The 576,716-nt window shown below is 44.7% G+C and overlaps 1 protein-coding gene across 1 annotated transcript; it reads right to left on the bottom strand.

The window, feature by feature from the left end:
* Positions 1–116,982: 116,982 nt before the first annotated feature.
* Positions 116,983–564,430, bottom strand: CCDC40 (coiled-coil domain 40 molecular ruler complex subunit). Its single transcript, XM_069199714.1, has 21 exons — positions 564,341–564,430; positions 547,428–547,494; positions 527,996–528,118; positions 511,620–511,733; positions 507,697–507,865; positions 505,648–505,847; positions 482,251–482,334; positions 479,990–480,209; positions 456,118–456,275; positions 433,570–433,692; positions 415,870–415,991; positions 412,555–412,798; positions 365,567–365,749; positions 315,996–316,241; positions 297,885–298,098; positions 283,029–283,198; positions 221,968–222,059; positions 197,260–197,380; positions 147,156–147,344; positions 131,860–132,018; positions 116,983–117,437 (listed from the first exon to the last, which is right to left on the bottom strand). The coding sequence occupies exons 1-21, from the start codon at positions 564,349–564,351 to the stop codon at positions 117,177–117,179; spliced, it is 3,270 nt and encodes a 1,089-aa protein (XP_069055815.1). The 5' UTR covers positions 564,352–564,430; the 3' UTR covers positions 116,983–117,176.
* Positions 564,431–576,716: the final 12,286 nt, after the last annotated feature.

Genomic DNA, 576,716 nt, shown 5'->3' with positions numbered 1-576,716 from the left:
TTTCCAGGTCCTGCGTACATCTTGTACCAAGCTGCTAGACTGGATCCAGAATTTATTTTTAGGGCAAAATATGTGCACAATGTACTGCGTTTCTACCAGACGTTATGTGGTGACTATATATATTGTGTACCAGCACCAGTGACGTCAGTTCCTTCTACATTTTCTGAACGCCCCCAGTGCGGATACTGATGAAGAACATGGAGCCAACAGAAATCATAAGGAAAGACAAAACAGACATCCTCAAGAGGGAAGGTTGTACAGAATCTGCCGAAACTCTAATGTCCATCAAAAGGAAAGTAACCAAAAGGTAAGTAATTTTTTTCTCCTAATAGACACTCACACCTGCAGTCTGCTCTAACAATAGCATCAGTACGCAGGAGGAGGGTTGAGGGGACATATCAAATACAACAAGAAAGAATGCAATAGCGCTCTAACAAATAGACACAAAAAACTAATTCTTAGCAAACCAATGAATTGAAGATCAAATTGCTGCCTTGGTGATTGTCTGAATGGATATGTCTTTCAAGAGAGGGCAACCCTCCCACTAGTACATTGAGTATGGGACTATTTGGAAGGCTCACCTTCTAGAAAAGGATAAACTAAAATTAAGTCACATTCAGCTATGTCAAATGGTGTGAGGAAGACCTTTATTGAACAGAGCTACAACAGGATTTTTTGAGCAAACAGCCTTCCACCAGGATAAATAGGCATACCTGGAGAACCGGGATGTTTTTTTGTATGGTATTGACATTTAAGCCCTTTTGAGCCAGGACCAGAATGAGTAAGGGCACTATAAGGACAGTATCCTTCCATAGAGGATGAAAGAATGTATTACAACACAATGTTGAAAAACTGACCACTTAATAAAGTACACTTCTCTAGTTAAATGACGCTTAATAGCTAACAGATATCCCAAACATTGGCCTGTAAATTGCAATTAGAAAAAGTCAACCTTTCAGCGTTCTAGCTTTAAAGCTTAGTGTTGACAGATTGGAATGAAACTGCCCGTGATTCCAAGAGGGAAGATCTTCCAGGTGGAAAAACTTCCAGTGTTCAACTGGGCTGGAGAAGATCTGGGTACAAGATTAATCTGGCCTAATCTGGGATGATCACAGTTACCTTGGCCTTGTTCAGTTTGATTTTTTTGGGCCACCCCTGGATTACAAGAACTGGAAGAAAGGTTTGTTGTTGTAACAAGCCAGTCTGTTTGATGATAACCCCAATATGCAAAAAACTGATCCAGGATTTCCAAATTCAGTTCTTACTTGTAGTTGGCAACGGATACCTATATAAAAAGTATGTTTTCTGACTCTCCCTCCTGGCCAGGTCAGCTTATGATAGACCAATTCCCTGTCTGCAACTAGTAGTCACAAAAGTGTAACGTAAAGGTACAGGGTAAAGGAGCCTACTCCTCCTTGCATGTCAAAATACTGCATGACACAGATATTGTACTTACACATGTTTCTCCTGGACAGTGCTTAATTAGAACCAATGGTTGTTGGTGGGGCCCTCTGGCACTCATTTCCGGGGTTAAGCACTGTTTTTCCTCTTCAGACATTTCCCAAACGCAAGAGAAGGAAAAACACAAAAAGTAGAAAGCAGAAGGAAGAGAAAGATTGAAAACCCACCATAAAGGAAGAAAGCAGGAACCTACAAGAGTGAGATAGAGGCAGACCTTTTCTGGCAATTGATTATAGAGGTCTTGGGGTGGACTCAAGGCTGCACAGCCTTGGTAATCAGCGTGCTGACACTTATGTGCACTGATTGTGGGCTTCTGAGGAGTGCTTTGGGAACCAGTACTCATTATTATACAAATAAAGCCCTAATCATGGATGTAAGGAAGCAATACTCTTAAAACCAGTCTTATTGCTCTCAGGACCAACAGAGTGATAAAGAGGTTATAAGTCAATTTTGCATAGCTCAGAAAAGGTCCACATTCTTTTAGGGAGGCACCCATCACTAAGGCTACTTGTGACCAAATCTGAAAAGGTTCCCCTCAGAAAAGGTTGGAATGACGTGTCCACCACTTAAGTGACTCCAAACTTATGAATTCTAGGTAGATAAGATCCTGTAGATGGCCTTAGCCATCTAAGCAGCTACTGAAGGCCCCTCATCAGGAGACAGGCTTGAGGTATTAAAAAAATGAAAGAGACATGAGGGGAAATAAATATTAGGCAACCTTGACATTTGGCAGGGACGCTCGTGTCATGTAATGCACATTTGGCTTCCTCGAACTGAGCAGGTGCAAGTTTAACTAAACCTGGCGTCTAGTCGGATTACTTGAAAAAACAGGTCTTCAGTTTCTTGCAGAATGCAAGAAGTAAGGAGGAGGCTCTTATGTGTAGCGGCAGGTAGTTCCTCCCACTAGAAGCCATGTAGGAGAAGGCTCGATCACCACACCTGTTTTTCCATATGCGTCTGATGTGTGCTAGTACGAGTCCAGAACAGTGGAAGTGTCTGAAAGTTTTGTGAAAGCAGATGTGATTGCTGAGGCATTCTGGACTAGTGTTATATAGTGCTGTGAAAGTGGCGGTGAAATGTTTGAAGTGTGCTCATTTGTGAAACGTGATTTAGTGGAGCTCCTTTAGGTGTGGTATGATGTGAGTGCCGGGGGGAGGTTGAGAGTGATTCTAGCCATTACATTCGGAAAGGTCTGCAGCTTTTGGATCATTTTCCTCTTCCTCAGCATCTTCAGGGTGTGGAAGGATGAAGCAGTGACAACGTTGACGTGAGCAGTCAGTTAATATGAGTTTGCTGTCAATGACGATTCTATGATTCTTGGAGTGGGTGGTCGGTGTTGGTTCTAGCTCTGTTGGGCACCATGGTGCAGAGCCACAGTGAAGTGCTCTTCCCAAATATCACAATTTCGGTCTTGTCAGTGTTCAGCTTCAGACAGTTGGTCTTCATCATGTGGGTGATTTCAGTCACACAGGCATTGAACTTGATCCGGAACTGGGCATCTTTGTTGGTGAGGGAGAGAATGAGCTGTGTGTTGTTGATGTAGGAGAGGACATTGATGTCGGGAGAGCGGATGATGATGGCTAGAGGGATCATGTATGTATTGAAGAAGGTCAAGCTCAGGGAGGATCCTTGCTGAATTCCCTAGATTTGGTCACTGGTGTCTGAGGAATACGATACTAGGCTGGCTGACTGGGTCCTTCCAGTTAGGAAGGAGCAGATCCATCAGAGTACATGTCCTTGGATTCCAACATCGTCCTGATGTTGGATGAGGATGGGATGGGAGACCACGTCAAATGCTGCAGAGAGGTCCAGGAGGATAAGGGCCTCCGTTCTCCTCCTTCCAGAGTCATGCCGTGCTGTGGTTGGGTCAGAAACCATACTGAATGATGTTAAGGAGTTAGTGGTCATTGAGGCATTCAGTGAGGCATCTGTTGATGATTTTCTCAAAGACCTTGGGTGGGAATGGTAGCAGGGAGACCGGTGTGTAGTTGGGGAGTGTTTAAGGGTCTGCATAGGGTTTCTTCAGTACTAGGAGGAGTGTTGCCTACTTCCAAGCATCTAGGAAGGTCTTGGAAGAGGTAGAAGTGTTCTGAATGGGTGTGAGCATGCACTGATGGGTTGCAGTTCTCTGGAGAAGGCATGGTGGGGCAGGGGTCCAGTGAGGCCCCTGAGTGAATGGATTTCAAGGTGGCAGCTATTTTTTATCGGTAGTGATGGGCCATGTAGCTAGTATTGCTTCTTTGCATAAGGTTGGAAGATTTTTGCAAGGTCTGTGGGGTCTGGTAGTGAGTTGAAGTAGCTGAAATTTGTGGCGATTTTGATGTTGAAGAAGTGAGGGAGATTGTTACAGAACCCCTGTCAGGCATTAATAGAGCTGGAGGCAACCTCCTGTGAGGTGAAATCCTTCACAACAACAAAGATTTGTTTGCTTCTGTTGGTGCTGGCATTGATGCGGTCTGCCAGAGTGCTGTGTTTGGTGGTCTGGATCATTTGGTGGTAGTGTCTCGGGTGGATGTGAATGTGCTTCTCTCTGCATTGTCCTAGCTCATTTTACATTTGTTTGCACTGGTGTTTAAATCAATCTGAGTTCCTCAATGTAACAATTGACTTGGGGTCTAGCTCTTGTTGTATAGGTGTGTTTGAGAGGGGCTTCAGAGTCAGTGCAGAAGCTGATCCAATTGTTGAAATTCTTTTTGCCTTTCGGGAGGTTGCTGCTATGTTCGGGTTGGTGGGTGTTGTGAATGGTGTTTCAGTTCTTCTCAGTGATGCTGTTCCAGTTTTGGTGGGCTGGTCAGGTGGTAGTGCATGCGCATTTGACTAGAACAGGGATACTGAACTTGACAAGGATGTGGTCTCTCCAGTAGACTGGCATTGGCTCGTTGACACTGATGTTGTTGTTGTTGTTGAAGGTGGTGAAAAATATGGTCCAGGGAGTGTCTGGTGATATGGATTGGCCCCTTTACCTATTTGCTGCTGCCTAAGCTTCCATGGTCTTTTATGACCGCTTTTGAGTTAGGATCAGTGCGGTCTTCTATGTGGAAGTTCAGGTCTCTATGTAGGATGCAATTGCTAACGTCGAGGGCGAGTGGTGGGACGAGGTCCGTGATGGTGTCAGTGAAGTTTGTGCGTGCTCCGATGGGTTAGGGTGAAGTTGTCAGTGATGTGGTGCTTGAATGACAGGTGTTACATGTTGGAGCCCATGGAGGTGGTGCAGCTGATGGCATTCTTGTGGAAGATAGTGATTCTTCCTTGTGGTGGTCTTGTAGTCAGGAAGGATGGCTGTGGCAATGTCAAGTGCTGATGTGGGTTCTGCCAGTTATGCATGAGGAAAAGTAGGTCTGGGGCATTGCCCTGAAGTAGATCCCAGATCTTTGAGGCATGTTTGGTGAGTGAACAAGTGTTGAGGAGCATGCATGCGAGTGTGGAGTGTTATGTGGGACTTTGTAGGATTGTTTAAGTGAAAGAGTAGGATGTTCGGTGCTGTTGGTGCAGGTGTGGTGAGTGTTGGGTGTACGTAAGTGCATAAAAACTTGAAGGAAGTGCCGAGGAACACTCCCTTGGCCCCAGCACATATCCTTTCACAAGTTAAGCAGCAGCACCACCTACGCCTGAATGCTGAGGAATGAACAGCCTAGATCTAGTTAGGAACCAGCAAAGGGATTTATCTAAGGAATATGCAGTGTCCATTAAAAATACTTACTTTGAATTCTATATTTGTGCACGTTTGAAACCCAGAGTACTCCACAAAAACAAAAAAGGAAAAAAGCTAAAAACCATCTATATCAAATTTTACAAAATCTGCTAAGTACCTAGAACCTGCTTGGACTAAATATACATTTTAAAATGGTAACCAACGACCCAGCCATTAGAGAAAGCAAGTTTATTGTTCTATCTATTTATCTGTAATACAGACATATGTAGAGTGTCAAAGTAGAGTGGCATGGATGTCATATAGTGGGGTGGTATACAGTTGAGTGGCGTAGAGTGGAATGGCAAAGAGTGGAGTAATGGGGCATAGAGTGGGTTGTAGTGGAGTAGAGTGACTTGAAGTCGAGTGGTGTGGCTTAGGATGGGGTAGAGTACAGTGGCATAGAGTGGGGTGGAGTGGAGGAGAATGGCATGGCACAGAGTAGAATGGCGTGGAGTTGAGTGGTGGCGTGGAGTAGAGTGGTGGCATAGAGTAGAGTGGCATAGAATGTCAGAGTGGGATGGCGTGGAGTAGAGTGGTGTGGCGTGGAGTAGAGTGGTGTGGCATAGAGAGGAGTGGCGTGGCATAGAGTGGAGTGTCAGATTAGAATGACATAGAGTAGAGTGGTGTAGAGTGACAGAGTGAGGTGGAGTGGTGTAGTGTGGTGTAAAGTAGAGTGGGTGATGTGGGGTGGCATAAAGAGGAGTGAAGTGGCAATGAGCTCCATGGCGTAGAGTGGCATGGAGTAGAGTGGCATAGAGTGGTGTTGAGTGGCGTAAAGTAGAGTAGCATGGCATGGGGTGGAATGGGGAGGGTGAAGTAGAATGGTATAGAGTGGAGTGGAGCAACGGTGGTGTGGCATAGAGCAGAATGACGTAAAGAACAGTGGGTAGAGTAGTGTAGTAAAGTTGTGGGTGTAAGTAAATAACAGTTCAATAGAGATTGCAGATAGGGTAAACACAACATAAATAAGAAGACTTATGCATGTGTTAAAAGTAGGATAACACATTGTACGACCAGGAACAATTCTGAAATGCTTACAAAATAAAGAAAATTAGGGCTTTGCAAAAAGGCAAGGAAGGACACGTACTTGGTCCATGGTTTACCCAGGGGCTAATGCAAGAAAGGAAGAGAAGCTAAGCAATTGAAAAATTGATCGTGATATAGACAACAAAAACAAATAATGGTATGCTGTGTGCAAGTTGTAAGTCCACTGAATTGTAAACAATATGCCTTGCAGCACAGCGCATGCGCTGTGTAGGCGAGACCTATGAATGGGAAACAAAAGACCCACCCACAGGCAAAATATAGCAAGATCCCAGACATACACCACTTGTTCATGTCTGGCAGTTTCCAGTATGTTTCAAAGTGCATCAGGATGCCACCTATATAATGAACCATTACCGCTTCATGGTGTCCTCCTTGTCCCAGTCCTAACAATTGAGGGGGTTTCGCCTCACCACAGACTTAGCAAGTTAGTTCCCTTTCTATGTTTGATTTTTTTTTAAATTTATGTTCCCCCCACGCCTCCTGTTTTTATTCCTGTCACGCCTGTAGACGCTGGCCTCTGAGTGCATCGGGTGAGTGTCCCACAGTTCTTTTCTTTTGTGTTCCGATGTCCGCTTTCATTTCTGTAATGCCTTCCACCCTGCTAGCTGGTGGGAGCACGTTGTGCAATGGCAGTTGATTGCACTCCCTACCCATGTGCTGAGCTGGGACAGGGAGCATTTTTGTTTGTTTCTGCTTGCTGGACCTTTCAGGAGCCCGTAGGTCATTTCCTGAGCCCTAGCCGAGTGTTTTCCCTAATGTGGTGCACGGGTGTTGGCTACACGTTATTTATTGACTCCGGTTTTCGCGTTGCAAGATTTTGGTGTGCGTTGCTGCTTTCTGTTGTGCTTCTGCATTATGGATCCTGCCAATGCTGACAATAGTGCTCCAGCTCAAAGGGATGCGGAGGATCTCCTACATATTTCAAGGGGTGATTTGCAGGTCCTTATTAAAAGTGCAGTGGACAATGCTCTTTAAGAGAAGGTGATTCCTTCTAAATGTCCACACCTTGATGAGTATGCTGATGAGCCTGATGATTCCAATGGGAAATATATTTAGGGTGAACAGCTCAAAGAAGTTTTGGCCCATGTCAGAGACCTTTTTGGGTTTGCACCCCAAATGTGGTGGAAGAGGACTCTCTGGATCAGTATTATTCTGTGACTTATGATGTCCTGCCCCTTCATGAAGTCATCCAGTCTTTGCTGCAGACGGAATGGAAGGACATTGATAAATCTACTGTTCCACATTTTCTTGCCAAGCGTTACTTGTTGGAGGGGTTTGATGAGCAGTTCCCACAGACACCTAAGGTGAATACTATTCTGGCCTCAATGTCTTTGTCATTGTCTTTGGCTGCAGAGGATGCTGTCCTCTGATCCAGTGGTTAGGCATGTTAAATCCACCTTGAAAAGGGCATATGCTGCCTCTAATTATGGCATTCGGGTGGCCATGTATGCTGCCTATGCTACCCAGGCACTTTTTAAGGACTTACAAGCTCTCTTTCACTGTTTTCAAAACCAGGATGATGTCACCACTCTTCTCTCTAATATGGAAATGCTGTCCCAGTTTTTGTCAGACTCTGTTTTTGATTGACTTTGGGCTTCCGCAATGTCAGTAGGTGCATCCATTTCTGGTCGACGGTCCCTGTGGTTAAAGTCATGGAAGTTGGAGGCTTTCCTGTAGTCTATGATTCAAAAGCTTCCTTTTTTGGGATCAAAACTATTTGACCCCGCTTAAACTGACATGGTGGAGAGGAGAAGATCTTGCAGCCTTTCAAAAAGGAGAAGAAGCAGTTTGGGTTTGAGCGGCCTGCTTTTAGTTGGCTGAAAGGCATCCCTTTTGTGGACAGGCGTTTGGTTGGGGGTGGAGCCTTTTATATTAAATCCCTGCCTTCCTCCTCCCCTGCAGTAGACGTTCAGCAACAACAGTAGTGACTATATGATGGTGGGATGGTCGTCTTTGTTTCTCACTCAGTGGAAGAGGGAAGTGTTGGATGCAAGGGTTCTTTCAATAGTCGAACATGATTATCAGATTCCATTCAAAGGTCCCATTACTCTTCCTCACTTCAGACCTACACCATCTCCAAGGGATCCAGTCAAGCTTTAGTGGCTCCAGTCAGGGGTCTGGTCTCGCCTTCTTAAATGGGTGATTGTTTCAGTTCTGGTCAGCCAGGAGGGTTTGGTGTTTTACTTCACTTTGTTTTTGGTCCTCAAGCCAGAAGGATTCTTCTGTCCCATTCTCAACCTAAAGGCCCTAAACAAATTTGTTCTGTTGGAACATTTCCGAATGATCTCTCTACAAGCACTCATTTCCCTTCTCATGAGGGGGGATTTCCTGGTGACTTTGGATCTTGAGGACACATATTTTCACATTCCTGTTCATGTAGAGAGTCTGAGATACCTGGGATTTGTGGTAGAGGATCTTCATTACCAGTTTCAAGTTTTGCCCTTTGGTCTGGACAAATCTCCCTGTGCCTTTATCAAGGTATTGGCTTGCTTGTTGTTTTTTTGCATTTTCAGGGGGTATGTTCTGGATCCTTGTCTTGATAACTGGTTGATGTCTGCTTCTTCTTTTTCCAAAGCAAATCAGGATGTGGTTCTGGTCCTCCTGCAGGACTTCGGTCTTCTGGTGAATGTATCCAAGTTGTATCTCACTCCTTGTCAAGTACAGACTTTCATCGATGCTCATCCGGGCAATCGAGTGGGTGCTGCTTTTTCTCTTGGAGGAAGAGACTGTTCTTCCTTCAGTCAAGGGTTTGGCTTTGTTGACACGTTCAGAAAGTTCTGCACAATATTGGTTGCGAGTGCAGCATTTCTTAGAGGCCTCCACAGCAATATTCTTGTGGGCATGTTTTCACTTAAAGCCTGGGGTGAATCACATCCTACCTAATTAGGATCTGCCTCGCAGTGCTACGATGTGTCAATTCCCATGACAGCTCAAGTTGTGCAGTGCCTGGCTTGATGGCTAGTTTTGGACAACCTAGTGAAAGGGATCCAGTTACAATTGCTGTCTGCAGTCTCAAATCTCGAACTGGAGGGAATTGATGGCTGTCCCGAATCCTTCGGTGGGGTTCCAGGACTGTCTATGGGGCACCAGTGTGGTGGTCTGCACAGACAATCAAGTGGCAAGGCCGTACTTAAACAGGAAGGGGGTACGAAGTGTGAGTCCCTCAATCAGGTTAAGTCCATGATATTTCATTGGGCAGAGGAATTTGTTGTGGCCTGACTTTAATTTGCATTCAAGGGGAGTTGAATTTTTGGGCTGACAGCCTCAGCAGGAACATCCCTTTAACAGTTCAGTACCATCTGTCTCTTCCTCCTCTTCTGTCTTGCCTGTCATAGGTTCGGGAGTCCTTGGCTTGACTCGTTTGCCTCCCCAGACAATGCTCAGTGCCTGTTTTTTTGCACTGAGAGTCTGTCTCCTCAGGTGTGGGTGGTGGATGCCTTGTCAGTCCCTTGGCCTCGGGGCTGCTGTACACCTTCCCTCTGATTCACCTCCTGAGTCGGGTTCTCCAGAAGGTCTGTCTGGAGAAGGTTAGAGTGATCCTCATTGCTCCCTTTTGGCCCAGAGGCCCTTGGTTTCTTCTCTTTTTGTCTCTGTCTCAGGGTTATTGACCCCCTCCTCTTCAATTTCCATGTCTGTCTCTTCAGATGCTCCTTTGGTTGAATCTGACGGCTTGGTTCTTGAGCGTTTGGGGTTGGAGTCTCAGTGTTGTGCCTCTCAGGTGTCCTTAGACATTCAATCGTCCCATAGGCAGACTACCCTGGAGTCCTATAAGAAGCACTGAGCTTCTTTCTCCAAGTGGTGTTTGACCTGGTCTGAGGTTTCTACGGCTATTGACTAGATCCAAATTCTTGACTTTTTGCATGATGGTTTTCTCTGCAATTAAGGCATTCCGTTCTTTTTCTGCTGATTTCTCTGTTCTTTCTCCTTTGGTTTTCAAGTTGCTTCAGAGTTTTTGACTGCAGCATCCCTGTATTTGAAGGAGGTTCCCTCTTGGGACTTGCCTCTTGTTCTCAATGGGTTGCAGGAGACTCCTTTTGAACCATTGGAGGAGGCATAATTGGTGTGGCTTTCAGCAGAGGTGTTTTTCTTGGTGGCCATTACTTCTGCAAGAAGCCTTGGTGAGATTGGGGCTGTCATGGCAGTTTTTCCTTATCTAAAGTTCTTTCTTGATCGTGTGGTGCTTTGCCTGGACCCTAAATGTGTTCCTAAGGTGGATTCTTCCTTTCATATGGCTCAGGAGGTCGTTTTGCCATTTTCTTTGGATTCCTCTTCTAACTTTCCTTCCACTCTTGATGTCAGGAGGGCTCTTCTGCTTTATTTGGAGTGCATAAAGCCCTTATAGGTGTCTACCTCTTTGATCATTGCTTATGGCTCTTTCACAAAGGGTAGGAAGGACTCCTACTCGATGAGTCCATCAGACCATTGCCTGTGCCGATGAAGTGGCTGGGGAGGTTCTTCCTTCTGATGTCCAAGGCAGGTCCATTAGGAAAGTTTCTACCTCTTGGGTGGAGGCTGGTGGGGGTCTCCCTCTTTGAGATATGCGGGGCAGCAACTTGGTCGTCCCTTCATACTTTTCTTCATCATTATCGTCTCTGCTGGTGCTGATTTGGAGGGCAATTTTGGGTCCTAGGTTTTGTCAACTGCTACAAAATGATGTTGTTTTGGTTTGACACATAAACCCTGTTCCGCACTGCATCTTGTGTGCTTGTCTCCTTCAGAGCTTGTTATGTCCTCAGTTGTTAGGACTGGGATGAGGTGGGCGCCATGAGGTTGTAATGAGATTCTTACTTACAGGTAATCTTCATTACCCTGAATAGGGGTCCTACTCGCCCCAGTCCACTTTCCAGTATGTTTCAAAGTGCATCAAGATGCCACCTATATAACAAACAATGACCCCCAACCGCCTATCGCCGGCGGACCCACTGAAGGGCTGCAGCATTGGCTACCAGGTACTATTGGAAGGGACAACAGATTGGTCGTTACTGAGACAGATAGCCTCTGCGGCGACCACAGTTTTTTAAACTATGTCATTTGATACACGCTAATCTAAAACATGTTTCTCATGTAATTAGAGTGTATCTGACTATCACGTTTGTGTGTTGACCTTCAGCCACATATTAGAGAAAAAATAGGAAAAATAAAAACAGGCGCTCAGGCTCCAGACTCCCTCCCATCAGGAAGGGGACTCCGGATCATTAGCAGCTCATTGCAGTGTCTAGGCCAGTGTGAAAGTATTAAGCAACAAAAAGGGTGTTGCGAAGTGAAGTGAAATGACCAACTGATAGTGTTTGTTCTGTCACATTAACAAGTTGATCTCTTTCTAAAGTTAGCGATTCCAAGTGCTTTTCTTCATATTTAGAAAACCACATAACAATTATTTGCTAAAGTGTACAGAGAATGTGTGTATTGAAGTATGACGAATGACGCAAGGGGAGAGACATGATGATGGAGGTGGGATTAAAACAGTCCCTTGGCGAAACTGAAACTTTATTACAGACCCCGACGCGGCGCCCCCCTGCAAAGTTTGGGTCAAATTGTGCCTCACAGAACCCAAAAAGTATACCAAGGCGGAAACAGAGACTAAAAGTGCCAAGGTTAAACTGAAGTAGAAGGGGCTATAGCAAGGCGCAGGTACAATCAGCAAGGGACCAGAGACCACCAAAGCTCTTACAGGGAACTAGACGCTACAGAAAGCATAAATACCTAGAGCAAGGATAGGACTCTAGAGACATAAACTGCGACATGAAGCTAGACTGTGAACATATTATTACCGAGGGAAAGGGCTAACCCCCAGATAAACTGTGGCAAGCTGAAACAAAGGGTCTAGAAACGGCAAACTGTAATAAGATGTGGCAACAGAGGAGAGAAACATGAATTGGAGGCAGAAGGTATACACTTAAGTAGAGGAGACAGATACTGCAGGATAAAGACGAAGCAACAGGACGGGAAAGTAGTTGTGGTGCGGAGTTTCTGGAGACAAAACATTAATGGTACAAGGAAACCACCGACAGAGAAGAAGGGAGCCTGGGTGGAGACAGAGATGAAAAGGCTGTAATTCAAGGCAGGGTGAACTTGAAAACACTTGGCAAGACACTGGTTAATGTGTCACTGATTTTTCAGGATCTCCCGCCACTCTATTCTGGGAATTGCAGTCTTTGAACATGTGATTTGAGTCACCCAGGCTTCTAAAACCTAAGGAACAGAATGGGAAGGTCAGGTTAGGTGGAGATGGCAACGCTTCCAAGGGGCAGAGGTGCTGATCTGTAGATAGCCTGTGCCAAGTGCTTGCTTTATAGAGATTTGGTTGGAAGAACTAAAGATTTGTTTTTTTCTCAGTTTCAAAAACAACTCCTCTCCAAGACTGCGCCTATCTCTCAGCTCCACTGAAACTCGCATAGCTGACTAGTTGTGGTAAATGTTTTGTTTCCTTTTGTGTGCACTCCACTGGTGAAATGTTTAGGCATTTACTTATCACTCTTCCCTTTGGATCAGTGTACATTTATAAATATGTCACGCCCTTATATCCACGCAGCGTGGCCACGTTGTACAAACAAGTAAATTGGGCTGTGTGACGGGTGTTTTTGAGAACGCCAAATGTGTCAATTTTCCAGTTCCGACCAATAGGTGGCAGTGTTCCCACACTTTATTAGTAAAACGGCTTAACAGTATCGAAGGTATAACAGGAGAGTAGCGTGCATACTCATTTATTTATTTTTAAACAGCAGCAGCTTACACTGTTTCGCTCTACATAGCCTTAACTTGTTTTACAAACAGATATGCCTTGATTAGAAGACATGAAGCTTCAAATATTGTTCGCTGCAGCAAGATCTGCCAGGAACAGGCGTGAGCGCAGTAGACGTAGGACTTTCTTTAAGGGGACGAACTATATACTAGCAATAAGAGGTAAACGCGAATCAAACCACAAAGTGAACCTGTTATTGCACCCCAGGAGATTAGTGGAAGCCATATTTCAAACCAGATTACTAAACTGCTAATTAGTGCTGGGGAGAGTGAAACCTCTGTCTGACACCCAACCCTCTGTATTTCGCCTTCCTCTACATAGCTGCCAAGTTTTCAGTTATTTTATGTGTGTAGTGCGTTTCTGGGTGACATGTCAAGCCTTATTTGTGACACTTTGAGTGACACTTTATTGTGAGTGAAATAAAACGTGCATCCATGTGAAGAGATTATTTTTTAGAAATTATGCCCTTTTCTCATATGTGATGGTCCTTAATTTATCAATTGACCCAAGGCCACATGTTAATCAGATACGTCTTTATTTAGCACGAATAAGTTAGATGGTTTACTCAAAAGCACAGAATGTTGGTCCGAGGCGGGGATTCAAGGACTCTTCTACGATTCTAAAGAAGACAGTTCTGGTCCCTATGCCACATCTTGCCCCGCCTCCTCATTCTTCTCCCCGAACAGTTCAGACTGACCCACCTTTTAGCATATATTTAGAAGCTTTGTTTTGCGGTTGGACATCTACATCTGTTTGATACCATAGTTTGAGCAGGGGGTGCTTTTGTAAATGAATTAGGTGGGTGTGTGGTTTGGGGTTTAGGTCTTCAAGTCTCTGTAGTTCACATTACTGGGATATGAGTTTCTGTGATAGTGGGATATTTCTGGCAATATCTCAAGAGTTCTATACCTCCAGTTGTACACCATTGCTGCCTTGTGGTGGCATTTGATAAACAGTACTCGGAGCTTAGCTTTTATGCATCCCAGCAAAGTGGGAAACTGCAACTAGACGGTTTTATAGCACAACAGGACATGATTCTTTTGCTTGACAATCTCAGGCGCTATTGTAATGCGGGAAAATTTCTGAAAATGCATTATTTTAAAGCAAGATGCATGGCACTTAGCCGGGCTACCTTTAGTTGCATCCTATGGTGTTTTACTACCCCACAAATATATGAGTTAAATTATACTCAAGTGTACCTGAAAACCTCTGGAATGGCACATGATGAAACGTGCATGTTTCATCACTGTAAACAAAAGATATAATTGTGCAAGATCTCGTGCCAAAAACTCATAATCTAAAAAAGTCACATATTTTATCTGCAATGTATCACACCCAAGTGGGCTTTTCGGAGCCGATACATCACCATATCTAAAGCCCGAGTGAGGCTTTTTCCCATGATCCCGCCAATCCTTAGTTTATCCCTTTGCTATTTGTAGCACAGAACATTTTGTAGAATACACACTCAATGAAATTACCTACTCGAACATAACTGAGTGGCAAAACCCAAAGTGATCAAATATATTAAAACAATCAAAATTGTTTTACTATAAACAACTAATTTCTTGCTACTCCACAGTGGCTGAATTGAAAACATGGAAGGCAGGATTAAAGATGTGTACATAGATCCTGTTCCATATGCAATCCAATGGTGATCTTAGTATCCATTTTAAGAATGTCTCTCAACTCCATTCACCTGAGAATTTTCTCCCTGTCGCCCCCTCTATTGTTTCTGGTACATCATTAATTACAAAATATTTTAGTGCCTTGCCATCATTTTTGTGCCTTTCTTCAAAGTGGCGGGCAACAGGATAATCTTTATCCTTATGTTTAACTGCTCTGATATGCTGAAAGACTCTCTGGTGCACAGGTAGGGTTGCACACTTGATGCACATTAGATTACAAGAGCATTTCAGAATATATATTGATATTCAGTTTTACAACGAAATAGCCCTTTTCTTTTCTTTTGAATATACTGCAAGGGAGCCCATTATTCTGTTGTATTTTAACAATATGTCAAACTTTGCATTTACAGCACTTTCTACAGCCCCGTTTTCCTCTAACCTTGTACCTTTTTTAACATTTTCTGAGCTGCTCCTTATTAAGTGTACCCTCATAGATCTTGTTCTCCTGGTTATTCCTGTTTTTTGGGGGACAAATGTTCCTATCACTGGGCCATTTTTAACCAGATGCCAGTATTTTGTATAATTCTGCAAATGGCTCTTTCCTGTTTACTCTAGGTTGTAGTTAGCCTAAATTAGAGGGTTTTGTTTTGCTTCTTCCCTCTTCTATTTCACAACAACTGTTCTCCTGTACCTTGTTTGTTTTGCTTTCCCTTTGGGATCCTCAATACAACCTCAGGGATCCCCCCTCTACATCTCTTGGATAATTCAATTAAAGCTTTATCTGACTCCTGCTGCTCACAACAGTTCCTTCTTACTTGGAAACTCGTAAGGGGATGCTTCTTGCTAAATTATGTGCAAATTATGTGCATAAAAACTGGTTGCATGAAGTACTGAGTTATCAGCTCCTGATTTCCTAAATAGTTTTTTTCAAGCTTATTATTCTTCACATATACAGTTAGGTACAGAAAATGTACTTCCTCTTTACTGATCGTACAGTTGAATTGAAAATTTATAGAGTTAGTAAGGAGTTTATCTACTAGCATTTTTGCACTCTCAATTGAACCCTCGCAGATTACAAAAAAGTTTGTGGATAAATCGGCACCATAATACTAAACATTCTGACCATTCCATCTAGCATAAATTATGGAGCACCCTTTCCTTCCACCAGCCCATATGCAACTTATTATAGCTGGGGGCGAAGGAGGTGCCCCTAGTTGTACCTCTAATTTGTCAATATGACTCGTTATTGAACAGAAAGCAATTATTTTCTAAACACTTTCAAATAATGCAAACCAACATTTGCATGTGTTTCCACAAGTTTAACAGTCTTGAGCTCTCAGTCCATCTTCATGTTTTGTGCTTCTGTATAACGTTACAACATTAATAGTCATTAAAGTGTAGTCAGCATCCCATGTCAAAGGTTTCTTGAGAAAATCAAAGATATCCTGTACTTAAGATGAAAGATTCCTCAAAAGTAAAACGAAATTCACTGTTTTAATACATAGGAGCACTTTGGGTTTTTGCGCTCAGTTACTTTAGAGTAGATCATTTCATTAACTGTAAACAGTGAGATATACTGGTAACCCTAGAGTGAATTCTACAAAACGTTCATGTGCTCTGTGCTACAAATAACAAAAGGATATACTAGGGAGATGTAAAGGGATGGAGTGATTGTGGAAAATAGGCCTTGACATATGGTGATGGATCAGATTAGAAAAACCCACTTGGCATGATATATTGCAGATGGAATATGTGACATTATTTAAGCAAAATGCATTTAATGTTCAAGCGTTTATTTAACTGCCCATGAATGATAGAGTTTGCCATATTTTGGTAATAGTTTATCTGTGCAGTTTTTAGGTTCTGAGTTTTTAGCACTTACACAAGTATATTGTTTTTGTTTACTAAAATGTAACATGAATGCACTTTATATTCCAAATTTAAGATAGCGGTCCTCATTTTGAGCAAGACTGAGGGGCAGAAGAAACGCGTCAACGGTAGCACTCTGAATAATAGAATCACAAACAACACTGTTGTGCTTGCAATCCTTTCTGGATGATTAGAGCAAAAAGGTGTGTACACACACACTTACACACACACAGACACACATACACATATATATAAAACTACATAAATACCCTTGACTAAAGTCTGCAGATAAGGTGTGTATTGTTTCACCTCTAGGAAAAGGAGTTCTTTGTTTTAGGATGAAGCTCTCACCCACTTAGGAGTGGCCGCTGCATCGCCTGGCTCCTGTTCACACTGGCATAGGACAGAAAGCAAGCATCAGCTAGAACCCTCCTTGAACAGGATCTCTTTGGAGGATGAAACTAGGGGGTCCCTAATATAGTGGTAAAGGTGAGGTATGACAAATAATGCAGAGGGGCGTGAAGTGACAAGGGAATTGAGATTAAAACTGCCTCTTCGTGAAGTGAAACTTTATTAACGACTCCAATGGGCAGAGCTAAAAAGACAGAGGGTTTTAAATTCACCTGGAGAAGGTGGTCAATGTGTTTCTGCCTCATACAATACCCCCTGAGAGGCGCAGCAGAATTCATAAGGACAATTTTCTCTCTGATAGTGTGTGCATCAAGTAAATAAGACAGAAAAGTGCAGATAGAAAACCAAGTATGCGTATTCCAGTGAGGTTCCATGGGTATTATCTGATTGAAAATGAAAAATATGTGGGCGTAGCCATCTTCAGAGTTAGCGTAAAAGGCAAAGTTGTTCTCCCTTAATTGTTGTGGTATACTACAGAATGTGGAGAGTCATTTGCAGGTGGCCAATGGTGCAGTTTATAGCACACTGGATCACTAACATTGGTGTGAGAGAAATATCCTTCAGGAGTATTAGAGGGTCGCTCCTCAAGAGTTTTAGAAGAATGGATGGAAAATGCTGTATTGTCATACATATTTGGCCAATCGACCAAGTAGGATTTGAACTTTCAGTTTCTAACTTTAGGGTCCATCAACTTACTTATATTCGGTAGGGCTCTTTCCTTTCGATACCTTAGCTAATCGTAGAGTTTTTACTCTTAAGAATATCTCCAGATGCCACACAGGGTCTGAAGAAGTTTCTGAAAAATGTTCATGTTTGCAGATAGATGGTGACATGTAGCTCTGTGGCAAATATTTACTGTCCTAGAATTGATAGATAAATGCACCACTCCCTCACACTTGTGTCAGGTTCTTATCTTTCTCCTTCCATGCCCCCATATGAAGATCAGTACAAACAATTGTAAGCAGGAGTATGCCAAAATCTAACTTGAAACCTTATTATGATGTTCCGGGGTCCACCCCACAAACGGTAAAAATCATAGATAGATTCTTTAGCAACCAAATCATACACATATTTTATCACAAGGTGCATTAATTAACTCTATACAAATTAAGAAAATGTTCAGTTAGATGTGATTATTCTCAAACTGATCAAAATGGACCATTCAAAGGAAACCCCAAAAAATGCTAACAACCTGGGATGCTTTCTCTGCCAGATCTACTTCAGCCTTGCCTGCAGTGGTTACTTCATGGGTGATGGGCATGGAATCATCTATAAGGCCAAGAGCAGGGAAATACTCTTGGAATAATCACATCTTGGACCACTTGTCCCAAGAAGAGAAGCACTTAAACTGCACAGATGTGGTAGCAATGAATTGGGCTGACTATGTTAGCAGTGTGTTAACGTGACAATTATAACAAGCATTTGTAATGCAATAGGTCTTGCATTTGTAAGAGTTTGAGCTATTGGTATTGTATTGGTTAAATTGACTTTTTTGCATATAAATTGGTCTCCTTTGTGTTCAATATTATCCTTTCCTGCTATATAATTTCAGTGGCTTTGCATATAATTTAGGCATTTTTTTCTATCTTCAGCAAAATATGATAATGTTGCTATTTTGCATTCTAATTTAAACTTTTAAATTCCACTTTAACCACTCTATTATTAGAGTTGATGGCTGGCTAATATATATATATTTTTTAAAAGGACAGAATACAGCTATGGAGGAGTGAGGAGAGAAACAAACTAGAAGGTTCCCTAAAATATTAAGAGTGTTTTAAAGTTATATTGTTACAAGGATGTTATGTTATCTTGAATTATGGTTATAATTGTAATAAGGGTAGATTTTTAAAATATAAACAATTATTATGTAAGCTGTTGAAAAACCTTTAGTGGAAATAAAAGGAGATAGAGAAATAGAGGAAGATACAGAAAGAGAGAGATAAAGAGAGAAAGAATGAGAGAGAAAGAGTAATAGAAAGAAGGGCCATAGAGACAGCATGTACAGCAAATATAGTATAACAGTAGTAGAAGCTTTCTTTATAATACAGAAAGCGAGAATGAGAAAGATAAACAGAGGAGAGAGATAAAACAAAGGGAAAGAGAAAGATAGAAAAGAAGCAGAAAAAGAGATAGAAAAAAGAGATGAGAAAAAGAAAAAGTTAAAGATAGAGGAAGAGAAAAAAAGAAATAGTGAGCGGGAGGCAGATATAGAGACAGATAGAAAAAGAGAAAGAAGAAATACAGAGAGTGAGAGGGGTTGAAACAGAAACTTAAAGAGAGAGAGAGAGACAGAGAAAGAAAGAAAGATAGAAGAAAAGAAAGGAGAGAAAGGAAGAAAGAAAAAAGAAAAAAGAAAGAAGAAAGAAAGAAAGAAAAAGAAAGAGAGAAAGCAAGAAAGAAAGAAAGAAAGAAAGAAAGAGAAAGAGTGCTAGAAAAAGAAAGATGAGGGAGAGAGGAGGGAGAGAATATAAGCAAGAGAGGAAGAGAAGACGATAGAGCATAGAGAGAGAGAAAGAGTTAGAAGAGAGAGAGAGATAGTGAGAGAGGAGGAGGAAGAGAGAAAGAGAGACAGAAAACCAGAGAAAAATAGAGAAATATAGAGATAGAAAGAAAAATAGAAAGAGAGAACAAGAAAGAATGAGGAGAGAAAGAACAAAAAAGAGTGAAAGAGAAAGACAGCGAGAGAACGAGATTGAGATAGTGATATAGATGAAAAGGTAAAGAGAGGGAGAAAGAAAGAATGAAACAGGGAAATAAAGAAAGAGAAAAAGAGTGAAATAGAGAGAGGAATAGAGAGAAGGACTAGAGAGAGAGTGAGAGAGAAAGTAGAGTAAAAGAGACAGAACGGAGTAATACAGTGAGAGAAGAGGGAGAGAGATACAGAACTAGAGAGAAGGAGTTAGAGAAAGAGACATTAAAAAGGTGTAAAAGGTAGATAAACAGAAAGGGTTTGAAAGATTAATAAAGAGAAGGAGCTAGGGGAAGAAACAAAAATATGGAGAAAATAGAACAAGAGGAGGAAGAGAGAGAGAGGAAAGAGATATGGGGAAAGAGGAATAGAAGAAGAAAGGAGAGAGATAAAGGAGGGCGAGAAATACAGGGGAAGGAGAAAGATAGAAAGAGAGAAAGAGATAGAGGAGGAGAGTGAGAAAAAGAGAGAGAAATAGAGAAAGAGGTAGAAAGATAATGAGAGAAGGAATGAGAGCGAAAGAGTGATGGAAAGGAGGGAGCTAGAGAGTGAGTGAAAGAAATAGAGAGAGACAAAGATAAAGAGAGGGAGAGAGAGCTAGAGAAAGAGATAGAGATTAATAAAGAGAGAGAGCGAGAGAGAAAGAAAGAGAGCATTAGCGAGAGAGAGGGCTATAGCAATAGAACGGCTGAAAGAGAGAAAGTAGGAGAGAAAGAATTATATGAGTTTGAGACATATAAAGAGAAAGCAGAGGGAGAGATTATAATAGTGAGAGATAGAAAAAGAAAAAGTAAAAAAGCGAAATTTAAAAAGATTTAGGGGCATATTTATACTTGTACTGCGCAAATTTGTATCTTTTGTTTATGAAAATTCGGTGCAAAACTAACTCCATATTTATACTTTGGCGCTAGACCCGTCTAGCACCAAATTTATGGAGTTAAAGTCATTTTTTGGACATGGAAACCTACTTTGCATCAATGAGATGCAAAGTAGGCGTTCCTGTGCAAAAAAATGACTCTATGGCCTTAGCGTCATATTTATCCCCCTGTGCTAAAATCACACACAGGAGGGAGGAGGGGTCAAAAAATGGTGCAAAGCTTGCTTTGCACCATTTTTTAACATCTGGGTCAGGGCAGGCGTTAGGGGACCTGTGGGCCTATTTCTATGTGGAACATCATGGAATAAGCCGACAGGTGCCCTCCCCAGGCCCCAGGGACATCAATACCCACACCAGAAGGACAGCGGAGGATGGGGGAACCCCATCCCAAGTAAGTACAGGTAAGTATTTTTTTTTAAAGTGCCATTGAGGGCCCTGAAATGGGGCCCCGTCCATGGCACTGGGTGCAATGCCATGCCCAGGGGACCCTGGTCCCCTGTGCTGGTCATAGGGGTGGTGTGCATGACTCCTGTCTTTTCTAACACAGGAGTCATGTGGTATGGATGGTTTTGCTTCAGAAAATGACTCTAGGTAGGTTAGAGTAATTTTTTTTTTGTACTCTAACCTGCCTAACGTCATTTTTTTTAGCAAAACCCCCTTCTTCCATATCGCCAGCCCCACCGACTAACTTCTTTTTTTTTTAATGCTAGCCTACCCTTTGCACCGGCTCGCACCATTCCATAAATATGGTGCCCGGCTGGTGCACAGGAATTGTGCAAGTCGGTGCTAAACCTTTTGGTGCAAAACTGCGTTAGTGCAGTTTTGCACCAAAAAGTATAAATCAGGGCCCTAGAATGTGAGAAAGAAAGTGAAAGAATGAGATAGAGATGAAGAGAGAGATGGGAGTAAGAGAGAGAGTAGGAAGAGATAGTGATTAAGAGAGAGGAAGGAGAGAGTTAGAGAGAAGAGATAAAGCCTGAATGAGCAATAGAAAGAGATCGATAGAAAGCTAGAGATGGAGAAAGAACAATATAAAGGATGAAAGAGTAAGAAAAAGAGAGATAGAGTAAGGAAATGAAAGAGAGATAAAGAGAGAGAGAGGATGGAGATTTGGAGGAAGTTGAGAAAAAAAAATAGAGAAAGAAATTGAGGAAGAGACAAAGAGTAAAGAAAATAGGAATATTATTTTATTTTATGGAGACAATAACTTTATAAATGACTAATAAACAGTGGCTCTGAGAACGTGTTCACAATTTACATCCTAGAGCAAACGTCATTGATAAAGCCTCTTCAATGTAAAAAAAAAGTGTCGGGTTACCAGCATCAATTAAACACGTTCATTTTATAACATTGTGATGGCCACCTCAATCCATGGATTTGTATCCCTGCTGCATAAAACTGTTGTGACGCATGAATAGTATTAGAAGTTAAACTCCTGTCCAATAGCAAGTCACCATAAAATGTATTAGCGCCTTGTAGTGGTGAAAATGCTCCTCCCCCCCCCCCACAAATTAGTAACTTAAATTGCAACAAAGTAAAAATACAAAATATACTTGTAGCGCACAATATTACATATAGCACACCAAACGCACTAAGCTGTTTCAAATCGCTACTGTAGGTGATACCTGTTTCACTTATGTTTTTGTGTCATGTTGCTGTTTTTCCAAGACACTGTTTATTAGTTATTGTACATTTCTGAAATCATGCATTTCAAAATAATAACACTACAAATACTCTTGGATTAACGACATTACAAAAAACATACACAAAAATATATTTAACGCACGAAACACAGTAAGCTTCGCATAAGAAGCAACAAACAGGGAACAGGAATAGAGGGAGGTGTTAGGTGTTGGGAGTGAAGGGCAAGACACAAAGTGGAATGTAAGTTAACAACAAAACAAGTTTGCACTTTATAAAACTTCAGTGAGGCATGTCCTGAATGGGGAGACAAAATAAATATTATGACTACCTGGTAGTCATACAGAGCGCTCCAACGCCGCTGCTCAAGTTTGCCTGTATTGAACATATAAGCACCAGGTCCTCCATAAGCATCACTGCGAATGAGGGAGACAAAATAAAGAAAGAAAGTAGTTCGCTCGCAGTCAAACATATTAGCAATCCTGTAATTATCCATGTGGCAGGGTCGGTCCCAAAGGCGGTAACCAAACCACCCCAAGGCGGGACAAACATAAAACATTTACCAACAACATCCAGGGATTTTGAAAAGGCAAGCCCACGAACTAATCAAAGTGAGAGGCGTGATGTGGGAGTTGTTAAACCCCACAGATACATGACAACACATTGGAAAGCAGTGCTTGAGCACTGCTACACTCGACCTAAAAATGCTGAATGCTAGTGATGTATGAATATTCTTAGTTTCCATGCCTCTAAGATGTATGCTGAAACAGTCATCACAAGATCTTTGTCTTCACAGCGCATACACAAGGCTGCGGCCTCCTTACATTTCCTGACTCCATGCATTTTAAAAAGTGGCCGTAGATGCAGTTTATGGAGATGGATCGTAAAGTGGCATAGTAGAAGGAAGGGAACTGTTTCCTGACCACTAGAAGAGCAGGGACAGCAATCAGAGCTCCTCGATGAAACAACATGCCATTTCTTAATCACTGAGGACACCGGAAGCGTACCCATATGGAATTTAAAGTAGAGCGATCTTCTTTCCTCTGGATAAATATTATCAATAAAAGTAGCCGGCTTAAGCTCTTGCTTAAATGAAAGATAACACTTTAGCAACGGACCAGGCAGATTATAAATCATGAGATTCTGGTAATCCCAATATGACTTTGTGACCACAGCAAGACTGGCTTTCTTCATTTGTTCCGGGTGGGATCAAAGTTCTTCTAGGCCAACGGCAGCCAGGGTATTTGAAACATGGTAGAAACAAGGGAGCTTATGATAATTTTGTAGCGTCATGAGGTCGGTCATTGCAGCTCTATATGAATTTAGTTCCTCTTTAGACCAAATACGAAGCTAGTATCTTCTAGGAGCCAATGCTGTATAATCTTCGATTTTCCCTATTTGCAAGTCTCTTCTTAAAGAATCCACTGGTGTGCCACAGCCCAGACAGAGCAAGGTTTGTAAAAAGTTATTTTAAATAATTTGAATCACTGTTTTTTCTTTAAATCCCCAGGTCTCTGCGCCGTACATTGCAGAAGCCCTTGCTTTCATTTTATAGGCCAGCAGTGCAGATCTCACAGAATGGTTCCCCTTGGATTTTGCAAATGTTAGCACAGCACCGGCTTGCTGGGCCAAGGAGATATTACTTTTGTAGGCCTGTGGGTTCCAAGCCAATTTGCCACCCACTCGACATCTCAAATAGTCATAGGTCATTACTTTGTTCAGAGGCCTATTACTAGCCTTAAAAGTTGCATGCAGCTTCTGTTTTTGATTGAGAATCATGAATTTTGTTTTGCCTGTATTCATCCCTAAGTTTCTGGAGGCACAAGAGAACATAAGGCCCTTTAGTAGATGATGCATTGATATCTCTGTTCTTGTCAATACACTGTGTAGTCTGCAAAAAGCAATATTGGTATACTTTCATTAGCTAATTTCGGTATGTTGAGGTTTAGATTCTTCAGATTTTGAACCACGTCATTTATATAGCAGTTGAAAAAGATACACAGCCTTGTTTAACGCCTCGTTGGATTGGGATTTCAGATGTGTTATCTTTTCTCGTGCTATATCTCACCCTTGTGGTATTTCCTGTATGTAGTAAGATTAGTAACCTCAAGATCTTTGCTGGGATACCCATTTCCGTCAGGGTTTGCCATAATATTACCCAGTCCACACTGTCGAATGCTGTTTGAAGATGGACGAACATCAGAAACAGCGGGGAATTCTTTAAGGAGACATATTTGGAACAGATCAGATTCAACTTGAATGATTGATCTATTGTGCTCTGGCCCCTCGTAAATCCAGCCTGAAATGGTGATAATAGATCTTCCTCTTATATCCACTGGTCTCGACGAGATTGTAACAATTTCACAAAGATTTTTCCGATACTGTCAAGTAGTGAGACTGGCCTGTAGTTACATACCATATCCTGTGATCTTTTTTGTGTATTGGAACAATTATTTATTTTCTCCATGAAGGCGGAATTTCTTCAAAGGACTAGACACTATTGTATAGATGAGTTAAAACTGGTAGCCACAAGGCTAAGTGATTGCAATAGACATCTGCTGGAAATCTGTCTGGGCCTGCTGCCTTGTGTTGTTTTTGCAAGAGAATGGCATGCGCAATTTCCTTCTCACTAAATTTGTGCACTAGCACCGTAGCATGGAGCGTATCATGAACTACATATGTGGGTTTAAACTGAAGTGTATTAGCAGGAGCTGCCTGATCAACTGTTTCATATTCAGTCATCTTAGGCCACACAGTCATTGACGTACAGTTCTTTACTAGCGGGATTACCTCAAATTGTAATTTCTCCCTTTCAGCACCAGGTTTTGACCATCCAGATCATTTGTGCTTTCTGGTATGATCTTAACTTTTCCTTGATACATGATGGTGAAGTGGTCGATCAAAGTTGTGGACTAACATTCAGTTCCAAGTTTTTTGGTGGGCCTTCGCAGTCCTACCTGGTTATTTCCCAAAATTGTTTTGAGTTTCCCACATGGATTGCATCTGAGAGGTTTCCCCAAAGCTTGTGTGGGTAAATCTTCTTCTAATACTTTAATAGTTTCTTATATTGCTGCCTACAGTCTGTGAATTGTTGCTCATTGGTGCTACTTAAATGCCAGTTCTTTAAGGCTTGTGATAGCACTTTTTTTAGTTTTAAACATTCTTCGCCAAACCAACCTTGATTGACAGGAGGAATGTTTTTGAAGCACTTATTTCTTTCAATTGCCAGTGTGATCTAAGCTCTTAGTGAGTGACGCCATCCAGTTTTGCCTAGAAGTGCACTCAACGGCCATTGCAATTGTTTTTCCTATTTGGCCTCAAGATGATTGTTGGGCAGTTTCCTTTGTAAATAGGAGCAGATGGCCAGGGACCTATATCAGGATGAGCCGTCTCCATTAGAAGTGGATCATGATGACTTTCGATCCTATCTATGACTTTCATGTCTATAATGTGATACCAAGCTTCAATAGTTATCGCCATGTAATCAATTATATTTTGCATATTTCCGACTCGGAAGTTGAATTTTAATTGTTTGTCTGATTTAGTTCTTCCATTTAGAGTGCAAATTCCGCCACATATTATTAAAAACTATTGCGAGGCTGGAATTCATGCCCCATCATGGATCCAATTGATAGTTTCAGTTTCTATCCAGCTCTTCTATTTAGGATATGCTCTTTAAGCAACCGGATTCCTGGCTTAACTTGGACCCAACTGCTAGGTGGAAAGTACACATTCACAATTTCAAATGCCCACGCCTCAAGTCTCTCCATAATTGTGTGAATGTCTTTACTTAATACAGTGTGGTTCACTACAGAATTTTTGAGTAAAGATGTTCTAACCCAAATAGTAAATCCCACTACTTGCCTGCCTTCATGTTGTTTGGTTGCCGGTAGATGAAATGTAGATTGCCCTTCAAGCTCAATGGCCCTGGCAGATGATGTGTCCTAAAAGCAGCTTACAGCAGCTTATCTTGTTGTTTGATAAAATCTATCCAGTCCTTATCCTCCGTTTTGGGCTTTAAGCCCACAATGTTCAAGCTTAAGATTTTAAATTGCGATCTTGTTTCATCTTTAATTTTCATAGAGTTCAGTTTTTGCTACAAACGGTTCTGCCGTTGTTCTGTCAATGACTGGTGCGCTTGCGGCTGGAATGCTGAGCAGGAGTTGTTCCTTGGATTGTTACTAGGTAGGCAGAACCTAATGTTACTCAGATTTCACCGTCTGGGGAGCTGTTGGTTGGAACTAATTGCTCCCTGTAATACTGAACCCATGTTATTAGTGGAATCGTGCATGCTTTGCGGATTTTGTAGTTGTGCTTTTTCAGGAAATATAAAAGGATACAATTTTTTTTACAGGTATCAATAGTTATACCCCAGGTATTCATCAAGCTTGACTGATTTAAAATCTCGTTGGCTATCCTTGGAGAGGCCCGGACTGTTTCGGAAGATTCTCCACTGATCGGCCCTTTCCTTTGTATAAATCTTACTGAGAGCAGGTCATTAGTTTTTTCGTTATGCAAGCCAGGCAATATATCTTGGCTCCCTCTTGACGAGTACTCAGGGGTAAATACAATCGTTGATTCCTGTTCTTTATTTATATCAGGGTGCGACTCAGTGAATTTACAACATTCTTGTCCCTGGCTGCTTTGAACCCAGGGTTCCTCTTGCAGTTTACCTCTTGTATCAAGTGTGGGCCGTTCGAGTATAGACCAGGCACTATCATTCGGCTGATGGAAGTGCCTTACCTGATTGCAGAGGACATCTAACCGGACCTGATCATTGAAGTTTTTAGCAGAGAGAGCAGGGGCAACACATGGGGATAGAAGATTGTCCTCATTTTCTCCAGGGATGGCAGTTTTTATACTTTGCTCTATACTTTCTGATTTAGTACACTTAAATGTCCAAGCTTTTATCTTGGATTTTGCTTGTGGTGTACATTCAATGATGGAATAGGATTTTTGTTGCTTGATGTCGTTGCAAATTTCCCCTACACTCGGGTGACGTACTTGAGAAAATGTTCTATTTTAGTGTCAAACTCACCTTCGGGGTGTTATCTCTAGTATCGTATAGCATCGTTTTTAATGTCTCTGAGCTTTGTTTGGCCTTTCCCTTTGACGATTCTCCACTTGCCCAGTTTATCGTCTGGTTTGTTGTCAAATTTGTTTCCATCCCATTCCTATTAGTAATTTCTGAGTTGGGTACTAAACTTCCATTGTATCCCGTGGGTACACAATTTATATGGGAGTTTTTTTCAGTTGATATTCCTGGGCTGTCTGCCAAGATAATTTGACCTGCATTCTGCTGACACGCCACCTGATCCTTTCGAAATTGCAATAAATGTTGATGTTGCCCTACTGCCCTTGCCTGCCAAGCCTGGTTGTTTATCTTTTTTGCTGAACCCTTTTTGATCCCTTTAGCTTTTACCCCTTGATTTTAATTCTCCCTTTTGATCTACACTTTTTCCTCTGTGCCTTCTTTCTATCAGCGCATGATACTTCAGTCGGTGATGCAAGACTCTTCTATTGTATCACTGGAGCAACCACAAATTTCTGGGCCATCTACATGTTCCCGTGAAGGTGGAACTGGGCTGGTCATTAGATCTCTCTGTACTTTTTCTTTTATCCCTGGGCCAGGATTGGGCAGATTGGGCAGATTTTTAAGATTGCGTTTACAGTCCTCGGTTATATCATTGATGACTTTCGGGACTTCCAATAATTTCTCCAACAAGGGAGCACATGACTGCCTGTCTTCAAGATCAGCAATGGACTGTAATCTTAAATTATCCCTTACAGCAATCTCCACCATGGCCATTCTTTGATCTACAGTCACTATCGAGGTTGTGAATTGCCTGGTCAGCTCCAATTGGTTGTTGAGTTTAAGAGGCTGGGCCATGAGCTTGTTTGCAATTAAGTCCAATGTCGCACACATAATCTTGATGATACTAAGTATAGGTTGATCTGAGTGGATGTCTTTTTCATTCTTTTCTTGATATTGCCTATTCAGGTCATTGTTTGTGTGACCTTCTGAACAGAGGTCCTCCTCATCCCTAGTCTCTTTTAGAATGTTACCATCCAAGATGTTAAATCATCCGATGTTATACTATCCAGTTGGAGAGCCCCAAGTTAAAGGATCCAAAGTCCTGTCTGCTCAGTGCAGTATTGTCTTTTTCTTCAAATACTGCAGGAGAGGACTGTGACTTTGGAGGCTTTGAAGACTGCATAGTTGGTGACTGGTCTAGATTGGATCCCATTGCGTTTGTTGTTTGGGCAACTGCTGTGTCGAACTGTATGCTTTCTGGTTCCTTTTATTTGGTTCTGTTATTTGGAAAATATTCTCGGGTTCTTGTGATCTTATTTGAGCCCCATGATGGCTCTTGTCATAATCCTGGTTCTTATTTTGTTCTTCTGGTTTTAGGCCTTCTGAAGCTACTACTTCTAGTGAAACTACTTTTCGTCTTTGTAGAATATACTCCTTGAATAAAATATTATGCATTAGTTGAGATGATAGGAATGGTGGCAGTAAAGGTATTTCAAACTGCTGGGCCCCTTGTTGCTCTGTTTCAACCCCCCTCTAACTTTTCCTCACCATTATCCACCTGCTGCTGCTTGGGGGCAATGCCATCACAGCTGTTAGTAGAGGTGCAGGGAGTGACGTGTGGCATCTCTAACAGATCTGTACTAGAAATAAGATAGTTATAATAATTGGTTATGGTGTTTATGCGACCAACCTGATTACCAATTGAGGGCGGATGGGCCTTTAGTCGCTGACTGTGCGATAGTTGAGTTTACTGGTCTCTTCACTTTCATCCAACTCCAAAGGAGTCTTTCTTACCTGCTGTTGCCTGTAGTTTACATGTATGAAGTTATCCAGGATTGTGTTTCTGTCCTTGGCATTTCTCCTGGAGGTAGTTGCACATCCATTGCCATCTATTGCACAGCCATAACTATCATTTTCATTCTGGCAAAAGTCACCAGAATAACCAGTAGCCACAATGTCAGCAGTGCCTGTGGTAACAGCATTAGGGAGCAGAGTGGGACTTAGGCTTAGGCTGGACACCCCAACGTCCACAGCCACAGCCACATCCTCATCCACAATCTCATCACCCAAGCCTCTGGAGATGAACCCCCTTGCAACTGCCTCTGTTTGTTTCACAGGCTGTACTGGGGGTAAAGGCATGATTCCAGGTCCCTGATCCCTTTCCTTTTTGGTGCATAAATTATTTCTTTTGTATGCTAAGGCTTCCTGGTCACGCCTCAATTTTCCCCTTTTTCCAAACATATTAAGAGATTATGGCTTTTTTTTCAGGGGGGGGGGGGGTCCGAACCTAGATTGTTAGTTTAAAAAAAATCTTTGAATCAACAGAGCGCTTATCCGCTTGTCCACCACACCTCTATCTCTCACGCTCTTACTTTACTTTGCTTTCCTTATTTCCTTGTTGAATCCTGCAGTGGTTCTTATAACTCCTGGGCTATTTCGCTCTTGGTCCTTCAGTCCTTAAATCTTGAGTCTGATAGTCACACAGCCTCAAAAAGAGGCTCGAAAATAGACTGAGAAGGCAGGGAAGAAAGTGAAGGAAGTAGCAGGATGGGGGACAAGCAGGGATCGGCGGGCAGGACTGCAGAGCTAAGCAAGCTGCACCAGCCTACTGCCAGCCACATGCGCTGAGCCCCGCAGACCTGTGGCTCTAAGCCTGCCTTGGTCTACCTTTTAAACCCAGCCACATCCTGTTTCTCCTGAGTTTGCCCAGTATTTATTAGGGTTGTTAAGGTTGTTAGGGCTGTTATGTTGTTAAGTTGTTGGATTGTTATATATCAATTTTTATCAGGATAGCCAGTTACCAATGCTCTAAGGAGAGTGAAGACTGCCTGCCAGTGAGACAAACAATCAATACACCTCGCCTCAGAGCTTTGCTTCACTCCGTTCCAGCATCAAAGGCTCTCACTTTGCCTTTCGCTTTGCTTCCACTATGCCTCCTCGGTGTGCCCCAGGTACAAATGTCAGCCGGTGGAACAAATGGGCACTACTTCTCCTTGTGCTCATGCCTTTTAATTACGGTCGCTGAGCCACTGAACCATCAAGCCAATCGGACATAGTGGATACCTCTCCTAAGGCACGCCCCCCTCTGCTGTGCCAAGTGCCGCCAAGCCCTCTGAAGCAGCGCAATACAGAAAGCAGGGCACAAAGACGGGGGGGGGGTTATTCCCTAGTGAACTAGCAAGCAGGGGTGTGGCAGGCACTCGGGCTGAGCCAGGCGCAATTCTAACAGCAATCCAAACAGCACCGCGGCTCCCACAACCGCTCAGCTGAGAGTTCACCCAACATTTCGCGTCACAGCGTCAGCATCTTGCGGATCAGTCTGTGTGTACTTGACTCCAGCGTAGTACGGATACCCTGAAGCTCCCAGCATTGAACAACTGAAGGTGTCACTGCTTGCCAATGCCATTGTAGTGACCTTGGCCCTGGCTGGCAGGGCTAAAAGAGGTTCTTCTTGGCCAGCACATGGTAGTTTTTAATGCAGAGGACTATCCACCTTGAAAAAAGTAATTTTCTGCACCATCCTCCCTTTCTTTGTGCCAGAAAATCCTACAAAGAGCTGGTCAGACACATGATGGTCCCTTGTGCTGTCAATATAAAAGCTCAATGCCCTTTTGAAATCTCACCCTCCTTCGAAGATGGCGAGCAAAAATGTTGGCAGTGTGATGGACTTGCTAAGTGAATTGTCTCGAAAGAAGATGGAGTACGGCAGTTGCATTGAGAGTGCAGATAGTTTATCTGTGGTGCACAGAGAAGATGGCAATTAGGAAGACTGTTTTGAGTGTCAATAGTCACAATGAGCAGTGACTCAAAATGTGTGCGCATAAGAGATATTGTGAGTGTCATTGTGGCATGATGAATGTCTTAAGGGGAAACATGTGAGTCACACCTTTGGTAAAATGGTCCACAAAAGGTGATTTAAATAGAGATGTTTCACAAGGTAAACACAGAAGAGCCAAAAGGGATGACAAATAACCATTAACTTTGCCCACTAAACGGCCTTCCTGGGCCAGTAAGACAAACAACACATCTGAAAGTTTGGTCTGCAAAGGGTCAGCATCATGAGCATCCTATCATAAAAACAAACTTCTCCCTTTCCTCAGTGTAGATGGACTTTGCCAAAGAGTATAAGACTACATGGATATTGAATACTGCATCCGGCAGATCATACAAATGTAGGTTGTGGAGACTTGGGTGCAAGACCTTCCCCTATTGCTGAAACAGAAGGTCCTCCCGAAGTGGTAGCTGGATTGAAGGGCAAATGCTCATGCTGTGCATTGGCTCTGAAAGTAGAGGTGCAGAGTGCTGCAGCACCCCCAAAATACATAAGCTGGAGTTCCTAAGGTCAATGAGCAATAAATATGCCTATGTTTTTATCTTTTCACATTTGTTGTGCATTCGAAGTCATAGGTCATATGTAAGGCTATGTCTTCTGACAAATCGTTGTTTTTTCTTTTAAAATGGAGACTGGAGTTTACTTTTTTGCTCTGACTGCAAAGTGAGAGGATTATGTAAAGTGAAAATATGTGACAATCTTGCTGGTGTGAAAAGAAAGGCTGTAGGGTGTCATGTGTTTACCAACACGCTACAAAATGTAAATACCTATAAATGAACTACAATTATTTCACAATATATGACTAATTAAGAAAACATAAATTAAGCACTTTTTTTGTAATTCTGAAGTGTGATGGTAACAAAGATTTTAAAAGGATCAAAACAAATCAAGACACTTTAATTGATGATGCTCAAATGAAAAACATTCAATGAAACCTGATTTCCACACATTATTTGTGCAAGATACAGTTGTATCAGTAAAACTGTATGCCTGTGCAAAAATAGTGGTCACTTCAATTAAGAATGTGCTGTCTGCAAATGAGATTGTGCTACCATTCTATGCGTTAATAATATATTTGTGACAGTGTGCTCCACAACGCACCAGCAGCTACATTCTACACCCTTACCCAGTGCTTAGTTTGAGTCAGTGGTTGGTGGTTGTGGCCACTGGCACTCTTTGTTGTGGACTGGCACTTATTTTTCTGTAACAGGCACTGACTGAGACCCAGAGAGGGATAAACAAATGAAGCAGAAAGATGGAGCAAGAGAAATACGGAGAAAACGTTGTAAAGTGAAAAGGCAGGAACCTGCAGGGGTGAGCTAAAGGAGGAAGGATTGTCTGGCAGAGGATTACAGAGACATGAGGCGAATTCAAGAACACGCAGTCATGGTATTCAGCTCACCAACATTTACCTGCACTGGCCATGGGCTGTGGAGCACTTCCCTCACCACTGTCTTCCCGAAGGGGCGTCGTTCATTTGCTATACTTATCCTTTGTGTGACATTTCTATTTTTTACAATCGCTATGGGTTCTGCAATGTAACACTGAGGGCAGCACCCCCATTCTAAAAATTGCGCCAGCACCGCAATGCTCTCGATACCATATTGTTATGACATAGCCTTAAAATGATTAAATCTGGTCTATGACAGAGAATGAACAAAGGCGACCTGTGTCCCATTGCAGTCAGGATGCATCTCTTAGAGACTTACTGGAGGACACTGTGAGCTCTTGCCACCAGTGAACAGATCTAACAGGGCACATCCAACTGGTCAAAGATGCCCCTTGTCACTCTGTGGTGGAAATGCTACTATTGATCAGCCAGCTGATGTCTGCGCACTCGTCTACTCTGGCATTCAGAAAATCAGCCAGATAGTTGGCTACCTGAAAGATGTTCTGCTGGTCCACCGACTTCTGTGATGCAACTTTCACTCTCTTTGGTATTTTTGGGAATTGACATACTTGATAGAGCAAAACCAATGCACAAACTTGTACCATACCCAAACGTACTACTAATAGTAGAATTCTAAATAGTAATACGCTTCATGAACATATTTCTTAACTAGGCATGAAGATTAACAGCAACAACTTCAGGTTTGGTATTTTTAGTATGTTTTTGCAGATGGTACAGCCAGGATATATTAGAGTAAAATTATTGTGTGAGGCAAATAAATTATTAAATAAATCTTCTTGATGTGAATGCTCACTGGTAGCATAACAAGGCACTTTATGAAAGAATGGTAACTGCATGAAACTAGCTTTGAGCATTAGTGATCGGAAGAAGCAGAAACATTAAAACAGGTTTTGGATAATAACAGTATAAAGACAATATTGATTTGCCCATTTAGTAATGTTTGTTGTGTTGCAGCGGGGAGGAAATTAACTCAGTTTGATATATAGGGATTGCAAAACTAATCATAAACTTGTCTGATTGTTAGATGTGGAATATTATTCCTCTTGAGCAGAAAGCAGGTACTCTATAAATACTGCATTAAGTTATTAGTTAGCTGGTATATTCTGAACTGGTGTAAACCGCTTTTTAAGCATAGTTTAGATTTACGAATTGGTAAGTATTTAATGCATCCAATAATTATCTGACCTGCTAAATACCCTTGTTATACTTGTTGAAATTTAGGGGGGTTAAAGCATATAGGCCCTCATTCCGACCGCCAGGGCCGGGGAACACGGAAGCACCACCAACAGGCTGGTGGTGCTTCCAGGGCTATTCTGACCGCGGCGGTAAAGCCGCGGTCAGAAAAGGGGATCCGGCGGTTTCCCGCCGGATTTCCCCTGGCCCAGGGAATCCTCCATGGGGATTCCGACCCCCTTCCCGCCAGCCTGTTCCTGGCGGTTTTTACCGCCAGGAACAGGCTGGCGGGAACGGGTGTCGTGGGGCCCCTGGGGGCCCCTGCACTGCCCATGCCACTGGCATGGGCAGTGCAGGGGCCCCCTAACAGGGCCCCACCATGATTTTCACTGTCTGCTATGCAGACAGTGAAAATCGCGACGGGTGCTACTGCACCCGTCGCACCCCTGCAACTCCGCCGGCTCCATTCGGAGCCGGCTTCCTCGTTGCAGGGTCTTTCCCGCTGGGCCGGCGGGCGCCCTTTTGGCAGTCGCCCGCCGGCCCAGCGGGAAAGCCAGAATGGCCGCTGCGGTCTTTTGACCGCGGTGCGGTCATTCGGCGGTGACCGCATGGCGGACAGCGATCGCCGCCCGCCGCGGTCAGAATGACCGCCATAGTATTTACCATGTCATGCGGATTGTGGTCCGTTAAGCACCAAACTCTGCATGTTGTTCCTCACCTATTCATATTAAGGCCCGTATTTATACTTTTTTAGCACCGCATTCGCGTCATGTTTTAACGCAAAAGCGGCGCAAACTCACAAAATACAATTGTATTTTGTGAGTTTGCGCCGCTTATGTGTCAAAAAGCAGCGCAAATGCGGCGCTAAAAAAGTATAAATACGGGCCTAAGTGTTATTTATTCAAAATACCTTGCGGTACCATTAGTTATCAGATGCAATAAAAGACACCTAAACTGGAACTCAGGGCCTTGGTATTGCTCATTTCATGCACTGCCCATTCTTAAAACTTAGTGCTGTGCCTCCCACCATCTTACGACACTGTTAAAAACCTAAAATCTCTAATCCTGATCATCTCTGTCTGACCAGATGCCCTAACCCTCTCTGTAGTCCTCCTATTTTAGAAGTTGGCACACAGCTAACTGTATCTGTTAAGGGTGTGCTTATGATAGGTCTGGCGTAAGACAATAAGCAGCAGCTGGGCAGTCTCCTACCTTCTTGGATTCTTGAATGGTATAGTTTCTAGCCTGTCATTCCCTGATTCTTGACACTGTCACCCAGAATTCCTGCCAACAATCTCCATCCCTTTCATCCTCCCTCTGCCACTGTACTATTTTACATAACTGGAATAGTAATTTATACTCCTGATGAGGGCACAAAGTGCTAAGATTTTCTCAGTTCCTGGACCCCCTGTTAGGTACCCTGTAATCAGCACAAGCAGCACAAGAAGCTTTCAGTGTGCAAAGAAAGGAACTATATTCCATTGTTAACATTGAAAAAGTCAATGTGAATGTGCACAATGATAGCTTCGTATATGAAAACGAAATCGCCACACTATTGTCGAATTCTTCAGTGATGAACTCTCCATCATTCCCAACTAAGAAATACGTGGTCAGGCAGGTTCTGAGATCTAGGCTTGAGGGTACTGATTGACAGGTCACAGGTGAGGTGGCACGTAGCCGGCAGACAAACACGCAAACAGGAAACTCAGGTCAATCCCACAGATAGGCACAGTGAGTCCACAATGGTCCAAGGAGTTTGGCCCCAATAAAAGCACAGATGGCCAGAGGGGGGAGCTTTCCCAAAACATCATAATGTCAGATGCCACATAAAGTTAGTCACACCTAGCCAATCAGAAGACAGCAAACACAGTACACGCAGAAATTACACGCCCCCTCACGCCAGACATCTGAACACATTACCCACTGGCCCTCACTGTGTCCACGCAAGGTCGAGGCCCTTCTGCATTTGTTATCAGAGACCTTATTTATGACTCCAAGACAAGGATCCACATTCTTTACCTAAAAAGGAATGCTGAAATTGTTTTATGATGCCCAGAAAAAAATGTATAAAACACCGCTTAGATTGATTGTACTTTGAGGCAGTCCTAAGACTCTGTTTCTGTAACTGTTCTCTCGGCCATAGTGTTTAATTAGACCAAATGTTCCTGTTTTGCCAAATGCCTCTTGTCTTTTGTTTTTTCAAGGTAAATTCATATTCAAGTAAAATTTTGGTGAGCCAGCCAGGACCTGATTGGTACCTCAAACTCGACTGCAGCCGAAGGAAGGGGGCCCTGCCTGGACGGAATCACATTTGCTCAACAAGGAAAGTGAGCAGACGCTGCAATTGACTGGACATTATGCTGAATTTGAGGAGGTCCATCCTGAAGCCACCGTCAGAGGGTACAAGGCTATGTCAGAGCCTTAGTCCCAGCATTTGGCATATCGCAAACTAGGAAGAAGCACAAAAACCTAACCTGAGCGCCCAGCCACTGACAGAAATCTGTCATTTTACTTATTTTACGTGTCTGAACTGAGTAGTCACAAGGTGGCCTTGGAGGTGTTCCCGGGGAGGTCACTTTCTTCAATAGTCAGCACGCTATGAAAGGTGAATGTTGATTGTCAATTCGACCGCTTGGCGTAACACAGATGGTCCGCATGGGCCCTGGGTGTGATATAGGACCGGCGCCTCAATCTTATTTTTCAGTCCAAAAGTGTTTTCTCAGTGCTACTGGTTTCTTAATACTGTTAGTATCTGAAAGAAGTGAGAGGTGTTATTCACTTGGACAGCTGGGCGTAACACAGATGGTATTCTTGTCCTCTGGGTGTGATACAGGGTTGAGGCCTCACCGCTTTGACCGCTGGGCATAATACAGATGGTACGCATGGGTTCTGGGTGTGAGTCAAGGTGTGATTCGGACATTAGGGAAAAAGATTTGGATCTGAGAGATTAGGTGTAGCTTGTGTTTGGCTAAGAAGGGCCTATGGTTGTTGAGTTTTTCCTTTTTCTCCACATAAATTGTTATTATCTATGTCCTGGAGCTGATATTGGCAGACTATCAGGCTCCTTTAGTACTGTGTATCGCGCAGAGCTTCCCCTGATAAAGGATAGCATGCGCTAGGAGAGGACCAAAATTATTTTGACAAAGTGTTAAACTATATTTTGTTTTACTATTTATTATATTGGATGTACTTATATGTTCAATATTTGGACCGAATAAAGATTTGATGATGATGATGATGATGATGATGATGATGATGGCAAAGCTGTCATTTGTTTTCTGTCAGTTATTACTTTATAACTTTATTATAGTTGAAAATAGATGTATCTTTGATGTTGGGTGCTGGTAAATTAATGCAACTGTATTTTGTCTTGAGTATTGTCAATGACTCGATGTGCTATATGAAGGTGTTGCTATTTCTCACAATCACTATTTAATACCAAAGTAAAGGTTGCTATTTTGATGCCAAATTTCATGACATTTGAATTAACAATTGCACTTTCTTCTCGGTTGTGACCCTTCATATGCATTGTTATTTGTGTCTGTGAAATGTTCATGTTGATGCATATGTAAATAACGCTTATAGCTCATAGTAAAATAGTTACAACTAGCAATCACTGTCCATATAGTTCCTCATTGCCAGAGTAGAACTTAATATTTCCTAAAATCTGAAAAGCTAGATGTGTATCTGTCCCCTAAAAACTGTCCAACTTATCATGGAGTCACTGCTAAAACATTTGCAAACCAGGTTCCCCATACAGACTAAAAAACATAAGTTTTGCCACAAATAACATGCACACACTAAGGCACACACGTTTCCCCGGCCAAAGAAAGGAACCTTTGACACTAACATAATCGCATGAGGACACATATATGGGCCAAATATGTAGGGCAAAAGAAGCACAGGAGGGAAGCACTATTAGAACTATAGGCCATCTTCAAAGAGGCCCAGACCAGTAATCCTATCCCACAGGCAGCAAGCAAGGCCTCCACACCTCCCCCGCCATGTACAGGAATAGAGGTGCTCTCCCCGATGCCTGCTATCCCTGCAGTAGGTTGTACCAATCCGCCAGTCGAGGGAGCTGGAGGGTCGCCTACTAAACAACAAATTGTTAGGTCCAGGCATGTTGGTCTGACAGGCCAGCAGGCCCAGGCAATCCCAGCACCAGTCCAGGCCAGTGCTGGAGCTCCACAAAGTTTATCCCTCCCCATGTGTCGCATTCAGCCCATGGAACCACAATGAACTAGAGAACATGCACTCCCACTGGTTCAGGTGAACCCACTTGAGTGACAGGGAGAATCATAGTGGACAGTGACACAACAAGCGGGAGTGAGGAAAGTGGTCCCACTCCTCCAGGATACGATGATGAGGGGGGAACCACGGGGCGTAACAGGTAGCCGAAGAAATAACAGAAAGCAAGTTTGAGGGCAAGTTCCGACAAAAAAGAACAGCGCATAACTCAGAACAAAGGAGGCACCCTAGGTGGGATTTAGAGGAAAGTTGTGAACTAATGAGAGAAAGAGAGAGAGAGAGAGAAAGAGAACTCACACCCTGTAAACACAACAAGAAAGTAGAGCGGCGGGCCCTCCACCTGAGGAAAGAGGGGGTAGGTACAGAGCACCAATTGGGGAAGAGTCCAAGGCAGAAGTAGAGGATAGGCATTTGGTTGGGATCTGAGCCTTACCAGATTGTCAACGTTGGAGAGAGGCTGATCAGGAAAAAGAGACAAAGGTAGCCTGGTGCAAACTCAACTAGACGCAGGAGAACCAAGATAGCACTTTTACATGCGAACGAGGGGAGCAGCGACGAAGATGTCTGCTGCTCCTCCCAAACACACAGGACAAAGTGACCCCAGATGAGATAGTGGCCCAAGGGGAAGGGGAGATCTCTATGCGACCGTTTTGTCACCTGCAAAACCCCAAAGGGTTTCAACCTAGCTATAATGGCAGAAACCAGGGAGGTTGGCAGCAGCCAGACCTTAGAGAATTTTACTGTTGCCAGAGAATGGGCCACATGGACAACAGATGCCAGCTAAAGGCATCTCATGAACAGGGGTTGATGTGCCTGGGCCAGTCCCCGCAAAATCTCCATCCACAAAACCAAGCCCAGGGAAACCTGAGTGCACCTTACACTCAGCCACTGGGAAGTCAGTCCACCGCCACACCACTGCAACAGAGGTCAGGTAGCTGGACAAATATGTGGCAACAGCAACCACAGACTGGGAACCAAGCCCAACAAGGACTGGGGCCAAAACTACGGCAAGGAGGGATAACTATTCGGGGAAGTAATGCCTTCACACAAATGCAAAACCCAAATATGCAGTAACTAAAACCCCCAATGCGAAGCATCCATTTCATGCACACCTCAAAATTCATTGTACCAAAACTCAAAAGAAGGATCAACTAGACAAAATTAGGGATTCAAGCCTTTATTGCATTCGGGAAGCTCAGGGCTGCTGTACGTGTATTGTTGATCTGGTATCTTCCCTAGAGTCTGCCAATCAGGGTGCCTGCAGGAGCCTAGGCCCCACTCTGCTGCTGATCCCCCAGGGTGGGGTTGGCTGGCCACACCCATGGAAGGGCTGTCGGATGAGGGGAGGGCAGGGCGGTTTCCAACCAGTGCATAAAATCAGACAACCAGGTCCCCATAACCCTCTAAGTTAATTGGGACGGGTTCCGATCACCAGGTTGGAAAGTCCCCATTCTCGGGCAACCAGCCCAGGACTAAAATTCCTTCATCAGCACCCCTAGAAAGCTAGCAGCCTTCAGCCAAATGGAGCCCCCCTTTTAGTTCTAAAACAAAGTTGTCATCAAGTGTCTGAAGCCAGGCTTCCCGTACGCTTGGGATAGTGAAGCCCCCATAACTGCCACAGCAAACGCACAAACTCCAACAGATGGCAATACTTGAGACAACAGATCATGTGAAGATCTAGAGAAGCACCCAAAGACCAATATAAGGAAGCCCAAAACTAGTCCAAAAGAATTCTCCAAAAAAAAGGTGCAGTCAAGACACCTGGCGCCACTAGGGAGGTCACGTTGCACGTTACATGCCGGGACTAGAGGGGCATGCACGTGGCCTCAGGGCACGTTGCAATCACCATACAATGTTCAGTTGCAACACACCTCTTCTTTGTACATCGCCCTGTGGATATGTAGGTCAAAAGACACTGCCCACATGCACACACTAGAAGAGATAGGATACTGGAGGGCTGGCAACACCCACAGAGCATTAGTTAATAACTGAGATCACTCACATGCTCCCGAGATCACCTTGTAAAAAATGCTTTGCCGTTGTAACACCTAGTTAGTCACGGAGAGGGAGGAGGCCCAACAACCGATACAAATACTGCATTCCATGGGCGATAGCCCACTTTGTCAAGCTAGATACCCCGATAAGGGCCACCTTCCGGTGTCTCACTAAAATTTTGCAAATGCAGTGTGGAAAAAACAGACCCGCAGAGAAAAGCACAGAAAGCCCTAAGAAATTATTGTTGACAACACATACAAGGATACAGTGTTTTCTAGACTAACAAACCGTACCTAGCTCTTATCCAACAGGTCTGCATTTGAGCTGCCAAGTGCACCACCTTTACAGCGGATCACCACCTTTTCAGCGACCACATCCATAAACCTGACAGGATCTAAGGGCCATATGTACGAACACATTTTCCCATTGACACAGAATGGGAAAAACACTTTGCTACATCTGGCCCTAAGTGTGCTAATCAAGAACTGCGAACTTCACCGTGAACATTTTGTCTCAAACTGTCAAACCTAAGAAATACCCCATCACCAGAGGACTACAGACATTTCCCCTGGGTTCACTTCAAGACCTGCAATGCTCAATAAGTTAAGTTTTGTTGCACATTGGTTTACCCTCTGTTTACTATGGGTGCTGCCGGTCCATTTATTGCCAAAGTATGCCTAATCAAATGGAGTTCACCCAGAAATTGTCTCAGCGCTTGAGCAGAGACCTCTCCCAATATCACTTATAACTATACCGAACCAAACACTTGCATTCCACACACGCTACACAGCGCCCTCTTACACAACACATGGTATCAGTACATGACTGATGTGGGTTCCAAGATATCAGCCAGGTCATGTTACGTCTGTTTGCTGATTCTGCATGCAGTAGGTGCAGAGAGGTTTTACTTGTCCCAATAGGTAGCCCCTGAAAAAGAAAAATGCCTTCTCCACCTATACCTGTTTAGGGTTAGGGCCAAAATACAAACCATAGAGTAGTAGGGAATCTGACCCGATATGAGACTAATCCCACATCACTGTACCTTTTCACCGAGCCTAACGGTATTCAAACTAAGCTAGATAGGATACGCAGGAGGGGCTCCATAGGGAAAGATGCTAATTGGCTCAAGAGTTCCAGAGAAGAGATACCAAGAGGTAGCAAAACCACCAAGCCAATGCACAAACATGTCCGCTTTCCCTTCCATCTGTGGTCCCAGGATGGCCCTTAGAGAATCTGGGGCTGTCTTCTTTAATAACAAATAGACTTCACACATGAAGTTCCAGTGTAGGACCATCCACCTTGCTGACACGAAGGGAAATAGGTCTCGTAGGGGAGGGTTGATTAACAGCATAGATACACCATGTCGGGTAGTGTGGGATACTGAGGTGGATAGATATATGTAATTAGAAGGGAATAGTCAACCCCTAATTGTTTGGAAACTTACACTGTATTCCTTGTGTTTCAAGAGAAGGTCCATACCCCTCTTTACCTTGCAGACAAAACAAACGTCTTCTGGTTACAGATAACCAGGTGGTAAATGCTCAAGATGATGAACAGCACTGAGCTCGGCCTTAGTTCGATCAAGGAAGAACTGAGAGCCATCCACCTCATGGTGATGCAAAATTGATATGTGTTGAACTTAATGACTGCAATAGAGGGAGGGGTTTGTGCCAAGGTTGGTTCATCCTACTGCATGTTTATCACAGGCAATGACATGGACAACCGGACTCTTGCCATGAGCAGGAGTGGTTCGTGAACTGGTTCTCCTGGCTCCCCCAGTGGCTGACTGGCGGGTGCATGTCATTGTTGCCCGTTTTCCATGTTACTATTGTTTTTGTGTGGTTTCCTGCAAGTGGGGGCTTCCTGCTGTAAAAACGCAGCCCTCAAATTGGGTAGAATGCAAGTAACTAGGGAAGTCAAAACTGAAGAACAACAAGCCCCCAATAATATGACTGTCATGAAGAATGGGTTAGATAGAATGCTTAAAAATTCAACTAGAGGGAGAACTGTTAACATTTAAAACGTTGATTTCAATGTGCACAATGATACATTCATATATAAAAACGAAATTGCCTCACTATTGTCAAGTTCACCTGTCATGAACTCTCAATCGACCCCGAATCAGATATACATGGTCAGGCAGGCTCTGAGACCTAGGCCTGAGGCTACAGTTTGACAGGTCACAGGTGGGGTGGAACGTAGTCGACAGACAAACGCGTGAACAGGAAACTCATATCAATCCCACAGATAGGTGCAGCAAGACCACAATGGTCCAAGGAGACTGGCCAAAATAAAAGCACACATGGCCGGAGGGGTGCGCATGTTCCCAAAACACCATAAGGTCAGATGCTACATAAAGTTAGGAACACTGAGCCAGTGAGAACACAGCAATCATGTGCACCGCATGCCGGACATCTGGGCATGTTGCCCTCTGGCCCTCATTGTGTCCATGCAAGGTCAAGCCCCACATGCATTTGTTATCAGCTACCTTTTCTATGAGTCCAAGAAAACTGTCCACATTCTTTACCTAAAAAGGTATGCTGAAATTGTTTTATGATGCCAGAAAAATGTATAAAACACCGCTCAGATTGATTGTACTTTGAGACAGTCCTCAGACCCCATTTCTGTAACTGTTCCCCTGGCTGTAGTTTTTAATCAAACCAACTGTTCCTTTTTTGCCAAATGCCTCTTGTATTTTGGTTTTTCATGGTAAATTCATGTTCAAGCAACACCATCACATAACAAAAGACTAAGGGCCTGATTGAGATTTTGGTGGATGAGTTACTCCGTCACAACGGTGACGATATACTGTCTGCTGTAATATAAATTCCAATATATCCAATGGGATTCATATTTCAATGTACAGGTTATCCATCGCTGTGACGGAGTAACTCACCGCCAATATCTCAATCAGGCCCCTAGTTTCCATGCAGTCCGCAGTGAACCAGGAAGTCTGGGAACAAACTACAGCAAAATCCACAGAACCAACAGCAAGCAGCCACACAGAGCCACTCTGCCATAATGAACTGTCAGCAATATCCCCATCACAGTTCCAGAAGCACTAGAGACAACCCCTACTAGGACACATTGAAATCAAGAAGAACGAAGTACGCTGCCATACCAAGAATGGCACAAGGTCTTGAAAGTGTAAATAGCACTGCAACAATTTTTCCAGGAAACCTCAATTAGTTGCAGTCCTCTGAAAACAAATCAAAGAGTTTGTTAGATACCTTGCAGTATAAATGAATTGCCAGGACATGGTGTGTTTTATAACAATTGTGTCGTACACATTATTTATAAATATATTTCACATATGCCATGATTACAAAAATGTATATTCACTGCATATTTGTATTCCTAATGCCTCGCCATGAAAAGTTAGTGTGAATGTGAATCTCACTTATGAGGGATAGAAATATACAGACAGCACTTGTGTGGTGTTCTCAGTCAGTCTATAAAGTGAAGAAGTTGATGGTATTATGACAGTTCCATTATCAGAGCAGAACTGTCCACTGTTTAGGGCTACTAATTACAGCACTGTTGTTAGCCTTCAGCCCTATCACGGGTCCAGAAGAGGTATTAGCAAAGATTTTTTGTGGCCCTTTGGTGCTCTCTTGAATTCCTTGTGTATTCATTCTCCTCGCTGTGTGTCCATACCTTGCTTTTCGACCCTTGGGTCCACTTACCTTTGTATTCATCAGGACATGGTTATAGGTTCTTCTCTGTGGAGTATACCATTCAAAACAGTAGTTGATCTTGAAGCTGATTAAAAGTAGTCACTGAGCGTTATGTTGTTAAATCATGAAACATTGGGATTCCAAACTTATATGTGCTGTATAGGTTTCTTGGCAATGCCAGGTAGTTAGTATTTTGTGTACGGACTGTTCATCATTTGGTCCCAAAACTGATACTTAGCACAGGTGTGGTGGCAGTATTTCATGTGTTAATGCTAAAGTCTACAGCAGCGCATTATCCCGCGAGACACCTGTTTAGCCCCCTTTAGCATTACCACATAAGACACCAAAATGTGACCAGCGACCAAGACCCAAATGAAACAAATGAACAATCTACAAAGTGCCTTGGCCGTAATTTACAGCCCATACAAATAATGGCAAACCATGAAAAACCCATGAAAGTCAGTTACTTGAGTGGGCAGATCCAAAACCCACTCTCTCTGTAATACTTCTTACATGGACTTTTTAAATGTATTGGTAACATGAGATCTCCCTACCACCTAAAGCGAGACCAAACATGTGAATGTCCTCTCAAGCACCGTAGAATGTGCTGGCCCTACAGGGCAGCAGTGCCAGCCCAGCTAACCCAAGCCGGCAGTAACCCTTGACAAAAATCTGCAAAGCCATCTTAAAATGTTGTTTTCATATATTATACTTATTATTCTTTTAGAGAACAAATACAGGAGAAGGTAAAGTCCAGCAGAAGGTTTACTGTGGCAAAGGGCATTTCCCTCTAAGTTTTTGACTCAACCTGTGTCAAATCCTAACTATAGATAGATACAGAGAGAGACAGACTGAATGACAAACAGGCAGAGTCAATCTAAGCAAATTGAGCATCCTTACCTGAGTGTCCAGGTGATAGGAGAAGTCTGTGTTGGGAACGTCATTGACTAGGACCTTCTTGGGTGGTTTGAGAAGACCGTACACCATCACATCCTGAAGCTTCAGGGTATCCAACTGGCTATTTGCATGGACCAGCACATTCAGCAGCACATTCTGAAAAAAAAAACAATCATAGTGGAGCACTTAACACCAACATCTGTTAGAGCATAGAAGAGCATTGTGGCGAGCAAGTCATGGTGTTCGTTTATGTAGGACTTGCCTAATAATGCTCTGCGGATACGACATCCCTATAAGTGGTGCTTTATGATTTTGAATCTGTTTTGTATCCCTGAAAGTTAAGGAGGGAACTCCTCACCTTGATTCAGAGGAGTAATACTACAATGCTGCCCCCTTGATTGTCATCCCAGAGGTGAGACTTGCCTACTATTGGCGAATAGGATGCCCCTTGGTGAGGTGCTCTATAATACTGAAACTCAACCTTTTGTACTCCCGTAGAAAATTAGAGGAGGAACTCCTCACCTCAAAGCAGAGTGTGCTGTACCCTTCACTGTCATTCCATGAATGAATTGACCAGCTGCAGACATCTTGCCCACTCTTCACCCACCTCTCGTCCAACCTTCCCATCATCTCCCCATCACAAGACTTACATTTGCTGCAAGGAAAACAATGTGGCTGTAATCTCCCTTCTCGAAAGTCATCAGGCTGTCACCGTCATCCCAGAAGAGCTCTCCTTGGGCAATGCCATTGGTAGACAATGCCACACAGAGCTGGAACCCGTTTTTGCGCGACTCCACCGTTGTCAATCCAGGCACCTATGAAACAGGGTGAGAGTGACTGTGAGCAGTTAAAAAGCCATCATCAGAGAGGAAAGAACTCACTCAAATGGAAAATGCTCAGAGGAGATAGAGAGCACCATCCTCAGGGACCTAGAAGGGAGCCATATTGAAAGTCTGCAGGACAAAAATGTAGGAAATAATGCAAACCTCTACAGTAAATTGAGATTTTTCTGCACTTGGCAGTATAGCAGTGTACATCCTGGAGTGTATTAAACTACTTAGTCCAAGAACCCACCAGACCAAAGACAAGTAGCCCCTGAATCTGTATTTTACAAATAGGAACCAAATCAGTGAAGCAGTGGCATAAATAACAAGCTATATGACTCTGCCGCTTCACACTAAACACCTTTCTCAAGAACTTCCTGGCTTAGATGCATCTGTTATTTTTCAGTTAGTTCCCAAGAGTTAAAAGAAAGTTTTCATGACCATCATTTGGGATCTAGAAGCCGAGAATAAAAAAAAATGAATATTCCAGATCATGAGAGCAGAAACATTAAAATAAAACGGCTTGGCTCACCCTTATTTTGTTTCTCTGCACACAACATAGTAAAATATTAATTATTCAGAGAGTTTTGTACTGTATTGTATTGTATTGTAAATACATTTATATAGCGTTTACTACCCCTGACAAGGCACTCAAGCTCTCTATCCAATGTATAACATTAGTGGTTAATTTAGTTGTTTTGTTAAAGGAGATTATGGACCTGATTTAGAGTTCAGTGAATGGATAACTTGCATGAAAACGTGACGTCCACCTTATTAAAAGTGCATTATATCCAATCGCACTTGTAATAGGGCCGGCAGGATATCTGTCATGTTTGTGACAGAGTAATCCATCTGCAAAACTCTAAATTAGTTGTAAATTACAAACAAGTTGCTGCCCTTTTCAAAGCTTGGAGGTCTTTTCAATGGAGAGGGGGCGACAGAACGAAGCAGAAAGCAATCGGGCACTCTTTGAACGTTTAATGGGCCTGCGCCGTTGCTTATACACTGTATTCTGTTAGGTCCCCAAGGCTTCAGAAGTTACCCAGTGCATGTGGTTGCACTCTGGACAGTGAAAGTAACACATGGCATAAGGCAGAATGCAATGCATACAATGCATGCTTTGGGGAACCGTGTGACAGTTATGTTTACACTAGGCAGGCAATAGGAGCTCTCCTGTTATTGAGGCCATCATTCCATGGGGTATGGGACCCCGAGACTGTGAAAGTGCATGTGCTGAGGTACAGCAGGCATGAAAAGGCAGCTGTTACACACTGTTTGTAGTTGGCTCCACAGGCACTGATTGTAACAGTGTGTAGCTGTGAATGCAGTAGCGCCCTTAGGGCTGTGGCACGGATTGTGTTGGGAGAGGAGCACTGTGGACTTTGGCACCTTGCTTAGCAGGTTCGCAAAGTCATTGCCCACCCTGGGAGATGGTCCACCAAGAGCAGGATATGGTTGCAAATAGCCCATTGCCATATATGCTGGGGAAAAAGTCCCTCTCTACATGTATTATGTGGCCACCCTGTTGTCAGGTTTTAGGAGGCCTGTTTTGTCTAAAATGAGTTGGTAGAAAGCTGTGAGGTCTAAACGGACTACAGGCAGTTTGCATACCATGCCTTATACTGTGGGATCCAGGTATTTGATTGAGGTGAACTCCTCACCCCAAAAGTGAGGCATCATTGGTAATGGTCACCTGCAGAAGTGGGTTGAGGGAAGGCCTGACAAACAACAGGTTGTTGTTGTCCACCACAGGAGGGTGCACTGAACTCCGGCCTTTACCAACACTAGATCGTCCCATTGACCTCCGCTTGTGACCACTGCCTCATAATTCACTCCAGGCATCACAAACAAAGTGATGGATGGAATGCTTGCATTAATCTCAGCCACCGGCAATAGCTTGAGCCACACTCAATCCATGGTTGCATATGGCTGGGTCCAAACTGGGGTGGCATGGTGTGCAAAATAACAACAAACTGGGGTGCATCCCAGTAATTACCAGTGGCTAAGAGTGATTCAAGCATTGCATCCATCACTTTTTTGTATACTTCAATGCAACGCCCTAAGTGGGATGGGTATGCCCAGACGTGGGTCCTGTTCATACAGTACCACTGGAACCAAACTACCTGACTGATGAGCCCTAAAAAGGGCAAAATTGGTCTTTGGTTACTTGGGTTCTGATTTAGGAGGGCCTGGCAGTTTAGGCTGGACTTTTTCTATTAGAGCAGTTTGTAAACTGATTTGCATTTGGCTGGGTGCGGTCCAAACTGAGGTTGCATGGTGTGCAAAATAATGATGGACTGGAATGCAGTAATTACCAGAGATTGATTCAAGCAATCTCTCCTTGAAATGTTTGTAACTTAAGTGACATGCCCTAAGCGGGACGGGAATTCCCAGACATGAGTCCCATGCCCATTGTGCCACTGGAACAGAGCTATACTGATGAGCCCTGATAAGGGTAAAACAGGTCTTGGACTGCTTGTGTTGCAGTTCAGGGAGGTCTTGACCTAGAAGATCGGACTGGACGGTTCCTAATGGACCAAGGTCAAAAGTGATTTGCATATGGCTGAGTCCAAACTGAGTTGCCATGGCATGCAAAATAACAATGCGGACCCAAGTAATTACTAGTGGCTGAGATTGATTCAAGCATTCCATCTATCACTTTTTGTACATTTCACAAGTCATCCCTGCAGTGGGAGCATGTGCAGTCTGGCATGTAGCACTATGATGATATATGACATCACCATTCATAACAATCACCGCTGTTTTAGTGTGCTAGGCATTGTTCTTTACTGGTGTTCTTGATCAGCTAGGAATCTAGGTATGGAAAGACAAGAATGGTGTTTCTGAGAACATGCATTGCCACCACTGCCATACACTTTGTGATCACCCTGGCAACCGTAGTGACTCTGAAGGGCAGAACTTTCAACAGGTGGCCTGTCGACAAATCACTAAGTTCTGGTGGGGTACTGGATATACAGGTATGTGGAAGAAGGCATCTTTTAAATTGAGCATGTGCCAGAACAGCAGGATAACATCCAGGATGGTGGGTATATAGAAATGCTCCACCAGGATGTAGTGATTTAATGACCAGAGGTTCGACAGTAGGCACCAGTTCTTCTTGGGGATTAAGAGGTAGAAAAAGTACACTTCTTCACTTTGCTGGTGTGTGGGCCAAACATTACCACTACCTATTCACTATTCCACCTCACTAGACGCGGCCCGTCCTTTAGGGCGGAGGGGCCAAGCCCCCCACCTTTTGCCCCTCATTAAGAGTGTCTGTCAGGCCGAACAAAGGTCAGCCTGACAGACACTCTTCATGTTCAGGTCAAGCAGCCAGGAGCAGACATGCGCGATTTGCGCAGACTTCTGGCTGCCTGAGCTGAACTTTGCTGGGCTGAGGAGGTCACAGCTCCTATGGGCGTGACCTCCTCGGCTCAGCAAAGGTGCCTCAAGGCCCTCCCCTGGGTAACGAGGAAAGCATCACCCATTGACTTTGACCTGAGCGCTTCAGGTTTAAGCCCTGAAGCGCCCGGGCGAGTGTCAATCAATGACACTTTGTCCCAGAGGGGGGTGGGGTCAGCAGTCTCACTGACCTCATCCCAATCTGTGACGAGGCTGGGACTGCTGCCTTCCCTCATTGGCTGACCTTAGGGAAGGCAGCAGTCCCAACCCTCCTGGGACCTCCGAGGCTGAAGGTAAGTGTGTGTGCGTGTGTGTGTGATCTTTTAAAATGAATGTTTGGTGCATGCATGCATGTTTGAATGTTATGAGTGTTGTTAATGGATGTGCTTGCATGTGTGTGAATGAATGCATGTGTGTGTGATCTTTCAAAAGGAATGTTTGGTGCGTGCATGCATGTTTGAATGTTATTAGTGTTGTCAATGGATGTGCGTGCGTGTGAAAGAATGAGTGTGTGTGATCTTTTAAAATGAATGTTTGGTGTGTGCGTGCATGTTTGAATGTTATGAGTGTTGTTAATGGATGTGCGAGCGTTCGTGTGTGTGAAAGAATGAGTGTGTGTGTGATCTTTTAAAATGAATGTTTGATGCGTGTGTGCATGTTTGAATGTTATGAATGTTGTTCATGGATGTGCATGCATGCGTGTGTGTCAAAGAATGAGTATGTGTGATCTTTTAAAATGAATATTTGGTGCGTGCGTGCATGTTTGAATGTTATGAGTGTTGTTAATGGATGTGCGTATGTGTGAAAGTATGAGTGTGTGTGATCTTTTCAAATGAATGTTTGGTGCGTGCGTGCATGTGTGAATGTTATGAGTGTTGTTAATGGATGTGTGTGTGTGTCAAAGAATGAGTGTGTGTGATCTTTTAAAATGAATGTTTGGTGCGTGCATATTTGAATGTTATGAATGGTGTTAATGGATGTGCGTGTGTGCGTGTGTGTGTGCTTCCCGCCCGCCCCCCTCCCTCCTGAAGCTGCCGGCCACCACTGCACCTCACACTTCTTTCTTCCTACAGTTCCTCTTTATTACACTCTTCCAGTTATATTTGTATTCCTAATTTCTACTCATCCAGGTTAACTTGTATCCCTGCTTTCTACATTTGGCATTGATTTCCTTCTCTTCTTCTATTCTTCCTTTCGCTCTTTCTCTACTTTGCTCAGAGTCTAAGTCTGATGATGAAAAATAAGAACCTGTGTCAAAAAAGTGACTGCTGGTGGCCGCCCCGGTAATCACCAGCACAAATTAAGCACTATTTGTGTACAGTGCTGTAAGTTCCATTATAAAATAGGTTAGACACATGAAATAACCACCTTTAAAATTCACAAACTGAGGTGCAAGTTTAAGTGTCATGCCATTCCGATATACAGGTGGTTAGATTATTTAATATGCATAAACATTGTTTATGTTTAATTGATTTTATAGCTGTTCACAAACGTATACAAATTATATTAAGCATATTTAAAATAGAGTTTTAAAATATTCAATTATTAACAATGATCATACACGTTTATGCATGCAAATTCACAAGCTAATAACAAAAATGATAGAACTGACATCTCTCCAACAAAACTTGCAATTAAGTTGCAAGCAAAATGAACCACTTTAGGCAACAGTGCAATAATACTTCTTTTATGTTGACATGTAAATCGTCTTTACGGTGGACCGTCCTCCACAGGTACATGCATTGTTGAGAAAAACACAAATTCCGTGCTGTTTATGGCTTAAGTCCTCAATTTCCGATTTTATCTCATATCAATGGTTGTAACTTAGCTATTGATTTTGCCAATGGTGTTTAGGCTCATAGTCTAAATCTCCTTCATTTTGGGTCATCGAGATATTATTGATATGATTAATCATGTGAAGCAATGGTTTATCTTTTCAAGTATAACCAGAGGTTTGCCAGTATGGCATAGAGAATTATTCTAATGGTAAATATAGTCAGTCCCAGTCCTGTGGCTGATCCTGCATGGTGCCCAAGCACAAAATGCTCTGCTGAACACCATTTGGAACTAACATCCTGAGGGTTTACAAAATAGTTGGTCTGGCTGCACCTTACCAAGGCTAGTACTGTCCCATATTGCCCTTGACTCAGATAATGGGGAACCTCGAGTTCCACTGTATCTGTCTGCCCATCAGGATGGTGGAGGACTTAACACCCACTACCCTAATGGACGGACGTCTGTCATATTTAGAGATAACAGCCATCCCAGCAGTCATCTCTGTGCATCACAAAGTTGTAAAAAGTTTGGTAGACAGATGCCATTGGTTCTGACGGCCATTCATCACAGTTTTAACATTTTCTGTTTAAAAAAAAAAAAAAAAAAAACTTGTTATTGAAAAAGAAAAAACGAACAGCACCCACCGTGGGAGCTTGGAAGTCATTTTCTTTTTCTGTCCCTCACTGACGCTCTTCCTGGCGGTGATGGACAGGAAAAAAATCTGGCTGTCCACTCTAAATAGAGTGGCGTGTGTCTGACAGCTTTACTTTGATGGCACCTACTCCATCTGGAGGTAGCTGTCCAGCGTGGGCTCAGTCGACAGAAAGCTGATAGTCCTTTGGGCGCGTCCTACCTTGTATTTTGTTTGATAATTTATTTTATAAGGGGACACGTAAGGGTAACCTGCCATCTACCCCCATGAGTTGAATGAACCTTCGGACTCAGATAGGTGTGTGTTTGGCTCTGAACAAAACAAAGTCAACAATAAACAAAACCAAACAATACAATCATTAATCGACATTAGAGTCAATAATTTAAACACACAATGACGTATTTGTTCATGAATCACCACACCAGTTTAGTAAAGTTCAAACATGTATTGCCCTTGAGATTAACAATGCTAAGATCACGTAAACCAAGCGCAAAACGAAATTATAAAGATGCATGAATAACACAGGTTGACCAAACCTTCCAAAGAAACTCAGCTTTGACAGAATATGAATTATTAGGCACTCAAGAATCACGATACAGAATAACAACAATATCAGATGCACAGTTGAGATTGAATACATTGAGTTAACACAAATGTACTATTCGCAATCAGTTATTTTGTGCAACCAAATTCAGAATGTGACATTCTAACTATTACCCTAATTAGATTACGCATGTTGGACTTCATGCAAAAAGAAAAAGAAGACAGAAATGAATTTGGAAAACATCTATCTATGGCGCTAGTAAAAATAGCGGATAGGTTTCTAGAAGAGAAAAACATAAAAAAACCTGCAAGAAAGACAAATGCAAACTATGTTATACCTTTCTTTAACTGAGTCTTCTTCAGTGGAGCATCTTCATGGTCAGCTTCAGTGGGCAGTGGCACTTGGGGAACAGTTCAGTAATATTTGTCCTTAATGCATCTGAACTGTCAGTGGCACATAGCATATCTGAACACAGCAAAGGACAAACCAAAATCTCCCAAGTCTCAGCTAACATCACAATATTAAAGTCCTGAGAAAAGTAACTAGATACTCTACCATTAGTTTAGACTATAGGTGGGTTTGGACAGAACCAATTAAAAGCTAAGGCATGTTTTTTCATGTTGCGATGCTTGTGTTCTTTTTTCCCCTCATTGGTTCAGCTTTTTTCACTGCCATCACCAGTTTCCGTTTGCAGAAATAAAATGTTTCAAACTACATAAAACTACTGAAAACCATTGTTTTCTGTGGAACACTATCTAGCAGGAACTAAACAAAATGTTATGAAAGTTACAACACAAATATTTCTCTCGGACATTAGATCATCACACAGGATGTTTCAGAAAGAACAGAAAACTTTCCACTGCCATTAGCATTTTCTAAGCAGCACATTATTTAATTCTGAATTAGCTTAACATAGGCCTTTTCAAAAACGCAGTAAAATGTGCAGTGTACAACATTTCATAAAACCCAAACTATTATTTTCTGAACATGTAATTATTATTTTTCATAACTCTCAGTTATTAAACCATCAAATACATTTAATTAGACAGTGATTTATTTTCATTTTTGAAATATCTATGTCAATTATCAGTGTAGGCCTAATTTTCATTTCAGCCTTGCACTTTTAAATGCATGTTTTTCTTTCAGTTAATCACGCAATTTAATTAGTAATTTTCACACTCTAACAGTCCATCTGTCTCTAAATGAAGGAGGCTGACTGTTTGGTGGACAGGGACCTCTGTTGCATTTGCAACAAAGTGCCCTGTCCACTAAACTATAGATCAACGCCTTATTTATTAAAAGTGGGTTGAGTTTGTTTGCACAACTCAGATTTCACATTCCAGCAGGTGACTTTTCAAACTACCTAAAGGCTGCTATCCAAAAGTTTTCCTAGGTGTTCTTAGGTATTCCAAATTGTAACCAAATTGATTTTTTTTTCTATTTAAGAATAATTTATCTTCAAAATTATTTATATGTTTATATGTTGATACTTAATGAAAACCCAAATACCACCTAATTGCTGTTCTCTAATCAACAGAATCCTTAATTCAAGTCTTCTCGAGATTCCCTACTGTAGCATTCCACTGTGTATAATTCAAAAGATTATTCCGGCTGCACCTGAACACTTATGGTGACGGATTCCAACATCATCTGCCTAGAATAAAGCATGCATATGGTCTCTTGCTATCTTAAATAGAACATATTTGGTCCCCTTTAACTACGTCAACAGATCGCTGATAAACATAGTATTATACAGTCCTAGTACGAAACAAATCTTTATCAACCTCATATTTGCCCAACTGTTACCATATAGATTGAGGTTGTTGCTCAACTGTTATAATATGGATTACTGATAATGTTGATACATTGTGGTGGATACCCACTGGCACATCTTAGCCCAAAGCGCCTCTCAAGTGTTTTGAAAGCAGCTGGGAAGTTGATGAATACACAACATGGTTGTGGCACACCAGAAACCATTGCTTGACAGCCATTGATGTCAAAGTCACTGCATTGTTCACTTTTATATTTCATGGCTAGTGAGAATAACGAACATTTAACTTAGCTTCCCTAACCCTCTCTCGGGTGGGCACTCATCTCACTGCTGATTCCTCGCCTTTTCTAGGCAGCCAATTGTGATTGGATTTTTAATAGCAATGACTTCTGTACACCAGCAGATGGCACCATAAGGCTTTGTGACAACTCATGTTGTTCTGGAAGTGGCAGAGTTGAGCCATATATAGGTGCAGCCAGGGGCAGCTTCTCTGTTAAGGTGTATAGGAGTGTTGCCCCCGCCAGTGGAGGCAAACAAAAAATGAAATGATGAAAACATGTTTATTATCATTTCATTTTTGTGTTAGGAGCAGAGTCTAGGGGGATGGACCATAAAAAAAATTGGTGGAGGATGAGGAGGAGTGGTGGGCACTGCAGTCAGAACGCATGCCGGTTTGGCTGGACGGCCGTCTTAGGATGGCCAAACCGACATGCGCATTGACATCTCTCTAACCCAGTTGTCTGTTTCAGTAGCGTCCCCCCCAATCTAAGACCCAGCAAAGCCCACTAATGGCTGATCATCTACAGGGTAATCCCTTGTGCACTTTCTATAAAAACTGAGGGCTCTCCTGGGATCAAACCGTGAAGCCTCTCCTCCTCTTTTCAGGGATGTGGCAAAGTGTCAGACTGACCGCTGCGAAAGACAATACAACCTTTTGGTAGAAAGGAAGTCTTGCTTCTCATCACAAATTTGTCAAAAAAGAGTGTGTTTGCACTGACAGCACCTGAAACTCACTGATACAGCACACAGAAGTGATTGTGATAGTAAAACTCTCTTGACATTGGGTAACTGTAGAAAGCAATTGTAAATCGGATCCAACTGCGTGCCCATCAGAAACATGAGGATCTAGTTAAGGTACCACTGAGGCATAACGAAGGGCCTTGGTGGAACCACGTGCATTAAACCTTCCATAAACCTAATGAGCACAGGCAAACTGAATAAAGAACGCTTGTTAGGCAAACATGAAGGCAAAAGGGCTGGCAAAAAACCTTTAAATGTGCCCACCACAAAGCCTTGCTTGGTCAAATATAAGACAAATAACAGAACATCTGCTAATTTGGCCTGCGTGCAATCAAGCTAATGGTCCCTTGTCAAGGCCAAAAACTTCTTCCAAATAAAAATAAAAAAAAAGTTTTAGTCGAGAGGTTCCTACCACAAGAATCACAACTGTGATTTCAATGGTAAGCTGAAAAAGCTCAATCTCCACATATGGAAATGTAAATTGTGGACATTTGGGTGTAGGACCCTGCCCTGTTGCTGAGACAGGAGTTCCTCCCGAGGAGTTGGATTTGTACTTGAGGGCAGATGTTCAGGCTCAACAGGTCAGGGAATCATGCTCCTGTGGCTCGAACCAGGGCTAGCAAAATTATTTGGGCCTGGTCCATCCTGACTCCTGACCTTTATGGGAACTTGTGGCAGGAGAGGCAGAGGTGGAAAGGCATACAGCAGTCCTGTCTTCCAAAACAGGTGCACTGCATACCCTAAGGATCATCTCCGCAGGAATTCCAGCACACAGTAAACTCAAAATTGCAAGTTTACGGTGGTGGTAAAAAAATGTAGCTCGGGGACACCTTACTAGTCGAAGATTTCCTCAACCTCTCCGGGATAAAGGCCCCATTTGTGGTGTGCCGGCTGATGCCTGCTGATCGGCATTGAGGGCTCCTTCAGATGATTATCAACCAGGAGATCCCCTGATTGTCCAGCTGCATTCAAAGCTGCACAGCCTCCTAGAACATGATCTAAGACCCCCTTGCCACCATGCTTGGCGCCTGGCAATTGTATTCTCCATTATGATGTGCAGCAGCCTCCCCTGATGGGTGGGAGAAAAGCCTTCAGGGTTTGACAGATTGATAGCCCCTGATTTCCATCTCTACCAGGTGACCACCCCAAACCAGAGACAAAGCATCTGTATCTCTTGTGAGCTCTGGTTGGGTTGTGGAGAATCGTACGCTGCATGACTAACTGGTGTCCAACTATCCCCACAGAAGGTACTGGGCTGTTTCGTTTGAGGTCCTGCACCCACTGGAAAGGGGGTTTGCATTGCAAGTCACGCATGTACCAGCTAGTACAAAGGTCCAGGAAGGTGCAAAAGGCCAGGAGTGCATACTGCCCGAGAAACATCCATGTCAGAACCGAGGATCGAGCTAGAAACATTGGGATCATATCATGAATCTCCCTACGCATTGAGGAGCTAGAAAGGCTTTGAACATCAGTGTGTCCAGGATGGCCCCTTTGAAACGTTTGAAATGTGACTTTGGTTCTCTGCCACCCACGAGTTTAACTCTGGATCTCAGATGGATTTTGCAGCTTCACTGAATTTTAAAGAGGAGGGATTTCCTATTAATCGATACCAAAGGAGAATAGTTTTTTTTTTTTTGTGACAAGCAAAATAATAAGCATTATTAAGTGATTTAAGCAATACCTTTGTCGCCCCCCCCCTCCAATGCCACAAACAAAACATGTTTTTACTTTAACACCACACAGACTTCCGTCTCCAAGTATGTTTGTGCATAGAACTATGCTGGCAGTAATCTTCAATACCTAAATATATTATGTGTGGCAGCAACAGGGTAGCAAAGACACTTCAAGACAAAACATTAACATGTGGACCACCTATATCCATGCAGCACTTTTGGGTTATTACACAGAATGAGTCAGTGTAATGTCCCAGCGACATTTCTGGATTGCACAAATTAATCTAGCACCAAAGTAGAAGCAATTTCGGACCAACATTTACACCAGTGAACATTAATTAATGTTTCTGCACTAGCCAAATGTCACGTGCTTCACTTTTACACTTGTCATGTGGCGCAAATCCTAGCACAATATTCCACTGGTATCAGTGTCATCGACGTAAGGCATAAATGCCAGTGCAAAAGTGCACCAGCACGGGTGAAATCCATTAAATACTGTCTAACGCACAAAAGGAAGAATAGCAAAAAACTAGACTGAAGATTCATCCAGTGCTTATGTAAACTCACCTGCATTGGTAAGATATAGCCACCACGGACATGCACGTTGATGATGTCTAGGGGGGCAGGCAGTGTGACCCACTGTCCTTTGCTATTGATGGCGGTGCCCTAAAACAAACACAAAGCGAGAAGGTTAACAATTGCCAAAATGTTGGGAGTGAGATCTAGGGGATTTGGAGGATGGAGAGTGGCCGGAAGCCAGGGCCTCCCCTAGGGAGGTGGCCATACACCCCACATTTCAACTGATGCAACTGAAAATACAGCGTTGCAGCTACTGTGCCTGTATTACCCTGGTTAAAATGGGGAAACTGGATCAAGCTGCCTAGTGCTTCAACATTACTGGGGGGGGGGAGACTGGCCTGCCTCAATGAAGTGATGGGAAGTGATCTGGCACAGCTGGCCAAATAGTGCCTTCTCAGCATGTGGGCTGAAACAAACCTCAAGCGTATGGACCGACTCTGGTTCACCTTGGGACTGATGGTGGCCAAGGGGGATATATATTGCATGTGGAGATCCGAATTGAGCCCAAGTTTAGGGGACTGGAAAAAGGACCTGGACTGGTGCATTACAGCTGAGAGGGTGGTGTATGCAGTAAGGGGGGGCCGGGGGGGGCAAATAAATGGACTAAAATATGGGGTAAAAGAAATGTGTATTGAGGAAACATCTGTGAATCTCTTGACAGTACTGCTGATGATGTCTTGTAATAGAGCAGATGTCAATTCAACTACCAAACTGGGGAATGCTGCTGCAATGCTCCAATGACACAACGTCACTGCCCCTTAGGTTCTTTGTCAAGGGCTGTTGCTGTTTTTCTTTACTGATCTGTAATGTCTAATGCCACTGCAGTTTACTTTGTTTAACTGTTCAATAAAAAGAATCTTTAAAAAACAATAGCAAAAACGAATAAAACACAAAAGATGGCTGAAGTGGCACACAAAGCTTATAGAACCACAGATACTCAGGAAATTAATGAGACTAGCATGGCATACCTTGCTAGAAGAAGACCCTGGTGGAGATAAGGAGGATAGGTAAAGCCATTCACTACTGATATTGCAGGGTTACAACACAGTCTGTTTGAGCCTTCTAGATACTAGAACTGTATCCCTCCAAGATCCTGTTGCTTTCCTCCATTGCTGAGCCAAACTGCGTAAGGGAGCTAAACTGATGCATGATTAAATGAATGTCAGTATTGATACATCCTGACATGGGATGGTCTCTTTGGAAAAGAAGGTAATTGCTAATGCTTGAATTTTTGCCGCTCACTCTGATGATGGGAAAGCTTTTGCAAGCTGTGTGTCTAGGATAGCTCCTAGAAATCGAAACTTTGTTGTAGGAAAAAAGGTCAATTTCTTTACATTTAGTATCAGACCCAACTGATGGAAAAGGCTGATAGAGGAAGCTGCGGAGGAGAGGGCTTTTTCCTCCAACGAAGCCTTGACAAGTCAGTGCTCCAAGTATGCATACACCTGATATATTGCTTGCTTACAAAGGCCACCACGGGGAGTATGCTATTTGTAAATATCCGGGGAGCTGATGTTATTCCAAAAGGAAGTGCGTTGAACTGGTAGTCCTGCTGTGCCATGGAGAATCAGAGGTATTACCTGTGACTCAGGTGTATTCGGGCATAGAATTAAGGGCCTGAATTAGAGTTCAGCAGACGGGTTACTCCGTCAGAAACGTAACAAATATACAGTTTACCATGTATCCTATGGCACTTGTAATAAGGCAGATGGGATATCAAACAAGTTTGTGACAGAGTAAGCATCCTGAAGATCAAGGAGGTAAACAACTATCCTTCATGAAGCACTAGAAGGACCTCGTGCAGGGTGATAATCTTAAAGGATTAGTTCTGCAGAAACATATTCAGTTTTCTAAGGAGTAGGATTGGGCTATCTTTTTTTCCTGACCAGGAAAATCCAGCAATTGAAGCTCTGATTCATTTGGGATTTTGGCACCTTCTTGAGCATTCCTTTTAGAAGGAGAATAATTTCTTCTAAGGGTACTTGCGAGTGTGGATAGTGCTTCTTCTTGAGTGGATGAATGGAATACTTTCCTAGAAATTTCAGAATGTGCCCAGACTCCACTTTTTGAAGTATGATCCATAGTAGTCTGTGTCCTTGGAATAAAAATGGAAATTCTTCTCCCTAAAAGCTGTATTAGAGTCAGCAGCTGTGGCAGCATTGATAAGTAAGACTCACTTTGATTGATTGGGAGTGTAATAGTGCTTAATTTGAGTGATGGCTTCCAGTGTTCAGCACGGGCAATTAATTGTCAACACCAGCACTCAGTTATCAACACCGGCACTTATGACAGTCTGCCACATGATGGTGCTGTTTGTCTATGAATACAACAACAGTTGTTTATTACTTCAATATACAAAATGACTAATACCTGCTGCCCAACAAATATTTATAGCTTTGGAGACCTGATGTAGTACGAATTGTCACACTTGTAGATTATGATGGTTAGTAGTTGTGTTGGTTTTTTCATTGGCGGCGCTGGCAGGGGCAATGTATGGTGCATGGCCTCCTGATGAGTGCCCTGGAACTTATTTTTTGTTTTACAAAATAAGCACTGGAGTGTAATTGACCACTGTCCCTTTTCCCCTGACAATTTGAGATAGACTATTTTTACTTGTATTTACTGAGTTTCCCAACTTCACAGCACATCAACATAAGGTCACAATATATGTTGTGGTTAGAAACATATATATGGCGTAGCAGGTACCCACATAGGATAGAAAACAAAATTCATCAGATACCTCACATACGTCGCCACTTACTGAGGTTCATAGATGTCAAACAAAGTGCATTATGAATACCAGGGAGAGATGTACAATCAATTATGCTAATACAATAATGGAGTGTCTATTCAAGATCAAACACAGGATAGCTATACATTTACAGAGGACGGTGTATTAACAGACATAGTGATGCTAATAATTATATGTTCAGGCACACTATGCAACCTGGGAATTATCCGTTGGCGCCTCTAGAGCAGGTCCTATGGTCTGATGCTGTAGAGAGCTGATCTGCATAAAGCTCCAGCTGTGCATTGCAGTAGATAGGGCACTGTAAGCATTTCTTGTGACCTGCGCTTTAAACAGAAATATAGAAGTGCTGGTACTCAATGTCCAGAGACCCTGTTTGCTCCTGGGAAGTGCAGGTACTTTCCTTCTCAAATTAAAGAAGTGCAGGCACTCAGTACCAGACAGTACTTGCCCATTTAAAGCACTGCTTCTGGCATAGGACGTTACCCCAGTCCCACTGGCATCCTACATTGATGCTTGGCTAAAAGGAGTGCCATCCTCCTTACAAAATTGGGACATACTTTCACTCAACCCAGCAACACCACTCCAGCGTCTAATGGGACTTCCAGTTCAATCATTTTAGAAAGAGAGTTTGGAAAATGTCTCCAGTAGCCTGGATTCCACTGCAGCCCCACACCAAATGCAGAAAAACAGCTTCTGATACCCCACATCAGATACAATTAGACTCCTTCCTAAAACTATTTTCCATGTACCTTTGGGGTATAATACAGACTGCCAGGAACTTAAAATTGATAAGGCAAAGCCTGCTGCCTGGAGCGAACATACCAGTTTGTGTGCGTCGAAATTTCTAATCATTGTTTTTTATTTCTTTACCCAATTTTTAGGACAACTTCATTCTAGCTGAGGGATATGTGACAGTGGCCTCTTCGGGCATTGACCTATAGATCAATAACGTCAAGTGCCTAGTTCATTTGGCATCTTATCCAGTGTGCCAAACACATACTGGTCTCCAGATGGAAATCAATAAGTCTGGCCTTACGGTCACAATCGGAGCATATAATAAGCAAAGGTATCTAATGGGGTAGGGGTATCTCTCTCCGTGATGGTGTGTGTCATTGAAGTCACTGTCATAAAGGTCACCCATCTTCACAATTGCCAGGCCACGGAGGGGCCATCGCTTTCCTATCATAAGTAACTCAACCTCAGGTGATGCGTCTGTGGGTGCTTGAGGGGAGGAGATAACATCCAGCCTCGTGCGAAGCCTCAAAGTTTCCCAAGCCCAGACAGTGCAGACAACCATGTCAATGGCCACCGACGTCTGTGTGGGTCATGTACCCAGCTGTAACCTGTAACGGCGCCGCTGCTGCATTACCTGATTCCACCGCAAGGTGCAGCAAATAAGGATTTAGGAGAAATTTTTCACTGCCTCACAGGTAATACACCTCAAAATTAGGAGCTACAACTTCTCCTCTCACCCCAAAAAAGGAATTGTAAACATCTCTCACGTAAGGCTCGGCATGCCAACTTGATCATAACTGACCTACGTGATGGTCACAAAATAGTACAGTAACTTTGAGAGTTCAATCATCATTTTAATCAGTGCAAAGCGCTCAGCTAACGACAGTGGAATTGCAATACATTGTTTCACTTGCTATTTCAGTTTAGTGAAACCAAACCACAGTTCTCTCAAGTGATTAATTCTGCATCTTGAGAGACCCAGTTGACTGTATAATAATGGAACTCTTGCGCCATGCAAGATGGAAATCAGTTACAAAGTGCTTTGTGCTGTCATTGAGTGGAAAGATTTTTGACTTACTTCACTTAACATTGAAATAAAGACACATTTTATAAATTCCTGCATAACTGGGTAAGACTAGCCATGATCTCTGAGCTTGTCGGCTAGAGGTTTGAGCATGACTGCAAAAAAGGATTGCCGAGAGGGGACAACCTTGCCTTGTGCCATGGGCTATCGGCATTGGAGAGGACAGAACCCCATTTATTCTAAGACATGCTGTTTGACCCAAACAGCAGTGGTGGCAGGTGAGATTTTAAAGTGGTGGGTGTAAAAGCTAGGTATGACTTTTATGTAGCGAGCGAAGTGAGCAAGCTTAATGGACAAACATGGGCCAGGGTGGGGGGTTCCTCCTTCTGAGAAAAAAATTGAAAAAGATTGGCAAATGGTGCATTTTGTAGCAAATTAATTTAGTGCAAATGCAAGGTTTATAAAGCAGTGGGAACTTACAGTCTTGAAATTATAAACACATAAAAAAATGTCCCATACCTTACTGCATTATTATATTCAAAACTTACTGTAATGTGCAAATTGCACAGCGCAACAACTTCAGGCTCTAAAAGTGTGTGCTGGCCCAGTGTCTTGAACTGCGTGTGTCATCAACTTTGGAAGAGAATGCTCTAACCAGGCTTCAGGAAGCACCCACTCCTGCTGGCTGCAATCAGTCATATCATGACTGATTGCAGCCAGAAGCAGTAAGTGCTTCCACAAATATGTGCAGACAGGTCTTTAAGTGTGATGAAAAAAGTTGGGGCTCTCTAAAAGGGAACAAGTAAAATACATTTCTATGATTCCCATCGTGTACCACCCTACCTGTATTTTGGCTTCTCTCTGAGATGTTATTGCATTCAGATATATAACACAACAACTGACATACACCTAAGACCGCACTGATGGAGGAGCGGCGTTTGAGAAGTGGTTGACAGCGAGGGGATACCATTATACCGATATCAGTTGTTAATCCGTGATGCACCCTTTTGAGGAATTCCATCATGGGAATCACTTTGGGGCACAACGGACACCCCTTGAAGGGACTATTATCTTTGTACAGAGGTGCTGCAGATGACGGACTCGCATTTGGGCACCCTGGTAGTTTCCTTCATTTCCATTGCACAGTTACCCCTGAGGAAGATACAGTAGGTCCCGAAATGCATTGGGTTTCAAATAACTTATATTTTGAACACAATCTTGTCATCATCTACAGTTAACTTTTCTGAAACAGCATCTTCATACAGTATGCATTGGTGGGAGCAATGTATATTTCTTTTGAACTTGTGTTTCGAAAACTTCGGACTTGAAAATATAACCAAAATGTTACAAGAGATTGTCGGAATCATTGTATATTTTCATAATACGCTTGTGAATTGTATGTTTGTCACTGTGCGCACTGTTTCTAGGCAACCACCGTTGTCCAGGTATTTGTCAATACACCTAAGACCTGCCAGTACTATTAGCTTTGTCAAGGGTTGTTAGCTGTTTAAGATAAATGAGAACAAAAATTATTTGTTGTAAATAATTGACATTGGAAATGTTTCATGCTGAAATTGTGAGATTGTGAATTAAATATAAATGAGGCCCGTAGAAAGAATATTGGCCTTCAATTATGTGTGCTTTAAGTTAGATATGTCTGTCTTTTTTCTCTGCACATCACGTCCATCTGCACATCTTCAACCTCATTTCTTTCCGCTTCAGCACCTTCTTTTCACTTTTCCTTGAATAATCTCCATTGCATTACACTCACTTCACCACCCCCAAACATACACTGCACTCACCCACATTTGAACACTTTATTTTCCTTTACTTGTGCCTTGTAAATATTTTGACACCTGTGTACCCCCTTCACACACATTTACACAAAATGTCAATTGCAACTGGAATACATGACCATTGTTCTGTGTGCTCTGCAGAGATGCCAACCCACGGACAGGCACTTTGCTTTGTCTTCAGCATCAGCGCCAGAGCTCCTAATGAAAGTCCTTCATAAACACCGCCCGACTCAAAGCATGCACTATACAAGGGTAGTAAAACACAACATGATGAAATAGCTAGCACTCTTGCGGAATGCAAGATTAAGTAAACATTAAATAAAAGAGGAACTTAATCGCTGATATGCATTACCTTAACGTTTTTAACATTTATTGTTCATAAATCAATCCATATTTTTGGCATTAATATTAAGGGCTTGAAGACTGGGCCACTTTTTAACGTCATACAGCACGTAATTGCCTTTACCATAAGCACACATTTTTCCCTTTGCACTTGCCTTGGATATTTGGATCAGCTTTACAAGGGTACAAAGACCCAGCTTGTCTTTGGGATCAATTTAATGGAGAAGAAATACAGCAGCTCACAGGCTAAAGGGCCAGTGACCTGCAGCCGGGGTCTAGGGTGTCAGAGTGGGGGAGGTGAGCGTGACCAGGGTTCTCAGCACAATATACATAACACAAGATTAGCATTATAACACTTACCATAATCGAGGACAAGGTGCCAAATCACACATGCTTGCATCCGGTCCTACCGTATGATGTAAGGGAAAAGGGTGGGATCTATGCCTGTGAATGCCTGTGAATGACAGGCGTCTGACCTCACGCAAGGATGCAGACTCTGACACCCAAAACCATGACGCTTACAGCAACGCCAGCCTGAAGTGGCTTCTGTCTTCAGCTTCAGAGCCAGGCGGGGCAGGAATCCTGGGCCAGCCAGCCAGACAAATGCATTCATTTGTTTCGGGATACAATCCTATTTATAAATGAAATTATCTATTTAATATGTTGTGTATGACTTTCAGAGGGGGGCAGCCCGAGAGCCCTAATAAAGAAACTGCCCCTGCTCAATAGAGCAATTTAATCCAGCCAAACAACCCATTAGGCCATCCCAATCTTCTGGGTAGTGGGTACGGTGAATAGATATTCCCACTTCGGGAATCAAATGCCCTAGTGACATCTAGAAACACCATCGCCCCCTGGGTACAGTAGAGCAAGCAACATTTGCAAATTATGTAAGGATAACCTGCCCGGCATGAATCCCGCCAGATCCTAGAGGACCATGCCTGGAAAGAGTGGAATTTGGCAAATATAAAGGTTTTGCCAGTATCTTTGTGTAACCAATATCACTTATTTTAGTGCTTGGGGTAAGGCCTGCTTTGCCTTTGCTTCTTCATACAAGGATAGAAGATGCAGAGCCAGCATTTATGCGCATTCTAAAACCCAGGTGGCAGTGCATCTGATGCTGGAGCCTTGCAGATGGCATGCTTCCAATCATAGCCTTGATTTTCTCTAGTGTGAACGGCTGATCGAGGAACTGATGATATGTGTAACAGTAAACCCAATTGTAATCTCGTGTCCCACAATCTGAGTTGGTTTGGGGACCTTCAATCTTAGCAGGCAGACGTAAGGCCAGACAATATTTTGGCCAAAAGCAGCACACCCACCACCCAGGAACAGCCATCCCGCGTTATGAGCTAATAACCCCTTCACATTCCAGAACGGTGACGTTACACATTTATGCTTCATTCTATAAGATCCAAAGCATGCAGAACATGTCAACCTACAAAACAACAGGGGCAATATACATCCCACTGTCTTTAGGAAACTGGCCCACAAACTGTTGTGTACCCTTCTACTGCTGTGTAACATACAAAATGTACCCACCCACTCCACCCCTCCCTCTCACTTTGGATACCCAAATCCATCAGGACATGTAACCGTGGTACACCAGGCTTTTCCGTCATTCACGAGCCCTCAGCAGTGCAAACATATCCATATCCCAAACTCCACTCACGGACAGAATACCATATGGATCTCAAACTTGAGTGGACCATACATGCTATCCTTCACTCCCTTCATGGGGATAAATGTTTATTGTATTAGTCATGGTGCTCTGAAACTTCCAGTGGCATTTTTTTCAGGAAGTCCATGACTTGTTGTGTGCTCTGGAAGAGGAGCTATTTGCCATTGTGTGCAATTCTCAGAAAAGCAGGAGGCACCACAGGGTACTGGATACCTTCTTGCTGCAACTTCTTTATGACTGGCAGGAATTTTCTATTTGACCGTCATAAGAGCATATTGGAATTATTTTTGCTCAGGTCATACTTCTCACTGGCTAGGTGCAGACACACCTCTCTGTCCCTAAAGAAAATCCTGGGAATTATTGTATGGACAGGTCCCCCTGGGGTTGAGAATGGGTCTAAGGGCCGAAACATATGAGAATGTTCAACCTTCAGCAGCTCGGAGAAGGATTCAACCCCAAAACAGAGACCCCAGCATCTTCTTAAAATAGTCCTCCATCTTCCCTGTGTTCATTGACTCAGAAACTCCTAGGGTTTGTAGATTATTGCATCTGGATCTCACTTTCAGATATTCATTCTTGGCACCAATGGAATACAAGGCTTTTCCCATATTGAACAGCTTTGGTGTTTTTGGCAGAACCTTCTTCCTGGGAGATGCAATGTTCCACCATTGTCAATCTTCTTCCATGTTCTTTCATTTCCAAGGTGACGGCTGCTATTGTACAATTTAGTCTGTCCATCTTTGTGTTGATTGACGTCAAGCTCTGATGCATGGCTCTCATCAGGGACCTAAAATCTTTCTCCTCTTCAATGCCTGAACTACCGGCTACAGTTGCAGCACATTTTCCTTGTCTGAATACAGCCTATGTGCCCAGCAAGGCTCGGCCCTGAGAGGGACAGTTGTAGTTTATACTCTCCTGGCTGCACTGCAAACCAGCACGAGGGGCCCACTCAGTGTCTAATCTGCCCATTTCACGTGTACCGCACAAGTTCACACTACAGTCCTTTTGCACACCAGGCAAGCACAAATATGGATTATTAGTATCAATTGCAGCAAACTGTTTTGGCACTTTCGGGGTTACCAATGCCTCAGTATCAACACAAGTGTGCCAGGCCTACCCAGGACCTGACAATAGTCTGCATCTCACGGGGAGTTGGCAGGTGGTGGGGTTACCACATTGCTGTTAAGGGACCCCGACTGGCCCTGAGCACGCTACAGTGCAGCATGTAAGGTAGCTGCAGACTCTGGCGTAACTGGCTTCAAAGGGTCCCAGGCCTGCAAAGTCAGTCCTCAATGCCGATCGTGTTCCCGTCTGCTTCTCCTTAGGTGACCCATTCTAGTGGTGTATGTATGCCACACAGCATGGCTGCACCGCCACCTGGCCAGTCCCCAGCAGGTCCAACAATGTGGAGCACCCCTCCAGCCAGAGCCTGCGCAGGGCATAGTCCAAGCCACCAAATGCTGTGCGCAGGGGGTTGCTCAATATTTATGCAGTACCCGCCAGGCATAGATTGAAGTGATGGGCCCAGAGTGTATGCCAGCATCTGGCCATATCAAACCCGCAACAGCCCAAAACGTCAAGCCCACCCAAACCACCCCAGGGCCCACTGCAATGATATAGCTGCACCTCACCTCTGGCAGAGAGTTTCCAGCCTGCAGAGGCTGCCCACTGCGTGCTTGGCCACCATCAGCAACTAGACCAGGCGGCAATCGCAATCTCACCCACGCAGGGGTTCCATCGGTGCTCTAAATTAATGATAAGTTGCCAATTTAAACCACAATTTCTGCCTTATTGTGTGCAGCAGGAGTAGCGCCATACCATTTGTGCTTTGTTCTCCATTGTACAGAGCTTTGAATAGAGGATGCTTTTGGACTAAGCCTTCCAGCTGCCGCTGCCACCCTACAGGGGAGCCATTTTGCTGGCTGGCATGCTGGCACCTACTAATTTGTGATAGCCTTGGTAGTAGCTTTTTTCCAAAGGCTAGCCGTGCTTGTTTCAGCTTGTCTCAAGGATTGTATTTTAGTCCTTGACCCCTATACCTCCTGTAGCTTCCTCTGCAGAATTTATGGTGTCTGAAGCCTCGAAAAGGCGTGCAAGAGGAACTCCTATAATGGAAGACAACTGGTGTGCTGTGTTAGTATCTGTTTTTTTTTTCTTAATGTCCACTGCTTTACCCATGTGCTGGCCAAGCAGGGTATGTCCTTCAAACGGCAGGTTGAAGAGTTGAGGATCTTGACCTGCAGCTCGGGACTGAATTAAGTGGACATGAGTCAACCTTATTCTTCAGTACCACTGCTCCTGCAAGAGGATGGGAAACCAGCATTCAAGACGTCTGTGAGAGGTGAAATGTTGTCCCCCATCTGGCAGCAGTAGTAGCCTAGGGTAGCCAAAGCACTGCTTTGATGGTTGTCGCTGCCATGGAACTGACTCTGTGGTCTATGTTATCAATACGTCTTCCTTATCTAACCGTAGGAGTGGAAGCCAGAGTTATAGGATTTTTGACTGCATCTGACCAGCTCTCACAATAAAAGAATCTAGCCTATGATGGGCCGTTAAATATGCTGGTGCAAGATTGAGTGCTCTGTATTTCTTTTTTTTTAGGTAGCATGCTTGTACATATCTTGGTGTGATCTAGAATGTAAATTAATTTAGTGGTTGTTCTGGGCTGTTATTTAAAATCGTACAAGCAGCAATACTGCTCCAATGAGAACGCTGGAAGGTCAAATGTATTCTCTGATCATAATCCAAGATAAACACTGGTTATAGTGTAGACATGTCCAAAGGTGAATGCTTGTTGTGTGCCCAAAGTAGATAAAAAAGGTAGGGGCATATTTATACTATTTGGTGCAAAAGTGCACTAACGCAGTTTTGCATCAAAACGTTTTGCACCGGCTTGCACCACTCTTGAGCGCCAGCCGGGCACCATGTTTATGGAATGGTGCAAGCTGGCTCAAAGGGTAGGCTAGCGTACAAAAAGATGACGCTAGCCAGGTGGGGGTGGCGGTATGGGAGAAGGGGATTTTGCACAAAAAAATGACTTAAAGCAGGTTAGAGTAAAAAAAAATGACTCTAACCAGCCTAGCATCATTTTCTGTCACAAAACCATCCATACCACATGACTCCTGTCTTAGAAGAGACAGGAGTCATGCCCACCAACCTAATGGCCAGCACAGGGGACCAGGGTCCCCTGGGCATGGCCATTGCACCCAGTGCCATGTAAGGGGGCCCATTTCAGAGCCCCAGTGATACTTAAAAAATATATATACTTACCTGTACTTACCTATACTTACCTGGGATGGGGTCCACCACCTTCCGCTGTCCCTCTGGTGTGGGTGGGGGTGTCCCTGGGGCCTGGGGAAGGCATCTGTGAGTCTATTCCATGGTGATTCACAATGGAAATAGGCCCACAGGTCCCATTAACCCTGCCCTGACCCAGGCGTTACATAATGGTGCAAAGCAAGTTTTACACCATTATTTGATCCCTCCTCCCCTTGTGCGTGATTTTAGCATGGGTGATAAATATAGCACTAAGGCCAAAGAGTCATTTTTTGCACGGGAACCCATACCTTGTATCTCATTGAGGCAAGGTAGGTTTCCACGTCCAAAAAATGACTTTAATTCCATAACTTTGGCACTAGATGGGTCTAGCGCCAAAGTAGAAATATGGGGTTAGTTTTGCACCGAATTTGCGTAAAAAAGGTGCAAATTCGGTGCAAAACAATTATAAATATGCCCCATAGTTCCTTTGCTGATAGGACTGTTGACAGTACAGTTGCTGATGAAGATCTTGTCATCATCAGTAGACTCTTCTGGGGCAACAAAGGACGTGGCCCAAGAGATGGTTGATGATGGGGAGGTCGTGTTTGATGGTTACCATTTTAGTGTCAACAATTTAGGTGGAACTTCTGACATCTGGATTTTGATGCAATTTTTAGCATAGGTTGTTTCACGCCTTTATTCAAAGCCTTCTCTGACGAAGGCTTTATCTTGTCCCTGTAGGAGGTGAATGCTGATACTTCTGATGTGAATTGCAGCTGAGGAAGTGCCACATGCTTTCTCTTTTTGCTCCAATTTAGTGGAAGTGCCAGGGGAGTATTTTTAACGAAACCATCCCCCGATGAGGGGGGCTCTCTTTGGAAGAATTTTCTTCTTCACTAGAAGATAGAATGCTAACCACCTTTCGTTTGTCTTTTTATGTTTTGGAGGAAAATGTCTTACAGATATTGTGGCATGAAGTTTTGTGAGAAGGATAAAGACAATAAATGCACTGATTGTGCTGAGAATCTGTATAAATAGTCTTCTGGCTCCAGTCTGAGCTAGGCTTTAAGAGAGACCAGAAGGTGAAAAAGTCTGGAAAAACACTAAAACAACTCGAAGGGCCTTATTTACAAAGCCATTGCACCGCTGGAATGTCACTTTTACTGATGTCTGGCAGCGCACACTGCAGGGCCATATTTACAAGGCCATGTAAAGCCACCCTGAATTACTTTTCATGGCCTTGTAAACATGGATTGAGGCAATGCAGTGCAAGTCACTACGTTGCCTCACCCTGCGACAGGGAGGGGTGCCATTGGTGTAACAGTGGGTGTTCCCACATAACAACCATGGCATTTGACACATTCCCAGAGTTTCAAGGTTTCGTAAACCTGCAAATGCGTCAAAAGCCTACACCTCCCCAGGGGAGGCATAAGGGAGGTGCAACGAGGAGAAATATCATTATTTCTCCTCATTTGTTTCCCCTTTCCATCTGTGCTGCATCCTGCAGCACACTTAGAAAGAGGAAAACAACTCTTGTGATTGTTTTTGTGCTGGAAGCTGTCCCTTCCTAAACAAAAACAATCATCCCCACAACGCAGACACCCTTGAACCATGGTGCAAGGGTGCCTGAATTGGCGCATGGCAGCCCATTGTACGCCAGCGCAGGGGAAAAGGACAGGAATGCGCCAAATTTTATAGATGTGGTGCATTCCTGCCCTTTTGTTTTGATGCAGGGCAGCGCAGCAAGAAGGCTTGAGGCGCTGCCCTGCATCACAATTTTGTAAATATGGCCCTAAGTTTGGGGAAGCTGGTGTTAGGGCTGGCTAACGTTCAAGGACAATTGTGTACAACCCATAAAGCTCAAGATAAGTAAGATCAAAGGGTTCTTCCTCACACATGATGTGCAGTACACATCTGAGCTATGGTGGCCTCAGGTGGTGGAGGGGGCAGAGAACGCTGTTCAATCACCTCACTGGCTGACGTCTGGATTGTTTCAAATGACGTAAATGTGTAACTGAACAAACAGTGTTATTAGGCCAAAGGTCATTTTATTGCTTTTTTACTGCTATTCAAATTTACTGGGGATTTCCACCCTGAAAACAGGGAATGTTTCAAGTGTATCTATGAAAGATCCAATGCTGGCGAATTTCAATTAACACTGACACTATAGGCCAGTGTTATTCTTTGGAGGATGCTATATGTTGGATCCAAAATATTCTCCAATGTTCGGGTCTCTCTGCTAAGCTGAAAGAAAATATAGCCTTCGAATGGCAGCATGCAGGCAGGGTTACTGTTACTGAGGATATAATGTGATGTCGTTTCATGCGGTTTCTAGGAAATTATTAGATTAAAGAAGCACTCCCAAAAATGATCCAACTTTTGTTTTTTAAACATAGCTATCCCAAAACCTGTAACTCGAACAAGATTTTCACAGGCAGGAATTCTCGGATGCTCCCACCAATGTCCAGTTGGCTGTCTACTAATGACGACGAGGGTTCCAAGTCCAGTTTCCTGAGTACAGGCACCAGTAAAAAGCTATACAGGACTTTCTGGTATTTTACTGGGAAAAAAATGAGCCTGTTGCTACTATATGTCCAAATGGATTGTCCAAAAACATTCAAGCATCTCCATCTTAATATCTAGTAGCTCTGTAGATATGTTTCAGTGGCTGTTCCCCCACAGGAACCACAGGAGGCCAAAGCAGACCAGGGTGATGCCGGTAGTCACCGGCTTTTGATGTGATGAAAAATAACAGGAACTGCAAAATGATTCCGGAAGTAGCACAATTTCCCCCAGTCTGTGTGGTCAGACGCCCTGTAGAAGGTATGAGGACCAACTGCTTCCTGGTCACTCTAGGATGAAGAAAAGGTAAGTAGCAGCACCAATGGGTATAGGATGAGTTAGCAAGATGATTCCTTCGTGATTCCTGCAGAGGATAGTGTTGCGCTTCAACCCAGATGTCTGTCTTACTTCTCCTGACAGCAGGGTTGGGGTAACATCCTTAATCCTGGACAGCCTATGTTACTCAAACTGTTTGATGACGGTCTTTCCTGTCAGCTTGGTTTGTGCGTCTTCCTTAGCTTAAGTCACTTCTCCTGGCTCACATTCCAGCCCCTCTTGCAAGCAGCTAATGCACCCTCCTTTCTTCTGATCAGATACCAAGGGGAATCCACGGGTTTTTCCTAGACATAGGCCTAGTCTAAAACAGAATTGCTACCATGCAGAGTTTCGACTCCAGGTCCAAAGTATTCCTTCCTTACAAAGATATGTAAGCCTCCTTTTGTGTCCAGTTGAGAAAGAGGAACCAAGTATGGACTATCGGGCCAGAAGACAGCCCCTTCATGGGCACAGGTTAAAATTCGGGGTCCCTTACTAGAATCATGCTGCCATAATTAGTCACTACAAAGTCTGGGTTGAAAGGGTTGTAGGCACTCTCATTCAAAATGGATAACAAGTTGAGTGTTCCCCTGACAAACAACAGAAAGAAAAAAAAGAGAGAACATGTTTGTGAACGTGTGTGTGCAAGCTGAAAAACTTCATTAGATTTGGTAATGCTCTTTCTAGTTGATACTTTATCTAACAGCAGATTCCTTACCTTTAGAATATCTCCCAGTGCCATACAGGATCCGTAGGTTTTTACAAGACTGCTGGTACACACCGTTTTGTGTCACTCTATAGCTTAACGTTGGCCTCATTCTGCCCCAAAGTGACAGAGTAGAACTGCATGTAAGCACCACCCCTGTAAAGTCAACATCAGTTTCTTTCTTGACTCTTTCAGATGCTGAGCATGAACCATTGGTGGTTCCAGCATGTAGCTCTCTAATTTGGTACCTTTTTAGATGATAAAAACGAGACCACACCACAGAACGGGGATGTGGGACAGCGGTGAAAAATCTGCTGTTACAGTATCAACCGGAAAGAGTGTTACCATGGTAAGTAACCTTTCCTTCTGATGGATACTTCTAACCACAGATTCCTCACCTTTAGAATACCTAGCTGAGAGGTAGCTGAGAGGTAAATCCCAAAGGTTGAAGGTATTTGGAGTGGCTTTATAGCAAAAAGTCCTCCAGGACTGGATGGGCAAATTGGTGCTCCCCATCGGAACTGCTATCAAGGCAGTAGTGCTTGTGAGCATATGCACTGATGTCCACTTAGCAGTAAGCCTGACAAGTGAAGAACAGACATGCTGTGTGACAATGCAGTGGTAGCAGCCTTGACACTGGCGGAATAAGCTCTCTGTCTTTGCAGAGGCTGCTTCTTAGCCAATGTTTTGGAGACCTTAATGCAGAGGAATATTTACCTTGACAAAATCCTTGTCTGCACTGCCTTACCTTTCTCTGACTCTGAGAGGACCACATAAAGCTTAATGTCCACCCAGTGGTATTTGGTGCAATCAGTGAGGTGCCTTTGGGCCAATCATCTTCTCCTCTTTAGAGGGATGAGGGGGACCAAAGTACATTGGGAGGGTTATGCCCAGATTATTCAACTCAGACTCCCTCCCTCTCCAGGCTTAACTGATTCTACATTTTGCATGTGGAGTTTGGGAAACCATCCACGTCTTTGTAAACTCTTTCAATCTGAGGAGCTGTTGTTCCCAGACATCATTAGAGACCACCTCATCCTCCCAAGGAGGATCTTGAGGTGGAAATCACAGACCACACTTGGGCTAGAGTTTGAAGGAGGGCAGTATAGTCTTCCATCTGCATTCAGCATAGATAAAGTGCCTATGGTATCTTCTCCTGGCTAGGCTGAGGGCAATCTTTGGAGGGTCTGATTTATGCTGGAAGGGATGTGGAGAGAGAGGTACATTCGTCCATTTCTTGTGGATCTGCACACATATTAAAACTTTCTGATATGAAGTACTATTTCATTTTATATGGGAAGTTCTACCACTCCAACCACTGGTCATCTTGGTGGGAGACTCAGTTAGAACAATGTAATCCAGTTGACCATACCCCTATGGAAACTAATATTTCATTTATTGCTAGTGTCTAGTCTGTCATTAACATGTGGTAGTGAAAAAAATTGATACTTTTTTCCATGGACAAGCTGTCCACCACCATACATGACAGAGTCTATAAATTTGATAGAATATGGCTTCCTTTTATTACACAGATGAAAAGGTTTCAAGTGCTGGGGGCATTCAACGGTTTTATTGGACACTCTGACTTTCTCAAATTCGTGACCTCTCTTTGCTGCTTCAGACCTACAATGATCCACACTGATTGTGCTGCTTGGAGAGAGAATCTTTCCATGGACCTTCCTGCAATATGAGCAGCCCTATACTGCATTGACTCTTCAAATGTCATATTCATGTGCATAATGGTAATTCTGTTTTTTCTCTCTCGGTGTACTGCCCGATTTACTGTCCGTCAAATTAAGATGTATGTAATTGACTATGTGATAGTCCTCTTCCATGTTTAAGAATTAAAAGCAGTGTCTAAAATTTTAATAAGGAAGAATGACACATCTGAATGTAGTAACTTGGCAGCCTTAAAATAAAACACTATTAACATTTAAGACATTAAAGTGATGTAGTGATGGGTATCTTTAAATGTAGAGTTCTGTACTTGGAACACGAAATGATGGTTGGAATGTTGGGGGTTTAGAAGGGTAGTGACAGTTGGAATCGGTGAAAGGCAGAGAGCAGAAGTTTCACGGTGTGCGGGGCTATAATATTGATGGAAATAAAAGTTTGAAGATCACGTTGCCTACAGAAGAAATTACAAGAATTGGCGACAAGTGAAAACCTTAAGCCCCCACACCACAGTGCACTACTCACCTGTCCTGCACATTCACAAGAGCTTACTTCTTCCAAGTGGATCCAAGTGGATCAGCTCAAGGCAACTTGACACATTTCGGAGGGCTGCATTTAACACTTTGGAGGCCGACAAGGCACAAGTAGGTGCAATATTCACGAGTATTTCCACTTCAGCACATCTTTAACTGCTGTTAGAACCGCGTGGGTCGTCTCGTACCGGCTTGCCGTAACACGCAAGGTCGGCCTCGAGCTGGTGAACGAGCTGATCACTGACTTGTTGACGTTTCGTTCAACAAGGCGTGCTCTTCATTACTCTCGGAGTTTCTTTCAACAAGGCGTGCTCGTCGTAATGCCCGGAGAATTAGAGGAAAAACCCTTCAACTATTTTGGTCTAAAGTCAATAGAAGAAACGCGTTAGTTATAACGCTTACATCTATGCCACCGTTGAAGCTGTAAGCGAGTAGAAGTCAAACAGCAACATTGGATGCTGATAATGTGGCAAGTAATAGTTGTTTAACTATGTTTAATAGTCTCTTTCAATCTGGTTTGCACATTACAAGCATAAATAAGCAGTTTTAATACTGCAAACAAACAAAAAATAATAATAATAATATTAATTTAAGAGACAATGTCTAAGTTAAATTTACATGCCCCTCAGCCTTTTCTCTTAGCAAAAGGTGAACCTGTCATGAGGTGGCAAGAATGGAAAGAGTACGTTTGCAACTATATAGATACATTTGAAGAGGAAGAAGTTTCTGCAGAGAAGAAAATATTGTTACATTGTATTGGGCCAGGAGGTCCTAAATTGTACAATGAAATGGAAAAGAAAGTAAGAGGTGAAGGAGAAGGAGCAGACGTTTTCACACAAGCGTTAGAGGATTTGGATGCTCACTTTTCACTGACAGTTTGTGTAGCAGTGGACCGGTTCAATGTTTTTCAGAGGAAACAGAGTAAATCGGAATCTGTTGAGGCATATGTATCGGCCCTTAAGAATTTAGCGAAGACTTGCAGTTTTGGTGGGTTACAGGAAGAACTAATCTGAGACCAGATGGTGATGCATACGAGCACTCCCAATATTCAGGACAAGTTGCGGGTAAAGGGTGAAGCCCTGTTGAAGGAGGTCACAGCATTGGTGAAAAAAGCGGAACTTACAGGTAGATGCGTGAAAGCTATGGAAGAGGATTCGAAAGATGTTAAGCAGATTTTAATCACCAAAGGAGAGAAATCAATTGGCAGAAACGACACAAAAACCATTCTTACCAACCAGAAGGAGCAACGAGATCTTTATGTATGGAAAAAATGTTATAGGTGTGGGAGTACTGACCATTTTGTGGATAGTAAGAAATGTCCAGCAAAAAATCTAAACGGGTCGCATTGGAAATTTTGCGAGAGTGTGCAAAAGTTATAAAAAAGTAAATGTTAAGTGTATTGAAGAAGAAAATGTATCTGACTCGGATTGCCAGGATGATTCTTGCAATGATAAAGGAGTTTTTTGCATTGGATATGACTTGTTAAATACTGAGCAAGGAATGAAAAGAAAACCTCTGGGTGAGATATGCATGGGGGGTGTAGTGGTCTAAGTAACTGTTGATTCAGGCTCACCATTCATCATAATTGAAAAGGATATTTGGACGGAAAAATTCAAAGAATTACATGGTGATCTGTTAGAAAAAAATGATGTGAAAGCGAAAAGGTATACCGGAGAAAGGAATAATTTAGTGGGGTATAGAAACATGGAATTTGAATTCAAAGGAAGAAGGGCAATGTGCAAGTTATATGCATCTGAAAAAGGTCCTTCAGTATTGGGTTGGGAATATCAAGGAAAATTAGGTATAATTTTGAATCCAAATAGTTGAGACTCTGTGCTATCTATGGAAGGTGATAACGTGTGCGATGAAGTTGTAAATAAGTATCCCGCGGTATTTTTTTGGGAAGATTGGTTGTCTGAATGATTTTAGTCATAAAATAGTATTGAAGAAGATGCTAAGCCGTGTGTCCATAAAGTTGGAAACGTGCCTTTCTCAGTCAAGGAGGAAGTCTTTTGTGAATTTAAACTTTTAACAACCAAAGGCATAATTGAGCAGGTACGGTCAGCAGAATGGATTTCTCCATTAGTGGTCATCAAATGAACGAATGGAAAGATTAGGTTGTGTGTTGATTTGCAAAGTTTGAATGAGAATATAGTTGTGGATCAATATCCTCTACCAAAGATTATTGAAATGTTTGCAAACACAAGGGGAATGAGTTGGTTCTCCACACTTGATTTGAAATCAGCTTACCATCAGATTAAGCTATATCAGGATAGCAAGAAGTTAACGACATTCATTACACCGTTTGGATGTTTTCAATTTTTAAGGGTGCCATTCGGGTTAGCTTCTGCGGCTGCAATGTTTCAAAGAATAATGAGTGAACTGTTATCGGATATCAGTGGAGTTATGTTTTTCCAAGATGATGTATTGATAATGGGAAAAACAAAGGAGGAACATGATGAGAGGTTACGCATGGTTTTAGATGTGTTTGAAAAGAAAGGGTTGACTGTAGAATTTGGAAAATGTAAAATAGCTATGATAGGTGAAAAATATCTAGGACATGAGATTAGCGAGGAAGGTATAAAACCAAAGGAAGAGCTGGGGAAGACAGTCATGAAGGCACAAAATAAGGACGAAGTAAGAGCTTTTTTGGGTTTAGTGGAGTTTATTTCAAAATTCCTAAATAATTTTTCAGAAAAAACGTATGCTATCAGACAATTGTTGAAAAAGATTTGAATGGTCGGAGGACTGTCAAGAAGAATTAAAAAAGTTGAAAGTAGAGATCAGTAATGCTCCATTCTTGAAGGGATTTGATCCACTGGGTAAAATATTCATCACCACGGATGCCAGTACAAAAGGTTTAGGAGCTGTTTCATCTCAAAAGAATGATGAGGGTGAGGAACAGGTAGTGGGTTTTGCATCAAGAACGTTAACTAAGGCTGAGATAAAATACTCAGTAATTGCAAAAGAGATGCTTGCTTGTACCTGGGGTCTGGTCCATTTCTGAAAGTATATTTGGGGACTCAGAGTGTTTGTGAGGACAGATTATAAGCTGTTGACAAAAGTCCTTCCTAGCAGGGGGTTACAAAATGCCTAACCCAGATTAGCTAGAATGGAAGTGAAATGGTTGGATTTTGACTATGAAGTGTAGTATATACCAGGTGTAAAGAATAGAGTGGCTGATTTTTTAAGTCGCATGCTGTTATCTTCCGATCTAAGGAAGGAAGGTGATGAAGAATTAGAGGAGTAAGAGCAGGTTGCATTGTTATTTGATGAGGGACAGGATGGAGTCAATGAATTTGAGTGGAAGAGGGCCATGGGAGTTAAAAAAGAATTACAAAAAATATTGACATATGTGCGTTCTGGGTGGTCGAACAAGAAACATCTTAGTCAGGTTATTGGGAAGTTCGCAATGAACTCAGTGAGGAACAAAACATATTGTTGAGGTGTGGTAAGTTTGTGCCACTAAAGGCTTTACGTACAAAGATTTTGGGAGTATGCCATGAAGGACATTTAGGAACTGCCAGGACCAAGGCGACGGTAAAGAATATGTACTGGTGGCCTGGTTTGGATATTGATGTGGAAAGACTTGCAAGAGAATGTGTCAATTGTGAGAATGCTGATAAAACACGGAAAACGTTTAAACCACCATTATTTCCTTACCTTGTACAAATATGCCATGGGAAAAAGTTAGTGTCGATATAATGGGACCGATTGAAAATGAACTGTGCGAAAGAAAATATATTATGGTGGTAATGGATCATTTTTCTAAATTGCCTGAAGTGAAGATCACAGGTAAAGTTCAAAGTGATGATGTGGTATGGTTTCTGGATAAAATATTTATGAAGGAAGGTTTACCAAAGCGTGTGATTTCTGATAATGGTCCTCAATTTATTGCAGATTCTTTTGAAAAATGTCTACAAAGGAATGGCATTACTCACAAATTAACATCAGTCTATCATCCTGAAGGCAATGGTTTAGTGGAACAATTTAATCAAGTGATTAAAGGGCCAATTCAATTGGCGGTTAGTAGTGGAATAATTGGGAAAAAGAAGTGAACAAGATGATTTGGGCATACAGAATAATACCCAGCAGTACAGGAAAAAGTCCTTTTGTCATAATGAGAGGTAGAGAACCCATTAGCAAGGAGTGTGCATGGATTCAGGAAGGTAGAGTCGTGGATGGTCTCCGGAAAATGTAAAAAGAAAATTATCAGAGACTAAAGAAACATATAAAATGGTTTATGAACAGAATGTGAAAATGGTGCCAGCGGATGTAGGAGCATGGGTCAAAGTAAAAAAAAAATGGTAAAGTATGTAAAGGAGAAAGTAGGTTTAGCAAACCTTTGAAAGTTTGTGAATTGTTTTGCAACTCGGCGCGGTTGAGTGATAGGAAAGTGTGGCATTTGAGCCGATTGTATAAAGGTAAGAATGTGGGTGATGTGGAGAGGAAGAGAAATTATGATTGGATGGAGGATGCAGGTGATGAAAAGGTCACTGGAAGAGAAGTGGAGATTAGTGAAGGGAGGGTGGAGAGAGATCAAATTGAAATGAATACTGGAAGTAGGAAAGGAAGGTATGGTAGGTGTATTAGAACACCAATAAAGTTGAGAGATTTTGTACATTAAAAAAAATAATATAAGGAATGAGGTTTAATTCGAGTGAATACTAATTCGAGTGAATACACTTATGTGCAAATTGCGTTACCATTATTATAGGTATAGCGTATATAAAAAACTGTTTAATTAGAGTGAATATGCATTTGTTACAAATTGCTTTACCGTTATTATAGAAACTATGTATATAATTTTTAAAAAAACGTAAATTCAAGAGGGAAGATGCGTAATGATGGGTATCTTTAAATGTATAGTTCTGTACTTGGAACACACAATGATGGTCGGAATGTTGGGGTTTATAAGGGTAGTGACAGTTGGAATTGGTGAAAGGCAGAGAGCGGAGGTTTCACAGTGTGCGGGTGTATTATATTGATGGAAATAAAAGCTTGAAGATCAAGTTGATTACTGAAGTCATTACTAGCGAGAGCGTGGGCGTGAAAAAGGAAGTCTCACCTTCCATGGGTTGACAAATTCGTAACAGGAGTGGAAATTAAATATTGCTTAGCTATAAAAAGTGATCTGGTGTTGCTCAGGGGTGGGCGGCAAAGTCCGCTCCGCTGGGGGAGTTTGCAGAGTTTTGCCACTCCGAGCTTCATTTAGAGTGTGGAGCTCGGCGCAGAAACCTCACCCACCCCCAGTTGAGCAGAGTTTACCGGTGCGCTCGCAGTCACTGGTCGCCACTCACCCCTAGCCACTGGGACGGCACAGTGTCTCCTTGGTTGCGTACAGCACATTACCTTAAGCCAGAGGTCTTCAAAGTGTGGGGCGCGCCCCCCGGGGGGGCGCAGTAACTTCCCAAGGGGGGCGCATACTCCACCTCACCTGTTTCAGCTCCCATTATTGCTTTCAACGTAGAAAGCACGTTTCCTTCTAGGTTTCTTCACTTGCTTTAATAACTTGCTCGCTGATTGGTGTAAAAGTGCACAGCAGCCAATCAGCTTGCGGCACCATCAGTAATTACGTCAGCACTGACGTTCCACCAATGAAATGGACAGCCAGCAGCACAGATGCAGGAAGTGCCGGGAATTTTGGTGCATAAAGCTCGCAAATTGGCTGCTAGAACAGTGCTTCTTCAGTGCTGTGCTTCGCTTCCTGTTTGAACTCACATCTCTGCCTGGTTGCTGCCTTTACCCACGAGGATACTTTGATTTATCTTCAGCGTCGCCCCTTCTGGTTTTCACTGTCTGGCTGTGAGGGAGTTTCCATCGGCTGCATTCTGCACAGGCAGGTAAGCGTGAACAGCTTTTTAAAAGGCTTTGTCCTTTTTTCTCCCTGCTATTGGAATGTTTTGTGTTTGGGGAAAAAAGAGGATGTTACATTTTGGGCCAAGGCAGCTGATTTTCATTTTTGTGCCCCCAGCTTTTGCTTTTTTGTTATATTTATTGCTCTGCCTCACATATGCTCTTTTCTAAATAGCAAATCGAAGCAGGGCTTAGGCTGGCAATATGTGTGCCAGTAAAACCTACAGATCCTTTGGGCCTGGAGACTGGTTTATGTTTGTTTGTAAATGCAATATAATAGCTGCCAGGTTTTATTTTGCTTATGTGGGACATGTCAGTGTTTTGGTGAACTTGTGTGCAGCTTTCCCATATTTCATGTAATGATTGAGAAACGGCCTTACAGCACCTGCTGCAAGCCTTAATTATGTTTGCAATGTCACTAGCTTAATTCCCTTTTCTATCAGGGCTTGTGTGGCATCATAAACAAAATACAACAACAACGCACACTCAACGTAAGGTCATTGTTTATTTTATAATTAAGGCTCCCAGTTTTCTGTTTTTACTGATTTTTAAAGATAAATGCAGACAGAAATAAGCACTGTCTGTGCTTATTTTTAAAAGTGGAAAAATATTGCACATTGAGCTCCTTGTGAGCAACTCTCCATGCTGTCTTTCATGAATTTCAGGCCAACAGCTAAGCAGATAGAGAGCATGGGGAATTAAAAACCGAATAAGATTCCCTCAAATATACTGTGAGTGTGTGCATTTAAATATACATGTTTTGTGATATGTCTTTTAAATTAGCAATAATGCGAAAGGTATAAACTAATGTTCATCAGTTAAATAAATGTGGAAATATACCATTTTGCAACCTCTGGGGTTATCACTAAAATGTAGTGAAAAGTTTTCACTGTGCCTGTCATTGGGTCATAAAGTTGTTCAGAATACATGTCCATACTACTGTTGGCCTCTGCAGAGTGCACATTTCAGTAGTCACATTTGCCCATTTTAATTGTGATTCCATGCAAAAGTGTGTGAAGGAAATAGACAGCTGTTGAAATATTGACAAAGTAAAGCAAATTCTGTGCTTAAAGGAGTGTGTGTGGAGGACAATGAAGTAAAGGAGCTGCTAGGAAGTATATGAAGGATCAAACTTGAAATAATGGAAGGCTATTATGGCCCTGCCAGAATTCAAAGTCTTAACTTTATTTTGTACAAATCATATCTTATCGGCACTCAGGACTTCATATTAATTACATATCAATGCATAATTGTATTGGTCTTTCGGACCAGGCAGCAGGAAATTTGTAGGCATGTCATTCACTCCCTTACCCGTCACTATCATTGTGGTCTCGGTGGGAGCTTTAATGGTGCCTCACCCGGGAACATGCAAGTAACTTTTCTAAAACTTTCTCTCATCGTTGCAAGGGAAAAAGCCACTTGATCGCTAGACAGAGGACTGCTATTCGAACAGCAGGATCATCAGGAGTGAAATCCAATCTGCCCAAGGAAGGCATTGCAATAAGAAGGTAGAGATTTTTTTTGAGTGCTGAAGGGGCAGTGCTAAAGTACTACCTCACTAAACTTTGAAAAAGTAACTTGCGGAGCCTCATTGGCGGTATGTGCGTAAACATACTGCAGCAGTTTTGGGAGCACTCACCGAAAGCTTTAATCACCTGGAATTAATGTTTATCCATGCACCATGGAACTATTCTTTTATCCATATTTTCTTTTACATGGAAGAAGATATTTTTATAGAGACTTTTTTTTCATGTTTTTTTCCTATATTTTAAAAACCCACTCTACTTCATGCAGCTGTAAAATTGCAGTCATGTGCTGTTCATTAACATGCAGATTTGGCATTTTGTGTCTTAGGTAAAGCACACATCAGACATGGATCGTTTTCTGCTGTCAAAAGACAGTAGGGCTCCCAAGCGTAAGGCCGAAACAGAAACAGATGGAGAGAGAAAAACTGTGAAATTAAGGAAGTATGATGCCTCCTATTTGGACTTTGGTTTCACCTGCATTGTTGTTAGTGGAGAAACTAGGCCACAGTGTGTGGTTTGTGGTATGACCTTAGCTAATGACAGCTTGAAACCAACAAAACTAAGGCGTCATTTGGAAACACAGCATGGGTCTATAGTAGCAAAGAGTAGAGTTTTTTGCCAGGAAGTTGCAAGACATGACTCAACAGAAGGAAACCATGAAAAATGTGGCCTCCACCACAGCAAACGCATTGAAAGCATCTTACCAAATGGCATACCATATTGCCAAAAACAAAAAGCCATTTACAGATGGAGAAAGAGTCACTCTCCCAGCAATGCTTGACGTGGCTACAACAATGCCTGGTGAAAAAGCAGCAGAGAAGTTCAAAATAATACCCATCTCAGACAGAACAGTTTGCCGCCGCATCAAGCACATGTCAGAAGATATCCACGGACAGCTCATAGCTCGGTTGAAATCGAGTTGGTTTGCTTTGCAGTTGGATGAAGCAACTGACTTGTCAAAGGCAGCACATTTAATTGCTTATGTCCGATACTGTTATAAAACAGTAATACTGGAAGACTTTTTATTCTGCAAGCCAATCAAGGGACGAGCAACAGCATCTGACCTATTTGACATTATCAATGACTTCCTGGGTCTTCATGGCTTAAAATGGAAAAACTGTGTCGGAATCTGCACAGATGGGGCTCCTTCCATGTGAGGTGCTAGGGCTGGCCTAAAAGCTAAAGTGTTGACAGCGGCTCCACATATTCTGTGGACCCACTGCATGATACACCGGGAAGCCCTTGCTGTCCGAAACATGGATGGTGAACTTCAGGATGTTTTTAATTCTGCTGTTAAAATGGTTAATTTCATAAAGACCCACCCAACAAGAGCTCGCCTATTTGCAATTTTATGTGCAGAAATGGGAGCTGAACATGATGGCTTGCTGCTTCACACAGAAGTCCGATGGCTATCCCGTGGAAAAGTTCTGAATCGCATTTTTGAATTAAGGAATGACCTACGGCAATTTCTTCTGGATTTGGACCCCTGCAAAGCAGAACAATTATGTAGTCCCCAGTGGCTTGTGCTTTTAGCATACCTTGCTGACATCTTTGAGGAATTAAATTCCCTGAATCAATCTTTGCAAGGAGCTGAAATCACTTCTTTTACCATGAATAAAAAAATATCTGCTTTCAAGAAGAAGCTGGAATTATGGAGGAGACTAATTGAAGTTGGCCAGTTTGAGCCATTTCCATGTTTAGCCGATGCTCTTGAGGAAACAGAATATAACCTTCAAAATGTTGCAGAGTTAATAAAAAATCACCTGACATCACTCAGCGACAGTTTTCACAAATATTTTCCTGAGGAAAACAATCATTTTAATGACTGGGTCTTTCAACCATTTCTGGCAGATGGGGGTATCCATCTCCCAATCCGCATGCAGGAAGAACTAATTGATCTCCAGAGTGATCGCACACTGCAGATGCAATTTAGCAAACTCTCCTTGGGGGAGTTTTGGCTGAAAATGCATGCAGAACATTCAGCTTTGAGGGAAAGTGCTATCAAAACTCTCTTGCCTTTCAGCACATCATATTTATGCGAGATTGGGTTCTCAGCACTTGCGGTATTGAAGACTAAGTATCGCTCAAGAATGGAAGTGGAGCACAACCTCAGGCTGGCAGTAGCAAAAATTCATCCACAAATTTACCGTCTGTGTGGTGAAAAACAGGCACACCCGTCACATTAGTTTTGAAAGTATTATGTCAAATTCTGTGTCTTAGTGAACAATAAAGCTGCATTGTAAATTGTTCTGTGCAAACATTTTCTTGGAGGCTTCTCATTTGAGCTGTGTAATAAACATCTGTCACCTAGCCACTGGTGCTCCCAAACCTTCAGTTTACTAGACACTCTGAATTTGTATAATAATGTTTCCCATATATGACTGGACTCCGCGGGTGGGGGTTGCCGTCGATGATGCGGAGTACCAGCTTCCTGAAATTTGCGTCAGGTGGTGGGGGGGCTCGATGCCGAAAAATGTTTAGAAGGGGGGGCTCAGTATAAAAAAGTTTGAAGACCTCTGCTGTAGAGGATAGAGACCGTAAAGAGCCACCGGGTGAGGATGTTGAAATACCCAATGAAGATGACAGTGGTGAAGAAGGAATTGACCTGCGTCAGGATGTAATTGACCACTTCTTCATTTGAGTTTAAATGTACCTTTACATATTGTAACCTCCAATATTAGAACAACTTGTGACATAGGGAACATATCCGCCTGCAATGGTAATTGGTAGAAATGGTCAGTTCAGGAAAGTCTAAGGCAATGATGTTTGTGGTTCAGAGTTTTCCTATATTGACTGCTGTGGCTATTGACATAGATTAACTTTACTTGTGCTAAGTGTATGTGTCCTCTTAACATCACTTGAGTCAGTTTTGTTATTGTGAAAACATTAGTTTTCCTTTGTTATTCTGTTTCAGTGTCCTTCACCATGTCATCTTCATTTGAACAATTCAAAGTTTTGACATGTGCAGTGATATTTTGCCGATGGAAAGTAGAAAGTGAACATGTGTTGATCTTTGGACAAACACCAACTTGGGATGGACAGCTCTTGTACAGAGACAACTTGCACTGTGATTGAATGGAAGTTATTTAGATTGTATGAGACCTGTTTTCTGTGGGATGTTGCCATCAAAGCAGTATGTGCTAGTTATCCTGCACAAGCCACGTGCGTATATCAAATAACAGCATATTGTTCACCCTTCACATTGGCTAAATCTTCAATTTGTGTTCAGTTTAGGTAGATGTTGATGTGTCTTCTCACAGTTGATAGAACTTTTTTAACACACAATTGAATGGTGGTTATGCCACTGCACCAGATACTGCCACAGTGTCCTGCAATGGTCATGTGGCGACAACTGCTGTTACTGCCATGATGTAGGCTATTGGTGTTATTGATGTAGGATTCCTATTGTGAGGGTAGGATGTGTGGCTCCAGCTGAAGTCATGCATAAATGATAGTTTGCCTAGTTAATTTGATGCCATATAATATTCCCTTTCTTCCATGGTGTCAACGTTGAGGAGTGTCCACCTCTCAATGACACAGACTACTGGAGTTATGCACGGTTTGTGAAACTGAGCTCTAATTTTGTCTAAGCCTTGTTACCTACATATGTATGACACAAGTACCTTTGGATTTTGTTTTGTTTTGTTTGAATGAAATGGATAGCACATTACCTCTTTGTCATATATCATTTTCCTTTGCAACTAATTGTTCAACAGATATGACAAAATGATGATGGAAGAGAGACATGCAAAAAGAATTGTCACAATAAATGCAACAACAGTCTTGGAGTTTGTGCCCTTATCATTTATTTCCATGACACAAAGGAACAAAAAAGTGTTTCAAACAATAAAACAATGAAGCAAAATTAAAAATGTCTTTCATGGTGGAAAAAGTATAGTAATGGAAGCAAAATTGCTGGAAGTCCAAGTACAAACTACAACTGCCTTCAAAAAAGGTAAATGTCTCCTTGAAATAGTCCACAGAGTGAATGGGAGACACACACTGGAGGAAATTAGGATCGGTGTCTTTTGAAGGTGGTGGTGGAGGTCTTCCCATCCTCTCCTGGTGGTTTGGATGACCTTCCCCTCTGGAAAGTAGGGGGCACAGGTGCAGGGACTAGGGTGGGAAGACAAGTCTCCTCATGTAGCAGGGCCCCCCTGTCTGTGACTGGCATTGGTGTCCTTGGTCCAGATGTAGATGGGCCACAGACAGGGGCAGATGGTAATGGAAAAGCCCTGCACATGTGGTGATAGATATCAAAATGCACCACGGTCAGGGGGCTCATTTTGTCATTATATTTGCAGATTTCCAACCTGAGCTCTCTATGAACCTCCTTGATCTCCCAGAGCCCAGTTATAACCTGGCCCATCATGTCTTGGGACTCTTGTACTGCTCCCAAGACTTGATCAATGGTGGTCTGACTGACAATGACACCAGTGGCCTCACTTTGCTTGCCCACAGATTCCCTCCCACGATGCCTACCCCCACTACTCTGTGCCCTGGAGACAGTGTGCCCAATCCCACCGGGTTCTGGCACAACTGGAGGCAGTGTTGATGTTGTGTCAACAGCAGCCAGGACTGGGGGGCACAAGATTGGTGTGAAGTTCCTCTGTATAAAGGAAGTGGAGGTATCCATAAGCTGAGATGTGTTTGCAGCTAAGGCGGGAGGTGTAGGTGTGGGCCTGCCCAGACAGATCAGATGACTCAGGCTGCTCCCTATCATCTGGACTTGCAGGAGTGGAGTCTCCTCAAGGCTTGATCCCAGTCTGGAGTGGAGGTGTCTTGAGCAGCAGACTTTGGTTCATTGGTCTGGGGTGTTGGACCTGAGAAGAATGCAGACAATATGATATTAAAATCTGCTTTCTACCTCATGTGTGCCTTTAGCTACAAATGGGGCAACCTAAAAAAGTAAAATAAGGCTGATAGAACGATTAGGCCTTTGTGTGATTTTCATGGTTTTACACATGCATGCTGATTTACACAGATGCACCTCCAATGATGATGTTGTAGAGATGACCTGAGATGCAAATGTCATTTCTGAATTGTACATTACATGTACCAGACATTCATCCAACACAGTGGTGAGTAGATTAAATAAATCAATCAATCAAGGAATTTGTAAAGCGCACTACTCACCCGTGAGGGTCTCAAGGCGCTGAGGAGGGAGGGAGGCAGGGGATGCTGCTACTGCTCAAACAGCCAGGTCTTGAAAAGTCTCCTGAAGGTAAGGAGGTTCTTGGTCTGACGCAGGTGGGTGGGAAGAGTGTTCCACGTCTTGGCGGCGAGGTGCGAGAACGATCTGCCGCCGGTTGTAGTTCTGCGGATGCGTGGGACGGTTGCGAGGGCGAGGTTGGCGGAGCGGAGCTGTCAGGTCGGGGTGTAGAAGGAAAGCCGCCTGTTGAGGTATTCTGGTCCTGTGTTGTGCAGTGCTTTGTGAGCGTGGGTGAGGAGTTTGAAGGTGAGCCAGTGTAGGTCTCTCAGGTGGGTTTTGATGTGGCAGTGGTGGGGATGTCCAGGATGAGGTGTGCGGAGGTGTTCTGGATGCGTTGCAGTCTTTTCTGGAGTTCGGCCATGGTTCCTGCGTAGAGGGCATTGCTGTAGTCCAGTTTGCCGCTTACAAGGGCTTGGGTGAATTTTCTTCTGGTTTCCGTGGGGATCCATTTGTAGATCTTTCGGAGCATGCGGAGGGTGTGAAATCAGGAAGAGGAGATGGATTTGACTTGCTGGGTCATGAATAGTGAATCCTAGGTTGCGTGCGTGGTCTGTGGGAGTCGGAGCGGATCCGAGAGTGGCAGGCCACTAGGAGTCATCCCATGTGGAGGGGGTGGAGCCAAAGATGAGGACCTCAGTCTTGTTGGAATTGAGTTTGAGGCAACTGTTCTTCATCCATTCGGTGATGGCCTTCATTCCTTTGTGTCAGGAATAAGGCCATGGTCCAAGTCCCGCCCGAAACTCCGCTTTATACGCACCGTTTGTCATCCCCTCTTGTTCCAAAGGTGGCCATCAGCGTCATCTGCCCTGTGGCAAAGCTCATAGAGCTGCAGGTTCAGGACATTGGTGGACAAGATGCACTTATCAGTGCTATTCCATGAAGAGACTACAATTCCCATGTGTTTAGAGGCAGCAGTCATCTTGGGGCAGATTTCGGTGCAGTCAGACCTCCTGGGGGGTTCTCTGAAGAAGAGCAGAGTTCCTGCATGGCAGAGTGACATCCAATCGAAGTATCCTTGTTTCCCTGGTGAATTAAAAAATTAGTAGGTCATACTCGTAGCGGTAAGGCCTTGATGAATCCAATTGTGGAGGAAGTCATTACTTCCAGAAGTAAAGCGCCCCTTAGCACAACGAGCAATGCTTTATCAGTTTCCAGAGTACCGCAGCCTTGGCGCAACGATCAAAGGCTTTTCAGAGCACAGATGTAAAGCGCTCTTTGCATGACAATTCATTGCTTCAGTTCACAGATGTAAAGCGCTCTAGGCACGGCAATTCAATCGCTTCAGTCCACAGGTGTAAAGCGCTCTAGGCACGGCAATTCAAGTGCTTCAGCCCACAGGTGTAAAGCGCTTTTGGCACGGCAATTCAGGTGCTTCAGTCCACAGGTATAAAGCGCTCTAGGCACAGCAATTCAAGTGCTTCAGTTAACAGGTGTAAAGCGCTCTTGGCATGGCAATTCAATCGCTTCAGTCCAGAGATGTAAAGCGCTCTTTGCACGGCAATTCAAGAGCTTCAGTACACAGGTGTAAAGCACTTTAAGCATGGAAATTCTTGCGCTTCAGTCCACAGATGTAAAGCGCTCTTGGCACGGCAATTCAAGCGCTTTAGTCCACAGGTGTAAAGCGCTCTTGGTATGGCAATTCAAGCGCTTTTGTCCACAGATGAAAAGCGCTCTTGGCACGGCAATCAAAGTGATTCTATGTGTTTGTTTCTTTACATTACCCAGTGATGTCCTTTAGCTTAGGTTTCACATCCTCCGTGGAGTTTCTATCCTCACGTGGGTTGCCTTGGTTCTCTTTTTACCTCCATCTCCTTGTGTTGCAGGAAGGTGTATCGGTCAATTTTGCTTTGCTGCACCAACTTCCCCACTCTGTCTCACCCCATCTTTCTTTTTTTTGGGTCAGTGGGGACCACAGACCTTTTATTTCTCTGAAGTCTGAGCTCCCTTTTCCTTTGTGCCGTCCCAGAGCACGTTTCATGTTGCTCCCGGGTCTCTGTGCAGTAGGAACAGAGTACTCATTGTCGCCTACCAGGAAAGTGGGGATCCCACACCATAATCGCGCCTCACCCTCTTCCCTATTCTCTCCTGTGGCTTGTCAACACTCTCTTTGAAGGGGGATTGTGGTCTTGTTGGTATTTTTTCAATCCGTCTCACTGAGTTTACTATGACAGAACCTGTTCTGTGTTGGTGGCAAATACCACCAGTGGGGAGATTGATTAAATTTGTCAGATAAAATGGAAATGCAATTATTTTTTTCCTGGGCCTCACAGTTGAGAACCAAAGACTTCAGCCATGCACGACTGTTCATTAAGAGTCCTGTGATTATGATTCTGACAGAAATGTTAATGTGTTTCTGGGTCTTTGGTGATTTTTGGCGCTTTTCAGCTACTACTTTGTCTAGTTTAAGCATGAAATTAAACTCCTTCTGGGTATAGTCTGGCAGCTAGGAAGCATAGCTGTAGAACTCATGACATTGGAGTAGCCAACAGATTTTTATGATGGCATTTGCATTAGTCTGCTGCAGTGAAAGATTTCTAGACTGGTACATCATTTTTCTGTAGGACTCCAGTCTGTGTCAGAAATTATATCCTGCCTTCAAGGGAGTAGCCATCATCACAACAGACTAAAAGAGGGTCTTAAAAACAAAGGGTGGGCTGTTTTGGGAGCCAGATATCTCTTATGCAATGACTTTGAGATGTGCAGCTTTGAGAATAGTATGCTTCAAACCTCCTTAGCACCTAGGGATCAATGGTCAGAGCATGGTCTGGTGGGAGATGAAGCTGACATTACGCACAGATGCCTCTGTCATCCAGCAGTAATACTGGGGTCTCAGTAGATAGTATTCCAGGGGTTTGGCAACACTAAAAAATACCATTTGGGTGGGTACAGGTATTCATGGTTGTTGGTGCCACCTTCAGCATCAGTGTACCAAGTGGGCGCTCTTTAGTTGATCCACAGGGCCTTCACCATCAATGTTGGAACATATGGAAGTACAGCCAGTGCTTGACCATGGATCCAGCCTTTGTCAGCGTATGAACCAATAGATCGGCGGTGCCAGACTTGTCAATTAAGAAGTCTGCCTTTCCTGAGATGAGGGCAGCCACACAACTGAGCGACTGTTTTTATTGAGAGATGTGTGGAAACGCTGGCTCGCAGAATAGGTAGTGGGATCCACACACATTGCACCACACTGAACTTCCCTGGGTGTCTAGTTTTCAGAATTGTCTAGGTTTAGAAGGTGTACCAAAATGGTTTGATTTTGACGTTGAAAATTTGATGTCTCCGCATTGCATTTGGAGGCCTCTTCAGTCATGGGTGCTTAGACACACTACACAAGTGGTTACTTTTGTATTGAGAAAAGTGTGGGATCACAGAACAGTAGCACATGTGTTATTATTAAATGATTTCTTTCCATTTGTGGCTCCCAAATGTAAGCACATACAAGAAATAACACATTTAGAAAAATATCCTCTCTCTTAAATTATAGTATCGGTAACACCAGATTCAGAGCTGTACAAATCACTGCTATTCTTCAACTGAGTATCTTGTGCAAATAAAAAAAAAACGGATTTGTTCCCTACTCTGTTGTTAGCTCTGTATAAAGCATGTTTTTGAATAATCAACAAACACTATGTAGCCCTTCATGTAGGTAATAGTGAATGAAGGCAACTTGCTTTCTGATAAAGACTTCTAACTGCAGACTTGTCACCATGAGAATAGATAACAAAACAGTACCTCCCTGTAGGAAGCTGGCTCTGTATATACTATCTCAAAGTGAGGGATAGTTGGCACAGAGTCCAGGGGTTCCCCTTAGAGGTTGACAGTGGCAATAACAGAAAATACTAATCGTCTATTTGTGGTAGTGTGGTCGAGCAGTTAGGCTTATCAGAGGTTAGTATTAAGCATTTGTTGTACACGCACAGGCAATAAATGGGAACACACACTCAAAGACTTAACTCCAGGCCAATAGGTTTTTATATAGAAAAATATTAATTTCTTAATTTATTTTTAGAACCACAAGATTCAGATATCAAGTAAGTACATAAATTGTAAGGTACTTGGCATAGGTAAATGTAGAACTTGGAATCAAAACAGTAATGTACACAGTTTAGCATAAAATGGCAATAACCTATTTTAAAAGTGGACACTGCAAAATTCAACAGTTCATGGGGGAGGTAAGTAAAGTTTAGTTTGTCAGGTAAGTAAAGCACTTACAAGTTTAGTTTTCGGGGCATAGGCACCCCACCGTTGGGGGTTCAAGTTAACCCCAAACAACCAGCACCAGCAACACAAGGCCGGTCATGTGCAGAGGTCAAAGAGGGGCCCAAATAACATAGGCACCTGTGGAGACTAGGGGTGCTCCGGTTCCAGTCTGCTAGCAGGTAAGTACCTGCGTCCTCAGGGAGCAGACCAGGGGGGGTTTGTAGAGCACTGGGGTGGGTCCCAAACAGGCACACAAAATATACCCTCAGTGGCACAGGGGCAGCTGGGTGCAGTGTGCAAATAAGGCGTCTGGTTTTGTATTGGTTTCAATGGAGGGACCTGGGGGTCACTCTGGCGATGCAAGTAGAGCCCAGGGGGCAAAGATGAGGGCCGCCTGCTGGTCACTCCTGCACCGGTAGTTGCTCTCAGGCCTGGGGGCTGTGGGTGCAGTGCTTCTTCCAGGCATCGGGTTCTTTGTTACCGGGCAGTCGTGGTCAGGGGGATCCTCTGGATTCTCCTTGCAGGCATCGTCATGGGGGTGCAGGGAGGTCGTCTCAGGGTGGACAAGTCGTGGGAGTCGCATGGGGGTCCTCTCTGTGGTGTTGGTTTCTCTGGACACAAGCCAGGGGTGTCGGGTGCAGAGTGTTGGGGACTTACGCTTCAGGAGTGAGGTGGGAGTCCCTTTAAAGATGGTTTCTTCTTCGTTGTTTTGGACAAAGCCACTGTCCACTGGAGTTTCTTGGTCCTGTGGGTTGCAGGGCACTCCTCTGAGTTGGCAGAGGTCACTGGGCCTGCTGGATGCGCCGCTGTTGCAGGTTCTTTGAATCCAGAGACAGGCCAGTTGGGCTGGGGCCAAAGCAGTTGTCTCCTCCTTCTCTGTGGGGTTTTCAGGTCAGCAGTCCTTCTTCTTGTTAGGGCGTCAGGAATCTGATGTCCTGGGTTCAGGGTTGCCCCTAAATACTAGATTTAGGAGGGTGTTTAGGGCTGGAGGGCAGTAGCCAATGGCTACTGAATCTGAGGGTGGCTACACCCCCCTGTGCCTCTTACCTCTGCAGAGGGGGGCACATCCCTAATTCTACTGGGATAAATCCTCCAAAACAAGATGGAGGATTTTCCAAAGAGGGGGTCACTTCAGCTCTGGTCACCTTAGGGGTGGACCTAGCTGAGTGGGTGATGACACCTTGTTTTTCTCATCATCTCCCCGGACTTGCCTCCAAAAGTGGGGGCTCTGTCCGGGGGGGCAGGCATCTCCACTAGCTGGAGTGCCCTGGGGCATTGTAACATGAAGCCTGATGTCGCGCCGCACAGCGCGCCCTCAGGACGTGGCGCGCCCCGAGCCTTCTGTGCACCTCAAGAGGCCCCAGATTTTGCTTGGGGCCTCGCTCTGCTTTTCCTTGCGTTCCTGGTGCCCCCTGACCCCTCCTTACCTGTTCTTTTTTTCTTCCTTTCTTCTTTTCTTCTTGGGGCATTTTTGTTGTACTTTCTTTATGTTTTTTCCCCCTTCCCATGTTAACTTTCTCTTCCCAGCATTCCTTGTTCCTTATTCTCTATGGTTCCTACTCTATTCTGTTCTATGTACTTTTCCCTATCTAAGATGGTGTCCTTTTACTTCCTGTTGGTCATTTCCTGTTTCTTGGTATTTAAGGGTTCTGTTATCTTCCTTTCTTTGCGCTGCAACACTTTCTGCTCTGATTGGGTCTTCGCTCCTGATTCTTTGCCTTCGGTTCTGAATCTCGTCAAGATTAGCATTTACCTCCATTTTGTTTCTTTTTGATTCCTGTTTTTTTGTTCTTGTTTCAGGAATCTACTGTTTGGAGGTTTTTTCCCCTTTTCAGGTTTTTTTCCCTCTGGCGCTATTTCTGAAGGGCACGGTCTGTTCTTGGCGTTACCATTGCCTACAGCACCGTGGCTACTAGAAAGAGTCGCCCCTTTCTGGGCCAAAGCCGAACACTCAAGACCCACGCCACTCGATCTGCGGATTCCAGGCGTAAGCAGCACGTGAGTCGTGACACCTGATCCTTTGAGGCTCACTGCTAGGTGTTACAGTTCCTGCGGGGGGCAGGCTTTGTTTCGGGCCTCAGAGAGCACAAAAGCTTTCAGCCCAGGGGGTCAGAAACTTGTCTCTCAGTGGGAGGCTGGCACAGACCAGTCAGTCCTGCACTGAAGGATTGGGTAAAATACAAAGGGCATCTTCTAAGATGGCCTCTGTGTGCATTTTGTAATAAATCCAGCACTGGCATCAGTGTGGGTTTATTATTCTGAGAAGTTTGATACCAAACTTCCTAGTATTCAGTGTAGCCATTATAGAGCTGTGGAGTTCATTTGACAAACTCCCAGACCATATAGTTAATATGGCCACACTGTACTTACAATGTCTTAGAACGGACTTAGACACTGTAGGAGCATATTGCTCATGCAGCTATGCCCTCACCTGTGATATAGTGCACCCTGCCTTGGGGCTTTAAGGCCTGCTAGAGGGGTGACTTACCTATGCCACAGGCAGTATTGTGTGTGCATGGTATCCTGAGGGGGATGCCTTGTCGACTTTGCCTTTTTCTCCCCACCAACACACACAATCTGCAATGGCAGTGTGCATGTGAGGGGTCCCTTTGGGTGGCACTACACATGCTGCAGCCCTTAGGTACCAGGGCCCTTGGTACCACTAGTACCTTTTACAAGGGACTTATCTGTGTGCGAGGGGTGTACTAATTGTGGAAACAATGGTACATTTTAGTGAAAGAACACTGGTGCTGGGCTTGGTTAGCAGGGTCCCAGCACACTTCACAGTCAGGTCAGCATCAATATCAGGCAAAAAGTGTGTGGGGAGGGTGGGGGGAAACTGCACAAAGGAACCATTTTCCTACACTCCCCAGGTGGGGAGACTGTGGAATGGCTTGAACAGAAATGGGCAAATTGCCCATTCCTTAGGGACCTGGCTGTCCAGGCAATAGTGGTTTGTGAACATATGTAATGATGCACATGTCGCAGCTTTAAAGATGTCCAAGACTGGCACACCACGTGCCTTCACTCTGGTTAAGTGTGCTTGCAAGTCTTCCGGTGGCTGCTTTTTGGTTAGCCAATCTTTATGCAGAGTACAAACCATCTGGGGATGGTCCTCCTCTGCACTACTTTTTCTTTCTTGACCTCACTGAAACCGACAAAAAGTTGGTAATCTTCTCTGTACTCTAGTTCAATCCATGTGAAAGCTAACCACTATCCTAGGGTCGAGGCGATAAAGCCATTCTTCCTCCCTAGAGGGGTAAGGAATGCAAATATAGCTGATAAGTTGATGGATTGTCCCATGTGGAAAGGCATGACTACCTTGGGCTGGAATGCCACTTTTGTCTGGAGGAGCAATTTAGCAAGGAAGAAGGATGTGTATGATGGGACATTAGACAGTGCTTGAAGTTCACTTACTTGGCTGATGTTATAGCAATTGGGAATGTTGGTTTGATGGTAGGTGAGCAGAGAGGACAGCTGTGCATTGATTCAAAGGGAGTGCACATCAGGTAAGTGAGACCAAATTAAGGTCCTGCTGCAGCATCACAAATGGTGTTGGTGGGAATATGTTGATCAGCACCTTCACAAAAGGCATCACAATGAGTGACTTCAAGATGAATGGCTGATCAGGTACACATAAGACGGCTGAAAGGTAACTTTTAACTGTTGCCACAGCAGTCCTTGCTGGGCTAAAGAAAGACAACATTGGAGTACATCGAATAACTGTGCATTCACAGGCTGTATGTGTCAAGAGAAACACCAGACAACAAACATCTCTCAGTGGCCCGAGTCATTTGTCAAATGGTAATGATTTGATTTGATACATGACTGTCTGGGTGCCAAGATGACACCAACTGCTGAGAGAGAAAGTGTGACAGCTGTCAACTGCTGCCACTGGATCCTAATGCATGGAGGTGTAGGTTGGCCCTGATATGCTGCTGCGACAGAAGGTCCTGCCAAAGGGGCAGCCAAATCAATGGACATGTGCTCATTGCCAGATGTTCCAGGTACCACACCCTCCTCAACAAGACCGGAGCCACCAGGAAGGCTTGAGCCCAAGCTTTCCTGATCTTTTTTTATAAATCTGGTCAGAAGGGGAAGGACAGAAAGGTGTACAGAAATCCAGATCCCCAAGGCTGATGGAAGGCATCTCAGAGGGAGGAACTGCCTTGGGAACTCGAAATGTGCAAAACATTTGACACTGCACGCTCTCTGCGGTGGCAAAATAGATTGAGCAGGGTTCTCCCATTGTAGGAAGAAGCCCTGTGAAACCTCGGAGTGTAATGCCATTCGTGATCCGCTAGGCATTATCGCCTGAATTCATCCACCCTGGCGTAAAAGGTCCTGCCAGGTGTTGGGCAATCAGCCCTGAAAATGCAGCCACTTTGAGAGGTGCAGGCATCTGGCACAGAACCCACACCTCCACTCTGCCCTGTTTGTTGCTATGCCACTTGGAGAGTAGTGTTGTTTGTGAGAACCTGCACCCAATTCCCCTTGATGGGCGAGAGAAACACTATCAGTACCAAGAGAATCACTTGCAACTCCAACAAGTTGATGTGGAGGTGAGCCTCCACCAGAGACAAGAGTCCTCTGTTCTTCACCTCTCCCAGATAACCTCCCCAATCCAGCAACAATGGATCTGCAAGATCGTTGGCTGTGGGTAGGGTAGGGAAAGAGATCTGCCACCAGTCAAATCATGGTTGGGCAGCCATCACTGCAGATCTTTTGCAGTCTCCTTTTACATTTGGACGGGCTCGGATAGGTACCCTTGGTGCTGGCCCAATGAGACTTCAGATCCCACTGCAGAGCCCACATGCCATCTCGTTTGCAGCTCTTCTGTGGAGATTGGGAATACCAGTCTACCCATACCTGACAGGCTACTTAAGGCGGGCTTGCCTCAAACAGTTGTAAACCACATCCAGATGATGGCCTACCTGTTGACAGGGTTGGGTTTTTTCCATAAAATTGTTGGAGTCATGCCTGACTCCGTCACAATCCTTTATATGATCCTTTTCTGATTCTTCTCTCTGTCTCAACATGTTCAGGATATGATCCTGATGTTTCAACCGTTGATTTTGGTCTAAGTGAGAGTGACTCTGAGGTTTCTGGGCCTCTTGGCCTCCTGCATCCTACTTGACAACCACACTACAACCATTCCCTTGTGAACATCTGAGGTGCACTACTAAGGCCAAAAATGGCGCACAGTGAACTGAAAGTGCTTTTTTCCTTCCCGAAGAACAAGTTACTTACCCTTGGTAACACCTTATCTGTTAGAGACTCTATCTCGCCACAGATAACTTACCTTAGATTTATCGCCAAGTGCCAGACTGGATCTGGAAATGTTTTGTGAGCAGTGTCCCTGTGCGCCAGTAGGTTTCATTGTCAGGCTCTGTGTGGCATTGCCCGCGCTGGAAGTGACATGTGCAGTGCCAAAATACGTGCTAAACCAGCGCACTGACATCAGTTTCTTTTCATAATGTTCCACGCCTGGAGCACGGATCCTTGAAGAACACTTAGCACTGGTGTGTGGAACTAGTGCCCTGAAAAGAGAATAGCCCTGTACCTGTCAATCCATTTACAGATCAGGGAGGATGGGTGGGTCAGTAATGAATCTGCAGCTATAGGGTCTGTACCAAAAAAGGCATTACTGAAGGTAAGCAACTTGTTCATCTGATAGAGACTTCTAGCCGCAGATTCATTCCCTTACAATAGATACTCTCTGGAGAGAGGTATGCATCCCTTACTTAGACTATGAAGTCATTCGGAACCGAATGGGCAAAGTGCCCGTCCCAACGGACCTTACTATTCAGGAAGTATTGCTTGGTGAACATATGCAGTGAGGCCCAAGTTGCTGCCTGGCAGATGTCCAGGTCCAAAACTCTGCATGACAACACAGTGGTCACCGTGTTGGCTCTGGTGGAATGAGCAATCCAACCCTCTGGGAGTTGCCTTTTGGGCAATGCAGGGAAGATTTTAACATAGAGCACAATCCGTCAGGAGCTGCTTTGTTTCTTGATGCCCTTCCCTTTTTTGGCTCTGATATATCCCATGAAGAGTGGATCATCCATGAGGGAACTGTTTTGTGCAGTCAAGGTAGAATAACAACACTTTTTTTGGGCATAGACAGAGAACTCTCTCCCCTTCCTTAGAGGAATGAGGCAGAGCATAAAAGGTAGGCAAAGTGATGGACTAGCCTACATGGAATGGGGTGACTACCTTCTACAAGAAGGATGCTCTAGTCAGAAGGAGCAGTTTGACTGGGAAGAAAGAGACATGCAGGGATGACAGAGCCTGCAGTTCACTGACCCTCCAGGCAGATATAATCACCACCAGAAAGGCAATCTTGATGGTGGGAAGCCTAAGAAGGCAGGTACGAAGAAGCTCAAAGGGAGCACAAATTAGAAAATCAAGAACCAAGTTAAGGTTCCATTGAGGTATAATGAAGGGAGTGGGAAGGAATAAGTGCTGCAAACCCTTAAGCCACCTATTTGCAATAGGAAACTTGAAGAGGAAAAGCTGATCTGGCAGATACAAGAAAGCATAGACAGGGGATAAATAAACCCTTTAATGTGCCCAATGCACAGCCTTGCTGGACCAGTGTAAGGATAAACAAAAGAACTTGGGAAAGGGGTGCATATAAAGGGTCAACCTGTTTGGAGGTACGTCATGCCACAAACTTTCTCCAACAGCCAGTTTATACCACCTTGGTGGAAGGACGCCTAGCTGCCAAGATAACATTACAGACTTCAGGCGGAAGGTCGAAAGATGTCTACTTTCATTGCTCCACTGTCACACATGAAGGCGGAGAATTGACAGGTTCAGGTGGAAAACCCTCCCCTGGTGCTGTGACAAATGATCCCCCTGAAGAGGCAGACTGATCAGAGCACCAACAGCCACACTCAACAGCTCAGGACACCCAATGTTTCGCGCCTAGTCTGGAACCACAAGAATGACCAGGGTCCAGTTGTTCCTATCCTTCTTGATAACTCTGGGCAGGAGTGGTACGGGTGGAAAGGCGTACACGAGGCCTGAGCTCCACTCGAGACAAAAAGTGTCTAGAAAGCAAGAGCTGCCCTGGAAACTCCAGAGCGCAGAACTGCTGACACTGCAAGTTTTCAGCAGCGGCAAACATATCTAATCAAGTCCCTCCCCACTGCTGAAAGAGATCTTGCAACACCTCCAGATGGAGATGCCATGTGTGATCTGCTAGGCATCTTCGAAGGGGTCTGCTGCTTACCCAATCCCGGTTTATTAGCCACCACTGCAGAGCCTGCATATGCCAATGGGTATGTGTCGCATGAAGGATGCAGGAGGTGATGAGGCCAAGCAGCCTCAGTCAGCCTCACTGAAATCAAGGACAGAGGCTGAAACATCAGTATCCTTGCCTGAATATCCTGGACTCACCATTTGGGAGGATAAGCCTGAAAATGCACTGTGTGCAGAAGAGCACCGAAGTAAGGGAGCATCTGAGAATGGGTCAAATGCACGTTTATAGTGAGCCCCAGCAAGTTTAGGCAGTCCACCATAGTCTGGAGGTGGGAGACGACCACCTTGGGCAAGCCAGCATTCAACAGCTAGTCGTTCACATAGAGGAAGACTTGCACCCCTGATCTCCGTAGATGAGATGCAGCCACTGCCATCAACTTGTTGAAAACCCGAGGGCCACTGGTAAGGCCAAATAGAAGCACAGCAAACTGAAAGTGCTTGTGGCCTACCATGAACCACAGGTAATGCCTGTGGGAAGTAAGGACAGAGATAAAAAAGTATGCATTCTGCAAGTCCAATGCTACCATCCAGCCTCACCGGTCCAGGGAAGAGAGGACTCAGTAGGAGGAGAAAGCAAACCAGTATCTGAAGTGGTGTCCAGTCTACTGGCATCTGCCAAATCCTCACTCCAGGTGTCCCCTATAAGATCTAGGGGCTAGTATTCTTCAGGATCTAGTGGCCTTTTTGTTTCATTCCCAAGCCCTAGCCCGTAAGAATAGGGCATATGGTCTGGCCTGGAGGGAATGGCTCTGGTCAGCAATAAAGTCGGCGTCAGACAATGACGATCTAGCTCTGTGTAGGAGTTAGGGTTAAGAATGTGGTCAGCATCACCATGGGTGCTGGTGGTGCCAGGAACTTTGGCAGTGGGGCCAGAACTGGGCAAGGTTGAGGTGGCTTGACCAGAGCAGGTCTAGCTCAATCCATGGATCCAAAAGGTCTGACTGGGAACCTGTCATTGGAAGACCAGTAGAGGCCCCTCCCAAACCCGTGGGGCCCAAAGGTGTTCCAGCCGAGATGACCGCTTATATATGTGGTGCATATAGTTGGGTGGAGGTTGCTCCTGGAAATTTGGGAAAGCCCAGACGCAGACTTAACTGCGGAACCAGGCCTCAAATGTTAACGCACCCTTGTCTCATTGGATGTCTTTGACAAATGGGGCTGAACTCAAAGAGCTCTTCGACTTCTTATTCTTTTTATGCTTGTGGGACTTACCTGGATGACTGAGTGTGACTAAAACATTCCAGGATCCAGTCTGACACCTGGGGATAACTGGCGACCAAAGTCTCTATCTGATGCCACAGGTGATGTCTGTGGGACTGCAGAAGAGATATGAAAATATGAATCCTGCATGTTCAGCATTACTGTTCAGTCTTCTGTAACAAGGCAGACAGAACTTAGGGAAGGGTGAGCATTTTGAACTTGTGCTTTCAGAGGAAGAGGTTTAGAGGGTGACAGTCTAGGATGGGGCACCAGAAAGTAACAGGAATAACAACCAGTCCCGATTTCTGATACCATTGCTCTTTGTATTGCTTTCTTGACCAAGAGAGCTTGAACTTCTCTGTGGAGTATGGACAAGTGGTCTTCCAGAAGGATTCAAAGGGTAGTGCAAATCTGTTTTGCACAATCTGAGCATCCATCGATTGAACTTGATGGTCCTCCAGCAAGGACAAATTAAGGTTGTTTTGGAGAAGCTGCAGGGCTTAAGGTCTGGACAGCATGTTGCCCATTAGGGCCTACATGCTGTTGGCCGGATCCCTAGCCTCGTCCCCAACAAGGCTGGGAGGCCTGTTGTTGCTATGGTCCATACTGGTGTTGCCTCTGCTGGTAGCCTCTACCAGAGCCCGAAGAGGGGCACTGTTGTTATGGAAACTTGTGAATTGGCTGAGCATGAACTAGAGAGAGGGCATTGGCCTTGTTCTCTTTAAACGGCTCCAAGGTAGAGTCAGCCTTCATTCTGAACAGCCTAGAGCCGTTGAAGGGCATACCCATCAAGGACTGATGGACATCTGAGGAGAAGCTGGTAAAGAAAATCCAGAACAGCTCTGCGGCCTAGAGGTGCTTGCTTCATCACAAAACTACATATGGTGGGAATTTCGGGACAGAGAGCCATGTGTGGTCTTTTAATGTAACTTTTTGGACATACCTGAGCAGCTTAACTTTGACGAAGACCATTCGTGACTACGACCTCAGAAACAGGAGCAAGAATAAGTCTGCACCTGTGACTTCAACAAGGGCAGTTTCATGAGCTTGGCAACTGCTAACCTGGCCTCATCCCCTTGATGGCCTTCTTACTCATTTTCTTACAAGGGTCACATGACTTAACACACACAGCAGAGCCAGTTGTCATGGGTGTAGGTGACTGACATATGGTGGTTACAGGACTGACACAGTTACATTCTGTTTTTCGGGGCGAGACATACTGCACACTGTGAAAAATATTTGAGGGAAAATCTGTCAGAAATTACAGTGTTGAGAAGCTCTGGATTTGCGTAGGACGGCTCGGAAAGGAACTGACATCATCGTGTAGGGGTGGCTCAGATATAGAGATCCCAATGTCATGTCTGGGGCAAGATGGAGTTAACGTGGAACCTTCCCTTACGCCGCCTGTCAAAGCGTGAGGGAATTGCTACAAAAGTTTCAGGATACAGTCTAAGGTGAGGAATCTACGATTGGAACTCTCTCTCAGAAGTTTAGGCAAATTTTTTTTACTAACAGTGGTGACTGACAAACAACTACTCTCTCTTTTGTTTCTCATTTATCAGTGTTCTGAGTAAGGGCCTGATTTAGAACTCGGCTGTCAGGTTACCCTGCCACAACGGTGATGGATATCCTGTCCGCTGAAATTCAAATCCCACAGGACATAATGGGATTTCGATTCCGATGGACAATATATCTATCACCGCTGTGATGGAGTTACCCTTCCACTGAGTTCTAAATCAGGCACTAAGTGTTTTTAACCTTGTCTCTAGTCTCCAACCAAATGCACATTTCACTGTGATGTGCTTTCATTCATGAAATGTCCAAAAATCATGGAATATATCCTGCAGTAGCTGCAAGAAAAGCGGCACTTGGTCCAATGAGTGCCTGCTTTGTCAGCTGTAAGGATATGTCTGACCGTCTCCCTCTACCCAGGCTTGTCAAAGGCATTAGCTGTCCTCGGTACAAAACTATTTGTTGGGGACACCCATTGTGGTCCTCTCACGATAAATCGTTGGTGAAAATTATAAGAAAATTGTCTATTTTATAGAAAATTGAGCCAACAACACAACAACACATAAAAACTTCACAGAGGCTTTTGAGGTTTCTCCCCCAAAGGGGTTGGGGAAAATGAATGGGTAAAAGATTGCATTTTAAAGCACCTGGGATGTTAACATGGGTAAATTTTGATAGGACTGCAAAGGCACTTTCCAGAGAATTTTGAGGGTTCTTTACCATTATTGATGGGGAAAAGACAAGGTGGTTGTAGCCAGTTAGACATTAGTGGTAGGCCTGTATTTAAGCTGAACCTCCTGAAGTACTTTGCAATGACGTGGAATGTAGGTCGAAGTCTGGGGTAATACTTCCCAGTTCCATCTGCAAACAAGCTGGCTGTACTTTTTTAGCCAGGAACAGAGTGAGTGACGGTTATGACAGAGTCTGATTTTCTAATACATCTAGGTAAATCAGATTATTTACTTTGTGTGTAGTATCTCTGGGCGGCTGATAAGACTGGTGTATAGTCAGTCACTGCCAGTTTTCCAAACTTGTGATTCGCTCTGCAGGAGTCATAATCATCACCAGTCACCAAAGGGTTAGCTGCAAAATGTTCTGTCTCATGCACGATACCATCGACAAGACTTGGCATTTCAGCCAATAGCATTTTGCTTTCTTGGCCTGTAGTTATGTAGTTTACGTGATCGGTATGGGCCTACAGGCCACAACTGACTGACAATGTCATGCACAGTAAGGTATCACATGACAATTATGACTTGGGAAATATTCATACGCCGGCTTGTACTTCAACAACATAGATGTCATGTGGTTCCAAAGTCATCTGTGACACTTTCAGCCAGACACTGCTTTTTAGCTAACAAGATTTTGCAAGGGGGGGTTTATATAAAAAGACACACTCCTGCATGGAACGTGCTGTTGGATAAAAAGACAGCACTGAATAGAGTTGTCAATCTTGATGTCTATTGAAATCGATTTAACAAATACATTCATAAAGCAATATATGTTGCATGCTATGATTAATGTGCAGCAAGCCAAAACTTGTATGCACTTGTAGCTGAAAAAGAGGCAGATCATTTTACTCCCTTTAATATTGCGCAGAAAGAAAACTAAACATATACAAATCTGCAGTAAAATAATGAATGGGTAGGCACACACCCAAAGTGTTGGTTGCCGACCTGTAGTGCAGGGTTTACAGCAATGTCCAAAAGGTGGTGGTGAATAATTTAATTGCATTAATTGCCTTACTGGGCGCAGGTTGTTTTGAGGGTGCTGGTAAGATTATACCAACCCACGTCCAACGTCACTTTCAAATTCTAACCAGCTTCTAAGGTGTGCAGGCTCTTACATATTTAAAGGATGCAGCATGTTTGTCATCGTTGGTTTCTGCCAGCATGGCTGTCTTCCCAAACACAGGATTGAATGTTTTTAGGTCTGGCCTAGAGACAGAGTTAGATGTTGCCAACTCCTTGCAAACAGTAAAAGCAAGACACAAACAAATTACATTACATAAATAAATTATAATACATGAATGGTCTTTGGATCAGGTTTATAGCTATTGCTTTGTTTCTCACTTCTGGTCAGTTTCCTTCAGCCATTGACTTTGTTGGCAGTGTCTGAAATAGTCCACAGGATAGCATTTCTGTGTTTGGCTTGTCGGGAAGTGTAAGTGATGGCATTTCACTTCAGAACCAGTGGTGCTGGATCAATTTTCAGAATGGGGATGAAGCCATTAATGTTGTATCACTGAAGTCATAGGGAATGCGAAAAATCTGAACACACAGAGCAATAATGGCAAATGAGCCACACCCATTGAGCAGCAGAGTGGTAAGTTTATGGTGTATATTGGGAGTGCATTTTGAAGCAAACTACTGCATACATCTTAATAAAGTATGGTGGGCTAGCGAACTCTCATTTACAGTCAGCACGATGTCCATTGAAATGGCCACAAATCCGCAATGACATGCAATTTTACTGATAAAACTATATAGCACACAAATGATAATGTGTGGAAACTGGGTTTCAGCAAATATTTATCATTTGCACACCACCAAGGAAAGTACATTCCTTTGTTTTTATCTGTTAAAATGTTTGATTCCATCACACTTCAGAATTACAAGGAAATGTGCTTCATTTGTGCTTCCCTAACTGCTGGTATATTTTGAAGTATCTGTACAGTTAATTTATAGATATTTAAATGTTGTTGCATGTAATATAAAATCACCCTACAAGCTTTTATTTCACACTAACTGTACCCCAGCAAACAATAGTGACAAATAGTTCATTTTACAAAATCCTCTAGCTTTGCAGTCAGAAACAACAATCTCCATGTTAAAAGAATAAGCAGCTCTTTGTCTGAAGACAGTGCCTAACATCTGACCTCTGTCTTTGAATGCACAGCAAATGTGGCAAGATAAAAACAAAATTCAAAGGCATTTTTGTTGCTCTGTCACCTTCTGAACTCCAGCATGGTTATTTTGGTGATGCTGCAGCACCCTCCACAGAGTGTGCATTAAAAAGGAAAGGGCATTCCCCAAGCGGAAAAGGACTCAGTATCAACGCACGTGCACAACCTTCAGCACCCCAAACACAGTGGGCCTCCAGTGAGCTGTGAGACTCCATGAAGTGTGGTGTGCAGGATGGGACAATGTTGTAGAGCCAGTGAGTTGACATAAGAGCACGCACAAAGAGTAAAAACACAGCGCCATACACACAGTGCCTGGGTCACTCACACCCACTGTGGGCCATCTGGCTTGTATGCTTATCATGAACTGTCTTTCTGTGAATTAGAGAAAGCAAGGAACATTGCATACAAGACATGATCCTTTCTACACTCAACACCTATCCACTATATGTAGACTCTAAAGAAAACACAAAAAGATGATGGACAACCTTTTCAAACACTCATCCCCAGTCACAAATCTGGGTTTAATCCATTGCGCCTTCTCTCACCATGCTGCCCCAGTTAGGACCTAGCCATATGCATATCAGTCTTGACCCTGCTCCCCATGGGCACAGTTCAGCCTGAACTGCCAGGCCAGGTTCTACCTTGATTGGAAACAAGCATCTTGGGACCGATTTTGGGGTATCACCCATTGAATCCAGCAGCTCAGAGAGCAAGGGACCCACAACTGGGCATACCCTGATCACTAAGGGTGACTTTAGCAACACAAAAAGATGATGGACGGAGTGCTGAAACTTTTCAAATACTCACCCCCCCCAGTCACAGATCTGGGTTTATTCCATCGTTCTAGACTGATTTGCATATGGCTGGGTCCAAACTGGGGTGACGTGGCGAGCAAAATAACAATGGATTAAACCCAGATCAGTACTGGGGGTAAGTGTTTGAAAAGATTTAACATTCAGTCCATCATTTTATTTTGTGATGTGACTCTAAAGAAAATACAAACATTCACAAGGCCAAAACGACTGACCTTGTTATTTGTTCTTCCATTTTTTTATACCTTTTATTGAGTTTTTGTCAGACACAAGGTACAAAATCATTAATCAGTAAAGCAGTGGTTTCTCTTCATGTTGTGTCTAACAGTATAAACAGTAACAGTTCCCCACCCAACCCCCCTGCTCTTGACCACTTTCAGTTAGAACTGTATGTCAAAGGATGAAAAAGAAAGGATTAAGCTCCAGGGCACAGCCCTTACTTTTCTGTTTTTTTATTGCAAGCATAGGCCACAAAATGAAATAGAAAACAATATGAAGCTATCAAAACGTGGCAGGTCTTCCTCTTCAGGAATCCACCACTGGTATCTTTCAGTCTAGTCTGAGTGTTGCATTATCTTCTTTTTAGTCCTTCTGGGTCTACTGGGGAAAATTCAGTAACTTACTCCTTTCTTCCTGGTCGCTGGGGAGGCACTGTGGTACTTACCTTTGGGGTTTCCTAGATCCCCCAGCTCCCCTTTACACATTCCACTTACCTAGGTGGGAGTCCCGCATTTGCAATCCATTTTTTAGTATATGGTTTGGGCTCCTGCTCGGGTCACTGTTGTCTATTGCTATTGCGCTGTTTTCTACTGCTTTTTATGCCTATTTCTGATTACTAGTGTACGTATCTAGTGTGTTACTTACCTCCTATTGGAGGGTTGCCCCTCCAGTTTTTTGGGGTAATTGTGTCACAAAAATAAATAACTTTATTTTTGTAACACTGAGTGTTTTCTTTCATGTGTGTAAGTGCTGTGTGACTACAGTGGTACTACATGAGCTTTGCATGTCTCCCAGATAGACCTTGGCTGCTCATCCACAGCTATCTCTAGAGAGCCTAGCTTCTAGACAGTGCCTACACTTCGCTAATAGGGGATACCTGGACCTGGAATAAGGTGAAAGTACTTTGGGTACCCACCACACACCACACCAGCTTCCTACACTGCCTTGAAAACTCCAGTGCGCAAAACAGCTGACATTGCACGTTTTCTGCAGAGGCGAACTGATCTAACCAAGGCTCTCCCCACTGCTGAAAGAGAACTTGCGCCACTTCCGGATGGAGACGTCATTCGTGATTGAGCATGCAGCGATGGCTGAGTTTGCCTGCTCTGACGTTTAGAGAGCCCGCCAGATGTTGAACCACCAGTGAAATGCCCTGGCGTTCCAGCCATGTCCAGAGGCAAAGAGCCTCTTGACAAAGGGTCTACAACCCCACTCCACCCTGCTTATTGCAGTACCACATGGGGATGGTGTTGTCGGGTAACACCTGCACCACTTTCCCTTTGAGAGAGGGAAGGAATGCTTTCAATGCAAGTCCGATCACCGGGAGCTCCAAAAGATTGATGCGGAGCTCTGATCTCCGCTTCTCCCATGTGGCTGCTCTATCCCAGGAGTGACGCATCCGTCAATACTGTGAAACCTGGTTGTGGAACGGAGACAGATCTGCTGTTGACCCAATCTGGACTCGACAACCACCACTGCAGGTCTTTTGCAGTTCCCTCCAAGAACTGAACCATGTCGAAGAGATTCCCCTGATGCTGCACCCACTGGAACTTTAGGTCCCACTGCAGAGCCCTCGTTTGCCATCTGGCATGTTGGATCAGCAGGATGCAGGAGGCCATGAGGCCCAGCAGCCTCAGAGTCATTCTCACTGAAATCTAGGATAGAGACGAAAACATCGGTGTCATAGTCTGAATATCCTGGACTCGCTTTTTGGGAGGATAAACCTGAAACTGCACTGTGTCCAGAATACCTCTGATGACAGGGAGCATTTGAGAGGGAGTTAGGTGTCACTTCAGGTCCTTTATAGTGAACCCCAGCGAGTGCAGGAGGTTCGCTGGAGTCTGGAGGTGGGAGACGACTTTCTGGGGTGTGTCCGCCTTCAACAGCCAGTCGTCGAGGTAAGGGAAGACTGGAACCCGTAACCTGCGCAGATGAGCTGCAACCACTACCATCACTTTTGTGAACACCTGAGGAGAGCTAGTAAGGCCAAAGAGGAACTGTGAACTGAAAGTGCACTTGCCATACCACGAATCGCAAGTAAGGTCTGTGGGCCGGCAGGACGTGGATGTGAAAATAGGCGTCCTGCACGTCCAATGCTAACATCTAGTCTCCATGGTCCAGGGCATAAAGGACCAGAGCTAGTGTTAGCATCTTGAACTTCTCCTTCTTAAGGAAGAGATTGAGGGACCGAAGATCTAGGATAGGGTGAAGGCCCTTGTCCTTTTTGGGCACCAGAAAGTATCGGGAATAACAAACACAACCTACTTCTGGTGCAGGGACTAAGGCTCCCTTGGCCAGGAGAGCCTTGACCAGCTCGCGGAGAAGTGCCATATGATCCTCTGATAGATGATGGTGGCATGGCTGGGGAAGTCTCAAAGGGGAGGGAGTTGTCCCTACGGACAAGTTGCAACACCCACCTGTCCGTGGTAATGGGTACCCAGTGGGGCAGGTGATGGCGAATCTTGCCGCCAACTGGTCCCGGATGTTCTGACGGACTAGGAAGGCTTGGAGGTAGAGGAGGGGCTGGGGTGGGGGTGGGGGTGGACTGGGCGGCCCACTGACTCCCTTATCCACGAGCTTGTGCGATCCCGCATCCGCAGCCACGCAGGGGCTGTACAGCATGCGCAGGTCGGTAGCCAGGTGGAAAGGAACGTGGTTGGGTGTCCCTTCCATAGTCACGAAAGGGGCGAAAGGTGGACTGTTGGGAGCAAGGAGCAGCTGCGATGGCAAGGGACCAAGTTGTAGCACAGGAATCCTCCAAAGAGACGGGTGCCATCAATGGGCATGTCCATCAAAGATTGCTGAACATCCTCAGAAAAGTCAGACGTCTTCAACCAGGCGTGGCACCTCAAGGCCACCATTGATGCAACCGATCTGCCCAGTGAGTCGGTCGTATCCAGTCTACAACTAATCATGAACTTCGCTGCATCTCTCCCATCGGTAACAGCTTGGGAGAGAACGGTCCGGGTCTCCTTCGGACCTCAAGGCAGCACTTGCGCAACCGTATCCCAAGAGTATGGGAATAGCGGCCCAAAAGGCATGCAGTGTTCATGAACCACAGCGCTAGACTGGCGGAAGAAAACGTCTTCTTCCCCAAGTTGTCCAGTCTTTTTGATTCCCAGTGCGGGTGTGTTAGGGAATGCACCAGAGGATGATGAGGCCTGGATGACAAGACTCTCAGACGTAGGGTGTTAGGTCAGGACTTTTGGGTTGGTTGGCGCAGGCTGTTGGTGACAGGCAACCCCAACCTATTCACAGAAGCCCCTGTGCTGGTTCTGGACCTGGTACCCAGAAGGAAGTCCGTAAAGGCTTCATTGAAGGGAAGGAGAGGTTCCTAGTTGGAGGACCCAGGCTGAAGCACCTCAGTGAGGAGGTTAGTCCTGACCTCCACAGAAGGAATCCCGAGGTCCAAAACCTCTGCAGCGTTCTCACAACCACTGAGTATGATGCTCCCTCTTCCATAGCCACGGAAGAGGGAGAAAGCATGCCTGTGTCAGGGGAGGTGTCCAACCCCCTGGATTCACACAAATCCTGAACGCAGTCCATGTCAGGGTCAAGCTGGTATTTTAAAGGGTCCAGTGACCCCTCTACACTATCGACATATCCATACCCATAGCAATAAGTGTCAGGATCAGCCCTGAGCCCAGGAGAGCCCATGGAAAACAGAATCGGCATCGAGTGACGCCGTTCTGGATCCGGGTCGTCGGGAATTAGTATAGGGTCAATGTCGATTGTTGGCCGAACTGACATCGGGAACGTCAAAGTCCGACCCGACACCGGGGAGGGTCGCATTGGCACAACCGGCGTCGGGCGGATCCGGAGGTGCCCTCCGGAGTCAGGGCCAAAGCTGACGACTTGGAACTCAAGAAGGCCTTCACCAACTACCCTGGGCCCGAAGGCACCGAGGGTCGGTCGGTCTGCCCAAATATGAGGCACATGGGGTCATAAAATTCCTTAAGCTGGGCAGGGTTGGCACCAGCTCCCGGAAAGTTCAGGAAGCACGGGGCAGACCCAGATGGAGGCTCGGAGTGTCGACGCTCTTCCCGTGTCATGTCGTCTGTGCGACAGGACGAAGCCAAAGAATGTTTGGCCTTCTTCAACTTCTACTTCTTGTGACCTGAAAGTCCAGATAACTTGGACGACAAAGAGTGGTGATGACTCTGCGACTGGTCTCCTGACCTTCCTCTTGAACAAGACTGGGAACGACGGAGTCGAGTGCCGGGCCGCCATGAGCTTTAGGGACCGCTCCCTCAAAGCCTTTGGGTTCATGGCCAGATACTCAGAGCACATCTACGGGTCATGGTTGCGCTCCAGACACCAGAGGCACACGAGGTGTGGATTTGTCACCAGCATCATTCTGTGACAGGAGTCGCAGGGCTTGAATCCAGTCTTACAGGACATCCCTTGATGCACCCAAAACTCCTCAAAGACAAATCGACAAAAGTGTTGCAGTTAGTCAAAAATGACTGGGTTAGCTCTTTTCCAAATCTGCACGTAGGCTGGCGCGGAAAGAAAAGAACTAACGTCAGCTCGCCGGGGTGGTGACTATATACAACATCATCACGGCGACCACGACGCCAATGATGCCAGCGGAGTCGACCGATGCCGCCTAACGGCACACAGGGGTACTGCTTGAAGAAAAATCTCAGCTCCAGTCTGACTTCTGGGGGAAATTCTAAGGTAAGGAATCTGCAATTAGAAGTCGCTATCAGATTGCAACTTTTTAAAGGTCACAGATAATAAATCATCCACTAACTGGGCACCTGAAGCTCAGACAATAGATGCAACAAAAATCACACTTTGAAACAGAATTGCCATTGAAGAGCAAAGAAGGAATGGTTTCTTACCTGTAATCCTAGTTCTCTCTCAAGGGACTCTCCAGTGAAATCATAGATGGTGAATAGATCCGCCCATGTGAGGGGAAACCAGAGCAGTTTTTTCAAAGTCACATCTACTTCACCTTACTTTGGAAAGGCTAGGAAACACATGTGACAGACATGTTAAACCTTGCAACCTTAAAAATAGACCATATTGCAAATCTTTATTGAATTACTTTAATATTTAGAATGGAAAAAGTGCCATACCCTTAGAAGTCACTTAAGCAAATCACAAGTGACCTTTTGAAAATGTCCTTCATAAATGCTTTTTACATCTTTTTAAAGTAAGATAAGGAGCAAACCATAGCAATGTAGCCAGTAAGGGCTGCGGCACTGATAATGCAAATAGGACACTGCATTTAAGGGCCTCTTAACTGCCAGTGTCCCATCATTGCCTGTAGGAGGCAGTTTACCCAGTACTTTTTTTTGGCTCCTTCTGACAGGACCCCAGAGCATGCACTCTGCCTTTTTTAATGTTTTTTCCTCAACACTTTCCATCTTACGCTTTTCAAAGCTGATTCACTTAATGTCCTTTAGGGCGTAGAGTACTTTTAGATCATTTCCTGACAGGAAATGAATCTAATCTGTAGCAAAATGCCATCCCTTTTTGCCAACTGCACAGATTGTGGCAGAACAATGGCAAAAACAGACCTGAACAGAATCTGTATCCTATATTTGCCAGACTATCATGCCACTGCAAGACCCTCTCCAGGCACTCTTTGAGGGAGAGAGAGAGAAATTTGCCTAAATAGCCAAGTACAGCACTGCATACGGCAAGATTCCCTGACTAGTGAGACTAGTGAATGTACTCTCTAATAGTGCCCTTAAGTCACGCTCTGGGGTCTCCAGCAGAGGGAGGTACAAAAAGAGAAAATCTGGAGAAACACATTGCTCCCGTTTGACATTGAGGGCATCGACAAGAGGTCTGCACCTACTTGCTTGCCATATACGGCTCATGGCGAAGAAGATTTTCTTCCTCCAGATCAAGGTCTTCATGGTCCCCTTATAGTACCTCATCTTTGGCTCCGTATACAGCTACTCTTACAGATTCAACCACACCGAGAATACTACTCTTACAGGTTTCCCCCCACCGAGAATATCTCCTGTAGATTACATTAATACCTTCCAGGGGGTTTTCATCAGAGGAGCCAATAAGCTATTGACTTACCAACTAGAAAACCTCCACATTGGTAATCTTTGAGATGCTCCACCAAAGGTCCGCTTCTAGACCTCTACTACCACTGGTACCCGACTCTTGCAACCTACTATGGATTTGTTTGAGACACCAGCTTCTGTAAAGGCTGCCCCACCCTGCCTTCACAAAAATACAAGCCTCCGGATCAAGATCCTTCTTTACTATCTTTGTGGCCCATATGTTGCATGCTACTGCTCCTTCACTCACTGTTCCTTCTGAAAAATACAGAAAAAAGTTGGACTCTGTAGGAAGAAAGGTATGTGGAACTTCTGCGGTCACAATGAAAGCAGCCCGCGCTTCTGCACTTTTGGGGTGGTAGGACAGATTTCTTTGGGATTCTGTCCAACAATTCATAGAGGATCTTTCGAGCCACAGACATCAAAATTTCCTGTAGATCATCCATGAAGGCATGATGGTGTATAATCAAATCATCAGTGCTGCAGATGATACTTCTACTCTTGTAACACATGGATATTGTAATGGGCTACCTCTCAGTCGCTCATTGTGGCTCAGACTTGCAGAGTTAAAGCCAAAAGCAAGACACCATACCCTAAATCTCTCTTTTCTCCCTTTAATTGGATCTCATGCTGATGTTGAGATGTCTTGCATGAAGATGGAACTGAACACCCTTATGGCTGTTGGGGTGGAGAAAAGAAAGGATTATTGAAGATCATTTTGACCTTATGCCTAAAGGTCAAACCTCTTATTGGTTTCAGAAGCAACAGCCACACAGACCCCAACCAGACCCCAAACAACACAGACGTCAGTGGAGCGGCAGAGAAGGTAAGCAACAATTTGCCCAAACGGGCAAACCAACTGGAAAATAATTAGTCAGATCTTCCCGCTCATCCATTATCGAGTCCTGTAGTCGGAAGAGTAGAATCTTTCCCGCAAGACTGACAAATGGGCTCTGGATATTGTTCCCTTAACCAGCCACAAAAGTTGCACCTCTCACCTAAGGGATAATGTATTCCCATTATTTTCTGGTGAAAAAGAATGAAGAGGAAACAAATACAGACCCAATGTTGACCTCAAAAAAGTGAATAAATAAGTTTGCAAAGAAAAATTCAGATGTTGGCTCTTGAGCAGATCTACCATCAACTCCTACAAGGGGACTGGCTATGCCTCATAGATCTGCAAGATACCAATTTAAACATCCTAATAGTCAAAAACCATCGCAGGTTCCTGAGGTCATGGTAGGAAAAGATGATTATCAATACAAGGTCCTTCCCGTCAGCCTCAAGTCTGCACCGTGAACTTTCTCTAAATCTATGGCGGTTGTAGCACCCCACCTCAAAAAAATGAGAATCTTTGCCTATTCATATGTGGACTATTGGCTCATCCTCCTAGTAGCAAGCAAGTCAACATTTTCATCTAACCATCATGACTCTCAATCGACTACATTTACAAGTGAATCACAACAAATCTATCTCAACATCTGTTCAATCTCTGCATTACCTGGGTGCAGTTCTATATACAGTACACACAAAAGAGTTTCCTTCGGATAAGAGACAATTATCTACCCTCCAGAAATGTTGCAATCTGAAGAACATATCCCATTCAACAGTGAGACAAGTCTTCTCTCTTCTGGGTTCAAAGTGGTCATGCATCTTTCTGGTTCTGCATGCACATCATGTGGCCTCTCCAACAACATCCGGAATATCAATGGAATCAGCTCTCTGGAAATTGGGAGACAGAGCCACTCAGAGAATCTCTTCAAAGAGATTAATTTCCACCAAGACGTACCAGCCTAAGCCATAGTGACGGAGGCCTCCTTAACAGGTTGGGGTGTTCATATGGACCATCTACAGATTCAAGGTTTGTGGTCTTTGAATGAACAGTCGTACCACATAAACCTTCTGGAACTGAGAGCAGTGCATCTAGCCCTGTAGGCTTTCATCCTGTCGTTCAGAACAGACTGTCTCCTTGTTCAAACGGACAATACCACAACCATGCACTATCTGCACTATCTGCTAAGAGCATACTTAGATCTGTTAAAATTCAGAAAAACACTGAAGACCTTTTTGTTTCCTGAGTGGAAGTGACTTTCCCCGCCAGTTTTTCTTTCCTCCTTGTTCTACTTCCGTCAGGTTTTGTAGATGCTCTAGTGCCAGGATGCCTGTCACGGTCACAGCATGCTCTATAAATACTATAACTAAATAAATAAATAATAATCTCAACAAACAGGGGAGTGACATCCAGACCTTTGTCCCTTAAAGCAAAAACAATATGGAAGTGGCTCATTTCCAGGGATCTCAAGATTACAGCTGTCCATCTGGGAACCCAAAATGCTCAGGCAGACATTCTCAGCAGAGCTATTCAAGAAAATCATGAATAGGTTCTAAACAACGCTGTACTTCACAAGATCTTCTGTGATTGGGGTTTTCCTCAAATCGATCTTTTTGCAGATGGATAAAAGAAGAAATGCCCAAACCTTGCCTGGAGGTTCTACCAACCAGGCATACTGGAGAATACCCTATGTATCAACTGCTCAGGCAAATTCTTTTATGCCTTTCCTCCAACTCCCCTACTGCCAATAGTGATCACCAGGCTCTCACACTTGAAAGCCAGAATGATTCTCATTGCTCCAGATTGGCCAACAGTGGTAGTACACAAACCTCCTTCACCTCTCAGAGTGTCCACACAGCAAACTGCTGTGCAGAGTGGATCTTCTTCAGAAATTAAGAGGCCAGATTCATCATCCCAACATTTACTCTCTGAAATTGGTTGCATGGCTCCTACACTCATACAATATGGTCACCTAAATCTCCCTGAAGAATACATGGCTGTGCTGAGAGAAGCTAAGAGACCATTAATTAGGACTTTTTATTTTTTCAAATGAAAGAGTTTCTGCATCTGGTAAAACAATGAAATTTATAGGCGATATTATTCATGAGATGTGGTGCACTGCAGATTACACGGACAGCAAGCAAATAGCCTGTTAGTACTGTCTGGGTAGCTGTACAATGCTCTAAAAATAATGAAAATAAAAACTGAAGGAAAGAAATGGGGGGGAGGGGTGATGGAAAACTGAAGGACGAGGCCATCAGTCCTGTCACTGAAACACAGTCATTCTCATGTGACTGTGCATGTGATCAGAAAAATGCCATCACCCATAGTGTTGTAGAGCCAATGTCTGAAATTGCTGACCCATTGCCCCATGTTGATTGTCAACATCAATGCAAGCGGAGCGCTTCAGTCACTGGCTATATTATCCTGTGAGTGACAGTATTTTTTGGATCATATTTCTTTTTTTACTCTTTCCTGTAATTCTTATTTTACACACACACACACACACACATATATATATATATATATCTATAGGTATATAGATATATATATATATCTCACTGAAAAAAAAAAAAAAGGTTAAATTAACAATATAGTTAGGTGGCAATCAAGATACAGGTAACTGAAGTTTCTATAACTTGAGCTCTGAAGTATCTATAACTCGCACCCCTGTCATGCTCAGTGTTGTCTTAAATAATATAATTTTAGATGTCATCAGTGAAGTTATTAATGCTGTCACTGAATGAGGCATGAGTGGTGTAATATGTGACGGTATAAGCAGTGCAACTATGTTGCAACCTACATTGTCACCTACAGATAATGTCAATTTAACCTTTCTTTTTCAGTGAATTTCTAAAGTTGTTTTTGAATATCTAACTATAACTGTCACTTTAACCCTTACTTTTTCAGTGAATTTCTTGTTTTTTTATGTAAGTCACTGTCAATATATAAAAGTGAGGCCTATTGGTTTTGTCAGGGATCATTGTAATGTCTGTCAATAAATAGTTCAATAAAGCATTTATCTGCAAAACAACATTAAAGATATGTCAGTCTTTCTTTTACACTTCTCAAGTCACACAATACAGCCATAAGACCACCCACAAGGGGTCCCTGCAGTCCCAATCTGAAAAGCAAAAGCTCCAGCTGCTTAAGAAAATATAAACTTTTCCTGTGGTCATGTTATATAGACCCAGGGACCATAGGATTCTTTTTTTTAATTATTTCTAGGAAGCTGCTGTACTCCTTGCAACCCCCCACAACTCTTAAAAAATATGATGTTGGTGCCCCTGCCCTGACTGGGCCTACCCCATGCACTACAATATATGTAAAGTAGCCCACTAAGGTCATCATGGGGCACTCCTTCCCAGGAGCAGTGAATAATAAATAGGAGGCTCCAGCAGCTCATTTATTATTTTTTCCTCATTTCATTTTTGATGGGTATTTTTTGTGGGTGTCCCGGTCTCACTCGGGACACACAACTTTTGTTTTCGATAGGGGCTGCAGGCAGATCCCCAAGGTCCCCACGGTCCACCGGCTCCCTGCAAGCAGCCTCATTCAGTGGGACTGTGCAGGAGCTGACCACATTTAGTTTTTTTCTTTTGTTTAAACACTGGAATCCCATACACGATACCACACAACATTTTTTATGCTGGGGTCCAAGGCCCCTACAGCCCCTGCCGGCTCCCCAACCATCACCCATCCAGGGTGGGAGTGGTAACCAGCTCTTTTACTTTTCTGCTACTCGGAAGGAGTAGTTTTTATTTCTGCTCCTTGCTGGGTAGGAGCAAAGCTATGTTCCCTACCCAGGAAAGTGCAGGGAGAGAATTCATACTTATATTCCCTTCCTGCACTACCCCGTCAGTGAACACAGCAGTGTCCTGGAGGTGAGGTCTCAGGGACACCGTCTCCTTTCGGGCCCTACTGGATGAGGTCTCCAGGGACATTCAATCCCCCTCCCCTAAAAACACTAGCCCCAAGGGATGGGGACCCAGGGTCTACCTGAGGCTCTGGAAGGGGGTGTTCATACCTCCTCTTAAAAAACATTACTTCAGCCCTGGAGGATTGGTCCCTCTGCTCTTCCAGAGGCTCAGGAGTCAGCTGCATGCCCCCTCCCCATTATAATGATTGCATCCCTGGGGGATGGGGTGTCCAGGCCTTAAATCACGGAGGGAAGGCTGCATGACCCCCCTAATCCCCAAAAGAATTAGCTGCGCCGACCCTCCCAAGCCATTGCCCACCCCGGCAAGCCACTAGCCAGGCCATGTGGCCAAACAAACACTAAAACTCTTGCTTACTGTAGTCTTCTGTACAATTTCATGTAACAAATCACCTTTCTACAGCCTGCAACACAGAGGGAAAACAATCCACCATTCGAGGGTTATTGGCTTTAGCAAATACTTTTCACAAATACTTCATTTGTCATAATGTTTCAGATGAAAAGAAAATGAAATGGACCTATAGCTTTGGACATAATATTTACCAGTGAATCAAACAGGCCTAAAGCTAATCACCATAACCAACTCAGGCCTTTTGCATTGGGCATAAGCTTTCCAACACGGCAACCATTAGGCATAGAGACACAAGTTTAGAAATGTAAACAACATTCAAGCTGGCAAAGAAAATACTGGGTCTTCTAAGAGGGCCTAACAGGGATTAGCACTGTGCAAATCTGCTAGCTCCACGATTTGTCAGAGGAGTAAACCAACATTAATACCCTTGCTTACTATGGTAAACTATGGGATTCCACATAACAAAATACCTCTCTATAGATGTTAATAGCGTAATAACAATTTAGACTCAAATATCTATAGACATTAATATATAATTTTTCTCAATAAATAAATTAGGCCTAGTGGATTTACTGTAACTTTTCATAATAAACAGATCTAGCTTATGGCCTTGGTAATTGGGTTGCCACAATGACCAACAAAGCCCTGCTGTATTAAGCATAAGCTTTCACACATGCCAACCAGAAAAAGGAAACACCATGATTAATAAATTATGTAGGAGAAGGTGTTTAAGAGCAATGTGGCATTTGTGTGCATTTAAGGGACAAGCTTTATACATCACAATGGCAAGTGTGAGACCAAAAGATCAAACAAAACACCTGCACTTTATAAGGAGCCTGGTTCAGCTGCAGGATTAAGAAATTATCACAACTGTTTGAATGATAAACACTACTTCTGTGAAAGCACACAGGTTTTGACTTCTTTACTTCTCTAAATTTGGCGGGTGGAGGTCTCCTGGGACAGTGAAGATAAAGACCTCCACCAATACACTTTATCTACCAAACTCTAAATCAGGCCCTAAGATTTTTTGCTTTTAGCGAGGTTGGCAGCTGGAAGTAGATCTGCCTCATAACTGCAACTGTTCTATTCTGGCAGATGCTGGAGCAGAGGGATAACAATTAACAGAGTGAACATTTATGTCTCAGTGACTCAGTTTCCATATGCCCACAGCCAGATAATGTCTTTGCACAGTAAGTTTATTGATACAATAGGCAATCATTTTCCTGTGCATTTTATTACAGATTTCTATTATTTGTAACCAGAACTGTGTTTAAAATTAAAGATGACAAGACTTTTGCATCGAAAGTTTCCTGGGCCTCTTCTCCATGGAGCATCTCTCAGCATCTCCCAGCCCACGTTGTCTGCACATTGCCTACTGAGTTCTCTCAGTGTCCTGTGGGGTCCCAAGCCTGGCTTCCAGAGCCAGGCTCACCTTCCGCAGGGCTCCCTGGAACTGTGGATACTCCTGCTGGATTTGGTGCACAATGGTGCTGATATTATGCATCCGGCTCTCCTGCTTCTGCTGCTCGCAGTCCAGGCCTTGCTCGCTGCGGCACAGAGGCGTGTATTTACCTTCCTTCACCGCCTGCAGGTGCTTCTGGCGGGTCTGGTGCGCGATTATCTCCAAGAGGTTCTGATGGGAGATGGACAAAGGGAAGCAGTTACCGGGCAACTCATCAAAAACAGCAAAAAAACAGAGACCCAAGCTGGAGCATCTTTTAACATGATCTATTCTAATTTTGTCAGGAAAAAGACCTAAATGTTGCATTAAGTCACATAACCAAGTTACAGTTTAAATAGGGCAGGTATCTAATTGAGGTGCGAAAGAGGAAAATAATAGGCAGAGCAACCATGAACCTAATTCTTTATTTACATACACATACACACAAACATCTTTTTAGGCAAACAGAATGGCTGCGCTTTTTTGGGCAAATTCTAAAGTTCTGGTCAAAGGGGAGGCTAGAGAAAAGCGATTACACATTCAATCTCACACAAAGGCAGATGTACAATACAGTACACCTGTAGTTTTAGCACTAATACATTAGATATGCCTTCGAACACTCTCTTCCGTGATCACCTCAATGCTGTGGGTCACGAACGAGCGGGTCACCTGACACCCACTTGTGTACCCAGATCACTACTGTGCACGGTGCAGTATGGCATATGGCCTGCTCATAATGTGAGCTGCGGAGGAGCACGTCACCTTGCACCCACTCCTGTTCCACTGTGAACGGAGAGTAGGAAAGGGCGCTTCCTGCTCAGTTTATGCTTCAGCCCCCATACCTTGGGATAAGGTGTGAGCGGCTAGGAGGCAAAGGACGGGACTTACCTCGCCGAAAGTCAGGGAAGGACGCACATTGCCCCCATCCGCGGCCAAAGTGAGGGGGGTGAAAGTAGGAGTTTCCCCCATAATTTGTCAGTGAAGGGTGAGGAATGAGGTTACTGTTTCCCCGCACTTCACCATTTGCCAAAACAAGTGGGTTGGGGGGCACATTAAGCGGCTCAAAGCTGCCCTGATATAACGCTACATTGTTCTTCCACACTTGGGCAAAGCAAGAGGGTATAGGAAGCATTCTTTTCAGCCCTTATGCAAGTTGAGTAAAGTAGCAGATAACTACCCCTGCCCTTGGGCCTCGCTGGGGACGCCATGCCAAAGGACTGGAAGGCGATGGCCTTTCAGGTTTTTTTTTCTCACTGGCCTGTCACAGGAGCCTGGGAAGAAATATTTGTCAGTGGTGGGATTACACCCCCTACCCACTTATGAGTAATGCAGATTTGGGTGCCATGTTCTTTGCAGCTTTTTCATTAGGGGCGAGTGCAAATCGCTGTGCCCCTCTTCTAATCACTCTTTAGCAGGATTTTAATCACCCCCCTGTCATGTCAGTCACTTACATTGGTTTGTGGGCCTGCCTTTTAAAATCCGCTTGTTTTCATTCGTTAAAGGCATGCACACGTCTTGCCTTTTTCGGTGTTAAGCCCTCCTCGAGCACCGGTAAACTACTGGAAACATACAAGGCTGAATGTTTTCCGTAAGGTTTCTGGACTACTTTTTCTCTTTATTTCGCTCCGCGATCGCACTGTTTTTTTACACAGGGCGATCGCACTTGTTTTTTTCTTTTCATTTAATGTGTCAAGAAAACTCAGGTTAGGAGTTTACAATGCTAATAGCTCTAACTCGACGTAATGTGAGATCCGTTGCATTGCAAAGGCTTGTTTTTCTTTTGTGTTCAATTGTTTACTGTTAATATGTGCAAACTACGGGAGGGAAACAATTCTGAGTGTTCAGTGCACGTGTAGAAAGGAGTGTGCACGCACACTTGTGTTCTGTACTTTGCACACACACGGTCCAATTTTTTTCTCCAATATATTCATTTCCAGTCATGCAGACTGGATACTCATGTTTTGCATTATGTCTCAAAACCGCTTTACAGATTTTCACCAATTCCAGAAAAGGCACTCAATGAATGGAAGGCCACTGTGTCCATTCAAAGGCGTTGGATTTACAGACGCAGCAACAATTCTTGTGGGAAATTTTACTGTAAAAGTGGAGGGACGCATCCCCTCCCTCTATTAAACCTTTTCAGTCTTTTGACCGACCTGCGGGAAATATGGCATGCTATTAGCTATTCCCCTAAAATGTATTTTCCCCTAGCACTGGCAGTGATTGGTCGAAGGCAGAACTAAGTTAGTACGTATCCAAAAACAGATTTCCTATGGACTAAGGTGTCAATCTTATCTGAGAGACGCCATTGCACCTGTGAAATATATATTACAATGTAGTTATATCACAGTTGTCAGTGTGGAGCCACTTTCTATTTCTTAATAACTTTATAGCGTTTTGACAAATCTGCAGGAAAACCTGTTCAATAGGAAAATCTGATTTGGGTTTATCACACCAAATCGAGAAATTTTGTCCAAGAGGGTTTGAGGGGGCAGGGGAGTGGGCGCAAGAGGTGTTCCCCATTTCAACTCCAATAGGATTCTATGCTTTCCACTTAGTCGCGGCTCGCAGAGCTAATAAGGGGTGAAGCGGGTGCAGCACGTGGGGAGGGGGGGTACATTTAATTATTTTTTCAAATTAAAAAACTTACCTTCTCCACCGCAGCGCCGCTCCACTTGCTCCCGCCGCAGGTGCAGGCACAGGCTCCCAGCCTGCCCTGAGGCCAATCCTGATGGTGCTCAGAGCAGCATCAGGATTGGCTGGGAGCGCCCAGCCAGGGCGCTCCCAGGCAGACTGGGAGACTGTGTAAGCTCTAGCCAGCCTAGCAACACAGTTCTCTCCAGCCCAGCCAAACACACATGCGCTCTGAGGGGAAGTGTTGTCCACTCTCCCTCAATGCTAGTCCCTTCCATGGCCCGCCCCTTTCAGTTTATTATCCTTTCATTCTGAAAGGTTTGCAGCTTCTGCTGCTGGTGGGAGGGGGTGACGTTCCTCCGCCCTAACGGAGGAGCCGCCCCTGCCTCCACTAGAGAAAATATGGGTGAACTGACTTACCGAAACTTGGTATGAAAGTAGATCCAAGTAAGTTACTCAAGGAAGCGCTTTTGCTTGATTTGGTGTAAGTTTGTTTATTAATATTTCAGAAAATCGAGTAACAAAAATGTGTAAATGTGTTGTGTGGGCTTTGAAAGGTTTAAATGTTAGTGATATCTGGGCACGAGCCTGTACATGGTCTTCAAATTTGGGTTTGAGGACAGTTTGCAAACCCAAATTTAAACGGTTCTCACATTTGAATGGGCAAGAGAGATTTCAGGTCCTCGAACTGTAAGCTGGGTTTGTGTATCTGAGTGCTCTGCTTGGCAGAGAACAAGAGAAAATTCCCAGCATTCTGAAAGAAATGATGAAAGGCCACATAAGTGTGCAGAATGAGCACAGTATATCTCTACCAATAAGAACACCTAAATGAACAAGTTACCTACCTTTGGTAAAGCACTTTCTGGCAGAGATGAAAAGCGTAGCCTTGGAAACTCCAACACGTAATACCGCTGACATTGCACGTTCTCTGCGGAGGTGAACAGATCTAACTAAGGCTCTCCAGACTGCTGAAATAGTCCTTGTGCCACCTCTGGATGGAGATATCATTTGTGATCCGCTAGGCACCGAAGGCTGAGTTTGCCCGCCCTGGTGTTCAGAGAACCTGCCAGATACTGAACCACCAGAGTTATGCCCTGTTGTTACAGCCATGTCCAGAGACGCAAAGCCTCCTGAAAAAAGAGTCCACGACCCTACACCGCCCTGCATGTTGCAGTAACACATTGCAGTGGTGTTGCCCGTGAGCACCTACACTATCTTCCCTTTCACAATAGGAACAAATGCTTTCAATACCAGTTGGATCGCTCGGAGCGCCAGAAAGTTGATATGGAGTCAGGATTCCGCCAGAGACCTCTGATCTCCACCTCTCCCAGATGGCCCCCCTATCCCAAAAGTGACGCATCTGTCACTATTGTGAGATCTGGCTGGGGAAGGGAGAGGAGTGTGCCTCTGACACAATGGCAGTTCACTAACCACCACTGCAGGTATTTTGCAGTTCCCTCCGAGATCTGAACCGTGTCAGTAAGATTTCCTTGATGCTGCCCACTGGAAATTTAGGTCCCACTGCAGAGCCATCATATGCCATTTGGCATGCTTGACTAACAGGATGCAGGAGCCTCAGAGTCTGTCTCACCGAAATCCAGGATAGAGGCAAAAACATCAGTATCATAACCTGAAAATCCTGGATTAGTTGCTCAAGGGGATAAGCCCTAAAGTGCACTGTGTCCAGAACGGCTCCAATGAAAAGGAATGCAGGAGGTTCTCTGTCGTCTGAAGGTGGTTGATGAGAGCCTGAGGTGTAGGAGCCTTCAAAAGCCAGTGGTCAAGGTAGGGGAAGACTGCAATCCCTAACCTGCGCAGATGAGCTGCTACCACTGCCATCACCTTGGTGAACACCCGAGGGGCACTGGTGAGACTGAAGGGGAGCACGGTAAACTTAAAGTGCTCGTGGCCCACCTTGAACCGCAATTAGCACCTATGGGCGGGCAGGATGGGTGTGTGAAAATACGCATCCTTCAAGTCCAATGCTACCATCCAGTCTCCTTGGTCTAGGGCAGACAAGACCTGAGCAAGAGTAAGCATCTTGAATTTCTTCTTTTTTTAGGAAGAGATTGACGTCCCTTAATCCAAGATAGGGCGAAGACCCTTGTTCTTTTTTTAAATCAGAAGTAGCAGGAATAACAACCATTGCCTACTTCTGACATCGGGACCCTTTCTATGGCTCCCTTGTCCAAGAGAACCGTAACTTCCTCGCAGAGTCGTTCTTTTAATGGAGGCAAAGAGGGAGGGAAAGACTAGATGGGGAGGGAACAGCCCTTCTGTATAATCTGCAAGACCCATTTGACCCTCTGGGTCTGAAGGTACCACAACCTCGTCCTCGCAATAGAGTCGGAGATGATGGAGGACAGTGGCTGACCTGTGGGTGGCGTGGTACCACACCCCTTCCGAAGCCTCATAAGAGGCAAAAGGCAGACTGCTGGTGAGCAGGCGCTGAGAGGACCAAGGATCTGGCCGTAACTCGAAAGTCCTTGAACCGCTCAAGTGCTGAGTCTGCCTTTTTTCCAAAAAGGCGTGAGCCATCAAAGGGCATGTCCGTCAGGTTTGCCTGGACATCCCCCGAAAAGCCAGACGTACGAAGCCAGGAATGGCATCGAAGGGTCACTGTCGATGAAATTGCCCTGCCCAATGAGTTGGTCGAGTCCAAACCACACCGAATCGTAAACTTGGCTGCATCGCTCCCATATTTGACAGTTTGAGTGAGTGTCCCTTGTATGCCCTCCGGGACCTGGGGCAGCACCTGTGCCACCGTATCACATAAAGTATGGGAAAAACGGACCAGTAGGCATGAGGTGTTTACGGAACTCAATGCTAGGCTACAGGAAGAAAACATCTTCTTTTCCAAGTTGGTCCAGCCTCTTGGATTCCCTATCCAGGGGAGCAGAAGCAAAGGCGCCATGGGAAGTGGAGGCTTGGACCACCAAGCTCTCCGGGGTGTGGTGTTCGGTGAGGAAAATAGGGTCAGTAGGAGTTGGTCGATGGCCCTGGCCGATTGTCCTATTTACAGGAGCCCCTGTGCTGGTTTTGGACCACATTCCCAGCAAGGAAACAGTAAGGGCTTCATTGAAGGGTAACATCGGCTCCGATGTGGATACCCCCTGCTGAAGCACCTCTGTCAGAATGTTAGTCCTGACCAGCACCGTAGGCAACTCTAGGTCCAATACCTCAGCTGCTCTACGCATCACCATGGCATATGAAGCTCCCTCCTCCATTGCCACAGAGGGAGGTGAGAGCATGCCAGTAACTGGAGAAGTATTGAGTACATTGGCTTCCCCTCGATCCTCATAACAGTCCTACTCCAATCTATATTCTAAAGGGTCCTCAGCTGCGCCTGGCTGTTCGAAATAAGCCTCGGGCATTGATCTGGGCCCTGTCGGCACTGTGATGTCGGAATCGGGGTCAGACGACGTCGTGCCGGCTGCAGATCATCCGGAATGAGGATGGTGCTTACACCACTGGTGGGCGCCGGCAGTGGGGGGAGCGTCGACGTGGGGACCGAAGCTGGAGGAGGCAGACTGTGTGGAACCGGCATCGATCCAGATCTATATCGGATCCCGGGGTCCCCAATGGTGCTGAGGTCGAAGCCTTCAGCGTTGAAATCGATGGGGTCCCTGCCGACCCCTTGGGGCCCAGAGGTTCAACAGCGGGGGCAGTCTGCTCAAATACGAGGTGCATGGCTTCGTAAAATCCTTTAAATTGAGTGGGGGTCCCTTCGGTTCCCGGATGGGGGGAGAAGTGAAGTTGGCCCTGGGATCAGCTCCAAGAAACTGTGCACGGAATGTCAACGTTCCCGAGACACCTCGTCGGTCGACGGGCATGGCGAAGTCGAAGTCCGCTTGGACTTCTTCTTTTTCTTGTGCCTCTCTCCCGAGTGCCCAGAGGACCTTGAATGAGAAGAACAGGACTTAGGGCTCCTGGAGGGGTCTTGCGACCTCCTCCTCAAGCGGGACTGTGACCTCCTTGGAGTCACGCCTTCTGACGTCAAGTGGAGTCGTGGTCTCTGTCAGGGACACCAGAGACATACCTGGGGGGGATCCGTCTCCGACATGGCACGATGGCATGCACCACACAGCTTGAACCCCTTCCTTCTCGAGGACATACTCGTACAGCCAAAACAAATCTGCTACAAAAGGGTCGAAAAAACCTGCTAAAAAAGGCAGAGGGTAGCTTGATCCCAGACCTACGCTTAACCAGCCCGGAAGGCAAAGAACTGACGTACGCATGCCGGAGTGGTGCTTTTATAGACGACCGTGATGTCACAGACAGCTCTAACGATGCCACGGGGAGCCGAACAAAGCCACCCGATGGTGCGCACAGGGTATTGCTCAGCAAAAAATTCCGGATTTGAAGCGGACACCAGCAAATTCAAAGGTAAGTAATCTGCAGCTAGAAGTCTCTATCAGATTGTCCTGGATTATCTTTACTGGCAGAATGGCACACAACCGAATTACTCTGGTGAAAGGAAACATCTGAGAAGGAGTCAGGGATGATTTTTCATGTTGATAGTGAACCACAGAGATGACAGGAGGTTCACCATAGTCTGAAGATGGTTGGTGACTGCCTGGGGAGAGCCCGTCTTCAACAGCCAGTTCTCCGGGTAGGGGTAGACTAGCCCCCCGGCCCTCCAAAGATGTGCTGCCACCACCATCACCTTCATGAACACTCAAGGGACACTGGTGAGATTAAAGGGGGCACAGCAAATTGGAAATGCTCCTGTCCCACCACGAATCACAGGTAACAGCTGAGGACTGGCAACACAGGTATGTGTAAATAGGCAAACTGCGGTCCAAGACTACCATCCAGTCTCTGGGGTCTAGAGTGGGCAAGACCTGGGCCAGTGTGAGCATTAAGAGTTTTTTGTAACAGAGGAAAGCATTGAAAAGACACAGGTCTAAAGTATTCTTTGTTTTTCGGCACCAGAAAGTAGCAGTCATATCATATCCTACTTCTGGCATAGGCACCCTCTCGATAGCCCCTTTGGCCAAAAGGGCTTGCACTTCCTGTTGTAGAACAGAAAAATTGTCCTCCATTAGTCTTGAGGAGATGGTAGAAGGTGCAGCAGCTCAGAAGAGGTAAGGGAGGGCATAGTCCTTCTGAACAAGTTGCCAGACCCAATCTATCTTATGTCATGATGTTATGGCCTGCCAACCCAGCAAGAACCGTCTGATCCTGCCTCCAACTGGGTATGCTAAAGGGGTTTGCAGGAGGGTAGGTAGTGGACTGGGCAGCACATTAAACTTGGCTGCGGGGAGGGTGGGCATGACAGCCACAACCATAACACTGTTGGGCACCACAATGGGGATGGATTGGCTTTTGGTATGGGGTACCTTTGTCAAAGCCACAAAAGGAGTGGTAAGGCTGATGAGGCTAGTGAGGTGGGGTAGATAAGCCCAAGAAGCATGCCACAGCCCTGCTCTCCTTGATAGGCACAAGAGCTTTGCTTTACCCCCTCCACCCCAAACAGGTAAGTCTCACCAAACGGTATGTCCATAAGGGATGACTGGACATTGCCTGGAAAACCAGTGGACCGCAGCCAGGTGTAGCGGCAAATGGCAACACTGGTGCTGTTGGCTCTGCCTATAGAATCAACGATGTCCAACCCACAACAAATCTTTGAACTAGCCAACGTCTTGACCATCTTGGATGGTCTGGGCAAGAAGAGATAAGAGATCTGTCAGGACTTGAGCCACAGAGTTCCAAAAGACGAGGGAACATTTATATTAATCTATTTCATAGTGTTAATGGTAAGTGATATCTAATGTGACCTGTAATGTAATTTATGATCTTTCAAACTGCATCTGTAACATTTGGAGTGCAAATTGTGGTTTGCATGGCTATTGTGCAAGTTATTGCTTCACTGGTTCCATTAAAATACACAGGCTCTTTAAAAATTTTAAAAAAAGATTCCTGCTTCGGAATGCAAACACAGGGATGGCAATCTGATGTTCGTTACAAGTCACCATCCCTGTGTTTGTAGCCAATCACAAGGGGTTGAGAAATAGCCAAGAGCCTAATTAATTTGGCAGGTATTTCACTGCACTCACCTCCGCAACTGGACATTTTGTGATTCAACCTATTAGAACATGGGTCGCATTTCAAAACCAGTTCCAAAAAGTTGGTAAGAAATTTGCAACCTCTTTTTGTAAGCAGTCTTTTAGTACATCTGGTCCCAGATTTCCTGCATAGATTTTGCATGTGTTTACTGCTATTATGAGTCTCCTTCTTTTAAAAACATTTCCATTTTAGCTAATGTAGTCAGCTTTGTTAGGCACTTTCATCTTAGATTTTATCAGTACTAAGTTCATGGTTTGGCAAGTGCACCACGTAGAAATATAAACTAGGAATTCAGGCAGATTGTGAGCATTGTCAAGTCCCCATGGGTAAGGGGGACGAAATAAAGAGCAGACACTGGGGTGAGGAACCACCACCTTCATTCTTCTTGCCTTCTCCTTTACACTGCTCTCCCTTTTTTCCTCCATGTCACTGCCTTTACCTCTGCACCATCATGCCCAAACCGCAACCCACTTTCTAGCAGGGTTAGTGGAGTCACCCATCCAGGTCCTAGTACCCGACATTACATCTCCCCCGAATAAAAATGTCTACTAGGTCTTAGACATGAGCCTTGGATCTCTTCAACCAGTCTGCAAGGCTGACGCATCTGCTGTCCAGATCTCTTGGTGACCACTGGTGTTGTTCCTTCGCTGCTCCCCTTAGGTGGCTCCTTCTCAATGCCGGGGATCAGTTGGGGCTCAAATGTCTGACCTTTAACAGTGCTCTACTGCAATGAGGGTTGTATTATCTGTTTAAAGTGCGACATCTCGAGTGACAGAATTCCCCGGCCATCTTGCATCTTGGAAAGGGGCAATAGCAAATGAGGTGTCAGATTTTTGTCTTTGTTTCTTCCTATTACCTAGTCTCCGCAGCCAATTGTGGTTTATCTTGTCTTTCTTCTGGTGTCAGCATACACTTTCCTCTTCTCTTTCTTGGTGTAATCTGATGTCTTAATTTTTGGGATACCCACTTATCATGCTGTAGTCCATTAGGACATTTTTGTTCGGACCTCTCAACCAAACAGCATGGTGGCAGGACTCTGTCCAATCTGCAAGTGAGGAGTTGTGGGTACGCTTGTGAGATCTGACACAGAGCCTGGTCAATTTCCATTCTACAGACGCTCTCTGTACTGTTCTTTTAAAGGTGCCTATGACTGTCAATTACACCATTGACCTTAGGTCAGAGCAGGACAATGCGTTGATGGTCAATGTCTAGGAGCGTCAGGAATTCTTTGAACTCTCTGCTGTTGAAAGGAGGGCCATTATCAGACTTTAGGATCTTTGGAATTCCCCACATTGCAAATGTATCATCCAAGATTTTTAGTACTTTTTCATGAGACACTTTTAACCAGTGGGAATCGCGAGTGTTCATGAGTACCATCAGGAACGTGCCATCTGTGAAAGGTCTTTAAAAAAAATCTATGGCTACCCTCTCCCACACATTCTGGGAAGATCTGACATTGTTATGGGGTGTTGCATTGTCTTTGCTGAGAGACAACAGCACATATGACAAGCTTTCAGTTCTTCTTCCATCATCTCATCCATTCTCAAAAACCATACCCCCTCATCGAAAGCTTGTTTGGTGGCTACTATGCTATGATGTCCCTCATGAGCTAACTCAATGGATTTTTGTCTTAGACTTTTAGGAAGAACAATCCTGGTTCCTCTCAGTACAGTCCCTTCCTGGGTCATCTCTACGTCATCATGAATGTTGAAAAACGTTTGTAGTTCAGCTATCTTTGCTTCTTTTATTATTTTTTAGTTTCCACTTTTGTGTGAAAATCAGCCATTTGACCATGTCCGTGCCTTCTGAGTGGCTGCAGCAACCTGATCCACAGATAGAGCAATGGGAGTGCTCGAGTTATATAATGAAATTGAGGTATTCCTCAGCTACCAAGAATTTTGACGTTGTCAGCTGTAGTGGAACTCATGAGAAGTAGTCAGCCAGGTTGTACTCCTTTCCCGGCTGCAAATAATGTCATAGTCATATTACTGTAACCACAATCCCCATTTTTCAATTCTGGGAGGCACCTTAGCTTTGAGGTTGCCAAATAAGGTCAGCAGAACCTGACAGTCTGTGACAACTATGAACAGCTTGCCATAGAGAAACAAACGAAAATGTTCACATGCCCACACAACTGCCAAACTTTCTTTTTCTTTTTCTGGCTGTGAGTTTGCACATTCAGCGTCAGACAAACTCCTGTACGCATATCAAACTATGTGCCTCTGAGAATTTGGATGACCACTCTGCTGTTCAAGAATGGCTCTTAGCCCTAACAGGCTCACATTCACTGTGACTTCCCCTTGGAGTTTAGGGTTGAAGTACACCATGAATGTTGCTTTCTCAATGGCTGTGTTAATGTCTTGAAACTTTCTTCACAGGCCAATGACCACTGGAGTTCTACATTTTGTTTTGTTAAGTAATGCAGTTGTGTACTTAGTGTGGTGTAGTCACATATGTACTGTGCACAGTAACTGGCCATGCCTAGAAAGGATCGTAAGGTGCTCACATCTTGGGGAGGACTGGTTGCCAGGGTCCAAAATTATTCCATTCCTTGAGAAGATGTGGCTAAAGAACTTGGGTCTGGATTTGAGTGTCAGTGTGGCATCTGTGAGCAGTTGACACACTCTTAGGAGCACCTTGTCATGCTCCCGTCTGGTACTCCCAAATATTAATATGTCATCCCTGTAATTGAGGGCGTTGGATACTGGCTGGGTGATTTGCATGATGAAATCTTGAAAATTTCAGCTGCTGAGGAGATGCCAGAACTCAACTGCTAATGTCTGACTAGACCTATGACTGTTGACAAAGTGGTGACATATCAGCAGTTCTCTTCCAGTTCCAACTGGTGATGCCCTTTGCTTAAGTCAAGCTTTGAGAATACTTTTGGGTCATTTATTTGTGTTATTATGTCAGCTATGTGCAGTCCTGGGAGTCTTTCTCATTCAAAAGCCTTGCTTGGAGTGCACTTCTCCTTTGGTGTACTTTTTTTGGTACTACTACTAGTAGCGAAACTCATGGGGTGGGCCTGTGTAGTGTTCAATTATGTCAAGTTCCAGTAGATTCATTATTTCCTTTTCAACAGATCTCTGCAAATGGATGGCAACCCGATGGTGCCTCTGGGCTACGGGTGAACATCCTTGTTGGTGTGCAGCTGCACCTTAATACGTCAGTTTTCCTAGTCCATAAAACAGGTAAGAGAATTTTGGGGCAATTTCAAGATCTGACTGTATGTGGTAGCTGACTGATATCAGTCCCATTTCTGTGGCAGCTGAAAAACTGAGGGGGCATGCACTTGATGCACTTACTTGCAGTACATGGATTGTAGTTTGAACCAACCATGTCTTATGTCCCACTATCTGTGTGAATGAACCAGGACTCCACATTAGTTTTGAGACCGCCCATGTGAACACTCTTATGCTCAACAGTATAAGCTTTGGAGGGGGCTGAAGTTCATGAAGTGTGTCCAATAGCATGATGTGAACGGACGCTCCACTGCTATTAAATGGCACTTGGTGATCATTTATCTGCAATTGAACCACAGAACACTTGCTCTCAGCTTTCACGTGTCTCATTTGCATTGCTTCTTCACCCCCAACTGTGAAGGAGTCCATCCTCAGCTGTTCTGCGGTGTTGAGACACATAATATATGGTGTAAATTGTTGTCTCTCCACCACATGGACCTCAACTTTTGTTTCTCTCTCACGGTACTGGAGCATTGACTGAACCTTTCCTCAGCAGCTCAGCCATGTGCTTTTTGCTGCTGTATAAACCTTCTTTCTGGACACCTGTACCTTTGATTTAGGGAATAGGCGGATCAGTTTTTGGGACCCCACCACATTCACTGATGCCTCACTGTCCACTCTGAAGTCTACCAACTGATCACCAAGTTCCACATAGACTGGGACCATGAGTGATTTAGGTACTTCTTAGGCCATCATCAGTAAAAACACATCATCCTCACTCTCACTCAAAGGGCAAATGATGATTCCTGCATGAGGACTTGGGAGTATCTCGGACTGTGGGCTGAGCCAACATTCCATACATGATGCTTTTTCTTTTCATTTGTGCTGCTGAGCGACCTTCTCCAGTCATCATTTTGTTCCCTCTTTGTTCGTGCTCCACCTTCCTTGCATGCGCTCAATGCACAACTAAAGTGGTTTTCGTTTCCACTTCTCCTGCATGCCTGCCCCAGTGCAGAACACTTTCTGTCATGTAGGAACGAGACACTGCATCTTTAGCAAAGTTGTGTCACTTTGTTTCTGCATGGTAATTCATTATCCACGTAGACATTGTCTATTCCAAGGCCTCTAACTTACAATGAGCAAAGTTCCATACGGAGGTACTGTCTGGTGACAATAATTCCAGCCCCTGTGCATCTCGGCATTGAATTACCATTTCTTCACAATCAGAGGACATAGTGGTGGTGCTTTTTTAGCTGAAAGAGAAGGTGTCGAAAGTCCTGAACCAGCAAACGCTGCCAACGCTTTTCACAAAACCAAGGCGGAGCAACCAAATAGCTGAAAGGAGAAAGGCCTTTTATCCTTTTAAGTCATGAAGGAAATTCCTAGGGGTCTGTGTACGGGGTGCGAATTTGTAAAGAAATGTAATGAGAAACGGGGACAGCAGCGGCTGCCACCTGCAGCACCCATTTGAAGTTTAGCACCAGCTGCAGTTTACCAGGGCCTGACTGGCCATGGCTGGTTGTAAGCGTTTTACCCGGGGCCGGTTTTGTTACTGGGGGCGGTTTGCAGCAGTGCTGCAATATCGCCCCCGAGAAATAAATGGAAGTTGCAAGCAGGCGAAAGGCTTTAAACAACGATGACAAAATGGAACGTATTAGAACCTTTTAAGAAAAAAATTATAGGGCATACTGTTCAAGAAAAAACAACTCTGGTTTTTCATGTATCCATCGGTGTAAAGAAGGAGTTTGCCTCGATTTCCGCATTCATAGGATCATTTTTTTCTCAATCATCAGAGCTCTCACGAGTTGGTCAAACCTGGAGCAGTGCTTTAAATGGGCCGGTAGTGTCCGGTACGGGGTACCGGCACTTTTTTATTTTGAGAGAGAGGGTACTTGCACTTTTCAACAAAAACGTAATACTTTTAATTAGAGAGTACCAGCACTTCTAAAAAATATGCAGCTACTCTGATAAGGAGTACCTGCACATCTATTTTGCCATTTCAAGGACTGATCTGGAGATTTTATCCAACAAAGTAAAATCGGTATTAAAGAATAAACAAGTCTCTAAACGTATATGGGTGGTGTTACAGTAACAAAAGAAAAGCAGCAGTGCTTCGCACTCCCTCCCAGTGGCGTAACAAAGGCCCCTTTGCGGGGGAGGGGGTCGGCGAGCTCCAGGGGTTCCCCCTCAGCACAGTACACTGTGCACGGGCGACAGGACTCCGACTAGGTCCAGGGGGCCCTACAGGTACTTTGCAAGGTCCCCTTACGTTTCATCACGCCAATGCTCACTCCCCCACCCCCGGCCGGGGGCTGGTCTGACAAACTTGCCAGGGCTGCTTTGAGTTCCCAGTTCGACCCTTCAGTTTACTGTAAATGGGGGTGGGGGCATGCCACAGGTGGGAATGCGCATGCACATATTGATTACTATCACTTGAGCGCGAAGAGCTGCTGCCCAGTATTGAGGAGGGGAGTAAATGATACCGAGAGGTGGAGACGGGAATGCTGGCAGTAATGTTGGTCACAGGAAACAAAGGAATGGGCCATGCTACAGAGGGGGAGAACTAAGAAGCGCTCCCTTATTACACAGTGCTACACAGAAGCGCTACAGAAACATTATCACTGGAAAGCAGCCTCTCACAGTAGTCCAGATGGCGGTACCCAGGTGCGCATGCGCATACGTAGGGCTGAGCCTCCCGCCCCTCCCACAGCAGGGTCTTGGCGGTGTACCTGTCGCTTCTTCTCCTGCAGCCTCTCGCACTCTGTGTCCATGGCATCGCTGTTGGACTGAAGGCTAGCACTGCGGAGCTGCTTCTCCTGGATGGCGTCGCAGAGGGATTTCTGGGAGTCCTGCAGCTCACGGATGGTCCCGTCACACTCCTCGGCATTCTAAGAGCAGCAAAGGAAGACACAGTGTGAACCTTTCATGGCTTGAGAAGCGAATGACCAACATGTATCTCAGACCTTCATTTTATCCCACGCGATATTGTATTGGGGAAGAAAGAGTGTGAGAAGATGTTGAGGCCACAGACCTCACACCCAGTGGCATCTTAAGAATGTTGGGGGTCCAGGATAAGAAAAAATTGGGGAGAGGGGCTTCTATTTGGAACAAAGTTAAATTTTATTACCCATTTTTAGTTAATCCTAACCCTATATTGCCTAACAACATTGGTTTATACAGTTAAGGTCAAGATGGAGAAATACACATAAGTGAGTTATAAGAAAGTTCACTTTCCCAGGTGGCACCTTTGCCCATGCCTTAAAATGTCTCTACTCACAGCTTATAGGGTGCTGCTTGATAATTAGTGAAGCGGATGTGAGCGGGATTACCATATATACTTCTCTGCCTCATCACTGGACTTGGATTCCAGTTGGAGGCCCTGATCTGGAAGGATGGTGGGAGGGGGAAGATGGGCAGGGTACTAGACATTTTGAGTGCCCGTGTGTGGGGGAGAGAGAGGATTGGAGATGGGCAAGATCCGAGACATTTTAAGGTCCAGGGGGTGGGCAGGATAATAGACATTTCAAGGGCCCGTGTGCTAAATTCGTTTAGCTTCAAACTTGTTTTTTTTAAAGATTTTGGAGTACTCACACATGTGTCACAAGGGAAAGTGTTTTATAATTGTGGATTTCCTGCGTCCTCCTTAAAGCTCCGGGCTCTTTCCCACCATTAACTGTAAATATTCCATATTACGTACAGCCCTTTATCCTTTAACAATAAAATGTGTATCTCTCGATGTTTCAGCCTCTGCCATTGCCGGCAGGCCTCTTCTGCGTCTAGAAGCAGGGCGGGCCGTTATTATCTCTTCAGGTAAAACCCGCAGCTACGTCACCAGCATATAAACACCTGCCAGGGTGACATCTCTGCACAGTCGAAGTCACAGTGGGCAGTAATAACCAGCTGGGTTCTATGTACCACGCTGGCTTCAGGCAGTGCGAAGTCTGCAGAACAGAATCTGTCAAATCGGGCAGCAATGTTCAGCGGGTTTAGCACCTGTTGCACAGATCGTCGGATACAGTTCAGCTTACGGCTCGGAACCAAAGCCTACGGGGTAGGGACATGTTATACTGCACATGTCTGTTTTATATGGAGCAGCTCCGTGTCACGCTGGGGAGGCAGCACTGACGCATTTAGCGCACCACTGTGTAATAATACTACGTAGTGCTGTGATGTGTGTCACACCAGTCAACATTGGCATGCTTGGAAGTGCCGTGTCACTCATTACAAAACCGTGTAATGTCAGATTGCATCGAGTCATGTTGAGGAGCTCTTAAGTTACATGCAGAAACACTGTGTACAGTAAGCAACATTGCACACACCTGCTTCAAGCATCCCTTAGATTGACATCGTTTTTAGCTAGACTTTTTGCTTTGTGAGTTAGTCTGTGTAAAATACAAAATACCCTTCTTCACAGGTTTTAAATATTAGTGTCATTGATTTAAAGTGTTTTGTTCTCCATTTCCCGAGTTTATTACGATTTGTTGTATGGACTGAAATCCTAAGACTGACATTTTGGGCCTGATGTACAAAGCCTGGTTTCCGGGGGCGTAGATTGGTCAGTATGATTGGGGGAGTCAGAGCGTCAGATTTCCCAACACTCACGCTAGCACGTCATGTTAAAATACATTATACCCAGTGCTCAATTTGTGCTTGTTGTTTCCGGTGATGAGCACCGGCACTTATTTGTGAGGGCCGGGCTTATTCTTATGCCTCAAGCATGGGGTGGATTGGATTGGGATGGAGTAGATTGGATTGGGGAGGGGTCTGTTGGATTGGGATGGGGTAGATTGGGGAGGGGTGTGTTGGATTTGATTGTGGTGGATTGGAGTGGGGTGGATTGCATGGAGGTAGTTTGGATTAGAGAGCAGTGGTGTGGATTGATTGGATTGGAACGGGCTGGACTGAACTGGGGTGGGGTGGATTTTATTGGTTGGGGAGGATTGTAGTGGGGTGGATTGTAGTGGAGTGGATTGTGTTGGTGTGGGGTGGATTGGAGTTGGGTGGACTGGATGGACGGGGTTGGAGTGTGGTGGACCGAACTGGGTTGGGGTGGGCTAGATTGGGGTAGAGTGGGGAGGATTGGAGTGGAGTGAGGTGGACTGGAATGGGGTGGAGTGGAGTGGATTGAAATGGGGTGGGGTGGATTGAGGCAGGATGTACTGGAAGAGGTGGATTGGACTGGGGTGGGGTGGACTGAACTGGGATGGATTGGACTGGGGCAGATTGCATTGAGCTGAGGTAGAGTGTATTGGCATGGGGTGAATTGTACTGCAGTGGAGTGGACTGCAGCGGGGGACTTGAGTGAGGTATATCAGTTTGGGCTGGAGTGAGATGGATTGGACAGACTGTGGTGTATTGGACTGAGTGTGGTGTATTGGACTGGATTGGAGTGGGTGGATTGGGTTGGAGTGGAGTGGTTTGTGGTGGATTGGTCTGGAGTGGAGTGGATTGGATTGGAGTGGGGTGGGGTGGGGTGGATTGGATTAGTGTGGGTGGGGTGGATTGATTGGAGAGTGGTGTACTAGAATTAAGTGGTGTAGATTAAGGTGGTTTGGAGTGGGGTGGATTCGACTGAAGTGGGGTGGGTTCATGTGGACATTTTGGACTGAGTGGGGTGGATTTAAGTGGACTGTATTTGAGTGGGGTGGACTGTTCTGAAGTGAGGTGGATTGCGTAGCAGTGGACTTGGAGTGGGGTGGACTGGATTAGAGTGGGGTGGACTGGTTTAGAATGGGGTGGGTTTGACTAGAGAAGGGTGGATTGGATTGGACTTGGGTGTAATGACTGGAGTGGGTGGGATGATTGGAGTAGGGTGGATCAGACTGCAGTGGGGTGGATTTGACTGGAGTGGGGTGGGGTGGACTAGAGTGGATAGGCGTGTGGTGGATTGGAGTGGGTGGTTTGGACTGGGCTAGATTGGGGTGGATTGGATTGCATTGGTGTGGGGTGGACTGTGTTGTAGTGGGTGGATTGGAGTGGGGTGAATTGGGATGGAGTGGGTTGGATTCGGGTGAGGTAGATTGGATTGGAGTGGGCCAGACTGTTTTGGACTGGGGTGTTTGGCATTGTACTGAGGCAAATTGGAATGGGTCAGGTTGTTTTGAATTAAAGTGGGACAGGTTGAAATGGATTGGAGTGTGTCAGTTTGCTTTGGGCTGAAGTGGGGCAGATTGTTTTGGATTGGAATGGGGCAGATTGTTTTGGATTGGAGTGGAGCTGATTGTTTTGGATTGGAATCAGCCAGATTGGAGTGGGCCGGATTGGAGTGGGACAGATTGTTTTGGATTGGAGTGGGCAGATTGTTTTGGATTGGAGTGGGGCAGATTGTATTAGGGTGAATTCAGTTCGGTATGAGGTTGATTTGATGGGAGTGGGGTAAATTGGGATTGAGTGGGGTGGGCTGGTTTGATGTAAAGTGGATGGGATTGGAGTGGGATGGGCTGTTTTTGATTGGTGTGGAACAGACTGGAGTATGGCTGATTGGAGTGGGGCAGATTGTTTTGGATTGGAGTGGGGCAGATTAGAGTGGGTCGGATTTGAGTGGGCCATATTGGTTTGGATTGCAGTGGGGTAGATGGTTTTGAACTGCAATGGGGCAGATTGTTTTGGATTGAGGCAGAATGGAGTGAGGCATATTGTTTTGGATTGGAGTAGGGCAGATTTTATTAGGGTGGATTGGAATGGGGTGGATTAGGTTGATGTGGGGTTGATTGGAATGGGGTGAACTGGAGTGGGTTGAATTGGGATGGAGTAGGGTGGATTGGACTGGGTTGAGGTGGGTTGGACTGGAGAGGGGGCATATTGTTTTAGATTGGAATGGGGCTGATTGGAGTGGGGCGGACTGTTTTTGATTGGAGTGGGTAAGACTGTAGTGTGGTACACTGGAGTGGGGAAGATTGTTTTGGATAGGAGTGGGGCAGATTGGAGTGGAGCAGACTGTTTTGAATTGCAGTGGAGCAGATTGTTTTGGAATGGTGTGGGGCAGATTGTTTTGGAGTGGAGTAGGACAGATTGGAGTGGGACAGATTGTTTCAGAGTGGTGAAGCACTGCAGTTTGGCCAGGCTGGCGAGATGAAATAAAAAGGCCACAACCACACATCTGGCTATGGTTCCCACCTGGCTGTTTTTTTAACTAGCATGACTGGTATTTTAATGTACTAGCTGGTTCAAAAATGAAGAAAATAGCCAATAACTGTATCTTAAATTCTGGTCATTACATCCTTTAAAAGCAAATGCAATGCAAAAGCACATTCAAATATTTTCTTACTGGTGACTTACACCTAAACAAAGGTAGAAAAGCAATTTTAAAAACGAGTACAGATGTTTTTATGTAAAGAGTCCTCATTATTTATCATGGCTTGGGCCTTTGCAGAATCTGGCATTTATTTTTTCTTTGTGTAGTTTTATATAGCGTGCACTCGGCCCAAAGGCATTGGAGCCATTTACGTGAGCACTAGTTACACTTCACAAGATCAAATAATTTTTTATTTAGGCCTTGGGAAATGAATTTATTTGCCCACAATCACTGGATGCAGAACCAATGCCCATGACTCAAAAGTACTTTACAGTCTCTATATCTTTCTCTCTGGAAAAAGTGGCCTCACAATGAGGCCTGTGCAAATGCATCCCCTCTACCCCCACCTCAGAATAAAAGTCTTTGGGGGCGAGGTGACAACATATGCCCCCAGCGAGGCCTCCGCATACTCCCGCCTCCCCTGCTCACCATGGTCAGAATGTGCTGGCCCAATGGGGATGCGTAAGGGGTAAAACTGCTGCTGGGCCGGCTCTGCCACATGGGGGTCCACAAGATGATGATTTCCCCTGGGCCATTCTCACCTGGCCCCCAGCCTGGCTTGGGTGGGTGGAGGCATGACTGAGATGAATACACATTACATTGCCCTGGTGTGGCCTGCCAGACTGTAAGGCTCTGTGAGCGGTTAACTGAGGCACTACTAAAATTGGCTCACATGCGACCCTGAAGCACCGGCCCATCGCTCCGTTCCCGACTGCCCGCCTTCCCAATCCGACCCTGGCTCTTGAATAATGCATACTCTGAACTAAGTTGCAGCCAGGTGTTTATAACGGACCACAATTGAGTTGTGATTGATTCTATGCAAATGTGTGGGTAGGATAGCACTCTATGGGGAATTTAGTTTACATATTTAACCAACACCCTAATTATATAGCCAATGTCGCCTCACAAACTGACACCCTTTTCTTTATTGAATGCGCACACAGCATACCTACGTGGGGACCTTAACTGGGTTCAGCCTCGCTACTGCACCATTTCAAGAAATGAGATAAAATACAAGTATCCCACCGGCCCGCCTAACTGGCAATAGGCAATACCTGAATCATGTTATTTCCAGACTATACTATCACAGTGCAGCACCATCGCGCCTCTTTTGCCACTGTAAAGAGTAAGCCGGGAGAGATAGGACTGCAATACTCACCCTTAATCTCTGCAAAACCTAAAACAGATACTGAATACAGATCATACTCCTTCAAAGACCCTCCTGAGGCCGTGGAATGGGCCAATCACCAGTCACCCACTTGCCCATTGATAGCCACTCATGATTGGTCAATGGGGATGTGAAGGAGAAGGCAAAGATGGGCAACTAAAAACTCTCAACATCAGGGTCCAGAGGATAGCTTCATCAGGGGCCGAGGCAGAGGAGGACAAATGTTCAGCCTTGAGATCGCAAATTCCTTCCGAGTGCGCACAGCAGCCTTGTGAGTCATCGAGTGAAGAGGAATCTCGGCACCGCCATCATTCCTGCCTGATTCAGTGTCACTCTCTGCTTGACTCCTCAATTGGCTGACAACCACCTCTAAATGACGTGGTATAGACACCCTCAATCTGTCTGCTTGTGCTAAGCTCCGACCCAATGAACAAATCTTAAAAAAGAAGTGGGGGAACTAACAAAGTTAGGCAGTATATAAGTGACATCATGGTTCGTGACATCACATTGCCTGACATCATAGCGCGTGACATCGCACATGACATCACAGCCCATGACCTCACCTGAAGTGACATCACAAGAAGTGACATCAGATCTTAAGACCTCACGCTTCTTTTTAGCAGGTCTATCATGAATACATTTGAGCACATTACAATATTTAACAAATAAGATTTTGTGTCGAGATGTGCTAAATTGTGACCCAACCCTGACCCAAAATCTGGGCTTCAACTTATACATTCATTCCTTAAAACCTTGCCAAAAAGAAATTGCCAACAAAGAGACATGTAGCAATAAATCAGTTCTGCTTAAGTGACTGCAATCTTTGCATTTTAAAATATCTTATTCTGGGGTTAAGACACCTGCTGAAGATAGAGTACATAGTACTTTTCATTGAATAATAATAATGGTAAGATAACTCTGGAATATAAAGTATTTGTGGGAGAGATCTGTGTTTTGTCTAGTCCCAGTTTTGAATCAAAGTAGCATAAAAGGTTAATATGTCTCCCGTAAATCACATTATGTATCACGCAGATGATATTTTAAAATTTTATGTTAATGTGTGACTGCGATTAAGGCATAGATCCTTTTATTACTTGCAGTTCATAAATTGCAATCCTTCTAATATCAGTCAGTTATGAAGACATTTGGATCCTACATCTTGAAATCCTCACTGCCTTATGTAACACATTCTGTACATTGATTTACATTGATATAATATATTGTCAATGTACAATATGTATGTGTGATGTAAAGTGCTATGACAGCCTGCATTTGGGTAAGTAGCACTATAAAGGAAATAAAACAAAATAGTGGTATTTAAATTATTATTTGTGTAAATACTGGGACAGAGCAAGACATCTGACATTCTTACTGTGCATGCATATGAAAAACAGGGACTGAACAAGTCAAAAGCATGCCTCTTTTAAATACGTGTAAAGTGATATGCTGTGCACCTTTGTTTCCCCTCCATATCGTTCACGTGTTTGGTTCTTGATACCTCCCAGCCAGGATACTCCAACAAAAGGAAGCCTGATGGCCCCTTAACTTCGGCCATTCTTATTGGCCCTACTGGAAACAGATAAGCCTCCTTCCTACCTCAAATATGTTGCTCCTAAATGAAATCAGGCATGGTGCTGATGTTCCGGTGTCCAAATATTACACCCGGACAAGTTTAGCAAATTTCTGTAGGACAGAGCCTCTTGGCTGGGAAGACGTGGTCCACCCTGTGAAAAAAGTGGGTAGGCACTGTCTACCCATTTCTACCTTCAACTTGTGTCCAGCTCAGAGCTACATACTACAATGAAACACAACATCCCCCAGCAACCAATGGAATCTTTGTGGCACCTAGCACATGTAATTATAACTATTGTTTCAATGTGCACTTGGGAATTCTCCTGATTAGCAAAATAAAATGGTCTACTCACTGCCGCTGTGGCAGTCCGTGTTACCACAAAGAAACCTTCCACTTCTTATATTGGGCTCCAATGTGTGTTTTTGCGGCAACTAATGACTTTGCTCAACAGTGAACTCACCCAGAGCCAGATGCGGCCCTCCACTATGGTGGAGGAGCGTCACCCCACTGCTGAAAGGAAGTAAAAAGCAGAAAAAGAAAATGGTAGCAAAAGTATTTTATTATCATTTTATTTTTCTGCTTAGTCAGACACTGCAAGTCAACCAGCCTAGGGCGGGGACTGGCCAGCATCCTCTGCATCTGTAGGGGGAGGAAGAGTACTAGATGCACTCTAAGCGCACATGTGGGTTTGGCCGGCTGACTTAGGCTGGCCAAACTGACATGCCTACTTAGAACTTTCCACCTGAGCTGTGGTTCACAGCTGGGTTTGAGACCAAGCGCAGGCTCCCACTTCCGAACTGAGCGGCATTTTAGCCCGCTCAGACGAATCCCAGAGCTTCTCTCATATTGAGTAAGAGCATGAGAAAAGCATCTGGAATGGGTGGGGAGGAGAGCAAGTTGAGAAGAACTGAGGTGGTGGGAGCAGAGTAACACAGAGGGCCGACAGCAGCAGGTAAGACTTATTTTTAAAATGTATTTATTACCCCCACACACACACTGTTCTACCAAGCCTCCCTGGCAGCAGCTGCCTCTGCCCAGGGCCTATAGTGGTATTATATTAAATATTTTCTATAGTCTACTCCCACAAAACAATGTACTTTTGTATTAACAGGTTTGGACGGAAGGCTGTTTGCCCTCCACTCCTCAGTGGCGTAATAAAACTTGAGGGCCTCCCCCTACAAAGTACATGGAGGGGCCCCACTCCAGACTTACACAGGAGCTCTCAGGCCTGGGTACTGTGCTGAGGATGCCCCCTGGAGCTCGGGCCCACCTCTCGCACCACGGGTGCTCCAGGGGCCTTTGGTACACCATTGCCACTCCTAGTATTTATATTATGCAGGCTAGATGTCCTTTACAGATTATTACTAGACACGCTTTACAAAAACTTGAACAGAGAGCATGTAGATGCATGCAGAGGTATACCAGCCAGAGTCCCTGTGCTGTGCCTTAGAAGTCATTTCAACTTCATTATGAGGAAAACCAAGAGACTGCACAATGCTAGTAAGTGCTACTCCATATTTTCATCATAAACACAGGGGACAATATCTGCGAGAATCTAACACTACAGACATAGAAGAAAAGCGCCTACAAAAATGCTGGAGTGGACCAGTATTCTCCACCAGCATCTCAGCTTTTTCGCAAGAAGCACTGATGTGGAACAAAGCACGTGTCCCGTTTTAGCCTCATTCTACTATCCTTGATAAAGAAGGAAGGTATGCCCTTGTAGAGGGCTGCCTGGATGGTAGTCGGTTAGCAACCGGAAGCACTTACTCTTATATACGAACAAGTTACTTTTCTCATTAAACTTTCAGGCACATTCTTCCTATGGCCGGCATTCCCTAGATGCCTGGCAGGGACATTCATCGTAGCTTAATGTGTCATTTCCTTCTACTCTACAAACATTTACATCACACAAATTGATATTTGGAGTCTCTGCAAAGCTCGGATAAGGGTCTATTCATTCTACTCTCTCCCACATGACCTCCACGTTAGGTTCAACCGGATACTGTACATGTCCTTCTTATGTTGAGCAATAGCCTACACTGATTATTTAGGTAGGGGCCTACCCAATCACAATTTAGTATGGGCGCTTACAACTTTCACTTCTTGAAGACACGGTGTTCTACACCACTCTGCACGATAATATTGCTGCATATTTTTACTTCATTCAAAATACTGCATCTTCTTGCAGTATAGAATGGGGGCCTTTAAAGTCACGGTTAGAGATCATTGCATTAACATGGCAGTGGGGGCCAGGCGGACTTTAGACATAGAAATCAAACCCATTAAGGGATCATTACCTTTGTTTAAAAAATCAAGCTTTAAATACCAACTTGTATGCTTGCATTCTTACAGAGGCGCGTACCAAATATACTGTACTGCTCGAAGGGCCCTGTTGTGCTGAGTTTGCTGAATACGCGTTGGAAACCCACACGGAGGCCGATAACTCTGGTGCTGTGCGCGCCTGGCCAATTAAATAGGAAAATGTGCATCACCTTTACTTCCTCTGACCTGCCTGCCACACACAGTGGCATAAACGCAGACTGACATATACAACACGTTCTCCGAATATTATACAACACTCTGCGCCACTACCCATGACTGCTCTCACACTGACATTGTGACATTTCTGGAAAAACTCAAAATCTCCCAGATTACTCAGGAGCAGCGCCAGGAGCGGGAAACTCCTATAAGTAATAATGAAATAAAGGAAGCAATGCGCTCCCTCACCTCAGGCCAGACCCCTGGTCCAGACGGGCGACCAATCAAGTTTTACCAAAGGAAAAACTGTATGAGTCAGTGACCACTGATCAGAGCTCCCCCTTTCTCTCAGGCCCTCTTCATTCCTTTTTCCAAACCAGGAATCATCGCAAGTGACCTCACTTTCTATAGACCTTTAGCCATTCTTAATACTTATTATAAAATGTTCTGCAAAATACTTGCCGCATGTTTGTTACTTCTGCTTCCCACTCCTGTCCACGCGGATCGGAGTAGCTTTGATCTAGGAAGGAGCACTTTGCTCAATATCAGAAGAATTTTTAGGATTATGAAGTTCACTCCCAGATCCTGTGCAGCTTGCATGGTCCTAGACCTTGAATCTTGTATTTGATTCTCTAGAGTCTAGACAGGCTATCTATTCACAATGATAGAAAGAAAAGCTTGGTTGATGCATGATACGCACGATCAAGCTCTTTTGCACAGCTCCTAAGGCGTGTATCATAATGGGACCCCATAGTGCTTCTAGGAGGCGCTGCGCAACACTGCCCGCTTTTACCAGTCCTTTTTGCCATGACTATGGAGCCCACAGCCGTCTGGCTGCACCGAATTAGGACTGACTGGGGCATTCCAAATCACCTTCTAGGCAACTCTACAGCCTTCTGTGATTAGTCGTATTATCCTTGCAAAAATAGTTATGCTTCCACAGTTGCTATATTATTGCACAAACCTCCCACTGTATTTAAGGCAAAGGTTTTTGTTCCCTGGATGTCTTTCTGGGGTACCTTATCTTGGAAAATAGCCTCCTTAAGGTGGCACTGGCCAAGCTGAGACTCCATGTAGACAGGGGTGGCGCTGGAGCCCAGAACTGTGAGCATACTACCTTGCAGATCACTTGTAATGTGTGTGTCATTGGATGGCAGAGTGCCATCTCGATGACAAAGACATGATAAATACCCAATGACAATTGGAGAAATAGTATTTTTGTCGGTTTCCACGCGCATTCCCCCCCTTAACTCAGATAACTACATTCAGCTTACCGCTGTTTTCAAAGGAGCCTGTGATCAACAGCTCAGACTGCACTCTATGTGCCAGCTATCCCTCTACTAGGTCTCCCAAGGAACAAAGATGCATTGATGCCTTTTGATCTAAAACACTGGCACTTTGTGGGCACATTGGCCAAATGGACGATCTCGTTCACATTGGGCTACTCTTGTCCTTTGACGAACTGGTGGACAATTCAAAGTTCACATTGGAAAACTCTTATGTTTACGGTGCTGACACACTCCATTCGCACTTACTGGAACATCATCTTGCCTGAACCACTCTGCCATGCAACGCATTCACACTGTGGGTATCGGCTGTCATCTGATTAGCTGCTTGACTAAGACCTTGGGTGAGCTTACACAGATCTCTTTGCCAGCCTTACATGATAAGTGGGGTACAGAGACAGAGAAAATGTTTCACAAAAAAGGAATGGGAGAGAATACTGTTATCATCGGCAGTTTCCAGAAACGCTAGATATAAACATACACAGTGTAGCATAACTCACAGAGCTTTCCTCGCCCCTACTAAAATTAATGAAAACTTTCCAGGGTTTAGCTCCTAATGTCCTCGCTGCAACTCCATAGTCACCTCACAGCTTGCACAGGTTACGGGGTGTACCACCTTAAATAACTGCAAGACATCTGTACTAGGAACATTTCAACACATTAACAAACCGACATGGGCCAGTCCCTTGACCTCACCTTACTACTTGCGAAGCGCGCTATCACCTGGAATTGGAAGGCTAATTCACCTTCATGAATAATGGCGTGGAGCAAGTCCTTGATAACTTGGGGGGCGGCAGAAGCAAGGTCTCGGAAGAGAAGAAGCCAGAGGGCTGTGTAGGCGTCTGCTCTCTCAGGGATGGGGCACACTTTAGATTAATTCTCACTCTATAAGTAAAGGCGATACCCTTCCGCTGTAGACACGCTACTACCAACAGCTGGGATATCTTCACCATCGTTATGCACCATGACGTTTGTCTTTGCTAACTCCAAATCCAAATCACCCATAATCCTCCTCTTCTTTATAGACTGCAGTACCATCGCTGGCACCAGTGGAAACTACTCTGAAGTGGTATGCTGTGTCATCTAACATTATGCTTCACTGTTCATTGTGGAGCACTATTCAGAATCTTCATTGTTTTTTACTTTTATTTTCATTTTAGTCAAAACAACATTTTCATAAAAGCCTGCCTACTCTCTCTCATAGTAGTATTACGGAATGCTTGCCAAGTTCGCTGTCTAATGTTTATCATTTTTTCGCGTGGCGCTTTTCCAAATGCTAGGAACTTCTCCTAATGACGGCCTCCGGCGGGCCATTACGATAATATCCTCGATTTTATGTTGCAATCTCTATTGTAAGGTACTACACAAGGTTAATTATAGAAACAAATAAAAAGATGTGAAAAAAGTGCAGCTGTCCTGACATACTGAAGCAGGCTCCGAACACCACATAAAACAGTCCCATGCGTCGTGTAAATACACATCCCTTGTATAGTTGTGACAATACGGGAATACAACAAGCTATAATGGCGCGTGCTGCCCACAGGCAGATCTGGCCCTCTAGTGCTATGAGACTGGGCAGCACTGCATCATTAGGCACTATCTCTTCCAGACACCCAGAGTGTTCAAAGTTTTAATTACCTTCAGTGCGGAAACAGAAAATGTGGGCCACGGATGTGCAGTTTTTATACCCTATGTTGTTGACCGGTCCCGTTGGTGTCACGCAGCACTAGGTGACATCCTGGGAGATATGCGATGTCCCCCTGGCCTTGTGACAACGTTACCACAGTATTTGTGGCCCACCGTCTCAGGTAAGCGGCTTCAAATCACACAACATTCTGCTGAGGAAATATTATACTTTAGACATAGGTGCCCTAGAAGACTATTGAGCACAGAATGCATCTTGCTCCAAAGAGAAAGCAGTCTAAGAGTAACCATCTTAAACTTCCGCCTTTTAGAAACAGGCACATCAGAAGCAGCTGTGGACTGGGAGCTACCAGCAGACCTGGAAAATGTGTTCATAGCAACCCTATAATGTACCATGGAAGTGTAACTACCGACCATCTCCAGCAGGATTTAGGGGGGCCACCAGTTCCACAGGGATACTTCGGTATATAGGTATATCATAACATTTCTTACCTCCGAGTTATCTGCATTTTCGTGATAATTCTAACATACATGATATACATCAGAAAAACACACAACGAGCACTACCTTTCCTTACATACCTCAAGATTATGTATACATATGACTGGAAACTTAGGATATCTAAACGGATGTAAACAACACGGGTACTAATCAAAGAGGGCAGCCTGACTACGACAGAAAGAAATAGTAGTGTTGTAGGATATTTAAGAGATGGGTTTCAGACAGGGAATGCGGCCTGGCGTTTGTGGAACCATAATTGTACGAAGGGACAGATTTGCGTGGAAGATTTTAGAGAGACACAGGTGATCTTACTATCGCGCTATTGCAAAGGTTCAGAAAAATGTACACTGGGTACTAGTTCAAGCCAAGCAAAAATGTAAGCGTTGTTCAGTCCGAGACTATCTTAGAGAACAAATCTGGTGAACAGAGAGACAGGCTTAGAACAGGTGGGCATGCTTCTTCATTTGTGCCAGAAAAACTGAGACCCATTTCATAAGATCCGGAAAACTCATCTTTTCTAGGTAGATCGACTTACTGATATTTTACTATTGTGCTTGGATGCTGTTTTTACAATTTCAGTGTTATCGAAATAATACAATAGAAATAGGTAAATTTCTTACACATTCCTCTGTTCCCTCTCTCCTCGTGCAACTGCTGTTTTTATTTTCCAATTGGCGTATTATTTTCCCTTTCCTTGATTTTGCCCATTATCTAAAGAAATATGTTACTTATTTCTGCCTATAAGATCTTTTTCATCTCTTAACGCCCAGCAAAAATTAAACATTTCTTTTTTAAAAAAAAGTTCTATGCACATACCATTTACAAGCCAATTGCAATCTGAAAGACATCTAGGACAAGTAGTAAATGTATCTATACTTGTTGTGCCACCTTTTGGAACATGCCAGCATAAGCCACCGTGTCACCATCATGTTATCAGAAGTGACTACTTGTATGAAAAGACCTCATCCTCCCAGGGAACGTAAAGTTACATTCATTCTACTCATCAATGTCACAAACGACTTCCTTATTGCCGCCCCTTTTGAATATGGATATAATTTGTATCATAACTATCCCATATCGGCAATTGCTACTTCTGCCCTGATGAACCTTTCTGCATTGCATCTGATGCGACGCATGGTGAAACTCACCCCAACTCGGCACAAAACCTCTTCACCAAAGCTTGATAATGATAAAGAGATGATATCAACTACTCTGTGCTTAGGAGACCTGAAAGGTGGCCTATGTGGTAAACCCTGTTCACGTGGAAAGGGTGGCTAAATGGTACAGCCCAGGGAGTGCTGCAGCACCGACATGCTCAATTAGTTAATGACTGCAAGTCATTGCAGTCTTCCGACTATAAATGAGGATCCTTTGACTGATAATCTCAGGGAGGATGGCCATCTACTTGCTTACACTAACAGAGATAAAGGACTCAAATAATGGATCCAAGCAGCGAAAAAAAAACAAGCAGGCTTTAGTGTAGAAACACACACTGTACTTCACAGTAGTACTTTGGGGCTTTATAACCGACGTGATAGTGAAACTGTTAAAATAGTGCTGTGCCCCGACTGTAAACAGGGGTTGTGAAATTAATTGAACTTGGGGTGTGTACTCGTGATGAAAAAATTATCATCTTCTGTCCTACTCATTCGGTGTCCAGGTGGTGTGGACAGAAGCCCCCTCCCCATTTCCCACCTTCATGATCCCCTATGTGCTGGTGATACAGGTATCCCTACCTTCCTACCTACAGAGTACATCGAGGTTGGGGCCTGCAGCTTCTGCTATCACTCTAACAGTAAGTGTCTCCCAGGATAGTGACGGGAGGTGCTCCAGTTCTTTACATCTTAATAGTTGAGGGTAGGTGCCACCACCAAGGACATAAAAGGTTCAGCCCTTGCCACCAGTACATCCTTGAGATACAAAGGCATCAGCAGGGAAACAGAAGGGCCAGCGCTTAACATCACAATCCCCAATTTGACGGAAGGCCCAACCTGCAGTTCTGCCACCCATGTGCAAAGAATGCCCTCATTGCCTCAACTTTATTGGCTGTCAAGACAAATATACCCTTTGTTCCTTACCTTGTGAACTTCCTTGATCTTTTTTCGCAGCTCCTGCATCTTAAGGTGGAAGTTGCTGGCTGTGAGCTGCTTTTTATCTTTTTTGCCTTGGTTTTGGGCTCGGACTACAATGGTCTCCCTACGAGCAACTACAGCCTCCATGTCTCGGATCATCTTCTCCTGCTGCTTCAGAAGCTGACCATACCTGACCTGCATCAGGGACAGGAGTTGATGACAAAGGTGGGAAAGAGACAGATGAGAACATGGATGTGGATGAGACAGCAAATGAAGGGGAGAAAAAGATAGACCGATTTCATTCATAGTACTGTCAATGTATTGGATATTTGGTTATTTTGTATGATAACTGAGGCTACTTTGAGTTGAGATAAATAAGATTTCAGGGTAGAAAGCTTCCATTCATTTACAAGCATGGACTATCCTCATCTATCAAGGTGAGGGTTTACAATCACTTTATAAAACTTGGTTTGGTTGCTAGACATCAACGGTGGGTCATTTTTGCTATAGGGCTCTATGACAGTGAGGGGTACACATAATTACCTAATGACAGTCGTTACCTCACAGGACATTACTTCGGGAGTCATTACATCATGATCACAACGAGAGTGCCTTTATATCACATGGTTTTAGATCTGAAGTGCCCGTATTCGCAGGTAAGAAGGTATTATTTTAAAATTCTATCTATCGATCCATCTATAAATACATTTATGCACTTATATATGTCTATCGATATGTAAGCATATATGAAAATCTAAATTAACACAAGTATCAATGTTAAAATTAATTTTATTAAACTATTTCGTTATTTTTTAATACTTATATTACTTTAATTAATATAATTAATTTATATGTACTTATTTCAATTATTACATCCTCCATCCCTACACATTTGAATTCTCTCATTATCCCTTTACAACAACCATCACTGAATTCTAACAACGAGTTATGACAAACCTCCTTACTCAACCATACATGACCCATCCTTGAACTCTAAAGAATACTTAGTACCCTTTCACCCCACCCATCCCTGAACCCGAAAACTCATTACTACCCCTATGCATCCTTAAAACCATTACCACCCTCATAAACCATCCCTCCGTGAACCCTAAAAACTCCTTACTATCCTATACATTAATCACACAAAAAGTATCCTAGCACCCTAACATTTGTTTAATCCTTCTCAATCTGAACCACTGGGTTTCCTTGGACTTTTGTAAGAGTATCCTACACTTTACCCATCCATGTACCCGAAAAAAACTCCTTACTCCCCATGTACACTGCCCATGCCGGAGTCCTAAAAACTCCATACTATCCATATGCAGTACACATCTCTGAACCCTAAAAACCCCATACCACTCCTTTATCCTTCTATACTCCTATATATTTAAAATAATATTATTATAAAGTACTTAATTACATTTAATATTCCTTTTTATCATTTTTTTTTCAATAACATTAGTTTTAATAAAAAATATTTTTTTTTAACTAAAATGAACACATCAAATATTATTTATTAAATAGCATATCCATTTTAATTAATGCTATTTTAAATTTAAATACATAAATAAAATTAATTTGAACTTATAATGTGTATGTGTGTATATATATATATATATATATATATATATATATATATATACACACACACACACACACACACACACACACACACACACACACACACACACACACACACACACATACACACAGATATATATTACCTAGTGGGGGTCACCACTAGGTATTTATAGATATGACCATGTTTCCATATTAAAAGCGTTTTTTGACTCGCCTTTATCTTTGGCACTGTTTGACGAATCTTCACGAAATTTTCCAAGAAAAGTGTTGCATGAATTCTTGTTGCACATGAAAAGTTTCGGGGTGATCCGTCAAGTGGGGGTCGAGAAAAAGGGAGCTTAAAAAACGCTGCATTTCCCATGTTATTTCCCATGGGATTCTTTAAACATGATTACAGGCCGAACCACTGGACGCATTACACCATATTTGGCAGCAAGCTAGCTGTCAGTACGCAGATCACACTTTCGATTATTTGGTGGGAATCCGCTCAGTAGTTTTTGATATTTTAAAGGAAAAATACAGTTTGATATCGCTGGCAACAAATATTTCGCAAACAATTCATGAAATTCACAAAATTTTCACAAATACACATGCAAAAAGAAGTGTTGCTATTACCTAACCGCAACCTGAACTCAAAGTTGCGGCGGGCATTTTATTTCACGGAACACGATCCCCATGGAGGAAAATCCAAATTTAAAGTGGCATAAGGGGTCAGAGTAAAGGTACCCTGACTCCAGGGGTGATATATAGATGTGTTTTAGGTGCAAATTATGGGTTTAAAATAATTCTGCGTCACCATGCGTGATATCTGGGAAAATTCGGAAAAACAGAAAAATTTGAAAGAAAAACCACAGACTCATTCACTAATTCATTCACACATACATGCAATCAGAGACTCATGCGTTCACTCACACATCCACGCAGACACTCATGCACCCCCTCACACCCACTCAGACTGACACACCCACTTTCAGACCCACTCAAACACTCACGCACCCACTCCCAGATCCACTAACAGAGACAGGCTCTGTGGCCAACCGGTGTTGCCAACAGCCAAAGGTCCTGCGTGGCTTGGGCTTGGATGATTATAAGGGCTTGGCTGGAAGGCCTGACCAACCCCCGCCGTCCACAGCCAAAGTCTGGGTGCGGCAGGGGTTGGAATAATGTATAGTAATTAAAATTGCTTTATGTTAAAAAATCATGGAAATTCACTGAAAAAAACAAAGGTTACAGGGACTTTATAGTTAGGTTCTGAATTTACTCGTACAAAACCACTGAAATTCAGCAGTTATAATTAGAGTTCTTTTAAGTAACTATAACTCGCGCCCTAAGGTAACTATAACTCATCCCTTCACCTTCAAGCTGCTTTGCATCACCCACAAAGCTATACGTGGAACAGGACCTCTTTTTATCAGAAACAAAATAACCAAATACATTCAACAAAGAAACCTCCGCTTAAGATTGGCACCCCGCCTTAGAACACCACCATACAAGAAAAAGACAATAGGTGGTACATCCTTCTACGCCCAAGCAGCCAAACTATGGAATTAATTATCCCCAAATATAAGATCCACGGATGAATATCTTGCCTTCAGAAGACTACTCAAGAGTTGAGCCTTTCCTTCATAACCACCATATCCAAACAGCAATAGACTGCATATGCCTGTGTTGATAAATATTTATAATCTGATTATGTGCATATTATATATATATATATATATATATATATATATATATATATATATATATATATAGTTCTTTTGGAAATATGTGTCGTTACTATGTCATAATAAATTATACACATACTCTTTAAGCCTCCTGTTTAACAAATGTATATTTACTCACAGTTAAATATATATGTATATATGTGTGCATGTGTGTGTATATATATATATATATATATATATAGATAGATATATATATGTGTGTGTGTGTGAGTATATACATATATATGTGTATGTTATTCTATGCTTAACATGTTCATAGGTCATTGCATAGCTCTTAGATAAGTTGTTATATTAGATACTTATGAATGCCTGCTTTCGTTTTTATATAACACTGATCAAATATTTTATTATTGTAAGCAATTCACTATTCAAAACTTGGAGAGATAAATAAATGTTAGAAAAGTACACTTATTAACTTCAAATATTACAAATCTTGAAAATCTGTGTTTATACAGAACTACTTTGTTTCTCAAATTAATATATACATTATTATATTCCTTGCACATATATTCCCTTACTATGTATTTACATATCTATTCATTACTCTAGTCCTACTGTACTAGAGAAAAATAAATACAAATAAAAAAAATCTATAAATAAAATTTATATTATAAATAAAGTTAAAAATATACATATATAAATAAATAAAAAAATGAAAAGAAAAAATATATATACATATATATAAAAATAAAATAATAAAGAAAAAAATATAAATGTACTCTTGTGAGCTTTACTTTCTCCTCACCAACCTATGTTTCTATCAAGCTATCCTCCATCCCCACTCAGACTCACCCCAAACCCATTCTACTACTTTCATCTCCAAAATAACCCTGCCTAAGCTCTTCCCTCCTCTACCGCATTTAGCTCACCTCAAACCTCAGTTTACTACCATAATCTCCCAAACAACCCTACTAAATTCTCCCTCATTTATTTTACCTTTGACTCATCCAAAATCCCTCCTGCTACTATGATCTCCCTAACCCTTTCCACAGTCTCTTCCCTCCTCCATCTATCCTTTACTCATCCCAAGCCTCATCCTATTACTATAAACTCCCAAGTAACATTTCTGGATTCTTCCCTCCTCTATCCCTCCATTATCTAGTCAATCCAACTAACAAACTCACATATCCTCTGCTCAAATTAACTCCATATTTCCCTATACTAATCCACCACTAATTCCTTTTTTGGTTCCAGAGTAGCGCGCTACTCGCTGAAAAGTGCTTTGACGCCTCATCAGGGGTAGAAAGCACTATATAAATACTCTTACAATACAATATTACAATACTCCACCCATTCACAGACCCAGTCATACCTTCATGCACCATTTGTAGACCCATTTACAGCCTTCATGCACCTCTTCGCAGACCTAGGCATATTCTCATGCACTCATTCACAGATCCACTTACATCCTGACGCACACATTTGCAGACCTAGTCACACCCTCATGCACCCACTCACAGACTCAATCACACCCTCATGCACCTATTCATAGACCCTGTTATACCCCAAGGCACCCATTTATAGATCCATTCACACCCTTATGTACCCATTCACAGAACCACTGACATCATCATGCATCTGTTCACCTAATCCACTCTGATGCACCCATTCAGAGACCCAGTCACACACTCATGCACCCATTTGCAGACCCAGTCACACCCACATGCCCCTATTCACAGATCCACTCACACCCTGATGCACCCATTCACAGACAGTCATACCCTCATGCACCCATTCACAGACCTACTCACACTGTTTCACACCCATTCCCAGATCTACTCACAGCCTGACTGCCAATTCGCAGACCCAGTCACATCCTCATGCACTCATTCACAGACCTAGTCACACCCTCATGCACCCATTCACAGACCCACTCATGCTCTGACACACCCATTTGCAGATCCTGTCACACCCTGACACAACCATTCACAGATGAATTTACTCCCTTGTGCACACATTCGCAGGCCCACTCACAGCCTCGTGCAACCATTCACAGACCCAGTCACACCCTCATGCACCCATTCACAGATCAACTCACACTCTCATGCACCCATTTGCAGACCCTCACAGCCTCATGCACCCACTCACAGACCCCGTCACACCCTCAATCACCCATTCATAGATACACTCACACCGTCATGTACCCATTCGCAGATCCACTCACACCTTGATGCACCCATTCACAGATCCAGTCATACACTTATGAACCTATTCATAGACTCAGTCACACTGTCATTTATACATCCACTTACAACCTGAAGCACCCATTCACAGACGTAATCACACCCTCAAACAACCATTCACAGACCCAATCACATCCTCATGGATCCATTCATAGATCTTCTCACATCATGACGCACCTAATCGCAGACCAAGTCACACACTTATGCACCCATTCATACATCCACTCACATTTTGATGCACCCATACGCAGACCCAGTCACACCTTTATGCATCTATTCACAGACCCAATCACAGCGTTATGCAGCCATTCACAGATCTACTCACTGCCTGACTTACCCATCTACAGATCCCTCACACTCTGATGCACCCATTTGCAGACACAGTCAGAGTCTCACATATCCATTCACAGATCCACCGGCACCCTTATGCACCCATTTGCAGACCCACTCAGAGCTTAAACACATATTCAGACACAAGTCACTCTCATGCACCCATTCATAAATGCACTTACATTCTGACACACCCATTTACAATTCCACTCACATTATCATGTACCCATTCACAGACCCAGTGACACCCTCAAGCACCCATTCGCAAACCCACTCATACCCTGATGCATTCATTTTGAGAATCCACTAACAACCCCATGCACCCATTCACAGAACCACTCACAGAGTGATGCACCCATGTGCAGACCCAGTCACACCCTCAAGGACCTTTTCCCAGACCCAATCACACTCTCACAGACCCAGTGATACCCTGATGCACCCATTCACATATCAAGTTACACCCTCATGCACCAATTCATAGATCTTCTCACACCCTGACGTACGCATTTGAAGAACCAGTCACACCTTCATGCACCCAGTCGCAGATCCACTCACACCCTGATGTACCCATTCACAGATCCAGGTATACACTTACGCACCTATTCACAGACTCAGTCACACTCTCATGCATCCATTCATACATCTACTTACAACCTGACACACCCATTTGCAGACCCAGTCACACCCTCATGCACCCATTTACAGACCCAGTCACACCCTTGTGCATCCATTAATAGATCCACTTACACTGTGACACACCCGTTCACAGACCCAGTTACACTCTAATGCACCCATTCACAGACCCAGTAACACATTCATGCACCCATTCATAGATCCTCACACCTTTAAGCACCTATTAGCAGAGCCAGTCACACCCTCATGCCCTCATTCAAAAATCCAGTCACACCATCAGGCACCCATTCATAAATCCATTGACACCCTGACATACCCATTTGCAGACCTAGTCACACCCTTATGCACCCATTCACAGACCCAAACACAGTATCATGCACCCATTCACAGATCCACTCACACCCAGACGCACCCATTTAAAATCACACTCTGATGCACCCATTTGCAGACAGTCAGTCTCACATATCCATTCACAAATCCACTGACACCCTTATGCAACCATTTGCAGACCCACTCAGAGCTTACACACGCATTCAGACACCAGTCACAATCTTATGCAGCCATTCATTGATCCACTCACAGCATGATACACCCATTCACAAACCCATTCGCATTACCATGCACCCATTCACAGACCCAGTGACACCATCAAGCACCCATTCACAGACCTACTGATACCCTGGCATATTCATTAGGGGACACACTCACACCCTCATGCACCCGTTCACAGAACCACTCACAGAGTGATGCACCCATCTGCAGACCCAGTCACACCTTTTTGCAGACTCAATCACACTCTCACTTGCCCATTCACAGACTCAGTGACTCCCTGATGCACCCATTTGCGTATCCAGTCACACTCCCATGCTTCATTCATAGATTCTTTTACACTCTGACGGACTTACTCGAAGACCAAGTCACAAAGTCAGGCACCAATTCGCAGACTCAGTCACACCCTGATGCACACATTCACAAATATACTCACACCCTGAAGCACCCATTCGCAGACAAAGTCAGAGTCTTACATATCCATTCAAAGATCCACTGACACCCTTATGCACACATTTGGAGACCCACTCACACCCATTCAGAGAGAACCACTCACAGAGTGATGCACCCATTCGCAGATCCAGTCACACACTCAAGGAACTTTTGAAAGACCCAATCACACTCTCACACATCCATTCGCAAACCCAGTGACACCCCGATGCACCCATTTGCATATCCAGTTACACCTTCATGCACCCATTCATAGATCCACTCACACCCCGACACACCCAATTGCAGACCCAGTCACACCCTTACACTCCCATTCATGCATCCACTACACTAACCTAACATCTTGATGCACCTATTCACAGACCCATCCACACTATCAAGCAGCCATTCACAGATCCACTTACACCCTGATGCACACATTTGCAGATCACTCACACACTGATGCACCCATTCGCAGACCCAAACTCTCATGCACCCATTCAGAGATGTACTGACACCTTTATGCACACATTTGTAGGCCCACTCACAGCTTACACACCCATTCAGAGATGAGTCACACCCTTATGCAACTATTCATAGATCCACTTACAGCATGACACACCCATTCACACACTGACCCAGACCCTCACACATCCATTCACAGATCCACTCAAACCCTCATGCACACACTTGCAGATCCAGTCACACCCTGATGCAGCCATTCACAGAACCAGTCATACCCTCATGAAGGCATTCTCAGATTCACTTACACCTTCACGCTTTCATTCATAGATCCACTCACTGTCTCACGCACCCATTCGCAGACCCAGTCATACCTTCATGCAGCTATTAAGATGGTGATGTTGCCATTGAAAGATGCATTCAGACTGTCACGCACTCAGTTACTAACTCACTGAAAGAGTTATATACCCATTTCTAGATATATTTGGACATATTGTAACACAGACTGTGAACAAGATTGTGAGACAGTTATATATGACTGAAAGACTATATATGGATATATGAAGTGACAGGGAATCTCATATATATGTTTGTGGACTTGTTTTGAAAGTAATCTTTGGTGTTTGATATTGAAAATTATATATATATATATAAATATAAATATTTATGAATTTTGAATGGGTTGGTGTATATTGAAAGCCTGCTTTTGTTTTGCGTTTTCACTGAATGACTGATGTCACCGCGAATATTTGGAAAAATTAAAAAAACAATTATATGGAAAATAGACAAGTATTTTTGGCAGTAGGGTGGTCCCGACAAGAGCCTTTGTGTTCATTGTTAGTGTCTGATAGTTATATGTAAGACCATATGCAGAGTTTCAGGTTGACCCTGTTGCCTTCATCTGTGAAGTGGACACCGTGACTTCTACATATGCCATGCATGTCAAAGCGCAGATTGTTACTCTATATACATCCTGTGTTATGGTCTCTGAGGAATGCAGAAACTGTTTTATTGACATGTTTCCTGGCTTTGTCAATCTGTGGATAGGATTGAGTACACCACTTCCATTTCTTCCTTTGGCATATGGTGGAGTACACCAAGACAGTTTGAGGGAAAAGTTGCATCAACTGAGCAAAGGTATCCTTCATTAGGATTTCCAGTCCCACCCCAGTCAGTATGCCCAGGTCATTACCACCAGTAATGTGCACAATCATGAGGTCAGGTGTTTGGCAATCCCTAATACTTTCAATCAAAGGGAGCAATTGATGCCACTTTAACGCTCTCTGGCCAATCCAACTGATGGCGACATTAGCGAAACCCAAGTCTCTGTCAACACCACTCTTTCTAGCAGCCATTCTAACCCAAAACACATAGCTGTGGCCACCAATCCACACTCTAACCATTTTGAAGTGAAGCAGCAGTAGCAGATAGGAGAAGGCTGGAGGTGAATGCAGCATTGTTGGGAATGGGATGCAGTTAAAATGGGGGTGTGCTTCTAGTCCGAAAAAAACACACACATTTGATCAAGTACTGTGAGTGGTCAGCTGACTGAAATTATGTAAATTCTTTCAAGGAAAAGTAACTACTTCTTTGATTGGCTGTAGTAAAATAAAATTTGTAATGCAGGGTTAGATTTGGCGTTTAATTTGCACAAAAAAATCACACCTGTTGCAGCTCATTTTGTAAGTAAGTAACTGATAGAGACTTCTAGTTGCAGATTTCTTACCTTAGAATAGATACCTGAGCAATACCATCCCCGGTGGAGAGCTGCGAACCAAGATCACACCAAAAAGTCCTGCAAGACCGAACAGCCAAAATAGCCATCTCTGCGGACCCGACTGTCCAGGCAGTAATGCTTGGTGAATGCCCAAGTTGCGGCCTGGCAGATATCCAGGACTGAAACTCTGCGGGCTAACGCTGTGGTTGCAGCAGTTGCTCTGTCTGAATGAGCGTGCAAACCCTCAGGGGGTTGCTTTTTCGCCAAGGCGTAGCACATCTTGATGCAGAGGACTACCCATTGCAAGATGGTCCTCTTCTGCACCGCCTTCCCTTTCTTCGCACCCACATAACCCACAAAGAGTTGATCATCCACCCGGAAATCTTTGGTACAATCTAGGTAGAACGCCAACGCTCTTTTTGGATCCAGATGGTGGAGTCTCTCCTCCTCATGAGAGGGGCTTGGGGGTGCATAAAGAAGTAGGCAAGGTAATAGATTGGCCTACCTGAAAAGGCGTTACCACTTTGGGAAGAAAGGAAGCCCTGGTACGAAGCACCACTTTGTCAGGATGCACTGCTAGGAATGGTGGCTTCGAAGAAAGAGCCTGAAGCTCACTCATTCTGCGAGCAGAGGTGATGGCAAACAAAAAAGCTGTTTTAAGGGTCAAGAGCTGTAGAGGACAGTTGTGGAGTGGCTCGAAAGGGGTACACATGAGATATGTGAGGACCAAATTCAAATCCCACTGGGGCCTGACGAATGGGACGGGAGGAAACTTATGAGTGAAGTCTTTAAGAATCCTCCCAAAAATGGGAGATTTGAAAAGAGAAGGTTGGCCTGGTAGCCTAAAGAAAGCACAGATGGCAGACAAATATCCATTGAGGGTGCCCAGAGCAGAATCCTGCTGGGCACGAGAGAGAATAAAGAGGAGAACCTCTGAGAGAGGTGCAGAGAGGGGATCAACAGATTTGTTGATACACCATGCCACTTTTTTCTTCGAATGTCAGGCATATACCATTTTGGTGGAGGGCCGCCTGGCTGCCAAGATGACATTACAGACTTCGGGTGGAAGGTCAAAAGCCGTAAACTGTTGCATCTCAATCTCCATGAAGGAGGAGGAGACTGGATAGGTTTGGGTGGATAACCATCCCCTGCTGCTGCAACAGAAGATCCTCCCGAAGGGGCAGTGTGATCAGAGGATTGATGGCAATGCTCAATAGCTCAGGATACCAGACTCTTCGTGCCCATTCTGGAGCCACCAAGATTACTTGGGCCTGGTCTTGCCTGATCTCCTTCAGAACTCTGGGCAGAAGTGGTATTGGCAGGAAAGTGTACAGGAGGCCTGAGCTCCACTCATGACGAAAAGCGTCACCGAGCGAGTGCCGCCTTGGAAACTGCAATGTGCAAAACAGCTGACATTACGCATTCTCTGCAAAGGCGAACAGATCTAACCAAGACTCTCCCCACTGTTGAAAGATACCTTCCATCACCTCCAGATGGAAACGCCATTCGTGATCGACTATGCATCGATGGCTGAGTTTGCCTGCACGGACGTTCAGAGAGCCCACCAGATGTTGAACCACCAGGGAAATGCCCTGGCGTTCCAGCCATGTCCAGAGGCGAAGAGTCTCTTGACAAAGGGTCCACGATCCCACTCTGCCCTGCTTGCTGCAATACCAAATGGCGGTGGTGTTGTCGGTGAACACCTGCACCACTTTCGCTTTGAGAGAGAGAAGGAATGCTTTCAATGCAAGTCGGATCGCCCGGAGCTCCAAAATGTTGATGTGGAGCCTGAACTCCGCCGGAGACCAGAGGCCTCTGATCTCCGCCTCTCACATGTGGCTGCCCTATCCCAGGAGTGATGCATCTGTCACTACTGTGAGATCTGATTGGGGAAGGGAGAGGGATCTGCCATGGACCCAACCTGGATTCGATAACCACTACTGCAGGTCTTTCGCAGTTCCCTCCAAGATCTGAACCGTGTTGGAGAGATTTCCCTGATGCTGTGCCTACTGGAACTTCAGGGCCCACTGCAGAGACCTCATATGCCAACTGGCATGATTTACTAAGAGGATGTATGAGGTCATGAGGCCCAGCAACCTCAGTCTCTCACCGAAATTCAGGATAGATGTCTAAACAGTGGAATCATAACCTGAATATCTTGGACTCGCTGCTCAGGAGGATAGGCCTGAAACTGCACTGTGTCCAGTACAGCTCAGATGAAAGGGAGCATCTGAAAGGGAGACAGGTGTGACATTGGCATGCTTATAGTGAACCCCAGTGAATGCAGGAGGTTTGCCATAGAGTGGAGGTGGACCGCCTGGGGTGAACCAGCATTCAACCCCCAGTCGTTGAAGTAGAGGAAGACTGAAACCCCTAGTCTGCACAGATGAGCTGCGACCAACACCATCACTTTGGTGAACAACCGAGGGCACTGGTAAGGCTGAAGGAGCGCAGGGTAAACTGAAAGTGCTCGTGCCCTACTCTGAACCGCAGGTAAAGCCTGTGGGCAGGCAGGATGGGGATATGGAAATACGCATCCTGCAAGTCCATCACTACCATCCAGTCTCCTTGGTCTAGGGCAGACAAGACCTGAGCTAGAATAAGTATTTTGAATTTCTCTTTTTTGAGGACGAGATTGACATCCCATAAATCCAAAATAGGGCGAAGACCCTTGTTTTTTTTGGGAATCAAAGTAGCAGGAATAACAACCACTGCCTACTTCTGATGTTGGGACCCTTTCTATGACTCCCTTGGCCAAGAGAGCCACAACTTCCTTGCGGAGCAAACACCAAGTGATCCTCCATCAGCTGTTCTTTTGAGGGAGGCATTGGGGGAGGGACAGACTGGAAGAAGAGAGAATAGCCCTTCTGCCTGATCTGCAAGACCCATTTGTCCAATGTTATGGACCGCCAGTGAGGTAGATGATATTGAATCCTTCCTCCATTTGGACGTACACAGTCTTGCAGAATCACACTGGAAGGGCTTGGATGCTGTAGAGGCAGGGGGCTGGGTGGCGGACGACTTCTGGCCAGACCCTCAGGGTCTGAAAGCACCACAACTGCGTCCTGACAAAAGTTGTGGGCCTGGTGTCGGATGGTGGCTAACTTATGAGTGTTGTGGCACCGTGCCCCTCCCGTACCCACAGAAACGATGAAAGGCAGACTGGGTGAGGGGCCACCGCGAGGCCTAAGGACTTGGTCGTAGCCAGAGAGTCCTTAAAGCACTCCAGTGCCGAGCCTGCCTTTTCGCCAAACAGGTGGGACCCATCTAAGGGCACGTCCATAAGCTTTGCCTGGACAACCCCTCAAAAGCCAGATGTACATAGCCAGGAGTGGCGGGAAAGGGCCACTGTTGATTAAATCGCCCTACCCAGTGAGTCAGTCATGTACAAACCACAATTTATGGTAAACTTCTCTGCATCTCTCCAGTCTTTAACTGCTTGAGAGAGAATGGCCCGCGCGTCCTCCGAGACCTGAGGCAGCACACTCACCACCTTATACCACAAAGTGTGGGAATAACAGCCCAATAAGCATGAGGTGTTTACCGACCTCAATGGCAGGGTGTTGGAAGAACATTTTTTCTTCCCAAGCTGGTCCAGCCTCTTGGATTCCCTATCTGGAGGTGCAGAAGGGAAGGCGCCCTGGGTAGTGGATGCTTGGACTACCAAGCTCTCTGGGGTGGGCTGTTGCATGAGGAAACTAAGGTTGCCCGGGCGATGGCGGCAGCCAATTGTCCTGCTTACAAGCACTCTTGTGCTGGGTTTTGACCACATCCCCAGCAGGACATCAGTGAGGGCTTCATTAAAGGGCAACATTGGTTACAATGATGAAGCCCCTGGCTGGAGCACCTCTGTCAGGAGGTTAGTCCTTACCTGACCTGCACCGAGGGCAGTTTAAGGTCAAGGACCTCTGCTGCCCTATGCACCACCATTGCATATGATGCACCAGCCAGCATCTGGAGAGGTGTCCAGTCCACTGCCCTCTCCTAGATCCTCATACCAGTCTAAAGGATCCATTTGGATTTCTAGAGGGTAAATGGTCAGTCAATGATTTGGCACCTGTGGGTGCGTTGGTGCCGGAATATGCACCAGGCTTATCAGTGATGAGAATGGGGCTTGCGCCACCGGTGGCCCTGGTGGTGCCAGAGCATCAACGTTGGGAACAGTGCTGGAGAAGTCGACTGGTTGAAGCGGTTGCTGTTCTGGATCCGGTATCAGATCCACAAGACCCCATCAAAGCTGAGGCCGAAGCTGCTGGAACGGAACCTGAAAGGGCCTCCACCGACCCCATGGGACCCGAAGGCACTCCAGCGGAGCTGGCTCACTCACATACAAGATGCATGGCCTCACAAAATTCATTTAATTGAGAGGGGCTCACTCCGGCTTTCGGAAATGGAGGAAGGTGTGGAGTCAGCCCTGGCAATGATTCTGTGGAACCGTGCCTGGAATGTCAACATTCTTGAGTTGCCTCATCAGCTGACAGGCAAGGGGAAGTCGAAGTCCGCTTGGACTTCTTCTTCTTCTTATGCCTGTTCCCCGAGTGCCTGGAGGACCTTGAGTGGGATGGAGAGGACTTGGGGCTCCTGGAGGGGTACCGCAACCTTCGCCTCGACCGGGACCATGACTTTCGAGGAGTCACGCCCGCCAATGTCGACTGCCGGGCAGCCATTAGCTTTAGGGACCGCTCCCTCAATCAATCAATCAGTTTTGTAAAACGCAGCTACCCACCCATGAGGGTCTCAAGACGCTTTCGGTGCCATTGCCTGGCAGTTCAAGCACAACTTTGAGTCTTGGTCATGCTCAAGACAAAAAAAGGCATTTCTGATGAGGATCCATCACCGACATGGCGCGATGGCGGGTGCCACAAGGTTTAAATCCCATCTTCCTCTAAGTCATCCTTCGCACAGACGAAAAATACTTGACATAAAGGTAAAAAAAAGCCTGTCAAAAATGACAGTGAGGTAGCTCTATCATGGATCTGCGCTTGACTGGCGTAGAAGGAAAAGAACTGATGTATGAGCGCCTGGGAGGTGCCTTTATAGGCAACATGACATCACAGACGGCTCCAACGGCGCCACCCGGATCCACACGCCACCCGACTGCACACGCATGGGTATTGCTCAGCAAAATGTCTGGATTCCAAGCAGATGCCTGGAAATTCTAAAGGTAAGGAATCTGCAGCTAGAAGTCTCTATCAGAAATACTGCTTTAATCATGGATGAGGCCTTGTAGAGCAGAGTTTCTGTGTGGTCTGTCACTGGAGAATGGAATTAGCGTGGACAACCCCTGACACACCCATTCACAAGCCCACTCACATTACCATGCACCCATTCACAGAGTATGCCACTCACCAAAGAACTGACATTCATGTTTCCAAAGCATGGACGCTGTGTCTCAGCCAGTGACACAGAAACACAGACACTCCTGCATTCATTGACATACTCAGAAAGCATTTACATATGCAGCAATATCAAAGGCAATTGCAGACACACTCACATACCCTGTATTCTCCAACCTATACTGATGTATATGTTCAGCCAGTTATGTAGACGTTTACAGAGGCATACAGGTACTAAAACAGGTAGCTACACACTGGTGGATGTACTAAAATATCTAATAGTGCTAGTAGAGGCAGACGCTTGTATTCACTCAGAAATACAGCCAAGTACTCACACGATGCACTCATGTATGCAGAGAAATACGGTTTCAATCATGGATGAGGCTTAGTAGTGCAGAGTTTGTCTGTGTCTGTCACTGGTGACTAAAATTAGCTTGTTCAACCCCTTTCTGAACTTCCAAACTCAAGTTTAAGTGCAAATATGTCACCCCTGTGATGTGTTCTGGTTATGCTAGGAAGCATGGTGCATTGTACTTAATTGATTAAAAAAATTACATTTCAGTTTTACAAACTTAGTTGAGCACTTTCAGTCCCCTATGCCAAGCACTAGATAGAGTATGCCACTCACGAAGGAACTGACATTCATGTTTCCAAAGCATGGATGCTGTGTCTCAGCCAGTGACAGAGAATAACAGACACTCCTGCATTCATTGACACACTCAGAAAGCATTTACATATGCAGCATTATCAAATGCAATTGCAGACCCAATCACATACCCCTGTGTTCTCTAACCGAGGTACTGAGGTATATGTGCAGCCAGTTACATATAGGTTCACAGAGGCATAAAGGTACTAAAACAGCAGCTACATACTGGCAGATGTACTAAAATATCTGATGGTGCTAGCAGAAGCAGACACCTGCATTCACTCAGAAATATATCCAAGTACTCACATGATTTAGTCATGTATGCAGAAGAATAGTGCTTCAATCATGGATGAGGCCTATTAGTGTAGAGTTTCTTTGTGCTCTGTCACTGGTGACTGAAATTGGCCTGTAAAGCCCCTTTCTGAAGTCTCAAACTCTTGTTTAAGTGGAAATACGTCTCTTCTGTGATATGTTGTAGGTATGCCATGAAGTATGCTGCATTGAGCTTCTCTGTTTTATGTTTCAGAGAAGTTGTTCTCTGAAAGTTATTTCTCAGGAGTAACAGATACAAATGTAAACTCCATAATTAATAGAATATTAATATTGTAGGTATATAATTAGAAAAAACATTTTTTCTTTATTTTCAGGTATCAATTTCTTCTTGAGTGGACACAGTTACAGTGTTGTTAAAAAGTCAGTTAAGAAAGAAACAGAGGCAACAATACTACCTCCTTACAACTGGTAATCAAAACCGGTAAAATGCAGAAAAGGCACTGAAAGAACAACAAGCTGCTGGTAAGAAAACAGTCATTCCTTAAATTACTATCTGCTTAACTGGAAAGTCAGCAAAATGAAGTACAAAAGAAACAAACTTTGACATCAAGTAAGAAAGGAGTAAACGTACAGGATATTACCAGTAAAAAAAACTACAATGAACCACAGAGTTTAGCTGGAAGGCAGCGCCAGTTCAAATAAATGAGTTAGAATGTTCCATAGCAGAGTAATAAAGAATCTAATAGGAAGTATGAAGAAGTATAAAAGGAGGAGAGAAGCTGTGAGACAAAAAGAACGTGTCAGGAGTATAGTTGATATGGCATTTGGCCTGAAGAGGAAGCTTTTTATATTGACCTTGAATAGAATGAGAACACTAGATAAAATAGTGTTGAGTATGAGGAGAAAAAGAGTGAAAAAGACTAATAAACAGAACTAACCTTTGCAACGTTTTTAGTGGAGAATGGATACATACGTCTAGTACTGAGCCTTTCTTTAATGAAGAAAGCTACTTGCAAAAGAACAGACTAGTGCATGCAGTTGATGAATCTGGATGGTGTTATGAGATGAAAGATAGCACTCCTATTGAAAATAAAGTGATGGTACCTAGAAATATGGAGAAAGTCGTAGCTGAAAAGGTTCATGCAAGTGGAAATGCAGCAGTATTTGGACTGTTCGCCAGGAATCAATTGACATAGTCAGAAATATTTTACAAAAGTTTCCATGTAAGTGTTAAACAGAAAATTGTAGTTTTGCAAAGACTAGAACCATGCAAAGTAAGAAAATATACAACTCTACAAGGACATTTACTAGCATGTTTATTGAAGAAAGTGTGCCAAAGCACCTTTCGCCATTTTAGAATGTTAGCTATACATCACTCATGAATGCGTAGTCTAGTTAGGAGGCTTTACCATGTGAAAAGTCCTGCAGAATGTTTAGAGGAAATGGATAGAGTTCTTTTGTATGGAACAGTGGCAGAGTCAGAAAGGATTTGAGATGATGTGCAATTTCGTTTCTTTGGACCTGAAGAGAAGTGCTATCCAGAGGCAATCCCTCTGAGGACAGTGACTGGACAGGTGGTGACCAGAGCTCTGATGGGGATATTTAACTGTGTGGGATTCCCAAAGGAGATTGTGTCTGACAGAGGCACAAACTTCATGTCTGCATACATGAAGTCTATGTGGGACACGTGTGGGGTGACCTACCAGTTCACCACCCCTTACCATCCTCAATCCAACAGTCTTGTGGAGAGGTTCAACATGACCTTGAAGGGCATCATCACAGGCCTCCCTGAGGCCATGAGGTGTAAATGGGACGTCCTCTTGCCATTCCTTCTCCTTGGTTATAGAGAGGTGCCCCAGAAAGGAGTGGGTTCAGCCCCTTTGAACTTCTCTATGGGTACCCTGTCAGGGGACCCTAAGCATAGTAAAAGAGGGGTGGGAGAAAGCCCCCAGGAAAACCCCCAGGATGTGGTCCGTTACATGCTGGCCCTCTGCAACCAGATGCAGCGCTTCTGGAAACAGGCCAAGAGCAACTTCGAGGCCAGTCAAGAGGTTATGAAACAATGGTATGACCAGAAGGCCACCCTGGTTGAGTTTCAACCTGATGACAAAGTTTTGGGTAATGGAGCCTAGAGCTCTCCAGGACCGTTGGACTAGCCCACTTAAAATTAGGTAGGATAACACTTACTTAGTGGGCCTCAAGTCCCCAAGAAACCCCCTAAGGTAACTCCATCAGAACCGACTAAAGCCTCATTTTGAGAGGTCTGAGGTCAGCTTGCTTCTGGTGACAGATGAGGGTATGGAAGGGCAGAGTGAACCTCTCCCCGACTTCCTCTCTGCCAAAGAAGGTGATGGGTCAGTGGAGGGTGTCAATCTCTCTGACTCCCTGACCCTGGATCAGAGAGGGGACTGCTACCAGTTACTGGAATAGTACTCCTCCCTGTTTTCCCTCACCCCTGGACTCACACACTTGTGTGCCCATGACATTGACACAGGAGACAGTCCCCCTGTAAAAAACAAAATGTACAGGTTGTCAGACAAGGTGAAGGTCAGCATCAAGGAGGAATTTGCCAAGATGCTGGCCCTTGGGGTGATTAAGTAGTCCAGCAGTCGCTGGGCCAGCCCTTTGGTGCTGGTTCCCAAGGCTGCTGCACCTGGTGCCAAGCCAGAACCTAAGTTCTACGTAGACTACCAGGGTCTCAACTCGGTCACAAAGACAGAGCTCACCCCATCCCCCGAGCTGATGAGCTCGTCGACAGCTAGGAGCTTCCAAATTCCTCAGTACCTTTGATCTCACATCAGGGTACTCGCAGATCGCCTTGACGGTGGAGACTACAGAGAGATCTGATTTTTCTACTCCTCAGGGACATTACCAGTTCAAGGCAATGCCCTTTGGACTGAAAAATGCCCCCGCTACCATCCAGCAGTTGGTTAACAGGATCCCAGCTGGCAAGGATGCGTTCTGCGCAGCCTACTTAGATGACAATACTGTCTACAGTTCCAGCTGGGAGTAACACCTGCTCTACCTCAAGGAGGTGCTTCAGGCCCTACAGCAGGCAGGCCTGACCATCAAGGCCAGTAAGTGCCAGATTGGGCAGGGTGCCATGATGTACTTGGGACACCTAGTAGGTGGTGGCAAGGTGCAGCCCCTCCAGGCCAAGATTGAGACAATCAAGGCCTGGCAACACCTAGAACCCAGACAGAGGTGAGAGCCTTCTTTTGTCTCACCGGGTACTACCGCAGATTTGTTAAGGACAATGGCACCATGGTGGCCCCATTAACAGAGCTCACATCTAAGAAGCAACTTAGGTAGGTGAATTGGACAGAGGCTTGTCAGAAAGCCTTTGACTCTCTGAAGGAGGCCATGTGCACGGCACCCGTGCTCAGGGCCCCTGACTACTTCAAGGAGTTTATTGTGCAGACATACACTTCAGAGCTTGGCATAGGGGCGGGTCTAGCACAGCTAAATGAGGAGGGCCTAGAACAACCAGTAGCCAATCCTAAACTCTTGAGGTGGTCCATTTCCCTACAGGGGATGGACTTTACGGTGGAGCATCACCCGGGGACTGACCACACCAATGCTGATGGTCTCTCCAGATACTTCCACCTTAGAGATGAGAGCTCCTAAGTGGTTGGGTAGCTCTCCCCACTTTCAGCTGGGGGGGGACACATGATAGTCCTGACAGCCTTGGGGTGGTCATCCCCCAACCTTTTGCCTACCTCCCTCCACTGACACTCTTTTTGCTGGTTTTAGGATTCTGCGCACTTTACCACTGCTAACCAGTGTGAACGTGCATATGCTTTCTCCCTTAAACATGGTAACATTAGTTCATTCCCAATTGGCATATTTAATTTACTTGTAAGTCCCTACATGTGCCCAGGGCCTGTAAATTAAATGCTACTAGTGGGCCTGCAGCACTGATTGTGCCACCCACATAAGTAGCCCCTTAACCATGTCTCAGGCCTGCAATTGCAAGGCCTGTGTGTGCAGTTTCACTGCCACTTAGACTTGGCATTAAAAAGTACTTGCCAAGCCTTAAACTCCCCCTTTTCTACATATCTGGCACCCCTAAGGTAGGCCCTAGGTAGCCCATAGGGCAGGGTGCAATGTAGCTAAAAGGCAGGACATAAACATGTGTGGTTCATATGTCCTGGTAGTGTAAAACTCCTAAATTCATTTTCCACTACTGTGAGGCCTTCTCCTTTCATAGGCTAGCATTAGGGCTACCCTCATATCCTGTTTGAGTGGTAGATTCTGATCTGAAAGGGGTAACCAGGTCATATTTAGTATGGCCAGAATGGTAATAGAAACCTGCTCATAGGTGAGGTTGGATTTTATATTACTATTCTAGAAATGCCACTTTTAGAAAGTGAGCATTTCTCTGCACTTAAAATTCATCTGTGCCTTACAGCCTGTCGCCAATACATGTCTGGCTGTGCTGGTTGACAGCTCCCTTGTGCATTTCACCCAGACAACCACAAATACAGGATAATCAATCACACCTGCTCTCATCTGCAGACTGAATGGGTCTTCATGGGCTGGGAGGGTGGAGGGACTGACACTTACATTTCAAAGGACAGTGGCCTGCACTCACAGAAAGGACTGCTAAATCCCCTTGGGACCCTGGCAGACGGGATTGTACTGAAAGGGGACCTTGTGCACTTCAAAACCACTCTTTGAAGTCTTACCCACTTCAAAGGCATTTTTGGGTATATAAACTGGGTCTCTGACCCCGCCAACTCAGACACTTCTAGACCTGAACCTGCAACGTGTCAAGAGGAACTTCCTGGTTGTAAAAGGACTCATCTGGACTGCTTTGCTGTGAAGGCAACACTCTCCAAGGCACTCGTGTAAAAAATAAAGTTCTTCTCAGTAGTTTCATAATTAACAAATTCTCTTGTGTTTATTGCATCATTTCTTCAATCTCATCCTACTCAGCCCAGCCAACATGTGTTTCGTCATGCAACCAATCCTCGCTTTGACTTATAGCAGCGAAGTTGTAACTGTATCTAAAAGCTACAAAGTGTACACGTTGTATGCTACTATTGAGAGAGAGAAGACAGGAGCCACACCAAGCTTTGGAGTGTTGGGGCACTACATTTTTGGAAGAACCTTGCGAGTAGACAATAAGAAGAGCCTTCTAATTTGTGGAATTTAGGATCCTTTTACATTTATAGTGGAGCCGTGATGAAGTCAAAGCGAGGATTGGTCGCATGACGAAACACATGTTGAGTCGGATGAAATTGAAGAAATTATGTAATAAACACAAGAGAATTTGTTTTTCCTTTTGGAATTTTGGGGGAGTAGGGTGTTTTATTCCCTTCCAGGAGCACCGTGAGAATTTTCTGATGCCATAGAGCACTTGGGTGTGACACTAGTGAGCGCCATTGCTTACTAAAAAACACCCAGCCGTGCTTGTTTTTCTGTGAAGGACTGCTGCCCTGCTGTTTCCCTGCTGCCCTCTGACTTTGCTGAGAAGTGCTCTCCGAGTGCTTGGATTAAGCTTACCTCCTGTTTTCTGAAGTCTCAGGACAAAAACGACACACAGCCTGCCCTGCAACGAGAAAATCGCCACACAGCCAACCAGAACGACGCAGCCCGACTTCCCGAGCGAAGATCAACACAGCGATTGCATTACGACAGGAAATTCGACATACAACCCTATTGGATCGATACACAGCCAAGCCAGAATGACGCAGCCCGACTACCTGAGTGAAGATTTGACGCAGCACCTGCCATGTGACAGAAACTCCCGACGCACCGCCCACTGGATCGACGGAACATCTGTGACTTTGTCCCGCAAGCCCAGGATTTATATGCATCGTCCCTGGGCGTCAAAGAGAAACCCGCATCGCATTGAGGAACCAAGACTGCGCACCAGAAATCGATGCAAAGCCCATTGCAGTGTGGAAAGAAACAACGCATCGTATGTGGCGCGCCGGAAATTCCGATGCACACACTCTTTTTCCCATGCATCTCTTCCTCTGTGTTCTTTGTGCTTGTAATTTAATTTTACGCAAACCACGTACTTTGTGAAACCAAGAGACAACTGTTCAATTCTAAGATTTAAGACTATTTTATTCTTGCAAAAGAGATATTTTGAATTGTGCTTCTTTATCATTTTTACCTTAATTTAACCAGATAAATATCCTATATTTTTCTAAACCTGTGTGGTGTGTTTTTGTGGTGTTTTCACTGTGTTACTGTATGATTTATTGCACAAATACTTTACCAGGGGTTTCCAAATGGTCATTCGCGAGCTCCTGGTAGCTCGCCGAGACTGTTACGACTCGGTCGTCCCATTTCCAGGGGGCGCTGTAAGGGGACTGTCAGAAGCCTGGGTATCACCTTGAACACCTATCTAGAGTCCCTTGCTGACCCCTGTTTGTTTCTCTTTTCTCTATGGTACACTTGTATAGTACTACATTTGCTTCTTGGGACTGCAAATCCCATAATGCACAGCTTGGTAGTCAGGAAAACCCGGATTCTGTTTCCCATTGTTTTCAATGGGAGAAGTCCAGTTGCTCCTTTTCACTGGATCCTCTCCTCCAGGACTTGCAAGTGTCCGAAACTACACACACCTGAAACCTCTCCTGTGCAGCCCAGCTTGGAAGTGCTTATAAGCAGCCATTTCCTCAAGCTCCCTATCGTGCATCGGACTTCGATTCCTTTGTGTTACAGACCCTTTGTCGGATGGTGTTCCAGTTTTGTTCCTGTTCCTGTTCTGTTCCAGCTTGATCCTGTTTCCTGTTTCTCTGCCCTGCTCCTGATTGTTCCAGCCAGAGTCTGCTCCCTACATCTTAGCCTTGTACCTGTTTGTTTCTTCCAGAGCCTGCTCCCTGTTTCTCTGCCCTGCTCCTGCCTTGTTTCAGCCTGAACCTGCTCTCTGTTTCCCAGTCCTGTTTACTGCTCTTTTCCTACTCCCTGTATTCCAGTCCTGTCCTTGCCTGTTCAAGCCAGAGCCTGTTCTCAGTTTCCCAGTCCTGTCTCTGTTTGTCCCAGCCAGAAGTTTGCGCCCTGTTTTCAAGTCCTAGTCCCGCCTTTGCTTCAGCCTGAGCCTGTTCCTAGTTCTTGCCTCTGCCTCTTTGTTTGTTCCCTTCTGTTTCTGTTTCTTCTTGGTTCTTTGTGTCTGGTAAGTGTTCTATCAGTCTTCACCAGTGTATACGTGTCCTCCTGTGTACTGGGGTTGGCTCCTGGTTTCCAGGAGGCAATTCCAGCCCCCATTCTTGTCCAGTGTTATACGTTGTATTTCGTGCCTAACAGTGACAGTGTGCTATTGCTGTTTTCTCAGGAATCGCCACTGTGTTTCCAGCTGGACCCACAAGAGCATGTCCTGTGTATGTAAGTACTATCCTTGTTTGTGCTCTAGGGTCCAGAGACAGAATCACTTCTGCTGCCTCCTTTCTATGAGGCTGGCAGGGTGACTATCTGTAAGAGCAAACTGCACAGAGGCATTGAGATTCCCTGTCACTGTGGGAGGTTCTGCGCCTTACTCTGTGTACAACCCCAGCGTGTTTGTCCACTGGTAATCCGTTTCCTGTTTGTTCACACAAGGGTTGCTCTGCTTTTACTTTCCTGTTTCCTGTGCCTGTCCATAGCTGTCCTTTCCGTGTATGCCTTTAGCTGCTCTTCTGCCCCAGTACACTACCTCTTTAGGATATTCGGTAACCTCAAGGGGTGTCCCAACCAAAGTCCTGATCAGACCCGCCCGAAACCGTGACAGAATGCACGAACCAAACATTTCAAGATCCCCAGGCAGCAAAGGCACACACAGACCTAAAATGCTTTCCTGTCATGTTCTGACACCCCTTTCTAAACCTAGACATTCTCTGAAGACCTCTAAAAAAGGCCTTAGTTTAAAGGATAGACTTGTTAAAGAAAATCAAAGATTGCAAATGCAGTACTACATTGCGTGGCTTGCTGATCCATCAATGTTCAACTATTATAATATCTGTGATTATGACCCCCAATCCCTGTCTGTAGAAGAATTACAAAGTAATAATGAGTTTTTGGAGGTTCTATTACCTCAAACAGGGGAGAATGTTCCTAACAGTGAAAGTGCTTTTCCTACTACTGCACAAGACATTTACTCTCAAGAAAACCTGGTTAATTCCTTGCCTCATGCTAGTGCATCCCAAATTCACTTCCAGGACTCTGTCAAAACAAAGAACACTGCCACTGTTCAAGAAGCCACACTAGGGATTCCCTTGTTTTCTGTTGAGTGCTTCAGCCCGTCTATGCAAGTTTCTCAGAATTCAAAGTGCAGTGCTGACTCTTATAAAGACCTCTCAGACCCTCAGAGCTTTCAAGTCAGCAGGCTAGACCCTGTATCTAAGGGATCACTAAAAACTGTGGGATTCCTTAGTTCAACTCAAATGGCTTGTGCTCCTCCCAAATTGGATGACAGTACATCAGTCTCAATTCCTAAGTGTTGTGCTGACTCGTGTAAAGATCTACCAGTCCCTCAGTGCTTTCAAGTCAGCAGGATAGAACCTGCATCAAAGGGATCAGTAAAGACTGTGGGATTCCTTAGTTCAATTCAAAAGGCTTGTGCTCTTCCCAAACTGGATGATAATATACCAGTCTCAATCCCTAAAAACTCTGCTAAACCCTTTTCTATTCTGAGTGGGTTTGATAACAAAATGGACATACACACACTAAAAGAGCAGTTTTGGCAGATTAAAAGGCAGATATTGGACTTCTATGATGAATATGTTGTAACATACACAAGAAATCATGCACGTGGGCTCTTTTCATCAATGCATATTTCACTGTTGCCAGAACCAGACATTCTGTTTATCTGTAAGGTAGAAGAAGTAACAGAGCAGCTGATGGAAACTACTGCAAGGCAATTTGAAAACCTGAAAAAAGAAAATGATCACCAGCTTTGGCTCAAAGAACAGTATGCTACTTCATGTGCCTCTCCAAAGACTACTATAGAGCATATTGTCCCTTCTATTATTGACAGTCAAAAGACAGCTCCAGTTATAAATATATCAGCCTCTTCTTCAGACTCTCTCTCAGCCTGTAGTTCTCCAGTGAAAATTCCGGTACAGGTGACTGAATCTCTGACATCTCTGAGAGATTTGACACCTCTTGATTCAAAGGATGGATCAGAGTCTTCAGAAGGAAGTGTCTCAGCCCCTCTATCAGAACAAATAAAGCCAAAGGAAGAAGAGAGTTCTGATGCAGACTCCAATAGCTGCACCTTAAGAAACCAAGATATTACTTTACTGGTGATTAATGGCAAGTTGTGCAACAGTGTTGAAGAATCTGAATCTAGTGATGACAGTGGTTCCTGCCTTGCTGTGAACAAACCTGCAGATAGTGCTGTTCAAATGGCGCACACACCAGAATTTTCAGATTGTGGGGATACTCCTGCCCTTTCAAACAATATCATAGAATTTTCAGACAATAAAGAGACAGTTCCTGTTTCAAGTGAACTAATGGATTTTTCTGACCATGAAGAAATACCCGCAATTACTAAGAATGTAATGGACTTCTCAGAAAGTTAAAAAATCTCTTCTGTGTCAAAGCAAACCGGGGAGAATTCAGACAAGGAAGAAAGCCAGCAATCCGAAACTGAACAACCTGTCATAAGAAATGAAAGCCTTCTCCTAGAACTGGACACAGTTGCAGCCTCAACCACAGATCCTGACCTGCTGATCCCTGCCAATGTGTATCCTGTTTCCAGCTCCACAATTAGTGAAGATAAGATCTCTGAGCTACCGGTATCTGATCTTGATGTGAAACCAGCCACACCAATGTCACCTGCTGTGTCCCTGAAACTAAAGACTCCTGAAAACCAGCAATCTGAAACCGAAGTTCAAGTACTGAAAGATGTAATATTTCCCACTAAGACTAAAGACTTGAATTTGAATTTGTATTTGAAGATCTGATGATAAGTACTGTTCTTAGTGTTTTATTGCAAGAAACAATCATCAATTCAAAGGCAAGAGCTGAAAATTTAGATACCAATGTAAAGGCGATTTTTGAAGAGACTCCGGTTCCATTTCTTTCCAAAGAACAACCTTTCAGTGTTAACAGAGTTGAAGATCAACTACCTGTAGTAGAAACGCTTTGCAAAGAAACCATTTCTGATACCATGAATACACCACAGAGCACTTGCAATGATGAAATCTCAGTCTTGTCTGAAGATCACCCTAAAGAATTAGCTTGTGGAACTTCTACATTTTCAGATGTTAATCCAGTTTCTAAAGACTTGAAAACTCTTGTTGCTCCTGAATTTGATACTCCGAAGTCATCCAAGATGAAAGAAAATTCTGACTTTTTCATGTTTACCTTGAGAACACCAGTTACCCGTGTCTCCCAAGTATCTATGCTTTGCAGGCCTCAGACCCCAACCAATGCAAATACTGCTGCAGAAACTGTCGGAAGGTGTTACAGACCTGACAGTTACTAATACGCCAATTATCTCCTCCAAAGAAGAAAGTATTGAACAGGAAACTAATGTCATAAAGAATACCGCCCATAATGCCATTCCAGATCTCCTTGCTCCTGAATCCACTTCACCAGAAACCAACTCCATGCACTCCTCCCATAATATCACTCGAACAATAAAGAGGAAAGACATCGGAGCCCATATGGGTATTAATACATGCTTTGCTCATTGGAAGATTCACCTATGGCAGGACTGTAAACTTATCAACCAAGGTTGGTGTTGGATTTTCTTGCTGTGCCTTTTCCTCTTCAACTTTTTTCAGCCAAAGGATCGCCTTCTCTTCTTGAGCAGACTGGTGGGAGGGGGTATACTGTTACGACTCGGTCGTCCCATTTCCAGGGGGCGCTGTAAGGGGACTGTCAGAAGCCTGGGTATCACCTTGAACACCTATCTAGAGTCCCTTGCTGACCCCTGTTTGTTTCTCTTTTCTCTATGGTACACTTGTATAGTACTACATTTGCTTCTTGGGACTGCAAATCCCATAATGCACAGCTTGGTAGTCAGGAAAACCCGGATTCTGTTTCCCATTGTTTTCAATGGGAGAAGTCCAGTTGCTCCTTTTCACTGGATCCTCTCCTCCAGGACTTTCAAGTGTCTGAAACCACACACACCTGAAACCTCTCCTGTGCAGCCCAGCTTAGAACTGCTTATAAGCAGCCATTTCCTCAAGCTCCCTGTCGTGCATCGGACTTCGATTCCTTTGTGTTACAGACCCTTTGTCGGATGGTGTTCCAGTTTTGTTCCTGTTCCTGTTCTGTTCCAGCTTGATCCTGTTTCCTGTTTCTCTGCCCTGCTCCTGATTGTTCCAGCCAGAGTCTGCTCCCTACATCTTAGCCTTGTACCTGTTTGTTTCTTCCAGAGCCTGCTCCCTGTTTCTCTGCCCTGCTCCTGCCTTGTTTCAGCCTGAACCTGCTCTCTGTTTCCCAGTCCTGTTTACTGCTCTTTTCCTACTCCCTGTATTCCAAGTCCTGTCCTTGCCTGTTCCAGCCAGAGCCTGTTCTCAGTTTCCCAGTCCTGTCTCTGTTTGTCCCAGCCAGAAGTTTGCACCCTGTTTTCAAGTCCTAGTCCCGCCTTTGCTTCAGCCTGAGCCTGTTCCTAGTTCTTGCCTCTGCCTCTTTGTTTGTTCCCTTCTGTTTCTGTTTCTTCTTGGTGTCTGGTAAGTGTTCTATCAGTCTTCACCAGTGTATACGTGTCCTCCTGTGTACTGGGGTTGGCTCCTGGTTTCCAGGAGGCAATTCCAGCCCCCATCCTTGTCCAGTGTTATACGTTGTATTTCGTGCCTAACAGTGACAGTGTGCTATTGCTGTTTTCTCAGGAATCGCCACTGTGTTTCCAGCTGGACCCACAAGAGCGTGTCCTGTGTATGTAAGTACTATCCTTGTTTGTGCTCTAGGGTCCAGAGACAGAATCACTTCTGCTGCCTCCTTTCTATGAGGCTGGCAGGGTGACAATCTGTAAGAGCAAACTGCACAGAGGCATTGAGATTCCCTGTCACTGTGGGAGGTTCTGCGCCTTACTCTGTGTACAACCCCAGCGTGTTTGTCCACTGGTAATCCGTTTCCTGTTTGTTCACACAAGGGTTGCTCTGCTTTTACTTTCCTGTTTCCTGTGCCTGTCCATAGCTGTCCTTTCCGTGTATGCCTTTAGCTGCTCTTCTGCCCCAGTACACTACCTCTTTAGGATATTCGGTAACCTCAAGGGGTGTCCCAACCAAAGTCCTGATCAGACCAGCCCGAAACCGTGACAGACACCCTGAGAAGCTTGCGCCGATATCGTCTGAATTTAGTAGCCCATCAACGTCATTAACATCTAGGCCTCTTTGTAAGGTGATGTTGCCTGCCCTCACCCAAATCAGCTGCTCAGATTGGCTTATCCAAGTTTAACTGGGGCGGGGCAGGCCGAAGGGGATGACGTCTTTCCTCCTGGCATCTCCATCTATGAGCCACCTGCCTTTCACACCCTAGCACTGCACTTTTCTTGTGCGAGAGTGCCGGTGCAAAGCAGCAAGTGTGGCAGAGCAGAGTGGCCGGAGCAGGAAAGTGGTGCGAGCAGTATTGAACTGCCACACGGACCAGCAGGTAACAGCCCTGTGCAGAGCAACACCGGTAGTGAGCCCCGGCCTAAAGTTTAATTTGGTGAGGCGGCTCAACTAATGCTAATTAATGATGCTGATGCTCAAAGGAGATATAACTATTCGTGCATATAAAAAACAAACACTTTTTGTGGCCCTGGCACGCAACGTCACAATAATGATTATTGTGACATTGCATGCCCGGCCACAAAAAGTGTTTTTTTAAATATACTTGCATTGTTAAATCAGTATTTCATTCGTAGTATAGCTCCTCTAAGCATCTCCAGCAGTGGGGCCAATATTTCATATGGATTATTGTTGCGCATGCCGTGACAACAATTCATATGAAATAGTGGCCCCACTGCTGCCGATGGTTACAGGAGATAAGCTCCTCTAAGCATCAGCAGCATTGGAGCCAATATTTCAGATTATTGTCACACGTGCTGTGAGAATAATTCATATGAAATACTGGCCCTGCTGCTGCCAATTCTTACAGGAAATAAACTCCTCTAAGCATCGGCAACATTGTGGCCAGTATTTCCTGTGAATTATTGTCACGCATGCCAGGGGTACAGAGTGTTGTACCCTCTTTACCCTCGCCCACCCACTTCTTCCCTCCCAAGCCCTTCTCATGCCTGTACCCTTTTGCCCTTCCCTGAAGTGCCAACGCCCTGGGCTCTTCCCTCCAACTCCCACCTGCCACTCCTGTCCCTCCTCCTCCTCCTTCTTGCACTGATTGTTGGGCAGGGGCATAGTTTGGTCAGTAAGATTGGGGTGGTTTGAGCTTCAGATTTCCTAACAATCAGCTGGCGCATTATGTTGAAATACATTATACGACAAGCTGGCGCACAAGAGGGGCTTAGGGGCAGCGGAACAAGAGAGGAATGCAGATTGGTAGGGGCACTAATTGAGAGAAAGAACTTTATTTTGTGAAAAAAGAGCATTTTTGAAGTATTCTCAAACAGAGTGAGGGAGAGAATGTGTGTGCGTTTTTGTGTGTAAAATTCATGGTGAAATCAGGTAGACACCTCACCATACCCGACTAAAAGCCTCTCTACCCAACTATTTATCACAAGATACATTTGTTAGGGGAGTGTACCACCCCACCCCCCCCCCCCCCCCCAAAGCTACGCCCCTGTTGTTGGGACAACTCCGGTCCTCTCCCCTCCTCCCTTCCTCGCAGAGAAGCCATCATTCTGCCAGGTCTGTGTGAGAGGCCAAGTAGAGGTGAGAGGCCCCGCACCTGGTGCTGGCTCCTTACAGGGTCTGGGTGTATTTCAGAGCCATCTGTGCCCTGCTGGAAGCACAATGAAGGTGGGAGTGGGGGGTTCTAGGAAAAATCCGGGAGTTGCTTGGCCATTAGTACCTCATGACGATTTCCACTGACCAGAAGTAGCTCTCAGTACAGAAAAGGTTAGATACCCCTTATTTACACATTGCCCTCTAAGTTAAGCCTGACTGCTCAGTGCCGAGCTACCAGGGGTGGGCACAGGATAATTTGGATTGTGTGTGACTTATCCTGACTAGGATTTGGTCCCTATTTGGACAAGGATGTATACCTCTGCCCACTAGAGACCACACTTCTAACAAAGTGGTTCAGTGCTCTGGAGAGGGCCTATAAGGTACAGAGGGTCCCTCAGAGACAGCAGGCTGCTATCCTGTGGCTCTCCTTCTCTGACAAAGGGAGAGGCAGACTTCTCACTGTCAGAGAAGAAGATGCTGACAACTATGCAGTGTTGAAATCTGCACTCTTAGGTGGACTTAGTCTCACCACTGAGCAGTATAGGATCAAGCTCAGGGAGACTGGGAAAGAGTCCTCCCAAAATTGGGTAGACTTTGGACTTTTCTGTGAAGGCTTTAGAAGGCTGGTTACATGGCAGTAAAGTCAGTTACTATGAGGGCTTGTATAATATGATCTTGAGAGAGCATTTTTGAACAACTGTGTGTCTGATTTGTTGCACCAATACTTGGTAGACTGAGATCTGACATCTCCCCAAGAATTAGGAAAAAAGGCAGACAAATGGATCAGAACTAGGGTGATCAGAAAAACTCATACAGGGGGTGACAACAAGAAAAAGGAAGCAGGTAAGTTTCAGGACAAAGGTGGGTACAAAGACAAAAGTAAGAAGTCTTCGTCAGGCCCACAAAATGTGTCTGGGAGTGGGTCTAAAATCTCTTCCTCTTATGTTAAAAATCTTTGGTGCTATATGTGTAAAAACAAAGGCCATAGACCAGGAGACAACTCCTGCCCTAAGAAAGGCACCAAGTCACCCACCACTACAAAACCCACTTCTACTTCTAGTGCCCGTAATACCAGCAGTAGTAGTAGGTCTGTTACCAATAACCAATCCGAAGGTGTAGCTGGGCTCACTTTAGGAAGTGTAGTGGAGCTTGGTTTAGTTAAAGAGACAACAGAGACTGTTTTAGTCTCTGATGGGAGCATTGATCTTGCCACCCTTGCTGCCTGTCCCCTTAATATGGATAAGTACGGGCATCAGCCCTTGATAAATGGTGTTCAGGCAGAGGCCTACAGGGACACAGGTGCCAGTGTCACTATGGTGAATGAAAAACTGGTGTCCCCTGAGCAACACCTACTTGGTCACCAGTACCAAGTGACTGATGCTCATAACAACACTGTATGCCACACCAAGGCACTTGTTGATTTTAGCTGTGCGGGGTGGGGGGCTGGGTGGGATGCAGGGTGTTACTGGTCCAAAGAAAGTTGTTGTGTTCACAAACTTAGGCTTGGGCTGAAGTGGAGTTGGAGGCCCATGCAGCAACGCTGGGCATATCTTTGCCCAGACCAGAGCACAGGCAAAGAGGCAAAAAGATCAAGGAAACTTGGAGCCTGGAACAATGACCCAAGAACGTCCAAAACCCAAGGGTAGAAACGGCAAAACGTTACCCCCTACACCACACTCCAGTGAAGGCTTTGCCTTTGAGGAGAAGTCTACACCCTTGGCAGAACCTACACCTGAGGAGCTGAAAGCTGATACAGCTGAGCTCTTAGGTGCAGGGGTTCTGCCAGGGAGGAATTCAGTATGGCACAAAAGACTTGTCCCACACTGGACGGCTTGAGGCAGCAAGCTGTCGTTCAAGAGGCAGGGGATGTCAGTGGCACCCACAAGATGTACTGGGAGGACAATCTCCTGTATTCAGAGACATGGGAACCCTAACCTGGTGCTACCAGGAGACTGGTAGTACCTCTGCAATACAGAGACTTTTTGTTGACCCTGGCAGATGACATTACCTTGGCAGGTCATTTGGGGCAAAGCAAGACTTGGGACAGGCTTGTCCCTCACTTTCACTGGCCCCACATGTCAGAAGATGCTAAGGAGGTTTGTCTCTCCTGTGTCACCTGTCAAGCCAGTGGCAAGACAGGTGGCACCCCAAAGGCCCCCTTAATTCAATTTCCAGTGGTTGGGGTTCCCTTTGAGAGGGCTGGGGAATATTGTTGGCCTCCTAGACCCACCCACAGCCTCTGGGAACAGATTTATTCTGGTGGTGGTGGACCATGCCATCAAGCTATTCCTCTAAGGACCACTACAGCTCCTGCAGTGGCAAAAGCCCTCCTTCAAATTTTCTCAAGAAAGGGCTTTACTAAAGAGGTGGTTTCAGACAGATGTACCAATGTCATGTCTGCATACCTAAACTCAATGTGGAAGGAATGTGGTGTTACTTACAAGTTCACCACCCCTTACCACTCTCAAACCAGTGGTTTGGTAGAGAGATTTAATAAAACTCTCAAAGGTATGATCATGGAACTCTGTGAAAAACTCAGGAGGAGATGGGATGTCCTACTGCCATGCTTCCTTTTTGCCTACAGGGAGGTCTCTCAGAAGGGAGTGGGCTACAGCCCCTTTGAACTTCTGTTTGGGCACCCTGTTAGCGGTCCTCTTGCTCTTGTAAGGTAGGGCTGGGAGAAATCTCTCAAGCCCTCTAAACAGGACATAGGGGGTCATTATGACCCTGGCGGAAGGCAGAGAACCGGCGGTAAGACTGCCAACAGGCTGGCGGTCTTACTTTGTGGAATTATGACCAATGCGGTTAACGCCATGGTCATCCGCCGGTTCTCCGCTCCGCCCGCCGGGCTGGAGACCTGGGTCTCCAGCCCGGCGGCCGTCACTATACCGCCGGCGGTATTTGGACCCGGCTTACCGCCGTGGATTTCCAGCAGTTTGAACCGCCATGAAATCCATGGCGGTAAGCACTATCAGTGCCAGGGAATTCCTTCCCTGGCACTGATAGGGGTCTCCAACACCCCCCACCCCCACCCTGACTCCCTCCCCTACGCTCCCCACCACCCCTGCCACCCCCCAAAGGTGGCAGGGCCCCCCTCCCCACCCCGACCCCCAACATCACTTCACCCATACCCACACGACACGCACGCAGGCACCACCTACATCCTTACACGCACACACGCCGACATACATGCCTACATCCACACACACAGTCATACATGCACACCCACATTCAAACATACACACACACATCCATACAGACATACCCACAGACATACACGTACTCATTCCCATACACACAACACCCCCGCAGGCATACACGCACTCACACACCCCCTCTACATACACACACACGCACACCCCCATGCACCCACACAACACCCCCCCACTCCCCTCCCCTCACGGACGATCGACTTACCTGGTCTGATGATCCTCCGGGAGGGGACGGGAGCCATGGGGGCAGCTCCGCCGACACCACACCGCCAACAGAACACCACCACGGCAAATCACAGGACGTGATTCGCTGGGCGGTGTTCTGTTGGCGTGGCGGTGGAGGTGGAGCAACCTCCCCTTCCCCGCCTCCCGCCAGTATGGCTGTTGGCAGCTCTCCGTCCGTAAAAGGATGGAGAGCTGCCAACGGTCATAATAGGCCGAGCGGCAAACCGCCACCACTGGTGGTCTTCCGCACGGCGGTCTTTAAAAAAAGACCGTCGAGGTCAAAATTACCCCCATAGTGTACTATGTACTTGGCCTCAGATCAAGGATGGCTGAGTACATGAAAAAGGCTGCTAAATGCCTTCAGGCCAGCCAGGAACTACAGAAGCAGTGGAATGACCAGAAGGCTTTTCTGACTGTTTACCAGCCAGGGCAGAAAGTGTGGGTCCTAGAGCCTGTGCCTCCCAGGGCACTCCAAGACAAGTGGAGTGGTCCCCAAAGAGTAGTGGAAAAGAGGGCCAAATGAAGAAAGAGGGGAGTGACAAAGGGACGTAGGTTTAGATTCTTTCCCACATCTAGTTTATCACGGCATGCATCACTGTTTAAGATCTCTAGCAAAGAGCCCACTAGAGGGGGCAGTCAGATATTACAGTGCCAGTCTGACGAGGAGCAGGCACTATGATGAAGCATGGCATTCAGTGGATGTGTGAGGGCTCTTGCTTCTATTTTGGAATGTGCCTAGTGGAGTTTTGTTTTCTTCTGCTGTTTTGGAACAGTGTACCTGTTTGATTTATATGACTTTTGGGAGACTGTACACTGGACCAGTTAATCGCCCCATCCCTCTTCTCTTTTTGGTTATACTGATGTCATGGACTGCCAGCTGAGCAGGTGATGGTGAATCCTGCCTCTGACTGGCCCCTGGTGGGTAAGCGTCAGACTAAGAAGTTTTGGAGGCAGCTGCAGAGGGGGGCGGTGGGCTGACCGGACCTCTAGTCCCCTAATCCACGGGGAAGGTGGATCTATCCTCCTTGGTAACCAAGAGGCGGGGTAGCATGTGCAGCATGGTGGCTGGAGCAGAATGGACATGATGGGATGCCCCTTCCGTGGCCACGAAAGGGACGAAAAGCAGACTAAATGGGACAAGGGGCAGTAGCGAGGCCCAATGACCTGACTGTAGCACAAGTGTTCTTGAAGTGCATGAGTGCCGAGTCTGCTTTCTCTCTGAAGAGATGAGTGCCATCAAAGGGCACGTCCAAAAGGGTAGAATGGACATACCCTAAAAAGCCAGACGTGGCGCCTCAAGGCCAGAGTTGATGCAACCACTCAGCCCAGTGAGTCGGTCATGTCCAGCCCACATCTGATTGTGAACTTTGCTGCATCTCTCCCATCAGCAACAGCTTGGGAGGGAATAGCTCGGGTCTCTTCCAGAACCTGTGGCAGCATTTGCATAACTGTGTCCCATAAAGTATAGGTATAACAGCCCAAAAGGCATGCAGTTTTCACAGACCACAAAGCCAGCCTGGAGGTAGAGAACATTTCCTTCCCAAGGTGATCCAGGCTCTGGTATTCCCTATCCAGGGGTGCAGAAGGGAATGTGCCTTGGGACGCAGAGGCTTGGATAACCAAGCTCTTATGGGTGGGGTGTTGTATCATGAACCCAGGGTCATTTGGAGCAGGTTTATGGCGGTGGGAAATTATCCTGTTCACAGGAGCACCTGTGCTGGGTTTGAAACCAAGTACCCAGCAAGACATCTGGAAAGGCTTCACTGAAGGGCAAAAGGGGTTCAGGGGATGACGTCCCAGGCTGAAGCACCTCTGTCAGGAAGTTAGTCCAGACTGCCAACAAAGGTAGCTTGGGGTCAGCCATTCTTAGCACCACCACTGAATAGGCCGCTCCCTCCTCCACAGCCACGGTATGGGGCGAAAGCATGCCAGTATCAGGGGAAGTATCCAGACCAGAGGTTCCCAACCTGTGGTCCGGGGACCCCTGGGGGGGTCCGCAAAGCCTTCTCAGGGTTTGTGGCTGCTTAGAAATTAATTATTATTTACAAATTAGGTCCCCAGATTTCAGTAATGACTCAGTAGGGGGTCCCCGGATTGAAGAAATGATTCAGTGGGGGTCCCCGGGTTCCAGTAATGATAAAGTGGAGGTCCACAGATGTCAAAAGGTTGGGAACCACTGATCTAGAACACTGGCCTCACCCAGGTCCATCCACCAGTTCATAGGGTCTTGGTGCTGGGGGTCTAAAGGATCCAGCAATCCCTCCCTTCGCTCACCGTACCCCAATCCATAAGAATAAGGGTCAGGATCAAACATAAGGGGCAAGGCCCCTGCTGAAGTCGATGCTGGTGTCGCGTGAAACCGATCCGGCTCTGTGTCGGCAATAAGGATGGGAGTGTCGATCTCAGAACCGGCATTGAGGAAGGTAGAGGTGCCGGTCTGAAACCGGGAACGGACCACTGGGTGCCTCCTGGAGCTGAGACCAAAGCTGCCGGCACCTAACCCGAGGGGGCCCCTGCTGATCCCGCAGGGCCCAAAGCTACTCTAGCAGAGTTGGGCTGCCCAAAGATGAGGCGCATAGCCTCATAAAACTCTCTAAGTTGGGCAGGGGTTGCTCCAGCTCCCAGAAACTCTGGAAGGCACGGAGCTGACCCAGATGCAGGCTCCAAGGACAGAGGCCTTGAGCGATGACGCTCCCTTTTCCTTGTCAGCCGACGGACAGGGTGAAGTCGAAGAACGCTTGTTCTTCTTCTTGTGTCTCCTACCTGACCGTCCTGAGGACTTTGAGTGGGATGACAAAGAATGAGGGCTCCAAAACCGTTCTCGGGATCTTCCTCTCGACCGAGATCTGGAGCGACGCAGAGCTGAGTGCTGGGCCGCAAGTAGTTCTAGGGATCGCTCCCTCAAAGCTTTTGGATTCAAGGTCCAATACTCAGAGCACAACTTTGGGTTGTGGTTGTGTTCCACGGACATCACTCGATTATAGGATCTGCAGAGCTTGAACCCGGTCTTACATGACGATCTTCAAAAAGTCAAAAAAGTGACTAGTCAAAAGGTGACTGAAGGGTAGCTCTTCTTTGGATCAGCACTGGCTGGAGTAGAAAGAAAAGAACTGCCGTCAGTGCGCCAGAGTGGTGCGTAAATAGAACCCGCAACGGTATGCCCAGCGTGCAGGATGCCGTCGATGGATGCGGAGCCAAACAAGACCACCTCATGGTGTGGCAGGGATACTGCTAGAGAAAAATCTCCAGATCCGGACTGACGCCTGGGGGAAATTATAAGGTAAGGAATCTGAACTTAAAAGTCTCTATCAGATATATATATATATATTAATAAATTCAGATATGTTGTTTCAGATACTGTGTGTAAACAGAGGTCTGTTCTCTTGTTCTTTATTTTGCATTTCGTCTCCAGTGTGTTGATGTCCTGACTGCAGGTGGGCAGATGTGATGAGTTTTTCATCTTTATAGGAAGATGTGGCAGTTGTGATGCCTTTGAAGCTAATGCAGATGATTCTGAAGACAGCACTAGCTGGCAAAGGGAACCAATAGAGTTCCAACAGGATGGGACAGCTAAGTTCATATTTCATCAGGCCCCTTATAAGGCATGCGGTGACCCATGGGGTGCCTATAAACGGCCAATATCGATTCTGGGATGCTGTGAAACAGTGCTGCCACCATCCAGATACGAGAATATAATGGCTTCAATGGCATTTCTGAAGTTGCTTTCAGGAAGGAATGGTTTCACTTTTTTCTAGTATAGAGCTGGTATCAGGACATTTTTTTTTCGGTGACACATTCCTTGACTATAAGGTAGTGGCATTACAAAACTCCTGGAGAGTACTTGGGTGGCCACTCAGGAGCTTCCAGGCCAAGGGCCACAGTGCCACCCAGTGTGCGGTGCGTGACTGTGTGCACAAGCGCAAACTAAGTGGCCTCAGACCCAGTCGGCAGTCCTGCCAAGTTCCATGCACTGCGTGTTAGTATAACGCATTCTGTACTTTTTTGTGCATCACTGCAAGCTCTCGGCTTCATCATGCAATCAGAGCTATCAGCGAAGCCTCATATAAATAACTTTGCATGTTACACTAAGGCATGCACAATTATCTCTGATGAGCCAGCTTGCTGGGGCCTTTAGCAGTTATCTCTTAGACAGTGGAGTAACATAAGCCCCCACAGTCCCAGTGGTGTGAGGGAGGCCCCCGAGATCCAGGGGGCCCCCTCAGCAAAAATGGTAGGTGGTGGACTGGAGAGGAGGAATCTCTCCATGTGGTTTGCATGGGTGCTCCCTCAACAGTGATCGGATAAAGATGAGACTGTACCCATGTGCGCACCGTGCAGCTTGCTGCTGCCCCTTTACTAAGAAGCTGGTGCCTGAAGAAAGAGTGGTGCAGGAGTCAGAGCACTCCCTCAACACAACCCAGTTGTTATACTGCAGAGAAGCTCTCCCTAGAGTTTGGTATGCACTTCCTTTAAGCCCCGAGCTTCAGAGAAGAGTCACAGGTGAGACCCTGGGCCCCATTGGCCTTGGCTATGGTTTGCTGATAGTAAACCATATGCAACACATACCAGACCTGCCGGCTAAAGAGGGCCTGGTCACTGCAAGCACTGTGTCTTAGCTTGCTCAGTGTGAAGACGGCAGCCATAAGACAGGCCGGGTACATAGAGCACATTAGACCCCCCCACTTTGCTGAAACTTTCCCAGCACTGTGGCGGTTAAATAAACAAAGCATATTATAGAAAGGTCACTCAATTTGTTTTAAGAAAACCCTATTTTTCTCATTCTGTGCTGTGTTTCCCCATTTGAAAAAATAAACGTTTTACAAATTACTGAATAAAAATATTTGTTTCCACGCAGAACACAGTGCAAAACCATGCTTACCCTGAATTTCATACGAGGATTCAGATTTTATATCTTACTACTTTAAAATTCAGCTGTCCTTTAATCTTATCAGGTGAAGTGTTTAAGTGTAAAAGTGTGGCACTCTGATGTTGCTCGCTTTATCGTCACTCATAAGGCACTGAAGTGTCACGCAAACTGAAACCTTGGCAGTTATGAGTCAGTGTACAATGCTCAGGGCACCCTCCCCCCGCTTGCACCGCAAGGGCTAATGTTATGCTGCTGTATCCAGGGTGAATCTGTGTGACACATTATTGGGTGAAAATTGTGGTTTAAATCAGTGCAGCTTCCTGTTGTTGCTTGTTGTTCTTTGCAAAGAACAAGTTACTTACCTTTGGTAAAGCATTATCTAGTTGAGACTATATCTAGCTGCAGATTCCTTACCTTTGAATTTCCAAGGTGTCAGGCTGGATCTGGAAACGTTTGCTTAAGCAATGCTCCTGTGTGCTGTTGGGTGGCTCCGTTCAGTTCCACGTGGCATCGTCGGCGTTGGATGTCACATCACGGACATCTATACAGGTGCCAACCAGTCGCACAGACATCAGTTACTTTTTTCACAACTTTCCACACCAGGAGCGGAGAGCCATGAAAATAACTGACAATTGTGTGTCTAAACTAGGGACCTAAAAGGGATCACCCTAACTCTAATAAATGAGTCTGCAGAGCGGGGAGGCATGGGTGGGTGTAGGGAATCTGCATCTAAATAGAGTCTCTACCTGATAATGGATTACACCGAAGGTAAGGAACTTGTTCATCTGATAGAGACTTCTAGCTGCAGACTCCTTACCTTTGAATAGATACTCAAGCCATATCCTCCTGGCAGTGGGCTGCAGACATATGTTCTAAACTAGAAGGTCCTACAGGGCCGAACGGGTGAAATGCGTGTCCCTCTAGACCTGACTGTTCAGGCAGTAGTGTTTGGCAAACATGTGCAGGGATGTCCACGTTGCTGTTTCACAAATGTCCAGGACTAGGACTCCACAAGCTAATGCCGTGGTAGCAGTGTTTCCTCTGGTGCAATGGGCTCATAAGCCCTCAGGAGGCTGCTTTTTAGCCAGAGCGTAGCAGATTTTTATACAGAGAATGACCCAGTGAGAAATGGTTCACTTCTGTACTGCCTGAACTTTCTTTGCTCCCACATATCCCACAAAGAGTTGGTCGTCCACCCAGAACTCTTTTGTGCGGTCACGGTAGAACAATAACGTTCTTTTTGGGTCCAGTCAGAATCGCTCCTCTTCTTTAGAGGGATGCAGAGGAGCAAAGAAGGTGGGCAGGGTGGTAGTCTGTCCCAAATGCAATGGGTTCACCACCTTTGAGAGGAAAGAGGCACAAGTGTGAAGCACCACTTTATCAGGAAGCACTGTGAGACATGGAGACTTAGATGACAAGACCTGCAGCTCACTCGCCCTCAAGGCAGATGTTATGGCCATGAGAACAGCTGTTTCCATGATGAGCAGTCCGAGGGGACTGTTGTGAAATGGCTCAAATGGAGCACCCATAAGGTATGTGAGAACCAGGTTCAGGTCCCACTGAGGCATAATAAAGGGCAAAGGGAGAAACATATGTACAAGCCTTTTAGAAAACTATTTACTGTAGGGGACTTAAACAAAGAAGAAAAGCAGATAAAGCGGATAGATAGCTCTTAAGAGTGCCCAGTGCAAAGTCCTGTTGGGCAAGGGACAGAATGAAAAGAAGAACATCAGAGAGAGAGAGAGAGGCAGAAAGAGGAGCAAAAGACTATGGGCCAGATGTAGCAACGGTTTTACACGTCGCAAACAGCGATTTTCGCTGTTTGCGACGCGCAAAACCCACATTGCAATGCCCTATTCCCGTTTTGCGAGACGGTAACCTGGTTACCGCCTTGCAAAACGGGATTGCGAGTCGCAAATAGGAAGGGGTGTTCCCCTTCCTATTTGCGAGTCGCAGTGCGATGCAGGATTGCTTTGTTACTGCGAACGCGGTCGCAAAGCAATCGCAGTTACCACCAGTGTCACACTGGTGGTAACCCATTTGCAAAAGGGAAGGGGTCCCCAACGGACCCCTTCCCCTTTGTTAATGGCCTGGAAAACATTTTTTCAGAGCAGGCAGTGGTCCTATGGATCACTGCCTGCTCTGAAAAAATGAAACGTACACGTTTTATTTTTTCATTTTGTAATGCATCTCGAAAACGGGCTGCATTACAAAAAAAAAAAAAAAACTGCTTTATTTAAAAGCAGTCAGTCATGGTGGTCTGCTGTCTCCAGCAGGCCACCATCCCTGTGAGTGCTGCGAGTCGCAAGGGGGTCGCAAGTTGCGACCCACCTCATTAATACCTTAATGACTTTGCGACCCCCTTGCAAGTCTCTGATGGTGTCAGGAACACCATCCTGAATTGCGACTCGCAATTTGTGAGTCGCAATTCAGGATTTTCCTACATCTGGCCCTAGATTTTACATTATTTTACAAATCTTTTCCAACGGCAGGCATATACAATTTTAGTGGAGGAGCGCCTGGCTGCTAAAATAATTTTACAGACTTTGGGAGGAAGGTCGAAGGCTGTCAGCTGTTGCCTCTCAGTCTCCACGCAAGAAGGTGCAGATCTGACAGGTTCGGGTGGAGATCCCTCCCCTGCTGCTGCAACAGAAGTTCCTCCAAATGGCCAGCCTGATCAGAGGATCGATGCTCATTTTCAGAAGCTCGGGATAGCAGACTCTCTGTGCCCAAACCAGAGCCACAGGAACTGGGCCTGGTCGTTCTTGATCTTCTTAAGATCTCTGGGCAGGTGTGGTATGGGCAGAAAGGCGTACAGCAGGCTTGAGCTTGACTCGCTATGATAAGTGTTGCTGAGTGATTGCCACCTTGGAAACTCCAATGCGCAACACTACTGACAATGCACATTCTCTTTGGAGCTAAACAGATCCAACCAAGGCTCTTCCCACTGCTGAAAGAATCCTTGTGCAACCTCTGAGTGGAGTCACCACTCGTGATCCACTAGGCATCAACGGCTCAGTTTGTCTGCCCTGGTGTTCAAAAAACCTTCCAGGTGTTGGACCACCAGGGTTGTACCCTGCTTTTCCAGCCATATCCAGAGGCGCAGATCCTCCCGGCAGAGGGTCCACGACCCCACCTCACCCTGTTTGTTGCAGTACCACATGGCGGTTGTGTTGTCCGTGAACAAGTGCACTAGCCTTCCCTTGATGGAGGGTAGAAAGGCTTTTAATGCCAGTCAGATTGTATGGAGCTCCAGCAGGCTGATGTGGAGTCCAAATTTAGCCAAAGAGCAGCGTCCTCTGATCTCCCAGGTGTACGTCCCGTTCCAGAAGTGACGCATCTGTCACTACTGTGAGGTCTGGTTGGGGAAGGGAGAGAAGTCTGCCTTTGACCCAATTGCGGTTCATAATCCACCACCTCCAGTCCATTGCAGTTCACTCTGAGATCTGGACCATGTTGGAGAGATTTCCCTGAGCTGCGCCCACTGGAACTTCAGGTCCCACTGCAGAGCCGCATATGCCATCTGGCATGATTTATCAGAGTCAGTCCCACCGAAATCCAGGATAGAGGCTGAAACATCAGTATCATAACTTGAATATCCTGAACATGCTACTCAGGAGGATAAGCCGCAAACCGCACTGTGTCCAGACCAGCTTCTATGGAAAAGAGCATCTAAGAGGGAATCAGGTGTGACATTTGCACATTTACAGTGAACCCCAGCGAATGCAGAAGGTTCACCCTAGTCTGAAGGTGGGAGACGACAGCCTGGGGTGAGCCCGCCTTTAACAGTTATTGAGATAGGGGAAGACTGAACCCCCTAACCAATGCAGTTGATCTGCAACCACTTTCATCACCCTGGTGAACACCCGAGGGGCACTGGTAAGGCCAAATGGGAGCATAGTGAACAGAAAGTGCTTGTGGCCTACCTTGAACTACAGGTAACCTTGTGGACAGGAAGGATGGGAATGTGAAAATACACATCATGTAAGTCCAGCGCTACCAACCAGTCTTCTTGGGCTAGAGAAGACAAGACTTGAGCCAACATGAGCATCTTGAACTTCTCCTTCTTGAGGAAGAGACTGACAGTCTGTAGGTTTATAATAGGGTGAAGACCCTTGTTCTTTTTGGGTATCAGAAAGTAGTGGGAATAACAAACACTGCCTATTTCTGTTATCAGAACCCTTTCTATGGCTCTCTTGGCCAGGAGAGGTGTAACTTCCTCTCGGAGCAGCGACAAATGATCCTCCGCCAGCCGTTCAAATGTTGGCAGCATTGGGAGAGGAAAGGATTGGAAAGGCAGGGCATAGCCCCTCCGAATTATCTGCACAACCCCAGCACCCAGACTACTGGACTGCCAGCGGAGGAGATGATGTTGAATTCTCCCTCCAACTGGGCAAGCATGGTCCTGCAGAATCAAACTAGGAGGGCCTGGAGGCTGCAGCTGCAGGGGGCTGGGTGGCAGACGACTTTTGGCTTTCAGACCCTCTAGATCTGAAGACACCGCATCCACGTCCTCACATAGCTTGGGAGGCTTGGGCCGTACAGTGGCTGGCATAGGGTTGGGGCGGCGGTACACCCCTTCCATGGCCATGAAAGGTGAGATGGGGTCGCTGAGAGGCTGCAGCCCAAGAGTCCTTAAAGTGTTCCAGCCCCGAGTCTTCCTTTCTCGTTAAACAAGTGAGTCCAGTCGAAGGGCACGTCCATACGTTTTGCCAGGACATCGCCTGAAAAGCCAGATGTTCTCAGCCAGGCGTGGTCCTGTAAGGGCCCCATCGACAAAACCGCTCTTCCCAGCGAGTCAGTCGTATTGGTGAACTTTGCTGCAACTCTCCTGTCTATCACTGCCTGGGAGAGGACGGCCCGGGCCTCCTCCGGGATCTGTGGTAGCACTTGCGCAACTGTATCCCATAAGGTGTACAAGAAACAGCCCAAAGAGGTGGTTCACCAAACTCAATGGAAGGCTAGTTGAAGAAAACATCTTCTTCCCGAGCTGGACCAGCCTCTTGGATTCCCTATCCGGGGCAGCAGAAGGCAATGAGCCGTGGGATGTTGAGGCTTGGACTACCAAGCTCTGAGGGGTGGGGTGTTGGCTGAGGAAACTAGAGTCGCCCTGTGCAGGGTAATGGTAGCGGGCAGTCGTCCTATTTACAGGAGCTCCTGTGCTGGGCTTGGACCAAGTTCCAGGAGGGATGTCAGGAAATGCCTCATTAAAGGGCAGGAGTGTTCAGAAATGGAAGCCCCAGATGAAGCACTTCAGTCAAGAGGTTTGTCTTGACAGCCATCGAGGGCAGTTCGAGGACCTCCACTGCCCTACGCACCACCATTGCATAAGAAGCACCCTCCTCTGTAGCCACATAGGGGGAGAGAGCAAGCCATGATCTGGAAAGGTGTCTAGTTCACTGGCCTCTACTAGTTCCTCATACCAGTCCAAAGATCTCTTCAACTGGTGTTCTAAAGGGTCCAGTGACGACATACTCTTCCATGCCTGGCTGCTGAAAATAATACTCAGGCACCTGTGGGCGTCATTGGCACTGGAATCGGTGGCTCATCTGGAATCAGAATGGGGCTGGTGCCAGGATCATCAGCGTTCTGACGGCTGTTGGGGAAGGTTGTGTGGGTACGACCAGTGCGTCTACATGTGGATCCATGAGACCCCATCAGAGCAGAGACCGAAGCAGCCGGTGCAGAACCTGATGGGGCCTCCTCTGACCCGCGGGGCCCAATGGAAAACCGGAGGGATCGGCCCGCTCAAATACGCAACGCACGGCCTCATAAAAGTTTTTTTTCTGAAAAACAGCCTGCCCCGGCTCCCGGAAACAGAGGAAGGCGCGAAGTTGGACCTGGCATCGATTTTGTTGAACCGTGCCTAACACACTGATGTTTCTAACTCGTTGCATCGGCTGACGGATGAGGCAAAGTCAAAGACCGTTTAGACTTCTTTTTGTGTCTCTTTTCCGAGTGCCGCCAGGACCTCAAGTTGTAAGAAGATGACTTGGGGCTCCTGGAGTGGTCCTGCAACCTTCTCCTTGACCCGGACCATGACCTCTGAGGAGTTGCGCTGAATGGTGTTGACTGCTGGGCTGCACGCAGTTTCAAGGACCGCTCCCTCAAAGTCTTCAGTGCAATGACCTGGCAGTCCAAGCACGACTTTGAGTCATGGGTGCACTCAAGACACCACAGGCCTGCAGTCTTCAATCTGTGGGGTGCGACCCCCAGAGTGGGTGTGAAATCATGGAAAGGGGATCATGCAATCCCCGGTCGCACTTCTAGTGAGTAGCTTCCTCTTCCCAGTCTCTCATTCACCATGCCCTGGCTTTTCAACTCGCAGACACACCCAAACATACACACACACCTAACTCTTAACTGCACTGGTATTTTGTGAACTTGGTTAGTGTATAATGGGATACTCATAGAAAAATGGCTTCAGGGGCCTTAAGGGGATGGAAGCAGAAGTTGGTGGTGCCAATGGGATGTTGTAAGCAATAATTCCACAATTAACATTATTTACTTTAATGTTTAAGCGTAACAGAAGTTTTTTCATTTTTTTTCTTTATTGTTTCATTCATTGGGCTGTCTTTGATGGTGGGACCAGGTGCATAGCTAAGGCGGGGAGGGCGGATGATGTTACACCATCCTAATAAATGTTTTTTGTGATAAATAGTTGGGTGCAGGTGCTTTCAGTCTGGTATGGTGAGGTATCTGTCAGATTTCACCAGTTTTTACACACAAAGACAAAAACAAACACAGAATCTCTCTCTTTTTCGGTCTAGAAAGACTTAAAAAAATGTTGGTTATTTCACAAAATAATGCACTTTATCACCTGGCACACCTACCAATCCGCATTTCTCTACCCTTCCACTGCCTCTTAAGCCCTCTTGTGCACCTTGCTTGTCATATAGTGTGTTTTAACAACATGTGCGAGCGTGATTGTCAGGAAATCTGAAGTTAACACCCCCCCAACCATCCTGACCAAGCTATGTCCCTGGGTGAGACAGTCAATAATATTTGTCAAACTGCATTTCATTACTACTGATATGCAGCTCCTGCAGTTGACAACTGCCTTGTTGGATGGACAAAAAGATGGCGGTGACATATCTATACCACATTCATGTGTTTAATACAGTTAGTGACCTTGATTGTAGTCCGTAACAGATACATACAAATATTGTGATGTGTTTCCAGTATGTATGGTGGATGAGTACTGGTACCCAGAGTTATTGTTGGATTGTGGTGTGTATGACAGTCATATCTTGCTTTTTATTCTCTGCCGAACTTTGTCTAAAACGATTTATGTAACACCCAGAGAAGTTCAGGCATGTGTTTTTTTAACCTCTTGTGCAGTATGAGAAACTGATGTTTTGTTTGGCACAAAATGTGGATGGACATTAACCACAATTACAAATGAAATGATTCTTCACATAACATTGTGTTACCGGTTTCCTGTTCTGCATACCTGCTTCCTGTCAGGCCAAGCTTGGTGTGCTTTAGAGGCCATTATCAATTTTGGATGTGCAGAAGTTGTCCTGTGGAGTTGGGCACGCCACTTGCAGTGGATTTGGTGGAAGGTTTTCAAAGGGAGGAAGTGTAATCTGTATTTTGAACTGTAAAACAAATGCTCCCACAATCCTATTCCTTGAAGCATACCAGACTGGGGTGATGTATAACCTCCAAGAGCCTGGTACCAGTTAAACACAGCCTTGGTAGAGAACAGTGAAAGATCCAGGTTGAGTAGTGGTGGCTAGGCTCTGACTTCCCTGTTTAAAGGCAGGGAGGGACACTAGAATTATGCAATGCTGCTGGAGCTGGGTTTTCCGCACAGTTATAGATTTGTCTCAATTTCCAATGAATCCATAATCTGGAGGTTTTAACCCCAAAAAATGTTTCTAGCTCAATCGCATCAAATGTTTCTAAAAATGTGGCGACACGTTTTCCTGTGGAGAGAAGGCTCTTTACAAAGGTTGACTAGACATCTATGTGTTGTTTATTGCTGTATTTTGGTGATAAACTGATACTGATGAGGTGAAATCTTTGCCTAGGGTTACCTTGTGTAAAAAATGACAAAATAATGATGCAATACTATCCCAAAATATGAAGCATCACTTAGCATTATTTACAATTTCTTACCAGACAATTTAGTCGACCCTGCTGCATAATTTGGTCCTTCATTGCCTCATAGTTCTAGTAGCCTGCCTATAGGGCAGTCTGGCAGTGCACAAAGGGCTGGCCAGTCAGATCAGTGTGTGGGGTCCTTTTTGGCTATTTGCTGGCCTGTTTTATGGTCTGGTAGACTGCTTTTGATTTCTGTGCTATTACTCCAAATATTGTCTGCAGCATGCAACAATGCATCCAGTCTCCCATACCTTGCAAAACATATATACAGCTTAGCATTTGCAAGTTTAAAACTGCATGCTTTACAAATGTGGGCCTCTTTTTTAGATCTCATATATGCTGTACTCACATGCAGTAAACTTCATTGTCCTCTCCATGCTATATCTCTTATAGCTCAGTGAGCTCCAGTGATAAGTGAGATGGGAGGGTGACACTACTCAAAACCTCTAAAGACCAATTACAGGGTTAACTACTGCCCAGAATAATTTACAACATGGGGACTAATGTTGGGAATAGGCTGGAAGCCACAAGAGACTCTCTGGACGCTGAACTTTTATAGCCCACATCTCATGAAATGACAGCAGGGAAGTTTTCATGACCAATTAATGAGAACTGTGTCCCACACAAGTCAGAAACCCTAAGCAGAGGTAAGCTATCTTCAGGTAGATCTAGACAGGTAGTCAAAACCCTTTAGGTCTGTCTTTTGTCTGTAAACTGAGCTCTTTACTGAATGTGAGTAAATCTAAATCAGAAAACAAAAGTAGAATTGTCAGCCCTAGGGACTGCTCCAAGTATTGGGAATCTCAGATGGTGCTTCCCCCACCCACTCCACACTGAGGAAGCAACCATCTTGTTTTGTATGCTTTTTTGTCATATTGGAAGCATCATTGGTACTGTGCACATTCTCCAAATACCCCACAGGTAAATGAAACAGGTGACACAGACTCTTGGGCAGTGTCTGTTTGAAGTCAGTGGGCACCCTCTGTTATGTGTGAGTGGCCTCTTAGTGCATCCCCAGTTTAGCAGAGCGCGGTGCGCTGCTGGCAAACCAAAACAAAAATACATTGAGCACCCTTCATGGTCTTAAAGTTGTGAAATGAATTGGGATTGATTGGGGGGCAAATAGGATGAGCCAAAAGGTCTAACAAAATGGCAGAATGCAGCCAGTGTTCACACACATAAGGACTTTCATTTCTACAAGATAAAGAGAGAGGAGAAAAAGAGGTTAAATGCAAGAAAGGAGAAAGAATATGGCTATGTTATTCGTGTTTTAGATAAGATGAGATGATTTTTAAGACATTTTGAGAACTGCAAAGAGTTTTTAAAAAAAGCCAGCTATACCACATGCAGCAGCAATTATTTTAATCATAGGTCAAACACACATTTGACTTGGATCGTTTCCTGCTGCCAAAAGATGGTAGGGCACTCACATGAAAAGTCGAAACAGATGGTGAGAACAGAGCTGCAAAAATGACCTCTCAAGAATTTGGCTTGAACCAATTTGTCTTGCAAGTTAGAGTTTCTCTTCAAAGCGAATATAGGCCTGGAGAGAGGAGCATAGTCATTGTTGGTGTTCAAAATATTCCAATGTGTATTAATGATTCCCTGTATTTTGTTGTTAATGTTGGAATGTCTAACAACACACACCATCCTCGATTGTTAATGTTTTTGGTATGGTTCAAATAGGGTGTCACGATCGTAACATTTAGCCCTATGTAGGCATCCTGAATCACCCTGTATGGATAAACTCTCTGTAAAAACTTATCTTTCAGTGTCTTAGCAATTCTATCATATTCGATTATGCTACTGCAATTTCTCCATATCCTGAGGAACTGACTAAACGGGATAAACTGAAGATTTGAATACTGAAGATTTGTAACCAAGCTATACTTTTAAAAATATATAGAGATCATATTGGTCCATATGGTCTGGAAGAGTAGCAGTTCCATTGTTTTCTCCTCCCAGGGAGAGTTTCTTATCTGACCTCAGATTGTCCTATATATGCTGTCTTTTTTGCTTTTTAAATAGAACGAATGTGAATGTGCGAATGTGAGTCTTTAAATTTTTTCCTAGGAGACATAGAACTATTTGTATTATACACATCAATATAATATCTATATGAATGAGAGGGCAACTGCAAAACAAAATTGAACTAACCTATATTGAAACTATTGGCTTCATGAATGATGTTTGTTATACTTAGGGATTCCGTTTTTTTGGAACCATGATTGAAGGCGAGTTATTTTGATTTTGTTGGTACATTCACAAACTGACCATCTCTCTGTAGAAAAACAGGCACACACATCACATTAGTTCAGAAATGTGTTATCGTCCAAATAGGTTTTGTCAAATTATGTTTTGTGTGGGGAAAAATAAAGTACAATTGTGCATTTTTGGGAAATTCTTTTTGTAGACACCTTGTTTGAACTGTGTAGTAAGCCTCTGACTTCGAACCACAGCCACCCACAAGCCTTTGAATTGCTAAACACTGTTTAGTAATATTTCCTCAACGTAAAAATTATTTGCCATGGAAATTAGGGGCGTTTATGCTTGTCGTTGATGAGGAGTACCAAGTTCTAGAATTGTTTTGACAGAAGGGGGTCCTTACACCTAGAAATCCTTGGCATCCAAACATTTGAAGACCTCTGCCATAGGCCGACAAGGTGAGGGTACGCAACCAGCATGGCGTGATGAAAGGCACCACACGGCTTGAATCCTACCTTTCTAGATGTCATCGCAACACACTTCACAAAAATACTCAACAAACCATAGGAAAAAAGCTTGTAAAAATACTATAGCGGGGTAGCTCTCTCTGGATCTGTGCTAACTAGCGCAGAAAGAAAAGAACTGCCTTCAGTGTGCCCAGATGGCGCCTATATGTGACCATGATGTCACATCCGGCGACAACGGCGGCAATCTGAACCGAATGGAGCCACCTGATGGCACGCACTAGGGTATTGCTTAAGTAAATATTTCTGAATCCAGCCTAACGCCTGGAAAATTCAAAGGCAAGGAATCTGCAGCCTGAAGTCTCTACCAGCTTGGTAAGAATTATGTCTCGGTGGGGTTGATAATTTTACTAGGTGCTGGATATCCAGGTATGGACGAGGTGATGGCAGTGTCTGAGGCATGGAATGCCTTAAGTAAAAGACCCTTAAAGCACAGTTGGGTCTTATCAGAACATTGCTGATTTTTTAAGCTTTTATTGGTGAATAGATTCCCAAGGGGACTTTGGACGAGCTAGAGATCTTCTGGGACTTGGATGAGCGCATGTGAACAATCTTGGTATGTAGGAGGAGAATCAGGAGACAAAGTGTCAATTACATAGGTAGGAGAAGAACCAGAGAAGGACCAATGAATCCCATTTGAATCTTTAAAACTGTAGATCAGAGAGGGATGATTGAATGTGTTGAAGACAGCTGAAATATCCAACAATTTAAGGAGGCAGCAGTGTCCATTTCTGGCACACATGCTAAACAACATGGCTCCCACAAAGTAAGAATTTGTATAATAACCAATAAACTGAAGGGAGCAGCATGCACCCACACCAAGACACCTTTTCCCCTTCCTTCCTTACCCTCCAAACCCCACTTCCTTTGGTCTCATCCAGAATCTGCCCTTCAGCTCTCATTTATCTCTTTCTCAGATAGGTGGTAAATGTATGTGGTAAACCCCTAGAACAGGGAAAATCATGTGAATTCCACCCAGTAAAATAGGTCCGGTCAGTTATTCCCCATTCTTTTGGGGGTTAACTCCTAAATGTACTATACTGGCAAGCTATAGCATACAATAATTATAATTTGATTGTGTAGTTTGCATTCTGTACTCAGCAATGAGAGCCTGTATGATTTAACATACATGAAATATTGGAAATGGAGATAGAAAAATGTATACATATAAGGTCTGCTAGTGTTCTTGTAATACCACAAAGCATTCTTTGTGATGAAATATACTGGTAAACAGTACAACTGAGTGATGGAGTAAATTATACTCTATGATCTTAATATCTGGCAGTTTGGTGCCATTAGACAAGGACTCACACAGCAAACATCTTACCTGCATGCGGTGGACCTCTCCCCTCATAGCCCGAATCTCACCCTGGCCAGCTTCTGAGTCCACTGCATATCTCATCTCCTTAGCCAGCTGTATCTTCTTCTCCCAAAGCATGATCTGATGTCTAAGAAGATTGGAAAACAAGGTAGAGAGTGAAGCAGATGTGGAGATTAAGAGGAAAAGGTGGATTGTAAAGGAGATATAGAGTGGAAAAGAGAGATGGGGGTTATAGAAGAGGAAGCATAGACAAAGAACGAGAAAGGGAGTTGTAGAAAGTGAACACAAGGTTTGCTTGATCAAATGTGGCTCACATTTCTTTGCAAAAAGGCACCAGTCACCAGTGTGAGTGCAGTGTGTGCTTGGGGAGACTGTTCTGAAACCAATGTACTGAGAAAATGTTGCATAGGAATCCTGTACTTAAGATATCTCTATGTGGATTAAGCACCAGCAGATCATGTGTTTTAACTTCTATACTGCCTGGTTTAGGCCGCACACCATAAGCAAACTCCCTACCTCCCCAAGGTATTTCAATGGAGAGCAGAGGGGGGCTGATTAAAAAAAAAGTAACTATAAATCCATAGGTCTACTCCTCTGCTTGGATGCAGACAAAGACTTATAGATTTTTGGAATTCAAAAGGGAAAATGTGAGAGACAGCTTTTCAAGAATATGCACAAGAAAAGTTTATTAAATGCTTTTTAAGTTTATGGAAAGCTGCTTTCAAACAAATAAGTGTTCAAAATGTACAACTTCATGTGCAAAAATGATATTATTAGTGCAATTTCACTGTTAGCCTTTTTTTGGCCTCCCTGCACGCAGATCAAGTGTATTGCTTTCCGGTTTCTATCATAGAACATGATTTACTGCTCTCTAGCGGAGAGGGTACTCCTTCACAAAAGTGACAGAGTACCTTGTCCAACAAACCCTTAGTCCTCCTGTCCTATTTTGTTAGGCGGACCATAAGCATTCCGCTGGCAATGCCCCATTCCAGAAAGCTCTGTTGACAGAAAGCTTCAATCAAATTTGGTTCAAGCACAAACAAGGAGTAAGAAGTATCAAACGTTCATTTTCACATTTCTGACACTACATGAAGTACTAAAAGAAGGAATCCTAAAAAGAAACTTGAGTAAGAACAGAACATCCCATTTAGAAGTGCACAGCGGTGGTGGCACACAAAGACCCTATGAGTATGCTTATGATCTCACCTATAAACCAGAAGTATTACCCAAGACTGAAAGAATTACTCCTGAATTGATGTCTGCCAATGCCAGTAGCTGTTTAATTGATGGATATGAACTAGTACTGCAGCCAAAGGCCGTAGCTTTTTAATTGAGAGATATGAACTAGTACTGCAGCATGCCTTGAATGTAATAGCTGGAGAAGATGTGGCCTAATGGCACAGCTGTCTGCTTTGGAAATGGGGAACCGGGTGCGAGTCCTGGCGTCAGCTGGTCATCCTGTGATTCCGGGCCAATCACTTAATCTACCTATGCCAAAAAGCACAACAAAAAAAAATCTGACCTATATAATGTAATCTGATGGTCATGTAAAGTGTTCTCATGCCCTCAGGGACAGGTTCCTGCTGTATAAAAATTGCACCCAGGCATCCATTCATCGATCCTCTGAGTCACTTCTGTTTATCCTCAAACACAGAAGCAATAAAACATACACAAACTCAACAAAACATGTAAGATAAATTAAAAGAATACAAGTACAAAAAAGAAAACATGCTGCCTTCTACATACTGCAGAAATATGTTTGAAACAGCAAAACTAAAACAGCATCTACCAATGGTAGTGAAAATAGACTATTGTTTTTAAGCTCAAGCATGGTTCGCTCATATACAACCAATATGTTGGCCATCTTCAAATGGTAAAACAGTAATACACTATGAACAACAACATTCCATAATGATCTCCTGGTTTAGAGGAAGTGGCTATGTAGAATATGGTGCACTGCAAATAAAATGAGCTGTAAGCAGGGCCACTGGACCTATGTGATTGTGCAGCTGTGGCGATTTTCGCATAATTGTAGATTTGCCGCATTTGCCACATATACCATCACCTGGGGCGTAATCAGCAGATTTTAACAAAAAAAAATGTTTCTAGCTCAAACGGTTTAAAAGTTATTAACCCCTTAGCTGCTTGGCCTCCCTCCCACCCCATCCCATCCCATCCCTCCCACCCCAGTGCTGAGCCCTTTTTTGGATATTTGGGGTACTTTCCGCTTAGGCTCCCATAAATTTTTGTCCACAGCTATCCACACCAAATTTGTGTCCTTCTTTGGGAATCTTCTGGGGATCGTAAAGGTAACCAGTGTTTGTGGGTTCCCTTGTAGGAGACCAAGAAATTAGCCAAAATACAGCTAAAATGAGGTTTCTTTTTGGAAAAATGGGAAAGAAAGCATCTGTTTTTTTTTCCTGCATATGGCATCAACAAAAGGTTTGCAGTGCTAAAATCAGCATATTCCCAGCTTTCAGGAACAGGCAGACTTGAATCAGAAAACCAAAATTTTCACCACAGTTTTGTCATTTTACTTGGACATACCCCATGTTTACTATTTTGTGTGCTTTCAGCCTCCTTCCAGTCAGTGACAGAAATGGGTGTGAAACCAATTGTGGATCCCGGAAAGCTAAACATTTCTGGAAAGTAGACAAAATTCTGAATTCAGCAAGGGGTCATTTGTGTAGATCCTTCAATATTTTCCTACAGAAAGTAACAGCTGAAATTAAAAAATATTGAAATTTCTGTCTACGTTTTCTTCAATAACTTTTTCCAACTATGGACCCTTCTGGTTGCGGTGATATATAGGTTTTGTAGGTTCATCAAGAACCCTAGGTACCGAGCACCAGCAAATAAGCTGCTCCTTGTGATGGGTTTTCATTGTATACCGGGTATACAGCAATTCATTTGGTAAAATATAAAGAGTGAAAAATAGGTATCAAGGAACCCTATGTATTTCTGAAATTGGCAAAAGATAAGTAGTTTAGAAGCAGTGGTTACTTGCACATCCCTGAATTCGGGGGTCCCCAAACTAGCATGTGAATTAGAGGGCATTTTTCAAAATGTCTACTTTCTTACACACCGTCCTACATTTGGAAGTAAAAAATGTGGAGAAAGACAAATGGCAATAACACTTGTTCTTCTATTCTTCGTTCCCCCAAGGCCCCCGATAAAAATGGTACCTCAATTGTGTGGGTAGGCCTAATGCCCGCAACAGGAAATGCCCCAAAACACAACATGGACACATCACTATTTTCCAATAAAAACGGATGTGTTTTTTTGCAAAGTGCCTAGCTGTGGGTTTTGGCCTCTAGCTAAGGCGGCACCTAGGGAGACGTAACAAAAAAAACATGTATATGTTTTAAAAACTAGACATGTAGGGGAATCCAGGATGGGGTGATTTGTGGGGCTCTCATTGGTTTCTGTCACCCAGAATCCTTTGCAAACCTCAAAACTGAGCTAAAAAAACACCTTTTCCTCACATTTCGGTGCTGCAAAGTTCTGGAATCCTAGAGGAGACACAAACTTTCTTCCACCCAGCATTCCCCCAAGCCACCCAATAAGAATGGTACCTCACTTGCGTGGGTAGGCCTAGTGCCCGCAACAGGAAATGCCCCAAAACACAATGTGGACACATCACATTTTTCCAATGAAAACGGATATGTTTTTTGCAAAGTGCCTGGCTGTGGATTTTGGCCTCTAGCTCAGCTGGCACCTAGGGAAACCTTGCAATCCTGTACATTTTTTAAAACTATACATCTCAAGGAATCCACGATGGGGTGATTTGTGGGGCTCTCACTGAATTCTGTCACCAAGAATCCTTTGCACCTTTGTCAGTCTCTCTCTCTTTTTTTATGTGTGTGGCTTCCCTGGGGGCCGATCGCGGCCCCAGGAAAACCACACATATTTTAAAGAAATATATATGCCCCCATATGGGTCGGCCCATGTCGGAAGTGTCGACCCACCATTTTTTAAAAATATATTTTTTTCATTTTTATTCCGAGGGTGAGGGGTGCCATCGCCCCCCGGGGGGAAAAAACCTCAGTTTTAAAAATTATACTGCCCCACGGGGTGGAGAGGGTGGTGACCGACCCCTGTGAAGCAATCCCTGAGGCCTAGTGCCGTTTCCTGGCCACGGCGGACAGGAAACAGTGCCAGCGAGGCATCAATGGAAAGGGGAGACTCTCCCTGGCATCTGGGGAGGCCATTTTGGCCTGTTTTTTCCCAACGGAGTAGGGAGAGGAAACTCACCATGATCTTCCGGTGGGGTAAAAGTGTGACGTCAGCACGTCTCGCTGATGTCACAAATCGGCGGTAGGGGAATTGAGGGGGGAGGGGGAGACACAGAAGCTCTTCCGCGTCTCCTGAGGGGGTAAGAAAAGAATCCTCCAGTGCAAAGCACCAGAGGTTTTTAAAAACCCCTCCCTGCTGTCGGCCACTGGTCGTGGCCCGCACTAGGGTGGTCGGTATTGCAATGGTCTCTCCATTCAAATACATCAAAGACTCGGACTAGCAAGACCTTGGGTTGGAATGTTATAGTTATGTTTTGATGCAGGGCAGAGCAGTCACTTCTGCCTTACTGGTAAAGCTCTTGCACTGCCACTTACAAAGTGGAAGGGTTAAATCCTAGTATGCCATGGCAGTGTGTCTCTTTATTTCCTTTTCTTTTAACTGTGAAACCTTCATAGGGATGGAACATTCGCGTCTCTTTGCCATCACGATCTGTGCACTGCATGTCATAGGTACTTATCAAGACAATTCATAACCGAATCACCCGTTGCCTGATGGTCACGGTCCCAGACCTCCCACTGAGAGGAGTGGGATCTATTCCAGGTGTGTCTGTTGACATTCTTCTGCTTTAAATGATTTTTAACTCCAAATGGTTAAGGTTCGTACTGAAAGCAAATCTCACTCGATTTATTTGACAAATACACTTTTCTTTTCACCTTCTCCTAAAACATCTCATCCTACATATATCATTCATCAAAGCCTAAAAAAACACTCTCCCTCAGTCAATCTATTTCTCTCTGTGTCAATTTCTGCATCTCTCTCTCTCTCTCTCTCTTCCACCTCATAATGGGATGGAAGAGAGAGAGAGATATTGGTATTGCAATGGTCTCTCCATTCAAATACTTCAAAGACTCTGACTAGCAAGATCTTTGGTTGGAATTTTACAGTTACGTTTTGATGCAGGTCATTTCTGCCTTATTGGTAAAGCTCTTGGTCTGTCACTCGCAAGGTGGAAGGTTTAAATCCTAGTATTTCATGGCAGTGTATCTCTTTATTTGATTTTCTTTTGACTGTTAAACCTTCGTAATGAAGGAACTTTCATGTCTCTTTGCCATGGCAATCTGTGGAAAGCATGTCATCAGCCTTTCTTGGGGGTGCGCAATACAGAATTAACCGTGGTGTAGTGGTAAAGGACACAGACCCTCCCACTGAGAGGCGAGGGTTCTGTTCCAGGTGTGTCTGTAGATGTGCTCCACCTTTATTTTTTTAAGGTTCATACTGAAAGCAAATCTCACTTGTTTTAATTGACAAATACACTTTTCTTGTAATTTTGTTCTAAAATATCTCATTCTATGTATATCATGCATCAAAGCCTAAAACCCCCACTCCCTCTCTGTTCCTCTCTCTCCCAAGCTCTCTCTGTCAATCTATTTCCCTCCCTCACTCTCAATCTGCCACTTTCTCTCTCTCACTCTCTCTCTCCCATCCGATAAAGGGATGGAAGAGAGAGAGAGAGAGAGAGAGAGAGAGAGATTGGTATTGCAGTGGTCTCTCCATACAAATACTTCAAAGACTGAGAGTAGCAAGATCTTTGGCTGGAATGTTATAGTTATGTTTTGATGCAGTTCAGAGCAGAGTGACTTCTGCCTTACTGGTAAAGCTCTTGGACTGTCACTCACAAGGTGGGATGTTTAAATCCTAGAATGCCATTGCAGTGTGTCTCTTTATTTGCTTTTCTTTGACTGTTAAACCTTCATAATGAAGGAACCCTCACGTCTCTTTACCATTACGATCCGTGGATAGCATGTCATAGGTCTTTCTCGGGCTGCGCAATACAGAATTAACCATGCTGTAGTGGTCAAGGACACAGACCCTCACACTGAGAGGCGAGGGTTCTGTTCCAGGTGTGTCCTTAGATGTGCTTTAATTTATTTTCAACTCCAAATGTTTACGGTTCATACTGAAAGCAAATCTCACTTGTTCTAATTGACACATAGACTTTTCTTTTCACTTTGTTCTAAAATATCTAATTCTATGTATATCATTCGTCAAAGGGGGGGTCGGTTCCACTTGCACAGGAGCTGACCCCCCAAGCAATCCTGGGGCCTGGTGGCATTTCCTGGGTGTGGATCGCGGCTGTGCCACGATCCACAGCCAGGAAACGGTGCCAGGAAGGCCTTGATGGAAAGAGGAGACTCTCCCTTTTCCATCGGTGCCTCCCTGGCATCTGGGAGGCCTTTTTCCTCACTGAGAAGGGACAGGACACTCACCTTGTCCACTCCGCTGCTCCAGTGGGGATAGCCGGAAAGGGGTGTGGGAGAGACACGGAAGTTCTTCCGCGTCTCCCAGAGACAAAATACACAATAAAATCCTCCCGTGAACTGGAGGATTTTTAAAACTCCTCACAGGTGTCGGCCAATGATCGTGGCCCGCACCAGGGAGGTAGTGCATGTGTCCGCCAGACACACACACCTTTGGGGTTAAAAATGCAACAACATGTGTTGCAGCATGATGGAAGGCCCTTTCAAAAGCTGGATTTGTCCTTTTCTGTTGCTTATTGCTATATTTGGGTGCAAAACTGGAAGTAATGAGGTCCAACCAATGCCCAGACAGTGTTAGCAAGTTAAAATAAGCATTTGCAATGCAACAGGTCTCGCGTTTGCTCGTGTTAGAGCTGATAGCCTTCTAAACTCCTAACCCGACTTTTCACTGGTAATGAAACCTATTGGCAAAAGTGAATTTATGTACGTAACCCGAAAAAGTGCAATTAACTGTGTAACAGGGCCGATATTATGTAAAGCGCCCGACTTCTGTCAAGCGAGATCGCGCTGGGAAAATAGAGAAAAAGAAGTCCACGAGCCGGACAGAAAACAGCGAGCCTCGCATGTTTTCTGTACTTGGTGGATGCGCTTGAGGAGAGCTATCCACCGGAAAAGGCATGACATGTGCATGCCTTCCACTAATGAAATCAAGCACATTCTAACAGGCAAACCCACAAGCCAATGACAGACACTGACGTGACGTGGACAGGGCTCCGAGCCCTTTTTAATTACTAAAGCATCTCGCTTAGCGAAACGCATGCGTAAGCGCATGCGACGCAGGCGTGACCCTAAAAATTACACAATAATACTATTACAAATTATGCCGCATTATGCTGCATTATTTGCCTTTTTCTGACACATAATTCACAAAACTATACCGCATATTTTGTTCCTCCCTTGCCTCATAATTCCAGTGGCCCAGGCTGTAAGCGAGTGACCTATTATCATTGCCCAGAGGGCTGTAGTATTCTTTTAGGGCATATTAAAATAAACAGAGGAGAAGCAAAGAAATAGAAGGGGAACTATATTCAGAGAAAATTCAAAAATAAAGAATTGGCCAACTGAATTGCCTCATTTTCACAGAGATGCACACACACACAATCAGAAAATGCCATCATTCACAAGGCAAAAGAGGCAAAGATTAATGCAGACTCAACCATTACCCCAGGCATTTCACTGACATGGATGGAAGAAGAGTATAAGTGACATTCAGACAGACCAATGACAAAACAGAGTGGGTCTGAGGGCCCTCCATGTATCTAAATTAATATTCAATAAAAAAACAAAGGTTGTAGGGACATCATAGTTAGGTTCAGATTTTACACACACAAAACCGTAGGAATTCAGCTGTTAAAGTTAGTTATTTCAGGTAACCATAACTCGGGCCCCCACCATGCACAGTTTTCTCATCAGTATTTGTACTGCAAATGTCACAGTGATATTATCAATGATGACATACATAATGTCATGAGTGATGTAATATCCGGGGTAATTAGCTGCACATGGCGAGAGCGCAAGGGCATGAGTTATAGTTACTAATTATAACATGAATTTCTATGGTTTTGTGTGTGTTTAAAATCTGAACCTAACCATAACGTCCCTGTAACCTTGGTTTTTTTGTGAGTTTCTAAGGTTTTTTTAATCCTGTTTCCTAATTATAGCATCCCTTTAACCTTTGTTTTTAGTGAAACACTAGAGTTTTTGCTAAAGATAAGTAAGAAGTAAGATGCCCATCCCAATGCATGGAGTGGAAGTTGGGAGGTTGGAAGCAGAGTCTGGGGTGGCATTGTGCTGCCTCCACACAAGCTTGCTGTTCCTGCCACCCCTCCTGCCTTCCACTGTAAGTCCAGGCCCCTGCTCTCTCATTGCAGCCCTGTGTGCCTGTTGTCCTGCCACTGCCCTTCCCGCCTGCCCTGAACTGTTAGTTTTCTTCCACATCCACCTCTTTATTAACCCTCTGTTGTCCGAGTCCATGCACCACCACCTTTCCTCCTGCCCTACATGGTCTGATGTGCTGCCACTGCTCCCTCCCTCCCGCCTTTGATGGATTGTTATGTTGCAACCTTCCCTCCTGTCTGTTTAGTATGGTCTGTCCAGTTTGTCGTTTTCCCCTCTGTTGTCCATGCACATTGCCCTGTCCCCTTCCTACTGCTTAACATGGTTCACTGTATTGCACTGCCGTCCTGCTTGCCCTGTGTGGTGTATTGTGCTGCAACCCCTGACGCTTGCCCTTTAAGGCCAGTTTGGTGCCCCTACCCATCTCCTTCTTGCCCTCCTTTACATGACTCAATATCCCTATCCCATCCCTCCTGCCCTCCATGATCCAAAGTACAATACTTGCCAACACCTTGAACTTGGTATGAGGGAGTTTTTGAAAAAAACCTAAAGAAATGATTTACATTGAAAAAGAGGATATTTTAGGCAGATGGAATAAAGCCCTTTGGGCTTCAAAATATCGGGAGTATCCTGCCTGATTTGAGTATGATGTCATGTATGGTTGGACTGCCACTGCCTCTTCCTTCTGCCTTCAATGGTCTGGTATATTGTAATTGTAATTGTAATTGTAATCGTAATCGTATTTATATAGCGCTTACTACCCCTGACGAGGCGTCGAAGCGCTTTTCGATGAGTAGCACGCTACTCCGGTACCCAACAAGAATTAGTGATGGATTAGTATAATTTAATAAGGAGTACAGTTTTAGTATTATTATGAGTTAATTTGAGTTGCGGATATGAGAGTTTGTTAGTTAGATTGACTGGATTAATGGAGGGGTGGAGGAGGAAAGAAATCCAGAAGTGTTAATTGGGAGTTTATCCTTCATTTGCTCAATCCAAAGGCTTGAGATGAATAAAAGGGGGGCAGAGGGGAAAGAGGATGTGGAAGGGTTAGGGAGAGCATAGTAGCAGGGTGAGATGAATGCAGGAGAATTTAGTAGGGTTGTGTGGGAGGTCACAGAGGTAGAGTGAGGTTTGGTGAGTTAGATGTGGGGGTGGAGGGATGAGCTTAGGCAGAGATATTTAGGAGATGGAAGTGGTCGAAGGGATTTGGGATGAGTCCGAGTGAGAATGGAGGATAGTTTGATAGAGACATGACATAAGAGCGATGAGTAGATAAGTGTGATAAAAAGAGAGCAGAAATTCATAGAAACATGCCAGGCACAGAACCAACATATACACATATATATATATATTTATACACACACACACACATGACTATACACACACATCTGCACATACAATACATAATTAGAAACATGGGTAAAAAATACTTAGTCGTCCATCCATCATCCTGGTAAAAAGGCGGGAACTCCCCCACCTACCTCGAGGGTGGACGGGGCGTGGCCCAGCGGGCGGAGCCCACAGGTGCTCCACAAAGGGAGAAACCCTCCACTCTGTGTCTCCAGCAGAGGAAGACAGAGACCGCGCGTCCCAGTCAGACACAGACCACGCTCCAGCACATCATCAGCTCACCTCCAGGAAGGATTCCAGATCCCCTCCGCCATGGGATCTCTGAGCGCACAGCCCCGCCCCGCCCCATCCCTGCTAAGCCCAAGAGCCAGGGTGGGCCGTCCTTTCCAGAAGGTGAGCTTCAACCGCGGCATCTGCCGCGTCCACATTGTACACTAGGGTACGTGATGGGCCACGGGGGCAAAAATAGTGCCACAACCTCTCTTGTCTGTCCTGCATGGTTGGTTTGATGCCCCTGCCCCTTTTTCCCCTGCACTCCATTATCCATTGTGCTGAAACTGCCCCTCCCGCCTTCCCAGCTGGTCAACTCATTGCCTCTGCACCCTCCTCCCTGCCCTCAATTACCCGAGTCTGTGCCCCTGAACTCTGCCTCCCACAGTATTCTAATGAACAACTAGATTGCTAACATTCTATATTTATTTCAAGTGTGGCACACTTGACATCATCTTAATGTAACCAAAACTGCAATACCTAAAGCATTTCCTTTAGAAATTATAAAAATGAGAGGGTCATATTCCCATAGAAATAATGGTTAGTGCTCTAAAAAACTCAAATGAGGACCTATTTTCTGAGCTCTTAAATAGCGACAAAGCACTTTTAAATTATTTACTATCTTTGTTTTTTATTTAGTTGATCACTTGATTATTTTTTACACTTAGGGGAGAGGATGTGGTGTTATGGCCGAAACTGCAGACTTTGCAACTAGGGAACCAAGTACGAGTAATGGTGCCAGGTCGACATCCTGTGGTTTTGAGCAAATGACTTAATCTCCCCATGTCTAAAACCAAAATGAATGTGTCCTGGTGTAATATAACTGATGGTTATGTAAAGCACTCCAATACCTTTGGGTCAAGTCTGCGTTATATAAAACTCAAAAAAAAAAAAAAAAATTAAGTGTTTGGGCTCTTCTGTCATTCGGCTATTCTTGAGCTACATTTGGGTGATATTTGTTCTACATTTGGGCTCATTTTCTCTGGTGGCCATCATTATTATTTGTTATGAAGCTCTCTAATGTCCTCATTTACTGCAGCAACCTCAGTAGAAAATTATTTCAGTTTTCCACTTCGATTCCATCAAGGTGGTGTTCAGATATGCTACTCTTTTGGTATAGATTCAAAATGTTAGCACTCTAGTTGCACATTAGAACTCTGTAGAGAGGCTGCTGATCACTAGGGAGTTAAGTGGCAGTCGGCTGCTGGTGTTGAAAGTGCATGTTTCAGTCTGCATGTCAGAATGTTTTAATGAAATAGAAGAAGATATTTGAGAACTCATTTAAAACATGTTTACATTTTTCTTTCTACTGCACTAACCATCATTTTTCTGATAAAATGAACCTCCTCATTTTGTTCCTCATTTGTGTCATAAGTAAGACTGTTAGCGCTCTAGTCGTTCTTTAGAACACTCTGGGAGGCTGCAGTAGATCACAAGGGAATCAAGTGACAGGCGGCTTCTGTTGGAAGTTCATGTTTTATTGAGAATGCCAGACTTTATTCTCACATGTCTGAGAAAGATAGTGTGAATTTACAGAAAATATGCTCTCATTTTAGCTTCTGCAACACTTTTCATAACCTCTCAGGGTGAAATCACCTTCGGACACACCACAATTCCTTAAATTTAGTGTGGTACCTTTAACAAATGACTTATATTGTAACTAAAACCTGTTATCACCTGCTATTCACTACAATGCATTTCAATGAGGTGCTATCATGTATATTAGTCCTAAGATGGCTGCCAGCATTTCCTGGTTGAAGTAGTAACAGCCAATTAGATCTCACCGTGAGAGCTGTGCTTAGGCTCCGCCCAGATGTCTATATTTATTTTTCTTTTAATCCTCCAAAACTACTGAACGGATTTACACTAATTAACAAAAAGCACGATCTGCACACCAACATCTAGCTTCCTGCCAAATTTGGTGTAATTTCCATTCAGCGGTTCGAGGTGTAGTCATCCGTAAAGACCCTATGGAAAAATGCATGGGGGAAATGGGTTCTGGAACACCCTCTTTTCCTCAGCTGCTGCTTGACTAATCACCCCAATACTTTCAACACAGCAGCTGTACTGACTGTCGTACTAGTTTTGAAAATTTTGTAAAGATTCCTCAAACAGCTTCAAAGTTAGTGGCAAAACAAAAAACGCTTTTCCTTTGGAAACTAGGTCCTAAATATAACTACCTACTGGCAAGCGCAAGTAGGTCATATATGTATATACATATGGGTGTAAATATTATTTCATGATTATTTTATTACAATAATCTGGCAGGCATCTAAGAGAATCCAGAAAGAATTATTACAGTGCAAATCTTCTCCCCCTAGGTTTTGTCAGAGGCAGAACCCAACATCAAAATCAGTTCAGTATAATAAAAAGCCACCCTTAAAAGTGGTTTGCCATTAACACACTTTTTGCAATAAGTAAGGCCTATTTGTTTTGTCATAACTTTTAATTGTAAATCGATCATACCTAATATGTCTGACAATTGTTAGCAGAGGCCTTACAGTTCACTGCAATCAACAGCTTGACACTGTACAAAACCCAGGCTTACAAAAGTGCACAGAAGCTGGCAACCATTAGGCATACATTTATAAAATTACAAATATGTACAAAATTACAGTTGGGAAAACAATATACAGCAACTCTCAATAGGGCCTAACAAGAATCATCACAGTGAAATTCTACTTGCAGGGTTTGTCAGATTGGGTGACCAACACCTTTACCCTTGCCTACCGATGGCAATCTGTGAGATTACATGTAACCAAATACCTTTCTACGGCCTGTAATGTTAAGTGATGACACACTACTTATAGAAGCCTACTGGCTTTGCCACATACTTTTCACAATTAATAAACCAGGCATACTGCCTGTAGAAGCATCTAATTTACAGGTCCTGGGTACATGTAGCACCACTTTACTTGTGACTTTAAAAGTGAACGAAAAGTGCCACTTGGGTGTAATCCAACTTCATAATGTTTAAAGGAGAGAAAACTAGCACTTTAGCACGGGTTAGCTCCGCTAAAGTGGGCAGAGCCCTAAAGCAAACAAATAAAATTCTGCAAAAACAGGTGACATAAGGCAACAAGTTTGGGGGAAGATCACCCTATGGTTAACAGGTCTAATACTACCTTTGTAAGAACATTTCATAATCAGCAGGCCAGACCTATGACATTAAACATAACATTTCTCTGAACACAAAGCACGCGTATATCTGGTATTATTGGCTTGTCACCATAGGTAACTCAGGCCTACTGTGCTGAGAGTAAGCTTTCCACAAGACAATCATCCAGCATACCGTCAAAAACGTACAATTTTATACAGAATTACAGTTGGTAAAGCAAATGCGATCTCTCCTAAGAAAGCCTAATAAGAATTATTGTGGTGCCTATCTTCTATCTCCACATTTTTGCCGGGTGGATCTCCAACACCAAAACCCTTGTCTACTACAGTATTCTGTGAAATTCCATTTAACAAAGTACCTGCGTACAAGCTTTAGCATACTTTAATAACAACCCATCATTAAAAGCCTATTGCCTTTAATTCATGCTTTTCACAATATTTAGGTCAAGCAAAGGCTTCATCTGGCTTTGTCATAACGCTTCATAATAAACAGATCAAACCTATCAAATCTGGCCTGCTTTTCCCAATAAACTGATGAAGCCTTTATCCTTTACCCAACACCATATTCAAGTGTACATTCACTGGCAAACACCATGCAGTTATAAAGTTGCAAATATGTAGAAACATACAGCTTGCAAAACAATAAGCAACTCCGCTCAACAGCGCCTAACAAGATTATCATAGAGAAACCCTCCAGGGTGAACAATGTCAAAACCCTTGCCTATTATGCCAATTTGTGGGATTCCATGCACCTATCTGTAGGCTTTAATATAGAGTAAAAAGACCTAAATGCCTGTCAACTATAACATATGCTTTTTACAATAAATACGTAAAGACTACTACGTATGATATACATTTCATGATACACAGATCAAGCAATAGCCATGATCACTGGCTTGCCTCTATAATCAACTCAGTCCTGCTGCATTGATTAAAAAACATTGTCACAAGTCAAAAAGTGTTATAAATGCAGTCGTTTTAGTGGACGCATACAAATTCCGCCCAATCAAATCCTGTACTCAGGGAAAACCAACATGTGGGAAGAGTCTCTTGCAGTAGGACTCTGAAAGGTCTTTTTTGCTGATCACCTACGGTGAGGTGACAGTTTCAATTTCAAGCCTGACCTACAAATCCATATAGAGTAATGCCTGCACTCATCCCACGTGCACCACTGTCAGGAAAAACACCATGAATTATCTAATTATTTAAGACACTTAAATAGCATTAAACCATTATGTTTGTGCCCCTGAAGTTCAAGCTCGGGCATCTGGATAAATAATTACAATGATAACAGCTGTGTGGTGGGCAAACACTTTTTTGTGGAAGCACACAGCTTCTGCCCAATGAAAACATGTACTCCTGGATCCCAACTTGTGTGCGGAGCCGAAGCCCCTTTCCTGGTGTTTCTCACATAATTGTCTGGCAACCGCTGTGTTGTTAAGTCGGACCATAAAAAGGCATTAGGAGAGTGAAACAGTCAGTATGGTTTGATCAAGAGTGTCATAACGCAAACTGAATGTTATAGTGATCATACTTCGACATGTAATGAATTCTGTATTATATAATTTAATATTTTAGACTTTAAAGCACCAATCTTATTACGATCACTAAGTTACTAAAACCAGTAAGGTAAGAGGTCCAAATAGCAACTGCAGTTCCTCCATAGGAGCTGAGGAGAAACAGTGAAAAAAAAAATAGTAATAACATGATTTTATTACCATTTTATTTTGTACACTATGCTGAATGGAGTGTAGGGGTGGGGTCAGTGTGTCATTGCTGCCGATTGGCAGCAATGAGGAGTGTCTGCTTCAGTTTGAAGTATGCATGTTGGTTTGACCAGCTATCTTACTATGGCCAGCCCAACATGCGCAATTTTAACCTCATCCACAATTCAAACCTTTCAACCAAGCTGTCTTAGACAGCTGGGTTCGAGAGCAGGCACAGGGCTGCAGTGCCTTTTGGAGTGCTTTGGCAGCCTGCTCCAACCAATTCAGATGCTTCACTCATGCTGCTTAACAGCATGAGAGCAGGGTCTGGATTGGATAAGGAAGTTTGCTGTGTGACGTCACCTCACACTCGGTGGAGTCTAGAGCCTGGGACTGGAGAGCATCGAGGACGAGCTGCAGGATAAGGAAAGTAAAAACTTAATTTTTCTCTTTTTTAATTTTTTATTGTAATGTGTTTTGATGTAATTTTGTAATGTATGTAAAGTGAATGTATGTGGCAATCCACTGTTTTTTAATACCACCAACTGGCACTGCCGAATAGAATTCCCACGGCAGGTAAAAAAAACACATCCCTAAAATGGTGGGATGGGCATCTTCACCTCTCCTGTGTTAAAAAAAACTTTCAGCTTTGTGTATTGTAAAACCATTTTAAAGGTGAGATGCTTACAAATAAAAACCAATTTTGTTTGCTAATCACTCACCAGGATTATGCAACAAACTTATTTAGCCAAATTCTGTCTGAAATGTTGCTGATCTGGATTGCGTGTGAAGATTTTGTACTTAGGGAATGTGTGGGCCTCCATCCAGGGAGAAGCACCATGCACCAGGTGTTCAGATTTTTTTTTGTTAGCATGAAATTCAAGGTGCAGTGATCAATATAGTCCTTCTTCGTGGACTTCTGCACTGCATTCAACACAGTCAGGTGCTTGGTGCTTGCAGGGGTGGAGGTACTTTTACTGTACATCCTTGGTCTACCTGCTGGTCCTAGAAAACATTAACTGCACCCCCCTCAAAACCAGCAGACTGCACACTAATGTACTGTTAATAAAGATGGTTTCGTTGTTATGCACCAGATACCGACAGAATTCCGAAGATAGATTAAATATATCACCCAATTCAGTGACCACAATAAATGAGCCAAAAATACAAGTAAAATGCAAGTGATCTTTATTGAAAAGAAATCCAATTGGCCTGTAATAAAATTGTACTGGAACTTGTAACACACTATAAATACATAGGACTATTATTTCACCAGAACTTATTCTGGAAACCTCATTGAAAGATTGGAAATTCGCCCATACTAAGGGTCAGCAGGATGAGACCAGTTCCCATGAATCAGCAAAGGCTAGTCCAAGACATGGCCACCAGTCTTAATGTGGTAGGAAGTAGTTTGATGTTTCCTGGCTGTTAGGACTCAGAGTACATTCATCTTTGAATGCTGTTAAAGGCAGTTTGCGGGTTATATCTTTGCAAAGGGGTGGGTCACATGATGGGAACAGCAGGGATCAAACGTCCAGGAAACAATAAAGGCTAGCTTGAGATCAGCCTTAAAGTGTTAGATGGGCGATTGATTTTTCCTGTCTGGAAAAGCTCACCATACATTCTTCTTCTAATGACGATAAATCTGGGTCATATCTTCACAATCAAAAGCATCATCAGGATGGACCAAGGGCCCAGAACTCATCAAGTTAGCCTAATGCATTGAGACCAGCAAATTGTTTGATTTTTCCTAGCCGGCAGGGTTCAATGTACTTTCATCTTATAATTCCATTAAACACAGATTGCAGGTCATATCTTTGCAATGGGACAGATTACACAGATGGGACCAAAATCACCCTTAAAGTGATGGAGTACTTGATTTTCCATGGCCTGTAGGGCTTGTGTACGTTCATCTTCTAATGTTGATAATCACAGAATGCAGGACATATGTTCACAAATAGGAAGGGTTAGCAGAATGTGGCCAACTGTCCAGGAATCAGCAAAGCTACACTGTGACATTAAGACCAGCCTTAAAGTAGTAGGAGCAGTTTGCTTTTTCCCTAAAATGTGCCTACATGGTCCAAGGTCAACGTTCTTGGATGAAAGAGGCGGGCAAAGCCTTTGTTCTCCCAGATTGGAACTGAGAGGCAGTATCCAGGAGGCTCAATCACCACTGCTGGCTGAAGCCTGCATTCAGAGGTGCTGAATTATGAGTTGTCCGGGACAGGAAAGGACACCTACAAGCTATTGTTTTAGATCAAAGGCCTCTTGCTATAAGTGTTGGGAGACTTAATTGGGAGTTTTGGGGAAGGGAGCGTTGAAAGGGACAAGACAGATGAGATCAGATAAAGGGTTAGCTTATGGAGAATCATATAAGCAGTGTTTTAAAGCTCATAGTTTGGTAGTTCTCATTTCGTTCAATTTTAGCCCAATTCACCTCTTATGTTACATGTTTCTGTGCTAGCCAAAACAAAGAAAGCATCCTTTCACTGCAATGTCTCATTTGTTTCCTGAAATGTTGTTCACTACTAACAATGAAAGTGGAAATTGTCTGGGAGGAAATTCAAGAAGGTCAGGAGGATGCTTCCTTATGTTAACTAGGAAGAGTAATGATCTATGGATTCTAAGCAAAGTATTCGCTTTGCATGAGGGAGTGTAGACAGAAGGGTAACACAAGGCAAGCGGATTCACTTTTGTGCTGTGAAGGCTGCAGCTTACCAAGTGCTTTGTCTATTACCCTTCAACATGCAGTGTGAAAGTCTGATGAGGGTCTGAGCTGCAACCCGACTGGGGGTCTCACACCATGGGTGCCTTTAGGAGCTTGAGGGGAGGCTTGGAGCTTGAACCCCTAGTCAAAATGTTTGTTTTCTTTGGACTAGTAGGAATAGGTGAAATCTGGGCTGCAGATATTGTGTTATTAAGTTGAGAAGGATGTGAATAGGGAAGCAGAGCAACCCAGGGCTACTCAGGGGAGGAGGTGTGGGCTAGAAATCCCATTTCACTGGCACACAACACCATCACTAAAATTATTGTTCAGTTAGTACTTTTTGTTCTAAAAAGAAAAAATATTTTTATTACACACACTATTAAATATGATGCATTAAATTACAAATATATACGTCAGGTAAATAGAACTATCTTTGGTGGCTTCCTCATATCAGATTACATCCCTATGGGTTCCTTAACCCTATTATCGCAACACTACCAATATCTATATCAGATGCAACATCACATTATAAGGCTTTGTTAGGCTGCACCACATCAATAAAACTGGCACAAATCAAATCAAATCATTAACATTTATAAAGCGCGCTACTCACCCGTGCGGGTCTCAAGGCGCTAGGGGGGAAAGGAGGGGTTATTGCTGCTCGAACAGCCAAGTCTTTAGGAGTCTCCGGAAAGCGGAGTGGTCCTGGGTGGTCCTGAGGCTGGTGGGGAGGGAGTTCCAGGTCTTGGCCGCCAGGAAGGAGAAAGATCTCCCACCCGCCGTGGAGCGGCGGGTGCGAGGGACGGCAGCAAGTGCGAGGCCAGCGGAGCGGAGGGGGCGGGTGGGGACGTAGAAGCTGACATGCTACGAATTAAACCCCAGAGGGACAAGGAATATATTCATATGGATTCATTATAAGCATAAGCATTGCAGTGTTCAGCAGTAATGTTGTCAATAAAGCATTTTAATTTGAAAACGTGTCAGTCTTCCTTCAGCATCAACAGGACACAAAGTGCAGCCATGGCACCAACCACGAGGGACCCCTGCACTCCAGAGCCCAAGAGCAAAAGCTCCAGCTCTGGGGAATGCTTGAAAGCAAGATACACCTTTCCTGAGGACATTCTTACAAAATCCAGGTGATTTACAGTCATTTTTTTGCAAACGTTTCCTGGAGAGATGGTTCAATCGCTGCAGACCATGGCTCTTGGTAGGTTCCTGGTGGTGCCCCTGTGACTCCTTGTGGCACAACACAGTCCAATATAAATTTATTTTCACCGCATGCAGGGATTAATGGAGGAATCACCCTGCCACACGAGTATATATCTAATGAGCAAATTTGTAGCTGTGAGTAGTTCCATTTTTTTGATGCCCATGCGCCTGTTGCCGCCTTTTAATTTTTTTTTATATGTGTCCCACACCCACTGCCACCTTGGGCAACCACTTTGGTGAGGCAGCATGGGAAGCCCACTACCATGTTGTCCAGCTGGCTCCTCGCCTGGCAGAAACCTCCCTTGGGTGCTAGGCCTTCTCTTGCCTGTGTCAATGAGGTGGGAAGCAGGTAGAAGTGTATGTGGCCCGCTCCCCCCTCGTCACAGGAACTGGAAGTATGGGCTGCATGCTGCCAGGGTTGGGTGAGTGTGCAGTGATGTGCCACACTTTTCCTGGTCTTCTGTCCCAGAGGTATGTGGTCCCTCAGGACTCTGTGTTTGACCTGGGGGATGCATGGGTGTGTTTTTGTATACCCTAGGGGCTTGGCTCTCCAGGGGAAGAACTCCTGAAGATTGCAGCAAAATTGGTATGTTCTTTGCTCTGTCCCTCTCCCAAGATATTATCTTGGGCCTTGCAGGCCCCATGTCAACGAGGGAGAAGTTCTTTTGGTAACGGTGGTGAGCGCTAGCCACCAGAATCTTCCACTTCAGGCCTTTCCGGCCTCTAAAGGTGAGCTTTTTGTAGATACTGGATATTCTGGCTCACTGGCCAGTCCGGTCCTCTGCCTTGCTCTTGGAGCTCTCTCCTGTTGGAGGGGGAATCCTGTGCAGACCCCAGCCAGCAAAACACCCCCCTTGCCACACTCCTAGATCCAAGAGCCTCCTGACATCTTGAAAGGCAACCGGGTGGCAGTGGAGCCCAGGTCCTTTCCCCCAACTGGTCCTTCGAGAAGCAGTGGCCTTATCTTAAAAGGCAGACGGCGCTGGTTAACATGCTCAATCAATTACTATGAATTTACTGTGAGTGTGACTCAGGTTAAACGTTCACAAGCTGGGTAGCCATTTGCAAAAACTCCTGGTGGATTAAATGGGCAGAATGCATTTGCTAAAATGGGCCTTTTAAAGTTATGTAGTTTATGCTCAGGTTGCCAGCCGTGATTGCTGTTTCACTTTTTCCTTGTGCAGGGATGCATTTCTTTAACATGCAGTGACTCGCTGAACTACAACAGTTCAGCAGACATACCCCTGGGCCATGCCCCCCATTCCTGGTGGGTGATTTTGATACGAGGATAGCGCGTCCGCAGAGCGGACGCACGCAGTGTGTGCGCCACAGCCTCCCGAGGGGCGCCTAAGGCAAGCACGTCGTACCTGTCTGCGCCTGGAGGGCACCAGGTGTCAGGAACCCTGGTCCTCGTGTGGCATACAGTGATTATCTGGCGATGATGAGCACAGGCAGGTCCGGTGAGTGTGACTGTTTTAGCTTGCTTGGTACACACTCAATGGTAGGTCTTAGAATTAACGGCCACCATCCTCTCCGCCCTGCAAGCCTCATACCCTTCTCTTCTTGTATTCCACAGATCACTACTGCTGCTCCAGGTAAACTGTCAGGAAGGACCTGGGAGTTCATGTTTTAGCCTAAGCCTTTGCTTCAACTGCAAAAAGCCCCATCCCTTGTTCCTGTGCTGCCCTAGTGAGAGCACAAGCAAGGGATGGCCAAGGCCACTAAGACATTAAGGAAGTCACTAAAAGGTGGTGTAGTGCAGTGCTAGACAGAATGTACAGCGCTGGGCAGCGGAGCACCCCATCTGCAAGAGCAGTCCTTGTATGAGCTAAGGAAGGCAGACTTTGGGGGTCATTCTGACCCCGGCGGGCGGCGGTTGCCGCCCGCCAGGCGGGAACCGCCATTTGGCCGCTCCGCGGTCAGAAGACCCCTGGGGCCATTCCAACTTTCCCGCTGGGCCGGCGGGCGCTAGCCAAGGTAGCGCCCGCCGGCCCAGCGGGAAAGGGGCCTGCAACACTGAAGCCGGCTCCGAATGGAGCCGGCGGTGTTGCAGGTGTGCGACGGGTGCAGTTGCTAGGCAGACAGTGAAAAGCAGGCTGGGGCCCTGTTAGGCATGTGGCATGGGCAGTGCAGGGGCCCTCAGGGGCCCCAGGACACCCGTGCCCGCCAGCCTCTTCCTGGCGGTGAAAACCGCCAGAAACAGGCTGGCGGGAAGGGGGTCAGAATCCCCTGGGCAGCGCTGCTTGCAGCGCTGCCCTGGCGGATTCGCCCAGCCGGGGGGAATCCGGCGGGAAACTGCCGGACCCGGTTTTCTGAGAATGGGCAGGGAAGCACCGCCAGCCTGTTGGCGGTGCTTCCGTCATTCTAGCCCTGGCGGTCCAAGACCGCCAGGGTCAGAATTACCCCTTTTGTGTTGACAGGCCAACAAGTGAGAGACTTTGGGCAGACAAAACTTGTGAGCACATGGAGCACGTGAGATCAGAGGTGCCCTGTCATTGAGGAACCCTAGTACTCCCTACTATTAGACCAAGTATCAAGCCTGCAGGGAGCTTCAGAGCACTTTATGACTGAAGGAGGGAGCCTTTGCACTTAGAGCTCTTAAGCGTACATGAATGGAGGAAAGCTATGATGGAATCTTTTTCAGGTGTCCCAGAGCAGACAGAGGTTAATGAGCTCCAACTGTAACAATGAGAGCATTTTACCACTGAGGATGTGTGGCTTTACCATACTACTGGTCTCTAAAAACTGAGCACCAAGTTAGTAGCGAAATCCAAGACCTACTCGGGAAGATGGTGTGGGAAAGAACGTCAGAATTTTGTGATACATATAACAGAAGTAATACATCAATGAACAGTCAGTGTTTTTATGCAAGAACAAAAATTGTTTACTTTCAACTCACAATACATAACTGTACATTCAAAAATCAGGATACAGAAAACTAGTGCAATTTTGCAAGACAGCTATCAATCGATGCGAGAGTCAGATGATCTAAATTTTGGCTGCTACCTAATAGTAATTTATTGTATAAAAATACAGTGAGTACAAGTTAGGATAATTTGTGCTCATGGGGGAAGTTGGTGGGTACAGATCTCTCGATGCTTTCTGGATTCCTGCCTATCCCTACTGCAGTTAATTGTTGCAAGGGTCATGACAGCATGTGAATTGCCCCAAAGTGTGCAGTTCCACCCTTCAATGCCACACTCTTTGACTAGAACACAGTTATTTAGTTTATAGTGAGTTGATTCACTTCCACCAACCAGGACAGGGGCTGTGCTTCTCCTGTTGGCGTATGGTTTTGAAATGTTACACCAGGAGTGGTCATACTGACTTGGCCCCAGATGGTATCTCAGACACCGCATTGCACACACAGGTGAGAAGGAGGCCTAGCTCTACTGGCTCTGCTCAGGGGCAAGTGGATCTTCGCTTAGGATTCAGCTTCAATGCATATCTCTAGAGAATTCTAGTGACTGGTTGCTGCAAGTGTGATCGGGTGGTCCCTTAAGTGACTTTGAATGTGACTGATCATCTATAGGCCAGTCATTATAACCTGTACAGTGCCACTTTGGGCTTTAAAATTTCTTTCTATGCCGCAAATAGCTCACCTTAAAGAAATAGAATTTTTGCCTTTAAATGTATTGAGAAAAATTATAGGGGACCAAAACATTAAAAGGATCCTGGGCTGGATCATATCCCAGAGAAATTTTATATATCTCAAGTCGGTATTTGTGGTTCATTGTTATGATCCATTGTTATGCTCCATTGTTAAGCAGTTGCTAGGAATTAATGAACAATAGATGTAGATGGCTAAAATATTTCTCAAAATAATCGTATAATGTAATTAGGAAATCCTTGATGAGAAAAGATACTTACCCCCTTGCAGGCAGGATTTCAGAAACTGGTCGGCACCCTCAAGCAAAACATTAGGGTGGATCTCTATTTTGGATATGACAAGTTTAAGAAAGTACACCTATTTTTAGGCTCTGTACATTTGAAAGTCGCCATTTTTCCGCCCAGTGCAACAAAGTAAAACTTGAATAGGACTCTATGGTGCAGTTTGTTAAAACTCTACTTATTTGCAATTACCGTAGAGTCAGATTTAGTCAGAATGGCAAAATAAACAAGGCATTCAGTACTGAAGTTGGGTTGCCCCAAGGTAAGTCCCTGTCCTCAGCTTTTCATTCAATATATTTTTATATTATCTCCTTGTTATGCTGAGATATGATACCCCCATATGTTCCAAGAGTTGGGGAGTTTCCTATTTTGCTGTCCACAGACAACTTAAAGTGAGTTTCATTCCTTATTAGAAGTATTTTCACATAGCTGTAATGAGAAAGTCTTGCCCAGAACGCATTACCTCCTTTGACTATCTGGATACTACAGTCTACTTCCTCAGGCTCATGAAATCCCCAGATAGCACTAAAGTGCGCTGTCTCTCACCCGAACAGCTTAGGGTATTCTGAAGTCCATTTCATGATTTCAGAATTGCTATAATTCTAAAGATGGCAATTTATCAAGCTAAAGTTGCAGATTGATGTACTTTGCTTTGAACACAGCATCCTATTTGTTCTGATAAAAATAAAATTAGCCCTTTTGAGATTAAATTGGTGAGGGTATCATGTACGCTTTGATTTGGGTCCAGCTGTCATCTAAGCCTTGTCTTAGGCCTGTTTATTCTACCTGAAGTTTCTTGGATGAAAAATATTGGTTCTACCAAGAGGGATCTCAATTTAAACCATATGTGGCAGCAACAAGAGTATTATCAACAGGGACAGTCATTAAGTGTTTAACCTACTGAGAGAGGCATTGTCTCAACGGTTTTAAGATAGCATCCTACACTATTATGAGGTGTAATTATGTACTGGATTACAAGGTGGAAAAGTTAAACTTAGTTAAGTGCAATATATCCCTTGTCCTTAAGGAGACTGTTTTATTGCTTAGGTTAAGGGTTCTCCCACTTACATCCTTAACTGCCTGTTGGAACTCCAAAGGGCAATTACCATTACCATCAAATATCATCTCCTTAAACAATTTTGCATTTTTATCAATTTTATCTTAAACACACCAAGTTGAGACGACAATGGCTGAGACCAATCATAGTGAAGTATGAAATAAGGATGGCCTGGTAAGTTCTGGTCTTGCCCCATAGCACACAAAGAGAAGACTGTATGCATTGTCACAAAGTTTACATGGAGGACATGAAAAATTAAGCACGATGTACCTCGAAAACTGTTATTTTTAGAGCTGGGAAAGGTTGTTAAAGCTCTTAGGGACTAGTTTACTCACTTTGTAGGCCTCATTAATTGTGCAGTGTTGTTTTGTAAAACTATGCATTTTATTCATGTTGATTTTCTGTTGTCAGTATTATGTTATTAAGTATCAATTTCCCTGTACAGCACTCCGCTTGGTTTCGGCTAGGGTCGTGCTATATGCATACCACATATACACACATAAATACATGATAATGGCTTATTTACATTACACTTATTATTTACATATAAACTTATGATGTTGAGAAATGATGGGTATTGTAGGCTTGATTCTCTTAGCCATTCAAGGTCAATGTGCATTCAACTGTAAGCTATGGACCTACCTACAATCCCCTAAAGCCTGATGCTGATCCAGAGGCCCGTGAACCAAATATTAAGATTCCCCTATGTTAGGTCCAAAGGCCCCAAATCTTTCCAAATGTTTACTACTACTCAAATGCCATCTTTAACGTTATATTTAATCCCCCACATCTCCCTCAGTCCCACACCTATACCTACTGAGAAGATGCAGTCTGAGATGAATACCTACATTTATTTCAACATTACATCTTCTCTACCATAGCCCACCGGCATAATATTGAAAAAGTTAGCAGAGGGGTGCCATGATCCTCTGCAGCAAGCCGTTCTCCTCCCTTCTTTCCCCTAGCTACCATCTCAGCCATCAACGTTCTCTCTGGAGTATTAAGTGGACTCACTCTGCCTCCACAAGGCTATTCAGTATTCGCTCCTTTTCCTCCTGCAGGCTGTCCAGCTTCTGCTGCATCTGGATGGATTCCTTTTCGGCATCCTGTGCACAAGAAACAAGGAACACATGAAGTTCCAGTTGACCTGACTGACAGAGTCATAACTGGGAAACATAGCAATCACGTTTGGCTCACAACCAATAGATATAATAAACAATGAACTAAACATAAGAGCTAATCACCAGAATTCCTTCCAGTCCTGGAGATTGGGTGGGATGATGACCAGAGAAGATGATTATGTGCATCAACACTGCATGCATGGGTACAAAGATGTAAATGGAATAAGTTACTCACATTTTGCAGTAACCTTTGTACTATTTGTCTCAAAACCACTAAATTCACAATAGGGGAAACATACCAAACTACTTTCTATGCAGGAACTGAACAGTAGGATGGCAATGGCTGCACTCAACAAGGAGCAACAAATACATGAGTGCCTCAATACTGGTGCCCGCAAATATCATACAAGATACCAAACATTGCACCCTGCAAATTATATCATAGCATACAGATAAAGGGACATGTATGCCTTCCAGAATTGAGGCATGCAGATATAAAAGCATTTTAAACTGCCTGAAAATACAGAGTGGGTAACAGGTGCATTGGTGATATTCCTGAAGCATTTCTCCCCTGGGTGCCAAAGATCCTGGGTGAATCGCTATTATTCCTTGTATACATTAACCATAATACCCACTAACATCCAAGTCAAGTAGTTTACATCTTTGCATCATTAGGCATAGGACCTAGACTGAGTAGAGAATTCATGGCTAACATGGAAGTTAGACCATACTTTGGGAATGTACAAGGAATGACTCTTCGAGACATCTGCTATGAACAAATTACGTCTTGTTTTGCAGATACTGAGTGATTGCAGCTCACTCTGTAATGGGTCTGAAGTTGTAGAAACTGAAAACAATCTTCATATCACCTTTTAATATTGTTGGTATCAACTGATTTAATTAGGTGGGTCAGACGACATGATTAGATTAAGATGGTGATGCCAACTAGAACAAAAAGGTCCTGTATCAGGCCCAGAAAATATTTAGAGAGCACCTAGATTGGGAGAAAATCAGTTCCATTACTCTGTGGTCACATTCAAAGGATATGCAGCTTCCAAATATCAAGTATAGTATACTTTGTATGGCTAGACACAGATGTCTGAAGATTTAAAGCTGTAGGATCCCTGGTGCCATAACCTATAGAAGCACAAATCCCTGAAATGTTTGAGGCCATTACAGTCAACCAGAATTCACAGGCAACCAGTCATAAAAGAGGTTATGCTGTTCAGTGAAGAAGTACAAGTGAGTATCTGAACTACAGTTTATTACACTAGAAACAGGGCCTGAATTACATCTGGGTGGCAGGCCACCATCCATCAGGGTGGCAGAGGTTTTCTCATTCACAACTCCAATCAGACTGTTGCTCACCAAAATAGAAGATCACTGCTAGCCCTGCAGTGATCCCTATACCTTCACAGAAGCCACCAACATGGCAGCTCTAGTGAAGTCCAAAGCGCAAGTATCTGAAAAACAAAGAACAAATTATTTTTTTTCTCTGTTCGTGACTAAGTAAAACCTGGCGGTGGCAGAGTGAAACAAAAGACAGTCCACTCTAAATAGGATGGTGCTCTGATGTCCTTACTCTGACAGCCCCTACTATGTCAAGCTGATCATACAAGCTTTCTGACAGCGGAGGCAGCGGTAGGACCACTGTCAGAAAACTGATAGTCTGTCTGACTCAAAATAGAACGGATGGGCTGAGTATTTTGTAGATAGGGTACTCTGTAACTCTGTGACAAAGTACCTTGTCTTCCAAACTCTAAATCAGGCCCATAGACTTCTAATAGTGGAAAAATGGACACAAACATATGGCTATCCGACAAGAGTGGAAGTATCCACTTTAGCACCAAGTCCACACAGCAAAAGTGAAAGAAAACACCAGTGTTTTGCACTTGGATCAGGAGAAATGGACACACACTGCTAATCAGTAGCAGCTCTCACTCTCGGGTAACATCAGAATAAGGAAATCTCCAATAAACCGTTTTTCTTGTATGGATTCAGATTCAACTAATTTATCTCTATACAAGATGCAGCTTCAGAGAAGAAACCTGTTAGGGACTAGAAAACCTTTTCTAGGATTCTTCTGAACTAGACATGGATCGGGGCTTCATCCGTTTGCTATAATGATTGTAGGCAATGTATCTGGGTCATATTACCGCACAGCAAAAAGAAGTGGACAGTAATGGTTCTTCTTGGACTACATGCATGACAGGTCTCTCACCAGGCAGCAAATTGGATGCCATAGTTTAGGTAGTATGCTGGATCAGCTTGAACAGCAGTGATTACCAGGTATGAACAGAGCACGTGAGGGGGATGAATCTCGAGAAGGTAACAAAGTCCCCGTGGAAGCACGCTACTACACTAAACACTGCTGATCGGGCATGTAGTGAATGGCCAGGAATAGTGTAAGTAAACGCTAAGACAAGGTGACATAAGAACTCCAAGAATGCAACACAGGTCATCAGTAATGCCACGACTACTGGAATAACCCCTGTGCAGTCTGACACAGAATGGCACCAGAGGAAATGCTAGCCACAATTGACATCAAAGACACCCTGAAACACAAAAGTGACAAAATGGCCATCGACCTGTACCCCTTAAGGGAGCAGAATATCTAAGAAACTCACAGTAGTGCCTCTTTTGCTTGTAATACCAGCTTAGTTAACCATGAGAAGAGAGGTGTCGTTAAACAGGGGAAGGAAGGGGTCGTTAGCCAGTGGAAGGTAGGGTCTGGGATAGCAATGTACAGAAATCCTAAATTACACTCAATGTAATAATAATTTCTGTTTATCTTCCTATTGACAAATATCATTGCCACTATCTTGTCTGTTTTCATATTAACTACTATTCATATTGTGTGCACTAGGGTATGTTTTTTATTTTAATAAAAACTATAAGTGCATTCGTCGGGTGATTTCTTGAGTGTGCCTATTCATTTGGAAAGAGGGTATTAGGTCTATTAATTATTCCTCTGATTAGTAAAGAATTGATCGCTACCTACAGAGGGTCTAGACAGTCTATCAGGCCCTGTTCTGGAGAATCCTAGAAAACAGATCAGAGGTGGTAACCCACCACATTTTGGTCCTTAGGGGTGTGGATCTATCATTCTGAGTTTGACGTGCTAGAAGGGAATATAAGTAGGGCATTAGCCGCAACGAGGAGCAATGTGCTTTTCGGAGGACAGTGTTGTTGCCCATGTACATGAAAATAGCTATGTTGAAAATGGTAGTTGGCCTGAGATACTTTCGCATCCCTGCCAATTCATATTCTGTAGGGGTTCATTTTTGACAGCTGAATGTCATGCTAATAGAAATTATATGGGCTTCAGAACAGGGCTGATTAAACTCAGATTCCCCTCAATAAAGTGGGTCTAAATGTCCCAGAGTATGAGTGATATTACTTGGCTGCTCGGCTTAAATGGTTATCCAGAAGGCTGGGAGCATCTGAGAACAGAGACTCAAGGGAAGGCACCTACACCCTTACAGTGAGGGAATTGTAGCAAATACTCATTAAACACAAAAGCAAAATTAAGACCATAACACAACAGCTAAGTGTACGTAAATACTGTTGGTCTTGTTGCTTTTGATGAACACATACATCAATATTTTATGCATTGGGGTTATCACTGTGGGGCATACCAGCACCTCATATTAAGGGAAGGATAAGTTACTTACCTCTAAATCCTAGTTCTCTTCCAGGGGTATCCTCATCAAAGTCATAAACATTGAATATTCCCGCCCTCATGCGGGGACCACGGAGCATACATAAAATACACACATAAAAAAAGTATGAAATATGCACAAAAAAAAAAATATATAGCATTTTTAGTAGACAAAGTTTCATACTAAACTCATATATATGTGTGTATAACAGCAATGCAGACTATCTTCATAAACAGGCTAAAATGCTTTATTTCTATGGAGTTTTTTTTTTTTAAACAGACCTTTTCAAAATTACAATAAGAGAAAAAAAACTTTCCAAAGCCCCCTAGCTGGGCCCAGGGAAAGAAGCAGTACCAACATCAGTGAAAAAAAGAGACAAAACTACATTGAAAACAAAGGAGCATTATTAGCCAATAGGCTGCATGCAGGTTAACACAGGAGAACCATAAAATTCTGGCACCGTGCCTTTAAGACCCTGAGCACCTCCAGTATCCCACCATGCCTCAGGGGTGAAGGAGAGGTGACAGTTGGTTCACAGTTAGGTCAGTACTTTTTTACGGTGACAACTTGTCCAGCAGATTCTAAAGATAGTGTGTCCTGCACTTCTAGGAGACTTGCGTCCGGGGAGGAGGGTGGGTTGTTTATGACTTTGATGAGGATACCCCTGGAAGAGAACTAGGATTTACAGGTAAGTAACTTATCCTTCTCTTCCAGGGGATCCTCATCAATAGTCATAAACACTGAATAGATTAGCAAGCCCCTCCCTTAACTCTGCGGACTGTCTAATAGAAGTGCAGGAAGAGATATGCATTATGCAAACAAATTTCTCAGAGATGCTTGCCCAACTTGGGCGTCTGCTCTGGTATCTGAGTCCAAACAGTAATGCCTAGTAAATGTATGTACAGCCTTCCATGTAGCAGCCTTACAAATTTCAGAGATTGGAACATTATTAAGGACGGCAGCAGTAGCCGCCTTTCCTCTTGTCGAATGAGCCTTAGGCCTAGCCAACAGCTGTTTGTTAGCCAAATGATATGCAGTAACAATACATGAAACTATCCATCTAGATAAGGTTCGTTTTGAGGTTGCCTCGCCTGTTCTCAAATTACCGTAATTGACAAATAAGTGGTGAGATCGTCTAATTAGTTTGGTCTTATCTGAGTAAAATGTTAGCACTCTTTTCAAATCCAGGGAGTGCAAAGTCCGGCGAGGATCAGTCCTGAGAAACAAAGGATCTTGCTCAGGTGCCTTATATTTCTTTAATATCCTAGCAGGAGCTGATCTGAGGGTGGCTGGTGCTAAAAAGGTGTCCATGGTTGGTTGTAAAAGACCAGGCACCAGCAGTAACAACTTCTTTAAAACCGCTCTGTGTTGCAGGGTTTCAAAGATCACGGATGAGGATGTTGAAGGTTCCGGGACCTCAATATTCAGCTTTTGTGCTTCCCTGAGAAGCACCTCGTTAAAGGTTGTGATATCGTCCACCGGGGAAACTCTAGCTGGTGGAGAATCTGTTAGGGTCGGGGAGTACTCTCTTACTGAAGACCCCGAAGATGATCAAGAAGGAGACCTTCTGCGATGAAGTGTCCGTGCGACAAGTTGATGGGCGAGACATGCCCAGACGATGCGGCTCTCGACCGCCCAGATGAACCACTCCTTATGGAGACCACCGGAGTTGTTAGAGTGGTCTTATCTGCCGAAGGGAGGCGACGCTCTTCTCCTTGTAAGACTGGCAAAACCTGTGTCGACGTTGACAGTTGCAACGACGTCGAAGGGAGTGACGTGGGTTGCTCTGGTCTCGACGTTGAGTGCCTCGACGGTGACCGGCGGTCCCTTGACCGCGACCTGCTCGACGTCGTGTGCCTCGCCGTCGAGAGATGGGCCGTCGAAGGTGGATGTCTTTGCTCTAGCCGTTGAGGCGATTTCAACGTTGTCTTTCATGCCGTCGAGGGGTGCGAGGCCTTCGATGGCGTATGGGCACGGCGGTGCCGGCTCGACGTCGATCAGTGGGTTGCCGTTGACGGAGATCTGCCCCTGTGGTGGCCATGTTCCTTCAACGTCGTATCCTTTGACGTCGGTCGGGTCGCCGTCGATCTATGACGATGTGACGGTGGCATCGATGATGTCGACGGGGAACAAAGAGGTACCTTCCTACCTGCTGTCGTCGATCTAGCCTGTCCCTCCTGAGAATGGCTTGTTGGCTGCCTGGGAAGCAAAGAGGACGATGTCTTCTGCCTCTCATGAAGACCATGAAGTCTGATCTTCTCCCTGTCCTTCAGAGTCCTTTTTGACATGTTCTTGCAGTGTCTGCAAGTGTCAGGGCAGTGACTCTGAGGCAAACATACAATGCAAAGAGAGTGTGGATCTGACTGGGCCTTCTTCTTCCCACAGGAAGGACACTTCACAAAAAGAGAAGTCATTTTTCAGTCAGGAAAAAATCTCTGGACTCAGACAAAGGTGTAAAATGTCGAGTAAAAGTAGAAAAAATGCTGTTTTTAAGTATTTTCCTGAGAAAAACTCAGAAAAACTGAGAGCTCAATGCTCCAGGATCCTCTCAGAAGAAGCCGGAAAAAAGAACTGACCTAACTGTGAACCAACTGTCACCTCTCCTTCACCCCTGAGGCATGGTGGGATACTGGAGGTGCTCAGGGTCTTAAAGGCACGGTGCCAGAATTTTATGGTTCTCCTGTGTTAACCTGCATGCAGCCTACTGGCTAATAATGCTCCTTTGTTTTCAATGTAGTTTTTTCTCTTTTTTTCACTGATGTTGCTACTGCTTCTTTCCCTTGGCCCAGCTAGGGGGCTTTGGAAAGTTTTTTCTCTAATTGTAATTTTGAAAAGGTCTGTTTAAAAAAAAAACAAAAAAAAAAAACTCCTTAGAAATAAAGCATTTTAGCCTGTTTATGAAGATAGTCTGCATTGCTGTTATACACACATATATATATGAGTTTAGTATGAAAATTTGTCTACTGAAAATGCTATATATATTTTTTTTCGTGCATATTTCATAGTTTTATATGTGTGTATTTTATGTATGCTCCGGGGTCCCCACACGAGAGCGGGACTATTCAATGTTTATGACTATTGATGAGGATCCCCTGGAAGAGAAGTGTGAGATTCCTCTAATGTACAGGGGTTAACCCTAGTAGAACATCGATTCAGGGGTGCAACCCTCAGATGCATCCCAGATTAAGCATAGGACCATGATCTCCTTGTGAGATAGTCTCTAACCATAACAGTAAAACATATACAGGGATAAGAGAAGCTGAACCACTCACACACAAGGCACTATAACTGATGCATGCCCTCTTGTAAGGGGACAAAGGCTGTGTCACTGTTGTATAGAGTGCTCCTCGACCACTCTAAATGCACTGTACAGAACCTAAGGAACAAGTGAGAGAATGATATTGGTAAGCCGATAGAGGAATATCAGTTGGGAAGGATACTTAGGGGGTCATTCTGACCCGGGCGGGCGGCGGTCGCCATTCTGACTTTCCCGCCGGGCCAGCGGGAAAGGGCCTGCAACACTGAAGCCGGCTCGGAATGGAGCCGGCGGTGTTGCAGGTGTGCGACGGGTGCAGTTGCACCCGTCGCGATTTTCACTGTCTGCTATGCAGACAGTGAAAATCATGCTGGGGCCCTGTTAAGGGGCCCCTGCACTGCCCATGCCAGTGGCTTGGGCAGTGCAGGGGCCCCCAGGGGCCCCACGACACCCGTTCCCGCCATCCTGTTCCTTGCGGTAAAAACCGCCAGAAACAGGCTGGCGGGAAGGGGGTCGGAATCCCCATGGCGGCGCTGCTTGCAGCACCGCCATGGAGGTTCAGCCCAGCCAGGGGAAATCCGGCGGGAAACCGCCGGATCCCCTTTTCTGACCGCGGCTTTACCGCTGCGGTCAGAATGGGCTATGAAGCACTGCCAGCCTGTTGGCGGTGCTTCAGTCATCCGTGGCCCTGGTGGTCTTCGACCGCCAGGGTCAGAATGACCCCCTATGTGTTGTCCCTGAAGTTTCTATGAATGCATGTTGTAAACTAATACACTCAATGCTGTGTACATCATGCCCCATAAAATTAACAAGTTCAACACGGGTGTAGCAGCACTGTACTCTAGGTGTGGGAAAGCAGACAAAGGTACTGGTGTATTGGAAGGAGGTTACCCTGACCCAAAGTGAAGCTACAGACAAGACAGATGAGACAGGCATTTTTCTGAACTTTGGTAATGCTCTTCTGGTAGCTATGCTATCTAATCATAGATTCCTATACTTTTCATTTTCACTAGGTGGAAGAGTGGGTTTCAGAACTTTTCCAAAGAAACTGCTCCTACTGGCCAGAATGTGGCACAATCAGAATCAGTGGTGCCCTCTCTCCACCTCCAGAAGTGGCAGAGCCGTATTCAGGCGCCATCCATCCACGATAATGTCAGTTTATCTTTGAACACTTCCACACCCCCAGATGCAGAATACCTGTGATAACCTGATAGACTGACAAAGTGCAAAATTTAACCTGCCACATTTTTAAGAAGGGCTAAAGAACAGAGACGGGTGGGTATGGTGGGGAATATACACTTAACAGTATTCACAACAAAGAGCATTACCAAAGTTAAATAACTCGTTCTTCAGATGTTTTTTAACTGCAGATTCCCCTCCTTTTGAATAGATACTGTAGGAGGCTGGCCTGGCTTATAGTGGGTACCTTGTGGTACTTAAACCTTGTGCCAGGTCCAGTTATCCCTTATTAGTAGAATAGAGGTGTTTCTAGCAGCTTAGGCTGTTAGAGGTAGCTATGGCAAAGCAGCTTAGGCTGAACTAGGAGACATGCAAAGCTCCTACTATACTACTTATATCATATAGCACAATATCAAAAGAAAACACAATACTCCGAGTTACTAAAAATAAAGGTACTTTATTTTAGTGACAATATGGCAAAAGTATCTCAGAGGATACCCTCACTTAGGAGGTAAGTAATATACACAAATTATATGTACACAAACTCAAAACAGGTAATTAACAGTAAGAAAAGTAGTGCAAACAATGTAGAATCACAATAGGATGCAATAGGTAGACATAGGTCTAGGGGCAACACAAACCATATACTCCAAAAGTGGAATGCGAATCATGAATGGACCCCAGACCTATGGGAGGTTGTAGAGGGTCACTGGGACTGTGAGAAAACAGTAAGGGTGTCCAAGATACCCCACCCCAAGACCCTGAAAAGTAGGAGTATAGTTACCCTACTACCCCAGGAAGACAGTATAGTCGAGATAGGGGATTCTGCAAGATTCACAACCACCACCAAAACACTGAAGACAGATTCCTGGACCTAAGGACCTGTAAAGGAAGGGGACCAAGTCCAAGAGTCCAGGGGGGGCAGGAGCCCACTAAACCCCGGATGAAGGTGCAAAAGGGCTGCCTCTGGGTGGAAGAAGCCGAAGATTCTGCAACAATAGAAGGTGCCAGGAACTTCTCCTTTAGTCAGAAGATGTCCCACGGCTGCTGGAGGATGCAGACATGTTTCCACACAGAAATACCGCAAACAAGCCTTGCTAGCTGAAAGAGTTGCGGTTGAGGATTTTGGGTGCTGCTGGGGATCAGGAAGGACCAGGATGTCACCCCTTGGAGGAGGAGACAGAGGGGGTGCTCAGGCCCCCGCAGAAGCAGGCAGCACCTGCAGAAGTACCGGAACAGGCACTTAGAAGATCTGAGGACAGCGGTCGACTCAGAGTCACAAAGGAGGGTCCCACGACGTCGAAGTCCAAATCAGCAAGTTGTGCAATGCAGGACGGAGTGCTGGGGACCCGGGCTAGGCTGTGCACAAAGCAATCCTTGGAAAAGTGCACAGAAGCCGGAGCAGCTGCAGATCACGCAGTACACAGGATTACTGTCTGGCGTGGGGAGGCAAAGACTTACCTCCACCAAATTTGGACAGAAGGGCAACTGGACTGTGGGAGACACTTGGACCCAGCTCCTGGGTTCCATGGACCACGCTCGTCAGGATGAGAGGGGACCCAGAGGACCGGTAATGCAGAAGTTTGGTGCCTGTGTTAGCAGGGGGAAGATTCTGTCGACCCACGTGAGATTTCTTCTTGGCTTCCAGTGCAGGGTGAAGGCAGACGGCCCTCAGAGCATGCACCACCAGGAAACAGTTGAGAAAGCCGGCAGGATGAGGTGCTACAATGTTGCTGGTTGTCGTCTTGCTACTTTGTTGCGGTTTTCAGGTGTCCTGAAGCAGTCAGCGGTCGATCCTTGGCAGAAGTTGAAGAGGGAAGTGCAGAGGAACTCTGGTGAGCTCTTGCATTCGTTATCTGAAGAATAGCCCAGAGGAGAGACCCTAAACAGCCCAAAAAGGAGGTTTGGCTACTGAGAAAGGAGGCTTGGCTACTAAGAGAGGTAAGCACCTATCAGGAGGGGTCTCTGACGTCACCTGCTGGCACTGGCCACTCAGAGATGTCCATTGTGCCCCAACACCTCTAAATCCAAGATGGCAGAGGTCCGGGACACACTGGAGGAGCTCTGGTCACTTCCTCTAGGAGGTGCTGGTCAGGGGAGTGGTCACTCCCCTTTTCTTTGTCCAGTTTTGCGCCAGAGCAGGGCTGGGGGATCCCTGAACCGGTGTAGACTGGCTTATGCAGAGATGGGCACCATCTGTGCCCATCAAAGCATTTCCAGAGGTTGGGGGAGGCTACTCCTCCCCAGCCCTTCACACCTATTTCCAAAGGGAGAGGGTGTAACACCCTCTCTCAGAGGAAATCCTTTGTTCTGCCTTCCTGGGACCAGGCTGCCCAGGCCCCAGGGGGGCAGAAACCTGTCTGAGGGGTTGGCAGCAGCAGCAGCTGCAGTGGAGACCTCGGAAAGGCAGTTTGGCAGTACCTGGGTTCTGTGCTAGAGACCCGTGGATGCATGGAATTATCACAATTCCATGATCCTAGACATGTTACATGGCCATGTTCGGAGTTACCATTGTGACCCTACATATAGGTATTAACCTATATGTAGTGCACTCGTGTAATGGTGTCCACGCACTCACAAAGTCTGGGGAATTTGCCCTGAACGATGTGGGAGCACCTTGGCTAGTGCCAGGGTGTCCACACACTAAGTAACTTGGCACCTAACCTTCACCAAGTGAGGGTTAGACATAAAGGTGATGTATAAGTTACTTATGTGCACTGAAAATGGCTGTGAAATAACGTGGATGTTATTTCACTCAGGCTGCAGTGGCAGTCCTGTGTAAGAATTGTCTGAGCTCCCTATGGGTGGCAAAAGAAATGCTGCAGCCCATAGGGATCTCCTGGAACCCCAATACCCTGGGTACCAAGATACCATATACGAGGGAATTATAAGGGTGTTCCAGTGTGCCAATGAGAACCAGTAAAATTAGTCACTAGCCTGCAGTGACAATTTTAAAGCAGAGAGAGAGCATAAACACTGAGGTTCTGGTTAGCAGGGCCTCAGTGATACAGTTAGGCACCACACATAGATTATTATGAGCACTGGGGCCCTGCCTGGCAGGATCCCAGTGATAAGTAGGCAAAAAAAACATACATACAGTGAAAATGGGGGTAACATGCCAGGCAAGATGGTACTTTCCTACAGATACCAAAGCAGTACCTCCCAAAAAGCAGAAAGTCTGAGGAGTGGGCTTAAACCAAGGAATCCTTCAGAATTGAGCATGAAGTGATATGGCCCTCTCTGCATACTTGAGAACTGAGTCAGTAATACCTGGTGAAGGTGTAGACAGATGTCCAGCACTCACTAGAACACCTCTCACAAACACCGTCAAGAGGCCACTGGCTCTGATGGATTCTGCCTAAAGGCTTTCCTGAGCCTCCTTTGTGGTCAGGTTATAGCATGTCTTTATACAGATGAAGATCCACCTGAATAAGGTTTGCTTCAGGACTGCTCGTCCCTTCTATGCATGTTTAGACTCAAACATATCGGGATACAACGCCAACATGGCCCAATCTGGAGGTATTCGGGTGATCTGACCCTGGTCTTTCCTGATCTTCTACACAAATCAAGGCAGGAGAGGCTGAGGTAGGAAGGAGTACAGCAGAAGTAGGCCTGAGCCCAACTGCAGGCCGAATGCAACCCCCTGGAAACCTCTTGGTGGGAATTTTATTGTGCAATAATTAGGACGTTGCTTATTCACAGCAGTGCTGAAAAGATCCAACCAAGGCTCAACCCACCAGGTGTAAACACCTTGGGCCACCTCTGGATGAAGACCCCATTCGTGATCTGCCAAATGATGTCTGCTGAAATTGTCCGACCTGATGATCAGCGAGGAGTCTGCAAAATGATTGGCTGTTAGTGAGAGTTCATGAAGGTCCAACTATATGCCGTGATGGAGTGATCTTCACTTCTCTCAAATGACCACTCCAACCTAAAGACAATGCATCCATCATTACTCTAAGCTTTGAATGGGGTACGAAGAAACGCCTGCTGCAAGTTAGGTTGGTGTCCAATTGTTAGCCCAAAGGTCCCACGCTGCATACTATGAAATGCATATGTTGTGTGAAAAGCAAACCTATTGCTGTGCCCAGTCCAATTGGAGGTTCCACTGCAATTCCCATAGCACAGGTGTGGAAGGGCCTTAAACATCACATAATCAAGGATGGCTCCGATAAAGAAAATGTGTTGGCTGCAGGTGGGATTTCGGTATGCTGATCCCAGAGATGACAAAAGGATGACAGTTGTCTGTAGGTGGTCGGCAACTGACTGCATGTGCCCAGCTACACCAGCCAGTATTTAAGGTACAGTAATCTATGTATTCAGGACCTGCAAAGATGGACTGTGATGACCGCTGTCATCTTTGTAAACACTCCTGAGTGGTGGAGGGGAGGCTGAGGGTAGAACGGCCCCACTAGGAACAGTAGGATGCTTCTATGAAACTGTGGGACAGGCACATGAAAATGCCTGCCCTGCAAGATCAAGGACATCATCCACTCTCCTGGATCAAGAGCACAAAGAACCTGGTCCAAAGTCAGCATCTGGAACCTGTCTTTACGCAAGAAGGTGTTCAGAAGTACTTCTCAGTCCTCCTATAATTTTTTGGGTACCAAGATTTAACCAGAATAACACCTCCTGCCCTTCCACTCCTATACAATCCTCTCTATTGCACACTTAGCCAGTAGAGACTGAACTTCATGCACAATAATGAAGGCACAATCCACTAAAGTCTGAAGAATAACAAGTGATATGAGGGAAAGTGGATGTGAAGGGCATGCTGAAACCTTGTTGAACGATATGTTGCACCCAATATTCTGAATTTAAAGCATGACAAAATGCAAATGCTGCCACCTACAGGTCGTGTATGACCATGAGAGGGGGAATCAAAGGGGTTTTGGCCACAGCTGTAGCATGGGAGCAGGAAGAAGAGGACTGCTCCCACATCCTCTTGAGCCATGAAAGGACTGTTAGCTATTGAAATGGTTAGCTGGGCTGCTTTGATAAATAGCGAGGCCTCATAAGTATCCTCTGAATTTTCGGTATTGTTGGTGGAACTGATTGCCAGAGAGAGCAAGCCTGAAGAGCACAAGTAGCACAGCTGTCTTTAAAGCTTTAAAGCACAGAATCTGCATTCTTACCATTCGCCCTGGAACGCTCAAATAGCATGTCTCTAAAGTAAGCCTCACAACACTGGTGCCCATACTCAGTCAGTCATGTCCAGGTCAGCCCTCAAGACACCAGAGGGTCTTGCTGCGTGCTCTCTGTTGTGGACTGCTCGAGCGAAGGCGTCCCTGAATTCATCAGGGATGGCTGTCAAATTGCACTAGAGATAACAAAGAGTTCATGTTTGTAACATCCCACTAGGCAGACAGCATCCAGGGACCTCAGAGCTAAGCTAATGGAAGGCAAGAGCCTCTTCCTGAATACATCAATATGTTTCAATTATCTCTCTGGTGGTGCAGTAGGGAACGTGCTGGACTTCACCTTACTAGTAGAAGCATGAACTACCAAGCTGTCAGTGTAGGGTGCAGAGTCAAAAAGGCTGGATCTCCATAAACAAGCTTATGATGCCTTCCACCTGAGTAACTTGCTGGGAGAACTGAACATGGCTCAAACCAGGGTACCACCAAGGTTTCCATCAGAGCCTAGTAAAAAGTTCATGCCAGGAGCGCCGACCCCAGCCATTAACAGCAAGAGCAGATTGTGCCTGTTAATCTTGGAGTTATTGTCTGCAATGTAGGTTTACAATGCTGATAGTTGAGTCCATTTTCTTTTTAGTTATCTCCACATGTTTCAATTGTGCCCGTTAATACGCTCTTGACATGTAGACTTGCAGCAGCTGCCAACTCTCTTTTGCATTAGGTCTGCTGTTGCGATGCCCTCCTAGGACGTATCCTTCTGGTCCTGGTTCAGCTGACTGAGTGTGTGCTGGTCTCCAGCTTCTGTTGTATACATCTCTGTCCAGTCCCAAGCCTCCTGAGAGGTTGGTGAAAAATCATGTCTTGTTGTCAACCATCACCTTCAATGTAGGGCATGTTTCACATTCAGTTCCCTGAGCCACTGCTTCATTTCAACAAGCGATGTTCTTTGTTGCTGCACAAAATTTGCAGTTGTCCAGCTCCCATTTGTGATTGCAGGTTCATTTTCTTCTCACTAGACCCACGGAGTGGTTTTCAGTCTTAGGCACATGCTCTGCTGAACTGCCCACAATTAACTTCATGGTTCACAAGTGCTGAGCCTCCATTGAAAAAAGAAGATACATGGTTCTTATCTGTTTGAGGATTTAATACATGCTTGTGGAATTGTCTATGCATACCAGAGAAACTTTATAAGTGGGAGGAAAACCCTGACAGCTAGTCTGACAGAGTCTGTTGGACATCAAGACTTACTAAGTCTGCCATCTGCCTTGGGCCACATACCCTGACTTGAAAGTCCTAAAGGTAAGCCCCTATCCTGTAAGGGAGGAATCCATTGTAAGGAAGAGCTGAGGCCTGGAAGAACATATATGTTGCCTACAAAAATGTTCTCATTGTTCACCGCAGTTTCTCTTGTTGAGTGATCATAACAACGCCGTCCCAATCCCCTTCAACTTGCTGCAACTTCATGTTCAGTTGTTCTGGCAATTTCCTCATGCTGAACTGACACTGTGGCAGAAGAAGCATGCAGGAGGTCTAACAGCCTTGGATACCCTGAGCTTTCTGAGTACTGTTTTCAGAACGTGAATATGGAATGTGGAAGTCAGGAGCATTATTTCATGCACAAGAAAAAACCTATCTTTCTTGAGTAGTAACCCTGGCCACCAAAAAGAGGAATCTCTGGAAGGATGTAGGTCTATGATGTTGAGAGGGAGACTCAATATTGATAAAAGACAGAAGATGCATTGAATTAAAGGGCATTCTAGACTACAAGAATATGACCCTTATATGCCAATCAATGAGGTGGGATTAGCATGTCACACTTCCCCGCCACAGGAAAGTTGCCACTGTACTCAAGCACTTGGTGAAAAGCTAAAGAGTGGATTTGAGAACCAATGGAAGGACCTTAAATTTGCATTGCTGGCTATGTAACAATATGAACAAGTTACCTACCTTTGATAACACCTTATCTGGTAGATAAAATATCTAGCCGCATATTTCTTACCTTTTAATTTCCCCAGGCATCACACTGTATCCAGAATATTTTCTTGAGCAGTATCCCTGTGCATCAGTAAGTGGCATCGATTGGCACAGTGCATCGGCAGCGTTGGTGCCCAAAGTGATGTCTGTGTCACCTATATAGGCGCCACCTCGGCGTGCTGACGTCAGTTACTTTTCACAAGTTTCCACACCAGGAGCACTGAGCCATGAAGTGCACTGACACTGGGGTATCCAACCTGGGGCCCTGAAAGAGTTCATCTCTTGCTGTAGAAATCTGTCTGCAGAGCGGGGAGGATGGGAGGGTCAGTAAGGAATCTGCTGGTAGATATTGTCTCTACCAGAAAAGGTGTTGCTGAAGAATAAGTAACTTGTTCATCTGATAGAGACTTCTAGCTGCAGATTCCTTACCTTTGAATTGATACCCGACAATACCAACCCCGGTGGTGGGACTGCAGACACATTTAAACTAGGAAGTCCCGCAGGACCGAACGGGCAAAATGCCCATCCCCGTGAACCAGACTGTCCAGACTGTAATGTTTGATACCTGGTTGATACCTGGTTGATGCCTGGCAAATGTCCTGGACTGGGACTCCATGTGCTAACGCAGTGGTCGCAGCTTTGGCGTTGTCAGAATGAGTCCGCAAGCCCTCAGGGGGCACATTTTGATGCAAGGTATGGCCCATCACACATCAATATACTCCACGAAGAGTTGGTCGTCCACACAGAACTCTTTTGTGCGACTAAGATAGAAATACAACGCTTTATTTGGGTCCATATGGTGGATTCGCTCCTCTTCTTATGATGGATGTGGCAGGGCGTAAAAAGTGGGAAAGGTGACAGAATGTCCCACATGAAATGGTGTTACCACTTTCTGGAGGAAATAGGCCCTAGTGAAGAACAACAGCTTGTCTGGAAAAACAGACAAGAGGGCTTGGATGCTAAAGCCTGCAGCTCACTCACCCTCCGCGCAGATGTTATTGCCATGAGAAATGCTGTTTTGATCGTGAGCAGCCAGAGGGGTCAATTAAGAAGAGGCAAAAAAGGGGCACACATCAGGAATGTGAGGACTAAATTAAGGTCTCACTGAAGCATAATAAAAGGAGAAGGTGGAAAAATATGTACAAGACCCTTTAGAAATCTATTTACAATAGAGCACTAAAATGAAGAAGACAAGAAGGCAAATAGAGCAAAAAGGTAACCCTTTAGAGTGTCCAAAGCAGAGTCCTGCTGGGCGAGGGTAAGAATCAGATCATCAGAAAGGACAGCAGAGGTGGGTCAATAGACTGTTCTGTATAGTATATTACAAATTTGTTCCACTGGCAGGTAGAGGGATGCCTGGCTTCCAGGTCAAAAGTTGTCAACTGTCACGCTCAATCTCCACGCAAAAAGGCGTAGAGTTACACGTTTGGGTGGAGAACCGTCCCCTGCTGCTGCGATAGAAGTAGAAGATCCTCCCAAAGGAGCAGGCTGGTCAGAGGAGATGCTTATGTGCAGAAGCTTGGGATAACAGATTCTCCGTGCCCAGTCCGGAGCCACAAGGATAACTTGGGCCCAGTCATTCTTGATCTTCTTGAGAACTCTGGGCAGGAGTGGTATGCAAGAAAAGGCATACAGGAGGCCTGAGCTCCACTCGAGACAAAAGGTGTCTCTGAGCGTGAGCGGCCTTGGAAACTCCAGCACACAAAACTGCTGACAGTGCTTATTCTCATTGGAGGCTCTCCACATTGCTGAAAAAGACCTTGCACCACCTACGGGTGCAGATGCCATTCATTTTTTAATTTCTTTTATTGCAAGTAAACCAACAAAAGATGCACTGTAGCAATCAGATTAGACAAGTAAGAATAACAATACCCACATGCCGGATATTGAAACTCACAGGTACAGGAGGGCAAGAATGTAAAAAGGAGAAAACTGAAGCCACTCTACCCCACGCCCTGCTATGGTCCGCTGCAGATCCACGACGAGAGGCTCTCCAGCTGCAGGCCCATCCGTCCTGAGCCACTGGTGGAGCACAAAAACCACCTCTGCTGTAGTTCTACTCCCCCCAAAGCTTAGTCAACTTGTAAGGGCAGCCTCGCCCTTCGTAGACTGATCTTTTGGCCAGCATGGCCCAGGCCATATCTTTTTTCCAGTCTGTCAACTGGGGCGTCAGTTCAGCTCTTCACATCTGCATTACACTGCACTTAGCAATAATTAACCCTAGAGTCACCCACAGCCGGCCCATTCTTGCTAAATCGGACATGCCCTTTATGTTTAGAAGACACCATTTAGCACACATCAATAAATAACCACCACATATTCAATTCATGTGTGTGACAACTTCCCCCCAATATTCCTGGATAACAGGGCATGACCATATCATGTGAAAAAATGACCCCTCATGCCTGAGGTTTCGCAAGCAGAGCGGGAAGGCAGCCCTCCCCATTTTTATCAAAGTTTTACTGACATCGTAACTTCTATGCAGGAGCTTCAATTGAATTAAGTGGAACCGGGAGCCAACAGCCACTTCCTGGGGAGATGCCAGAGCCTACCGCCATTCATCATGATCCATCCCCTTCAGGTACTGCTCGTATTGTGCCCTCAAATGAAGAAGTGTGTCCAGAGAATTATTAATTAAATTGCAGTAGTTGAGGGAAATTACCTTCTTGGGCATGTATTCATCTAGGAGCCTACCGTTGATAGCTGAGGATTCTGGTAGTTCCTCCCCTTTAGGTAGTGCTTGTCTAATTTGCAGATAGCGAAAAGCTCTGGGGCACCAATTGGTACTCTGTCAGAAGGTCAGCAAACGGAATAATCCCCTTTGGAGTCCACAGATCTCCCACCTTAGAAAAGCCTAAAAGGTCCCACCTATCGAAACCCGGTTGTGTCCCCAGAGTGCCTAATTGGGCGGCATCCAAGAGGGGGCAGCCCGTGTAATCTTCCCTTGCCACCCCAAGATCTTATGCACTGTGTATTAGGTTGTGAGGGTTACAGCTGTCGGGTGGGTAAGGTAGCAAATCGTGGCTTTCTGTATAGCATCCACAGTAACATCCCAGCCTCATGACCATTTTGTCCAGGCGACAGGCAGGCTCCGGCATAAAGGTCCACTTGTTAACCACAGTAAGTTATGATGCCCAGTAGTACTTTCGTATGTCTAGGAGTGCTATGTCCCATCTTAACAACTTTTCATCAATTTCGCCTCCATCTCAGAGTAGTGTCGGGAGTTCCGACTCAAGGGCTTGAAAATAGGCACCTGGGACCGGATTTGGTGTATTCTGTACTATATATAGGAAGTGAGGTAAAGCCATCATTTTGAATAAGGCCTCCTTTCCCAGAAAAGAGAGAGAGGCAATATTCTCCAGGGAAAAACATTTCTTTTCGGAAGCAGTTAAATGGGGGTTCAAGGTTTCGTGAGTAAAAGTGTTTAGGGTCAACCGTAATATATATCCTCAAATAACAAAAGCACCCCTCCACCACCCATGCCTCGCAATCTCTAGGCAGGCGAGGCATTTGTCCATGCAGTGGGTAAAATAAGGGACTGGTCCCAATGGATAGTGTAACCAGAGGGCAGACGGTATTTGTAAAGGATATGCATTGCCCTTGCCAAGGTGTATGCAGGCTCGGAGATGTAAAGAGGGAGATCCTATTCTCTCAATCGTCAGCCCATCGCAAACCTCTAAATAGTGCATCACTTCTAATCCAGGCTGCTAGGAGTTCAAGCACAAGAGCAAATATCAATAGGGAAAGTGGGCACCCCTGTCCTGTACCCCACCTTAAGTGAGAGGAGGTAGATGTGCCGCCGCTCACCCTCACCCGGGACAAGTGTGCAGTGTATAGGAGCTTTACCCAAGATATAATCTGCGGGCCAAAACCCAGCCTGACCAGCACTTCAAATAAGAATGGCTACTCAATGGTGCTGAAGGCCATTCAGGCATCCAGGGAGAGCACAAGTGTGTTTTCTCGTAGGTCAGGCGCATGGTCCAGTAACTGTGTAAGGGTTGTTGGTTGAAAGAGGTATTCCTTTCAGGCATAAATCCGGATTGGGCTGGGTGGATTAGGGTACTAATCACCTGGATCAACGTAGTAGCCAGGAGTTTCGCTAGTTTTAGTAGCGATACTGGCCTCTAAGGTGCAAGGTTTTGTGGTGGTTTGCCCTCTTGAGGTATTGCTACTATTGCTGCCAACCACTGATCTATGGGCAGGGAACCCTTCTTCTGGCTTTTCTTGCACATTTGCAGGAGGTGGGGCTCTATCTTGGGTGCAGTGAGCTTGTACAATTCTATGGGGAGGCCTTTGGAGCCCACTGCCTTGCCCGGGGCCAAGGCTCAGATTCCCTGTATCACCTCTGCCTCTGTGAGTTCCTGTTGGAGGGCTTCTGTGTCTCGTCGCAGGAGTGTTGAGAATTGTATGTTTGTTAAGAGGTCCCGGCATTCCCCAGCCGTTGCAGAGAGTAAACGGCCTTGTAGTTTGCCACAAAAGAAATAGCTAGGCCCTGTCTATCCTTAATTCTTTCCCCATTCTCATTCAGAATTTTCGATACCCAATGACAAGCCACATTTTTCTTCTCCAGCCAGGCCAGATGTTTTCCCGCTTTATCCTCCACTTCGCATAGGCGGTGCAGAGTCGTAGGATAGTGGGCCCTAGTAGAACCCGTGGCCTGTTTGAGGGTCAATAGGTGAGTTGAGCCCCCCTGTTTCCCGCACGTGAGCCTAGTTTCCTCCTCAAGTATCAGTCTTTCCAAGGTCTCTAGCTTAGCTCTCTGGTCCTTCTTATGCCCCACTATTAGTGAACGCCCCTGGCCCAATATGACCACTTTGTACGCCTCCCAAGCTGTCTGGGCTGACTCAACAGAGTGTTCATTCTACTCAAAGTATTTCTCTGTGGCTTCTAATAGGCTCTCACGAATGGGAGGAATCTTCATGTACCAGTGATCAAGCACTATACCATTTGGGCCTTCAATAAGGCCATAAACCGCCAACACCGGAGAGTGATCAGAGACCCTAAAGGTCAAGTGCCAGGCATTCCGAAAGCCTGGGATCTGGGTGGACAGGGTCAGGATATGATTGATGCTCAGCGAGGCTTCCATGGGCTCCAGAATGATGTGTATTGTGTAGCCGTGGGGCTGGGGGTTCGCCACACGTCCGCAAGGCATACAGTCATCAGAAAATCTGCCAGGGATGAACAAGATGGGCGAGACGATCTCGGAGATCACGCATGGTGAAGTTGAAGTCAACCCCCCATCACCAACCCACCCGATTGGAGGTGAAGTAGGATGACTCTGAGCTCTGGGAGCACAGAGTCGTGCAACCTTGGGGGCCTTAGACCCATATTATTTTAAGTACCTGGCCCTTCAAACTAGCAGAGAACGCTACGTACCTCCTGCGGGAGTCATGCCGTTCAATTTGTTAAATGAGGAGAGACACCATTCATGATCCGCTAGGCATCGGCAGCTGAGTTTGTCCTCTCTGGTGCTCAGGGAACCTGCCAGATGTTGAACCACAAGGGATATGCCCTGCTGTTCCAGCCATGCCCAGAGGCGCAGAGCCTCCTGACAGAGAGTGCACGACCCCAACTCGCCCTGTTTGTTGCAGTACCACATGGCGTTGGTGTTGTTGGTGAACACCTGCACTAGCCTTCCCTTGATGGAGAGTAGAAAGGCTTTCAATGCAGTTGGATTGTATGGAGCTCCAGTAAGTTGATGTGGAGTCCAGATTTCGCTGAAGACCAGAGTCCTCTGATCTCCACCTCTCCCAGGTGTCAGCCCCATCCCAAGAGTGACGCATCTGTCATTACTGTGAGATCTGGTTGGGGGTGGTAGAGGCATCTGCCTCTGGCCCAATCGCAGTTCATTAGCCACCACTGCAGGTTCTTTGAAGTTCCCTCCGAGATCTGGACCATGTCACAGAGATTCCCCTGATGCTGCGCCCACTGGAACTTCATATCTCACTGCTGGAACCGAATATGTCATCTGGCATGTGTCAGTAGCAGGATGCAGGAGGCCTCGAGGCCCAGCAGCCTCAGAATCAGCCTCACCAAAACCCAGATAAGAGTCTGAAACATCTGTATCAAATCCTGGACTCTGTGCTCAGGAGGATAAGCCCAAAACTGCACTGTGTCCATAACAGCTCTGATGAAAAGGACCGTTCGAGAGTGAGTCAGGTGTGACGTAGACACTTTTACAGTGAATCCTAGCGAATGCAGGAGGTCCGCGATAGTCTGGAGGTGGGAGGCAACAGCCTGGGCGACCCCACCTTCAGCAGCCAGCCGTCGAGATAGGGGAAGACGGATGAGCTGTGACCACCTCCATCACATTAGTGAACACCCAAGGGGCACTGGTAAGGCCAAAGGGGAGCACAGTGATTGAAAGTGCTCATGGCCTACTGTTAACCGCGGATAGCGGATAGATAGGGAGGGCAGGGATGTGAAAATTCCAACACTACCCAAGTCTTCAGGATGCAGGGCAGACAAGAACTGAGCTAAAGTGAACATTTTGAATTTCTCCTTTCTGCTGAAGAAGTTGAGTGTTCAGAGGCCTAGGATAGGGCAAAGCCCCTTATCCTTTTTGAGAACCAAAAAGTAGCGGGAGCAGCAACCACAGCCTACTTCTGGCCCTGGAACCCTCTCTTTGGCTCCCTTGGCCAAATGAGCCTTGACTTCATCGCAGAGCAAAGACAGATGATCCTCCATCAGCCAGTCGTACAATGGAGGGAATGGGTAGATTGAAAGGGGAGGAAGTATCCCTTCCGATTGATCTGGAACACCTACCTGTTCGATGTTATGGGCTGGCAGTGGTGAAGATGATGGTGGAGGCTGCCACTGACAGGACGCCCATGATTTTCAAGGGCAAGATTAGGAGGTCTTAGAGGCTGCAGCTGATGGGGGGGGTGGTAGCAGACCTCTCACTACTCGATCCATGGGGTTGGGAATAACCGCAACCATGCATAGGCTGGTAAGAGTGCGTGGGAAGATGGCTGCGGTAGGGCTGGCATGGTTGAACCATAGCCAAGAAAGGGGAAGAAGGCAGACTGGGGTTGACGCAGGGCAGCTGAGAGGCCCAATGACCCTGTGTCCTGCCAGAGCTGAGTCTGGCTTACCCCCGAAGAAACGGTTGCCATCAAAGGGCTTGTCCATGAGGGTAGCCTGAACATCTCCAGAAAAGTCAGATGTTCTCAGCCAGGCATGGCGTCTGAGCACCAACATCGTGGAAACCACTTTGCCCAGCAATTCGGTCATGTCTAAACCAAAGCAAATGGTGAATTTGGCTATGTCTCTCCCGTCCTTGACCGTTAAGGAGAGAATGGCCCAGGACTTCTCCAGGACCTGTGCCAGCACCTGCGCAACCATGTCCCACAGGGTGTGGGAATAGAGGCCCAATAAGCACACGGTATTCATGAGGGCAGTGTAAGGATGGTGGAAGAAAACATTTGCTTTCCAGAGCTATCCAGCCTCTTGGATCCCTGTCCGCGGGTGTGGCAGGAAATATGCCATGGGAAGTGGAAGCCTGGACAACCAAGCTTTCTGGGGTGGGTGTTGGGTGTAGAGAGTTGGGTACTCTGGGGTGGGGCGGTGGTGGCGGGTAATTGTCCTATGCACAAGAGCCCCTGTGCTGGGCTTGGAATAGGTTCCCAGTAGGACCTCAGTTAGTGCTTCGTTGAAAGGGAGAGGGGTTCAAAAGATAAAGCTCCCGGCTGTAGCACTTCTGTCAACATGTTCATCTTGACTGCCACCGAAGGCAACTCAAGGTTCAGGGCCTTAGCCACTCTCTTCACCACAATAGCGTATGTTACGTCTTCCTCCATAGCCATGGTACAGGAAGAAAGCATGCCGGTATCTGGAGATGTGTCCAGACTGCTGGCGTCACCCAGTTCCTCAAACCAGTCCATGTCCTGAACTTCAGACTGGTATTCTAAAGGGTTCATTTACCCCTCCCAATCTTCCCTGAGGCCTAGTCCTTCAGAATCGGGTTGAGACACTGACCTAAGACACACAGGTCCTGTCAGTACTGGAGTCGGCATCAGTCGACTCTGCTCTGGCCCCTTCTCAGATTCGGGAATACAAATGGGGCTAGTGCTGCCGGTGGGTGCCAGTGGCACTGAGGGCATCGCCATCAGAACCGGCATCGGGAAAAGTTGTGTTGGCACAACTGGCACCAGTCCAGATCCCTGATCGGATCCACGGGGGCCCATCTGAGCCAAAACTGATGGCACAAAACCAGGCAGGGGCCCCTCTGGCCCCGCAGGGCCTGAAGGCACTCCAGAATGGTCGGCCCACTCAAAAATGAGACTCATCGCCTCATAAAAGTCTTTGATTTGAGCGGGGGTAGCTCGTGCTCCCAGAAAAGCTGGGAGGCGCAAGGATGATGCAGGCATAGGCTCCGCAGAACCATGCCTCGAATGCTGATGATCCTTCGGCACATCGGCGGACAAGAAGTCAAAGCACGCTTCGACTTCTTGTGCCTCTTACCTGAATGCACCAAAGATTTTGAGTGGGACAAAGAGGACTTAGGGCTCCTGGAGTGGTCCAGGGACCTTCCCATCAACCAAGACCACTGGGAAGTTGTGTGGCGTAAAGTTGCCTGCTAGGCCGCTAGCAGCTTTAGGGACTGCACGTTCAAAGCTTTTGGCGCTATGTCCTGGCAAGCAGAGCACGATTTCAATCAATCAATCAATTGCATTTATAAAGCGCGCTACTCACCCGTAAGGGTCTCAAGGCGCTGGGGGGTGGGGGGGGGTAGGGGGGGGTCAGTGCTCGAAGAGCCAGGTCTTGAGCTGCCTTCTGAAGGGGAGGTGGTCTTGTATGGCGCGAAGGTGGCTGGGAAGAGAGTTCCAGGTCTTCGCTGCTAGGTAAGAGAAAGACCTGCCTCCGGCGGTGGCTTTGCGAATGCGAGGTACGGCTGCCAGGGCTTGTCCGGTCGAGCGTAGGGTGCGAGGAGGAGTGTAGAAGGAGACGCGGTGGTTGATGAGTTTTGGTCCGAGGTTGTGCAGGGCTTTGTGTGCGTGGGTGAGGAGTCTGAAGGTGATCCTCTTGTTGACTGGGAGCCAGTGGAGTTTCTTCAGGTGTCTGGAGATGTGGTGGTGGCGGGGTATGTTGCGGATGAGTCGTGCGGCCGCGTTCTGGATTCGTTGAAGTTTCCTCTGCAGCTTGGTGGTGATGCCGGCGTACAGAGTGTTCCCATAGTCCAAGCGACTGGTGACGAGGGCGTGGGTGACAGTCTTCCTGGTATCGGGGGGGATCCAGCGGAAGATCTTGCGGAGCATGCGGAGAGTGTTGAAGCATGCCGAGGTCACCGCGTTGACCTGTCTGGTCATGGAGAGGGATGAGTCCAGGATGAAGCCGAGGTTGCGTGCGTGGTCGGTGGGTTGGGGAGTGCTGCCTAGGGCGGGGGGCCACCAGGAGTCGTCCCAGGCGGTGGGTGTAGGGCCGAGGATGAGGACCTCCGTCTTCTCTGTGTTCAGTTTAAGCCGGCTGTCTGTCATCCAGTTCGCTACTTCCTTCATGCCTTCCTGTAGTCTGGTTCTTGCTGAGGTGGGTTTGTTGGTGAGGGATAGGATGAGCTGGGTGTCGTCTGCGTAGGATATGAGGTTGAGTCCGTGTTTATGTGCGATGTTCGCCAGGGGGGTCATGTAGATGTTGAAGAGGGTGGGGCTGAGGGAGGATCCCTGGGGGACGCCGCAGATGATCTCCGTAGCTGTGGATCTGAAGGGGGGGGAGGCGGACTCCCTGAGTTCTTCCGGAGAGGAAGGAGATGATCCATTCCAGGGCCTTGCCTCTGATGCCGGCGTTGCTGAGGCGACGTATCAGGGTACGGTGGCAGACCGTGTCGAATGCTGCAGAGAGGTCCAGGAGTATGAGGGCCACGGTTTCTCCTTTGTCGGTCAGGGATCTGATGTCGTCCGTGGCTGCGATGAGGGCGGTCTCGGTGCTGTGGTTAGCTCTGAAGCCGAACTGTGAGGGGTCGACTGAGTCGTTGGTTTCCAGGGCGGTGGTGAGTTGAGCGTTGACGATTTTCTCAATCACTTTGGCGGGGAACGGTAGGAGCGAGATGGGCCGGAAGTTTTTGAGTATGGTGGGGTCTGCTGTTGGTTTCTTTAGGAGGGCGTTCAGTTCGGCGTGTTCCCAGTTCTCCGGGAAGGTGGCGGTGGTAAAAGATGTGTTGATGACGTCTAAGAGGTGGGGTGCGATGATGTTGTCGGCTTTGTTGAAGATGTGGTGCGGGCAGGGGTCGGATGGTGATCCTGAGTGGATGGAGTTCATGACGCGGGTGGTTTCCTCGGTGGTGGTTGGGTTCCAGGTGTGGATGGTGGTGTTGTCGGTGGCGGGTTCCGGTGGAGGGCTCGTGTTGGTTGTGGTGAAGCTTTTGTAGATGTCGGTGATCTTGTGGTGGAAGAAGGCTGCGAGGGAGTCGCAGAGGTCCTGTGAGGGAGGGATGGAGTTGTTTTCGGCGTCAGGGTTGGAGAGCTCTTTGACGATGCCAAATAGTTCCTTGCTGTTGTGGGCGTTGTTGTCTAGTCTGTTCTGGAAGGCTGATTTTCGTGCGGCGCGGAGGAGTTGGTAGTGTTTGCGGGTGGCGTTCTTGAGAGCAGACATGTTCTCGTCGGTCTGGTTGAGGCGCCAAGTCTTCTCGAGGGTGCGGCATTCTTTTTTGGAGTCCTTGAGGTCGGGGGTGAACCAGGAGTTTTTCTTGTGGCTGTTTTTGTTTGCTTGGGTCTTCAGGGGGGCCAGGAGGTTGGCGCAGTCTGAGATCCAGCTTGTGAGGTTGTTGGCGGCTTCGTTGGGGTCTGTAGTGCTGGTGGGTGGGTTCTGAGAGAGGGTTGATGCGAGTTGTTCCGTGGAGATTCGGTTCCACTGTCTTCTTGGTGGTTGTTGGGCGTGGTGGTGTACGTTGGTCTTCTTGAAGCTGAAGTGGACACAGCTGTGGTCTGTCCAGGAGAGTTTGGTGGTGTGGCTGAAAGAGATGTGTTTGCTGGAGTTGTGGTTGCGTTACAGACACCACAGACAAATGAGGTGTGGATCCGTAACCAACATGGTGCTGTGACTGGTGCCAAATGGTGTAAAACCTGCAATCCTCAAAGACATCCTGGGCATACCAGGAGGAAAAACTTCAAAAAAGGATGTTGACAAAACGTTGAAAAAAGGATATCAAACAGTGACAGAGGGTAGCTTTATCCGGATCAGCGCTGACTGGCGCAAAAAGAAAAGAACTGACATCAGCGTGCCGAGGTGGTGCCTATATAGGGGACACAGACGTCACCTCTGGTGCGGATGCTGCCATGAGGAGCCAATCAACACCACCTACTGGCACGCAGGAGTTCTGCTCAAGAAACCTTTCATGGGGTATGATGGTGCCTGATGGGTTGTTCTTTGCATCAAGATTTGCTACACATTGACCAAGAAGCAACACCCTGAGGGCTTGTGCACTCATTCTATCAGAGCCAAAGCTGCGCCCACTGGGTCAGCATGTGGAGTCCCATTGGTGGACATCCGCCAGGCAGCAACTTGGGCTTCCCTGCACATATTTATCAAACATTACTGCCTGGGCAGTCAGGTCTGCAGGGATAGGCATTTTGCCCATTTGGTCCTGAAGGTCTTCCTAGTTTAAATTTGTCTGCAGTCCCACCACTGGGGTTGGTATTCAAAGCTAAGGATTCTATGGCTAGAAATCGATATCAGATGAACAAGTTACTTACCTTTGGCAATGCCTTATCAAATAGAATCGATACCTACTTGCATTTTCCTTATCAACCCACCCAACCTCCCTGCCTCAGGGTCCATCAGTCTCTCTGTGTTGATGGCATTGGTATATTTCATAGACAAAGTGTCATCAGCTTGGTTCTTAAACAAATTTGTACCCTCAAAAGGTTTGGCCATGATCTTTGTTTTGACCGCATGCCCAAAGCAGGTGTTCTTTAGGTATCAGTAACACTGTAGCAATAGCATTGCCCATTGGTCAGAAATGAACTGTGAAGAAGTCCAGTGAAATGGCAATAAGCGCTGATGACATAATTTCATCTTTCTTCAAAACAACCTCTGCTCGAACCTCATCTTCCTACAACAGTTTTCCAATAAACAGAGATGTCAGGCCACATACCCCAATCACATCTTGATACAGTGACGAGACAGCTAAAATCTTGATTAAAGTAGCAGCCTAAGTGTGAACTTGGTTGACAACAAAAATCCACTTGTGACCTTTTTTACATGGTGGGAGAGTGCATGAGGACATGGTTTTTCCTGACTATCACGAAGCTGCAGCATTTTAATCTGATTCAAAGGACAAGTAGATGCAATATCTGAAGCTTTGTATTTCTTACCCAAACTCAAGAGGTTCACTGAGGTGGATGTTGGAATCATTATCCACTTCACACCTTCTTCCCACAAGTGGTACACAATCAAAATTGAATTAATGTACCTTAATTATTTGTCCCTAAAATAACAGCAAGCAAGAGTTTTGAGTAGATGAGCCCAAAACACTAAATTTCTGTGATGTTCTGTCAAGAAGAATATGAAACTAACAAAAGGCATCCAGAGAAGTTTCCATGGGTGCCAGTTTAACTAGCATAATTCAGAGTGACACATTCTTCCCACTCAGCATTCTTGGAGAGAGAGGCTTCTGCTTGATCCTCAAGCCAGTCCTAGGCACCATCCCATGTGCTTTCAGCCTTATTTTCAGAACTGTCATCATACTCATTATCCTTCTCATTGTCCTCATCTCTGTTGTCCAGCTTTTAGTGTGGAGCTGATGAGGTGCAGGAGGAGGAGACAGAGCTGGAGGACGTACAGAGTGCAGCTGTGGCTGCACAACTGAAGGTAGTGACATGGTGTAGAATAGATTTTTGTGGCGTATCTTGAGAGGGAGATGTTGGCAGACATCTCTTATAAATGTCCTGAATCACAGCCTGTGGGGATGTCAGCTGTACAACCTCAACCCCTTCCATCATAAACCAGGTAAAATGTGAAGGAACGCAGATCTAGACAGCCAACAAAGGTGCAGTCAGTTTGGTGAAGTTAGTTGACAACAGAAGCAGCTGATGAAACCATGATTGATGGCTTTACAGTGGGTTTTGAAGCTGACTAAATGGCTGGGTCAGTTAATATATGTTTTCTGACAGGAATTTCAGGAGAGGTTGGTGACAGACCAGACTTTTTAAATTAAGAATTATGAGTCTGTTTCTGCAGCACAGATGTCACAGCAAAGAATGGGTAAACAGGCACAATCAAAGATTTAGTGTCAGAAATGAGTAGCTGACCTCAAGTCTGAACCTTCAGGGTAAGCTCTGATGTTCTTTGGCTGCCATGGTAGTCCAAAAGCTAAACACTGTTTTAGTGCTTTCCACTATCAGACTTCTGCTTCAAAACAATTAGGGCTAAACACCTTTCACAGACCTTCAAAGTCTTGGCTGAAAAGCTGACACATATATCAAATGAAGTGAGGGTAACAAATGCACAACGAATGCAGGAGCTCAATAAAAAAGTTATTTTTCTCCGTACGAGTCACATGGTTTAAAGAGAAATCAATTAGAAGAAGAGTCTATCATTATTGAAATATTCTCCTTGATTCAGTTGCTCACAAACAACAAGGGCAACAAGTTCTACTGTTGTGCCCTTTTTGCGCCTATGAGGTTGAAGAAACCCAAACAAAAATGGAAACCTAAAGTTTTTCGGTGCTGAGCTCCAAAGAATTCTCTCACTCTAGACATGAGGTCAAAATGTTGACAGTTGGAGCCTCTGAAGGGAGTTGAGCCCTGTATAAATCTTCTCTCCTGGCCAGAGCTCAGTCATATAATGAGGTGGAAATACTATAAGTAGTAAATGTTTGTTTTCAATTTTAATTGAGTGTACATGACGTGTCTATGAAAAAACTGACTACAGAGCATTCCTTGCTTGACTATGGTGAAAATTTCAAGCATGTGAATCTATAAAAGATCAAATGCCGGGCAACTAATGCCTCCTTTTTACATAGACAAAGGTTTACCCTGAGAAAGACCTATAAAATGTTTACCATGAGAAGTTTATTTCTTTTGTATCAAAGTTCCTATGAATAGGAGAAGATAATGTTAATTACATGTAACTGCAATTCTTCAGCATTGGTATCTTTCATAGATTCCCATGCTTAAATTATCCCCAACGTCAGGGTAGGGGCCTTTGGGAACCTTTAAAAATCCATGTTAATAGAGCATTATCACAATGCAAAAAATAACAGAAGACAAACACAGATTACTTGTAGCCAATCCACATCATTAAGTGACTGAACTCTAGCCAGTGAGTTGGAGGGACTCAGAGCTTCAACCCTCCTCAGAGGCACCAACTGACAAATTTCCATAGCTCATATAAAGTAACTACTGGTATGCTCATGAATAGAGGAAGGCAGACAACTGAATTTCTGAAAGATGCCAATGCTGTAGAACAGAACTGTAGTTACTGATAAGTAACTTTTACTTTCCCAACATTGTGGGTTTCAAACGCCCATAGGCTTGGATTAGGATTTCCAAAGCAGCAAGAAATTAGTTACTTAGGAGTGGTTCCAGTATTCCAGAAATGGTATTTGTCAAACATTCACATTCTTAAATCATACCCCATCATCAGGGCGGAATTCCCTGGTTATCTTAAAGAGCAGTACGAAGTGTTAAAATGATCGTAAACCTCAATAACCGTGATTGTTTAGTAGTTCATCCACCTCATTTAAAAGAATCAGAACTTCAGCCAATGAGGTGGACGTGCTGGCCATCCTACTCTCCAAAGAGGAAAATATAGCTCAGATTTCATTGCACAAGTGAGAGAACAGTATATAATAAATGAGCCCTTGACCTGGGAGGAGGGAAGGTCGCATGCGAATATATGAAATATACTAATACTGGAGGATTGGTGTTACATGTAAGTAACTCATTTCTTCTCCACTATTGGCTCGTTCATGTATTCAAATGCTTGAATCAGATTTATAAACAGGTTATAACAATCATAATAAATACAAGAAAAACAGCTAACAGGCTCACCTTTACGGCCACAGATTATGAAGAACAGATTGTCCCACTGCTGAGTGTGCTTCTACATTTAAATCAAGGAAGTGGTGCATTGTTAATGTGTGTCTTCTCTTCCAGGTAACTGTAGACAGATGCCTCACAAAGGCACACTAGCTGAGAGTGGTGAAGTTGTAGCCATGCTCCTTGTGGAATGTGCCCTCTCACCCCTGGTGTGGACGCTTGGCTTTGCTGTGGCAGAAGGAGATGCAGGCTGAAAACCAACATGCTATTTTCAGCTTGGAAAAGAGACAGCCTTTTCTTGGATGGCTGAAGGACAGGAACAGTTGGTCAACAGAGCAAATGTCTTTCGTTTGCCAATGTAAAACTTAATGCACATGAGTACATCAAGTGAGTGCAAGGACCTCTTTGCTAATATGGGATTTGTAAAACAGTATCGCAAAATAATGGGCTTTATGAGCTGGAAATCATTAGGGACTTTGGGAACAAAGTTGTGATTGGTCTAAAAGATGACTTTGTGCTTGGTAAAATGAAGGTAGGTTCTTTCACGGTAAATAGATGTATTTCTCAGACTTTACACACCGATGTAAGAACAAAGAAAAGCAGTATTTTCCAGGAAAGGAACTGAAAATGTGTTTTTTGAATGGGTTAGAACTGAGGAGACAGAAGTTGCATGAGGACAGTATTTAGTTCCCAGGGTACCAGTGGTTGTCTTATCAGGGGTAAGATTCTTAAAATTCCATTCATAAAGTATTTTATGATTCTCTGTGAGAATTGCGTTGTCAAGTTGTCTCCTATTCTATGGAACTATGAGGCTGCTGCCAAATTAACTAATTGAGGAGTATCTTAGCTCATCTTTTGCAAGGTTCAGCAAAGTATTGGAGGAGGGGATATTTATATTGGATGGAATCCCTTGGCATTGCACCAGACACAAAAATGTTTCCATATAGCGTTGTAGGTTCTTGTGATTGCCAGTGTTCAGGCTTGCGTCAGGATGTTTCTGCATTTTGCTGCGATCAAGATGAACATACTCTAGGTCGCCAGGTACCATACTGTTAGGCTCAGTGACTGAATGTCATGGGACGACATTGTGCGAGATAACAGATGGCCATTTGGTCAGCGTTTTAAAATAGTCTTCAAATTGCTTACATTTTTTAAACTTTTAAGATTTTGTATTGTTTTCACTGCTGCTAGCATATACACCCTGAAACTTGCTTAGCGCTAGTTGGCACGCTGACACTTCCTTTAGGCCATATTGCTTTACGATTGCTCCCCCCCCAGTCCGTGTTTAGTGGCCTCATGGGCTGGGTTTACCTGTTTTGCCTTCCTTCTGCCTGCAGATACTGGATTAGCTTGGGGTCTTTGCTCGTGGAGAGAGTAATGTCTTCTCCTCCCCAACAGCACGTCGCCAGCCACCATTTTGTTTTAGTTAGCGGTCTAGTTGCCAATTTCCCGACCTGTCGGCCTATATTTAGCCCGATGCAGGCTACGCGCAGCAGACGTGTGCTGCTCGTGCGCCGAAGGCAAGCCCGTCTGCGCCAGGTCGGGCCTAGGGGCTGGTCCCCCTGTTCTTCTAAAGAAGAAAGGAATCTCGTACTCCTCCGACCTCTTCCATGCCCTGAGGCCAGTCTCACTGAGCACCTGCACTCATAGTTTTGACCCCATGACCAATGTGGACCACTGCACCGTATCTCGCTGGTCCCCTCGGCTAACTTTGGAAAATAATGATCCTCTGTTTCAGGAGGAAAACAAATGTATCTTCATCTGGAAAACTGTCGCTCCCCGGCAGTGCATACATTGGACATACATCTGCTTCTAGAACAGCATTCCCCTACGGCTCTCTTTCTTACCGAGACCTGCCTTCATGAGGGATCTGCCCCCGATATTGCTTTGGCCTTACCTCATGGCTGTTTAATAAGGAGGCTTGATAGAGTGTCCGCCAGAGGTGGGGCTTTGTGATTATTTACAGGGACAATCTAATTGTTAATGCACATCCCATGCAGTTAGTAGGGCGTGAAAGCATGTACTTCTCGATTACTTTGAACCCTCAGTTTACGTTTTCAGGTGCTCTGATTTATCGCCCCCCTGGCTCACCTGAAAACATCCTACATGCCCTCTCCGACCACATTGCTGAGCTAATATGCTCTAAACCTAATTTCTCGCTGCTTGGTGATTTTAATATTCATGCGGAGGATACAGATAGCTCCTTCACCAGATCATTACTTCTGGATATGGATGCCCTAAACCTTGTGCAATTGATCAAGGGCCCTACGCATGTGAAGGGGCACACCACTGATTTAGTTTTTTCAAACATGGTGGAGCTGATTCCCATGCCGCCCCTTCCTCTGGCCTGGTCTGATCATTCTCTGATAACCCTTGAATTAGTCACTCCGACTCCTGGAAAATGCTCACATAACTTAGCTCTACATTTCTGATGCTGGCATAATCTTAATGCCAACGCCTGGATTAATACTTTGGAGAGGCAGAAACCCCCCCTTTAAAGACAATATTATGGACTTGCTAGAAACTTTTAATAGCTGGATCACCAGTAGCCTAGATGTGCTTCCGCCCTGCTCAACCAAAGCCAGAGGATGTTGCAGGAAGGGCGCTCCTTGGTTTTCCCCGCATCTTCTACATCTCAAAAGAGAATGTAGGAAATTGGAAAGAAGATGGTGAAAGTCCTATGAGGATTATTTAAAATTAGGATACAGAAGAGCAATTAGGTCCTATCATGCAGAAATTAAAATAGCACAATCTACTTACTATGTGTCCAAAATTGATCTGGCGTCAAACTCCCCGAAGGAGATTTTTCGGATATTTAATGCAATTACCCAGCTGCAGCAGAACTCAATGCTCATGGATGCTTCCCAAGAACATAGTAATAACCTTGCAATGTTCTTTCAGCAAAAAGTCCTAGACATTTATTAGACTCTTCCTACAGTTACAGCTCAGCCCTCGGAGGGGATGAGACAGCATTCCCAGTGATCCGCCACCTTTTCGGAGTTTCTTCCTATATCCGAAGATTTGGTGTTGAAATCTCTCACCACCCTTAAGTCAGGGTCTCCTCTTGATCCAGCTCCACCTCATGTGTTGGCATTAGGTGCCTCAGTTACGGTACCCGTTATCACTAATCTTTTGAACTCCTCTCTGTCCTTGAGTACAGTACCGGAACAATGGAAACATGCCTTTGTTAAACCAATTCTGAAAAAAAACCTAACTTAGATGCTGTACTGCCCAGTAATTATAGACCTATATCATTGTTGCCTGCTCTTTCCAAAATAATTGAAAGGCATGTCAACACTCAACTGTCCCGTTGTTTATAGGATAGCAATATCCTCCATTCTACACAGATGGGTTTTAGACCACTCCATAGCACTGAGTCAGCTTTGATTGCAGTCACAGAAGAGGTGAGAAGGCGTTTGGATCAGGGCTCTGCAACAGCTATCTTTCTTCTGGATCTTAGTGCTGCATTTGATACGGTGGACCCTGATATATTACTTGGTAGAGTACGAGAAATCAGAATATCAGCATCCGCCCTAGACTGGATTACATCCTTTATTAAGGATAGATCATATCAGGTCTTGGACAGGTCTTATTTTTCATCTCAAGTCAAGAATAGCTGTGGAGTGCCACAGGGGTCTTCAGTTAGCCCCACCCTATTTAACATTTATATGTTACCTCTGGCAGAAGTTGTCAAGCCATTTGGTACGTCCCTAGTCTCATATTCGGATGACCCACAGCTGGTAGTATCACTATCCACAAACTCCAATGGTAACGACCCACTACTTGCTCCATGCCTTCAAGGCGTGGTGGCATGGATGTCCCAAAGTAGGCTGAAACTCAACGATATTAAGACTGAAGTGATGATACTTGGACATCACTCACAGCCTAGATAGGACCCTCTATCCTGGAAGGCTTGGGAAACCTTCTGCCTCCTAAAGTACTCATTGAGAGCCTGGTCGTCTGGCTGGATCCTCAACTCACTATGGCTCAACAGGTCAATAAAGTCTCCGAAACCTCTTTTGGTTTGCTTACGCTTTTAAAGAAGGTTTTTAGAATCCTCCTTTTTCTAGCCACAAGACTCATCATAAAGGCCATGAGTAGTTCGCGTCTTGACTATGGCAATGCTCTGTATATTGGCTCTACCAGATTTGTGATAAAAAAAACTTCAGGTGGTTCAGAATGCCACGGCCCGTCTGCTTCTAAATATACCAATGCATGAATCTGCAAAAGCAGCAATTCCCTCTCTTCGTTGGCTTCCTGAGGCACATCAGATAGATTTTAAGTCCCTGTGCTATATTCACAGAGCTCTGTACAATAGAGCTCCATCCTTGCTTAGGATATTGGTTTCCTTTTACACACGTTCTGGACAGCTTAGGTCTTCTACGGCCTCTCTAGCGGTGATTCCCAGACTAAAGAAGTCTAGATAGGGTGGAAGTTCTCTGGCCTACGAGGGGGGCAAACTATGGAACTCGTTACCACATCGTCTTCGCCTGATCAGCTATGAACTATCCTTCCGGAAGGTTCTTAAAACTTGTCTGTTCAAAGCTTAACTTTCTGTCGATTCCATATGTCTCTCTGTTAGCGCTGGGAGGCCCTCGGGTAGCACTGAGCTTTACAAATTTGCATAACATAACATGGTGCAGAATCTCTCTGTTGTGCACGGAAAGAAGCTTGGGATGCATATTAAAAAGCATTGAAGGGCATGCCAAGAGATTCAGGAGGTCCATAAACCAGTACTGGTGAGGCCAGGATAGGGCAATAAGAATCATGGTATAATGCTCAGTATTCACTTTCCACAGGATCCTAGGTATCAGGGGAAACTGTAGAATGGCATGCGCAAAGACACTGTACCATCTGACGGAAAAGTCACTGTCCTTGGAACCTGGTTGTCAAAACCTGGTGTAACAATGGCATTTTTTGTTGTTTCAGGTGGCAAACAAATCTAGCGTGAGGTGACCCCATTTGTGGACGATGTAATCCACTTGGACTTGATAGAACTCGCACTCGTGACAATACGGTAATGTCTAAGTGTTTCAGCTTGATCGTTTTCGCATCCAGGAATATACTTCACATAAATATCCACATGATGGAAGATGGCCCAGTCTCAGAATGACTATGCCTCCTCTCTCTGAGTCTGGGAACTTGTCCCTCCTTGTCTCATGATGTGAAACATCAACATTATTTTGTATTTTCTTATAAGAACCGGTTGACCTGCCAGCCTTATAAGAAATGACTGGAGACGTAGTTCCTGATCTAGAGTTTGGCAGTTGGGGTTATACCGTCACAAATGTGACAGATATCCCATCCACCATATTACGAGTCCATTGGGTCCTATGGACATTGTAATATGGCAGATGGGACATTTGTCATGTTTGTGACGGAGTAAACCATCTGTCAAACTCTAAATCAGGCCCATAGTCTAATGGTCTGAAGCTCCAGAATGTTGATTTCCCTCTTCTGACCATAATCCTCTGGTCGATAATTCCTGCATGTGAGTTCCCCAGTCTTTCAAGGAGGCAGCTATTGGAAGAGTCATACAGTCTGATGTAGGGTGGAAGGAAAGCCCTGTGTTGAGATTCATAAGGATCTACCAACATACCACTGCTTGCTTCAGACGCCATGTGACTAAGATCATATCGTCCCATGAGGCATGGATTTGTTCTCACTCCAGTTCTTGTTGGGTGTGTCTCATCCAGAGCCTGCAATTAGCTATACAACCTTTGCATAAAGACACCAGACTCAGTAGAGATTTTTCTAACCTAACTGTGACAGGGTGTTTGAAAGAGATGGTCCTTGCCATAAAATTTAGCTTTTTTAATCTTTCTGCAAAAGGCAAAGCTTTTCCCAGCTGTATGTCCAGTACCGCTCTTTTTTGTGTGAAGTTTTGTGGATGACTGGCTGATGTTCAGTGTCAATCCCAGTTAGAAACTGATGCAAGCAATCAGCAAATTTTTTGTTGACCTTGACCAGCCAGTTTTTCAAGTAAGGATATACTTGGTGGCCCTGAAGTTTGCGGTAAGCAGCAACCGCCACCAGACAGTTGGTGCAAATCTGTGTTGCTGAGTTGAGGCCAGAGGGGAGCACCATAAATTGGTAATGCTGCGCCACCACTTGAAAGCAAAGATATTTTCTGGGCTTTAAGTGTATTGGAACATGGAAAATATCATCCTAAATATACAAGAATGTCAGGTAATCATTCTAATAAGGTCATCAAGCAGGTCTGCTTTTTGAGAAACTTGTTGAGTTCCCTGAGGTCCATGATACATCTCCAATGATCTGCCATCATTATTTTTTACTAGGAAGAATCTGGAATAGAATCCCTTAGCCATTCAGAACTGCTTTGATAGCTCCTTTGAGGAGAATTTCATGTTGCAGCTCCTTCAAATGAAGATGATGTTCTTCTTTGGTGGGCAGTTCAGAGGTTTCTGATGAAACTCTAAGGTATGTCCTCAATGAACTATCTGTCCCACCCAGTGGGCAATTGTTATGGACTCTCATGAAAGGCAAAAAGGGAAAATCTCCCCTCTATTGGCTGATGTGGAGTTGTTAGGTAGGGCAGCTGTGAGAAGTCAGTCATGTTTGTCCTGGGAATGCACTTGGGAGATGCTCCTTTTTGTCCAGAAGACCTTTTGCCTGTGTTTTGGTTGGACATGTAACCAAGGCTGTATGTAGGTTGTATAATATGGATGGTTTTGTCTTCCTTTACAGGTCTGAGATCTTCCTGAGCCACGACAAGGCATCAAACTTGTACTGCAATATTAGAGAGTCTGTATGAGGCGGCTCCATCAAATGGTAAGTCTATAATCTTTGCTTGTACTTTAGATCAGAAATCAGTGGGCCACGGCCATCACTGCTGTCTCAAAACAGCAGCCCCTGCTAATTGGCGAATAACTGCATTGGATGTGTCCATAGCTGCATCAATAATACCTGCTAAAATTGTTGCACCTTCTCTGACAATGTTTTTAGCCATGTGGCTGTTGTCCTCTGGTATGAGGCCAATTAGTGAAGAGACGTGATGAACTACTAAGGCAATTGCCACCTTGCTTGACTTAGCCGCAACTGAACTAACTCTACGGCCCAAATTGTTGATGTGTTTCCCATCCATATCCAAGAGTGGGGAGGAAGGCATGATTGGGTTTTTCTACCTTTGAAAAGGGAAGGCTATGGTAGTGTCTAGCTTTGAATGACCCATGAGGCAGGCTGGGCTGTGTCAGGAGTCTTGTATTTCATTTTAAAAGAGGCACCACCGCTGGTATTGTGGCCGGCATTTTCATTAACTTCAGACCTTCATACCAGATGAAGTCCAGGACAGAAATAGACTTTACAACTCTACATTGTTTAAAACCATATCTGAAGCGCTGCTGTTCAATTTGTTAAACACATTTTATTAGATTTTGTTCATAAAACATATACAAATAGTCTGGTTATGCATTTCCTCAGACATTGTGCAACAGAATAATCATCATTATGTTCTTACTCCTGAGGCACACGTAGTTTAGTAGTTACAGTATCATTGACACATGATTGTGCATCATTTCAAGCAGGAGTAAATTCAATAATATTTCTGATTATCCGCAAATTCCCCCCTTCCTAACCCTCGCTTCTTGTTAAAGTAGGAAAGAAAAGGAATCGGGGATCCTAGCTGTGTGCTGGTATAGGAACAGGGACTGTTAAAGAAAGAGGGAGATTCACCTGATTGTTTTGTATTTGTACTGTAGGTGCTTGGAGTGAATTGTGAAGCATTCTGTTGTGTATAAACTCCACGAAGAGTTTCCATCCTTAGGATTTCTGTGCTCTAGATTGATGGTCCAGTGTAGCTCATTTCACTGTCTCTCCGCAGTGTTTTCATTTTTTTTTTTTTTTAACGATTCAAGTAGGGCGTCTCATTGCAGAGAAATACAAGTCCCCGGTATTCTTCTCTGCGGAGTGCAGAGCTTTCCGCGAGTCCCCGATAATCCACCTCTTTAGGGCAACAATTTACAGTGGGGGCCATAGGTGATTTCCATCGTCTTGTATTTTGTCTTTTGGCTAATAGTAGAGCCAAATCTACAAAATGAGATAGGGTTCTTGAAGGTTTGCGGCAGGGTATAGGCCCAGTATACAATGTTCAAGCGTGTGCCAGTGTGCAGCTTCCACCAGCTCAGCCAGGGCAGTATGAATTTTTGCCCAGTAAGTCCGCAGACAAGGGCAAGACCATGGCATATGCATGAGGTCTGCAGGACCGTTATGGCATCTGGGACAGACTGGGGATGCTGTGGGAAATAGGTTATGTACTTTTTGTGGGGTATAATATACCCTGTGAAGTAGGGAGAACTGTATAAATTTAAAGCTGGAATTGTGTGGTATTTTGCTGAAGCACTCCAGCATAAAATGTCATTCATTGTCATTCAGAGCCCAAGCTATGTCCTCCTCCGAACGAGTCCGTAGAGTCACCAGTGATGTGTATGAGAGTTGTCTTATGCCCTTGAATAGCCACTTGACCAAGTGTCTGCATGTTCCCAACTCATATACTGCCTGAACTAGTGAATGTGGTTTTGGTTTGTCTCCTTTGCGTGCACAGGTTTTATGAACGTACTGGGATATTACAGCATGTAGGAGGAAGAGGGATCTTGGTAGTCCATGCGTTTCAGTGCAGTCTTGCTGAGACATCAAACCTCCTTCTGCAAATAAATCACCAAGTATGTGTACACCTACTGCATCCCATGGTCGGATAGGAATCGATGTGAGCAGACTCTGGGGTGTTGGAATGCCTAATCAAGTTATGTTGGGTGCATAGGTAATGAATCCTTTGTGTATTTTAAGGCTTGTTTCCGATATGTTAGAGCATTATTTAAAAGTAGTGGTAGTTTGGGGGACGATGTACCCCCTACAATAATAATGTATGTAACCTACCCTATTGAAAATCCTGCTGTGCGTAATTTATTTCCGTCAGGTGATGGCCTGCTAGCCAGTACGCTAGCTATTGCAATTGGCCTGCATAACAAAACGCCCCCTGAAATCTGGAGCACTCAGTCCACTTCTGTCTGGGGGGAGTTGTAATTTAGCAAGGCTCACCCTTCGTCTTCCTGTGCCTCATACTAGATCTATCAATAATGTATCGAGTTGTCTGTAAAACACCATTGGGATCCCTACCGGTAGATTGATAAAGTAATATAATAAGAAGGGCAGCATGACCATTTTTAATAGCGCTATTCGTCCAGCCACCACCAAAGGCAGTGTGATCCAGAACCGGATCTGTGAGAGGAGGGAAGTGATTGTTTTGTTTAAGTTACCGTCCAGAAGACTGGAAGTGGTTTGGTAAATTTGCTCTCCTAAATAATAAAACGTATGCGGAGCCAACCATATAGTCTTTGTCCCCATGTCTAGGTGTCTAATTATTGTATCCGCCTGGCAAGTGAAGGCACATAACTTATTATGATTTATGCCGAGCCCTTAGAGTTCTGCAAAATGGGTGAGGATGGCATTGAGCGGTGACTTATCCATTGTCAGATCACCTAAGTATATTATAAGGTTGTTGCGCGTATAAAGAGATCACATGATGAATTAGTCCCTGAGGCATTTGCCAGGCCTCTGCCCTCTGCTGTACTGTATAAGGCAGTGGTTCCATGGCCAACACAAAGAGGAGTGGTGATAGAGGGTATCCCTGTTTAGTACACCTGAAAATCAGATAGTCTGAGGAAATGTAAGAGCCTGTTTGAGGACGTGCCATTGGGTTGGTGTATAATAATTTCACCCATATTATTTATGAATGTGGAATGCCAAATTTCTACAGAGTTGCAAACATAGTCCAAGTGTAGAGTATTAAATGATTGTTGGATTTCAAGAGAAAGACATCCAGCATCTGGGTAGGCAGGCTTAACTATCTCCTTCACTTGGTAGAATTGCCTAATTTTTAATGATGTACTACGTCGGGGTATGAACCTGTTTTGATCCGTATGCATTAGATTTGGTAGTAGGGGGAGTAGTCTGGTAGCCAGAACCTTGCCCAATATTTAGTATCCTGTAGAGAATAGTCATAACAGTCTGTAGGATGACTTGTCTGATGGATTCCTACCAGATTTTAGCAGGGAAGTCAGTAGGGCTTGGGATCCATTCTTTAGTGACGTATTACATAACTTTTGTAAGTGTGGAAGTGTGTGTGTGTAGCATAAGTGGAATAAAATTTGAAAGGCAGGCCATCTGGCATTGGTGTCTTTTGTGGGAAATCGTTTATCACACAACAGATCTCTTCAAGTGGTAGGGGTGCGCTCACGCAATTCTTTGTGTCATGGGTATTTGTGGCAGTGTCATATTGTCCAGGGCGCCATAGAGGTAACATGAGGACTGGGTTGTAGAGGGTACGTACAGTTGTGCGTAATATTCTCGAAATGGTATGTTAATAGATTCTTGCATCTTCAGTAAGAGTCCCTCTGGTGTACATATCAATAATGTTGGTGTTAGGGACAATTGTGGTCTGAAGACTGCATCTTCCAGTAGATTGGGTTGAAGTCGCCAGGCAGGGACCAGAGAGGGGAACCGCCCCCATATAAAATGCAATTCTAACAGGTTAGGATCCAATTGTTTTACCTAAATATGTGGTGTGTGAAATGCCATTAAGTAGATGTGGTGAACAAAAAATGTGATCTAATCATGAATGTAGTTTGTGTGAGACTGAATAAAATGAGTATTCTCTCATCCTACCATTCAATTCTCGCCATGCATCTTGTATGGAACCACCCCGCTGCCCATTCTTCCAGGGCTTTGGCTTGTCTAATCGGTAATACATTAGGGAGAGGTGTGTGAGAACGATCTAGACTGATGTCAAGGACTGCATTATAATCACCACCTATTAACGAGGGTGTTTGGGACCAGCACGCCAACACCGAAGAGAGCTGTGACAGAAAAAAGTCCTGCTCTGTGTTCGGGGCATATTCACTTCCCAACACGAACGGCTTACCATTTAAGTTTTCCCAAACAAGGACATATCGTCCCTGTGTGTCTATCTTGGATTCTAGTGCTTCAAATGGTACCCCTGCTCATATCCAAATAGCTGCTCCCCTTGCATACGCCAAGAAGGTTGTGGCAACAAATTGACCTCACCATTTACAACCAAGTTTTAATGTTTCTGTGAAGGAGAGATGCGTCTCTTGTAGATATGGTATTTGGACCTTTTGGTGGCTCATTTAAGCATGTATCCTGTGTGGTTTCTGTGCAGTGCCCATCTCTTTAACATTCCATGTCAGTATTGTATATGCATTTGCTACTGTAGACATTGTTATTGTATTGGTACAGTTCCATTAGATGACACATCCTGTGTCTAGCATTTTTACACCAATAAGGCACATCCCCCTTGTAATAGAACATTAGAGCAGCAGTAACTTCTGTTATAACTGTTAAACCTTAATACTCAGTCCATTGAGAACCAGTTGTTCAACCACAATAACCAACATACTAAAGCAACCTGTTGTTCACATTATCTCCCTAGGGATAGGCTAACATTCTGAAAGACAGTACTTGTCTATTTAATGATCCACTAAGTTAGTAGGTTAGATAGTAAGTGGGTGGCTTCCTCGTGCAACCCAGGAACCAAAACCATAATACAAACACTGTGTCAAATTTTTCCCCTGGTATTAGGTCAGACATACAAACCATATGCAGTATAGACAATGAGTATAGGCCACTGATGTTTAGACAATTATTATTATGCCAATATAGGATACTGTGTCCTAAAAGATAGAGGGAAGTTCATATGATTGTGTCAGATGTTTGGGGCTCTCCATTGGGAACGATGCTACACTCGCATTAGGGTCGGAGTCAAATGCAGCACTGTGCAAAGAGCCGGACGAAGAGTGTGGGGACCGATATTGGTTGGCAGTGGACATTGCAGCAAGGACCACCAGTTGCTCCTCTAAAGCCTGCTTAGGGGTTGGGCTGCTCAGTGAGAAAACCTTCTCATGTTGTTCTGTCGCCGACACCGAGGGAGGTGGCCAGGTGGGCCTCGTACCGTTTCAATTGTTCCAGGTCTACGAGTATTTGGATTTTCCAGCCAGTCCCAGACTGCTTCAGGAGTGTCAAAAAACATTGTTTTTGGTCATGGATGACGCAGAGTTGTGCTGGAAACATCAATGCGTAGGTCAATCCCTCAGCCCATAGCTGTCGTTTTGCAGGCAGAAATGATAACCTTTTCCATTGGATTTCCAGGGTGTGGTTGGGAAATATGGAGACCATTGAATTATCAACTTTGATCGGTACATGTTTCCTGGCCTTTGCAGGATAGTGTCTCGGACCCTATAGTTCAATGCATGCAACCATGGATTGAAGTGGTGGGCCGGGAACAGGTTTTCATGTGGGTACACTCCTCCATGAAGAGGGCCAAGAGGCCTTGAGGTGCGACCGTGCCTTGTAGCCGGTTTCAATGAATGGCGCTAGATTAGGGACCTCTGTCCCTTTAGGCATCCCAATAATGCACATGTTGTTGCATTGTGCCCTCCCTTCTGCATCTTCTGCCCTGTTGTGTAGTAGCTGAATTTGAGACTGCAGGTCGTCTATTGAAGCAGAATGAGTAGCGTGTTGTGGGGCTGTATCGTAAGAGTAGAATCCAGTAGAACAGGGGGCTTTAGGTGTCACATAGTCTTCACATTCATCAGGATCTTTATCATGAGGCAGTTTGCTTTCTTCCTTCCAGTATGAACAAAGTGAACTAGAGGAATCTTCTTCTCCCATGTCCTGAGAAGTTGGTGGTACCAATATCGATGTTACTGTATTTAGACTGATGGAGGCTTAGTAGGTGGATGTGGTGTGAGAGGCAGCGGCAGTAGAGGCAGCGAAGGTGGTGGAGGTGGTGGTATGGTAGGCATGGGCCCTGTAGGTTGTTGAGGAAGCAGTCTCTTAAAGTTTAGCATCACATGTTGAAACATGCAGCTGACAATTCTCAGATTCCACATTGCCATGGGCATGGTTATAGGGTTGTAGAAAATGAAGTGTCTCAAAGTTATGTGGCTGATAGACGTCATCCTCATCCAAGGCATCCTTATATTCTGGCATATAGCGGACATCTAGTTGCATAGGACTGTAAGCAGTCTCTGAAGCATCTTGGTCACAGTTTTCCCCTTTTAATTCGTAGTCAGGATTTGCATAGGGAGATACAAAATTACTTGAATAGGTGAAAAAGTGAGTGGCGTGGAAAAAACTGCCATCAATGGTGTGGTCATTGTAGTTATTGATGTCGAGGTTAACGTTGATGGGGTCATTGTTGGAATCAAGGACATTCTTGGTGTAGTCGTCAACGATTAAGATTGCAACACTGAAGGATCTGTCATAATCAGTTAAATCGCCGGTAGAGTTTGGGAGTCACACTGAAGGTCCAAAAGGCTTGATTTTTTTTACCGTTATTTTTGTGCAGAATTGTGTTCTTCATGTTTGGAGCGTACCTCTATGCAATCACCTGTTTTTTTGTGTGAGGATATGGCTGCAGGTGTTTCAAGTTGTAAGTCCAGCTCAGAAAAGTACAAATGTTTCCTTTTTTTTGTGCTGCCTCCGGGGAAGTGCTTGAAGAAGCACTTTTCATGGAACCATCCAATGAAGACGGGGTACCCCCCCTGCAGAAGGGTATTTCTACTTCTCTAACATGTGAACTAGTTACTTACCTTTGGTAATGCATTATCTGGTAGAGACTCTTTCTAGCTGCAGATTCCTTACCTTTGAATTTCCTGGCATCAGCTAGGAATCTGGAATTTTTGCTGACCAGTACAGTGCGCGTGCGGTCGGCTGGTGTCGTTCGGATCCGTGTGCATCATTCGTCTCCGCATGGCATGGTCAGCGTCGTTGGAGCCGCCTGTGATGTCACGGTCACCTATAAAGGCACCACCCTGGCGCGCGTACGTCAGTTTTTGCACCCACAAACATCCACACCAGAAGCACAGCTTCATGGATGGAACCAACATTTCGTCTGTGCATAACTAGGGCCCTAAAAGGGATAAACCCTCACCCTACTAGACATATCCGCAGAGCGGGGAGGCATGGGGGGGTGTATGGAATCTGCAGCTAGATAGAGTCTCTACAAGATAGTGCGTTACTTGTTCATCTGATAGAGACTTCTAGCAACAGATTCCTTACCTTTGAATAGATACCCAAGCCATAACCTCCTGGCGGTCGGCTGAAGATACCTCTACTTACACTAAAAAGTCTTGTAGTACTGAACGGGCAAAGTGTCCGTCTCTCTGTACCTGATTGTCCAGGCTGTAGTGTTTTGCAAACGTGTGCAAGGATGCCCACGTTGTTGCCTGACAGATATCCAGGACTGGAACATCCAAGCTAGTGTAGTGGTAGCAGCTTTGCCCCTGGTAGAATGAGCCCTCAGGAGGCTGCTTCCTTGCCAATGAATAGCAGATCTTGATGCAGAGAACGACCCAGCTCGAAATGGTTTGCTTCTGCACTGCCCGACCCTTCTTTGCTCCTAAGTACCCCACAAAGAGTTGGACATCCACCCAGAACTCTTTTGTGCGGTCAAGGTACAATGGCAACACTCTTTTTGGGTCTAGATGGTGGGGTGGTGTAGGAAAGTACCATCTTGCCTGGCATGTTACCCCCATTTTTCACTGTATATATGTTGTTTTAGTTGTATGTGTCACTGGGACCCTGGTAACCCAGGGCCCCAGTGCTCATAAGTGTGCCTGAATGTGTTACCTGTGTAGTGACTAACTGTCTCACTGAGGCTCTGCTAATCAGAACCTCAGTGGTTATGCTCTCTCATTTCTTTCCAAATTGTCACTAACAGGCTAGTGACCTTTTTTACCAATTTACATTGGCTTACTGGAACACCCTTATAATTCCCTAGTATATGGTACTGAGGTACCCAGGGTATTGGGGTTCCAGGAGATCCCTATGGGCTGCAGCATTTCTTTTGCCACCCATAGGGAGCTCTGACAATTCTTACACAGGCCTGCCACTGCAGCCTGAGTGAAATAACGTCCACGTTATTTCACAGCCATTTTACACTGCACTTAAGTAACTTATAAGTCACCTATATGTCTAACCTTTACCTGGTAAAGGTTAGGTGCAAAGTTACTTAGTGTGAGGGCACCCTGGCACTAGCCAAGGTGCCCCCACATTGTTCAGAGCCAATTCCCTGAACTTTGTGAGTGCGGGGACACCATTACACGCGTGCACTACATATAGGTCACTACCTATATGTAGCTTCACCATGGTAACTCCGAATATGGCCATGTAACATGTCTATGATCATGGAATTGCCCCCTCTATGCCATCCTGGCATTGTTGGTACAATTCCATGATCCCAGTGGTCTGTAGCACAGACCCTGGTACTGCCAAACTGCCCTTCCTGGGGTTTCACTGCAGCTGCTGCTGCTGCCAACCCCTCAGACAGGCAGCTGCCCTCCTGGGGTCCAGCCAGGCCTGGCCCAGGATGGCAGAACAAAGAACTTCCTCTGAGAGAGGGTGTGACACCCTCTCCCTTTGGAAAATGGTGTGAAGGCAGGGGAGGAGTAGCCTCCCCCAGCCTCTGGAAATGCTTTGTTGGGCACAGATGTGCCCAATTCTGCATAAGCCAGTCTACACCGGTTCAGGGACCCCTTAGCCCCTGCTCTGGCGCGAAACTGGACAAAGGAAAGGGGAGTGACCACTCCCCTGACCTGCACCTCCCCTGGGAGGTGTCCAGAGCTCCTCCAGTGTGCTCCAGACCTCTGCCATCTTGGAAACAGAGGTGCTGCTGGCACACTGGACTGCTCTGAGTGGCCAGTGCCACCAGGTGACGTCAGAGACTCCTGCTGATAGGCTCCTTCAGGTGTTAGTAGCCTTTCCTCTCTCCTAGGTAGCCAAACCCTCTTTTCTGGCTATTTAGGGTCTCTGTCTCTGGGGAAACTTTAGATAACGAATGCATGAGCTCAGCCGAGTTCCTCTGCATCTCTCTCTTCACCTTCTGATAAGGAAACGACCGCTGACCGCGCTGGAAGCCTGCAAACCTGCAACATAGTAGCAAAGACGACTACTGCAACTCTGTAACGCTGATCCTGCCGCCGTCTCGACTGTTTTCCTGCTTGTGCATGCTGTGGGGGTAGCCTGCCTCCTCTCTGCACCAGAAGCTCCGAAGAAATCTCCCGTGGGTCGACGGAATCTTCCCCCTGCAACCGCAGGCACCAAAAAGCTGCATCACCGGTCCCTTGGGTCTCCTCTCAGCACGACGAGCGAGGTCCCTCGAATCCAGCGACTCTGTCCAAGTGACCCCCACAGTCCAGTGACTCTTCAGCCCAAGTTTGGTGGAGGTAAGTCCTTGCCTCACCTCGCTGGGCTGCATTTCTGGGAACCGCGACTTTGCAGCTACTCCGGCCCCTGTGCACTTCCGGCGGAAATCCTTTGTGCACAGCCAAGCCTGGGTCCACGGCACTCTAACCTGCATTGCACGACTTTCTAAGTTGGTCTCCGGCGACGTGGGACTCCTTTGTGCAACTTCGGCGAGCACCGTTTCACGCATCCTCGTAGTGCCTGTTTCTGGCACTTCTCCGGGTGCTACCTGCTTCAGTGAGGGCTCTTTGTCTTGCTCGACGTCCCCTCTCTCTTCAGGTCCAATTTGCGACCTCCTGGTCCCTCCTGGGCCCCAGCAGCGTCCAAAAACGCCAAACGCACGCTTTGCGTCTAGCAAGGCTTGTTGGCGTCCTTCCGGCGGGAAAACACTTCTGCACGACTCTCCAAGGCGAGAGGGATCCGTCCACCAAAGGGGAAGTCTCTAGCCCTTTTCGTTCCTGCAGAAACCTCAGCTTCTTCTGTCCAGTCGAAGCTTCTTTGCACCCGCAGCTGGCATTTCCTGGGCATCTGCCCATCTCCGACTTGCTTGTGACTTTTGGACTTGGTCCCCTTGTTCCACAGGTACCCTAGATTGGAAATCCACAGTTGTTGCATTGCTGGTTTGTGTCTTTCCTGCATTATTCCTCTAACACGACTACTTTGTCCTTAGGGGAACTTTAGTGCACTTTGCCCTCACTTTTCAGGGTCTTGGGGAGGGTTATTTTTCTAACTCTCACTATTTTCTAATAATCCCAGCGACCCTCTACAAGGTCACATAGGTTTGGGGTCCATTCGTGGTTCGCATTCCACTTTTGGAGTATATGGTTTGTGTTGCCCCTATCCCTATGTTTCCCCATTGCATCCTATTGTAACTATACATTGTTTGCACTGTTTTCTAAGACTATACTGCATATTTTTGCTATTGTGTATATATATCTTGTGTATATTTCCTATCCTCTCACTGAGGGTACACTCTAAGATACTTTGGCATATTGTCATAAAAATAAAGTACCTTTATTTTTAGTATAACTGTGTATTGTGTTTTCTTATGATATTGTGCATATGACACTAAGTGGTACTGTAGTAGCTTCACACGTCTCCTAGTTCAGCCTAAGCTGCTCTACTAAGCTACCATTATCTATCAGCCTAAGCTGCTAGACACCCTATACACTAATAAGGGATAACTGGGCCTGGTGCAAGGTGCAAGTACCCCTTGGTACTCACTACAAGCCAGTCCAGCCTCCTACAGGTGGCTCCTCTTCTTTAGAGGGATGCAGTGGAGCAAAGATGGGCAGGGTGATATTCTGACCCAGATGGAATGGGGTCACCACCTTAGGGAGGAAAGAGGCACGAGTCCTGAGAACCACTTTGTCTGGGAACATAGTGAGATAAGGAGGCTTGGATGAAAGAGCCTGCATCTCACTCACCCTCCTGGCGGATGTTATTGCCACTAATAAGGCTGTTTTGATGGTGAGGAGCCAGAGGGGACAGCTGTGTAAGGGCTCAAAAGGAGCACACATAAGAAAGTGCTGAATCTGCCTTTTCTGAAAACAGGCGTAAACCATCGAAGGGCATGTCCATAAGATTTGCCTGGACATCCCCCGAAAAGCCATGCATGGCGTCGAAGAGCCACCGTCGACGTAATAGTCCTACCCAGCGAGTCGGTCGTGTCCAGACCACACCGCATTGTAAACCTGGCTGCATTTCTCCTATCTTTTACAGCTTGTGGGAGAGTGTCCCGCATGCCCTCCGGGACCTGGGGCAGCACCTGTGCCACTGTATCCCACAAACTATGGGGAAAACGGCCAATAGGCATGAGGAGTTTACGGACCTCAAAGCCAGTCTGGAGGAAAAAAACATTTTCTTTCCAAGCTGATCCTGCCTCTTGGATTCCTTATCTGGGGGAGTGGAAGGGAAGGCACCATGGGAAGTGGAGGCTTGGACCACCAAGCTCTCCGGGGTGGGGTGCTGGGTGAGGAAACCAGGATCATTTGGAGCTGGTCTGTGGCAGCGGCCGGTTGTTCTATTAACAGGGGCCCCTGTGCTGGGTTGGACCACGTCCCCAGCAGGACATCAGTGAGGGCTTAATTTAAGGGTAACATCGGTTTCGATGTGGAAACCCCCAGCTGAAGCACCTCAGTCAGGAGGTTAGTCCTGACTGGCACCATAGGCAAATCTAGGTCCAAGACCTCAGCTGCCCTATGAACCACCATAGCATATGAAGCTCTGTAGCCACAGTAGGAGGTGAGAGCATGCCAGTATCTGGAGAAGAATCCAGGCCACTGGCTTCCCCTAGTTTCTTACACCAGTCCATATGCTCCAATCCATAATCTAAAAGGTATCAGGACCCCTCCCGTTCCTCCCCTGTACCTGTCTGTTCAAAATAAGCCTCATGCACTGATCTGGCCCCTGTCGGCACCGTCGAAGTCAGAATTGGCATTGTCCGTCGTCGTTCCGGCTCTGGATCATCTGGGATAAGGATGGGGCGTGCTTCACCGGTCGGGAGAGATGCCGGTGGAGGCCAACTGAGTGTGATTGACGTCGCCCCTGATCCGGTATCGGCTCCTGGAGTCCCCAATGGCACTGAGGCCGAAGCCGCCGGCGTCTAATTTGATGGGGGCCCATAAGTGCAAAGAAGAGGACTTTGGGATCCTGGAGCAGTCCTGCGACCTCCTCCTCAATCGGGACCGGGACCTCCTAGAATTCGCGCCAACCGAAGTCGACTGCTGGTCCGCCATGAGCTTCAAAGACTGCTCTCTCAAAGCTTTGGAGGCCATGGCCTGGCAGTCGGAACACGGTCTCTGTCGAGGCACCAGAGACATGCCTGATGGGGGTCCGTCACCGACATGGGACGATGGCAGGTGCCACACGGCATGAACCTCGTCTTCCTCGATGTCATCTGCACAGACTTCAAAAAGACTCGACAAAAAGGTCGAATAAGGCCTGCCAAAAAAGGCAGAGGGTAGCTTGAATCCAGACCTGTGCTTAACCGGTGCAGAAGGAAAAGAACTGACGTATGCGCATCGGTGGTGCCTTTATAGGAGACTGTGACGTCAGACTGCTTCAATGATGCTGACAATGCCACGCGGAGCCAAATGACGCACGCTGATCTGAACGACTACACCCGATGGTGCGAGCAGGGTAATGCTCAGCAAAAAATTCTAGATCCCAAGCTGACGCCAGGAAATTCAAAGGTGAGGAATCAGTAGCTAGAAGTCTCTTATAAGATGTAAGTCCAATCTACTTTCTCTGTTCTTTAGGGTCTTTGGTGGAAAAGTACTACAAATGTCATGGCGCAAAAGCTTGGACGTAGGGTAGAGGAAATAAATACATTGCTCATGTGGGTCATCAGTAAAAACTTTGTTCTGACCACGAGTACTGCAGGCCTTGAAAAGTTATTTCTTCTCTCTGTCAGTCATGGTGACAGTTGGTCGATGAAAAATGTCTCGCTAGTCCAGTTAAATAGAACGTTTCCCTAAAAAGAACTTATAATTGTCTGAAAGCTGAAGGTAGGACTGGGTCTGTCCAGGGTAGGAAAAGTAACCGATTAAGGTCACTGAAAAGAGCAGCGCTCTCTCTGGGGACTCTCTCTCACATGACGTGCAGTAGAGAGCTGAGCTATGGTGTTTCTATTGGGAGTGTGAAAGCCAGTGCTTCCATCTCATTAGCAGAAGTTTGGGTTACTTCAATTGAGCCAGATGTGCTACTAAACAAACTCTTTGTTGAGGCCTAAGGCCCTTTTAGCAATGTTTACTGCTGTTTGAGATTTCCAGGGATTCCCGCCTGGCGACATTGAATGATTCAAGCATGTGATTATATGAAAGATCCAATGTTGGAGAAACACAATCAAGTACATTTAGGCAGAATTGAGTCTCACCTTAGTGAAACAGTTTGTGCATCACCTCCAGTCCTACTGCTGTTTCAGTTTTCAGTTTTCCACTGGATATCCAGACAGTGCCTGGTAAAATTATAGGTTCTAGTCCAAATTAGTATCTTGCAGATGTCCGTCAAGGGCACTCCAGCTAAGAGTGCAGCTGTGACCAACAAGCCTCTGGGAGTGTGAACTCCATTCTTCTTCCAGGACTGTGCGCTCCACTCCTCTGTCAAGAAGGGTGCCTTGCTTTGATATGGCAGAAGACACAAGCTGTGAGCATTACTTTGTTTTGAAAAAGGGCTATTTTTGTTGAAGTTTACATATGGAGCTAAGTGAACTTTCAAAAGTCTTTTATCCTTTCAAAGTAACATTTCAAACACAGTGTGAGGTCTAAAGAATGTATTGCTCTTTCTGTGACAGTATATGGTTAGGTGACAGTTAATTTTCTTGTTTAAATCGAAGGAAGTTTTGGAACCTAAGCATCAACTGAAAATTTGGACAACAAGTCAATTTGCTTTATCAAATATCAGATAAGGTGGTTAAATTGAGAATACCTGAATTTCTGCAACGTGCTTTGTAGAAGCTATGGCTAGGAGAAACGGTGTCTTCCATGACAGTGTCTGAAGAGAGGCCTTGTGAATAGGTTTGAATTGATCATTAATGAGAACTTTTAGCGAACTGTTTAGCTCCCACGAAGGTGGATTTTGTGCCATATGGGGAAGCTGCAGAAAAGTCTTTATTAATTACAGATTTAGTCAACAGTAAAAAAGGAGTGCTTAGATTCCTGGATACAAGGAAACAGATGTCAGATGTACTGTTATGGAAGAATACTTTAAGCATAACTCTTCTAAGTGTAGAGGATAAGGCATTTATTCATTAGTCTACATTGTAAAAGAAGAGGCCAAAATACAGAATCATATCAACTTTAAGGAATAGGACTTCACCGTAGACACTGCACTGTTCTTAAAGAATCCTCTGACAGCTTGGTGGAATGTTAAGGAGAGCAAACTCTATTTCCGAAGTGATTAGGCAGTTAGATGCAGGGAGACTGAAACCAGAATGTGATGAGACACTTGAGCTTGATTCCCAGAGAGGAGAAATGGGTCTGGTTTGCAGCCACTTGGTTTATAATGAAATACCCCAAGACCTGCCTTTATTGTGGCCACCAATGACATCAGAAGCATCCTTGACTGAGAAGAAAGGGCCGCACGCATCCTCCTCAACCTCTAGGGAGCTTTCTCATGAGAAAGCTTCAGTACTAGGGTATCTGCAGACCGGTCCTCAAGGGGATATCCTCTTTCCCACAGACACAACTCAATGTGTTAGACTTCCCCCCCTACTTCATCAAAGCAAACTGCATCAACACAATATCATCATCCTCTTCCTTGACAACTCAACCAGCACTGCCAAAGCAAACACATCTTTCCACATCTTAATCTCCACTGGCTCCCAGACCAGGGAAGATGTAAGTGGAAGCTACACACCCATGGCTACAAAGCACTCCACAACACTGATCCACCATACCTCAACCACCGCCTCAACTTCTACCAACTCACCCGACACCTCGATCTGCGTCCCAGGCAAGCACACGTCTCCCTCACATTAAGAAGACCAGAAGCAGAGGATGCGCCTTCTCATGCGTCACAACCAAGACCTGGAATGACCTCCCGCAACACCTCAGAACTAACCCCAACACTTCCGACCGAACCTCAATGGTTCTTCCAGCCGAATCAGGCAGGATCTCCTCCTCCCCCCTCAGGCCTGCCCTACTCAGCACCTGGATACCCTAACAGGTGATAAGCCGTGCTCTTCAAATCCATATAACATAAAATCTGTGTACCAAAATTGTCAGGCCCACGCTGGTGCAATTAGTAGAAGTATTAGAAGCATGTTTTTTATTCAGCTTCCAAAGGACCCTGTGCACTTGAGTAATCAGAGGAAAAGCGTAAGCAAATACTCCTGATGAAGGAATCAAAAGCATTTCTCCTTAAGCACCGGGAAACCACCACCTGCTTGTGAAAGTTTGTTATGTGAAGTTTTCTGCCACTGTGAAAAGGTTTGTGAAAGGTGTAATCCACCTCAGAAACACTAACTGCAGCTGTGTTGTTTCCAGCAGCCAGTTGTGACAATTTACATTTTGTCTGCTTAGGGCTGGGTTTTAACAGCCACCGCTAAAATAACTGGGCCTACTGTGAAAGCACTCAGGATCGTGCTCCTCCTTGCTTTCGTATATATTAAAGGGTAGTCATATACTCTGTTCTTATAAGAAACGCTTAGTGTGCTATGAGCAACAAGAGCACTTCATTGGGCAGTACAACTGCCCTAAGTTCCAGAATGTTTATATGACGATTATGCTCTTGAGTAGACCAAAGGCCGCTCCTGGAAAGATTCTGCAAGTGAGTGAGGTCCAAGATGAGCCACAACTCCCCAGTTTTCTTCAGAATGAGGATAGGCCTTGAATAAAAGCTCAGATGTATTTGGACATTTAGCACTATTTCTATTGTAGCCTTTCAAAGTGGTTTGCTAATTTCAGACTGTGGAGCCTCCACTAGTAAATGGCGCTCCTTCATTGGTGGTGTCAGTAAAGCTTTAAAATGAACTCCATTGAGTGTCCAGGAGGTATAATGTCCAACATTGGATGTTATTTGCCATCACAACCGAATATATGCCCAAACCTTTCACCCAAGTGCATTGAAGATGAAAGGAGGGGGCCACTGGCTAGTTATATGCGATGGACCCCATCTTGGACCCTGTTAAATAATGAGCGTTTGCCTTCATGCTAGTGCCTTCCTCCAAACTGATGTCTTTCATAATGTGAGGCAGGTTGTGGTTGTGAATAGTACCCTGCCTGTAAGGATGAAAACTGCTTGACATCCCTTGTGGTTGCATATTTCTCCGGCCAAAAGGTTGTCATCTTTATGTAGAGCGGTTGTAGAACAAGAAACCTGTTTTTGATTGCAGAGTACCCATTTTGATAGCCTACAAGGCATCAACTACACATTTGCTGAATAAATATGCCCATTAAACAGCTTGTCCAGCACCCTCAAATGAACTTCCAATGAAAATAATGTGCTACAGGCCAGCCACATCTTACCAAGACAGAGTCTTTCACCATTTGGGATAATCCAGTATTTAAGACATCAAGCGATACATCTATTAGTGCAGATGATATACTTTTCCCTTTTTAAGAACAGTCTTTGCTTGCTCATGACCTTCTTCTGGCAGTTTCTCTATAAATGGGGTGCTGATGTGCCACAACTGCGTCTTGTAGAGAAACACTATGGCACTTGCATTCTCTGTCTTCATGGAAAGCAACTTCTTTTCCCCATGGAGTCCAATCATCCACCTTTACACCACATGGAGAAGCTGGATTCCGAGACTGTCTCTGTGCTGCAGCTGATGTGACTGAGTCTGCCTTGAATGGTGCTAACTCTAAGGTTTATATATGAGTATATCAAAGCAGAATCTGAAGCTGGGTGCTTCATGCATGATAAAACTACTTTCTTAAGTTGGTATAGGATGGGAATACATGTTATTTATTGCCTTAATCAAAAAAATATGTCTTCTCCACTGTGGCTACTGGAAAATTGAATTTTTGTGATGCTCTGTCAATGGACATGTGGACACAATAGATGTCAACTGGGGAGTTTCTGGGTACCACCTCTGTACTCAGTTCTTCAGCATGGTTATATCCATCCCATTCTGGACAGCGTCCTGCTTCTCATCATATGGTTGATAGCTTGAATCATCACATCATATGGAAAGATCCAACAGTTGGTTCAGTAGGCCTTCTCTGAAATAATTGGATGAGGTGGCATTGAAGGATTAGTTGTCAGTGACTCTGCTGATCGAAGTGGCTGAGGTGGCAGGTCCAATGGAGAAGCCTGAGGAAACATGCCTGGATAAACTGGTGAGAGGGGGGTAACATGTTACAGAATTCCTCCATTAGTTGTTTCATGGAATTCAAAAACTTTTTTGCACTTGCATCATAGATTCTCGTGGAAACGTAAGGGGTTCTATCTGAGAACAACATCTGTCATATTGCAGGGGTTCTTGGTAACCGAATCCTTCTTCTGAACATAATGGATGTCTAAGTTATGTGGACCTTCTGCAGATTCAGACTGTATGGCATCATCCAAAAATATCAAAGTCTGACTGTCACTTCCTTGAGTGGTATAATCATTAAATTTGCCTTCACTGTGGGTGGCAAGATGAGGACAAATCGTTTAAGAGCTGCATAGGTTGCTCTCACGTAATCCTTATTGGTGAGGCTAGCAAAACCAGAGGTACTGTCACCAAGATCAGAGTTTCAGGTAGTATAGATATAACTGAGAGTAGTCGATGGGGTTCTTGCCAAAGGTAAAGGTCTTTGTTGACAGCATGATCTTTGTCAACAGAGTGGACTCCAGCAAAGGTGTGGTCTTCGTCAACAGGAAGGCTGTTGTCAATCAGAAGGGTTACCTCGACAGGATCTATGACGATGGAACAGGCCTCCCCAGTGTATAGTCATTGCCGTGGCATTGGTCTTTGTACTAAAAAGGCGGTCTTTGTAATTGGTGACTACATCAACAATGATTTTTGGGAGAATTACTTCTTATTTTTAGTCGCTGGTGTGGAAGATGCCAACAGCAATACATGTTTTTGAAACTCAAGGAGATTAACTCTCACGAACGAAGGGCTTAGCGCTGGATTTGTCTACTGAAGCGGCAGCATAAACTAAAGTCGCAACTGCATGGCAACTGCAGAGCATATTTTAGTGGGGGTTGCAGAAGATTCTTCTGAGAAACCTGTAACCAGATCCTTGGAATTGTCTAGCTCTACCTTGCATTTTGTAGCTCTTGATGATGGAAGCAGAGTGGTGCTGTTCACTGAAATGCACCCTGAGGGTCAACTCTCAAGGACCGCAACAGATTAACCTCTCTGTTATTGACAGTCTTTGCACTAAATGTCCACTTGTCCTGACTTGTGGAGACAAAGAATACATTTACGGTGGGGGTCTTCTAACAAGACCTTCCTTGCTCCACACACTACACATTGCTTGAGAGATACTTGTTTACCTAGCTCAGCTTCCCAGTAGTAAAGGAACTTCTGCAGCTGCTGATGGAGGAAAAAAATACCCTCAGAAAGATCATCCAAAAAAGCTAAAGTTCTGAAGAACAAGTTACTTACCTTCAGTGACATCTTATCTGGTAGAGACTCTATCAAGCAGCAGATTCCTTACATTAGAATTATCCCCAGGAGTCAGACTGGACTAGCAAATTTTCGTGAGCAGCACCTCTGCGTGCTAGTAGGTGGCGTCATTCGGCTCCATGTATCATTGTCATCCGTGCTGGAAGTGATGAGCGTGGTCCCTATATTGGCACCATCCCAGCACGTTGACATCAGTTTCTTTTCGCGACTTTCCATGAAAGGAGCATGGAGGCACAAAGAACACTGACCACTGGTGTGTGAAAGTAGGGCCCTGAAAAGGGAACAGCCTTGTACCTAGAATCTGTTCACAGAGCGCTTTAGTATAGAATCTGCGGCTAGAGTCTCTACAAGATAAAGCATTACCGAAGTAACATGTTTAGACTTCTAGATGCAGATTCCTTACCTTAGTATAGATACCCAAGTGATACCTACCCAGAGGAGGGCCTGGGAACCCGATTTAGACTAGAAATTCCTGCAGGACTGAATGGGCACAGTGCCTGTCCTGACGGACTTGACTGTCCAGAGAGTAGTGCTTGGTGAACATGTACAGTAAGGCTCATGGTGTTGCCTGGCAGATGTCCAGGAACAGAACTCTCCATGCTAACGCAGTGGTGGCAGCCTTTACTCTGGCGGAATGAGAACAAAAGCCCTCTGGGGTTGCTTTTTGGCCAATGCATAGCAGATCTTAATGCAGAGCACAATCCATTTGGAGATGGTTCATTTCTGCACAGCCTTCCCTTTCTTGGCTCTGACATGCCACACAAACAGTGGATTGTCCACACGGAACAGTTTTGTGCGGTCAAGATAGAACAACAACGCTATTTTTGGGTCCACCCGGTGGAGTCTCTCTTCTTCCTTACCCTCTGGTCAGATGTAATTGCCACCAGAAAGGCTGTGTTGATGGTGAGGAGCCTAAGAGGACAGGTATAAACGGAAAAAAGGGAGTGCATACAAGAAAAGTAAGAACCAATTTAATGTGCCGTTAAGGCATAATAAAGGATGCTGTGGGAACCATGTGCTGCAGATCTTCAAGGAATCTAAGAAGCAGAAAGGCAGAGACAGAAGATAACGTAATCCTTCAACGTGCTGGGCCAGGGTAAGGGAAAACAAAAGCACCTGGGAAAGGGGTGCAGATAAAGAGTCCACCTGTTTGGTTGTACACCATGCCACAAACTTGCCCCAGTGACTGGCGTGTACCGTCTTGGGATGCCCAGCAGCCAAAATAACATCACAGACTGTCAACAGTTGCCACTCAATCTCCACCATTGAAGGTGGAGCGTTGACAAGTTCAGATGAAGAACCCTCCCCTGCTGCTGGGACAGGAGATCCTCCCAAAGGGGCAGCCTGATTGGATGACCAATGGAGATACTCAATAGCTTGGATGTACCTGACTCTCCGAGGCCAGTCTGGAGCCACAAGGATGACTTGGGCGTGGTTGTTCTTTATCTTCTTGAGAACTCTGGGCAAGAGTGGTATTGGCAGAAAGGCGTACAGGAGGCTGAAGCTCCATCCGAGAGGAAAAGCGTCTCTGAGCAAGAGCGGTCTTCGAAACTCCAGGGGGCAGAACTACTGACATTGCATATTCTCAGCGGTGGTGAACAGATCTAACCAAAGATCTACCCACTGCTGAAACAGGCCTTGCAGCACCTCTGGTTAGAGGCGCCATTCGTAATATGCTAGGCATCTTCAGCTGAGTTCATCCACTCTGGCGTTCAGAGAGGCCACCAGGTGTTGAACCACCATGGAAATGCCCTGTCATACAAGCCACATCCATAGACACAGGGCCTTTTGACAGGTGGTCCACGACCCCACCACGCCCTCTTTGTTGCAGTACCACATGGCAGTGGTTTTGTCGATGAACACCTGCACCAACTTTCCCTTGATGGAGGTTAAAAAAAAGCTTTCAATGCCAGTAAGATCATAAAACGCTCCAGCAAGCTGATATGGAGCCTGGATTCTGCCAGAGACCAGAGTTCACCGATCCCCACCTCTCCCAGATGGCCTCCCCATCCTGCGAGTGATGCATGTGTCACTACTGTCAGATCTGGCTGGGGAAGGGAGAGGAGATTCTAACTGACCCAATCGCAGTCTGTTAGCTACCACTGCAGATCTTTTGTAGGGCCCTTCAAGATCTGGACAATATCGGAGAGATTCCTCCAAAGTTGGGTTCACTGGAACTTCAAGTTCCACTGCAGAGCCCGCGTATGCAATGGGCATATGTCACTAGCAGGATGCAGGAGGCCATAAGGCCCAGGAGCTTCAGTGTCAGTATCACCAAAACACAGGCTAGAGGCTGGAATATAGATATAGTCTGGACTCACTGTTCAGGAGAATAAGCCCAAAACTGCACTGTGTCTGGAACAGCTTTGATGAAAGGGAGCATCTTAGAAGGGATCAGGTGTGACTTTGATACGCTGATAGAGAGCCACAGAGAGTGCAAGAGGTCTGCTGTAGTCTGGAAATGGGAGACAACTGCCTGTGACGAGTCTGCCTTCAACAGTCAATAGTCGAGATAGGGATAAATTGATATCCCTGATTTCCACAGATGAGCTGCAACCACCGCCATCACCTTGGTGAACACCTGAAGGGCGCAGGTAAAGTCAAAGGGGAGCAAAGCAGACTGAAAGTCATTGTGGCCTACTATGAACCACAGGTAATGTCTGTGAGTGGGGAGGACATGAATGTGGAAGCATGTATCCTGCAAGTCCAACTCTACCATCTAGTCTCCTGGGTCCCTTTGGACAATCTGGAGAACTCAGCGGTCCAGATGGACCTCCAGTGGTGCAGGTGATGGTATATCCTGCCTCCCACTGGATGCCCATGATCATTGGAGGGCAAGCTAAAGAGGCTTGGAGGCTGCAGCTGCCGAGGAGATGTGGTAGACTGGCCCAACCTTTGGCTACTTGACCTACAACGTCTGTGGGTATCGCGTCCTTGACCATGTAGTGGCTGAGAAGCCTGCAGGCCATGGTTGCTGAGCGGGTAGAGACGCGGCTGCAAGCCCCTTCTGTGGCCACAAAAGGAACAAAAGGCAGACTGGGGTTTGCGAGGGGCCATGGAAAGACCAAACAACCTGGCCTAATCCCTGCTGTCCTTGAAGTACTCCACTGCTGAGTCTGCCTTATCTCTGAAGAGACAGGAGCCATTGAAGGGCAAGTCCATGAGTGAGCCTGGACATCCCCTGACAAGCAAGTGGTTCTCAACCAGGCGTGACACATAAGAGCCACCAACGGTGAAACCGCCCTGCCTAGAGAGTCGGTCATATCCATCCCACAGCATATGGCAAATTTAGCAGCATCTCTTTCATCAGCAGTAGCTTGGGAGAGTATGGCTCAGGCCTCCTACGAGACCATAGACAGCACCTGCGCAACAGACACCTAGAGCTAGTGGAGGTATTAGCACAAAGGCATGCTGTGTCCACTGACCACAGTGCCAGGCTGATGGAAGAAAACGTCTTCTTTTCCATGGTATCTAGCCTCTTGGATTCCCTGTCCAGTGGTGTAGTAGGTAATGCACCAGGATTTACTCTAGAAGTGGACGCTTGGACCACCAAGCTCTCCAGGGTGAGGTACTGGATGGGAAAATTGGGGTCCCCTAGGTGGGGCAATGGAAGTGGGCAATTGTCCTATTCACAGGAGCCTCTATGCAGGGCTTGGATCAGGTCCCAAGTAGGACATCCAAGAGGGCTTTGTTAAACAGGAGAAACAGTTCAAATTGGGCACCTCCATCAATGCGTTCATCTTGACAGCCACGGAGTGCAGCTGAAGGTCCAGGATATCAGCCGCCCTCCTCACCACCATAGCAAATGAAGCTCTCTCTTCGCTGCAGCCACAGTAGGAGGGCAGACCAAGCCAGTATCTCCAGAGGTGGCCAGTCCACTGGTATCTGCCAAATCCGCACACCAGGTGTCCTCTGTGACATCTAGGGGCTGGTATTCCTCAGGATCCAGTGGCCCTCCCAATAATCCCCAAGTCGTAGCCTAAAGGAATAGAGCACCGGCTTGACTATGGAGGAATCCCTCCACACACCACCACAGTCAGACGACACCCATCTGGCTCCGTGATGGAAGTGGGGATGAGAATGGGGACTGTGCTGCCAGTGGGCTGGGGACATTGGAGCTGGTATCTGGGAAGGTCGAGGTGGGTCAACTGGCGCTGGTCCAAATCTATATATGGATTCAAGGGCCCCAAATGGAACCGGGGTCAAACCCGTCGGCAGAAGACCAGTAATGGCTCCTCCTGAAGCCACGGGGCTGAAAAGCGCTCCAGCAGGAACTGGCTGCCCCAATACGAGGTGCATAGTCTCATAAAATTCATGGAGTTGGGCGGGGTTGCTCTGGCTCTCGGAAACTTGAGGAGGTGCAGAAACAGCCCAGGAGTAGGCTCAACTGCAGACACTCCCTCGCGTTGTTGGGTAACTTCAAGCTACAGGGCAAAATCAAAGACCTCTTTGACTTCTTATTCTTTTTATGCTTTCCCAACTTATCCAAACATCCGGATGACTTTGAGTGCGATGACAAGTGCTGGAAATGGCTATGCAACGGATCCTGGGACCTTCATTTCGTCTTGGATGGAGACCATCATAGAATCGTACATCAAGCAGCAAGAAGCTTGAGGTACTGCTCCCTCAATTCCTTGGGGTGCATGGCACTTCAATCGATACAAGTCTTAGTGTCATGGTTGTGCTCGAGACACCAAAGACAGACAAGGTGTTGATCCGCCACTGACATTTGCCAGTGACAGGTGCCACAGAGTTTAAACCCAGCCTTCCTCTTGGACATCCTTGCCACACCAGGAGACAATGTCTCAAAAATCTTTAAACAAAAGGACTGAAAACAGCTCAGTCAAAAAGTGACTGGGGGTAGCTCTTCTCCGTATCAGCGCTGACTGGCGAGGAAAGAGGGCTCTGGGGTATGGCCTACATAGGCACTGAGCATGTCATTTCTATCGCATAAGATGCTGATGACACCCCGCATAGCCAAGCAACTCAACCTAATGGCTCGCAGGTGTACTGCTCATGCAAAATATACAGATACAGTATGATACCTGGGGATAAATCTAAGGTAAGGAATCTGGGATTAGAAATCTATCAGATGAAAATGACAAGAGCTCAGAGGATTCCTTGTTGCCTGTAGATATTTTGTAGAAATTCTGACAGTTGGTGCCTCTGAGGAGAGATTGCACACAGAAACCCTCAATCTTATTAGCTGGAGTTCAGATCATCTACTGAGGTAGACTGGCTACAATTAGTCTATGCTTTATTTCAGCATTACTTGTTGTATGGGGATACTGCTATGTTAATATTGGTTACTGAAGGTTATCAGTTTAACGTTGGGGAACAATTTAAGCATGTGAAATCTACAAAAGATCTAATACTGGAGAATATAATTCTCAAATCGAAGATTTGCTTATTCAAAATGCATTCTTACCCTGAGGGCTCGCATGAAATCACTCTCCATCAACAAGTTATTCTGTTCCAGCTGCTCCTTGGCACTAATGTTTTTGTTCAGCAGCATGTTGAGCTTCACAAGGTCATTGGACAGGTTCTTCATGTGATGCTCAATGTCTTTCTGTTCAGTCTTCTCCTGCTGGATCTCATCTGCAGGTAATAAAATACAGGCAATCAAAACAAGTACAAAAATAATGGAAATAGTAAAGGTAAGAACAAAAACATCTCATAAAGACTCATGTGGAAATTTAAGACCTAAAATGTGTTTTACCTAAGATCACTGAATTTATGAGTGTCATTACATGTAAGCGTAGCTCCACCTTAGCTCATTCCCTGAACGTTTTGGGGTGATCTGTCAAGTGGGGGCAAGAACAAACGGGGCAGGGGTCCCAAAACGCAATATTCCCATACAATTTCCATAGGAATTGTTTAACAGAGCTACAGCCCAAATGGCTGGCCAGAATTACACCAAATTTGGCTGAAAGCTAGATGTTGATCTAGGAAGTGTGCTTTTTCTGATTTGGTGTAAATTCGTTCAGTACTTTTCAAGAAATTAAGGTTAAAAATATTTGTGTATCTGGACAAGTGGGTTTGCGGGACACCCGCAAGAGTTCAGATATTACTCAGTTTCAAATAGAGCCATCTGTTTGGCCAAGAGGGCCTCTTTTCCCATTGATCATTTTGCTCGTATGGTAATAAAATATTACTTTAAGTAGATACAAACCCATAGAAATTCAATGAAAAAAAAATGCGCTAAAGTGAAGCTACAGTTAGGTGAAAATGTCAGTGACAACACTGTGAATGGCGGGGGCACGAGTTAGTTTGCAATAATTATAACAGTTGAATTTTAGTTTTTTTTTGTCGGTAAAGGTATATTTAAACTGACATTTTCACCTAACTATAACTTCACTTTAATCTTAGTTTTTTTAGTGAAAAGGTGTGGAAAGGGAGAGAGAAAGATAGAGACATAAAGAGAAGGAAAGAAGGAGACAGTTTGTGTGTGTGTTTATATTTATATATATATATATATATATATATATATATATATATATATATACACACACATATATATGATAAAATCACTGCAACGTGAAATTACGTAATTGATGACAGCACTGTGCATGGCTGGGGCGTGAGTTAAAGTCCCTTGAAGTAACTATAACTGGTGAATTTCAGTGGTTTTCTTAATTTAGAATAGTGCATTTTAACTGACATTTTCACCTAACTATGCCATCTCCTTTTTAAAGAATACATATACAAACACACACGCAGAACAAGTTACTTACCTTCAGTAATGCTTTTTCTGGTGGATACAGTATCTACCTGTGGATTCCTCTCCTTTTGAATATTCCTGTGCACCTGCATTCCACTGAAACATTCTTGATCGCTCTCCCACGTAGACAAGGGCTTTGGGATCTACACAACTCTGCACGGGACCCCATATGACTTCACTTGAGCCATAAGAAGCCCTCGTCGGTTCCACCCATTTTTTATGTGCCTTCGAGGCGAATGGATGGAACTAACCTCAGAAATGTAATTACAGTTCATAGAATTCAAAATTAAAGATTTACATATAAAACATACATATGCAACAAACTAAACAAAGCTCTCTTTTAAGTATATACAGACAGGCCATGGGGAGGTGGATGGGTCGGCGAGGAATCTGCAGTTAAGATACTGTATTAACCAAAAAATGGCACTAACAAAGGTAATTAACTTGTTCTTCTAATGGATACATCTCCCTGCGGATTCTTCACCTTTTGAACAGAGTACTCAAGCAGTCCAACACTTGGAGGTGGGTGCACGTCTGCCTATACAAAAAAATCCTGAACAACAGAATCAGCGAAGTTACTGTCCCTCCTAACTTCTGATTCTAAACAACAGTCAATCAATCAATCAATCATTTGTAGAGCGAGCTACTCACCCGCTAGGGTCTCAAGGCGCTGAAAGGAAGGGGGGGGGGGAAGTGCTACTGCTTGAAAAGGCAGGTCTTGAGGCGTTTCCTGAAGGTCAGCAGGTCCTAGGTCTGTCTTGGGTGGACGGGGAGGGAGTTCCAGGTCTTGGCGGGGAGGTAGGAGAAAGATCTGCTGCCAGCTGTAGTTCAGTGGATGCGAGAGACGGTGGCGAGAGCGAGGTTGGCGGAATGGAGTTGACAGTTGGTAGTGTGGAAGGTGAGTCACTCGTTGAGGTAGGCAGGGCCAGCGTTGTGGAGTGCTTTGTGAGTGTGGATGAGGAGTTTAAAGGTGATCCTCTTGTTGACGGTGAGCCAGTGTAGGTCTCTTAGGTGGGCTGGGATGTGGTTGCTGGGTGGGATGTCGAGGATGAGGCGTGCAGAGGCGTTCTGTATACGTTGCAGTTTTTTCTGGAGCTTGGCCGTGGTTCCCGCGTAGAGCGCGTTGCCGTAGTCCAGTCTGCTGCTGACAAGGGCGTGGGTGACCGTCCTTCTGGTTTCGGTGGGGATCCATCTGAAGATGTTGCGGAGCATGCAGAGGGTGTTGAAGCAGGAAGATGAGACGGCGTTGACTTGCTGGGTCATGGTGAGCGCTGAGTCTAGGATGTAACCTAAGTTGCGTGCGTGGTTGGTGGGCGCTGGTGCGGTTCCTAGGGTGGCTGGCCACCAGGAGTCGACCCATGAGGAGCGGTTGGAGCCGAGGATCTCCATCTGAGTTTAGTTTTAGGCGATTCCTCTCCATCCAGTTGGCGATGGCCTTTATTTCGTTGTGGAGGTTGGTTTTGGTGGTGGCGGGGTCCTTGGTGAGTGGCAGGATCAGCTGGGTGTCGTCGGCGTAGGAAATGATGTTGAGGTTGTGAGATTGGATGATGTTGGTCAGCGGTGCCATGTAGATGTTAAAAAGGGTTGGGCTGAGTGAGGATCCTTGGGGAACGCTGTAAATGGTCTTGGTGGCTTCAGAAAGGAAGGGAGGGAGGTGGACTCTCTGGGTTCTGCCGGAGAGGAAAGATGTGATCCAGTCCAGGGCTTTGTGGCGGATCCCTGCGTCGTGGAGGCGTGTGCGGAAGGTGCAGTGGCAGACGTGTTGAAGGCAGCCGAGAGGTCTAGGAGGATGAGGGCCGCAGTTTCGCCTTTGTCGAGCATGGTCCTGATATCGTCGGTTGCGGCGATCAGGACGGTCTTGTTGCTGTGGTTCCTACGGAATCTGGATTGAGAGGTGTCCAGCGTGTTGTTGTCTTCCAGGAAGCGGGTCAGTTGGCTGCTGACGATCTTCTCGATGACCTTCGCCGGGAAGGGGAGGAGGGAGATGGGCTAGTAGTTCCTGAGATCTTCGGGGTCCGCTTTGGGTTTCTTTAGCAGGGTGTTGACTTCGGCGTGCTTCCAACTCTCCGATACGGTGGCGGTCTCAAAGGAACTGTTGACTATCATATGGAGTTGGGGGGTGATGATGGGGTTTGCTTTGTTGAAGACATGGTGGGGGTAGGGGTCAGAGGGTGATCCGGAGTGGATGGTGCTCATGGTTTTGATGGTGTCCTCGTCGTTGATGTGGCTCCAGGAGAGGAGGAGGTTGGTGCGGCTTGGTGCGTTGAGGTTTTTGGTGGCTATGGTGGTCATGGGGGTCGAGGTGTTGAAGCTGTTGTGGATGTCCATGATCGTGCTGTGGAAGAAGGTGGAGAGGGAGTTGCAGAGGTCTTGCGAGGGAGGGGGTCAATGGAGCAGGACCTGGGGTTGGCGAGTTCCTTGACGATGTTGAAGAGCTGTGTGCTGTTGTGCGTGTTGTTGTCGATGCGATCCTTGTAGAAGGATCTCTTGGTGGTCCGGATTAGCTGGTGGTGCTTGCGGATGGCTGTCTTGAGGGCGGTGTGGTTGTTCTCTGTTTGTTCGTGGTGCCACTTCTCGATTTTTCAGCACTCCAGCTTGGATGCCTGAAGCTCGGCAGTGAACCAGATGGCCTTAGTGCTGGTGCAGTTGTTGGAGGGTTTCCTGATTGGGGCGAGGGTGTTGGGCAGTCATCTATCCATTGTCTGAGGTTGAGAGCGGCTGTGTTGGGGTCGGTGGTGATGGGCGGTGGCGCACGGGCGAGGGTGGAGATCAGCTGGTCTTCAGTGATCTTGTTCCAGCTGCGGCGGGGGATCTGTTGCGGGTGGTGGTGGTGTGTGGTATTTTTCTGGAAGGTGAAGTGGACACAGCGGTGGTCGGTCCAGTGGAGTTCGGTGGTGTGGCTGAAGGTGACGTGGCTGATGGCGGAGAAGACGGGGTCGAGCGTGTGGCCAGCGGAGTGGGTGGGCATCATGACAAGTTTGAGACCGAGGTTGTCGAGGTTATCGATCAAGGCGGTTGAGTTGCTGTCGTTGGCGTTATCGAGGTGAAAATGCAGCTCGTCGAAGCGGATGCAGTCTGTAGAGGCAATGGCGTGGGTGCTGATTAAGTCGGCGATGGAGTCACTGAACTGTGGGCGAGGGGCCTGTAGACGAGGGTTCTTCTGAGGGTGGTGTTGGCGTTGATGTGAATCTGGAAATGTAAGTGTTCGGTGGCGTCAAAGGCGTCATCGGTGTTGGTCGAGATTCTGACGGTGTTCTTCTGGACTATGGCGATCCCTCCTCCCGGTCTGTTGGTGTGGGATCTGTGGGCGACCTTATAGCCTTCAGGGATGGCTATGGCGATGTCGGGTTGCGAGGAGGGGTTCATCCAAGTTTCGGTGAGGAAGGTGATGTCCGGGGAAGATGAGGTGAGTAGATCCCAGAGTTCGACAGCGTGCTTGTGGACGGAGCGGGTGTTGAGGAGGATGCAGCAGAAGTGGTTGCATTTGGTTCTGGTGTGATGTTTGGCAGCTTGGGGGCAGGTGAAGCTGCAGTTCCGGCAGGAGAAGGGTCCATGGGTGATCTTCGGGGTGGCTTGGAAGCAGGTGGCAGAGCGGCCTATGTTGAGGGCGAGGTCATTGGCATTGTAGCAGCGTTGGGCGGCGTGGGGGATGCGGGGGCCTGGGGGTCTGGTAGTGGGCACGGTCCGGGTGCGTTCCGGGCGGTCCGCTGTGCGCAGCTGCCATTAAGAAGGGGAGGTGGGAGGGAGGAGCAGCTGGGAGGTGGGAGCGGTGGGCGAATGGGGGCATGAGGGAGATGGGGCCGCAGCGACCAGAAAGGGATCAGAGAGAATGGCTTAAGAGAAGCCGAAAACGGCAGAAAAAGGAGAAAAAAGGCAAAAAGGCTAACAGTAAAGGAAAAAGAGTCTGAAAAACTGAGCTAAAGCAGTAAAAAAGGCACAAAAGAAAGACAGTTACAAGGCAGACACACAATACTTACGGCAACCACTAGACACCAGGAATGAGGCATAGGTGGGTGCCTGCGGGTGGTGGAGGGCCTCGAACTCGCAGCAGAAGCGAGGGCGGGGTAGAGGGCACGGACGCAGTCAGGAGGAGCTGCGCGGCGTGGGGGAGTGTAACCTATGCAAAAATGTGAAGGGAGCACCAGGTTGCTGCCTAAGAAATATCTGCCACAGGGACTCCTCTAGTTAAAGCAGAGGTGAAAGATTTAGCTCTAGTAGAATGAGCACGAATACCTTCTGGATGTTCCTTGTGTTCCACGGCATAGCAGATCTTAATGCAAAGGAAAAAAATCCTTTTGTGGATCACTTTTCCTTTCATTTTGCTGACATATCACACAAAAAGCTGATCATACAGCCTGAAGTCACATCTTCTGTCCACATAAAAAATGACAGCCATTTTTGGGTCCAAACAATGAAGTCTTTTCTCCTCTTTAGATGGATGGGAAGGTGGGCAGAAGGTATGAATGGTGATAAACTGACCCAAATGGAAGGGATTACCCACATTCAGCAGGAAGACGGCCCTTGTTCTCAGAACCAACTTATCAGGGAAGAAAATTGTTAAGGGAGGCTTAACACTTGAGGCCCTCCAAATTTCGTTAGGAGATCTGGCCTGCATGGCAGCCTGAGATGTGGTTGGAGCGACCGGTGTAAAAGGTCCGGGAACTACCATTGCCTGGGCCACTCCAGTGCAATGAGGATTATTCTGGCTGAAGTCGTCCAGAGTTTGAGAAGGACTGGTGGGAATCAGGGGAATTGGTGGAATGGCTTACAGAAACTTGTTGGACCAGTCTATCTACAGAGCATTCCCCAACGATTCTGGGTGGTAAAACCTGGTGACGAAGTTGCAGCATTTTCTGTTTTCCTCTGTGGCGAAAAGGTCGATAGACGGTGTGCCCCACAAATGGAAGATATTTTGAATGACATCTTCGTTCAGCACCCACTCGTAGTTCTCTTCGTGAACTCTGCTGAGGGCATCTGCTTCTACATTCTGAGCACCTGGAAGGTGAGTTGTTACTATCGTTAACCTCCTGGCTAGAAGCCAGTGCCAAATTGTCTGGACCTCTTGAGACAAGACTCTGGATCTGGTTCCCCCCGCTTGTTCAGGTAATACATGGTGGTTGTATTGTCTGTATGGACAAACAAGGTGTCAGTGTTGAAGGAGGGGAGAAATGTCTTGAGAGATAGTTGCACCACACGGAGCTCGTGGTGATTGATGTGGTATGACGTCTCCTTGGGAGACCAGAGGCCTTGTATTTGGAGGTGACCAGTGTGGGCTCCCCGTCCGAGGAGAGAGGCATCTGTCACAATAGACTGTGATGAAGGCTGTGGACAGAAAGGCATCCCTTGTAGGAGATTGGTTGGAGAACATCACCAACTGAGGGATCTAATTGCGTGGGTGGACAGAAAGATTCTGTCTTCCCAGTTTCCAGACAGTGGATTCCGTTGGTCCTCCAGGCACTCCTGAAGAGGTCGCATGTGGAGGCAAGCATTGGGTGTCAGAAAGATGCAGAAGGCCATGGTGCCTAGAAGTGAGGAGACTGTGCGCACTGTTGGGCGATGTTTTGAGTGCACTACACTTCTGGAGAATGGATAAGAGTTGTTCCTCCAAAGGACACACTTTTGCCTGTAGTGTGTCTATGGCAGCTCTTAAGTAGTGAAACTTCTGTACAGGAACTGTCGTGGACTTGAGAAAGTTGACATGAAGCCCTAGCCATTAAAGGAGATTGCATGCCCATTTGAAATGCACTTGGGTTTCTGCACAGGTGGATGCCTTGATTAGCCAGTCGTCCAGATATGGGTAGAGGAAGATTCAGTGCCTTCAAAAATGTTCTGCCACCACAGCCATGCACTTGGAGAAAGTTCTGGGTGCTGACTTGAGACCAAATGATAGGATAGTGTATCGGAAGTGATCTTGTCCCACATCTCATGAACTTCCAATGCTTTTTTATGATGGGGATATGAAAGTAGGTATCATGTAGGTCTACTGAGCAAAGCCAATCCCTTTGATGAATCTGTGGGTATATTTGGTGTAAGGCCAGCATCCTGAACTTTTCCTTTCGGATACATTTGTTGACAATCTACAGGTCTAGAATGGGTCTGAACTCTTGTCCTTTTTTTGGAACGAGGAAGTACCTTGACTAAATGCCTTTTTCCAGCTGGTTGAGGGGAACAGGTTCTACTGCTTTCTTTTCCATCAGGATGGAAACTTCCGCCTTTAGTAGGCCGAGATCAGAAATGGTCGACTTCGGCTAAATACTTGGTGTTGGGGTGGAAAACCTGAAACAATACCCATTTTGTACAATGTTCAAGACCCAAGCTTCCCCCCACCAGAGTGGGTAGCGGACGCGGGGGAAGAAAGCTTTTAGGGTTTTGAGGCTGGAGGTTGTCGAGAACCCTGATTGGGTTGATGTGTCGTTCTTCCTTTGTTGTTTTAATTGAGGCTGGTAAGATCTTCGGAATTGCTGCTGGGTTCTTCCAGGCAGCCACTGAGGGGTTTGAACCCTCTGAGTAGAACAGAGACGTTGGAAAGGTTGGAAGGGTCTTCGTTGCTCTTTGGGTTTTTCAAACCCGACTACCTTCAATGTGTCTACCTCACTGTATGAAGCTGGCTCTGTATATACTATCTCAAAGTGAGAGATAGTGTGCACAGAGTCCAGGGGTTCCCCAAGAGGCTTGACAGAGGCAATAATAGATAATATTAATGCTCTATTTGTCGTAGTGTGGTCAAGCAGTTAGGCTTATCTCTGATAAGTGTTAAAAATGTGTTGTACACACACAGGCAATAAATGGGAACACACACTCAAAGACTTAACTCCAGGACAATAGGTTTTTATATAGAAAAAATATTATTTTAGAACCACAAGATTCAGATTGCAGGTAAGTACATAAATTGTAAGGTACTTGGCATAGGTAAATATAGGACTTTGAATAAAAACAGTAATGTACACAGTTTGGCATAAAATGGTAATAAGCTATTTTAAAAGTGGACACTGAAAAATTCAACAGTTCCTGGGGGAGGTAAGAAAAGGTTAGTTTGTCAGGTAAGTAAAGCACTTACAAGTTCAGTCTCCGGGGCATAGGCAGCCCACCATTGGGGGTTCAAGTTACCCCAAACCCCCAGCACCCGCAACACAGGGTCGGTCAGGTGCAGAGGTCAAAGAGGGGCCCAAATAACATAGGTGCCTATGGAGAGTAGGGGTGCTCCGGTTCCAGTCTGCTAGCAGGTAAGTACCTGCGTCCTCGGGAGCAGACCAGCAGGGTTTTGTAGAGCACTGGGGGGGTACCAAACAGGCACACAAATTACACCTCAGCAGCACAGGGATGGCCAGGTGTGCAGACAAGGTGTCGGTTTTATATTGAAATCAATGGAGGGACCCGGGGGTCACTATGATTGTGCAGGCAGGGCACAGGGGGGCTTCTCGGGCCAGCCACCGACTGGGCAAGGGGGAGGGCCGCCTGCTGGTCACTGCTGCACTGGTGGTTAGTTCCTCACAGGTCTGGGGGCTGCAGGTGCCGTGATTCTTCCAGGCGTCTGGTTCTTTGTTACCGGGCAGTCTCGGTCAGGGGGGTCCTCTGGATTCCCTCTGCAGGCATCGTCGTGGGGGTGCAGGGAGGTCGGCTCAGGTTGGAAACCTTGTTGGAGTCGCCTGGGGGTCCTTTCTGCAGCGTTGGTTTCTCTGGACAGGGGCATTGGGTGCAGTGTGGTTGGGACTGACGCTTCAGGAGGGAGGTGAGAGCCCCTTTAAAGATGGTTTCTTCTTCTTGCTTTGGAAGGGAGCCGTTGTCTATGGGAGTTTTTTGGTCCTTTGGAATTGCACGGCAGTCCACTGAGTCGGCAGAGGTCGCTGGGCCCGCAAGATGCGTCGCTGCTGCAGGTTCTTTGAATCTGGAGACAGGCCGGAAGGGCTGGGGCCTCTTCTCTGCGGGGTTTTCAGGTCAGCAGTCCTTCTTTTTGTTAGGTCATCAAGACTCTGATTTCCTGGGTTCAGTGTCGACCCTAAATACTAGATTTAGGAGTCTGTTTAGGGCTGGAGGGCAGTAGCGAATAGCTACTGTCCCTGAGGGTGGCAACACTCTCCTTGTGCCTCCTCCCTTTGGAGAGTGGGGCACATCCCTACTCCTCCTGGGCTAAATCCTCCATGCCAAGATGGAGGATTTTCTAAGGAAGGGGTCACATCAGCTCTGGACACCTTAGGGGCTGTCCTGGCTGGAGGGTGACTCAGCCTTATTTTTCTCATTATCTCCTCCGGACTTGCCGCCAAAAGTGAGGGCTGTATCTGGGGTGGGGGGGGGGGGGGTTATGGGGGCGCAGCATCTCCACTAGCTGGAGTGCCCTGGGGCATATTAACATCAGGCTTGAGCCTTTGAGGCTCACCACCAGGTGTTACAGTTCCTGCAGGGGGAGGTGTGAAGCATCTCCTCCCAGGACAGGCTTTGTTCCTGGTCACAGAGTGCACAAAGGCACTTACCCCATGTGATATTGTGCTGAGATGTTTGATACCAAACTTCCCATTATTCAGTGAAGCCCATATGGAACTGTGGAGTTCGTGTTTGACAAACTCCCAGACCATATACTCTTTATGGCTACCCCGCACTTACAATGTCTAATAATTGGCTTAGACACTGTAGGGGCATAGTGCTCATGCAGCTATGCCCTCACCTGTGGTATAGTACACCCTGCCTCTGGGCTGTAAGGCCTGCTAGAGGGGTGACTTACCTATGCCACAGACAGTGGGTTGTGGGCATGGCCCTCTGAGGGGAGTGCCATGTCGACTTATGTCTTTTTCCCCCCACCAGCACAAACAAGCTGTGAGGCAGTGTGCATGTGCTGAGTGAGGGGTCCCCATGGTGGCATAATACATGCTGCACCCCTTAGAGTCCTTCCCTGGCCACAGGGCCCTTGGTAACAAGGGTACCTTTTACAAGGGACTTATCTGTGTGCCAGGGCTGTGCCAATTGTGGAGACAAAGGTACAGTTTTAGGGAAAGAACACTGGTGCTGGGGCCTGGTTAGCAGTGTCCCAGCACACTCTCAATCAAAGCTGGCATCAACAAAAGGCAAAAAGTCAGGGGGTAACCATGCCAACAGTGGCATTTCCTACCTACACTCACTCTTCATCCTTGCCATTTCATCGTCAGCGTGAAGGCTGAACAGAGTAGAGCCTGAAAATGGCAGGTTCTGAATGCGTTGCTGATCGTCCAGTTTCAGTGACGTTAGACGCAGCCAGGAATGCCCCCTTAGCATTACCCCATGGCAGTATGTATGTGCAGAGAGCAAGGATGAGTCTGCCGCTGCACTAATGATCTGGTTAGACACCATGGCACCTTCTTGGACGATCTCTAAAAAATCCTCCTTATGATCTCTATAGAGGTGGTCAGCAAATTGGAGTAGGGAGTCCCACAGGGCCCTAGCATATCTGCCCAAGAGGGATGTTATGCTTGCCACCTTCATGGAGGTTGCGGCCGAACTACAGACTTTGTGGCCTGTCGAATCCACCTTTTTACTCTCTTTGTCAGGAGGATAGGTAGTAGCTGGAGATGTAGTGTGAGATTTGCAGGCAGCCAGTATTACCACCAAATCAGGTGGAGGATCGGAGCGCAGAAACAAAGGGTCTTGTTCCGGAGGACGATACTTTTTTAGTAGTCTGGAGGGAGCAGACTTAGTCGTAGCCGATGTAAGGAAGACTTCCATAGCATTTTCCAGAAGACCAGGCACTAGTGGTAGCAAGGTCTGGCAGCTATGCGCTGCTGGACAGGCTCGAATATAATCGAAGGAGATGGAGTTGGGACAGCCATCGGAATGTTCAGTTTCCCGCACCTCGTACTAGAACTACATAAAAGGTGTTGATATCGTCAACCGGTGAGGAGCAAGGTTGAGGTGAATCTGTTAGTGCAGGTGAATAGTCTCTGGTGGAGGACGAGGAATCTCTTTTGACGGTAGGCATGTGATCTTGATTTTTGTCGAGATCTGTCGTGGGAATGTCTTGACCTTGAACAGCCAGATGACTGATGGCCATGACGAGAATGGTGGCCTGATCTTGCGCGTGGTCTGGGAACTGGCGCGGAGCTAGGCACTTGAGGAACTGGAGGTGGTATGGGTGCCAGCTAGAACCGGGGCAGCCAGCTGCAGCAGAGTCAGACTTCAAGGTGAAGGTTGAGGAGGAGGTGCCGCAGCCAGCGGAGGAGAGGTGTGAGGAGAAGGCAACAAAGGAAGAAGCACCAGAGAAGGACATCTCTGGAATGGTGCAATTCTGATGAAGAATAGATCCTTTTCCGTTTCTGTCTCCTCGACGTAGAGAGACTCTTCGACGTCGATCTTTCTCTCTGACGTCTAGGCGTTGACGTTGAGCGCTTCCTTCACCTCGATGATTCCAATGACGTCGATATACTCCTCGACGCCATGTGCCGAGTAGCTGGAGTCCTTGACGTCGTGTGACGTCTTGACGTCGAGTGGCGACGTTTGTGCGATGTCGAGCCAGACTTCAACAGTGAACATGTTGGCGCCGTACCTCCTCTCGACATTGACTGGGACCGAAAGCTTTTTCTGCTAGAAAAACGCCTCTCGGACTATCCACGTCCAATGGAGGCTGAGGGAAGAGCTCTGGTAGAAGACTGACCTTCCCCTCGCTCAGAGGTCACAGTGGCTTCTTGCTGGCGTCATCTCTCTGCTTTCCCTTGAAGGCGAATCTTCTCACTGTCATGGAAGGTACGCCTGGATAATGACTAAATGTTACAGGAGGCAGGAAGGTGTGAAGACTGCAGGCAGATGATACAAACATCATGCAAGTCTGTTTTGTCCTTTTTTCTGCCACATCTTGGACATTTGTCAAATAGAGAAGGCAATTTCTTCTGGGAAGAATGCCTCAATTTCTGTCAGAAAAAGCCACAAATCAAGAAAGAAAGACAAAAGACGTTGAGTGAAACAGGCCTGGGAGGAAGCCACATAACACTCCTCCCTTTTAATGAAATCTTGTCCCTGGGGTGTGGGGTCCTCAGGGTCTCCTGAGGCATTGTGGGGAGGGGAGGGTGTGTTTGTGGGTGTGGGTGTAGGTGTGTGGGTGTGTGTTAGTTACAGATCTGTAGTTAGTCAGGGTTACCAGAAAAGGAATTCCTTGGATTTTTGTGCCTTAATAACTATGCACCTGTTTGACAAATTTCTTAGAAAGTTTCCAGACCTGCAGCACCTGTTACATTGGCAGAGAATGGAAAGTTTTGTGGCATCAAAGTTTTGTATGGTCAAGGGGGTGCAAAGAAATGAAAAGGAAGGGGGCAAAACAGGTTTTGACCCAATGCATTTTGCATAGATTTTTTGGGCCAGATGTATGTCCATTTCATGTTGCAACTCTCTAATCGCGACTTCTTGCGAGTTGCAATTAGAGACTCGAAAAATAAAATGTACAAATGTGTCTCAGACAAATTTAGCGATTCCCAATGATGTCACAAAGACCTGCCTCATCAATATTTATGAGGTAGGTTGCAATTTGAGACCCCATTGGAAAAGGCCACACTCACAGGGATGGTGGCCTGCTGAGGACAGCAGACCACCATGTCTGTGACTGTTTTTAAATAAAGCTGTTTTTTTTGTTTTGTTTTGTTTAATGCAGCCCGTTTTCCTTAAGGGAAAACAGGATGCACTTCAAACCCATTTTTTCACAGTAGGCAGTGGTCCGCGGGACCACTACCTGCTCTGAAAAAATATTTACGCTTCCATTCACAAAGGGGAAAGCGTCCCAACTTGAAGTTGGTGGTAACTGCAAATGTTTTGCAAAATGTTCCTAAACGCCGTAAACATGCCCCTTACTAATACTGAATTGCAAAAGCAAAATGTGATTTGGTAAACAAGTTACTTAGTCACATTTTGATTTGGTACATAGAAAAAAGCATTCTCCAGCCTCACAGTCATGGTCGGACCGCTGCACTGTGGTGGTCTGACTGCCACATTACCACCCTGGCAGTTGGACAGCCAGGGAATCGCCGTCCCCACTGGTAACATGGTTCCCGCTGAGTTCAGCACCACCGGGCTGATTACAAATCTACTTACCACCAGCCTTTCCATGGTGGTGTGACCACCATGGAAAGGCTGGTGGTAAGCCAGTGCGGGGGGACACTCGATGACACTGGACTCTAAGATTTTAAACACATTTTTCTTAAAAATAAAACATTGAAATTTAATGACAGAAACAAAGGTTAACGCTTAGTTATAGTTAGGAAAGATTTTTTTTCCATGTACAAACCAAACTTAAATTACACAAACTTTAAAAATTCAAAGGTTAGAGTCATAGCTTTCATTTACAATTTATCAACCACCTGCAAATTATTATAAGTAGCACAGCTCGTTACACACACTTTTCAGCTCGCTAGTCAGATAACACTAACTATATCTCGCCACTCTATTCTACCCTGCACTGTGCTCTCTCAAATAATGGCACTCTACTATACAACACTACACTGTATGATACTCTCCAATACTCCATTGTACAACACTACACTCAACAACACTGAACCGTACGACACTCTACTCAATTTGAATCTATGGTATTACACTCTACAACACTCTCTGTCACTCTGACACTACTTGTTGACACTCCACCATACTGCATTTCACAACACTATAGACAACACTCCACTGTGCAACACTCAACTTTACTGTTTGATATGCCACTACGGTGTACAACACGGCGCGAAACTCTACAATACTCCACTCCACCACGTACAACACAACGCAGCTCCACTGTACACTATATCAATCCACTCGACTCCATCCACTCTACAATAGCCCACTCTACGACACTAGACTCTACGATACTCTCCTTCATTGTACTGTACAACACTCCATCCTACGATTTGAAACACATTTTTATAAAAAAATAAAAGCCATTAACATATAATGAAAAGAACAAAGGTTAAGGATAATTTATAGTTAGAAATACTTTATTAATTTTTGCTATACAAACCCAACTTAAAATGCACAAACATTAAAAATGGTAAAGTTATAATTATTTCTTCAATTTATAACTTACACACCACTTTCAAATTCTTATAAGTGACGCACGGCTAGTCTTGCCACCTCACTCCCCACACTACATTAACTATAACGCATGCATTTTCCATGCACTGTTTAAACCCTTGCATACTACGGTATATCACTTATAGCATGAGAAATTATAGCATAACAACACTTACTACTTCTCAAATTACATAATTTGTCACAAAACAGTGGATGGTAGACTGGCCAGTAAAAGTTAGTGCTGTTTGGTTAGCGAGCTGAAAGTGTGTGCAACAAGGCGCACTACGTATAATAATTTGAAGGTGGTGGATAAATTGTAAAATGAAAGCTATGACTATAACCTTAAATGTTTTTTTAAGTTTGTGAATTTTAAGTTTGGTTTGTATAGGGAAAAGGGGTTTTCGAACTATAACCAAGCTTTAACCTTTGTTTTTTTTTTCATTTAATGTATTTATATGCACCATAACGAGTCATTGAGGCATACAAAGACCACACAATACAATACCAGCATATTTGAATACACAGGACATATGCACCAAAAAACAAAAATTCACCTACTCTCAGTGCGGATTTTTTTCTGCTCATGAATTGTTATCTCTTTCTTCAACATCTCCACTGATGCCTCCTGCTCCTCACGCTCCTGGGTCAGCTTTACCAGTTCATTCTGCAGCCGCAGCCAGTACTGGCGCAGTGAAGCAATCTCTACACTGTACTCCTCAATTTGTTTGGTCAGTGCATTTATCTGGATTTCCAAAGGTCCAACTTCTTTACCCTAAGGAAGAAATATCTTATGAGAAAGATAGCTGAGATGGAAGGAGAGCTCAGAAACCACACAACTACTGTCTTTCAATGTCTCTACCACACACAATGGATAACTGGCTAAGTTGCAATCTCATTATCACAAGATAGACTGTGTGAGCAGGCACAACACACCATGGAAGGAACAATGATATCCAATCCATGATTAGTATATAGGCTTCTTTAGCTAGAGACAAGAAATAAAGTTATGAAGATGATGAAAAAGTGCATGCCAAGGCACCAGACTTATCACAGCAATGAGTAAAAATTATGTTATGATTAGTAAAAATTGCCCCTAATTCATAGAATATCCCACGTGTGCTGCCTGACCCCAACACTAAATCCGGGATGACAAACCACATAGAAAGCATCAGCATTCTCATGACTCCTCTCATTTTTAAGCTGCAACAGTCACAAGAGTTTGCACTGTCAAATATGAGTATTCTTGGCAACAATAAGACAGCCTTCCTGGTTTGTAAATAAGACCTGCCACTTCTGGGTACAATCTCTCACACCCGATTTTAAAATAATAAGTTAAGGTAATAAGCAAGAGATGAAGTAGTAGTCAAGTTCTTGGGTGACCAAAAACTGGAATTCAGCAAAACAAAAACCTTCTTAGAACAATAGACCAACAGACTTGTAATGCACAGATGACAAAAACTGGAGAAAACGTCTGAATGACAAAAAGGAATTCAGGAGCACAAAAAGGGTCCTCTGAACAAGCAACAAGCCAACTAGCTAAGTTGCGATGCATCAATACCCAATCCTGGTCTCTTTTTTTATAGTAAATATCCTGGAGGCAGTTCAGAAAAACAAAGAGGAAGGGAATGCACAACATCTTGCTTTGAAGTACATGATTGAGAAAACTGGTTCTCAAAGGTAAGGAACTAACGTAAAAATCCTGGACTGGATTTTCTACTGGAATAACCTGGAAGTCAAGGAATCAAGATGGATGCACCAAGTACTGCTAGCAATATAGTTAAGGATGTGTATGAGCAGAAACTGAGCTTACCACAAGTAGTTGAAATAATGGGTTCTTTAAAAGTATATTGCTGCCTTAGAGCAGCTTTGGTGTGTTGGGTGCCCAGAGTGGTAAACTGCGGCATCAAATCTGTCTTGGTGTGTTAGACGGCTCGTCCCCAATAGATATGTACATTGGTCTTCCTAATCCACTGCATAAGAATGGCCTCATAGACTTGGCTGCCTGACCATCAAATGTCACACAGAAGCAGCTTTTGTCACACACAAGCAGTTACAATGGAATGGGTGCCCGAGACAGTTTTGTAGGCACTGACAGTAGGTTTTTGACAACTGTGTCTATGTAATAAAATCTTTATATGCACTACCACAAAAAGTTTCTTAACTTACTGTACTGCCATTTGGCTTAGTTTGTTTTGACCAATGACTTTGTGTTTCACCACTGCGCATATTAGTTGCTCAATGTTCACCAGTAGCACATGGTATGTTTTGTTCAGTTTAGCCGCCTATGGGCTTTGACATGGCATTAGCCATTACTTTCTGTATTCAGTTTAGCCGCCTATGGGCTTTGACATTGCATTAGTCATTACATTCTGTATTCTGCCTATTGGCTTTGACATTGCATTAGCCATTACATTCTGTATTCTGCCTATTGGCTTTGACATGCTGTATCCAGTCTAGCCGCCTATTGGCTTTGACATTGCATTCCTATTGGCTTTGACATGATGTATTCAATTTAGCTGCCTATTGACTTTGACATGCTATTAGATATTCTGCCTATGGGCTTTGACATGATATTATATATTGCATTTTGTATTCAGCTTAACTGCCTATTGGCTTTGACATGATATTATACATTACATTTTGTATTCAGCTCCGCTGCCTATTGGCTTTGACATGATATTATACATTGCATTTTGTATTCAGCTTAGATGCTTATTGGCTTTGACATGACACTAGACATTGCATTTGATATTTAGGTTAGCTGCCCATTGCCTTTAACGTGGAGTTAGACATTGCAGTTGAGAATCCAAGCTGTATTTTTCCAAGCTGTGTTTTTGCACCAGAGAACCAAGATGTTTTTCTCACAGTAGACTAGACATGATAAGAGAGAGTACATGGGTGTTGTTTTTCTTCGCTTGAGCTTGGGAACAGGAGTAGTCTTGGAGACCTGGCCAGTCTCCAAAAGGCTTGCTCAGTTTCCCAGGTCTGAGAGGAGGGGGCACACCTTTGTAACGAATGTAACAGGCTGCAGAGGGTCAGATTCGAATCTGCCGGACCTCGTGCTGGAGCTTGGCGCCAGCTGCCAGCAATCCTGTGTGGGTAGATGAATCTCTTTCTCGCGGCTGACAGGGGTCATCAGCTTGCAGACCTTAGAAAGATGAAGCTGTAAATAGTTCCCACACGGTGAAGTATTTGTTTTGCTTTGCATTCAATATCTTATAAATATAACCTGCTGTGTATATTGCAAACTGATATATTTTGTTTGATTAACGCGGGCTTGAAAGCTACTAATTCGTCAACATAAAAATTGTGGTTGGGGAAGAATTAACAACAATAAAAGTCTTCTTTGACCTCACAAGTGCATTTATAGTGTGTTATGTTAGTGCTTAGAAACTAGATAAGAGGAAAGCACTACACTTACCTGGAAAACGGATTCTTGGTACCTAAATCTTCTCTTAGGGGAAATAGCAAGAATATCAACAGTTATTATGCTGCGGTATAATCCTCATATGGCATGCAGCGGACCCTCATAAAGCTCCAAAAAATACCTTTGCAGAGCTACCAAAAGAAGAAAATTGAAAAGTGAAAAGACAAAAAAATGGGTAGGCTGTAATTTACTTGCCCATTCTTTCCAACAAAGCATGTAGCTGGGCAATGTAATCCATGGAGGAATCTAGCTGAGATGTTTTAGACCCCCCCCCGAATAAAATATAGTAATTCCACTTTTCATCCCGGTGCTCACCCTCCTCATCTAGTTACTGTTCTCGAACCCCACCTTCATCTTTGACCATGTCCTTATGGGTGTTCTGCTGGCCCTCTTCACCAATCTCTAAGTGATTGGGATGCAGAGGGCATGGCTTTGCAGATGACCCAGATGACGTCCGATGGGTAAAATGGCGGTTGAGGCGGGTGTGGAGGCACAGGAGGTGACTTCTGAATTGGCATAGGAGCGTATAAATGCTGGGGCCAAGGAACTAGTTTTTGGAAAGTCTCCATTATTTTTTGAAGTGTTCAAAAATGCCATAGAAACCTGCATAGTAGCCAATTCTCTGAAAAGATAACTGAGCTCCTAGTAAGGATGATAATTCCGTCTGGTATCATCTAGAAGAGGACCTTGCAGAGTGTACTCTTCATATTCTTGTGGGCTGTGTAGGGCATTGTTCATACGTGCTGACCTTTTATGCTCCTCCTCTTGATATTCTGAAAGGTAGTATACATTCAACTGAGCAGAGCTGTAGAACACGTCTAAATTGTGCTCCTGGTCACTTACGTGCTCCTCTGCCTCTTAATCTAGGCTCTGGACTGGTAAACTTTTTTTCATCTTTAATGGAGACTGCAAGTAAGAGACTAGTAACACTAAGGGCCAGATGCATCATCCATTTTTGCATTCGCAAACGGTGCGAATGGCCGTTTGCGAATGCAAAAATGCCTTTCAGTATTTATGAAAGGCATTCGCAATGCAAATTTAAGGAATCGCTAAAATAGCGATTCCTTAAAATTGCGAGCCCGTTTAGAGAATCGCAAATTGCGATTCTCTAAATAAGCAATCGCAAATAAGGAATCCTTATTTGCGATTTCTAAACCACATGTAACAAGCAATTCCTTAATGCGAATTGGGCATTAAGGAATCACTATTACGACCAAGTTGAACTTGGTGGTAACCATGTGCAAATTATTTTTTTTTATTAAAAATGCATTTTTAAAATTGACATGTAACACACACATGCCCCTTTGGCATGTGTGCGCCTTACATGTCCTTAAAAAAATTCTTAAGGTGCAGCAGAGGGAGCATTTCCCAAATTTGAGAATTCCAGGTAGGAATTCGCAATTTGGGAAATGCAAAAAATTCACAAATATGGGCCTACAGGCCCATAGGTGCGAATGGGGCAAGTATCGCAATTTGCGATTCGGTAATTGCATTTGCGATTTTTAAGAAATCGCTATTACCGAATCGCAAATATGATACATAGCATTATGCGACTCAGAAATAGCGATTTCTTAAAAATCGCTATTACCGAATCGCAAAAGGCTTTCTTGATACATCTGGCCCTAAATTCTGAAAAAAGGACAAATTCAGCATTTGGGATAACTGATGGTACCAATGATCATTCTGTAACAAAAATGCAGAACTTACCTTGTAAGCATCTATTTGTGGCATGTAGTGCTGTAGATGCACATGTTCTGTGAACTCCTACTATCTAGTGTTGGGCTTTGATGTGTGCAACTTGTTTTATTTGAAGAAGTCTTTCGAGTCACGAGGTATAGTGACTCCTGCTATGACTGATAATGCACATGTACATTGGCTTCATTAATTGACTGTTTTTCTGCACAGCGGGTGAGAATGATGAAAATGGAGCATAAAAAGCAGAAGAAGATGACCATACATAGAACAAGAAAGAAAGCTGTCTACAACAACCTGAAATTTCCAGGAAGGAGGGTGGGCAGATGTGGATCTACAGCATTAGATGCCATAAACAGATGCTTACAAGGCAGGTAACATTTTCTGTTCATGGCATGTGTAGCTGTAGATACACAAGTTATGCATATACTATAAAGCAGTTTTCCCCTAAGCAGTGGCTAGCTGGAGTATGTTGCAGAGGAATGGAAAAGTATACGTAATCCAGTTTGGCCAACATTAGCTTGTTGGTGTGCTAAAATATCCACACCGTAATGCTTAGAGAATGAGACTGGAGTGGACCACAGAGGTGCTTTACATATGTCAGCTGTGGGAGTGTTACCAAGGAAAGTCACGGAGGCCCGCTTTTTGTGGGTAGAGTTAGGGCCAGGGTGGTGTACACAATGACCTTTTAGCTTTAGAGTAGCAAGTATGAATGCATTTCACTAGCCACTAGGCTGTGCCTGCTTTAGAGATAGCTTGGCTTTTGTGTGGTTTTGTGAATGAGACATTCTCTATGGTATTGCACACTGCCACTCACCCAGAGGTGGGGCAAAGAGGGGGAAGCGTAGAGTGACTGCCCCTTCTGTCCTAATACGGCGGAAACTGAGATACACTTTTTATTACTTTGCCACAGGTAAAAAAAAATCTGGAGATCTAGGTGGATTCTTCCTTTATGTCACAATTTAGAAGTAAAGCAGTGTTTGATAGCTCTACACCTATTTTAAACTGATACATCTGAATCAATTGTATTTGCTCTTTCAAGATTTTTAAAATGGGCCTGGCCTGTCTACAGGTGCAGTGCAGGCCTGTACCACAGATGTTATAAGTGTTAACTTTTCATCACAGGGCATTGGCGGGCTGTCTGAGACAGTGCCTGTTATGGCTTACTTAACTTACAGTTAGGGTGCTAACTCTTCTTACTGAGCAGATGTGCAACTGGAATGATCTCATTTGCTAGCTTAATCCTGTCCCAGATTGGTTCTGGGACATTATAGATGGTCATCCTATGGTTATATCCCTTGTATCCCTGGACTTGGTTGGTACTTTATCTACTAAAATGAGCAATTGTTAATTCCTCATTGTACAGAATTTGATGTTACCATTACTGTACTTTTGCTCCTTCTAAGGATCATTGAAATGTTTTCAATCTATGTATGTTGATTTTATCCTCCTCGTAGATATCTGCCCTTTGATATTTGGATGTTACTATTCAGTTTCAAATTTTGGTGGCTGAGTTTTAGATTTTGGTATGGGACCCTACTCGCTTATTGTACTTGTTCTCAAGTACCACCATGATTTTTTATATGTTGTAATTAGTTGTTTTATGGTGTTTCCAAATGTTTTTGTTTGTGTTACGTGTTTTATATCTGTACAAATAGTTTTTACTGGATGTCTTATGAGGTGTTTTATTTATTATGTACTTCACTTTTTGAGGTTGTTTATGACCAAAATGAAGAAAATTGAAATTAAAAAAAAAATTGAGACAAAGAGTTACTGCATCTTGAGAAAGGGCTTTATTGTATCAGCCTAGTACATAAGAGCTTGTTGACATCTACACCGTGTGAAGAGCAAAGTCAGTGTAGGAAGAACACCGGAAGTACAACAGTTTGGTTATGGTGAAAGGAAAATACCACATTGGGTAGAAATTCTGTATTAGTCCAAAGGACGACTATCATTGTGCAACAGAAATAAGGGTTCTTCAAGGGTAAGAGCTCACTCATTTGCCTTGGAGATGTGAAGACAATTTGAAAGGCCACCTTCCATGAGAGAAGCTGTAGAGAGTATGAACAAAGGGGTTCAAAAGGAGGGCTCATGAGTCAAGTGAGGACAACCTTGAGGTTCAAGACAAGGGCTGGGGGTACCCAAGGGGAAATAACCTGTATAGGTCCCTGCATAAAAGCCTTGATGACTGTGGCCCTGAACAAGGAAGAAAGTTCCCTATTCTGCAGCTAATCTGAGACAGATAGATGTATAGGTCAGGCCTGACGTCTGAAGAGGTAGCAATTAGCAAATTACGTCTTGGACTGCTGGTTTCAATGGATCAATGTGTTTATTAAGACAATACTGGACACACATTTTCCATTTGGCCACATAGCAGGCCCTTGTTATGTGTCTGCAGGCCTCTTTAAGGATGGGCGTATAATTTGGAGGAAGACTGCGGTACACAAGTTCTAAGACTTCAAGAGTCAACTCATAAGATTGAGCTGCCTGGGGATGGGGTGCCTGACTGTGCCTGGGTTCAAAGAGAGACTGTCTTGCCGGTTGGGAAGCTTATGGGGGGCACTAGAGAGAGGTCAAGGACGGTGGTTAAGCAGGGTTGCCTGGCCCACTGTGGAAGCTACCAAGATGAGAGTGAGGGATGTTTGCCGAAGATTCCTGACCGCATATGGAAGAGTGAAAAAAGCATCAGTAAATATCCCGGACCAGTTTATCCATAATGCACTGCCAGTTGACTTTGGGTGTTGGAACCTGAAGGCGAAGCTTGGGCCTTCGGCAGTAGCAAAGAGATGCACGCTGGGGAAACCCCAATGACGGAAATATAGCAATGGGACTTGCGTGTGGAGTTCCAACTCATGGACTTGTTGCCTGATCCTACAGAGCAGGTCCACAACATCATTGTCAGTGTTACACCGCTGCAGTGGTGGGTGCTAGCCCAAATCAACACTAGATCTTCCCAGAGCAGAAACCCAGTTAGTGGGGTGCCCACATGCCCTGAATGGTCAAATCATGTATATATGTGACCCGCGCCAATCGTCCGTCGTGATGGTCACTTGTGGAACTGGGTCAAGAAAGAGTGGGCAAATAGTTGCTGTTCAATCACAGAAGAGAGTGATGTGTGGTGGCCCAAATCAACACCAGTTCTTCCCAGTGTCCACATGACCTTAACGGTCATGTATGTAAATGTGCCTTTCACACGTGCCTTTCACATAATGAGTGAACTCTTTGTTGTGACAGTGACTTGTGGAACTGGGCTAAGAAAGGGACGGTCCTGCAACAGATTGCTGCTGTTCCACCAGTGTAGAGAGTAATGGGTGCTTGCCCAAATCAACACTAGATCTTCCCAGTGATCCTAAGCTTGTGACCATTTTGCGTTTAAGCAATCTTTTAGCAGATGCATATGTAATATGGCATGGGGTCTATGGCCCCATAGTACAGGAGGCCACCATGCCAAAGAGGTGCACAACAGTCTTGACCATTAAGTGGTGATCTGGTTGAAAAAGAGGCAGAAACAACTGGAAAACTTGGATCCTGCTTGGCTTGGGTACACTTTCCCTGTGGATGAGTTGAGAACTGCTTCTAGGAAAAGCTGTATCTGAAACGCCTGAAGGTGGGAATTTACTATGTTGATGATGAACCCTAAATCATGCAAGTGGTCTGGGTATGTGGGACGCACTGTTGTTTATTTGTACTCTTGATCAGCCAATCGTCCAAGTAATGGACCACAAAGTTGCCGCCACTCCTGAGATATGTGGCTACCATTGCAAGATATTTTGTGAACACCCTGGGGGCTTGAAAATGCAGGCCACGTACCACAAACTGCAGGTACCACCGGTGTGCAAGCGGACTGGGGTATGAAACTAGGCGTCTTTCAAGTTAAGTGCTGCAGTAGAGGGATGACATCCCATGACCATGTGGCGTGAACATGTGGCCTGACAGAATGTATTCAGAAAGGGGCCTGAGATCAAGTATAGGTCTGAGTGTCTCGTCCTTCCTGGGGATAAGAAAGTGTGGGAGTACACTCCTTTGTGGAAGCATAGGCTATTATGCCCTATGCGAATGAGTGACTCTACTTCCTCCGGAAGGAGGCTCTGGAGTTCTGGAGCGAGGGTGTGTTTGCGGGGAGGTATTTTTGGAGACGTTGCAGTGAGTTCTAAGCAGTCCCCCTAGCTGGTAGTGGAAAACCCACTAATTGGAGATGATTTCATTCCACAGTGAAAGAAATCCCAGCAGTCTTTCCCCGACAGGTGCACTGCGATCTCCCCGAAGAGAGAGAGCACTCACTCTGCTGCACTCCCTCTGCCCTTGGAGTTGTTACCTCTTTAGTCTCACCTTGAATAGCCACATTTAAGTGTATGTTGTTGCTGCTGCCTCTGTATTAGCTGCCTCTAGGGCACACCGAATAGAGGTGTTGGAGATGATGTTACCTTCAGAACTAAGTTCATGGCCCCGTTTGTTATGCTGACCCGGGCGATACTTGATAAGGTCCTTCCTCTCATGCCAGTGGGCATATCTGGACAGCAAGCCAATGAAGCTGGCAATTCACCTGTGAGTGGCCAATTGCTGTCTGTGCCACTCTTTTTGCTCTCCTTATCTGGTGGAGGTACGTCACCAGTGCCCTGGGCATTCGCACGTTTGTGCAGTGTATGGACCACTAAAGAGTCTGGTGAGAATTGGCCTCAGCTGTAGGCTGGTTGGAGGGTGAGGGTTTGTATTTTCTATTGACCCTCGACTGCCCTGGCCTTCAGAGGCTCTTTGAAGGTCTCAGGAGTGGTTTTAAGTGTGCCCTACAAAATTGGGTGGTACTGTATCGAATGCTGGGTTGAGGGTAGTGTTTCAAAAAGGAAGTTCTCATCTTCCTAGTCCTTATGCAACTTGACCTTATGGAAAGTGCCAGCCGTGTGAATAACCTTGTGACAGAAGGTGGTATAGTCAGGAGGGAAAGGTTTGGCATGGTATAGGTCTGGGTCGGTGTCCCTAGGTTGAAGTCATAGTCGTGCCACTGGAAGCCCCTAGGCTTGTGGTCAAAAGGGGCCTCACAGGGATCTAGAAGGTACGAGTGGCTTCCCACCCCAGTATGAAGAATGTGATTAACCCTCTGGTGAGTAAGGCGGAGGGGATCCTTGTGCTGGTGGTGAAGTGGGGAGAGGAAGGTGGAGTAGGAGGACATGCCAAAGTGTTAGAGGACTAGTGCCCCTGTCCTGCTGCTTTTTTACCTTAACAGGAGGTGTAGGTTCCCAGGCAATCTCCTTCTCGAATGTGAGTTTCCTCTTGTGTGGCAGTGTCTTGGATTTTTGGAGGAGTGCCAGCATCAATAGAACTGTCAGTGTCAAGAGTGTACTCAGAACTGGGTCTTGAATGGCTGTTTAGATGCCGGTGGCTGGCTTGAAGTCAGATCTGAGGCCTTATGTAGGTGCCAACCATGGCCTTCGGCAGTGGAGGACCTAAAGCCTGATGCTGAGCTTCAGGGCTCAATACTCAACCATCTTGGGGACGTTGCTTGGCCTGTGTTTGGTGTTGAGGAGGACCTCCGCTCTGCTTTCCCCTTGACGTTGCAGTCCCCAAAATGCTGGGTGTGTCATCTTCCTGCTGCTGCACCATGGTGCCTCAAGTAAGGTGCCAATCGTGTTGGTACCGCAGTGTCTTTTTGGAGCAGAAGTTGAGGCAGGTGGAGCAAGAGGCCTCCTCATGCTCCGGAGACAGACAGATGTTGTAGACTTGATGGAGGTCTGTTCAAGAGTACTTTACACAGCATTATGGATAGTGTATGAAGGGAGGCATTTCTAATATTGGGTCCGCATTCTCGAAGAGGACTTCTGAGTGGAAAACCCCAGGAGGGCACGGGCTCAGAGTGGGGCATCAAGTAGAACCCAATCACCAAACCTAATGAAGGTCACAACAACAAGGAAGAGAACCAAAATTGATGACTGTTTTCACCAACAGGAGTGGAAGAACCTAAGAAAACGTCCTATGAACACCAAAAGGTGTCGACTTGGAAATCAGTGGATACACGTCTGAACATGACTGCAGAACAAAGCAATCTAAAGATGGAGCTGATGCCCCTGCATATTATCAAACATAGAATGCGTCACCATACCTTGTGACTTGAAAGACTTCTTAGAAGAAAAACATGTTGCACACGTCCAAGCCCCACATTCGATGGCAGGAGTATGCAGAGCATGCGTATCTACAGCTACACATGCCACAAACAGAGCGTTTTTGTTACCGTCGACATTTTCATCAGTCTGTAATGGAACTGTCAACGGGGTTGACATCAACAGTATGCCTTGCTCGACAGAACGTCTCCATTAGAGACGGCTGTGGTGTGGTCAAGGCTCTCTTTGAATGACGGCGACTGGGTCCTTATTGCTGGTGCCATCAATCGCAGGGTCGGTAACTTGACTGTAAATGTTGGTTCAGTTGGGAAAGTAGACAGCAATTCTGCAGGACCTGTCTTTCACACCATTTTGAATGCAGGAGGCTCTAGGGCTTTTTCTGATGTCTTTTCTTTGGATTTCACTGTAGAGAACACTGAAGCAGGCTCTTGATTAGAGATTTCCAATTCTGGAAGTGCCACATCTTCAATTTTTGCACCGCCTTTGAGGTAGTGCTAGGATGGGCATTCCTCACTGAATCTCTCCTAACAAGAAAATAAATGATCTTGCTTTCAAAGAAATATAAGTCCGGGCTTCTTTCCTTGTCCTTCAGGATTGTAGATGGGAATTTTCTGCAGAGGGATATGTGTAGCATGAAAGCAATAAAAAATTGTAAGTGTGAATTGTCTATATAAATGTTCCTTTGTTCACAAGTGAACCATGATTTTAGGGGTGACCTTTTCTCCTTATCTGCCATAATAGTATGCCAGAGAACACCAGGAGTATATTTCCAGAAACAACTCATGGTTCACATCAGCTGAAGCTGAAGCTGGCTGTAATCCAGGGAAGGTCAAGTTGTAGGCCAAAATCTAGAAAGACAAATTATGTAAGTATCAAAGTGCAAACCTCTTTACAGGAACTCCCTCATGCAGCAGAAATCTGAACTATGGTGGCCTGCAGAGGGCACAGAGAGCTCTGCAGTTCCACTTAATTGGCTGAAATCTGGGTTGGTTGAAATGAGGAGAATGTTCTACTAAATAACACAGTTGTTGGATCTATGGCCACTTCAAAACGTATGACTCTTCAGTGCTATTTTAAATGTGCCAGGGATTCTCAGCTTTACAATAGGGACTGATTCAAGCAGGCGAATCTCTGAAACATCCAATGGTGGAGAATTAAGCTAAAACAAAAGTAATGAGGTTCTTGCAAAAGTTACACAGTTACAACTTTTGTTAAGTGGCACACCTGGATAGTCATAGTTGGATAGGACACGGGAAGGAAGCATTGCATTTAGGTGAGTAAGGTGATTAAATGCAGAGATTTCAAGCTCAATAAAGTGAGTGCTTAAGTCCTGTTTGAAATGAGGCAGGTCCTAGACTTGAGCTGATTCAGCACAGTGTTCCCAAGAAGCGGACAACATAACTGAAAAGATCCAAATTACAATGAACACAGCTGTCTCAAGGTAAAGCTTTTCGACAGAGATTGGCATATACGAGTGGCTGGGTGGAAGTATGCCATGAAATTAGGTTGCCAGGAGCAGTAATGTGAGTATCTCTGAAAATATTGGTAAGTAAAGTGTAATGGGCCCTACATTTGGCAAAGCACCAACCTAGGAGTGTGGTAGGTGACTACTGGGGAGGTTGTACACAGTTCAGCTGATGAAATGATGATTTTTTCCAGAGGGGAAGAGGCCTAAGTAGGAGATCTGTAACAGAACTGTTACAGAAATCAAGCGCACTTACCACTAAACACTAATGCTGAGATCAGCGCGCAGATGGTAAAAGAAACCAAAATATATTTACACTTATGGCAGTACCCTAGAGGGAAAACATTGAGTGGTGGAGGGGCTGGTGGTGATAGTGAAGAGTATTGGGGGACTAAAAAGGAGCAGTGGTAGAGGTAAGAAGAGAACTATTCAAGAGTCATATCCGTGATGCCCAAGGGGGCTAAAGTCCCTAATACAGTAGGACAAATGGCTGGGGAAAAATCAAGTATGATACAACTGGAGGAAAAATGGTTATGAGTGAGGTGATAAACTTTGAAACAAGTATGGTCTGTCCTAGCAGAGTTAAAATGGCAGAAATCAATCACTAGGTGCAGATACCTACTTTAGAATCAGATACCAAAGTAACCCGGAGTAGGGAATGCGAACAGAAACTTCCCAAAAAAGTTTCCAAGTAACACAAAACCAGTCTAGAACAAGAGAAAAAGACCAGACAATCATACTAATTAAGGTGAATAATGATATACTCTACAACATCAAAACCTGAGGAAGGAACCACAGGTACATAAAACATGGAAAAAATGTGAATAAGCTCATTCATGCTAGTATGAAAAATGTGTCCCAGAAGCGACCCAAAAATATTGGGAGTCTCTAACCAGAAAAAAAACGGTTTAGTACAAGAGAAATAGGCTGTGTATTCGAAAGAATACCTGAGGAAACACATCCCCTTTATTAGAATAACTGCTTAAAGGACCACAGCAGGAAAAAAGTTATAAAAAAGGTTAAGAGTATGGAGATAGTATCATCAATGACTGAGACCATTAAAAATATGTTCTTAGACGAAAACTGGTTTACAATAATTAAAGAAGACCAGGCATTAATACCAATGTAGTTGTGCCCTAACATATTTCATGTAGTAAAATTCGTTGGAGGAACCACGGATAAGGACTCATAAACATTCAAAGCATTGAATAAAGAAAATATATGTTAATATGACCAATCGGTGTTAGAGGCGAACTCACAAAATGAATATAAAACTACTTGCCCCCTTAATGGGATCTGAACCCATGCATGAGCACCCCAAAAGTACTATGGAAAGGACCACAACAATGAAAGTCATATAGACAATGAAGACATGGGTAAGAAACCCTACCCATGACCGCAGGACAGTATTGCCTAATGATCTAGTGAAGATAATCTATTTGTCCTCATATGTAGACCGAAACTGCATGTTCTAACCTGTTGGAACACATAGCAGCATAACATGCCATTCAGCAATGCCTCTTACTATGTAAAGGTATATCCCAACCAGACCTGCACTATAAAACACACATATGGGGCATCATTACGAGTGTGGCAGTCTTACGACTGCTAAACCCGCGGTAGCGGTCTGGACCACCACGGATGTGGCGGTCTGACACCACGGAATAACCCTGGCAGTTCAACCACCAGGGAACTGCCAGCTCCGCCAGGATCTTGTCTGGCAGTGGCGGGGATCCTAATCTGTCCAGCGGATTACGACCTCGTTCTCCGCCAGCCTTTTTAAGGCTGTAACACCGCCATGAAAAGGCTGTTGGGGATCAGGGCAGAGATGCAGAGCCCCACCCCCGTCCAGCACTGTGCACTGTGAACATTTTGCAGACAGTAAACATTGCGAGGGTGCCGGTGCTCCCTGCTGGCTACAGCATTGCCGTCGGCTTGATTATGAGCCGGAGACAATGCTGTAGCTGGTTTCCGTCCGCCAACCTAGCGGGAAACTCTTAATGACTCCGGCGGGGAGGTCGCCGCATAGGGGGTGGCCACCATGTCGGGAGTTTGGAGTACGGCTTTTCCATCTGCCAAACTCGAAATGACCCCCATAATGTTTTTATCTTGCAGACAAAATATATAATTGCTCTTTTTTGTTGTTGTTTTTATAAAGAAATTGAAGGCAACAATAACAACCATTTAGCATATAATTATACTTTTCCCCAGGAAAAATAATAAATATATATATATTTTTAATATATATTTTTTTTAAACAAACAAAACAGCAAGGATGAAAGAGGGGTCCTTGGCAGTGTAGTGCAAACCAAGATGAGAATGTGACTCTCATAATGACTCATTTACAGATGAGCTAGAAAAAGGTGTTGATGCATAAATTGGAAAATTTACAGAATTCTGAAATAAAAGAATCAGTCCTATTTTGTATATTCCGTCTTTTGACAACACTTTTTAAAGTGTGAACCCAACCTAAAACAACTAGAGTCAGGTAACAATGAAAACAGTTGTACCTAGCTAGGTGAGGTATTAACCTCTAATCTCCTCATGCATAACAGATATAAATATCTTCATAGAGAAGAAAAAATACGCCTAAAGAGGGTAAAACCTTTCTGAAAGTAAGGAAGTTTTGATTGCAAACGCAAAAGCACAGAACAACGTCTAAAGAGTCAATAATATTAATGATTCTATACAAGAGACTGAACAGAATCTACAGAGAGATACATCTTAATCAAGACCCATGATCAACTGACATAAGCCAGGAAAAGAAAAGAATAATGATGTTCAAAAACATGTTGACAGTCCCCAGGGTGATACTTTCTGCCTTCTAAAGTATCCAATCTAACAAAAGTAGACAAAACTGATACTGCCATTTCATAGGTAAAAGTAGAATGTACACCATAATTAGTGCAGCTCAACAGCTACCTTGCTTGGCAGTACAAGAAGGATTTAGTAAGCAGACACCCTTAGTGCTGTAGAATCCTTAAAAAGAAACCTCTTTGAACAGAGATTAAACAATATACGGACACTCCTGAGGAGTTGTTAATATAAGAAGTTCCCTATGAGGGATTCTAGAATAATTTCATAATCTCACAAGTTAGAAAACTAACTCTCTGCAGAGGCAGCAACTTCATACCCCCAAATGAAGGTGTAATGGCTCACAAGCTAAGGAATCCCAGCTAGTCACAAATATATTAATGCTCTCCGGCATACAAGCAAATACTCCACTTAGAGTATGGTATATACCATGAAGGTACCACTCTTAAGCACACGTTCTTTTTCAGAGTAAAGTAAACAATATCACCTTTATATCAGGTCTATTAAAAAGTGATAACCGTCTAAGAGGCTGGTATTGACAAATGTGAAGTGGAAAGCCATCACTTTACACCAACTGATGACAATAATGAAAGCAGCCTTGAAACATAAGGCATGAAAAGCACCATAGGGTTCCAGGGCACTATACACGTAATAATAATTTAAGGAAAAATAACACCTGCTGAAAGCAGGAATACTCACCAGGTGCCGCCATTAGATGGAACAGACATAGAACTAACTAAGCCTCATGGCCCTGCCAAAGCAAGGCTCATCTGTGAAATAAGTAAAGACAAATAACCCCCTACCAGCCAGTATAGGAGTTATCAACTACGCCAAATGGTAGAGTAGAACCAAGCTAATCCACTGTTTCATCTCTACTGTCACAAAAATGCCTTAAAGTTGAGTCTGCCTGTGCACCAAATAAATGGCCACCATCAAACACAACTGATGAAGCCATAGCTCGGCCCACAGAGTGAGTAGTATCCATACCACATCGAATGATTAGTTTAGCAGCTTGCTGGCCATCTTGAATGATATGAGTAAGAGTGCTCCTGATATCTTCTGGAAGCGTAGGCAAAATGTTTGCCAATGAGTCCCATAATGAATGAGAGAAATGTCCATGAACACAAGATGTATTTACAGAGCATAGAGCGGAACTTCTGGAGAAAACAATATGTGTGCCACAGACGTCAGGACTCCTGAAATCTCTATCAGATGGGACATGAAGGAGAAGCTCAATATCATAGAAGGCCAAAGCGGCCTGTACCACCAAACTTCGATGAGTAGGATGTCTTAGGAGACAAGCCAGATCACCAGGGGCAGGTCGGTGCCTGTGGGATATAGCCTGAGATATAGCCTGATCAACTGGGGCCCCTGTATCAGGCTTAGCCTAAGCCCCTAACAAAACGTCATGAAGGGCATCCCTGTAAGGAAGCACTGGTTCAACCCCTGTTTGGCCTTGATGGAGGACAATAAGAAGGGGGTCTGATGTTAATTCCAGAAGGAAGTGTTAGATCCAAAACTACAGCAACTCTTCACAGCATGTCAGCAAGAGAGGAGCTCGCCTCTGTAGCAAGTCCAGGGGAGGAAGTAGGCCTGATCCAAGCCACTAGGAGCAGCTAGGTCAGCTACCCAACTGTCCTCTCTATGAGCTTGATGAATGTCCAATTCCTCTACCGTCTCTCCACCATGTCCCTCAGAAGGATAAATATGAGGGGACTCTCCAAAACATGGAGGAAGATCAGGGATAACCGCCATGACTGGCACCATATCCGGCGTCGACAGGCGTTGTGAAGGCGATTTCTTGACATTGATTTTGACTTCAGACAGAGAGTGTGGCAGGGTACATGTATTGGTTTTTACATTTTGACTGGCTAGAGAGGGTGGTAGCGCTTAGTAGCAGAACACCAGGTATATCAGAGGGTAGTGGGCAGAGACAGGTGAAGCCTCCCTAATTACTCCTCAACACCTGCATAGCAATTGAAATCAGGGGCAGATAATAGGGGCAGAGGGGGTATAAAACATAAAATTGTAGATTAATAAACATAAATAATGAGGATGGTTTCACCGTGGGGTTCCTAGTGACATAATAAACAAATTGAGCTTCTCTTGTATTTTTTTTGTCACTCCAAAACCATTGGTGAAAAACATCTGTTATTTACTGCTACTATGTCATATTTCTGTGCATTTTTAAAGTACTATGTTTGACATACTGTGCTAATCACGACCACACCTTGGTCACCATTTGAAGATTCATCAAGCCATACTGTCCTGCAAGAAACCTTAGGTTCTCTTATGACTGCCTCCTTACCATCCATTGTAACTACAAGTTTTAATGTGGTGATTGTACTGTCTCATTACTGAAGCCTGAGGTTTGGAATCAACTTCCATTTAGCATCAGATCAAGAGGCAATGATGGTCGAACTTTAAGAGTTATTCTGTTCTTTTCCTCAGTTTTCCTAAACTAACTCGGTATTCTTGTCCTCCAGGAGTTAATGGTCTTAGTACCAGGACACTCAATTTCAAGGTAGCAGCTGCATCCACTAAACAAATACATACAGAAATACATGAGATTCCTTTTTAAAATAGTTTTATTTCTTTAAGTAGGCCAGGGAGTGAACTACACGTATCATAAGGGGACTATTTTGTCATCCACAAACATTCATTAAGTGGACCTGCCCAAAGAATGTCACGTCTGTAAGATCATTCTCACCTTATCCTCAATCCAAGTGCTTCTATGGGGAATGCAAAGAAGAGAGGTTTAATACTAGCAGACATGGGCCGAACTCTTGATCCAGTGAAAATATGGTGAGGAAAACATCCAACCCTGTATTCTTTATTTCTAAATGTAGAATTACTAAGAATTTAAGAGGGTATAAACTTTTGAGATGTCTAGGGACATGCCAGGGTCTTGGTGAATGGGGTCACGAAGTAGATGGCTGAAAATGATATAAAGTCATGGTCTTCAAGCTACAGGCGCATAACAGATGCCTAACTTATTACAGGCCATCACTCAGTCTTTTATCACTTTCTCACCATGTCCCAGCTCTATATACTAGACAAAAATCTGTAAATCCTAGGGTGAAGGCATTGCACAAATATTTATAATATAATGGAGCAAAAAGCATGAAGAGACGAGACCAATAGAATGGAGAACGTACCCCAAAGTTGGCGATGGCTGTATCAATCTGTTTACTGAACACATTGATGGTGACCTGCTTGCGCTCGATCAAGAGGACCCTCTTGGCGATCTCATTCTGGCTGTGGGTGATCAGTTGGTTGATGTCCTGCATTTCCTTGTCAAGGTCGTCAAGAGTCTTCCTCAGCATGTTCAGTCGTGCATTGACTTGAGTCACCTCCAGGGCCATCTGTGCTGTTTCATTCTCAATTTTAAAAATATCTGCTTCCTGAAAAAGGGGACGTGAAATGCTAGTTAAGAAAGGACAGGAAGAAGTGAAAATTTAAATATTACTGCTTAATCACCAAATGTGCTAACATGTTCATAGAAAGGCATTTGAATCTACAATTTCCCATTTAGTCTCACAAATATACACGTTTTTCCTCTTTAAAATCACTAAGTAAAAATAAAAGGTTTGACCTCCTTACTACATGTACATCTTTGATCTTGCGTCATATTATCCAATTCTGCTTTTATAATTACTTGCCTAGCACATAGGTTTAAAACCCCTACAACTAGATTATTTATGTGTACACCACACACACCACATCATTTCTCCTTACAATTATATAATATTTAATATACGTAGTAATGCCTAATCAAGAAAGAGAGCATCTTTGGGAAATGACCTCTCAATAAGTTAAGAAAGTTTCCCGTATTGCTCTCTCTATCTTGTGCTTAGACACACACAAACCCAAACATGTTTACCAGAACCTCATTATGATCCTATCTTAAAGTCTGTAACATGTCACACACTTCTGAGAACTAACGAAGTAATTATGAGGCTGACGGTCCTAGGACCGGCAGCCTCGCAGTGGCGGTAGGACGCCGTGACTGTGGCGGCCCGACCACCACAATACGAGTTAGGCAGGCGGACCTGCCTAAAGACCACTATCCCCACCAGGATCACAGATCACGATGGGGTGCTGGCGGTCTTGGTTGTAATCAGCCAGGGAGGTGCTGAACTCAGCGCCATTCTGCTGACTACAACCTTCTTCTCCGCCAGACTTTTCATGGCCATTTCTCCACCATGAAAAGACTGGCTGAGAACAAGTGCAAGGGGCCAGAGGGGAGCCCCTGCACTGCTCATTCCCCCCAGCCCAGCACCATCGGACTGCTCACTGTCTGCATTGCAGACAGTGCGCATTCCGAGCGTTCTGGTTGGCCCGCTTCTGTGCTATGAGATAGTACTCAGCTCCTTTAAGGGATCCGAGTGCTATCTTGTGGCACTGTTCCCGCTGGTCTGACCAGTAGGAACGCTCTATTTCAAGGTTTCTGCTGGTCAGCCAGGTCAGGATGGTGGAAACTTTGTAATAGGGTGGGGGGGGGGGGATGCTACAGCCATGGCTTTGGCATCCTCCCCGCGAGTTTGGCAGTCCCATGTTGGGACCGCCAAAGTCGTAATGAGCCCCTAAATCTTAAGTTATCTCATTATGAGTGGGTTTTGCTGAGAGCTAGTTAAAGAAAGCCTCCATAAGGTACCTTGATACTTCTCATCCTTGTTGGAAAAGCACAGCAGAGGTTAAGGTAACATCTGGGAGACAGGGGCCATCTCCATTAGGAGTAACTGACTTTTGGCCGAAGTGCTATTGGTAAGCAAGCTCCCCTATGCTGCCTGGACCAAAAATCAGTCTTAACTTGCACCTACAGGATTACAGTGACTAAAGTCTCTGAACACTTCCCCTTCACGGGGGCTTAAGATGCAGTGGCTGTGTCCAGTAAATCATTTGCACATGCCAAGAAGGGATGCAATTGGGTGTCCTTGAGCTCCTCACACCGGGTCCTGCAGTGGCAGGGGGAGTTTTCGATGCTCCTCTGATGTTGAGTAAGTTCCTAGGTTCCTCCCACAGGTGGGGGCAGGGGGTGAAACGATCCTGGTACTGTGCCTTAGTCACTGTTCAGGCCCACTAGCAGCACCACGGTGACTGTGTTCCTCGGCCGAGGGTCTCAATCAGACCACCCTTTATGCTTGGTCTCGGTGGCCCCTTCTGGCATGCTGGGTCACCATTTCTCCTCTGTGCAGGACTCCGGACCAATCGGCACAGCAGTAATCTTCGCGTTGACCCCACCTGGCATACAGTGTCCCCAACTTGATACTACACACGGCTATAGCCCAATCGGCATGCCAGCAATCTTCAAACCAGTCCCACCGTGCAACAGCTGTCTTCTCAAACCTCGCTATGGGGATCCACTTGCCAGGATCCCCAACTGGACCTCGCTCCCTCCATTGCTTTCCTCTTCCTCACAGGGCACACTAGTCTTGGCAAGCAGGCATGCACTTGTTTTTCAAGCTCCAGGGCATGTGGTCTTGGATTCCCTGGGGGATGTCCCCTCAACGAGCTGGAAGATTAACAGCTCCTCGCACAGCCTGACAGGCACTAAACAGTTGATAATTTTTTAGAGTCTCAAGCTCCCATTCCTTTAGTCAATTTCCAGAGACCAAATATGATTTAGAGTCTGAGTCTTTGAAGTTTATGTTGGATGACGGCTTCTTTTCTAAGTGCCCTCTCCTCTGTTCTCTTTGCATCCCAAAAGCAGTCTGTCACGCAGGAGCAACTCCAAATCTGATAGACCCACAACACAGACCATGGGAGTGACTAGAGGTTCGCACCTGGATGTCAGCCACAGTGATATGTGTATCAAAAAGATACCCAGGGGCCTCAGCCCCACTCTTTATGATTCTCTTATCAGCATCTCCTCCTTCCTGAGATGTGCACAGGCCCCTTCCCAGTGACCTCTCTCTAAATCAAAGTGCACCCTTTGAACTGTACTGGAAAGACGAGCTCTTTCATCCTCCAGTTTGTCCCACTCAGCATACAGGAATGCAACAATACACAAATCTGTCTGGGGGATTTCTCTACCTTCTCTCCTCCTGTTTCTTCACTCAGCCATAAGTTTCCAAAATGGAACCCAGAGTCTTCCATGTATTGTACTATTCACAGGCACACATACATCCAGTGCATGCATATAGCATACATGCACTGTAACGCATTACACAGTTATGTATTGTACCCTTGGCAGGCGCACATATATCCACCATATACATATAACATACACGTACTGCAAATTACTGCATTATCCCTGTACTTGACCATTCACAGGCACTTATACACACAGGACATGAATACCACACATTCCTTGCATATAACTACAAACCATATCAATGTAGGCCAAGAGTGAGTTAAGCACACAGTAGCGCAACTTTAAATGAGTGAGCCTGTAGGTCTCACTCCAGTGACGCAAGTAAAAAAGGACCTATTCACTACTACTGATCACCACACGGCATGCTGCAATCGCTGCACTCATGCTGCTTAACTACTGGTAAAGGCAGTAGCTCTTCACCACAATGAGGATAGGGCTATGGGTGCCTCTGTCGGTCAAAAATAACACAATCCTTGAGACAGGCCTATGTCATGGTGCACAAGTATGATCTGTGTTCACTTATGACAAAAATAATCAGCATTGCAGATCGAGGTATCAATACAGCTGGGGCACTCAGGGCGGGGTGCACATCCACCACCATGCGAGGGACTTTTCCCTCCCAACAGTTTTACTTTATTTTCATGCAGGCCTTTGAGGGGAAACGAGGATGGAGCAGTAGCCTTTCCTCCTCCTGGTTGCCAGTATCATAAAAGCAACTGCAAGAAAAGGAAGTAAAAGGTCTCTAAAAGGCCTATTTATTTTCTGTAGTTTTCCCATCCTTGCCATTTCCCTCACTTCTCAACAGCAAAGGTTGTGGAGTGACGAAGCTCACAGGAACTTTCAACCCTGTGAAATACAATGTGAGCAATTGTTAGTGATGTCAATTCTGCTACCCTAGGCACTTTGTTGAGACAATATTTATGTTTATTTTGTATTTTCTTTCATTAAAAAAAAATACAGACATGCTCGACCTACACTTATATTCAACGGTGAAATGATAAACACGAGCAGCTGCTTGTGGTACATATGGTTAGGAGTTCTCAGTTAAGTGACAGTATTCTTAATTATGTTTTCTCCCAAATCTGCTCAAGCTAAATGTGAATTTCATTATACCACACAATTACTAATGTCCCTACGGATTTATGAACAAATTGCCCTTCTCAGTAGCCACGTCACCTCCCTCTTTATCTTTTGACAATAAAAAAAAACTGTCACTACAACCAAACCCCACACTGTACAGAACAAGATTTGAACTCACAAAGTCACATTTAAAGAAAGGCTCGCCAACAGCAGTTTTATTATTACCACGCAATACATAATACTCCCCCCTTCCTAATCATTTACATCCCAACATCCTACTCACAATCTTGAATGTCTACCCAAACCATAAGAAATGATTAGTTAGATGTAGTCCCGCCTCTTCATTGTAGTAATATTCACTGAAATCATAAATGTTAGAAGAATTCCCAACTAGTGCTTGTGTGGATCTTGAAACACACACACAGATAGACAGGAGGACAGACAGACAGACAGACAGACAGACAGACAGATAGAGAGACAGACTTCACAGAGTCGGTACTGCCACAGAGTACTTAAGGTTTAACTGTATTTCCATTTTTTGATCTGCCTATAACTTTTGACCTCATGAATGGATTAGCACAAAATTTAGCTAATTACTGGCTTACTCAGCTAAGGACCAGCACACCATATTTCATGAATATAAGTGCAGGCAGAGAAAGTTAAGGCAGTGGTCAAATAAGAGGTAACCTCTCATTTGAGCTCCCACAGGAAATTTTACTGAAGCTTACAACCCGAAAAGCTGCATGATTTGACACCAAGGTTGGGCAAGAAAGTAAAACTTTACTCAAAAAGCGTGCTTTTCTCAGTTTGGTGTAAGTTCAGAAGATTTTTTTGGGATATCCGAGTTTTTAAAAGCTGGTGGGTGAGCTTTAAAGGGTTAACACTTTGGTATATTTTTGCTGTTTTAACTCGAGAGTCATGACTCGCGATTCCTGTCACACTTCACATTTTTTAATAAATGTGTATTGCCGGATAAAGCATCTGATTTTATTTTTTCGGCCATCTTGAAACTCTTCAGTCAGCCCGTACCTCGTGAGCTTTGTGCTGTTGAGAAATTAAATATGCACAGCCTCGGGGGACACCTTAATAGGTCCCTGATCCTAAGGGAATGCTAAGGGGTATCCAGAGGCATGGTCAACTCAAGTCTCACATCAGGTAAAAACACCAAAATCGGCATGTGCCTTTCAAGTCCCAAAATATTTGAGAGTCACATGAGTGGCCATTTTAGGTGCTGGAATCAACTGCCTTTTTGTAGTTATGTTATGCAGATTTGTGGAGCGCACTGTCACGTGGGAGAGTATGCGGGTGCTGAGCAGGTGTAATTCTACCCAAACCTAGGGCATAGCAGGACTACTCGAAAAGCCAGGTTTTAAGCTTCCTGCAGAATTCAAGCAGTGAGGCTCTTATGTGTAGCGGCTGGCGGTTCCACACTTTAGGAGCACTGTAGGAGAAGGCCTAATCTCCAGATCTGGTTTTCCGTATTCATGGGAGGTGTGCAAGTAGGAGTTTGGATGAGTGATGGTGTCTGAAAGGTCTGTGAAAGTAGATGTGATTGTTGAGGTATGCTAGGCCAGTGTTATGTAGTGCCTTGAAATGGCGAGGGAGGAGTCTGCATTGTGCTCATTTGAGTATGGGGAGTAGTTGTGCTCCTTCAGGTGCGGTGTGATGCGAGTGCAAGGTGGGAGGCAGAAAGTGATTCAGGCTGCTGAATTCTGAAGTGTCTGCCGTCTTCTTGTGAGTTTTATGTTGATCCTGGCCCAGAAAGTGTTCCTGGGGTCCAGCTTGCTTGTGACAAGAGCATACATGATGGGCTTCCGGGTGCTTATTAGGAGCCATTTAAATATGGTCCTCAGGATCTCCACGGTATTGAAACATGAGGTACTGACAGCGCTGACTTGGGTACTCATATTGAGTTTGCCTTTGATGACGAACCTGAGATTCTTGGTATGGGTGGTGAGAGTAGTAGTCACTCCTAAATGTGTCAGCCACTAGGGCAAGTACACTGTGAACTGCTTTTCTCAAAGATCACGATTTCGGTTATGTTGATGTTGCAGTTCAGATAGTTGGTCTTCACTCTGTGGGTAATTTCAGCAATGCTGGCATTGAACTTGATCAGGGTACTAGGTGCCCTCCCCATGAAGGAATGAGGTGCAAATTGTCTGAGTAGAAGAGGACGCTGATGTTGTAACAGTGGAGGATGCTGTCTAGTTAGATCAGGTATGCTTTGAAGTCAGTCGGGCTCAGGGAGGATCCTTGCAGAACTCTGCATATGAGGTCGCCGGCGTCCAAGGGTTACAGTACCAAGCAGACTGACTGGGTTTCTCCAGTAAGAAAGGAGCAGATCCATCAGAGCCTTGGATTCTGCTGTCGTGTAGGAATTGGATGAGGATTAAATATAGAGAAAAATAGGGACTGAGAGCAATCAACGTCAAGCACATACACATCACATTTGCCATCTATAATGATTACCAAAACAATGTGCTGTTCCTAAGCAGTTAGGGTTGACACCAACTGTGTAACCTAAGCTATCTCAGGATGGATGGGATATAAAAAATATCAGAGGAAGGACCGTCACCCACCCCTAGGGGTGTCATGATTCATCAACTGGCTAGGTTCTCGCTGGACCGGCACTGCAGTGCTCAACAGGACCCGGAAAAGGGGCTCTTTGGTGGAGGTATTTTCTTAAATTTGCTGTGTAGGACTAGGAATCCCCCTGGACACCCAGTAATGACTAGAAATGTAGGCTGGTCAAATCAAGCAATATTAAAATTAACTAGGGGTCCCTTAAAACTACTTTAGCCAAAGGGTCCCTTATCAAAGGTTAAAAATGAAAGAGGTGGGAATATAAAGGGAAATAATGTACCCCTGTATTCCACCAAAAGGTCGACATGTTTCTTGCCTGGTGCATCTCAAAAGATCAATGGAAATTCTTCAGGACCAAATGACCTAATCTACAGTTACAGGGGCCCTATTCTGTACCTATATAACGACCCCCAATGATTATATCACCACAATTAGTGAGCAAACAGGTATGATTTTATATCTATACAATGTGGCTGATCCCCTAGGATCCAGACTGAGTCGAGTCACTAAATGCTCAGAATTCCATGTGAGGACCAGAGGCGAGGATTAGGCACATTCCATTCTCCCTTTTATTAGGCAGAAGACATCAAAACAACAGAAGACTTCCTCTCCCTGAAGCTTTAGGGATGGAGTAGAAACAATACAACCTATCAGCAACCAGAGTCCATAATAAAGTCCATCATCACTGTCTATACCCCCTCTTTCTTCTCTGCTCAGCGGCCACAACAGATAAACTGCTCTCTCTGCTCCCTTAATAAACTGATTTTTAATTGTGCTGTATCGGATAGTACAGCTTGGTGCAATGCCCTGGGACTAATTCCCTTTTTTTCCCCGTCAGGGGCCCTCTGGATTTTAGGCGGTGTCCCTCATGCAAACCCATTTTTAGGGTCAAGCCTGCGAGTGCATGCGCTCCTTATGTGAGACGCTGTTGTGTTCAGTAAAGGGCTTGGAGCCTGCCAATCGCTCGCCATTTGTTGGTTTGCGTGGCACTCTTCTTTACAGCCTCGTAATTCGTCAAGGCACGTCTGGCATAATTTCCATTCCTCTGTGTGGAAGAGGGATCAAGCACTAATTGATTTCAACTTAATTAGTGCCGTCCGCTGCTTCTGACGTGACTGAGGTACTATTTTGTTGTAACTTCCAGTGCCCCGCAAATAGAAGGCTTGTGACTGGCAAAAATGTGCCCAGCAGGACAAACAAAATTGCTAAGTTTTATTTTTTGAAGCTAACTTTATTTTATTTTGTTAAGCTGTCTTTTCTCAGTTTTCACTCATGTTTTTTTTTTAGGTCGAGCGCGCAAACTATCTGTGGGCTTTTAGCCACACCCACCACACACCCATCACTATCACTCGTTCATGGGCTTGCCTTTCATAAATCCTTTGTTATCATTGGTAAATGCTTTACGTTTGTTCCTCCTTGGGGCAGTTTTGTTACCGCTTTGGCCATGGACCCTGTTACATGCATAATTGCACGTTTGCCGAAAACGTTTGACTGAGAGCAAAATTATTTTACCTTTTTTGTCTCTCCTTTGTGCTCATGCTCATGGCTTCCATGGCACTTTGAATTGGCTTGCTTAGGTCAACTGTTTTACTTTTCATTTTCACTTTATGTGGCAAGAAAAGTCCAGTTAGGAATTTACAACGCAAATAGCTCTAACTCAAGCAAACGCAAGACCCATTGCATTGCAAGTGCTTGTTTTGTTTTTGCACGTTTCTAATCCAGGGGCCCCGCGAAGGCGATATCGGCTTTCAGCTACCAAAGAATGCTTTGACAAACGTAAAGACACTCCTCTCATGCACGTCACTCCGACGAATATTTCAGAACGCATCTTGCTGTAGAGTAGTGCAGCTTAGCAACATTATATTTAACCAACACTAATCCCCGTTGGTTTTTATTTCAGGGGACAGTGAGAGCGCACCAAGGCCGGCTTTAATTCCAGGGCCACGCAAGGACAGTTTATACTTGCGGTCATCAGAGGGTGCTCTTGCACACAGAGGGGCTCAGCGTCCATTGCACGCTGAATTCCTATAATTCCTTGGGGATTCCCGTTGCGATCGTCATGGAGCCTTGGCCATCCCGTATTTCTTTAGTCCCGAAGGCAGCCTGGAGCATGCACTTGTAATAAACGGGTCTGTTCATAAGGGTTTTCTCTCTTCCATTACTACTGTTTAAGACAGTGACCGTGACTCCTGCTACAGAGGGTCAGTATTGGGCTTTTTCCAACCGCAGGGTAGGCGGTATATTGGTTTCATTGGCACTGCAAGGACCGGCCCACGCTGCAGCTCACACAACACGTCAGGGTATTGGTCCTACTTCTGATCTGAGTCACCAACTCTCCCTATTTGCTAGGTCACCTAGCGCTAAATTGGTCCTCATGCTGGCACTAAATACTGCTTCTGTGGAGGAGGAATCCTCCTTTCTCCCACTGGATGCTGAATTTTGTGAGGCCGTGGATGCCTCGATTCAGCATGCACTATCCTCATCTCTGGTGCCTTTTGATGAGAAGCAGCGCACCCTAGGCCACTGGGGGCCCCAGGAGAATGTCTGCAGAAACATTTGGCCCATAAAGTGGCCCAATGACCAAGGGGTGGACAAAGACGCATTTGAACGCCTCAAATAGGCTTTCCTTTTCTCTAACTCTTAATTTGCGGAGGCAGACCTCCTCACATCCCCCCTGAAAGCTTCCAACCCCTTCAAGGACGAAGACTCACAGTGTGGGTCAGATGTTTAATCAGGCCCCTCACAGAAGTGGCATTTATCAATTGATAAGGTTCCCTAATTCAAGTCAAGCTCAGGATCTCAGTCAGTCACCTTGGTAGTGGACATGCTGGACCCAGAAGATTTAATTTATCCAAATCCTCCATGTGGTCCCTGAGTGACAAAGTAGCCGCCTACATGGTGGGACGCCTCCACAAACCACTGAAGGAGGAGGTCAGGGTCTGCCTACAGGCTGAATGTCCACACCCCTCTCTGGAGGGGAAGGTTGTGTTGACGCATGAAATGAATACCCTAATGGCCACCTTTTGGCCAAGTTCATGCGAGACCTAAGAAGGATATTGATCGCTCTTGGCAGTTGTGCCAGGACAGACTACTCGATATCTTGGGACCCCTGACTAATATACTGTGGTATGGTAGAGGACACAAAGCAGTCTGGGTCCCTGATATCGCTGAAGGTTTCATCTGCCTGGACGCAGGGTGCCATAATTTTTCTGGGCAATGCAAACTGGGCCCTGTTGGTGGAGCAACACCACTCGCTCTTGATCAAAGTGGCCCCTAAGTTAGGTGTTATGTTATGTTATGAAAATTTATAGTGCACATGGCTACCCTAAGGACTCCCAGGGCTACACAAAACCTTCCAACAGGACTGCCTCAGGGACAGAGGATTAGTACAACCATGTTTTCAGTAACCAACGGAAGGATAATTCGTGGCTGGTTTGACGTAAGGAGACCGGTAGAGTTCCAGAGTTTGGCGCCAAGGTAGGACATAGATCTTCCGCCCCATTTGGCCTTTTTTATTGGCAGGATTACTGCTAAGGCTGCCGATGATGACCTAAGATGTCTAACAGGCTTATGGAATGTAGCCAGGGTTCGCAGGAACAGAGGACCTTTGACATAATGCGCTCTATGGATGCAGCATAGTGATTTTAACTTTATTCGTTGCTCCAATGGGAGCCAGTGCAGGGCTGAAAGGGCTGATTTAGCCAATTGATACCTGGGTATGTTGAAAAGAAGGCGGGCAGCACTGTTCTGCACCGCCTGCAATTTCTTTTTAACATAATTTGGGGCCCCCAACAACAAGGCGTTCCCATAGTCCAGGCGTGATATGATTAATGCCTGTATAATAAGTTTCTTTGTGATAAATGGAAGTATTATCAAAACCTTTGTGAGGCGTCCGAATATGCCAAAACATGTGGAAGATATTTTCTTTGCCTGTTGGTCCATAGTCAACGATAGGTCAAGCCATACACCAAGACTCTTAATGTATCCCTTGGGAGGGGGAAGATCTCCTAGTGAGTGCAAAACAGGAGAGGTTAGAGCTGGATGAGAGTGATGATCCAAGATCATGACCTCTGTCTTGTCTCGGTTCAACTTGAGTTTACACTCCAACATCCAATTGGATACTGCCCGTAGACAGGGGGCAAGTAGTGATTCAAATGAATTCTGTGAGGTGTAAAGAGATATTACCAAGTGAGTGTCATCTGCATATGATGCTAACGAGAGGCCAAATGGTTCCACTATCTTAGCCAGTGGCAGCATATAGATATTAAACAACATATTGCTCAGAGAGGAGCCCCGTGGCACTACCCAACAGCTATTAAACCAATTTGAGTAGAAGGATCGATCGAGTACCTGAAAAGATCTAGCCTCTAGAAACTCGGTAAACCACTTAATAGCATGCCCTGTGACTCCAATTTCCCTCATTCTCCGGAGTAGGGTACTGGGATCTACAGTGTTGAAGGCAGCACGGAGATCAAGAAGCATGATTGCTGATCCAGGCGCTTCCAGATTTCTTCCATAACTCCAATCAATGCTGATTCTGTGCTATGTAAGGGTCTGAAGCTCATCAGGGAGGGATAAAGAATGTTGTTGTCTTCCAGGAAGGTGGCGAGATGAGTGTTAATATGTTTTTCAAGTATTGTAGCGAAGAATGTCAACATAGAGATGGGTATGTAGTTATTTAGTACAGAAGGGTCTAGGTTGGGTTTCTTAAGCAGGGGTTTCACAATCGCGTGTTCCCACTGTGGAGGGATGGAGCTGTAAGCCAGTGACAGATTCAACAAATCGGTCAGAACAGGAACTATTATTGAAGATCCGTGTGCTTAGTTTGATGGGGGTGTAGGATCAAGAGGAGAACCCAATTCAAGGGTACTTAATAGTGTTAGAATCTTTTCTGGGGAGAGAGGCGGAATCCGTGCTAGGCTCACTGAGCCCTTGAAACATTGCTCGCTTATGTCCTGAGAGCTATGGGATCCTATCGGAAAGGCTGAATGGATATCTGAGATTCTTTTCTGAAAGAAAGATCCTAGATCATTACTGTGTTTACGGGAAGCTTCTACGTCTTCGATTTGAGAATGTAGAATAGATGAAAAATTTCTTCAGGAGAGTTGGTGCTCTGTTCTATTTTGGCCGCATAATAGGCACTTTGTGCTGCTTTAATTTCCACAGGAAACCGTCTAATGTCCTTCGTATAGTCTTCTTTAAGTAGGGTATCATTAGATTTTCTCCATTTCCTTTCCAGACGTCTACAGTCCCTTTTTAATAATCGAAGCGGAGTAGAAAACCAAGGGGCGCTTTTTTTTTTTCCGATGACCACCCCGCCTTGACGTTCAAGGAAGTGTGATGTCTATTGGTGATCGTCATGTTGAATATATCTAAGGAATCAGCCATATTCCCATTAAGGGCAGGTTTTAAACTCTCTAGGAAACCTATCCACTCATTAACCTTTAGCGAGTGCCAGCGCCTATTTGGCTGAGTTATAATTTGGGGGGAACTGGCAGGTCCTGAGGTAGGGAGGCTAAGAGAAATTAAAAAATGGTCTGACCAGGCTAAAGGGGTAGTGGGTAGGGCAATTAGATCAACTACAGGGAGTGCAGAATTATTAGGCAAGTTGTATTTTTGAGGATTAATTTTATTATTGAACAACAACCATGTTCTCAATGAACCCAAAAAACTCATTAATATCAAAGCTGAATATTTTTGGAAGTAGTTTTTAGTTTGTTTTTAGTTTTAGCTATGTTAGGGGGATATCTGTGTGTGCAGGTGACTATTACTGTGCATAATTATTAGGCAACTTAACAAAAAACAAATATATACCCATTTCAATTATTTATTATTACCAGTGAAACCAATATAACATCTCAACATTCACAAATATACATTTCTGACATTCAAAAACAAAACAAAAACAAATCAGTGACCAATATAGCCACCTTTCTTTGCAAGGACACTCAAAAGCCTGCCATCCATGGATTCTGTCAGTGTTTTGATCTGTTCACCATCAACATTGCGTGCAGCAGCAACCACAGCCTCCCAGACACTGTTCAGAGAGGTGTACTGTTTTCCCTCCTTGTAAATCTCACATTTGATGATGGACCACAGGTTCTCAATGGGGTTCAGATCAGGTGAACAAGGAGGCCATGTCATTAGATTTCCTTCTTTTATACCCTTTCTTGCCAGCCACGCTGTGGAGTACTTGGACGCGTGTGATGGAGCATTGTCCTGCATGAAAATCATGTTTTTCTTGAAGGATGCAGACTTCTTCCTGTACCACTGCTTGAAGAAGGTGTCTTCCAGGAACTGGTAGTAGGACTGGGTGTTGAGCTTGACTCCATCCTCAACCCGAAAAGGCCCCACAAGCTCATCTTTGATGATACCAGCCCAAACCAGTACTCCACCTCCACCTTGCTGGCGTCTGAGTCGGACTGGAGCTCTCTGCCCTTTACCAATCCAGCCACGGGCCCATCCATCTGGCCCATCAAGACTCACTCTCATTTCATCAGTCCATAAAACCTTAGAAAAATCAGTCTTGAGATATTTCTTAGCCCAGTCTTGACGTGTCTTGTTCAGTGGTGGTCGTCTTTCAGCCTTTCTTACCTTGGCCATGTCTCTGAGTATTGCAAACCTTGTGCTTTTGGGCACTCCAGTGATGTTGCAGCTCTGAAATATGGCCAAACTGGTGGCAAGTGGCATCGTGGCAGCTGCACGCTTGACTTTTCTCAGTTCATGGGCAGTTATTTTGCGCCTTGGTTTTTCCACACGCTTCTTGCGACCCTGTTGACTATTTTGAATGAAACGCTTGATTGTTCGATGATCACGCTTCAGAAGCTTTGCAATTTTAAGAGTGCTGCATTCCTCTGCAAGATATCTCACTATTTTTGACTTTTCTGAGCCTGTCAAGTCCTTCTTTTGACCCATTTTGCCAAAGGAAAGGAAGTTGCCTAATAATTATGCACACCTGATATAGGGTGTTGATGTCATTAGACCACACCCCTTCTCATTACAGAGATGCACATCACCTAATATGCTTAATTGGTAGTAGGCTTTCGAGCCTATACAGCTTGGAGTAAGACAACATGCATAAAGAGGATGATGTGGTCAAAATACTCATTTGCCTAATAATTCTGCACTCCCTGTATATTGCTAAAGACAAGGTCAATGGTGTGCCCTTTATTATAGGTGGGGCCCCTGATCAATCCTGTAAGGTCTAGAGCCTTCATATCGGCCATAAAGCTTTTGTTTGCGGCACTGTCTAGTTTTTCTGCATGAATATTGAAATCGCCGAGGATAGTAAAGTTTGGCTTATTGCAGATTCATTCGGCAACTTGCTCTGGGAATACTTGTAAAAAGTGTTTTACTAGGACAGGGGGACAATATATTAGGGTCCCAGAAAAACTATAATGAGAGTTTAAGAAGATAGAAAAAGACATACTCTCGCAGTCTGGTAACTGAAGGGAACTCGAGGTGACCTTAACGTGTCCCTAAAAATTATGGCAATCCCCCCCCCTCTTTCCCAGAGGCTCTATCCAGCCTCGTTATTAAGTAGTTATTAGGCAAGGCTAAGGCCACATCTGGAGCTGGGCCCACATGGAGCCAGGTCTCTGTTAAAAATAGCGCTGTAGGTTTCTGTGTGCTCAAAAGAAGGTTAATGTCTAAGTTGTGAGCAGCCAGGGATCTACAATTTACCAGGAGCAACGTGCTTTGTGGAGCTTTCTGAGACAGTACAGGGGCAGGGGTGTTCTGTAAAAATGTCTGTGAGTGTCTCTGGCAGTCAGTGCTGGGCAAAGTGACTTCCGTAGAATCGCCCCTGCTCCTCGTGTCTCCCTGATGGAGCTGGTCTGAGTTAATATAGAAACTCTGCATCATATACTATCCTGTCTTTACTAGAATGGGCATGGACGCTGGCCCCTGGGCCCGGTCTGGCACGGACAGATGCAGACGGGCTTGCCTTAGGTGCGCCCGCAGCGCACGTCTGCAGCACCACCTGATTTAAGTCTGTTCCTGCAATCAGGAGAGACAAGCGGCTAGACCGCTGACCTCCAAGATGGTGTCCGTGTCTGTGCCAAGGACGAGGTAGAGAAATGGCTGCCGCCTAAGAACTCCAAAGACAGATCGCTACCCTATTCCATCAAGGGGGGAGAGAGAGCTCAGCTAGTAATCCCACTAAAAATTAAGGTGAGCCAGGAGGGAGGAAAGGAGTGTTGAATAAAATCCCTTTTTTATTTTCCACCAACGGCCTCTAAACACGGACCGTAGGTGAAAATCCCACTGTAGTCAATAAAACATGAAATACATTAAAAGGATCAGATTGCAATTGCAATCACCTACTGCTCTCATTGTAAGATTCTGCTGCGCGACTGCAGCATCACCGGATTTAAGTCTGTTCCCACAATCAGGAGAGTCAAGCGGACACAGCTGACCTCCAAGATGGCGTCTGTATCTGTGCCAAGGAAGAGGTAGAGAAATGGCTACGTCTAAGAACTCCAAAGACGGATGGATACCCTATTCCATCAAGGGGGAAGAGAGAGCCAAACTAGTAATCCCACTAAAAAATAAAGTGAGCCAGGGGGAGGAAAGGAGTGTTGAATAAAATCCCTTTTTTATTTTCTACTGACAGCCTCTAAATACGGACCGTAGGTGAAAATCCCATTGTAGTCAATAAAACATGAAACACATTAAAATGATCAGATTGCAATTGTAATTTCTATACCAAATAAAACTGAAGAAAAAAAACGGTCAGCTACTGCTGTCGTTGTGAGAGGTGATTTGGCAACAGAAAAGGTTACTTTTCACATTTTAAGACAAACTAAATTTAATGACAGAATCCAGCATTTCTTGAAAAACTGAAACTGATTGTGGTTTTGTGTCTTAAGGCTTATGAAGCCATTATGGAGGATATTTGTCTCGGGGGGGGGGGGCGAACGTCAACTCCTCATTTCATTATGTAAACCATACAGGGCAGCGACCTCCCCCACTATCGCCAGATGAGTACGGTATGTCATGCTAGAGGATGGTATTGATATGTCAGTCTTCAGTGCACAATCTGCGAGAGGCTCCCTAGCCTTTCTCTTTGGGGGCTGAATTGAAGGATATCTTGCATTCAGCAGATCGGTCATCTGAATCCACATTCAAGACGTTCTACTTCAAACCTGTACCTAACACGGCCACCATGGTCATCAGTAAGCTTTGAACTAGCATAATCCTCACCTTCGCCCATGATACAGAATATAACATTTCCTAGCTTTAGTAATGGAAAGTTTCAATTCTATTATGGACACGGGGACTGGGATTATCCCCGCCCGAATCAGCATACTTCTGCCCTCCCTAACATGCAGAGACACTGATCAGATCAAGGGCTACGTAAGGTATAAGTACAGATTTTTCTGAATTATGTTACAGTACTGTGATATTGATAATTTGTTGATGCACTTGCTTAGGGCTTCTGGCCTCTGTTTAGAAAAGCCAGAGTGCTATGCTTTTCTTTTTCCTCAGGAACAAATGGATCCAAACAGGATTGAACTCAGTGGATTTGGAGGTATTGATTGTACGAAGAATGAGGGGGCATATACAGTGATAATGACTTTATAATGGACTTTGGTTACTGATTGGTTGTATTGCTTCTACTTCTTCCCTAAGGTTTCTGGGAAAGGAAGTCTTCCGTTATTTAGATGGCTGTTGTGTAATAAAGTGGAGAAAGGAATATGCATAATCCTCGCCTCTGTGTCCTTGATAGAATTGAAACTTTCTGTTATTAAAGCTAGGAAACTTTATATCATTACCGGCACATCTCAACTTAACATGCCAAAATGTGTGCAACCACTAGGGTTGAGTAGTCAATCGGTAAGACAGATAGTCACACGTATAGAAGCATTTAAAGAGCATAAATGAGTCACTTGGTGCAGGGAACAATATGTGAATCAGTAAAAGCAAGCAAAAACGAAGTTTCAGCATAGCTCACCCAATCCCTACTCGAATTGAGCTCCTTGGGACTCATGAGAACTTCAGCCTCCTGTGGCTATTTCTAAATACAAAAGTATATTCCTATGGGTTCTCGGATAGGCAAAGAACAGAGAAACAACTTTACTTATGTCCCGTTTTGTGAGGCCGACCTACATCACCTACCCAATCTACGAGGAGTTCCTCGCCAGCAGCTCATATTTGAGCTCTTGTAGCTGTGGGAACTGCCTGGTCATGTGACTCACAGGAGGCACGGTAATGTATTCCAGATTGACACTAAGCAAGTGTGCATCAGGCTGTAGGGCCAGATTTGGGCATCATGGAATCAGCACGTAAGTGTTACAAGTAGGAAATTGTCTCTCAAGGTTCTGTTTTTTTAAAAAGGAGCAGAGATAAAAAACTCATTTGTATATTACAAAATTTGCATGCTTTACTTACATGTAACTAAAGTTCTCCAGTATTGGTCTCTTTCATAAATTAACATGCTTGAATTATTGGCCATTGGCAAAGTAGGGACTCCCACAGTGTGAGGATGGCGGGTAACAACTTAATACATAGCTGTATATCAAAAGTATAATTACTCTGATATGATTAAACAATCATTGTGGGAAGTTGGCTCTGTATATACTATCTCAAAGTAAGTGATAGTGTGCACAGAGTCTAAGGGTTCCCCTTAGAGGTAAGATAGTGGCAAAATTAGATAATTCTAATGCTCTCTTTTGAGGCAGTGTGGTCGAGCAGTAGACTTATCAGAGGGTAGTGTTAAGCATTTGTTATACACACACAGGCAATAAGTGAGAAAACACACACTCAAAGACTTAACTTCAGGCCAATAGTTTTTATATAAAAAATATATTTTCTTAATTTATTTTAGAACCACCAGATTCAAGATTTGAAGTAAATACATAAAATGCAAGGTACTCCACGTAGGTAAGTAAGGAACTTTGAATTAGAGCAGTATTATACACAGTTTTAGTTAAAATGGCAATAAGCTATTTTAAAAGTGGACACAGTGTAAAAATCAACAGTTCCTGGGAGAGGTAAGTATTGGTTAGTTTTTCAGGTAAGTAAGGCACTTACAAGTTCAAGATCCTGGGCATAGGCAGCCCACCGCTGGGGGGTTCAAGGCAACCCCAAAGTCACTGCACCAGCAACAGAGGGCCGGTCAGGTGCAGAGGTCAAAGGAGGGCCCAAAACACATAGGCGCCTATGAAGAACAGGGGTGCTCTGGTTCCAGTCTGCCAACCTTCGTCTTCGGAGGGCAGACCAAGGGGGTTTTGTGAAGCACTGGGGGGGACACATGTAGGCACACAAAACAAACCCTCAGCGGCACAGGGGTGGCCGGGTGCAGTGTGCAAAGCAGGTGTTGCGTTGTCAATAGGAATCAATGGAGGGACCCGGGGGTCACTCTAGCAGTGCAGGCAGGGCACAGGGGGGCGTCTCGGGCTAGCCACCGACTGGGCTAGGCAGAGGGTCGCCTGATGGTCACTCCTGCACTGGAGCTTGGTTCCTTCTGGTCCTGGGGGCTGTGGGTGCAGTGCTTGCTCCATGCGTCCAAGTTCCTTGTTTCAGGCAGTCTCTGTCAGGGGGAGCCTCTGGATTCTCTCTGTATGTGTCGCTGTGGTGGTCCGGGGGGTCGTCCCTGGCTACTCACGAGGTCGCAGTCACCTAGGAGTCCTCCCTGTAGTGTTGGTTTTCTGGAGCTTGAGCCGGGGGCATCGGGTGAAGTCTCTCGCTTCCGGCAGGAAGAGTGAGTTCTTTAAAAGTTGCAAGAAAGTTGCAAAGTTGTTGCTGTTTTTGAACAGTGCCGCTGCTCACTGGAGTTTCTTGGTCCCTTGGGTTCAGGGCAGTCCTCTGAGGCTTCAGAGGTCGCTGGTCCCTGTCGGATGCGTCACTGTGCAAGTTCTTTGAGTCTGGGCCGGTAGGGTTGGGGCCAAAGGAGTTGTCGTCTTCATCGTCTCTGCAGGGCTTTCAGGTCAGCAGTCCTTCCTCTTGGTGTAGGTTGCAGGAATCTGATTTCCTGGGTTCTGGGGTGCCACTAAATACTAGATTTAGGAGTATGTTTAGGTCAGGAGGCAATGGCTACTGTCCTGGAGGGTGGCTACACCCTCTTTGTGCCTCCTCCCTGAGGGGAGGGGGGCACATCCCTAATCCTATAGGGGGAATCCTCCAATCTCAAGATGGAGGATTTCTAAAGGCAGCGGTCACCTCAGCTCAGGACACCTTATGGGCTGTCCTGACTGGTGGGTAACTCCTCCTTGTTTTTCTCATTATCTCTTCCAGCCTTGCCGCCAAAAGTGGGGGCAGTGGCCGGAGGGGTGGGCATCTCCACTAGCTGGGATGCCCTGGGGTGCTGTAACAAAAGGCATGAGCATTTTAAGCTAACCACCAGGTGTTACAGTTCCTGCAGGGGGAGGTGGGAAGCACCTCCACCCAGTACAGGCTTTGTTCCTGGCCACAGAGTGACAAAGGCACTCTCCCCATGTGGCCAGAAACTTGTATGGTTGTGGCAGGCTGGCCGAAACTGGTCAGCCTAGCACTAGGAGTTGGACTGATATTCAGGGGGCATCTCTAAGATGCCCTCTGGGTGCATTTTCCAATAAATTCCACACTGGCATCAGTGTGCATTTATTGTGCTGAGAAGTTTGATACCAAACTTCCCAGATTTCAGTGTAGCCATTATGGAACTGTGGAGTTCGTGTTTGACAAACTCCCATACCATATACTCTTTCTGGCGACCCTGCACTTACAATGTCTAAGGTTTTGCTTAGACACTGTAGGGGTATAGTGCCCTCACCTGTGGTATAATGCACCCTGCTTTAGGGCTGTAAGGCCTGCTAAAGGGGTGACTTTACCTATGCCACAGGCAGTGTGAGGTGGGAATGGCACTCTGAGGGGAGTGCCATGTCACCTTAGTCATTTTCTCCCCACCAGCACACACAAGCTGTGAGGCAGTGTGCATGTGCTGAGTGAGGGGTCCTCAGGGTGGCATAAGACATGCTGCAGCCCTTAGAGACCTTCCCTGGCATCAAGGCCCTTGGTACCAGGGGTACCATTTACAAGGGACTTTTCTGGGTGCCAGGGCTGTGCCAATTGTGGGAACAAAGGTACAGTTTAGGGAAAGAACACTGGTGCTGGGGCCTGGTTAGCAGGGTCCCAGCACACTTTAAATCATAACTGGCATCAACAAAAGGCAAAAAGTCAGGGGGTAACCATGCCAAGGAGGCATTTCCTTACAATCATGTAGTATACAGCAACATTATATGAATCAATACATAAATATCAATGAACCCCTCCATGAAGAGAGGCTCATTTTATTGGAAAAGCTGACATAACACTGCCTGTCATACAGCTGCATGACTGCGGTGTACCGATTCCAGGCAGCAGTGCTGCGTGAGTGTGTGTATGCTCTTCCACGTCACAGCACTGCATTTATTTTCCAATGGAGTGCCTGCAAACAGAGCAGGGTGGACATTGTCCTTGTGGAATGCACCCTTGCCTTGACTGAAAAGTGGTTTGCCAGCTTTTAAATGGCAAAACTCAATGCTTGCAGAAAACCGTCTTGCAATAGTTGCTTTTGTGACTGAAGCACCTTGTTGGGATTGACCAAATGACACTAAGATTTAACCAGTGTTCCGATTAGTTTATTACGATGTAAATAGAATTTAAGACATAGTTTGAAGTACAGAGTATGGAGAGACCTTTCAACTGGTGAAGTCGGATTTGGTGGAAAAAAGTGCAAAGTATGATAGGTTTGTTGAGATGGAACCTTGGGAATGAACCTTGGACTTGTTCTGAGGAGCACACAATCATCAGTGAAACGTAGAAAAGGCTCTTGCATTGTGAAAGCCTGTATTTCACTAACTCTTCTAGCTGAAGTGAAAGTCAACAGTATTGTGACCGTCCATGTTAGAAACGTCAGGTCTGCTTTGTGGATGGGTTCGAATGGGTGTTTCATAGGTTGGGAGAGAATTATATTTAGATGCCATTCCGGAGGAGGAACTCGTACTGAAGGGAAAGCTCTGAATAATTCCTTCTTGAATTGTTTGATTATTCTTGTGGAACAGGGGTAGAGAGTGTGCGAGGAACATCTGTACCATGAGATTGCTGCGAGGTGTACCTTGACAGATGCATGCATTAATCCTGATCTAGCGAGCGATAGGGGATAAGGCAGAATCTGCTCAAGTGATGTTTTGAACGGGTGTAGGTTAGATTGTTGATACCATGAACAGAATCATTTCCATTTCAACTTGTATGTTTTGTTTGTGGAGGCTTTGGATAGGATGTCCCTACAGTCCAGAGGAATGTCTAGGTCTTTGAACTCGTAGAATTCAGGCGACATGCATACAGATAGAGAGAGACTATTTCTGATGTAAGGACTGGCCCTGGTTCACGGTCAACAGTGCTTGCGTTGCCAGGGGATGAATGGGATTGTAATCTGACAGCAGGAGGAGCTCCATAAACCAGTGTTGCCTGGGCCAATCAGGATGAGGTGACAGTGTCACCTTTTCATTTTGTTGAGAACCTCCGGTGTGAGAGGGAAGGAGGGGGGGGGGGGAAGCAAATGCATAAATCCCAGACCATCTGATCAAAAAAGCATTACCTCACTACCTTGGGGTGGCGGGTACTGACTGGCATGGAACTGGCATTTGCTGTACTTGTCTGTCATGAAGAGATCCAATGCTGCTTAGTCCAAACATGAGAATATCTTGTCCAGCTCCATTTAATCCTGTTTGCTCTCATGGCAAATGTATTTCGTTCTGCTGAGTTTGTCTGGTATGGTGTTGCTTTCTCCAGACACATGGTCAGCTCTCAGAGATATTTTGTGGGTTGTGAGCCAATTCCAAAGATCCTGAGCCTCTTGGGAGAGCGTTAATGACCGTGTACCCCCTTTCTTGTTGATATAGTGCATGCTAGTCATATTATCCATATGGACCAGCACTGAAGAACCAGCTATCCTTGAAAGAAAGGCTTGCAGGGTGAGAAAGATAGCTTTCAGCTCTAGTCTGTTGGTATGCATTGTCTTTTGGATCTTGCAGGTAGCTACCCCTGCCTTGCAGAGATACATCTCTCATAATGACGAAGTCGGGTATCCGAGGCAAGAATGCGAGGCCCTTTGATTGGTGAGAGGTATGACACGACCACACTAATGCTTCTCCATTCTTAGAGTGATGGTTATGATGTCCTTGAACAAACCTTCTGTTTGGATCCATTGCTTTTGTAACTTCTCTTGTAATGGACTCATTACATTGTCATTGGATGACACACAAATACTACTTAAATTAGAACGTCCCAAAAACATTGAAAACTCAGAAATCTTCAGTTGCCTCAGAGCCGTTGATCAGTGGATGACCTGGAGCCATCTCAAACAAAATACCTCCAAAACAGAAATACTCATATGTGGTGACTGGAAAAGTTATGACCCTCTGTGCATCTGGCCTGACGATCTCGGACCACCTCCTCAATTATCCAAGGAAGTTAAAAAAATTGGAATCACCATGGACTCCAAGTTAACTATGAACGCCCAAGTGGACAAATTAGCACGAACAAGCTTCATCACCTTGAAGACTCTACGACGCATCTTCCCCCCACCTCGGATTTTCTACACAAGGTGCAAGCTACTATCTCGCTTGTACTATCCACACTGGATTATGCCAATGGCCTCTACCATGGATCATCTCTATCTATTATGAAAAAACGACAACGTATTCAGAACTCCGCAGCCAGGCTACTATTACATGTAAAACCGCAAGCCCACATCTCCCCTGCCTTGAGTGCAATACACTAGTTACCCGTTGCCAGAAGAGGCACTTTCAAGCTGCTTTGTATCACCCACAAAGATATACAGAAACAAAATAACCAAATACATCCAACAAAGAAACCTCCGCTCAAGATTGGCACCCCGCCTTAGAACACCACCATACAAGAAAAAGACTATAGGTGGTACATCCTTCTCCGTTCAAGAAGCCAAACTATGGAATTCATTACCCCCAACTATAAGAGCCACAGTTAACTTTCTTGTCTTCAGAAAAGTACTCAAGAGTTGGCTCTTTCCTTCATAACCACCATATTCAAACAACTATGGACTGCATATGCCTATGCTGATAAATACTTTTTCTGATTATGTGTATATTTCTAGTTATGTATAGTTCTTTAGAAAATATGTATCGCTACTATGTCATAACATTAAAATACACACACTCTCTTTAAACCTGTTTAACTAAGTATATTTACCCATGGTTCTAAATATGTATTGTGTGTACATATATGTGTGCATATGTGTGTGTATTCATGTGTGTATGTATGTGTGTGTGTGTATATATCTGTATGTACGTGTGTATGTTGATCTGTACTTGCCATGTTCGTGGGTCATTGCATGGGTCCTGGGTGGGTGGTTATACTAGATATCTATGAATCCCTGCTCTCATCTTATATCATACTTATCTACCCATCATCATATGTCATGTCTCTATCAATCTATCCTCCATTCCCACTCTGACTCATCCCAAATCCATTCTACTACTTTCATCTCCTAAATAACTTTGCCTAAGCTCTTCCCTCCGCTTCCACATCTAACTCATCAAACCTCACTTTACTACCATGACATCCCAAACAACCCTACTAAATTCACCCTCATTTATCTCACCCAGCTACTATGATCTCCCTAACCCTTCCACAGACCCTTCTCTCCTCCATCCCCCTTTACTCATCCCAAGCCTAAATCCTATTACCATACAGGGAGTGCAGAATTATTAGGCAAATGAGTATTTTGACCACATCATCCTCTTTATGCATGTTGTCTTACTCCAAGCTGTATAGGCTCGAAAGCCTACTACCAATTAAGCATATTAGGTGATGTGCATCTCTGTAATGAGAAGGGGTGTGGTCTAATGACATCAACACCCTATATCAGGTGTGCATAATTATTAGGCAACTTCCTTTCCTTTGGCAAAATGGGTCAAAAGAAGGACTTGACAGGCTCAGAAAAGTCAAAAATAGTGAGATATCTTGCAGAGGGATGCAGCACTCTTAAAATTGCAAAGCTTCTGAAGCGTGATCATCGAACAATCAAGCGTTTCATTCAAAATAGTCAACAGGGTCGCAAGAAGCGTGTGGAAAAACCAAGGCGCAAAATAACTGCCCATGAACTGAGAAAAGTCAAGCGTGCAGCTGCCACGATGCCACTTGCCACCAGTTTGGCCATATTTCAGAGCTGCAACATCACTGGAGTGCCCAAAAGCACAAGGTGTGCAATACTCAGAGACATGGCCAAGGTAAGAAAGGCTGAAAGACGACCACAACTGAACAAGACACACAAGCTGAAACGTCAAGACTGGGCCAAGAAATATCTCAAGACTGATTTTTCTAAGGTTTTATGGACTGATGAAATGAGAGTGAGTCTTGATGGGCCATATGGATGGGCCCGTGGCTGGATTGGTAAAGGGCAGAGAGCTCCAGTCCGACTCAGACGCCAGCAAGGTGGAGGTGGAGTACTGGTTTGGGCTGGTATCATCAAAGATGAGCTTGTGGGGCCTTTTCGGGTTGAGGATGGAGTCAAGCTCAACTCCCAGTCCTACTGCCAGTTCCTGGAAGACACCTTCTTCAAGCAGTGGTACAGGAAGAAGTCTGCATCCTTCAAGAAAAACATGGTTTTCATGCAGGACAATGCTCCATCACACGCGTCCAAGTACTCCACAGCGTGGCTGGCAAGAAAGGGTATAAAAGAAGGAAATCTAATGACATGGCCTCCTTGTTCACCTGATCTGAACCCCCTTGGAGAACCTGTGGTCCATCATCAAATGTGAGATTTACAAGGAGGGAAAACAGTACACCTCTCTGAACAGTGTCTGGGAGGCTGTGGTTGCTGCTGCACGCAATGTTGATGGTGAACAGATCAAAACACTGACAGAATCCATGGATGGCAGGCTTTTGAGTGTCCTTGCAAAGAAAGGTGGCTATATTGGTCACTGATTGGTTTTTGTTTTGTTTTTGAATGTCAGAAATGTATATTTGTGAATGTTGAGATGTTATATTGGTTTCACTGGTAATAATAAATAATTGAAATGGGTATATATTTTTTTTTGTTAAGTTGCCTAATAATTATGCACAGTAATAGTCACCTGCACACACAGATATCCCCCTAACATAGCTAAAACTAAAAACAAACTAAAAACTACTTCCAAAAATATTCAGCTTTGATATTGATGAGTTTTTTGGGTTCATTGAGAACATGGTTGTTGTTCAATAATAATATTAATCCTCAAAAATACAACTTGCCTAATAATTCTGCACTCCCTGTATACTCCCAATTAACACTTCTGGATTTTCCACCCCTCCATTACTCCAGTCAATCTAACTAACAAACTCTCATATCCGCGGCTCAAATTAACTCATAATAATACTAAAACTGTACTCATATTTCACGATACTAATCCATCTTTAATTCTTGTTGGGTTCCGGAGTAGCGTGCTACTCGCCGAAAAGCGCTTCAACGCCTCGTCAAGGATAGTAAGCGCTATATAAATAATATTACAATACAATTTTCAGGTGTATGAGAAGCACTAGATTGATTGTGGAGGACATCATGCCCAGCAGTAGCTTGTAGAGGCGCACTTAAGTGGACTTTCTTTCTGATGTTTTTTCATCATAAGGCATCCGTACGCATGGGGAGCTCTGGACATAGACGCTAGCTTGCAGTGACTGCCTGGTGCGCATATGATTGACTTACCTCAAAAGGGTGTGTAAGGCCTCCGTAAGTTTAAAAGAAAAATAAGAAATGAATCTAGATTGGACAGTGAATAATTCTAGTATAGGTGTCTATCATTATTATGTCCTGATGAAGACCCTGTACTATTCATTCCTATTTGGGTCAAAACGTCATTTGTGTTCAGTAACTCGAACCAGTGGCTCCTTCTCTGTATTGTTTAAATTGTACATATAACCTTCAGAACTGTTTCTGAACATCACCCTTGCACTTCTCACTATGCCATCACTTTGGAGCATCTGCACTGTTGAATCAGTATCACTATTTCTTCAAATATAAAGAAAATACAATTATATATCATGAACTTGTTGAATTGTGTACTTTTGTTTGCATCATTGTATTATTGAGTTTGATAAGCTACCCATTACCATAATTTGTTAAAACATATCCCCCATCTGAGGAATTCCTGGCAGAACACCTTTTTGATATTATATAACCTCGAACAGTGATGGCAGACATGACGGAGAATCTCTTCCCCATATTAACTAAGTGCCTGCCCTCTTTGTCTGGTGGCATGGAAATGGAAGCAGAAGGAATCTTGGAGCAATGTTTCGCCACTTCTGAAATCACAGAATCTGTCTTGGGATGCCCTGTGAGCCAAGAGAGATGATCCTCTGGAGCCATATATTTTTTTTTAGCTACATGAGGTAGCATTGCAGTCACTGCAGCCGGGGTATTAATTATTTTAATCCCCTCCTCCCAGATAAAGTCAATTATGGGGATGGCTCAAACTGATTTCCTTGCCTGTTCTTTGAAGTCATAGAGGAAACAGGCTGATTGCTTAACGGAAATTGGGAGGTGGAATCTTGTTGCTGCCTGGTCCATTAAATTGTGAAAGCCCCAGATGTCCTCTCGGGGACACTCTAAAGGGCGTGGCAGTGGAGGCGACAGTGTGGGGATAAGGTAATCATGCCACTCATCCAGTGGAGATCAAGGTTCTGGGATCTTGCCTTCTCTTTCATCTTCTGATGAGAACAGGTCCTCACTTGGTGGCACCACTATGTTAGTTGCAGGTGTCATCCTGGGCATGATAGGTGGAGGAATCTGTTTTGGAGTAGCAGGAGAGGCAGGCTGAGGTGGTAATACTGGTTGCCCCTGCATACGTTCAGGGAACCTTTTCCTGTAGTCTCGTAACATAGCCTGCAAATGCTGGACAAGTGACATGGGCATCTATACATCTTCATGCCTGGGTTGATCAGTATGACATTGATAGTGCTCATAATGCCTTCTTAAGGAGTGGGGACATAATAATTTTGGTAATATTGTTCTTCTTCCATGTTATCGTCATCCTGGTACTTGACATGGAGTTCTCATGGGATGTGTGCTGCCTCCAAAAGGCTAATGAATGAGATGAGGGGAAAGGTGAAACCTTGCTTGGAGAGGTTAACTCAGATGTTAGAATTGTTATTGTCACCTTTGTAATTTTTATCATCATCAACGGTTCAGTCGACAACGTCGTAGTTGATGTGTTCGCCAGCGCCACTGGAAGGAGTCCCGTTGATGGTATCATCATCAATGGTGTTGTCATCATCGGTGTTGTAGTTGACGGTGTCATCGGCAGTAATGTCAATGTCGATTTCGATGGTTCCTTTGTGGATGACAGGATCCTTGTCGATTGTATGGGTGCGTCAACAGCTGTCGTCGTAGTTGTCTTCCCCGACGATGGTCTTGTGGATGAAACAGAGATGACCATCTGCAATCAACAGTGTTTTCAGAGCAGATTAAATTCTCCTCGTTGACGGTTCAGTAGACAAAGTCTGCTGAATTTCCCCAGACTTTACAGATGGCGTGCTGGGTTGAGAAGAGGCCTTCTTTGTAGATGTATGTTTTATTTTCTCCATTCTCAGATGGTCTTTCTAAAGAGATTTTAAGGCCTTCCTGCTCTCCTCAGATGTCCCCTGATCAGAGGATCTTGCTCTCTTGTGTGGCCTCACAGAGGTGTCACTGTCCTCCTCAGAAGTGGTCGATCTCTGGCTTTTAGCCTGCTGTAGCCACAGAAGGAGCCTCCCTCCCTGTCCTTTAATGTCTTGGATGAAAAGGTGTGACATATTTTGCACTCTTATACCTTGTGTTGGGGGTAGCTGCAATAAAGACAGACCTTATGTGGATCATACACTCTTGGAAGAATCAGGCATGACAACTGTCAGGATAAATCTTAAACTTTAGAGAAGAAAAAACTGCGCAGATCTCAGGAAAGACTCCCTTTGTACATAGTGCTGTAGAAAATCTGAGGGATTCAGCCTCTCTTGGAATTATTCTACAAGGTGCGGTTGCCGGATTGGCTATAGTTCAAGTTTTGTCTGTTTTTAAAAAGGACATAGATCGTTCACTGCTGTTATGGCCTATGGTAATGATACATACTGTTTTATCATGGTATCATGGGACTCCTTTTTCAACTAAGAGGAATGATTCAAGCATGTGACTCTATGAAAGATCCAATATCGGAGAAATATATATATATATATATATATATATATATATATATATATATATATGAGTGTGTGGGGGGTTGTGTGTGTGTCTGTGTGGTGTGTGTGTGTGTGTATAGCCCATGCTGTGAGGACCGGTTCGGGCCTTATAGTGTGGTAAACACAGTCAGTTCCAGACAAACAGTATCCTTGTGAGGACGGGTGCGTTTCGAGGACCGGTCCCCGTAGTGTGTTTAGGTGCATCAAAAAAACAAAAGTGCAGTTATATTTGCCTTGGTCCGCTTTATAATCTTACCTACTATCAAAGCTTGTGTGGAGTTAGAATAGTAAATACGCACTTCATTACTGTCAAAGGCCGGTCTTCATAATTATAGGTATGTCATGTTGTTTGTGTGTGTGTGGGTATGTGTGTTTGTGTAAAAATAATAAGAATCCCTGGTCAAGAGTAATAATAACGCTCCAGGGAAAAGTTTGTTATAAACCCCTGGTTAGTTAAGTATATAGGTTTGCATATAGGTTGAAACCCATATGAGTACTGGGTTAGTAAAAGAAACCTAGGGACAGAGTGCATAGCTCCACAATGACTACCTTCTGACACAGGTAATCTCACTCCATGGAATGCCATCATTTAATCCAGTCTTGTGTGTATTCAGGCGAAAAAAAACATTTTTGTTCTTTTTTTCAAAAAGGAGAGGCTGGATGTTCGTGTTCCCTTGAAGATAATCCAACAAGCACCACTTCAAATCATTTTGAACTGATTGTTGCACCTCAAGGTAGCCTGCACTCATCTTTGTTTTTAATCTCTTGCATCTGATGGCACTCCTATGTTCACTGATGCAGTTTTCACTACTGTTATCAACATCCCTACGTATCTCCAACCACAGGGGCAACTGATCAAGTACACACAATTTCTTGTGTTACAGTTTGTCTGTTTATTGAAGATTGACTTTTTGTAATTTCCTATTTGAATACATTTCTGTGGTTTAGTAAACCTACAGGCATTGCATTGGCCACAAAGGTGTGTGACCTGTCACCAGGAGTAGCAGTCGTTTGTTGTTACTGTTCTTGAGTAATTTATGTTGTGTTCTAGTGTGGATCAAGATGTCTCTCAAATTCCTTGTGTGTTTGAACGCACATTGCGGACGATCAAAATTCAGGGTAAAACTGTTGATAATGTTCTATTTCTTGTTAATAATCATTTTTACTGTGTCAGAACATGGAGTAAAGGTAGTGACACATGTGAGCGTCCTGGTAGTCATGAGGTCTTTTGGTTCCAGTAGCCATTCCCTTTTATTATTCCTTGCTTGCTTTTGAGCCCTACTGACGATATGGTGCAGGTATTTCAGCTTGTGTAGTCTTTCTCACAAAATCTTAGCTTGTAGGTCATAGTACCTGAGGTCACTACAATTCCTCCTAATTCTAAGGAATTGTCCAAAAAAAAGAAGATTGTTCCTGAGGGCTTGACAGTGATAGCTATTGAAAAGGAGTAGACTATTGCAATCTGCTGCTTTTCTGAAAGTCTTAGTCTTTAATGTCCCTCTTTCGATCCTGAAGGTAAGGTCCAGGAACAGAAGTTCCTGATCAGAAACATTCTTTAACTGTAAGAATGGTTTAGACTGTTGATCCACTTGACAAAGTCATCAGCAGATGTCAGATCTCCTTTCCATACTATCAGAATGTTGTCTGTAAATCTTTGCCATAGGTTGATGTTGCCCTTATATGGGTTCTCATTGCAAAATATGTGATTCTGTTCGAAGTGTGACATGTACAGACAGGCCAAACTTGGAGTGAAGGTGTTCCCCACTGAAATCCATTGTTTCTGTAAATCTAGAGTATTCTCAAACTGGGAGAAGATTTTCTTCAGTGCTAAGGATGATAAAGTGTATGGGCGTAGGGGACTGCTATTCCTGGGCTCTCAAGAATTTCACAACAAATTCCAACATGCATCTTAGGGGTTATTAGTATACAGTGTATCCACATCTAGAGTGATCAAAAGATCAGTAGGTCCCTTCATATTAACCTCGTTGATCAGATTTAAAACATTCTTGGTATCTTTCAGGAACGTAGGTCGCTGTTCCACTAGCGGTTGCAGAAACTGGTCACAGAATTTGGAAAGGCACTCCAAAAGGGAATATATCTGAAATATGGGCCGTCCCAGAAGGGGTGACAACCCTTTATGTATTTTAGGTAAGGTGTAGACATATAGGCATTCATTACGAGTCCCACCGCCAACGGGCCGGCGGTAAAGACCACCAGATTATGAATGTGGTGGTTTGGCCTGTGCCAAACAGCCACTTTCCCATTCCTACTGCCAGAGCGGTCGGACCGCCGGGCCGGAGATAAGCATCTCTGACCTGCTGGTCCACCAAAGACTGCTGGCAGTATTACGAGTCCCCTTCCTGCCAGAGATTTGGTGGCGGTAGCACCACCACAAAATCCCTGGCAGAAAGGGTACCGGCAACAGGAATTTGCATTCCTGATGCCGGCAGATGACTCCTCCCCCCCATCTATACAAGTGCCCCGCCCTTTCCTCACAACATTCCCACCTCCCAGTAACCCCCGCTCCCAGTAGTAACACCCATCCCCGTACTAACCCCGCCCCCATACTCACACGCACCCACAGACACGCCCACCTTGACAATCACTCACAACACCCTTACAGTCACACGCAACACCCCCCGAATACATACACACATACATGCACACACAACACCCCCACTCACTACATTCACCCCCATTGACACGCATACATACTCCATCCCCCACCCCCTTTCCTCAACATATATATACACACAACCCCCACCCGTCTACATGCATGCACACACGCACCCCGACCCAGCATTTACATTCACCCACACACGCATCGCCATCACCACATTTAAACACAGACACACATGCACGCACAAACACTCCCCCTCCATCCTTCCCCATTCATGACACATATACACATACTCATACACATCCATTCACACACCCCACCCTCCTCCCCTTGCGGAGGACACTTACCTCGCCCAACATGGTGCTCCTCCCTGAGGGGACGGGACCCGGCACCCTCCTCCCCCATCAGGACACCGCCAGGCCATAGTACAGGTCGTAATATGGCTGGCGGAGTCCTTTTGGTGGGGCGGGGCCAGCGGTGGAACCGCCTCTGCACCGCCGACCGTCAGCACAACTGTAGTCATAATATGTGCAGACCGCCAGCACCGGCGGTCTACTGGTCAGCCTTGGCGGTCTTGGAAAAAGAGCACCAAAGTCATAATGAGGGCCATAGTGTCTTGGGATGTTTTTTGACCAGGAACTCAGCTTGTCGTTTTGTGATCCATCCTACTGTTTTCTCTTCATTGACCAGAATTTGTATCTTTTGTGACAGTTTTTCAGATGGCTCTTCAGTCAACACTTTATAGTATTTGGGAGGTGACAATTGTCTCAGGCATTCTCCTCTGTAATCTTTAGTGGCTAGTATAACTACTACTACACCCTTATCAGCAGTTTTATAGTTCTGGAATCATCCGTGGATGGGGTATCAAGAGCCTGTCTTTCATCCCTGGAGAGGTTCACAAAAGTATTCATCATTCACATGTTTTTCACATCATTCAGTACGGCATGCTCAAAGGTAATGCTCTCAATCTGAACTCAATTGGTAGCTGTTGCAAACTGGAGGGATTCCTTAATCCAGAGTACCCTACGTCTTCCTGATCAGGGTACAGATCAACTTAAATCTGTCCATTTGTGGGGTAGGGACAAAGCCTAGGCCTTTCTTAAAAAACTGGTGTTCTGTTGTCAACTGTTTGGGGAATAGGTTCATAATTAAGTAATTCTCTGTTCCTTTGTTTTGCTCCATGACATCATGTGGGGCTCCTCTTGTTCCCGTTGGACAGGATGTTCCCTTTCTTTTGTTCTTCCTCTCCCTCTGCCCTGGCCTCTTCCAAGAAAAGGAGGAGGAGGGCTGAAAGGGGCCGTTGGTCTTGCGGTTACGTCAGGAACTGTTGGGGCCACAATGGTTGGGGATAGAGGTAGGGTCCCATCATATAGGTGTGGTGTCTGGGGGCGGGGAGGTCTTTTCTCTTCACCACTACTCTACCCTTTTGAGATGGAACTGCTGCAGAAAGACTTTTCATTCTTTCAGAGAGTTTTGCTTCCATCATCTCTCATTGGTTCTACATCTGAAGCACACTCTCCTCTAATGTAAGGGTTTACTTTATCTTTGATAAATCTTTTGATATCTTTTTGTAGTTTGGTGATCTTTTGATGCATAAGGAAGTCTTTGTGTTCATTCATTTCGGAGTTAATCTCTGCAAGTCATGCCTTGAATGCTGTAATTTGTATGTGGCTTTACAAAGCGTTCTCTGCAATGTTAATTTTGATCAACAAGGCATGTGACAGTCTTTTCGATGTGTTGATTATCAATATCAGCCAGCTGCAGGTACGTGTCCTGGCTAATTGTGACCATTCACAACAGAGATAACTTTAATGATGATAACAATAATAATAACCACAAATAATAATAATAAAAATAATAATAATATTATTACTCATGTCTTTATAACAAATTTATTAAGAGGAAGGTGGGAAAAAATAGAGGCTCACCTTAGTGGAATAGATAGATGGCTTAACACGGCTTGCATGACAGCTGTATACATTTGGTAGGCTTCATCCAGGCAATAGTGCTTTGTAAATGTCTAATGGACCACGTTGCTGCCTGGCAGATATGCTGTGTAGGCACTCCAGCAAATAGAGCTGCATATGTGGCTACAGCTCGGGTGGAATGGGCTTTAACTTTGCTCTGTAAGTGTTTCCCAGCCTGAGAATGACAAAACTGTATAGTCATTCGAATCCATCTGGCGATGCTCTGTTTTGATACACAGCAACCCTTATTTACATCTCCATATGCTACGAACAGGTGGTCCGTTTCCCGTATTTGATGGGTTCTTTGCAAATAGAATTTTATACATGTTTTCACATCCAGAGAATGTAAGGCCTTTTCTGAGGCTGTTTGCGAATTTGGAAAGAACGTTCACAAGATTAGTGGTTTATTTAGATGGAAGTCCAGTGGAACATTTGGTATATACTAAGGATGTGTTCAAAGTATAACACTGTTTGCAGTAAACTGAAGAAAAGTATCTTTGATGGTAACGGCCTGGATGTCACTCACCCTCTTAGCTGATGTGAGAGCTAGTAAACGTGCTTTTTTCCAAGTACAGTACTTTAATTCTGACTTGTGAATGGGCTCGAATGGCAGCTTCATGAGCTGTCCTCGCACTATATTTAGCAACCACAATGGCGGAGGTTTTTGAACAGAAGAGAATTCTCTAAAGAGACCTTTGAGGAATTGCTTTACAATTCAGGAAGGCCATAAGGAAGGAGCAACCTTGAGATTGCCACCAAATGTACTCTTATTGATGAATAAGAAAGTCCGGATTTTGCTAGGTGGAGCAAATAAGGGAGTATCTGCTCTGGTGGCGATGTAAGAGGGTGGACCCCTGAAGTGACACACCACAAGCAGAAACGCTTCCATTTAAACTTAGATTTTATATTGGTAGTATCTGCTCTAGCTTTTGTTAGTATCTCTCTGCATTCTGGTGGAACGTTTAGGTTGGAGAATTCATTGAATTCAGGAGCCAGGCCAATAAGTGTAGAGATGATGTGTCCTGATGTTTTACCTGGCCCTGGTTCAGGGTTAGGAGGGCTGGCGTCTGTCTGAGTTGAATATGTGGTTGTTCCAAGTACAGAAGAGGTTCCGTGAACCGGAACTGTCTGGGCCATTTGGGTGCTATGAGTAGGAGACAGCTTCCTTCTGTTTTCGTCTTGATGAGCCCCTTGGCGATCAATGGAATCGGGAGGGAAAGCATAGGCATATATTTCAGACCATCTCATCAAAAAGGCATTTACCCACAATCCTTTTTGTGGATGCCAGCTTGCGTAATACGGGGCATTTTGTTGTTTTTGTTTGTGGCAAAAAAGATATAAACTTTGCCTGCCCCATTTTTGGAAGAGCTTGTTGAGAATCTGATGGTCCAGTTTCCATTCATGATACAGGATGATTTTTCTGCTTAATGAGCCTGCCAGGAGGTTGGACTGTCCTGGAACATGTTATGCTTTAAGAGAAATGTGATTTTCCAGGGCCCATTTCCAAATACGCTGGGCCTGATGTGATAGCACTAATGATCATGTTCCTCCCTGTTTGTTCAGGTAGAACATACTGGTGGTGTCTGTTCTTATGAGGACTGCTGAATTTTGGGTAAGAAGGCTCTGAGTGCGAGCTTTAGTTGGTTGATGTGAAGCTTTTTGTCTGTTTGAGTCCAGTTGTGGCTTATTTGCAAATTTTGAGGGTGGACAACCCCATCCTTTGAGGGACGCTTCCGTGATTATGATGATATTTGGAATTTGCTGTAAATATGGGAGCCCCTTGGACAGATTTGACTATTTTGTCCACCAAGATATGGCTGCTTTTATCTCTGATGTGATCCGAATGCGATCCTTGAAGGAACCATTTATCTGGAGCCACTGTTTGTCTAGCTCTTCTTGAAGTGGTCGCATACGTAGTCAGAATTCTGGACAAGTGGAATGCATGAAGAAACCATTCCCATTGTAGGTCCGAACTGAAACATACTTTTTTGTATAGAGCTTGTGAGACATCTTACATATTTCTTGCTGCCTTTCCTGAGATGGGAATGCTTTATTTTGTGTGGTATCCAGAAGTGCCCCCAAGAAAATTAGCCTTGTTGTGGGATGTATATGCGACTTTTGATATTTGATGGTGAGACCCAGACTTTTGAACACTGTGAGGCAAATGAACATGTGTTGCACCACTTGATGGTGTGTTGATGCCTTTATGAGCCATCTCGGTAACAATTCTGGGGGCTGACTTTAGTCTGAATGGTAGGGCCTTGAAATGTAGATGTGTACCAGCTACCTGAAAACTGAGAAATTTGCAATGATTTCAATGTATTGGGATATGAAAATATGCATCTCGAAGGTCTAGAGATGTCATGTGATCTCCAGCATTTAAGAGGCGTAGAATGTCCTGAAGTGTTACCATACGAAATGTTTGTTTTTTCAGAAACGTGTTCAAAGCTCACAAATCTAGAATGGGAATGTCAAGCTCCCAAAGGTTTTTTCACCAGAAAGAAGCAGGAGTAAAACCCCCAGCCTTTTTGAAGAGGTGGAACAACCTCCAATGCTCCTTTTTGTAACATGGAAGATATCTCTTTGGGGAGTTGCTTTAAACGTGGAGGCGGTGGTCCTAATGGAGGGGTATTTGGAGGCTTGTGGAGGAATTTCAAAGTGTATCCTCTGGATACTATATCTAGTACCCATTTGTCCGATGTTAACGCTGACCACTGTAGGATGTGGTTTGTAATGCGGCCTCCAATTGTGGTTATGGGAGAGGGATAGGTAGCTGGTACCAATGTGTGGTCCTTGTTTTCTGCCTGTTTCCCTGCCACGGGCAGGAGAATTTCCTCTTGTGTGGTGCTTGTACACTGCTGCTGGTGGCAATCTATACTGTTGTTGTTGCCCATACTTTGGTTGACAGGATGTCTGACCTACTTGAAATTGCTGTCTGTATGCTTGATAGCCTCCACAAAAGGAGTACGGGTCCTCTGCCTCTAACTCCTCGAAAGGGCGGTTTTCTATATTGCAATGTGCTCAGAGATCTTGCTGTAGCCGTGTCCGCCTTAATGGACTGTAAGGCTTCATCCACATGTTCACCGAAGAGGGATTCCCGGTCATATTACATATCTAGTATTTTGCTCTGTATCTCTGGATAAAAGGAGGTAGATTTTAGCCAACCCTGTCTGCAACAAACTGCAGCCCCTGACAGTTGTCTGAATCCTGTTAGCGAGATGTCAATGGCACAGTCAATTACTTCTGCTGCTATCCGCTCCACTTCTTGGAGTATTTTTCTTGCTTCCAGCTTAGCATCTTCAGATAGGTGGTCGATACATGTAGAAATATCTGACCACATTTATCGGTCATACCTGCCTAGAATGGCCAAAGAATTCTCTGCTTTAACAGTCATAGCTGCCATGGTAGAGAATTTTTTACCGACGTTGTTGAGACAACGTCTCTCTCTATCAGGAAGAGAGGATATTGGCGTGGAGGGATTCTTTGAGCGCCGTTGTGCCGCCTGAGAGACCACGGAATCTGGTTTAGGACAGTCTATCAAACATGTTGGAGAATCTTCTGGGGCTTTACATTTTTCTCCAAACGTACTATCTGAGCAGGTATTGTAGGTGGTAGCATTGATTTTAGGCCCCCCTACCATATGAAATCCACAATCGGGATGGCTCTCACTGACGTTTTTTGCTGGCTCCTTGAAGTCATAGAGAAAACAGTCTGTTTCCCTAATAGTAATGGGTAACTCAAAACATTTTGCTGCTCTCTCCATCAAATTGTGAAATCTGCCTATATCCTCTGGTGGAGAATCTGCAGGCGCTGCAAAAGGTGGTGATGGAGTAGGTATTAGATAATGTGCCGCATTATCCAGTATTTCTCCCTCCTCGTCTGTTGATAGAGGGCTATCTTGTGGAGGTTGGGCCAAAAGGATAGTCACATCCAGTACGGTTGGAACTCTCAGTGGAATTGAGATAGGTGTTTGAGTTACTGTTCACGGCCTATAAGTTTGTGTAACAGGTGTTGCAGGGGCTGAGGGCGGAAACCTTCCATAATAATCCTCCAACATGTTCTGAAGGTTTGTTACCAAAGACATCGGCATAGTTATCGAGAGATCCAGATCAAAATATTCAGAATGAGAGGGCTCTGCTTGGTCTCTCGCAGAGTAGTGGTCATCTCGGTATTGATCGTCATCATCATCATCCGAATCCTGACATTTGACAAGAAGTTGAGATGGACTGCTATCAAAGAGGCCTTCGTTCTGAGAACATTTGTCATCATCGTCATCCAAGAGGTGATGAGGAGGATATGGTAACACCTTGCTTGGAGAAATATTGGTAATGTTACGGACAACTTTTTCTTTAGTGTAACCAAAGAAACTTAGAAATTTGTTTTTCTCTCAAGTTTCCGTTGGTGGTTATTTCGTGGACGATAAGGATCTACGGGTCTCTCGTCGACAGGTTCCTTGTCGACAGGTGTGTCGTCAATAAGTGTGCCATCGTCAGGTCTCCAGCCGACGGGTCCAACGTCACTGATTCTGTCGCTGGTGCTCTCCTGTATATTCTAGTGGAAATTATCGTCGTTGATGATAGCAGTGACGATGACGTAACAATCATCAGAGACACCACTGTGGTAAATGTCAACCTGGCTGTTGTCGCCATCATCGTGAACGCGATCGTCGACGAGTGTGTCATCGATGGTTCTCTCATTGATGAGGCCCTTTTTTCAGACTCCAAAGGGAATTTCTTTATTTTTGCTGTCAACTGTAAGGATTGCGAAGCACGTTTTGGGGGTGCTTTCTCCATAGATGGAGTAGTAGGCTCTGAGTGAACCTTTTGTAAAGCCTTTGGTTGATTTTCTGAAGATGATGAATGATCTTTATGGCCTTTCTCCAGCCCCAGTAAAAGATGTTTAGATTTTTCAAGTGCCTTTTGGGTGGTTCTGAGGCAAGTTTCTCCTAAGGTTTAGGCCTTTTTAGAGAATAAGAGACTTGTGAAGAGGCCTCACCCTCATCAGAAGAAGGTCACTTCTTTGCTTTTTGTTTCTGCAGAATTAGTAATAGTCTACCTTCTCTGTCCTTATGAGTTTTATGAGTAAAGGGGCAACATATTTTACAATCCCTCACTTTGTGATCCTGATGCAGACAATATATACACCTCTTGTGTGGGTCATCAATATGAAGTCTTTTCTTCCCACCGGTTTTCACAGGTTCTGAAAAGTCCCTTTTTGGTTGGTTGGGACATGATATCCAGTCTAAATCTGATGATCCTGAAAGAAAATGATCCTGTCAGTTCACTGAGAAAGAATAGTAATTCAGCAGAGCTCAGAGAGAGTCCCTTCACACGACATGGGGTAGAAAATCTGAGTGAATCAACCTCTGTTGGGCGTGTTCTAGAGGGTGCTGTGGCTTGATTGGTTGTAGTTCAAGTTTGGATCTTTTTAAAAAAAGAACATAGATAGGCTATTTCAGTGACTGTCCATTGCCATTAAGGCCTAGGGTAGTTCACCTACTGCTATATTAAAAGGTACTGTAGGACCCCTACCTCGACAACAGGGATGATTCAAGATTGTAAATCTATGAAAGATCCAATATTGAAGAAGTGACTGTATTTCCACTACTATAGGGCAACAATCATGTATTTCAGCCCTCAAAGAGAAATTATCCTAAACTCTTATGAGTTCCAAGTGGCTTAATTCCAAAATGGACTGGGTGAGCAATACTGAAACTTCATTTTTGCTTGCTTTTCTTGATTCACATAGTGTTTCGTGCTCTAAATGACTCACTATATGCCCTTTAAATTCTTCCATATGTTTGTGTGTTTGTCTTACCAATTGGCTGCTCAACAATGGTGATTGCATATATTCTTGGCATGTTAAGCTGAGATGTGCTGGTAATAATTATGGATTATATTTTATTGACTCACTTCAGGCTGGGTCCTAGGGGATCAACCACATTGTATTTTTTTTAACAGATTTTATTACATTTTCAGTAAATACAAATAGACAACACAGGGTGGATCGAAATCTCATCACTTGTACACAAAAATTATATAACATTCTACAAATCATCTTGAGGTTATTTCATGTAGAAACTTATATAGAAGTAAGTTCCAAGTTCAGTGAGCATACATGAAATACAAAAAACAATAATGTGCAAACCAGAACCCACCATCCTCCCATGGAGCCCCACCACCTATCCCTCCAGTAATGATGTTTGGCTTCTCACTTTCTGATGTTTCAGCAGAATGCAGGACCCCCCTCCCCTGTCAAAGCTCCCAAAACAGTAGGCAGTATAGTACTCGTGAGACCCTTCATGTGTCATTGGGTACTGGTGTAGAGGGAAGTGGATCATGTTCCATGTCTGGCAGGCAATCCACTAACTGTTCCCAAGTTTGGGCTCTTTCTAGCAGTGCTCTACCTCGTCTGGCGTCTCAAAGCAATACCATACCCTCGTATCTTGCCCACTTAACTAGTTCCTGCTTACATTTGGTCAATCCATGGCCCCTGGCAGACTTCCAGTTTGATGGGCTCTCCCTTTCCACTAGCATCAGGGTAAGATCTATAAATCTGGTGGTCGTTTTACGTTTCGAGGGCCTGGGGAATCCTCACAGTGAACACAACATTTGGGAGAGTGGGACCTCCCTAGAAGTCACATCATTGATGTGGTCTACTGCTACTTTCCAATATTCCATTAATGCCAGGCAGCATAAAGAACATCTATGCTCCCACCTGGCCACATTGAGGACAGGCTGTGTTGTGGGCCCCAAAGTGTTGCATAATACATCCCGGGGTTACGTATGCCCTGTGCAAGAAGTAAAAAATTATCAGTTTTAATCTGGTATTCCAGGTCCCAGTGTAGGTGTTCATAAGGATTTTGTCTCGTCAGTGTCAGCTATTGGATGGGATATGTCTTCTTCCTATTGTTCCCACAACCGTCCTAGTGGTTGAAGAAGGTCGGGTTGCCGCAGGGCTCGATAAAGGCAAGTGACTGCTTTGTGGCAGCCAGATGTAGTGCATAATATTTGGCATCCGCTATGCAGAGGAGGTTTCTCTGAACCTCTGCCCCAGAAGCGCATTATTGTCGCAGGTCTAAGGGGATCCAGTAGAGAGCCCTGGGTCCAGTTGCGTCCTAGTCCTGTTGACCGTGGGCTGGCCCAGGAATATATTCACTGAGTGAAACACTTCAGCTGGGCCGCCAGGTAGTACATTTCCATACCTGGAGCCGTTAACCCCCGTTTGCTGTCGTACATTACAGTAAGCTCCCCTTCCTGTGCTCCAGATGAGGTCAGTCAGTAGGGTATCAACTTCCCTAAAGGTCTTATGGGGTATAAGAGGCAATATAGAAAAGAAGTATAACAATCTGGGAAGGGCTATCATTTTGGTCAAAGCAATTCTGGCCGCCACTGACAGTGGTAGGGTCTTCAAAAAATCTACACTCCGTCTCAGATTCTGTACTATTGCCCCCATGTTACCTATCAGTCGATCCACCGGATCGTTGTATATTTGGACCCCCTAGGTATGAAAAACATGTTACCACCCAGGTAAGAACCCTCTGATTCCCCAGTGGAGGGGTTGTTCTACAAAGAGGGAAAATGCTGGATTTCTGCCAGTAGATGCAGATGCCCCACCAAAGCTGTCAAGAAGGGCAATTGCCCTAGGCAATTCCTCTTCAGCATTACTGAGGAACAGTAACGTGTCATCAGCATATAATGTGTAGTGCGGAGTAGTGTGTCAACCCTCGTATGGTCACTCTCTGATATGCCAAGCTGAACTCAGCACTGTTAGCCAGTGGCTCCACTGCAGTGGCAAACAATAAGGGGGACGGCGGGCACCCTTGTCTGGTGCCATGCATAATGCATAGGACTTGTCTGCCACTTTGTACTCTGGCAGTTGGATTTGAGTACAGAAGCTTGAACCATTTTATGAACCCTTCCCCCAGGCCCATCTTAACCATCACGCGATACAAGTCACATCAGGGGCTGTCAAAAGCCTTCACTATGTCAATGGTTACAATCACTGCCTCCATATGAGCAGAGGGTTCAGCATTGAGGATTTTAATCAGGTGCCGGAAATTCCAGGCTGTTTTACGCCCAGGTATAACACCTGTTTGATCTGCATGAATCAGGGCCGTCATTCGTGGGAGAAGGTGATGCTCTTCAATTTTTTCGCGGTGGATCTCGAGTCAGGATTACAGGTGGAGGATCTGGGAGAGGTCCCTGCTCAGGGGAAACTGTCAATCCAGTTCCAGAGTGCTGTAGGGGTAATAAAGAACTGTCGTCATCGGCGAAGGTCATACGCAGTTTGGCAGGAAATAGCATTGCATATTGTATGTTCAGGGAACTAAGATGCTTTTGTGCTGCCAGGAAAGAGTCCTATTTCATTTGGACTTCTCTGGAGAAGTCGGGAAATTTCATAATTTTTCTATTTTCTACTTCAAGGTCTCCCTTGATCTGAACTTGGAGCAGACCAAGGTGGTATTGGTCCGGGTGGTACAGTAATTGCGCTACTACAGGTTGTGGTGGTGCCCCGGGTAGAGGGGGACGTGCCAGCATTTGGTGGGCTCGTTCCAGGGCGTAATTGGGAGACAGCCCCTCCGGTGCTACTTCCTTGCGGAGCCATTTCTACAAATAGGCCACCATGTCCTTGCTAGACCGTTGAATTCATTCTGGGAGTTCAATAATGCATATATTGTTCCTTCTGGCACTGTTTTTTCCGAGTCCTTGGCCCTCCTCCCTAGTTCCTTAGTCATAACTTCTACTTGGGTTAGCCGGTCCAGCACAGTTGTCATTTCAGAAGAAATTTCAGTCAGGGACCTTTCCGTTGTTGTAACCCGCTCAGCTAAGCATCTGTGGTTATCTCTAAGTTGACCAATGTCTGCTGCAACAGGATCAATTTATGATTCTAGAGCCTCACGGGACGTAATTTCCTGCAGGACAGTGTCTAGAGTTGCATGCTGGTGGTCTAATTGAGCGCTCTCTAGTGGCAGATTCTGATGGACATCCGTGCGGGAATGCAACTCCAGGGATGCGCTTGGGTCAGTCATGGCCTTTTTCTTAAAATATTTGCCCATTGTAGGAGTGCTGTGTGTGGGCCTACCGTGGACATAAGGTTAGGACCTCATCGAAGGGTTGCTTCAATCCCTTGCGTATTGGAGGAGGAGGAGGGTATATAGGGCTTTAGGCTTCCTGCTCCATTCTGCTGTTCCTCTCATAAGCTAGCAGGGCGAACGTAGGTGGTGGCCATTGCTTTAAAGACAGTCAGTGATAACTGAAGGGGATACCAACTACCTGGTCTTTGTAGTAGGGCAATGTGCAGTCCTGGGGGGATGATGGGTGGAAGGTGGGGGTTCCGCTGCATGCAGTTACTATATCCACAGAGTTCTGAAGCAATCTTTAGGGCTTTCCAATTTCCAGATGTTTGTGGCACCTATATACCTGGGGAGAGTGGCCCCACCGCATCTACCAAATACCGCCAGTGGCAGTGTCTTGGGGGACAGGCACTGCACTACTCAAGGTGGGTCAGTACTGGGAGTCCATGACCTGCTAGTTCCCCAGGCCTCCCCAGTCAGATCACCCAAGCCTGTAGCCTGGCCTATGATGTGTTTCCCAAGATTAATGCCACGTCAAGGAGGCCCTAGAGGCTCCCCAGTCTTCCCTCGGCTGGTGGGGTGGGGATGATGTGACAGTCTCCCCCCTCTGCCCCTCTGATGGGTCAGTCCTGGAATGGGTCACTCACCGCCCTCGTACCAAGCAGGGCGCGCTGGTAGGTGTTATTGGCAGCCTGGGCCCGTCTGCTGACCGCCCTCCGAGCCCCTCTTTACAGTCATTACTGGGTGTCCAGGGGGATTCCTAGACCCACCCAGCAAATTTGAGTAAAGACCTCCGGTAAAGAACCCGTTTTCAGGGTCCTGTTAGGCATTGCAGTGCCAGTCCAATGAGGAGCTGGCCAAATGATGAAGCATGCCACCCCTAGGGGTGGGTGAGGGCTCTTCCATCCATATTTTGTATATCCCTTCCTGCCCGAGATAGGTTAGGTTACACAATTGGTGTCAATCCTAACTCTGATTAGGAACAGCATATTGTTTTCTTCATCGTTATAGATGTATGTGCTGGAACTTGATTTCTCCCTGACCCTCTTTTTCTCTGTATTTAATCCTCATCCAGTACCTACACAACAGCAGAATCCAAGGCTCCAATGGATCTGCTCCTTCCTCACTGGAGGGACCCGGTCAGTCTGCTTAGCACTGTACCCCTTTGACCCAGGAGACCTCATTTGCAGAGTTCTGCAAGGATTCTTCCTGAGCCCGACTGACTTCAACGCATAGCTGGTCCCACTAGACAGCATCATCCACTGTCACAACATCAGCATCCTCTTCTACTCAGATGACCTGCAGCTAATTCTCTCCTTCTTGGGCAGGGTGCCCAGTACCCTGATCAAGTTCAATGCCTGCATGACTAAAATCACCCACAGGATCAAGACCTACTATCTAAACTGCACCACCAACACAACTGAAATTGTGATCCCTTGGAAAAGCACTTCACCATGATACTCCACCTAGTGGCCAACAGAGTTAGGAGTGACATCCACCCTCACCATCCATGCCAAGAATCTTGGGATCGTCATCAACAGCAAACTTGACATGACTACCCATGGCAGTGCCATCACTGCCTCATGCTTCAATACTGTGAAGATCCTGAGGATCATTTTCAAATCGCTCCCAATCAGCACCTGGAAGACCATCCTGTATGTTCTTGTCACAAGCAAGCTGAACCACATAACAATTCATGGCTCCCTATCACAAGGGAAACACTTGCCCAACGAACATTATCCAAATTATCCCTCCACACCTTTGGTGACCTGTTCCCAGAGGGACACATGTTTTCAAGGATCGAGGAGGCAAGGTTCTCCACTGCAACCAAGATGAACCACTGTGTAGTCCGGCGCCTCCAAAGTGCCTTGGGGGCACTGATTCCCACATATCCCCTAGTGGTGGATGACTTTAAGCCCCTGACTCTAATTATCACAGATGCTGAAGGGGACAGACTGGTGCCTCGCCTATATCAAACACGATTCAACCTGCTACCAACCCATGGTGCCAAGTTGCGGGCCACCTGGGAGGAGGAAATAGGACATCCAATCACAGATAAAATCTGGGTAGCATGTTGCTTACAAACTCAATGAATCTCTATAAACTACCGCAACAGACTCCTACTTTACAAATTCTTACGACGAGTATACATAACACCAGCGGCCGAAGCAAAGCTAGACCCTACACACTCACCGAACTGTCATAAATGCCTGTCTACCCAGGCCGATTTTGCACATATGACAAGGACTTGCCTCCCTACTGGAACAGTATTGGCGGGACATTTTTAGCAAAATATCTTTGATGATAGAAATTATACTGGATCCCTGCCCTATGCTCACACTTACGGGTTATGTAGCAGACATCCCCAAATCTGTAAGACAATATAAAGCGCTGGCCATACTACTAGCGAAACATGAACTTGCCATACACTGGTGCAATAAAAAGTCATCCACGGCGAAAGCTTGGCTACACAGTCTTATATATTGCGATACCACTAGTGAACTATACGCAGAGCTTCAACCACCCACATCACGTTCCACAAACATGTAGCAGCCCCTGTGTTATTATCTGTTGTCCGCTGATTCCGATCCAACATAGCACATGTGCAGGTTGGCCACCTGTACCGACCGTGGTGAAGAGAGGACAGTGGGGTATCAACCCTGGATGATCCACAAATTTACCACACGCCTTCTCCCAGAATGGTTGGAATGTTGTAATAACTAACTTCTACTGATGACGTAATGTTTGCCCTTATGTGCTGTACCCAAGCTTCAATGTAAAGGAAGCATTCTGTGCTTATTTTTTATTTGTTTATTATTTCTAATGACAAATTATAAATAAGATTTCCAAAAATCACTAATAAAAAAACAAAAAAACAAGCAAGCTGAACCACAGGAACACCCTCTGTGCCGGGATCAACAAAAAACTCACAAGAAGACTGCAGACCCTTCAGAACTCAGCAGCCAGAATCACTTTCTGCCTCCCACCCCGCACTCATATCACACCAAACCTAAAAGAGCTCAACTGGCTCCCCATACTCAAACATGCAGACTCCTCCCTCACACTTTCGAGGCACTACATAACACAGACCCAGCATACCCTCACTCAGTTGCATCTAAGACTATTCATGCCTCCAGGCATGGAGCCCCAAAAGTAAACTGGTATACCAGGGTGCAGATTCCTATGCTTGGTATCTTCTTAAGAGGTAGAGTCCAAACACAGGTGGAGGAGGATCGGTGGGTTAGTGAGGAATCTGCAGCTAGATAGAACCTCTACCAGAAAGAGCATTACCAAAGGTAAGAAACTTTTTCTGCTGACAGAGACTACTAGCTGCAGATTGCTCATATCTTGAATAGACACCAAAGCAGTACCTAAGGGAGATGGTCTGTGGATGAACTCAAACTAGAAAGTCCTTCATGACTGAGTGGGAAAAGTGCCCTTCTTGAAAGACATGGCTTTCCAGACAGTAGTGCTTCGTGAACGTGTAGAGGGATGCCCACATAGACACTTCGCAGATGTCTAGGACATGACTCCGTGTGCGAACGAAGAGGTATCAACTTTGGCCCTGGTGGACGTTGCTTCTTCGCTAGTGCTTATCAGATCTCAATGCACGGTCTAGCATGAGATAGTAAGCTTCTGAACAGCCTTGCCTTTTTTTGCTCAAGTGAACCCCACAAAGAGCTGCTCATCTACCCAGTGGTCTTTGGTGCGATTGATGTAGTATCTGAGCGCTCTCCTAGGGTCGAAGACATGGAGTCTCTCCTCCTCTTTAGAGGGGTGAGGTGGAGCATAGAACTCTAGCAGAGTGATGGTTTGGCTGATGTGAAACGGCATCACAACTTTCAGGAGAAAGGATGCCCAAGTACGCAGAACTAGCTTGTCGGGAAAGAAGGTGATGTATGGTGTATTAACACACAAAGCTTGAAGCTCACTCAAACGCTGTGCAGAAGTGATGGCAACTAGGAATACAATTTTGATGGTGAGAAGCAGTAAAGGATTACTGTGGAGTGGCTCAAATGGAGTACACATCAGTTATGTAAGGAAAAGCATGAGATCCCACTGGGGCATCACAAATGGAGATGGGGGAAACGTATGCTTCAGCCCTTCCAAAAGGCAATTTGAATAAAGAGGGCTGATCAGGCAATTGTAAGAAGGCCGAAAGGGCCGAAAGATGACCTTTAACTCCAGAGAAAGGTCTTGCCAGACGAGAGATAGAACAATTAATACAACAGGCAGTTGAGCTTGGAGGGGGTTAATCTGTCAAGCATCGCACCACCCCACCAATTTGTCCCAACCACAGGCATATTCAGTTGTAGTAGAGGAATGCACTATCTCCATACTTGAAGGTGGAGGTTGCGAACGTTGGGTGGGGAGGGGAGCAGGGTGTGTGCTAACCCAATCTTTTGCAGTCTGCTCAGAGATCTGGATGTGGTTGGAGAGGTCCTCATGATGTTGGGCTCACTGGGACTTCAGATCTTACAGCAGAGTCCGCATATGCCACTTGTCATGCTGGAACAGCAGCTACAGGAGACCATCAGTCCTAGCGGTCGCAGAGTCGACCTCACTGAAATCCAGGATGAGCGGAAACTATCAGGATCATAGCGTGGATGTCCTGGAATTTCTTTCTCGTGGAACGGCATGGAACTGAACCATGTCCACAATGGTTCAGATGAAGGGAAACAACTGAGAAGGACTCAGTTGTGACTTCGGCATACTGACAGTGAACCTCAAAGATGACAGGAGGTGCGTTGTAGTTTGGAGGTGGATGAAGATTGCTTGAGGTGAGCCTGCTTAAACAGCCAGTCATCAAGGTAGGGGAAGACTGGCACCACTGACCTCTGAAGGAGTCCTAGCACCACCACCATCATTTTTGTGGACACCTAGTGGCGCTGGTGAGACCAAAGGGGAGCACCACAAACTGAAAATGCTCCTCGCCCACCATGAACGACAAGTAGCACTGATGGCCCGGCAGGACCTTATAAGGAAATAGGTGTCCTGCAGGTCTAACACCACTATGAAGTCTCAAGGGTCGAGGGCAGAGGAGACATTTTGAATTTCTCCTTATGGAGGAAGAAATTGAGAGGGCACAGACCTAGCTTTGGCAGAAGCCCTCCATACTACTTGGGCACCAAAAAGTAGCGGGAATAACAAACATGTCCTATTTCCGATAGCCCCTTAGGCCAACAGTGCTTTCACTTCCTCCTGCGAAATGGAGAGATGGTCCTCCATCCGTCTCTGGGTAAACAGTGGAAGGTGTCGCGAGGATGAAAGGAAGGGTAAGGCGCAGTCTTTTCAAACTATTTGGAGGACCCATCTGTCCAATGTGATTACTTGCCATCCCAAATAGACTAGAAGATAATTGCAGGAGGGGCTGCTGGGTGAGATGGTTGGTTCTGGGGTGTACTGAGTGGCACGCTGTCCTTGGCAGCGGGGCAATGGGCACCATGGCCTCTCCCGTGAAACTGCTCGGTTCCCTGTTGATGCAGGATAGGCTGGTGATATTAAATGCCTCAGCCAAAGCCACAAAAGTAACAGTGTAAGTGTTGCTGGTGAGGCTGGGTGGAAAGGCCCAGAAAATAACCAGTAGCCCTACTCTCTTTAAAAAGTTCAAAGGCCAAGTCACCCTTGTATACAAACAAATAAGTCCTATAGAATGGCATGTCCATCAGGGAGGACTGGACATCACCCAGTTAAACTTAGCTAAGCATGGTGAAACATGGCAACACTTGTGCCTATAGCCTGTCATAAGGAGTGGGTGTCCAAGCCACAACAAATTGTGAGCTTGGCCACATCACCCCCATCCATCCATTACGGAATGTCTATACCCACTTTGATTTCCTGCTAGGGTGAGTGGTAGCAACATTTTTTGGGTTGGTCTGACTGGTGAGGTCTTCACCACAAGTCTCTAAGGAGAACGGTGCTGCAACAAAAGGGCTGTGGATCCCTGGAGAAGGGCGATGGTGTCAGGCAATTTGATGATTAACCAGGGAGCTGGTATAAGGCTTAGACAAAGCCCCTAAATGGGTATTGTGCAAGGCCTCATTCAAAGGTAGGAGAGGCTCAGAAGCAGTCTGGCCAGGCTTCAGGACTTGAGTCAGGACTTTGGTGCTCACCTCCACAGTGAGAAGCTGAAGGTCAAGGACCTCAACCGCCCTACGCATAACTATGGTGTAGGATGCACATTCTTCCATGGATGGGCCTGGAGGGGAGAAAATGACTGACTCAGTGGAGGTGTCTAGCCCACTAGCATCAAGTCTTCATACAAACTGTCATCCGCATAGGGCTGAGCAAACTCATCACTGTGTTCAGGATCGGTGTCAGAGTCTGTGCCAAAAAGAGAGTTGAGGGAATGTTGCCTCCCTAGTGGTCAGCCAAGAACATAAACTTTGGTCTGATTCAGTTGGGATGTCGGTCAAATTCGGACTGGCGTTGAGCCGGCATCAGAAAGAGCAATTGGGGCCACCTCTTCGAGCCGCAAAGTCAGCATCGGAGTTGTTGTGCCTGGGCCCGTATTCACTAAAGGCACTGGGGGCAGCATCAGTACTGGAGCGCAGAAGTAGACCAGAGGGTTCAGTGGGTATCAGGGCAAAGCAGTTGTCGGTAATCCAGGTGATAACCCACTCAGGTCCTCGGGGCCCTAAAGTGCACTAGAGGAAGTTGGTACAGAACCGAAGAGCCAGAGCATAGCTGAGCAACAGTCTTTGATTTGGCGCAGCATGGTTGAAGGCCCAGGTTACTCAGGATTTGCCAGAACCAGCGGCAGCATCAGCTCTGAAGTTGAATGACTTCAGGAGCAGGAATGGGACTGTAGGCGCCACCCACAAGCTTCATCAGTGGAGCTTCGAATTCCTATGTTTCTTCTGCTTACCTGAGGACTTAGAGTGTGATGAAGACCAGCCTCCAGAGCAATTCCATTAGGTCTGGGAGCGGGACCAGGAATGAGCCTTCAACTTGGAGCAGGACTTGAAGCAACACAGTGCTGCGTTTCCTTGTCCTTGGCAATGTAGTTTCACCTCTTGTTCCACGCAGCCCCCAAAGGTCAGGTCTTGGAGTCATGCCTCCACCCCAGACACTACAGGCAAACCTAGAAGGGGTCTGTCACAGACATTTGTTTGTGACAGCCCTTTCAGAGCATAAAATCTGTCTTCTTAGAGGGTGAGCTCCTTGTTGAAAATGTAAGAGAGAACTCAGTCTCTGAGAGATGAAAGAAACTCTAGGTTCACATCTAAAGGTATGGAAAGAAAGGAACCAAAATCAGCACACGGAGTGGCGGCATCACTTCCGGAGCAGGATATTGTCAGTGCAGAGCTGCACGGAGCCACATTCGAGTGCGGAGACATACTACGAAAAGGTTTCCGGATCCAGTCTGACACTAATATCCAAAAGGTGAGAAATCTCCAACTAGATGTCTATGTTAGAAAGTCATTTTTGTGAAGCTCTACATCATTATAAAGATGACTGAAGTTTACTTCTGCAGATTGGGCCTACATCAGAGACGTGGCAATATGCAATGACAAGTAGGTATATTTATACATTTGTCAGATGTCAGGCTCCCATGGGGCTGAGGTAGGATTAAACATGGGGGTAAAGCAAAACAAGTTGGGGGTTCAATAGTAGAGGTATGCTAATTGGTAGGTATGTAAGATGTTAGTTGGATGGACTATGTCTACATTGTACAGGTGGTTAGGCCTGAGGGATGAGAGTGAAACACTGCTGTTCTCTTCTATCTTTAAAGGGGGAAATGTAAATGTGTCTTGTAAACGACAATTTTTCTGATGTATTGTACATGCATGGGTCATAACTGACTGACCAAGTTCTCTTTTTACATTAGAATAAAGATTGCTAAAAACGATAAAAACAATTATTATGCTTTCCAACTTGCTTGAAGTGTAGAAGTAACTTTATTCATAGATTCTGCTAATCAAGAAGCTGCTGCCACTGGAAGGTCCTCAGGGCGAACAAGCTTTCTTTTCCCATTCCCCTTAATTACTACGAGCTTCCAATTCAGAAATGAAGAGTGAACTGGAGTGTGAGTAGTGACAGGAATGAAGATTTGATTTTGACATTGAACATTTCTCTGTGGAAAACAAAAAATGAAAACACAGTTCTAGAATTCTTACCAGCTGAGACTTTCTGCTTTGGGCTTTGTCCATAAGATGCATGGAGTATTTTGCAGCCTTGCTAAGAGTAATTTTCTCTTGCAGCTTCGCAAGGATCTGCTTTTCGATCCCCAGCTTGATCTGTGACTCCTTCTCAATCTGTCTTCGGACAGCAGATAGCTCACCCATGCGTGCAGCACGTTCCTGTCAGAGAATCAAACAAGAAAAGAAAAGTTAAGAAAAAGATAAAGAAATGAAAACAGAGGACAAGTTCCCTAAGACACTCCAGAGCTGCAGGGGCTCAACGGTTGACTGGCATGAAGGCGAAGTTAAAGTTAGTGAGTAGGAATAAGTGTTCTTCTGAATCTCTTATATTAAACCTTGAACAGTTTATTTGCACTCCGATGCATAAGACTGGGCGCATTCTGGATCTCATTATTTCTCTTTCCTCTAGTTTCCTATTTCTTTCTCCACCTTTTTGTTTGGTCTGTACAAACGAGTGTCATTCCTTTTACAATTAAGGTTCACACTCACACATCCTAAAGCAGGATTATGGGCAAAATGACTGTATCACAAGTGTGGTCTAAAGTCACTCATTTTAGCCATGCTATTTTCTAATATATCTCCTTCTGTGAGCAATCAGGATATGGACTCCAATTATATTAGCTTTAGTGCATAGATTATACCTGCTTTAGACACTATTGCTCCAGGTAAAAGAAAACATCAATGCAGAACCGCTCCCCTGTTGCCTTGTTACCCAAAAGCACTGAAAATTTCAAACGACAATGCACAACATTCGAGTGTGTACAAAGAAAAGGCTACAAGCTGTCTTCTAAAAACATCTACCTACCTGGTATCAAAATATATTACAAGCACTGGCAAAACCAATGGGTCTCAGCTAAGTCTGAGCTATTGGCTTTCCTAATGTTTACCTCGACTGCAAGCATACACATTCATCAAGGTGCATGCATGCACAGAGCTGGCAATCTTTAAATGAGTTTTGTATTAAACAAAATCCTTTCCAAGCTGTCCCACCGATACGCATGCAATCAACATGACACAGGCAAACATTTTTAATTTACTGTTCTAACATGGCGGATGGCCAATGTTAGTGTTGTACATTCAAATTAAAAAAAAGAAAATAAGTGTATGTACGCTAAGTGTGAAAAAAGATGACAACACTTTGCAGCTACCGGGACGTCTTGTGAAAATAAAAATAAAACTTTAATCAAGGGGAGCGAGATGGAGGGCGGGACAAGAGCAAGAGGGAAGCATCACGGGGAAGGAAAAGGGGGCATAGGGGAAAAACATTAAAACAAGGGAAAGAGCAGTGAAAGCCATTGTAGGAAGTTGGCTCTGTGTATATACTATTTCAAAGTAAGAAATAGTGTGCACAGAGTCCAAGGGTTACCCTTAGAGGGAAGATAGTGGCAAAAGTAGGTAATTCTAATACCCTATTTTTTGGTAGTGTGGTCCAGCAGGAGGCTTATCAGAGGGTAGTGTTAAGCATTTGTTGTACACACACAGGCAATAAATGAGGAACACACACTCAAAGACTTACTCCAGGCCAATAGGTTTTTATAATGAAAACTATCTTTTCTTAGTTTATTTTAAGAACCACAGGTTCAAGATTTACAGTTAATACTTTAAATGTAAGGCACTTCACTTAGATACTTTAGGAACTTTGAATGAAAACAATATCATGTACAGTCTATGTAGTAATGGCAATAAGCTATTTTCAAAGAGGACACAGTGCAAAAATCAACAGTTCCTGGGGGAGGTAAGTAAAGGTTAGATTAGGAGGTAAGTAAAACACTTACAAGTCTCAGTCCTGGGGCATTGGCAGCCCACCGCTGGGGGTTCAAGGCAACCCCAAAGTTACCACACCAGCAGCTCAGGGCCGGTCAGGTGCAGAAGTCAAAGAGGTGCCCAAAACACATAGGCGCCTATGGAGAACAGGGTTGCTCCGGTTCCAGTCTGCCAGCAGGTAAGTACCTGCGTCCTCGGGGGGCAGGCCAGGGGAGTTTTGTAGAGCACTGGGGGGGACACAAGTAGGCACACAAAACACACCCTCAGCGGCACAGGGGCGGCCGGGTGCAGTGTGCAAAATAGGTGTTGGGTTTTGTACAGGTTTCAATGGAGGGACCCGGGGGTCACTCTAGCGGTGCAGGCAGGCACAGGGGGGGCTTCTCGGGACAGCCACCATCTGGGCAGGGCAGGGCAGAGGGTTGCCTGGGGGTCACTCCTGCGTTAAAGTTCGGTTCCTTCAGGTCCTGGGGGCTGTGGGTGCAGTGTTGGTTCCAGGCGTCGGGTCCCTTGTTCGAGGCAGTCGCGGTCAGGGGGAGCCTCTGGATTCTCTCTGCAGGCGTCGCTGTGAGGGCTCAGGGGGGTCGTCTCTGGTTACTCAGGGGCTCGCAGTTGCCGGGGAGTCCTCCCTGAGATGTTGGTTTTCTGCAGGTCGAGCCGGGGGCGTCGGGTGCAGAGTGTAGTGTCTCACGCTTCCGCCGGGAAATGTGAAGTCCTTGGAAGTGGCTTCTTTGTTGCAAAGAAGTAGCTGGTTTTGAACAGGGCCGCTGTTCACGGGAGTTTCTTGGTCCTGTAGGTCAGGGCAGTCCTCTAGGCTTCAGAGGTCACTGGTCCCTGTCGGATGCGTCGCTGGAGCAGGTTTTCAAAGTTGGAGACAGGCCGGTAGGGCTGGGGCCAAATCAGTTGTCGTCTTCCTCCTTCTCTGCAGGCTTGTAGGTCAGCAGTCCTTCTTCTTTCTTCAGGTTGCAGGAATCTGATTTCCTGGGTTCAGAGTCGCCCCTAAATACTCAATTTAGGGGGGTGTTTAGGTCTGGGAGGGCAGTAGCCAATGGCTACTGTCCTCGAGGGTGGCTACACCCTCCTTGTGCCTCCTCCCTGAGGGGAGGGGGGCACATCCCTAATCCTATTGGGGGAATCCTCCAAAATCAAGTTGGAGGATTTCTAAAGGCAGGGGTCACCTCAGGACACCTTAGGGGCTGTCCTGACTGGTGGGTGACTCCTCCTTGTTTTTCTCATTATCTCCCCTGGACTTGCCGCCAAAAGTGGGGGCTGTGTCCAGGGGGCGGGCATCTCCACTAGCTGGAGTGCCCTGGGGCATTGTAACACCAAGCTTGAGCCTTTGAGGCTCACTGCTAGGTGTTACAGTTCCTGCAGGGGGGGGGGTGTTAAGCATCTCCACCCAGTGCAGGCTTTGTTTCTGGCCTCAGAGAGCACAAAGGCTCTCACCCCAGGGGGTCAGAAACTCGTCTCTCAGCAGAAGGCTGGCACAGACCAGTCAGTCCTGCACTGAAGGATTGGGTAAATACAGGGGGCATCTCTAAGATGCCCTCTGTGTGTATTTTCCAATAAATCCAACACTGGCATCAGTGTGGGTTTATTATTCTGAGAAGTTTAATACCAAACTTCCCAGTATTCAGTGTAGCCATTAAGGAGCTATGGAGTTAGTTTTTGACAAACTCCCAGACCATATACTTAATATGGCCACGCTGTACTTACAATGTCTGAGAACAAACTTAGACACTGTAGAGGCATATTACTCATGCAGCTATGCCCTCACCTGTGGTATAGTGCGCCCTGCCTTAGGGCTGTAGGGCCTTGCTAGAGGGGTGACTTACCTATGCCACAGGCAGTATTTTGTGGGCATGGCATCCTGAGGGGGATGCCATGTTGACTTTGCCTTTTTCTCCCCACCAACACACACAATCTACAATGGCAGTGTGCATGTGTTAGGTGAGGGGTCCCTTAGGGTGGCACAACATATGCTGCAGCCCTTAGGGACCTTCCCTGATCACAGGGCCCTTGGTACCACTGGTACCTTTTACAAGGGCCTTATCTGTGTGCCAGGAGTGTGCCAATTGGAAACAATGGTACATTTTAGATGAAAGAACACTGGTGCTGGGGCCTGATTAGCGGGGTCCCAGCACACTTCTCAGTCAAGTCAGCATCAATATCAGGCAAAACGTGGGGGGTAACTGCAACAGGGAGCCATTTTCCTACAGCCATGCACTTCGATGAAGTCTTGAAAATGAAATGTAAAGAGAGTCCCCTCAAGTAAGTAGTGGAAGGACACAGCTCATCCCATCCGAGCACTGAATCCATAATGTTACTGGATGAGAAAAAGCCTCCTCAAAGATTACGTAATTCTGTCTCCTGTTTTCTTGATGAGAAAACTGCTAAGATCTCTCTCTCCTTTGATTTGCCTGCTACTCAAATTACTCTCTCATTAGCATCTCTGGGAAATGATATCAAACCTGGTTTTGTGCACTGTTTTTGAGGAACTTTGTTCCTTTGACTATTACTGCTACTACTGCTCTCACTTCTTCCATAAAGTCAGACTTGGTATCTTACAGGTGTTCTGCCCATGCTATGCACAGAGTGGTGAAAGCCATTGCCCATTCTTACTGAACTATGCGATACATCTTTATCCACTGCATCAGTTCATCACTTCTGAAAATAAGTCATGATTGAGTCTCTTCTTAAAAATCCTCCTGGAACCTTTTGGCTTTTAATAACTATTGTCCTGTATCATTTATTCCTTTCTTGCTCAGATCATGGAGAACATTTTAAATTGCTAACTATACTCTTTCATTGATTAAAACTATCTGTTAGCTGTAGTTCAATCTGGATTCCATCCATTACATACAACGGAAATTGCTCTTCTAGCAGTTTCTGACAATCATAGATTGCTTAAGGACTAAGGTGGCAGTGCCACACTGCTCCTTTTGGATCTCTTAATGGCTTCTGACACACTTTTTCATAACATCCTACTTAAAAATATGCATTGCACTGGGATGGATAAGTTACTTACCTGTAAATCCTAGTTCTCTTCCAGGGGTATCCTCATCAAAGTCATAAACATTGAATATTCCCGCCCTTGTGCGGGAACCCCGGAGCATATATAAAATACACACATATTATACATGTGTAAAACAGCAATGCAGGCTATAATCATAAACAGGCTAAAATGCTTTATTTCTATGGAGTTTTTTTTTTTTTTTTTTTTAAATCTTTACAAAATTACAATAAGGGAATAAATATCTACCAAAGCCCCAAAACTGGGCTTAGGGAAATAAGCAGCAGTAATCATTAGAGAAAAAAGGAGAAAAAACTACATTGAAAAACAATGGAGCATTCTTAGCCAATAGGCTGCATGCAGGTTAACACAGGAGAACCATAAAAACTTTGGCACCGTGCCTTTAAGACCCTGAGCACCTCCAGTATCCCACCATGCCTCAGGGGTGAAGGAGAGGTGACAGTTGGTTCACAGTTAGGTCAGTACTTTTTTACGGTGACAATCTGTGTAACTGATTCTTAAAACAGTCTGTCCTGCACTTCTAGGAAACGTGCGTCCGGGGAGGAGGGTGGGTTGTTTATGACTTTGATGAGGATACCCCTGGAAGAGAACTAGGATTTACAGGTAAGTAACTTATCCTTCTCTTCCAGGGGATCATCATCAATAGTCATAAACATTGAATAGATTAGCAAGCCCATCCCTAAACTCTGCGGACTGTCTCGTAGAAGTGCAGGAATAGATATGTATCATGCAAATAAATTTCTCAGAGAGGCCTGCCCCACTTGGGCACCTACTCTTGCATCTGAGTCCAAACAGTAATGTCTAGTAAATGTATGTACAGACTTCCATGTAGCAGCCTTACAAATCTCAGATATTGGAACGTTGTTAAGGAGGGCAGCAGTAGCTGCTTTTCCGCTCGTGGAATGAGCTTTAGGTCTAGCTAGTAGTTGTTTGTTAGCCAACTGATAAGCATTAACAATACAAGAAACTATCCATCATGATATTGTTCGTTTAGATGCTGCCTCTCCTGTCCTCAAATGACCATAATTTACGAACAAGTGGTTGGAATGTCTAATCAATTTTGTTTTATCCAAATAAAATTTCAGCACTCTTTTCAAATCTAGGGAGTGCAACGCTTTCTCCGCCGGAGTCTCCGGATTGGGAAAGAAAGTCGGTAAAGAGATAGTCTGATTGATGTGGAATTCTGACACCACCTTCGGTAGAAATGATGGATGAGTTCGCAGAACCACTCTATTGTCGTGAAAAACTGTGTACGGTTCTTTGGAAGACAAAGCCTGAATTTCACTGACCCTCCTCGCGGAAGTAATGGCTACCAAAAAAGCCGTCTTCCACGTAAGGTGTTGCAAAGAGGCTTTGTGTATAGGTTCGAAAGGAGGGCCCATAAGTTTTGGCAATACTATGTTCAGTTCCCATGGAGGAGAGGGTCTCCGAATGGGCGGAAAAACTTTTTTCAAACCTTCTAAGAAATCCTTGACTACTGGTTTCGTAAAGAAGGATTCCTGAGAAGGTGACTTACGATAGGCTGTAATGGCAGACAAATGTACCTTAATAGATGATACCTGCAGACCGGACTTTGCCAGATGAAGTAAGTAAGACAATATGACATCCTCCTGAGCCCGTATGGGATTGTGACCTTGTTGACAGCACCATAAGTAGAATCTCTTCCACTTAAAAGCGTAAGAACGCCGAGTAGAAGGCCGTTTGGATTCTTTCAAGATGTTCATGCACTCCTGCGAGAGCCCTAGGTGCCCATATTGCAGGAATTCAGGAGCCAAGCTGTCAAGCTCAAAGAGGATAGGTTGGGATGCAGAACCCTGCCCTCCATTCTGCTCAGAAGATCCGGTCTGCACGGCAGCCTCCTGTGAGGTTGTTCCGATAGGTTGAGGAGATCTGTGTACCGGAATTGACGGGGCCATTGCGGTGCTACGAGAATCATTCTAGTGCTGGATCTGTAAAGTTTGTTGATCACAACCGGTATGAGGGGAATCGGTGGAAAGGCGTAGAGAAATATCCCTGACCAGTCGATCAACAGGGCATTCCCTTGAGATCCCGGACGGTAGAACCTGGATGCGAAGTCTGGGCATTTCTTGTTTAATTCGTCCGCAAAGAGATCTAATTGAGGCCGACCCCATAGAGCGAAGATGTCTTCGACGACTTCGCTGTGTAGGACCCAATCGTGGGCATCCTCTAGGTGTCTGCTCAGGAAATCTGCTTCCACGTAAGTGACATTCCTCTGGCCAGGAGCCAATGCCATATTGTTTGGGACTCTCGAGATAGGGGTAGGGATCTCGTTCCCCCCTGTCTGTTCAGATAATACATTGTTGTTGTATTGTCCGTTTGTATTAGGAGAGATTTCCCCTGAATCAAAGGAGCAAAAGACTTGAGAGCCAGATGGACCGCTCTGAGCTCCAGTAGATTGATGTGGTACTTCTTTTTGTTGTCGGACCACAGGCCCTGAGCTTGAAGGGGACCCAGATGAATCCCCCATCCCTGAAGAGACGCATCCGTTACCAGAATGTCGGATGGAATTACCGGGTGAAACGGAGCACCTACTGACAGGTGAGGTCTGTGCATCCACCATTGCAATGACTGACGTGCCACTATTGGTAGCCGCACTCTGTCCTCCCAGCGACCTGTCCTTTGGCTCCAGTTGTTCTCCAACGCCTCTTGGAGGGGGCTCATGTGCAGCCTGGCATTTGGGACAATGAAAATGCATGATGCCATAGAGCCCAGCAGAGATGTCACCTGACGGGCCGTCGGTGCGTCGAATTTTACCAGGTCTTGACACTTCCTCTTTATTGATAATAGTCGTTCCTCCAAAGGATACACTCTTTGGAGCTCTGTGTTTAGTATAGCTCCCAGGTAGTGGAGGTTCTGTGTTGGAATCAAGGTGGACTTTTGGTAGTTGACTTGAAGACCTAGAGACTCGAAAACCTTGAGCACAATGTCCCGGTGGCTTCTCGCCTGATCCGGAGAGGAAGCTTTCAGTAACCAGTCGTCTAGGTATGGGTAGACAAAGATTTTTTGCTTTCGAAGATGTGCCGCTACCACTGCCACACATTTCGAGAAAACGCGAGGTGCAGATTTCAGGCCGAATGGTAGTACTCTGAACTGATAGTGCTGTGAGGCTATCTGGAAGCGCAAGAATTTCCGATGCTTGGGAGCTATCGGGATGTGAAAATATGCGTCCTGCAGGTCGATAGAGCACATCCAGTCTCCCCGATGTAGTTGAGGGAAAATCTGGTGAAGAGCCAGCATCCTGAACTTCTGCTTTCTTATGTACTTGTTCAGCAGCCGTAAGTCCAAAATTGGTCTGAAAACGCCGTCTCGGCCTTTTTTCGCTACAAGAAAATAACGGGAGTAAACCCCCTTTCCTCTGTGCGCAAGTGGAACCTTTTCTAATGCCTTCTTTCGTAAGAGGGTGAGAGCCTCTTTGCGCAGCAGGTTGAGATGAGATGGATTGCATTTGGCTGGTGGCAAACGCAGTGGAGGCTGTCTGAAAAGAAGAGAGTAGCCATTTTCGACAATGTTGAGCACCCATTTGTCTTTTGTGATAGAGTGCCACTCGTGAAGAAAATCTGTGATACTTCCCCCCACCGGAGTGGTGTACAGTGTCGAGGGAAGCGAGATCTCATTGTTTGGCCGGTGCTTTCGGTGTGGACTGCTGAGGTCTACTTGACCCTCGTTCCCTTGCCTTCCGAGCCTGAAACAGAGGGCGTCCCTGCCTTTGTTGTGGCCTCTGGGACCAGTGAGGGGTTTGAACCCTCTGCTGGAAAGGGCGCCTGTCATAAGGCCCATACCTCCGCCTGAAGTCTTTCTTCCTCTCCAGGCCTTCTGCCCTCATGGTGTCCACCTCGGTCTTCATGCGTGCCATTTCTTCATCCGTATGGGCACCAAACAGCGAGTTCCCGTTGAATGGGAGATTTAAGATGCGCTGTTGAGCTTCCTGTTTTAAACCGGTCAGCCTCAGCCAGGAAGACCTTCTTGCACAGATTCCATGTGCGTACCCATGCGCAGCTAGGTCTGCTCCATCCGCCGCTGCGCTGATGACTTGGTTGGATACCAGACATCCCTCTTGCAGGATTTCTTGAAAGTCCTGTCTGTCTTCCCTGGGCAACTTCTCAGTGAACCTGTTGAGGGAGTCCCACAGAGAACGGTCATACCTGCCCAGGAGTGCAGAAGCGCTGGAGACCTTCATTATAGATGCCGCCGTGCCGCACATTTTTCTCCCCAGAGAGTCTAGATGCCTGCTCTCTTTGTCCGGTGGGACCGTTGAGGATGATGCCACCGAGTGGGTTTTTCAGGCTGCTGCCAATATTACTGAGTCCGGTGGCGGATCTGTTCCTAAGAATAAAGGGTCCTGTTCAGGCGCTTTATATTTTTTGAAAATCCTAGCCGGAGCAGCTTTGAGGGTGGCTGGCGGCCAAAAAGTGTCCATGGTTGGCTGCAACAGACCAGGCACTAGCGGCAGTAGCTTTTTTGAAGCTGTTCTATGTTGCAGAGTCTCAAAAATGACTGACGAGGAGGTAGATGGTTCTGGAACCTCTATGTTTAACTTCTGCGCTCCCCTTAAAAGTACCTCATTAAAAGTGGTGATGTCATCCACCGGTGAGACCCGAGCTGGTGGAGAATCTGTTAAAGTGGGGGAGTAGCGTCCGACAGATGATCCTGATGACGACCAAGAGGGCGATCTTCTGTGTCGTGATCTTGACCTAGATCGTCGTTGAGAACGTGATCTGCTGCGAGACGCTGTAACAGAGCGCCCAGGCCTCGTGGTCGGTTGGGGCGGAGCAGAACTAGCCCGTCCTGCCCGCGCTGTCGATGATGGTGTTCGGGGAAGAGAGGCAGTAGGAGAGTACATTCGTGAATACTGCGAATCCGGGGAGGCCGCTGGTCTATTAAGGCTCTCCAACCATCTTGGTGATAAGTTGATGGGTGAAACGTGCCCCGATGATGCCGCTCTCGAGCGAGATGAATCGCTCCGTATGGAGACCACTGGCGATGGAGCGGCTGCTGGAGGGAGGCGATGTTCTACTCCCTGCGAGACAGGTAAAACCTGTGCCGACGTCGAAGGGCGCGCCGCCGGTTGTTCTTGTCTCGACGTTGACGTTGAGTGTCTCGACGTTGAGTGTCTCGACGCCGAACGGCGATCTCTGGACCTCGACCTGCTCGCCGTCGTGTGCCTCGACGTGGAGCGATCGGAGGCCGACGGCGGATGTCGCTCTTGCCGTCGTGGTGATTTCGACGGCGTGTCTCTTGACATCGGGGGCCGTGAAGTCTTCGGCGGCGAACGGGCACACCGGTGATGGCTCGACGTCGATCGGCCGGCTGCCGTCGATGGAGATATGCCCCTGCGATGGCCATGTTCCCTCGACGCCGTATCCTTCGACGTCGGGCGGGTCGCCGTCGACGACGATCTATGCTGGTGAGATGGTGGCAACGACGATGTCGACGGGGAACAAACAGGTACTTTCCTACCTGCTGACGTCGACCTGGCCATTCTCTCCTGAGAGTGGCCTGTTGGCTGCCTGGGAAGCGAAGAGGATGATGTTTTCTGCCTCTCGTGAAGCCCATGTAGCCTGATCTTTTCTCTGTCCTTCAGAGTCCTCTTTGACATATTCTTGCAGTATTTGCAAGTGTCAGGGCAGTGACTCTGAGGCAGGCACACAATACAAAGAGTGTGTGGATCTGACTGGGCCTTCTTCTTCCCACAAGAAGGGCATTTGACAAAAAGGGAAGGCATTTTTCTGTCAGGAAAAAACTGCCAAACTCAGACAATTATGTTAGATGTCGAGTAAAACAGGAAAAAAAGCTGTTTTAAAGTATTATTCTGAGAAAAACTCAATGCTCCAGGATCCTATCAGAAGAAGCCGGAAAAAAGAACTGACCTAACTGTGAACCAACTGTCACCTCTCCTTCACCCCTGAGGCATGGTGGGATACTGGAGGTGCTCAGGGTCTTAAAGGCACGGTGCCAAAGTTTTTATGGTTCTCCTGTGTTAACCTGCAAGCAGCCTATTGGCTAAGAATGCTCCATTGTTTTTCAATGTCGTTTTTTCTCCTTTTTTCTCTAATGATTACTGCTGCTTATTTCCCTAAGCCCAGTTTTGGGGCTTTGGTAGATATTTATTCCCTTATTGTAATTTTGTAAAGATTTAAAAAAAAAAAAAAAAACTCCATAGAAATAAAGCATTTTAGCCTGTTTATGATTAAAGCCTGCATTGCTGTTTTACACATGTATAATATGTGTGTATTTTATATATGCTCCGGGGTCCCCGCACAAGGGGGGGAATATTCAATGTTTATGACTATTGATGAGGATCCCCTGGAAGAGAAACAGGATAAGGCGGCCGTGGCCTGGTTATCTTTATTTTTGCCTAACAGAACTCAGTGTAGCCATCTTCTTCTCTTTCTTTCTTAATTCAAAATGCTTTCAGTGGTGTTGTGCATGCTCATTTCACTCCTTCCTATGAACTGTCACAACCTATGGTCCAGGCTAGTATCTCATTTGGTCTTCATTATGGCTATTTATTTTATCTTGGTGTTCTAGGGTTATATATTTCAACATCTGCAAATTGTTCAGAATGCAGCAGCTTGGCCCTTTCTAGGCTATGCCTACCAGTACACACCCACACCTATATCTTCTTAACTCAAAACCTTCTATTGTTTGCCGGTGTCTGAAAAATCTGTTTCAAATCTCTGTGCATCTAGCATCGTGCTCATCACTCACAGGGTCATGACTCCCTTAGGAGACATTTTAGTTAACACATCTTTGCTTTCTTTTACTGCACAAAATTCTGATCACTAAGAATTCCTGTACGGGCGGTTACTCTTTGTCTCATTTGACTGCTAAACGATGGAAGCAGCTACCTTGAGGGGGTCTCATTAATCAGTGAAACTGAAAGCCTTGCTTTCTAACACTATTTAGCTTCCTTTTGTAACAGAATAGATCTCTGGGTAACTTTGTGCTTTCTGAAAAAAAAGATCAGTTTATACACTCATTAGATGTAGGCTTCTACCTCATGACGGGTAACTCTGATATTATCTCTGTAAGGCATCATGTTACTCCAGTGTCCCATAATTCACTGTAGTGTTAGATGGGGGGGCACTTATTGTGGGTAGCTAGTCAGAGGATCAATATTAGGAGCCATTTAAAGGCTGCTGGTGAAGGAACATCTGACAGAAATTGACAAATGTCCCATCTGCCCTACCTTTTGGTTACCTGACATGAACTAGAGGTGAGAGAACCGTTGAACATCAGATAGTGAACCTGCAAACAGTTTAATTGTCAGATACACCCTCACAACTAGGGATATGCAGCCATACTGGGATAAGTAAATCATATCCTTGGCATTCTGTCGCAATGTCACCATGCTTTTCCTGAGACCCCTACCATCCTCCTCTCCCCCTCAAGAATGCCAGCTGTATATAACCACTGATTCTATCTTCACCACTGACTCCATTTTGTGCTTAGCTTAGCTTCAAATGCCGTCACATCGGTGGCGCAGGTATTTTTTCATGCACAGCTTGTTCCCTATGTTGAACGTGTTTTCCCTTTTTTCACCAGGGAATGGAACATAGCATGGGGAATGCAACACTGATTAGAGTGTACAAGGATGAGAATGTCTATAGTAGAAAAGGGTACGGCTCTGTCTTGGAAATGCACCTTGAGATCTGGCCAATCCTTTTGTGTGTTTTCAAGACTGACCACGTAGAGCTAACGCTTGAATTTCACAACTTACTCGAAGGGAGGGGGGAGGTTACCAGACTCTTCCTCTTAAGTTTGGTATAGAAGGTGGGGAAGCTTGGTGCTGAGGCAGAAGGAACTCATTTCTGAGGATGACACATTGCTCAGAAAAATCTGAGTCCCATTAGGGAAAGTTTCTCCTGTCGTAGCTGTCCAGGGTTCCACAGCTTGACGTTAGCAAGGACAAGGATGGTGTTGGATTCGATCCCCATGGTGATGCATTTTTAATTCTTAATTATCTAACTTTTACTGTTTGCATGCATAAATATATATCTATCTATATATATATATATATACACACTGCATACATATTCATTGTTGATATGTTGCATTTTTCTGATTTCTACTATTCAACCGCTGTGATTGTTTTAGTAGCTGTACGTGTTTTCCTGCATTCAAGTTAAAATTTCACGTTACTATTTTTGTACACTTTTTTTTTAAGCCTACGAAGTGCCTTAATAAATTTATTACTCAGACTAAGAGTGCTGCATTCTTTGCATTCTTTAGCCTCGTTCCCTGTTAGTTTGAAGCTAAGCAGAACAGCAGCCTAGTGCAGGAAATAGTGCTAATTGTCCCTCACAACTATGTTAAACATCTACTGCTTCAAAGAGAATCCTCCCTTAGGGGATAAATGTTGATGAGCCACCATGCCACCAAGTCATGGTGGGCCAACTGGCATTGTGTGTTTTCATCACAAGTATTTATGCATTATTGGTGTGAGCAGTTTCAGAAAAAATTCCTGCCACACCATCGGGAAAAACAGAATATGGAGGGAGGATGCATCAGGTTAGGAGAAGGTAGTGCGTCTGCCGCACAAGTCACTTGGTGGAACACCTGCCATACTTCAAATGAGGCTCAAAATCTGTAACCTCCCAGTCATTCTCCTGGTTTACTGCAGAACAGTAGAACCTAATGAAAAGACATAGAAATCTGGAAATATTACTTACTTCTGCATTGTAAGCATCCTCATTGAAGTTAAAACCCTAGAAAATTCCCACCAATGTGAGGGGCACTGGAACACTTCCACAGTATGGTAGAAAACATCTACACTCCCTTTAATTACTGGCATAAACTGATTTAGTTCAAATCTGTCCACATCACTTATATTGTATAAAAATGCAGGGTGAAATGTAGGTCCTGCACTAATGCTAGCATTTTGGAGAGAGGGGTTTCATTCTTTATGTAAAATGCTCAAGATGGCAGGCACTTCATCCTCTGTGTTGGACCTTTGGAGTTTCTGGCAAAAAAAGCCTTTGCCGATGTATCGGAAGAGCGAAAAATAGCCTAAGCATACTGCTTGGCTTCTGGAGATGATATATTGTAAAGAACGTATACTGACACTGTACATCTTAAGGGACAGTCAAAAGACTTCTGGGGTGGCTCGGATCCTTTTTACAGCAATGTGAACTGGATTCTCACTCGTACACCTCCAATAAACTGCATGCAACAATGTGTACACTTTAGTACTACAATACTTTGGTATAGCCATATATACCAATGTGTTATGGAGAATTTACCAAAAAATGTTGCATGTTTTTGTCGGCAATGTATATTGTGTAATGAATTGTTTCCCTTGGTGTCAAGAATGCAAGATGTGTTTTGCGAGAAAAATTAAATAAAATATATTTAAAATCTTCATTGTAAGAAAGTAATTGATCTCTGTTGAGTAAGATGGTTTTTACTGAGTTTTTATTGGATTAGCCAATTTAAGGAACAGCAAAAAGGTTACATTGCAGTACCCAGCTGAAAAAAGTTAGCACCTTAGGATAGATACATGAGCAACCTTACATTTCAGTACAGAAAAATGAAGATAAAGAATCAATGCTCTGTTTAAGTGCATTAGGTCAAAAGAGGTCAACAAAAAAAGGGAGGAGGGGAATGCTTGAATTAATCTCAACAACTGGTTATTACCCAGGCCGCATTCCAGTCCATAATTTCTTTTGCCCACCATGCCACCTCCGATTAGACCACACAATATGAAAATCAACCTTGGTCCTGTTCCAATAAGAACATTCCAGCACAAAGTGCCAAGCCAGTTCCACTCTGAACTGGAACACAAGCAACCCAAGAACGGTTTTGCCTTAGCTGGGGCTCCTTAGTCAGGTGCAACTTGGTTCTGGAGGCACAGTGAGCATGGGATCCACAGCTGTTCATAACTGTCACACAAAAAGTGATGGGAGGAATGTTTCACTTCACCTCGGTCACTGGTAATTACTCAGGGCATATGCTAGTTCATTTTTCTGCCCACCATACCACCACAGATTAGACCCAACCATGTGAAAATCAGCCTTGGTCCTGCTCTAATAGGAAAGTCTAGCCCAAACTGTCAAGCCATGTCCTCTACGAACCAGAACACAAGCAACCAAAGACCAGTTTTGCCTTATTTGTGGCTTTTCAGTCGGGTGTATCTTCATTGCAGTGGCATAGTGAGCACAGGAGCAATGACTGGGCAAATCCGTTGCACTTGGGGTGTCGTATTTAATTAAATAAAAAAAGTGACTGATAAAATGGTTGAATTAATCTCAAACACGGACAACTGCGGGTGGCCCAATCCCAGCCCATGTTTTTTTTTTAATACCATGCCACTTAGATTAGACCCAGCCATATGCAAATCAGCCTTGGTCTTGTTCCAACAGAAACAGTCCAGCCCAAAATGCTAAACCTGGTCCTCTCTGAGCTGGGACACAAGCAAACCAAGGCCCTTTTTTCTCCCTAGCTGGGACTTATTAGTTCGTGCCGCTTGGTTCCAGTGGCACAGTGAGCATGGGACACACATATAGGCACACCTATCACACTCAGGGCGTCACATTGAAATAAGCAAAAAAGTGATGGTTGGAATGCTTGAATTAATTTCAGCCACCAGTAATTAATCTGGGCTGCATCCCAGTCCTTCACTTTTTGCCCAGCATGCCACCTCTAATTAGACCTATCCGTTAGCTAACCAGCCTTGCACCCTGCACCAACAGGAACCGCCCCCCACCCCCCAAACTGCCAAACCAGGTCGTCTCTGAACCAGAATACAAGCAACCCAAGACTAGTTTCACTCTAGCTGAGGCTCTTCAGGTGGGAGCACATTGGTTCCAGTGACGTAGTGAGCACAGGACCCATGTAGGGAATACTTGTCCCACTTGAGGCGACACGCTGAAGTAAACAAAAAAGAGAGATGGGTGGATTGCTTGAATTAATCTCAGCCACTAGTAAAAGAGAGCACTGCTCCTTAAAGAGTTTAAGACTTTCCCTCACCCAGCACGCATTGTACTGTCTTGAATGGCAAACAATACTGTCCAAATCATTAAAGGAAAACACTGGTATTTGAGGAAGAGGGAAGCTTTGTTTTGTGTCAGTGAGGACTGCTACTAAGCCGAACTGAGTCTACAAGTATTTCACATTTCCTTCTGCATCGTAGGGTCCTCACTGATAGACATAAAAGTAGACTAGAGTAGCATGCATATGCCATACCTCATAGCAAAATCCAATAGTTCTCACTAAATCTTTAAGATAGAGTACAGACTAAACAACCAAAAGTCTTAAACCAAAGAAATTGTTTAATAGTGCCTGACCATCTACTGCATTAGTTTCAATGTCCTCGTCGTGTTTAACTTGTTCTGTGCCGCGGACGTAATGGTTACGTCCCATGGCATAGTGCTCTTGTGCCGAGGACGTAACCATTTCGTCCCGGCACCTCAGCTCAGAGGAGCTCCCTCCGTGGGCTTCCCTCCCACCCCCTAGGGCAGGGATGGAAGGGGAAGCCATTACCCTTTCACCCTTGACCCCCCCCCACCCCAAGCCCCTCTAATGACATTAGCGCAATCGCGCACCAACATCATTAGAGGGTGCCTGTCACGCTAGAAGCCATTTGCTTCCAGCACAGCGTTAGGAGAACAGGTAAGTTTCTTCTCCGGCGAGTTGGGGGAGGGAGAATTGCACACAAAAAGGCATTGGGGAAAGGAAAGGGTTTTCCTTTCCCTTAATGTCTCTTTGAGCATTCCTGCAGGAATGCCCACTAGACACCAGGAATTTTATTTACAAATTGTATTTTTGCTTTGCATGTGTCGGGGTGGCCCCTTAGGCAAGGGTTGCTCCTCTATGGGGGGCATGCATTTTATGTCCATTTCTGCCCCCCTTGGCAGATCGGCTTATTTTTTTTAGGCTGATCTGCCCCCAAATGGGGCAGAAGCCACTTAGGCACCAGGGATAGTGTGTGTGTGTTTTTTTGTTTTGGGGTGGGAGGGGGGCCCTTGGGTCGCTCCCCCAAGGGGGGCATAGAACTGTTGGACATTTCTGCCCCCCTTGGGGGCAGATCGGCCTATTTTTTAGGCCCATTGCCCCCAAGGGGGGCAGAAGCCACTTAGGCACCAGGGAAAGTGTGTGTGTTTTTTTGTTTCGGGGGGGGGGGGGCCTTGGGCAAGGGTCGCTCCCCATGGGGGCACACTACTAAAGGTATTTTCTGCCCCCTTGGGGCAGATAGGCCTATTTTTTAGTAGGCCCATCTGCCCCTACGTGGGGCAGAATCCACTTAGGCACCAATTTCTAAATGCTTGATGGTGGGGTGTTTGTCAACTGGCGAAGTATTTACATTTGGGATTATAACAGTTTCTTTATCCTTTCTGTTCTAGTTCAAAGCTTTTACTTCCTTTGCTGTGGCTCCTTGCGGGTTTGTCAGTGGTTGACCTGCAGTTTGCGTAGTTGCATGTTTTAGGTAAGTAAAAACAATTTACTCCAAAGGAGTATTGTTGCCATGCACGAATGGCATGTTTGTAGGTGGTGTACTAAATGCAGGATTGTGTGTGAAATTGTCCTTAGATTTGTGCACAATGATATTTGTGTTGTCTTATTTCTAATTTGCTTCTTTTCTTTTTTTTCTTTTTAGTGGGATATCATTGGTGATTGCTGTGTCTGTGCAGTGTGGTTGCTGGTGAGTAGGTTTTTCCGGCAAGTGATCGGTAGCGTTTTTCAGTACATAACTCTTTGTGATAAAGCCACACTTTGTTTATTACTTATCTTACACAGTGCTGGTTGTTGGTGGTGCATTTGTCCAGTTACTTTTTGTAGGAAGGATCATGGCTAGCCGCAGGATGACCGCTCAACAGGTTGTTGGTATGCTTTTTGAGTCATTGTCTGATCATGATAATGAGACTGACTCTGCATCTGAGGCACAGGCGGAAGTGAAAGATTCTGGCAGTGAAGTTTCTATCGGAGAGGAATCTTCTGATGAGGAAGCCACTCTCAGTACAGATGAAGGGACTGTTTTAGAGAAGGACACTGATGTGCCAATAGTGCAGCAACCTGGGGCTTAAAGGTTTCCCGTTGGAAGACCTGAACTCTGGGTTGCCCCAAACATGGAGCAGCCAAAATTGCCTGCCTTTACTGGTCTCCCCGGGTGTAGAGTCAATACGGAGAACTTTTTGCCTGTCAATTTCTTTGAGTTGTTTATGGATGATGTATTTTTGGAAGAGATTCTTGAGCAGACTAATTTGTATTTGGAGCATTATTTGAGGGACAACACTGCCAGACTTAGGCCACGCTCTAGAGCTATCCAGTGGATTCCCACAAATTTGGAAGAGATCATAAGGTTTTTGGGTTTGACTTTTTTGAAGCCGTCACTGGCTTCTTATTGGTCTACTAGTCCCTTGATGGCAACGGCTATATTTCCTGCAACCATGAGTTGTAATCGGTATTTGCTTCTTCTTAGGATGCTGCATTGTGTTGACAATGCCTTAGCCTTGCCACAAGATCACCCTGATTCTGACGTCTTTTTAAGATTAGGCCTGTCCTTGATCATTTTGTAGATCGTTTTTCAGAGGTCTATGTTCAAAGTAAATAAATAGCTGTGGACGAGTCTTTGGTCCTCTTCAAGGGTCGTTTGGTTATTAGGCAATACAATACTAGCAAGAGAGCACAGTATGGAATTAAATAGTATATGCTGTCTGAAAGTAGTACAGGATATGTGTATAATTTCCGGGTAGGGATTCCAGTATTGACGCCCCCCTGGTTGTCCACCAACTTTTAGAGTTAGTGAGAAAATTGTGTGGGACCTTGGTAGACAACTGTTTAACAAAAGTCACCATTTGTATGTAGATACCTTCTACACTGGAGTGCAGTTGTTCAAGGCATTGTTTAGAGTGGACACTGTTGCTTGTGGCACAATTTGTTGTAACTGGAAAGGCTATCCAAGGGAGCTTGTCTGGAAAAAACTTGAGAGGGGACAGTGCAGTGCCTTGTGGAATGATGAGCTGCTAGCTCTGAAATTTACAGACAGGAGGGATGTCTACATGCTAAGTACCATCCATGATGAGAGTACTTCCCCTGTAACTGTTTGGGGCCAGGTTGCCAAAGTGCGCAAACCTGTGTGCATTTTGGATTACAATAAGCATATGGGAGGTGTAGATAGAGTTGATCAGAGGTTGGAACCTTATACTGCTGTTCATAAGTCTTACGTTTGGTATAAGAAGTTAGCACTTCACCTGTTCCACTTGGCAACTTTTAATGCTTTTATTGAGTTCAAGGATAGGTCTCCAGAGTCAAAGATGACATTTGTGAAATATCAGGAGCCAGTGATAGAGAGCCTTATTGTGGTGGAACAGGCAAGAGTTCCTAGAGAAGCAGTGGTGGAGGATGTGGCTAGATTGAAAGATCGCCACTTTGCTGAGCACATTCTTCCCACACCCAAATAAGACTTTCCAGCTAAGAAATGTAGGGTCCGTGCTCAAAGAGGTATCCAGAGGGAGACTCAAATGTACTGCCCAGATTGTCCTTCAAAGCCTGGGCTGTGTGTGGGTGGCTGTTTCAGGAATTACCACACCCAGAAGAATTACTGGGAACTACCGGGAGCGTAAACTGCCTGCGTTTGCTTTTGTGTTCGTAGTTTTGTACTTATTTCTAATTAGTTATTGGTTTCTTTGTTTTAAAAAAAAGTGATGGCATTGTGTGTGGAGTGACGCTTGGCTGGTGGTGTAAACATTGACTTGCTGTGGCTACTGCAACACACTGCCAGCCAAACGCCAGTCCACACACTCCCATCAGCTGCGGTGATTGCTGTATCAGGCATGTGGGGGTATGTAAGTAATGGGCCCTTGAGTGGCGCTGTCTGCCGATGACAGTGTTGTATTGTGCTGGGCCCATGGCTGAAGGCATGAATGGTCTTGTACATGTCATGTATGAAAGGTGTGTGAATGGACTGTAAAGCAGTTGGTGCCTTGTCGTGGCTTTATAGCTCACGAGCTGTGAGTCATTGGTTCCGTTTTTTGGCCTTTCAGTTATTAACAGTGCATTTTATTTTTGTGAAATCTCTTATAAATAAAATTTGATCTACTGAACCATTACTCACCCTCGTGCCAAAACCAACCAGTATGTGTGCTAAAAATTACAAAACCTGCTCCGCTGTAATGATGCGTCGCATCACACCCGTGACACGCTAGGTGTCTCGGGTGGGACCCTGATGATGAAGCATGCCACCAACTTGGTTGGTGGGTGAGGGATCTTTTTAACATAACCTAAGTGCATTTCTTTTTACAATTTTAGTATTTGGAACATCACATAAGTACGTGGACACATCAAAATGATCTATTGCAAAACTACCTGTGTTTGGGGGAGGGGGATTCCTGTGTTTTTGGTCCCAGGTGCAGCCTTCATCTACGGAAACCTACCAAACCCAGACATGTTTTAAAACTAGACACCCCAAGGAGTCCAGGGAGGTGTGGCTTGCCAGGATTCCCCTACATTTTCTTACCCAGACTCCTCTGCAAACCTCAAAATTTGCTTAAAAAAGCATATTTTCCTCACTTTTCTTTGTAGGAGCACCGCTGCAGCACAAATTTCCTATCACCCAGCGTTCCCCTCAGTCTCCCAAGTAAAATGATACCTCACTTGTGTGTGTCCCCAAAGCAGAGTCAGCCTAAAAGGTGTATAAAAGAAAAATTTGTGCTTATCAACTTGCTGTGCTATCCCCTCAATCTCTACAGGTTTTTGGCATTTTTCTGTTGCAGGCACCATCATTTTTATCGGGAGACTTGGGGGAAGCTGGGTGGAAGGAAATTTGGGGCTCCTTCTAGAAGGAAGATGGAGTCGACGCCCATGCGCAATGGAGGCAAAGGGAGGAGTCCCTCGGTCCCGTGACTCGAAAGACTTCTTCGAAGAAAAACAACTTGTAACACTCCGACCCAACACCAGATGGCGGGCTATGCACAACATGTGTATCTGCAGCTACACATGCCATCGAACAGTGTTTATTTGGCCAAATTTTGAGGTTTGCAAAGGATTCTGGGTAACACAACCTGGTAAGAGCTCCACAAGTCAACCCCATCTTGGATTTCCCTAGATGTTTAGTTTTCAAAAATGCACAGGTTTGGTAGGTTTTCCTAGTTGCCGGCTGAGCTAGAGATCAAAATCTACAGCTAGGCACTTTCCAAAAAACACATCAATTTTCAAAGTAAAAATGTGATGTGTCCATGTTGCGTTTCCTGTAGCAGGCATTAGGCCTACGCATGCAAGTGAGGTGCCATTTTTATCGGGAGGCATGGGGGAACACAGAATAGCAGAACAAGTGTTATTGCCCCTCGTCTTTCTCTACATTTTTTCCTTCCAAATGTGAGACAGTGTCTAAAAAACTTGACTATTTGAGAAATGCCCTGTAATTCTCATGCTAGTATGGGCACCCCGGATTTCAGAGATGTTCAAAATGTTATCTTGTGCCCATTTTGGAAATACAAAGTTTTTTTTTATTCCTATTTTTCACCCTTTATTTTTCAGCAAATGAATTGCTGTATACCCGGTATAGAATGAAAACCCATTGCAAGGTGCAGCTCCTTTATTGGCCCTGGGTACCTAGGGTTCTTGATGAACCTACAAGCCCTGTATATCCCCGCAACCAGAAGAGTCCAGCAGACGTAATGAGATATTGCATTAAAAATCTGACATCGCAGGAAAAAGTTACAGAATAAAACGTGGAGAAAAATGGCTGTTTTTTTCACATCAATTTCAATATTTGTTTTTTTATTTCAGCTGTTATTTTCTGTAGGAAAACCTTGTAGGATCTACACAAATGACCCCTTTCTAAATTCAGAATTTTGTCTACTTTTCAGAAATGTTTAGCTTTCCAGGATCCAACATTGGTTTCCCACCCATTTCTGTCACTAACTGGAAGGAGGCTGAAAGCAGAAATAGTAGTAAAAATGGAGTATGTCCCAGTAAAATGCCAAAATTGTGTTGAAAAATTTGGTTTTCTGATTCAAGTCTGCCTGATCCTGAAAGCTGGGAAGATGGTGTTTTTAGCACCTCAAACCCTTTGTTGATGCAATTGTCACGGAAAAAAAACAAAAGCCTTCTTCTTCAGCCCTTTTCTCCCATTTTTTTTAAAAAAACTACATTTGTGCAGTATTTTGGCTAATTTCTTGGTCTCCTCCAGGGTAACCCACAAACTCTAGGTACCTCTAGAATTCCTAGGATGTTAGAAAAAAGGACGCAAATTTGGTGTGGATAGCTTGTGTGGACAAAAAGTTATGTGGGCCTAAGCGTGAACTGACCCAAATAGCCCAAAAAAAGGCTCAGCAAAGGAGGGGGAAAAGGCCTGGCAGCGACGGGGTTAATGAATGTGTGGACCGCTCTCCATCTAGCAGTCTTACAGATTACAAAAAGAGGAGCATTTCTCAACCAAGCAGGTACTGCTGTTTTCCTTCTTGTAGATTGTGGTTTTTGGTTCACCAGACAAATACTTGTTAGCTTGTTGGTAACAACATGCTATGCAGAATACTACCGGTCTACCAATGGTTTGTTTAGTGGATGCCGTCCTGGTATGCAGAGGTCCATAACTAAGACAAATATGTAGATTTGATTTAGTTATATCTCTGGTTATCTCTAAATAAAAGTACAATACTCTCCTAACATCTAATGAGTGTAGTCATCTGTCTGCTGGGGTGGAAGCATTGTTTAAAACACTGGTAGAGAGGTAAGAAAATAAGTTACGTACCTGTAACTACAGTTCTCCAGTATTGTTACCTTTCATAGATTCTCATGCTTGGATCATTCCCTGTTGTCGAAGTGGGAGTCCCACGGTACCATAGTAAAGCAGTATGTAGTAATACCACAGGCCATAAAGGCAATGCAGAGTCAATTCAATAGCCGATCTACATCCTTTTTTAAAAAGGACCAAATTTGAAACTAAAACCAATCAGGCAACAGCACCTGCTAGAACACTCCCAACAGAGAGTTTCCCTCAGAGTTTCAAGCACAAGGGGGAAGTCAATATCCTAATACATGAGGGGAACCTCTGAAGGGGAGGAGGGTGGGTTGCATGTGAATCTATGAAAGATACCAATACTGGAGAACTGTAGTTACAGGTGAGTAACTTATTTTCTTCTACAGTACTTAACTGTTCATAGACTTATGTGCTTAAATCAAAATAGCAAGCAGTATGTAGACTTTCAGGAAGTGCAGTCCAATCACCCTTGCAGATAGTGGGTTTTTAGATAATGAGCACAACAGTACCAATAACCAACATTATAAAACTAATAATAATAATAAGGACAATAATAATATTAATATTAAACTTCTAAAGGCAGTAGGATATACTCAGTGCGCAATCAGAGGCTTTATATTCATTAAAAAAAGACAGAGGCTCACCTCAGTGAAATAGATGGCATAGAACTGCTTGTCCCACTGCCGCATCACTCTGGTGTGCTGAATCTAAGCAATAGTGCCGCATGAAGGTGTGGACGCTCTTCCATGTTGCAACGTGGCAGATCTTCTCCAAAGACTCGCCTGCAAACAAGGCGTTTGATGTGGAAATTGCTCTTGTAGAATGTGCCTTTGTCTTAGAAGACTGAGGTTTGCCCGCCTTGGAATGGCAACATTTTATGGTTGCTGAGATCCATTGGGCAATAGTTGCCTTAGTAACGGCCATGTCCTGTTGAGCTTGTCCATATGCAATGAAGAGTTGCTGTGATTTTTGTAACTGTTTGGTACGATGCAAGTAGAAGTTGATACATCTTTTTACTTCTAGTGTGTGCAGAGACCGTTCTGCTGAAGTCTTCAGATTCTGAACAAAAGTTCCTCAAATGACTGGTTCATTAAGGTGCAACTGAGAGGGCATAAATTTTGGATTAGTTCGTAAAATAGCCGGGTCCTTTATGAACCGAAGAAAGGGTTCTTGGGTTGTAAATGTCTGAATCTCACTCACCCTTCTAGCAGATGTTAGGGAGAGAAGAGTGGCTACTTTCAGGTAAGGAATTTCAGAAAGGATTTATAAATTGGTTCAAACGGTTGTTTGATGAGTTGGTAGAGGACAATATTCAGCTGCAATTTCAGGGGAGCAGGACATACTGGAGGGAAAACCCAGAAGAGTCCTTTCATAAACTGTTTGATTATTCTTGTGGAGCACAGGGTAGGAGCCTGAGAGGAACGCCTATACCTGGAGATTGCTGTCAGATGTACTTTAACAGATGCATGAACTAGACCTGAACAAGATAGAAACAGTAGGCAAGGTAATATTGGTTCCTTCTAATGGGTGTAAACTGTTCTGCTGACACCATATGCAGAATCTTTTCCACTTCAATTTGTAGGATCTATTGGCTGATTTTGCCCTTGCTAAAATGTCTCTGCATTTCTGGGTAATGTTTACATTTTGAAATTCATGGAATTAAGGAGCCTTGCACATAATTGTAAAGAGCATAGATCCGGGTGCAGAATCTGGCCATGGTTCCTTGTTAGTAGTGTTGGCATATTGCTCAGATGAACTAGCTTGGTCTCTAAAAGCAGAAGCTTGGTGAACCAGAACTGTGGGCGACCGGGGAGCAATGAGAATGAATCAGCATCTTTCCACCTTCATCTTGTTGAGAACGCTCGGGATCATGGAGATGGAGGGGAAAGCGTATACAAATATCCTGGACCATCTTCTCAAAAAGGCTTTCCCCCATGATCCTTGAATGGGTGCAGACTTGTGAAGAAGCGCCATTGGCTATTGTTGTGGCAAAGAGGTCTAGTTCTGGTTTGCCCCAGAGGTGAAAATTTCTGTTAAATTCGTCTTGGTCTAATTCCCATTCTTGACAATTTTCAGGTGCTCTGCTGAGCATGTCCGCCAGAACACTGCTCATTACAGCAACATGCTTCACCTTGAGGGTGATGTTGTTCAGTGTCAGCCAGCTCCATAAGTCCTGTGCCTCCTGGGATAGAGCTAGAGATCTGGTTCCACCCTGCTTGTTCACATAGTGCATGTTGGTGGTGTAGTCTGTCCGTACCAGTACTGAAGAACCTTGTATGTGAGGTAAGAAAGCCTGAAGAGTAAGGAAAATGGCTTTGAGCTCTTGTCAATTTATATGCATGGACTTCTGGTAGGCAGTCCATTTGCCTTGGATTTGCAGATCCTGGAGATGTAAGCCCCAACCTTCTCGAGAGGCATCTGTTGTTATGATGAAATCTGGAAGTAGGGGCGGAAAAGAGAGACCCTTGGAGATATTAGATAGATGAGTACACCAGTCCAGAGCTTAGACCATTCTTGGGGTTACTGTGATCGAGTCGTCGAAAGACCCCTCTGTCTGTATCCACAGAAGCTGTAACTCTTCCTGTAGAGGCCTCATCATCAGGCGTGCTAGGGGTACGAGAACAATTGCAGACCACATCATTCCTAGCAATGATTTGTACAGACGTACTGAAGCAGACTTTTTGCTTGACATTTTTAGGACCAACTGTACAAGTTTTTGTTGCCTCTCTAGGGAAAGAAAGGTTTTGTCTAGTCTGGTATCAAGGACTGAGCCGAAAAATGCTAATCGTCGACGTGGGACAGGAGATGATTTCTAAAGGCTCAGAGTTAGTCCCAACTTGTAGAATAATGTGGCTTTGGAAGCTTGCAAATATGTTTGCGCTTTTAACAGCCAGTTATCCATGTAGGGGAACACCTGGTAACCTTGTTGTCTGAGGACGGCTGCTACTGGTGACAGGCATTAGCTGAACATTCATGGGGCTGATTTGAGGCCGAATGGTAGGACTTTGAACTGGTAATGGGTGCCAGCTACTGTGAAGCGAAGGTACTTGCGATGTTTAGGGGGGAAAAAAGTGTGGGAATATGCATCCTGCAAATCGAGAGTGGTCCTGAGGTCCCCATAGTTTAAGAGATGTCTGGCAGAGTGACCATAAGGAACAATTGTTTCCTTAGGGATTTGTTGAGCTGCCTGAGATCCAGAATGGGTCTCCATTCTCCAGATTTTTTCTTGATGAAGAAAGAAAACGAGAATGGAAACCTGTGTTCCTCTGTTTGAATGGTACTCTTTCGATTGTTCCCTTGGTGAGCATGATGAGGGCTTCTTTCTGTAAAAAGTGAAGACAGAGGGGTGCAACCCCTTTGGAGGGCTTTTTGGAGGTCCTTGAACAAACTTGAGGGCATGACCATAGGTCACCAGGTCCAGGAATTTTCTGGTACTGCAAAGTGCCCAGCGACCTTGCCATATCCATGTCAGTTTTGATGGCAAGCAAGGCATTGTCAATGTGTTTACCAAACAGTGTTTCTCCATCGTATGTCATGTCAGGAATTTAGGTTTGAACTTCTGGTCTGAAAGATTTCGATTTCAGCCAGCCCTGTCTTTGCAAGACAGCAGCTCTCGCTAACTGTCTGAAGTACTTAGACGCAACATCCATTGCACAATATTTTATTTCTGAAGATGCGAGCTCCCCCTCTTGCAATATTTTTCGAGCCTCAGACTTTCGATCCTCAGGTATTAAGTCAATCAACACTCCAATCTCTGACCCCATTTGTCTATCGTACCGGCCTAAGATGGCTAAGCAATTGGCCGCACAAATAGAAATGGCAGATGTAGTGGAAAACCTTTTCGCAATGTTATCTAATCGTCTGCCCTCCTTTTCCGGTGGAGTAGAAATAGAAGTGCAAGAAATATCTGCGTTGTGCCACTTGTGATGCAACAGAATCCGCTTTGGAGTGACCTATGAGGCATGCAGGAGAGTGGTCAGGGGCCTGGTATTTCTTATTGATACGTGGCATCAAAGCCGCCACAGTTGCCAGAGGTTTCATGAGCTTGATGCCCTCTTCCCAGATGTGGTCCATAATTGGGATAGCTCATACAGATTTGCACACCTGCTCCTTGAAATCATACAAGAAGCAATCAGATTGCTTCACAGAGACAGGTAGATCAAAGCATGCTGCAGCCCTTTCCGTTAAATTTTGGAAACCCCCTATATCTTTAGGAGGGGAATCCATGGGATGTGGTGCTGGGGGTGACGGAGTTGGGATTACATAATCATCCCACTCATCATGAGGTGGATGGGTGTCATGAATCTCACTATCTTCTCTGTCATCATCAGAGGTAAATGATGGATCGTCCCTTGGCGGTGGGGCGATCTAAAAGGCTGGTGACACTCTTGGTATCAAGTGTTAGCATAGGCCAAGGAGTGGATGGAACAGGTAGTGGTGTTGGAGGAAGTGTTTATGGATGCTGCGCAATGACTGAGAACCTTTTGCGTTAGTCCTGCAGCATTTCCTGCAGATCTTGGACCAGTGAAATAGATAGTTGCACTCCACTTGGAGGAGGTGGAGGTTCTGAATGACCTTGATAGTATGGATGTTGGTGATTGTCATACAGATCATAATAATGACCATAATAGGATTCTTATTTCTCCTCATTATCATCTTGATATTTTACTTGTGACTCTGATAGACTATGTGCGACTCCCTATGGTCCTTCATCTTCTGAGTTATCCAACTCATCCAGCAAAGGCTTGGGTGGCTAAGGGCACAACTTGCTAGGGGAAGCATCATGAGGATATAGAAAGGTGTTGGAACTTTTTATGGTCATCGACGAAGGAATCGTTGTTGTCATCGGTGGTGGTGACATAGATGAGTGCTTTGTCAACAGTGGTGGTGACGTGTGCCTCTTTGACAGCGGTGTCAACGAAGAGAGCTTGGTTGACAATGGAAAGTCTGTCAACAGGTGACTCATCAACAGTGGTAATACAGGAATCTTCGCCAACGAGGAGCTAGAAGAGGACAGGATGGGTTCTTTAATGAATGAGATTGTCATAGTCGGTGTAATCGACTGTGATGAGGACGAGAAAGTGGTGATCGTTGCTGTAGTGGCCGTTGACGATGGTCTCAACAATGGGGAGCGAGTCAGCGGCACCTGGATGTTAGATCTCATTGTCAACAGTTCTGAAGATGTATGCGGTCAGCTGGAAGACTTGGTGGATGGAGTGGTAGGTTTTGAGGAAGCACTTTTTGAGGAGAATTGTTGTCTCCTTTTTATGGGACTGAGGATGGGAAGTCTTTTGCGCCTTTCTCTTCTCCTCAGAGGAACCCGGAAACCGGGACCTGTCTCTCTTCTGAGGCTTAAAAGAAGTGTCTCTCTCCCACCTGAAGATGTATATTTCACCTTCTGGATCCATAGCAAAAGCCTCACCTTTCTGTCAGGCAATGTCTTGGATGAATAAGTGCAACATACATTACAATCCTTCACAGTGTGCTTAGAATGAAGGCAGTAGAGGCATTCCTTATGTGTATCGTCCACATGTAATCTATTCTTCTTACAAGATATGCAGGATCTAAAGAGCCCTTTCTTTGAAGTATCAGACATCCTGATGGTTTTGAGCAGAAGAAAAAAAAAACTAAGCAGAGCTCAGGGAGCCTCCCTTCCACAAGGTGCAGTAGAAAATCTGACGGAAGATGCCTCTGTTGGGAGTGTTCTTGAGAATGCTGTCGCCTGATTGTTTATAGTTTGAAATGTGGTCCTTTTTTTAAAAGGACATAGCTAGGCTATTAAATTTACTCTGCAGTGCCATTATAGCCTGTGGTATTACTACATACTGCTTTACCATGGTACCGTGAGACACCCAATTCGACGACGGGGATTGATTCAAGCATGTGAATCTTTGAAAAATCCAGAACTGGGGAAACTGATTGATATGGAAGACAGAGACAACTCTGGGTAGAAAATTTGACTGTGTTATTAACATTACCCTATTGTGATGAAGAACAGTATGTGGTTCAATAGCGGAAAAAGCTGATAACTCACTAACCCTTCTAGCAGAAGGAAACACAACTACAAACCGCTACCTTTCAGGTAATGATGCCTTACGGATAGGCTCAAAGGTTGGAGCTATTAACTTAGAAAGCACCAGATTAAAACTTGATGGACCAAGTCATCAAAAGGGCATCACTCATGACCAGGGTTCCTATACCCTTGACACAAAGGCATTTTGTGTTTTGCCTTTTTGAGAACAGGTCTTTTGAAAGATACCTCCATTCCCAGAAAATGTCTTTGAGTACATCATTGTTTATTTCCCATTCATGGCTTTTGATGAAAAATGTGCTTAAGAGGTCTACTTGACATTTTGAAGCCCTGAGAGATGTACAGCTGGAGTGGATAAATTATTGATCAGGAGTCAGTGGCAGATTACTTTGGCATCTAGGGATAGCCCTCAACTTGTGCCACAATGCTTGTTCAAATGATACACTGTGGTTGCACTGTTCGTCTTTGTTGTGAATGATTAGCAACCTCTTTGTTAAAATTTACAGTTTTGAGTTCAGGTATATCTATTTGGTATGATTCTTGTTTTCTGGGCCACAATCCCTGCATTGTGGGAGCCTGGAAGAGAGCTCGCAGCCAGCTGGGGACGTATCCATCACTATGGCCTGAGAAGGTAGGCTCTGATAAAACAGAGTCCTTTTCAGAAGATTACTTGTATTGCACCACCACATGATCAATTGTTTGATCTTTGACATTATCTTCAATTTGTCTTACCAATTGTTCTGGTCTTCAATCCATTGGTCATCCATGCATTTTTACAATTTACACCCATTAGAGATGTTCATTGGGGATCAGATAAATGCACACAGCCATTGTTCCCAGCATGGATGATATCTGACTTGCAGAAGGAGAAGGAGTTTGTAGCAGGTGTCGTCCTTTCTTCAAAATATATACTGTTTTGTGTTTGGAGGTGCACCTAACTAGTATAGGCTGTACAAACTGTATACTTGTATGCTTAGTTCAAGTAATGATACTGCTACTGCTCAAAGCAAGAGGAGGAGCTTGGCATAGAGGATTTATGATGCCGAGGTGCTGCGGTGAGGGGAGGACGGCAGGAGGCATAGACTAGGCAAGGAGCAAGGCAAGGTGGCGGGCAAGATGGCAGCAAGCTTCCCCTCCTGTCATCGCTACCCCCCATGTATGCTGAGGCTATTGGGGGTCTTGAAAGACTCAAGTCCCAAAAGCAACAGTGCACGTAGCCTCCGGAGCTAGAGGAGGAGACGCCAGCCTTCACCGCTAGACGTCCTGTCATCACAGAAGTCAGGCAGGAGAGGTAGAGGTTGAGGTAAATTGTTGTCAGTCCACATCAAAAGGTCTAAACACACAAGATGAGTGGAACAACGTCATTTAGAATGTCTTTACATACATGCCAAACTGCTGAAGCAAAAAGATTGGCATGTACAGATATGTGTTTCTATGTACTGATATCCTTTATCCATGATGTATTTGTGAGGATACAGATGTGTTAAATATTGTCACTTGTGAAAAGTATGGGTCAAAGTTAGTTTCTATGTCAAGTGTAAGTTCTTGATACAAGGTAGTGGCCCAGGACTGCTACTAGTACGTGTATTGAAAGCCCCCTTCCTGAGGAAAAAAAATCTCCTGCCTCCCCCGGAAGTTAGATGTTATTCACATCAGTCTGTGAGGCATGTACCCTACTACATAAGATTAATTCATACCTTACTGAATACATATGTTTTTTTAGGATCAAGTTGGACATGAGCACAATGGCTTGGTGCTATAATTTAAATAAGGGCCCAATCTCATGTATACCATTATGCATCCTTTTATTTTCTCTGGAGTTACATATTATTCACATTAGTTTGTGAGGCATGTACCCAAATATGAAAGATTGATTCATACCTTATTGTTTATATATGGCTTTTCAGGATCAAGTTGGTCATTAGTACAACAGGGTGATGCAATTGTTTTAATAAGGGCCTAGACTCATGTATATCACTATGCTTTCTTGTACTGAGTGCACAAATGCGCTAGGGTCAGTGGTACACTAATCCGTAAATTAGCTTTCTTTTTCTTGAATAGCTTATTATTTAAATTTGGGAATAAGAATCCTTTAATACTGCAAGTTATGACCTCAAATTAAATACATTCATTGATCATGAGCGGCGCATCCGTTACGTTGAATTAGAAGAGTAATCCCCTTACTTGGAATTAAGTGCATGCCCAGTAGTTTTGACAGTAAAGCTTCAGCCATCGCTCCTTACTGAGTATGGGTTACTGTATTTTGACTAATTCATTGTGTATGAATCAATTGGTTACTTTGCACATATTTTTAATAACTTAGTCTACTTGTAATTTTGAAAACATTCCTATATAACAACTATCCCCATTTCAACATGGCCGCCATGTATGTACCTATGTGCACTAAGTTTAATGGTGTAGCCCTGAGGTAGACCCTAAAGGACAGTTATCTCAGGCGCATGCACATTGAGGGTGGCAGGGCAGCCTCGGAAAGCCTCACTTAACCCGACTTCCAGTTCCTTTCTAATTTAAACTGACATTTTGTTGGTGGTGGCATGTGGTAAGACGCCAGCCCACTATCCTGAGAAGTTGCTCCTCACCATTCACTGGCCTTTGGGCCACAAAAAAAATGCCCATCAGGTGAGATTAAGTTAACACTCACTATATTTCTGAGCCATTATAACCACACATGGGCCCCTATTTGACACAGACGCTTTCTTATTTTCAGACAGCACTGAGACTTTCCAGTAGCTATTTTTTCAGGCCATCAACTGCCCTTGTATAATTGTTGATTACTCCTCTTGCTTTAGTCTAAGCTTTGGAATTCCTGCAATTTAACAACACATGTAGGAATGCAATCTTTCTTGAGTAACTTTACATATGGTATGCCCCACTGCATAAACCTGATAGGCTCCTGACACATAACTAAGAGATTGCACTCTATGGCCAATTTATACAAATCTGTGGTAAATAGACCTTCCTCTATACTTGCTCAAGAATATATGGTTGTATTCCTTAATTGTGGAGCATCCCCAGTGTTAATAGACTTTCTATCTCTTATTAGCGTTTTACAATACAGGCGTGCTATGACACAAACCCTCTTTGAATTATGGGATATTTGTGTGTATACTGTTCTTAATAACAAATATTCACAGAAGTCCCTTTAATTAGACCCTTTAAAACCAATATGGAAAATTACACCTAAAGGCCAGTCAGACGTCCCTTTGCCTATTAAGTGTTTGGAACTGAGTACCTTACATCTTCTCTCAAGGCAAGCCTCATTTCCTCTTTAAATCTAATTTCAGTTATAAATTCCAGTTTTTTTTTTTTTTTTAGATTTTTACACAATTGTTTTTCAGTTTTAGATACTGGGTGTGCACAAACCTTCCTGATGATGGTCTGACAGTACCAAAGGTCGAAATGTCATCGACAAGAGACTCATACAGACTCCATTTACATTATATAAAGAACTGCAACAGAGACATAGGTCTTCTTTGTATATATGATGCATGTTTTCTTATATAATTTTCCATCACTTCTCACTGCACCTTTTTTCACTACAAATGTGAGCACGGGCTCTTCATTAAAAAATCTTTTACAAAATATGAAGAGACTATTTTTATACTAAGTATACAATGTACATTACTACAGTATGCAATGAATAAATGAATTGCAAATACATTATTTTCCTTGTTTGGTTTAAGGCTTGCCTGGTTAAATTTTAAACTCTGTTAGCTAATTGACAAAAAAGTATTACCCTAGGAACTCAATCTGCTCCTTGATTTGGGATATTAACTCGTAAGAACCATCATTTTTTTCAGAGAAGTTATATTGGAGGCAGCACATGGAATAAGCCGAAGTCGGGCCCATGAATGAGGGGAAACAAGGGCACAGTGGGGAAAGTGGGCAGTGTGGGTAGTATGGGCTCAGTCCCATTGCATCAGCTGAGCCCCAAGGTCTGTGGAGGTGGCCCGACTAGGTCATGTGCAGCTTGCGGCTCAGGTGTGCTTCCCTCCATTTTCTGCGCATTCCGCCCTTCCCAATCCTGCAGTGTCTCCTGTAAACGTACACCTCTCTGGGGAGAGAAGGGGACCAATGAGTGTCCTGCAGCAACTGACCTTGTGGTTTTCAGCGTGCCCCCTCCTGGCTCCCCTGGTAAACGTCCGGCCCCGGTGCAGGAGTGGCAGTGCTGTCAGGAAAGACTCTTGCTCAGGCACATCAGCTTGCTTGATCCTCATGGCCCATCATCCTGCTTAGCCCTGAGAAAACTTATCACCAAGGGGCTCAACGCAGAACATTATGTTGACTGGGGGGTCTGGATGGTCTAGGTCCGACCAGATCGCATGCCTGTAGCAGCCTGTAGTAGCAAGCCAGTAGACCGGACATAGGATACCCCAAGTCAAATCATTTGTCTGTAATATCAAGGCAGAAGTCCAGGACAATAAACAATTTAAATCTAATGAAATTTAGACAAGTCTAATCAAAGGCGAAAAGGCCGAAATGATAACAGAAATGGTGGAGGACCCGTCTCCTCTGTCCTCGCTTTTCGTACACACTGCGTCCCCTAATTTTGAGGAATCGTTGGCGATCAGGAAACGTTCCAACAGCTCCCCAACGATGAAAATAATATTCTCAAAGGGCACGATACAGTAACTGTTCCACAAAGCTATTGACAATGACATAGACATTGCTCCAGAGGGTGCAGCTACTAGTATTGCAACATAAAGTGCTGGGTCTACCGCCAGCCCATTCCGCAGTCTTCATACTAGTACTCTAAGCTCAAAATATAGTCAGAATGTGGGATAAAAACCCATAGATCACCATCATGTCCAACGGTCGGTGCAGAGCAGTCAGTAACAGTTACTGTCACAATCATACACTTCATCAACAGCAGCTGTAGCCTACAAGAGTGATAGTGCCACAGAGAAGCAATTGGGAACCAGCCCTATATTATCAACTATTCAGGCTGCCAGTGGAGTTCCAGTAACAATGACAACTTTGCTGAAACCTGGTGACACTATCCGCCCAAGTTCATCCAATCCCAAAGCTGGCTAGTCCACCAGCAACAATGCAGAAGAGTGGAGAAAAACTATCCCCTTCAAACAATATGCCAATTATGGCTAGGAGGGAATAGAGTAGTCTGTTGGATCACTTCCTTTGTACTACTGAGGCCAAAACAAATGAGACACAAGGCCAAATTCCAATATTGGGAAGGGGCTTTGCAGAAAGGGTTTACAGCCCTGCTCTGACTATCGGCTTATATCCAATAGCCCTTCGATGGCTGCAATAAGTGCATCGCAGGACACAATTGGCAGGGTGCTGCTCTGGCATTTAAATAAGATGGCACTTCAGATCAACCTGATCCAATCATTGGCAAATCAACTGGCAGAACTAGGGGTCAAATTAAATAGCCTGGAGGCTCAAATGAGGGTACTAGGGAAGGAAAAACCTTGCCCATGCTCTCCTGTTATAGATAAGCTAAACTCTCTACCAGAGATTTTAGGTGTCTTAGTGGAAACCGCCAAGGGCAATGTATTAAGCACTGAGCCTAAGTACCAGGAAGCGATTCTTAATGTGTGTCAGTCTCTTACGCCACCGAATCTCGCATCAGGCCTGCTGGAGGGAACCCCAGCTACTGATTATGAAGTTGCAAACGAGTCATGGAACTCCCTAAGTCAAACGCCTGGTCTCCTCTCTCTCTCCATCAAACACCAAGTCGACATGAAGCTAGACCATCATAGCACCTGCAGGAACAAAAGAGCAACATGAGGTTTCTGTAAACCTGATAGAACCCGACCCTCCATTGGTAACTAACCTAGAAACAAGGGCAAAAAAAGACTGAAGAAACAGACAAAGAAACAAAGATTATCGTAACAGAACTCGTCGATGCACAAGATATCCAATTCAACCAATACACAGGTGGGGCCGAGTTCAACAAATCTTTTCCCCATATTTCTTCAAACTACTAAGTCAACAACCTGGCCTCCAGTGGTTTCTGCCAACACTGTTAAAGAAGGGCAGCCCATTCCTTCACAACACAAGAAGCAAATTGAGAAGCATTTTTATCAGTGAAGCCCTGGAACCGGATGCATCGAGCGTGCCATCTTCTAAACTACCAACTGCGGATCATCCTGGAGATATAGCAGTTGGGCCACGGTCTGTCCTTGCAATGCAGGGAGCAAAGGTGAACAGTCCAGTGTTGCTCCCTCGTGCTTCTAGATGTATTGTGGACAAGGACACCCAGTCAGACATTAATTGTTTAGATGCACTACTCAGCATTAACTTTGGAGGTGAGACTACGGGCCCAACATTGAACCGCAGCTCAGTCGAACCCTCGCAGACAAGCCCCAGTTTGTGCTGTGAACACGGGAACACAGTTGAACAACAACTGCTTAGATGCATTAACCAGCCTTCATTATGAGAGTGAGATCAGAGGTCCTTCATTCAATTGCAACCCTGTCAAACACTCGCAGACCCGCAGATGGCAGCCGTCTGTCTATTTCGGACACCAACAGCTTACCATTCAGCCTGCATGAGAGGAGCAATGGCGTGACTATCCAGAGCTGGTCTTCATACCCCATTACTGCCCTAAAGGCCTCCATGACATGCTCAATAGAAGAAACCTTCTGCAGCTGTTTGGCCACATTTCCTCACTGAGGCAACTAACTTTGGAGCATCTTCTGTGGGTGAGGTTCGATTCCCTCAACTTTAGACTCAAAGGGTGAAGTTACCACTACAGTATGGAAGATAGGGGAGACGCAGTGAGGGCAGAAAAAAACATCTCGCTGAAAGGGAGACTGAACTGCGTAAAGCCTCATCAATGAAATATCCATATGTTCTGTTACACCCTCACCCAACACAAATAACCAGGAGCGTATTGAAAGGCACGACAGTGGGAAAATGCGGCTGGGATATAGTAGTGGATGAGGGGTCATACTCCCTAACAATCTCATGTGTGAGCTATAGTTACCTTAGGGCACGAGTTATAGTTACTTGAGATAACAAACTATAACAGATGAATTTCTATGGTTTTGTATGGTTAAAATGTTAGCCAAACTATAATGTCCATGTAACCTTTGTTTTTTTAAGTGAATTGCTATGTTTTTTAAATTCTATTTCATAACTATAACGTCCATGTAACCTTTGTTTTTTTCAGTGAATTTCTATGTTTTTTTTTTTTTTGTGTAAAGTAATTTTCATTATATATGTTAATCCAACCACCGCTGCACACGGCCTTCAGCCAGGTCTTGCGGCCAGGCCCCGTAAATCCCCAACCTTTCCCCATGCACAGTTTGGCCGTGCGTAGCGTGGGTTGGCCACAGGTTAATGTGATCCCCTTCCTCTAGTCAATTTCAGCTCGGAAACCCCACATCCCAAAGCCCAGGCTTCTAAATATTTGTTTTTTGGGGGGGAGCAACATAGTCCCCCTACCCTGGCCGATTTCAGCACTGGGGACCCAGGAAAATGACCACAGACACACATATACTTGAACCCTCAACCTTTAGTGTACAGTCTGAGACCTTAACTACTATGCCAAAAGTGACCCCTTAGCATCTGGTGTCCAGAGTTAGCTATGACAATGAACCCAAAGATTTTGAAAAAAAAAAGACTTCAATGTTACATCACTAGGAATGTTTACCAGTCAAAACACTGTTTATTTTCCAGACACACTGCCATGAGATACAATGATTTGAACCTTCAGCCTACTGAGTGACAGTCCTAGAGCTTTTTCACTAAGCCAGAAGTGACCATTGTTTGCTGTCTATCCAAACTTAACTATACCATTTGTGCCAAACCTCTTCCTAGTCTGACTCTTTGAAGTCATTGTATGGAGAGATCATTGCAATAAAAATCTCCCTCTCTCTCATCCATCCCATTATGGGATGGAAGAGAGAGGGAGAGAAAGTGACCGGTCCGTGGGGGGAGCCTCAAGGTCCCCACGGTCCGAACCAGCGCTTGGCATCCCGCGGGAGCCAGCATTGCTCCCACAAGTGGGGAGCTGCTTGAAGTAGCAGCTCCCTGATTGCGGGAGAAATGTTTTCATCTGTTTTCCTACACACACAAAGCCGAGTCCCAAGATGGCTGCCAACAATTCCTTTTTGAAGTGTTGGCAGCCAATCAGATTTCATGAACGGATTTACACCAAATAACAAAAAGGTCGCTTTCTTGACCAAGTGCTACCTTTCTGCCAAATGTGGTGTATTTTTGTCCAGTGATTCGAGCTCTATTGCTGTTCAAAAGCGTCCTTGAACAAAACTCACGTGGAGTTGAAAAGCAGTGGTCATTGCTGTTTGTTTGAACAATAAACACTATAAAGGATTCTTTGGAGTGCGGTGAACAATTCTTTTGGATACATAAATATTTTGAGGGTGGTCTCCTCCGTCACCAGCACCAGCAGCTGAGTGCGCCGCTGAGATGGTCATCCTGACCTTTTGCTTGGCAATATATATATTTACATATATATATATATATATATTTATTTATATATATATATATATATATATATATATATATATATATGGTTTTAGGGTTTACCAGTGGCTAAGAAATGGGAAGTAAGGGTGTTTTTAGGGTTTAGGGGTGGGTAAGGGAATTCGGTGGTGAGGGTCTTTTTAGGGACTAGATGTGGGTAAGGGAATAGGATGGTAAGGGTGCTTTTATGGCTTTTTAACATCTTCTGACAGAAACCATAAGATTTTAACAAATGTGTGACACACTACACAGACCAAGTGGAGATCTGTAGCAGACTTTTGCCTCTCACCGAAAAGGCACTTTGCAAAAAGTGAAGGCATTGTGAGTAAATATTATCTCACAAATGTGGGAAAACAGATGGATTAGCTGAAGTGACCTGAAAGTCATTGAGTGAAGTCAAACATAAATGACTCTAGAGAAAAAAACCTCAATAACTTGGGAGAAAGTCTCCTTGATGCATTTCAAGATCCAGTCAGTATGAGCCAGAAAAAAGAACTGTGCTGTGTGGTAAACTGCCAGCCCAGTGCATAATGGGAGAGGGAAGCTGCTAAGCCCCTAAAGGAGCAATGTACTCTCTTTGAACTAGCGCACCTTAATTTAGCAGGCATTAGCAATAACATCAGCTGCACCAACACCACGGACACTGCTACATAGAGCACCTCACCTTCAAGTTACATATCATTGCTGGGTCGCCCTCCTTGAAAATCTCAGGAATCGCAGCCTCACCAGTAGTCACCGGTTCCACCTATGCTGCCAGACATCCCCTAGATCCAATGTCTTCCTCCTATAACAACATCCCTGTTGACAAACCACTGCCTATCACCATCAGCTTGAACACCCCCGTCCTGAACCACGGAAGATCCACCACCTCTGGATCTGCCCACCGCTTCTGGAAAAACATCCCCGGACTGGGCTTCTGCCCACTCCTCACACCGACCTGAACCCACCACCAGCCTGACGAAAGACATCAAAAACTTCAACGAGTGGATCACCGCTTGATCCAACACAAACACAAACAAAAGCCAGATGGTACACAAAAAAACTCAGGCTGACAAAATAGCACTGTAAGCATTTGGAGCACAAGTAGAGAATGAGTCAAGACTCTACAAACAAAGCTGTCGTCAAATCTGCCTTGCGTTGTTACATACCAACAAATCCAGAAGACCAAGCACACAGCCCTCGCAGACTGCATCAATGCCGGCACCAGAAGCAGCAAGGAAATCTTCACCACTGTCACAGATTTTGCCATGTCTGTAGCCACTGATAACAACTTCACCCATATCAAGACTTCTGCAACAACTTCTCAGAATTCTTCTGCAACAGGATCACGTACATGTACAGCAACTCCAACTCCAAACTGGACCCCTCTGGCCTTACAGCAAGTCTATCCATCTCGGACCAAGAATGGCCTGTGACCAGGTGCCTTTACATCACCATAGACAAGATCGCTGCTAGAATGAAATCCATGCATTCAGGGGCCCTTTCAGACCTCTTTTCCTATCATGACTTCAACAAGGGACTCACCCCATCAGTGAAACCCTTACTCTAAGCCTCAGTGCATCCATTGACTCAGCCAAATTCCCGAAAGCTTGGAAACACTCCGCTGTCACAGACTTGCTCAAGAAACCCTCTGCTTGGCCAGGCATGCTCACCAACTATAGACCGATCTCACTCCTCCTGCATCCATGTAAGGTTTTAGAGAAACTCATTAATAGACATTTCAATGACTACTTTGTTACCGTCTAGGTCCTCGACACCACACAGTCCAGACTGAGATCCAATCACATCACAGAAGCAGCTCATCGCTGCAACAGATGACTTCCACATGATCCTGGACAGACAAGACTACCTCCCACATTCTACTGGACCTTTTGCTGGGCTTCAACACGGTATCATACATCATTCTAATCAGAGAGATATGCTCCTTTCTGATGGAAAGAACTGAAATGGCCAGCCAAACACCATACACCTCGGAACCCCGAAAACTCAACTACAAAGCGCCTTAAGATGCATATGTCAGCCCTGTCCTCTTTAACACACATGACTGCACTAGCCAATGTCATTCACACCCACGACATGAACATCCTCCTATATGCCGATGATACAAAACTCATACTGTTGCTCTTGGACAAAATCCTCAACAAAGGGAACACGTTCACTGCCTGCATGACCAAATCGTCTCTTGGATGAAGTGCAATTGTCTCAAAATCAACACAGACAAGACAGAAGTAGTGATATTAAGAAAAACACTTCACCTTGGGACTCCAATTGGTGGCCGGCCCACCTCGGACTAACACCCACCCCCAGCTCCCACACCAAGAACCTTGGGAGCATCACTGACAACAAGCTGGACATGTCCGCACAAGTCAACGTTTTTTTTCTCTTCATTTGTTATGCTGCAAAACACAAAACAAAAACCAAAGCAACAGTACAGTCTTGACAACAAACAAGGCACTCAATATAGTGTCATCAGTAAGCTCAGGACATTTCACCATGTAATACAAGCACAGGAGAGACAAACAATCAACAGATGTCTAAAACACATTATTGCAGGGTCTCAACGTCCCTGTCCGAGCACAAGTCAAATTTGCCACAGCATCCTACTTCCACACCCTGAGGATGCTGAGGAAGATCTTCAAATGTCTTCCGAGCAACAAAAGAACAACCATCACCAATGGACATTCAGGGGTTCATCCTCAGTCTTCCAAACAGGACTCACATCAAACTACACCACACCTGAGAGAGCTCTACTGGATCCCAATACACAAGTGCGCTCAGTTCAGACTTCTCATCCACACATGCAGAGCACTACACAACAAAGACAAAGCCTACCTGAACAATCACACCTCCTCCCATCAACCATCCATATACTTCCACTCAGCCAGACTCCTACTCGCACCCATGCATACACAGAAACACAGACAAAGGTCGAGCCTTCTTATACATCGCTCCTAAAGCATGGCACTGCCTCCCACAACACATCAAAGCCTTCTGTCTTCTTGAATCCTGCAAAAAAACTGGCTATCTGAGTAATCCCTCTTGTCCTTCGAGGCGTGGTTCTTGCACCTGTTCAGCCTCAAGATACCCTTGCAGGTGCAGGTGATTGCTGTACAAATACACATAACATAACATTATTTCTCTTCATTTTTTGTACTGAAATACAGGTTTGCACATGTTTCTAACCTGAAGCATTAACATTTACATTTTTCAGCCTGGTGCTACAATGCAGCTGTTTTGCTGTTCCCTAACCTGGATACTCAGTGAGAAAAGCTCAGTGAAAGACGTCTTGCGCACCTCGATGGAGGTGACATATGAATGACTGAAATGCCTAGCTCCAATGAAGATTTTTTTCTAGTATACTGTGGAAAAGAGGAAAAGAAGTGTTCCAGGGTCCCCACACATTGGCTGGAACATTCTACTTCTACGACTGTTAATGAGAAACCTATGATGCAGAACCTCTACTTCTCCATCATGGGTTCCTAACTAGAATGTTCAAAAAGAAAACACTGAAATCTCCTTATCAGTGACTTACCAGATGTATCTGATTTTCTAAAGCTATAGTATGTTTCAAAATCACCAGTTTTATGTGTTAGATCCAGGAGTGGGATTTATGCTTTAAGTATGTCTGCTCGTGGGATGCAAGCCACTAGAATAAACCATTCAATGAAAAAATATATCACTCTTAGAAAATATGAGGCTGGGAAATGCTAGCAAATATCAGACTCCTGACCTACCAAGGTGACCTTACAGTGGGTGTTGCCATACTCCAAAAGACCCAACTTGTTCCTTCAGAAGTGAGAGGTGGGCAGTTACACAATTCTGCAAACTCATCTACAAAAAGTTGCATACAAGTATTGATTGTAACACACTTGCCCTACAAGTGTTTGTTCTCTCTGAAATGCAAACGGAAAAATTGGTAATTGTCAAGAATTCCATTTTGGGGACTGACACCTTGATTATGGGTGTTTTACATTTGTGGAGGAGGAGCCACAATTTTCTGTAGTGACTCTTAGTGTGGGTGGTGAGCAAGTAAGTCTCAATACCATCAAAGGAGACTTCTATGTTGCATTAAACTACAGATGGGATAGAGTCAAGAAGGCTGTGCAGCAGGAGCACCAAGACACATTTCTAAGTTGATTTGTTATTCTTGAAGGAAGGACCAATGCATATTCCAAAGCTGCAATTAAACTCCCTTCCCCAAACTAATACAAGAATATAGAAGGCCAGACCTTTGGTTTGCCCATAATCAAGTGGAATTTGTTTTGAAACAATGTTGTATACTCCTTGACACTATTTGTGACCAGGAGTCCTTTGAACCTTTCCATCCAACTCAAGCTTTTGTCTTAATTTAGCAACAATAAAATACCCCGAGTTCACAGAAACCTTGTCCAAGTGTCTAAAATAATGGGATTTTAATTTGACAATGAGCTATCTACTGATATGGGACAATGGCTACCTAGAAGTCTGTAGCCAAGGAGCTCTGCAGATCACTCTAGCAGACTAAAGTTAATTATTTTGTGGAAGAAGACCAAACACTCATTGAGCCAGGGCTGACCTCAAAATGTGCCAAAAGAACCCATAAGAATGGGGAGAGGCTGCAAATTCTTAAGAAGTGTAACAGATACATCTAACAAAGCTTTCATTGTACCAGCCAGTGGTTCTTTGGGGAAAAATATGAATGTTTCTGGCTCTTAGCTTATTTACCTAAATGCAGAGAATATGGCAATTTCGCAAAAGGATATGCTTGTAACAACCATCCCCTCTGCCATAAATGCTAGATTTTAAATGTTCTACAGGGACTTCTGTGAAGAACCCCCTTTTCCTGAATGCACTCAAAAAGGTGTGCAAAAAGGCAAACTGTAGTGTTCCTTACAGATTTTTATAATCAGCTGATGCACATAACCTAAGACTGGTCATACACAAGGCTGGAGTGTCTGGAAGATCCTTCTTTCAGTGCTGGGAACTCCGGTAGCAAGGACACAATTCCACTCAGTGTGGTTATGCCTTTGTTAATTATGTAGATACAAATTTAGCTACAAACCTGAACCTACAGCTACCCACCCTAGTCTGCTAAGATGAGGCAGACATATTCTACATACAACAGGTGCCTTCTTGACCATATAGCTGCCCATCTTATGACAACTAATATCATCAATTCCATAGATGTTGAAAAGTGTCTGAACAATTCCAAAACAATTATCTTTTCTGTATCCTAGAGGCTTTTCCCATTAAGACTTTTTTCCAAATGGTTCATGCCATTTATAAGAATACCACCCACTGCATTCATACTTACCAAAGGCACTATTTTGTCTTACTGTGAGTACACTCAACAGAAGTGTTTCTATCCCCTGCTGCTCTATAGGTTGGCTACTGAACCACTGTCTGAAACAACTGGTCAAAGAGATATGGTTCAGGGAATCCAGTTTGCAGGATCATAAATATGATCATCTATTACAGAATGATATCTTAAAATGAGCTCTATACCAAAACAGGTATATCTCCAACATACAGTTCTGATACTCAGACTCTCCTTCCCCGGGGTGCTGAAGCCCCAGACAAACTCTACTATCATATTTGTCCAGAGAAATTAACCTGAAATTAACCTTTTAGTTTTGAAGGCTGTAAAGTCGCTAGAGGGTCTGCATTTCTCAGATCTGTAGACCTATCATCTAGCATCTCTGATATTTTATGTGAAACAGTAGATCACAATAAATTAAAAGCCAGGATGGAATCTGACATATACAAACCATTAGCAATCACTTGTTAGGGTATTGCAGGGGGTCTGGCTTGTACGCGAGGAGTCAGCAGCTTTAGGTGGGTTCCCCTGCAAATGTTTTATTGTGACATATTCTAGAGAAGGTATGACTGCAGTTCTGACTTTGGTGCAGGCATTCCCATCAATTGGAAAGATAACCACATGGTCATTATTTTCAATAACAGAGATGTCAGCAATTTAGGTAGAACCAGGCGGGTTGAGAATGGGACCAGATGAAGGCTTGGTTTGTTGATTTCCTGTACCTTGTTTAATATTTATTGCATAGCAACACTGCCTACACCAGCAAAGGGGCTGCTTTGAACCCAAGGGGGAATGTCTGCAGTAGAACACAAGCAAAGAACCAACATACAAGCAATGTAACAATGCAGCAAGCCCACAGCACGAATCAAAGGATTGAGAGCAGAGTCAATGGCAAAGTCAACCCTGTAGGCACTTGGGAGTAGAACTATATCAGTGCAAAGAAAGGTGTAAATTCAGAACATCAGTAGGACCCCAAGAATTGCAGTCCCACAAGACATCACTGTCACTCTTTCGAAGGGGGCCGTCTGCAAGCGTTCCAGTTCAGGCTCATGTTAGGCAGACATTGTGGGTCTGAGTGGCAATTTAGGCCGCACCCTTAACATAGCAAGTGCTGCCCAAAAGATCTGTCTTCCAGGATGGAACAAACAGATCGTTCGGCTCCTGCGCCACTGGTATCAAAGACAATACATGAACAGGAGAAGTACAACAGATGCATGCCTATGCAGAACAGACTTTTTGATATTAGCACAAAACACTTAAATCTTGATAAACAGCACATGCATGGGTCTTCCACATAGTATATGCATCATTCTTAGAACAACACCATGAAAGCTGTTGGACAACTGCCCTAGGCAGCTTCTGTGATCCTAAGAGGGACCTCATCATGCACTGAAAGACATGAACAACCTCAGTTGGGCTCAATTTTCTTTGATTCATGACAGGAGCCAGCTCCATACTAAGGGTCACATACATGACACTATTTAGGCATTTTCCCTATGACAAGAAACTGAGGATGCACTCGTCAACAAGACACATAGTTCATGAGTACTAAAGAGATATTATTCCACAGGTAGATGCTAGGAATTTGGCTAACAAAAGTGAGCAGGAATAAAAAGTTGGTGAGTTACTGATCTCTCCAATGTATATTACTTGCAGGTGCTATGAGAGTAGATCAGAGAAGTTAGGTGGGGGATCATGGGATGAAACAATAGATGCACACTGAAGAAAGGTGAGCTTGCTAGACCAGAAGAAATAGTAGGTGTAAATTTATCAACCCTGGTTGTTGTTGTTGTTATTCCCATTTTGAACAAGTCCCCGTCACAGGCCACAACCCACTCAAAGAGCAGATAAGGACCTTGGAGGTGACGACAAACCACAACAGATGTCCATGCTGGTTGTGAGGTGATGACACACCATGATAGAGGTCCACACTTCATATTGCAGCCAACATGTTTCTCTTCTCCTTTCCCCTTCTGGCTTTCACTACATTCCTGAAAAGGGAGGAATAAGGGAAAAGGCAAGCAGTATTCTGGGTATGTGAATGCAAAGACGTGGCATTCCAGGATATCTGCAGTGATGAAGGAAGCTCCTGTTGAAGAGAGCCGTAACTTCCTCTCGGAGCAGAGACAAATAATGATCCTCCGTCAGCCGCTTGAATGTTGGCGGTATTTGAGGAGGACAGGCTGCAGCTGCTAGGGGCTGGGTGGCAGACAACTTCTGCCTCCCAGACCTTCTAGGTCTGAAAACACCACACCCACGTCCTCGCATAGCTTGGGAAACATGCACAGAACCGTGGCTAGCATAGGGCTGATGCAGTGTTGGACCCCTTCGATGGCCACGAAAAGCAGGCGGTGGACGGGTAGTCGTCGAGAGGCCCAAGGACTTGGCCATAACTCGAGAGTCCTTAAAGTGAATCGCTCCAGCGCTGAGTCTGCCTTCTCGCCAAACAAGCGAGTCCCATTGAAGTGCATGTCTATAAGGTTTGCCTGGACATCTACCGAAAAGTCAGATGTTCTCAGCCAGGGGTGGCGCTGTAAGGCCACCGTCGATGCAACCGCTCTGCCCAATGAATCAGTCGTATCCAGGCCATACCTAATGGTGAACTTCGCTGCAGCCCTCCTGTCTTTTACTGCTTGGTAGTGTATGGCCTGGGTCTTCTCCGCAACCTGGAGCAACACTTGCACAACTGTATCACAAATGGTGTGCAAGAAATGGCCCAACAAGCACAAGGTAGGCACCGACCTCAGTGCCAGGCTGATGGAAGAAAACTTCTTCCAAGACGGTCCAGCCTCTTGGATTCCCTGTTCGTGGTAGAAGAAGGGAATTTGCCATGGGAAGTTGAGGCTTGGACTACCAAGCGCTCAGGGGTGGGGTGTTGGCGAGGAAACTTGGGACGCCCGGTGCGGGACAATGGAGGTGGGCAATCATCTTTTTTACAGAAGTCCCTGTGCTGGGCTTGGACAAATGTCCCAGCAAGGCATCTGTAAGTGCCTTCTTAAAGGGAAGTAGGGGTTCAAAAGTAGAAGCCCCAAGCTGAAGCACTTCAAGATGTTTGTCGTGACAGCCAATGAGGGCAGTTCAAGGTTGAGGATCTCTGCTGCCCTATGCACCACCATAGCATAGGAAGCTCCCTCCTCTGTAGCCACAGTAGGGGGAGAGAGTAAGCCATTATCTAGGGAGGTGGCCCGTCCACTGGCCTATCCTAGTTCCTCATACTAGTCCAAAGATCTTTCTAAATGGTGTTTTAAAGGGCCTAGTGAACCCTCCCAATCTTCTCCAATTCCTGGCTTTGACGAATAAGGCTCAGGCAATGATCTGGCACATGAATCAGTGTTGTGCAATGCCGTTTCGGCTCTGGATAATCTGGAATCACAATGGGGTTGGCACCAGTGTGCCAGGGTCATCGGCATCAGGACTGGCACTGGAGAAAATCGCCTGGGTACATCCAGCGCTGGTCCGGATCTGGTGTCTGATCCATAAGACCCCACTGGAGCCGAGGCCAAAGCCACCGGCACGGAACCTGATGAGGCAAAGGCACCTGGAGTGGTCATGCGACCTCCTTCTCAACCGAGAGTGAGATCTCTGAGAACTTGCGCGTGCTGGTGTCACCATCTACCGGGCCGCCAGCAGCTTTAGAGACCGCTCTCTCAAAGTTTCCGGCACCGTGGCCTGGCAGACTGAGCACGACTTCGAGTCATGGTCATGCTCGAGACATCAGAGGCAGATGGGGTTAGGATCTGTAACAGTAATGGCGCAGTGACTGGTGCCACATGAATTGAACCCTGCCTTCCTGGATGACATCCACGACACGAAAAAAATTTAACAAAATGTCAAAAAAGGCCTATCTAAAAGTGACAGAGGGGTAGCTCTCTCCGGATCTGCACTACACGGTGCTAAACGAAAAAAACTGACGTCCGTGCACCTGGGTGGTGCCTATAAAGGTGACCGTGACGTCACATCCAGCGCCAACGAGGCCACGCAGAACTGAACGGAGCCACCCGACGGCTCGTGCACAAGTATTGCTGGAGCAAAGGTTTCTGGATGTAGTCTGACGGCTGGGTAAATTCAAAGGTAAGGAATCTGCAGCTAGAAGTCTCTATCAGACGTACAATTTAATGCCACCTCCATCTACAAGTAGAAAGGAACCTTATATTATTACTCTTCCCAGACTCGTAGCTTCCAGTTCAGTACTAATGATTCTGCCTGTGGTAATATTCACCCGAATCGTCCTGTTTAATGCTTTTCACAGACACCACTTTCTCCCCACATGTTGTTTGACCATTCAACTAACTCGCTTAAGGTTTGGCTCCTGTCATAACACTTATTTAAGTGTTTACCTCAGACATACATGTCTAGGGTCTATTTGTAGCACTGCACAAGGCATCACTTTAGATTTCATGGTGTAAAATCCACTCTTATCCATGCTGCATGAAGACTCACCTTCAACATTCTGATCCACACTTCACTAGGGGTCAAAATGCACGTAGACACATCTCTAATATAATAACAATCAATGGATGAATAAATGATGCTTTATGAGGACTCATCTCAGATGTCACTCTACATAGTCTACTTCCCCTTATAATGCATGAGGGCTCAACTCAGATATTCCTTTCCAGTCTTGCTCCAGTTTTAGTGCACAAACACTTACCACAGTCACCCTGTTGAAGGCCTGCTCAATTTCATGCAAAGTACGGGTGTAGGTGCTGTATTCCACATTCAGGGCCTCCTGCTTAGCTTGGCTTTGGGAAATCAGCTTCTTAGTCATTGCAGCATCATTCTCAGCACGGTTCAAGATCACGGTTAGCTGTTCATGTTTCTCCTCCTCTTTCATGGCCGACTTCTTGTAGCCTTCAATCTCCGTCTCATAAGACTTTAGCTGATGTTCAGCTAGACTAAGACAGAGAGAAGAAGGTAGTATTAGAAAGTTGAAAAACCTTTACTCTACGTCCACCTGCTCATTAGAGGGCAGAACAGAGAATAACATGAGCCTATGGGAGCCAATACAGTCTATTATTACAGTCCACTGAGGGAAAGAGGAGAGACAAATAAGAGCCTGTGAGAGACCTGAGAAAAACATCTGATTGAGGGAAACAGAAAACTATATATTTACTTGAGGGTGTAAAGAACTATAGCCTCGTTGGTAGGTAGGAGAGAGTACATGGACTAATTAGTGCCTTAAATACAGCCTCAAGCTAAGGCAAAATGGATCCTGGCAGGTGCACTAGGATACAGCCTTATTCTGAGGGGAGCAGAAAATAATTTGAAGCGGAGAGAATCTTATTTAGGGTATCCTGCTGTGCGGGGGCAGGCAAATCTTGCAGTTAAGACAGGCATGGTCTTCAATCAAAAAGGGCACAGAATACAATTAATATGATGGAGTCATAAACTGCAGCCTCCTGCTGTGGGCAGAAGATAAAATCTAGCTTTAGGAGGGTGCTGGATGCAGCCTCCTACTAAGTAAAGCAGAGGTTACCAGGAACCGGAGAGTACCATAGAAGACAATCTTCTGCTGAAGACAGCAAAGAGTAAAATGAAACCAATGTACCTTTGGCTACAGAATCCTTCTGGAGGGAGCAAAGCATCATTTGAACTCAAAGGACTTATGCCAAGGGAAGCCGAGAATAATATTATCTGAGAAGCCATGGCATCTTTTTAGGTGCATAAAATATATTATAGACCTCAGGGAATGCTTCAGTTGGAGTAAAAGTAGTTAATTTCAAGGCTCTAGAAAAATAAAATGGGGCCATTGGAGCATCAGACACTCTATGGTCAGGGCCTACGTCAAGTGTATCTCAATTTTAAATACCTTGGAGATTGCTTAACTAAAATGCAATCCTTACAGCAATAGAAGCTGGCAAAAGCTGCAGGTCGTTGCAGGGGGCAGCTGGGGACGGACCAGGATACTTTCTTCTGAAGAAAATATTTTGTTTTTCAATCCTAGATTTAAACTGTTTAATTCAACATCCTAAATAGCACATATACATGTCACTTACCCTCCTCCATAAGGTGAATCCCAATACAAGAGATTCCGGTCTATAGCATGCCTCCCACAGGGTAAGGTAACTGTTTCCCCATTTGCTATGGCACAGCTCTGGGTATGTCACAACGTTTTAGAATGCCAGCTTCAGGTGTGATTGGCATGGACAGCCCAAAGTCATGCATTGTTGGGCTAATTCCTAGAACTGGAAGGGGTAAGATTAAGTACAAATTGGGACCTTTTTCCATTTTATCATACAACGTAGTCATTCAGGAGACAAAAACCTCGGGGTTTCATTTTAATATGCAGAACAAATATTGTGTTCCACTAGAAGGAGAAAAATAAAAATGAACAATCCAAGAGAAACAACTCTACTCAATTGTGCGCCTTTGAGGTTAAGGCCTAAGGTGTGAATAGAATTTCATTTTCTAACAGGTGAGGTGATTTTGTTTGTCTCTGTTTGTGGGGAGAAAGCAACGTTGTAAAGGACTAACTTGTCAGGTAAGCTGAATGCTCAGATGAAAACAGGGAGGGGAAAACTAACAGATATTGGAAGGTACGCTTTGCCAACAATGAATTACCTTACCCTTCTTGCCTTATGTTAGTTTGATCCCTTTCTGGGAGGTTACAATTCTGCTCCAATGATGAACCAATATCTTTGTATCAATGTGCCAGTGGGGGATAAATAACATCTTGTGTCAAAGGTCCTAGTGAGAGCTAAAAATGTAAAGGGCATGTGCTTCTAGTCAGAGCTTGCAGACAACAGATATGTTTAAACTACCCATAGCATCACTAGGGTCCTGGATCAAGTTGATTTGCTGAAGTCACCAATAGTCAGCCTAGGAAAGATACTTAGTGTTACCATAAGTCGTGGACCTGTGTGTTTGATAGGTGTGAAGACTTCAATTAAGCAACAAGCCATCATCAGATAACCTTCTGCAAACGTCTTGAAGAACTAACACAAGCACCATATTTTATTTTTTTCATTTTAGTTCCGATTTATATACAGGATAGACATAGCACCAAAGGGCCATGGCCAGGTGCAATTCACCTGGGATACAGACCGAGCGACAGGTTGAACATGGAGTCATTCTGTTCAATAGGATGGAAGTTGAATGAGTACTATAGTTGGAGTTATTAATATATGGCAGTTGAAGAGGAGGCAGATCGGTTGGGGCAGAAAAGGGTTGCAACCTGAAGAGAGAAAGGCAGAGAACAGGTGTGTTTTTAGTTGCTCTGTGAAGATTCACATGTGGAGCTGCAGCAGCCAAAAGTAGCTCCCAAGACCAGGTTCAGAGGTCCTCATATAAATAGTGTTCAATATAAGAGCGATCACATACGTACCATTGCACTAACCTGAAGTCCGACTTGACAAGTTCAACTCAGTTTGTTTTATAAAAGCAGCACATTTCTATTTTTTGTGGTTTGCATACATTTATGTAAAGTATACTTTCAAGTTTGAGAGTTCTACCTTTGATCACTATCACAAATTCCAAACTTGGGTTCATGCTATAAACTTTGTATAATGCATTCCATAAGAATCCAAATCCTTCTAAATGCTAATGTCCAGAGCTCAATGTTGTTTTCTAAGAATTTGTATTCTATTTGTCAGTCCTCACTAATTCAATTTCTTTCCAGATTTATTGTGAATGGGACACGAGAGGCCCTAACAGGAATAAAGGCTTTGCATAACTCTTTTCAAGTCTATAACACAAATGTTTAATGCCAGATGGCAAATTCTTTGGGACCCAAACTTTATGCTATATACTGTTCTAGAATCCAACTATTGGGTTGTCCAATTAACAGTACCAACTATTGGGTGCTCTAATTAACAGTACCAAAAACATGTGTTTTTTTTTAAATGACAACCAGACATACAGCAAAACACACACATGGAGAAACAAGTGCATGCATATACAGACAATTGTGCATAGAGATATATTTTTAAGGATTTGAGATTCTCCCCTACTTTACGCTGAGCCTCACCGGAGAGCCTCTTGAATGGCTGCGAAAGCCTCATCACGCCGACCCATCCCAATCAAACTGCTGTTCCACTGTTGAAGTAGCTGCCGTTTCTCCATTATGATGGTCTCTATCTCCATACATGCCTGAAAACAGAGAACAATGATGGTCTAAAAAGGCAGAATCGTTCCGGGGAACGCACACTAAGGGGCTGGGAAGGCAGGCACAGCTTGTGGAAAGGAGTGGTCACAGCTTAATAGTGCTTGGCAGAGCAACAAGTGCCTACAGGAAAAGTTGGAAAGACCTGGATAGAGTGTTTTGCGTTGACCTGGTGAGAGGGGCTTATTGAAAGGGCAGTGAAGGGTGGTAGATTGGGGAGGGAAGAAAGGAAGGCAGTACCAGGAGAAAGATTTAGAGAGTGTAACTAGGCCTGGATAGAGAAAGCAGACTGAACCTGGTGTGAGGGAACAGCCAGGGAATGGAGAGAGAGAAAGCAGCAAGGTTCTCGAGGGAAGGGACAGCCGATTCTGGCAACAGAAAACAGATACAGCCAGGGCACAGGTAGAGAAAGACAAAGAGAAAGAGAGAAAATGAGCTAGAGAGAGAAAGACAGAGAGACTGACCTGTCTAAGGTAAGAGAAAGAAAGCATGGCCTTTGCATTGGGATGAATGGAAGACACCCCAATTGAGAGGAAGGGTAAATCAACCTTGTAAAGAGAAAGCAGACAGGGCTTTCAAATAAAATAGTTATTTCGCTGTAGCTACGGTTCTGCAGCTCCGGTATCATTCATATTCTTAAATAATCCCCGCTGCTTGGCTGAGAACCCTCAGTAGTTCATGTTAATATAGCGGTGTACACAAACCCTCATTAACATTGAGAACAGCTGTAGACTATATGTTGTCTCTCGAAATCATTTTGTGGCCCAAACTTCAGGAAATTCAGGGAAAAGATCCAGAACTGAACTCCTTCCAGAGATTTCCAACTGTCAGTTTTTTGAAGTTTCTAAACAATGTATATTTAATGCATCTCCATGAAGGGTCGGTCGCAAGTGACTACGAAAGATAGGAATGCTGATGAAATGTGGTTACAGGCAGGTAAGACAAATGTTCTAACTTGTAACTTTTCTATGATCCTTCATATATGCACATGGTCAAATTAGGATTAATAAAGCAGTATCAAAAGTGAAGCTCCACCCGCTCTATTATAAATCAGGTGACCTGTCATATTTCCAACAGCAGAGCCCCTGTTGGCTCTGCTGTTAGAAAGACTACTCTAAAGGCCCGCCCTACTTAGCGCTGAGACAGTCTAATGTATGTTTTTTGTCCATCACTGGCAGAAAAAAACTGGCACACTTGAAAAGACAAAAAGGAACAAGCATTTGCAATGCAACGGGTCTCACATTTCGTCGAGTGCGAGATATTAGCGCTGTAAACTCCTAACTAGACTTTTTTGCCACATTAAATGGTGGGGAAAAAAACGAGCGCGATCGCGCAGTGAAATAAAGAGAAAAAGTAGTCCAGAGACCATACAGAAAGCATGGAGCCTCGTATATTTCCAGTAGTTGGTTGGTGCGCTCGTATGCATGCCTTACACTAATGAAAAAATGTTGTTAAAAAAACAAGGTGATGGATGGAATGCTTGAATTATCTCAGTCACTGGCAATCACTTGGGCCACATCCCACTCCATTGTTTTTTGCCCACCATGCCACCCAGGTTTGGACCCAGACAAATGCAAATCAGTCTTGACCCTGCTTGCCTTGGGAACAGTCCAGCCTGATCTGCCAGGCAACATCCCCTCTGGACCAGAAACAAGCAGCCTGGGACTGGTTTCAAGGTATCATCCCTCAGCAGCCAGGCTAGCCTAAATCCAGTGGCACAGCAACCCGGGAACTACGGCTAGGCATACCTCGTGCACTTAGGGCAGCAAATGCAAAAATAACAAGGTGATGGATGGAATGAATGCAATTATTCTCAGCCACTGGCAATCACTCGGGCTGCATCCCAATCCACTGTTTTTTGCCCACCATGAAAACTTAGTTTGGACTCAGCCATATGCAAATCAGTCTTGACCCTGCTCCCCATGGGAATAGTCCAGCCTGAACTGCCAGGCCAAATCTCCCTGGACTGAAAACTATCACCCTTTAACCGGTTTTGGGGTATCACCCCTCATCAGCCAGGCTAGCTTGAATACAGAGGCATATTGAGCCCGGGACCCATGTCTGGGCACACAAGGCGCACTTAGGGCAGCAAATGCAAAAACAATAAGGTGATTGTTAGACCTGACAGCCTTAAGGTGGTCACCCCTAACTTTCTGCCTGCCTCTCTCCACTTTTGAGATACTGTTTTTGCTGATTTTTAGACTGCACACTTTACCACTGATAACCAGTGCTAAAGTGCATTTGCTTTCTCCCTTTAAACATGGTAACATTGGATCATACCCAATTGTGCTATTTGACTTACTTATAAGTCCCTAGTAGAGTGCACCATGTGTGCCCAGGGCCTGTAAATTAAATGCTACTGTTGGGCCTGCAGCACTGATTGTGCCACCCACTTCAGTAGCCCCTTAACCTTGTCTGGCCTGTGTGTGCAGTTTCACTGCCAATTCGACTTGGCATTTAAAAGTACTTGCCAAGCCTAAAACTCCCCTTTTTCTACATATAAGTCACTCCTAAGGTGTGCTCTGGGTAACCTCTAGGGCAGGGTGCTGTGTATGCAAAAGGCAGGACATGTACCTATGTGATTTACATGCCCTGTTAGTGTAAAACTCCTAAATTCATTTTTACACTGCTATGAGGTCTGCTCCCTTCATAGGCTAATATTGGGGCTGCCCTCATACATTGTTTGAGTGGTAGCTGCTGATCTGAAAGGAGTAGGAAGGTCATATTTAATATGGCCAGAATGGTAATACAAAATCCTGCTGACTGGTGAAGTTGGATTTAATATTACTATTTTAGAAATGCCACTTTTAGAAAGTGAGCATTTCTCTGCACTAAATCTTTATGTGCCTTACAATCCAAGTCTGGCTGGGTTTAGTGGACAGCTCCTTGTGCATTCACTCAGACACACCCCAAACACAGGATACTCAGCCTCACTTGCATACATCTGCATGTTGAATGGGTCTTCCTGGGCTGCGAGGGTGGAGGGCCTGCTCTCACACAGAGGACTGCCACACCCCCCCCCCTACTGGTACCCTGGCAGACAGGATTGAACTGAAAGGGGACCTGTTGCGCTTCTAAGCCACTCTTTGAAGTCTCCCCCACTTCAAAGGCACATTTGGATATAAAAACAGGGCCTCTGCCCTTACCAACTCAGACACTTCCTGGAGAAGAGAACCAGAACCTGCATCCTGCCAAGAAGACCTGCCTGGCTGCTCAGAGGACTCATCTGCCTGCTTTCTGTGAAGGACTGCTGCCTTGCTGTTGCCCTGGTGCCTTGCTACTCTTTGGATGTGTTAAAGAATTGCTCTCCAAGGGTTTGGATAGAGCTTGCCTCCTGTTCCCTGAAGTCTCAGGACCAAAAAGACTTAATCTCTGCAAGAAGGACTCCTTGTGCAGCGAAAATCGCCGCACAGCCTGACATAAATGACCCACAGCCTGCACCGCAGTGAAAATTTCACCACATGCCAAACCGGAATGACGCAGCCCATCTTCGCAACTAGAAGATCAACGCAGCGCCAGCGTAGCAACCGGAAATTTGACGCGCGGCCTCACCGGATCGATGCACAGCCGAGCTGGAACGACGCAGCCCGACTTCCAGAGAGGAATTGAAACAGCGCCTGCCGTGCTGTAGAAAATTTGACGCAACGCCTACCGGATTGACGCAGCTCCTGTGACTTTGTCCTAGCAGCACCGGAAATCCACGCATCGTCCGCGGGGCATCTGAAAATCCCGCAACCCGAAGAGGATCCATGACCGAGCACCAGAAATCAACGCACAGCCGCCCCCGCGTGAGAACTAAATGACGCATCGCCATGTGCAGCCCGAGTAATCGACGCACACCCTTTTGTTTCCACGCATCTCCTCCTCTGCGGCCCTTTGTGGAGATTTTTCACGCAAACCAGGTACTTTGTGCTTGAAAGAGACTTTGTTTGCTTTTAAAAGACTTTAGACACTTTTCAGTGATAGCTCTACATCTACTTACTGCATCTTTAATCGTTTTGACCTGCATTTATCCGGATAACTATTATATATTTTTCTAAACACTGTGTGGTGAATTTTTGGGGTGCTATATGGTGGGTATTGTATGATTTATTGCACAAATACTTTACACATTGCCTTCTAAGTTAAGCCTGACTGCTCAGTGCCAAGCTACCAGAGGGTGGGCACAGGATCATTTGGACTGTGTGTGACTTACCCTGACTAGAGTGAGGGTCCTTGCTTGGACAGGGGGTAACCTGACTGCCAACCAAAGACCCCATTTCTAACAGTGATGGATAGAATGTTTGAATTCATCTCAGCCACAGGCTATTGCTTGGTGCCACATCCCAATCCATCTTTTTTTGGTCCACCGTGCCATCCCAGTTTGGAACCAGCAATATGCAAGTCAGTCTCAACCCTGCTCCACATGTGAACAGTCCAGTCCAAACTGCTAGTCCAGGTCCTCTCTGGACTGGAAACAAGCAACCTAGGATCGGTTTCAGGGTATCACCCTTCATTAGCCAGGCTAGCTTGAATCCAGTGGAGCAGTGAGCACAGGACCCACATCTGGGCATACCCTTCCCATTTGGGGTGACAAATGCAAAAAGAACAGATGATGGCCGGAACGCTGAACAATGCAGACATTCCCCCCCCCCCCCAATCACAAAGATCAGGGTTGAATCCATAGTGTTTTTTGCTCACCACGCCACATCAGTTTGGACCCAGCCATATGCAAATCAGTCTTGACCCTGTTCCCCATGGGAACAGTCCAGCCCGAACTGCCAGGAGAGGTCCGACCTGGACTGGAAACAAGCATCCTATGACCGGTTTCAGGGTATCACCCTTCATCAGCCAGACTAGCTTGAATCCCGTGGTGCAGTGAGCCTGGGACCCACGTCTGAGCATACCCTTCCCATTTGGAGAGACAAACTCAAAGAGAACAGATGATGGACAGAATGCTGAACAATGCAGACATTCACCCCCAGTCACAAAGATATGGGTTTAATCCATTGTTTCTTTGCTCATGACACCACCCCAGTTTGGATCCAGTCATATGCAAATCAGTCTTGACACTGTTACCAATGGGAACAGTTCAGCTCAAACTGCCAAGCCAGGACCTCCCTGGACCAGAAACAAGCATCCTAGGTCCTGGGCCCTTGAGAGTAAGTTCTGGTGCAACCAAGAAGAAATTGGCACATCAACTCCAGAGCGACTTCGGAACCGGAGCCCCTCTCCAAGCCGTGGTCCCCGCTGAGTGCAACAACCGCGACCGGCAACGCAGGTCCCCATGCCGCTGCAGTGCCTCCGAAGTCCCGCCACAGCGTGAGTCCCCTGTGCCGTGTTACGACATCTGACACCCAACTCAACGGCAGCACCTGTGGCCCAAGGTGTGATTGCGACGCCGCAAAGTCAACGCCTCACATCTTGAACTGCTGGATTCATCGATCCTGTCTTGTCATAAGGAATTGAAGCCTCGCCGCCAATGCCTCATCACCTCTCCTGCAGGCGTTAGGAACCGATGCCTCAACTCCCCTGCCTGGCAGCAAGGAACCGATGCCTCACCTGCCAGGTGGCAGTAAGAAACCGATGCTGCACTGGCTCCAGAGACACCTCACCTCCTCAACAGCGTTCAACGTCTTTGTTTCATCATCATTTTCAAAAGTACTGTAACCAGGGTCTGCAGCCAGGCCGCACTCACTCGTGAGTGACGTCGGACTGTTGGAAGCGACTCCGCCCAGATGGAGCTATTGTGTTTCTAGGAGCTATACTACATTTAATCTTTGAAAATTCATATCTGTACTTGTGTATGTTGGATTTTTGCCTTGTTTTACTCAGATATATATTGGCTATTCTCCTAAACTGGTCTGAAGCACTTTTGAGGTGTTTTCACTGTGTTACTCTATGTGTGTACAAATACTTTACGCATTGCCTCTGAAATAAGCCTGACTACTTGAGCCAGGCTACCAAGGGGGTGAGCAGGATTTATCTTAGCTCTGTGACTCCCTTACCCCGACTAGAGTGAGGGTCCATACTTGGACAGGGTGCAAACCACTACCAATTAGTGACGCCATTTCTAACAAATCCTCCATGTTGTATCCGAGTGTTCATTTCCAGGGTTGCTAGGAATCCCGAAATAATGGAAGATATCTGACTTCTCTTTGTTTGTGGATGTAAAACATTATTGCTGCATTGTCCATTCTGTCCATCACTTGGGCATTTTTCACTTTCGGTAAGAAAGTTTTGACAGCTAGCAAGACTGAGTACCAGAAGATTGATGTGTACTCTTGTCTTCAACTGCGACCATAGTCCATTGACAAGTAGATTCCGCAAATGAGCTCTGATCCCAACAGGGAGGCAACTGTTGTCAGGAATAACTGGAAATGGGAGGTAAGAAAATGTGCCTTAAAAATGTTCTCTCCATCCATCCACCATTGCAAAGCTTTCCTCATCTACTGTGTAAATCTCTACTCATTTGGTGCCACTCTATCAACATTTGCTCCTCAACAGTCTACTTTTAAAAATGTATGATGCAAGATGACATGCTTCCAAATAATGCTTTAGCCATTCTGACTGTTATTATTGCTGGAGAATGACTAAGAGTTGATATACACATTATCTTTTGATTACTCTCCAATGATGGAAACAATCTCCCTTCTTTGGTAAAAATTCTTGCACCCAGAAACATGCTGTCTCTGGAACAGCGGTGTACAGCCTTCCTGACATTGATTGCAAGGCCCATAGAGGACATCAACTGAATGGTTGTTTAAAACACTACACAGGCTTTGCTGAACATTATTGTTCTTATGAGTTAGTTGTTGTGGCATGGATAGGCCGTACAACCTTTCTGATGCATGCAAGCTGGCACTGGAGCTATACATTTTGTGAAAATCAAGGCTGCAGAGTTGCGACCAAAGGGCAACTCCTTGGACGGAAAAGTGTTGTCCTGTCACCATAAAATGCAGTTATTTTATGTGGCTTGGGTTGGCTGGCTTATTGAAATACACATCGTCTGTGTTCATTGAGATTAGGAAATTGCCCTCCTTGATAAAGTAGAAGATCTTGCTAAGCCTGACTACACATAAACCTCATTCTTATAAATATTTCATGCAGTCCACAGATCTTATGCTGGGTGGCAGTTTCTAGCTTTTTGTAGTATCATAAATAATCTGGAGCAAAACCATGTCCTTTCTGAAGAGTGAGCACCACCTCGATGGCCTCTTTCTGCGGAAGCCTGAGAATCTTGATGTTTAACTCTTTTTTTGCTTCTCCTTTCTTTGTGGACTTTCAGGAGGTTTTTGTGAACTAAACGGTGTGAGCATGAAGCACCCAGCTGACTATATTATAATTAGGGCTCCCTGTTTTCCGTTGTTACTGATTTTCACAGATAAATACAGACAGAAAATATTGTCTTTTCTGTATTTATTTTTAAAAAGGGGAAAATACAGATAATTTGGCTTATTTTGAGTGACGTACCATGATGAGGTTAATGACTTTGAGGCCAATAGCTGTACATATTGGCAGCATGGGGAGTTACAAAGTTCAATGACATTTGCTTACATTACTGCATATCGCAACTCGTATATGTGCTATCACACTATAGTTTTTTATTTTTACTGTGGGTTTATTATTTTTGGCTGTGTAATGTGCTAAAACCTGACAGGCATTAAAGTACGAGTGCAAATTTATCCGTTAAATAAATGCAAAAATATACAAGTTATCACCTCATCTGTTCACAAATCACAAAAATAAATATGGATACATTCAAATACGATAGCCAAAAGAAAAATATGGATAAATGTAGACAGAAATGTTCAAAAAATAAATACCATAAAACATGGGGCCTTAATTATCAACTTACAATTTAATATTAAAGAATTGTTCCGACCTCCCACTGGTAGGGCCAGAGAGGATGCAAAGAGTCAAATCAAGTCAGTCCTGTTTTCCTTTGTCTTTAAAGTGAGAGGACTTTTCTTCTCTTCACCTTTGTCCTGGTATGTTATTCTGGCTTCTTTGCTGCTTCTGTGGCTGTAAATAGGTGATCTGGGATTCGTAACCCCACGTTATCTGATCTGCCAAAAATGTACGCTCTTTTTTGTCTATACTATACATATAATATAGGTGTTTCTCGCTCTCTGTCTCTGTATCTGTTTTAATAGACTAACAAGTTTCATCCACCTGTTTCCCAAAAATATATTGTCCATCAAATGGTACGTCCGTTAATGTGGATAGAATTTGTGGCGCGTGACAGAAAGGTCAGAACAGAAAGATATTCTTGGAGCCATCTGTTAATGTCTCATTACTGCTGTGTCACCAATCTGGCTGAATCTCCCCACGGATGAATGTGAAAGGGCTGTAGAAGTATTTTAACCCTTCCTTCTGTATTGCCTTTGCTTGCATCTGGCCTTCTTCAGACAGTTTTTCTAGAAATGGTGTGATATTTTCCACAGTTGTTAATAGTACCTTGACAATATAGTAGAGGCATGTGCAGCCTTTACGGAGTTAGACGCAAAAATGTTAACTTGGGAGGGGCATTACCCCATAAGGTAAGATAGCCGAAAGCATGTGTTGAGCCCCAGCTCGTGAGACCCCCATCTATAATCGGACATGACGGAAATAATTCTTACTGATCAAATCTATACTTAAAGAAACTCTAGTGTGCCTGCTAGTGACAACCGTGAACAATCCGTTGGATTAGTTGGGTGTATTGCTGGAAGGGAGGCGTTATGCTGTCCTGAGCCAGGGCGTGAAAAATAGTGGTCACGTTTCTCCCAGGCCGAAACTGAGGTGAAGTAGTAAACCGCAGGATTGTGGAGCAGAGCATACGCCCTAATGGATGGGAGGAGCATGAGAGTTTTGCTGCGATGTAGACTTGCCACAGAAAGGGAAACACACCGAGTACCCTTAGGCACAGCAGAATTCTGTGGTGGCGCTCTGGGTGGGGCCTGCCCGGCTCATCCTTGGCTCTGGTGAGTGACGTCCCTCAAGTCTGTGGGGTGTTAGGGCCCCAAATACGGAATGCACCTGGACTGCCTCTTCCAGGCCTCCCATCGTCAACCGACGAGGAAGGACACCTGCATCTTGGCAGTGTCAAGCGGGCCTCTGGTGCGCAACGCAGCATACCCACCTGCACCAGCAGACATTGGTGCAGGTGGGTACGCTGGAAATATGTGCTGCGGGGTGGGGGGGCAGTAGGAGGGTGGCTTGGGGGAAAGACAGGAAAGGGAAACTCCCAACACTCCAAAGTGTGGAGATGCACCCTTGAGTGAATTTTTGTATAGAGATTGCTAGATAGTAGATCTGACCCAGATATGGGGATTACCTCCCTGCAATGATCTGAGCTCTGTGATCACCACACAGATAGTGTACACCTACTGCACCTACTGACCCCAAACTGCATATGCTAACGAACAAGGGGCAATACCTGACTCTACTTGGTGAGGGGACTCACCTCCCTATCCCTCTTCACGCTGGAAAATATTGAGGTTGCCATCCAGGACTGGGGGTGATTGTAGCTTGTGGTGCAGGGAAGACCATGTGTCTGCTGCTGGGGCACATCCTTTGCTAAAACACCGCAGAAGACCTACAGATAGATTCTAAAAGTGGTCAAAATGTGGGTCAGAAGGCTGAGAGCTATGCTGGTGCCAGTGTCACATGCTGTCTCCATGTAAGAAAACTAGGAACATTTGCGCAGTAGGTGACTATCTGATTATACCTACAGAAGTTCGGTACTACTAGCTGCAAGAGGGATCCGCACCATCAACCACTCATGCTGACCCTGACTGGGGTATGGTGGGTCGATCCCTTGGTATTTTCTGTACTACAATGGTAAAGGACAAGGGTCTCAGCATGGACAAATTTCCAAGGCCTCTAATACATGCAGTCAAGGTGGTGGCCAAGGGGACCGATATGGGGGCTGGGGCCTCTTCAGGAATGGACGTTATCCTGGAAGCAATGCAGTTATCTCGATAAACCCTTGAACTCAGGATCGGAGCACCTTCACCAAGATCTCCATAATAAGAATGGACGAGTGACAGAGGCTGAAACTCACATCTCTGCAATGAAAGACAGGGCAAGGTATCTGCTGCAGACTGTGAGTAAATTGCAGAGCTCCCCATGTGAACTGGTGGCCTGGGTGGAGGATGCAGAAGGTTGCTCATTGAGAAACAATCTTCAGTTTGTGAGTGCCCCTGAGGGGACGGAAGGCTTGCAACTGGAAAAATCCTTGGAGAACTGGCTATGGACTTTCTTGCAGGTGGACTAGTTATTCTCCTGTTTCCAGATAAAAAGGGGACACTGAGCGCTCCTCCCGGAGCCTCCAAGTGGTGCCCATTTGCAACCTTTAAAGACCCACTTCCTAAATTTTAGAGACTGTGACATAATACTGAAGGAGGTGAGAGGCCTGTGTGAAATCTGTCAATACTACTATAAAATCCTTTTCTTCCAGAAGGGTGTAGCAACAGAGAAGCACTTCTGATCAAATTAGAATGAAACTCTGAGCAACAGAAGCACAATACATTGGGCTGTACAACACAAAACTAAAGGTTATGTTTCAGAGAAAGGCTTTGGTTTTTATCATCTAGACTGTCTTTGGGAAGGGGTTGAGGAGCGGCCCATGCACACCGGGGTGACAGTGACATGCCCTGGAGAGGAGACGAGAGCTTGATGAGGTAGACCAAGAGGCACCACTCCTGAAGGAGTTGAAAAATACAGAGGATGCCCCAATCTCTAGGTGGAAATGTGGGGGGACATAGGACGGGTCTCCACGGATAAGAATGGCGATCCCTCCAAGTGAGATGATAAGGATGGAGGGATTATCAACTCTACCTGACATTATATGTCATAACATCATACATCATGGGTGAACCTTATATAGAGTTAACTGCAGTGATAATAGGCTTGATTCTAGGTTATTTGGGCTTTGTGTGTTCCTAAAGGTTTAGGAGGAAAAGATGATTTTAAGAAGGAAGTGTCGGGAAAGGAGGAGTTGGGGATTAGTCAGTGGGGTTTGTTTACATTTATGAGCGATGCAGAAGGAAACTTCATTGCACTTTATCTAATATTTGATTAATTACACTTGAAAGATGAGGACCACAGAGCACTGATATAGCTGGTATTAACTTATGACCTGGAACGTCAATGAGCTACTTGATAAAATCAAAAGGTAATTTCTTACATTAGAAGACATGGCCCTGAGCAGCTGATCTTTCACAAGACAAATTTAATGGGAACTAAATGCAGATTTCTAGGCGGATATGGTTAAAGTAGGGTCTATCATGCTTGGTTTGCTAGAGGCTTACAAGATGTGACAGTACAGCTACATAAATCCTTCCTTTTTGTGGTGTCTAAGCCCCACTTAGATAGGATGGGCAGGTTCATACTGCAAGATGGGATGTTAGAGGGCGTTCCATGGATATTATGCTGTGTATATGCATCGCCAGACTATGGTTCATTAAAATAACACAGAAGACCTTACACCAGTGCACCTGATTGCACCAGTGGGCATGAGTTTTTGACAAAGGAAGAATTGATTAATTTGATTGGAACTGTTGGTATCGAGCAAATCTGTAAGAAGATAAGGGCATTCACTAATTAATAAAATCACATTGGGCTGAGATCTTTGTGACATTCTTCATGCCACTTAGACTACACTGGATCAATAATGAATGCTGTGGTTCCGTCTTGGGTTATTGCACCAGTGAACATGTTGATTAGAGGAGGTGAATATAATGCAGTTTACGACACAGAATTAGATGCAGTTTCACCCACCCAGACTGTCAGACCCTAAGTCCTCATTAAATGTGTTGCTTCCTTGGATCTGGAGGATGCTTGGCACCCGTAGCATCCAAACGAACAGCAGTACACACTTGACTCCACATAGGTGCCACTCACGATTAAAATACATCTTTATCCTAGCAATGCACCTAGGTGTCACTACAGAGGCATCGATCCACCCAAGAGACCAATCAAGCCAGCACCAGTGGAGGTGCAATTGTCCCATCCTCAGTAGGTTGCTAAGGGGATGTGGTGTAGTAATGCATGATGGTTGAGGAATGGAGCATTTGTAGGTCCCCTTAGGGATATAATCACTGAGTATTTTGACTTGGATTCACCCCTCATTTGCCTCCCTGGATGTACTGTGGGACATTTTCACACCTGTGCTTCGAGCGCAGGTCTTCTCATGCATTAGAGGAAGGAAAAGACACAGGGAGCAAGAGATTGCAGACAAAAAAAAAATATTGTCTATTAAGCGCAGGCTCAGGATACACTGATCAGACAGGAAGATAGAGGTCTCATGTAGCTATGCCAGATGATAAAAAACAAATTGCTAGATACAGCTAAATTACCCTAGACGTTGTCTAGATATAAGGTATACTAATTTGGTAACAAAACAAGTAAGTTGCTCCACTGGCTGTCCCAAAGGGAGGAAACTAAAATTATCTCAGACTATAGGGCAGCTTAGCTCTAATACATGTTTGATGAGCATGGAGACTCGGTCGGGATAATAGAGGTGTAATGATGAAAGATAATAGCTTGACCAACCAATTACACTAGAGGAGGGACAGGCAGCTGTTGCAGAAATGCTGCCTGGCATATGCGTGGTCCTAGCAGTTTTCCTGTGAAACTCTAATGAATTTCTCTTCTCTTCTGTTGCCACATCTGCTAAGTCTGTTTGGTGATATAAAGTTGATGGCCTCTCTCCCACCAGATCTCACCAAGGCCACAATCACCACTATTCTCAAGCTGGGGAAGCCACCAGAAAAGTAGTCATCTTAACAACCTATTTCATTACTCAGTGTTGAGATAGAGTTGCTTGCCAAAATATCTGCCTCTCAACTAAATAAGGTAATACAGACTTTTGTCCATGAAGAGAAAAACAGTATTAGCCCAGAGGAAACACAAGACACTTCCTGAGACAAGTCCATGTCAACCTGGCCAGGGCTTCTAACTTCCAAGGCCTGGTAGCCCTGGTCTCAATTGATTACCAAAAAGAATTTGACATGGTGTATTGGCCCTTCATTTTCCAGATTCTGAAAAAACTTAACACAGGCCCCCACTTTAACACCTAGGAAAAGGCTTTATATAAAGCTTATAGAGGCACAATTCAGGGAGAACAATATACTGTCCTCCTCATTCTCCATTGATTGCTGTACCTGACAAGAGTGTCACCTCTCTTTGCCTTAACTATTGCTGTACCTGACAAGTGTGTCACCTCTCTCTGCCTTAACTATAGCGCCCTTAGTGGAATGGGTCTGGCGTGATGCCCAAATGGTGGTATTTTGCTGGTCTAATGGGACTGAGGACAAGATAGCATCATATGCAGATGATCTGCTTATCTTTCTTCAACATCCGCAGGTCTCCTTCCAAAGGTTGATGGAGATTCTCCAGGTATATGGAGATGCCTTTGGGATAAATGTTAATTAACACAAATCCACAAATATTCCTCTTCCGGGTCCTCTGCCGCTATAGGTCTCTAGTTCCCACCTACGTGTGGCCACAACACATTTCTAATATTTGGTTTTCCATGTAACATGTGATCAGAGTGAGAAAATATTACCTGTGTGATGTAGTGTATGTGAAAAGACATGGAGGCTTGGGTCTCATTGCCTCTCTCCGTAATGAAAAGAACATAATTCCTTTGAAGATTATCATACTTCCTAGATTTTTTGGTATACCCTGAAAAACTTTCACTTTGTCCTTCTGCTTACCTTCTTTGCTGAAGTGCAGGCCATGATCATGAAATACGTATGGGCTAGGAAGCTCCCTCGAGTTTTTTTTTTTTACTTAAAATGTACTCAGCCCATGTATGAGGGTGGACTCGGGGCTCAGCATACTGAAGGGCAGCCCAAACAATTCCTAGTGGGGTTTGGCTTTGTGGGGATGAACATGATTCGGAGCTCTGACTGGAATTGGAAACCCTTGAAAAATTAGGGATTCTGAGCTTGAGTACATTGTACACTTCCATTTTGAATACAACTATGTATCAAATGGCTGTAGCGAGCTGAGCTTTTCTGTATTGGATTCCCTCTATCATCCCTGTTTTGTTTTGCTGTATTTGTTCTTAAAAAGCAATACAAAAAGACATAAAAAAGAATGTTATCTCATTTACCCATGGAATCCAACTACAAGCCTGCTTTTCTGCAGAATAGGTTTATGGACCAGATGGGTTTCTTAGCCTTCATTGTGATGACCACAAATTTAATTTATCCTGATTGAGAATGTAGTAAGGTAATGATTCCAGTTCCTGTAAATATACTTTCTATTATCGACACACTAACAGAAGCCATAGCTGGACTTCTCTTTAGTGACAATCCTTTTTTCCAAGAGTGGTAGAGGAAGGTTGCATGTATGTCTTTTACTTGAAATTGAACAAGACACACACTTCTCCATTGTCGAGAGGCAAGAAGTTTAAACTTCTAAAACACTCTTTCGAGAAGGCCATAAAATTTCCCAAATTTGTCTGGTGATGAATCCTGGTATATTACACTGCCCATACTCTCAGCCTTTTGTTGTGGAAGGTTCCTGTCCATTCTCAGGGTTAGTTCCTGCATCATCAACACCATCACCAGCTCCCACCAGTCCATCATTATCTTGATCCATAGCTGCAACATCGCCCTGTCAAAACTCACTGTCCCTGTGAGTAGAGGAGCAGGGGGTGGAAAGAAATGCAGTGGTGGTGGAGGAGGTGCAGCTTGTCACACATGTTTTGGTGTTGCAGTAAGCATTCTACAATATATATCCTGAATCGTAGTCTGAAGTATTGCTATTAGCTCCACTGGAATTTAAACTAATTGTCTGAATGGACTGTCATCTTGTCAGTCATCTATATGGTGCAGTAAAAAAGTGAAGAGTATGCCTATAATATCGTGGACCAACATTCTCTTCTTCAAAATTCACATACTGTATATGCACGTGTCTCTGCACTGTAGCAGCCTGGTCATCTTTTTCTTCTTCCTCACTAAAAAAGCTGCAGTGTGCTTTGAATCTAGCTTTTTTTGATCTTTCTCCTTAACTTCTTGAACAGAGGAAACATTTTACAGTAACAAGTGGAGACCGTAGTGAAATTGTGATCTGAGACAGCATCAAAGTAAGCAAAGAAACAGTTGAGGAAAGTGTTGAAAACTGCGCAAGCAGAAGACACCAGTGATATTCTGGCTATTGATAATAGCAAAACTGACAAGGCCAATCATATAATTGGCGCTAGTGGCATTAGCAGGTTTAGTAAAGCTGATGAGGCTCTAGTCAAAGACAATGTGCTCCCATCAGTTGAATTGCAACCACTGCTGAGTTAGGACTAACTTAAACCATTGATAATGAAACTTGCAGTTGCACAGCTGGCGGTAATGAGCTGATGATGAACATCATGAGACTAGACACCACATAACGGTTCTAATGATGGCTTTGAGGAAGTAGGAATCTACGATACTGTGTCATTAATATGGCAACTGATGAACATGCTGTCAGCAACATTGTCATCAGTTTAGTATCCGACAAAACTGCTGACAAACTTATTTTCATTTTTTTATAGGAACTACTCAGGTGAAACTGTCTTTTTGTCAGTTTCAAGAGTGCACTTCCTGTTAGCATCATCCAGCTTCTCCTTGGTTCTCCCTGTGAGTGGCTGATTTGATGTCTGACTCTTAGCAGCAAGAGTAGAATGTTTTCTGCACACAATATAATTGCTTTTTGTGTGAATCTTCCATGTAGATATGTTCCTAGTGCCACACAACTTTCAGTATTTGTATAAACATTTTAGCCTGGGTGTTTTTCAAGAAAAAACACTATTTTTCACCTCAGATAATTTAAAAAATCTAAATCACAAAGAATGTTAAAATAGCAAGAACACTATGAGTTATTTAGAAAGCTGTTTCTTTAGACTCTGTAGGCAGAGCTTCAGAGGATTCCCTAACACTAGTCATACTCTAGAAAGGTAGGATGTAGGAAGCCTCATGGAGGGGTAGAGCTCTTTGTCTCCTCACATCATTGGCTCGAGTTTGGGTCAGTCTATATCTGTTTTCAGTGTTAGTGTCTCTATACACTGCTATGTTAATATTGACTCCCAACCTGACCACAGGGAATAATTCAAACGTTAATCTATGAAAGATCCACTTCTGGAGAAGTAAGTGCAGAGAGGGTCGAAAGGGACAGAGGTAGTCTCCCTGGAACCTCACACCTTGAAGCTAGGTTTATTCCAGGCACCTGATTGCACTTTATACATGGAAATACACAAACAAAAGAGAGAATTCAGGGCCTGGTAGAGGTAGGCAGACATGGCTAACAGGCTGAGAAGCTGAGAGAGGAGAGAAAGGAAAGACAGAAGACAAAGCCTGGAGAGAGAAGGAAGGCTGGACGGGTGGCTGGGGCAATGCAGGGTCTGCAGAGAGAGTAGACAGTTTCAGGACAGAGAAGAGAGGTGTGGTTTGAGGTAGAAGACAGTGAAGGCCTAGTGAGATAATGGGGCATGACAGTGAGGTCCTGGAAAAACTGTGAACATAAGGTCTATAGATAAAGACCAGGGAGGGCTTGGGTATGGGTGGCAGGAAGACTGCAAGGAAAATAAGTAAAAAAAAGAGTTAGAATGAGAAGGGTATAAGAGGAAAGTTGAGCAAGAGCAGATGGCAAGAGGGCAGCAGCAAATCAGCAAGAACATAGAGACTGAAAACAAAAAGTGGCTGGGGAAGGGGTGGGGGGCAGTATCAACCCACAGAGTTAGGATAGCAAGAGCCCAGGGGATAGAGAGAAACATTGGCGTGAAAAAAGATAGCTGTGTCAACCTTGGGAGAGAGAATAATGTTGGCCAGGTCAACCAGCACAGGAGCAAAGAAGAACATTAAGGTCTAGGTGGATGGGACTATGAACTCCTGGTAAAAGAAAGAAGTGAAAGACTTGACAGAGACAGCATTTAAGACCTGAGAAGAGAGTTAAGGCCCTGAAAAACAAAGGGCAATGAGTACCTAAAGAAAGAATGCTGTAGTTAGACAGGGAAAAGAGGACACTGTTGGTTGCAAAGGCTTTGATGGCCCTTAGAAGACTGCAAAGGTCTAATAGCAATGAGAAGCTCGAGTGTGAAGGCAATGAGTAGCTATGCGGATATGGTATGTAGATTCAGCATACATATCTGTTTGTTTGTGAGAGAGTCAGGGAACAAGATGCCAAGGGTGCTTCAGGCCAAGAGAGTTGTGTGTGTTCCCAGAAGTGGAGTAGCAGAGGATGTGGTTTATTGAGGCACTCTATGAATGAATGAATGAATGAAGAGAATGAAGAGTCTCAATAATGGATTTATAGGGAGCTTGGTAGGGCTCAGTACTAGACTAATAGGGAGTTTGGTAAGTCACAATTCAGATTCATTGGCAGAGGTGGATGTGTGTGTGTGTGAGTTTGATGAAAGTTTGATTAATAAGTAGCTGGGAATGTGGCACATCTGGACTGAGGGACAGATGCAGAGTTGTGTGCTAGCAACACTAAGAGAATTGCAGCAGGGCAGGTGTAGGTAAAGAGAAAGTAAGCAGGTGAAGTGACATTAACCTTCATTGACCATGATCACAAAAATGTATCCAGAATATATTTAAGTATTATAAAGACGCTGACCTCTGCCACAGTTTCCCGAGCTGCTTTGGTGTCCTGAGTCTGTGCCTCTAGCTGAGCTTCATATAAGGCGATCTGCTCACGAAGACGGTCAGCTTCCCTGGTCAAGCGGTCTACAAATAAATCCTGGTTGAAGAGAATGGAGAAAAGATATCATGAACATTGTGAAGAAGCAGAACATCAGATATGTTTCTGTTAGAAAATGTGTTGATGTCAGAGGATTTCCTGGCACCCAGAATATATCACGAACTCTAGTTTAGAATCCATAACTTTTGTCTGCATCATACCTACATGGTTTCCTGTGTTACACTGGACCAAAGTAATCATTTTTCTAGCTAACTGCACTGTGACTTCAACAACCTTCACCCACTATGGGATAAAAACAAACTATGTCTTTAAACTCTGCCTTCATAATTTATTTTAAAAATTCTCTTATGTATGGGTTAATATCTCCACTGTATTACAGCCTTAAAAAAACACTTTTGTGCAAACTATGCGTTTGCCCTTGATCATTAAAGAGCAGAATCACGAAAATAAATTGTGATTTCATATGAATGATCATATTCTTGTTAAAATCGAAGTTATGAACTACTTCCTCGTCAAGTGTCTGAAGTGTATTTTGGTAAATAGGTCTCTCCCTTAATGGTGCATCTGTCTTTTCAAAAGGGCTTACACTTTTTATACTCTTTGCTGTAAATTCCACCTCAATAAATTGTATATTTTTCTGTACTTTAATGAACAGATGCTGTGCTAAGATGCTTCACAAACTTGTTGCTACTGTCTTTAGCATTTCCTGGCATCTAACAACTTCATCGTGCCTCTTCACCCTGCACTCTTGCTGTCCACCTGCCACCTCCACCTGGTTGTCTTGTTTCACATTGGCTTCTTGGATATCCCTTTGTTTCAGTAACTGGATAGCAATCTCTGTCTTAGTTTGCATTGTTTACACCTCTCCTGCTTTCAAGTTCCTTGCTAACAGATCCTGGAATCCTTCTATTCTAAGTGTCCTAAGTCTATGCTGTGCTCTGTTGGCAGTAAATTCATGTGTTATCCCTTCACCCTTGGCCAGAGAGATTCCTTCTATGCTATGGTTTTCCAAGTCTATGCTATGCTCTGCTGGCAGTAAAATCAGGGCCTCATTTGATGCAAAGTTAAAATCAGTGCTAAATTAACACTCCGTTTTCCCACAACCTTGGCCGGATGAATTCCCTCTATGCTGTGGTGTCCCAAGTCTGTAATGTGTTCTGTTGACAATAAATTCAGGATTGCAATCAATGATGAGTTAGGATAAATTACCTACCTGTAATCCTAGTTCTCTTCCAGGGGAATCCTCATCAGAGTCATAATCACTGAATATTCCCGCCCAAGTGCATGGACCCCGGAGCACATTCAAAATATAGATTATTATATATATATATATATATATATATATATATATATATATATATATATATATATATATATATATATACACACACACACATGCATATTTTTATATATATATATATATATATATATATAGATATACACACATACATATATTTATATATTAACTGCATATGTAGATATGAAATTGCACCTAAAATGTTAGCACATATATCTACATGTCTATGCAGCCTATGTTACAAGTTAAAAAATGCCCAATTTTTGGTACGTTTTTCTTTAATAAATATCAAACCAGATTCAGGTATTTCTGTAAGTGAGAAAAAGAGAGACAAAGTGTAAAAACATATTTTATTGAAGTGAAACTGCAATGAAATGAAAAGGCATTGTTAGCCAATAGGCTGCATTTAAAAAATAGCAAAGCAAAAAAAAAAAAAGACAATCTTTAAGATCTGACCTCCAGTATCCTACCATGCCCCAGAGGAGAGAGTGAGGTGACAGTTAGGTCAGTCCTTTTTTATGGTGCTATGAATAACAGAATACCACCATCTATTACACTGCTGTATATGAGATTCGTCTGGGGAGATGGGTGGGTTGCTTATGACTTTGATGAGGATTCCCTAGGAAGAGAACTAGGAATACAGGTAAGAAACGTATCCTTCTCTTCCAGGGGATCCTCATTAATAGTCATAAGTACTGAATAGCGTAGCAAGCCCATCCCATACCCCTGCACACAAAACGAGATCAAAAACAAAGCAGGCAGAATGCTTAGTTACATAGATTTTTTTAATGAGGCCTGTCCCACGTGGGTATCTGATTTAGTGTCTGAATGTAGGCAATAATGTCTGGTTAAAGTATGCACCAATTTCCAAGTGGCTGCTTTGCACATTTCGGAGATGGGAACACTTTTTAGCAGAGCTGCTATTGCTGCTTTACCTCTTGTAGAATGAGCTTTGGGCCTGCCAAGCAATTGTTTATTGGCTAGCTGATAAGTAAATAGAATACAAGGAGCTATCCATCTTTAAATTGTTTGTTAAGAGGAGGCAGTGCCCGTCCTCATAGGGCCATAATTAACAAACAAATGGTCAGACTGTCTAATGTCTTTTGTCTTGTCCAGATAAAATGTCAATGCTCTTTTCAAATCTAAAGAGTGTAAAGCTCTTTCTGCTGGTACGACCGGATTAGGAAAGAATGTAGGCAGCAAGATTGTCTGATTAATGTGAAAGTCATGTACTACGTTGGGAAGAAAACTGGGATGAGTTCTCATCACTACCCTGTTGGCATGGAAAACCATGTACGGTTCTTTCGCAAAGGGAGACTGAATTTTGCTAAGTCTGCATGCTGAGCCGATGGCATCAAGGAAGGCAGTCTTTCATTTAAGATGTTGCAAAGAAGCCTTGTGTATAGGCTCAAACAGAGGGCCCATGAGGTTTGACAGTACTATGTTCAACTCTCAAAGGGGAGAGAGGGAGTGAACAGAAAGAAACACCTTTTTTTAACCTGTAAACCTGAGTGTGCTAGATAGAGAAGATCAGGTAAAATGACCTCCACCTGGCCCAGAATCGGATGACGATTATTCTGAGCACACCACAAGTGGAATCTTTGATTTAAAGGAGTAGGAGTGTCGAGTGGCCAGTCTTTTTGACTCCTTGAGAATGTTCTTGTATTCTTGGGGTAGGCCTAAGTGACCATATTGCAGGACTTCAGGAGCCAAGCTTAATGAGGGAAGGCTGGGGTGGTATATCTTTCCTCAGAGCTTGTTTAGGAGATCCGGCCCGCACGACAGTCTCCTGTGTGGCCTTTCTGACAGTTGCAGAAGGTCCAGGCACCACCACTAGTGAGGCCATTCTGGGGCTATTAGGATCATCCTCGTCTTGGCTCTGTAAAATTTGTTTATGACTGTTGATATTAATGGAATGGGGGGGAAAAGCGTATAGAAATGTCTTGGACCAGTTTATCAAAATAGCATTCACTTTTGTCCCTCGTTAGTACACCTGGCTTCGAAGTTTTGGAATTTTTTGTTTCTTTCATCTGCAAAGAGATCGATTTTACATTGACCCCATTCCTGAAAAACATCTTGGACAACTTCTTTGTTTAGAATACAGTGTTTCTGTGAAGCTGTGACTTAGGAAATCTGCCTGGATGTTTAATTCTCCTGGAAGATGAATGGCGGAAATTAACAGACCTATGGCCAAGTAGCCACTTTCAGATGGCTTGTGCCTCCAGGAATAGTGCATGAGAGTGAGTTCCTCCCTGCTTGTTCAAATAATGCATTGTGGTTGTGTCATCTGTCGAGGACAGCATCTGTCTTTATGGATGGGCAAAATTACTTCAATGCAAGATAAACTGCACTGAGTTCCAGCATGTTTATGTGATACAGCTTCTCCTTGCCCGAGCACAAACCCTGAACTTTAAGAGAGCCCATGTGAGCCCCCAAGCCCTGAAGGGAAGCATCTGTGATGATATTCTGTGTGGGTAAGTCCTGGTGGACGGTACTTCTATTTTTTAAGGTGTTGTCCTTGCATCCACCATTTGAGCGAATGTCTAGCTTCTTTTGACAGGACTAGCTTGTGTTCCCAGAGGTTGGATTGCTGAGACCACTGGTCTTCCAGAGTCTGCTGCAGAGGCCTCATGTGTAGCCTGTCATTGGGGACAATGAAAATGCAGGAAGCCATCAACCCCAGTAATGACGCTACTTGCCTGGCTGTCGGACAAGGAGTCTTGAGGAGGATGCAACATTTCATGTTGTTTGAAGCTAACCTATCCTCTGAAGGATACACTCTTGCAAGGTTTGTATCCAGAATTGCTCCTAAGTAGTGGAGTCTCTGAGTTGGTACTTTTATGGATTTCTTGGTATTTACTTGCAATCCAAGGCTTTGCAGGATCTATATTCAGTCCTGATAGTGTTGCTGTGTTTGTGCTGGAGAGTGACTTTTGATTAGCCAATCATCCACGTATGGGTAGACAAATATTCTCTGCTTCCTCAGGTGTGCAGCTATTACTGCCATACATTTCGAGAATGTCTGGGGAGCAGATCTGAGTCCGAACAGCAATACTTTGTACTGGTAGTGCTTGGATGCCACCTTGAAACAGAGAAACGTCCGATGTTTCTTGGTGATCGGAATGTGGAAGTACGCATCCTTAAGGTCTATGGAGCACACCCAGTCCCCCTGTCCCCCTGATGTAATTGAGGGTGAAGAGCCAGCATTCTGAATTTTTCTTTCAGGATGTACTTGTCCAGGAGTCATACGTCTAAGATTAGTTTGTACTGTGGAGTTGGACCTTTATTCAGAGCCAGAAAATAGCATGAATATATTCCTCTCCCCGTTGTGGAAGTGGAACCTCTTCTATGGCTTCTTTGCAGATCAGTGTGTTCACTTAGTTTCGCAACAGTTGTAAATGAGATTATGTTATTATTGGATGATCTGCCAGGGGAGGGGATTTGACGAATATGATGGATAGTTATTTTGAACAATGTTCTATACCCATTTGTTGCTTGTTATTTTTCTCCACTAGTTTAGATGTTTCATAATGCTTCCCCCTACCTGAGCGGGATACAGATACGTAGAAGTAAAGGCTCATTGTTTTGATTGGGTTTTAGCAGAGGAGGGTGATTGACGAGGAGTGCCTCTTCCACTTGCTTGTTTTTGAGGATGGTAGTGCAACCTGGAATGTTGTTGTGAATGTTGGAATAAGGAGGGGTTTGAACCCTCTGTTGGTACGGCCTGCATTCATAGGATTTGTATTTGTGTCTGAACTCTTTGCATCTCTCAAGGCCTACTGCTTTTAGTGTATTGAGTTCCGACTTCATTTTAGCCAGCTCATCATCTGCATGTGTTCCAAAAAGAGATGTGCCTGTGAAAGCGAGATTTAGTGTCCTCTGTTGTGCTTTAGGCTTGAGGACCATGAGTCGGAGCCAAGATGAGCGTCTTGCGCAAATGCCATGGGCGTAACCATGAGCTGCAAGGTCTGATGTATCAGCAGCCGCACTAATAATCTGGTTTGCTACTAGGCCGTCCTCTTCAAGGATCTCTTCAAACTCTTGCCTGTCCTCTTTAGGTAGTTTCACTGTAAATCTAGACAGAGAGTCCCAAAGATCTCTGTCGTACCCCAGTAAGGCTGGGGCGCTGACAACTTCATGCAAGATGCAGAGGTGTTCAACATCTTCTTGCCAAGGAAATCACTGTGTTTACTGTCCTTGTCGGAGGTAGAACGTAAGAGGAGGTCGGTGATTGAGTTCTCCTTGCTACTGAAATTATCACGGAATCCGGAGGAGGATCAGCTTGAAGGGAAAGCAGTTCGTGTTCGAGAGCATTGCATTTTTTTTTTTTTTTTACATATTTTTATTGGTGTTTTTTAACAACACAAATGACTTCTTGGTGGTTCAACCCCCCATCTACCCTCTTCTTCCTCCCTCCCCCATCCTTATCTGCTCCTTCCGTTCATCCCCATTAGCAATACTTCAAGACTTCCATGACCGTTGTGTGTACTCAGATGTCGGGTTCATCAGTTCGATTTTGTCCTTGCTGTCCTTCTTCGTGGAACTCAAAGGATGATTCCAGTGCTCTGGGGTCTGGCTCTTTTAGGCAGTCTATCAGACGATCGATCCCATTTTCTAGCTGCCTCTATTGGGCTGCAGCCCCTTGCTGCTCCTAGATGTAAGGCCCTTACCTCTGCTTCCGCCCATCCTAATAGTGTATCCCTCGATCTACCCAGGAGTGGTCCCCCTTGATCCTTTCCAGTGTAGGGTGATTTCTCTCTTTGCTAGAACTAAGGCCAGGTCAATGTATTTATTTGTGACTTTGTGGCTTTGGGGAGGGGAAATTCTCCCAGTGGAGCCACTGTTGGCGAGACCAGCAGCCTCTGCTCCGTCACCTCTACAATGTTTTGGAACACTCCCTCCGAATAATGCTTGATTCGTGAGCACCCCCCACAACATGTGTGAGGTCTGCTTTCTGTTCAGTGCAACGGGGACACCCACTATTCGCCGCTTCAAACATCATGGCTAACTTCTTGGGCATGAGGTATGCCCTATGGAACACATAGAAACTAATCAGCTTGAAGCGAGCATTCCTAGATACAGTATAGATGTGTGATGTAATTCTAGCCCACTGATTTTCATCTATAGGTGCCTCTATGTCTCCCACCCATTCTAATCTTAAAGTATCCAATGGGAGCAATGTGTCCTTTCTCAGAGCTTTATATAAGGTGGATACGGCCCTCCCCGCCAATCGTGCAGATAGCCTGACATCCCGCATTAGTGGGTGGTACTGTCATTCGTTGTTTCCCATGACGTTGTATGAGGGCCCAATAATGTTTTTTTCCGGTGCATAAGGCAAGGAGGTTCTAGTGGGCTGTAAACTGCGTAGCCAGCAATTGCGCAGTCTGTGCATGTCTGGTTGGCCCAGAGAATGTCGCCTTCTGGGGTTCAACAGGATCCGAAACTGGTCCTTTCCAGAATTCTCTGAATGATGCCCTACTCTTGGACATGGAGTCGCCGTATGCATCTCCCGTGCACGCCAGATAGAAGAGTTCAACATCAGGCGCTACAATTCCCCCATTGTCGGTGGGCTGCTGAAGTTTAGTCAGAGCTACTCTGCGTCTGCCTGCCCCCCAGATGAAGCCGATCATTATGGAGTTAATCTCCCGAAATAGGGAGTGAGGTAGAAATGATGGTAAAGTTGAAAAACAGTACGTTAATCTGGGCAGGGCCACAATTTTAACCAGTGCAATTCGCTCGCCACCGACAATGGGAGAGATTTCCAGAACAGGATGTCTGCTTTTAACCTCTGAATTGCCCGACCCACATTGCCCTCTAGTAGGTACTCGGGCATGTGGTATATTTGTACTCCCAGGTATCGAAAGGTGGAAACCACCCACATAAGAACCTGCATATTCCCCACCGGTGAAGCGCCTTTTCCCAGTGAGAAAATATGGGATTTCTGCCAGTTAATACATAGCCCAAAGAGGTCCTTAAACCTCTCAAGCAGCTTCATCACACCTGTCAGTTCTTCCTCTGCATCGTGTAAGAATAGTACCATATCATCTGCATAAAGCGGTATTCTGTGAGTCCGACCCTCAAAACTTAACCCCTAGAAGTAGACACCCGTTCTAGCAGCAAATAATAGAGGTGAGAGAGGGCACCCTTGTACAGGTTCCTCTGCCCACCGCATAAGGCTCTGATATCGTACGACCTGTCCGGACACGAGCTGTTGGGTTGGTGTATAGTAATTTCATCCACTTGATAAAGCCTTGTCCTAAGTCCATCCGTTCCATCACTTGGTATAGATAGTCCCATCTAAGACTATTGAAGGCCTTCTCTATGTCAACTGCTATAATTACTGTTCTCTGCAAGTTCGGGGCTTGATTTTGAAGGACAGAGATCAAGCGTCTAATGTTAATAGCCACGTTATGGTGAGGAATGAATCCCGTCTGATCCGGATGAATCAGTCTGGTAATATGGGGTAAAAGGCGCGTGGCTAGGATCCTACTTAATATTTTGCAATCCATGTTTTTTTTAATTGGTTAGATGTGAAATCTGTAAAGCGCAGTTCATCATCATTATTTTATTGCTTGATTACTTAAAATCTTCGCAAACAAAGAAAATTATACAGGAGATATATAAATAAATTTTTTATTTTTAAAGAATAAAGCTTAGACTGATTGCCTTTCACAGACACTAAGTCAAAACCTAAGGGCCCTTGTGTGGGCCATCTGTTCGGCTTGAGCCAGCTTAATAAACTTCCCAAATTTGGCCAGGTCAGTAGGTTCCTTTAAAGCGAACACCAGGGATATTGCCTCAGTGCAAGTTCTTAGATTATGATGGAGAAAGAAAGGTCTTAGGAGGGAGCGACGTGCGTTCATTAGGACCGAACAGCAGCACAATAGGTGGATAAAGGTTTCAGATGTATAGTCACATAGTCACCCAAAGGTGGTAAGGGAGCTCCATTTTGGGTTTAGCTCTTTTGTCCTCAGGCCGAGCAGTCTCGCAAAGGCAATTTGCGTCATGCAGGTTTTCCTGATGGGATGAGTAAAATATGGCTGTGGTGCCGAAAGCTGTGAGGGTTTTTTGTAAGAAGCAATTAATGCTTCTTGCACAGGAGTCTTGTTCGTTTTTCCAAGATCATATGCCCGGGAAATCAATTTTATCTGGTTTTTTTAATCACAAGTTTGATTGCAATGTGTAACTGGGCCAACCTGATCAGTTCTACTCAGTCAATTTGAAGATTGTTTAAAGCTGCAGTTAGATATCGTGACCATATTCGTAATTGTGCCGAAAATGCAGCAGAGGACTGACTTCAGAGTGTTAGGTGGGGCCATAACTATCCAGTGGTAGTATTTCAGGAAGACCCCCATCATGGCCCAATGCTGGCCCTCCAAACCAAATTCCAGCCTTATTAGATGACTCCTTATATATTGTGGCAGCTTAAAAACTCTCTTGTATATTTTAACCTAGAGCTTTTTATCGGTGCAGCGGATTGGTCAGGGAATGCGTTGTGACCATATATCATTGCCGGGAGAAAAGTGGCTTTAAGGGTTTGAAAGATTAATTTAGCAGAGGGACTTTCTATTGAGTTGTTGAGTTGGCGTATTCTAGTTGTTATGTAATCAGCCTTTGTCTTCAGATGTTGAAAGTGGGCTTTGGCGTTCCCTTGGCTGAGAGACAAACTCCCAGATAGTTGTACATGTCCGTAGTCCCAACGATAAGTGGCCCCAATTTCCAGCGAAAGTGCTAGTATTTCAGTGACCTGCCGAAAATTACTACTTTAGTTTTAGTAGCATTTGCTGTCATTTTGTTTGCTGTATTGTAACTGTGCAGTGCCGTTAGTGCTTTTTGTGAGCCAACTTCGGAGTGGTCCAATAGGACGATATCATCTGCGTACTGTAGCAAGGTGATCCTTTGATTGGCAATTTTCGGTGGTATCAGGTTGGCTTGTTTTAGTGCCTGTGGCATATCCGCGGCGTAGAGGTTGAGTAGAAGCGGTGCCAAAACGCAGCCTTGTTTTAGCCCGTTGGTGGTAGGAATCTCCTTGGTGGCTATGGAGGGTGACAGCTTGACCCTCACCCAGATAGATGTATATAACAATGTGTTTGACCTTAGGAGGTTATTTGAGATGCCCCAGTTCCATAGTAGATTCCTGTCAACGGCATCAAATGCCGCGGAGTAATCTACGAAACCTGCAAAAGGAGGGGGGGATTTTTTTGCCACAGCCTCATGAGCTTGAAATGAAAGAGCTACAATGTCCATAGTCACACAATTCGCACTGAAGCCAGTTTGGTTTAGTGGCACTAACTCTTTGGCCTCTGCCCAGTTTTGCAGTTCTTCCAGAAGGACTGAGGCGAAACCTTTTGCTTCAGTGTCCAGTAGTGCAATGAGGCGATGATTGGCGGGGTCTTGCCTATCACCCTTTTTGTAAATGGGGTGTAGTATTGAGCCTCTCCAGTTCGGTGGTACTTCCTGGAAATCAAGGCAGAAGCAGTACAGTGCAGAAAGGATTGGTGACCAGAGGTTCAGATCTTCCTTGTAGATGTATCCAGGGATTCTGTTTGGACTGGTAGCCCCCGTTCAGCATGGATAATGGTCTGTATGATCCAACATCTGTTGCAGGGCGCCTGGGCTTGAGGAGTCGTATAACTACGGCTTTGTTAGTGGAGGGGGGCAGTGTTGCCGTCTTCAGCGCCTCTGAATAGAGTGCACTAAGTTGAGGAGCTAGTAATTCAATATATGCCCTATAAAAGTACATTGGGAGTCCATCTGCCCCCGGCACTTTGTCGTGACCATTGCCTTCGCTGCTGTTCTAATTTCTAGGGGCGAAATTGCATCCCCCAATGCCAGACGGTCTGCCTCCTTTAACTGGGGAAGTTGAAGCTCCTCCAGGTTCCTTAGTTGAGTGTGAGATATGTCCTCCATCGGAGAAGCATCTAACAAGGAATAATAATCTGTAAATCTAGCATTTATTTTTCCTTGCCTAAACAGCCGGGCCACCCTTTTGTCCTCTATCTCCATCACTAGTGAGCGCTGTCAGGGTGGGGCCGAGAGCCATGACAGAAGTGCCCCCGCTTTGTCCCCTTCTGTATGCATTCGCGTCATGTAGTTATTATGATCAAAACATCTCAGTTGTTCGATTGCTACCGCAACCGTTTCCTTAGCCTCAGTAATCAGGGGGGGGGCATTTCCAGGGCACCTGGTGTCTTCCGTTACAGTGCTCTGAGTCTCTCTTCACTGTCCCCAATTTCTTTCTCAAGGGTCTTCTTGACCCCCATTACCTCATTCATGCACTGACCCCTGACTACAGTTTTGAAGGCCTCCCACTCTAAGGCACGAGAAGACGCAGTTCCCTTATTGTGCTCAAAATAAGTCTGAATCGTTTTGCCAATCAACTGCCAGAAGGCACCATCTTCTAGTGTTTCCACTCTAAGCTGCCAATTCGGTATTCGAGCGTGCTCCCTGTGCCATGCTAAATTAAGCAGAAAGGGTTATGATCTGAAATCGTGCGACACAGGTATTCTGCAGCATGGGCCATGCTGTTGACTTCGGGTGATGCCAAGAAGACTTCTAGTCGGACGTGCAGATCATGTAGGCTTGAATAAAAGCAGTAAACGCGATCTTTGGGATGGAAATGTCTCCAAGAGTCTATGAAGCCCCAGTGTTGTTGCCAACCTGTAAATGCCTTAGACAATCGGTGTGTAGGGGAGCGCAGCAGTGGGGGATGCGATCTATCAAGTTCCATTTTAGAGACACAATTGAAGTCTCCGCCGATAATAGTTGCCTCTGAGTTGTGGCCCTAGTGTGTGCGACGGCGACGCCAAGAAGGATCCCTGTTCCTGATTAGGTGCGTAACCCCCCCCCCTATCGTAATGTCTCTGGCCTCTAACCTTCCAGAGAGAAAAACATAGTGGCCCTCTCTATTATTTCATTTGTTTTTTGGAAGGGGACCCCGGGCCGAATCCATAGGACGATTCCTCTGGCAAATGCTTAATATGTTGTAGTGTGTACCTGTCCACGCCATCTCTTGGCTATAGCCTTGGCCTCAGGACCTGTGAGTTGTGTTTCCTGGATAACAGCTATGTGTATACCTTATCTCTTGAGTTGAGAGTAGACCTTATAGCGTTTGGCTATGCTGTTCAATCCCCGGACGTTCCACGTCAGGAAGTTGTAAGTTAGGGGGCGTTCCATGCGGTGTTCCTAATTGACGAACATGTATCCTTCTGCACCTGGGCCCTACGTCTGGAAATCGTTAATAACGTACCCTTGTGTATCAATGGATGTGGCTGAGCAGATTCACCCCTAGTGGTCGAACATGTGTTTAACGAAACAAGTAACCATACATTCTCAACTCCCTTTCCCAAGGACAAGCATCGCAATCATTCTCGTCCAAACTTTCAATAACGCTTCCAACTTTTCAAATAGAGGGTCAGTGCAAGAAACCAGGAGCAGATTCCACCGAGCGTGCTCCCCGTCATCCGATGTTCCAGGCTAGTTCTTTGTGCCCCGGCCGTTGTGTGGGGTGACACCACACAGACCCAGCACAGAGCATAACGTTGTGATGATTGATTAGTTTGGCAGCCCACACCATCCCCAGCGAAAGACCCTTCATGTTCCTCCCCCCCAGAGTTTGGGTAAGGATACCTTCAGTCCAAAGGCATCGCCTGTAGTTTTTTGGCGGTTCTCTCCCACCCTCTCAATGTGGGTTGATGCATCAATATGGTTTGGACCATGCCTCCGCTATATTATCTCGTCTGATGTTCCAGGGGTTACTCTTGGAGGAGGGTCCGAAGTGTCATAGGATGAAACAGATGCACTACCAGATATTGAGTCACGGTCTGATAAAACATCTGAGGGGTGGGACGATCACGGTCCTTGTCTATGAAGGGATGCTGCTATGTCTACTGCCTCCTGCATTTCCAGCAGTGCCTGTGTGCGTGGTGGTGCTGTGGTCGGTCATTTGGATTTCCTTTGCGGTCTTTTGCTTGGGTCTTGGGGGTTTCTTGTTGTCTTCGCCAGAGCTGGGAAAGTTGTATTCATCCATTCCCACACCTGTTGTGGGGAGGTGAAAAAAAGCACTTTGTTGTTAGTAACGATCTGTAACTTGGCTGGGAACAGCATGGCATACTGGATTCCCAGAGATGTTTCTTGGGGTTGGTGAATGAAGCTTGTTGTCTCTGAGTGTCTCTTGTGAAGTTCGGGAAGATTATTATGCAGTGGTCCACTATTTTCCTCTCAGTCTGGCCTGAGTGTGGATGTGATCCTGGTCTTTAAAGTGGAGCAGTTTGGCGACAACCGGCTGTGGTCTTGCACCCGGTGGCAGGGGCTGGGATGGCATTCCGTGGGCACGCTCAATCGCAAAGTATGGAGATAGTCCTTGTGGGGCCACTTCCTTGCGTATCCATTGTTCTAGGAATGCCTGAGAAGGGTCAGGTCAATAGCGATCGTATCTATGTTCGACTCCAAGCCCTCCCGGGACACTACTATGGCCTGGAGAATGGTGCCAAGGGTCGTTTCTGGAGGCAATTTCCGATTTGGAACTGCTCGGCCAGCGCCATCGTCCTCAACAAGCGAGCCCATCGTGGCCCCCCCGGTCCATGCCTTCCCTTCTTTTCAGTTTGCCCATTGTGCGAACTGGTTCAGATGGCCACGTGGGCTGTGGGGGGGCGAGGTGAATCTCTCCAGTTGTTGCTGTAGCACTTGCACATTCTGGCAGCTGCCTAGGAGCGCTGTACCACAGGGACGCAGTGCTTGATCAATGAAGGCTGCTTCGCTTCTTTGTATCCAGCGCTGCTCCTTTGAGCTCTTGTGTGTCCGAGGAAATGGGGCCCGGGGCTTGACTGCAATGTTGTACTACGGCAACACCACGCTGCTGGGGTGGGCCCCCCGTCACCCTCCTCCGGCACAGGCAGTGCACAGGGCACTCACTTATTCTTTGCCCCCTCCCCTGTCTTTGACTTCAACTGTTCTGGAGGGGGGGGGGGCAGTCACCAGTCAGCTTCGCCGGTATCTGGAGCGCCTCCCATGGCTCCTCGCTTTGGGCCGGTGCTACTGCTGCACACCCCGCCAGTCGCCGTTTCACCAGGCTTCAGTCGGCCGCTCAGCTCTCTCCACTCATGGGCGTGCCAGGCAGCCATGCGTCTTGTGTTTTGTGCCCAGGCTCCCTCTCCGAGAGCCTTGTATTTCTTGAGTATACGTGACGACAGCACAGATTGTATTGAAGAGGGTGTAAGAAAGGTTTGCATTGCTGGTTGTAAAGGCCCGGGACCAGAGGTAAGAGAGCTCTAGAGGTCGCTCTGTGGTGAAAAGTTTCAAAAATGACTGAAGATGAAGTAGGAGGAGACGCAATGTCAATATTCAATTTTGCTGCTCCTCTGACTAGAACATCATTAAACATAATGAGGTTGTCAATCTGTGAAACCCTTGCCGGTGATGAAACAGACAAAGTAGGTGAATAATCCCTTATTGAAGATCGAGATGTTGTGGACTATGAAGGGGTCCTACATCTTCAGCAAGACCTGGATCAATGAGAATGTCTAGATCTGGTCGATGATCTATGAGGAGACCTAGATCTTGTGCTGTGTAGCTGAGATCTTCCTCCTGGGCGTCTGGTCTGTGGACTTGGAAATCTTCGTGGTGCCAACTACTTCCCCTGAGTCCTGGATACGGGTGACATAGAAGAAACCCTCCCAGTTGGGGGTGTGCTGAGGAGAAGGCATATACATAGTACCTCTGCTTGGAGAGTACGTCTGAAAGTAATAAGATCCTGCACATTGATAAACTTACCTTTGTTTCTGTGGAAGTTGTGGTGAAAGAGGAGTCACTATATGCATACGTTGGGGAGATGACTTCTACATAACTGGGCACGATGTCGAGTGAGGCTCAGTTTGACATTGTTTCCCTGTTGCCAATGAGTTTCTTGGCGTCGACAACCTCTTCCTCGACGTCAGAGTGACAGTTACTGGAGCCGCTTCCGACGTTGAATGCCTGAGTTGCACTGAGTGGCTCAACATCGTGTGGGTGTTACTTAATGGAACGTCAGACTTTCATGTGACACAGTATCCTTAGTAATCCTTTTTGAGAAGTATTTACCATGGTAGCAGGTGTCAGGAGAGTGTGAAGAAGGGAAGCACACCACACACAGAGTGTGGGTCAGAAAGTGTAATTTTCCTGCCGCAAGAAGGGCATTTGTTGAATAAAGCTGTCATTATATCAAACTGGAATTTTTTTTCAGTCATAAATTTACTGAAAAGTACACGTGGTACTTAAAAACATCGAGTGAAAGAGAAATCTTTGAAGATGAAATGAATTTTTCTAACAAAACGCTCAGGGATCCTCACTGATGGAGCCAGAAAAAAAGAACTGACCTAATGGTCATCTCACTCTCGCCTCTGGGGCATGGTGAGATACTAGAGGTCCTGAAGTTCTTAAAGGGAAGGTGTCAGTTATTTTTTTGTTTTTTTTGCTTTGCCATGTTTTAAATGCAGTCCATTGGCTAACAATGCCTTAGCATTTCATTGCAGTTTCTCTTCAATAAAATATGTTTTTACACTTTAGGCCTCTCTTTTTCTGACTTACAGAAATACTTGAGTCGGGTTTGATATTTATTAAAGAAAAACTTCATGAAAATTAGGCATTTTTTAGCTTTAAACATAGGTTGCATAGATGTAGATAAATGTATATATGTGTAAATATTTTAGGTGCACTTTTATATATATATATATATATATATATATATATATATATTTTTATGTGCCCAGGGGTCCATGCACGTCGGCGGGAATATTCAGTGCTTATGACTAGATGAGGATCCCCTGGAAGAGAAACAGTCTTCTCCCCTCATCCATGGCCAAATAAAATTCCCTCTGTGCTATGTAGTCCTCGGTCTGTGTTGTACTCTGTTGGCAGCAAATTCAGGGCTGCTATCTGTCCTGAGTTAACAGTCTTTTTTGTATTTTCTTCTATGCTATGGTGTCCCAAGTGGTGTGCTGACAGTGAATTTTGGGCTGCAATCTGTGCTACCTGTGTTTTTCCTTACCCCTAATTGGACAAATTCTGTACTTAAAGCTCCCAAATCTTTGCTCATTATTTGTTACATATTTCTTCCTGCTGCACCTACTTGTAGACTATTGTAATAACTTACATCTATAATCACCACATGGACATGCATCCCATGTGGTTAGGCTGAAAATCTGCCATGGATCTGAACTTTGTGGACAAAGATTGAACAGCCCTGGCTAACTGCATCAAATGTAGCCTTTGAATTCTGAATAAAATATGAGAGATTGTTTGATGAAAACCTGTCCTCCTTCAAGAAATGACTGTTTCCTTCTCTTCATGGTCCATTACAGATTCTTCTCTTGCCTTCAGTTTCTGTAACTGTTCTCTAATCTCTTATTTTCTTCTCTTACTAGAAGCCCAGTAAGTGAAGCAACCCTGTAGATAGGATCACCTGTCCAGAACCAACAACATCAAACACTGACACAGTTGACTACCACTGATTCTGACCTGGTTCATTCTGTATCTCCATTTATTTGAAAAAGGCCCAGTTAGCAACAGTACTAAAGGTATAATCCTGAGACCATAAACAGGGACTTTCTCAACATCCATATGAAGGACGTTGGATAAAAGTCTATTGGTAATGGAGCCCTTGGAGGTGATAGCCTGCATGACCTCAGAGTGTGTGTGTCCTGTTTAGAAGCGTAACAAAAAAGGAGGCAGCATTTTCAGCTCTATCAGAACACCTGTTCAGTGTGAAAAGGTGATTCATGTGTTTTCCCACTCAAAGGTACTAGAAGGTGCATGAGCCCAGAAGGTGCCCACATTGGAAAGCTGGTTAACAGCTCAGAATGTAGGTGCTGGCTCTGGATCAGTAGTGCTAGACTCTGACATCTTAGAGATGGCACTAAGCCTCAAATCCCATAACCTAAGGGTCAAAGCTCTCCTAGTACAACATCATCAAAGGTCTGCTTCACTACTGGCCTAATATTTATGATCACCACAAAAGAGTTTCTTATGGCCCTTAACTGAATTCCAGAACATGTAAGTGAGGAAGTCTTGGGATAGTCAAAACATGAAATAAGGGCCTTGTGTGTTTCATTTGCCAAACACACACTGCATTGCTAGAAGCTAGTCATCAACAGCATACGTTGAATATAGATGCAACATAAAAATGTAGTTTGTTTAGCCATTTAAAGTGCAGAACACATTTAAAAAATGCTCTTTAGGGAAGGGGAGACAGCAAACAAGCAAGATTCACTCTTGGGCTACACTGAACTTTATTATGTGGAAAGCAGGTCCCAGGTCAACTCTCCCCTGCTGCTGCATAACTCTAGCTCCGGTCTTCTCCTTGCTTTTTCACCCATTTTTTAGTGCTTTGTCCTTGTTTTTCCCTCGTTTTCACTGCTTTCTCCCTGCTCTCCACCCCCCTTTTTTTGCATGCTTTCTCCTTGCTTTTCCCTCGCTTTCACTGCTTTCTAACCCATTTTTTGTGCGCTTTCTCCTTGCTTTTACCCATAGATGTCGATTCACCATAATGCCAGGGGTAGCAGAAGTGACATGACATGTCCACTGATCTCATGATGATATCACAGAAAGTGACAACACAAGACTTTTGATTTGTTACATCACAGGAAGTGACATCATGATCTTGGACACCTCCATCCACACCCAATGCAGTCGCGGGAAGCAAAAGTGCAAGCCTTTTGGCAAGGCATCATCACAGGAAATGACGTATTTGACAATTGAATAGTTATGGTCCAACACTGCACAACTATTGTTGAATCCCAATCTAAGATTCTGTTCAACTGACCACATATACTCAACTCATCTTGTCCTTTTTCTTTTATTTTCTGTTTTTAGACCAATCTTAAATGTGTTCTTCACCCATACCCCAATGCTTTTCAGTGGACATACCCATTGTTAGGGGCTCATTCACTGCATATAATAAAACACAATAGGTTACATGGAAATTAAAGTAGAGTTAACTGAACAGAGATCCAGCACTCACAACATTAAATGTCCATATTACATAATCAAAGGAAACAAAACAGTTGTCAATTCTAATCCTTTTCAAAGAACTTCTCTTTTAGTCCATGAATTTTGAAATGTCTCTTATTGCCAGAAGAATTTCCGAAGCACAAATCTTGTGTGCAGTCATAGATCACGCCTCACAATTGTAGCCTGCAGCAATGCATTTTGTTCTATGCAAACTTTATCAGGACTTAGTATCTGTAAACGGCACTCACTAAGTACATGATTCTCAATGTAAGAAAACAGTATGTTTCAATGGTGAGGAAAGCATCCAAACGGGCAGGCTCTATTTCTGGTGTGTAAAATTAAAGTAGATCAGTGTTCTTTTCTCATCACACAAGAATGTTTTGTGTCAAGCAATATACAAATTACCCCATGGCTTGGAGCTGAGATACGCGTATACAATTGATGAGGGTTTACTTGCCTAAGGATGTAAGATTGGTATGTGAAAAGCAGGACGCCCCTAAAATAATCCTTTGGCTAGTTATGTCTTACAAAGTAGTTCAGAAATAGCTAACAGATGTAAAGGAAATAACCTATAATCATACATTATATGATTGAAAACATTCAAATGCTATTGAAAACATTCTACATACATCAGTAGCATACAGTATCTTCAGATACATAGTTGAGACACTTCAGGATCGATTTAGAAACGTTTTAAATAGTGTACCACAGTACAGTACATTAAACTGTAAGACTGCTGTGAGTGGCATTTATTTGGAGAGATCATTTTCAAGGATTAACTTAACAACATTCAAGCCCCTTTGCCCACTATGCTGTTAGTGAACTAAGAGCCAAGTCAGTTGTCATGTGTAACCTACATGTGGCCTAAGCTGTTACAGATGGAGCAATATTAAAATCTATTACAAAATATACACAACAGGGTTTTGTACAGTACATATGTTGAAACCTCTCTTTGTAGTTCAAGGTGCTTTCAAATGTGAGGATAAAAGAAAAAAAGCACAGTGAAGTGAGGCAATTGGTTAGGATTGCTTAATTTGGCCCAGCAAGGAAGTCAAAATGGATCCCTTGTTTACTAGTCTCATATTGTGTAACTCAGGGAATTAAGTAAAAGCTGCTTTTTTTGTGCGGAGTGGACTGGCAGTCCCTGGCAGCATGTGACTGCACATCAGGCTGCATCTTCCTTCACCACCCACTGCTGCCCTGTCCTGTGTGGTGCAAACAAGTGTCTGCTAGTGCACGTGGACTGCATTGTGCAACTTTCCAACCTCTGAGCACCATATATTTAAGCTATTGTTTCTTGTTTTTAAACCAAGAAAATCAAATCTGAAGCTATGTCCTGCCCTGTCCTAATATGATTGGCTGGAAGTCGAAGGTTGCAAAGTGATGTAAGTCTAAATGGGTTGCCTAGCGGTTGTGGTTGCAACACAAGAGGTGAGGTAGTTGTGGTAGAGTTGTTGTATGGTGTGAGGTAAGTTTGGGAAGCAGGATGTACTAAGGAGTATTAGCAGGTAAAGCTGTAGTAAGGAGGTGTAGGTGGGGGTTAGAGAGTGGGCAGAGGTAGCAGGATGCATGGGTAACATAAGGTATAATTGGGGTAGAGTAGTTGGTAATAAAGATGTAATAGAGCGGTGTAAGTGGGGCGATAATGAGAGAGGTGAGACTTGGAGGATGGGATGGGTAACTGTGAATGGGGTGAGTGTATGTTTCCTGGGGTGCACAGGAGTGTTCCGCTGAAGGGTGGGGAGAGAATTATCTTGTCTCCGTAAATGCATTTTTCCTGCAGTAGGAGATGAGCGTACATCTAGAATGACTGGGGAGGAGTGTTCTGTGGGTAGTATCTGGGAAGGGAAGGAGATCAACTGGCTAACCATACAAGTGAAACGGGTGCCATATCCAAGAGGGACTAGTATTGACCGGTTGCAAAGGAGAGGGCTTAACAGTTCGGACGGAGGTGTATTGTGGTGGGGTGGACATCTCCCATCCATGTCCAAGTGCTACTGCACCTGCTGTGCTTTTGATATGCATGCTCTAGGGACCTAGACATCAGACTGATTTAAAAACAATTATTTCCATTATAGCACAGAGCCTAACAGAATATTTGGCACTGACAGGAGTCCACAATTCTCCCTCTGTCCCTACTTCTACTTGTTGTTTTCTTTAGCTTAGTGGCACCACCCCTTTCCAGGTAGAGGCATCCTAAAGAGGGATATTACCAGACAAGTGCCCCTCCTCTCACAGCTGGGCTGGCCAAAGAACAAGAAAAGGCAGGAACGTGAAAAGTGCTGAGTGCTGTGCCGGAGTGAGATGTCAAAATCTACTGTGCAATGAGTTGATACTATCATAAATCCTGCCCAAGGAGTGCAGTGGGCACGTAGTAAAAATCTCTAAAGGTGGGTGATAAAAACCCCAGCACTAATGTACAATTTACACTCTTTGGAGAGACTGGTGGCACATTTAACTCTATCAGTGGCTGAATTTCAGAGTTTGCGCAGTGAAAGACCCCAATGCAGGTGCTTTAACGAGGTTGAGACTCTTCCTAAACTGGAAGTGAGCACTCTAGGCTGTTGAATGGAACAGGAAAGTTTCCATATAAGATGAGATCCTTGTGTAATGTATTTGGTGCTCATTTAAAGCGCTCCAATACATTAGGGTCGAGTCTGTGCTATATAAAACTGCAAAGGCTGCGAGCTTTCAGCTTGGGTTACCTCGGATTCAGAGCGCAGACCACCGTCTGGTTAGATTTGGGCACATGGCTAACGTACAGACCTGCTTTTCAAGCACTGTAGGTGGCAGGATTGTAGGGGAGGGACAAACAAACATCTTGTTCACTGTTCAACAGAAAAGCTGCAGTTAGAACCCTTTCATATGAGGATATGCCTGCAGGCTTTAGGACTGGTGGCGCCCTATGCGACAGTTTATTTTGGCGCCCTCCACCCCATGACCACCTCCTCGGTTCACTCACTACCACCCGGGAAATGTGCCCCTCATCTCTCCATCACTCCCCTTTCACATACATTCATGTGTTTTAAAGTACTTGTTAAGGTTGGCTTTACTAATCCACTCAGCTATCCACATAAAATATTGGGGCATATTTAAGAGCCCCTACGCCATTCTAATGCCACATTAGCTTCATTTTTTTACGCTAATGTGCTGCTAGAAGGCCAAAACCTCCATGCCATATTTACAAAGTGGCACAATGCATGCATTGCGCCACTTTTAACCCTTTGCGCTACAATATGCCTGTTCCAGGCATAATGTATGCAAAGGTGGCATTCCACGGTTAGGGGAGTCAAAGAAATTACGCAAAGAAATCTGTCAGATTTCTTTGCGTCATTTTTGTCCGGCACTTTTAATACCTGATCAGAGCAGGCGTTAAAAGGAGGCTTCCGTTGGTGACCATGGGCCTCTGGGTGCTTTGCAGGAGTAGCATCAACATTTTTGCTGCTAATACTGCAAAACACCGGACTAGCGTAAAAAATTCTGACGCTAGTCCCCTAACTACTGCCATGGTGTGCCATATTTTAAATATGACACACACATGGAGGAGTTTGGGGGGATGCTAAGGGGTGCAAGAAAATATGCCCTTAAATATGCCACATAGTTCTGTTTTTTGCATATTAACCGTCTATGCTAGCGTATGTTGAGTCAAAGCTGCCTCCAGGCAATACACCCATCTCTCTCCCTAGCAGGAACATTAATCACAAGAGGTATCTTGACATTTTAATTGTTTCCTGAAGGCTGGACACATAAGGAACTTTTCAGCAGGTGCTTCTAAATCACAAGTTTCAGAAGTTATTGCTAAACACAGCACCCCGTGAGGTCAGCGCCCGGTGCGGCCGCACCGCCCAAAAGCCAGCCCTGAATGCCTGCAAGGCACTGTGATGAACATAAAAACAAGGCTCTTTCTGAATATAATGTAAGGCTGAAAGATATTAAAGACCAATACGAAATTATCATATGCAATGAAATTAGGAATGATTCACTGTTTATCTGTAGATTCTCCTCCATCTGTAAATTCCACTGACAGCCCTATGGCCTACCTGCTTATTTAGAGCACTGTTGCTTGGAGAGCAGGGGTTCCAGCAACTGGGTTCAGACATTTCCAAAACACACAGCAGTGAGGCTCCTGCTCACAGCTGGAACTCTTTGTGGCTCTCGTGACTTGAAGCATTTGATTGCTACTGGACTGCAGCTCTCTCCACTAGCCAAGCCCAATGTGCCCAGCGCAGCCACGCCGGTACGTGCTTGCAAGTAGTGCACATAATGTAATAGTAGCCCAGGCCTCCCACCCTCTGCTCATTTTCCCAAAGCTGTTATGCTTTCACTTTTAATATATACAACTTGAACCTGCTGTGTCCTGATAAGGGAGGCAGGGGGTCACATGCAAAGTACAAGGGGTCGCAATGGGCAGCTTAGGAGTTGCAGTTATGGCCCCTGGTGCCCCTCAATTGATGTCCATGCTTTTCTCTCGTTTTTACTGCGTTCTCCTTGGTTCTTCCCTCATTGCCGCTCCCACCTGCTGCCCGTTATTTTCCTACCTCCCACCTAGCCCCACCCACTGCCTCCCAGTGCCCCTCTCTCTTCCTAGGACCTACTTAATGGAGGTCGAAGCACAACCCCAGTGAGCAAGTCCGAGGCCCAGCTCTCCCTGTGCTGCTGCATCGTTCTTGCTCCTGTCTACTCCCTGCTTTTCCCCCGTTTTCTGAGTGCCTTTTTCTTGCTTTTCCCTCATTCTCCCTGCTTCCCCCACCCCCGTTTTTGTGTGCCCTCTTCTTGATTTTCCCTCGTTTTCACTGCTTTCTCCTTGCTTTTTCTGTTTTTTTAATGTCTTCTCCTTTCTTTTTTCCTCGTTTTCACTGCTTTCTGACATTTTTTATGTGTACCTTTTCCTTGTTTTTACCTCGAATTCACTGCTTTCTTATTGCTTTTTCCCTGTTATTTTTGTTGCATGCCTTCTCTTTGCTTTTCCCTTGATTTCACTGCTTTCTCTGGGACATGCAAATGCCTGGATACCCGGTCGTGTGATTACCTGCATTTTATAAATTCTGATTGACAGATTGATTGATTGATTGAATCTTTCTCTTTGGGAAAGTATTTCTTAGTCCTGCCTATCAATTAAGCCACTCTCAATGATTTGGGAAGGAGGAAGAGAAGGAAAACAAAGTATTCCAAAGCAGCATTACCTGCTTCTGCTTCTGCACTTCTGCCTGCAGCCGCTCCGCCTCAGCCTTCTGCACTGCACGCTTCATTACCACAATGTCTCCCTGCACATCTTGAGTCGTGTTCTGCATGTAAAAGAGCCTCAGCGCTAGGTTCTCCACTTCTGTCTGCATCGCTGAGACTAAAGGAAGGTAAGATAGACACTGCTCAGGATCCTTAAATATAGGAAATACTGTAGATCACAGGTTGTGTAGGAAATGCCATGTTGGGAAACATGAAGAAAGGCAATGATTCTTACTAACAACAAGGTTACTTCACCATTAGTATAATTCACTCACTGGGTGTGACTTTCATGGCTTTAGTAAACAACCTTTGAGCCTGAAATATGATCAGGTGAGCTGAATACTTTTTACTGACAAAATGCAGTGGGCAAGAAGTCATGAGCTTGAATCCCAACAAGGCCCATTGAGCCTCCCATCCTTCCTTAGGTAGGCAAAGTGAGTATAATGTAGAGAGTAATGATACCATCTGTTATGTACAGTTCTTGGAAGCATTGTGGTATTTAGCAATACTTAAAACATAAGTGATTATTGATAGTATTACAAGAATACAACATTTCTTAGTTTTTGAAAATAAATTAAAGCTTTTATTTCTATTAAAGACATGAAGGCGAGGATTACGCTCTTCTTTCTTGACTGTTTTACAACAGCAGCTTTTCAAAATAACCCCAGCAACATTTGAAACCATCAAAAACTTCAAATCCGACAATGCAAAAAAAAAAAAAGTTGCCATGATTCAACAGTTCCATTAAGGCTGACACAACAATATACTCCATCTATGTCTGTCCTACTCTTTCTTAGCAGCAAAAAGAGGAGGATACAACCTCTAATGTTGCTATTCTTTCTTCTGCCCTTTTCAGAGGGAAAAAACACAGAAAATCATTTTAAGTCCACAATTACAATTTATAACAAAAACAATACTTGGCACATCAAATCAGTAATGGATGAGGAAACCTAAATATATATTAGAAACACGATTATCGTCATACTGTTAGGTCAATTTCAAACTCAGGTAGGATAATCCTTGCATCTAGATCTTTGTAAAGTACAAAAACAATCAAAAAAAGAGAGAAGCTAATTTACATCCCACATATTTGAATAATGTTGTTCTGGAGAAGCCCAAAACAGATTCCTTTTAATAACACGCAAATCAAAGGATAATAACTGAGAAGGAAACCAATCAGTGATAGGTTACACCCCTAAGTGACACATCTTAAATTTAAGATTAGCCCAATCCTTCTTACACTATTTCAGCCAGGAAATGCAACATACTGAATATAACGGTAGTAGTAAAAGAATCAAAACATTGTTACATACACTAATCATCCAACCAGAGTTGTAGCTTTTCTGGATACTTTTAGCTCATGGTTAGTTAATGTGGAATGAAACTTGTTCTGAAAAGCCTGGCAATTTTTAATAACCCCTGACATTTTCTAACTATCAAATTACCAGAGACCGCAGACCTGACTGCATTAACAGATTTTGAATGCCCTGGGGATTCAGGAGAAGGTTTGGTGCCCCAATAAAGACAATAAAGGCCGAGAAGACCTGGAAATCAGACTCCAACACAGGGGCAGCTCTTTGCAATGGCAAAGGAGCATCGCCCCCCTGGCTAAGCCAGGAGCTGAAAGATAAAAACAATATTTAATTATCTTTTTATTTCTCAGCTGCTGGCTCGGCCAGCAGCATGTTCAGGGAGGGGTAGGCTGGGCCACAGGAAGTGGGAGGGGGGAGGAGGAGAGAGTGCACCTAAGTGCGCATGTATGTTTGGTTGTCCGTCTCAGGCTGGCCAAACACACATATACACTTAGGTTTCTCCTGTCCGGCTGTGTTTGAAGCAGCAGGAGGCGGCAACAATGGCAAAAGGTATATATTTGTTTTAATGTATTTTTATTCACTCCCCAGTCTCTCCCCTTGAGATTTTCGGTGGCCACCACTGCTCCAATATCCAAAGTACTGGAGGAAAGTAGTTCTGATCCATCACAGTGTTGGCCTTGACTAGGCAGTCCTCTGTCATCATTAATTTCTAGTGGTGTAGGCAGCTATTGCAGCAATAGAAGCTTAGGCTTTGTTCCCCCACATAAGTTGATGCATCAAACTGTTGAGATATTGTCCATCTTGAGCAGGATAAAATGTATTGCCGTGTCTTTAATTAAGCACTTCACAGTGAAAATTCTTGCCAAAGCAGGCCAACTTCCAGGTATCTTGTGTGCAAGTGAAGCTCTTCATACAACCACTTTGAGAAAATTAATTCCAGGAAATCTACTGCATCCGACTCCCCAACCTAGTCTGTGGCACCCAAATTCATTGCTAGGCTTGGAGGGAACTCCAAGCTCATTCTTTTATTGATGGCTAGACCATATGGAAGAGCCAAACAAGCAAATCGAATCTGTGTAAAAGAGACCACTGTATTGATACGAAATCTTCAGTTTCTGAAGGGCCCAACAAAAGCACTGGATAGAAGAGTAGTGGAGGTCTTCAATCTTTCCAGCTGCTTTGAAAAGACCTTTCTAAAAAATGTCTTGGTTGCCTGAATAGTCGATCCTGTTGAATTAATCTTGATCCCAAGATACTCCATTTGCCTTTTATGGAATAAGTCTGATCATGGCTTTCTAACAATGAAGCCAAGATCTTGTAAAACAGTGACTGCTATCTGCATGTAAAATGTACCTGAAGATTAACTACTGGTTTTATCACATTGGTTAAGCACTAGGTGGCTACATATAGGCCAAAAGGTAATACAACATATAAAAATTCTGGTTTTGTCAATTAAACTGCCAGAATCTGTGGTGGGTACTAATTCTGCAATTGTCAGATAGCCATCTATGCGGTTAAACAGAACCAATTAATCTCTGCTGCAGAGAATATCTCTCAGAAGATAGACTGCTCCATATTGAAATGCTGTACAGAAGCCATGTATTTAGCTCTCTCAAAATCATCACCAACAACAGGGCTTTGTCCATTTTAACCAAAAAGACATTTCTTAAAAAACATTAGGGATGCAAAGTTGTAGGGCGAATAGCTCCTTTCTGTAGGAATTGGTTCACTTCTATATCTATTTCTGTCTGTTCCTGTAAGGAGAAAACAATATGTCTTGGACTGTTCTGCTGTGGTATGATCTGAAGAACTACATTTAAAACTCTTGAAATGTTTGGAGTATATAGGCAGCTATGGTAAACAGAACACTAATTGTGGATACATTCTCAGGCTCTCCAGCTTAAGCTTAACTACACCTGCACAAACAACTATTTGAGCAGGGGGTCCCAATTAAAAGCAATCAGTTTATCAGACCTCCTAATAAAGTCTGCACGCCCAGGTTACATTTTGGAAAGTCAAATTAGCAGGAGTATAATGGGTGTCCAGTAATTATCAAGACATGGATTTTGCAGTGGAAAGCACCAAAATCCTCATGTTAATTCTCCATTGTGAGTTTACAGTTGCAATTAGCAATATTTATCATACACATATACCAAACCTGTGGGGATGGGATTCTAATGAGTGCAGTAAATGTCACACAAAACCCCCACTGGTGCATTCATATATATCATACCTGCCCAGCTATCCTTTTCACCTGTGACAAACACTGGATAGTGTGATGTCAGCTTGCAACAGCAAGACTAAAGTGGCCTTTTCCCCTTGGTGTCCTTTTCTCCAGGCAAAAGCTTTAAAGACGCAATTTGGAATTAGTTGTTCCAGATACACTCCACTCTTCTCAGATTAATTCCACGTTATCAAAGACACCCACAAAGTAGTGCAGAATATCGCAAATCTAGTTTTTGTACAGGCCTCAATGCTGAAATTACCTTCTTTAAACTCATGGAAAACACTTTATATATTCTTGATGACAAAAAAAACTTGTGCCTCAGTATTATCTGACTTCTTATTAGTCTTTGGTGTCATAGAACAAACCATCCTTCAAAACATTCTAAAAATAAAATGGGCATCAATGATACCATTCTAAAATGTTTGAAACAGGTGAAGATTGGAAATTGCCTCCTTAAACAGTCCCCTGTACCTTTTGTTGATTCCTAGATGTTCACTCTTGCCATTATTCTGTTTCTTTATGGTAAGGGCCCAATGGTAACCTACGTCAGAGACTAGGTGCATCTTTTCACAAATACACTGATCACTATCACCTTTAGCACAGGATTAAATCCATTAACAGCCCTAAAGAAACTAAATCTAACATGTAAAACATTGAGTTTCTATTGTCCTCCCATGAAAGATGTGTTAAGAACTTCATATTGTCATGTCCATTTAAAGGGGTTGAGGATCTCTTGAGAAAATATCATGATTGCAAAATAGCTCGGATTTAGTTTAAGGTGTAAATGCTACAGCTTAATAATCATGTCATGGTCATAGTAAGGTGCACCTGATATCAACTAAAACTGGCACCCTCAAGGGCAGTAGCCATTGGCTACTGCCCCCCTTACCTAAACACACCCCTAAATTTAGTATTTACGGTCAACCCTGAACCCAGGAAATCAGATTCCTGCAACCTGAAGAAAGAAGGAGGACTACTGATCTGAAAGCCCCGCACAGACAACAAAGACACCAACTGACTTGGCCCCAGCCCTACCGGCCTGTCTCCGGACTCAAAGAACCTGCACAGCGACACATCAGACGGGACCAGGGACCTCTGAGGACACAGAGGACTGCCCTGCAACTAAAGTACCGAGAAACTCCCGAGAACAGCAGCACTGTTCAGAAACTGCAACAACTTTGCAACTTTGAAGCAATTTTTAAAGAACTCTCACTTCCTGCCGGAAGTGTGAGACTTCACACTCTGCACCCGACGCCCCCAGCTCGAGTTCAGGAGAACCAACACCACAGAGAGGACTCCCAGGTGACTCGAACAACGTGGACACCTTGAGTCGACCTCCCTGCACCCCCACAGCGACGCCTGCAGAGAGAATCCAGAGGCTCCCCCTGACCGCGACTGCCTGGTAACAAAGGAACCAACGCCTGGACCAAGCACTGCACCCACAGCCCACAAGACCGAGAGGAACCACCTACCAGTTCAGGAGTGACTAGCAGCCGGCCCTCATCCTAGCCCAGTCAGTGGCTGGCCCGACGAGCCCCCCCTGTGCCCCACCTACATTGCCTAAGTGACCCCCAGGTCCTTCCATTGCCCTCAATAGCAAACCCGACGCCTACTTTGCCTACTGCACCCGGCCGCCCCTGTGCCTCTGAGGATGTGTTTTGTGGGCTTGTGTGTGTGTGTCCCAGTGCTCTACAAAACCCCCCTGGTCTGCTCCCCATGGACGCAGGTACTTAGCTGTAAGCAGACTAGGACCAGAGTACCCCTGTTCTTTATAGGCACCTATGTGTTTTGGGCCCTCCTTTGACCTCTGCACCTGACCAGCCCTGTGTTGCTGGTGCTGTGGCTTTGGGGTTGCCTTGAATCCCAACGGTAGGCTGCCTATGCCCAGGAGACTGACCTTGTAAGTGCTTTACTTACCTGAGAAACCTAACTAAACTTACCTCCCCAGGGAAGTGTTGATTATTGCACAGTGTCCACTTTTAAAATATATTATTGCCATTTTAACCAAAACTGTGTGTAGTACTTTTTTAAATCAAAGTTCTATACTTACCTGTGTGAAGTACCTTGCATTTTATGTACTTACATAAAATCTTAAATCTTGTGGTTCTAAAATAACTTAAGAAACTATCTTTTTCTAGATGAAAACTATTGGCCTGGTGTTAAGTCTTTGAGTGAGTGTTCCTCATTCATTGCCTGTGTGTACAAAAAATGCTTAACACTACCCTCTGATAAGCCTACTGCTCGACCACACTACCACAAAATAGAGCATTAGTATTATCTAATGTTGCCACTATCAGCCTCTAAGGGGAACCCTTGGACTCTGTGCACACTATCTCTCACTTTGAGATACTATATACAGAGCCAATTTCCTACACTACCCAACTCTAGTACTGACACCAGATTTTGGCAGTTGGCACAGGTGATTTCACATTGCTGAGAAAAACAATTTGGGGTTCAATCTGGTGCTTTGGAAGGGGTTCATGTAAGGCATCTCCAAAAATGGGTATCCACCTGACACTGTGTTTGGGCTGTAGGGGTAGGAAGAAGGGAATCTGGAGATGCTGCCACCTTTTCCATATTGTTGGAGTCTTGGAGTCTTGGTTGACCGTTACAAATTAGGCAATGACATCAGTGTTTCAAGTCAGCCAGCCTGGAAATATGACCCCACAGTCCTTTCAGTATTTTATATGTTATGTGTTCATTTACTATTTATTTATGGTGTTAAGATATATTAAACAGATCTGTACAGCAGGCATGCTGCCATTGGGATTCTTTGCAATGCTAACAGAAGCACTGGTGATTTTTCAAATGTAGTTAAGCATTCCATAGCAGACCATAGTCCAAATTACTGCTAATGCAAACAAATGGTTGGTTCAGAATACCCATGGTGGATAGATAGGAGGACTAGGTGGCCCAACATTGCACTGTTTTATGTCTGAACTCCTGGCGAAAGAGGCGGGTCATTAGGTGTTTGTGATTAACTATACTTTCGCAATTCTGCCTTCAAGTAAAGTATTCCAAAGGAGACAGAGAGCTGGCCCCAGAGCATATGCATCTCAATTGGAATGGTGAGAAACAGGGTTAGGGGGCAAAACTTAAGATGTAGTTAGGTGGCATGTGAGCGGAACCTTGGAAATTATAATTCAGTGTCCTACAGGGCAGGGCCTTATGAGCACGACAACATTGTTTTTAATTCAAACTACAGCTTAACTGGCTGCTAGTAAGGTGATATCAATGCATGTGAGATGCGATATGTTCTTAAGCAAAGAGAGATGTTTGCATAAGTGCCAATGTTTGAAACAGGTGAAAGAGCCTCTGTAAGAAAGAGAGCTATCTGTTGGTGAGTCAGCAATAGCAAGAGGGTCCTACAAAGGCAATGAAAATGAAAGGGCACATTAATGGTCAGACTGCTTTTTTACACAAACAATGACAACTCGAAGATAGGCCTCAGATTTCAAAACAAACTTGAAAGTGAGAAGAGGGACCCCTGGCAGGGAGCACTTAACCCAGGGAACCAAATGCTGTTTGTTTGTTAAACGTCTGTGCTCCACTACAGTCTAAGTACTGAAAATCTACCATTATAATTCTAAAATGACATACATGGTGTCTGGAGGAGCTGAGTTGGAGACGTCATGCTTTTTTTTTATTCCACTGATGCTGGCACAAAAACCACCTGGAACGCACCCGGCGATATTATCATGAAGGGAGTTGCCTTATGAGACTGAAAGCGGGAGCATCAGAGTCACAGTGAGAGTCACCACTGAAACTGATGCACTTCCTAAATCATTCAACATTATCCAGAGGTTAATTCTTTCCATCCAGTTAATCTTTTAAAAATGTTTGATACCAAAAAATAATTAATTTCAGTGTGAGCATCAATGGCCTTAGGGTCAATTCCTCCAAATCTGGAGTGCTGAAAAAAAAATCTAGCACTGAGCTAAACAGCTTTGATTTTATCCTGATAGCTACTGTTGTATTTTCATCAAAAGTAGAAATTAGCATTGACAGACAGAGGCCTGTGTAAAGCCCCAACCACCATTCACAACAATATCAATGACAGGAGCATTAACACTTTCTATGTTTACATGTTACCTTTTTGCTTAATGCATAATGCAGTCTATCTGCTAACATTGCCCTTCATTCCCTTTGTTTTCTCCTTTTAAAAATGTTTGTGCTAAATATTTTCTAGTCACTTTTGTTTAATGTAGTGACATTTTAGTTTACCTGTATGCCTTTTTAAATGTAAAGTAAATTAAATGTGGTCATTTGTGGCCTTTAATAGGCTCCAAAGATAATTGGCTCTTTCTAGTTAAGTGTGCTTTTGTACTGAAAGATCTTGCACAGTTGTACATATGAACATTTGTATATATATAACTTTAGTAAAGTGCTCCAAGATCCTGCACGCAAGTGGGACAATTCCGTTTTATGACTTTTGAGGAGGGTAGTCAGGAAGATAAATTAGGCAACAGATTATTAGGCCTCACACTTCCCAAAATAAGCATATCAATGTTATGGAAGTCAGTTAGAGGCCCAGCGATTTAACAGTTACCATCTAAAGTCACATTCTGGGCTGCGGCCGAATAAGCAGGACATTGGTCAGACAGATGTAAAGGGAAAGGAACCCGAGGACACCACCAGGGCCTGGGAGGAAATTACAATAATTCACAAGAACAACTGATGATACACCACCATGATTCCACCTCATAGGGGATTGAGGCACAGCACACATACTCTTGCTGAGAACAAATGGTATGAACAAACGTAGAACAACTATATTATTGAACATGGACCTCCCTACCCTCCCCCACCCAAAACAACACACTCTTAGGTCTCGCTTTCTGCCAGGAAGAGACTTCACAGCTCCAAGTCAAGATGGAATACAATACGCAACTCTATCAGCAGACAGAAATGCACACAGCATATATGGCGTTACTCACACTCAAAAGTTTAAATGTTTATGTCTGTTCTGACATATTGTTTATTTTTTACTATAACTAATCACAACATATAAAGCTCAAATGCAGCCCTACATCAGACATCTGTCTCAATGGCCTCTAACATATCTATGCATCACACCAGTGTACATGTTGGTGCCTCTATTCTTATTTTATTTGAAACAATAAAAATATTTTGAAAAACATATGAATGCCACCTTATTGTGATTCTTAAAACAATCAGTCTGTATTCACTGCCCTCGACAGCAAATGCTATTCTCGTTGTCTAGAAAGAGGAGGTTAATATTCCTTCCCTGAATCTCTTGCCTTTTTTCATTCGTAGTCCAGTTTGACAAGATATTCTCTCTACTACCTTGCAAACATGGGTGCAATATTTGCTGCATTAATGAGAAAATCTGCCTTTGACTTCACCTTTCTTCCCATAAGCAAACATCCTATTCTTCTTATCAAGTTCTAAAGGCGTTGTTAAGCAGAGTTTAACAACTTTTTCCAGTGTTGGTAGCAATCAACAAGTATTGGGTCAGGACCTCTTAGAAAAAAACTGTGTTAATTTCGGCAACTTGTACTTGTTTCTCAGGTCTTTAGGCTACGAGACAAATGACTGCATATCTCGACACTAGTAACAGACCTGACGCCATTTTCTTTGATAGAATTAGATCATAAACCAGAAGGCTTGAACTTACGGAGAAAACATCTTGTCCTATTTTGCTCCTACTTTTATGGAATGCCAAATTCCCTAGATGCAATTTGAAGTTACTCTCATTTTCAAAAGTGGAATAAGTTGGAAAACTCTTGGGAATCCATCTTTTGCCCAGTAAGCAGCATAGTACTTCTTAAGTATCTCTCAGCATGAGGCCACACCCCCTCCAAGGCCCACCCCGTCATCACACAGTGAAATAAGTGTATAAATTGGCAGGTCTTCTATTTAATTAGTTATATAGCCTGTTAGTAATGGATTATCAATGTCATTACTTTCTGGTTATTCTAGTCTCTATTACAGCTGGTAATGGAGCTCAGCGTCCTTGTTTAGACCATTCGTATTTGTTTCCAATCTCATTAACCACAATCTCTTGCTTTGCCAAGGGTTTAATTCACAATTACCCATGGACCACTTTTGGTACATGGACTGTTGCACACACGTTGAAGATTTTAAATGTGCATGTTGATTAGGGAAGTCTTTGGTAAACTGAATTTCAGACTGTTGATGCTGATATTACTATAATGCTCCTGTATTCTCAGTCTATCCTGGCACCATAAAGACCTTTTGAGTGATAAAACTACTCAAACTGATGTGGAAAAGCAATGACTTGGAAAGTCGTGCAGGGGAAAATCATCCCACAATCTGAGGAGTTTAGCCTCAGATAATGGAACAAAGGAGTGATTTTATGAATACTGTATGTAGGAAAATGCCACTGTTGGCATGGTTATCCCCTAACCTTTTGCGTTTTGTTGATGCTAGTTATGACTGAAAGTGTGCTGGGACCCTGCTAACCAGGCCCCAGCACCAGTGTTCTTTCCCTAAAACTGTACCTTTGTCTGCACGATTGGCACAGCCATGGCACACAGATACGTCCCTTGTAAATGGTACCCCTGGTACCAAGGACGCTCTTGCCAAGGAAGGTCTCTAAGGGCTGCAGCATGTATTATGCTACCCTGGGGACCACTCACTCAGCACATGCACACTGCCTCACAGCTTGTGTGTGCTGGTGGGGAGAAAATGACTAAGTCAACATGGCACTCCCCTCAAGGTGCCATGCGCACAACCCACTGCCTGTGGCATAGGTAAGTCACCCCTCTAGCAGGCCTTACAGCCCTAAGGCAGGGTGCACCATACCACAGGTGAGGTCAATAGCTGCATGAGCACTATGCCCCTACACTACAGTGTCTAAGCCAATTCTTGGACATGGTAAGTGCAGGGTAGCCATAAAGAGTATTTGGTCTTGGAGTTTGTCAAACACGAACTCCACAGTTCCATAATGGCTACACTGAATACTGGTTTGGTATCAAACTTCTCAGCACAATAAATCCACACTGATGCCAGTGTAAGATGTATTAAGAAATGCACTGGGAGGGCATCTTAGAGCTGCCCCCTCCATGCCAGCCCAACTGCTAGTGCTAGGCAGACCGTTCTCTGCCAGCCTGCCACTTCCAGACTAGTTTCTGGCCACATGGGGTGAGTGCCTTTGTGCACTCTGTGACCAGGAACAAAGCCTGTCCTGGGTGGAGGTGCCTCCCACCTCCCCCTGCAGGAACTGTAACACATGGCGGTGAGCCTCAAAGGCTCAAGCCTGGTGTTACAATGGCCCAGGGCACTCCAGCTAGTGGATATGTCCCCCTCCCCTCTGGACACAGCCCCCACTATTGGCAGCAACTCCGGAGGAGATAATGAGAAAAACAAGGAGGAGTCACCCTCCAGCCAGGACAGCCCCTAAGGTGTCCTGAGGTGACCCCTTCCTTAGAAAATCCTCCATCTTGCTTCAGAGGATTTCCCCAGTAGGATTAGGGATGTGCCCCTCCTCCCCAAAGGGAGGAGGCACAAGGAGGGTGTAGCCACCCTCAGAGACAGTAGCCATTGGCTACTGCCCTCCAGCCCTAAACACCCCCCTAAATTTAGTATTTGGGGGCAACCCTGAACCCAGGAAAACAGATTTCCCGACGACCTAAAGAAGAAGAAGGACTGCTGACCTTAAAGCCCCGTAGAGAGATGGAGACGACAACTGACTTGACCCCAGCCCTACAGGCCTATCTCCAGACTCAAAGAACCTGCAACAGCGACGCATCCAGCGGGACCTGCGACCTCTGCCGACTCAGAATACTGCCCTGCAACCCAAAGGACCAAGAAACTCCCGTGGACAGCGGCTCTGTCCTAACAACAAGGAAGAAACCATATTTAAAGGGACTCCCACCTCACTCCTGAAGCGTGAGTCCCAAACACTCTGCACCTGACGCCCCCGGCTTGTGTCCAGAGAAACCAACACTGCAGCGAGACCCCCAGGAGACTCCCATGACGTGGACACCCTGAAATGACCTTCCTGTATCCTCACGGAGACGCCTGCAGAGAGAATCCAGAGGATCCCCCTGACAGCGACTGCCCGGTAACAGAACCTGACGCCTGGAAGAAGCACTGCACCCGCAGCCCCCCAGGCCCAAGAGGAACCAACTACTGGAGCACGAGTGACCAGCAGGTGGCCCTCATCTTTGCCCAGTCAGTGGCTGGCCCAAGAAGCCTCCCTGTGCTCTGCCAGCATCGCCAGAGTGACACCCGGGTCCCTCCATTGAAACCAATGCAAAAACCGACACCTACTTTGCACACTGCACCCAGCCGCCCCTGTGCCGCTGAGGGTGTATTTTGTGTGCCTGTTTGGGATCCTCCCCCCAGCACTCTACAAAACCCCCCTCGTCTGCTCCCCGAGGACACAGGTACTTATCTGCTAGCAGACTGGACCCAGAGCACCCCTAGTCTCCATAGGCGCCCAAGTTATTTGGGCCCCTCTTTGACCTCTGCACCTGACCGGCCCTGTGTTGCTGGTGCTGGGTGTTTGGAGTTGACTTGAACCCCCATCGGTGGGCTGCCTATGCCCCAGAGACTGAACTTGTAAGTGCTTTACTTCTCTGCTAAACTAACTTGTACTTACTTCCCCCAGGAACTGTTCAATCAATCAATCAGTGATTTGTAAAGCGCACTACTCACCTGTGATGGTCACAAGGCGCTGAGGAGGGGAGGGGGGCAGAGGCGAGAGGGGAGGTGCTGCTACTGCTCTAACAGCCAGGTCCTGAGAAGTTTCCTGAAGGTAAGGAGGTCTTTGGTCTGACGCAGGTGGGTGGGAAGAGTGTTCCACGTTTGGTCGGCAAAGTGCGAGAATGATCTACCGCCGGTTGTAGTTCTGCGAACGAGTAAGACGGTTGCAAGGGCGAGGTCGGCGGAGCAGAGATGCCGGGTCGGGGTGTAGAAGGAGTCATCTGTTGAGGTATTCTGGTCCGGTGTTGTGCAGTGCTTTGTGAGCGTGGGTGATGATGGTTGAATTTAGCAGTGTCCACTTTTAAAATAGCTTATTACCATGTTTGCCACAACTGTGTACCTTACTGTTTTCATTCAGAGTTCTCTATTTACCTATGCCAAGTACCTTACAATTTATGTACTTACTTGAATTCTGAATCTTGTGGTTCTAAAATAAATTAAGAAAATAATATGTTTCTATATAAAAACCTATTGGCCTGGAGTTAAGTCTTTGAGTGTGTGTTCCCATTTATTGCCTGTGTGTGTACAACAAATGCTTAACACTACCCTCTGATAAGCCTACTGCTCGACCACACTACCACAAATAGAGCATTAGTATTATGTAGTATTGCCACTATCAACCTCTAAGGGGAACCCTTGGACTTTGTGCACACTATCTCTCACTTTGAGATAGTATATACAGAGCCAACTTCCTACACTGTGCATTGGGAAGCAGCGACAACAAGCAATCAAAGAAATCGGATTTTGTAAGGTGAGAGCAGAATCAAAAGCAGTTCCTCGATTTTGGACAAAAAAAGATGAGGTACTTAGAAAGTAGAAATGAAAATAAGGGAGGAAATGAGAAGGAATCAGATGCAGGATTTAATAATATTTCAAATTCTGATGAAATTTAAAACCATCCATTTCTCAATGGCAGAGAGACAAGCCGACCAACAAGCATGAAAGAAGTAAAGTCTGGAAAAGAAAAGAAGACTTGGACATCAACATGAGCAAGAAACCCCAATGAGTGAACCCTGTTGAGAAAACAATACAGGATAGTAGGACAGTATGTAGAGTAAAACATAAAAGATCAAAGACAGAACATTGGGACATACCATGGATGAGAGGAACTAAACAACATATAACCTTTCCAGGAAACTGAAAAAGAACGACCAAATACAAAAGAGGAAATATGGAATAGAACAGACACACAAATAACCCAGAAGTGTAAGGAACAGATGCCATCCTCCATTGCCTGGAATTGTAATTCAATTTGTATGCTGATGACACACACATTTAGCTCATAGCGAGTGGTCCCCAAGATATTCTCCAATGAGGAGCCATGCTAATGGGTGAAAATGCACTGAAGCTCAATGAGTAAAGAAAGGGCTGCTGTAACTGGGCCCGCATTAGGCCCTTCCCTCTCCCATAATAAGAAAGATGGGATGTGTAAGTACTTTAATAGAGCAGTTAAAGTATGAATGTTCTGCTAGTGCCTTCTGTTAAGGTGGCATTCTGTAACGTTTCTCAGTGCTGTACATCAAAAACTAATAGTTGAAGCGTCAAAAAATACAAAACTGTATTTTGATAACACCTACTTTACTCCAGGTTCAAATTATGAGAGGGAAAAAAGTGTCTACAGAGGTGCAAAACGCAAGTGTTTCCTTCATGTGTGGACTGAAAAAAGAGGGACACAGCCTGCCCTCTGCTGAAGGGGATTAACAGTCTTGCTTTATGTAATCAGCCTGAATTTAAGATCAGCTATCTGATACTCAAATGCTTGCACAGCCTGATCCAGTATACGCATCTGAAAAGTTGATCTACTGAACCCTTGCCTACAGCCTCTATGCTCTCCTCCCAGGAGGCTTGGACTTTTGATAGTCCCAAAAACTAGATCACAAAAGCAGTGAAACTTGCTGCACAACATTCAAAACTTTGAAATAAACCTCAGATTGATATTACCTCTTGCCCAATTTTGCTCCAAATCTGTAAACTCTTCAAAACCTTTCTGTTCCACTAGCTGAATCCTAGCAAACCCCTTCTATTCCGCTAGTTGAATGCTTTGCATGAAAGCAGTTGTTTATTTCATTGGCAGATTAGAGGTATATTGAGTTGATGAGGTTCACTTTATGCACTGTATAAATTAAATAAGTTGACTGACTACCTTTACTTGAGCATCTAAAATGTTCATTTTTCAATTCATCAGTATTTTGGCTCATGGTTTATACAAGAAATGTAGGAGGGAGGGTCACTAGTTGGTATCATCAAAAGTTGTGTTTGTTTACTGACGCTTTCTTTTGATAATCATGGCATGTAAAAAATTGATCTCTTGAACTATAAACTTGCTTCTATTGCGAAGTTAAGACTTCTAACTTAAAACATTGCCAGGATTTGCCTTTGATGCCACTAAGTGAGCAATTGCATTATCAGCCAGTGCTGCTTTTGAGGTCCTTCCCAGATATTGACAGAAAACAGCACATTTTGATACTGGACAAATTCTTAGAGGACGTGTACATACTAACAGCTCACACTCTGATAACCTTTTCATTCATATTTTTCTCATTTCTCCAGTAGAAAAGATGGGTTTTAAAAATGTATCAACAATTTCTTAACAGGGCCTGTAGGTGAAAAACAAATCTGTAGCAATGTAGCATGGCCAAGATGGAGGCAGCAGCACTTTAGCAAGATTCGCATTTGGCCCGCTAATAATCCTGTTTAATCCTAGTCATCCAACTCTGCTTACCTACCCTTAGTGCCCCAATGCTGTCCCCAGAAAGTGGGGCTGAGTTGATGCCCTCCTGAGGGCACTAGGATTGAGTCCGCCATGCTGTTGGGCGGCGGCGAGATCTCCAGATAACGCCTACTCTGTTCCCTGCTCCAGGCACCTGAGATGCAGAGTGCCACTGCCGCACTGAGATTGCGGGAAGTGCTAGGGGAAGGACACCCCCAACCTGGGAGGAAGCGACAAAAGTCAGCGAGACCAAGGCAGCGGAGATGCCTCCTGGGAAAGAAGGAGCTGCGCTGATAGAGGGTCCACCAGGCACAGTGACGAAGCACTGGGCCAACCACCCAACCACCGGAGGAGCCGACAGGGAGGACTGAGCTGGTGCCTCCCCACCCCCACTGCAGGCGCTGAGACCAAGGGCTGCTGAACTGACAAGTGACGGCAGGGCCCGCAGTTCAGACCTAGATTACATTCTGCCTGGAACACTGGGGCCTAGGTGCAGACAAACATGATTTATACTGCAGGAAGCCTCTCAACATATCAACAGACGATAACTGAGGGGGCAGGGGCTACTTGGAGCCACAACATACCATGCACTGGCTGTCTGCTGATGAACAGGGCTCCACCTGAGGAGGCTCCTGGCCCTGCACTGCCAATGGACAGTTTCGGAGAGGTGAGGAGGGCCTTTAGATAGTCTGTGAGGCCCAGAGTTCACCCGTGCATAGACCCTCGGGGCGGCCTTCAGCCCCATACCCCCAGACCCAGTCTATAGATCCTTGCCCGACATCGTCTACCCAACGGATCAAGGTTCTACTACATGGTGCTGACCAGGGATTGCCCATGCTCCACAGAGGGTCAATAAATCTGGCCATGATTTGCACATTGGGAATTACAGCACGGTTGAGGCATTTCTAGACACCAAATTACTGCATTGTAGGGGTGGGGGCTCTGGATACCCCTCCCATTGGCTGCCCTGACAGAAGAGTGGTGACCCTGAGATGCCTTGAATGGCTGCCCTTGCTGCCTGTAGGGGCAGACAGCTGCATCGCTCTGCCCCCTGGCCGCCAGATCCCAACAACATGACCTTGCTTGGCATGGATATCATGGGGAAAGGTAGACATCAAAGAGGAGGGCAGCAAACGAAAATAGACCAATATACAGTGAGTGGAGCACCTGGGAGAGGAGGCTCCCCCCCCCATGGGGAGTCATCTGAAGATCAAGACACTCAACTAGATCCCTCAGAGACACTAATCCTAACCACGATAGAGGCATCCAGTGCCGTGGTGCAGGGTAAAATAGAACTTGGCTCCCTCGATGTTGGACTTTTGAGGGTGGATCTCCACACAGTGGCAGAAAGAGCACTGGCCACAGAGCAACACATAAGCACGCTACAAGATGAGATCAACTCACTGAAGACCACCCTCAACAATTAACCAGCCAAACTGACATCGTGGAGCGTACAGCAGAGGATGCAGAGGGCCGATCTAGGAGGTGCAACCTCCGCTTCGTTGGCTTTCCAGAGGATGCTGAGGGCCAGACACCCAAACATTTCCTTTGGTGTTGGGTCAGAGAGGCATGCCCTACCACAACGCTGTCCCCAGATTTCGTGGTAGAGAGAACACACCGAGCCCTCACCCTAAAGCCACCAGTGTGAGCTTCCACTCGCACCATTATCCCAAAAATTCTCAACTATAGGGATCATGACTCCAGTCTTTGAACTGTACGGCAGATGGAAGATCCTAAGTTTGAAATCCATGAGATCAGTATTTTTCCTGACTATGACTGCCTAGTGAGCAAATGCGGACATCCTTTGACGGTGTGAAACAGAAACTGAGAGCTATGGGACTCCAATATATGTTGCTCTATCCGGCCAAGCTAAAAGTTCAACATGCGGTTCGTGCACAATCCTTCACTACCACTGGGCGGACTGTGAATGGCTCGAGTTGTTGGGAGAAGGCCGGATTACTCCGCCGCACGTGAATGGAGCCTGCCTTGTGAGGTCTTGGACTCCCCAGCAGGTGCAATGGAAGAAGAAGCAGGGAGGACAGGATTCCTGATCCTCCCAACGTGTGGTGGTCCGCTGCGATAGAACCCTGGCCCTGGATCATTTGGGGTCAGATCTCAGGGGAACCCAAAGACACACCATTGACCCTGGGTGACCGAGATCTGAATGAGCAGAGGCCCCCAATTCGTACATCAGCAATGCCAGCCTTTAAGACGAGATGGCATCCTCTGAGTTTCCCTGAAACTGCAATCTACAAGACTGATTGTCAATGCTAGGTAGGATGGGTGGCGCAAATCATTGGTCAAGCACCATGTGACTGGAACTAAGATCAAAAGTTATGCTAGAACCGCTAAGACTCCTTTATACTATTAATAATGCGTCTTCAAGAGAGAAAATGAGAGGGGTGTAAGATATTGGGGCAGGCCAGCCAACCTCCCCCTACCCTCACACATATATATTCCAGGATGACTGTTAAGTGTATAGGAGCGGCATATGTATGATATTACCTATTGAGAGTTCAGTGATGAAGACTGAAGGAGGTGGCGAGTTGCCAGGTGCCGAACTAGCTCTGGCCTCTGGCATGCAACCACCTCGATGTTTGCAGTTTGTAGAATGAGAGTGCATGAGTGCAAGTAGAGTGACTGCGATGTATGGGAATTTAAATTTGTTTCAAACACCCTTCAACTATACAGGGAGTGCAGAATTATTAGGCAAGTTGTATTTTTGAGGATTATTTTTATTATTGAACAACAACCATGTACTCAATGAACCCAAAAAACTCATTAATATCAAAGCTGAATATTTTTGGAAGTAGTTTTTAGTTTGTTTTTAGTTTTAGCTATGTTAGGGGGATATCTGTGTGTGCAGGTGACTATTACTGTGCATAATTATTAGGCAACTTAACAAAAAACAAATATATACCCATTTCAATTATTTATTATTACCAGTGAAACCAATATAACATCTCAACATTCACAAATATACATTTCTGACATTCAAAAACAAAACAAAAACAAATCAGTGACCAATATAGCCACCTTTCTTTGCAAGGACACTCAAAAGCCTGCCATCCATGGATTCTGTCAGTGTTTTGATCTGTTCACCATCAACATTGCGTGCAGCAGCAACCACAGCCTCCCAGACACTGTTCAGAGAGGTGTACTGTTTTCCCTCCTTGTAAATCTCACATTTGATGATGGACCACAGGTTCTCAATGGGGTTCAGATCAGGTGAACAAGGAGGCCATGTCATTAGATTTCCTTCTTTTATACCCTTTCTTGCCAGCCACGCTGTGGAGTACTTGGACGCGTGTGATGGAGCATTGTCCTGCATGAAAATCATGTTTTTCTTGAAGGATGCAGACTTCTTCCTGTACCACTGCTTGAAGAAGGTGTCTTCCAGGAACTGGCAGTAGGACTGGGAGTTGAGCTTGACTCCATCCTCAACCCGAAAAGGCCCCACAAGCTCATCTTTGATGATACCAGCCCAAACCAGTACTCCACCTCCACCTTGCTGGCGTCTGAGTCGGACTGGAGCTCTCTGCCCTTTACCAATCCAGCCACGGGCCCATCCATCTGGCCCATCAAGACTCACTCTCATTTCATCAGTCCATAAAACCTTAGAAAAATCAGTCTTGAGATATTTCTTGGCCCAGTCTTGACGTTTCAGCTTGTGTGTCTTGTTCAGTGGTGGTCGTCTTTCAGCCTTTCTTACCTTGGCCATGTCTCTGAGTATTGCACACCTTGTGCTTTTGGGCACTCCAGTGATGTTGCAGCTCTGAAATATGGCCAAACTGGTGGCAAGTGGCATCGTGGCAGCTGCACGCTTGACTTTTCTCAGTTCATGGGCAGTTATTTTGCGCCTTGGTTTTTCCACACGCTTCTTGCGACCCTGTTGACTATTTTGAATGAAACGCTTGATTGTTCGATGATCACGCTTCAGAAGCTTTGCAATTTTAAGAGTGCTGCATCCCTCTGCAAGATATCTCACTATTTTTTACTTTTCTGAGCCTGTCAAGTCCTTCTTTTGACCCATTTTGCCAAAGGAAAGGAAGTTGCCTAATAATTATGCACACCTGATATAGGGTGTTGATGTCATTAGACCACACCCCTTCTCATTACAGAGATGCACATCACCTAATATGCTTAATTGGTAGTAGGCTTTCGAGCCTATACAGCTTGGAGTAAGACAACATGCATAAAGAGGATGATGTGGTCAAAATACTCATTTGCCTAATAATTCTGCACTCCCTGTATTGCCCTTCACCTTGTTTGAGATTCAAAGTTGTTTTGTGTATTTATAATTACGGGGTGGGATTTGGGTTTATTAACAGTGATTGGAGATGCACATGTTGTTTTTTTGTGTTTACTCGGTGGACGGGGTATCCACACATAGTTCATTTTATATGTGGCAGTGGCAATCAGGCTCCTAGACAGGGGTGGTTGGGTTGGGGGGAGGGGCACCGGGGAGTACGTAAAGTAAGATGGTGAATATATTTAAGTAGATTACATGGAATGTTCAAGGGCTCAATTCAAAAGTGAAACACTATAGAATACAGACTTACTCCTGCAGACATGTGGCTGTACTTCAGGAGACAATTCTACTAGAAATGAGATAAACAAATTACACAAAAAGTGGCAAGGTCAACTTTACTCTGACACATATTCATCCTACGCCCGGGGACTGATAGTTTGGGTTGCCCCGCAAGTCCTATTTTAGTTTTGGGGATTTCAGTCTGATGTGAATGGAAGGTACATTCTGGTGCATGACCTACTAGATGGTGTGGAGAAATGCCTGCTGAATATCTATGCCCCGAACATGAGCTACGGTGATTATTACCTGGAATTAGAGAAGGAATTGATCACTTATATTGGCGTAACCCTACTGTGGGCCAGGGACTTCAATTGCATGCTCAATGGTTTCCTAGACAGGAGCCCACCAAGGTCATGCTCCAAACCGCACATGACAGATGCCCTACGCGAATAATGCATCGTCTGCACTGCATAGACATGTGGTGCCATATGCATCCCGGGGTTTGGCAATACACATTATACCTCTGCGGCCGACTTGATAGATTCTTGATCTCCGGCGAATTGACAACGGCCGTACCTCACATTCAGACCATGGGCCGTTTCCTCTCAAATCATGCCCCAGTGTTGCTGGAGTGGGAGGTTGGTGTGGCTCACACACAAGTTCTCCTTTGGTGACTATGGCCGGAGAGGTTGAGAGATACTCTGTTTAGGAGGAGGTACGTGAGGCATCAGCTGGGTACTTCAACACAAACTGGTTATCAGCAGCGAGAAGGGGGTTAGAATGGGACACCCTAAACGTGGTGACTTGAGGTGAATGCATCTCCAAAATTGAAAGCACAAGGTGCCGTCTTGAGAGGGAGTTACAGGAGGCAGAGGGAGTCATGACAGACCTTCAGCTGTCAGGGCCAGAGTTGGGGGCATGCCACAAGTCCCTACTGCAGGCACAATTCTGAGTTGGGGACATATGGGACAGGCTTGACAACTTAACCAGACACGAATACAGACAACCACTGCACTGTGAAGGAGATAAACCAGGGAGGCCACTAGCATGGGTACTATCCCAGGAGCGGCCAACCCCCCGATTCTGACGCTGAAATGTTTTGATGGGATTGTGGTGACCACAAAGGTTGGCATAAACAAGTTATTAAGGGACCACCTGGAAAAAGTCTATAATGGAAGTATGCACATCGCTCTTGCAGCACTTCAGAGATTCCTGACAAATCTGGAACTACCTCGCCTCACTGAGGCTCAGAGTAGGGGTCTTGAGGTGGACCTCCGGTTGGAGGAACTGCAAGAGGCGGTGGGTACTATGGTACGCTGCCGGGCCTCATGCCCAGACAGGTTACCGGTGGAATTTTACAAGGCATTTGCAGGTATCCTGTTACCCTGTTTCCTGGAGACACTCAGGAATCCAGACGGACAGGTTCCTTTCCGCAGTCAATGTGAGAGGCCCAGATATTCCTGCTTCCAAAACTGAGCAGGGTCCTAGTGAATCCCTGTTCGTACAGGCCCTTATCCATGCTAGGAGTGGAAAATACCAAAATACTAGCTAAGGCCTTGGCGATACATCTGGGACGCGTTGACACACCTTGTCCACGAAGACCAATGCGGAATCATGCTCGGCAGGGGTACTCATATGAATTCGTGGAGACTGTCTCAAGTACGCCACTCGGTGGCTGGCATGAACACAAGACACACAGTGGTGGTAGTCACACTTGATATCGAAAAAGCCTTTGACACCATTAGCGGGGATTACCTATGGGATGCGTTGGGAAGAATGGGACTGGGGCTGGAGTTCCTTTCATGGTTCTGCCTACTTTACACCCAGCTGACAGCCTGTGTCCGCAAAGGAACAGTGGTCTCTGAGAGTATCCCTATAGAGAGGGGAACTAGCAAGGCTGTCTGATGTCTCCACTTCTCTTTGGCTTTGCTATGGAGCACCTTGCACAGTGGCTACAACACAACATGGCAAGGTGGGGCATAACTGTGAGGAGTCGTACTCATGTCATCTCCCTCTACGCGGATAATGCACTAATTTATGTTAGCTGTCCGGAGCACTCTGTCCCCAAGCTTCTAGAAATCATGACAACCTTTGGGAGAATCCCCGGCTTGCGCGTTAATCATCAGAAGTTGGTCCTCTTTCCACTGGCGAGACTGGTGGGGCTGTATGCTGAAGTACTGCCCCGGATAGGGCTAAACTAGGAGAATAGCCATTTTCGCTACCTGGGTATACAGAACAGAAACAGACAATTGCAACTTAAACATGGGAGAGGTAATTACTACTCTCAAAGCCTCTATACAATCCTGGAACCCCCTGCCACTCTCCATTATGGGGAGCCCGGTGTTGAGTAAGATGGTTCTGTTCCCCCATTGTCTCTATGTACTACAAAATTCCATGTACCGCATACCGAGAGCCACATTACACAAACTGAACAGCCACCTGATATCCCTGGTATGAGCAGGCAGGAGGAGCAGGGTGAAGTTGGAGGTGTTGAAACTAGATATGAACCGGAGTGGCCTGGGTATTCCAGATCTGCAATTGTACTACTTTGCAGGGATAGTGCAATAGGCTGCACAGTGGTGCACAGATGACCCTGCTGGAGAAAAAGCTCTCCTGATTGGATGGGATGGAGCGGCAGACCTTCTGAGATATTTGATGAGCGGCTCAAGGATCCTGCCAAGTCCCCCTTTATAGTGCGTCAAGTTGCAGTGGCATGGAAACAAGCTCTCACAATGGAAAACCACAGGGCCCCATATACGAAATCATTGCCATTAGAGTGGTTACCAGGCTTCAGACACATACAAGAAGTGAAGGACCTTTTCAGATGGTACACCGGAGGGTACACCACAGTCGGAGACCTATACCTAAATGGGGTTTTTCTTGCTATGGAAGAAGCCCATGATCTCCATCTCTTATAAAGCCTTGAAAATGGACTGCAGAGTAGACATGTCAAAGATTCAGGATAGATGGTCAGAGGACTTGCCAACACCCCTCACAGATGTGGAATAGAGACGCCATTTGCACAGACCCGTGAGGTGGCTAGTAACACTCACTTCAAACTCAGACAGTTCCATTACCTGCACCACACTTATCTTACAACACAGAGGTTGCAAAAGTTTGATGCAACAAGCTTTTCCAAGTGTCTCCGCTGCGGATTCGAACCAGCATCATTTCTGCATAAGACTTGGGAAAGCATGAAGCTTCTGGGCTATTGGGCCGAGACATTAAGCAAATTAAGAGAAATCACGAGGGCCTAGATCGAGTCCTCAATCAAACACTGCTTACTGGGTGGACTACCATCCCCCGAAAAGGGAACCCATATATGAAATAAGTATGCCGTTTTGGGCCTGGTGCTGCCCAAACAGCGTATTGCAATACATTGGACAAATCTCCGACCCTCCCTTTAGAGAAATGGAAAGGATGTCCGTGAATGGGGGATAGCAGAGGAAAGGAGGCTAAAACTGGCCCTTACTGATAAGTATGCAGAGCGAGACCTGGAGATATGTTGGATGGCTTGGAAAGGGGAGAGCCACAGATCACTATCCACCCTAGACACTTGTGGGCGTCGAGTGCTGGCATGACCCTGGACTTCGCTGGAGGAGTCAACCCAGCCCTCTGACTTTCTGAAACAGTACAGGTGAAGGGAGGAGGGCGAGGCTACATGTGCGAGCGCATGTATATATATCAGGATAGGAGAGCGTGTGAGAGGATGAGTTGCCTACACAAATGGAACCAGAGCCTCACTGTAGCCGGCGATTGTTGAGGTGATATACATACTGGGCAGATGAGCCCCCAATATTCTGACTACACATACAGTACCCCACCAGGGACCACCACCACCTCCCCTTCCCCCCAGTTACAAGGGAGAGAATTGATTCTTGATAGATTTTATCTCCCTGACCCCCACACATTCCCCCCCTTACATCTGATACATGGGATTGAATACGCATTGACTTGCTGCTGCCACAATTGTTAATCTTTATCTGTTCAGTAATATTTGAAATGTTCAAATGTTTTCTTAAAACCCCTGATGATTGTTTGTTTGATGGTATTATATACCTACTTTCTAGTGGGTGCAACACACATGTGGGAAAACAATAAGACAGGCCAACGAACCCCCACAGGTTAGGCCAAAAAGACCCATGGGCTCTTACTAATGAAATAAGACACTGTGTACATGACATGACTGGATATTTTCACTGAGCTCTACTATTATGACTCCAATGCAATTCCACTGTAACCAATGAACAGATTGACCATTTGGAAAGGATGTATACTCCTCTATGTTAGTTCCCCCGGTGTTTGTTACCGTTGTGCATGCACATCCCTGCTCTCACAGCAACCCCACCCAAATAACCTTTTTTGCGCTCATCAGCAGTCATGTTCCGGGTATTCTTGTAGAGATTCCGGATATTCTGGAGCTCTTCCTCCATCTGTCTCCGCAGGGTGGCCATCTGTGCATGCCGATCATGGTACTTCTCTAGATCCATCTGTAGACGAGCCAGCTCCTGCTGCATTCCGTACAACATTACACCGAGGTCCTCACGCTCTGTCTTACTCTTCTTCATTTGCACTGTCTGCAGGTAGAGACCAGAGGAGAGTATCAGACCAGATGAAATCCCCCAAAAAAGTTACTAAAACAGGAAAGAGGCCAGAATACATCAACTGTGTTAGAGATGGTCATTGAATTCAGCTGCAGTCTGCCTCTCAAGTCAATCTTTGAACATGAAAAATGATCGGAACTTGCCTGTTGCATCGAGCAATCAGTGACACAATACAGATCTGCAGCTGAGAACACACATTTGTATTGCATTTTTCTGAACTAACTTAGAAAGCAAAAACCAATTAGTGCAAGTTTGTCATTTGTCAATATAAGCTGTGTATTTTTAGCCTGAATCCAAAGGTGGAAACTAACAAAAGAAGACAATACTCTGAGTTCCTTAGTATTTAAGTGTTGAATGGTTGAATTATTGTTCATATGTGCTCTGTGGTGTGCTGAATATACACAGGGTTCATTTCTCTGATACTAAAGAATGACTCCAACTGTTCTTCACATCCTTCACTTGTCACTTCTTGTGTTTTTTTTACCCCACTTACTTTCTACCACACTGTCGCAGGAACTCTTGACATGTTTTTTAGTATTCTGAAACTGACATGTTCTAAAGATTTTCTATATTCCAACAAGACATCGTAATTACTGAATTCAATTAAAATCTTGGCCGCTGTTTTCTCCCCCTTCGAGCCCCCCTCTCTTCCTTGATCTGAACTTGGGGCGGTAATTTAACAATTCTATTGTGACCTCGCCCTCGTAGCAGGTTCAGTAGTGGGAGGGATCAACTTTCAGGTGCCTAGAATTTGCAATGAACTCGTACATCCCATATCTGTCATTTTTGCCTGCGGAACTTTTACTCTTGTTGAAATCCACTAATTCTTGTACCTCATCCTAGGATAACGACTAATGTAGAAACCTGTTTTAGGTCTGGGAAGGCTTAGGCCCACATTGTAAGTGGGCTCCTAAAACGGATTTGGGAAATACAGGAGTTTCCTGCTGAAATCAGTACTGTTCCAGAAGTTATATTATGTCATGCATAATAATCAAAGACAATGTATGTGGTATACATATATAAGCGAAGGTAGATAAAAGGAAGCAAATCGCTGTACCGTATCAAAATTGAAGGTACTTGCCAGGATGGATAAACGTGGAATTACAGGTTAGCATGCAGAAGAAGACTGTGTGGTGACACTGGTTTATGCAGGTGATTCCCTTTTCCGTAAGAGGTCTCTAGGGGTTGCTTATAATGCTTTGATAATTCTGCATTCCACTTCAACCAATACCCTCTGTGTTTATAATAGAGATCCAGAGCTTGACTGATGTGCTTCATCTCACTGAGTTCATATTCTGGGTTTTTAAATATATGAGTAGGTTTAGATCTAAAAACAGAGTGAGATTTCCCACGAATGGCTCTGACTGGATCGCATGGACTCCTACGCCAGCATTGCTGAAACACTGACTCCCTGCATGGCACTGTGTGTGACACGATGCTGGATGAACTGAATTGTGATGCCAGTGATACAATGAAACTGAATTACACGCATGGCTGTGCCAATACTGCAGAGAGACCTAAACACATCCAGTGCTGCAAAAACGCTGCAGCGACAGGTTCGTGCATGCCTGTGTCTGTTGCAGCTGCACTGGATCATATGCATTGCTGTGCTAATGCTGCAATGAAACTGATTCAGATGCCTGGCCGAGTCTGCTGCAGTGGCACATGGGAGTATGTATGTAGGTTATGATATTTATGTATAGCATAAACCCAGCTGGAGGATTAAAAACCACTGTACAACACTGGTTCACAGACATTACTGAGTTAATGCTGCAGTGATCCCGGGCCACATGCATGGCTGTGTCTAAACTACAGTGACAGAGGACCACATGCATTGTTATGCCAATGCTGCTGGGATACTGGATCACATGTTTTGCCATGCCTGGGCTGCAGTGACGTTGGACCAGCTACATCACTTTTTACAAGGACACAGCTTCACTTGCATGGCTAAGTCTATTTGAGGATACTTACCATCATGCACCTAAGGCATGGTACAAAGACAACTGATACGTACCAATTCGCGCAGCTCTAGGTTCACAGCCTCCCTTTGCTTGACAAGGTAGCTCTTCAGGGCGGACTGAAATCTCCTCATCAGGGGCTATAACAAAGATAAAGAAGAATTATTTATCACATTTATCATCAAAACCTTTCAGCCTTTGGACTTAGACATGGAGGCCCCACAGCTAGGAAGACCTCTTGGTGTAAAGGAATTGCTCCATTGCTGTGGGTTTGGACCGATAGAGGTCATTCTTAAAAAATGGCTTCTTGAACACGTTTAGTATTCTTCAAAATGTGTCTCCTGGTGGGATGCATGGTTTTAACAGGACAAGGGAAGACCGTATTGTAGCAGAGCTTTCTGACGCTCTCCCCTAGTTAGCTATTGGGCAGTCAGGTTGTCTAAATGTCTTTTGAGAGTACGTCACTTTAAACTTAACTATTCATCTAATGGACATTTAATTCTATTGTGGGATAACTTGTCTATCATAATATAGTCAAGAAGCACAAACAACAACATATGCAGATCTCTCAAGAGAATGCTCAGAGATAGTATGGATCCTGGAAGATGTTTTACACTTTTAGTGTGTTAGTGTCTCAGAGTTTTACCAATTTAAGTTAAGATTGTTTCCAAGTAACTATTCCAACACTGCATTTATTATGAAAAAATACACAGATACACAAACATACAAAAGCTGAAATATCATAATTGACTAAGTCTTCCCCATCGAGTCAATATTTGCTGGAAGTAACTTCCACAGTAATTAACAGACAACAAACATCAAGTAGTGCTAAGCATTTTCAGGCTCTGATTGGGAGTTTGTGGTTCATAGCCACTCTAAGGTAGCTTTAGTTTTGCAATTTGGGCCCTTTTAGGGTAGAAAGGTGCCAGTTTAACTTTTCTCACAGAGTGCAACAGCGACTCCACAAGAACAGTTCAGTAATTGGCTGCATGTGTATGCTCTTGTATTCTGAAAGTGTCTCAGTTCCTGCTGATGAGAAATATTCCCATAACATGTTGTTGCTGCAACCATGCTTCACAGTAGGGATGGTGTATTTTGGGTAATGTGCTGTGTTCAGCATGGGCCAAACATAACCCTTTGAGTTTAGGCCAGAAAGAGCACAGATAGCTGACACAGGATAAAGGTAGAAACCCATTAGACAGGTGCAACCAAAGCTCTGATGCTGGAAGACAGTCCATTATTTTCAGCCTTAGGAAAGAGACAGAAGAAGGAGTTTATTGGCTCATAGCTGTAGAGAGAAATGTGCTGGGTAATCCTTTATGTTGTGCTGACGAATTCTGAAACTCTGGCTGGCTTCCCACCGAGGGCTACTAAAATTGTTGTTAAATATAGCGATATAAACAAGGTAAAATGTGCATTTGTATAAACCGGATGAAATAGAGAGGTTTGTTTCCCAACACAAGAACACAATAGAGAATGCTTTTTGTTTTCAGACATGTTTTTTATTTATGGATGCAAAGCAACAATTCAAAGCACAACCTTTGTATATTCAGCGCCAGTCTAAGATGGTTTGATGTTGTCTTTTGGTTTCTGTTTACCAGAGTGTGGTATATAGCAGAATGTAAGGAATCTGTGTCTGGGGCTGATGTCACTTTGACATCAGATTAGAGTGTTTAAGAGTGGATGTTCCGAGTGGATTCTTGAGGAGGGCGGTTAGACAGGAGGAGAGCTGTTAGACAGAAGGTTTTTTCCTGCGATTGTGGATAAGATACTCCTAATAAAGGACCTACATATTTGTATCCAGGCTCCTGACATCAATACACAAAGGCTATAAGAGAGCAATCATTCAAGGCAACATACACATGATTTCTGTAATCCAAAAATCGATGCAAAGATATGGGTGTTGGGTGCTAGTTATCAGAATACAAGGTTATTCTCCTCACAATGTGTACATGAGAGACGGACGTACTAAGAATCCTTGTCTAGCCTCTGCATGATCGCTGATTAAACGGCGTAGAGACCAATCCCAAGGGAAAAAAACACAAAATGGTCTGATATCAAGGATCCAGCACAGAGGCCCTGGATAAGGCTATTCTCGTGGTGCAAATGCTTACCTCATGTAGAAATCAAATCTGTATTACTCTTCTTAACATCTTTCGCGGTCTTTCAGATGACAGAAAATGCAACATTAGACTGGACCTTTTGGTTATTTAACTTATAAGTTATTAAACTAATTCAGCAAAACAAAAAAAGAGTAGGAACTGATAACTCTGTAAACCCCCTGGAGTTTGCCTTATGGATAAGTTAGAGGCTACAACTAGAACTAAGTTCAGGAGGTATACGTAGGTAAAGTCAAAAAATGGATCCATAAAATTGTTAAACCAGACACCACTAGAGTGTCCCTGGAACAAATGGTGGTGCTGGTACTCCTAGATCTGTGCACCATAGTTAATGCAGATACACACCATAAGATATACATGCAACAAAAAAGTGTGAGATTCAAAATGTGTTTATGAAACAGTGAGAAAATAAATACACTGCTGTAGTTGTACACTTGAAATCTTTGCTAGTGTTGCATCAGGGAGCCATCAATTAGAACGCAAAAAATCCCAGTGCCAGAACGAAGTATCAGCTTGCCCTGCTTCTCTGGACGTCCACTGAAAAGATGGATTCCCCACTGCTGGTGGAGCACTTGCAAAACATGAAGGGGAATCACAGCAAAAAACAAACAACTGGATGCACTCCTTTCTTGCAAGCTCATACGCAACAAATAAAGGCCAAAGCCTCCTAATTCGTGGTTAGTCCTGTTCACCATAGGTTTCTCTCAGCTTGACCCTATTCTGCTTACCTGTGTAATGGCTATACGTGTCTGCTAGTCGGCGCATCATTATGGCACATCAAGTTGAATTTTTAAATGTGTGAGGAAGACACTCCGATTGGTGGACAGTTGGGAGATAAACTTCATGACTGCTTGGAGGCCTGAAGCAAATTAGATCCATCACAGAACAAAATGTCTGATAAATGTCTGGTACGACGTACCTCCTCCCCATAATATAAATGGCAAGACTTAATTCAGCAGGACTGACTAGATCACCAGAGACTGTCATTTCTGGTGTTCAGTTAGACTGTATTCAAACTTTCTTTCAAATTGGTTAGGTGCCCAACGTAATCGAGAAGGAAATTTTAAATATTTGTAATCCTAGTTTTCCATAAAGGGTCTCTTCATTAAATTATAAATACTAGAATGTCTCCACCTTTCTGCATGATCTCTTAACAATTTTTACAAAGTGAAATAATTATTGTCAAAAACATACCACAGTCTCTGAGAGGACTTGACCTTTTAAAAAATATTCCTAGCAGTATTCACTCACATCTATTCTCATGTAATCTCTCGGAGTCTCCTATTTTTATTCATGTTGTTACTCTCTTTCTTAAGTAACTGAAAGGCAAATGCTAAGATTACTGCTCGGCTGGTTATCATCCATTCTTGATATGATAATGAACTGCTTAGCACTGGAGAATGAATGGTGGTCTGATGAGGTCTCATGTTTTCAGCAAGAGGAAGAGTTAGCTTATAGTTAGGCAATGTGTGTGTATTTCAGTACTATGCAGCATGGTCTGTATATCTGACCACAGCTCTGATGTTATATGTGTATCCCCTAGCCAACTGTATATGTTCCTTTTGCTCTTTACATTTAGGAATAGTCATTTGCTTATTCTTAATTATAATGATGCAATTACATTTAGGGATTCAGCTTTTCCAGATTCTTTTACTGCAGTCGTCTGATAGACAGCCTCTGTTCATGAACCGAGCTAACTAAGAGTGCAAATCATAGTTTCTCTCTCTTGGTCTCCTCTTAAGGTTCCCAAGGGAATGAAGGCAATAACAATGTTTATGAATTTAACATAGATATCGACAATGAAGGCAATTCCAAACATGCATATAGAAACTTCACCAGCCTAGAACTGTAACCTCATTCCACAATTAAGGCAGATGATATGGATGTGACAAAAAAGGGAGAAAAAACTAACTAATTCTCGTGAGAGGCCTGACCCACAAACTGATTGCTCTGGAATTACTCTAGACATTTCGGGTCTGGAAAAGGCAATAACTTACAGAGATACTGGCATCCCTCTAATCTGTCTAATGGGAACACCTTCTAGAATAGCTAGCATCAGTAGATGGTGTAACTCTAACTGCATTGCCTTTATGCCTTGCCAGAAGCAAGACTGTTACTCTTGCTAACATGGAGCTGCAGGATGCCTCTTTCAGCCGAGCACTCCCCACTGACAAATGAAATCATCTGAAAGTTACCAGTTTGAATCCAAGAAAGACCTGGCCTTCCTTCCTTAACATTTAATAGATTGAGGACCATAAATTGGGTAATGGCAATAGCTGTCATTTACAGTAGTTACAAACAGAAGTGCATCATAAATCGCTATATAAAAACAAGGCATTGTTACTTGTTATTAAAGTGATGCATCACTATACATATACTGGTGTATGTAAGAATGTATACCTGTATGTAGGATTTATAGAGCTCAAATCTAGCCCAAAGGCAATGATACAATGAATGAGTGATTGGAGGGATACTTGGTTCTGAAAGCACAAATGGTCTGCTGCTACATCAAGACAAAGTGTCCTTCAATGAGGTGTGACTTCTTCTATTACCTAAATTTAAATAGGTCTGTGGAGAGTGTGTGATGGATGTGGCAAAGCTGTTCATATCCTGGGTTCATAGATAGAACAAGCATTTGCAAAGTAATAGGTCTCGCATTTACTTGAGTTGGAGCTCTTGGCATTGTAAATGCACAACTGGACTTTTTTTGCCACATAATTTGATCAACCCTGTCGAATATTTTGATATTTTCTGCCACATAATTCCAGTGGCTCTGCATATAAATAAAGGGCTAGTAGGCCTATTGGAATGTTTTTTTCAAACAAAGCCCTTAAGACACAAACTTCTCCCAGGTGCAAAACAAAAGTTCCAACCATTGGAGAGCTTAAAAATACACTGAATGGTGGGGATGGGTTATGGACCCAGAGGTGATCTAGACAGAAAGAGCACATTGTGGTGAAAGTTGTGAAGCTGGTACTATTGTCTTAGGACCACCACAGGCTGAGTTATGAGCAACAATGTTTTTTAAAAGGAATGCCCTGCAAAGAATTATGGGGTGGGTTTCCAAGTACCGCGAATATTGCTGTATGTTGACTGTAATGCTCAGAACAGCCCCCAGTGGACACCACTATAAAAAATAGCATTTCCAAGAAACATGTCATGTAACCATACCCTAGCCATAGACAAACCATAGCCCTAGAGGGTATAACCACACGAAAACAAAATGGCAGAATGTAATGCAGTACAACCATATATTTAGCCCTTAGTGGACATAGTGCATTACATATTTTCAGGGCTAGAAGGCCTACTTCAGTGATATTACAAACAAGGCTTTGAAAACACAAACAAACGTTCCAGCCATGAGAGAGCTCAAACAGACATTGAATGGTTGGAGGGGTTATTATTTTGGGGTCCCCACTAACCTAGTGTGGGGACCCAGAGGTGATCTAGACAGAAAGCGAACATTGTGGTGAATGTTTAGGTGGTGGTCCCATTGTCCTAGGATCACCACAGGCTGTTATGAGCAGAACATTTTGTAAAAAGGATGCCCTGCAAAGTATTATGAGGCAAGCTTCCAAGTGCTGCAAATATGGTAGTATGTTGACTGTAATACTCAGAACAGCCCCTAGAGGACACCACAACAAATAACATTTGTAAGAAACATGGTCATGTAACCATATAGTTAGCCCCTATAGGGCATAACCACATGAAAACAGAATGGCAGAAAGTAATGCAGTGCAACCATATACTTAGCTCCTAGAGGGCGTAGTGCATTACATATTTTAAGGGATAGAAGGCTTACTACAATGATATTACAAACAAAGCCCTTAAACGCAAACTACTCTCAGCTGTAAAACAAAAGTTCGAGCCGTGACAGAAGTTAAAAAGACACTGAATGGTGGGTGGGGTTATTATTTTGGGGTCCACACTAACATAGTGTGGCGATCCAGAGATGATATAGAGAGAAAGCGTGTGTTGTGCTGAATGTTTTGGTGGTGGGACCGTTGTCCTAGGATGCAAAACATTATGGGGTGAGTTTCCCTGACTGTAGTGAATATTGTAGTATCGACTCTCCCACTGTGCCAGGACAGCCGCTTTGATGATTTCTGTGTTTTTATTTAGGTAAAGGGGGGGGACAAAAGCAAAATTGAAATAACTCCGATTAGGTAACAGTTTGAACAATTGGATGAGTGCCCCAATACCGCTGATCAATTTCGCACGGTTCGCACTCAAAGCGCCATGGCCGCCTTGGAGTGGGAAGGGGAGGGACAAAAGAAAAAAGTAGTTTACTGTTCCGAAAAAATATCAGCAGTCGTGTATTAATCCATGTAATAGGGCCAGTCTGCAAGGCATAACAAAAGAGCCTCAAGGCGGGACAAATATAAAACATTTACCAATGACACCAATGGATTGTTGAAAGGCAAGCTCAGAAACTAATTAAAGTGATGAGCGTGTTTAAAGCCCACAGACCTCTTATGCTACAAGTCAGCACTATGCATTGGCTCAAAAGGAGCTTGACAAGGGCTATGTTCAACTTTCATGGAAAAGGTGGCCTCCTCAACGGGGGTTAGACTTTGATTCCTTTTAGCACTCCTTTAATACAGGAATTGTTAAACAAAACAGTTGAGCAGACATGTCCTGGGTTATGATGACTGATAAGCAACAAACCTTTAAAAAAAGGAGAATTGTAAGGTAGATCTGATCAGTGCTATCGCCTAATTGAAAGCTCCAAACTCAAGCTTCATATTCGGCCACAAATAGAAATGTTGGCATTTACATGTACCTCAAAATCATTTGGAACGTCTGTTGGGCTCAAAGAGAATCTTTATACAGACTGCAGCTTTAAGTGCCTGTACAACAGGTGTTCACCAGCCATGTAATCAAGCACAGCGCTGACAGGTTGTGATGGTGAAGGTAATGTTCTCACGAGGATAGGAAAGCCAGTTATCATAGCAATTTTGTTTGAGGTTCTTTGGATAGATGATGGAACAGTGGAAATTGCCATTGGCGTGGCCGCACGAGGTTACAAGCATCATTCGTGTTATCCCTCACCAGGAAACTATTTTCGATGGAAAAAAGGAAATTGAGAAAAAACACCGGACTTGTTTATTAAAAGCATGCACAAGCATCTATTTTCACACTGTCATACACTGGGATATGTAAAACCTGTATCCTTGGTGCTGCTAGATCTCTTACCCTTGCATTACAAGGGCCCTGTATCTTGTAACTTCGTGTTTCTTGACAGTAACTGGTTGCTTTCTTCTCTTTGTGCCAATACTGTGTCCAGTGTCCTTGCGGTGCAAAAAGTCATGAGAGCCCAGACAAAGTGGCTATGTAGCCTCAATTCATCAGAATACCCTAATAATTAATAATTAATGACCAGGCAGGACAAATCAGGATCAAAATGGAAACTTGACAGGACTGCAACAGTCCCCATTTATACTGCCCTTTGTATAGAACCTTGTGCTCATATGATTTCAAAGGAATTCCAGGGTGGCATTGTTAAAAAGGAGAAAGAGGCATTTGAAGGCCAGCCTCGCAAGAGAATTTGGGGATAGGCATTGGATCCACCTTCGGGACGCAGCAGTAAAGGGTCAAGATAGGCGTTTTTGTGCATTGGTGGGTGAAGGCTGTGGATCTATAGCTCGATCGACACCTGTTGCCATAGCTGAAACCCACTGGTATGAATTTATTGCCTCCCTTTATGCTTCAAATGGGGTAGAATTGTGTCGGTCCCCCAAAAGTAATGGGGTAAATTCTTTCACTCCTCCCTCAGCAAAGGAGATAGAACTGGCCATTCGCTCTATGCGTTTCTCTGCTGCGATGGGCCCTGACAAACTCACAATTTCTGTAATAAAACAAGATATTTGCTCTTGGAGTAAGATCTTATATGGGGTCCTTTTTTCCTGTCTCAGAGCAAGGACTTTCCCCCACAAATAGGTGGGTACCCAATTTGTTGTTTGTTATATGCTGATGACATTATAATTTTTGACTTAACGCCTAAAGGTTTATAGAATTGTCTCCAGTCTCTGTCAAAAGTACTCTGAGTCCCACTTTTTAAAGATTAATGCTTTAAAAAGTAAGGTTCTCTGCTTACATGGGAATAAAAAGATGAAATTTCCTAACTTCCATTGGTCATCAGGAAAGCAAAAACTGGAAACTGTGAAATCGTATCCCTTTCTAGTGAAAATAGTTTGCGAGAACCTTAGTGATGTAGCTCATATTTGCTCTAATAAATCGAAAGCCGATTGTCAAGCAAGAAGTATATATAGGGGACCCATTCTGGCGCAAATGGTTAAAGCCTATTTGTCTTCAGCTCTCCTTGCTGTCTGCATCCGAGTTTCTCCGAGCCCTGTATGATCTACCTAATTAACTATTCTGCTTCAGAATTTGTATTTTTTTCAATGTTTTTTACATTTCTTCTAAGTATACACATTGTAAAGTAGGTTCACTGATTTATATGAAAACTGACTTTGGGATGCCGTTTGAAATATTACAATTAGGAGGATCTTTTATTATGATGGACTTTATCACATCTATAAACCATAGGGCAAAGGTAGTATGTGCTCTTCTATATCTTTACCTATGTGTTTCTATGTGAGGATGAACAATGTATTTGACGGTCTTTGCTCATTTTTAATCCCCTGATTTATATCCAGTTTTTATACTGAGGCACTTTATTATAATGTACTTTATGAAGAGTTGGGTACGGTCTGTCAGTACTCAATTTTTTTTTTTTATGATTGATTATTTTTCCATTTTTAAGGGAGAATAGGTACAGTCCTAGCCTGTCTATGTATATATCTTATTCCATAGGCTTATATATAGTATCTTACCTGCACATTTGCATTCGGTTCTTTTTATGTCAATTTGGAAGGTAATGTTCTCAAATTGTCTTGTACTTTTGCACAAAATCCGTCTTAATTGCGCCGATGTGCGCATTTACACTATTTTGTTTTTTACACTTTATTTCGGAGTACTGTATCTTGCAATTGCATATTTGTAAAAAGTAATGTTGAGCACTTAATAGAACTTTTTACTGAATGGATCTTTTAAATATGTCCAACTAGATTTCGTGTGTAAATTGTGGTAGGGATAAATGTACTGTTTTAATTGTTTATTTTTATTTGGACCTCAGACGAGTTCCAAAAAATAAATAAATACAAACTGGAATTGAAACTGAAGTGCATTAGGTAATTGGTACTGAGACAAGGATATTGTGATTTCATTTGAGAAATTTATTGAGAACAAGTCTGGAATCGTCAGAACTTTCAAACAATAAATAACAAAATAACATGTGATTTGCAATAACCCTCATTGCAAAATTAAGTTCCGAATACAAAACGTGTTCACCTGCTGAAAACATAGCTTTAATACCCTCAGCTAGCACCGAAACGCCAACCACAACACTGATCAGTAGCCACATTTTCAGAGAGTGATGTGACTACAAAAATTTCCAAAATAGAATAACTGTCCATTTCATCATGAAGGTATATTTCTTGAAGTGGGAGCTGCAGATGTGCAATTTTCAAACCAGTATTCGTGGGTTTTGAGTTGCAGGGGATTGTGCGCTTTGGTATGCCTTGAATTATTAGCCTTTATTGACCCGAATGCAACTACAGCTCAAAGTGTGGCAAAACCTCCCACTGAATAGGCAACATGAAAGTTATAAAGATAAATGCACTCCAGCATTTTTTTTACTACTATGCCATGTTTCCTAATTCCAACATTTTTTAAATAAAGTTAACGAATTAATTAACAAATTAAGTTAAAGAGGGATACTATGTGTTGAAATATCCATGACAAGTGATTGCAGAGTAAGTTGTTTTTGGAAAAATATTCTCTCCAGAAGGTTCCTGTTGAGGTACCACCAAGGGGGCATTAAAACAACAACAATGCGCTGATTCCCTAATTTATTAAATCATTTTGAGGAGAGTTTTCGAAAGGGAATAAAAATGTTTTCTACAGGGATATAAAACGAGTTGCCTTGTAACATTTTTGTTGCAAACGGAGTAATGGTTGCAGCCTTTCTGGAATTTTTCAGATTTGTAGGCCTGCATAAAGGGCTCTGTTGCCATCTAGTGGTGAATTTTGCGATTGCGGTTAAAATGTTGGACGTTCGGCGTTTCCCTTCGTAGGGATACATGTTCTGAGACAACATGCAAGGAAAGGCAGAAATACCATGGTGTTTAAAACGTTAATGAATATTCCATAAAGGAAAATTTTAAGCCATATCTATAGCAAAGAGCCTCACTCCTTCTCTACCATCACACATTTGCTTATCACGGACACGAACAATCATCTTCAAGTCACAATAAAACTATTACCATCTCTTCTGGGCACCTCAAGGCTGCGCATCTATACTGTGTAGCTCTATTGCCATTCCATATTAGCTGAAGTACCGCATTTTCTTTTTATTGCAGCTGAATTTAAATAAAATGTAAAATAGGCTGCACGTCTAAACGTCAGAGCAATCAGACTGTGCAGCAAGATTTGCCTTCAATTTTACGAATAATGTTCAGGTCTCGGGTGAGCTGCATGGGCTTCCGTGCCTCTTGGTTGCGATGTGCACTGAGTTGAGGATGCCGTGTTCAACTCACATGGTTTTTTGGAAGAAAATGATGTTATATCGATAAAGTATCTGATTTAGATATCGAACCGTATGGAGATGGATGGAGTATCATTTCATCAGCGAACGTTCGTTGGAGCTCTTTTATGCGCGCCGATTAATTTATGTGCAAAAAGCAGACTTAAAAAGCTCTCAAGGTCGACCTGTTTTGTCAATATCCCTGATAAAATGTCAGACTGCACATTTTACAAAGTACAAGTGCTTCGAAGTACTGGAAGTAACGAAGGTGTGATTTTGAAGGTTAGTGCGATAAAAGGGACGGGGCAGCACAAAAGCAAGGGCTGAGCCAATGATCGAGAGCGCTTCCAGAAATACGATGGGGGTCTACACTTAGTAATACCATAAAGGTAACCAACACATGAACCTGCTAATGTGCATGGCCCCACGCCACGATATGGAGAAGAAATGCCAAAGAAAGACGACGAAAGAGGGGGTCAGAGGAGGCGGGCGCTGTGGACTGAAATGTACCCGTAGATGCATGAAAGCTGGACAAAATATTGTCACCACCACCACCGAAGCAAGGTCCGAAAATCAGACATCCTAGAATATAACTCCTCTCTCCCTCCTGATAACGGCGGCGTGAATAGGCAGCAGGCACTACGCCTTACAGACTACCTATTTGTCCTTTGCTACCAAATATCCAAATTAGAAGACCGACCCAGGGAATACCCCTTCCAGACAGTTAGGTGGATGATGTGGGTATAACAAGAAAGTTGGTCCTTTAGAGGCCAGCTTAAGTGTCCAACATAAGCCAATGATATCACAAAGCGAGATGCTTCACTGCATCAAATCCTTGCTGGGTTAGATCTATGCTGAAGCAAAATCAGTTTCAAGGGCTTGTCCGCAAGAGGAGGGATAGTTATTAAAGGAGTACAGTAGGAAACAAAATATCTCTCATGGGCATGAAGACAACCCATCTTATTCAGAAACCTCCTAATTATTTATTCATTTATTTATTTGAGGGTTTTATATAGCATGGTCAGTTATCCCGTAAAGGGTGTTAGAGTGCTTTACAGATACAATAGAAAACTGACATCATATCTTTGTTAGCTATATGTCGTCACATGTAGCAGTACACTATCTAATATACAGGGAGTGCAGAATTATTAGGCAAATGAGTATTTTGACCACATCATCCTCTTTATGCATGTTGTCTTACTCCAAGCTGTATAGGCTCGAAAGCCTACTACCAATTAAGCATATTAGGTGATGTGCATCTCTGTAATGAGAAGGGGTGTGGTCTAATGACATCAACACCCTATATCAGGTGTGCATAATTATTAGGCAACTTCCTTTCCTTTGGCAAAATGGGTCAAAAGAAGGACTTGACAGGCTCAGAAAAGTCAAAAATAGTGAGATATCTTGCAGAGGGATGCAGCACTCTTAAAATTGCAAAGCTTCTGAAGCGTGATTATCGAACAATCAAGCTTTTCATTCAAAATAGTCAACAGGGTCGCAAGAAGCGTGTGGAAAAACCAAGGCGCAAAATAACTGCCCATGAACTGAGAAAAGTCAAGCGTGCAGCTGCCACGATGCCACTTGCCACCAGTTTGGCCATATTTCAGAGCTGCAACATCACTGGAGTGCCCAAAAGCACAAGGTGTGCAATACTCAGAGACATGGCCAAGGTAAGAAAGGCTGAAAGACGACCACCACTGAACAAGACACACAAGCTGAAACGTCAAGACTGGGTCAATAAATATCTCAAGACTGATTTTTCTAAGGTTTTATGGACTGATGAAATGAGAGTGAGTCTTGATGGGCCAGATGGATGGGCCCGTGGCTGGATTGGTAAAGGGCAGAGAGCTCCAGTCCGACTCAGACGCCAGCAAGGTGGAGGTGGAGTACTGGTTTGGGCTGGTATCATCAAAGATGAGCTTGTGGGGCCTTTTCGGGTTGAGGATGGAGTCAAGCTCAACTCCCAGTCCTACTGCCAGTTCCTGGAAGACACCTTCTTCAAGCAGTGGTACAGGAAGAAGTCTGCATCCTTCAAGAAAAACATGATTTTCATGCAGGACAATGCTCCATCACACGTGTCCAAGTACTCCACAGCGTGGCTGGCAAGAAAGGGTATAAAAGAAGGAACTCTAATGACATGGCCTCCTTGTTCACCTGATCTGAACCCCATTGAGAACCTGTGGTCCATCATCAAATGTGAGATTTACAAGGAGGGAAAACAGTACACCTCTCTGAACAGTGTCTGGGAGGCTGTGGTTGCTGCTGCACGCAATGTTGATGGTGAACAGATCAAAACACTGACAGAATCCATGGATGGCAGGCTTTTGAGTGTCCTTGCAAAGAAAGGTGGCTATATTGGTCACTGATTTGTTTTTGTTTTGTTTTTGAATGTCAGAAATGTATATTTGTGAATGTTGAGATGTTATATTAGTTTCACTGGTAATAATAAATAATTGAAATGGGTATATATATATTTTTTGTTAAGTTGCCTAATAATTATGCACAGTAATAGTCACCTGCACACACAGATATTCCCCTAACATAGCTAAAACTAAAAACAAACTAAAAACTACTTCCAAAAATATTCAGCTTTGATATTAATGAGTTTTTTGGGTTCATTGAGAACATGGTTGTTGTTCAATAATAAAATTAATCCTCAAAAATACAACTTGCCTAATAATTCTGCACTCCCTGTAAATTGGTGTGCCCTACTGCATGGTTCAATGTCTCTTTTAGTCAAGGAGATCCATAAGTACCAACGTTTTTCCTCATTTGAGGATGTTCATACACAATAAGGTTCTGCGAACTAAGAAGACCGGTAGTTTTCAGTGTGGATGTGTCGGATTGTTTGGAGTGTAGTCTATTTCGTGGGTGTGACTGGGTGGCTTAAGGATGTGATTTCGTTCAAGCTGCTTCCTATGGGACTCCGGGTTTAATGAGACTCACACTGTGTTTGTGCCGTTTTAGAGTTAGGAATCATCACATTGTTTTAGTGGAACCCTGACGTTAGAGTTTTCAGTTATTGCTTGTGCAATGTTAGGATGAGTAGTTATCAGACCAGCGTTGTTCTGTCGTGCACGTGGGATCTAGGAGTACGAGTTTTAAATCTATATTTGTTCAGTAGTTGGGCTGTGCTTCAGATAATGGGCGGTTCCTTCCTTTTTAGCCTAGCTCAATCTGGGGAATTAGCTACTATGAGGAGGTAGCGGCTGCTAACAAATAATTGTTGGAAAAGGATTTAGAATCAAACATAGAAAAATTCTCTCTGCTACATTCTCCCTTTTCAATCAATCAGTTTTTATAATGCGCAACTACTCACCCGTGAGGGTCTCAAGGTGCTGGTGGTGGGTCTGGGCCTCATTCGAAGAGCCGATATCTTGAGGTTCTTCCTGAAGATGGTGAGTGATGGGCTTTGTCTGAGGTGCCTGGACCACTTGTTCCAGCTCTTAGCTGCAAGGTAGGTGAAAGATCTTCCTCCAGGGGTGGTTTTCCGGATGCATGGGATGGTGGCTAGAGCTTGCGGGCGGAGCAGAGGGTCTGGCGGGATTATGGAATGAGATGCGATGGTTCAGGTAGGCCGGTCCGATGTTGTTAAAGGCCTTGTAGGTGTGGGAGTAGTTTGAAGTTGATTTGCTTCTCCGCTGGGAGCCAATGGAGGATTCTCAGGTTTTGGGAGATGTGTTCCTGGTGGGGGATGTTCAGGACGAGTCTGGTGGAGGCATTTTGGATGAGTTGTAGTTTCCTGATGCTCTTTGTTGTGGTGCCAACGTAGCGTTTCTGTAGTCGAGCTTGCTTGTGACTAGGGCGTCAGTGATACTCTTGTGGCAGTCGACCAGGATCCATTCGAAGATTTTGTGGAGTTGGTGGGGGATGTGCCAGCAGGAAGAGGTGGCTGCATTTACCTGTCGGATCATTGATAGGAAAGAGTTGAGAACGATTCCTAGGTTGCGGGTGTGGTCAGTCAGAGTAGGTGGTGCACTGAGCGATGTGGGCCACAAGGAGTCATCCCAGGCTGAAGTGGAGTTTCCAAAGATGATGAGCTCGGCCTTGTCCGAGTTGAACTTGAGGCAGCTCTCACTCATCCAAGCGGCGACGGCTTGTACTCTGGAGTGAAAGTTCCTCTTAGCTTTGTCTGGGTCTTTAGTGAGGGATATGATGGGTTGTGCGTCATTGGCGTATGACACTATGTTCATTCCATGGTCTCTGGCGATGTATACAAGCAGGGCCATGTAGATGTTGAAGACTTTGGGCTCAGGGAGGATCCTTGAGGGACTCCACAGCTGACTTCTGTTGGTTTCGATATGATGGGTGGGAGCCTGACTCTCTGTGTTCTTCCGGTGAGGAATGAGTGAATCCATTGCAAGACTTTTCCGCGGATTCCTGCGTCCTGGAGTCTGATGCATAAGGTGCTGTGGGAGACCATGTTGAAGGCTGCTTGAGAGGTCGAGTAGTAGAGTGCTGTGGTGTGGCTGTGGGCAAGGAGTGTGCGGACGTTATCAGTGGCTGCAAGAACAGCTGGGTCCGTGCTGCAGTTGCTGCAGAAGCCAGACTTGGAGGTATCCAGAGCGTTGTATTCTTCAAGGAATTGTCGCAGCTGTCCGTTTATGGCTTTTTCCACTGCTTTGGCTAGGTAGTGTAGCACCGAGATTGGCCGGAAATTCTTGAGCTCTGATCGGTCCGTTGTGGGTTTCTTCAGGAGGGAGCAGACTTAAGAGTGATTCCAATCTTTGGGGAAGGTGGCTCTTTGATAGAGTAGTTCGTCGTCTTGCGGAGTTCGGGCGATGGATGTTGTAGATGTGGTGAGGACAGGGGTCTGTGGGAGCTCCATAGGGAATGCTGTTCATGATTATTTCAGTGTCTTCTGTGGTGAGAGTGGACCAGTTGTGAACAGTTTGGGTAGGTTCTGGGGGGCTAGGTCGGTCGTAGGTTGTGATGCTGGGCAGGTTCTGTGGGAGAAAGCCGTCAAGGGTGTCCCTAATCTTGCAGTGGAAGAAGGTTGCAGATTTGTCGCAGAAGTCTTGCAACGGGGGGATGGTGCTGGCTTCAGAGGGAGGATTGGTGAATTTGTTGATTACCATGAAGAGTTCTCCCGTGTTGTCCGGGAGGTGTTGATGCGTTCACGGAGTGCGGCTTTTTTTTTGCGTTCTTGATGCGTGGGTGATGGGTGGCAGTGGCGGTTCTGGTTTTGCTGTTTCTCCATTTCTTCTCTAGGAGTCTGCAGGTGCGTTTGGATTATTGGAGTTCGGTGGTGAACCAGTTGGATGTTTTTGGGATGCGCTTGACAGAAGTTGATCTAAGGGGTGGTAAGGAGTTGGCGCATTCAGTGATCCAGAAGTTGAGGATGCGTGCTGTGGCATTGGCATTGTCGTTGGGGGGAGAAGGTGTTTTGGCAAGGGTCGTGGTGAGTTGCTCGTCGGTGATTCTGTTCCATTACTGTGGGGGTCCCTAGGGACGCAGAGGTGGCTCTTGGGTGCAGTGATGGAGAAGTGTGGGCAGTGAGGGTAAGTCCAGTCTGGGGTGGAGATATTTTTGATGGTAATCTGGTTGCTTGAGGTGAAAATGTGATCTAGTGTGTGTCCTGCGGAGTGCGTGTGTGCGGTGATCAGTTGTCTGAGGCCGAGGGTGGTGAGATTGTCAAGTAGGAAAGTGGTGTTTCGGTCATTGTGGTCCTCGAAGTGGAAATTCAAGTCGCCAGGAGGAGGTAGTCGGTGAACGCCAGGGCATGGGGGATGGCAATGTCTACAATGGCGTCGATTAGGGTCGGGCGGTCTGTAGACCAGGGTACTGCAGAGGGAGGAGTTATGAGGAGCGTAGATCAGGAAGTGGAGGTGTTCCATTGTGGTGCAGTGTTCCTCCGTGTTGACAAGTGAGAACTGGTGTACAATGGCCAGTCCTCTGCCCGGATGGGAGGGCCGGTCCTTCCTTAGGATGTTGTAGCTGTCTGTGATTGCGATGACGACATCTGGTCCGGATTTAGGGTTGGTCCAGGTTCTTGGTTAGGAATGCGATGTCTGGACGGGTGGAGTCGATCAGGTCCCAAATTTCAGCGGTGTGCTTATGGAGGGAGCGTATATTCAGAAGGAGGCAGTTGATGAGATTGTGGCGGGCGTCAGTGGTTTCAGTTTTGGGGTGTTCTGGTTGTTTGTTGTGGCTGAAAATGAGGTTGCAGTTCTGGCAGGAAAAAGATCCGTGGGTGTCCTTAGGAGATGTGGTGCAGCAGGTGCTGAGACGTCCTTTGTTAAGGCGGTGGAGGGTCTTGGCGTCGTCAAGGAGGGTGGTTAGGGATTGGCTTATCAGAGATTCAGGGTTCCTGGCATTGGGCATGGTCCAGGTGCAGATGGGCTTCCCTTTGGCATGCCAGTGGCGCGCCCGCTGCGCACAGCCGCCATTAAGTGGAGGGAGGTGGGGGATCCAGTCAGCTGGGAGGCAGGAGGGCAGGAAACACGCTTTGCAGGATGGGGGGGTGGGGCCACAGGGGCAGCAGCGGAGCAGGAGGGTGAGGGTAACAGAAGAGACAGAAAAGTAAGAGAAGAGACAGTAAAAAGAAAAAATAGATGACGAAGTGAAAACAGAGGTAAAAAGGCAGAAGTATAAAAGCAGGAGTTAGGAGAGTTAGAGAGAGAGAGAGAGAGAGAGAGAGACAGAAGATACTGACTTGTAGATGGTCACTATGGATGAGGCGCAGGCAGGAGCCTGCGGGTGGAGGAGGGCCTCAAACTGAGAGTCTGGCAGGATCTCAGTTTGTTACCAAGGCAGAGGCAGCAGGAGCAGCTAGGGATGGCAACAGACACCAACCAGGAGGTCAGTGGAGTCCACCTTTTCTGTCTCGCTCACTTGCTGGATCAAAGTCTGATAATGAAAAATAAGTGCTGCTTCTGAAAAAAAAGAGTACTGGATCCACCACCTGTAGCGACCTGCACAAATGAAGCAATGATCCTCCCACAGACAAGGGAGGTCATTTCCCACCCTCAGTAGACTAGAGACCAAGTGGAACAGTGGGAAGGGAACGCTGTGAGGAAGAGGTGTGGTTGGTAGGACCGAGTAAAAAAGGGTCAACAAAATGGACAACAGAGGCCCAAAGCAAAAGTTTATTTCTTTAAAATTCTTGGAGAAATACTGGAATACAGTAATGAATATGATCAACAAATATCTTTTTCTAGTAAATGTGAATTGACTTAAGAGTAGACAACGTTGGGCATTAATGGTCAACGTCCAGAAAGGTAATAAAGATTTATGTACTTATGAATGTTACCAGTCATATAAAGGGTAGTTTTGAGTGACAGCCCTGGACAGAGCAAGATATCTAGACTCGGGCCCCTACCTCAGTGTTCTTTTCCCACAATTATGGAGTTTCTAGGAAGAAACAGGGGGCAGCAAAGAATGAGCATTCTGTTATTGCTCTTTACAGGCAACCCAACCTGATGCTTAGTATGATGATAACCCTAGGTTCCCATAATGCACCCCATCCTGGGGGATAGGTGATCTTATCATACTGACAACGGGCGAAAGGCCCTGTCAATAAAAATCATCTCCAGACTATTGGAATTTTAAGGAGAGTGTGCGACCTTAAAGATACATGGCGAGAAATGCACACCACTAACTTAAAATTCAATTATACTAGCTGCTCATACTAGAGCCGGATGCAAATACATTGCCTCCTACTATTTAAAGAAATACGATTTAAAGAAATGAGTTTGCCCAACAATACAATGTATTTTATATATAAAATATGAGGTCTGTCATTCCTCCCACGAGTAAAGAGATTTACTACTAATATACTTGTATGAGACTGAATGAGGGATTATCTTGAATAGAACAACAGGGTTGGCTTGTTCCAATGCAATAAAAGATTGTTTCAAGGACATAGACAGGCATACACTGGAGGCACATACAATAACGGGAACATACCCTTAAGAACATATATGCAAAGCTAATCGAGCTGGAGGGCAACAAAGCTTCACAGAAGGAAGCACAGAACACTATATGCTCATGTTTTTTAAGAAACAGTCAGATCTTTTCAGGAATCTATACAGAAATGATATGAGGAGAGTGAGAAGGCCATTCGCTTGCCCACATGGAAGGCGCAGGCTCAAGATTAAGGCAATAAGATAAGTACTGGGTTGAAAGTAAACAATCAGTCAGCAAATAGCACCCAGTTTAACAGATTTCGCATATAACATTACCAGCAACAGCAAACAAGAGGCAGGATTGATGGGTCAAAGGTACTTGTGTTCACAAACTGCAGCTCTCGCTGCCCCTATCCAAAAGGAAGAGATTCAAGCTGCCATTATGTGGGTACTAGGTGGGAAACCCCCTGATTCTGATGACATCAGCTGATTCACCTTTTTGGAAACGTTTATAATGTAATTTTGGGAGAAGCCCACCCTGCCCATTTATATTGCCCTCTGTATAGAGCCTTGTGCTCATATGATTTGTAATAACTCTCATTGCAAATGTATGCTGGTATACCCAGTTCCTGCTGACAACATAGCTTTAATACCCTCAGCTAGCACTGAAACGCCAACCACAGCACTGATTTTCGAGTGATGGGCTATAAACAAATATGTCCCAAACAGAACTGTCCATTCAGTATACTTCTAGAAGTGAGAGCTGCAGATGTGCAATTTTCAAACCAGTATTCGTGGGTTTTAAGTTGCAGGGGCCTGTGCGCTTTGATATGCTTTGAATTATCATCCTTTATTGACCCGAATGCAACAGCAGCTCAAACTGTGGCAAAACCTACCACTGAAACGGATAGGCGGAGTGAAAGTTATAAAGAATATTTTTTAATACTATGCCATGGTATCTAAAATCGAACACTTTTAAAAAAAAGAAAGTCAACGAATTAATTAACACATGAAGTTAAAGAGGGCTACCAAGTTGAAAGCAGCTCTTCAGAGAGCTTGGGGTGCAATTTGGACTGTGAAATACTATGACAGCACTGTTTTAGAACTGTTTTAGAACATATTTTTTCACAACAGCCAATGGCAGGGTTTTTATTTATGTACCAAAACCCAAAATTATACAAGAAACTCTATTTAAAATACAACTTTACATTAATCTCAGTCATGTGCTGTCTATGAAGTAGGACCCCGAAATCATAGCAGGAATTGGCTTTAAAGTAGAGAGTAATAACAATATTACTAACCCTGGATACGTCTTTAAACTTCATTATGGCCTTTTCAGAAGTGGAGAACAGAGTTAATATATTGCAAGAGGATTGTTTATTTAAATACTTGTAACTGAAGAATTTGATAGAAACCAGAAAGAAATCAGATGGTATACCTCAAACAACATCCTGAAAACCTGTTTGGATCAGAGAGATTGAGAACCTCGCAGATCTCTCAAATTCTAAAAGATTTTGATCAGCTGGCCAGAGATGGTGTACAGTGGTGTGGGAAAGGAAATCGAGGGTAGTGTTTTGCAGCCGCGAAGGCTGCACCTGATTCAAAAGGTGTGTAAGTTGTTTACAGGAACACACATGCAACAAATACAATATTTTAAATCAGCAGCTTATACTAAATCCTAGAATTGCCCTAGAAAATTAAATGGCTTATCTGCAGCAAATGTACTCCAGGGTGGGCCTTGGGACCATAGGATATGGCTCTGCCTGAAATTGCAGACTTAGTATGAATATGTATTCTTCACAATCTCCAAGCCTAGTATGGATGTTTTGTGGATCTGTTTGCTTCCAGAAATAGCTTAAATAGCAAAGAGTTGGAACTCTCTTAAGAAGCTAAATGGGTGTATAACAAAATTAGGGAAACAGGGAGCGAAAGGCAGGCTTACCTTGGAATACAATGCAGACATACCTCACGTAAGAGAAAAACAAAATGGAAAGGTAAACGTCAGACAGCGCAAAGTACTCTTTTTTTTTTTTTTTTTTTTTTGCAGAGGAGGAAAACGCTAAAGGTTTTGATTAGTTTTTATAGCATTGTCCAGTTGAAATGTAAGTATGTTTGTTTTGTCATACTTTTGCTAACCATTTAAAAAAAAAAGGTCAAGGATACTCTGATGGTGGCGGTGTCAACATGATGGTACTCCTGGACCTTTTCACTGCACTTTAGATTGTGTTAACCATCTTCACTGCTTATAGGTCATTGTGGTGGGTGGTGGTCCATGGTAATAGTGTAAAGGTTGTTCTTCATATCACACTCAGGCAGTGGTTGCACTTCCCTATTTTCCCTCAGAATTTCGCCATATGGCCTGTGGGATTCCACAAGGCTTTGCACTACATTTGGCATTTATACATGCATTCTGATAACCAACATGCTCAACAGTGCATTATGAAGATCTTGGTGAGACAATCACAATGATTCATGTGGGCATGGTGGTAATCCAGGAAGAAATGTGCAAACACTGGCCCATGCTTAACTAAGAAATGACCAATAGTGTGTGGCAGTGCAGACCTGTGGATCCACTCTTTGTGGTCTAAAGCCTTAGCAGAATCCTACACAGATGTTCACTTTGTGCTGAACCTTAACTTCAAATTTGATCCAGATCTCAAAACTCTTGGTAGGCACTGTGCCTTGCTTCTGTCAGAGAAAATGACTGCGCAAATGTTTGCCTCCATGTTTGGGGAAAGACCTGTTATTGCCGCCATTGCTGGCTGCAGACGTGATTTTGGAAAATCTGTGCCTATGTCTTCTGAAATAAATACGTAAATACTTGGCTCACTTCCAAAGCTATTCAAAATAGAGCATCTTGTCTTTTGCTGGCTGATACAAAATTTGAACTTGTATGCTTTGTACCATCCAGAGACTTCTAATTTTGACCACGTTGACTTCAAATTCTTGGGCATAGGTAATCATTACTCAGATGATGCAGCCCCTTTGTTTTTCCAAGATTAGATTACAGCAGTGCACCAACAGCTGCTCTCTCTGCACTACTGATTAGATTCTAATCAAAGCTTCCTCTTTTATTCATTTCCATTGGGATGGGCATGCTTTTTCTGGTATGCTTCCAAAGCCTGGAACAGATTTCCCCTGTACCTAAAGGAACTTTAAACCATCTTAAATTTAGGAAACCTTTAAAGGCCTGGCTCGCTGCCATTGCCTACACTTACTAACCTCATGTTCTGTAGCTGTTCATAAGCTCCAAGAGCCCCTTTGGGGTGAATGTTTGGTCTATAACAATAATAACATAGCATGGCAAACACTGCAGCAAAATGTGCTTTGGAGTTATGAACCCTCACCTGCGGCCTTCGTTCTTGGTGCCATTTCCTTATAAAAACCATTCCTTGCACTGAAACATTTAAATTCGCTAACTCCATTCAACCACCTGTACACAAGATAGCATTTGAGGCTTTCACATCAAAGGCTCACAATGTACAAGAAACTGAGTTTACAGCTACATCACCCAGCTCTCATTCTGTACATGAGATGCCAACAAGGTCTGTGAAACGCAAATAACTCTCAAATCTCATTAAGTACATAATATTTAATCTGAGTCTACAAGATGCAGCTCTCCAAATGTACATGAGCTTTTGTAAAAAAAGACAACACCAAACCTTCATGCTTATATTCCATTAACAGCAAAAGATGCCCCTTAATGATGCGCATGAGGCTCTGAGCCTGTATTACCCTACCACCTTAATGTACACAAGACTCCTTTGAGGCTATAACTCCCAACAATCATGATGTTTACAGAACTCCATCTAAGGCAAAACTGTCCAACGCTATGATATGCACAATACCCAATGTTAGGCGGGATCATCAGTCTTTTACGGTCTATATATGTAACTCATCTAGCTAAATCAATGAACACTTGTGATGTATGTGATAATCGATTAGAGACCATGACAAACCATTAGTATGTCAATGAAGTGCTCTAAGAGGCTACAACACCCAAAATCTCAAAATATATATGAAGCTCTAAAGGAGGCTACAATAATTAAACCATCAATACAACACGAGATTCTATCAGAAGCTACAACACCCAGCTGCCATGATGCCCATGAGGCTCCTTTATAGGCAACACCATCTGAAGCCTCAAGAGGGATATAAGACTTCATCGACTGCTCCAGCAATACTCCACCTGATGTACATGCAGCTGCTTTTGAAGTCACATGCCCTAACTCTCTTGATGTCTGGCTCTATTTGATATGAGACTACAACAATCAGCACTCTTGACATTTACTATGCTATAACAAAATGCTCTAATAAAAATGTTGAAACTTGAAGCTTTCACTGCAAATGATGGAAAGAATATTTTCCATCACATGCTAACCATATAAGAATATACTTGTGAATAAGTGAAAAAAGTTAAAAATACCATGGGTGACCACTTATGGGCAAGGATTGTAATGCCTTAAAACAAAGTTACTACAATCAGTCTCTCGTATGTTCTCCCTCTGCTGTGACAGTTTAGGGGTAAACAAGACGGTCCAACATTCAAGTTTTTCCAGCACTAGAACCATACCATTGATGATTCAAGGTAAGGATGATGCAGAGGTACTGGCATTGGTGGGTTCAATAGTACCAGGTCCTACGTTTGTGAATAAGGCTCTGGATTGAGGCACAGATGAAAAGAGGGTAGATGCAAACTGGGTTATCATAAAAAGAGGAGGTTTTTAAAATGCAGCTAAAGCTGTAACAGAAACAGTCATGTGTACAGTGCACCTTTCACAGAAACGATTCTGCTAGTAAATTTGCAATTTACCTATTGACTTGTTCTCCTGTTTGAGGCAAACCAGACTGCAGGACAGGTTCACATATCTGAATATCAGAAAAGTGTCATATTCTTACATGATCAGGGTCCAAGACCAACAGCTGTGCCTCTTCCTCTTCATCAGTGCTGGCTATCTCTGCTTCACCTTCTTCATGCTGCATATTACCATTGACTTCTTCATCACACTCTTCTTCGCTATCCAAACCGCCCAGTTGAGAACTGAACTGCTGAAGAGCAGAGTCGGGGTATGGAGAGGATGTAGCAACACCTGTGTCACCTGAAATCAGAAAAGCTAATGATGAGTTTGAAGGTACCATGAAATTAGGCCTGATGCTAATGTAGATTGGCCAAAGAGTTACATAAGATCAGAAGAAATTGATTTTGTTGGGATGGACATTGTGAACCTGAACAAGGATGATTTGGCAATCAAAGGGGCAGGGCACCAGTGAGCTACAGAGGGTTGAATAAATAATTCAAATGAGACAGCGCTCACCGCTCAAGGAAGTAGCAATGGAGATGGGGCAAGAACCAGGGAGCAACACAAGGCTTAGAGAAACGCCAGATGGACACAAACAACAGGCACCTGCAAAGGACTGAAGGAACCACTGGAGGGACTGGACAGCAATGGAAGGCACTGGACAGCAAAGAAGGGCCTTCCCATCAGAGAAACCCCAAAGGAGCTGAAGAGGGCCAGATGAACCATTACATATGCAAAAACACTTAAAGATGCACAGGGCTGGAAGAACCATCTGCTGGAGTATAGAATCCAAGAGGAGAAGGAAAAATGGTGAGTGGGCATGCATCAAGGAAGTGCTTATGGCTAATGGAACTATCAGAAGGAGTTGCAAAGGGATGAATACGCCGAACCAAGTGGGCACACACCAAGGACAAATGCACTGGGAACAGACATCAGAGAAGGATGAAGGGACAATCAAGAACAAACACCAAGGAGATCTAAACAGTTGAAGGAACCATTGCATGAGGGACTGAACAAATGGCAGCATATAAATGAATAAGACATCCAATGTGATCAAACAATAAGTAGCTTAATGAGACTTGGGTTAGACATTAAGAAGCTATACAAGGTTGAAAGAACAACCCCATGGAGACAGACACCCAGGAGGTGCACATGGCTTACAAAACCATTCAGTGGAGACAGACGCAAAGATCTACACAGGGTTTAAAGAACTATTGAAATGGGAACATAAAACAGTGAGCCAAAATTAACAACTGGCAGTCCAATGGGAAAAGAGTAGCAGAGGTCGTATGACACACTCAATGGGGTTGGAAACCATTGGGCTGCCTATGCCTTAAGATACGATTTGAAGTATGCAGTAACAGAGAGCTGCACATGGCTTAAAGAAGCATCTAATGTGGATTTACACCAAGGAGCTTTACATACATTAGGTAAGCACCACTGAAGCCTGGCTGTGGCCAAATGTCTGGCTCATCCCTGGTCCCTTGGGGATTGTAAACTAAAATAAAGCTAGGTGAAGCTGCTCCTAACTCTCAGTAATGCAGGTTTGTTTAGAAACTATTACTTTCAAGGAATGTTATTCAATATAGCAATATCATCTACTGTATTAAGTTGAAACATAAATATTTACGAAATAACATTTTCTTAATTGTAAAGAGTCTTTATCATACTTTTACATTACATTTGTTCAGGATTTACAAATCAAATATATTCATTGATCTGCACATGCTTTCGCTATTCGGGCAAGGCCAGACTTCCGGCCCAGATTGCTCTATGCATTTACTGGCTTCCCCAACTCTAGATTTGAAGAATCATGCAACAGGAGTAGAGACCAGAAACCTACACAAGGCTGAAAAAAACTTTCAAAGGGAGCAGGCAGGAAGGAGCTGCACTGGGTCAAGGAACAATTTAATTGGAACAGCAAACAAGAAACTTCACAGGGATGAGTTGACAAGTCAATATGGACAGACGATATGGGAGGTGTGAAGGATATAAGGGATCATCCAGCAGGCATTAGGAAGGTACAGGGAGCCAAAGGAACTCTCCAATGGGGACACACACTAAAGACATGCCCAAGGGGAAATAACATATACCTCTATCAGCTAGCTGGGAGTGTGCCCATGCCATGAAATGAGGCCATCTCTTTTACCTGACTCAACATGGTGCAGTGCCCGTGTGGACAAGACTGACCGCTGACTGCTAGCTCCCGAAGAGGTGCGCAAAGCACTCCGGCTGCTGGTAATTATTGTCTGGTCTTGAGTTTTGAGAGCTGGTGTGCCACCATCTGCTTTATCAGAGATCTCAGTCAAACTCACCCGCTTTATACAGGAAACAAAAATATATATTTGTTACATGACAATGCTAGTTAACAAAACCTGCTAACAGTAAATATTGTGCATTTTATTCAAGTTGCTTTTCATGAGATATTTTTGAATGCTATAATAATTACCCAGTTGAAATGAAGTCCATTTTATAGTCCACAAAAACGAAAAGTGGGTTTAGCCACACAGAGATTCAAATTAGTGAAAAATCAGTCTAAACATACCTCAGTAAAGGTTGTGTTAACGTCTTGGGCCAGCTAGCTAGCTTTCTGGCTGTGTAAAATCTATTACACATATTACTGTGCTCCAGTGTGACTCTTTATCCCACAATCCAGTTACAGTGGTCTGTAAACCTTTACACATGACTGCATTTCAGCCCCTCATATATTATAAGAGCAATTCACCATGTGGCTCAACAAACTCTTGTCCACCAACCATACCTTACTACTGTAAGTGCTCCTAATTATTTCCATCTATAAGACATTTCAGTGGGTTCATAAAACAGCGATCTGTACATGTGTGCTAGTCATGGTTTAAGAGGCCTGTGGTGAAGACTTAGCCTTTGATCTTTCTGAGGATGTCAGTTTGAGTACCTCGTTAAAATGTAGATCTTTCACAAACGTTGCTTAGTGTCTGGACACTCCCGACCTATGTTTTTCAACTGGCATAACACATAGACTCCTGCTTTTCACTTGAAGCATTTATGATACCTTCCCCCAATTCTGTTGAATTAAAAAAAACTGGTACGAAAATTTAATAATAAAAAAAAAAAAATGAAAATCTGTGAATCACAAGTTGCATTTTCCTCACAATTGTGTCCTAATCTTGTATTTTTCTAATAATGGACAATTGCTAGTTTTGAAAACCTCGAAGTCCACCATGGTTTCTGTTTCTGGTGAAGTTATGTTATTTCTGCATAATTCTTACATCATTTTCCAATGCTGCCCAACAGGATGCTAAAGTTAACTAATTTTGTAAACTGATGAGTCGTAAACTGATTTGTGATAACTGGCAAATATTGTGGAACTTTTCCATAATCTATTAGCTCGTCAATATTGACTGAAATTATCTAAACCTGTATAGTTGTGATGGACAGTTTGATGATTTGGTGCAATTAATTCGATACATCACCAGCCATTTGTGCCAAAATGTGCCGATTTGGCAAGATTGTGTCATTACAGTTCTTGTGAACAGAGATGGCTAGAGGCATAGACCATCAGATGACCTATAATATGTAATAGAGGGTAATACTTGTCGATGATAACACCGCCATACACAAATTCTGAACATATTTGTATTTTTGTCTGCCATATATTAAGAAGTAATTTGTTTGCTGAAACACTGTTTCAAAGCTATACATGTATAAGAAACTTTTATATGTTACCGTATTCCATTCACCCCAACTGAACAGGAAGATACAACTCAAGTGAAACTCACTTGAATAGACCATTCACATTATTCCTGCCAAAGTCCTTATAGTGAAACAGGTATCTAAACACTCAGTAACAAAACTATTACTTAAACGATCTCTTGAGATCAATTAAAAAAAGATAGGTAACATACATAAAAAGATACTAGAGTTTAAAAAAGGTACGTATTAGGATAGAGATAGAGTTGGGGCTGATTTATTTTAAGAGTATAATTCACCACTCCAGCATTCTTCATTTTAACATAAATTCAAATTTTACACATCAGTATAGGCAGGAACAACCACCAGCTTGCTAATGAGCTGAAGTGACAGTGCCATTATCCTTATGGGGAACAGGCAGACTGTTGGCTTCAAACCAGGAGGCGTTAGCTTCCTTTTACTCCATTAGTGGAATCATGATTTCAGTATAAAAGGCGAGAAAACAAAATACATACAGAACTCTTGTTAACAACCACAAACATCTTTCACCTTGGACTATGTGAAGTTCTGAATGAATCAACCCTACTCTCTCAGAGTAGAGTGACATCACACTCAGGTAAAAGTGTGAATAGGGTTCTGGGAAAGCTAAAGATCAATTGATTTGTAAATTTAAAATGTCAACAGGTGTTTCCTTTACAGGGCTAAGGTGAGACCCAATCATTACAGGGCCTTTCTGATCCCAGGACCAAGAAATCAAAAACATCCCTCTTCCCAAGCACTGGAGGCCTTGTTGGACTGACAAGTGCTGGAAGCTATTCCGATTGCTATTCAAACAATGTCTTTCTCAGGCTGGGTACCAACCAGACTGTATTACTCCGGAGAATTACAGGAGGCAGACAATGCAGAGGACAATCCTGGGCCATTTTACAAACAAGGAGCAGTCGGACTCTGCTGTGACAAACCTGTAAGTGGTGTGTCCAGAGCAGACAATGTTAACAAACCCTATTATAGTGAATGCACGTTCCTCAGCACAGTTGTGAACTTAAGCCTGCTCTGTGAGTGTGTGTGTACGTGTGTTTGTACCTGCTAGCCCTTCCTTCTCTGTGCACATGGAAATCCACCTGCATTTCAAAGAGGGACAGAGATGCCCAAGCAGGCCGGTATAGTGAGTGATTACACATGCCTGAAGGGGGATATCTGGGAGGGTCATGGGACTAACTTTGCCCCTTTCTAAGGGGTGCCTATGGGGGCCATACCGACTGTGCATCTGGGGGCACACAGATCTATCTGGCACACAATCGGGACAGCTTATTTGAGGGAGTGTTTGTTCATTTGCATGGAGTCTGTCTTCCCATGCAAATTAAGGAACAATCCAAAAAGACTGAACCAGCACAATGCGTGGCCCAGTTAGTGTCATGTTAAAGGGCCACACAAACCTCTGCCATCCCGTTCTATAATACCAAAGTGCCACAGCATGCATACGTAGTGCCACAGGGGCACTTACTATAAAATGGTCTATGGAAGCTGATAGTCTATTTGTCCTCAGCCATATGTCTCACGGCATACATAGGCAGTGAAAGATTTTTGATTTAAGCATTCTACCAGGAATCAAAGGCCACAAAATCTCATCTGCTGATTTCAAGCAAACAATATTCTAGAGAAGCTGGATTATAAGAAATCTCGTTGAAATGCCTGCATCGCTCTGGATGTGCATAATGCTCTCTACCAAGAGCTTCCATGGATTCTGCCCGAGTTTGTTTTAAAGAGAAAAGCCCCACATGTCTTTCTAAAGACAAAACAATCAAGTGAATACCTCAGCATCATGCTAATCATCAGCCTACAAGGACCAGATTCCTCTGACAGAAACCCCACGCTGACAGCCACTTGGGTGAACAATACCAGATCCTATTAGCAGCAGGAGGCCAGGTATTATTTACATTTGGATCAGGAGAGAAGGCAGTGCTATGTATGCTCCCTCATTACTCCTTACCTGTCTGCTATGCTTCTAAATGCTCACATCAAATGTCTGGACCAAGAAGCCACTGCCAGGCCTTTTGTATCGGTAAGCATCACTGGCAATCTTACTGAAGTATAATGGGAGAAGAGAGGATTTGGCTTTTAATCTGTGTGATTATCTCATGGGCAAAAGATGAAGTAACCTCCACCCATAAGCAGAGAAGCTGGTTAGCATTATTTATTGTGAAAATCTAGTTCAGGAGACTGGAAGGGTGTTCCTCCCTGTCGTATCATATAAACCAGACTGGTGCTTTACTTTTTGCTGCTTAAAAAACACCTCATGGTGGACCTCACTTGAGGTCCATCATAGACTGCTGCCGGTTTTCAATTTAGTGGAGATACCTTAGCTTCAGGACTATGTAGCGTACTAAAGGCCTTACTACTTACCTCCTCCCTCGAGGTGCGCTCTGTTGTGGCTGGTCTTGTTGGGGTACCCCCCTCAAGCACATTTTCTGGCTCCCAGGTGCCTGGTCGTTGCAAAGTATCCTCCTTGTCTTTGTCCTGCCACTCAACCGAAATAAATATACAAGTTAAACTATATTTGCACTCTAGATGTTATTTCAAAATCCAGATTTGCTTTCTTGGTGGATGATACAAGGCAGGCCACCACTGGCGGGGCACTATATAATTAACATAATTGAAATCACTGACTGTGCGGAGGAATATCCACAAAACCTCCACTCACTCACAACCATCCAACCCAAGAAAATGCTGATGGTACGTTGGAACCCATCATCACCATTATTTGTTTTTGCAGAGGAAGATTTGTCATTGCAACATAACAATTGCACTATTATTAGATACATCAATATACAAACAGATAAGCATCACACAGCTTCCTTTAGTAATAAGAACAACAACATTAATATGCATAAAAGCTAGAATGCGCATGCCTGAATTGATATGTTGAGTAAAGAAATAAGATGAGAGTCATAGTTTCAGACATATGTAAAGAATAGTGTCAATTCACACTCAAATCTCAGGTTCCAAGTGCATTTGGAAGATCATCTCTTTTTTTTGCCGGATCCTAAAAGAAGGATATTTTTCCACATCCCACATTCATTTTATTTAAAAATATTTACTAATCTCTGACGTGCTAAAAACATTTTACATAAAATCCTTGAATTGTTTTACAATATTATCAGGGGCTATCCACAAATGTTCCACTTTTGATCTTGAGAAAACCTTCGCAATGTGGTTTAGTTCTAGGGTGTGACACATTTGCTGAGCCAATTTGTAGCCAGGCACAGCAGTATCCTTGGTTTCAATACAGCTCAATTAATCACTACAAGTTCAGTATTCCAGCACTTGTATTTACTGGGAGTTGAAGCATCGGACCCAATCTTACTGTCTGGAAAATCGGAACGGTAAAATCAAGTGCGGATCCACATGTATACATGTACTCCAGTATTTACAGTGGAAGGTTACCCCCCACCTCGCATCCTCCTCCACTGGCCGAGACCCCACTGCCTCCCCAACAAGGTACCCTCCTACCTGCAGCAATACACCCACTTCTATTTATTACCTGCTTAAAGCAGAAAGGGGTACTTTGATTATCATAAAATCAGGATATACATGCTACATGTTACCCAGTAAAACCAGGTTCACATTTTATTCTCCATTACAGGTGGCATAACGTGTAACTGAACAATGCAGAAGGGGAGTTACGGGATTGTTTCAGTAATGCCAGACCCCACCTCCCCCCACAGCTCCACCAAAGTCACATTATAGTCCCAAACCCTAAAATCAAATCAGACAGTTGATCTTTAAATAAACTCTTTTAAAAATCAAATCTAATCCAGAGTAAAAGGGGGATACGAGCAACACACAATTCGATCCAATCTACTTCTCACTGCTGTAAAACGAATTAACCGTGTTGGCTTGCAGATACCACGAGCTGTATTTAGAATGTGTTTTCTTTCCTAACTATTTGCCTAACAGATGAACCCCCACAGCTTGGCACCAAAGGTGCTGGAGTTACTTTTTCATAATATTCTCTGTTGGAGGCATCCACATTTGCTTTGCCAACGTTTTTACAGAATCTCATAGCAGAAGAACAGTATGTTAGAAAATCAAGTTGAGTTTTGTTATCTGAGGCAGAATAAATATTTTCTGACAGGCAGCTACCAAAGTAAAAGAAACATCTTGACTCATTAGACCTGGGGTTTCCAACCTTTTCTGTAGCGAGAGCTACTTTTGATCAGCGAAAATCATTGTGAGTCACCGAAGGCTGAAGAACTTGCGCATTATTAGCAGACACCTCCATGCCCAGCTGCCTTGACTTTAAGCCTAATGTCCATGAGCAGATGCTGTGGTTTGAACAAATACTTTGACTAGGGGCACTATGAAAGGGCTGCCATGTGTGTCAGTGAGAGCTTTGGGGCTGCATGAACATGTGTGCATATGAATGGGATATGTGTATGGGTAATTGAGAGCCTGCATCGTATGCACTTTTGGCACAGGACATATATTTCGCCACACGTGGCACAGTTACATGTATAACACAAAACAACCACTTTTTTTTTTAAATGGGAGAAATTTAAAGTGCAAAAATGTTCATAATGTGGAACATTTTTCTGAACTTTAAATTTCTCTCAGTTATAAATACGGCACAGTGTTCTACTGGCCACTGGAACACTTTGAAAACAGATTTGAGAAAACTAAAATGACAAGTTACCTTAATGATTCATTTGAACTTTCTCCAATTTAAAAGCCTTGAGAAACATCATTCTGCTCTCACCTCCAATATTGAGTTGGCAAGGATTTTTATTTAGGAGTTAAATACCTTAGTATTTCAATTCTTCACCTCTGTGCCATGGGCCATAAATCTCACTCCAGCACTGCTCTGAATCAGGCTCTGGTATCTGCAGCTTGATGATAATAATGCAAACTAAACACAGCTTTCCCTTAACTTTAAAAGGAAAAATGTGACCCTGTGCTTATTTAAAAATTAACTTCAGCCTGTGAGCTACTCTTAAGGGGTATGGGAGCTACTGGTAGCTCGAGATCAATTGGTTGGAGACACCTGCTTTAAAAGGACAAATGTGACCCTGTGCTTATTGGAAAATGAACTCCAGGCTGTGAGCTACTCTTAAGGGGTATGGGAGCTACTGGTAGCTCGAGATCAACTGGTTAGAGACACCTGCTTTAAAAGGAAAAATGTGACCCTGTACTTATTAAAAAATGAACTCCTGGCTGTGAGCTAATCTTAAGTGGTCTGAGAGTTACTGGTAGCTCCTGACAGACTGGTTGGATACACCTGCATTAGATGATATGGTCACAGCCAAAGAGACAAGTTTTAATGGCAGATGTTTCTCAAATATGGTGCTATTGTTAATCTGTTTATACACTATTAATAAAGGAATGACTGCAATAGGGTATGTAAAGCTTCTTAGGTTTATGCCAGTAACACAATTATCTACAAAGAGAAGAACAGAAATACACCTACAAAAATACATTAACACCCTATTTTCTAGAGATTAGGGTCTGAATCATTAATAATCCAACAAAAACAATGTCAGTACGCACTCATGTTTCACTCCCTGCTGTACAGAAAATGTATCTGACATGTCCTGTAGCCCCACAGAGCACCCCCGTGCTGTCACTTTTTGTGTGGTGTTAGAACATCAAATGGGTATTTCCAGTCCGCTCTTCAAATTCACATATTTGGTGATAATCAGATTTATAGTAAATTATTCAGCTGCTTGTATGCTCTCTTTAGCCCAGTTCTGTACACAGTTTAGTAGTTTAGAAAATAAATTAAAGGACTAGTTTAAAACAGAAATGGACCAGTAACTTCCTGTGGCATTAATAAAAATGGAAAGAATATGGCCCTCATTATGACTTCGAAGTCATGCCCGCCACATGACCGGTCTTCAGATCGCCATATTATGGCTGCTGGATGCTCTCTGCCACAATTTGGCGGGCAAGCCACCAACAGCCATACTGGCGGTCGGTGGTCTAGTGGAGCTTGCTCCATCGCCACCGCCACGTCACCACAACACCGCCTGCCGTATTACTACATTGTAGACGGCGTGGCGGTGTTGTGTTGGCGGGGTGCTGGCAGCGGAGCAAGCTCCATAGTCCCTGTTCCCTCCCGGATCAACCGACAGGGGAGGGGGCGAGGTGCTGAGTGGTGTGTGTGTGTGTGTGTGTGTGTAAATGGAGGGCTGCTCTGTATGTTTGTGTGTGTGCGCAAGTGTCTGTGTGCTTGTGTGAATGTGTGTATGTAGGGGGGGTCGTGGCCATGTGTGTGCGTGTGTGTGAATGAGTGGATGTGTGCATGCATGTATGCAAGTGTGGTGCGTGGATGGGGGGTTCAGAACGGGGATTGGGGTACAGAACAGGGATCGGGGGCAGTGGGTACAGAACGGGGTTCGGAGGGGAGAGGGAGCGTCGCTGCTTGGGGGGCTTCTGATGGGGTCAGGGGTGGGTGGCTCCTACATAGAGGGGGGTTGGGGAGTTCTGTTGTGGCGAAAGGAATTAGTATTCCTGTTGTCAGTATCCTTACCACCAGGCATTTCGTGGCGGGGCTGCCTCCACGGAATCCCTGGCACTAAGGATACTCAAAATACCGAAGGTGGTGTTAGGTGGACCGCCGGGTCGAAGGTGGTTAACCTTCGGCCAGGCTGTCCCAGCCCCTGGGCAGTACAGGTGGTGAAGTGGCTGCAATGCAGCCAGTTCACTTGCAATGTCATAATTTGGCGGTCCTGCACCGCCACGCTGTCGGCAGTCTGGCCGCCACTGCCGGCGTGGCGGGGCAGGACTGCCAGGGTCATAATGACCCTCTATATACTGTAAACCCCATTTCATGGAATATTCTGATTCCAAATAAAGTATTGAAGATTTGGCAGAAATCCAGTGCCCAAGAAATCGGGTCAAACTTGCAAAACGCAACAGTCACGCTTACCTCATCTAAAGTGTTTAGTCCTATGGACAGTCCAGCATATTCATTTGAGTGAAAAGGTGAGGACATTTGCTGATCAACAATCCTGCGAGATGATCTTAAAGTGCTACATCCAGATGACTTCTAAAGTGTTAATTGTACAAACTTTGAAACTGGGTGCCAGGTCCAGTGAAACCAGTCTCCAAAATAACTCATACACCCAGTGCCCTAAAGTACCCTTTAAGTTGAACTAAGCTTTTTCTACCTTTCTGCTTCCAACTAGTGTCTTATACTATTTTTTACTTAAGCCTCCCTTTTCTGCAGATGTCCCTGATCTACCCCAGACTCAGTTTTTGAATGACTTCTTAGTTCTGGGATGTTCACAGTGATACCAATTGTATCAGGGTATTTAACTGCTTTTACAAAAGTTAAAAGTGATCAATGTTAAGAAATATTCATAAGAGCCTTAAGATAAGTCAGATTCTGATGCGGGGGAGCAATGTCCGACAGGATTGTTTATAAATGGGGTAAAGCTTCTTTACACCTGTAAGCATAATTTGTGTAAATTTAATGGGATCCCAAAGCAACAAATGAACACAAGCTAAACATGTCAGTGGTTTAACAGGAGTATGTTATTAAATATGAAGGACATACTGCCTAAAAAAGATAGCAAGGCGTCCTGGTCACCCTGCACACATAGTTAAATAATAAAATCAGCAACTTAATACAATTCTCCCACACTAACAGCCATATAATAAATTCTGCTGGACTTACCACAGACCTGAATGTAGGTTTAGCCAGAGAATTTAAGGCCACTGCCCATTTAAGAGGCAGATACCATAATAACTTATTAAGGTGGTTACATTGTCTCTTACTTTGTTCTGATTTGCTACAGCAGGGGGCGTTCTCAGTATTTCCAAAAACCAACTCCCATATATCAGGATCATACCTATCAAAGAGGTAATTATTTAGATGGGTTTTAAAATCCCCCAGATGTATTCAATAAACCCATCTTGGTCCCTATCAGTACCAAAATCTGCTGAAAGGAATCAATCTAGAGAATGAATTATCTTCAACCTCCCCCTGTTTTCAGGGGCAGGACATACAAGTTCAAAGATGTTAATGACATAGACCCTGATTATGACTTTGGCGGTCTCTTTCCAAGACCTGCAAAGCTGCCACTATATTACGACTGCTGGCAGCTTTCTGCCATTCTTTAGGCGGAAAGTCACCAGCAGTGGTGCTGGTGGTCGGGGGTTCCACCGCCGGTCCTGCCCCGCAAAAAGGACTCCGTGAGTAGTATTACGACTTGTAATACGGCCTGGCGGTGTCCTGATGGCAGGGCGCTAGCGGCAGTGGGAACGCCAGGTCCCATCCTCTCAGGGAGGAGCACCTCGGACGAAGTGTCCCCCACAAGTGGAGGGGGCTGGAGGGTGTGAATGGATGTGTGTATGGATTTGGGGGATGGTGTGTGTGTGTGTGTGTGTGCACATGAGTGTAAATGTGTTGTGAGTGTCAGGGTGTCTGTGGGTGCATGGATGTGGGGTGGTGGGGAGTTAGTACAGGGATCGGGGGTAAGTATGTGTATGCAGGTTGGGGGGGTTACTACCTGGTTTGGGGGGTGGGAATGGTGTAAGGGAAGGGGGGCTCTTGGGTAGATGGGGAGGATGGCAGGGTAGCCTTTCCGCCAAGGGAAAGGGGACTCGTAATACCACCAGTGGTCTTTGGTGGACAACCGGGTCAGAGATGCTTATCTCTGGCCCAGCTGTCTGACCGACCTGGCGGTAGGAAAGGGAAAGTAGTGCTTTGGCACAGGCCTAACCGCCACACTTGTAATCTGGCGGTCTTTGCCACCAGTCCGGCGGCGGCGGGACTGCCACCGCGAGTCTGGCGGTCAGTAGAGGGACCATTGCCTCTTATCTCATAGTCTAGTGCACCGGATATTATTGCAGCTAAATGTGATTCTATGTTCAATAACTAAATATGTAATTTAATCCAAATTTGTAAGACATCTTTGGATCTTCTGATTGGGCCTTTCACAGTCAGAATTATGACTGGTGGTCTATCACCAAAATATCCCACTAGATGATAGTAAATAACCTATGTACCATGTCAAAATGCATAATTTATTTGAAGAATTACCCAGTATATGTACCCCTTATGTCAGTAAAGCCGGGCTATAGCCATTGGTGCTGCTAAATTGATTTCTATATACCACAAAGTGATCCTGTCCAGATATGTTGACAATATGCTCACCCCTGTCAGTCTAGCATTTACAACAGTAGTTTATTAATTATATATTTAATTTTTCCAATACAAGTCAGGTTCCAAGTCAGTGAAGTCTTTATTCGATATTTCATCATAAAAGACATGCTACACGTCATAATACTTATAAAATTAACAGTGCTAACGATTAAAACAATAAATACAATATTTCATAAAAGCTACTAATGCTTCATTTGTTAAATATTTTAACATATTAAAAAAGGAAGTACATTACTTTAAAAACTCAGTTCTAATGTTCAAGATATTTTACTTATCTAAAACATGTAACTGTTTTAGTAGTTCAGAACGAATTATCCATGCCCACCCCAGGAATTTGGCCACCCCTATTGCTATAGTAGGTGAAAGATCAGTTTTAAGGATCCTACAAGCAGTCTCGGCCAATTGTGTGCCCAGACTTTTGCATAGGGGTACCAACCACTTCTTCCTTAGGACAGCATATAATGGACAGACAAAGAACAAATGGCTCACATTTTCCCGCATTTCAGTACACAATGGGCATTTATCTGGGCCTCCAATGCCCCAGGTTGAGGTTAAACACCTTAATGGTATTGAGCCCACTCTAACTTGGTGATATAATTTGCGGTCCATAGGTTTTGTAATAACATCCCAATACATTTCAATTGCAGAGAAATCTTTCACGTGTACAAATGTTGTTGTAAGGGAACTACCTATAAGGGATGAGTGTCTTATGCCTACCACCCATTCCCAATATAGTTGTTTCAGCTCTTTTTTTGAAGGAAAAGTAGCTGAGTCTGTGTTGTGCCAAAGGGCACCTAGACCCATGGCACAAAGGGTGGCTCTAACACCCTTAAACCAACCAATCTTATCGGATCCTAGGGTGTCCCTTACCTCGAGACATGCTTTCGCATATAATAACAGCTCTGGCGTAGACCACAACCTCCGCCAGAAGGCCAAGGGCCGAAATCTGGCTTGATCTTCCACCGGTTGGAGCCCAAGGTCATAAAGGAGCGGGATGCGTGGGGATGACCTCGGAAGACCAACCGCCCCTCTTGTAAATCTGTTTTGGGCCAGCATCAGTCGGTCCAGATTGCTATAACCCCAAAGCTCTGCCCCATACAAAACTGAGGGAAGAATTTTTGACCCATAGATTTCCATAAGTGGGGACATCGGGCGGGTAAATGATCTTTTATATTCCTTAAGAAGGGCACCGCCCAATTAAACATGTTTAAGTGCTTGAATATCAATCTGGGGTTTCCAACTAAAATGCACACACAGATATGTAAATACATTAGTTTGCTCAAGAATAGCACCACCCATTTTAACCCTTGCCACAGTTTGTGTTCGACCTCTTAGTACCATGAATTTTGTTTTAGAAACATTTACTTCTAGCTCATGCTCGTCACAAAATAACTCAAATCTGAGTAGGGCCTGCTGAAGCCCTTGCCTTGTCTTAGATAATAACAAGGTATCATCCGCGAACATGAGCAATGGTACTTTCATTCCCGCTATCTGGGGAGCATCCGTGGGATGTGTTGCAAAATATTTGGTAACCCCGTTAATAAACAGGGAAAACAAAGTGGGAGCCAGGACACATCCTTGTCTAACACCTTTCAAAACATGGAACCTGTCCGTAACCTCGCCAGGCCTACCCCAGCGGACTTGGGCATAAGTGTATGCATGAAGATTCATTAAGAGTCGCACTAGAGCCCTGGGCATTCCCTGTTCCAGTATGCAATCCCATAATTTAGTCCTAGGAACCAAGTTGAATGCAGATCTTAGATCCACAAAAGCTGCATACAACTTGCCCTTACCCAAAAAAACTGTTTTCCAATATAAAAGGGCAAAACGAAAGGCTTGATCAAGGGTGCTTACATGAGGTCTAAAACCCGCCTGCAACGGAGTCAAAATATCTGAGTCTGTTATCCATTCCTGTATCCTCCCTAAAATGAGGCGCGCTATGATTTTTTGGATCGCATCAATAAGGCTGATAGGCCGGTAATTTGAGGGTACTGAGCGATCACCTTTCTTGTATATAGGAAGGATTTCTGCCCCATACCATGAGTCAGGAATTTTAGCGCCTGCTGCAACTGCATTCACCAGGTGGAGTATATAAGGTACCCACAGGTCCTGGTCTTCCAAAACAATGTCAGCTGGAATACCATCTGGGCCAGGGGCCCTCCCTTTGGGAATGTTTTGCAGGCAATTAATGACTTCAGTAACTGAGAAAATTAACGACTCGACGGGCTCAAGACAGTAGGGTATAGTCACTTCTACTGTATGACACTTAAACTGATCCTCAAAAATGTTTACCCACTGATGATTAGAGACAGATGCTGGACTATAGTGGGCGTCCTGCGAGATACCCCATTTTATGAGGTACCAAAACTGTTGCATATTGCGTTTACCACAGGCTTCTGACAGCATAAGCCAGCGTTCCTCGTCCCACTTTTGTTTTGCTTTGCGTTTTGCCTCATTATAGAGTTTTCTACAAGATCTAATCTGGCTATGATTTTTGTTTTTAATAGCCTCAAAGAGAACTCTTTTTGTCTTGCTACACTCTTTATCAAACCAGGTAGTGGATGAGTATTTCTTGGTCCTAGGTTGTTTAGGAATAAATTTGATGAACAACTTTTTAAGTTCCTGAAACAAGTCAGAATGGGTACGTATAAGTTCGCTGTTAATCTCGTCCTGTGAGCCACAATTGTTTAAAAGCTCCACAGAACTAGACACTAAGGTTCTTATCACCCTGCGGGCCCCAGCGTCCACAGCTATTTTGGGCCAGCGTACCCTGCGCGTATCATTGCTCACAATGACCTCTTTTTCTATTATATTAGGACCACTGCCCTCAGACCTCTGAAAGCTGGAATCCCTTTAGGTCAAAACCAGCGGGTCATGATCGCTCTCTGGGCGTTCCGTAACTAACATATCAACAACTGCAAACCACTGCCTCACATCGACCAAAATATAGTTGATACGACTACTGTGTCTGCCGTTGTTGAACGTATGCCTGCCCTTCCTATCTGACTTGACCCTTCCGTTAACAGCTCTTAGACCCAAATCCAGGCATAGCCCCTTGATATAGGTGGCTGAGCTCGACCACTTAGCAATCGGAGGTATCTCGAGTTGGGGAATACCCCAGGATAGATCCTCATCCTCGGTGAGCGGGCCGTCCTCAATACCCAAAGGCTCAAAACAAGTATTAAAATCCCCCATCACAATCTTGTGGCCATCGGTCGTTGTTCCTGATAGAATGTCATCCAACAGGAGGAGGGTCGGAGAAACCCTTCCTTTCCAATACAACAGTTAGATACAAACTGACATTTCAGTTGATCAGGGTATTAGGTTTGCAGAACATAAATTTAGGAGGCTACATTGTTATGCACTCACATCGGTAAATCCACCTTCAGGAGAGTTACAGTGTCCAGCCCCCACCCATGCAAAGAGAGCACATTTTAACAATGTTCTGATAGCCCCCCGTCCATCCTGCTAATTATTTAGTTGAAGACACCACAATATCATAGAAACAATCACTTGCTTTACTCATGCTTGCACAGAGAGTGCCTTGTGCTGGGATTACGCATATCCTTCCCATAAATTCCACACCCATATATTGCTCGCTAAGTTCGCCAGTCAATGCCAACATTTCACTCGGGAATTCGACCAGGGTGTTGCTGTACAGATTTCCACCAGTATACAACATTTTAACACTCTGCTTGATTGACCTTTAAGATAGTGCTGCAGAGGCCATATATATTTAGGCGTGGAAATTGTTGGCAGTGTGGTATCAGAAATATCAGACATATTGTTACAGTACTCCAGGTCAGCCAACCTGTCTTGATTCTGGGTACAGATCTACGTCCCCAGGTCATAGCCACCCTACATTTTGCCAGTAGACAAGTCATTTCTGTGAATCTTCTGATCACCCTTGGCATCCGTCTGACATATCCTAGAAGGGTCACTGGGGATGATAAGGTCAATTCAATGCCCACATTAGTAAGTAGTTTGAAAACTTGACTCCAGTACTTCGCCATGGGAGGGCAAAGCCATTAGAGTTGTATATAGTCATCTCTATTGTGAGAGAAGTGAAAGCATTTCTGTTCAGTTTCTAAAACCATCTTGTTATGGCTAGCTGGATTGCAGTAGTGTCTGTGGAAGAATCTGTGAAAGCTTATGTCTGTCTGTCTGTCAGGGATATTTCCTCCATTTGAGAGCAGCAGTAATAGTAGATTGTTATTGGATATCTTTTTTCCTATGTCATTATGCCATCCACTCCTTGCCTTAACAATAGAATGTGTTATAGCGTCTGAGATTATCTTGCATAATCTGGATGCAGTCCCCCACAAGACTGTACTTATAATTAAATGTTGTACTGCCATTAATGCAGGTAGCTCCGGAAAGAAGGAAGACCTCTCTTGCATAGAGTGCCGGAGCCTAAATTATAAAAAAAAAAAAATAATACGTTCAGTAGTGATGTATCCCTCCTACCCCATCTCCTTAAATTGGTCCTATGCAATTTAATGGTGTCTGTTGATCTGATTATAGAGGCCAGGGGTTTCATTTAAAGTGCAAACAGCATTAGTGATAGCAGTTGCATTGCATAATGCCTCTAGTGTTTTGGAATTTTGTGGAAAGGTTACAATTTATTCTAATTTTGGCTACTGTGAGTATATGGAAGAGCAATCCAACCAAGCTTGCTCTCTCCCACGACCTTTCGCCTCAGTACAACTAGCACAGAAGGTTATTTGAGGGAGTCAAAGGCTTTTTCTCCGGCCAACAATAAAGCTGCAGCTGAGATGTCCGGGTCTAATTTATGTGTTAAAGGAAAAACTGGAATTTATCATAGGTCAAGTGACTCGGGATGAAGTATGACTCCTTTGGCACCACTTCATATAAGGCTGCAATCAATTACGTTTACAAGGATTTTGGTGTCTGTGATTAATTACAATGGTCTATAAGAGGCGCACTGATATGAGGGTTTCCCTGGCTTCGAATGCACCATAGTAATGACTTCTCTCCGTATCAGGGCAGGTGCCCTACCTCTCAGAGCTCTCTGTAAACTTCTAAAAGATATGAAGCCAATATGTAAGCATATTCCTTAAAGAATTCTGAGGTCAGCCATTATACACCAGGGGATTTGCAGTTAAGTAAGTGTTTTTTATGCTGACTATCCTTTCTGTAGTGACGGGCTGGTTAAGTGGTTCCCGTATATGGGATTCCAACCAGGCAAAGTGACTTTGGAAAGATATTCATCAATCCTGACTTTGGAAAGATATTCATCAATCCTGTCTTTGGGAAGGTCTATTAGATCCGCATAGTAAGCAGAGAAAATCTTCAGTATTTCACATTTCGTAGTGTAGTGTGTACTGTTGGGGCTATTAACTTCTAATATGCCCACCTGGGTTGCAATAGCCTAGCTAATAAGCATCTGAGATGCTTGCCGTCCACATACCTATTTGCCACAGAGTGTTTGCCCAAGTATTTAATTTTGTACTTTGCTTCCTCTCTTAATTTTAATTTCCCCAGCCTAGCATGTATAGATGTAAGAATACTAGTCTTTTTAGAGATACAGAAGTCTCCAATCCTGGCTTTAACGGCTTCACGAAGTACTGCTTTAACTAGTCACTGAGACTTCATTTAATTCAAAATAGTACTCAAAGCCCCACCTAAGCTCCTCCTCTGAACACTGAATCTAATAGTGTCCTGGAAGGGAAAACACATGGGTGGTGGAAACCAATGTGATCCAGTAGCGTCAAATGCAGGACTATCAGTAAGTGGTCAGATAGGGTGCAAAGTGGGATCTTAGCTTCCACTAATCATGTGCAAATGTCTCTAGTTACTAATAGTCTATATTAGAAGTAGCATCATGCATTAAGGAATACTATGCGTACCCAGGATTGTTAGGGTGTTCACGTTGCCACACATCAGCTATGGTATGATTAATTAATAAGAAGTGGAATGCAACCGAAGCTAAAGATGGAGGATTGTCCTTTTTCTTTATGGATGTCCAGTATTATATTGAAATCACCTCCCCAAAGGATTGATCATGGGTCAAACTTATCATAGGTGGCGATTAGATCACGGAAGAAGGCTGGAGAGTATATAATGGGACCACAGGAGATAATTAGGTTCATGTGTTTGTTACTTAAAGTACCTAAAAGTATATGATATCTACCCTCAGTGTCACTGCAAGTGTGTTTATGTCTAAATTGGATCGACTTCCTGACTAGGGTCACCACACCCTAGGGGCAGAAATTACAGAATGACAAACAGCAACGATTCCCCAAGACCTGGCAATTGCTCTTTCAGATGTAGAGGTTAAATAAGTTTCCTGCAGGAATGCAACATTTGTTTGGTGCCTACTATAGTGTGCTGCAACATGGCTAGCTTTTTTGGGGCTTTTAAGATCTAATACTCCAGGTGAGTAATTTTATAGCAGTCAAATTATAATTATACATACCTCCTTGTCATGGATGTGTTTACATAAAGGGTGAGACACATCACAATGTATATGATATCCCAGCCTTCACTCACAAACGAGCAGTGATGTTTGAGCAATGTACTCAGTGAATATATGATGCTGTCCACAGATTATCTTGAGTAGTGCAGCCAGGTAACACCCCAAAAAAGAACCCACCATTGTCTATCCTTCTTCTATACAGAAAAGCTCAAAGTTCAGTTATGCGACCCCCCCCCACAATATTCTCATCAACAGGAACATACAAATAAAATAGATCAAACAGTAATCCCAAACTACCCAATCCCTGATGTCTCGTACAGACTGCATTTCCCACCTGGAGTGCCTCAAAGTCTCAGCCGGTGACATCACATTCACAAACTTCAGCTCCTGACTTAGTCAGAAGTCACAGAGTGCTTCATCTGTATATTGTTACTGCCAGTGCCCATAATCTAGAAATCTGCATTTCATACAGAGTATACCCAAGTTCATACATTGAGATACTGTAATAAAGCAGGAAACTGATGGAGTAAATGAAACACCTTCCACATATGATATCATGTACAGACAGACCTATAATGATACTATTCTACGAGCATTTAATATCTTCAACAGAGTACAGAATTATTGTATCTAAATGTATGCAAAATATTGTCCCAATTGAAGAGTGAACCAGGCATTATCTACTGAGCTAAATGCAGATTTGCCACATGAAGTAGGATTCGCTGAACGACAGAATGCAAGTTTGGCCATAAAAAAATTGTGAAGCTCATTGGAGTTCAGTGAAGAACATTAGTTTGCCACTGCATTTCACCTTCGCGTTTGCTGCATAAAGCATTGTGTATTCAAGATTTAATTTTTGTTTCTTTAACAGTTTGAAGGCCCTGGGTGCTTCTTGTGCCTTTAATGTGAAGTCAGATTATATAGAACCACTAAAGCCATCATATTACAACTCTTTATGGTCACTAGCTTATCACAGTTTTACATCTCTGTCTCTATAGTTCATAAGTCTTGTGATTATGGCCCTGGGCTGTGTTCCTGGCACTGGTCTTGCTGCCAAGGACAGATGCTCTCTTTCCACTATGTATAATAAAGAAAAAGCATTGTCCCCAAAAAGGCCTTTAAACAATTGCTCTATAAACAATTTCCTTTCTTGGTTTCTGGAATCACTAAAATTCAAAGATTGATGCGCCTTGAGCAGGCCTCAAAATCCTTGTTTATGGATAAGGTTATTTTAAACTTTTTTAAATCTGTTGTAATGTCATGTCTTTCTCATTAAGATTCAATTTTGAAGACGCAGCCCTTCAACATGCCCATTCTTTCTAATTTCTTACGAGTTGGTCCAGAGGGGCAGTTAAGTGGTAAATTTTGGCACCAATTGTGCACAAACACTTTTTCATGCCAAATAATAGTGAATCGCTATTCCTCCACATCACTACTAGCGTCCATACCAAGGTTGTTTGGTGCCTTTTTGTGCTGATTTCTGGCTGCTATGCATATCAAATTACAGCCTCTGCGGCCTGGTCTCTATTTTGCCCATAGTGCTTAAAGAGGTGTGTCCATGTATACTGAGCAACACAAGTTCTCGTAACAGGGCCCGCCTGTATATTGACCCTAAGAGCTCTCTACACAAGGCTTTTTTGTTTCATATGTCCAGCCAGGCGAACAGCCTATCCGTTGTAAGGCTCACTGCCTCTGACTCAGCCAGACACAACAAGACAATTTGTGGATTTAAATATGACTTTAGACCGTCACATATCTGTACTTTAGTGGTCTGCTGTCAATAGCCACGTATCCTGCCTCATATGCACAGGGGCTGCTCTTTGTAATGCACAGTTATCTTCCATGCAGGGGCGAGGCAGCAATGCTGTCCGCTTCAGATGGCCTGCAAGACTTTAGGTCAAATCCTGCATTTAGGTCCAATATCGCCCCCGCTACATCTGCCTCGTTTTTTCATGGGAGCTCTGGTGAGCAAAGGTCATGTCACACAAGGCTGCATCCAACCACCGGGCTACAGATCCTGCTCACATCATCCAACACAGAGCGCAGATGGTTCGCGCTCCTAGGTCTCATGAAATCATAGAACCCATGCCCAAAGTGAGGCCTCTAGAGTCAGGCAACACGCAAAGCAAGCCAAATTCCACAGTAATCAGGTATGTTCTCTCAAAATTGGAGAACCATAAGCTCCTTACTGACAAGGAGAGCAGATTTCATGTGGTGTGCAGGCACAGCCTACTTGAAAGACAAATTATTCTGCCGGATTTGGTGAACAGGTGCACAAGCCACATTATTGCACAGCCATCTTGGCTGGCGGCACTCAGATGCCACCCCTCCACGTAGGATTTGCAATGTAGTTGCTGCTAGAGGTAGGGGAGCAAAGAGCAAGGACTTGACTTTGACAGTTGGTTGTGCCATGAAGAGACATCAAGGAAGGAAAACAAGTCAGCCTAATCACTTCAGCTTCTTGATATTTTAGATACACTATGGGTAGCAAGACAAAGTTGACTTCTTAAAGAGAACTTACTTGGCTCAGAAGGTAATGTTCCCTACCAATATCAGTTTTGCTAATCTAATTTTTGTGGCCTAGCTACTCTCCTTTCTATGGCCTCAGATGGAACCTACAGATGGTGCACAAGCGACCCTGATGAGGTAAAAGTTTGATATGTCAAATAATGTGCATCTTCTCACAAATGCGCCTAATGTCTAGCATGTTCTTGCATCTTAAATGTATTATACTGCACCCTCTTGTATGCCAGGTCCATTTAATAACCTTGTTGATCACAGTTATCCGGCATTCCAACTTTTCTTGACTCTTGCTTGTCAACTCTGTTCAGGGTGTTCACCCTAGCCCTTTCTTGATCAATTTTATGCTCCTTATTCCCCTATTAGGTTTAACATTTCTAGGACCTAAAACAAATTTTGCTCATCTCAGGAGGACTTGGGTAGAATTATCTCCAGCGGAAACCAACTGCAGGAAATAAATGGGGGGGGGGAGGGGGGATAGGAAGAGGGGCAGGCGGGGATACTATTCACTTTTTAACATTTAGGCCAAACTGATGCTTTGTGTTTTACTGCTTCAGTACGAATTGTGAAGCACAAACTGCAGACCCTTTTCTCATCAGTGAGCACACCTTATTTCATGGTCAGTATAGAGTAAAAAAGACCGCAAACACTCACCCCTTCTCTAGAGGTACGATCTGCTGTTGCTGGTCTTGTTGTGGTAGCTTCCCCAGGGGCATTGGCCAAGCCATCTTCTGCATCCCAGGCACCTGGTGGGTGCAATATTTCTTCCTCCTCCTCCTGCAACTCAACCAAAAGAAATAGATATACATGTTAAGTTGTTCTTGGCTTGGACTCAACAAGCTGGTTCTGTTTTGTGTCGCTGGATTATATAAGACAGGTGTCACCAAACAGGCATTACATTGCCACAAATTAAAGGAAACTACCATTGCTCTATACAGAGATCATACAAATACACATCATTCAAAATTATAATGCTTTATTGAACTGAGTGGGTGTGCAAATTTGTTATGAGTGGAACAATAGTGACATGTATAATAATCTATTGTCTATTTTTGGGTCCTTAAACATTAACAATGGTCATGTTGTGACTGGCTATACTCCTAAACACTATGACATGGCAACTGTGTGGATAGGTCAACACTTTGCCCAAACAGAAACCCACACTTACAAATGGGGTTATACCCATATGTTAGGGTGAAGACAAGATGAGAAACACCTGTGGCATCCACAATACTTACCAAAAGCCAAGTGACCCATAAGGGACAAGTGTCTCTCCTGCAGCATGGCAATGTTCACCCTGTGCCAATCAAGATACACCATTTACACCCTGGCCTTTATTGGGTGATTAAGGCCACGCAAGTTCCAGGTTTAGACGTTCAAGTGCTGCATAGTCTCAAGAAATCCCCTCACCTCAGATGGATGCCCGCAACAACATGTGCTAACAGATATCAGACAATGCAAGGCATTAATCTGCATGCCTTTACCCCCTGAACGTTACAACATGCTGACCTTTACAATGTGTTGTAATACCATGCAGGGCTTTAGAATGCACGTTTTTACCCCATAATGCTGTAAAGTTCTATATCTTCCCCCAAACACCCTTTTTATTCACTAATCTCCCTTTACCCCTCCCCTTCCCTGAACCCTAAAATCACTTAAATCTCTTCACCTCTACTCTCCCTTGAACCCTAGGAACCTCTTTACCTCTACCCTCCCCTGAGCCCCAAAAACCCATTCCTTCCTTTACCTCTACCAATCCCTGAACCCAAAAAAACCTGTACCCCTCTTTACAGCCACCCCGAACCCTAAAAAATCCTTACTGCTGTACCTCAACCCTCCCCTGAACATGCACCATAAAAAACCCTTACTTTCCTTTACCACTACCTGCCGCTAAACCCTACTACATTACCTTCTTTGTCCTCTAACCTCCATTACGCCTACCCATCCATTACCCCTAAACCATCCTTTACCCTTTAAGTTTTTTAAATGGCATAATATTAATGCAATTTAAATAGAAATACTTACCTGCATGGAAAAGTACCAAAGGGTAAAGTACCAGTAAAGTGCCTGCATGGTACTTACCTGTGGCATAACGTCTTGCTGGGTAAAGATCGCAGGGTAAAGACTGCATATGGTGCTTCATATCTTGAAATAAATTGTTCTCCAAATACCAGACACAGCTCCCCTATCCTACTGAACATAAAGGTGCAGATATCTCCCTCAACTCTTCCCAAGTCAACTTCATGACCCTCACTGAACAACCCACAACCATCAGTACAATCTCTCCCATCCCTCTCCCCTACAACAGAACCTTGAACCCACTTCCCAAATAACAGGTGTGCAAACTCACAAGTGGTAATACATACTTTGATACCAGCAACAATGCCCCCTTTCATCGACCCTCACATCTAAATGAAAGGAGGATACTATGCCCCGTGAAAAATGCTGCTCAAGGATAGTGAAACCCAGCCAAGCTTTCCCAGGGAAGTGAAAATTGTAGACACTGCTAAACCAAACAAACCGTGAGACTCCCACCATCAGCTCAGGCTGTGAGCAAGGATGGCCCCAACATAAACCCCACAATATAGCGATAAAGAGTTCAGACATCCAGAGCATAAAGTCTGATGCCCCTAACACCCCAGAATGCCTTGTAATCTTCATCAGATCCTATGTTCTACTGCCTGAATTATCCTTCCAGACTGCCGAGCTCAGCTCCTCAGTTGAGTCACTACTGCTTGACTTACTGATGCAACTCTTCACAAAGTCCATAGTGTCATCTACTAAACTAAAAATGTGGGGTTTACCTCAAAATGAAATGCACTGCTTTGATGAGAACATGGCACATGGTTATTAGGATTTCTAACAATTACATTAACATGGAATATAAAATTCAATCACACTTAGATTTGCAGGAACATTGCATTTGTTGCTGTACGGTGTCGGCTGTGAAACATCTATTTCTATATTACGAGCGTGTAGTACCATTGTTATGTTCCCTCAATGGGCCCCACTTTCTGGTGTTTTGAGTGCAAAAATATGATCTCTTTGCATTTCTCAATGTCTTACACGAATCTGTGAAGTAGGGGCCCTAAATCGAGAGCAGTGCTTAATTTGTAAATAAAGAGGTGCAGGTGCTCAAAGCCCTTCTCTTAAACACGAGGCTGTTGTAATTAAATCTGCCAGCACTGAATACTGGGGCAGCGTAATCCTGAAGCCATCTCGGGCCTCTTCAATCCATTTACGGCCACCCCTGCAGCTCATCCTGCAACTTTCTACTTTCTCCCTTTATAACGCATTTTCGTTTTTCCTTCTTCCGTCTTTCCCATATGTGTCTTTTGCTCGCAGCAAAATGCTTGAGGCATAAGAATAAGCCACGGCCCTCACAAATAAGTGCTGGTGCTCAGCACCAGAAACAACAAGCACAAATTAAGCACTGGTCGAGAGCCAATGTCATGTTATCTTAGTGAATGTCATGTAATCTCACCCTCAACAGCATGTCTCCAGCCCATGAACCCACCTAATCCCCAATGATAACCAGAAGATATATTTTCAGGGTGAACGCTATTGAAATGTGCATGACAAACGACTGACAGGGAGGGAAGATGGCGATCGAGTAGCACGACTGTCTCGGAGCTCCCCCCTTAGCTCCCAGTTTGTGCGTAAAGTGGTAAAGACAGGGAAATGAAGCTCAAAACCCGATAGTAAGATTGGTGATGCGGCTTTATCTGCATTTCATATCTTCCTCCCTCCCCACAGAATACCGCTGGGCTTCGCGAACAGCCCTAAAAGCTAATACCAGGGTTTTGTTCTCAGCTGATGTATCTGGATCGCAGACCGTGCTAAAGGTGGTCAGTGTTTTTCTGCATCCTGCTCCAGTGTCCCCGGTGTGCGGAGTATGCCATTTAAGGGGACGCAGCTGCAGGGAGAGAGAACAGAAGTACTGCCAAACATGGGGAGCATGTGCCCGAAAATGGAACGTGGTAATATTTGGGGGGGGGGGGGGGCGGGGCGGGCAGAAAATCCATAATAAAGGCCATAGTGATGAAGATGCCCACCCGTCGGTCACTGTGAACAGGAAGGCTTCCAATCAAGAAGATCAGCATCGTGAGCAGAGAACCGCCTTCTCAACAGACTATCAACAAATATTTTTCACCAGCCTCAATGAAGATCGAGATAGGGACTGAGACAGCCCTAGATGATAGAAGGCAAGAGCAGGCGGGCATCAGGGAGGCAGACGGGCCCACCCTGATTGCCCCGCATCGATTTCTTTTGAGGCTGGACTAGTTGAAATCTTTCAGCTGCGAGTGGTCGAGAAGGAGCAAAAGGAGAGCTTAGAAAGAGAAACGGAGGGGGTATGGAACCAGGAGGTTTCAATACCAGCGGCTAAACAGGTCAGTGTGGGGGACCCATCCACAGTAGGGTTAACTTCAATTGCAGTAGTAGCAAATATGAAGTATGCAGTGCTACAGGATACAACTGAGGGGAATAGTGAGGGAGGCAGGAGAGGAATTGGTGGGGCAGCACTTGCTTGATACATTATCTTTGGCCTCTGCTGACCCCCCCTCAGTCAGCTATCTATGACTCTCAAATGCTCGCTCAAATTCATGTTTCATCTGTATCCACACAGAGAGAAATTAACCCTATAGGCGGCAGAAAAAACTCTATGCAATTTGGTGGACTCTCCCGAGCACTGGGATAAGTTCTTCTCGCTTAATATGGATCAGACTTTCCCAATTGGAGCTCCAGTGAGTTGGATAATGATCTGCTATCAGTAACATCAAGGGAGTCGGAGCCCTCAGATGGCAGCTCAGAGTGAAGGGCAGGGCAAGTCCCGGTAGCTCAAGCTTTGAAATGGGACTATTCTGTGACAATGCGTAGGCACATAAGATCTTGCCCTCTCTGGAAATGAACATCAGACCCCTGCCGTAGGAGAGGAGCCTTTGCTGGGTCTTATATAGAACTCTACGAAACACTTGCAGGATGAGACCCGTAATGAGAGCCCCAGAGTGCGTCTGAATACTAAGAAACTTCAAGGGGCCATTCGGAAAGTTAGTAAAACCTGTGCTGAGATAGGGGTTAGGATTTCCACAGTGGAAAGGTGAGCTACGACACTGGAACAAGATGTCGGGGTGCTTTGTGGCCAAGCTGAAATGCCACAAGCTCAGATGTCTCATTTGATGTGGAAGATGGAGGACTTTGAGAATAGAGAGCTTAAAAACAATTTAAGATTTCTAGGCTTGCAGAGGGAATAGAAGGCAGCGATATCAGGGCATTTATTGTGAACCTCCTGAGAAGGATCTGTCCTGAATTTACTACTTGGAATTGGGATCTGGAAGTCCAGCGTATGCATCACTTTCCACTAATGCTCAAATAAACAAGAGTTGGGGAAGCGGATAGACCTAGAGTTACACTAGTTTATTTCAAAACCTTTCTGTTGCGACAGGCATTTAAAAAAAAAAACAGTCCAGATGCCAAGTGGAGCTATGATAGTCATTTTTTTTTTTTTGCCCAGATTTTTGTCATGCTACAGTGAAAAGAAGATTGCGGCTTAGGCAGCTTATTAATACTGTTCACGATTTGGGAGGAGAAGCTTTTTTGCTAAAGCCAGCTCGCTTGAAGATTGTTTTTAATGACAAGGTGCGGACAGTCTCTTCGGAGAAAAAAGCTTCAGAGTATTTAAGATATCTCCTCTGGGGCTGGGAAAGCTTCCTAGTGCTGTGTTCTTTTGTTGGTCATGAATGCGCAGCTTAGGTCATATGATTTTGTTTTGGGTGGGGAAAGGGTGGGAGATCTACTTCTTGTTTTTTTGTTGTCTACTGCTATATTTGATAGCTCAGGTTGACATAATGTTTTGGGGGTGTGTGTGTGTCTTATGAAGAGGGAATGGACATGGAGAAAAAAGGAGGGTGGAGATACTGTATTTGTTTTCCAGGTAGGAGGTGTTGGTGTATGGTGGCATTTTAATTTTGATAGATGGGTATTCCATTTAATGCGGTATTTAGAAGCTGGGGGCCTAACTGCCTTAAGATGGTGGTGGAGGGGGGGTGGGTGCTTGGGGGCATTTGGGTTGGGGGTTTTGGGGTCAGCTGTGGAGGAGGGGGTAGATGGGATGGGGGCAACACATAAGGAGAGGGGTTAATACTTCACAAGCCATGATAGTCGACAGCGGGGAAACAGGCCTTCAAGTGAAATTCAGGAGCTTAGCACTGCTGTACAAATTTTGGGGTAAGGGGTATGAGTAAGATACAAATAGCATCTGTTAACATCTGTGACCTGAATGATATCTGTAAGAGGAGAAGAATGTCTCAAGATTTGAAAGTAATGCAGGCAAACATACTTTGCTTACAGGAGACACATACAGGAGAATCTAGGAAACATTTGCCATAAAATATTGCCTTTAAGTTTGTCTGGGGCACAAATCAGGGGGTAAGAACCCGAGGCATTGCTCTTATGGGTCGGGGCAATATATGCAGATTCACCCACACAAAATCAGATAGGTTTGCAAGATGGGTGATTACTGAGTGTAAGTATACGAATGGTCTCTTTACCTCAGTAAAGGTGTATGGGTCAGTAGTTGATGACCCATCAGTGTTTGACTGGTTAAACATCGAATTGGCACTCTGACGCACTCAGATAGTAATTTGTGGGGACTTCAATCTTAATGGAAATGGGTGCTGGCTAGAGAAAGGGTCACACCTCTATACAGGTTGAAAGTCAAATGTCTTAGGGTCCCTGATCCATCTAGAGAATAACTATTGATTGATACCTGGAATAAGCTTGAAGCACCAGATCTGGGGTACACTTATTATTCTGGGCCATATAGATCACATGCCACCTTGGTTTATATGGTTGTCTCACACATCCTTTTACAGATGGGCGAAGATCGAAAAATTTCTCTGAGTCAGGTCTGACCATAATTCCCTGGTTGGAGAGTTAACTGGGACCGGCCTGCAGTCTATGTTATGGAACTGACCTTTTGAACGGGCACTTCTCTTGTATGACAACTATATACAGCACATGAAGGGCTGGATTACAGACTGTTTTTTAGATCAATCAAGGGAGTGCTACAGTGGGGGCAGCCTGGGATGCTTTCAAGGCCAGAGTACATGGGGAAACACTTAGCTTTGGTCTGAACTGTGAAAACGAAAAGTGGCTGCTCATATAGTTAAACAAGGCCCTTGAAGAAGCTGAATCCCAGTTAATCTTAGGAGCCTCTGAAGGGGTTCATACAGATTGGGCTCAAAACAACGTAGCCCTGGCTAGGGCAGCAACTACTGATATCTCAGGTAGAAAAGCCGCTGAGAAATACATGAACTGGAAAAGGGAGTGCTATGAATATAGTGAGCGGGTGGGTCACATGCTGACAACGTAGAAGAGGACACAATGAGTTTCCTTGACAGTTCCCTTTGGGAGTCTTAATGCAGATGCCCCTTTCTCGCTAGAGGAACTGCAAACTGCTATATCAGACTTGGCATCGGGAAAAACAGTAGTAAAGGACAAAATGCCGCTAAAGTTCTGTAAAGCTTTTGTTTACAAGTAAAATCAGATTTGCTATCTACAATGCTGCAGATGTAAAAGGGTCTGCCAGCTCCAAACTCATGGTCTTCTGCAAATATTATTGTTTTTCCGAAAAAAGGTAAACCACCTCAAGAGCCAGGGTTATATAGGCTGATAACCCTTATTAACAGCAATAATAATATTGATTCTAAAATCTTAGCCTCACGCTTGAGCTTAGCTATAGGCAAATTAGTCTCACCAAGAAAACATGAAAATATACCCAGGAGAGGAACTACAGATCACATTTGCCGTGCTATCACTCTTTTTGATGCCTCGACTGCGTCTGGGAACCCTATGGCCTTGATACTTTTAGAAGCAGAAAAGGCATTTCATTGGGTTTCCTTGAAATTTCTGTGGATAGTCATTGGCTGATTCAGAATAGGACCTGGGAATATCAAAGCTGTGAGAGCAGTATATCTAAGCCCAACTGCTAGATTGCAACTGATGGGGGGCAATCAGGGGAAATCCAAATCCAAAGAGGCACCAGGCAAGGATGTCCTTGTCCCCCTTTATTATTTGCGCTCCTTATTAACTTTTATTATCCCTTTATTTTTTTAATTTCACCAGCAGGGCAATGTTCCTCCACCACAGCGGAGGGGCTGCCCCTGCTTTTTGCCAAAAGTTCTGTATCTGCTTAGGGCCATTACTCTTGAATTTAATAATTGTTGGTTTAAGGCCATGAACAATAGGATCACATCGTTTATTTGGGAGTACTTCAAGATCAGAAGGGCGCTCAAATATTTAAACCTCCCTAAGAACAGACGTGGCTGGGCAGTACCGGATTTAAAACTTTATTATTGGGCAACGGCTATTCAATATATGTGCCCACTCTTTAGGGATCAGAGAATAGATGGGCGAGTGGGTGGAACTCCATCAATATATAGGAGGTTTTGTTTGGGAAAGAAGCCAGAGGATGTTTTGATGACAAGTTGAACCCAGCTACTTTAAGAAAACTCGGTATAAGACCATACAGGAAGCATTTAGGATTAGGGTCTCGCTCCGTAAAGAATTGTGGCTTGAGGGCTTTCATCATTATACTCCCTTACAAAGAAACCCATTACTACCAGACATCTTCTGTGGTTCTCTAGTATTAGACTGGGAGGCCTGTTGAATTAAGACATTAGGTTTACACAGGAAAGAATAATTTCATTCAAAGAGTTGTGGGATAGATTTGAGGTGTCCCAGAAAGATTATTTCAGTGCTTACAAATTTGGGATTTTTTAACTTGAAAATGGGGGGTGGGGTTTTCAGAAAATTTAGGTCTTAGGCTGGTTGGTCGGGAGTGATTTTTGTACTATTAGATAACTGTATATGTATAAAGACCTGGATGCTCTTACATTAGATGCTCTTAAAAGACAATCTGAAAAATGGCAGAATAAGCTGGAGATGGCTAGCTGCCCCTCTCTGGATTCATTGGAACTAGCCTGCACCACACTACTTTAAGCCCATTTTCAAGAACAGCATTATATTACTAGTTTTGATTTGCATTATATTCCCCAGAAAATTGCTAATTGGGGTGGGATGGCAGGTACTACATGCCCACGTTGTCAACACCCTGAGGCTGATGTAATATATATGTTTTGTAGTTGACTTTGCCTGGAACCACTACGGAGTGAGATTACCACATTTTTTATTCATGCTTGCGCATGAAGATTGTGTTAACCCCTCAACTTATCTTGTTGGGGGTACATGGTGAAGGGATTTCTGGCACTGCTCAGCAGATTACATTTATTGCCATGGCAGTGGTCTGTTTGTGCATTGCGTCACCATGGCTAGCAACTCTACGACTTTTCAACAGTGGTTTGGCCGATTACTGGCAATATTTATTCTAGACATTGCTCTATAAGAACATGTAAAAAGGCTAACCGGAAAGGGAAACTGATTTGGGCACCATTTTTAGATTGGCATAGAAATCTTTTTCCTATGATACAACCCTTTAGAGCAGAGGTCTTCAAACTGGGGGGGGGGGCTCAAGTGATCCCAGGGGGGGGCCCAAACTCTGGCCAAAATAAATATTATACAGATAACAGGCCTTTGTTTTAATCAGAAGCATGTTCTTGCAGATTTAAAAAGGTAACAGTACTTAACTGCAATGTTTAAATAGGTTTAGACATATTTAAACATTGCCATGTTTATAAAATAATTGTGAAAAATTCTGAGGGGGGCTCAATGATTTTTATTTTTCAACTGGGGGGGCGCGGCATTAAAAAGTTTGAAGACCTCTGCTTTAGAGTCATTAGCAACCAGATGGGCAGGCTATTCAGGGTGGGGCGGGGAGACTGATTGATATCTGCTATCAGAATTGGGTTTTTATCTACTTTTAAAATGTATGCATTTGGAGGTCTTGGCTTGCCATGAAATTGGTCATAATTTCCCTGTACACTTTGCACTTTAAGATGTTGTTGTAATCGGAGTTATGCCTGAAGGGGTTTTTAGGCAATGTATATTTGTTTTATGTCAGCCTCCTGATTTTATAACTATGTAAGTGATGAAATGAGCTTTCTCCGCAAGTTATGAATATTTATTAATTCCTTTCATTGGTTTTTGTATTTCTGCTTCTTTGTGGCTAATTTGTATTATCTTTTATAAATACTTTCCTTATGCACTGCTTTTACTTGCAAGTTTCAATAAAAAAAAATATATTTTTTAATGAAATGTCCATGTCGTCAGCAAGTGCACTTGAAATCTTGCCCCAGTCTGTAAACAATGGCAAGACCAAAACATATGAAAGAAGTCTACCACTTCTAGTTGGCTTAGTGGGTAATTTGAAGATTCTCTTTTTCTTATCTTTTACAGTTTGTTGGGTATATGTGTGATGGAGAGAGTTAACATGCCTGAGGTGCAGTCTTGCGGAGATAGCTAATTCTTACTGGTCATTTTAGTCACTCTCCAGTTGTCATCATCCACTGGCCCCACATCATTTTCTCAACGTGTTCTGAATACTGCAGACTGTTCTGGTGTATTCACTACAAGACAGTAAGTATGGAAATCCCTGTTTCCTTATAGGTCCTGCTACAACCTTTGCTTTCATGGTGCTAAATTCTGGGAGAGCTCACAGCTTTGTATATCGTTCCAAGGTGTGTCATACATGCAAACACCTAAAAGACTATTTGTGCAGCTGGAACTCACCCATCAAATCAGCAAAGGACATGTTATTACCATTCCAAATAGCTCCTAATTTCGAAATACTAATAAGTTCTCAAAGGCCGCTCCCTCAAGGGCAGATAATTTGGGTAACCAGGAGCTCTGTCATAGGGGTTATTGCTTATGTTGGTTTGCCATCCCAACTGGTCCACTGCAAGGTACCAGTATTTTAGGGGATTCTCACTGCATGAGTTAAGACCAGTGGTATCTGTAACCATCAAGGTGTGTCAGTAAGGTATTATCCCCTAGTACCTCCAGTTCTATTTTGTAGGTTGCATCATCCCTGGGGGTCAGAATACCTGGTTGTTGAAGACTAGACTTTGAGCACCCTGTAGAACAACTATATTGCCAGCAGCCAGCCTGCCATTATACACCAACTGAGCAAATTTGTCTACTGACACTCTAGGTTGCTCGTCAGTCCAGAAGAAAGTTCAAGCGAGCCCTCACTTTATAAAATAAATTCTTAGAGAGTTTATATAGGGAACTTTGAAGTATGTCAAAAGGTTTGGGGAAGGTAATGACCATGAATAAAGCAATTCTGTCTATCACAGTCAAGGGTATATTTCTGTAAACATGAACTCCTTACGTATTGTTATCTAGAAATTAGGTTTTATCTAGTTCCCAGCTGAGTTTGGGATCCATAGTGAACTTATCTGCAGATACTTGAAACTGCAAGTCTGTGTTTACATTTGGCTCTGCCATTTAGTTGCTGCCTTTCCCCCACATATTGGGGCAATAACGGATCTATCACAATTAACAAGTCTAGAAGGCTCCCATATTTATTAATTATGTCTATCTGTCTACATCCAGTTCATCTTGGGTACATTGGAAACAAAAGTATTTCATTAGTATGTAACCAAACTCTGTCTTCACCACTCCCCTCTTATTAAAAGCCCTAAAGGAGCCCATCCACCTATGTCCAAGATGCCAGCAGCTCTATCGCTAATGCAAAATGAAGTGCTTCTGCTTAGTGCTTCTGTTGACTGGAAATGTTCTTCAAGAGTATACTGGCTTCACCCTCACCTAGACCTAATTTTCTAGACAAACTCCCATTTTACAAAGTCTCATGCTTTTTTAAAAGTCTGTTAACATTAAAGTAAAGAGCTCCGTCCACTCCTGTGCTAGGGAGAGAGCAATTAGTTCCCTTCTAACTTAGTGTTGGGTGCCACAACCAGTCATGAAGCCACATTGTTGGTGGTGAATCAAATAGGAGATTATTTCTGCTTGTCTCTCTTCAAGTGGTTCTGCGGCGGGTAGACGTAAGGGTTTTTTAGGATACAGGGGACAGGCAGAGTCAAAGGGAGGTAAGGGGTTTGTAGGGTTCAGGGTCAGGAAGACGTAAAGGGGAAAAGGGGTTAAAAAGATTTATAAAAGGAGCGGGTGTGAGGGATTTACCTAAAAAAAAAAAAAAAAAAAAAAGGGAAAAAAGGGGGGGCTTGGGGGTAACAACTATATATTTCTTTTCCACTGGGAAAAAAAACAAAGGTTACAGGGATGTTATAGTTAGGTTCTGAATGTACTCGTTCAAAACCATAGAAATTCAGCAGTTGTAGTTAGAGTTCTTTCAAGTAACTAAAACTCACACCCTAAGGTAACTATAACTTGCGCCTTTGCCATGTACAATTGTCTTATCAATACATTTATTGGAAATGTTGCGTTGAGAGTATGAAAGATGGCATAGCATATGTCATCAATGATATAATATGTAGAGTAATTAGCTGTGCATGGAGAAGGCGCAAGTTATCATAGGACGCACGTTTTGGTTACTTGAAAGAACTAACTATAACGTCCCTGTAACCTTTGTTTTTTTAGTGAATTTCTATTTTTTTTAACGTATAGTAATTTTAATTGCTATACGTGAATCCAACAACTGCCGCACAGGGCCTTTGGCCGTACGTGGCAGCAGTTGGCCACAGGGCCTGGCCTGTGGCTTGCGGCCAGCCCTCAGGTCAACCCCCTATAAGCACCCAACCTTTCACTGTGCACTGCCTTCGTGCGCAGTAGGGGTTGCAAGCAAAGGCTGGCCTGCAGCCAGTCCCTGAGGCCAACTCCCCTAATTACTCAACCCAATGTTGTGCACAGCCCTTTGCACATGCACGGCGGAAATTAGATGCGGCCTCTGTGGGTGTGAAAATAGGTGTGACAGGCTGTATCTGGAGGTAAGAGTGGCTGCCAGAGTGTCTGGGTCTGAGGGTGCGTACATCAGTGTTTTAGTGGGTGCATCATTATGTGTACGGTTCTGTGAGTGGGTGCGTCAGGGTGTGAGGGGGTGTGTGATGGTCTGTGTGGGTGTGTGAATGAGTGCCTAACTGTCTGAGTGGGTGCATGAGGGTCTGAATGGGGCTGTGAGTGAGTGCATGACAGTCTGAGTGGGTCTGTGAGTGGGTACTTAAGTGTCTGCGTGGGTGAAAAGAAAAGAAAGTTAGAGGGAGAGGGAGAGAGATAGATTTTTTTAAGGTTTTGATGTCTGATACACTTAGAATGAGTTATTTGTCTCCAATTTAAAATAAAGAAAAATGTATTTGCTTTTTTCTTTTTTTTTTTTAACTATAATAAATTTTTTTATTATTATTAGGAAAAATGGAAATGACTCCAGTGCTACCTTCACACTGAGCTGTGGAGCTTTATGGGCTTTCGTAATATATTTCTTTAAAAAACAAAAAAGCCCTTTACTGTCTATCTTGCACAGCGGGAGAAGCCTTAAGGGCTCCCCCGCGGTCCCTATATATATATTTTTAATTAAATCGTAAAAAAAAAAATAATAATTAAAAAAATAAAACACTCTTTACAGACTTCCCTTGCAGTGCCATGGCTTCAGCAAGCACGGTGCTGCTTTGATAGCAGATGCGTGCTAGTTGAAGCATTTCATCTCTGTCCCCTGCATGGTTAGGCTTCACAAAATTTTAAAGCCCCCAGGACCTGGCCCACCTGGGGGCCTATAAAAAAAAAACAAGTGCGGGAGTCCGCACTTGTTTTTTTTTTGCCACAAATCTCATGAACTTGCGACGAAAAAATAATTTTTAAAAATGTTTTTTTTTTTAATCCTCTGGGTGCTCCCTCCCACCCCCCTCCACCAGTGCTAAGGGGTCAGTGTGTCCCAACCCTGGCTCCTTTTACTTTATTTTTCATTTTTTCTGGGACTCTGCTTCCTGACTTGAAGTGTTGGCATCCAATCAGAGCTGTGCATTTCCCTGCACAAATTTGTTTTTATTTGTGAATACTTTGCGGACAGAGATATAAATATTTGACTTTCCCTGAATTTCTCAAAAACTACTGAACGGATTTACTCCAAATAAGCAAAAGCGTGATCTGCATACCGACAGCTAGCTTTCTACCAAAGTTGGTGTAATTCCGTTCAACGGTTAGGCCTGTAGTCGTGTCTAAAAAATCCTACAGAAATTAACATGGGAAATGCAATGTTTTTTCAGCCCCTTTTTTCTCGGACCCCACTTGACAGATCACCCTGACACTTCCCATGAACAGCAAGAATCACAGCAACATTGTTTTGAGAAAATTTCAAGAAGATTCATCTAACAGTGCCAAAGATATAGGCAAGTCAAGAAAAGCTTCTCCTATGGAAAATATGGTCTTAACTGTAACTACCTACTGGTAACAAAAAATGTTTTTCATGTGGGAAGTAGGTCCTAACTACAATTAACTACTGGCTATCACCAGGTATACATTTTACTTACAGGCAGTAGCCAGTAGTTATTTATAGTTAGGACCACTTACCATAGGAAAAGCCTTTTTTGTTTTGCCTATAACTTGGCTGCCGTTTGGCAAATCCTCACAAAATTTTCAAAACCAGTTTGCCACTCACTATAGATGCTGTCTAGAAGGTTTTGGGGTGATTCGTCACCAGGGGCCATGAAAAAGGGAGGGTCCCAAAATGTGTTTTCCCCATGCAATTTCCCATAGGGATTTTAGACGTGACTACAGCCCGAATCAATTAAGTGATTTACCACAGATTTGACAGAAAGCTAGATCTTGGTCGAAAAGGCAGGCTTTTTGTAATTTGGTGTAAATCTGTTCAGTAGTTTTGGAGTCATTAAAGAAAAAAGAATGATATATATCTAGGGATGTGGATTCACGTGCCACTGGCAATGCTGTGATTGGCTGGCTGCAACCCAACAGAAAAGCTGCAGCCGCCATTTTCTGATTCGGGACACGGTTAAGGGGGGGTACAGACTTTGAATGATGTGTCTAACTTTAACGTGTCAATTTTAAGAAGTTGCTTGCCCAAGGAAGAAATGGATGTTGTTGGAAGCTCTGATCAGATGGTTAGGGCAGAAGCCAGAACAGATAGTGTTCTGTTTGAAACTTAGGGCCATGTATAAAAAGCATTTTTACAGTCAGAAACGGCCCAATTGCGCCTTTCCAAACTCAAAATTGCTTTTAAATATGCACAAAACAAAAAATTATGATTCAGTGACAGGTTACTGAATCGCAATTTGTGTTTGCGATTCGGTATTTGAAAGAGGCGCGTTTAAGGTGTACCTTCCAAATACCGAATCTTAATGGGACAGATGAATGTTATGTAACCAAAATACAGTCGCAAAATATTCATATTTTACCGACTCCTTAACGGAGGTGGTAACCCATTCGCAGATACGAAGAGGTCCTCAAGGACCCCCTTACCCTTTGAGAATGGGAAACAAATATTTTTTAAAGCAAGCAGAGGTCCCACGGACCACTGCCTAATCATAAAAAAATGAAACGTCAAAGTTTCATTATTTTCCTTTTAAACACATTCCATTTTTCTTTAAGGAAAACAGGCTGTGTTTAAAAAAAACTGCTTTATTTAAAAGCAATAACAGACATGATGGTCTGCTGAGCCCCGAAGGCCACCACCCCTGTGATGGCTGTGATTCCTATTGGGTCACAAACTGCAACCTACCTCATTCTTATTCTTGAGGTAGGGCTACTTGCGACCCAGTAGGAATCGCAAATGGAACGCAAAAGAGTTTCATACATTTGAAATAGCGACTTCCTAATTGTGATTCACAAGAAATCACAATTAGGAACTCAGAATTTCAAATCTTCGTATGGGTTGACCCTTGATTCATGGTGTGTTGTGTAATTGGAATGAGGGGTGAGAGCTATACAGAATAAGGATTTTCAAATTTTTGACCAGTTGATGGTGAAAGGCAAGGTGAGCTGGAGTAATCTACCTGTTAGATCTGCCAGCCTTAGGGTGGTCTTCCCCGAAACTTTTTGCCTTCTACCTCCATTTTTACTGACCTCGTTTTTGCTGGCCTTAGGACTCTCATGACTAACCAGTGCTAAAGTGCTTGTACTGTCTTCTCTAAACATAGTAACATTGGCTTATATACTATTGGCATATTTAATTTACTTATAAGTCCCTAGTAAAGTCATACTACAAGTGCCCAGGGCCTGTAAATTAAATGTTACTCGTGGGTCTGCAACACTGGATGTGCCGCCCATATACGTAGCCCTTTAAACATGTCTCAGGCCAGCCATTGCAGCCTCTGTGCCTGCAGTTTCAATTGTCAGTTCGACATGGCCAAACAAACATTTGGCCAGGCCCAAACTTTCCTTTGTAAGGCATATAAGTCACATCAGAGTGGCCCCTGGAAATCCCAGATGACATGGTGCAGTGTATCAAAAATGTTGGACAAGTACTTTATCATTATGTAGCTAGACACTGTGTCCAGTACACAGGTAAAATGGCTTCCCTGCACTTACGAAGTCCCAGGAAATGCAGCTAGAGTTTGTAGAGGCACCTCTGCTCATGCAGGGGTGCCCTTACACATAGGTACTTGCACCGTGCCCTCTGGGCTAGGAGGACCTGCCATAGGGGTGACTTGCAGTGACCTGTATTGAAAGGGTGTATGCACCTTTTAACATAGGCTGCAATGGCAGGCCTGCAGATACATTTTGCATGGGCTCCCATGCTGCAGCCCATAGGGAACCCCTGGTGCCCCAATGCCCTGGGTACCTAGCTACCATGTACTAGGGACTTACATGGGGACACCAGTACGCCAATTGTGTGGTGTACTAAGTCAGGAACAACCAAATTCAGAGGGAGAGAGTACAGTCACTGGGGTCCTGGTTAGCAGGATCCCAGTGAACACAGTCAAACACACTGACAAGCAGGCAAAACGTGGGGTTAACCATGCCAAAATGAGGGTACTTTCCTACAGGTAGTAAGGAGATTACGACAGACTCTGATGAGGCACAGGTCATGGTGTTCATCCCACCTACTACATTGGGAGAGGACGATGAGATGCTTGAAACTATCCCCTAGATCACTGTCAGACCTAAAGAGATTGTTAGCTGCTAGAGGACCTACCTGGGAGGGGTTCTGTGATACACAAGCTTAATGTCCTACACTTGGTGTACTTCATAAGGAATCAGAGGAACAGATCAGTAAGGGAGTGGTTACAAGAGATTATGTTGACTGGGAGGATGGACTTCTGTATAGTGAGCCAATTAATCTTGTGCCAGGAGCCAGTAATGGCCTGTTGATTCCCCTAAATCACAGGAATTTCTGTGGTTAATGGCCAACAAAGTACTCTTAGCGCGATACTTGGGCGCAGAGACACACAGAGAGGTTCGATAGAACCTTCCCTATTTGCCAACTGAGTGGTAAGTTAGGCAGTAAGACCAATGCACTGTTAATGTCTCTACCAGCAGTAGGTGTTCCGTTCGATCGAGTGGGTATTGGCATTGTTGGTCCATTGAACCCTAGCATCAGGCAACAACTATATCTTGGTTGAGGGGTCTCATGACACTTGGTATCCTGAGGCGGGGCCTATGAGGAGCACAACTGGAAAGATAGTAGATTGGCACTCCTAGGGATCTGTCCAGGTTTGGATTCCCTAATACAGTAACTTCCAATAGGGGAACAAATGTTAGTTCTTTTCAAACAAGACAGGGAGGTGTGGATGCAAGTTGGTATGATATACCAGTTCTCCATGATATACCCTCACAAATCAATGGTTTGGTGGAAATGTTTAATGAGATACTTCAGAGCATGACGGTAACCCTGCTAAAGAACCTCAAAAGGAAGTAGGATCATCTCCTTTCATGTCTTTAATTCACCTGTAGAGAAAGTCGACAGAAGGGAGTTGGGTTCAAACTTCTGATTAGGCACCCAGTCCATGGCCCACTCACCACAGTCACAGAAGGTTGGGAAGGTACTTCAGAGTCAACTCAAAGGGATATGGTAGACTATGTGATTGGCCTTAGGAAATACATGAGTCCGGCAAAGAAAATAATTTCAGACAAGCTGAGACCTGATGAAGGACTGGATTGAGCAGAAGGCAGCGCATACTTGGTACCATGAGGGTCAAGAGGCTGAAGCCTATTTGTCCAAGAGAAATGGCAGATAAGTGGTGCATGGCCCACACCACCATTGTTCCCACTTTTCCCATAGTTGATGTAATGCAGTCACAGTCAGGGCAATGATCCTTGAATAGGATAAACTGCAAGGAAGTATCTACATTCAACGGAAGAGTTCCTGAAAACCATAAATCCCAAAATATTAGGGGTAAAATAACCTTGAGCTGCTCAGCTGTCAGATCTTCTCAAGCAACCAAGTTTCGGAGTATACTCGTCTCAGTAGCTCCACAACATACAAAGCTCACCTTAAAGGCAACAGTTGAAAATCCGTTGGAAAAAGATGAAGATAAACAATTGTAGTCTATATCTTTAAAATATGACCCACTGTCAAGCCAGTTCACTAAATCTGGGAAAAAGCAATGCTGCAAAGGCCAAAAGATCCCAAGTCCAGGACCCAGTACTGCAAATAGCTACCCCAGCAAAATCAATTCTCCCAATAAATGTGGGCCAACCCAAGCAAGAGACCTGCACACTGAGTTCTCCAAACGGTGTTGGCCTCAGCAGATCATCTTCTAGCAGCCACCCAGAGCCACTTCAGGCACCTTCACTCAAGGTTTCAGGGCCCCATCAGACCACCAATGGTGGCTCCATCAGAGTACATCAAGCCAGCAAGTTTGCCCAGGCGGCCCTATCACAACCAGTCCAGACTACACTCACAAGCCACGGGGGAGGGCCACAGCTGAAGGACTGGACTGCACACAAACCCACTCCACTGTTCACTGTTCTGAATTCGGATTACACTACTAGTGGTGCCAGAGGGTTTGAAGGGACTTGGTACTGCACCCTTAAGATACTGCCAAAGGTCCCAGAGAAAGGCAACCCAGGTACATCAGGATCTCCTCAGAGGGGCCTGGTTGTCATACAAGTGGCAGACAGCACAGCTCTACTGGCTGCAGAGCACTTCAGAAACGGTGAAATAACACTGGGAAATAAGGTATAGTAGGATTTATACAGAATAATTAATGGATTGCATAGTTGTGTCATGAAGTTCACAGAGCAACAACAATTTTGGCTTGTGGTACACTAGCATCCTTTTGTGAGCCACTCTTACACAGGAGATCTGAAATGCATTCATGTCATTGTAGTCACACACAGTCCACACATTCTCTTTCCCACAATCACAGAGCAAACAAACATATGCCCGCCCCCATGTTTCATATGAATAAAACAAACAACCGGGTTGAAATGGACTATCTTAACCTTGTTCAACAGGATAGGTATGTAGGCACTCATCTCATGCAGGTAACTGGAAAAAACCTGTTACTACACAGAAAACTAGACTGTCACCTCTGTCAGTAATTCACAGCTTGGTAAGAGCACAATAGACACGCTAAACAAAGGAGGAGTAGACTTGGTGTGCCTCTCTAGAGCAGTCAGTCTTAATCCATACAAAATGCACTCCGCGTAAATGCAGGATTCTCATGTGCAGAGGTGAAAAAAGGGTCAGACCCTTACCGTCGGGAACATGGCTCAGGAGTGCACACTCCACTGAACCATGCAGGGGACATTCACCTCCCAACAACAATTAAAACCAGTGCTTCTTAGAGCTAGGGTATGTGCTACAAAATAGATTTTTATGTGCTTACTTAGGTCATATAAGCAGTATCTGCATTAACATGATTATGTGTTCTGAAATATTTAAATAACTTGTTAACAATATTGAGCAATCTGTGGGCACACTTTAAACATGAAGGCTGGAAAGTCATACATTGCACAGTTGGCTCAATTGAAAACATTTTGCCAATTACAGTATGTTGAATGGAATTAAAAAATATTACAACACAGAACCTAAACACAAAACCAGGAGTGGCACAACTTCCCGTGAGCACTAGGACCACCCTCAACTGTCAGGACTGGGACACTGTAAACACGACTGTATACCAATGTAAGGGTTGGAGTGCTGAAGACCAAGGAGAACTTAAAGTTTCCAGCGCACCTTTATTGGATATTTCCCCCTATAGTTTAGCTTGCGTATCTATGACATTTTATAAGTGATCTTCCACAGGGTTATATACATTACCTCATTATCTGTCATCAGCAGCTCTGCCTCCTCTTCATCAGTGACATGGCTCCCTGCAGACTTGGGACTTTTGAAGAAAAATAGACAAAGGATTAATGGAATGCAGGCACAATCTTTTATGGCAGAATTCTTATTTCAAATCAAGACTACCTAATAATGGTGCCTGCTATAGACAAGATGCTGTTCAGGCAAACGTCTGCCATGGTCCTGACTACCTGTAGACTATGATAGGGCTGCAATGATGTCCTGCCAACAGTAATTCCCCTCTGCAGACTATCTCAACTGCACACAAACACTGCCAACTGAAAGGAAATGCCCCTCAAACACTGTAGCTTATCAATGCCACTTGTTATCTAGCCCTAGGCTAAATGCACACCAAAGGCACAATCAAAGAATCCATGTATACTATCTAAGCAGTACAGTTACTCGGGCAGACAGTGACTGTCCGTTAGAATACATCATCATTATTGGCCCAATTGCTCCAGAATACCCCCAACTGCTCCTGAATGCTCCTGAATACCTCCATCGACTACCTGTGGTACGAGACGACCAGGAAACCACGAATGCCACTGCAGCTCATGAATGCCCACCCACTGTAAACAATCACAGCAGGGCACAGTCATGCAGCATCTTATGAACAGACTTTGTAGACTTTCTCATCTGTAGATTAATAACCCAGGTATTCACGAACACATGCTTCATATCCTCAGAGTCACAAAATACCATTATCAGCCTACCTCTGTGTGGTATTGAGGCCCTGTGGGAGATCCTGAAAGACCAAGTCTGCGGTGTGCCCTGGGACCATTAGCCGTACCTTGAGGGTGCTGTAGCTGGTATCTTCAAACCCTCTGCCATGCTGCCAGCGACATCCAAAATATGACTGGAGGACCTGTGCCCTCTGAATGCACCCAGCAACTCATGAATGCCCCTCTACAACTTCTGAAGGACTAAGCCATTTCAGCAGTATACAATCATTCAGTCACCTGTAAATTCTCGCTGTAGACCATGTTGACCATCTCAGTGGTACATTATTAACCAAGCTAATCACCCCATGTTGACTATGCCAGCTGCCCACAAGTGCCGCAAGCAACACATTAAGGCTCCCTGCAGACTATCACAATAGTGCACAACTGATATGCTTTGTGTGATCGTTCACTGTAGAATATCTGAATTTTACAATGAAACCATAGCGCCCTTCAGCATCCCTTGGAGACTATTCCGCTATCCGTCAGAGTCAAGGTACTGCACTCAGCAAGGTCCACCCTCTTCTGATAATGTCTTCTGTTTAAGCAAGTCAACCTGTCAACAGAACATGGGCAGTCATTACATTTAAGGCTGGGGGAAGAATAAGCTGTGCTCCATATTATTGCAGGGAACCAGTCCCTAGACTACCTTCTGGGCTACTCACTTTGAAATATGACGTGCACGGTTTATGTGACAATTTGAATCCTGCTTTCATATAGCATTACATACTCACAGTGTCTTGGTGCATAATAAGTCAACATAAACCTTCATGGAAGCACTACATAAATCTAAATCAATGAATACTTCAATGCGATGGAAGAAGTTGTCTCCAAACGTGAAAGCATATTTATCAGGGTGGACAGGAGGTTCACCTTAGAGTGCATATTAGTCTCCTCCTAAACAAGTTCTGTAATGCAAGGTACATGACTTTAAGATAAAAGGGGTTAAATAAAGGCTCTTCTGTGTTCAGTGTATTGTTTCCCCTCCAGAGTTCTGGCTCAGGTCACTATAAAGTGTGGCAAATCCACAATCAATACTGGCTAGAGGTTCACTCCTAACAATGATAACTCACGTTTCTTTAGAATTCTTTTGAGTCAAGTTAGTATGCACCCTGGATCCTCTGACAAACTGGAGGGAGGGGCACATTTCAAGAAAGGGATATGCCATTTGGTGTGCTTTCATTTAAACACATTAATAATTCAAGCCACAACGTTGGGCTCACACGGTGTCTGGGAGAAGAAGACTTTCCAGTGCAACAACCACAGTCAAAAGGCACAGAGCAGCACCCAGGTGACTAGGTCTCAGCCTTGCTTTGTTGCACTTAGGAATGAATAAACTAAGGTCTACCTTGTCTGGGTAACCCCAGTTCCACCCAATAAACTAACCAAATTGACAGCCTTTGGTACTAAGGATTGCTCTTTCCTGAACCAAGATTTTACTTGAGCATTTCAGTATATTTACATCATCTCAGAGCCCTCTTACCTGCCCTTAATGTGCCACATTAATGCTATAAATGAACATATCTGAACCCTACACTTATGCTCCAGAAATCCATAAACAAATCGTAAAACTATCTTAACAATGCACTGAAGCCTTCCTTCCACGCCCCCACCATCAGCACCTGAGAATCCTCATCAACAATTCAAATGAAAATTTTAGCCTTTATTACCAAATTCTACATGCCAAATTAAGAGATAGGTGTACAAGAAGAACCTTTGTTTCCTGAATAGCCAAGGATTACGATATATCCCATGTGAAGCACCTCTGTGATTCAGCAATGCACAGACAACTCCAAGTTTAAGTGAATCATGAACAGGTTTGTGTTTTTATTCTGTTCATATTCTGTTCATATACTGTCAAACTTTGATACAGAATTATAAACAGTCTTCCATGAGGGGTGATTCAGCAAAGATTTCAACAATTTATCATATTTGTTATCTGTAAAAGACAATTGATTAACAATAATAAAAAGTATCAGGGGTGTTTGACTAATGAGTAAAACAATGAAACAGCCTTACATGGGAAACTGAGAAAGTCAGTTTTCAGAAAAGAGAACTTCTTTGAAACAGTCAATGGTGGTGAATAGTTATAAGTAAAACAGATTCTATAAACTGTTAGAGCTGTGAAGGAATGAAGTGAAAAAGTAAACATTGAAATCAAAACATAGAATACAAAACACAGTTGAAGCTACCAATAAGAAAAATCAACTAAGAAAATAAAAAAGTCCATTAATAAACAGTTCAAACCATCAAATGAGACAAAAACTGATGCCAGATGTAATCAGCAGCAGAGATCAAAAGATTTGGCAACAATGATGAGTACCAGAGGACTGCAACAGCAAAGTAAGACAGGAAGCCAATGCAACCCAGCTAAATAACAATTTAAAAAATGAAAGGTAAAGAAGTTAGAAGATTGTTGGAAGAAGAAATTTGCAAAGAACAAAAGATAAGTGGAATTTATATTTCTGTATACACTGAATGAAGCAATAAAAATATATACAATTTCTGGAGATAATGTTTGATAACAACAAGAAAAGAGAAAGTGATATTAATATTGACACTAATCGAAGGCAAGGAAAATTGATCAATTGATATTCCAGCATTGAGTGGTAAGATCAACCAAGTAGTTGTATGTGGATTCTGCTGGATGCCGTCGAAAGTTTTTTTTGCTGCCTTTACTGCAAGACTGTGCTTCCTACAAGAATATTTTAACAAAAGAATGGGATATATTTCATCCCAATTGATTAACAATACATAACCTATTGATAATGAAAATTTAGATACAGAACTATATAAAGGGGGGGGGGAAAAATCAATAACTTTATGCTGTGTATGTATACTTCGCCACAGCTTCGACAAGGTCCACTACCAAAAGCAACAGTATTGTCAAAAAACTCTACTCTTCTCTAACTGTGCCACATGTTAACACTTGGGTGCAGGTACTTTCTGCCTCTCATGTTTGCCTCACAAAAAGAATGAACAGTGCAAATTGCTTAAAAGAAAGGTGCACCTTAACCACTCATTTGTTTTCATCAATCCTCAATCATCTGATGGTTGTAAACACTATTTCTATGTTGAGGAACGGAAACGACTTCATTATACACTAGGTATTGCAACCAGGACTTAAAGAAACTTCTATCTGCAGCCTCATTTCCCTAGAGAATTTTGTAAAGCAGATGATCGGCACAAAACACATAATATCTCCTTTTGGAAGCAATGCCATATCAAAACGTCCTCCAGAGAAAAACCTGTCAGGCCCTGTGTGGAGTCCCCATCAATGAGAAACAGCGGCTGGAAGTTTGGAGAAACTTACATAAGAGCATCCTGAGTGTGGCAGACAGGGAAGCACAAAATACTATTTAATTGGTACAAGTATCTAGTTAAATTGAATAGTTACTACCCACAGGTTTATCTGAAATGTTGGAGGGGTGTGACATGATCAGGGATGCAAGTCACATTTGGTGTAACTATTTTCATATTATGTTATTGTGGTCTGAAGTCCTGGAAGCATCTAAGAAAATATTGGGCTATCTGTTATTCCAAGATATTGCCATTGTGTTACTGGGGATTAGATCACCTTTTCTGACCCACCAAAATAGGTCAGATAAGGCTATACTTTGGAACTGCCTAGGATCAGTAAAAATAACAATCACATTTCTTGGGAAAAATAAAGCTGATCCCCCCCCTCACATTACACATTGGTGCGCTAGACCGTGGAATCCCCTATCAATGTAGAAAATGAATAGGAGGTAGTTGGAGCATATGTGAAATCCAGTAGTCTCCTATTGGTCAAAGGAAAACTTTGGCTCTTACATGCACACCTAAATTGAAAAACTTACATTACGGTTTGAACATGACTGAATAAGATAAGAGACCACCAGATATGGGGTGCCTTATGCCATCTAAAAAAGTTTAATTGCAGATGATAGACATTAGACGGATCCTGCCTGTTCACTGATTTCCAAGCAGATTCCTTGGAATATAAAATATTTTGATAGTGCACCACCAGTCCTAATATATCAAAAAACTCCAGACAACATGTGATGTCACTTTTGTTCACTTTGTCGTCTTCATGTTATTCAACTTCACTGTGGAATAAATCATAAAAACAACAGCCAACGCGTTTCGTCCTCAACATAGGACTTCTTCAGGGCTCGTATACGTGTGGTATTCATGCTCATCATCTCTAGTAAATATCATGATAGATGTGATAGGTGAGGTATGGCTCAAGAATGGGCCAACCTATGCTCCTCCGTGTTCGGAAGGGAGCACGCCGAGTTTCACACGGCAAAATTCCTTGGAATACCTGTGGCTGTGAAAACAATGGAATGTAATTGTGCACTATGGGCTGGGTGGAAGGATGGGAGAAAACTAGAGGAAGTAAAAGACAAACTAAGGGAAAAGAATTTAAACAATTTAATCAAGTGTCTCGTTTCAAGCATTAAGGCATAGAAAAGCAACAATAGACAACTTTTCACTACTAAAAGTACAAAGTGCACTTCTTCTGGTATATCTTTCGGCTGTAATTTCAGATGACTCCCCAATCATAATTGAATGCATTATACAAACACAAACTTTCTCTGCTCAACCTCCTAAAGCTTGGCATCAAGATAATACAATTCTGGTGGATGAAGTATAGAAATTGGAACTCAGACAAAATACCAATGAGCACTCCAGAGTAAATATAAAGACTCAGAGTAAATATAAAGACAAGTTTATAAGAAGCTGTTTTGGGTGCTATTAAAGCATGCCTTGGTGGGTAGGCAACCACCTAAGTGATCAGGTCTAAATAAAAAAGGGCTCTAAAAAAAATTGGAGCTGGAGAATGTGCCAGCTGTATTGGAAAATAAATGCCCATCAAGACTGTAGAAGACTGAATTTGGAAGAAAGTATGTAGTCTAATAACATCTATCTAAAAAATGTGAGAAAACAAAATTATGAAACTTGCTTGGCAAATGCTTAGAAATAGTTAACGAAGTAGGATATTTGAGGAAGTTCATCTCCATACTGATGAATGATACACAGAACAAACATCTACTGCAGAAGTGTATTACTAAGGTGTTTGTAAAGTTAGAACAAAAACAATTTTTAGAGCCTACACTATCTGATATTAAGGAAGCAATATTATCTCTCCTGAGCAGGAAAATATCTGGAGAAGATGTGATATCGAAGAAGCACCTATATTTTGTCAAACTGATCATGCTATATATAGTGGAAATATGTAATCAAATCCTAGAGGAATGTCAATAAGTACAAGGAGATACAGGCCTTTCATCTTATGAGTGTCTTTAAAAAAATAATGATCTGGTCTACATTGGATCATACTGATTAAACAATTTGACTATAACATTGTTCAGTACAAATGATAAAATCTTCAAGAACATTAAGGTAACTAGAACAGGACTGTAATAACATGTATGTGGTTAAATTTAAAAAGGCATCTCTCAAGAACAACTCCAGGACTGCTAGCAGCTTAGACACATTACCTTGTGAAATCAATAGAATTTTAGAGCTCACAATAGTAGTTTTGTTTTAAGGTTCGGAAAAGTAATTCAACATGATGAATCAGGATTGTCTGTATCAAACTTTGAGTAGCGTGGAATTTCCTACATAGTTCACCAGGCTGGTTACTAAGATCTATGGAGCAGTCACTGTTCATCTTCTGATGGAGGAAACAAAGACGGGACATTTAAAGACTGAAAGAGGCATTCACAAATGATACCCTCTATTGTCACTCCTCTTTGTCTTTTCTGGGGAACTATCAACACAATCAATTTGACTGAAACAGACGAGAGATGACATGCTTTGAGTGGAGGATGTCCAAAAATATACTGGATGTGGATGATGATGTCCCATTCTTCAAACCACAGGGAGGAAATATATGCATACGCATGACTATGACAAATTATCAATCCACTCTAGACAGCTATAAAATAATCATCTCCAAAAACAAGATTTTTTTGTAATGTACAATAATCTGAGTGCTGTAACATGCAGAATAGGTACCATACTTTCCCCCAAAAAAATTGAAGTCAAAATGTTGGCGGGAAAAAAAACAAATTACGTGATCTCCTATATGAAACCTTTGTTAGGAAAAATACAGAAGTAATTTCTTTGGCCATAGCAATATGATAATAATTATGCATTGTCTGCAATAATTATTCCTTCTCATAGAATGTCTATGTGCATTACAAGAAAATCATCTTTAAAAAAGCTTATTATGATTTTGTTATTATTTGGGCAGTGATGAGTTCTGCCTTAAATTATTGTGCTTTTAAGGAGTCACACCCTAATTTTTAGACATATTTAACTTTACTGGTGTTGGGATATTTATGGGGCTTGGTTTCACCTGTTGAGGGTGTCAGATTCAACCACTTGGTGGTCAATGGCTATCCATTTAAAACCAGGTCCCAATTGGATTTCTGTATACATTTGGAGTAAACTGAAGAAAATGCTTCTGTTTCATATTCAGTTTAGATACCACTCTTGGTAAGAGGTTTCATGAAATGTGAAGTGATGGTGGACCCTTAACAAGCCAGGATTTAAAGATAAGTTTCCTGGTTCCAGAACATCTAATATGTTGATAAACCATATCTCCTCCCAAACAAACTTTGAGAGCAAACAAGTGACTTCAACATTCAATGTGTAATCTGTGTTATTATTACAGTATATTTTAAGAATCAACGTAAATACATTTAGACAAGTGGCATTTAGAGAAAAAAAAGCTAATTCCATGGCGTGGCCAAGGGCGTCAAGATGGCGGTCGCACTCTAAGAGTGCTCTGGACCCCTCCGTCATCCGCCCGGAAGGACAAGCCGTACAGCACCCGTAGCAGAATCCTAGGAGACCCCTTGTATGTCCTGGAATGCCGCAGGACCCGAGGCCGAAAAGTCGGAAGAAATCCGACCCCGGAAGGTGCCCTGGTGAAGGTCGGGCCCGGAGGCGTGAGAGGAGCGGAGTCGGCGCGACTTGAGACGGCCCCGCGGGACGGGGAGCCGAGCAGTGGCCAGAGCCTGAGGCTGTTGGAGCCGGGTGCGGTGCTCCGGACCCCGCGCACAGGGGCACCGAGCGAGGGACCGGAGGAGCGGGGCCGGGCACTGCCGGCCGCTGGTGAGTCGCGTCGGCGACTGGGTTCGGGGGAGGACCGCTGGGCCCGAGGTTGAGCCCCGCGGCTAAGGCGGGCCCCTGGCCTGGGCCTGGGGCCACAGAGGATAGAAGATCCTGAGCCCCCCCACCCGGGGAGACGGGTGAGTGGACCAGCCGCGGGTGCGGCGCGTGCCCTGAGCTGCCGACGGGACCAGACACTAAAGAGAGCCCGGTCCAGCGGGGGAGGCACTCGGAGAAGCGAGGCCGGCCCACGAGGGCCATCAGAGAGAGAGGCCCGAGACCTGAGGAACGAACCCCCTATCCTATAGGGAATGGATACCTGAAGAACTCTGCTGGGACCCTACTAGAAATCCCACTACAGCCGCGAGGGGGGCACTGAGCGAGAACCCTGATGCTGGCACAGAGACCTGGCCTACGCCGGAGGTGGGCCGAAACGGGGGACTATCTCTCAGTCCTCATCCTGCAGGGAGATCTCAGATACCCCCTGAACGACCTACCCCCAGACCGATAGGGAGCAAGGGACAAAATGGGAAAGGACAGGGCTACCAGGCAGCCCCCGGCATCACAGCAGAAAATTGAACAATATACCGTCCCGGCACCCCCCCACGGGGAGACTACGACACTATCAGGAACCTCCACACCAGAAGGAGTAAACACAATCCTAATGGCTATTCAGTCCTCGCAATTGGCAGTGGAGTCCAAGATAGGAGAGGTCCGTGTGGACATGGGTCTTATCAGGCAAGACCTCAGGAATGCTGTGGGCCGCATAACAGAGGTTGAAACTAGAGTCTTGCAGACGGAAGACGACCTTGCTGAACTTAAAATTAAAGTGGCCCAACTACAATCCCGAACTGGCGAACTCCACCGAAGGGCCGAGGACGCTGAAAATCGCTCCAGGAGGAACAACCTGCGCTTTGTGGGATTTCCAGAAGGGGTGGAAGAGAATAAAGCAGCCGAGTTCTTGGAGAGCTGGATCAAATCCTGGATGCCAGAGCAGTCACTATCACCGTGGTTCTCGATTGAAAGGGCCCACAGGTCGCTGGCCCCCCGACCACCCCCCAGGGGCCCGCATCGGCCGATGATAGCCCGCTTTATTAACTTTAGAGACCGCGACAGAGTTCTCGTACAGGCCAGACATGTGACCGATCTCTTATGGGATAATCACAAAATCCTGGTGTTCCTGGATTACACCCGCGAGGTACAGAACAGACGCCGGTCCTACGAGCGGGTTAAGCAGAAGTTAAGAGCCATGCAGCTCTCTTACATGTTGTTGTTCCCTGCACGCTTGAAAGTTATCCTAAACGGAAAAGCTCACTTCTTTGACTCGCCGGAGGAGGCATGGACATGGCTGACGGAAGAGGCTCCGAGGCCTAGCAGGGAGCCTAAGGAGCAAGCGGGGGCTTCGGCCGGAGACCATTCGCTCCCCCGGAGGGAGAGGAAAAGAAGCCGAAGACGCGGAGGCCGAGGCGGAACAGAACCGACGGCCCGGACGAGTGAAGATCGAGAGGTCACACCGGAGTCGAGCACGGAGATGGCGACGGGATTTGCTCGGGAACAAAGAGACACCAGCCATGGACCTAGTGGCGACGATCCAGGCCTGTCCTAGGCGCTGGGCGGAAAAACCTGTTTGTCCTGATCTGGACAGCGGAGCTCTGCTGGAGGGGCGCCTGTCGGGGGCTCGCCGAGTGCATACTGAATATTTGCTGTGAGACTAAGCTCTGATGCCCGATAGGGGCAATTAGGCTAACCTTCTAAACAAACATTGCAAGAGATCCGTGTTTCAGGAGGGGTCCATCACTCCACAATAACGCCAGGTTTAGTAGATAAAACTGGTTAAAATGGGTGTTAGGGCGACAGATGCTTCTTGGGTGGAAGTATGGGGAGTTGGGAGGAGTTGTGTTTACACCACAGTTACAAATTAATGTATGTTTAGGTTTCTTGACCTGTGAGGGTTCCCCCCTTTTTTCCTTTCTTTCCTCTTCTTTTCTGTCCCGCGCTACGAAACACCTGGAGAGGCACCCCTTTGGCACGGCCCAGCTCACATTCACCTAACCTCACTCACATGCCCTTCCAATGATTAAAATTCTGTCCTGGAATGTAAACGTCCTCCTGGACAAAATCAAGAGATCAGCGATATATAGTACCCTGCGCAGGCATGCCCCCGCGGCGATTATGCTACAGGAGACGCATCTCCTTGGAACCAAATGTCCCATGCTCGCCAGAGGGGGATATGATAGGGTCCATCACGCGGGCTTCTCTAGAGGCTCCAGGGGTGTGGCTATATTGCTTCACCGCTCTCTGCCCATTACAATAACAGCTACACGTGCCGACACACAGGGTAGATACATAGTGGTGGCTGGGCTGATACAAGGGAAACCCATAAACCTAGTAAGTGTATATGCCCCTCCTGGGGGATTGGAGACCTTTCTGACCTCCCTTAAACAGATTATAGCTGACCTTCCACAGGGTACCACATTAATAGGAGGGGATTTCAATGCAGTATTACACCCTGAACTAGATGTATCAGGAAATAAAACAGCCGGCCGTTCGTCCACAGCGTCGACGCTCAGAGACTGGGCAGATAGCCTCGGTTTGTGTGACGTATGGCGAACCTGGCACCCCAACGCCAGGCAATACACGCACACGTCAGCGGCACATGGGTCACATGCCAGAATAGACCTCCTATTCTCCCCCGCACTAGACATAATTAACGTTACGGGAACAGAGATCCTTCCACATGGGGTGTCCGACCATGCGCCGATACAGGTGCACCTCGGTAACGCTGATCCGACTCATAGGCCCACTTGGAGGCTAAACGCTTGGTACCTTCAGGAAGAGGAATATAAAGAGGCAGTGAGAACCCGATTGATGCAGTACTTTGAAGATAATGTAGGCTCAGTGCAGTCGCCAGGCACGGTCTGGGCAGCATACAAGGCAACAATTAGAGGCCACGCCAAACACCTCATCCGAGTGAGGGAGCGAGCTCGTATCTCCCAAATAGCCGATCTAGAATCGCGGACACTTCACTACGAACGCAGGCATCTGGCCTCTCCCTCGGCCCAGAGCCTCCGCCAGCTCCTGAAAATGCGCGAAGAGGTCAAGGCCCTCACCCTAGTATCAGCCAAGCTCATGTGGAGGGCCTCCACCGCTCGAGTATATGGGTGGGGGGACAAAAGTGGGAAACTCCTGCACTGGCTGGCCACACGTCCCATGGCTAACAGAATTATAGCCGAAATCTCAGATGGGTCCGGAGGGCTCTCCAGAACCCATAGGGACATCGCACAGAGCTTTGCTGCCTACTACACGCGCCTGTACACAGAACGCCCACGGACACAAGCAGAGAGGGACTCTCCCCTCCTAGACGAAATCACCCTTCCCAAGGTATCATCCCGCACTAGCCTCGGGTAAGACCCCCGGCCCAGAAGGCTTACCAGTCAAATTATATAAAAGCTGCGGCGATGCAGTAGGACGACACCTCCTTAACATGTATGAGGAGGCCGAGAGCAGGGGCCATTTCCCAATAGGTATCGACCAAGCCACAATTACTGTGATCCCGAAAACCCAACCACCATCACAGAAATGTGCAGACTATCGCCCTATCTCCCTTTTAAACGTCGAAGTTAAGATACTCTCTTCGATCCTCGCAGCAAGGCTAAAACCTGCCCTATCAGCGCTGATCCATCCGGACCAATGCGGCTTTATGCCAACCAGGAGCACCAGGCATTGCATCAGACGCCTGCACCTGGCCCTGGCGCACCGTGATACCCTAGCCGTCTCATTGAAAGCTCTTCTCCTCCTTGATTTTGAGAAGGCGTTTGACACAGTGGATTGGTCATACCTACATAAGGTCCTGAGGGGCAATGGGATTGGCCCCAGATTTAGGAACCTCGTGAAACTCCTGTACTCACAGCCGATGGCCAAAGTGCAGGTGAATGGAACGGTGTCGGACTCTTTCCCCATAGGAAGAGGCACGCGTCAGGGCTGCCCCCTGGCCCCACTCCTTTTCGCGCTGGTGATAGAACTGCTCGCCAAACTGCTCAGAGAGGACCCTCTGATTGAGGGATGGTCCTGGCCCTTGGGCTCTGAAGACCGCGTGGCCCTCTATGCAGATGACGTTCTCATATATGTTGCGAATCCAGCCACGAGCGGCCCGCGTATCCTGCAGTTGCTTGATCTTTTCTCGGAAGCATCCGGCCTCACCCTGAATCACTGCAAGTCACTACTTGTTCCGTTACACCCGGCGAGGGATTGAATAGATTGGCATCAAACCATCCCCATTCGGCGAAACAATTTTAAATACCTGGGGATCTCAGTCTCCCTTGTACCAGAGCTAGCTTGGGAGCTAAATATGGCACCCCTTGTAGCTAAAGCCAAGACAGACCTTCTGCGTTGGCAAACCCTGCCCATTAACTTACTTGGGCGAGTCTCCCTCTTCAAGATGATGGTCCTCCCTAAATTTCTTTATCTACTGCAAAACTTCCCATTCCGAATCCCCAAGAAATGGTTTAAAAACCTGGATTCAATGATCCGTCAATTTCTATGGAAAGACGCCCGCCCACGGCTGGCACTCGCAACATGCCAGCGTGGCCTGTGTGAAGGGGGCCTCGCGATGTCAAACCTATACTATTACCACCTTGAGACGCAACTCATTGTGGTGAACGACTGGGTTAGTGGAGGCTGGTCAGATCCGGCCTATAGACTTGAGCTCAGCACGCTGCAATACGCGGGAGTATTCGACGCCCTTTACGGATGCCCAATTCCCAACTGACTAATCCAAATACTAGTGGGCCTGGTCCTCCTGCTCAATCTCGTTCTGGGCCTAGGGAAGACCTACCCCGCATAACTGAGTGGGATCGACTAACAGAGGGCAAACTCACTCACGATCGAAACTAGCCGCTGGGCACCAAGAATACCTCCAAAATTTATAACCCATACCATGAATCACACATGGACAGGAGACATTCTTTTCACCCCTTTTCACCCCTTTCCCTCTTTCCCTTTATTCAACTCTCACGCCTTTCCTTTTGGGTTATTTCTTCCGTATTGTTTTACCCATCTCAAGTGATCCTATTAAATCCGAAATAAGTTTTATGCGCACAGTAGGGCGCTATGCAATAATATGTATCACTTGGCTTGGCAATGTTTTTGGTAAATTTCTTTTTGGAAAATAATAAAGCATCTTTATAAAAATTTTAAAAAAAGCTAATTCCATAACTACATTTTTATTTCAATTATTAAAAGAATGTATAGCATTTGACATACAAAGTTAAAATGATATACAATATAGGTTCGGATTGTACTCAAAAGGGATAGTAATTGAATTTATTGGAAGCAGTTTTATTCTTTTTTGGGGGGGAGGCACTGTTTTAATTCATTTTTTAAAACCACTTTGTCCACAATTGCTCACAGAGAAAGAGGCAAGGAAGTTCACACGGAGTAGCAAAGATTAAGATCTACTTGCATGCACTACGACTTCATCACATTTACAGAGTAAAGGGTGTAACACTGACCGTCAAATAATCAACAAAATCCTGTATAGGCTGAGGAGGTCTGTAAATCAGCATGGCTTCAAATGTGTCAGTGACATTGAACTTGATATTTAACGCCAGGGCTTCAGAAGTGGGTACAACATTCATGTTAGGCTTTGAAAAGTTAAAATGTTTTCAAATAATGAATCTACATTGCTTATTTTATATTCTCTGGATGGCTATCTCCATTTCAGCACTAGATGGATCTCTAACCTAAGTGCCGTTATTGGCGAACAAGTGACCATTAATTAATTAAAACATAAATATGATTCCTGAGAGTACAGCGGGAAGGGACCTCACCCTAAACTTGCAAGTGGGAACAATAGTAAAAAGATCACTTCACCAATCAATCTAAATCCTAAAATATCTCTCAGTCATAATCTCACTCCCAGTACCACTTCAAGATAGTGGGGGTACTGGCAATCTCAATACTAGAGTGAGGGAACCCTCATACCACAGTCTGACAACGTACCAAATCAAAAAGCCACATAAGGTGCAAAACGTGAAATGGAGACGGGTGTTCGCCTACAGTGTCTCTTACTAAAAGACAATCTCATTCTAATGTATAAATGCTGTGAAACCACAGCCCCCAAATACCTAGATGAGAAAATGTTACATAGGCCCCTACACATGACCTATGCTCAGCAGAAGAGTACCTCCTGGTCATACCACTGACTAGCCTGACACAAATACCAGGGTGGCAGACAGGGTAGGGCAGGCCCTTCATTTCCCTGATGGGTTGAAGTGCTTGGAGGTTGGTTTCGAAAGCCCAGGGCCGTTCCTGCTGCCTCTGCCACTTTCCCTAGATCCCCAAGGTTAACTGCAGCAGGCAGTGGGAGGCTTCAAGAGAGAGTGAGAGAAAGAGCGGGAGGGTGGGTGAAAGTAGAGAGAAAGCGACCAAATAGGGAGAAGAGCAAGAGGAGGCAAGGAGACCATTTTTGCCAGGGCTGCTTTTGGTTCCCCAGGCCGGCCCTAGTGGCTTATGATTATCAGATGCAGCACAGCAATAATAAAATAACATGCTCAGACAATTCCTCCACTATCAATATCTAACACAGTTCAAGTCAACACCTACGTGCAAACAGCGTCAGACGTAGAGGTAGATGAAGCGCAGGAAACCGAAGAGTATGTTAGGTACGTCACAGACCAGTCTAGACCAATACCCAGGCCACCAGAGACGATGAGTGCCTACAAAAGGTCCTAGTGGCAATGCGGAACAATCAATGGCACGCTTTAAAGAGACAACCACCGTTGCTGACCTCAGGATCCCACCACGTCATAGGAAGTCTGTACAATGTCAGAGACGAGCTCACAACTGACGCAGAAGGATGCATACTGAGAGGTAATAGGTTGGTGATTCCGTCATCCCTCACCACCAGAGCAGTCGAGTTAGCACACAACGGCCACCAAGGCATGGTAAAAACAAAAAGCCGCATACGGTCGAAAGTATGGTTTCCCCTCATGGACGAACAAGTCGAGAACATGGTGAGGTCATGTGTGTGGTGTCAGGTCACCGGGGAGTCGAGTAGGCCCACCCCCATAGAGACTGAACCCGCCCCTGAAGGGCCCTGGATGTCCGCTAGCCTGGATTTCGGAAGCCTACCAGATGGTCGCCACACCATGGTCCTCATCGATGACTTTTCCAAGTACCTCGAGGTGGAGATCATCCCTGCCCTCACGGCTGATGTTGTGATCTCTGGTCTAGAAAAAGCCATGACCACTCATTGCCTGATATCCGAAATAAAAACAGACAATGGGCCACCATTTCAAAGCCGTGAATTAGCCGAATACCTGAGTACCATTGGCACTCGTCATCGATGAATTACACTACGATGGGCGCAGGCCAGCGGCGAGGTCAAGAGGTTCATGAGGACGCTGAAAAAAGTGATTCGCATTGCCCTCGCTGGTGATCAGGCTGTTGATTATGCCATCTTCTTGTTTCTGCGCAATTATCGACAGACACCCCACTCCACTACAAACAGGGCACCGAGTCACATTGCATTTGGGAGGGCCTCCACGGATACCATCCCGCATCACTCCTCATGGAATTCTCCAGCCCTGATTTGAGATCAATCTCAAGAGAAGCGGCTTCCATCCAACCAACGCGCCAGCCAGAGTAGAAAAGCGACCCCGTCTGACCTCGGCGTTGGGGATCAGGTATTGCTGAAACACGTCTTGCTGGGAAGTAAGTTCTGCACACCTTTCAGCACCGCCCCGTGGACGATTGTTCGCCGGAAGGGATCGGCCGTTATGGCTCAGCGTGGGAGTGAGACCATTACCCGCAACATATCCCTGTTCAAAAATTTCTACCCTCCAGGCTAAAATCTCAGAGAGGAGTTTTGCGACAATGACGATAAAGACCCCTCGTCATTACCGATCGGAGATGATGGCCCCAGCCCCTCTCCCGTTGGTCAACGAGAAGAATCACCAAGTCCGACCCCACCTGGACTGACGAGTCTCTCCTCAGATCTGGGTTCCACACAAAGCCGGTCAGAGGCTACCAAGTATAATCTGCGTAATAACCCCTGTCCCTCCACATGTTTGCGTGACCACTTATGTGAAGGATGATGCATACTTATTCTGTTATATGTTATTTGTTGGTTATTAATTTTTGGAGGAATGTGGTGTCGCTGGTCGGTGACGCAACCGGCCATCCGACACCTTCATTTGGAACGGGGGTGATTCCAAGCAGTTCGGCTTGGATGGTCCCCGGATGTACGAGGTAAAGCATACCTCTTATTGTAATTATGGTGGTTTGCCCCGGGGGTCACCAACCCGGGAGTATAAAATAAAGGAGGCGTGGTCAGTGCCGTCAGGAGGAAGGGCGCTGTGAGCGTCCTTGAAGGTGCATTTAAGCCTGCCTCTGCCAGACCTGACCGCGCGATGATTACACCAGTAAATCTTTGGGTGTGCGCGTTATTTCTACCGCGCCGTTCCGCAGCTCTGTCGGGGTCCGTTACGGATTCCCGACACAACGCCCTTAATTGTTTATGCCGCGGCCCTTTCAGAGACCACCGCTCCCACTCTTTCCAACCCACTTAAAGCCTCGTATTCATGATACTAAATATCGCTAAATGTAGATATTTAATCATTTGTACTCAAATTAAACACTAATTTATTTGCATATAATGGAACATTATCATATTTTCGCGCTGGCTCGCCCACGCTCCAATTTTGACTCTTACGTCCTAACCAGATTCCTGCTTTGGCGCTTGCTTCGCCCTTCGCGTTTTTGGCACACCGGTTTTGCCCGCGTCTACCCATAGCACTCTCTGTTAAGCCTGCCCTCCACGGTCCCCGATATCTACTACCTTCCCTCACTAATACCCCCGATGAATGTTTCCCATGCTACTTCAGAGCTCCGACAATACCATCTTTGTTTCTCCTAGAGGCGCCTTCTACCCCTTCCCAAACTTAAGAATTCCCAAAACACGATTTTCACGTTTTTGCTGCCCCTCTGCACCCCGTCACATGAAAAAAAACCTACTAGCCCCTCTCACACACAATCTCCCACCACAAACGCCCCAACTCTCACCTCTCAGACATCTTTGCGTTGCTAGGCGACGCTATCAACTTCCGGGACTCGAGTCTACGCAGGCCGTACCAAGCTCTGCGAGAAGGGGGCGCGGCGTACCTACTAAGAAGCACGTCCTGCTGGTGGGGTTTTTTGGTTATTTGTGCTGACGGTCAGGACAGTGCGCAGTCCCCGCCTTGTTTACACACAGGCTTAGTGAAGTTTTATTGGAAAGAAACAAAAAGGTCGGTGTGACGTAGTGGTATGAAAGTGGAAGGGTGCTATATAAATGGGCAGTAAAATACAGTATTATATTTACCTAGCTTGTGATTGTCAATTTACTAATGAAGAACTGCCGCCAATGTTTTGTGTTAAAAAAAGATCAAAGTGAGACACGTGAGAACTTCCAGCTACTGTTAGGAAGGGAGCTGTAGAGTTCACAATCTTCTTTAGAGCAGTAGGAATCGGGCAACGTATGGATTTTAAGGCAGAGCTTTAAGTGGGAACTAAAAAGTGTATGTGTGGTTGGGGGGTGGACTATAAAAAGGACGTGGCCCGTGTATTTAAGGGCGTGGTTAAATGCATTAAATTTATTTTCTGTGATTCCCATAGTGCTCCATCCCATCGGTGTTTTGGCTCCTGCCGGAGCTTTCTGTTATTGTATCGAAATATACAGCACAACAACTGATATACACCTAAAATCAGCCTGGACTATTGACTTTGTCAGTGGTCGGTAGCTGCTGAAGATAAGTGAGCAACATCCTTGATTTTGTTGAAAATTACAATATTGAACATGTCTCAATTCTTAAATTGTAAGACTGAATCATTACTGAGGCAGGGGGTCCTAAGAGTGCCCCAATAACTCAGATTATGGTCCCTCTGTGTTACACACGTATGCCCGTTTTCTGCCCATATCTCCTCCATTTGCACATGATACACTTCATCGCTTTCCTCGTCAGCCCCCTGTTTTCACTTGCTCTTGAATGCCTTTCCTCACATATCTTTCACTTTACCAGCCGTTTCATACAATGCACCCATTCACCTGTAAGCACTGCCTTTTCCTTACTTTCACCCTGTCAATATTTTGAAAACTGTGTACCTCTCCACACACATTTGCACAGAATAACAATTGCAACTGGAATACATGCCCATTACTCTGTGCGCTATGAAGAAGAGAGGTCAAAAATTGGATGACCATGTATTCTGAACATCTTTTTGGCCCACCCACAGACAGGCACTGTGAGCAATTAGAACTGTCTTCAGCCTCAATTCCAGAGCTCTCAATTGTGGCCTGTTATAAACAAAGAGGTTACTCTCGTTACTGTATGTACTATACAAGAGTAATATTCTAAATGAAAAAAATACAAAAACATCATCCTGGAAACAGCTATCTCTTACAGAGAATGCAGGATTAAGTGAAGCATGGAATATAGAGAGGACCGAAATCTCTAACATGGATTGCTTTAACGTTTTCACATTGTCCAGGAACAGATCAGTTAATGTTAAGGAAAATGCCATTAAAGTTAAGGACATGAAAAGTTAAGGACATGAATAAAGACCCTGGTAGGGAACCATTTCAAAGTCCGTTTTTAATTACTACCAGGTCTAAGACTGGGAGCGACCCGCCCTCCTAAAGCCTTGTTTTAAGGTGCTGTTTTATGGTTAATAAAGTTTAATGCCTCCTGTTTCAAAAGCATGAAGCAAGCTTCAGCCATTCTCCAACAGGAAGTTTCAAACATCTCAACAGTCTAAAAATCAACATGAATGGATGCAGGAGTGAAACTGACAAGAAATAGTGGGACAGAGTCAGGTAGGTATTGTGGTTAGTACTATATGGTGAAATGAAAGCTTTAAAGGATCATATCGCCGGGTTGTGGCACAGCAGATATCCATCCTAGAGCTCCCCTATTTGGAGCCCAGCTCATGAGATAAAAGGCACCAACAGTGATGCCCCGGTTACTTAACGGTATTCCTCATTACCCTTAGTTCACCTCGTCACAGTCATTACGTCAAAAGGTGATGTCACCTTGCAACAGGGAACAAAGAAAAGGAGGATCATAGAAAGCCAGCCCCACTCACCCAAACTGGGCACCATATAGGGGCATGGGACTCCTGGCTCCTCCTGTATATATCCAAGTCCTCGTGATAGGACTGATACGAGGGAGGGTGGGTGGGGTGTAATGACTGTGATGAGGACAAGATGGACTAAAGGTAATGAAGATTATCGGTAAGTAACCCGGTCATTACCCCTACATCCCTCGTCCCAGTCATTACGACATGAGGTATACCAAAGCTCCAAGTCCTTTGATGAACTTACACCACAGTAAATGCCCCATAAATTCCAACCCTCATAGCCACATGAGATCTGGAGAAAACCTTCCGTAAGGCAGAATCCATTTCTTATCAGCAGGATCTCTCAAAATGTTTGCCTTTGCCATGGAAGGGTGACCCACCAAGCTGGTCACCACAGAACCCATGTGGACATTATCTGGTAATTCAGAGTCAATATCCTCCAGAGGATACAACTTGGACATAAATCTAGGCAACATAATCTTGTTGGGGTCCTTCCGTTCCTGCCTGATAGCGTCTTTCACAAACTGATCGAGAGGAAGGCCAGCACTGGATGGCTTCTGGAATTGCCTCAGAATTGACTCATCCGAGGGACCAGGCATGTCAAGTGGTGGGAAACCCTAATATGGGTTAGCAAGTCCCCAAGCATGTCCTTCACAATATATCTCCCCTTGAAGTCAGAAGGGACCGGAACTTCATCAGAAGAATCAGACACCTCAGACAAGGATAGCTCCTCTGCACCTTGACTAGGCTGAGCAGGAAGATGAGACTTTCTCTTAAAGGCAGCTAGAGTCTCAATGACGATCCTTTTAATGCCCCCCTCACTCAGACCCTCCTGCTTCCTTCTGCTCTTGGGAACAGGAGAACTATCTCAAGAAGTAGCAGATGCAGCAGAGTGGGAGGCATGCTTCCGCTTGGCAAGGTGGTTGCCCATGATCACAGCCAACAACAACCCAAGGATGCAGGAAACACGATAATTACCGCCATCCTCCAACAAGGCTCCCAAATACAGTAAAATGTGCGTACCGAAAGGAAAAGTACATGCATGCGCACCATTGGGAATCCCCCACAGTGCATACATGTCCCCGGGGATTCCCTGAACCAAAGAGATGTCCCCAGAGGTCAACCCAAATGCGCAAACCCACGCTTGTTGCACGAGCTTAAGACTGACATGTTCCCACCTCGCCCTGCTTGCCGGAGGGAGTGCTAAAAGAAATACCCACGTCCAATACCTCAACATGCAGGAGAGACACTATTGGGGCCAGGAGCCATCAGGAATACCTCATAACCTGAGCAGCTGATGTCCCCATGACAGAGGCCCGCCAACCTTCAAGCCCAGCAGGAAAGGTAAGCGGGACTCAGAGCGTGTGTGGCCCCAGCCCAGCAGGGACCTCCTCGTCCTTGTCCATGTTGCAGGATACAAAAAACAGTAGGAGCCAGGAGTGCCAGCCCCCTTTATGGCGCCTAGGTTGGGTTGGTGGGGCTGGCTTTCTAGGATCCTCCTGTTCCTTTTTCCTTGTTGTGGGATGACATCACCTCTTGTCGTAATGACTGGGACTAGGGACGTAGGGTTAATGCGGCCCTTAACAAACAGAGGAATGGCATCACAGCCTTTAAAATAGGTTGGCCCATCTGCTAATCACAGCAGTGAGTTAATGGTCACTCCAAGCTCATCAGGAGTGGAGGAGACTAAGGTAAATACAAGCAAAATGGCAGACCCAGTCCAAGAAAAGGAAAACCTGGCTCAGCCTTTGATCATACTTACTCACTCGTAATAAGTATATTCAAAACCAGCTTGTACTACTGACTGTGAGTGCACCCATTGACGGATGACAGGCAGGCCACTGATGCGGTAACAATGACTTAGTGAAGTGCCACCAAGAGTAACTCACAGGTACATGCATATACTCTACCCATAGCTTCCCAGAGCAACCTCCCAGACACTGTCACCAGCACCTTGCAAACTGCGATATTCATTAAGAGGACTATAGATCTACTGGATTACAAAGTCCACCCGGTTGCCATCTTCAGTCCTCATTGCACCATGAAGGAACCTTTGCGAATCCATAGGCAAGCCGTTCACAAGTTACACAAAGTTATTTCACCCAACTGGTAACAACATTCTTCCAGTTCCTTTACAAGGGCATCACAGGTTCTGCCTTTAAAGCTTCATACAAATTGACTGGAGTAAGACCATTAGCATCACACCAACAGCCGTCCAGTGCTAATCGGCTTATTCCATCCGTATCCTGGTCTAGTCTTCAGTGTGCCTAGACCATGACTCATCTGTTCCACATATGATTAAGCAGTTGCTCATCAGTGGTCTTGTAGCAGCCTGTCCTTGGCGAGCGTGCCATGCAGGCCCAAATCTACCCAAAGGAAATCCCATTGGCAACATGTCGAAGGAGCCTCCATATGTGAGAGATGGGCTGGACAAGATGAATACCGAAGCTAAAGGTGGTTTAGGAAGTCTTCTGAAGCTTGTTGACAAGTTTCCAGGTCCTTCCAAGATTGACATCGGAAAGTCAAGCAATTCAACAAAAGCAGGCGTCACAGTGGACACCACATGAATCCAGCAACACTCTTGATGCACTGTTTTAAGTTTTGCACACTAACTGCAAACTGTTCAAGCATTGGGATTACAGACCAATTCTGTATTCTCCGGACATGATCCTGTTATGATGTTGTTAAAAGATCCTGATCTACTCTGCATCAGTGTTTGTGCCCTGACTTTAATCTGGTTAAATAATAAACCCTCATTGCTGTCCTCCTGGTTGACTTTTAGAAGGATAAACTTAGAGTGGTGTCCTGTTTTGTTTGGTTTGTTTTCCACAGTTGGACTTTTTCACTTTCTTTTGATATTTCTGAGTGTTGTAGTGTCAAGAAGATAATACACACATCCAACCCAAGCATAACCAGTCAGATGACCCTGCTAAATACAAGGAAGCTGGGAGTATATACTCTCCCTCTGGTTTCCAGCAGCACTGCATGTCTGTGTCATCTTTTGTGCTAATGTGGGCCTATAGCCCACACCATAATATTGCAGTTAAGTTATACCCTTATATTCTTGCCTACATCTAGTCTCATTTCCTCAATCGAAGAGGTAGAAAGACAATATAATGTTCTAACTGGGATGAAATTCAGAAAAGACATTGGGAAAATTCTGTAGAGTTAGGTAACACAAGAACTTTTGGTAGAAGCCCAAGGAATGCGTCTTTAATTAAATAGACTTCAACCTAACCTATGCGTAGAAGTGATAACCACCAGGAAGAGAACCTTGTTGCCAGCAACTTGAGAGAAGCCTCCCAAAGCGTCTCAATGTGAACACCTTGCATACACCTTACAACAAACCCTGCAGCCATTCAATCAATACCAAGCTCTCCTGCTTGAAATCTCTCTCTTTGCTTCTACCATTGTAGCCCTCTGACCCTTTTTACCCATTGCAACTGTAAGTCCATCCCATTTATTCTGTTTCCAGTTACCTCTCCCCAACTTGTCTGTACACATATTACAATGCCATTTGTGTGTACATCCCTCTGTTGCTTTTTAGCTAGGTTTACATTGTATAACCTACATAACGAGAGGTCACAAGAAGGTGAACAAGTGGCCTAAAGAGCTGCAATTCCTTCAGGAGATGAGAAATATAGGGTTTGATGACTGCAGTACTGAGCCATGAAACTCTAAAACCTTTGATGACTGCTAGGTGATACTGGATAGTGGAGTTGGACAGCCTCAAAGGAACCATTGTCTTAAAAAAGCATTGGGAGGAGATACCTAGACGACCATTAGGAACAGAATGAACATAAGTTATGTCTGTAAGACTTATCAGTGTCTGACCAGCGTGACCATTGAACATTTATATATGCCACTGAAGCTCAAGCCTTTCACCTTCTAAAAAGCCAAAAGGTAATGAGGAAAAGGGGTGCAAGTAGGGCTCTTCCTGAGGTACTTACATTTTCTCCAGGAGAAGGAACCAGATTTATTTTTTCACAATGGAGCAAGCATGTTGACCAGGGCCCTTCCCTTCTGATCTTGCGGAGAGCTCTGGTTATCAGAAGGAAAATAGGAAATGCAGATAGAACATAACAGGACCGCATAGTGTATATTGCAAGCCATTTGTTTAGGTTTGGCCTCAGTTAAATGTCCTTCCCACGGAGGATCCCCACTAAGCTGTGCTAGCATCTTGGTGAAAATCGTTGGGCCTAATTTGATTCAATGTGGGAAGACATGGAACTGTGTTAGCACTCAGTTGTAAAAGGTTGCAATTGTTGGTTAAGCAGGTAGAATGGAATCATGGAATTACATGGCCTATGTCCCCAAGGGAGACCATAGGTATTGCCTGAAGAGTGGCCACTGTGAAAGTAATTAATCGGACAAACTTCTTCAAACCCTAAAATGCTGGTTGTGCAGAATTCTCCAGGCATTAACTAAACACATGACCTTCTTCCAAGTGCAGTCTTGCTCAGAAGAATCTAAATAATCTTCCCCTGTGAATTGTGTTTCAGTAGGTTCCTTGTAGATGGCGTAATTCAAACCACCCAACATAGGAAGGATTTTTTTTAACTCAGTGGTGTACCCTCATTAAACAATGTGCAAAACCTTTTTATTTGTAATATCTGTTTTCCAACAGCTGTGGACAAACTTTAGCCGGCCTACTACTAATAGCAGGAGACTGTGAGCTGGAATGGGTGCTGTCCTTTGCACATATGTATCTCTATTTGCAAAGGAATCCATAGAGGGCTAACCTAGCTATAAAGCAACATAGTGCTGAACACAAGGGGAGGGTACCAGAAAAGAAACTATAGGTTGTATAAATATAGACATGCAAAAATAGGTAATTTATAGGAAAAGTGCAGCCGAGAATGCAGTCTGTAGGAGGGGGTATCCTCAGAGGTGTATACATAAGAATTATATGATGACTGCAGACATAGGTCTTTCAGAACTGAAGTAAGGGGGAAATATGACTCATCTGGTTGGACTGGAATTCCAGATTATCTGTATATAGATGGAGAAGGCCTTATTGGGTGGCTTTGCCTTTCTGCCCTTTTTGTCATTTGTCCAGCAATGTTGCTTCTGCATTTTGTGCACTGCTCACCACATATCTTGATTTTGCCTGCATGTTTTGGTGTGGTGCTTGAGATTATATCTTTGAGGTGATACTACAGACGTTTAATGAAACCAGTCACGTAGAAGGGTTAGGTAGGATTCTGCAATGGCAAAAAGAGTATTGCACATCAAAACCTGATAGGACCAAGATTCAGACTGAAGTTTTGAAGTTTGATTCAAAAAGAAAGGTCTTCAGTATGCACAGCTGGAAGAATTGATGCTACATAGATTGTGTTTTTTTCTCAGGTCATGCAATGATCAATGTTTAAGCTAGGGATTTGGCTCTGTGGATGAGGTGAGGGGTGAAGCTGTTGATTTTCATTGCAGATGGCCAGCCCTGCACCTGTCCTTGTTGACTTTTTCTTGCAGTGAGCATAAATGCCACCCTTAAACAATTGAGTTTCAGATGGGACATCGAGTATTAGATTAAGGGGAAGCTGTTGACAAGGTTTGTACCCAACACAACCATAACCTAGTGCTGGGTGCAATCTGCCTACTACATACTGAAGAATCCTGACCTGCTTCTCACACAGAATGACTCCCTGGGATGACTATTAAGAAGACAGCCTTAGTCAGCTGCCAAGAATGGCACTCATCCAGACAACTTGAAATCTTGTAATTTAGGACATGTACCAGTAGAGGTAAACATCTTAGAAGCACGTTCTCATGGAAAGAGTGTTGAATAGATTTTAATGGGCAAATGTATTGAATCTAAACCCAGGTCAATTGAAATTAAGAGATGTCTCCTTTCTTGATAATCTCCCCTCTTCTCTGCCTCCCTCTCTGAAGCACCTGCAGGATGACCACTGAAGAACGAACAAGACCCAAGAGAACTAACTTCTCCCCTAAAAACGAGATAAGGGAAAGGAGAACTGCAGATGTAGGTACTTCAGGGATTGATGTATCCAATTCTTTGGGACATGGGCACAGAAATGAATAGATACCTTTCTGCCCTCTTCTGCCTGTTTCTCCAGTTCCTTTGGGCATTGACCAAAAAGCCTATGTCCAAGGAAAAGTAGCTTAAGGGTAAGACTACTCTGCAAATTATCAACTTTCCAACTCCTGATGTAGAACTGCTACTTTACAACCACAACAAATACAGAGGCACAGTAAGTAGCCTTGAGGACATTCATGTTGGAGATGAACTTTAAATACTTCTCAACTAGTTTCATCACTGATATAGTCAGAGAGTTCTTCTAGAGTTGGGCAGAAGCAGAAAAATTGTCATTAAAGATTGAGCAGTACAATCCGCATAAATTTAGGCTCTTAAGGCAAAAGCAGTGTGCTCCCATTTTAGCAAAGCTTCTATCATCTTGTCCATGCAGTCTGTTGGGGTGGCTTCCTAGGAGTCAGTGGACGTGTGACCTACCAGGCTGGGAAGCAGGAAGTCTACTTTATTAAGGGTGATCAAGATCTTGTCCTCAAAATCCTGAAGTTGCTAAATCTTAGCTTAGTGCAAGGAATATGATTTTTCATGTTCTTTCCATTCCTGAAGTATGGCCATTGGGATCCCTCTATGTAGCCTGTCCCTGTGACCACCATCGGATGGAACCTATGAACAATGCCCTTGTGCTTTGAAGCCTTTGAGCTAGACAGAAGCGTGAATGCAAGAAACCTCATATTTTCTTGGAGGTCAACAGTCCTTTCCAAAGTCTCCCTTTTATATATAAATATACAGGGTCCGATTTATAACTCAGAGGACTGGTTACTGTGTTACATTCTATCCTATGGGATTTAGATTTCATCAGACATGATATCCGTCACCATTGCGACAAAGTAACCCATTGTAAATCAGGCCCATTGTCTTTAAATGCATTTTCTTGTTTTTTTTTGTAAAAAAGTTTATTCATCATCCGTCCCAGATTAGACTCCTGAATGCTAAGGAAGAAAGCCCGAGGCTTTCTTGGAAAAAGCTTATTAGAAAAGGCATTCACGCTTACTGTAATCACTTGATTAAGGTGATCTGCAGCCAGACTGACTGGAGCGAATAAATAAAGAATAACAAATGGATTAGCAATTTGATATCAAGAATGGTGTTATCAAAGTAAAAGGAACTGCAGGAGGAGCAGAAATTGGCCTGGTAGAAAAGAGGGAGTGGTCACACGAGTGTCAATGTGAGAATTTATATTTCTGCCAGAGAAGACACTGGCAATTTTCGCTCATCCATAAGCGGTGAGTGGTACCCCCTTGTAATTCTTTTTCTGTTGCAGCGGTCCATTTCTTATAGCCTGCTGCATCCCAGCACAAGGCAAAACAATACACAGAATAAAGTGGAACGAGCCCTCTTTCTGTTCCCATTCAGATTATGCCAGTCAGTAGCTTGTATCACCCTGTAATGATGCCCTTCATCAGTGACAAGACACCATCATCTTCCTCCCTATGCTGGCATCCTCAGTCCCTCAGTGAGTTCACAATATTTGGTGGGTCGGAATTGCTGTTCCAATCGGTTTAGTCGCCAGTACTTGACATTTGTTCCTTTAGCTTCCTAATCAGATATTCCCTCTACTCGTCTGCGCTTGTGGGGCCCACCACACCATGGCAGTTGGACTGCAAGAGACTGGGAGTAGAACCTGCAACTTCAAGGGATTTCAAAACAAGACAAACAAAACTTGATGAATAAAATGTTTGAATTACTCTCAGCCTTTTGTAATTACTTTGGGCGTCATTCCTTTTAATAGATTTTTTTTTTATTTCAGGGCCACTGCAGACGGAACCAACCTCATGCAAATTAGTCTTGACCCTATCCCAATCCATGCAATCAAGTCCAAACTGCTTGGCCACACCTACTGCATAAGGCTCATTGGTGAGGTGCAGTGTGAGTGTTCTGGTATGGTGAACAAGGGACCCAAGTTTGGGCCTGCTCATCACATAACGTGGTGTCTAATAGAGAAAAAAGTGCAGGCTTTTATCCTTGAATTCATCTCAACCACTGTTACTCTTCGATGCTTCCTCGGGCCATCATGTTTTTACTGTTGTGCTACTAGAGACAAAGACCACCCACTTGCAAATTCATTTAGGGACTTTGAGAGGAAACAGGATCTCATCTGAACTGGTAGGGTATGTCCCATCTGCAAGGGCACAACCGCAACATATTTCAGCCTTACCAACATTTTAGAATTTCAAATCATTTCTCTTAAAATAGTAAAGAGCTGGAATATATCGAAAATAGCTGGCATTTACCACACCCCCAGAGGTATTTAAAATGGTATTTTTGATTGTGCTTATTGATGTATGCTAAAAAGGTGTCTGCGGAGGGACCTAAACTCCACTGGCTGACCCCATTTTTAAAGCCTGTGCATACTTCACTTTTTACACTGCCCCCAAAATACTTTACTATTGCTGCTTCCCCCGCCAAAAGAGTGTACAGATCCACTGACAAATGTACAAAACAACCAGTGTAATTCCACTTAGGTACAATGGGAAGATGCTTGGAATTCCATCACTGGGGACCTGCGACTACCATTCTTTTTATCTGCATTTTAGACGTGCTATTAAACCATTCATTTGTATAATTTTCTATCATGCTCATCCTGTCAGCCTTAAATTTCACAAGATCTATAGACGTTCCTGTGAATAGTGCACTATGCAACTTTCGCTAAATCAACTCAAGCTATCTCCACATTGTATCCTTAAGTCCACGCAGATATGCAAACCAAAGACAGAAATAGAAGCAAGGTTTGGTTTTGGATATGGAGGTTATGGGTGGACAATGGAATACAGTAGTTGGGTTTTAGGGACAAAGGGGGTCATTATGATCCGCCATTAGCAACACAAAAGGATGATGGACAGAGTGCTGACAATGCAAACACTCACCCCCAGTCACAGATCTGGGTTTAATCCATCGTTCTTTTGCTCACCATGCCACCCCAGTTTGGACCCAGCCATATGCAAATCAGTCTTGACCCTGTTCCTCATGGGAACAGTCCAGCCCGAACTGCCAGGCCAGGTCCTCCCTGGACCGGAAACAAGCATCCTGGGACCGGTTTCAGGGTATCACCCTTCTTCAGCCATGCTAGCTTGATTCCAGTGGCACAGTGAGCAAGGGACCCACGTCTGGGCATACCCTTCCCACTTAGGGCAACATTAGCAACACAAAAGGATGATGGACGGAGTGCTGACAATGCAAACACTCACCCCCAGTCACAGATCTGGGTTTAATCCATCGTTCTTTTGCTCACCATGCCACCCCAGTTTGGACCCAGCCATATGCAAATCAGTCTTGACCCTGTTCCTCATGGGAACAGTCCAGCCCGAACTGCCAGGCCAGGTCCTCCCTGGACCAGAAACAAGCATCCTGGGACCGGTTTCAGGGTATCACCCTTCTTCAGCCAGGCTAGCTTGATTCCAGTGACACAGTGAGCAAGGGACCCACGTCTGGGCATACCCTTCCCACTTAGGGCAACATTAGCAACACAAAAGGAGGATGGACAGAGTGCTGACAATGCAAACACTCACTCCCAGTCACAGATCTGGGTTTAATCCTTCGTTCTTTTGCTCACCATGCCACCCCAGTTTGGACCCAGCCATATGCAAATCAGTCTTGACCCTGTTCTTCATGGGAACAGTCCAGAACGAACTGCCAGGCCAGGTCCTCCCTGGACCGGAAACAAGCATCCTGGGACCGGTTTCAGGGTATCACCCTTCTTCAGCCAGGCTAGCTTGATTCCAGTGGCCCAGTGAGCAAGGGACCCACGTCTGGGCATACCCTTCCCACTTAGGGCAACATTAGCAACAAAAAAGGATGATGGACGGAGTGCTGACAATGCAAACACTCACACCCAGTCACAGATCTGGGTTTAATCCATCATTCTTTTGCTCACCATGCCACCCCAGTTTGGACCCAGCCATATGCAAATCAGTCTTGACCCTGTTCCTAATGGGAACAGTCCAGCCCGAACTGCCAGGCCAGGTCCTCCCTGGGCCGGAAACAAGCATCCTGGGACCGGTTTCAGGGTATCACCCTTCTTCAGCCAGGCTAGCTTGATTCCAGGGCACAGTGAGCAAGGGACCCACGTCTGGGCATACCCTTCCCACTTAGGGCAACATTAGCAACACAAAAGGATGATGGACGGAGTGCTGACAATGCAAACACTCACCCCCAGTCACAGATCTGGGTTTAATCCATCGTTCTTTTGCTCACCATGCCACCCCAGTTTGGACCCAGCCATATGCAAATCAGTGTTGACCCTGTTCCTCATGGGAACAGTCCAGCCCGAACTGC

Source organism: Pleurodeles waltl, chromosome 7 (assembly GCF_031143425.1).
Source record: "Pleurodeles waltl isolate 20211129_DDA chromosome 7, aPleWal1.hap1.20221129, whole genome shotgun sequence".
Taxonomy (NCBI): Eukaryota; Metazoa; Chordata; class Amphibia; order Caudata; family Salamandridae; genus Pleurodeles; species Pleurodeles waltl.
Note: the sequence above shows the minus strand (reverse complement) of the source record. Positions and strands in the feature narration are given on the sequence as shown.

Excerpts from the sequence above, each read along its gene's own strand:
- CCDC40 (XM_069199714.1), bottom strand. Across the intron at positions 433,693-456,117 it reads AAGTGCAGAAGCAGAAGCAG|GATTTATTTGTAGACCGCTT; the intron begins GTAATGCTGCTT and ends CTCTTCAACCAG. Across the intron at positions 222,060-283,028 it reads ATTTCATGCGAGCCCTCAGG|GATGCCGAAAAGGAATCCAT; the intron begins GTAAGAATGCAT and ends TCTTGTGCACAG.